Source organism: Homo sapiens, chromosome X (assembly GCF_000001405.40).
Source record: "Homo sapiens chromosome X, GRCh38.p14 Primary Assembly".
Classification (NCBI taxonomy): domain Eukaryota; kingdom Metazoa; phylum Chordata; class Mammalia; order Primates; family Hominidae; genus Homo; species Homo sapiens.
The window spans coordinates 17,302,973-17,879,688 of record NC_000023.11 but is presented as its reverse complement, the minus strand read 5'-3'; the positions used below and the strand labels follow the sequence as shown (position 1 = coordinate 17,879,688).

Sequence of the window (576,716 nt, the reverse complement as noted above, 5' to 3'; positions counted from 1 at the left end):
CTGTGTACCCCAGTATATTATCTCATTCACCCTTGGTGTATGATCACTCCACTTTGGAGGCCACTGCTCTAGAGAATCTAAGGCCATATCTAAGCAACCAAAGCCAAGTGGACGACTGAGGCCAATAAAGAGCTCACAGAGAATCACTTACAACTGGAGGTTGAGGGTTTGTGGTAGGATGGGCAGTATTTCCGTGAATTGATGTCCTTGAGTCCTTGAGGTCTTTGGTGTCTGAAGGAAGAAAGAGGAATTAGATGCATTAAGTGTGGAGGTAGAGAAGGCTGGAGAAATTAGAAGTGAGGACAAGAAAGGAGAAGGCAAGATTTTTGTTCTTGCCTGGTTTCATGGCATGGTTTTGATCCCCAGTGGAAAAAGATATTGAGCTCTAACATGGAAGGAGACATTCTATGAGATACTCTGGTGAGACTGAATACAAGTATTTTTGTCTTGGGGGCTGGGATGACAAAGAATATCACACAGTAGAGAATAGAGACAATCTCTGAACTGTTGTCCAAAACAGAATGCTGTCTGCTACTGCATCATGGACTATTTAGAGAGCATGGCAAGAGAATGTACTTGGTGGGGAAGCTGGAATTCTCACCATCAGCAGCAGCACTGGGAAGAGGCTTTCACTGTACTTCTGAGCAGATAACACTGACGAGGGGAAGCCTATTCAGGAAGAGAAGGAAATTTTGATAATGGATGTGTGGGACCTGTAGCTGCCATACTGATTCATGAGCTCCCTGTGAATTCCTGCTGGGGATATCCAGGAATACTCAATTGGGAAAGGGGGGACTTTTCCAGAAAACTGGTGACCCTGAATAAGTAAATAGAGTTAAAAGCCAGGAAGTTTGGATTAATTTGATTTCACTCATATCCCCAAGAAAACATTTGGGTTACAAATAATAATTTGGGTTCTTCTACTATCAAATAAGTAAATGATTATTTAATATCAAGTAATCATTCCTCCACTTTGGCACTAAAGAGCTGGCCACATTGCAGATAAAAAATTACAATGACACTTTAACCTGTTCACTTCTTATAGGGCCGTATTTGGTACAAGGAAGTACTCTAAAGCACCAGTTGATGATATGATATACAGGAACAAATAAGGAGGTGAACTAATAATGATAGTGCTTCTTCTAAGCAGGTTTGCAAGGGCAGACTTGCTTCTTGCTCTCCTGAGTTGCAGAATTATAGATGTTAGAGCCTTCCCTGTACGTGCATCACTCCCTTTGGTGAATCATTTGTACATCACATGAATGATATTTTGTGGACATGACCCTTAGATTCTTGCACATTGAGTAATAATTTATACTAACAATTTATTGCTCCCATAATTTAGAAACCTGATCATTCCCACCCAAATCCTTGGCATCTCACCTCCTCAAACAGTCATGATTTAATAGCTCAGCTGTGAGGTGAGATCTCAAATTACCAAAGCATCATAACTTTTACTATGAATATCATGAGACATGCAAAAGGAAGCTAAGACCACTGAAACCAGTTACACCTCAGGCAGAAGCATAAGCTAACTGCAAGACAGACACCTGTGGAAGCTTGATTCACATTTTCAGGATGCTGGGAAACCATTTAATGTGTTGGACAAATTTGGGGCATGGGGGAGATGGCAACCCAATGTCTTGAAAATGTTAACAGACTTTCCAAAGATATCGTAATCTATTCCCAGAGAGTAGTTTCCCATGTCTCAACATAACAAATAACCACAGTCCAATCAACAAAACGCATAGACCTTTTGGACTGGGTAGCAAAGCAGATATTTTCATCCAGGACGCTATCTGCAGTTTGGCCTCACTTGGGACAGTTTTCCTGAAGGGTTGTTTTCCTGGGTGGGAAGAGGTATCTTGTTTTGAGTTTTTTAAAAAAGATGTTTCCTTAAAAATTTTAAATCCATTTCATATATTTTTTTCAGGGTCAAATTTTAAAAATCAAATGAAAGACTCAAACACATTTAATCAGAAAGTGGTCAGCTTTTATCTGAAATCCTGTATATACTATTGAGAGCAAATGTTTAACTTAGGTGGAAGTGAAACATGGGCAAATGAAACTTAGAGAAATGCGACTTATTCGAAATTGTTGTAGATAAATTCTAGAAGTCAGAAGCTTAAAAAAAGACATAAATAATGGTTTCACAAACTTATCCAAATGCCAATAATAATTTAATATTCTTCTTCTAAGAGCAAGCACTCCACTTGCTAATTATTATCTCAAAATGAATTCATGAACATTAATTAAGTCCCATCCAGGCAGCATGATTAAGACATAATTAATAACAGACATTTAATACTAGTCGAATTTAGTAAACATTTGCTTCTATTGAAACTTTTTGTTCATTTGCCAGATAAGCAAAAGGTTAACTTCACTGTTGCAGTATATCTTCTAGCAAATGTTGTGTTTGGAGTTTGAAAGCAGTGCTCTGGGAAACAGTGTGCTGTTACCATGGTCTTGGAATGTCATAATCCTGAATTCTGCAACCATCCTGCACTCAAATGCCCTAGCAATTTTGGGCAAGCAACCTAATGCTCCAGATACTCTGGTTTCTAATCCCATCATAAAACAAATATAATAAACCTTCTCAACTTCTTAACACTCTTTCCACCCTTGGCTTCAAGGCCATTCTTCACAGTCTTTCTAATCTCTCCTTTTACTTTGCCCACTCTTGGTGGCATAGCTAATATATTTGACACCTGCAGCAGATCATTTCCAAAAATGTGCTTGCTTTCTATGCCAAACGTATTTTTAGTATTGATCATATAATAATCATAATAATCATTTTCTTGAATTTTTCTCTAGTTGTAAAACAAGAAATTAACAATTAAAATGAAGTTTTGGTCTGGACAAGATGGCTTAGACCTGTTTCTCTCTGCTCCTACCTGCTAAGTACAACTATAAACCTTAGAAAAAACTCAAAAGGCAAACAAAAGAACACTATGAAAGGTGATAAGAGGAAGGTGAGCTGGTTTGGGATTCCAGTACTGAAGGAACAACACAGCAGCAGAGTGTCTTATATCCCCCTACCCAGCAGAAGAAGGCAACCCTGGCCTGGCATTTCCAAGCCCTCAACCTGGCAACACGAGGTAGTGCAGGTAGGCTGATTTCTCCACCAGAATGAATGGCAGTCCTACTGATAATGCCCAGTGAGCCTACAGTGCTGGTAAGAAGGATAGATCAGGAGCCCTGCTAAAAGTAAGCAGCTAAGGCAAATTCTATCTTCCCCTGCAAGACCTGAGACACACCCACTTCTACTGAGAGACACTGGGTGGCAGGCTGGCATTGGCAAGATGGTTCTGCCACACACAATAGGCTGCTTATTCCTAGGAAGCATTCTTTATCCTTATGGGCTAGAGATTCCTTTCTTCCATCTTGAGACACCAGGTGGCCCTGCACTGGGAAACCCTTTTGATCCTTTCAGGCAGCACCACCAGGAACCAGTGGAAGTCCCAGCAGCACCAGCTAAATCAAGCATACCAAGAAGCACTGAAAAGGCTCTGAAAATTAAACTGTCATTGAAACCACAGTCCAAAAAAGTAGATCAGGATCTGTATGCTAAACCTAAACTGGTTTCTTTAAATAGGACCTAGAATCTCCTAAGATAAAAGCAAAAAATGTCCAGGATACAATAAAAAGTCACTCACCATATCAAGAGCCAGGGAAATCACAACTTGAATGAAAAAAGACAATCCAGGCATGGCAACAAAAAGATAAATAGGATGCTAGAATTATCTGACAAGGAATTTAAGGCAAGCATAATAAATAACTTCAAATGAATAACAATGAATTCTTTTTAAATAAGTGAAAAAGTAGAAAAAACCTCAGAAAAGAAATACAAGTTATAAAAAATAATGAAATGAAAATCTTATAAATGAAAAGTATAATACTCCATATTTATTAACTTGCTGGATGGAGTTGATAGTAGAGCAAATATGTCAGCAGATAGAATCAGTGAACTTCAGGATGAATTAAGAAGATTCACACGATCTGAAAAACAGAGAGATAGCCTGGAAAAAAATGAACAGGCTCCCAAAGACCTGTGGAACAATAACAAAAGATCAAACATATATATAATTGGAGTTCCAGAAAAAGAGGAAAAAGAGTGGGGTTGAAAGAATATTAGACATAATGACTGAAAGCGTCTCAAATGTGGCAAAAGAAACACATAGATGCAAGAAGCTGAGCAAACCTCAAACAAGATAACCTCCCCCCAATCCATATCATGACATATCATAGTTAAACTTCTGAAAACTAAAGCAAAGATAAGATCTTGAAGGCAGCCAGAGAGAAATGATGCATTACCTATCAGGGAACACCAATTTGGATGACAATGGGGTTTTCATCTGAAACCGTGGAGGCCAGAAGGAAGTAATACAATGTTCTTAAAGTTCTGAAAGCAAAGAACTGCCGATCTAGAACATCCTTTGGGAATGAAAGGGAAATCAAAGTAGTTGCAGAAGAAGGAAAACCAAGAGAATTTGTCACCATCAGACTTACCCTTAAATATTGTCTACAGGAAATTCTTCAAACAGAAAGGAAATTATAAAAGAAAAAATCTTGGAGCATCAAGAAGTGGGAAAGAACAACAGAAAGAGCAGAAATCTGGGTGAATAAAATAGACTATCTTTCCTACAAGCTTTATAAATTATATTTAATGATTAAAACATTAGTTATAATAACACTTGATACTCAACACAATTATATTTGAAAGCAATCAGATTAAAGGGATCTAAATGAAATTAAAGTTTCCACAGTTGACTTGAAGTGGCAAAATGCTGCTACCAGTAGAATGTGATAGATCACATATCTATATTGTAATACCCAGAGCAACAATTAAGCAAGCTATATAAAGAGATGCACTCAGAAACACTATAAATAATTCAAGATAGATTTATTAAAATGTTCAAGTAACCCACAGGAAGGCAAGAAGACAGAAACAGAAGAATGATAAACAGAGGAAACTGTCATAAAACAAACAATAAAATGGTAGGCTAAGGTTCTAACATACCAATAGTTATCTTAAATGTAAAAGGTCTGAATATACCAATAAAAAGACAGATACTGACAGAATGGATTTACAAAACAACTCAACTATATGTGGTTTACAAAAAAACCCTCAAATTCAAGGGCATAGGTAGGTTAAAAGTAAGAGGATAGAGACAGATATACTATGCAAACATTAATTAAAACAATTAGGGCCAGGCGCAGTGGCTCACGTCTGCAATCCCAGCACTTTGGGAGGCCGAGGCAGGCGGATCACCTGAGGTCTAGAGTTTGAGGCTAGCCTGGCCAACATGGTAAAACTTTGCCTGTACTAAAAATACAAAAAAAAAAAAAAAGGGCATGGTGGCAGGTGCCTGTAATCCCAGCTATTTGGGAGGTTGAGGCAGGAGAATCAATTGAACCTGGGAAGTGGAGGTTGCAGTGAGCTGAGATCACACCACTGCACTCCAGCCTGCACGACAGAGCGAGCCTCTGTCTCAAAAAAACAAACAAACAAACAACAACAAAAACAAAAAACAATTAGGAGAACCTATATTAATGTAAGATAAAGTTTAGAGCAAAGAAAATTGCTACAGATAGAAAGAGACATTATGTAAATATACCAAGAAGCTATAGCAATTATAAATATACGTGCATCCAAGAACAGAGCCTTAAAATGAATGAAAGCATAAGCTAATACAGCTGAAAGGAGAAATAGACAAATTCACAATTACAGTTAGTGACTTCAATGCTTCTATCTCAGCAACCGATAAAATTACTAGAAAGAAAATCAGAGAGGATATAGGTGATCTGAACAACACAATCAACCATCAGGATCCTATTGACATATATAAAACATCCCACTCGGTAACAGAAGAATACACATCTTTTTCAATAATCCATATAACGGTCTCTGAAATAGACAATATCTTGAGCCATAAAACAAATCTCAATACACTTGAAAGAGTTAAAAGTATATATGGCATGTTCTCTGACCTTAATGGAATCAAAGTAGAAATCAATAACAGAAAGAATGAAGAAGAAAAATCTCTAAACACCTGGAAATTAAGCAACACACTGCTAAATAATCCATGTGTCAAAGAGGTTGTCTCCAAGAAAATAAAAAAATGGAAATTAATTAAAAGGAAAATACAACATAACTAAATATCTGGGATGCAGCTAAAGCAGCACTGAGAGGGAAATTTATGGCATCAAAAACTTACTTTAGAAAAGATGCAAGGTCTTGAATCAGTAATCTAAGTTGCTACCTCAATAAACTAGGAAAAGAAGAGTAAAATAAGCCCAAAGCAAGCAGAATGAAGGAAATCATAAAAGCAGAAATCAATAAAATGAAAAACAGAAAAGTGAGTAAAAATGAAATAAAATTACATGCTGGTTCATCAAAAAATGAAATGAAATTGATAACATTTTAGTACAGTAAATAAAAATAAAAATAAAGAAAACAAGTCACCAATATTAGGAATGAAGCAGAGACTATCACTACAGATCTCATAGCCATTAGAAGAAAAATAAGGGGATATTACAAATAATTTATACTAATAAATTTAACAACTTGGAATAAATTGACCAATCCCTCCAAAACCACAAACTACCAAATGTCAGCCAAGATTAAATAAATAGTCCTATAACCATTAAAGAAATTGAATTTGTAATTTAAAAACTCCTTCAAAAAGAAACATCCAAGCCCAGACAGTTTCATTGGAAATCTCTATCAAACATTTAAAGAAGAAATAACACCAATTATACATAATCTTTTCCAGGAAATAGAATAAGAGAAAAAAATTCCAGCTTATATTGTGAGACAAATATCCTGATATCAAAACTACACAAATGGTACAAAAAAAGTACAAGTAGATATCAATATTGTTTATAAACTCGGACACCAAAATCCTTAACAAAATAGCAAATCAAATCCAACAATGTATTAAAAGAATACACATGGGGCAAGTGAAATTTATTCCAGATATAAAAGAATGATACAGCATTCAAAAATAAATCAATGTAAACTATCATATCAACAGGCTAAACAAAAAATCAGATAATCAATATTAATTGATGCAAAAAACACATTTGTCAAAATTAACACTCATTCATCATAAAAGTTCTCAGCAAGTTAGGAAGAGAGAAGAATTATCTCCACTTGACAAAGAGTATCTACAGCAAACCTATAGAAAACATTATACTTAATGGTGAAAGACTGAATATTTTCTCCCTAAGATCAGAAACAAGGTAAAGATGTCTATTCTTGCCACTCATACTCAACATAATACTGGAAGTTCTGGCCACTGCAGTAAAGCAAGAAAAAGAAATAAAGGCATACAGATTGGAAAGAAAGAAACAAAACTGTTCCTATTTGCAGATGACATGATTGCTTATGTAGAAAATTCCGAGGAATTTCTAAAATATAAAAAGATATTCTAGAATTAATAATTGCAATAATTGAGTTTAGGAAGGTCACAGAATATAAGATGAGCACAAAAAATCCGTCTTATTTCTATATACTAACAAAGAGCATATGGAAGCAGAAATTTAAAACACAATACCACTTACAATCACTGCAAAGAAAGTGAACACTTAGGTCTGAATTTAACTGAAAAATGACAATGTGCTGATGACGTTAAAGAAGACCTTAATAAATGGTGATACATTCTAAGTTAATGAATTAGAAGACTCAACATACTAAAGGTGTCATTTCTTTTCAATTTGATCTATAGATTGAAAGTTATTCCTATCAAAATCCCAGCAAAAATTTTTATAGACATATACAAGCTTTTTCTAAAATTTATATCGAAAGGCCAAATAACTAAAATAGTTCAAACTATCTTGAAAAAGAAGAATAAACTAGAAGCAATCACTGTACCTGATATTAATGATGACAATATAGCTACAGTAATCAAGATAGTATGTGTGGGTGGAGGGGCAGACACATGGATACATAGATAAGTAGAATGGAGTAAAGAATCCAGAAATACTCACACAAATATGGCCAACTGATTTTTGACAAAGGTGCAAAAACAACCCAAAAGAGGAAAAATGGGCTTTTCAAAAAGTAGTGCTAGAGCAATTGGACATCCATAGGCAATAAATAAATAAATAGTAAAATCTTTTGCTCTGTAAAAGACCATATTAAAAGGATAAAAAGACAAGATACAGACTGAGAGAAAATATGCACAAACCGCACATGTGACAAAGAATTAATATCTAGAATATATAAAGAATTCTCAAAATTCAACAGTATAAATACCCAAACAATCCAATCATAAAATGGGCAAAAAGTATGAACAGACCTTTCACCAAAGAGGACATACAGGTGGTAGACAAGCACAAGAAAAGATGTTCAACATCATTAGCTACTAGAGAAATACAAATTAAAACCACAATGAGCTATCACTACACACCTATTAGAATGGCTAAAATAAAAATGGTTCTAATGCCAAAAACTGGTGAGTATGTGGAGAAACTTGTTCACCCATACATTTCTGGTGGGAATGTAAAATGTTAGAACAGCTCTATAAAGCAGTTTGGCAGTTTCTTAAAAAACCAAGCATGCAATTACCATACAATCCAGCAAGCGAACTTTTGGGCATTATCCTAGAGAAATGAAAACTTATGTTCACATAAAAACCCATGCAGGAATGTGCATAGTAGCTTTATCCATAGTAGCCCAAAGCTGACAGCAGACCAAAACTGAAAACAGCCCAGATGTGCTCCAACAGGTTAATGGTTAAATAAACCATGGTATGGTATGTATGTCCCAATGGAATACTATTCTGCAATTACAAGGAATGAACTGTTGATACACACAGCAATGTGGATGAATCGCCAGTGAATTATGCTGAGTGAAAAAAACCAATCCCAAAAGGTTATATACTGTATACTTTCATTTATGTGACATTTTTAAATGAAAAAAAAAATTAGTAATGGAGAACAGAGTGGTGGTTGCCAGTGGTAGGGATGGGATGGAGGGGAGGAAGAGAGGTGGATGTGGCTATAAAAGGGCAATAAGAGAGATCCTTGTTGTGATGGAAATGTTCTATATATTAACTATAGTGTGGATACACAAACCTACTCATATAATAAAATTGCATACAACCAAATACACACACACACACATACACCTGAGTGCAAATAAAACTGGAGAAATCTTAATAAGATTGTGAATTGTATCGATGTCAATATGCTGGCTGTGACATCGCACTACAGTTTTGCAAGACATTACCAATAGGGAAATTGGGTAAACGACACAGGGGATCTCTTTGTATTATTTCTTACAGCTGCATGTGAATCTATAATTATCTCAAAATAAAAAGTTTTATCTTAAAAAAAGAGAGACAGAGCAACAAAACAGAACTGACAGCCCTGAATTAGAATCTTTTAAATATTAGCTTATTATTTGCTAAAATAGAAAGCACAAATTAATGGAGAAGGTATTTCATATTAAATAGCGTTGAGACAATTGGCCAACTACTTGGGGAAAAAATGATACAATTAGAATCCACCTTACAATAAATACCAAACAAATCTAAATGAATAAAAATTGAATTAATTAGGATTTATTAGTTTTTACTCAAACAATAGAAGGCTTCACAACACAAAAGATGGATAGATTTAACTTTACAAAAATAAAAATCTTATCTATATAAAATAGTAGCCACACTCACGGAATGAAAAGAAAATGGAGTATATATTTGTTGCGATTATGACAAACATTTATTTTGCATTAAGTAAATGACACATACACACCAATAAGATGAGAACACTGTGATTTAATGAAAAAGTGAATAAAGACAATTCCCTTGGATATCGAAGTAGCAAGTACACAAATAAAAATGACTCAACTTGCTAGTAATCAGAGAAATACATTTTAAAACAAAATGAGTCAAATTTTTTGGCCCAGACTGGTGAGTACTCACAAGGCAGGTGGTCTCAGACCTCATATATCCTTTTCAAAATCAGTTTGGCAACATGTTCATGTCTCTGTGTCTGCCCCAGAAATATTACAGCTGTGTATTTATGCTGAGAAATAATTATTAATGGAAAACATTGATATACACAAAGATATTAATTGCAGTGTTCTTTTTAACAGCAGATTTTGGAAGTGGCTTATACTTCTAATGGGGGAAAACTAAGTATATGGTAATAAATCCACCTAATAAAATTGTATACCACCATTAAAGATATTTATGGTGATTGTGTAGTGTGATTAGAATGCTATGATAAAATGCTTATTCTTTGAAGATGTTAAGGGATAAAAACAGGACTAAAACCACATGTAATATTATTTCAGTTGAGTAAATAGTATAGAGAAAAACTTGAAATATAAAGATCACTGAAAGTGGTTATAATTGAATGTTTACACTGAAGATACAATACACTTTTACACTTATATTTAATCTTTAATGACTATTACAATGAACCATTTGTTTAAAAAATAATAAATTATATGTATTCTACAGTATTTCTATATTAATTGTGAATATTTTCTGAAGCAATAATGTTGTAGCTTTCAAAATGTCACCTCTATTTCCTCTAAAATGATTCTTCTTCAAAAAACAAGGACTCATCTAATAGATGGAGTGAAACAGAAATCCAAGATGGTAGTGGCCCACTATTTATGAAACGTGCCTGTTAAGTTTGAGAACAATTCCTTTAAGGCAGGATGTCAGTGAATGAGAAACCAACTCTCTCCCATGTGCACAGAAATGTGGACATCAGAGATTGATGGAGACACTTTAGTGAATTGGGCTGGGTTGTGGAGCCACATTTCTAATGGAAGCTTAGAGAGCTACGAAGACAATCAGACCCAGAAGGCTAGTTCTATAAATGGGGCCAATGTGGGAAGAGGTCATGGATGATGACTGTTGAATGCTAAGGCTCCATGGCTGAGCGATGCCTAGTGTACTCCCCTCAAGAACACGAGGAGCTTAGAAGAGAGAAGCAGGCCTCATCTGGGGCCCAACACACTGGTGGTCTGGCTCAGAAATTGGGCAAGGATAATCCTAGGGGTGAAGAGCATCAGAGAATTCACCTGAAAGAGGCCAAGGTGAGCAGGGGCTGCTGGTAAGTGATCTTATGACAGCACTTAGGTGTTGACTTGGCACTAAGAGGCCACAAATGCAAAGACGGCAATTAAAAATGCTAACCAGCCTAGACATGAGAGATTTTACACTTGCTCTCTTTTCCTTCTTCTATAACATTGTTCCATTCATAAAATTTTATAATTTGAGAAATTCTCCCAGGTGAAGAAAAATGAAACTATTAAAGTCTCTTTTGTACTACACATTGATGTCCTGTTCAAAAATGAATGACCTGGCAACTCCTCTTATTCCTTGAGTTTATAGTAACAGAACCCTTGCCAGTTACACTGGGGAGACTTGCAGTGCGTGAATCAGAGCAGACCTAACAGGCCATGGACACGCTGAGGGTGGTAGGAGCATGCGATGCAGGTTGTGGCACAGATCATTTGTGAAACTGACTGCCACACTCTCATTTGTTCATGAAATGCATGTGAGCCAGGTCAAACAGATTGTGTCTCTGGGGGAACTAATCCCTACCAAAAGCCAATGGGTTTGATGGCTGAGAAAGCCCTCACTAGCTCTTCTCCCAAGCGACCACTGCAGAGCTAAATCTCGGCCTCACCACAGAGACGGGCACCAGGGGCCTGTGTATTTGGGCAATCGAGGATATTTATGGGCCACTCCATTGTCCTCTTTAACAATAACACTCCCGCCTTGGAGTGTCTGCGCAGTTACTTTTTAGGATCTGTTTTAGGCAATGTTCTAATTGTTAATCCCCATTAGTCCAGCGCAATTTTGCCCATTTTTCCTTTCTTATTCAGGGATGAATCTGGCTCATTTGTGAATGAACTTCTAAGAGAGGAAAAGGTGAGTCTCACACCTGGAAAGGGAACAGGACTTGGCATGTGAGAATGGGTGTGTGTGTGTGTGTGCATGTGTGCGTTTACGTGCATGTGCGGGCCTGTGTGCATGTGAGTGCGTGTACACGTGCATGTGTACATGCGTGCATGTGCTTGTGTGCGTGTGTTTGCGTGTGTGTATCCAGTTCTTCTATGCAAACATCTCTGAGCCTCATGTTCTGCATGCGAAGGCTGGGTTGTGCGGGGTCATCTCTGAACTCTCCTACCCCTGGTCTGTGATGTGCCAGTATTTCACCCACACTCATGCCACAGTTGGCACAGGTGTCCCATCCAACAAGATAATTCACTGCCCAAAACAAATCTGGGTGTATTTTTCACTTCACTGACATCCCTTGCCTTATAATTTCATGCCCCTGACTTCAACTCTCTACTGGGGCTATAATCATGTTCTGGTCCTTCCTTGGTGACCTTCGTGGACCCTACTCTGTCTCATGCAGCCTGGCTTCTCACGTGGCTTGTACAGGGCTCTCCATGGATTTGGGCAAACCCTCGTGGCCTCAAGTGACAGTCACATGACTCCAACCCCAACCCCACTCTGCCCACATCCCCCCTCCACACCGAAAAGGAAGGTGTGTTTGACGGTCATGATACTTGTAGGAGAAGTGGCTGTTCCAGCTCTTTCGGAGTAAGAGACCAAGCCCAAATGGGAAGGGAGATAGCAGTGAGTTCAACAACTACTTACTGCAGGCTGCCCACACCGGGAGAACTAAAGTGGCGTCTGCAGGAGGTGCAAGCCATGAGGCCTCCCTCAACGTGCACCATCAACTCAGAGAGATGAGAGGCAAGGGCAAGGACGGCTACCACTGGTGTGAGGCATCTACGTCCCAGAGGGAGAGGAGAGCTTACTCGAAGCCACTTTGACAGAGCAGGGGACAGACGTTCCCCATCCTGACCCCTTGCACAGGAGTCTTGCCCTCCTCCATCAGAGGCAGCAGTGTGCCTTGAAGGCATGGCTAAAACAGAAACCGCCCCATGCACAGTGGGCCTTCACCCGCGTTTTAGTTTAGATTATCGCCTTCGTTTGACTTTAAAGTCAGTTTACCATGATGATCCATAACCTACTTCTTCCCTACACTTGTTTTTGTCAGATTGCTTGACTCAAGAATGGCCTTTATCCCCAGAATTGGAGGTAAAACAAAACAAAGACAACCCAGTTACTGCATGTATGTCTTAGGATGCTTTCAATGAAATTACGAGTGATAGAGACCTGACTCAAAGAAGCTTAACCTATAAAGCAGTGTAATAATTTACATAACCAGAAGTGCATGGTTGGCTGGCTCTAGAGCTGCTTATTCTAGTAGTTCCACAACCTAGCCATGGTCCTAAGTTCTTTCTCTACTTTTGCTGTGATGCCTTGAGCATCAACTCCTTTCTAGGCCTGGTTCCTAGCGTAATAGTGACCATCCATCCTGGTTTACTGGAAAGACCCAGTTTATCCCTTTTCCCCTGACATAGTTGTTAATAGCAACCCCTTTCACCCTCAGTAGCATCCTGCTTTAGGTGATCAACTATGTGGTCACCTGCATAATGTTTTTGCTGCCAGTTGCAAATGGAGTTACATTAGCCTCACATCCATCAGGAGAGGGAGGGATGCTCTCCTAGAGAGTAAGAACTTAGCTGGGAATCCCCAGCAAACCTCTCCTCTCATTTATTTGGCCCTAATTATAGCAAGAGGGATGCAATTTTTCTTAGCTCAAATAGACCTACCCTAAATATAGGATGAAATTCTAAGGTACATAGGTTTCACAGGAGAGGGATGGAAGTCTGAATATTAGTGTTCTGTTAGGAAAGAAAAATGGAGAATACAGAATACAGCAGCCACAAGCAAAGCCCTTTATAATGAGCTTGCTTCTTACTTGTGATAATTTCTCAAAAATCTCTATGAAATGCAATGCTCTACTGCTTGTGAGACTAGACAGAGCTACAACTGGACAATGAGAGGCTTCAATGCAGTGCAGGGATGGTACTTTATTATTCTTTGCTTTCTAGCAGGTAGCTTAGTACTTTAAAGTAATAGCTGTTCAGTATATACTTACTGATTGCCAAACTAAAGGACCAACTCACATATCCTTTGATCCAGTCTTTGCTAATTTTATCCAAAGTGCATAAAACAGTTCATAGGAAGTCCTCAGATGAAGAATACTGAAACTCCCCACCCCCATGCAGAGCGCAGTAGATGTCTCTGTCCCATCCAAAGAGTCAAAACCTTTCCCTCACCTCATGAGCTCTGAACATTCCTCAGGTAAAAATGTCATTCTCGTTGGACTGTTTCTCTGAATGCTTTCCATCCTCTTTCCCTAAACCTGGGTTTGATTTCGGTCCTCTGTGCTTCAGTTATCCCTTGCATTTTCTTCAGCATTTCTCCTTCTGCCTTGTGATTATGTTTTCAAATGCCTGCCTCATTCACTCAATCACCCAGTAAATATTATTAACCACGAAAACATTTGTAAAACAAAGTTTCCATTTTAAATACATTATTCCACTTCAGTAAAATATAGACCCCTTAAGAAGTTAAGAATCTCTTGAAAGCAATAGACAATTTCCCCAGATGCATTCACACCGGTGAGCATTAAACTGACATCTACAATTTCAGGGCTTTCAGGAACCCCTTGAGAAACCCACATGTTCATAAAGATGAGGTCAGATTGTGTTGGTGTACCCCAGGGTGAAGGGCTCAGCCACCAGCCCAATTCACACATGTCTTCTACAGAGTTCACCAAGTAATACTGGTTCAACCAACACCCGGGGCCTAACAACTCCAAAATCCTGGTCTGCAACTTAAATTTTGAACTCCAGATCTACTCTTCCAAATGCCTACTGGACAGCTCTACGCGGCTAATCAACAGGCACCTCCAATTCGAGATGTCTTAACCAGAACTCCCTGGAGCAGATACTGATGATGCACCACCCACATCCCTTGGGTGCTACCACTTTAATGTGCTCCACAGACATCCAGCTGCCAGGATCTTCTCTCTGTATTTGGGAAGGATCTTCTGCCTATGCTGGGTGGTAGGTTGGAATTGCCAGAAAATCAGCACCCCCTGGACTGCTCTTAACTAGCTTCTTCATCTCTGGAGTGGGTGCTTGGTATCCTGTCCAAGAGTTTGCCTGTGGGATTAAGCTCCAGTTGCTCACAGTGGTAACTGGCCTTGTGAACATGCCTCCCATTGATGGCTGTCCCTCTGGCTTCCTTCCCTCCTCCCCTACAGTGTTTCCTTCAGTTCCCAAATCAACTTTCTGCACTGGAATCCTTGTCTCAGGATATGCTTCTGGGGGAACCTACGACACTTGTCATTGCCAGCCCCAAATCTGCTTCTCTTCCTAGGGACCTCTATCTCAGTGACCACGCCCCCACCCACCCTGTCACCCAAGTCAGAAAACCAGGTGTCAGTCACCCTTACTCCTGTTTCCTCCATCATCAAGCCTTGTTGATTCTGCATCCCAAGTACCACCTGACTCAAGTTCCTACTCTTCATCTCTGCTGGCAGGACCAATCATTGCAACAGCCTCTCTTACCTGGTCTCCCTGCTGCCAATCTCACCTCCCTCTGATCAGCCCACCACACCAACCAACAGAGTGATCATTCCTCAATCCAAATCTTTCCTTGTCATTCCCTTGCTTAAAGCCTTTCAATGGTTCTCACTGACTGCAAGGAAAAGCTCCTTGACAGGACAGACCAGGGACTTCAAGTGACCTGTAGCTTCCCTTTCCCCCTCCTCTACTATTCCTCACAGCCTCTACTCTGGACTTACAAAAAATCTGCAGCCTCTAGATAGTGTTCTGCATCCCAGCTTCAGTTCCCTTCACTTATAATGCCTTTTGTTTACTTTGGAAACTTCTATTTGTCTCTCAGCACTCAGCAACTGTCACCATCTCTGGCAACCTTTTCTGACTTCCCTGCCCCATGCCATTCCCTATTCCTTCCCAGTGCAGGAATAGGCCCACTCCTTGGGTGTTCACCCAGCCTATTTTATAACTCACCATGTACCACACAATGTCAAATTGTATTATTAACAGTTCTTAATAATCTGTGAGCATACTGGGGTCAGAAACCATGTATTCACCATATCTCTAACCCACATCCTTAGCTCAGTGACTGTGCAGCTAGTAGGTGCTTAATAGATGTTTATTGGATAAACAAACTAATCGCTCATCTGGCAAGTATGTGGAAACTCGATTATAAGGAGATGCTGTATGAGAGAAGGAGGATATGGGTAAAAAGAATAAGATCTGGGATGGGAAATTTCTTGGGTACTTATTTAAAATCACCAAATATTACAATTACAGATCTCAAAAATCACCCTGACCCATCCTGGAAGATTTTGAGGTTGTTCTTTCCTGCTGTTTCGGCATGTTCCTTCTTCCCTCCATTTTCTTAGGCACCCCTTTAACTGTATGAACAAAATTATTCCACATTAATGTCCTATTTCTGTCCCAAAGCACCACCCCACACGCACACACAAATCCAGACCCACCCTTTATGAACCTTTTTTCCTTCCCTTTGCAAGGGCAGCCAGGATGAAAAGGCAGAAGGGTGCCACTGTATGTTTATTTGGGAATGGGGGCCATGAAGCCTATTTCTTCTGCATTAATCTGAATCAATATAATCTTTCCTGAAAACATAAGCACCTCAAAGGGCAGCAAATATGAATCACAACTGCCAGTGAGGATCAAACATTAACCCAGGGTTGTGATGAGGCCAACAAAAGAAATAGGCTAGTAATTGCCTTCCAGGATATCAATCCCTACCTTATACACACATACCCCCTCAACACACACAAAACCTTTATGGATCTTTCATCCATGAACTTGCCCAATTATAATTGCCCAGCTGTGTCTTTAGTTGGATTCAGGCTAGGTCTTGGCAACCGAGACCTCACATACCTTATCCAAGAACTTAGAACAGTTATGAGATCTATAGAGGAAGTCTTTGGTTGCTGAAATGATTGAAGACACATTCATAAATATTTCCACAGGTATCATTAATTAGTTGGGGCTGATTTTAAACCCCCCAAAACCTGATTGAAACAAGTAGAAACTGACACTTTCTGTTGATATTCATTATTATCAATTCTTAAACTTGCACTGTGTGTCTTTCCACCCCTGTGTGGTCTGGGTACTTCTTAATTTAACTCTTCTTTTTCAAAAGAGGAAATTCAGTATCAAGGAATGGTACTACCAGGGCTGACTTCTCCCTTAGGCATAGTAGACACAGTGCCTGGGGCTCATGTTTAGGGACCCACATAAATCTTTTAATTTCTTTTAAAATCAGAAGAAAAAATGAATTTTTAGGTTGAAGAAACTGTTTTAATATATAATGCTATTATATTCATCTTTACACAAATGCAATTGTAAAATGTAATTTGTAATATCTTTCTACGGAGGAAGGAGTCCACAAAGGCAAAAGTGCTCAAGACAGACATCATTCAGCCTCAGTTACTACCACCTTATGCTTGCAACACAACATAGTTAGAATACAGCCTTTCAAACACAAGTTCAGGCTCCCATACTAATTATAAACTGTGTTATAAAACTCAGATTTGATAAGAGGAAAGTCATGTTTAATACACACAGTATTGGAACTTCAGGGGGCTCGAGACTACCAAGAACAACTAGATTCATTTTATTCTCTGCTCTGATTAAATAATTTCTGCTCTGCTATTCTCTCTCAAATATCTTCATCCTGTTTTGATTAATAGAAAAAAATCTTTACATCTTTGGAGAATCATTAAACCAATTTGGTTGCTTCCTTGGCTGTCTCAAGAATTCTAAGGGTTTATTGTTTTCAGTTTTAAAATGATCAATAGTACAACTGACACCTACTACTTATTTACTGGTCAGCAATCATACAGTCACCGTCCCTGTAACTCCAGTTCTTTGCCCAGTATCTGGCAAACACTAGGCGCTTAATAAAGGTTAGATTGATACATGAATCACCTCTTGGATGGAAATTACATTACGTAGGTGGACTAATTTGATCTTTCCTAATCTCCCACCTTGTGAGAAGCATCCTCCACCGGTATCACAATTGGCATTTTCGGGTGATCGCTGAGCCCTTCCCACCTCCCCCGCTTCCATCAGCCAGCCACTTCCTCCCTTCTGGGCTCTGTTCCTCGCTCTTCTCCATCCTGGGGTCTGGAATGGTCCCCAGCCCGCCGGGAGGCAGTAGGGTCCCAGCTCCTCCGGCCCTCCCCCGGCGCTCCCCCCAAGGTCCTCCTCCCCGCCCCGACACCCCTTCTTCCTGGCACCCCGCGCCGCCCACGGCCACGCCCTCCCCGTGGGCGAGATCACCTGTCCCTCCTCCGCCGCCGCCTCCTCGGGTACCCTTTCGCCCCCCTCCTGCTCCCCCTCCTCCGCCGCCTCCCCCAAGCCCTCCCCTTCCCCGCCTCCTCCCACCCCTTGGTGTATATAGTAAAGGCCGGGCGCCGCACGCAGACACACACTCGCCAGGACACAGGCGCACACACGCTCACGCACAACCAGCAGCGGCGGCGGCGACAGCGACTCGGTGACAGCGGCGACGGCGGCTCCCACCGCGGCGCACCCCCTTCAGGCGGCCGGCGGCGAGGCCAGACCGGAGAGTTCCAGCACACTCGACCACCCCGCGGCTTCCTGGAGGCGGCGGCCGCGATTGCGAGGTAGTGGCCGCGGCGCCCCCGTGCGGGCCGGGGTCACCCCCGCCCTCCCCGCGCGGAGCTGCCACCGGGACGCAGGGGGCGCGCCGGGCTGGGCGCGCCTGGCGGGGCCCGGCGCCCGGGGAGGGGCCTGCTCCCGGGGGCAGGACGGCGCCCGGAGGCCGGGGCCGGCTGGGAGGGCCGGGCGGGGGCGGGGACGCGGGCCGAGGCCGCCGCCCGTGTGGCGCGCCGGGGCCCCGCTCCCGTTCCCGGCGCCGCGCACTGGCCGGCGGGGCCGGGGACTGCCGGGGAGGCGGCGCCGGCCGGCGGGGCGGGGGCCCCGAAGTGGGTTTCGGGCCGCCGCCCGCACTGGCATCGGGCGCAGAGGGCGGTGCACGGCGGACTCCGCGCCCAGGCACCGCACCGGGCAGTCTCCGGATCTGCCGTTCTGCCCCGGCCCGGAAAACCCGGCGCCTTCCAGGCCCTTCGAAAGATGGATTCTGTTGACGTATCTGGCGGCCCTGGCGAGCCTGGTGGAAAGTTGGGTTTTGCCAGATTGCGCCGGGCTCCTCTTTGTGACGCGCGGCCAGCCCCGCATCCCCCCCGGAGCCGGGTGAGTGTGCGTCGGCGCCCCGGGAGCCCCGGTGCCCCCCAATGCCCAGCCCCGGGGTGGCCGCACCAGCTCGGGCTTTCTGCCATGTTAGGCACCGAGCAACGTTCTCGCTGCATTTTTGCGTGCGTTTCAGTGGCGCCTTTTGCTGCGGAGGGAGTTATTGCTTCTCTCCGCGGTGGCTTTTTCGGGGTTGGGGTTGTGCTCTGTGTGTTTGCTTGTTTGCCATTTAAAGCCCGACTATTGTTCAGGATAAGCTCCGCCTGGGTGGGGAAATGGCATCCCACCACAGTTGCTGGCGAGGGGTAGAAATGTTGCCAAACAGCTGCTGCTTTGTGTTTCCCTATCAGAAGTCCTTGGAGTAGGTTTGGGGCACGACGGATGGATGGAGAGAGGGATGGGGCACGGAAGAAGAAGGTGGCTTTGGAGGAGCGGGTTGTTACCCACACCATGGCACTCACTCAGTCTCCCTTTCTGCCTGCCAAACTTTTATGAATATTCCTTTTGTGGCAGAGGGAAGCTTAATGAATTTAGCCCAGTTTTCCAAGGAAAAAGCAACCCAGCTTTAACAATGGTTTGAGAACTTAATCAATGAAAAAGGCAGGAGAGGAGGACAAGGAGGCGCCGACACCATATCGGGTATGTGGCTGCTGCTTGCAGAGTCAGGTAGGGGAGAGGTGGGGAGGGCACGGCGCAGCGTCTGGGTGACCGTGTTCCCGGAACTGTTGGTAGCTCTCACCTGTGCCCGCTGGTGCCACCCACCGTCGTGCCCCTATGTCGTGGGCTGTTCAGAACCCAGCGATGGGGTTTGAGGGGCGGCTTGCGGCAGTGCGCGGGCCGGCCCCCCTCATCTGGCGTTTTTAAGGATGTGTAAATATTTTGCTGAGGATAAGTGACATCAACAGAATGATATTCCGCAGAGCCCGGGTGTGCAGCGATGATAAATAGATATGGCCAAACAAAGTTTTGATAACCGCGTATTCTCATGGCTCTGTCTGTTTCATTTGGGTCTTTGTTTTTGTTGGTTTAGCATTATCTCGCATCCTCTGGTGTGATCCCTTTATTTAACTGATTCTTGGAAGCTTCTCTTTAGAACAGAGAGAAAAGCAGCCAGCAGGGAGAAAACAATTCTTAGCCTTGCAAGCATCAGGCAAGGTTTTCTGTGCTTTTCCCAGGGAATCTTTCCCACCGTTTTCTGGATGTCTCTCTTGCTCCTTTGGAGTCATCAGAATTGGTTGTTGGTGGACCGAGAGACTTGTGACAACTTTGAAAATGTGGTGTGGACATGCCTTTGTTACAGTAGAGGGGTGGCAAGGTGGGAGGGGGACAATACGGAAGGGGACAGTATGGAGGCTAGTTTTCTTCTCAAACGGGAACATGAGAAGCCAGGGGTGGGCTGGAAGGCAGAGAATTGTAAGATGGTGGCATCCCAGTTTCTCTGCCTCTTACAAGCCCAGAGAAGCCACCTGCCCCCACACCCCCACATACACACAGTCTCCTTCAAATGGGCACTCGCTTCTCGTCCTGACAGATGCCCACTAGAGGCATCCCCAGGGCAGCCCAGGCACTATGAACCAAGTCAGACTGGAACTTGGGGGTAGTGACTACTTTGGCACCAGCCCAGGGGACCATTCAGCCACCCGAGGGGGTTCCTTTATGATGAAAAAAAGCCAAGACCTCCAGTGGTGATGTTTTGCCCAGGAAAACCTGTTCATCTGAGGAACAAATGAAAAGACAGTTTTCCAAGCGATGCCGATCGCTGGGGTGAGAACACGGTTTGGTGGGCAGCTGGGGAAGAACTGTAAGACACATTTCAAAATCTTGTATCCAGAATACAGAGTCCCTGAAACAGGACCATCTGAACTACAAGAAAGAAAAATCAAAGACTGGAAGGTGTGTGAGGAGCTGTTGCTGGGAGTGCTCTAGCTGTAATGACCCAGAAGCTGAGGATAGGACTGGCCTCCCAAATCCATTGATCCAGAATGGAGATACTCTGGATGTGCAGAAAGCCCTGCACAGCGTGCTCCAAATTTATGATAAGAAAATAGGAAACGTCTGTTCTCTGGCTTCTCCCCTAAGCTTAGAATTTTGGAGAGGATGGTAGTGGAGGGAAATAAATTGGGAAGGGAACTAACATGTATTGTTGGCCTCTGTCTGCTAGGCACTTCACATGTGGTAAACCTTCTCAGCCACCCTGTGATGGAAGAATTATTTTACAGATAAGGAATCTGAGGCTCAGATAAATTTCCAGTTGTGTATCTGATTTCAGACTTTGGTGGTTATGATTTAAAGGGGCAACATGTCCCTATTCCCCTGCTCCAGGTCTCTTATTTATTTCTCTTAACCTGTCTGAACCTCAGTTTCCTTACCTACAAGATGGGAATAATCTTTCCCATCTCACATAGACGTTGTAAAGATTAAAGTGGGACACGTCAGCATGGAACCACGAAGGACTAAAACTGGAGTATGACACCAGGAACTCCAGGCCCCTAACCAAACATACAAATCTCTGGATCTCTTCCTGCTGGATCTTTCAGCCCCTCCACCTTGGCAAAATCTGGTACACAGTTGGTGGGGATTGGGGGGAAGGTGGAAGCCCACCAGTGGGCAACCCAGTCACCCACAGTGCATACTTATGTGCCAAGTAGATAGATCCGAAATACCCTGTGTCAGATGGACAGACTGTACCCTTTCATCTTGGAGTCCCCACCACCCAACTGTTGCTTAATAAATGAGAGTTGAGTGACTAAATGATGGCACTGATGGAGTGAATGGCAGTGGGGAGGGGGCTGTAGATCATTGTTAAGGGAGACCCAGCAAGGAGAGATCCAGAGATTTGTACGTTTGGTTGGGGGCCTGAAGTTCCTGGTGTCATATTCCAGTTTTAGCCCTTGGTAGCTCCATGCTGACAAGCCCCAGTTTAATCTTTACAAAATCCATGGGAGATGGGCAAGATTATTCCCATCTTGTAGGTGAGGAAACTAAGGCTCAGAAAGGTTAAGCAACTAACTCAAAGTCCACGAGGGACCAAAGGCTGGGTGAGGTATTTTTAACTAGAAACTGTCTCAAATAAACAAACACTCTATAGGAAAATGAGGAGGGAACTTGCTATGCAAATGTATCGTTAAAGCAAGCCCCGTAGCCCCCTTCCAACCAGGTGGTAGTCTTCAAACTCCTAGAAATTCTGGAGCCACCGAGGGAGCTGGGCTTTGAATCTATGTATGAGGAGCTCCTCAATGCTGCCTCCCTGAACAGAATATGAGGGAGACCTCAGAGAATGAGGGGGAAAGATGGCTAATTGCACTCTTCCCACACACAAAAGCCTGCGTGGGATTCTGAATTAAGCTTGATTTGGGGATCAGGGTGACATCCTTGCTGTAGAGTTGGCAGCTCTTGTCTTTGGAGAATGCCTCTGATTACCACTTCTCCCTCCCACCTGATCGTCTGCCCGGGTGCCCATCATCTCATTCTTTCCAGACTCAAAGCCTTTCCTTCATGGCTCACAATGTTGATGAGCCTCTTGAGTCTGCCACTTCACTGTCCTCTGATGGCAGCTGGTGAGAAGCTGATTTTGGCGGCCAGGTTAGTACTTCTGGAGTTCACACATGACCCTCCTCTCTCCTGCCAAGAACACACACACGAACACACATGCACACACAGACACAGGCACACATAATTTGATCACGTTTCTGTATCTGCTTCACCAAATTAGATTCAAACCCAGAATTGTTATTGGAAGAAGTATGTGACTTTGGTGTTCTCTCCCAGCCCCTGCCCTGAACAGACCAGAACAGCTAAGATGGAGGCAGCTTAGCCAGCAGATGTCTTGAGCCATGATCATACTTGCTGGCCTTCCCACTGCTGTGGGGCAGCACCGCAAAACATGGGCATGGTCTGCCTTCATCCGTCTGGGCTGCTATAACAAAATCCCATAGGCTGGGTGACTTATAAATGATAGAAACATATTTCTCACCGTTCTGGAGGATGGGAAGTCAAAGATCAAGATACCGGCAGATTCAGTGTCTGGTGAGGGCTTTTTTCCTGGTTCAGAGATGGCATCTTCTTGCTGTGCCCTCACATGGTAGAAGGGGCAAGTGACCTCTCTGGGGCTTCTTTTACAAGGGCACTCATCCCATTCATGAAGGCTCCACTCTCACGACCTAATCACCAACCAAATGCCCCACCTCTTAATACCATCACGTTGGGGATTAGGATTTCAACACAGGAGTTTGGAGGGGACAGACACATTCAGACTATGCATGGTCCCAGGGCCTTTCATAAAAGCCCATTTTAATCTCTACTGAGACATAGGGCTGGGCTCCTTGAACATCCCAATCCTTGTAATTCCAATTTCTGCTGTAATTAGCTCCAACAACTCAGTAATTCTAGAGAACTTTGGAGCACACTCTGCTCACACCTGTCACTCCTCTTCCCACAACTTTTTGGTCTTCCAGCACAGCACTGTCTAATAAAACTTTCTATGATGATGGAAATGTCACATGTTTGCACTGTCCCACACACTAGCCACTAGCCACATGCAGCCATAGAGTGCTTGAAAAGTGGTTGGTCCAAATTAGGATGTGCATTAAATATAACAGATGCATGGGATTTCTGTGACTTAATACAAAAAAAGAATCCAAAATAGCTCATTAATAAGCTTTGCATTGATTACATGGTAAAATGATAATATTTTGAATATATTAGTTAAATATGATAGAGTATTAAAATTAGTGGCTTCTTTTATTTTTTTAAATGTGACTACAAAAAAAATTTAAATTACATAAACATTTCTATTAGACAGAGCTGCTCTGGAGCAAACTAACCAACCTCGTGACTTCAGCCTCCAGATGTTCTGGGGACATAAACGCTCTCCATCTCGATGGCAGGTGGGAGGCAGGGGGCTGAGTCAGTAGCCACAGCAGCCTGGCATCAAGCGATTTTGATTTTCAGTAGCTCAGGTGCCATGATGGAGGTTCCCCGTGGAAACTAGCCATGAGCATGTTGGCTCAGTCTCATGCTCTATGAGGAATGTGGGACCCAGAAACCCAATAGAATGGGCACAGGCAGGACTGGCTTGAATGAAATGGCTCTTTCCTTTCCTCGACCCCACCCACCCCACAGGCCGGTGTCCTTGTCCATCGGAGAATTCCTTGACACCTGCTCTAGTAGCAGCTTAAAGTACTATCCATCCCAGGGATTTGTGCTTGGAGAGTAATGTCGCCAGTAGACACCCTCATGCTGACAGTGGGTTATTTAGGGCCAGGGCCAGCCTTAAAGGAGAGAAAATAAAAAAGAGAATGCACACTGTCATTTCCTGACAGCTTGATGAGAACAAGAGCAAGGACATAAATAAAATTTCTGCGAGGGAGACAGAATAAATGCAAGGAAGGTCAATTTCACACAACCATAGCACAGCAGATGAAGAAACCTGGCCAAAGGAGAGTTCAGGGAGGTAGAAGAAGGATTTTGGCTGGCACTATGGTATCATCACATCACATCATTTCTGGGTCCTTCCCTAGGCACTGGTCATGGCATAAATAGACGGAAAGGGATGGGATAATGAACTTGGGACTGCAGTGATTTACAGGTCAGGCGCCTGTGGCTCTGGCTCCTGAGGGGGCTGCCCTCACAGGGGACCCTTGGCTGACCCCCTTGGGCTCCTCAGAAGGAGTTGGTTTTGTTTCACATGGCAGAAGCAGACTGTTTACTGGAGCACAGGAAGAATCCGACATTCTGGCGAAAAATAATTCATTAACAGCCAGGGTATTACCAGTTCCCTGGAAAAGCTCCTCCAGCTGCACTGTAGCAACTGTTCTTTTTCAGCAGCAGAATCGGGCCGTGCTGGCAGCCAAGACTGGGTGTGTTTGGGCGTTTTTATTGTTGTTGTTATTTTTGCCTTTGTGTGTATGGCCACTTTTCCCTTATAATTCAGAGAAAGAAATGGAGGCCTGGAAGGGTTGAAATGGTGTAGCTGTCAGCCATTCTTTCCTTCGTGCTTTAAGCCTGGAAGCTCCAGGCTGACTGTATGAACATAGGTTTTTCCTGATCAAAGCCCATCCCCAAAGTGGGGGCACTGCAGAACCACATAGAATGTTCTAGGATGAAAGGAATTTTAGGGAACTGAAACACCTGTTCTTAAGATTCTCTGAAAGCAATTGGCTGAAGAATCCCTCCCCACCCCCGTATGCACAACCAGGCAGAAAGTCCTATCTTGGCCGTGTGGAATTCTTTTGCTTACTATTAATTGGCACAATGGGGCCAAAGTATGTGATTCATCATCCTAGTTTTGAGGGCATTTGGAAAGCCAGGCAAGCATAACCAAGAGAATGGGCTGCATGTTTTGCTCACTAAGGAATGATTGAATCTACAGTAAATACAAGGAAAGATTCAGGAAGCTTTTTGTGCTCTGGAAAAATATGTCTTTTTAAAAAAATAAGGTTTTTGTCTGCCTGTTTGTTTTTTAATGCCTCATGCTCAGAAGTGTGTGCCCAGCTAGCAAAAAACGGGAAAGAATAGCATTTCCTTGTTTTAGTTTTTTTAAAACTCTAATTGCAGTTTAGGTAAGATACAGTGTATTGATTTTGGTTTTGTATGGAACATAACTAGATAATCATTTTATTTTATGAGATATTAATTTCCACCCATTTAGACTGATGAAATATGCATTTAAAATATCCCATACCTACCCCCACCATCATCACAATATTTCTTTAATGTTCCTAGATTCAGATGGAGAACCTATTTCATTTATATGGAAAAGGAGTAAATATGTTAGTCAACATATATGTAAACCTGCCTTAGATTTTGAAAAAAATGGGATCCTTTCCCTTTTTTTAAAAAAAAAATGAATGTTAAAGGCCAAGCATATTTGGCTTTATCTGGAGCATGGTTTCTTCACCTTGGCCCTGTTGACATTTTAGACCAGAGAATTGTTTGTTGCAGGGGACTGTCCCATGCACCTTAAGATGTTCAGCAGTATCCCTGGCCTCCACCCACTAGATACCGTTAACACCACATCCTCCTACCCTAGACCTTGCCAAATGTCCCCTCTGGGACAAAATTAGCCCTGTTGAAGACCACTTGTCTAGACCAAAATTTAATAAGTACTTTGTGTTTTTTTGGAAAATTCCATTTGACATAATAAAAGACACAATTTTCCCCCTCTGACTTTTATAAATACAATTCATGGGCATGATTAATTAACGGTTGGAAGTGGGTCATGTGCGTGATTTAATTCTAAGGTTGGTGGAAGGGTCTATAAGATTGTATAAGCATAGAGACTTTTTCAAGGCAGGCAATTTTATAAGTCATAGGTGATTGGGGGGCACATTGTAAGAACTAGTGGCTTCTCTGGTTTTTCATAAAGAGAACAGGTTTATTCCTCCCTAATTTCTTTTTCATATGCACCTGATTCCAGGCATGACTTCAAAGTCAGCAGGCATCTTCCCCCACCCCCAGCCCCTCCCCACTGTCATTTCTCCGGTAGCATCTTAAGCCCGAGCCAATTGATTTAGCCATTTAGTGTACTTGTGAGAGCTCTGCTCGTAATATTGTAATGGACTCATTTCAGATTGTAGCAGCCCTTTACCCACCACTAAATTCCATGTTTTCCAGTACTATTGAGAGAGAAAGTCAACAGTACTTTCTCGGTAGATGGATCATTTTTCGTAATGATTGAAATTCAGGTAGCCCCCATCACCCCTGGCAATTTTGTTTCCTTTTACACACATTTGTTTCCTTGAAGCAATTCTCCTTCAGGCAGCTAGCACCTGGTAATGCCTACAGGCAGCAACAGCAGATGAAATGTTGCCACCAGGACAAGCCCTCAGCCATATTCTTTCTGGTAGTCCCTTGAAAGGCTAGAAAGGAGGGTCATGCCTTACACAAGGAAGGTGTCATGCGGGCAAACCATGCCCTGCCCATACATGGAAATGGAATGGGTGTTTGGGGGGCAGGGAGAGGGCAGAGAAGTGGATCACTCATTATACAGGGAAAGTGTTCCCCAGTTAGCCCTCCCCTGCCAGCCTCTGAGAGTGATATGGGAGCAGGGGATGCTGGTGAAGGATAGGGGCAGTTGTTCAGTGCAGAAGTCAACATAGGCCACTTCATTTTGCAGCCATCCAAGGTAGGCTGACCTTTTCCAAAGAGTGTCATGTGTAGGATTCCCTTGCATACTAGCCAGTGAGGAAAAATGGAAAGGTGAGCATTGAGGGATTTGGCAAGCCAGCGACACTTCATTGGTGAGTTCCAGCATCTCTTGAAGAGTAGTTGAAGTCTTCCTTGTCGCCATGAAGAGAGAGGCAACAAGCTGGTAGGGATCCACAGTGTGCTGGGCTCAGGCGGATAAATAATTGATTTGTAGCACGTGACACTTGGACATTCTAAGTTGCCAGTCCGTTGCAGGCCAGGATTCAGGTGATGGTTGCAACACTGGGAGAGGAAATAGGATCATAAATCTGGGCGTTGGAGGCCAGTTTCGTGGTGCAGAGGCCACTGGGGCCACCGCTGTGTGTGCAGAAGCAAACAGACAGATCTGAGTGGTATGTTGTTCCTCAAAATAATGGCAATGGAAATGGCTGTGAAAAACATTTAGGAACTTGTCATAAAAATGCAAACAGTCTTCCTTCTATAGGGAAAAGCTAAATAAACCCTATTGCAGCTGTATTAAGTAGAAACAGATTTGAAAATCGGGTGTTTTTTTTGTTTTGTTTTGTTTCTGAGACACTTATTTATAGCAGGTTGGGCAGAGGCTGCCACTATCTTTCGAGACTCCGGAAGAGTGTTTTCCAGATGGTCCTTGCTGTTTTTCTCTTTATTAAGCTTAGCTAAACAGTGCTGTGCTTGGAAAGGGTCATAGAAACCAGTGTTACTTTTTTTCAGATTACAATGGTCATTGATTGGCTAGCAATCAATGGATGGGAATGGATTGAGCCTGTGCCGATGAATTTCCTATTGCATTTTATAAACAAGAAAAATGTCAAGGAAAGCACAGAATAGGGATACTCTTTCGACTATGCACATCAAAGCTTTGAAAACCATACAGAGTTACATTTCCTATTAATTTCCATTTAAATTTTGTTCTAAAATAATGCTCCCCTCTTTGTGAAAGCTCTACAATGTTACCGTTTCCTTTCCAACATCTAAACAATGTCCAGATCCATTTCAGATTGAGCAATTAGCTCTGGATGCAATTTCCTTTTATGAAAAAAAGAATCACTAGCCCTCTAGACCAAATATAAAATTATTGAATGTGAAAATATCAATATGGGGCCATTTGTTCTAAGATCCTTTTTGGTCTATCACTGGCATTTTAAGAAGGTTAGAAAAGGCCAATTCTGCCCTGCCCTTCCATGTTCGACACAGCCACACCAGAAACCCCAAGCTTTGTTTGTGCTCATAGAGGCTGAGCAGCTGGATTTGAGGTCATCAGGGCTGAAGCTTACAGCCAAAACTGCAAGGGGAAACATCTTAGAATGTCCCATAAGCCAGTGGTCCCCACAGACCAGGTTTGCAGACCACTGCCTGTATCGGACAGGATTTCTGCCCCCTCACAGTGAAGTGGAAGAAAAGTGAAAATGCAGTAAATTTATTTTGTTTAAAGCTAAACCTTTTCCACTTTACAAAACTGCCCTGTATTCCAAAATGATCTTTCCCACTGTCCTTGGTGTGAAACTTTCTCTTACGACTTATCAAGAGATAGTGGATGACATTTGTATTTTGACATCTTGATTTAACAAAGTCAGAAGTTTTCTAACTCATATTGGATCCTTCATTTTAAAAATGCTACTCATCCATAACATTCAAAAGTCTGAGGTTCACCCAGGAGGCCCAAGTAGACCTGGAAGGGGAGGCTTTGTTATGATTCCTAAGCCAGAAACAGCAACCTGAGGAAGGATCCTGGGACCGCTTCCCTGAGTCCCTTCTTTACTCAGCTCTTCTGACCCCTCACTCATAGAGAGCTGGCTTTGTCCTAAGCCCACGTGAAGAATGGAATTGCTTCTTTGGAGGAGTTTGAGGGGGCAAAACTGGCCTCTTGAACATGAACGCACAAGCGTGCAGCCTCAATGCTGAGAGCCTGGGCCCTTTATCCCTGACTCCCAATGTCAGCGCCATTGCCGGTTCTCGTGGGCTTGACCCCCTTCACCCTCTCCTCAGCCATGCCCACTGCTGTCATGAGCACAGGCCTCAAAAGGCTCCCCGGTGTGACCCTGTTCTCCTCACTGCTCTGCATGATTTGTTGCATTGCTCCCCCAGCTGCCGTTCCACAGGCCTGCATCAGCTTCCTCCTGCTAAAGCACCTCTCTAGTCTTGTCACCCTAGCTCAAGAACATTCAGTGGCCCCTTATTCCCTAATAAGGTTGAATAAAAGTCCACATATGAAGCCCTTTCTACTTTCCCAGCCCATTTCTCCTGTCCTAGAGCTTCGACTGGCATTCAGTAAGGCATCATGGGAGGGCGTCTACAGGTTTTACAACTTCTCTGTGCTGGGTTTTGTTTGTTTTCTCATATGAGGGGAGATTTCCAAAAAGGTTATGGGGTATCTTGGACATCTTTCTAGATGAAGAAAATGGAAGGCTTGAGTTTAATGTGAGAGAGAAAGAGAGAGAAGAAAAGAAAAAAAGAGAAGAAAAGGAAGCCTTTCACAAAATGAGGCTTTCTGGTTTCAAGAATTGCAGCCTTACTACAAGTCTCTTACCACTCTGGGTCAGGATACCACCTTTCTGGCCTGCCAGCAAGTGGGTATTGCTTCAGAATTACACTACTACTTATCCTGTTGAGAACTGAGCCACTTACCCAAGCTTTGGAACGTACAACTCAAACATAGTGGAACGGGTCCATCCTAGCCAATGCAGAATGTCCATTCTGTTAGGAAACATCCTCCAATGACTGCTCATGAAATCATAAAAGCAATTATATTACCTCTCATTTATCAAGCTCCTGCTATAGGCTGGACAGTGGTACCAAGTGATTTACATATATTATTTTATTTCCAGCTCCATAACAACCATATGAGGTAGGTATACGTATTATGAACTCTATTTCACAGAGAAGGAATCAGAGGCTTGGATACGTTTAGTAACTTACACAAGATCACACCACTTACAGGAGGTGGAACTGGGATTCTGTACAGCGTGGTTCAGTAGAACTTTCTGCAATGATGGAAATGTTATGCACAGTCCAGTATGGTAGCCACTAGCTACAAGTAAGTGGCTGAGGAAGTGGATTTTACTGAATGTACACTTTGGTAGCAGCTCTAGAATATGCTTGTTTCACCGCACCATTCCGTCTGTCTGCTCTCTGCAGACTTTACATCTCTCTTCCTCCCTCTAGACAAAACACAGCTCTGCTTTTTCTCAGAGGCCTGTAGCCAGCAGTTCTCAAGGGCAAGTGTGCATTAGAATTGCCTCTGTACCTCAGGGAGCAGTGGTCGCTGGCTCAAGTCAGCAGGGAGAAGCTTCCTTCCCACTGCTGTCCTGAAGAGCTTACCCTCTCGTCGTCATCCCAGCTTTATTTGGGCGACTGTTAGATTTGGTCACTTCCTTAGCAATTGTTCTTGAATGCATTCATTTTAATTTGGGATCTTTTGGGAGGAAGAGGGTGGAGAGCCAGTTGCGGGTGAAGGAAGAAGCATGGGCTCTAGGAACTGCCTGACCACCCTAGCAATCTAGGGCAAGCCCAGGCAGAGAGGCCCATTTGCTGTCCAATTTGCTGTTCTCTGTAATTAAACAGGGCAGAAAAGTTGACTAGGAAAGAGTGAGACAGACAGATAATGAAGCTGGGTTTTCCCCCACCCCTCCATGCCCCTACACTTATTTCTTCACCCTAATTAAAGTCTTTGTCCATTTTGGAGGGCAAAAGCCAGCCTCCCTGGGGCAGGGGTAGAGGTGAGGGGGTGTGAGTGGCCAGGAGGCCAGGGAAGGTCTGGAAAGGTCCCTGGAAGGAGATTGTGATGTCAGCCACCTTAACACTTGATCTCCATTTCAGCAGTGCTAAGAATGTTCTTGTTTTTTTTTTTTTTTAGATACAGGTGGAAAGAAGTAGTTGAGGTTACTCACCAAAGCAGCTGTTGAGCTGTTTTTCTTATGAATATTTGTAAAATGAAAGAGTGGTATGGAATATTTTTTTCTGAGTATGCACAAATCTTCTGTTTTCCCCCACAGAGACTAAGCTTTTTTCTTTTCTCTCTGTCTCTCCCTCCCCTACCCTTTTTTTTTTTTTCATTTTTTGTTTTATTTGAGAGCAGAAATCATGTGTCTTTTTTTGTGGCTTGGTCTCAAACCAACATTCATTCTCTTGAGCCAGGCAGCACTTCCTAAAGCTCATTTTAATCACAGTCTATGACAGTCCAGCCCTCCTTGGCTCCTGGCAGCACTTAGATGCTGATAATAGATTGAACAAAAAAGTGCTAACACACAAGTTTCCCTCAGTTTGTCTGTTTCCAAAAGTAAGTCTCCAAAGGCATGAAGTTAAGTCCTCTTTTGCATTATTATAGAGGCTCTGTCCCCATTAATTGGTGTTGAAATGTAAATTCCTTGGGCTTTTAATACTTCCATTTTCCTACCACTTAGCTCTCTGCCATCTACCCATGAGCGGCTCAGTAAATACCAGCATGTAGTGGGTCCCAGAGCTCTGGCCCTCTCTGGTCTTTGTCACCATCATCACCAGGGGCTGAGGCCTGCTTTCCTCTAGTCAGCCAAACCCGCTGTTAACTCCACTGTGGATATTTGGACAGGAAGCTCTTCATTCCCCCATCCATATGGATACTTATTTGCTGCCTTCAAATTCGTTGCTTTCTGCAGAGGGCTATGCCAAGTGCTCCACCCTTCCCCTTCATTCCTTTTGACCACTTCTGTGGCTGGGGGCAAAGGACTCCATGTTCTCCAAACCTAAGATGGAGTTGAACCACTGCAGGGCTTTAATATATGTGCTTTCACTTCAACTACACGGTCACTTTCAGAAACAGCTATTTTCATTTGTGGGATGAAGAAACAGAGGCAGCAAAAGGGCCAGTTCTGAGTGATGAGCAGAAAAGGTGGGCAGGGCCCACATCATAATGGGTCTTGTGTGCCTTGATAAAGACCTTGGACTTCATCCTGAGCAGTTTTCAGGAGGCTTTTGAGGTGACCTAGTTTATGTGTTTGGTCTTTTTCCCAGTGGAGATGTACTGGAGGGTGGGGGATGGGGACGGTGGAGGGAATGAAGACCAAAAAGGCCCTGTTGCAGTAACCCAGAAAGAGAGGCAAGGAAGAACCGAAGTAGAGGAGTGCAGCGGATGGGGAGGCTAGTGGCTGGATTCAGAAAGAATCTTAGGAGGCTGCCTCTCTGAGGCTTGGTGATGGCTTTGTATTAGTCTGTTCTCATGCTGCTAATAAAGACATACTTGAGACTGGGTAATTTATAAAGGAAAGAGATTTAATGGACTCACAGTTCCACATGGCTGGGGAGGCCTCACAATCATGGTGGAAGACTAAGGAAGAGCAAAGGGACATCTTACATGGTGGCAGGCAAGAGAGAGCTTGTGCAGGGGAACTCCCATCTATAAAACCATCAAATCTCTTGAGACTTATTCACTACCATGAGAACAGTATGGGGGAAACCACTCCCATGATTCAATTATGTCCACCTGGCCCTGCCCTTGACACATGCAGATTATTACAATTCAAGGTGAGATTTGGATAGGGACATAGCCAAATCATATTAGGCTGATAGACAGACTAAATGATGACAGCACCCTGGTTTCTGTCTTTTGGGCCCCCTGGTGGGTCAGGAAACTCAGAAGAAGGGAGAGAGTGGGTATCTGGGCCTCCCCTCCCCCTGCAGCCAGGCCTAGGTGAGTAGTCAGAAAATCTTGGTATGGCCTAGGCAATCCTATTCTGAGCCCTCAGTTCTGAAGGAAATGCAATGAAAACAAATTGATGGGTCAGAAGAGCCTTTTGAAGCCATTCTGGGGACAAAAACAAAACCTGACAGACATAGTCAACAGCCAGGAGCACCTTCAGTCCGCAGCTTTAAATGCACTTCACAAATACATACGCTTTAAATAGGTCAGACTCTGTAAGCAGGAGGGGACTTTGGGTGAGCCTGCTGGTTCAGGCTTTGACTGGGCCCAGCTAGGGGAGAGGGGTTTAGCTGGTGGCCTGCTGCTAGCATGACCACCCATCCTGTCCTCATTTGCCTGGGATTGAGAGGGTGCTTAAGACACAGGACTTTCAGTTTTAAAACTCGGACAGTCCTGGGCAAACCATGGTGAGTGAGTCACCCCACCTGCCAGGGGAAATGTTGCAACATGGATGGCTGAGCTGATTGGAACCAAAGCAGTGGAGATTTACTTCCACCTGAACTGGCATCAGTATGGGGATGCCACCACAGAGAAGAAAAGGAGCTTGGGAATAGAAAAGGCAAGAACATATCCGAAACCCTTTCCAATAGCTTCTCTGGTTCCAACTGAAGCACTTCTCTTAAAATAGGAGCCTGAGATCCTTACCCTGTCTTCCTGGAAACTAGACCGCCCTATGCCATTCTTGTTATCCCACCCATCTGATGCCTGTCTAGATATTTCAGTTGAATTTCAGATGAGTGAACAAATCCTTCAGTCCTGCTGGAATCTGGGACTTGAAAGTCCTTAACTGGACATGGAAATATGTTAAACTGAGTCTTGAGTGAGAAAAACACTTTCTTTACATAATGCATTCCTACGTCCTTAAAATCATGATTAGAAAAGACTTTTTATTTTTCTAGGAGCAGCAAGATGCAGACTCTTGTGTAGCAGTAGACCATTCAGATTTTAATTTTGCAAAGCAACTGTAATCCTCCATTATTCATCACTCTACTGAAACCAAATTTAAAAAATTTTAAGTTTTCAAAAGCTTCCTTTCTCCACCCCCATCCCAAAGATTTCTCTTGCAAAGCAAACCTCAGTAAATAAACAGGCAACATGTTGTAAATGGTACAAAGTGGAGAGCTTGGAGTAGGAAGCTAATGAAAGGGATTTTTCCTGTTGGGTCCTGGTGCAAGCCTTCAGGTACATTCAGAAATACAAAGAGAAATGCAGAGTGAGGTGACACACTCATCTTAGGACACCAGTGACAGGGAAAAGCACTCAGAGTTTATTCTCGTGGTGGCACCTGAACTCTCAACAACTAGAATATGGAGGGTGGTCTAGGAGGAATTCAGTTCAGGGAAATAAAAGCGAAAGGGAAAACTAGAGGAAGATGTGAAAAAGGCAAGAATAAGATTCCTCGGCCATGGCCATGTGGTTCAGATAGTTGAGAACCACCCCAAATGGGACTTAGGTCTTTGGAAAGTGCCCTCAATGATACCCTGCCCTCCTAAAATGAGTCTGAGAGAGAAAATGAGTCTTCTTGTTCATTTGTGGCACTCTGTACCACTGTATGAGGAGTAGATATTAGAACTTAAATAATAGCATCAGCATTTTTAAAAGGTTGTCTATTTCACACACACTTCAAATAGGTCAATTTTTAAGCAGTAGGGTGACATGGTTTATTCTTTCCTTGGTAATGTTTGGTTTTTAAAGCCAGCTATATGGATGGGAGATGTGTTAAAAATTATCTAACACAAATTTTTATTTGTGGATTTTTGTCTAAAATTCTTACATACATACACAAAATTGCATATATTATTAAGTGTACATCTTGAAGAATTTTCACAAACAGCACACCGATGTCACCAGTGCCCTGAAGGAGACACAGACTGCACCAGCCCCTGGAAGCTTCTTCATGCCCTCTTCATTATCCTCACCAACAATAGCCACTATCTTTTAACAGCATAGATTTGTTGTATCACATGCAGGGATTTTTAAATCATAGCTTTGTGTATGAGTACCAAAAAAATCCAGTCCTGTGATTTGTTTTGATGGAGAGGGTGGGAGCAGAAATTTTGTAATGGTTTTCTTTCTCTGGCTGCTGTGAGTTAGGCTTGTTAAACAGGAAGTTTCCAAGCTGGGTTCTTGCTGGTATAGGGTTTGGGGCAGGCTGGTCTCTTCTGCCCAAGACAATGCCCAGGCTGCAAGCCAGTAACCTGTTCTTGGCACCACCTGGGCCAAAGGCAGCCACCAAGCTTGCTTTATCTGCCTTATTAAAGCCTCTGTCAGAGCTTGCAAAGACACATGTCTGGGAGCACCAAGAATAGGACAATATAATGGCTGGGAGTCCTCTGAATCAACTGGCCTTCTGGAAGGTAAGGCCAGGCACAGCGACTAAAACAGCAATAGCATATCCAACGAGGACATTTTTCTCCAACTTCCAAATGAGAGTATGATTGATGAATTTCTCTTCTTCGTAGGTTTCATTGTATTTTTCTATGTGCATTCTGCCTCCTTTTCTTTTTGCTGCAGGAGGCAAAAAGTGGGAAGGTGGGAATCAAGCTATGGAACATACATCGTAATGTGTCTGGAGCGGCATCAGCAAAGGACTTATTTGTTCTCCTGGGCTGTGGAGTGCCGAGTGATTGAATACTCGCCAAGCTGTCAGTTTTATGAAACAAATTCCCTAACCCTCTTGGCCCAGAGCTTTGCTCTGCCTGAAATGGAAAAGAAATAAGTTTTAATAGAAAACTCATTGCAAAAATCTAAGATAAGATTCCCAAGCAACTTCTCTCCTAAGAATAAAATGAAATATTGAAGAAAGCATTTGATGGGGTACTCTTAGGGAACCTTATTTCTCAGTTCTTAGTTAACAAACCATGTTAATAAAAATATTTAGACTTTCGTGATGCATAATGCATTTTTATTCCTAGTGAGCTGGCCTGTTTGTATACACAGATGTTTCCTGTGGCCCTTCTATCATAGCTTCTATTTTTTCTGAAACAATATTTCTAGCAGGAAATAGAATCTTATGTTAAGAACCTAAGCCCCTCACAGACCCTGTTAGTTTGAGTGAGGATATTTTCATTTCTAGATTTAATACTTGAGGGAGTAGGGTCAGAATCTTTTTTTTTATTCAAGAACATGGAAAATACTTTTAATAAAAAGATAATGCAATGAATCCACTGTATCAAGACATTAGACAGTTCTTCCTTGGCTTCTAGATTAGACCTGATCAGTTCATCCAGGCACATTCATTGCTGAAGGGTTGGATGGCTTTTCTGTCTCCATTCTCACTGTCAAAGCTGCCATGAGTAATGTCTGCCCTTTCATGCAAACCTTAGGTGTGTTCAACTGGGTTTTACAGATTTTCCAGAGCATTGTTCTCACAGAGCTGCAGTTTCCTTTCCAGCACCAGGAGCACTGTCGCAACACAGCTCACGAGCTCAGTTTCTCTGCCACTCGTTGGAGTGCATGGAAATGCATTACAAACAAAACCCACAGGCAAGTGTGCTAAGGAAGGAAATGAGATTTTACACATCAGCACTTTAAAAAAAAAAAAGATGAACCTGTCTTAATTGAAAAATGGCATAATGCCCTAATGAAAAATCAAGTTTCAGGATTCAGTCCCTAATATCTCAGTGATGAGTGCATATTTCCTCCTGTGGCTACTCCTGCGAGTGAGTTCTGAAATAATCAGGCAGTGTGTTGAAATAAGATATCATTGGGTGTTACTATAGGAGTGAGGCATAGCTGTCTGGCTGACATGCTGGTCACCGCCTACGTGCCAGGAGAGAAAGGGATGAAACACAGGAATCCTTCTCTTCTGGCTTTTTGGAGTTTTATTTTCTTTACCTTGGTAGTAAATCTTGTTTTTCTATGATCATAAAAGTAGACATACTTACTTTAAAACATTTACAAGTATGAGAAGATAGCAAGAAGAGAATAAATATCATTCGCATTCTTACCACCCAGAGATTGCCACTATCACCATTTTGGTTCATGTCCTCACAGTCTTTTTTTTTTTTTTTTTTCCTATACATATATTCTTTATCTTCTCCAGGAGTTTGGAGCTTTACAATTCAAAGTCTTCTTGTGCTTAAATTGATTTTCTCAAAACTTTGCCGATCATTTATGTTTCCCTAATCATTAACATCAAAAATGAAAAGGTACCTGTTTTATTACTTCTCATGGGTGACAAAGAAATTTTTAGCATATTTATTTCTCTTCTTCTACTGACTGTCATATCCCCCAAGCATGTGGAACCTAGCAGTTCCTTAATATAAATGTTGAATCAATGAATGAATGACGACAGTTTATCCTCATATTACTCCCAGGGGGTGAGCATCAGCTCCTGAGACTAACGCCTTCCACCATCCTTTGCTGCCTCTCCCTCGCAGTGAGACTAAGCCTCCCTCTGTCCACTGGGTCTGTTCTCCCTGGTTTTCCATGGACTGTGGGCAGTAAGGGGATGCAATGGAAAGGGATCGCCCTTTAGAGTCAAAGGGGCCAAATTCTCAGGTCTACCAACTACTACATAATGGGACGAGTGTCTTCATCTCTCTGGCCTCAGAGATGCCAACTGTACAGTGGGTGGCAGTGATACCTGCCTGTCAGGATGAGTGACAAGTATGCAAGATGCCTAGTACACAGGAGAGATCCAACGTCTGCAGCTGCTAGTACTTTGCCCACTTTCTTTCTAATGACAGCATAAATAAAGAGCCCTTGGGGCCCTAGAGCACTTCCTTTCTCTTCACATTTCCAGTCGTTTCATCTAATGAGCCATAGGAAGATTTCTGATGAGTTACTTGATGCTTCTGTGCCAAGTAAATCAGAGAAATAACCAAGAATTGAGTGGCCTTTTTAATAATCTGTTTCTTGTGCTTCTTCTACTGCCATCGCACGTGCTTCCACTGCAGCAGGTGTCTGGCTGCATTGTAATTGTGTGTTCACACAGCTGACTCCCCCACGACACAGTGAATGTGTCTTGCATCTTGGTATCCTCAACCCGGGACCCACAGTGCTCATAATTGAGGAGTTACTCAATATATATTGATTGAATGGATGAATGAATAAATGAACAAATGAATAGTATCGTATTGTACACGTATTGTCCCTATCTCGACCACACACATGGACTTTCTGCAAACCATATTGTAGAATTAAATCGTAAGCCTTCTGAACCTGTGATGTAAGCCTCTGACAGACAGACATATAAGTACTGGTTCTGCAAAGTGCGAGCTTAAGGGAAAAAATGATATTTCCTTTTAGTTGCCATGATTAATCCATGGATTCACTGGTTCGCATGTGAGGTTCTTTAGTGGAGTAGGAGTGACAATGTATGCATGGTACAGCTTCTTGTCTGCAGCTTTTAGTTTGAGTTAGATGCGTGTTGGCATCTCTTTCACACAGAATCTGAGGAGCTGGCATTTATTTTTGACAGCATCTCAAATCTTGTGAAAGTCAGAGCTTGGGGCTGGCATTGTTTTTTAGTAGTATCTCAGACGGTGGCAGGACAACCTTGATGATAAAAAAGAGGCTTAAACAGATGTCTTCTTAGAGTTCTTCCAAAAAACTAAAAGTTCAGCAAAAAAATAATAAAAAAAAAAGCTTCTGAACTTCTAGAGCAAAGACTTCTTTGAGCATCAGCTATTTGCAGACTGGCCACAAATAAACACTCACAAACAAAGTCATAGGGATTTGTTTCCCTCTCTAATTCACTACGGTAGTGATTGCTGGTTAGTCCCCAAAACCTGTTTTGTTTATCTTCCTAGGTACCCAGATAGACTACATTTCCCAGTCTCTCTTGCAGTTGTATGTGTGGCCATCTGCCTGAGTTCTGGTCAATGGGATGTGAGTAGAAAGGATGTGTGCACCTCTGGTCCAACCATAAAAGCTTTCTAGGTTTTCCTCCAAGCTCTTCTCTTATCCACTGGCTGTCTGGGATGGAGTGAAGTCCCAAGGTCACCTTGAAAGCCACAGTTAAAGATGGCAGAGCCTCTTCTGCCTAGGGAAGGCCATTTCATGGAACAAAACTGCCAGATCTGGAGCCCCCACCCTAGACAGTTACATAAACAAGACATAAGCTTTCATTATTGAGCAATTACAAGTTAGGAGCAATTCACTAGGTAACTTATCCTACCTTAACTAAGTCATGCTCCTTGGGTTTTTTTTTTAAGCAGCCGATAGTTTTCAAAGGCCTTTTATGTGCCTGGAATTGTTTGTGTTACTAATCCTTTCAGTAGCCCTGCAAAGATTCCTTATTTTACACCGATAGATGCAACTCCAAGTAGGAAGGGGATGAGCATTTTGTCCACCACTGTCACCCCAGGATTGGCACAGAGGGTGGCATTGAGTAGGCTCTCAATGAGGCTTGTTGATGATGGATAAAAGGAAGGTTCAACAAGGCGAAGTCACATGCCCAGACCCCATAGCTAGAAAATGCTGAACTCACTGGCCTCAAGGTCCAGCTGCCTCTGAGTATTGGTAATCCAAGATTTTAAAAAGAATGGGTGAAGGGCCAGTGATGGACACTTAGAAAAAAATGTTTTTGTCTCTTTCTGACTGAAAAAAGTAACACATATTTAAAAATAAAAACATTATAGATATCTGAAACAAAGACATGAATAGTGCTCTGTAATATTATCAGAGAAAACTGGTACATGCTTGGTTTTATTCTTTAAGTTCTTAACACACACACGTGTACACACATGCTCACTCAACAAAAATTAGTTCATGTTACATGTAGAAAATATAGAAAATCTATATTCTCTCCTGCCAAATGACTTCTTCACCTATTTTTCCCTTAAATAGTTTCCTTGGACATTTTTTTCCATGTCAGAACAGACCAACCTGTGTCCTCCTTTGCAAGGACTGGGTAATATTTGGTGTAATAATCTGGGATAATTAACTAAGCCAATTCCCTCTCAGTTGACATTTAGGTTGTTTCCAGTCTTCATAACACAAAAGAGCTGTGATAAACCTGCTTGTGCATTTATCTTTGGGGGAGATTCCTGAGAGTTAAATGGTGCATACGCTGATGGGAATTTTTCACTGTCTTCCACACATGGAGACCTATTTTCTGCAGAAGGTCCAGATGGTCAACAGATATTGAAATGGACTCAGTGGAGTTCTTCAAGTTAAGGTAACAACAGCAGAAAAAGGGTTTTCCAGGATCTCAGAAGGCTGCAGCTATGGCAGTCCATGGCAAAGACTAACAGCAAGGAGGCGCCAGCATCCCAAATTGAGAGGATGGCACCTTCTGGATATTGGCTGGTTTCTCTGCATTCCCCTGGCAACGAAGTCAGCATTATCTGGAAGGTCAGGGCTGATCTGGGCCCAGGATGGACACTGTTCCACACTAAGAAGGGAAGCAAGTCTCCTTACTGCGAAGGGGGCAGTGGCCAGTAGGACAGAGAAAGAGAGAGGGAGGAGGATGGTGCATAGATGTCGCTGCAGGGTTCCTGTCAGGGCTGGAGCTGAAGGTTGCAGGACACTCACTCCACAGAACCAGGCAGAAACCTGATGTGCCCAGACAGCTTTTGGGGTGAGCAGGCAGCTCCAGGCAGATGTCTTTGTTTGCAGGCACAGCTGCGTGCACTCTGAGATGTTCCTGTCCATGAGGGATGTTTCTGGAATGATGATGATGATGATGATGACAGTGGCTGTGGTTGGCAGCGGGAAGAAGGAGGTGATTACCCAAACAGCGCTGGCATTCTAAGAGTTGGCCCTGAGAGGGCAGGGGCTGCCTCCACTCTGTGTGTTTATGATCCCTTGTGGTATGAGCATGTGATGTGTGCTTTGCGTGTATGCAGGTCTGTGCAGTGTGATGTGGTTGAGTATGTGAGTGTGCCGTGTATATGATGTGTGATGTGTGCAGTCCCATGTGTGTGACTGTGTGAGGTGTGTTGCAGCAGCAGTGTGGGACGTGAGTGCATGTGGTGTTGCAGGGTGGTGGGCATGGAGTGTGTGTGGATGTGATTCAATGCATGAGTGTGCTGTGTTTTGTGTGTGTGTGTGTGTGTGTGTGTGCTGTGTGTGTGTGTGTGTTTGAGGCGGTCCTGATTAAATTCCCCCAAACTATTCATGTTGCGCACCAAAGACCTCTGGGCTCATGTTGAGTTTTTCCTTCTGTCTTCTCTGTTTCCTGTGGCAAAAATGCCAACTTCACCAAGAGAACCCTCTCAAACATTTTCTCCCTAAGGAGACCAAGCTCTAGGCAAGGGCTTAAGTTTCCACTGGTCACAGTTAGAGAAAGACAGAGAGAGACAGTATTCTCTAGAGCTGTCCTATTTTATTTTATTATTCTTTCAACTTATTGTTATATTAGTCTATCTTACCTTTTTATAGAGGTGTATATGTAACACATACAGTAAAGTCACAGAGTACACAAATCTTATGTGCTGATGGGTTTTAAGTGCATGTGTATTCACCCGTATAATCATACCCCAGATCAAAATAGAATACAGTCCCAGCACCCTGAAGAGCTCCCTTGAGCCCATTTCTAGTCAATATCTCCCAAAGGCAAACACTATTCTTACTTCGGTATCGGTAGATTAGTTGTGTCTGCTCTAGAGTTTCATATGAACAGGATCATGCAGTATAGGTAGTCTTTTTGTCTGGCTGTTTTCACTTAGCATAATGCTTATGAGATTCATCCATGTTGTTGGTTGTGTCAGTAGTTCCTTCCTTTTTATTGCTGTGTAGTATCTTATTGTATGGATGTATTACAGTTTGTTTATCCATTCTCCTGCTGACGGACATCTGGGTGGTTTCCAGTTCAGGGCTATTGCAAATAAAGCTGCTACAAATATTCTTGAACATGTCTTTTTGTGTCCATATGTAGATCTGTCTTAATGTTGCCTGTGATAGCATTTGACAAAGATAGAGCTTGCAAAAAATAACCCCCTGCCAAAAATCAAACAACAACAATAACAAAACCCCCAACTTAACCCAGCAGGCTTCCCAGGAAGAATGAAGCAGTCAACTTGCATAAGGCCTGTCTTGACTTCTCTCCTTTGGGGGAAGAGGATCACATTAAGAAGGGTGGCAGGCTTGCCTGGACACAGAATTCCACTACCAAACAGACATCATTTCTGAGAACTTCAGAGTTTATGATCCAGGTTTCCCAGTGATTAAATTACTCCTTGGAAGGTAAGTGGGGATCTTTGGTAGGGTCACTGGCTGCTTCAGGATTTGTGAGCTGTGTTTTGGGCTCCAATGCCAAGATTTCCCATTAGAAGCCCTGTAAGGCTGGGTGCAGACAACTTCTAAAGATACCCAATTTACTTTTAGGGAACTCAGACCTTGGGAAAATCCAGCCTGTTGCCCATCCACAGGATGTCAGTAAGGATTTCAGAGAGTGAAGAAAGAGAAACAAACAGGCTTGCACCTGCACACTGGTGGGCTTTGGTCTTTTGGGTGTCTGCAGCAGCTCGCTCTTCGACTGATTATCTCTATAGTGGAAGCTATCTTGGCTGACCCCTACCTCCTGGGTACTCACCTCCACCTATCTGTGTGCTCACTTCGAACCCCTGCAGCTCTCTCCTCCAAGACTTCAGTACTGGCCCTGGAAGCATGCTTAGCCCAGGCACAGGACAAGCAAGAGGCTCTGGAGCATATGTCACCAGGAGCAGCCCTCAACTGATGATGCAATGTAACTGGAAGACAGATGCCGCTGTTTTCTCTCCCTCAGTAGGGAGAAACCTGAGGTTAACTCCCAGTGGGACTTAGCCCCAGTTGCTCATGGCAGTCAGCTGCTTATTAACGCATCCTGAATTGTTTGCCTTCCTTTCCTGCCTCACTTCTCTATTGTTCCATGGGTGCTGCCTGTGGTCCCCTTTTACATACACTGTATGCACTCAGATCTTGGTCACAGGGTCTGCCTTTGGGGGAATCCAAATTTAACCATGCTCCTCCCCAAGGAAAAATGCTTTCTGGCACATACACTAATTTTGTCTGGGGATTTTGCAAATTCCATGACACTGTCTGCATCGCCTGGTTTGGGGTTCAGCAAGGCCTTCGTCAGATATCTTTGCTGTGGAGAAGCTTGTGATCAGGGGCCAACTCAGGGGAGGACCATAATAAATACAGATGGCCCCCAACTTAACGATGTTCAACTTAGAATTTTTTTCACCTTTACAATGGTGCAGAAGTCATACTCGTTCGCTAGAAATTGTGCTTCGAATACCTGTACAGCCATTCTGTTTTTCACTTTTAGTACAGTATTCAATAAATTACTGAGATAGTCAACACTGTATTATAAAATATGCTTGCTGTTAGATTATTTTACCCAACAATAGGATAATATAAGTGTTCTGAGCTTACATTAGGGTTGGCTAGGCTACGCTATGATTTTGGTAGGTTAGGTGTATGAAATGCATTTTTGACTACAATATTTTCAACTTATGACAGGACATAACCCTATCGTAAGTGAAGGAGCATCTGTAGTACTTAATTTTCAAGCTACAATGAGGGCAGACAGCTTGGTCCCATTGCTCCCTGTCCTTGTCACTCCCGATACTGTTTGTGCACGATAGACATGTAACTCCAAAAAGATGTGAGGAAATGGAATCATTTAAGATACAGGGGTTGCAGGGGTGGGAGTTGAGGGGTGGGTATTGTTACTTAAGGTGATTCTCAGCTACTCTGTATCTCTGAGGAAAATGGCTTATCATAAAATACAGTGTGAAAAGGAAAAGACAAAAATTGTATCTGTGCCATGATAGGTTGTTTCCTGTAAAAAATAAAACAATAAAGTTAAATAGTTTTGATTTGTTGGGGGCATAAGAGTCCTGAATGAATTTTTCCATTTTTTCTAATTTTTCCAAAATTCAGTTGTAACATAAGCATGAATATTTTTAAAAGAATTCCAGGATGAATCTTTTTAGGGAGAAAAACCATAATGCACAAAGCAGTTTGTCCAGTTTCCTTTTCATCTTTTCTTGGAGGGGTATTTTTCCACATAAGAAAGGGAACAGAGGAAGGAGGTGGGGCTTAGGGCAGTAGGATATAATTAGCTATAACATTTGATGATTTGAGTTTGAGTTTGTGGTTCTGGGGGGATAAACACACGGACCTATCTCAGTGGGGCTGGGGTGATCTGAAGGCCTACAGCATTTAAAGAGGGCAAGATGTCAAATTGCAGATACAGATCTTGGTTGATCTGTGTGGAGGGCACAGCTGGTGCAGGAAGGGCTGGGGAGCAGGGAATATGAAGGCACAGATAAACTCAGGCTATCCAAGAGTTGGGAATGGTAGAGGGAGGAGTATGGTTTTGGTTTTGAAGGATTCCCTTTGGCCTGTGCCCTTCATTGCCTGGGGCAAATTTAGAAGCACACAAGCTGTTTAAGTTACATTCTATTAACCTTTCCCCAGCGGCTGTATTTGCCTCGTCTGATCCCGCACCATGCTACACACATTTTCTAATCGTTTTACTGTTTCACTGATTGCAGAATTAGAAGCATCCACTGTCTGGTAAAAGTAGGTCAGGGAAGTTCCTGACTTCGCTATGTTACTAATAGATTTCTGAATGGTAGCGTATGGGCGCCTTAATGTGACATTTGAGCGGAAGAACAATGGTGATCACTCACTGACGATTTTGTGCTTGAATCGTTCTTTTCTCCAACATGAACACATGTTGGGGAGGTCCCCGAGATTACAGGTGCCAGTGAAAAGTAAATGAGGCACTGATATGTTCATTTGAAAGCAAATCAGTGCTTTTATCTGGGCCTGATCTCTCTAGGCCTCCCTCTTCTTGTGGCTCTCTGCCATTGCCTTTCTCATCACAACTCTCCTCCCTGAGCCACCACCATAAAAACCTTTTCTGTAACCCCTGCCATATGAAATAGTATTACATACGCGACCTCTTTCCATCAACCCACCGCCTTCCCCTCCTGTAAGCTACCTTGGAATCCCACCTCTCTTCTCTTACCCTGCCTTCTCCTCAACCTCCTTTTTCCTCCTGTTGGGTGTTTTATTCTCTTCCCATATGATCCAAGCTTAAGGATACTGTGGGCCTCACAGAATCCATAGAAAATGAAACTGCATTGCCTTATAATCAACTACGAAATCCTTAGGTTGTCCCCAGGAAAAAAGTAAAGCGAGTCAAATTATAAAGACCTAGACGTTGTCAAATTCACCACATGGGCATTGCTATTGTCAAGTAATGATTTAGATAGGCACGCTGTGTGTATCTCGCTTGCTGTCTTCTTTAAAAAAAAAAACGAATCATTTTTGCTTAAACTACTTCTTCCTTCTAGCTCCAGACTATGGTGATCATAATTATGTCCGACCAAAACATATTGCTTGTGTGTGTTCATGTTTAATTGGAAAAATGACAACAGTGATTTCTTTGAAGTCTCATACTCACCCAGAGCTACCCTGCCAGTGGGTGTTCTAGTATCCAGAATTTCTTAGAGGAGGAGGAAGAATAAATCACCATAAAATGATACAATAAAGTCTTTTAAAATAACAACCAGGTAGTAAATTAACATATACACGACCTTTGAAATGATTATGTATGGGGAAGTTGAATCCAGCAAACAGCTGGCTGGGTGCCTGCCTTTGACTAATAGGCTGAGAGATACAGCTGCTAGAAAGATATTTGAGAGTAAGCCCTAAATGCAGAAATCTTTTATTAAAAAAAAAATCAGCTTCCTCATTTGACAAACTCTAATTTCATTGGGATTGACAGCATTGCCTTTGTCGAGCATACATTTAACAAATGAGATTGAACAACCACCCCACTCAGTTTTATCTAATTTAATTTGACAGCCAAAGCAGGTAGGTAGAATAATGTACTTACAGAGGAGGTAAGAATGTTTTCCCCAGGGTTAAATGACATGCCTGACATGGCTTGCTGGATCAAGCTCAAAGCAAGTATCTCCCCCATTGCTTTTGTATTTTTGTTTTGTTTTACTTTTTAAATTGAGGTATAAAGTAAGTAAAGCGAGTTCATCTTAAATATACAAGTTGATAAATTTTTGCCTATGTGTACGTTCATATAACCACCACCCAAATCAAGACATAGAACATTTCCATCCCTGCAAAACATTCACTTCCCAATCATTATTTTTCTCTTCTTCTGGCTCAAGGTAACCACTACTCTGACTTCTAACAGCAAAGATCAGTTTTGTTTGCTTTTGAACTTCAGTTTTGTTTTGTTTCTGAGACAGAGTCTCACTCTGTCACCCAGGCTGGAGTGCAGTGGCATGATCTCAGCTTACTGCAACCTTCACCTCCCGGGTTCAAGTGATTCTCCTGCCTGAGCGTCCTGAGTAGCTGGGATTACAGGCGCACACCACCATGGCTGGCTAATTTTTGAATTTTTAGTAGCGACAGGGTTTCACCACATTGGCCAGCCTGGTCTCGAACTCCTGGCCTCAAGTGATCTGCCTGCCTCAGCCTCCCATAGTGCTGAGATTACAGGCCTGAGCCACCATGCCCAGCCCGAAATTCATATGAAGTGTATCAGACAGTATGTACTTCTGTGTCTGGTTTCTTTTACGCAGTGTAAATATTCAAGATTCATCCATGTTGTTGCATTGTATCAGTAATTCATTCTGTTATTGCTCTGTAATATTCCATTATATGAATATAAGACTGTTTATGTATTATTGATGGACATTTGGGTTGGGTTGTTTTTGGCTTTTCCCTTGCCTTCAGTTTTATGTTTTCTGGATAGTCTATAGAAGGGCATCCTAGAAATAAGCAAGAATGATGTGCCCGTGGGTGAACTTGTTTCCAACTGGTGGCAAAATCCACTCACCACTGCATAAACAAGCGTTCTGGATCCTGAGTGGCAAGACTGTCTTGGGTTATCTTTCCCTTAAGACTCAAGTGAGCTTCATGTTCCCTTATCACATCCCCAGCATAATTGTGGGGTAAGGAGGGACCTCAGCGCCTAGCCTCCATTAACCCTAATATGGGAGAAAAGAAGGTGAGCTTTAGAAACCGACAGGCAGGGGGACCTGGGGTGGGTTTGCAGGTGGCCAGGAAAGGAGAGCAGCAGTTTTTCATCTGGAGTGCACAGGTATCTGGCATCACGCCCACCTTTGGGCAGACTCAGGGACACAGCTTAAATTGGGGCATCTCTCCTGATCATTCTGACACCTGCCCATTTTCTGAATCTGGGAAATAAAGTAACCATTATTGCCTCTCATAAAGAAGCTGACCAGGCAGTGTGGCTAAGGTAGTCATTTGTCGTTGGGCAGAAACTGGGCACAAAGGGATGTCACCTTAGAAGGCTGCCCCCTCCCTCCAGCTGATGGGTGAGGCGAGCAGCTGTATGTACAGGTGCGACAGGGTTGGGAACTACTGGGAGGCGAGGGTGGGTCTGCAACCTGGATCTGGTGGTGCAGAAACGAAAAGAGATCAGTTGTTTAAACCTTCCCGGTTTGCCTGGGACTGCCCTGGTTTAAGTGCTGAAAGTTCCAGGGCCTGGGAAGCCCCTCAGTCCTGGGCAAACCAGGACAATTGGTCACCCTACAAGAGGGAGCCCTTTTCACTCTGTTATCAGTGCATTTCAGTTAATAAATATTATTAGCCTTCTATTACAGACCATGCACCTTGCAAGGTTTGGGGGATAGATTGGTAACAACAAGACAGTGGTGATCTCTGCCCCTCCTTCTGGAGTACTTCCTATAGCAAGAAAGGTAGGATTTAAACAAGTGATTACAATACAGTGCAATGCTTGCTTTGATTAGAGACAATAAGGCAATGAGTGCTTTAATTGGGAAAATTCTGGAAGCTCTGGAAGCAGGTGGGAAAGACAATCCACTACAAGTTCATGATTTCCTTAGCATATCCACAAAGTTCTAGGGCTGCTCAGAAAAGCCATTTGCAGCAAACTCTGATGCACTCATAACAGCTATCAACAAAGAGGGTGGAGGATGATAAGGAAATAGACAGATTTAGGTCTATTGATGTAATCCCTTTGTGCTGCTTACATTCCCAACACGTAGCCACATTTCTTCTCCCACTTCGACAGTCCTTACTGGCTGGTGCAAAACATTCAGTGTGTAGTGAACAGGAGTCCTTGGCATTGTCCGTGCCCATAAATTCAGAGTGACAAGCATGCCTTGGAAAACCTTCTTCAAGTTTTCAGATCATGTAGATAAAATGGGGAGAGGGGTGAAGATGATGTTCTGGGGTTAATAATTCAGTATGTTTGTAAACAGGGCTCCAGGGTGGAAAACTTAGTGCCAGATTTTCTGCGTGTTGTTTTACAACAGAACAGCATGTACTTGTAAGTATCTAAAACTAATGGACATGTACTCTTGCCTAAGAGGCCCAGTTATTGTTTTTTGTTTTTTGTTTTTTTAAAAAAAAGCTTTTTAATGTACTAGAAATATATGGCAGCTGTTGTAAGAGCTGAAAGGCCCGCCCAATGCAGGTTGACAGATGTCCATATATCCATATTATATATTAAAAATACCCCCTGAATATTTTACTTTCTACCAGCTATCACACAGATCCAATAAAACAAAACAAATCTCCCAGAACTGAAGCCCTTATCTCCATGGAAAAGTCCAAACATTTATTCCAGTATCAGAGACACAGCCAAACAAGATGTGTCTCGAATTTTAGAGTCCCTTTCTTGCCTTCCTCAGCCCAGAGGGTGCCAGTGATGTTTGTGTAAGGTATGTCCTTTTATGGATGTTTGTAGAAAAGATGAGGATGGATGGTTTTTCTAGAGGATAGTTCTCATTGTTTTCATCATGTGTTAGAAATAGCACAGATACATTGGGTCAATTTCTTTTTCTTCTTTCTCTACCTTTATCATCATTCAATTAAAACAAAGATACTCACAAACTATTATTTTTCTATCATATGGGAATCAATGCCCAACTTACCTGTTCTGAGTACTGACCCTTTGGAGGTTCCCAACTATTATGCAGCTTTTTCTAGCCTAGCTTGTGACAGGTTGTGGAGGTATAACACCCCCCCACACACACCCCAGATGACCTCTGAGCTTTCCTTTGCAAGGAAGCAATAATGGAGACTTATCCATGAGGGATGAAGTGCCTCTTCCCTTCACAGTTTGACCATGCCTTCCTTTGTAGCTTGTTCAGCTCGGCTTGTCCTGATTTATGTTTTTTTGCCATCTGGTTTATTTCTCTTGTTGTTTTGTATTGTTTTAAGTGTGCTCCAGGCCATCTTTAACTGAGTCTTTAAAAAAAAAAACAACAACAAAAAAAAAACAAATCATAGGAGTGTCATTTGAAGGTTAGGGATGAAAGAGAAGTTTAAAATGGGACTCTGATCTTCCCTGCAAAGTCCAGTAGCTAAAAATAAAGTTCCTTTTACTTTGCTGATTATGTAATAGAACACGTTCTCAGATGTGAATGCTATGGAATGTCACAGTTGTTCAGAGAATATTTTTTTGGGTTTTCCTAAATGGAGGTGCAAGAGTTCTCTCAAATAATTGAATTCATTCAGTTAGCTGTTGAGGACCTACTGTGTGCAAGCCACTTTGCTAGACACTATTGTGGACCACTTTGTGATGCTGATGAGCTGTAACCAGAGGCAGTACTTGCCTTTCCTTTGGTCTAACCTCAGTTTTCATTCTATTACACCATATAACTCTTTCTAAAGAAAAAATGATGTGCGAGGGAAGTGGAGAGGGAGTTATTTTGCAAAAGGAAAGGATAGAGTTGGGCAAGGGCAGTGTTTGTTTGAAAAGGGGAAGGTTCTCTCTGGGTACTGGGTGCTGTCTGTGTTCTGGGAAGCCATGAAATATCAGTGACCTGGATAACTATGTTTAAACCATGTTCTTATTAAAACCAGCAGTCCTGGCTTACCCAGACAAAGAAATTCTGAAACAATTTTGGAAATACATTCACAAGAGTGGAATTCATAAATGGAACTGTACAGCCATCAGCTGCACTGTTTAGACATAAAGTTGGATGAGCAAAGGGGGAATTTTACAAGTATGGATTCAAAGCTTTTAAATGAACTTGCCTAATTGGTAGTAGTGATGTAGAGCATCTTGCTGGAAGGAAAACAAATCTCATATCTAAAAATGTTCTCTTAGATGTAAAAGCAAATGCAGCCTCAAACAATGCTTGCGAAACATCTTGGTTAAGGATTTTGGAAGAGATTTAAGGATCATGGGTTGTTGCCTGGCACTTGGTGAACTGCTCCACACAATTTAGAAACCCTGTCAAGAGGTTCCTAAATCCAGCTGACCTTAGAATCACCTGGGGAGAGTTTAGAACTTGTACATTTCTGGACCCCATTAGATGCATGAGGTTGGGCTCTTGGGAGTCAGATGGAGAATCTGTGAGCTCAGAGGGATCCCCAGGTGATTTCAATCATTAGCCCTGTTTTGAGAACTGCTAGCCTAATCCATTTCTCTGGACAGCATCCTATCCACACCATTACAGACCTTTTTTTTTTTTTTTTTTTTTTCCATACAGATGGCCATGAAATCACATCTCAGCACATGCCTTTGACTCTGGATTGCACATGTATTCATTAGCTGAAGCCCAATTTTAAAATCCAATCAACTCTATGATTCCTTGAAATGACTGCAAATCAAGTCACATCCAGTGCTCCTCAGGTTTATTTTTGTTCATTATTATTCTACTGAGTGCTCAGGACATTCTACTGCTCCTGAGTTGGTGAGCTAGAGGCATAAATAGCTTTTGGATCCCTCGGGTGTCGAGATGGTTAAAAGGATAAATGGTGATAAGTGAATAAAAGGGTGAACATTGGCAAGTGAACAAACAAAAATTTGATAAGGCTCTACTCTAAGCCACATGCAGTGTGAGGCCCTTGACGGCCTCCCCCACCAACCCTCCCAGTATCTTTATGGGGGTGTCTCAAACCCCGTTTTACACATGGGAAAAGCGGAGTGATAATCCCAGGCCACAGAGCTCAGGGACAGAGCCAGCAATCAAGCCTGGGCCTTCTGGGTTTACCATACCACGTAATTCCCCCACTCGCTCCCATCCTAAATCTGATCCTGAGTTTTCTTCATTTTATCATCCATAAAGAGCATTCTAAATTCTCTTGTGCTCTGCCCTGGGGTCCAGCTTGGGCTCATCAAGGTCCGCTTACTTCTCCAGAGATCCCCATAATCTATTTGGAGGAGTAGCACAGTTCTACTCTGATTTGGCATGTTTTAGAGGAATCAAAGGTAGGGCCATTCATTTTTGAATTATACATAGGTTTCCCTTCATCTCTAGAATGTAATTAGGCAAAAGGGCTTGAGGAATACCAAATGCCAAGCCAAGAGCATTAAGAAGCTGCCAAAGGAAGCGGGTATTAGCAACCTCTGTTATGTGCCATGTGGGCCAGAGCTGTTCTTAGCTTCTCGGCAGGAGGGAGAGGCTGTGGTTCCAGGAATCAGGAGAGAGAGGGAGGCAAGCAGGAAGGTCTTTGCCTCTTCCCTGCAGATTTTGTAGTGGAGCAGCTGGCATTTCTCGGTGATTCACAGATGGGCCTGCCTTTGATGGCCTTACCACCTTTCTTATTAATTTTCTGATAGGTAGTCTCTGGACCAAGACCAGGGTGACCCACCCGTAGCACTACTACCATTTGGGACCAGATTATTTTGTGCTGCGGGGGCCTGTCCCATGGCTTGTAGGATGTTTAGCAGCATCCATGACCTCTACCCACTCAGTACCAGTAGAACCTCCCCACCTCCCACAAGTTAGGGACAACCAAAAATGTCCCTATACATTGCCAAATGTCCTCTTGGCAACAGGGACAGAATTGTACCAGGTTTAGAATTGCTGGCCTAGAACTATAGTAGAAACATGAAGGGAAAAAGAGATCTCCTGCAGGGGTAGGGATACTGGGTTGGAAATGGACCCCCAAGCTTCAACCTCCCCACCTTCCCTCAGCCTGCAGAGGTGGCACCAAAAAGTGGTATATGAAGTATGTGAGACTTAACCCAGCGATCTCTTAAAGGGTAAATACCCACTTGCCCCATTCACCCTTTTCCCATGCTGCCATCCCACCCACCTGTTCTTGGTACATGGTGCTGGTGCTGTGGCAGTAGACACTCTTGATAGCTTGGGCTGGTGGTTAAGAGCATAGATTCTGGAGCCAAGGCTACAATAAGTTCACGTTCCAGCTCTGCAACTGAGTAGCAAGTTCCCTGTTCTTTGCATGCCTCAGTTTCTGCATCTTTAAAGTAGTAATAATAACAGCATCTCTCTTTTGGGGGTGTTTGTGAGGCTTGAATATTTGTAAACATTTAGAAGAGTACCTGGCACTGTGTATACACAGTAAGCACTGTGTATAAAAGTGTATTGTAAATAAAACATAAATAGTATTGTGAAGAAGTTCTGTTAAATACAGCCACTCAACAAATGTTTATTGGTTGTCGAACAAGGCCCCACCCCTACCCTCCTGGAACTCAGAGTTTGGTTATGGGCCAACAGTAACTTGGGCGGGGTTCTGAGCCATGATTCTGTGTGGCCTGCAAGGGGATCACAGAGTTTACTCCCTCCCTCTCTGCACTAAGGGCTGCTGTAGAAGCAGAGCCCACTGCCCTGGCCATGCTCTTCTATGTAGTCTCAAAGTCAAGTTCTCCATATCCCAGTGGGCAGGCCATCTGGCCTTAGCTCCCCAATGCAGTGCCTCTTACTCATCATAAGTCAAATGCTGCTTTACTCTGCATCAACTGAACATTCCATGTGACAATGACTCAACTCTCTATATCTTCAGCTGTAGCCAAAATAAATGGAATCTATGCATTAGTTTGTTTTCACATTGCTATAAAGAACTACTCGAGACTGGGTAATTTATAAAGGAAAGAGATTTCATTGACTCACAGTTCCACATGACTGGGGAGGTCTCAGGAAACTTACAATTATGGTGGAAGGCAAGGGGGAAGCAAGGCACATCTTACATGGCAGGAAAGAGAGAGCATGAGGGGGGAAGTGTCACAATTTTAAACCATCAGATCTTGTGAGAACTCACTCACTATCACGGAAACCAGCCCCGTGACCCAAGCACTTCCCACCAGGTCCCTCCCTTGACATGTGGGGATTACAATTCTAAATGAGATTTGGGTGGGGACACAGAGCCAAACCATATCAATTCACTATTCAATATTTGGTAGCACCTCTGTAATGAATTTGAGGTATATCAGTCTTTGGACACACTAGTTGGGAACATTGTCCTCCCTCCTTCACTCTCTTGCTCCCTCCCTCCCTTCCTTCCTCCCTCCAAATAAATATTCATTGAGCATTGTCTATGAACCAGGTATTATTCTGGGTGCTGGGTGAGGTCTCTGCTCCTAGAGACCCAACATTCCAGGTTAAGTAGAAGAGACAGACTATAAACAGAAAACAAAGGAAAAAAAAAGATAGCTTGCAAATGTGATAGGTGCTGAAGGAAAGACACACCGAGACTGATATGAGAGAGGAAAACTGGGATGGAGGTGGTGACTGTTCCAAATGGTCATAGAACCTTCTCTATCTAAGAAGGCTGTTCTGATTTGAGACTTAGCTGAGAAGGAACCAGTTGTGAGAAGGGCATTCCAAGCCAAGGAAATGGCCAGTACAAAGGCCCTGAGGCAGGAAAGAGTTTGGTACCTTCTTGGAATGGGTTAAAGTGGGGCCAGATCAGATAGGGCTTTGTAGGGCTTGGCTTTTATTTTAAAGTACAATGAGATGCCTTGGAGAGTTTTATGCAGACAAATAAAACTATTTGATTTATGTTTTAAAAGAAGGAGGGAATAGTCACTGTGTCAAACACTGCTGAGATGAGTAAGATGAGGGCCAAGAGAATCTCTCAGTGGATCTGGCCACATGGAGGTCAACGTGACCTCTGTGGAGAAGTAGAGGGCAGCTGTTCTCTTTGCCTTTTGGTTTTAGAACATATGGTTTCACCAAGGAATAGGCACTTGTATTTGAAGGGATCAATAATTCAATAACATTTCTTAATACTGCTTTGGTCAGTTTTCAGGGAATTACTTGGTTTTATTCTTTCTTCAGTAAGACTTACTGTAATGGTCACAATGATGTTTGTAGTGGTGATGTCATCCTTGGTATCTAAGACATCACTACCTGCCCACCATCAACCCCCTTGATGATTTCCCAGTGTGGGACAGTACCAGCCCAGCCACACATGCACAGCCCCTGGAACTCTGTGACATTCATGACCCATGTTCATTGCAGAATGGCTGGCTGAGGCCAAGGGCTGCCTGTGACTCAGGAGAACTATCTAGGCCCTTTATAAATGGGCCAGGCAGGGCACAGAGGGTTGACCTCAGCCTTCTCAGTGCCATGTTCTCATGGTTGTCCCCTATGTGGCTTTTCACTTCCAAAGTCCATCCAGCCCCTTAACCTTGCCTGAACTTTTAAGCCCAAGAATGGCAGAAAATCCCTCAGAATAAATCCTTAAAGAGGCATTTGACAGAGCATATAGAAACTTACACTTGGTAAAAAGTGACCATAGAAAAAATCTGTTTAGCACAAGCTTAAATATTACTGTGCTTTTTATGCGGTCTCCCGCAGCATTTTGGAACCGGGCCATTTTTCCTGAGTGATCGTTTCCTTTGATTTTTTTCCCCCCACTGCTTTGATTTTGTAACACAAGAATAATATTTTTTCTGGACCAAATTTCTTATAAGTGGTCTTGCCCAGGGAATGATGATTCTATTTTCTCTTAAGTACCAAGAAGTACATACACATACAAGCACATTTAATAGCTTCAGATGGGATGGTTTGACTGTCAAAGGCATATTTGCAAAATTCTGTTCCTGTTGATTCCAGCCCCTGATTCAAAGCCCCACCATTATAATGCTGTTGCAGACACAGTGGAGAAAGCCCTTCATCACCTGCACGGTAGATGCAGGCTGTTCTTCCTCTCTTGAGGAGCAAGCCCTGAGTCTTGATGAATGGATTCCCTCTAATGTGTAATGCCTTCAAGATGGACTCAAAGGTAAATCCATCCCATTTGCAGAAAGGGAAGGTTCCTAACTTCCCCAAGTTAATAACCATCTGCAGTGTTGGACAAGGCTTCAAATTGCTGACACCTTTGTTCATACCAGCTGGCAAGATTGGGTCACATAATTAACCACACAGGGGCACATTTTGCAGTTAACTCATCCTAGGGGGGCTGCTCTGCTCAAAATCAGACATTGGACTCTGCCTTACTGTGATTTTTTTTAAAGGCCTAACTGACTGGCTGGCAGGACTTTCCTGTCAGCTTTCTCCTACCTAGAAGAGTCTCTTTCATGCTTAGGCCACTGAATTCTGGAGTCTGCACTGAGTTCTTAACTGAAAGTCTGTGCAAATCCCAAATCCTAATGAAAGAAAAAGGTATGGTCCTTGTCTGAGGGTGCCCCTCTCTCGCCTCCCCGTGGAAATGGGATTGCAAGAGCACCATTGCCCTAGAGTGTCTACTCTTCACTTCTATAGCCCTTGGATCTCCCTTTAATCAGCGCTGCAGGCACTTGGGAGAAAATCCAGCTAGGGCCTGCATTTCCTTGAGGTGATTCCAAAAAGTAGATTTTCTAGGTCAGTGGATATGAATGATTTTAAATTGCCCTCTAGAAAGTTTTTAACCAATTTACTTCCTTATTTGCAGACATTTGCTATGCAGCTGTATTCGTTTGTTTCTTCGTTCGTTCATTCATTCGTTTATCTATTTATTCATCTATTCATTCACTTATTGATTCAGCACCAAGACTGTATACCAGGCACTGTGGACCTGTAAACAAATATTAATTGATTCCTGCCCTGGGTGGGGCTTGGTGGGTTTTCTCTTTGTCTCTTTGAAGAGAATTGAGATTGTGTCTGGGCCTCCTGAAGACTGGCCAGGATAAGCTATCCATTTACGTAGTGGTGAACGGGGATCCAGACTTGGGAGGAGGGTTGCTCACCCCTGGCTGCACATCAGAACCACCTGGGGAGCTCTAAACAAATCCTGATGCCCAGGCCCAACCATGGATGATTTTGATTTCACTGGCCTTGGGTGTGGCCTGGGAATCTGGGTCGTTCAAACGAGATTTGGTGGGTTCAGGGTGGTATGGCTGTAGACTTATCTGGGTCTTTCAAAGCTACCTGATCAAAGTCTCTTGTGCAGCTAGAGTTGATTGTCCCTCTCCACCCTTTATCCTAGAGAGTCTAGCCTGATGAAAATCCTGCATCAGGTCCCCACCACCTCTGCTCTTGACCTTACACTTGTCACTTTAGACTTGATGATAGTTACTGTTCCACCGCACATCTTGCCTACTGTGGGCCATGGGAGGCCAGCACCATGCCAGGCTTATGTTTGAATAGACTGACCATTGCCATGGAAAAGCTGCTGAGAAGAAAAACCATCCCTCTTTTCATCTTATGTATTGTTTATTTATAGTTTCAAATATAATCCTCGCCTTATTTATTTAGGATTCCACAGTGAAGCTCATTTGGCTCCCTATCTTTTGTTATAATAACAATAGCTAACCCCTACTGAGTATTTACCATGTGCCAGGAACTGTTTCAAGCATCTTGCACATGTGAACTCACCTACCCTTCTTAACAACCCTGCGGCATATACACTGTCATCACTCCCATTTTACAGATGAGGAAACTGAGGCATAGAGAGGCTAAAGGAGTTTGTCAGTGTTCACACAGCCAGTCAGTGGCTGAGTTGGGCATCTACATCTCATTTCATTTAAGTGAGGCCTCTTCTTTACAAGTCGGAAGGACTTCTCTTGGATTTATTATGCCTTTGCATTGTATTTTCTTTCTCAAAACAGAACTTCAGGGGACGAGTGAGTGTACACCTATGAGATCTATCAGCATCCCTATGCTCTCACAGTGGCAGAGTGGCTTAGGACAGAGAGCTTAGGAAGAGAATCATTCAACAGCTTGAGTCACTTTCGTTGCATCCATTGGACCAAGTTGTCTTGATCTTGTGGAGACATAAGTAACTAAAAGTAGACGGTTCTTACCTGTGCCAAGGGCAGGCAGGACCCTCTGCAGTTAGCACTCTCACATCTGCATACTTTTAGAATTGTCCTCATAAGAAAAAGGAGAGACTGAGAAAAGCCTAGCCATGATTCAGAAACAGCCTGAATTCATCTGTCTTTGAAAGTACCTAGAACTTCTCCTCTGCTCATTCTTCTGGGAGAAATCAGAGGCTCTCGGAAGTCAGTAATTGTGATCTCTTGAGTCATAATTTCTGCAGTTGTATCAGAGCCTAATGTGGGGATGCAAGATGGAAACAGCACATGGGGCTGTTGCCATAGACGAGGCAGAGAGTGGAGGGGCTGAAATCTCCTGGAAGGAAGGGATTAGCTGCCCAAAGAAGAAAACAGATTTGAGAAATCCATTTACCCTGAAGGTTTAATAGGGAATGCAGGTCAGACTTACTCAAATGTCTTTAGTCACGGGTCTCTCTCCTGTTTTTATCTTGTACCCAGCTCAGAGTTTCAAAAGAGAGGGGGTAAGTGAACCTTTAAACCCCGACGTTAATATTTACATCCACAATATTAGGAATAAGAATTCTTGTCATCTATTGAACTGAAGGAATGGTATTAAAATAAATGTAAAATTATTAATCGTATATTTCTCAGTTATTAAGACAAACTCTTGCTTGTGCTTGTATGATCATAACACCCAACTCAGATTTCTAAGAATGTCACTAGCATGTGTTTGGTTTTTCTCTAGAGAATTAATATTGCCTATGATAAGAAAATAATTTGGAAATATTCACATGGATTTTTGACATGGCCCTAAGGAATTAGCCATTAAAGAATTTCAGAATCCTAATTAGTCTTCAAATAATCTTTTGCATGGTAAAGATCTTCTGCTTGGAAGAACACTATTTCAATATACTGTTTGTCACTTCATTACCTGAAAGCTGCTTGGAGGCATTTTGTGGAATGAAAATCATTTGAGGGCCCAGAGGGTCAACACAAAGGTGCACAGAGCCTTGAATTCTAACCGTAACCCTGCCCCTACCTAGATGCGTGGCCTAGGCCAAGTCACCTTTTCTGAGCCTTTGTTTCCCCAGCTACAAAATGAGTTGTACTAGTCTTTGTAAAAATGGAAATTAGAAAGCCATATGTCATCTATCCCCTGCCTTTCTTTCCTACCACTCTGAAATTTGTTAGCTCCTCTCCTCCCCTTCTCCAACCTCTCTCTCTCGCGGTCTCTCTCTCTCTCTCTTACACACACACACAAACACACACACACACCTCCTTAGAGTGCTGGAATGTCATTTTGCCATGATGCCATGGTGTCTCCTTTCCTTTTTCAGATCTTTGCTCAACAAGAGGCCTTCCCTGATCACCCTCTTCAAAGCAGGCCCTTCCCCACACCCTGCTCCCTGTCACTCTCAGTCCACTTACTCTGATTGACTTTCTTCTTAGTGCCTAGCACCATCAGAAAGTATAAGAAGACAACATGGTGCTGGCACAGGGGTGGACAGAGGGACTGATGAAATAGACTGGAAAGTCCAGCGACAGACCTACATGTTGTTGAGTCGGGGGACAGTTCACACGTTTATTTTATTATTTTAAATTGGATAATATTAAAAAGAAACAATTTTTAGAATAAAACCAAAAAAGTGGACCATGTATAGAACATTGTCATGATCCAAGGATAATGATTATGCAAATTCGGTACACTTCGGATCCAAAAATTAAAAAGAAAAAAAGAATGCTAATTTAAGGTTGGGCACAGTGGCTCACGCCTATAGTCCCAGCTACTTGGGAGGCTAAGGTGGGAGGATTTCTTGAGCCTAGGAGTTGGAGGCTACAGTGAGCTATGATTGCCCCACTGCCCTCCAGCCTGGGTGACAGAGTCAGACCCTGTCTCTAAATGTCTCTATTTTTTTTTTTTTTTACAAAAGAATGCTGATTTGGCTGGAGAGGATTCCTTCTTCAGCTGAGAGGTTGGCATAGACAATCTGCAAAGACCCTTGGAGCCCAAATATGATTCTGTGTTCAGCATTCACTAGGCTTCAGGCAGTTTCTACTTTGCCAGTAGTAGGTGTCATTTTCCCCATTTTGCAGGCAAGGAAACTGCAGCTCAGAGAGGCCGAGTCACTTTCCCAAGGCCACACAGTTCTTAAGAGGTCAGAACCAGGATATGTGTGCAGGCTTGACTCACAAGCTCATTCCTGTGCCATAGAGCACAAGCTTCTGCTGGCTATTTGAAGGTGTATGGGTGTGACTTTGGCCAGCCTCTTACTAGGGAAATAGAATATTCCTCTCCAGCATGCAAAATAGGAGGCCTTTGCCTTTAAGGAACTTCTGACTTTCCACTTCAGTCGGAGCTTTTATGGGTGCCGCATCCCAGAGACCCACAGAGGAGGTCTCAGTAGCAGCACTTTGAAGTCTCTCCCACAGGGCCCCCTCAGTTGAGCACAATTGTTGTCCAAAGACCAACACATTTTGGCTCTTGCTTGCCTTAATACTCCCTCTCCGTTCCCAAATACAAAAACATTGGCATTTCTTGGAAAGTGGTTTTGGCTCAAAGCCTGCTATCTATCCCACACTCTCAAGCCAGCTTCCTCAGGGCCCCTGTTGCTTTATTTCATTGAGTGTTTGTGTTTGGGGGCTGATGTTGCTGCCTCCTTTGTAAGGGGCCTCCTGGCAGGTGCCCAGAGAAGTGTCCTCACCAGCTAACCAACAGTCTTCACTGCAGCTCCCCTCTCCACACTGGGCTCAGTAGTGGTGAAAACCCACAATGCACACATGCAGAACCACTGAGGGTTTTTCTCCTTTCTGTGGTTATTCAATAGTATTTTTAATATCTCTTTTCTTGAATCAAGGGATAATTAACCTAAATTCATAAGTGGTCAGATGGATACATTTTGTACACACCTTTGTAACCACCTGAAAGAGGCTATAAAACAGTCTTGTCACCCCAGAAAAGGCCCTTCAGGCTCCTTTCCAATTCATTCCCTCTCCTCCCTCCCTGGAGCAACCACTTTCTGATTTCTAGCATTGTAAGTATTTTTGCCTGTTTTTCGACTTTGCGTCAATGAAATCTTACAGCATGTGCACTTTTGTATCTGGCTTCCTTCCTTCAACATGGTGGTTTTGAGATGCAATTGTGCCATTACCTGTAGCAGCAGTGCATTGCTTTTTATTGCTGAGTAGTATTCCACAGTTTGGGTGTGGCATTTACCTGTTGACCAACATTTAGGTTGCTTCCATTTTGTGGTTCTCATGAATAGGACTGCAATGAACATCTGAGTACAAGTCTTTTATGAATATAGGTTTTCATTTCTTTTGGGAGAATACCCAGGAGTGGAATGGCTGACAACAGGGCAGGTAGTTACTGAACTTTTCTAGAAGGTGTGAGACAGTTCTCCAAAGTGGTGGTGCCATTGACCAGTGGTGGACAATCGTTTCACTTGCACCATAGCCTCACCAACTTTTGGTGTTTCTAGTCTTTTAAATGTTTAGCTGTTGTAATGGATGAGATATGGTTGCTTAGTTGTTTTTTAAGGACATTTTAAAGAATTTTCCAGCATGTCAGTCAATGCCAGCTCAGACACTGAAAAGGTCCCATAGGAGGGAAACCAGGTGTTAAATGTTTAGGGACAGGAGGTTTCTACTAATCATCCCTGTCCCTAAAGCAGAGTCTTTCCAGCCCTGAGGGCTGTCTGTGGGCTGCCTCAGGGCAAGCTCAAGGCCGAAGCCCTAGAGCGGGGAACTAGGGAAGGGGAAGGAGGCCAGCAAGAGAGTCAGAGTGGAGAAGAGGAGGGCCCCTGCGCAGGGAACACTCTGAATCACACTGTGATAGCCACAGGACAAGTCTCAGGGCAAATGGTGTGGCACGCCACACAGACACTGATCGTCTAACGTGTAAGCAGCCGGCAGGCACAGAACAGCCCGTGAGCCTGCTCAGGGAGTCCCAGCCGGCTTGTCCTCTCAGCTGCTCTGACCATTCAAGGCAGATATGACAACATTTCCGAGGCAGAATTTTGTTACCGTCTATTTGGCATAGGCAACTGGAAATCCTCCAAAATCCAGTTGCCAGGCATGGAACCAGTTAGGTGGCAAGCATCAGAACCATTGGGAGCCATCCCTGGAAGTGCCAGCTATGGGCTTTCCTGGATTCTCCAACCATGTCCTCACAAGCGTGAAGCCTGCCTCTAAAATATTTCAGCCAATCCGTATATCTTGAAATTGAGTATTATGAATTTTACCCTTTTTAAAAATAGCCATCATGCTAAAGAGCAAGCCATCAATTTCACCACTTAAAAAAAAAACACACATTTCTAGCATTCCTGGTGCTCTTGAGTATTGATGGAGATGAAGAGATAACTGGAACTCCAGTAGCAGCCTCAGGATGGGAGCTTCCAGATTAGAACTTGAGCTTCCCCTCCATGGGGTGTGCACTTGCTAGCAGAATGGTGGCTAACTGGGTTAGGGGTTCACCTAAGTCAGACAGAAAATGTCCCACTGTAGGTGCCAGTGTATTTTAAGTTACAGACACCATAGCCCTGAGTCATGTACCTCTGGAGCCAGAGAGCTTAGGCCTAGGGAGAATTTTATCAACCTTGGTTTAGGGGGTGGGAGGCTGGGTTCAAGTCAGCTCTGACGTTTATTGCAGGGCTTGAGGTGGGTCTGGGGTTCTTGATCTATAAAATAGGGGCAATCTCTGCTTACCTCCTCAGGTGGTTGTGAAGGTTACAGAAGATACTTGGATGGGCCCTTTGCACACAAGAGCCCCCATGGTGTCAGTTTGGTCACTCCAAGATGGCAAGGACCCAGTGTGTTTAGAACCAGCATTTGGGAGAAGAACCCAGTGCAGGAGGAGGATGCTTTTGAATGGGCAGTCTTTGCCTAGAAAATCAATTATATAGGGCACCAAGGGAGAAAGCTGGCCCTAGGTTCTTGAGCCATAGATGCTAACTCTCCTAAAGGACTATCTACAGGGACCTTTCCTATAGAAAATCCAGTGTGGGGAGAAGGTAGAAATCCAGGCCTCCCTGCTCTGCAAACCAGCAAACCATCAAAGGGTACAAGGAGATAAGGGGGTTGCAGTCCTAGCAGATTCCTCTGGCGAGAAGCCAGGTGTGCCAACTTCCCAGGTATGTTTGCCTGTGTTGTGCCAGGGACCTGCTGCTTCTCCCTCCCACAACCCCCACCTTCTCACATGGGTGAGGGCCACCTGAGCAGCTGTGGGGCTCCAGGGAGTGAAGCTGCTGAAAACCCTGCCTTTTCCTGCTCCCTGGAGGCAGCTCCCTTATCCCTGCCAGCTCTGTGAATGCCAATGAAACAGACTCTTTCAGTGGATATTTATGCAGTTACAGAGCAAAGAATGGTCCTGACCCCATGTAAATACACTGATTCAAGTCAGGAAGAGCAGCCAAGGGTGTTCAGTGAATTTACTGCAGAAAAGCTAGCACGTGGAAGCTTGGAATTGGGCTGTGAGTACTTGGGCTGCTTCTAAGGTTCTGGTTTGAAAGCCACTGGTATGAAAGCCAGTGGGTTCTGGGGTGCTCTGAGCTTGGTGGAAGTAAAAGAGTGGGAGCTCCCAACAAGCAGAGAGAAGCCTGCCTGCCCCCAGCACTGTGCACAGGGTGGGTCCCAGGAAGCTCTGCATTACTTAAGGTAATGCTAGCTTTGCTTACTGACACATTGCAAGAGTACCGTGGCTCAAACACAATAGAAGTTGATTTCTCACTCACTTAAAGCCCCAAATGGTTTTTCCTGATGGCAGGCGGCCCTTCCCCCTGCAAGCCGTGATTCAGGCATGCAGGCCCTTCCATCCTGTGGCTCCACTATCTTCAACAGGGAGCTTCTAAAAGGTCCTTTTGCATCAAGCTGAGGGGAAGGGGAAAAGGGTTGGAGCATCACATGTGGAAGGAAGCTTTGTAGGATCCAGGCCTGGAAGTGGTGCCCCTCACTTTCAACTCACGTTCCCTTTGCTAGAACTCAGGCACATGGCCACACCCAACTGCAAGGGAGGCTGGAAAATGTAGTCCAGGAAGAAGATGAGATGGGTTTGGTGAACAGCTGGCCAGTCAGCCACAGATGAAATATTTCTGGGAAGCACGGGAATGAACCCCTGCCTGGGATGCAAGCTGGACCAGAGGCATGGGAAGTGAGAATTGAGCTCCAAAAAGAAAAGGGAGCACCTATTTCAAGCTGTGTCCTTCATGGGCCAATATTCGCTAGCTGCAGTGGTAATGGTGGAGAGGGAAGTCCAAGCAGGGCTGGGCCAAGACAGCAAAGCTAGGCAGACCTGCCTGAGGTGCAGATGCAGGCTGAGAAATCCTAGGTTCTGGTCAGAGACCGAAGACATCTCTACTTCTTCCTTCCTGCCTTTCTCTACTCCCACCTGCTCTCTGCACGCAACCAGGAACCTTTGCTCCTTTGCTGTCTCTCTTCCATCTCCTCCAGAAGTGCCTTCCCTGCAGTGAACGTTGTGCATGTTCTGGAAAGCTCTGACCCTCCCTCCCATCAAAACAACCATTCCCGGGGATTCACAGCTCAGTTCCTGGGGGTGGGGAGTTGGCGGGATGGGAAGCAACAATCCAACAAACCCAGTCACACCAAGGTGGTACCAGTCTGCTGGGGATGCTTAGAAACTGAGATGAGAAAATAAATGTGAAATACCTAGTGGGGAGCATGGTAAATGCTTAGTAAATGGTTTATTATCAACTTGTCAGTGTGCGTGTGAGAGGGAGTAAGTGGGGGTGGGGGGAAGAGAGAGAGAGAGAGAGAAAGAAAAAGAATGAAAGAAAGAAAGAAAGAACAAGAAAGAGGAGGAGGAGGAGGAGGAGGAGCTAGCAAAGCCCTGCAAATTAAACGGTTTTATCTTTTCCTCCCAACCTAATGGCTCACTAGTGAATTGATGGCTTCCTGCTCGTCAGGGCCTGAGAGAACATCAAGATTGTGTCGGTTGAGTTGTCAGTCCTTTAGGGCACAAGGTTAATTGATGGGTGATTCTGAACACCCTTTAAAAGAGCTACTAGGTTGGTGCAAAATTAATTGCAGTTTTTACCATTGAAAGGAATGGCAAAAACCGCAATTACTTTTGCATGAACCTAATAGATAACCCCTCTAATGTTTGAAGCACTCTTGACTCTCCGCTAAGCCTCACCAGCCCTGGGCTTCAGGCACCTAACCTACTAGCCTGCCCCAGACACACCTGTCCTCTTCTGCCTTTCCTTCTGTCCTGCACTTTTGGAAAACCCTCCTCCATTCCACCATCTCCTGCGCCAAAATCCTACTCATGTGGCAAGGTCCAGTTCACAGGTCAGCTGCAACAATAAAGATTTGATGACTGGAATTCAGAGGGAAAAAAATACCTGAGGTGGAACAGGTGAGGAGGGAGAATCCTGATTTAAGGATCCCCCTTGACTATTAGAGGGACAACAGGTGGCTTCACTCCTACTTGGCCACTCTGTGTGTGTGTGTGTGTGTGTGTGTGTGTGTGTGTGTGTGCACGTGTGCACATGTATGTGTGCAAACACATGCATTCTGGAACTCTTCCCCCAATAAAATAGGAAATAATACCTATAATCGTTATTGCTAACTAGCCAGATGTTATACAGCCGATCTTTTTCCTTCCCCCACCCCAACTTCGTATTGTTTATGCTATATTAGCTCCAACCATGATACTTGCTTTAGGACACATACAGTGAGTTTTTAGGGACTTCAAAAGCCTCACCAACCCTAAGATTCTGCGGAGGATGTTGTTCTGCTTTTGACAAAACAGAATTCCAGAAAGAAGCTTCCCTGTCTAAAAGATGAGTACTCTTCACCCTCTCTTTCCTGCATTGTCTGTACTTCTCGGGTCGAGGTTATTATTATTATTATTATTATTATTATTAGGCAGCATGCAGCTGATGAAGTGAAGTAGTGTTTATTTATTGATTTTTGGTCCCCGAGTTGGAACACAAGATCACCAGAAAAGAAACTCCCTCTGTGACTCATCCCAGGAACATCTTGCATTCCAGCCAGCACAAATATGATTCAAAGAACTTTCTGGAGGGCCCCAGTTATATTTTAGCAAAGGAACACATTAGCTATGCTGACCATCTCTTGAACGTTTTGCTTTTGGAAAGATAGTCATCTCTGGCCCCCTCGTGTGTCTTGTTTTTTTTATAAGATCTTGAGTCACACCCCTTTTGAGCTGATTCCCCTGTAGTGTGAGCATTGTTATTATAAAGGAGTGTCTTCTTCACAGGGGTTACAGAAGGTACCACCAACTGGGGAAACATTTGGTCATGGTGGCCTAAATTAATGACATTTCGATATTCACATAAGCATTGAGACTTTCCAGGCCATGGCTGGTGTAGCAGACATTTGTCGGTGTCCTGCCATTTCCTGCCCAGACTGGCCTCTTATACACCAAATGCTACTTACTGCAAACATCCATGATGCTCCCTAAAGGTGTGAGTTTTTGGTTTTTGGTTTTTGTCTCAGGAGCACACTAGATCTGCATGCTGGGCTAGCTGGAAGTGCCAAGGAATGACTACATCCTCCAGGAGCAGCCCTTGGCCAGTGATGGATGGGGGCGGGTGAATAAACAGCCCAACTTCCTAGCCTCTCGGTTGAGATGACTCTGAGGTCTCCCCAGTGGAATTGAGCTTCAGTTGCCCACAGTGGTAACTTGTTTGATAAATTGGCTTCCTTGCTTTCCCTGTCTCACCACTTCACTCCTCTACTGGTGTTGTCTGGGATCTTCTCCCAAATAAATTACTTTCAGTTAATCCTTGCCTCAGGGTCTGTTTGTGGGGGAGCCCAAGCTAAGACAACTAGCTAGTTGAGTTCACCAAAACCCAACAGCCTCCTCTCTTCACTCCCCTTGCCCTGTTCATCACCATCGTTAGTAATGATTCAAAGCACATAATAGGTGATGGTCATGAAGTTGCCATTGTGGCTGTAGCGCTGCAGTAGGGTGTTGTGCATGGGAGTGCAGTCCTTTGAGAGCCCTAACTTCTGCATGGAAACCTGGTAAGACAGAAACCAGCGTTTCAGGAGGTAGCCAGTTCAGTAACAGGGCCCTGGACAACTTTGGATGCTGCTAAAATCTCTGCACCAGGGAGGCACGTACTCAGGAGGTTCATGTTGGGTGAGCAATAAGTGTTTGCTGATTGTGTCTGTAAAGGAATGAATAATTGACTCACATTCATGTCCTTCCTTAGTTCTGAGTGCTTAAGGGTCAAGGTCACGCCCCTGCCCCCTTTATTTGATCTCAGGTGCCTTCCAATGGGCCCCGCAAACTTAATCATAGTTGTCGGTTCTTATCTCTATGGAGAGATTTCAAGACAGCTAGGAAGGTTCCTCCCCATGACCAGTATCTGAAATGACTCAATTATAGTTTCATTTCTTTGTCCATAGCTTTATTACTGGCTGGATTATCTTTATTATACCAATAAAGGAACATAATACTTCAGCCTTATCAGTCATGCACCTCATTGAGAATGAGTTTATCAGCTTCTTTCTGGAAAACCCAATTTTGATGGGAGAAATCTAATAATTCTGACTATCCAAGGAGAGATTGGAGGAGCTGGCGGGTAGGCAAAAATAAATATTAGACACAGAAAGAAGGTACATTTAGATTTTTTTCCTGGGACTGATAACTCAGCCAAGCCACAAGGGGATGTGCTTGATGATTTTAGAGGCATAGGAGAAGTTCTGCCCAAATTTGGAGCACCTTCCCTAAGTACTTGCAGTACTCAGACTTGTAAACAATGCTATATTTTATTTTTTTTACCATGTCCTCACTGTGCTAAGAAGTTCCAGTCCTGTCTCTCCCTCCACCCTGCTGTCCTGCAACCAAGCTATTGTAGGTTACAGCATCCCCTTGTGGCCAGCTAAGTAACTCTCATTCAGTGTTTTCCTCACAGCTTTCCTCAGTTTCTCTGTGTTCTTTCACTCTTCTGTTATAGCTAACCAATCTTTCCTTTGGACCTACATGAACTTTTGAATCTTCTCTCCTTCGACTCTTGCCTAGTTACCTCAAAAAGGCTCTTTGCTTTCTCTCTCCCTCTTATCCTTACCCTCATCCTCTCCGCTTCCACTTCTTCCATGTTTTTGTGAGTGAGAAAATGAGCTTCATCGCCACTGAAAAGTAGGAGAGGAGAGCTACTTAAGCTCTCGTGCAAAGGAGAAGGAAAACTGAAGGATATGAAGTGAAATTATGTGCGGTCAATCAGCAGTAACTTCCGAACCCTTGAAAGTGCTCATGAGTCCATATTCAAGATACAAAAGGTTCTGGCCACCTTTTCTTTCTCCCCCAGGCTTTCAGTCTGAATGAGAAACAGATTTGTGTATTTATTTGTCTTCCCACTATATTTAATTTCTAACATTGGGAGAGCATTGTTTTCTGTTTTCACTTCAAATGCTCATTTCAGCTATGTTGGGTGTTAGGTGGGTTTTTGTGGGCTGGCCTGGAAACCTTCCCGTCAGGTGTAACACCAAGCTTATGGTAAGTGCCTTCTTAGTTCCTAGTAGCTGATTTTTACATGAATCTTTGAACAAACAGGGTTGCGAATGAATAAAGCCATTCAGGTGCAAAGGGAGCATGGGTGATACTACTCAAGATGCTCACAAGAAATATGGCCGGTGGATCTGATGATGCCAATGATGCCAATGGCACAATGATGATGATGGCACTGACAATGAGAATGATGGTGAAGATGAAGACTGTATCGACAGTGCTGACAACAATAATGCTAATGACATTGATGATGGTACCAGTGATGATGATGACAATACAATAATTGCCATGATTTACTGAGCACTTTCTGTGTGTCAGGCACTGTGCCAAGTACTTCACTTAGCTTATCTCCTTTAATCATTACAACCACCCAATGTGACAGGTTTTTTTTTTTAATCATTTTACACAGAGAGAAACTGAGGCTGAGAACTTACTTGCCCCAGGTCACACAGCTAGCAAAATTAGGCAGAGCTGAAGTTTGAACCTAGGCCTGTCTAAGTTCAAAGCTTATACTCCTAACCACTCTCATAGGGGGCCCAGGGCCCAGGGTGAGGCTGACACTGTCTCCATGCCAAAGGGTGGCAAGGGATTCACATGCATTAGAAGAAGGGGAAAATCTGAACTCCAGTTCTTTGTACTTCAGAAATCTGCACCCCTTCCTTCCAGTGACCCCTCAGAGGGTCTATTTCTGGCACACTGGTCTCTGGAAAATGTCCTGCTAATGACACAGGATTATAAACAGTCTTTTTCCCAGAACAAAAATTTAACCTTTGTATCTCAATCTAATTAGAAGTATTTTCTCTTCCAGAGGCAGGTTTTTTCCTCCTCTTTGTTCCAAATTTAAGAGGTTTCTTTGTTGCCAGAAAAATGTCCAAAAACCGTAGCTCTTTAAGATGATAGACCTTGGCCCAAGACCTTAAACGTGACCTGAGCTCCTGCATGAGATGGCTGTTCCAGCAGCAGCACCTGAGGGTGCTTGGGGTTCTGGGTGTCCAACCGAACTGTAGGGCATTGGCCCAATGCAGGGATGGGCACTTGCTGACTCTCACAGTCCCCTGTCCAGGTGAGTGTTCCCTACCACCACCAGCAGCTCTTTATGATTTTCTTCTGTGATGCTGAGGTTTGCCAAGACCTGAGGAAGGCAGTTCATTCCTGTTAGTATCAGGAGCAGCCATCTCTAGAAAATATACATTTGTTCCTTTCCTTAGAGAGATCCTTGCATGAATATCACCCCTTCCAGCTGTCTAGGGACTGGCATTCTTACCTTAGAGACTTACTCCTTTACCTCTGCAGGAAATGTGAGCCTTAAAGGAGCCCTGTTAAAAGCAGATAATCCTGGGATAATATGGATTTGGTTAATATCTTCAGAATGGAGCCAAGAGAGATGGCAACCTGCCTACAAAGAAAGTGGTATCAGGTTGGAGGAATAAGAGATGCATGCCTGGCACACAGTAGGTGCCCACATCATTTTTGAAAGAATGAATAAAAATGAATGGCCACAAATCTAGTTCCATACTGTAGCCCTGCAGTCAGGCCCGTGTGGGCCCCCAAACCCATCATAGATCCTTTGCGGGCAGGCTGAAGGTAGTAGGGGCTTGGAAAACCAGGCCTGGGAGCTGGTGGCGTCCTCCCTCCAATTCCTCCTTGGTGCTCCCACTTGCCCATCCTTTGGGGCCCACAGCAATTCCTCCTCCGGCAGCTCCTGGGAGGCTAGGTTTGACTCCTCCCCAGCAGGCACCACTGGCTCCAAGGAGGCCTGAGTGAGAGTAGGGCAGTCCCCCATGTTACAAAAGAGGAAACTGAGTCCCAGATGTATAAAACAACATTCCAACAGTCATGAAAAGTTCATGTGTGTCCTGAATCTCTTCATTTCAATGACTTATCTTTTGGATATCACTGAGTCAAGGCATGGGGGTGTTCTTTTTTTGAGCAAGCTCCTCACCTGTCAAACTTTTTGACATTTTGTTGGTTGAATAAAGCCATCCCACATACTTTGGCGTTAGATGCTGGTTCCAATAGAGATGTTCTAATCTTGGGTGACTGACTGTGCTGACTCTATAGCTCGTGTGTTAAACTCAAGTGCTCCTCAACATCCTTTGAAATGTGAAACAGAGGCAACAGGTGGGGTAATGTGCCTTTAAGGAAGGAGAACGGGTCTGGGAGTCAGTGTACTCTATGCTGTGTGAACTTGAGCAAGTCACTTCTCCTCTGAGCCTCAGGTTCCTGTTCTTCAAAACAAGAGGGGTGGGGCCGGGCACGGTGGCTCATGCCTGTAATCCCAGCACTTTGGGAAGTCGAGGTGGGAGGATTACTTGAGGCCAGGAGTTCAAGACCAGCCTGGGTACCATAGTGAGATTCCAGTCTCAACAAAAATAAAAGTAAAAATCAGGTGGGCATTGTGGCACACACCTGTAGTCCCAGCTACTTAGGAGGCTGAGGCAGGAGGGTTGCTTGAGTCTTGGAGGTTGAGGGTGCAGTAAGTAATGATTGCACACTGTACTCCAGCCTGGGCAACAGAGTGAGACTCTCCCCCCAAAAACACAAAAAAACCCAGAAGGGGTAGGTTGGGCCAGTAACACTAAGACTTGTTAAGGCAGGGGCACCCTGGAAGTCTCCCTGGGCCCTGAGAGCTTCATTTCTCCTGCTGAGTTGTAACGTTTTCATTCTCACACTCCTATTAGAAAAAAAAAATTTTGAGCACTCCCCTTAACACACACACACATGCACACACATATATAATTAGATTTATATGCCTTCCTATATTTATTACATACACTATAAAATAAAAAACAGGAATTAAAAAGATTAGATGATAAAACAAACATAAATAAGTTTTATGATACCTCAGGGCATGACCTTACCTCCTCTCACTGGGAAGACCTTGGGCCCTCCTGCTGTTTATGGCCAGTTTCTGACGCTTGGCTCCACTTCTCCTATTTTTCACAAATATCAGATCAGAGATAATATTTGTACTCTGTCCTCCCTAACAGATCTTCCCCGTAGCCACTGTCCGTCCTCATGAAGTTTAGTCCCAGTTGCAATGTTTGTGGTCACTACTGTTTTCATAAATGAATTAGCGTGTCAGGGAACTCATCTGTAAAGCTAATCTGGGCATTCATATTCCCTTCAGAGGGCTGTGTAGACCTCTGGATGTAAAAGGCAGTCGACCATAAGGCAGGTGACTATTTTGTGTATTCCTCATATTTTAACCAATTTGAGACTACATTCATGTGGTAATTATGTTCACAGCTTTGGTAAAAAGGACCTGTACTGATGTTTAAAGCTTAGAAAATTTAACCACTGGGGCAAGTAATTGACAATTATTATACCCTATGGGGAGAGGAAAACCAGTTGTTACCCAGTTGGAATTACTTCTTAGATATTTAGTGCATCTCAAGTCCCGAATGGTAAAACCATGTACATGTAGAATTAAATGATGAAAATTATGCTTTTCTTACTTGGCTCATAGAGAGTGGCTGGTGATTTTTATGCAGAATTAGGTTAGTCATTGAAGGTTTGGTTTAAGTACTGAATGGAAAGCACAAAATAGACTCAGAATAGGGCATTGATGGAAGGGGCAAGATTCTTAGCAGAGGTCTCTGGGAAGTCAGCCTTGCAAGAGGGAGAGCCATCTCACGTCTTCCTGGGGGTGAGGGCACATGGGGAGACACTGCGGGGGCCGGGGGGGAAGAGGAGGGAGTTTGGTGTGTTGATAGCCTCAGTCTTTTCTGGGAAGTAAGAAGGAAGATGGGCGATTGAGAAGGTCAGCAGACCAGCAGTCGTGTGCTCTGGCCTTTAGATTAAGGGTCCGCAACCTCACTGTACATTAGAATCACCTGCTGCATCCTAGAATAATTAAATCAGAGTCTTAGGGGTAGGACCTAGGCATGGTTTTTTTTTTAAGTTCCAGATTACTCCAATGAATAGCAAAATCTGAGAACCAGTGGTAGACCAGCACTTCTCAGACTTTAATGTGCATACACATCTCCTGGGGCCCTGTTTGGAAGGCAGATTCTGATTCAGTGGGTCTGGGCTGTGGCCTGAGATTTGTATTTCTAGCAAGATCCTGGGTGCTGCTGCTGCTGCTGCTCCAAGGACCCCACTTTGAGCAACAAGGGCATCCAGGGGTATTCAATCTTTTGGCTTCCCTGGGCCACATTGGAAGAAGAATTGTCTTGGACCACACATAAAATACACTAATGATAGCTGATGAGATAAAAAAAAGAATTGCAAAAAAAATCTCATAATGTTTTAAGAAAGTTTACAAATTTGTGTGGGCCGCATTCAAAGCCGTCTGGGCCGCATGCGACCCTTGGGCCGCCAGTTGGACAAGCTTGGGTAGACAGTCCTACTTTGACTAGAAATAATTGATAGCCGTCTCCATGCTCCATAGAAACCAAAGCTGTTGATATTTTACAATTGGAAAACCCATATCTTGAGAAAATTTTCAGCATATGTTTTAAGATGTGATTGTTGTAGGGGAAGAAACTTACCTTGATAGATGGCTTAATTTAAAAAGCAAAATACTTGACCTCTAATTTAGGCTATTCTCCAAGTCCTAAAATCCACCTATTTGTTGGTTGCGGGCATCTAACACTGACCCATCAGAGCCTCCCGTGGCTGGTGAAGGTGAGTGGCTGCCATGTTCTCCCACCATGGCACCTGCGGGTCTGACCCTCTGCTCTTCCCGAAACAAGAGCCTGGTGACCTCTGTAAGAAGTGGCCTTGTGTAAGTTTTAGTCAGCCTTTTTGAGTTGCAGCTTACTCATCAATAAAAAGAGTCGGCAAGAGACTTGAGATGTCAGCTTTAATGTCCCTGCCCACCTTGACACTCCATGAGTGTATAAATGGTGTGCCTGCGACAAGAGGGTGAGGATGAGAACACCAGGCTCAGGAAGGCTTAGGCGTTCATTTGTGCACCAATTCATCCAGAAGATATTTCCTCAGCACCTACTAGTGCCAGATATGAGGTGGGAGACTATCCCCTGCTCCTGGAGAAAGAAGTAAATAAGAAATCCCAGTATGGGCTGGGCAGAGTCAGGACTAGACAAAGTCAAGTTGGGGTCCTTTGGGAGCCCAGTGAGGGTGGGGGATGATCTCAGAAGAAGCAACTTTAGAGCTGAACCCCTTAAGTCAGACAGATGAGCAGGAGTTGGCTGGGTGAAGGCTGAGGTGGGAGAGAGCTCCAGGCTAATGGTCAGACCCTAGGGAGACCGGCCTCTGGTATAATTAGATCTTTGCAATAATTAGATGAGGGGTTCAGATAACAGTTCTGTGACCCCATGATATGGTTTGGCTTTGTATCCCCACCCAAATCTCACGGCAAATTGTAATCTCCAGTGTTAGAGGTAGGGGCCTAGTGGGAGGTGATTGGACCATAGGACTTCCCCCTTGCTGTTCTTACGATAGAGTTCTCAACAAAATCTGCTTGTTTAAAAGTGTGTGGCACCTCCCCCCACCTCTTGCCGGCCACGTGAAGATGTGCTTCCTTCCCCTTCACCTTCTGCCATGATTGTAAGTTTCCTGATCCCCAGAAGCAGAAGCCTGTATGGCCCACAGAACCGTGAGCCAATTAAACCTCTTTTCTTAATAATAAATTACCCAGTCTCAGGTATGTCTTTATAGGAGTGTGAGAACAGATTAATACACCCCAAAAGTCTGCAAGCAGAGCTAGTCTCCCAGTCCCTCCCTACCTCCTCATCTGTCCTGGGCCCTGAGTCTTTTCCCCACTGTCTCCATACAGGGGGCACATGGGCTACATGGGGGTGAGGCCCTAGCAACTGGCTGCAAACCAAGATGGTGAGGTCTCCAGGGTCTCCAGCAACTTGCAGATCCAGGTTGCCTGCTTCCTACCCAGCCACACTGCCACTGTTTACTGACCTCCACTCCCACACCCCTGGGGATAATGGGGACAGGTGGAATGGATGGGTGCCCTCATTTAAACCCATTTGAAAATGTTTTGCAAAACGCAAACGAAATGTTCCCTGTCACCTCTGAAGAAATTCATGCCCCCTGGGCTTGAGCATCAACCGGCTCCTTTGATGCTCCTTGATTTGAAGAGGTCCCCCACCCACCCTAGGCCCAAGCTAATCAGCAGCTTGTCTGAGTGGGGAGATGGGCCTCCACCTTCTCTCCAGTCACTATCTGGCTACTTGGCTTGTCCTCAGGGACACAGACTCACCCTTTGAACCCACAATTCATGAGATAGTTTTGTATTCTTAGGGCATCGCCGAGGCTTCCAGTATTAGCCCCTGCAGCAGCAACACCCACTATGCTCCCACTGGATGCACCCAGACCACCTCAGCTGCTGACTCAGAGTCAGAGTGGGGTGCTTGCTGGCAGGTTGAACAGCAAGAGGAGGAGATGTAGTGAGAAAGACCGAACGAGGCTTTCTGGGAGGTGGGAGGGTGCATGATGAAGGCCAAGTTCATGTTCCTTTGCCTGGGTGTCCCAAGGCCAGCGCCATACTTGGTGGGGACTAGGTGGAGGCAGGCAAGCCTGTCTCAGGGCCAGCAGCTCTCTAGAGAAAAGCCCAGGGCTACTCTCAGGCCTGCTTTGGCTGAGTAGTCAGGCAGATCTGGAGCTGTCCTGTTGAAGGAGGTGGAAGTGAGGTTTGGGCCAGGGGTTTTTCCCCTTTGCCCTGAGATCCTGCATACTGCTCCCCTCTACCCACACCTTGGCCTGTCCTCTGTCCTTCATCCCACTGGGCCTCAGCGTTTTTCCCAGAGACTTGAGTCACAGCAGGGGATGCAAGGGCCTCTCTGTAGCTCATTGGTGCTGAGATGCCCTCCAACCCATGTGACATCTGTCTCTGGAAGGCAGGCTGGGGACAGGTGAGTAACCAGAAGTAGGCTGAGAGGATGGAGGCCCCTCAAGCCCTCCAGTAACAGAACCATAGCCACTTCGGGCTGCAGTCCCCAAGGACAGGAGGAACTCCGGTGACCAGAGGGACAGACGAGGCCCCTTGTGGGGGAAAAAAGAACAACAGTTCAATGACTTTACTGGGAAGGACCTGGCCTCCACTTTGAAGAAATGTGATGCTCTCATACTGTTTCCTGCATGCCTCTGCAGGCACATGCACTCGGTGTTGAAGGAGAGGCTGTGGGGACTGCTTTTCCCAGGAAACAAAATGCATGGAGGGGCGTGGCCTTCACAGCTCTCCCAGTCGAAGGGAAGCCTGGGAAGCCCAGCCTTTATGTACCTTTAGGCTAGTTATTTAATCTCCCTGTGGAATCAGTTTTTCCACCAACAAAATGGGCATAATTGTAAGACCCCTCTGGCTGGGTTGTTCTCAACAGAGGGCCTGGCAAATGGTAGATGCTCAATGAGTTGTAGCTCTTGCCATCCATGGGAGGAACAGGGGCCTGAGGGAGGCCGCCTGCCCTGGCAAAGTCCTCTTTTCACTTTCTGAGCAGGACTGTTCTGGGAATGTTAGCAGGCCTAGACCAAAGCCAGGCAGGGAAGGGACTGAGGTTTCACAGGAAATGATGAGAACTGGTACCTAAGCTGAAGGTGTGTGCAAGGAGCAGGTGGAGGAGGCATCCAGAAGTTTGTCTTCTTTCCTTTGGGAGGGGATTGAGAGAAGCAGACAGGGAGGGAGAGAAGCTGCCATTTCTGCGAGGGTGGAGAGATGCAGCTGTTATGAGAAAGCTGTCTCACAGCTGGATAATCCTAACCCCACAGGAAGACCAAATGTGGCACAGAACATGTCTTGACTTCTGTAGCTGCCCTTGTCCTCACCAGTCCTACTGCAGCTTCCCTTCAGCCTTTTCTTACCCTTCCCCAAGGGTTCTGGCCACTGTGAGGGACAAGGATCTGGCCTTAGGTTCTCAGGGCCTTCATGGGGCTTTGTGCAAGTGGCCAACAAATATTTGTCCTGCTGATGTGGATGCCTCTCCTGGCATAACGTTGATGCGTTTGCATGCTAGCAGATCTCTGATCAAAGACGTGTTGCCTCCACTAGAGTATAATGTCCATGAAAACAAGAACCTCGTCTGTTTCACTCAGGATGAGTGAATGAATGAATTCATACATGCATGCATGAATGAATGGTGTATTAGAGGCCAGGTGCAGTGGCTCACACTTGTAATCCCAGCACTTGGGAAGCCGAAGTGGGAGGATCACTTGAGGCCAGGAGTTCAAGATGATCCCGGACAACATGGTGAAACCCCATCTCTACTAAAAATACAAAAATTAGCTGGGCATGGTGGTGTGCACCTGTAGTCCCAGCTACTCGGGAGGCTGAGGCAGAAGAATCACTTGAATCCAGGAGGCAGAGGTTGCAGTGAGCCAAGATTGCGCCACTGCGCTCCAGCCTGGGCTGCAGAGCAGGACTCCCTCTCACAAAAAAAAAAAGAAAGAAGAAAAAAGAAAAAAAAAAAAAGGCATGTTGGAGGCATGGCATCTTCTGGGCTGAATCAGGATTCACTCCTAAAGAACCAGACCCTTCAGCTAGGGCAAGCCCCCTCAGCCTCCCTGGGGCCAGGCTGCCTCCCAACTCTGTCCCAAGGGGGTTACTGGCCAGCATGCTGGGTCACCTCATGGCTTCCAGAGGGAGACACGCTCTGGATCCTGCCAAAGGTGTGGCCCACCAGTCATTCTCCACAAAGTTGTTTGCACAGCATCCTTTCCCTCCCCCCTTCTCCTCCTGCCTCAGAGAAACTCCTTGTTCTGTGCATGTGACACATTCTGATTGCCTGGAAATACCACAGAGTTGTTCATTTGTTAAAGCTGCCTTACTGTAGTGAGACATCATTTGCTTATTTCTTTTCTTTTCTTTTCTTTTTTTTTTAAAGGAGTCTCACTCTGTCACCCAGGCTGGAGTGCAGTGATGCGATCTCGGCTCACTGCAACCTCCGCCTCCTGAGTTCAAGCCATTCTCCTGCCTCAGCCTCCCGAGTAGAGTAGCTGGGACTACAGGCGTGCGACATCATGCCCAGCTAATTTTTGTATTTTTAGTAGAGATGGGATTTCATCATGTTGGCCAGGCTGGTCTCGAACTCCTGACCTCAAATGATCTGCCCACCTCAGCCTCCCAAAGTGCTGAGATTACAGGCATGAGCCACTGCACCCAGCCTCGTTTGTTTATTTCTAGCCCCATGGTGTGCTGGGCCGCCTCTCTTTCTTTGGAGGTTGTGTTGGTAATTTCGGGGTGAGGAGAGGAGGACGAGCTGACCACAGGACTAAAGTCTAGGCAGTTGGGATAGATGAGGTAAAAAATCTCAGTTGCCCAAGGCCTGCCCAGTGAAACTGAGGATTATTGAATTATTATTGAGCCCAACCAGACTCCAAGGCTGCTCAGATCCCTGAGTTAGACATGGTGCCTGCCTTCTCCATGGTAACGAGGCCAAATATGGACAGGTTTCCATGGAGAGCCCTATCGCATCTGCAGCCCTGCTTCCACCAGGAAGCACACGCGCTAGGTGCCTTTGGCCTCTCAGGAGGTGGCCAGAGGTCTGTGGGAGGTGCCGAGGACATTGAGAAAGTGTGCCTGACCTATGAGGATTTTCGTTTCCAACAAGTGTTCCATCTCCCCAGCCCTAGGCTCACCAATGCCCTCTTCCTCTTGGCAGCTAGATATTAGGAGAGGCCACAGATCAGATAGATGAGCTGATTGGGGAAGTGACAGTGGACCCAATGACCATTCATGCAAGTCATCATCGATCTTCACCTTGCCCTGGGGAACGGATTTTGCTGTTACTGGGAGAAATGGGAATGTCATTGGTCAGAGGGAGACAGAGAGACAACTGTAATGACCCTTGTGCTTATCAAACCTCTTTTGGAAGAATGATTGCTACAGAGTATTTAAAATGCCATTTTCCATAGTCATAGCATATTCACATGTGACAAGGCATTATTTTTTTCCTTAAAGGAAAGTAAGTCTTCACTGCTTATTTGAATTTGAACAAGTCAAATTTCTACATATCTTAACTGTCTGACATAGCAACTTGGACTGAAACTTCGTTTTTGTTGAAGGCCAAACATATAAGCTGAGAATTAGGCTTAAAAAATGCCTGGTTTAACCTCACTTGGCTATTTACTGATTACATCATCTGCATTTATAGCTTAATCATCTGTTAAATTGGGGTTCTCCACGCACACAGGATCATGTGGTTGTGTTTGTATATATTAGGAGATATCTATAACCTGAACATATACATAGAGAGATGGGTTATGCTCCCTGGTTAACTAAAACGTGGAAACTTTCTAAAGATGTGAGAGAGCTCTTAAGGCAATTATAAATAGTCTTTTAAGGAAGATTCATATTGTATGTTCTGTGTTGCAGGCCAAGTGGCATCAGAGCTGAGTGATGGACGACCTGCAGTCCCAGAACCTCTCCATGGACATGACTGACTCCCCTCCTGCCTTGGCTAATAACAGACTGGAGAATGGCATGGCTCAGCTGATCACCACCGAGGCCTGGAACATCAACTCCACTGACCTGGTAAAGAAGGCCCTGGTGACCGTGCCAGCCCCATCCATTCTGAACCCCCCTGCCGAGTCTCAGAGTGGCATGGCTCTGAAGGTGGCGGCCACTGTGTTGCAGCCCCTGTGCCTCGGGGAGAGCCCAGTGGTGATGCCCATTCACATGCAGGTGGAGGGAAGCTCCGCACCAGAGCTCAATCCGAATGGCAATGCCACCTACGTCATGACCACCCAGGGCCCCGTGCAACTGCCCGTGGTGCTGGAGCAGCACGTCTTTCAGCACCTCAACTCCCCTCTGGTCCTGCCGCAGGAGGCCCCATGCTCCTCCAGTACCATCCACAACAACCTCTTCCAGGGAGCGGAGGACCCCGAGGCCCAGCCCCAGCTCCTGGACCTGAGGATCCCCAGCCAGCCGCAGGAGCCCACTTTGCCATTTGAAGCTGTGCTCCAGAATTTGTTTCCCTCCCAGGGCACTCTCGGGCCCCCACCCTGTCAGCCTCCTCCTGGCTATGCCCCTGTGCCCCCACAGCCTTTTAGCTCCCCCTTGTCCCCCCTGGTCCCACCAGCCACCCTCTTGGTGCCGTATCCTGTAATCGTCCCCTTGCCTGTGCCAGTCCCTATTCCCATCCCCATCCCGATGCCTCAGAGTTCTGAATCCAAGTTCAGCTCCAGTTTCCCCAAGCCACCATCTTCCTTCGGCCTGCACCCCTTTAAAGGCACCCAGACCCCTCTGGAAAAAGATGAACTGAAGCCCTTTGACATCCTCCAGCCTAAGGAGTACTTCCAGCTCAGCCGCCACACGGTCATTAAGATGGGAAGTGAGAACGAGGCCCTGGATCTCTCCATGAAGTCAGTGCCCTGGCTCAAGGCTGGTGAAGTCAGTCCCCCAATCTTCCAGGAAGATGCAGCCCTAGACCTGTCAGTGGCAGCCCACCGGAAATCCGAGCCTCCCCCTGAGACACTGTATGACAGTGGTGCATCAGTGGACAGCTCAGGTCACACAGTGATGGAGAAACTTCCCAGTGGCATGGAAATTTCTTTTGCCCCTGCCACGTCCCATGAGGCCCCAGCCATGATGGATAGTCACATCAGCAGCAGTGATGCTGCTACCGAGATGCTCAGCCAGCCCAACCACCCCAGCGGCGAAGTCAAGGCTGAAAATAACATTGAGATGGTGGGCGAGTCCCAGGCGGCCAAGGTCATTGTCTCTGTCGAAGATGCTGTGCCTACCATATTCTGTGGCAAGATCAAAGGCCTCTCAGGGGTGTCCACCAAAAACTTCTCCTTCAAAAGAGAAGACTCCGTGCTTCAGGGCTATGACATCAACAGCCAAGGGGAAGAGTCCATGGGAAATGCAGAGCCCCTTAGGAAACCCATCAAAAACCGGAGCATAAAGTTAAAGAAAGTGAACTCCCAGGAAATACACATGCTCCCAATCAAAAAACAACGGCTGGCCACCTTTTTTCCAAGAAAGTAAATAACGGCTTTTTAAAATTTGTATGATTATAATATGGGGAAAGGTGCATTGGTTTTATAAAAAGGCATTTAAAACAAATTATCTTTGTTAATTATTTTGGGGAGTAGTTGGGAAATGGAAAGGTGAATTGGCTCTAGAGGCCCTGTATGCTAGTATCATTTTCTTTTTTAATTTTTGACTTTTCACAAATGAGTAAATAAGAGCAACCTATTTTTCAAGCAGATTGCACATTTTTTGCAGCTTTAATGGAATATTGGGTGAATTAGAGGGGTAAAAAAAGCTATTTTCATTGCCACAAAGTGCTTTGATGATGTAATACCTAATAAAGGGTAGGATGAATATTTCACAATAAATGTTTGTTTGCACTAATTGGTTGCAGTATTTCATCATTTATAAAATTTACATTCCTTAACTGGCATAATTTGGCCAAAACTCTTGCTTGTGAAAAGCTGTAAGTTATCTGTGATTAGAGACCTAAGCTTTTCAGGCATATTGGAAAATATTGCCCTATGCCCCAGTAAAAGGAGGGTTAGGAATATGGATGACCTTGAGCAAGTCATTTCCCACTTTGGCCTTGGGTTTTTTAAATTTCATTTGTAAAATAAATAAATAAATAAGTGGCAAAGAAAAGGGACAGCGAGGTGAGTTTCAAGTGCCTGAGGCTCCTTCCAGTTCATATAGTTCTTGGGTGTGTAGAATTCTGTGCCTGGACCTTCCATAGTGTAAGACAAGACAAATGTCTCACAACAAAAAAGTAACCTGCTTCCTTCCCACCAACCAAAAGTTTAGTTGGAAATGCCCTTCTTTTCAAGGGCAGTAAGAGCATTGTTCTCAATGATTGAAAATCTTGCAAGTCAGAAGTAGTGGCGCAGGCTAGTGGATCAAGAGATGGCTCATACTTTTTCCCAGCCTTGGATAGAGATCTTTGAGGGTGGAGCCAGGGAGAGAAGACAAAGTCATTCTTTTCTAGTTTAGCCTGGTGATTATCAAATGGGGTGATTGTAACCCCCGGGGGATATCTGGCAAAGCCTGGAGACACTTTTGGTTGTCGCAGCTGGGGGGAGAGATTACTACTGGCATCTAGTGGGTAGAGGTTAGGGATGTTGCTAGACATTCTATAACACACAGGACAGCCCCTAGACCCCAACAAAGAATGATCTGACCTGAGATGTCAGTTGTGCTGAGGCTGAGAATCCCTGGTTAAGCCATTTCTTGACGGACAGAAACGATGCGCGTGGAAGGAGACTGCAGCTCTACCCTGACAGCAAAGGCCACCCACACAAATGAGGAACTGGAGGAACTGTGAATGTGCATTTAGAATAGACCTGCTAGGTGGCACAGCACACTTGTGTCTGAAACTGTGCTGGCAAGAGACTGATGATTGATGCCTGCTTTTAAACTTAAAGCTTTTTTTTTTTTTTTTTTTTTCACTTCTTGCAATTAGTATGTATCCAGCTGTTACAGGGAATATGAACAGGAGGAAAAGCAGTTGTGAGACTGTTCTTTTATTACCAGGCCCTCCGTGTACAGGGTTACAGCTTTAGCTGGCCCTGTATCATACACCCAGAGTGAATTTTCTTTCTCCTGCTCTTTTCCTGTGTTAATTTTTTTTTTTTTCAAAATGTGACCGAATAGCTGTTTCTCGTCAGGCTGACTAGTCCCAGTCTATAGCATCAGCTACACGCCATCCTTTCAGTGTCTACATGGCACAGTCCTTTTTTCCATTTTTATTCCTAGTGTGGGTTTCTGGCCATGTTTCCTGAGCATAGCACAAGTCTTCTGGTTTCAAATGGAACACAAAGGGGCCTGGGCACCAGCGGTTCCCATTCGTCAGCTGTCGTTTCTCCCCATGCTTACGGTTATTTCCTCCTGCCACTGCAGTGCTGGGTGGCCTTCCTACACCAGCTGATGGGGCCTGTGTCTTTGCAATATGCTGGGAAGAGCTGCTGAGTCTCTGGCTTTCAGGGCACAAAATTCACCATTTGCCCTTTAGAAGCAAGTGCTTAAAGCCGAGTGACATACAAGAGAAAAGGAAGGCAATGGTAGCCTGTAATTACCTTATAAACCTCAAGCCACATGTTTCTCTTTGTTGTATCTGGGAAGCCCTTTTCCTGTTCTTTTCCTGTGTTGTTAAAATTTCTCTTTCAAAATGTGACCAAATAGCTGTTTCTTGTCAGGCTGACTAGTCCCAGTCTATAGCATCAGCCAGACGCCATCCTTTCAGCTTCTACAAATGGCAAACTTTGTCCCCTCAAAGCCAGAGACTCAGCAGCTCTTTCCAGCATATTATAAAGACACGGGCCCCATCAGCTGGTGCAGGAAGGCTGCCCACCCAACTTGAGACGGCAGCACTGGCTGGGTGAGAAAGGCTGGCTACACAGCTGACCCTGGGTGTTGAGCCAGTGTGGAACAACTCCCATCCCTGGGATAAATTCCTGGGGCAGGCCTCCCCACCCGCCCCAGCCAAACCCATTTATGATCCTTCCCATTCAACACTGGGAGCCTTTGGGGATGAGGCTATTGTTATGGGGACTGGCTGTGGCATTGGGAGGCTTGCCCATTGAGCTCTGTGGAGGCTGCACACCGAGTGTTGTGTTGGGATCACGGTTGTGCCACTGGGGCAGCAACACCCTCTGCCTGCCCCTCATCCAGGCGTTTGATGGAAACTGGGATCCAGTCAGCTTGGCTATAAGCCGGCCAGGAATTAAGAGAAGGGAAAGCACCCATTGTTGTGGCCCCAGTGAGCCTAGGGTTCCCTGGTGGTTCAACTCCATGCCCCTTCTCCCGTCGGGAGTATGCAGCCTTTCACACAAACCTTTGAGTAAGAGCCATTAGCCCAGAATCATGGTTCCTGGACAGAGATGTGTGATCCCCACAGGGCTCACAAAGAGGGCCACCAGCACACTCTCAGGCCCTGTGGTTTTTCTGCTTGATTCGGCCAGCTGTGATCACTCTTATCTCCCACCCCTCACAACTATGTCCAGTTCACCTACTCTCAGGTCTCAGCCATACAGGATTTCCAGCAGAGTTTTCCTCAAGACTTGATTTGTCATCTCTTTCAAAAACGCTTTGGGCCAACCAGCATAAAGATCAGCCTTTTAGGAAATAGGATTAGTCACCAGGAATGTTCAAATTTGCTCAGACTTGTCAAGATGGCTTCAGCTGGCTTCAGTTCAGAAATTATAAGAAATTGGAGCAAGTTGTGAAGATCTGTGTTTGTGGGTAGTGAGCATCCTGGCAGAGGAAAAACGAATAGCTCTAAAGAGGGGGAAAAAAAAGAAAGATTTAAAGAAGGAACAGGTACTGTCCTAACCACGGAAGTCCTTGACAGTGAGTAGAATATTCTGAAGTGAGGTCAAAGGTTTGTTTAGATTGAAAGGCAAAAGTCTCACACTTTTAGCATGAAAAAATAGGCCTACAACGGTAAAAACTCCAAACAAAAAGAGAGAAGGAAGGAAGGAGAGAGACAGGGAGAGAGGGAGAAGCCAATCACTGAGAGAATATGTCAATATACTCATTATCTTCATAAGGAGCATAATTAATACAACAGGACAGGAAAGGATTTAGATTCATTTTACAAGTGAGGAAATTGAGGCTCAGAAGAGCTTTCTGCTTTCAGGTTTTAAGCATCAACAACTCAAAAATATGTACTTTGTCATAGTCTTAAATATTGGGTCTGAAGCCCAATGAACCCACAGGAATTTAGACTCTTTAGGGGCAAAAGCCAGGATGAATTAGCAGAGAGTCTGAATTACGGATTTTTCTTCAATTATTTTCAAGACCATTCCAGTTAGCTGGAATGCCCAGAGCACTTGGCACAATGGTGAGGAGGTGATTTCAAGCTGAAGGGTGGGGAAGCCAAGGCCTCTAAAAGCCACACTCAAAAGCTGCTAAGCTGACAACTTTAACAGCAGGGAAAAAAGTGTAAGAGGTCATTTTAGCAGACTTTACTCCTCATTAAATAAAAAAGGCAGTTTTCCACAACTCACTACCACCAGGTCAAATAACTCACCTCCCACATCAGCAAGACAAAATAGGATATAGTTGAGGTCCTTAGGGTGCTATTTTAACAAACTGATCATTTAATTTAATTAACCCATATTGGGTGACACTATCGTAAGTAGTATATATAAGTGCTTGAAAGAAGTAGTTCCAAAATATTGCAAATAATCCACCTGCAACTGTTATTAGACCAAGGGATTTCTAAGTAAAGTGACATTTTAGTTATGCCCTGCTGAGGTTAGAAACAAGTCCAAGTTGAACGTGATGAACTGTTGAGGTTTACTATTATTAATTCCACTTGTAGGTTATTTTCCATCCAAATGTATTCTCTGTATACACTCAGATAAAACTGTAGGCACCCGCTGGGCACAGTGGCTCATATCTGTAATCCCAGCACTTTGGGAGGCCAAGGTGAGAGGATCACTTGAGCCCAGGAGTTCCAGACCAGCCTGGGCAACATTGCAAAACCTCGTCCCTACAAAGAAATATACACACACACACACACACACACACACACACACACACACACACACAAAATTAGCCAGGCATGGTGGCACCTATAGTCCCAGCTACTCAGGAGACTGAGGTAGGAGGATCACTTGAGCTGGGAAGTCCAGGCTGGAGTAAGATGGCACCACTGCACTCCAGCCTGGGCAACAGAGCAAGATGGCCCTGCCAAAAAAAAAAAAAAATGAAAAACACCTGTAGGTTCACTCTGCTAAAAAAGATGATAAAGGCCACTAGGAAACAGTCCTCCCCCTGCTTAATAATGTTTTAAATCTAAAGTTTGGTAAGCCAGGCAATTAGGATGTAATAAACACTTATTGCATCATAGCTCCATGTGATCAGTCCAGAATGGTATTGGGAAGGTGGTTTTTCCCAATTTATGGTCTCTTCAAGTAAGGAACTTGAAGATTATTTTTTTCAATGCAGAAATTGTTATTAGGACTCATTTCAAATCACATTTAGAAACACCGCAATGAACAGGGGCTGAATTCTTTGACAGCAGGGACTGAATCTTATTTCTTTATCTCAAGGTTTGTCAATCTTGGCACTATTGACATTTGAGGCTAGATGATTGATTCTCTTTGTGGGGGGCGAGGACTGTCCTATGCATCGTAGGATATTCAGCAACATCCTTGACCTCTTCCTGCAAGATAACAAAAATGTCTGCAGCCATTGCCAAGTGTTCCCTGAGTGGTAGCATCATCTTTGATCCAGAACCACTGCTTTATCTCTAGGGCCTGACACCTGGCCCACAGCAGGGGCTCAAAAATTCCTTGATGAATGAATGCAATCAAGAAACAATCAGGAAGAGGAATCTGTAGCTGTAGCTGTGGTTTCTGATGCCTCACTCACATTTTCTGATTTACTACCATGAGGCTGATCTGATCAGGAAACTTACTTGGTACCATTGTTCACCCATCCATAGGACTGTCATTCATTCGACATGCTATGGGCACTTTAGAAGCTTCTCTCCAGTAAACAGGGATCAGCAAGACTACCCCCATCTCACAGAAAAGGTAGGCACTCTGCCAGTCCTGACAGGTTCCTCATTATTTTACAAACACAAAACTGGAAGGACTTATTCATTATTCAAATCTCACTCCAAAAATTGGTCTTATTTTCAAGGACAGCATAACCGTCCCCCCCACCAAGAAATTTACAAACATTGCCAGGAAGTTTTTTTTTTTCCTCTCATGTTTTACCTAAACCCTTTTTGCTGTAAGTGAGCCCAGTGTTTTGTTTGTCTTTAATGGAAACAAAAGTCAAACCTCCTTCTTTTAGTAGTTCCCAATTTAAGCACTAGACCTTTTTGCAGCCTCCTATCCTCAAGACTCAAGGATCCTGTCTCTTCTCACTTTCTCCCATTTCCTATCTTATAAACTTTTGTCATCTTGGTTGCTCTTTCCCCAATTTCTTCATCTACTTTGTAGAATCAAGAACTCCAGGTAGGTGATGAAAAGGTTCTAAAATTGATTGTGGCAATGGTTGTACAACTCTGTGAATATACTTTTAAAAGTTTGAACTGTACACTTTAAAATGGGTAAATTGTTATGTGAATTATATCTCAATAAAGTTACCTTTTAAGAAATAACAAAAGAATCCCAGATAGAAATTGGGAACTGACTATGGGTTCCAGCAAATCCTCCTAAAACTGAATAGTTACTGCCCATCTTTGATAGTTATATCTCTGTTACTATGTCCCCATTTTCCATTGCCCCCCCCATCTTTGATTGATTATATGCCCATTAATACCTCCTCATTTCCCAGGTTTTCTTGGCTGTCACAACTTTGCTTGGAATGTAATCCTCCATGGCTCATTTCTTGGAATCTGGAATCCCCTCCCCTAAGTGGTTTCCCCTGAACAGACCTTCCCAGGCCCTCAGTTTGGTCCTTGCTATTTCTCTGTCAGGGTTCAAACTCTGTTAGGCCATAGGCTTCTTAACTTAAACAAACTCTCTTGAAGCAGACTAGGGTGTAAAAAGAAAAATCACAAAACAACAGCCACTCTGGTCTGGAGTCCCACCTGTCTGGTGCCTCACCCTGTAGGGCCTTGAAGCACTGCAGCTTTATGCCATCTCCCCCTCCCTCCCCCAGCACCTCCCTGTCAGGGCTCTGGACAGCAGGGCAATGTGCCTTCCACTATTTTGCTTTACATCTTATCCAGGAACAAAGAGGACACTTAGGGAACATGTGATCTAATGACCTGTAGGCTCAGAATGAGGAGACCAGACTCCTGACCATCCTTCCCTTCCACTGAAGGGAGATCGAGGCCCAGAGTAACAGTCAAGCATTCAAGCACTGTCCCCACAAAACAAAGACTTGGTCTCTGGTTACAGGATGTCAGCAGGTGTCAGTCCCCAAGGTGGCCATCATAGCAATGGAGACCATTGGAATGACAAGTGCGCTCAGGAATTCAGTCTTCAGGGTGGCAGGACCAGCATACAGAGTTAATCATTTTTTGTTAACAACTGATGGTTTTTTAATGAGGCTTTGTGATTTCAGGCACAGATGGAAAGCAGCTAACAAGGTCTTGCCTGGTAGAAGTCCTTGGGGAAATCGTGTTAACACACTGATAACATTATTGGTAAAGAGGATCTCAACTATTGTGAGTGAATGGGTGCTCCTAAGGTACTTGAGCGTGGAGGAGAATAGCCTGTTTTCTTTGTGTGTCTGGGGAATACCACTCAACAGGCAGTGTGAGAGCCAGATAATGGAAGGCCAATTCTTCAAGCTCTGAATCCTTTTATTGGAAGTGTTTTCAATGGGAAACTTTTCAAAATGCATTAAGCATCTTGGCAAAGGAAACCTTTCCTTGACTGGGTCATTGTTATGAGCAGGGGCAACTGGCCAGGGCTGAGATGACACGATGCCCTCCAGGCTGTCCAGGGAAGGGGCTGTTTGTCTCTAGCTGGTATTGACTCTCCTGTCCCCAGTGCCAACTCCACATGAGTGCCTTCCTTCTTTGCCTTTTTATTGGTTTGTTTTTAAAATCTCTTCCAATCCTGTCCCTTCTCAGCTTCCATGACAACAAGGCATGATTTGATCACCATCACTGGCCCACTGGCTCTCATCCAGAAACTGACCCATGAAATTGTCCCCTGGTCCCTGGCAAGTGCCTCTTCCTTCCCCACTCTGCAAGGCCCAACCCCAGTGTCTCCGGTAGGGAGACCATCCCCAGCTCCTCTCCTCCCCATGCTTCCCTGAGACTCCCTGCAGGGGAGGAACAGGCTAGGAAAGCCTCTCCCATTTTATTGAGCCAGTCTTTGTCCCTTGGGTGGGAAGCTCCCTGAGAGCAGGCACAGCTTTTGGTCCATAGCGCATAGTATCTGGCAAAGCCTCAATAGTTGCTTATTGAATTGAAACCTGGAGCACCTTCTCTGCTTTCATATATATCATTTCTTGGCCATATTGGCTCCATCCCAAGCTTGGCCACTGTCAGGCCTTTCTGGTTTGGCCCTATTTTGGATCCTAGTCAAAGGTGACTTGTACAAGCACCAGATGAATGGAACACCATGATTTAGACATTTGGGGTATGGTCCTGTGTCCTATTTATTTACTCTTTAGACCCTTCCTTTGTTTTGACCATCAAGGTTAAAATCCAGCAGAGCCCATTTGAGCAACCACAAATTTTCAAATAATTAAAATTTTAATTTATGTTTTACTGGTTTCCCTTTCTTCCTCTCTCCCTCCTACCCTCCTTTCTTCCCTCTTTCTTCCCTTTTTCTCTTTTCTTTTTTAAAAAACTCCCCAAAGTGCTGCTTCTGCTTAATTTTATAAATGGCAAGAACTCCCCAGGGAGCCCTGGTTGTTTCCCAGGCCTCATCTCCCTGACCTCTGGGAGGTACAGGTGTGAAGGCATGGAGGTATGAGGCACTTTCATCCCCCTCCTCCTCCTTAGCTTTCCTGGCAAACCTCTCTCCCCATGCTCTGGTCTCTCTGATTGTCTCTTCATTTTGACCTCTGCAGATAACGATGCTGATGCTCCACTTCTTCCCTCTCTTTCAGGCCTAAGTTCTCATTCCCTGTGCTTTCCTAGGATGACATTCTCATAGTTGTCTCCAACATTTTTATTTTGTTTATTTATCTCTATCTTCAGCTCTGACTTCTCTTTCCCCCTCTCTCTCTCCTTCTTTCCTTCTCTCCCTCCCTTCCTCTCTCTCTTTCTCTCTGCCTCTTTCTCTTTCTCTCCCCCTCACCAACCCGCCATATTAATAGGCTGGTGTCTCATATTCATCATCCTAGAACTAGACAGCATCGCCCATCCTCAACCCCTCCTCAGATCCAATGTACACCCTCTGCATCTGCTGCTGCCTGCTTCCTGGTTCTCCAAGCAAGAAATGTGGAGCTGTTCTTCATGACTTCTCCCTCACTTTCACCTCCCAGATACCTGTCTTCCTGACTTTGACTCCCCAGTCTTCCTCAAATCCATCATTCCTTTCCTCCATACTACTGTTCTTGAGCCTGCCCACATCATCCTCTGCCTAGATTCTTACAGTGGTGTCAGAACGGGATGGGCACCATGCACCCATCTTTAGCTTGCCTGATTCTCTCCTCTATACTGCCACCGGGATTGTTTTGGTAATAGGCAAGCTTCACCATGTCGTTCTGCTGCATAAAAGCCTGTGGTGTTGGATACCTCCCCGCACCCTGTGGCCTCACATGTCAGCAGGCCTCCTGAGGTCACGGCCAGCCCAGCACTGTGGCTAGAACTCCCTGCTTCACCCTATGTGTAAGCTCCAGGGATACAGGAAGGTTAGCAGTTCCCAGCCCTGCCTGTGAGGTTCCACCCCTGAGTGCCCTCCTCTTGACACTCCTTCCCCACCTTCTTGGGTTTTTTTTGTTTGTTTTTTGTTTGGAGACGGGGTCTCTCTTTGTTGCCCAGACTGGTCTCGAACTTCTGGCCCCAAGTGATCCTCCCACCTCACGCTCCCAAAGAGCTGGGATTATAGGCACCAACCACTGCACTTGACCTTCGCCATCTTCTTACTCTGACTAATCCTTCAGGATTCAGCTCAAAACAACACCTCCTCCAGAAAGCTTTCCATGACTGCTCTGGCATAAGCTAAGAGCCCCTCTTGCCCTCCCATAGCAACATATGCACACATCTGTATATCAACTCATCCATCTCATTCAATTGAAAGTATGACTCTGTCTATCCCACTGTGTCACACACTCCTCTAGGGCCAAGGTCATTGTCATTGTATCTCATACACCTAACACAGTGCTTGACATGTAGGGGACCCTCAATAAATGTGTGTGGACTGCACTGAACCTATGTGGAAAGTGCAAGTGTGCCCTTCTTAGCCAAACCAGTACAATATATGGAAACCCAAACATACGAAACAAATATCTGGAATCTATAATTGACTTTGCAAAAGAAGATGAACTACTTGATTCCTTTAAACCGTATGGCTTACTATGTTTTCAAAACAAGATGGATTCTTCAAAAGTGGTTTCTACACTCTTATAAAAATATACATAAAACATAAAGCAAGCAATAGTCAACATCTCATCACTGGCATACAAAGAAAATGCTTGAGCATTCACCTCCCCAGAGTTTGTGGATTTCTTTATAAATGACATGCATGGACTACCAAACAAATATGTACATTATAAAATAAGTGCAAAAATAGAAATGTTGGACAAAAATGAAACAAACATAAATAGGTTCAATATTTTCTTTCTACGCCCCAATTCATTATCTTATGTATCCCACCGGGTCATAATGAAATGAGACTATTATACATCTTTCAACTGGCTGAACACAACCTTTAAATTCTCTTAGAGATCCATGCATTCTTCTTTCTTGAAATATGAGAAATAACCAAGCACAAGAGGTTTCTGCATCAGAAGTAGAATGAGTGCCTGTCACTACACCTAAGCAGGGGGATGGCTGGAGACCCTGAGTAAAAGTTAAGAGTGCCAGTGTTAGAGCCACAAAGTCTGGATTGAATTCCCAGCTTTGCTCCTTTCTAGCTGTATGACTTTGGGCAGGTCACTTAACTTCTCTGCTTCCATTTTCTCAACTGTGAAATGGAAATAATAAAATATCTTCAAGTATCTGGGTTTGTGCACTGGGGTACCAAGGACAGGGTACTCAATAAATGAGCACACAGTAAGCATGAGCAAGGGATATAAATGATATAAATAATGATAAATAAATGTATTTGTATTATATCTTGTTTACAGATAATAATAGGGAGCAAGGTCACCACAATTCTAGATTTTAAAAAGACTTTAATTCCAGTAAGCAGAGTTTTAGATTTCACTTTGTTCCATGAAAGTGGGTTTCCAGCCAGGCACTTTCATGCCTGCTTCCAGACTACTGACCAATATTTGAACTAATGTAAATGTCATTTTGATTTCCTTCCCATTGGCCTGAGAAAAGGGTTGATCGCTTGGCTATCAGCAAGAAAATGAACTCGTTAGAATAGGAGAAAAAGTGACACAGGCTGGGAGAAAGAAGCCTGAAGGCAAAATTGGGCCTGGAATCAAAGTGGCATGTGTTCTTAGACCTCACCCTGCTTTGGATTCCTCATCAGTAAAACCGCACAACTCAGCTGCCTTTCTCATGGGGATTGATGAGCTAACGCAAGCGCCCAGGGCCCATGAGTAGGAGGTGCACACGGGCCAGGGTTCCCTTCCTTGCTTGCAGCAAATAGACGCTAGATGAGGATGGGACTTTCAGGTGTCCCCACCCAGGGACAGTCCCTTATCCAGAGGCCACCGTCCAATCACAGGGCCCATGGAAAGCCATGCCCTGGGGGCAGCTCTGTAGTGACACCAAGAGGCTATGCAGCCTTAGAAGTCTGCAACCTGGTGAGCAGGGGGGTTGAGGCTTCCTCAAAAGTAAATTATACAGCTGAACCCCCTTTATCAAACTCTTCTTACAAGAATGTGATGCCTTAGAGTGGATGAATTGTTATTTGAATTAGAAATCTAAAGTTTGCTTTACAAGAGATAACATCAGTTTCTGTTTTGAATGAGGGAGGTTTCTTGAGTGCACTTGAGACACGATCTAGCATGTGGGCAACTTCCGAAGAACACATCTGCTATATAAATTGGGGGCAAGTGTATTTGAAATAACTACAGAAAAGGGTTTGTGAGGTGAGCATAGAAAAGGAATCTCTTGCTCATGCCATTTATGAGCTGCTGACCTCTCCACCACGGGAAGAGGATTTTTTTTGCAGCAAAGGAATTCAAAAAGTCAGAACAGCCCTGCTTCTCCACCCACCTACTGGGAAGAAACCACCCTCTTACCCACTTCATCTGCGCTGGGATACAGCGCCCTCTGCTGGCAGATCACAGCAACAACCTCAGGAATCTTCCAGAGTGGTCCTGGCACGGGCACCTACCTAGCATACACCCCTCCTCTGTGAGCCTCTTGAGACACCCCTGGGGAGGGCCCAGACTGAAAATCCTGAAGGGTCCAGATTTTCAGAAAAGAACCACCTCACCCTTCATTAATGGGAAACCGTGTCCCAGCAAAGCCAGGGAGAGAGAAGATCGCTGGCCTGGGACTTGGTAGCCTTGGGGACAAGCTAAAATGAAAGCTGGGGACACAGCACACTGCAGGGTGCAGAGCTGAAGCAGTGACCTCGACATTTCTGGGGACGATAGGAACAGAGCAGGGGAATGTTGGGGATCTTGGAATGCGACTCAGGGGAGCTGGGGGACGGAAGCGGTGGTGGGAGCACAGGCCTAGCCTGGCAGCCACTACCCTTGAGCAAGCAGGGAGGGTGGGCCAGGGGCGCTCCCACGACACAGCCAGTATTGGTCACTCTGCCAGACACTGGGTTCCCTACCCCGGCTGCACCCCAGGATCACCAAAGGAACTGTCAGGACGCCTGATGCCCAGCCTGAGCCCAGAGATGTCCATGCTCCTGGTGGTTACCTACAAAAGGGTGGCCTTGGTAGAGTAAAATTTGCCTGAGAACTTCAGCCTGTCTCCCAGGCTGAGTCTAGCACTGAGACCCCGGGAGGAGGTCCGGGAAGTGGGGCCTCAAGTGTGCCCCAGGAGTGGTAGAAGGCAGCAGCACCTCCACCTGGAGGAAGCCTCCTAGTGAGGCACGACCTGGGCTGTAGTCTCCTCCGACACCGTCGGCCCACTCTGATCTCTGCGAGGCGCACGACTCCGGGCCCAGCTCTCACTCACCTCTCTCCTGGTGGTGAAGCAAATGCCATGTAGCATCATGATGGATGTCCTCCTCCCACACCTGCATTTGGGTGAGGGGACCAGTACACACCATCCCACCCTTTCAGGGCCCCAGGAAGGTGGGCCCTGGTGCCCACTCTGCCCTCCTGCCCAGCCCAGTTCAACAGCAAGTCTGCAGCCTCGAGTCCAGATTGCAGAGGGCCAGGTTCTGGTGACCCTTCTGGATTCCGTATCTTGATGTTTCAATGCCGAGAAAGGAAACAGGAAAGGCACCCTTCGAATGCTCTGGTCAAAGGTTCCACTGAGACCACTGCAGAAAGCTCAGCTTCTCAGACCTCAGGCAAGCTTGAAAGTACTTTCCTCTGGGAGGAGCCAAGATGGCCGAATAGGAACAGCTCCAGTCTACAGCTCCCAGCGTGAGCGATGCAGAAGACGGGTGATTTCTGCATTTCCATCTGAGGTACCGGGTTCATCTCACTAGGGAGTGCCAGACAGTGGACACAGGTCAGTGGGTGCACGCGCACTGTGCGCGAGCCAAAGCAGGGCGAGGCATTGCCTCACTCGGGAAGCGCAAGGGGTCAGGGAGTTCCCTTTCCTAGTCAAAGAAAGGAGTAACAGACGGCACCTGGAAAATCGGGTCACTCCCACCTGAATACTGCGCTTTTCCGACGGCCTTAAAAAACGGCCCACCACGAGACTATATCCCACACCTGGCTCGGAGGGTCCTACGCCCACGGAGTCTCGCTGATTGCTAGCACAGCAGTCTGAGATCAAACTGCAAGGCGGCAGCGAGGCTGGGGGAGGGGCGCCCGCCATTGCCCAGGCTTGCTTAGGTAAACAAAGCAGCCGGGAAGCTCCAACTGGGTGGAGCCCACCACAGCTCAAGGAGGCCTGCCTGCCTCTGTAGGCTCCACCTCTGGGGGCAGGGCACAGACAAACAAAAAGACAGCAGTAACCTCTGCAGACTTAAGTGTCCCTGTCTGACAGTTTGAAGAGAGCAGTGGTTCTCCCAGCACGCAGCTGGAGATCTGAGAACGGGCAGACTGCCTCCTCAAGTGGGTCCCTGACCCCCGAGCAGCCTAACTGGGAGGCACCCCCCAGCAGGGGCACACTGACACCTCACACGGCAGGTTACTCCAACAGACCTGCAGCTGAGGGTCCTGTCTGTTAGAAGGAAAACTAACAAACAGAAAGGACATCCACACCAAAAACCTATCTGTACATCACCATCATCAAAGACCAAAAGTAGATAAAACCACAAAGATGGGGAAAAAACAGAGCAGAAAAACTGGAAACTCTAAAAAGCAGAGAGCCTCTCCTCCTCCAAAGGAACGCAGTTCCTCACCAGCAACGGAACAAAGCTGGATGGAGAATGACTTTGACGAGCTGAGAGAAGACTTCAGACGATCAAACTACTCCGAGCTACAGGAAGAAATTCAAACCAAAGGCAAAGAAGTTGAAAACTTTGAAAAAAATTTAGAAGAATGTATAGCTAGAATAACCAATAGAGAGAAGTGCTTAAAGGACCTGATGGAGCTGAAAGCCAAGGCTAGAGAACTACGTGAAGAATGCAGAAGCCTCAGGAGCCGATGCAATCAACTGGAAGAAAGGGTATCAGCAATGGAAGATGAAATGAATGAAATGAAGCGAGAAAGGAAGTTTAGAGAAAAAAGAATAAAAAGAAACGAACAAAGCCTCCAAGAAATATGGGACTATGTGAAAAGACCAAATCTACGTCTGATTGGTGTACCTGAAAGTGACAGAGAGAATGGAACCAAGTTGGAAAACACTCTGCAGGATATTATCCAGGAGAACTTCCCCAATCTAGCAAGGCAGGCCAACGTTCAGATTCAGGAAATACAGAGAACGCCACAAAGATACTCCTCGAGAAGAGCAACTCCAAGACACATAATTGTCAGATTCACCAAAGTGGAAATGAAGGAAAAAATGTTAAGGGCAGCCAGATAGAAAGGTTGGGTTACCCTCAAAGGGAAACCCGTCAGACTAACAGCGGATCTCTCAGCAGAAACTCTACAAGCCAGAAGAGAGTGGGGGCCAATATTCAACATTCTTAAAGAAAAGAATTTTCAACCCAGAATTTCACATCCAGCCAAACTAAGCTTCATAAGTGAAGGAGAAATAAAATACTTTACAGACAAGCAAATGCTGAGAGATTTTGTCACCACCAGGCCTGCCCTAAAAGAGCTCCTGAAGGAAGCGCTAAACATGGAAAGGAACAACCGGTACCAGCCACTGCAAAATCATGCCAAAATGTAAAGACCATTGAGACTAGGAAGAAACTGCATCAACTAACGAGCAAAATAACCAGCTAACATCATAATGACAGGATCAAATTCACACATAACAATATTAACTTTAAATGTAAATGGACTAAATGCTCCAATTAAAAGACACAGACTGGCAAATTGGATAGAGTCAAGACCCATCAGTGTGCTGTATTCAGGAAACCCACCTCACGTGCAGAGACACATATAGGCTCAAAATAAAAGGATGGAGGAAGATCTACCAAGCAAATGGAAAACAAAAAAAGGCAGGGGTTGCAATCCTAGTCTCTGATAAAACAGACTTTAAACCAACAAAGATCAAAAGAGACAAAGAAGGCCATTACATAATGGTAAAGGGATCAATTCAACAAGAAGAGCTAACTATCCTAAATATATATGCACCCAATACAGGAGCACCCAGATTCATAAAGCAAGTCCTGAGTGACCTACAAAGAGACTTAGACACCCACACATTAATATTGGGAGACTTTAACACCCCACTGTCAACATTAGACAGATCAATGAGACAGAAAGTCAACAAGGATACCCAGGAATTAAACTCAGCTCTGCACCAAGCAGACCTAATAGACATCTACAGAACTCTCCACCCCAAATCAACAGAATTTACATTTTTTTTTCAGCACCACACCACACCTATTCCAAAATTGACCACAGAGTTGGAAGTAAAGCACTCCTCAGCAAATGTAAAAGAACAGAAATTATAACAAACTATCTCTCAGACCACAGTGCAATCAAACTAGTACTCAGGATTAAGAATCTCACTCAAAACCACTCAACTACGTGGAAACTGAACAACCTGCTCCTGAATGACTACTGGGTACATAACAAAATGAAGGCAGAAATAAAGATGTTCTTTGAAACCAATGAGAACAAAGACACAACATACCAGAATCTCTGGGACACATTTAAAGCAGTGTGTAGAGGGAAATTTATAGCACTAAATGCCCACAAGAGAAAGCAGGAAACATCCAAAATGACATCCTAACATCACAATTAAAAGAACTAGAAAAGCAAGAGCAAACACATTCAAAAGCTAGCAGAAGGCAAGAAATAACTAAAATCAGAGCAGAACTGAAGGAAATAGAGACACAAAAAACCCTTCAAAAAATTAATGAATCCAGGAGCTGGTTTTTTGAAAGGATCAACAAAATTGATAGACCGCTAGCAAGACTAATAAAGAAAAAAAGAGAGAAGAATCAAATAGACGCAATAAAAAATGATAAAGGGGATATCACCACCGATCCCACAGAAATACAAACTACCATCAGAGAATACCACAAACACCTCTACGCAAATAAACTAGAAAATCTAGAAGAAATGGATAAATTCCTCGACACATACACTCTCCCAAGACTAAACCAGGAAGAAGTTGAATCTCTGAATAGACCAATAACAGGATCCGAAATTGTGGCAATAATCAATAGCTTACCAACCAAAAAGAGTCCAGGACCAGATGGATTCACAGCCGAATTCTACCAGAGGTACAAGGAGGAATTGGTACCATTCCTTCTGAAACTATTCGAATCAATAGAAAAAGAGGGAATCCTCCCTAACTCATTTTATGAGGCCAGCATCATTCTGATACCAAAGCCGGGCAGAGACACAACCAAAAAAGAGAATTTTAGACCAATATCCTTAATGAACATTGATGCAAAAATCCTCAATAAAATACTGGCAAACCAAATCCAGCAGCACATAAAAAAGCTTATCCACCATGATCAAGTGGGCTTCATCCCTGGGATGCAAGGCTGGTTCAATATACGCAAATCAATAAATGTAATCCAGCATATAAACAGAACCAAAGACAAAAACCACATGATTATCTCAATAGATGCAGAAAAGGCCTTTGACAAAATTCAACAATGCTTCATGCTAAAAACTCTCAATAAATTAGGTATTGATGGGGCATATCTCAAAATAATAAGAGCTATCTATGACAAACCCATAGCCAATATCATACTGAATGGGCAAAAACTGGAAGCATTCCCTTTGAAAATGGGCACAAGACAGGGATGCCCTCTCTCACCACTCCTATTCAACATAGTGTTGGAAGTTCTGGCCAGGGCAATTAGGCAGGAGAAGGAAATAAAGGGTATTCAATTAGGAAAAGAGGAAGTCAAATTGTCTCTGTTTGCAGATGACATGATTGTATATCTAGAAAACCCCATTGTCTCAGCCCAAAATCTCCTTAAGCTGATAAGCAACTTCAGCAAAGTCTCAGGATACAAAATCAATGTACAAAAATCACAAGCATTCTTATACACCAATAACAGAGAGCCAAATCATGAGTGAACTCCCATTCACAATTGCTTCAAAGAGAATAAAATACCTAGGAATCCAACTTACAAGGGATGTGAAGGACCTCTTCAAGGAGAACTATAAACCACTGCTCAATGAAATAAAAGAGGATACAAACAAATGGAAGAACATTCCATGCTCATGGGTAGGAAGAATCAATATCGTGAAAATGGCCATACGGCCCAAGGTAATTTATAGATTCAATGCCATCCCCATCAAGCTACCAATGACTTTCTTCACAGAATTGGAAAAAAACTACTTTAAAGTTCATATGGAACCAAAAAAGAGCCCGCATCGCCAAGTCAATCCTAAGCCAAAAGAACAAAGCTGGAGGCATCACGCTACCTGACTTCAAACTATACTACAAGGCTACAGTAACCAAAACAGCATGGTACTGGTACCAAAACAGAGATATAGATCAATGGAACAGAACAGAGCCCTCAGAAATAACGCCGCATATCTACAACTATCTGGTCTTTGACAAACCTGAGAAAAACAAGCAATGGGGAAAGGATTCCCTATTTAATAAATGGTGCTGGGAAAACTGGCTAGCCATAGGTAGAAAGCTGAAACTGGATCCCTTCCTTACACCTTATACAAAAATCAATTCAATATGGATTAAAGACTTAAACGTTAGACCTAAAACCATAAAAACCCTAGAAGAAAACCTAGGCATTACCATTCAGGACATAGGCAAGGGGAAGGACTTCATGTCTAAAACACCAAAAGCAATGGCAACAAAAGCCAAAATTGACAAATGGGATCTAATTAAACTAAAGAGCTTCTGCATAGCAAAAGAAACTACCATCAGAGTGAACAGGCCACCTACAAAATGGGAGAAAATGTTTGCAACCTACTCATCTGACAAAGGGCTAATATCCAGAATCTACAATGAACTCCAACAAATTTACAAGAAAAAAACAAACAACCCCATCAAAAAGTGGGCAAAGGACATGAACAGACACTTCTCAAAAGAAGACATTTATGCAGCCAAAAAACACATGAAAAAATGCTCACCATCACTGGCCATCAGAGAAATGCAAATCAAAACCACAATGAGATGCCATCTCACACCAGTTAGAATGGCAATCATTAAAAAGTCAGGAAACAACAGGTGCTGGAGAGGATGTGGAGAAATAGGAACACTTTTACACTGTTGGTGGGACTGTAAACTAGTTCAATCATTGTGGAAGTCAGTGTGGTGATTCCTCAGGGATCTAGAACTAGAAATACCAGTTGACCCAGCCATCCCATTACTGGGTATATACCCAAAGGACTATAAATCATGCTGCTATAAAGACACATGCACACATATGTTTACTGCGGCATTATTCACAATAGCAAAGACTTGGAACCAACCCAAATGTCCAACAATGATAGACTGGATTAAGAAAATGTGGCATATATACACCATGGAATACTATGCAGCCATAAAAAATGATGAGTTCATGTCCTTTGTAGGGACATGGATGAAATTGGAAATCATCATTCTCAGTAAACTATCGCAAGAACAAAAAACCAAACACCACATATTCTCACTCATAGGTGGGAACTGAACAATGAGAACACATGGACACAGGAAGGGGAACATCACACTCTGGGGACTGTTGTGGGGTGGGGGGAAGGGGGAGTGATAGCATTGGGAGATATACCTAATGCTAGATGACGAGTTAGTGGGTGCAGCGCACCAGCACGTCACATGTATACATATGTAACTAACCTGCACATTGTGCACATGTACCCTAAAACTTAAAGTATAATAATAATAATAAATAATTAAAAAAAAAAAGAAAGTACTTTCCTCTACCATTTTAAAGAGAGAGTCATGCTTCACTCGAGGTCATTAACCCAACAACTTGGGCTACTCTCAGAAGGACACTTGCTCTTCTGAGCACAGCCCAGAAAAAGGCAGGAAGAAATCCCTTGAGTGGACCCCAAGGAACATACGTGGATGGGATGTGCATCTCAGGTAGGGCACAGAACAGATGGTCAGCTCCTGTTGGCTGAAAGCTCCCATCTCCACCCCAAGAGCTCCCAGAATGACCTGTCTAGAATGCGGATCTGATCATGTTGCCTCCCCACATTGATCACCACCTTCAATTTATCCTTATGGCTCTTAGGATCCCCTTCAAAACCTACCCAAGTTCCTTCCTGCTCCAGGCCGTGCTTAGCTCTCCAAGTTCATAACAATTCCCCAATATCCATTCTGTGTTCCAATCATGTCCAATATCTGTGGTTTACCAAACGTTTCTAGATTGCATAGCCTGGCAATGACCTGGAATGCAGGGAATATGTGTTGAACTTTAAGTATGGCCCCAAGTGCTCCAGCAGTCAGTTGAGTATGGAATAATGTGAGGATGAACAACTTGAACCTGAACTGAGAGAATGCTCACAGGCAGAGCCAAGATACTTCTGAGGAATTCAAGGTTTGCTCTACCCCACAGATAAATAGAGGGCCATTCAAGATCCCAAGTTCCTAGGACAAAGAGCTACAATCTTACGTTGGCAGCACATAGGACAAATTAGTCCTGTAAGCACATTTTGTTTGGCTTTTTTTTCCCTATATTTAAGACTACATTTTAAGATTGGGGGATTTTACATGAAGATCTGCATTTCCATTTTCCTTTTAAACATTGGAAAATCTGTAACATAAGGCATAAAACCTTGCACACAAGAACTGGAAGGATTACTACCCTCCTTAGGAGCAACAGGTGGGCTCCAGCCAGACACCACTCCCTCCAGTCACCTTTGCACACCTATGCACTACACCCCACAAGTGTCACTCAAAACACCAAACTGGCCCATCTCAAAAGCATGTTTGCAATTACTTTAGTGTGAAAAACGTTTAAAGCTTTGTGGTAGAAACAATGCTATTTGTATCACCAAATCATTCATTTCCCTCTTCCTCTTTTTGGGAAAACTACTCTTCCCAGCTCTCTTGTACTTAAGCAAGGTCATATGACTAGTTCTCCCAGTGGGATCTGAGTAGCAGTGCCACGACATGTCACCTCTGGACTGAAGCAACAAAAAGACCCTGAACTACCTTCCACCTTTTCTCTTCCCTTGATGTGATGGTCCTAGAGGCCATGTGTTAAAATAGCACAGCTCCCGCTCCCCCCGAAAAAAAAAATAGAACAGAGCCACACAAAGAAGCAGCACCTACAGAGAACTAGACTTTGCCTGAGAGAACAAGCAAAGCTACTGGGATTTCAGGCTTTGTTTGTTACTGCAGCATAGCATGATTTATCCTGACCAATATGAGCATATTGATTCAAACCACATCTGAATCAGGCAGTTCACTTATGATGACATAATAATAAGGCTGAAAATCCTTTGCACTATCGTCATAAGTATATCCATTTAGCAGGTAATACACACATTTGACAATATCTGGAGTGGAACTCAATGCTGATGGCCACCGTTCCTTACTCTGGCCAGGGCCTCTCGACAGTCTCCTGATAGAGGGATGCTCATGTGTCACTGACTGCCCTAGGTAGCTCAGGAAAGGGTATAACAGGGCACTCCTTTCTCACCAGAGTCATTTCCTGTGTACCTGCACTTTTTCTACCAGAAGCACTGCTATTGATTTAACAAGCAGCCATGCTGTCTTCTGAAATACGTTGATACATAAATTAATAAAGCAAGATGCAACATTAGAAAACAGTACTCTTCACTCAATATTTCTCAATGGTGACACTAATGCTGACTATATATTATAGCTAAACTTCACATACAGGAATAAGATGTACACTCATGTATAGAGAAAGTAAACAGCAAAAACCAATTTTTTAAGAACAAAAGGGGGGAAAAGAAATAAATCTAAATATCCATAACTGCCCCCTAAAGCATATTCAGCAACTCCTTATTCTTCCTTGGAATTGACCTCATTCAGTCACACACAAACACCAAAAGACAAGTGAAAACAAGACCCAGGCACTCCACAACAGAGAAGATCTAAAAATAACTACCAGAGCAGGTTGCGCATATCAAACGTTTCACACACCAAGAAGGAACTTTGCATATTTTCACTTTGAGGAAAGTGTATTCACTCCTTCAAAATCTCACTGGGACTTTCTGCAAAGATTTCCAGAGTTCAGATTTAACAGATTAGGACTTTAATCAAAAACCAGCCATCAAGAATTTCCTGTGCACTTATAAGCAACAGACAGCTTTCCATCAGATTCTATGGTTATTACCAGTGGAGAGAGGAAATCAAAGGGAGGACAACTTGGCAGTGAGATTTGGGGAAAAGAGATTAGTAATCCAACACATTTTTTGTCTTTAGAAACAAGGCAGGAGGCCAGGTGTAGTGGCTCTTTCCCGTAATCCCAGCACTTTGGGAGGCCAAGGCAGGAGGGTCACTTGAGCCTAAGAGTTCAAGACCAGCCTGGGGAACCCAGGCTAGACCCTATCTCTACAAAAAGTACAAAAATTAGCCAGGCATGGTGGCACACACTTGTAGTCTCAGCAACTTGGGAGGCTGAGGGGGGAGGATCACCTGAGCCCAGGGAGGAGGAGGCTGCAGTGAGCTGTGATCGTGCCACTGCAGATCACATTTCTGACCAGTCATTTCTTGTGTACCTGCACTTTTTCTAACGGAAGCATTGCTATTGATTTCACAAGCAGCCAGGCTCACTTATGAAATATGTTGAGACATAAATTAATAAAAGAAGATGCAACATTAAAAAACAGTAATCATCACTCAATAAATACTTCTCAATGATGACACCCATGTGGTACTACAGCCTGTGTGACAGAGCAAAACCCTGAAAAAAAAAAGACAGAAAAAGCAGGAAGTCATTGTTTTAGTTATGTATTGCTGCAGAACAACATTGATTATCTCCCAGTTTCTATGGGTCAGGAGCCCAACCCCAACTTAGACAGGTGGTTCTGGCTCAGGATCTCTCCTGAGGTATCAGTCAAGCTGGTTGAGATCTCATCTGAAAGTTCAGTGGGTGATGGGGTAGGAATCCACTTCCAAGCTCACCTGCAAAGTTGCAGGCCAACCTTGGACCTTGCATGTGCAACTCTTGGGATGCCACATGACATGGCAGCTGACTTCCTCTAGAGCAAGCTATTTGAAAAAATGTCTAAGACAGAGCCCATAGCATTTAAAATCTAATTGCAGAATTGACATCTCATCACGTCTGTCCTTAAGGGGATTCAGTAAGTCCAAGTTACACTGAATGGGAGAGGATTGCACAAGGGTACAGAAACCAGGGAGCAGGGATCATTGGAGGTATCTTTAGTATACAAGAGAAAAGAGCTGCTTTATCTATTTCAAATGGTTTTGAGGTGAGAGGAAGGTCTGTGTTCAGAAAATCGAAACAGTATAAAGATAAGTTGGCTGGCACAAAGTGTGTGGGTCAGAATAAGTAGGAAATGAGTTTAGCCAGGTAGGAAAGAGTCATATTAGAGATCTGAGGGACACTATTATGATTATGTATTCAGGTTACATAAAAGTTATTTTAGATTCATGGCGCATAACAACCTGGAGAAGATAGCCATTATTGACCCTAAATGTGGGTAGCTAATGTCTGTAAAATGATGCAGCAAGAGATGAAGACAAAAGGGATGGACAGAATCAGCTGTGTTTTGGAGAAGGAGGCAACAGAATCTGATGACTGACTCTATGTGTGAGTGTGTGTGTGTGTATGAGAGAGAGAGAGAGAAAGAGCGAGAGAGAGATTAGACACCTACTTTCCAAGGGGGCTGCAATAAATATCATCCCTCTTTTCTTTGCCCCCCAGGTCCTAAAAAGTTGAGAAATAAAAGAGTAAAGATGGAGGCTAAAATATCATCTTTCTCCCACTAGAGGATGCAGTTGAACATGAGAGTGCAAGAGGTCTGCAAGAGGATTCCGGTATTAGCCAGGCTCACCCACCCAGAAACCCCAGAAGCAGAAGATGGACCTGGACAGATTATTGCCTAATCTACTGTTCCCAAATTTACTGATCAGAAAAAAATCCCATCCATTTCCCCAGGAATGGAGTGAGCAAAATGGAGAAAGAGTCCAATAATTCAGCTGTTTTCACAGTCAGTAAAAAGTGATACTCTAACCCAGGACACTATGTGAACATAGTCCATACCAATGTATGAGATCCTCCCAGCCTCACTTTATAGATAGAGAAACAGACACCCAGAACCCATAGCTAGTGACTCCAACACCCAAGCTCAAAAGAATTTGAAGAAGGAATTGAAAGTCTTCCTTAATAGTAAGGCTTCCTGGGGCTGCAGTTTCACTGCGTGTGGTGGGGTGAGCTGTGGCCAGGCTGTAGAAAAGGAAGCAGTGGGGCCTGGGTGTGGGAAAGGCAAGAAGGCAAGCAGGGACAGGGTGGGCACCCTTTGGGACAAGATGCTTTCCCATCTTGATCTCTCTGAACTGTCACAACCCTTGGGGGAGGGGTGATCCTCGTTGGACCAAGCAGAAAACAGACTCGGATTGCCTGAGCCCTGTGACAAAGCCACACAGGCAGAGGTGGTAGAGGAGGGGGGCCCAGCCCTGAGTGCTTTGGGCAGGTCTTTCCCTCTCCAACCCTTTTCCGAAAGGCTCTGAGGCTCTTGGACAGAGGAGGGTCCCCGAAAGGAGAGGCATGGAAAGCGCCATGGAGGGGCCTCCGTGGACAGGGCCAAGCCAGCGGGAGCCAGTCCTGAGAACAGGCGGCGCCCATGGGCCCTCCGCAGGCCCCCAGCAGGAACTGGTAGACCGTCTGCGTGCACTGGAATTTCTGACTTGGTGTGGGTTTGGTGACCCGCGCACGTGTTGGTACGGGAGTCTGTGTGTTGCCTTCACCCAAGGGGCACCCTGTCCTGGACTCCCGCCTCCCTGGCTTCCAGTGCTGGGCCTCTGCTCTCTGTGGCCCCCTGACCCTGGCACCCCCCGTGGACAGCTTGAGAAGCCTCTGCACCTCCCCTCCAGGCTCCACGACTCCTCCCCCTGCAAAATGACGCCAACTGCTGTTGGACCCCGGCCCCGTGGCCCAAGGGCTATCTCTGATGGTCTCCATTTTCACTGCCCTCTCCAGCCCCGCCGCTGCACCAGGAGATCAAGCTCCCCAGCCCTCTCACTGAGCCCCCGGCCATCACCCGCGAATCCCACCTGAGCAGTCCTCCTGCCTCTCAACCTGCCTCGGGGCACGGTGTCCTCTAAACAACCCCCTTCCAACCTGAGCTCTTCGCGCCTCTCTTACGTGTAGACAGCGGCTCCTGGTGCCTGAAGCCAAGCCCTGTCTACAGGCCAGGAGCCCCAGCTCCCACCCCCGATGGCAACACGACAGCAGGACCAGCCCACCACGAAGGACAGCCAAGCCCCTGGCCCGAGGCTTGCCTCACACGCTTGCGGCCGCATGTTTTCTTCTCCAGCCACTCAAATTCTCACGTTTCTTTTCCTCCCTGAACCCACCCCCCAGTCCCTCCTTCCACCACCTTCCGCCTCGTGGGTCCTGCAAGCGCAGTTAGCCACAGCCGACCACCGGCTTTCTGCAGTCCAAATCCACTGGCTCCTCCCAGCTTTCCTCTGCCTTGGGGTCCCGTGAATTTCAGCGTGCATGGCCACTCCTGCTGAGCTGTGTCTTGACTCCTAGAATTCACTTCTTCATTGAACACATCCTCACTGAGCACCTCCAGGGCGCCATGCACAATCGTGAGGCGGGGACAGAGAGAGGCGGGGACAGAGCGGGCAGCCGCACACACCAGGCAGCCGCACACACCAGGCCTTGACCTTGACCTTCTGGTCAGCAAGGGGAGGGAAAACAGAAATGAACAAAATTCTTTCCGAAGGCGTGTGAAAGGGGATGACAAGGAAGGGAGGACGTGCCAAGAAGGACAGTCACAGAAGACTTCTCTGAGAGGCCACATTGGAACTGAGACATGAATTGTTCAAAGAGGAAGAAGCCCCAACACCTGGGAACAGAGAAACCCAGGAAGAGCCACTGCAAGGCGAGGCCTGAATTCAGGAGGAAGCTGGACATGCGGAAGCCTTGGAGAAATGGCCAGGGCAGCTTCACAAGAGTGGCCGAGAGGAGAAGGATGGGTCGAATATTCAGTAAGGGTCAGAATCAAGTAAGACAACGAGAGAAGGGAAGGAAACACATCACGGGTAGATATGGACCCTACTAAAACAGAAAGACACGGACAGGAGCAGAAGAGGTGTGAGGATGGAGCACAGAAAGACAGAAGAGAAGGGGGGTGGGGGGGCAGATCCTGTGTGAGTACCAATGAAAGGAAGACAGGAAGAGATGGTCAGAGCCACATCATGTGTGGGTACGAATGTCAGAAAGACAGTAAGACATGGGCAGAGGCAGATCATGTGTGGGTATGAATGTCAGGAAGACAATAGGATTGGAAGAAGCAAATCATGTGTGGGTATGAAGGTCAGGAAGACAGTAAGAGATAGGCAGAAACAGATTATGTGTGGTATGAATGTCAGGAAGACAGTAAGAGATGGACAGTAAAAATATGTGTGGGTAGGAATTTCAGGAAGACAGTAAGACATGGACAGACAAAGATCATGTGTGGGCATAAATGTTAGGAACACAGTAAGAGATGAGGAGATGGAGATCATATGTGAGTATGAATGTCAGGAAGACAGAAAGAGATGGGAAGAGGCAGATCAAGTGAGTATGAATGTCAGGTGGGCAGTAAGAGATGGGAGAAGGCAGCTCATGTGTGGGTATGAATGTCAAGAATACAGTAAGAAATGGACAGAGTCAAAACATGTCTGGCTATGAATGTCAGGAAGTCAGTAAGAGATGAACTGAGGCAGATCATGTGTGGGTATGAATGTCAGGCAGACAGCAAAGAATGAACAGAGGGATATCATGTATAAGGATGAATGTCAGGAAGACAGTAAAAGATGGGTAAAGGCAAATCATCTGCGGGGATATATGTCAAGAAGACAGGAAGAGATGGGCAGAGGATGATCATGTGTAAGTATGAATGGCAGGAAGACAGCAAAAGATGGATAGAGGCACACCATGTGTGCATATGAATGTCAAGAAGACAGTATAAGATGGACAGATGCAGATCATGTGTGAGCATGAATATCAGGAAGGCAGTAAGAGCAGAACAGCCTCAAAGCATGTGTTGCTATGAATGTCAGAAAAGCAGTAATAGATGTGTAGAGGCAGAGCATGTGTGGGGATGCATGTAAGGAAGGCAGTAATAGGTGGGCAGAGCAGATAATGTGTTGTTATGAGTATCAGGAAGAGAGTAAGATATGGACAGATGCAGATTACGGGTGGGTATGAAGGAAAATAAGACAGTAAGTGAAGGGCAGGGGCAGACGTGTGTGCGTGAATGTCAGAAAGACAGTAAGCGATGGGAAGAGCAGATCATATGTGAGTATATATGTCAAGAAGACAGTAAGAAATGGGTGGAGGCAGATCATGTGTGGTATGCAAGTCAGGAAGCAGTAAGCGATGGGTAGAGGCAGATCATGTGTGGTATCAATGTGAGAAAGGAAGTGATGGGCAGAGCAGATCATATGTGAGTATATATGTCAGGAAGACAGTAAGAGATGGGTAGAGGCAGATCATGTGTGATATCAATGTCAGGAAGACAGGAAGAGATGGGTAGAGCAGATCATGTGTGGGTATGAATGTCAAAAATATGGTAATAGATGGGCAGAGACAGATCATGCATGGGTATGAATGTCAGGAAGACTGTAAGAGATGGGCAGAGGCAGATCGTGTGTGGTGTCAATGTTAGGAAGGAAGGAAGTGGTGGGCAGAGAAGATCATATGTGAGTATATGTGTCAGGAAGACAGTAAGAGACCGGTAAATGCAGATTATGTGTGGTCTGAATGTCACAAAGACAGTAAGAGATGGGCAGTGGCATATCACGTGTGGTCTGAATGTCATGAAAATAGAGATGGGCAGAGACAGATCACGTGTGGGTATGAATGACACAAAAACAGTAAGAGATGGCCAGAGACAGATCATGTGTGGGTATGAATGTCAGGAAGAAAGTAAGAGATAGAGGCAGATAATGTGTGGTATCAATGACAGGAAGACAGGAAGAGATGGGCACAGCAGATCATGCGTGGGTATGAGTGTCAGAAAGATGGTAATAAATGGACAGAGACAGATCATGCGTAGTTATGAATGTCAGGAAGACAGTAAAGAATTTGCAAAGGCAGGTCATGTATATTTATGAATGTCAGAAAGACCATAAGAGCTGGGCAGAAGCAGATTATGTGTGTGTATGAGTGTCAGGAGGACAGCAAGGGATGGCAAGATACAGGTCATGTGTGGTATGAATGTCAGAAAACCAGAGAGAGATAGGCAGAGGCAGATCATGTGTGGTATGGATGTCAGGAAGACAGGAAGAGATGGGCAAAACATCATGTGGGCATATGAATGTCAGAAAGAAGGTAAGAGATGGGCAGAGGCACATCCTGTGTGAATATGAATGTCAGGAAGACAATAAGACATGGGCAGAGGCAGATCATGTGTGGTATGAAAGTCAGAAAGAGACTAAGAGATGGGCAGAGCAGATCGTGTGTGTGTATGAATGTAAAAAAAGACAGGAAGAGATGGGCAGGGGCATGTCATGTGTAGCATGAATGTCAGAAAGAAAGTAAGACACCGCCACAGGCAGACCATGTGTGATATGAATTTCAGGAAGACAGTAAGCGATGGGCAGGGGCAGATCTTGTGTGGTTATGAATGTCAGGAAGACAATAAAACATGGGCAGAGGCAGATCGTGTGTGAGTATTAGTGTCAAAAAGACAGTGACAGATGGGTACAGGCAGATCATGTGTGGCATGAGTGTCAGGAAGACAGTAAGAAATGGGCAGAGGCAGATCATGTGTGGGTATGAAAGTCGGGAAGACAATAAGAGGTGGGCACAGGAAGATCATGTGTGGTATGAATGTCAGGAAGACAGGAAGCGATGGGCAGAGCAGATAATGAGTGGGTATGAATCTCAGGAAAACAGTAAGACATGGAGAGTGGCAAATCATCTTTGGATGTGAATGTCAGGAAGACAGTAAGGCATGGACAGAGACAGATCATGTGTGAGTATGAGTCTCACAAAACCGGTTAGAGATGGGCAGAGGCAGGTCATGTGTGGTATGAATGTCAGGATGACAGTAACAGATGGGCAGAGGCAGATCAATGTGGTATCAATGTCAGGGAGCAAGTAAGTGGTGGGTAGAGCAGATCATGTGTGGTTATGAATGTCAATTATGCAGAAAGGCATTGGCAGAGGTAGATCATGTGTTGGTGTGAATGTCAAAAAGACAGTAAGATATGGGCAGAGGCAGATCAGGTGTGGTATGAATGTCAGGACGACAGTAAAAGATAAGCCTAGCACGTCACGTGTGGTGTGAATGTCAGGAAGATAGTAAGAAGTGGAGAGGCAGATCACCTTTGGTATGAAGGTCAGGATGACAGTAAGAGTAGGACAAGACATATCATGTGTGGCTGTGAATGTCAGGAAAACAGAGATGGGCAGAGGCGGGTCACATGTAGGAATGAATATCAGAAGGGCAGTAAGAGATGGGTAGAGGCAGATAATGTGTGGCTATGAACGTCAGGACAGTAAGAGATAAGCAGACGTAGATCAGGTGTAGATGGGCAGAGGCAGATAATGTGTGGCTATGAACATCAGGACAGTAAGAGATAAGCAGAGGTAGATCAGGTGTGGCAAGAGCCTCAGGAAGACAGTAAAAGATATGCCTGGCACATTATGTGTGATATGAATGATAACAGTAAAAGATGAGCAGAGGCAGATAAAGTGTGAGTATGAATGTCAGGAAGACAGAGATGGTCAGAGGCAGATAATGTGTATTATGAATGTCAGGAAGACATAAGAGATGGGCAAAGGCAGATCACGTGTGAGTATGAAAGAAACAAACAAGAATGGAATGGGCATAGCCCCTTCTTGTGTAGGTAGGAATCTTAGGAAGACAGTAGGAAATCAGCAGTGCCAGGCAATAAGTGGGTGTGCGTTTCAGGAAGACAGAATTTGTAGCGAAGAACCAGATCTTTTGTGGGAATGGGTCACAGGAAGACAAAGTGAAGACAAGTGAAAAATCGTATCAGAGAATGGAACAGAGAAAGTATGAAAAAGATGGAGATAGCCAAGTAATAGATGGGTATGGATGACAGGAAAACTGAAAAACATGGGTAGGGAGAGATTATGTGTGCATATGACACAGTATGACTGACACTTATGAACATAGCCAGATCCTGTGTGGAAATGAGTCTCAGGAAGACAAAAAATGCACAGAGTCATATCATGTGTGTGTATAAATGTCAAAAAGACAACAAGATATGGGCAGAGGAAGATCATGTATGGGTATGACTGTCAGGAAGACAGTAAAACATGGGCAGGGGCAGATCATGTGTGGGTATGAATGTTTAGGAATATAGTAAGAGACTGGAAAATGCAGATTATTTGTAAATATGAATGTCAGAAAGACAGTCAGAAATAAACAGAGGCAGAGCATCTGTGGGTATGAATTCCAGGAAGACAGTAAGAGATGAGCAGAGTCAGATCATGTGTGAGTATGAACTTCAGAAAGACAGCAAAGATAGAGGCAAATCATGTGCGGGGAGGAATGTCAAGCAGACAGTAAAAGATGGGGAAAGGCAGATCATATGCGAGGATATATGTCAGGAAGACTGGAAGAGATGGGCAAAATTGATCATGTGCAAGTACGAATGTCATGAACACAGTAAGAGATGGGCAGAGGCAGATCATGTGTGTGTATGAATGTCAGGAAGAAAGAGATGGGCAGAGACAGGTATGTTGGGTATCAATGTCAGGATGCCAGCAAGAGATGGGCAGAGGCAGATCATGTGTGGGTATGAGTGACACGAAGACAGTAAGAGATGGGCAGATGGGCAAAACATCATGTGTGCATATGAATGTCAGAAAGAAGGTAAGAGATGGGCAGAGGCAGATCATGTTTGGGTGTGAATTCCAGGGAGATAGTGGGAGATGGGCAGAATCATATAATGTGTGAGTATGACTATGAGGGAGTCAGTAAGCAATGGAAAGAGGCAGGTCGTGTGTGGGTATGAATGTCAGAAAGACAGTAAAAGTGTCCCTTCATGTATGAGTATGGACCTCAGGAAGAATGAATGTGATGAGCAGAGCCAGATCATGTGTGGGTATGGAACACAGGAAAGTATTAACTGATAGGAAATCACAGATCACGTGTGTGGGGGAGGCATAGAAAACAGACAGAGGTGATCAGAGGCAGATCATGTGTGGGTGTGAGGCTCAGGAAGACAGGAAGAGGTGACAAGATACAGATCATCAGTGGGTGTGAGGCTCAGGAAGGCCCAGGCAAATGGGCAGAACCAGGTCATATGTGGGTATGAGGCTCAGAAAGACAGAAGGAGACGGGCAGAGTCAGATCATGTGTGGGTATGGAGCACAGGAATCCAGTAACTGATGATAGGAAATGGCAGAATATGTGTGGATATGGTACACAGACAGACAGAAAGAGATTAGCAGACCTAGATCATGTGTGCTATGAATGTGAGGAAGGCAGTAAGAGATGGGTAGAGTAGATCATGTGTGGGTATGGATCACTGAAAGTGACTAACTGAAGGACAATTACAGAACATATGGGATTTGGAACACAGAAATAAAGAAAGAGATGAGCATACCCAGGTCATGTGTCAGCAGAGACCTCAGGAAGACAGAAGGAGATGGGCAGAGGCAGATCATGTGTGGGCATGGAACACAGGAAGATAGTAAGAAATAGGGGGGCAGTGCAGACTCGTCGTAGTGGAGGTGCAGCAGCTGCAGGTGCAGGAGGTGGACTCCATGGTGAAGAGTCTGGAGAGATAGACCATCCGGAAGCTGCAGGGCCTCATGTTCTGGTGCAGCACCAGCTGTTGTGCACATGCAGCAGGTGCACCGGTGCATTGAGTGCTGGCATGCGCCTCTGGCTCAAGCCCAAGCCTTGGGGACCAGCTAGCTGGAGAAGTTCCAGGACTGCCTGACCGGGTGTACCATGCATTGCAATGACAAAGCCAAAGATTCAACAGATGCAGGGAGGAAGGAGCTGCAGGTGAAGCAGCCACTGGAAGATTGTGTGACCAAGGGTGTGGATGGCCACACGCACCTCATCCAGACCATGAGCAAGGCAAGGAAGGTGTCTCTCTTATCCACTGGGAAATAAAAGTCTTTGCCAGTGGCCATGGGGGCTGAGTGCAAAAATATATTTTTAAAAGGAATGGGAAGTTTAATCTTTTAAGCCAAGTTCATGAATGAAGAAATTAAGGATGGCACCAAGTGTAAGGCATATGCCACTTGCCTCTGGAAACTGGTTCAATCCTAAAAAGTGAAATGGAAAAAAACGGTGCTAAAATTTGGGTCAGAGATATTACAGGAAAATATTTTCAAGTCGATATTTTCTGTGGCCAGGGCTCGTCCTGGCAGTAGGGATCTCCCTTGTCACAAGCCAGACCCCTCTGCAGGACCAAATTCTTCTTCCTCCACAGGGCCCACCAGGCTGGTAGGGCAGATTCGGTGGAGTTTGAGGAGAGCTGTTTCTGTTCGTTGCCAACCTCCTGTTTCCCAGAGGCATCACCACACCATTTTCCAGAAGCTGGGCAACAAAATCCATGAGGACACTAACTTGGAAGAGGAAAAGAGTTTTCAGGGTCTTTGTTTCCTTGGTTTTTAAAATTATTTACTCAAGGGCATAAAGTTGATTTTAAGATGTGCAATTGGGAGGGAGAGTAGTTTAGATAAGAAGTTTGAAAGGTTCCTTGTGGATACCCTCTTCTGGCCATCAAGGTGTGGATGTGCACTTCTTAAAATTCTTACACACTGCATCTTTCAGCCTGGGGACCACACAAAAACATGAGCAGTGACATCACACTAATTATGGGAAACAGAGCTTCCCTCTTATTGGCCGATGGGCCCTGAGGCTGTCTGCTGAAGAATGACAGGACGATCTTCCCCTCACATTTTCCCCTGGAAGAAAAGGAGGTTTTGGTTGTGATGTATACCAGTATCCAGGAATGAGCAGGAAAGAAGGAGTTGCTGGCTACTTGGTTGATTATAAGAGAGTTGTGAAGTAGTGGATTTGGAAAAACCTGGTTTTCATAGAACAGAATGCAATGAAAGCCTAAATCCAGCATTGCTTACATAGCCCCTGAATGAACAGAGCCCAATTGAGACAAACCCCTGACCACAGGAAGTTCAAGGAAGAGAAAGTAAGCAACTTGGGCTAAGATAAGCTGTAGCAAAGGAGGGGCAGTCCCCGATTACCAAAGACCATTTTTGCCTGGGGCCTTTGCAACACACAGTGTTCATGCCCTAGCATGGCACCTGATTGTTTTGATAGCAACTTCATTGCAGTTTTACCAGGTTATTTCTTGAAATGATAATATAGCCTGTCTGTTCACTGTTTCCAGGCAGTGATATATTTTCCTAGTTGTTTGGTTTTTAAAATAAATAAGGTTTAATTTCTCCCCTTCCCCACAAAAAAGAAATGGGCAGATAAAACAATGTGTGGGTATGGATCACAGGAAGACAAAAACTGATGAGCACAGGCAGATCATGTGTGGATATGAATATTAGGAAGACAAAGAGATAGGCAGAGATAGATCATATGTGGGTATAGAGGACAGGAAAACAGTAACTGGTAGGAAATGACAGATCATATGTGAGTATCCCACACAGAAAGATAGTAAGAGATGTGCAGAGGCAGATCATGTGTGGGTATAGATCACAGGAAGACAGTAAGAGATGAACAGAGCCAGATCATATGTAGCTATGAATCTCAGGAATACAGTAGGAGATGAGCAGAGTGAGATCATGTGTGGCATGAATCACAGGAAAACAAAAAGGGATGGACAGAGCCATATCATGTGCCGGTATGGATCTAAGGAAGACAGCAATAGTTGGAATGGACAGACCACATGTGGGTATGGATCTCAGCAAAAAAAAAAAAAGAAAGAGATGAACAGAGCCAAATCATGTTTTTGCATGAATATCACAAAGACAGAAAGAGATGGGCAGTGCCAGATCATGTGTGTATGGATCGGGGGACAGTGAGTGAAGGGCAATGACAGATCATGTATCACGGGAAAACAGTACATGACAAGCAATGACAGATCATGCACGTGTATGGAACACAGAAAGAAAGAGTTGGGAAGAACCAGATCATTTCTGGGTATGTATCCAGGAACACAGGAAAAGACGGGCAGAGACACATAGTGGGTTTGTCTGAATCACAGGAAGACAAAAGGGGATGGGCAGAGCCAGATCATGTGTGCATGTGGATCTCAGGGAGACAGCAAGAGATGGCCAGAGCCACATCATTTGTGGGTGTGAATCTTAGAAAGACAAAGAGGTGGCCAGAGCCAGATCCTATGTGGGTGTGATCCTCAGGAATACAGTAAGACATGGGCAGCACAAAACCATGTGTGGGTGTTGGTCTCAGGAAGACAGAAGGGAAGGATGGAGCCAGATTATATGTGGGTATAGTTCTCAGGAGCACAGAAAGAGATGGGCACAGCCAGATCATGTGTGGTTTTGGAGCACAGGATCACAGTAACGGAGAGGAAATGACAGATCTTGTGTAGATATGGAATACAGAAAGACAGAAAGAAAGAGATGGGCAGAGCCAGATCGTGTCTTGCTGTGAATCTCAGGAAGACAGTAGGAGATGGACAGAGCCAGATCCTGTATGGGTACGGGGAACAGGAAGACAGAAAGTGAAGGGCAATGACAGATCCTGTGTGGGTATGCAACACAGGAAGAAAGAAAGATCTGCATGTCCAGATCACGTGCAGGCATGGATCACAGGAAGCCAGAAACAGAGCTGAGCAGGGCTATGTGTTGATGTGGATCACATTTAGAAGGGGAACAGTAGGAACAGACCTTATGTGGGTACAGAAAACAGGAAGCAAGAGAGAAAGTAGCAGAGATCAAATCATGTGTGGGAAAGATGGAAATAGAAGAGCAGAGACACAGTAGTGCCTGGGTATGGATCATATTAAGAAAAAAAGAGATGGGCAAGGATTACACCATGTGTTGGTGTGGACCACAGGAAGACCGAAATGCATGTGTAAGCTGAGACCAAATCATATGCATGGATAGATCACATTTAGACCAAAAGAGATGGGTAGGGATAAATTCACGATTGGGTGTGGATTGCACTAAGACAAAAATCGCGGTCAGAGATAATATATAGATTTGTATCACAGGAAAACAGAAAGAGATGGGCAGAGCCAGATCATATGTGAGTAGGAATCATGGTTAGACAGAAATAGATGGGCAGGGCCAGATTATGTGTGGGTATGGTTCGCTAGAAAAAGAAAGAAATGGGCAGGGATAGACCAGACTGTGTGTGTGGATGGATCGCAGCAGGAAAGAAATGTGTGGGGCAAGGCCCAGGTCACATGTGGGATGATAGATAGAAAAACAGGAAGTGCCAGGCAGGGAGCAGTACATGGGTGGGCATATATTAGTGTAAGACAGTAAGATGGGCTGGGATTATGCCATATGTAGGTGTGGATCACAGAAAGACGGAAAGAGATGAGCAGATCGAGACCATGTGTGGATATGGAACACAGCAAGGCAGAAGGAGGAGTGTAGGCCAGATCATGTGTGGGTGTGGAACACAATAAGAAAGAAAGGAATCGGCAGGGATAGATCAGATCATGGGTGTGTATGGATCACTCTTAGACAGAAAGAGATGGGAAAGTATGATATCGTGTGAGGCATGGGCACAGGAAGGCATAAGGACTGGGCTGGGCATGTGGCCATGTTGGCACAAGACTTTCCAGAGGCCAGGAGTGGCCAAGTGGGGATGTGGATGTGACAGCAGGAGTTATGGCAACCATGTCAGCCCACGAGATGGAAGCCACATGCTGAGGAAAAGAAAACAACAAGATGGTAGGGGCATGGATCCCTGATGTGGGAGCACCTTCAGACCGCCAATGTGAAGAGAAAAGAGAAATCAGTTTCTACCATTGGGAAGCTCTGGGGGCTCAGGCTGTCTCTATTGAAGTACCCAAATGCCATCCTAACTACTGCAATAAGAACTAAAGGACGCAGGAGGTGGCCATTTCACCACTCCTTGCTTTCTATTCCTCCCCACCCCTGCTCCTCCAGGGGAGTTTTAGTGCCCAAGGACATTGAGGAAGTGGGAGGGCAAATACAGATGGCTGGGGCTCAGGCAGGTGTCCCTAGGAATGATTTGGGGGTGCACAGGCAGTAGCAGATGCCAAACCCACACTCATGACTCCTCCCTGAGGGTACTGTTGACACAGGCGGGACTGGAGAGGGGTAGAGTGGTAAAAAAGAGGATGGAAAAAGACTCAGGGATGATGAACAGGAGATGGCTGTGGCTTGGAGGTGGAGACATTAGCTGACGGTTGGATACACGGGCCAGGAACACAAGAAGAAAGTTCAGGAAAGAAGCTTTGCCTAGAAAGGTGGTGGTGGTGATTGTTGATTTTGTTGTTAGTGCCTCAGAGGGTCTCATTAACTTCCAACTTTCTGCCGCAGACCATAGCCTGTACTGCGCTTTCTGACATTCAGAGGGTTCTTGGTAGCGTAGTAGGTACTCAATTTTTTGAACATTCTATGGAATCCTGAAAAGGCTGTGCTCCCGTTTTGAATTTGATGTTTATTAATAATGCCTTTACAATGATATCAATATCTGCCATTTAATTTTGTGTACATCTGTCAAAGGCTGAGAACAAAGTCTTTCATTCCTGTTGCCTTCCTATTAAATTATCCATGAGGTCCATCTGGTTCTGCTTTCTACTTTTGATTACGTGTAATTGATCATACACACATTCATGATCTGTACTTGAACCTCTTACCAGATAGCCAGTCCTGATGCATTGACTGTTTTTGCCTCTAATTCTCCCTCACCTGGATCAGTATTATTACGGTGACACTTTCTGTTTGCTTGCTGATCAGTTTCTGTCCAGTCCTTTATGTATAGGTCTATCCAGTCCTTTATGTATAGGTCTCTCTATGTTGCCCAGGCTGGTCTTGAACTCTTGGGCTTAAGCAACCCTCCCGCCTCAGCCTGCCAGGTAATTGGGACAACAGCAAGCACTACCAAGCCCAGCTCGACCCTTTATTCTAATGTTTAAGGTAAATGACAAGTTAGGCAAAAGCATATGATTGTTTCAATCCTGGAATCTTTTTAACGTGGACTTTTAATCTATTTCTATATGATGTCATTACATTAAGTTGGTCTTCTGACATACATTATGTTTTTTCCTTATGTTTTGACTGTTTCTACTGCCTGCTAAATGGCAATGTTTTATTGCCTTTTGTGTTCCACAGTGATTTGGACATGATATAGCCTGTGTTCTCGAAATTGAACAATTATTATAACAGCAATGCACTGCAGAGAAATCAGAGAGTGAAGATAAGCAAAACAAAGAGAACATGGCCAGAATCCCACCTGTCCCTCCACACCCACTATAAACGGGTTTATGTGTATCTTCCAAATGTCTTCTAGACGCATAAAGATATCTGGGCATAAACACACAATGGAATCCCCTGGAGAAGGAATGGTACAAATTTGCCTGTGACCTGCTTTGATCAACATATCGTGTATTTTTCCATGTGAATAAATGACTTTCCCCTGTATAATTTTTCATGACTGCAAATGTGTCCCATTGAATGAGTATAACATAATTTCAACAGTTCCCCTATTGTGGACTTGTTTATGAGCCCTTTGTCATTGCTAACAATATTGTGATGAACAGGCTTGCTAATACCTTACTCTTTGAGCACGTGGTTACTTCTGCAGGATACATTGGAAGTAGAGAAATTACTAAATCAATAGGTGTGTGCCTTTTTCAGGCTTTTTCTGTGACGCCTAACTGCCTTCTGGACATGTTACACCAAATTCACGTACCGTTAGCATGAGTATTTGACATTGCTTTGACCTTTGCTAAATTTTGTTTCAACTTTTCTTTTAGATTCAGGGAGTGCATGCGCAGGTTTGTTACCTGGGTATATTGTGTGACGCTGAGGCTTGGGGTACAAATGATCCCGTCACCCAGGTGGTGAGCATAGCACCCAACAGTGAGTGTTTCAGCCTTTGCTCTCTTCCCTCCCTCCCCCATCTAGTAGTCCCCACTTTTTTATTGCTGCCATCTTTATGTCCATCAGTACCCAGTGTTTAGCTCCCACTTACAAGTGAGAACATGCAGTATTTGGTTTTCTGTTCCTGCACTAATTCTCTTAGGATTATGGCCTCCATGACTTTGCTAAATTTATAAAAGGTGAAGAATCACACACACCCCGTTTTACTTCGTGTTTCTTTAATCACTGGCAAAGCTCAACATTTTTCATGTGTGGTATCAGCCCACAAGTTGACCTGCAGTGATCCCCATCCCCTGGTAGTCCCGCTCCTGTGTAATCCACCCCACAGTGAATCAGGGATGGTCTGCGGGCCAATAGAACACCGCAGAAGTCGTCACTTCTGACCCTAGGCTACAAAAGACAGTATTTGTTTCCTGTAATTCACATGTTCCTTGTTGCTGAACCTGTGCTCAATTTTGCGAAAGGTCTTCGGGTGCCTCTGCCTCTCTCCTGAATCGCTTCTGCCTCCCATCCGCCACAGTCTTGGGAGCCTTGTACCGGAGGGAATAGGTGGCTGAGGTGGCAGCCCCATGAGAATGGAGGCCTTCTGCCAAAAGCCACAGTGGAGTCAAGGGCTCCAGTCAACGTGTGTGGGTGACCAACCATCCCGGGACTGCGGGGTGAGCCAGGGCACAAGCCTCTCAGCGCTAACTCCGGGGACGAGGTGTAATCATCCTACATGTGAGTGAGCCATCTGGGAAGCAGAGCCCCGTCCTAGTCAAGCCTTGAGATGACTGCAGTTCCAGCCGACAGCGTGTGTATGACCTGTAAGACCCGGGGGCAGGACCACGCGGCTGAGCAGCGCCCAGATTTCTGATCATCAGACTGCATGAGATCATGAGTGTTTGGCCAGGTGCAGTGGCTCACGCCTGTAATCCCAGCACTTTGGGAGGCCAAGGCCGGCAGATCACTTGAGGTTAGGAGTTTGAGACCAGCCTGGCCAATGTGGTGAAACCCCATCTCTACTAAAAATGCAAAAATTAGCTGCACATGGGCATGGTGGCAGGTGCCTGTAATCCCAGCTACTCGGGAGGCTGAGGTAGGAGAATTGCTTGAACCCAGGAGACGGAGGTTGCAGTGAGCCGAGATCACGCCACTGCAATCCAGCCTGGGTGACAGAGCAAGACTCCATCTCAAAAAGAGAGAGAGAGAGAGAGAGATCATAAGTGTTTGTTGTTTTAAGCTGCTAAGTTTGGGGGTAATTTTGTTCCATACAAATAATACATTATGTTTTTAAAACATTTTATAAGGATTTAATGTGTGATAAAGGTGATGAATTTAACCATTGGGAAAAGTGTAGGAACAATTGGTTTATCCTGGGGAAAAGATAAAGGTTTTCAATCAAATGATCACCAGATGTACTGAGGACGTCTTGAAAAGAAAGCCACAGACCTACTGGAAGAGGGACAGGTGTGTCTTGACAGAAGCTCACTCCTGCTCAGGGTCTTTGGCCTTCAACACACACCTCCCTTGACCCCTGCCCATCATCCTTCAGGTCTTGGTGGAAACGATGCTTTCTCCACAAGCCCTGTACAATCTTCTCAGCCAGGTAGAGGCTGCCTGGTGGATCTCTCATGGCTACGCCACCTGCCGCATTTTGCACACTCATGAGTTACGTAGGTGTTTGTATGTTTCATGCTGTCTTCCCAGATAGACTGTGAGCATCCTGAGGCTGGGGATGGTGCCTGTGCTGTGCACTCTCTCATGCCCAGCTGCCTGCCAGTCTGCAGTGCTTTATGGGGCATTTTCCTCCCTGACTTCCTGGTTCTTTGACACGGGGTTTGAAAACTCCACTTGGCAGTGTGTGCTCCCATCAGGGCTCTTCTGTTTCAGCTTCCACCTGCAGTGCTGTGCCTGTGGGGTCCACATGTGCTACCCACGCCCCAGCTCCAGGAGTTGCAGCCACCTCCTTGGCTAGGGTTTGCTGGGTGTTTTGGTAATTGACATAACCTGAAGGAACAACGCAAGGGGTGCAGCATGGCCATGCCCCAAATGACCATACTACATGGCATCTGAAGACGCTGTGGATTGTAAAACCCATCCAGATGTCAGACATGTTCATGCCTGAGAAAAAAAGAACATCTTAGAATTGATGATGTATGTATTTTCTCAATCCAGCTTCAAGGGTCTGAGAGTTGTAGAAATATTTCCCAGATGGGCAAAAGCTTGGCTGCCCTTCTAATTTTCAGGGGTACCCTGTGTTCTGGTCATTTTCATTTTCTGAAAGGTATTTAGTGAGAAGTCGAGAGTCAGTGACTCAATGGCTGCTAGTAAGATGTCATGTTAAACCAGTTTTTAATTCTCTTCAGAGCCACACTGTCTTCCAATAATTCCCTCTTTCTTCCTATAGTTTCAGTGCTTGACTGGCTGTATGTAAAACACAGAAGTGAAACCAACCAGAAAATAATCCAAAGGCCAAATGGCACCTTATGTCAGTCATTCACTGACACTTGTGGAATGGCTCTGTATGTGTTTGCTACTTAAAAATAGCCTCAATCTGATTCCCAGGATTACGATTCTATCAACAAGTAATTGATTCCTGATGGCCAGAATCAAAGCTGGTGAAACTCACTGCCCTCATGAAGAGTTCATTCTAGTGGGGAAAGACATCCAATATGCAAATAAATAAACAAGTGAATGAATGAATGAACCGTGGCAGGAAATGTATCAGTTACATCTCACCACATTTTTGAGCTGTGGTAATGAATCCCCAAATCCCGGTAAGTTACAACTGTAGACACTACTTCTTGCTCACATAATATGAAGGAGGCCACAGGATGACCTTGGCCCAGCCCCAGCAGGCCTTCTTGCTTGCTCCAGAACCCAGTCTGAAGGGGCAGCCCTGTCTGGCCAATGCTGTGCTCACAGCCAAGGGAGAAGCATGTGACAGATGATCTCTCCCATGGGAAGGCTTCTGCTTGATGTGGTGCTCTTCAGTTCACTTGTGTACCTCCTGAATGCCAAAGCAGGGTTCAGGGCCAAGTGCAACAATGGGCTGGGCAACAGAGTTTGCCTTCAGGGAGAAACTGCAAATTCCATGGCAATGGATGGGAAGAAATATTCTTTGCAGGGAAGAGTTGATTGCTGGGAACAATAATCTAAGCAGCCATAAGTTTAAGTGACATAAAGAGAATATATCAGGGAAGGAGGCTAAGGGGAGCCAGGTGTGTGAGTGTCCTGGGGTTAGAGGGGTGCCACAGAGAAACTGACAAACTTACAAGAGGGATGAACAGGTGATGTTCTGATGTTAGGAACGTGATGTATAGTGGAGACTGCTGGCTAGTTACCAAAGACCCATTTCCTCGTCTTCCTGGGTACACAGACTTTTCCTGGCCACTGTTACAGTGAGGTGTGGCCATGTGACTGAGGTCCAGCCCATGGAATGGGAACAGAAGTGATGTGTGCCCTGCCACCAGGAGTCCAAGGACCCCAAGGCCCTAGGGATGGTGGAGCCACAGACAGAAGGAGCCTGGGTCCCCAAATTACCATCCGGCAGAAGGACATCTACTTCGGATCATGAGCGAGTAAGCTGGAGTGCAATGGCGTGATCTCGGCTCACTACAACCTCCGCCTCCCGGGTTCAAGTGATTCTCCTGCCTCAGCCTCCCAAGTAGTTGGGACTAGAGGCGTGCTCCACCACTCCTGGCTAATTTTTGTATTTTTAGTAGACGAAGTTTCACTATGTTGTCCAGGCTGGTCTCGAACTCCTGACCTCAAGTGATCTGTCCATCTCGGCCTCCCAAAGTGCTGGGATCACAGGAATGAGCCACCGCGCCTGGCCAAAAACAGGGATTTTATGGACTTCGGAAACCCACAGGTAGTGACTTCATAGTGATGTTCATGGTGATGTTGACCTAGGTGGACTCTCCTGGGAGAGAGAGACTTCCCAACATGGAGAACGGTGTATATTGGCAAATATGAGTCATGAGGGGCTTCTTCAGGTGTATGGAAGAGGACGGTATATGGGGAAAAAGAATGAAAAAGGAACTGAATCCCTTTGTCTGAAAAGCAAACACAATTAGAGAGGTAATAACTGGAATAACCAACTGAGAGAGTGCTAACAACTTTGAAACCACCAGGCCTTGTACTTGGAGGAATTCCCCAGAATACCCTAGAGGTAGAGGCCCCTTTGGAGAGGGCAGAGTGTAGAGGAGTATGGGTGAAGGGATGAGGGTCTTCCCTTTCTGACCATCAATTCCTCCAGGAAAGCAGCATCAGATTCCACCAGACACTGATGAGTTTCAGAAATACCTGCCATTTCATTCAACAGAATGGCAGACCTGCCACCCTGCCATTTATCTGGATTTGTGTCTTCAAGTCTTCCTGTTTTCTACACGCCTCCCAATTATTTACTGACAAAGGAATGAGTTGATCCTTTGTCCTGTATTGTTTTTCATCTATTACTTCAAACTTGTTTCCTTTTCAACCACAACAGGAAGAACAGGTGCTTCTCAGTTGTAGGTGGCTTAGCTGTCTTTGGCTAATACTAAGAAACCTCAAGCAAGAAGTCTAAATATTAATCATTAATTTACTGAAATCCTCTGTGTTGTGAATGTTGCTCGACTTCAGACACCTCTGAAAAGTATAGAGAAATTTGTCTTCATGTTCTGCATACTTAAACTTTTTATTATGGAAAATTTCAAACATACATGATAGTAGAGAGATTTATATAATGGATTCCCATGTATGTATCACTGGCCACAACAAATACCAACATAAGGCCAACCCTGTTTCATCTGCATCTCCTTCCCTGTTGGATTATTTCAAAGTAATCCCAGATATCATCTCATTTAATCTGCAAAGTTTTAATAGGATACTTCCAAGAGATAGGGGCACCATCTTTTCAAAATATAATTATAATACCAATTAGCACCATTGTTAGAAATTAATAGCAACTCTTCAGTATCATCTAATATCTACTGGGTATTCACCTTTCCCTGGATTGTCTCATGTATTCGTTTTTCCTGTTGTTTTCTTTTAATCAGCATCTAAACGAGGTCTGTGCATTGCATTTGGGTGACATGCCTCTTAAGACTCTCTTAATCTATAATCATTCCAAGTTCCCCCTTTTTTCCTTGGCTGGATGCAAGGAAATCGTTAAATGCCTTGCTAAATATGATGGCTTCATCCTAGTACTAGTTAATACCTAAAGAAAAAATACACATTTGTGGTAAGGCTTTTTACTTAAGACAATGGATATAATTTCACATTTCAAAGTCTCCTTGGTAATTGTGAATTTGGGGCAGATCTGATTAGATTGCTTTTGTTTTAATTTGTATTAGTCTTCAATTCAATTAGTGCAATTTGTTTGCATTAAGCTTTTAAAACCGCCTGTTCAGCTTCTGAGAGCTAACATTTTATATGTCTTAAGCCACCCATCTTTTCACGTGTTAACATCTATGAAATCAGTTTGCATTTTATAATCAATGGTGAGTGATAGTTTAATGTGTAGCATTTTCTTTACTATTAAACAGTGGTGCATCTTACAATCAAAGAGGTCTTAGATTTGATGAAATATACTAGTTTACTTAAACTAGATAATATAAAGGGCCCTTTCTATGGAAGTTTTACTCTTCTTTCTGAACAGTGGGCCTGTACAAGACAGATATGCCGAAGAAGGTAAACAAGTCCAGGTCTGGTCAGGAACATAGGAGCCATTCTGAATCTTCAGAATGGAAATGGTTTAATACAGAATCAGAAGCTTATATGGCTCCTGGAAGGCAGGGACTAAGGCAGGGACTGAGGAAGTTTCTAGAAATCCAGGACTGCAAGAGTCACAGAGAAGCTCCCCTGCCCCCAGTGGTCTCAGCTGCCTGCACGACTGAAGTGGGTGAGTCTCAAGGTGATATCCAGAGGCTGCTGGCAAACCCCACATCTGCCTCCTGCTGATGCTCAAAAGCCTGTCCTGTGCAGCCACCAGAAGGAAGCGGCTTCTCCTCACCTCCCTCCTCCCCAAATCAGGGCACAGGGTCTCTTGGGGCAGAATCTAAGAATCCAGGTCTACTGGCAAAGGAGTGTGGCAAGTGTCGCGTCCAGGCTTTATGCCTCTAAGGACAGGGAGGAACCGAGAAGGGCTGGGATGGTGGCAAGTACCAACAATGTTCAGCCCTTTAGAACACATCAGTGACTCCGTACATTAACTGCAGAGAAGCTTAATCTTTTTCGTCTTACATGAATATAAAAGGAAGTTGTAAGATATGTGTCCTGCTCCCAATGGACTGATTTCTGCCCCCGTGGAATATGTGCACCCACCTCGCCCCTGACATCAGTGGACTTGGGCCTCCAAGGCTAGCCAAAGCCAGGTGGAAGAGTGAGGCCAAAGGAGGAACAGGGCTTGGCAAGGCCAAAACCCTGCCCTGGCCGCCCCGTTGTCCCTGAGGGATTATTTCCACAAATGCATGTGCTTAAGTGCTTCAGTTCTATGGCAGGAGAACAGGACACACCACTACTGATACATAAGGACACGTCACTTATGGGCACTTGGCACTGACTCATATGCTCTGTCATAAGTGCCCTGATGTTCTCCTTTTCATGAACGCTGGTTTGTCTGTTATGTTCTAGGCAGCTCGAGGGGAGGAGCTAGGTCCCTTCTTTCTTAAAGATCTCCCCTCAATGCTGATAGTATCCCTAAAGGCAGAAAGGTGATCCCATAACACTAGAGTTGCCTCTGTTAGAGCAGGGGGAGTGGCCAAGCTCAATTTGAGCACATGCTAACTATGGAGTGTCGTTCTTAAGGTTTAGTGGCATCAACCTGCTGACAAAATAGGGCAAACAGCCAGAAGAGAGGAAGGACTGTCCGCCACGTATTTCAACGGTGGGCTCTTGCTTGCACATCCTCTCAAACCTAAAGCTCTCCCACATTGCCTGGATCAGCCTCAGGAGACTTTGTGAGCAAGCCCCAGCATCCAGCTATAGCCCCAGAAATTTTAACCTACTTCATGTACTCAGCCAACTGCGAGGACAATCCTTTCTGCAGCTTGAAAAAGCAGTGCTTTTCCTCCCAATTACACTGCCACTACTCACAGTATTTACTTTTTACTTTTGACTATTACAGAAGGGCATGGTGTTTCTATGCCTACAGAGGGAGGCCTTGGTTTAAAAGTTTAGGAAGTCCCACTCCAGAACATTTACTGTAAGACATTTCACCAATAAGAAATCACATAGACGAAAGACCAAAGCAAATGCTAGGTGTTCCTGGAAGGTCTTAGAGCTCAAGATGCAGAATTCTGCAGGCTACAAAGCATCAAAGGATGGAATGAGAGGCAAAGCTAGAGGAAGATCATTTCAAGTCTGGAAAATTCACAAGAAGGGTAATATGGCATGATAGTCTATGGACTAAAAATTTATAAGCCAGATAGGAGAAAAAAAGGAGCCACGAATTACTCAAGTCTCAGATCACTCAAATTGACACCTCTGTTCCAGTCGCTGAGCATCACCCCTGGAGCCTCGGTCAGGGCCCCATTGTCTCCAGTGAATCACAGGACACGCTGCTGGGGAACAAGAGTAGTGAGGGTTTCTGGGTTCCTCGGCTGGAGCCGCAACTCCTGGTGTGGGGGTAGGGGTTGGATAAGTGAGGCTATGCAACTGTAACCCCAGTCCTCCAAGGGCATCCCACCGGGGCAGCTGGGCCATCTGAAGGCAGAGGGCCAAGAGCAGGTGCATCCAGGAGGCGGCCTCTGGCCCCCAGTGGTAAAAGAGCAGCCGGAGTTGCCAGCCAGGCGTACAGGCTCAGATGGGATGAGGTATCTCGGGGCACGGGCATTTTCTAGCACTCTCGCATCACTGATGATATCATAAATAACAAAGGCTCTGAGTACAGATACAGCTCATCGACTGAACTTCTTACAGCCCCCCTGGGGTCTCATTGAAGACCCCTGTAAGAAATCAGCCCTTGGCTCTTAGGCATCTGTTTAGCAGTAGAATCTGGGCAGGTTTTAAAACTCAAGTATTTGGACATGGAAAGCCACAAGCTTACTAGAGTGGCTCTGTTTCAGTTCACACATTACAACAAATACACACATTAATGTAATACAGTGATGATAAATGAAATCACATCTGAGGCTTTCAATGAACTATTGTGATTTAACTTTATTAATATTTTAAAATATGAAAACTGTAAAACATAGTATTTATGTAAACACCTGAGGACTGTTCAAGTGGGTACAGCATCTTCATACAAACAATTTGAAAGAAGACCAAGTTTAAGTAAGAATCTTATGACATGTAAGGAATAACATTGATGAAGCTATTCTTTAAATAGTTGCATTCATGTCTAAAGTACATTTGGCTTTCTAAAAAGAAAAGGTACATTCTTGCATCTGGTGAACATTTTCTTGACATTACAGCAAATAGCTAATGGTGATAGCACCAATTCTCATAGCTCGTAAACCTTATATTTGTTACACAATGTAATAACAAAGTTATAAATTTATAACAAAATAATAGTGTTGAACATGTTTCCCTTGAAAGTTCTAACTTACAAAATAAAGCCCCCAAAGATTAGTCTGAATTAATGTATCATTCAAAGTGTAGCAGGATTAATGGCTCAGAATTAAGCAAATTAATTAGAAACATTGCATAGGACGGAGAACTTCCCTGTATGGAAACCAATCTACAGATTGTTTCTTGTCCTCTAAAAAGTAAGTTGAGAGGTACTAATGATGGCAAATAATCCATTTATATTTTACAAAATAAAACATTTCACTAATATATGGCTCATCCTACCTCTGTGGCAATACAAAATGCCATTTCAAATTTTTTTTAAAAAGATTGTGTGAATACTTCGGGTGAGAATAAAATATAAAATACTATCTATATAAAGAATAAACACATAAAATACAGTTATGCCTTTTAAAAGTTTGGACAGACGTATCTTCATAGAGAGATGCAAACAATGAAAGTGTAGTTATAGGTCCAAACTTAGCCAAAATATGACAGTTTTAATATAATAGTTTGTTTGAAAAAAAGTAGTCAGACTTCATCCAAACCACCCTTGCGGTACAATATTTCTTGCATAAAATAACCATTCTATCTATCCTATAGTTTATCTTAAAACTGTTAAGAGCACATAATAAAAGTTTATATGCTTATTTTTTACTCTAAATCTGAATAAATAAAACATATAGAGAAATAATAGCAGAAAGGAAAATAATTTATATGGCTATTCTCTTTCTGGAAACTTGTAGAATACTGCAACATCAGACAGATAAAATACTCCAGAAAGAGATATATATGGGTACACCTTTAAATTCTCTTCTGAGGAATAATTCCCATAGATTCAATCATAGGAGTTGTCAACCCTGATAATACCTCTCTTAGCTGTTTTGGTTCTCTGTATCGAGATGAACCAGAATCAAAGGGTTTTTTTTTTTTTCTGTTTCTTGCATGAAATATATTTGTAAACAATATAATAAAAGTAATTTTTAAAGACCTATAAAGAATGAATTTTCTATTGGACTATTCTAATACTATCTAGCAGTTTAAATGGTTTTTAAAGAAGTAGACTGGACTATAACATAGTTCTACAATTCTAGCTATAATATATTTTGAGAGATACTTTCTACAAAACAAAAACGACTAAAGGGCAGAAAAATGATTCCACACTAAGAAGGCATTGGTGCCTCTAGAAGTTGGCCCAATCTAAATTTGCACAAGGATTTTTTCAATTTTCAAAGCATTTTCCTTGTTTAAGTCGGTCAATGTAGTAGCATAGCTTCACAGCCGTTCCCAGCTTCACCCCCAAGTGCTTCAGCAACACGTCACTCGTGAGTAGGAGCAGAGCCTTCCCGTCAATTTCCTATGGAGAGAAGAAACTTAACGATAATTAATAATGCTTCCATATTTTCATCAGAATGGTTAGTTCTTTATGAGAACATGTAAAGCAAACTAGAGAGCAGCTCATTGCAGATGTATATTCTCTGAATATGCGTCTACTTTATGAAAACTATTAAAAATATAACTTGTACAGTGAAGCACCGTTTGGTAATGTATAAACTCATTTCAAGTTCTGAGAAAAAGGAAATTTAACATAATATCTTAAAAAATAAACTGTGTCAAACTTAATTTTAAATATATACTGTATGTTGAATAAAATACTACACATCCATGACAAAATAGTAAAGACTATGAATAGTAAAAATGAATTTCAGATGTTCATTAACTTTCTGAGAAGGGCTGGGAAGATGAGTACGTCAACATCAGTGCAAACTGTAAATGTCTATACAATGTTGTCTTTATGATGAATGCCAATTAGTTGTCTGAAACTAATTAGATGCTAAAACTAATCACCAATTTTCTTACTATATTAAAAATCAGATATGTGGCTACTAATTTTGTTAGGACACACTGTGAAAATATCTGAATAAATAAAACATAGTCACAAAGCATTCTCCTAAAATTCCTTATCTTAATTGATCAACTTATGCTGCTGAAGCATATGATTTGGTTTTATATGTTCCAGTTAAAAAATAAAATTTTATTTACTCATTTAACACTATCTGAAAAGGTCTGAAATCCCTTATAGTACAACCTTTGTTTGGCACCTTCTATACTTTTTCTACTAAGTAAAACTCAAAATTAAAGAAACTAGAACTTACAAAACTTCGGCCTAGGATATTACTTTGTAAATGGTCTGATAATAGCAAGAGGGTATTAGCATTACAAATCATCAATAATCGAGGCAAATGGAATCAGTTGTTGAATCACTGGTTATATAAAACGAAGGCCACCCTGTTATAGCTTGTGGTTACCCCCTCCTCCTCGTGGTCCTGGTGCCCAGCTGGGAGCAGATAGGGGGAGGATCTTTGTATCTGTCATTACAAAGGGGAGGTACACCTGAGTGGCCATGCTGAATCATCATGTCTTAAGAAGCTGAGGCAGTTTGTATTTTAGGCACTTCTACACCCATTTAAAGAACAGACCATTAGCCTACCATTTAAGGCTAACCTTGGGCAAAATAAGCTTTCTCATATATGGAAAAATCAGCTAATAGGGTTCTCCCACCATTCACACAGTATCCAACTGAAAGACCTGCACAGAGGTCATTCAAAGGCATTACAGCAGGAAAACAGGATCAAAAGATACATTACATGGCTTCTGAAGAGGTCGACAAGAGGGCATAATGCAAGAGGATCTGTTTGTTTTAGAAATAGGACCACTGCTTCCACCGACCAGGTTGAAGGGTGCTTAGTGATGCTTCCTTCCTCTATGTAACCGTCATTTTCAACTGGTGACCTTGTAACTTCAATGGAGAGGGGGAAAAGAAAAAAAAGACAAATCACACTCGACCTGATCATTATCCTGAAAGAAGAGATGTTAGGTAAGGAGGAATGCTCTCTTTGTTGGAACCTTCTGTGATGTTCCTAGCAAGGAGTCAAGACTCCAACTGTAAAATCTAGTGAAAGCCTATATAAAGATGATGTGGGGATGCCTACACAAGAGTGTCCCATCTGACCTCCCCTAAATAGCAAAAGCTGGTTCAGAAGTTACATTAAAGTTTCAAAGATCACAAAACAGACTAAGTAAACCAAGTCTTCTTTGGCCACAGGCAAATATGGCAAAAGATCTGTCACTTGGGTAAAATTAGGTTAATCTAACCTAACCTATGACTCTCTTCAAGTATTTCAAGGAATTTCTCTCTTAATCTATCTAGATTAGGTTAATTTTACTAGCAAAATATAATGGAAATTCTCCAAATTTACAGTTTTATAATTGCTTAAATTTGTTCCTTTTAATCAATGAATCTCAATAACAACCCCATTATCTTTAAGAACCAAATTAGTACTTTTATCAAATCTTCCCCACGTATTCAATAAGGTTATTTTTAGTATCGCTTTACTTTTTAGATTCCTGTCTCTCGTGGCTTAAGTGCTAATGTGCATTGTGAAGAAAACAAGATTATTTTCTGCTGAACTAGGTCAGAAGTAACTAACATTTTATTTAATTCCTCTTTCATGTTTAATTGCATAGTAATAGAGATTTTGGTCAAAGGTTTATATGTTTAAAAAATAACTGAGATATGAGACAGTTTAACTGCTCATACTTCAGAAAGTTTTAGCTATGCTCTACACTAAGTTGTGTTGAAATTTCTTTGTGTACTGACAAGTATCCTTTTACTCACCCACAGTGTTAGACTCCCTAAAATTAGTGTGTGATGACTAAAGTGGGTTTTGTAATTAGTTAGGAAAATTTGTTTCTCCAACCAGGACCATCAACACAATTTGATCTTTTTGTGTGTGTGAATTAGCCAAAAACATACCCTTTCTTCCCTACCATCTGGGCTCTTGCCATATCAGGAGTGTTTTTTATTTATCTAGGGAAAGGGTAAATAAAAATAGAAGATTTGGAAAAGCACAATGGGGCAGAGTTCTAGAAGTGCTACTCACCAGCTCTGTGATCGTGGGGATGGCGTAATAAATGTGCCAAAACCATGGGGTCATTATGAGTATAAGTGGAGAAGAGGCATGTCAGCTGATTGGTGCAGTGCCTTGCACATAATATGCATTGAATAAATGTTAGTCATCATTCTGAATATCACCTAAAACCAGCCCTCAAAATAGGAAACGAACAGCTTCCACTAGTTTGCATCAAGGATGTTGATAAATATAGGTCAAATAGTGCTACTTGTAAATATGGCATTTCAAACTCACCAAACCAGAAGGGAAGCAGAGAGATGATCCAGTATACCTATTCTCCATCAAAGCTGAGTAACTCATCATCTCAGGGGCATGTACCAAATTGGGCTCTCCCTGGGCCAGCATACCTGAAGGTGGTGCTGCAGAAGCATGGTCAGTTGAGTAAGTGTTGTGGATGCTGTCAGCCCGAGGGTTGCCAAGGCAGAGCCCTGAAGAAGAACCATACGTTGCACCATCAGATGCATAATACGGCTGACAATTATGCTCAGAGAAATCTGAGGGATGCACTGGACTCGGAGTGCGGCTGAGGATCGGGTCCTCCTCCAGCTCAGCTCGCTGGTATTCTTCCATGCAAAAGGATGGCCTTGGAAGGTTGCTCGGGGAATTATTCTCACGCCTTGACACTGGTAAAGTGGGGCTGTAACTTTCAGGGTAGGAGAATGTCTCGTAAACCTCATTTTTCTTCATTTTCTGGAGTTTAAGCTTTTTAACAAGCCGGTAAGAATGCTTTTTATATCCATATCGCTTCTGAAATCACACAAACACAGCATAAACCAACAGTGAGTAAAAAAGTAAATAAAATTAGTAGCAAATACATTAATACTTATTTTCCATGCAACATTGCTTTACATTATTAAAAATAAATGGTCCCTTTTGATTATATAATTCTTCAATCCTACATTTTAATTGTATTTTACACATTATAATTACAAACATAAAAATAGGCAGCATCATAAATTATCAAACCTAAACTTCAGCGTTCTCCCAACAGAGTTTAGTCTCCATCTACTGTTACAAGTATAGACATGCCTTGCTAATCTCACACAGATACTGGTACTCTCTCACTTCTAGCTCATTGGCATCTTTACAAACCAGAGGTTTATCACAGTTGTAAAAATGTTTTTTATAACACTTACATGATTTGTCCACAGGGATCTCGCATGGAAACGTTGGATTTTTGAAACCTTTCTACGAATCACATCAATCTTCTTATCCAGGTTTTGCAGAGCATCATATATAACCTATTATAATACAATGTAGTCATATAATTGGTATACAATGTAAAATATAATTTTTTATTTCAAAGAAAAGTAACGTGAAAATACCATTAAGTCAAATGTTAACTGCTAGACACAACAAAAGTTCTCAAGCCATCAGAAATGTCTTGCTCCTATTCAAGGCCTGGCTGTAGGTGACACAGAGCCAACAGGCTGAGCTAGAGTAGTCCCCTCCCCTGCTCTACTCCATGTAGGAATTGAGGAAGCTCTAATGCTGGTGAATGAATGTCCCACAATGCCTCTATGCTAGCACATTGATGATGAAGACACTGCACATCAAGGAAGGTGCTATTTTAGGAAAGAAATCTGCTAAAAGAACAAAGACTCACTTTATGATATACATATGTAACATATATGTTCATATATGTACAAATATGAAGTCTATATTATATACAGACAGTGAGTGTTCCACTCCAGAAAGAACACTGAACCAAATATAACAGATGTGACTTTTGGCTTCAAAGTATTTTTAAATCACGCAGTCAGCAATTAATCTTACAAAACCGTTAAGTACACATCTCTTACGCGCCAATCGAACACATAGGAGACTGATAAAAGTCTGAGAATTCTTCTTGAAATACACAGAGACTTTGGGCAAAGAAAAATACACTTAAGCAAAGGGCCAGAAACATTGCAATCAAGCACATAGGAGGCTGATAAAAATCTGAGAATTCTTCTTGAAATACACAGAAACTTTGGGCAAAGAAAAATACACTTAAACAAAGGGCCAGAAACATTTCCTCATTCATTCATTCATTCATTCATTCACTCATTCAACTAAACCTTTATTGATGGCCTACCACCTGGCAGAACTACTTTGCTAGGTATTGAGAACATGGACCGAAAAAAAAAGCTCCTGGCCGGGTGCGGTGGCTCATGCCTGTAATCCCAGCACTTTGGGAGGCTAAGGCAGGTGAATCGCTTGAGCTCAGGAGTTGGAGACAAGCCTAGGCAACATGGCGAAACCCCCGTCTCTACCAAAAATACACAAAATCAGCCAAGCGTGGTGGTGCATGCCTGTAGTCCATGCTACTAGGAAGGCTGAGGTGGGAGAATCACCTGAGCCTGGGAAGTTGTGGCTGCAGTGAGCCATGACTGAGCCACTGCACTCCAGCCTGTCCTAGAGGAACTACCATCTCAGCTGGGAGAGAGACAAGTAAAAAGAGGATTCCAGCAGACAAAGTGATAAACAGCCTGGAACAGTGGTTTGCAAAGTGTGGTCCACGGACTGGTAGCATCAACATCACCTGTAAGCTCATCAGAAATGCCAAATGCCAGGTTGTACCCCAGACCTATGGAACCTGGAACTCTGAGAGTGGGGGCAGTGGTCTATGTTTTCACAAGCCCCCCAGGTGATTCTGATGGCCCTAGTGAGAACCACAGGGCTGCGGCACTGAGATAAACAGTGCAGGCTCTTGGGGAACATGGTTGGGGTCAAATACTACAGTCCAGCCACTTATTGGCTGTGTGACCCAGGGCAAGTTACTTAACCTCTCTGTGCTTCAGTGTCCTCATGTAGGGAATCAGGATGAAAAGCTCTCTCAGGGTTCTCTCGAGGACGAGAACCTTGCTATAGTATTAGGTTAATACTAACAGTAACAGCACTACACTACACCCGGTCCAACAGTGCTCAGTGGTCTCTTCATGTTACTATTGTTATTACCAGTGGCGTGACACAGGTGGGAACAGGAGGCTAAGCCTGCACAGAAAAGCAGTCCTAACCCAGGCTGCAGTCACGGAGACCTTTTCAGAGGAGGTGAGGTCTGAAGTGAGAATTAAAACATGAGAAGGCCCTCGCCAGGTGAGGATGCATGGAAGGGCTTACAGCATAGAAGGAACAGCAGGTTCATAAATACCCAGAGAGAAAAACAGGAAGCCAGGTGTGGAGACAGCAAGTATGAATGACATTCCAGGAGTGGGGCTGTCACAGGAAGAAGAGAGTGAGGATGACAGGAAAGGAGGGATGGGAAGCAAGAGAAGTGGCTTCTCCAAGATGTGGGAGAACTCGTAGAGGGGAAGGAGGGACAGGGACTGGAGCCAGAGGAGAGAGAGGGGGATGCCCGATGGGGGGCAGCTCTGAGTTCAGGGAGGGGACTAGATGCAGAAAGCAGCAAGGGTGTCAGCCCTGGTCACTAGAATGGCCGGGAAGGGGTCAGAAGAAGGGCAGGGATGAGGGCAGTTGGTTGGCTGTGGGGACAGTTATGAGGACTCGGAGGAGAGGACTGCCCCAGGTGCTCCACTATCTCCACGAGTGAAGAGGCAGGACTAGGGAGCTGAGGTAGGCAGGGGATGGCGAGGTCTTCCTCTGCTTCCAGACTAAGCAGGATGGAGACAGACTCAAGAGGGAACTGGGATGAAAGAACAAGGCAGGCTGGAGTGCCACCTCTGTGATCTAGAACGGGTAGGGGAAGAAAGAGCCAGCCCCTTGGCAGCAATGGAGAGGGGCCCTTGGGGCCATTTCAGGCTGACCATGGCCCTGGACACCTCCCCCCACAGATGCTACCTCCCACCTCAGCGTATAAGCTGACCTAGACCATGACCTAGCAGTGCATGGGGAGGCAGGCTGGGGAGAACCTGCTCCCTCCCTTCCCAGCTCGCCTCTGCACCCACTTCCCCCCAAGACTGTATGTGTCCCTTGGAAGCACTCCACTTCTGTTCTCCTCCATGATCATGATAAACACCCAAACAATTTTACTTTCCAAAGTATGTTAGCTCATTCCATTCAAGAAACCTTATATATGGTAAGAAACATTATATATATATAAACCTTCATTACCTCTGGGGTATGCAACTCACAAAATTCCCAGTAATCACATCTCTACCAACATGGTGATTCTTAAAACAACTCCTCAAAACTACCTTAGGTATGTTTCTTTACTAAACCTTGATGGGCTGCCACTTTGTTTCCATTGAGATATCTTGATGTGCATTTAGGCACATACTAAATTTCATCCAAATCAGTCAATTTCCTTTAAGGATTTTGTAGGGGAAACTAATTTAATACTGAGCAATGTAGATGAAAGAGACATAACTACATTTGGTTGGTAATGGGCTTTTTAAAAAGCTATTAAATCTACATGTTGCTATTCAGGAAATGTGGTTCTAACTATAAATTGTTTTAAAAAATCATCACAATGGGATGATAATCATAAATAAATTGATAGGCAAAATTTCAATTAATTGTACACTTTCCCTTTATGTGAGATAAAGAGAATTTTTGCTTAACATTTTAGAAAACTACATTGAAGAGACAGAACTTCCATACCTGGCAATGAATAAGGACATCATCAACTGTCTTCAGTTGCTCTTCAGTATTACAGGATGCGTCAGATACAATATTCGGTTCCTGCTAATATTTTAAAAGTAGTTAATGATTTATTTCTGTAACAGCCAAACTGAACACTGGGGGCAGGGGGGAGCTATATTTATTTATTTAAATTGTTTTTATTTATCACCAACTTTTCAAGGGGTTTCAGAAGTCTTAAATTAAGCAGAGATTTTTAAAATTCACATTAATATGAGAATGAAAAACTGACAATTGAGGAAGGGGGCAAGAAAAGAATTTATTATATCAGAAGAATCCAGGTTTAGAGTTTTATACTGAAAGTGAGTACAAAACTGCTCTTAATTTTCTACTATATAAGAAAAAGGGGAAAGTAAATTGGTTAAGTGCTCATTCTCTGATGAAAGCAAGCATACAAATTCAGGGGAGAGATATTTTCTTGAGTGTGAGTTTACGGGAACTCCATAGTATACGAGGAATTTACATCTTTTCCTTTAAAACAGCAAATGTTAATATATTTGGCAATTAGCAATTAACATACTTTATTGACAAATTCAGGTTTTGTTTCATACGCATAAAGAATAGTGTTGTCATCTTCATCGTAAGTAGGTATTCTTGTTTTTATCTGAGGAAAATTTACCAACAAATTAAAAGGGAAGATGAAAGACAGAACTAAAAGAAAAGTTGAGGGTTTAATTTCACTTTCAAGAGGCTGTTACAAAGGCCTATTTGTGATATCAAAGGACCTTTGCTCACTGTAAATACTATGACTACATGAAAAGATGTATTTGCAGAACTGTGTTCTCATTAACCCAACTACACTTAAGACAACAGTTTTCACTGAGCTTAACCCTTTATATGCTTCATGGTAGAAAGACTAGTCCTTTAGCACCAGAAATACTTTAAAAGCAAATATTTCTAACCATGAACAAAGAAATAAATGTTACATGTTTTTTGATTTCTAAATAATCCAACAGTGCCCCTCTGTGGACAAGACAGAAAACATTTGAGCACCTATTTTTCTTGATACATTAATCTCTAAAGTACCTTAAAACTTTTAAAAATAAGACAGGGTATAAATAAGTAAGGAGTAAATAGCCATTACACTTCAGTATAATAACTCTTCATTCTAAGAATGAATTATGAACTATGGGAATAATTTTATAATAAACATACTTGGTAGCTATGTATGTTTTTGTTTCAAAATACATGACAGAAATCACAAAAACATATGGAATTGGGTTACAGTTCAGTACTTTTAAAAATATACTATCTTACCCTTGTATAGTGCCTTATGCTTTTCAAAGTGCTTTTACATAGTTATGTCAGAGAAAAATGACTCTTGATAGGCAGTTAACATTATCTCCAAAGATTTTTGAAAAACATTAGGACTGACAGTAGTTAAGAGAATTGCCTAGACTACTTAGGTAGCATTAATATCTATGTCCTTATGTGACTAAAAAAAAGGTGTTTTCTGTTAAGCCAAATTATTTATAGTTTAATAATCTACATACTGATTCAACTTGAAGGATGAAGAAATATAGAAGAATATAACAGAAATGTAAAAACAGCACAACCACTTTGAAAAACTGTATGGCAGATTCTCACAGAGTTAAATTCACATGAACTCCATGACCTAGTAATTCAACTTCTGTCTGTTCACCCAAAAGAAATTTAAGTGTGTGTTCACAAAGAAACTTGTACACAAATTGTCACAAGAGCTTTATATATTACTGTTAAAATATATAACAAAAATTTACTTATGATCTATGCATTTCACTGTATAAAATTAAACTAAATTTAGAGTAGAAGTATAGCACAGTAAAAAGAACAAAGACAGATTTTCAATTTGAATACAAACCACATCGATTTCACTGGAGCTGTTAGACATCATTTTTGTGCAACAGGAGAAACTCCACTTCCTCTGAGTTGGACCTAATTATTTTTAAACTTGCTGGAGGGTTTATTTGTGATACTGCTTAGTCACCTAAGAGTGGTAAACCTCTACTCCTGAAAAGCAACGCATAAAAAAGTTACTTCATACACTTACTACCTTAATAATATGGATATACTCTCAGAATGCTAACTCAAATAGAATTGGACTTTGGGTTGAATTTTAGAGAGTGACAAAACCAGAATTCTTCCATGGCCAATTTAGAATAAATCTTTCAAAACTGAAGGGCCATATTGCTCATGACTAGAAATAAGAATCAAATCAAACACAATTACAAACTGTGAAGTGACTGCTTAGTAACTTAAAGCCTACAGAGTAAATGCTGGAAACAAATGAACAAGAGAACGCAAGGGCTAACTGCTTTTGTAAAGGAGCTCCAAAAGGCTCTTGACTAAGGAGAAAGCATTGCCTCCAAAATGTAAGCCAGGAGTCTATTCTGGATTGGGTCCCCCCCGACTATGTGGGCTGGGCGGACCACAAGAGACACCACCTCCTCATCCACCAGGTTTCGAACACCAGTTGAGATGATCTCTAAGGTCCATTTCAACTTTCAAGTTAGGATTGCCTTATTAAATTTTATATTAAACCTAAATAAGTGGATGTGAAAGGTAAGCCAAACAATCTAAAATTAGGAAGGTTTGGTTATGGCTCTGAGTCACTTTACTATGGAACTAGAAAACTGGCTGCAAGAGTATCGGATTATATCTTGTACTAGAAATTTGCTTTGAATGTCTGCATCACAGTTACTGGGAAGGGTACGTTAATGAAAGAGCTACCCTATCCTTTCTGAACCAGAGCAGTAATGAGAGGCACAATTAAGAGATTCAGGTTTCATCTCTTTCCTGTTTCCCTTTCATTCTATAGTGGAGATACTAATGACCATGAACCCAAAAGACAGAAATCAAAAGGGATAAAGAAGATGGGAGAACTAACTCGAGTTAGATAAACGCAGACTAATGTTGCATAGAAGTATCAAGTTATAAAATACCTCTCTAATTGGGGCTGTAACTTCAATCAAATTTCACTTTTTAAACTATTTGAGTTTTCTGACCATAAAACTTATACAGGCTATCAGTAATTAAATTGTGGTATATTTATATAAAGGAACTTCGCAGCAATAAGAATAAACCAACTACTGCTGTATACAGCAAGGCCGAATCTCACAACCATAACCTTGGGTTTAAAAACAGCCAGAAACAAAAGAGTACAGTATATGACTCAATTGATATTAAACTCAAAAACAGGCAAAACTAACCTGTGGTGGAAAGAGTCTTTCCAAACCAGTACTTTTAGGTCTACTGTAGTTACTGTAACGACTTCTTAGTGTTCTATCTTGTAAATATGCCATGATTTATTAAACACAGCCCCCAATTCATAGATATTCAAGTTACTTCTAAAGTTTTGCTCTTATAAAGAACACTGCAGAACAGTCTTGCACCTGTGCAAGTAGTTCTATGGGATAAATTCCTAGAGGTAGAAACAATGGATAGGTCTCCACGTTTGAAAATTCTCCTCTACTTCTTCCCACTAAGGAGGGCTGTTGGGGTCAGCCAGATGTTCCAAAATAAACTAAGGTAGTATCCTGCTGGTCCTGCATGTAGTTTTAAAACCAGGACAGATAATACATAGTACCAAATAGCTTCTTGGCATCAGATGACTAAGTGACTTTTCTCTTTTGATCTACTGATGCAACATATTAATACATTTCTTAATGTTCTTGGGGTGAGGGGTCCAGCTGATTATAAACAACAACATTCAATTTGTTGGTGTTTTATTTAGAAATTGTTTGCATCTCTATTTCTAAGATCTTACATTGGTGAGATGGTATATTTCTCACAATTAATGAATCAGTGTTGTATTGCTACATTATTAACACTTGGTATCAAAATTGCTCTGCAAAATTAGCTGGGAAGCCTTTCATCTCTTTCTATACTCTAAAAAGTTTACATCGCACGACAATTTTTGTGCTCAAAGGGTTGAATTTATAAAAAAAACTCTCTGGGTCCAGTTTTTATAACATTTTCTAAGTTCCTCCATGGTTGATGATCTAGTCAAATTATCCTACTTTTTCTTGAGTTGTTTTGACAAATTATTTTTATCCAGAAGGATAATCATTTCATCATAATTACAGAATTTTTAGCAAAACCACAGTTTAAAATTATTATTTCTAATTTAATTTGTACTTTCTTTTGATTCTTTGATTAGGTATTCTATCTTGCTAAATTACTGACAACCCTGTGGGATAGGTTCTATTACTGTCCTCATTTTCCTTATGAGGAAACTGAAGCAAAGAACGTTTACTAGGGGTGTCCAAGGGAGGGAATATAGTCATGGGTTCTTAGTTTGTTTCTGGTTGGGCCAGGAAAGCCCCTTCCTCATCCCTCTTTTCCACTTATCCCTAGAGACAGAAACTAAAAAGCATAGCTTCAGGCTGCCGAAAGCCTAAAACAAAACAAAACAGAACAACAACAATGACGACAACAACAAAATAAGGCGGGTTGGACAAGCTTGATTTAAGTAATTTGCCCAGGTCCCATTGCTAGTAAATGGTGCAGTCTACCACCACACTCTATGCACTTTACTTCATTATTAAAATCACCTGGTATACCTTTGCTACCAATAACACAGTAAAATCCAAACTCCTACCATGGCCTGCAAGGTCCTTCCATAATCAGGACCCCGCCCACTGCGCAGAGGTCACTTCTTACCACTTGCCCCTTTACTCTAAGCCAGGGGTCCCCAACCCCTGGGCAACCGCCTGGTACTGGTCCTTGGCCTGTTAGGAGCACAGCAGGAGCTAGCAAGGATTATCGCCTGAGCTCCGCCTCCTGTCAGATGAGCTGCAGTATTAGATTCGCACAGGAGCACAAACCCTATTGTGAACTGCACATGCGAGGGATCTAGGTTGCACTCTCCTTATGAAACAGTTTCATTAGGAAACTATACCCCGCTAGCACTCCCCCGTCCCTGCATCTGTGGAAAAATTGTCTTCCACAAAACCAAAACCGGTTCCTGGTGCCAAAAAGACTGGGGACAGCAGTTCTAAGCCTAAAATATTTACTGTGTAGCCTGTTTCAGGCAAGTTTGCAGACAATGGTTACAAGCTCTTACATCCAGAGAACAGAGAACTCCCTATTTGGATTAATAACAATGTTGTCAAAATTTGGCTGTAGTTAGACACAGGAGCACTGTGCAGTGAGTCCACCACTGGACTCCCAACATGTTTACATCTCTGGTACATATACAAATCAACACCAATCTTTCACTCTTTGAGCTTCTCGCTCCTGTTATGCCCTCCGTCCATAATACCCTGTTGTGTCTCCGCCTAGGAGAATCTATTCAACTTCAAGGCTTACTTCAAGTTTCACCTCCAAAAAGCAAGGGCACCATGCCAATGATCATCCCATGTGGATGTGACACGGCTTTCCCTGAACTACAATAACACTCACACTTTAATACTTCTACGGCAACTGTCACACATATCTGGTTACATGAGAGGCAGCATCAAACAGCATTAAGACCTTAGGCTTGTGGTCAGAATACCTGGGTTTGGGTCCCACCTCCCCCACATACTAGCTGTGTAAGTAAGTTGAACAACTTACTTAAATCCTTTTTTTTTTTTGTCTGTAAAATGGGAATGATAATAGCACATACCTCACGGAATCGTGAGGATTAAATTAATACATGTCAAGTGCTTAGAGTAATGCATGGCAAAGATAGCAAGGGCTTTTGAGTATTGACCGCATCTATCCAACAGAACTATTTCTCAAGGAGCACATAGACAACAAGCCTGGGTCATAACGTCATTTTCATTCACATTGCACCTGAAGTGAGTTTTTATGTCTTTTAGGTACCAGGGTATGATGCAAGGAGCTGGGCTTTAGTTATAAACACTTGAATCCAAGTCCAAATTGCCAAATTTGCCGTTTCACTTTAGGCAAATATTTCACCTCTCTGTGCCTCAAATTTTCTAACCTGTAAAGTTGGAATAATATCTACTTCACAGGGCTATTTAGGCCAAAAATTACACAGTTAAACTCTCAGCATCATGCCTGGTTCATAGTAGACACACCATAAATTTTAATTCCTTTTCACTTCTTCCCATAAGGCAAACAATTACAGCTTTACAACATTGCCTTAGAGCCCAACCATGACTAGAATGTGCAAAATTAATTTCATTTTTAAATCTCAAATCCCACAAAATGAGTTTACTTAAAATGAAACTCATTTATATTTACCACAGAAATCTAAATTTCTTTTTTTTTTTTTTTTTTTTTTGAGACAGAGTCTTACTCTGTCACCCAGGCTGGAGTGCAGTGGCATGATCTCGGCTTACTGCAACCTCTGCCTCCCGGGTTAAAGCAATTCTCCTCCCTCAGCCTCCCGAGTAGTTAGCGTAACAGGCTTGCACCACCATGCCCAGTTAATTTTTGTACTTTTAGTAAAGACTGGGTTTCACCATGTTGGCCAGGCTGGTCCCGAACTTCTGACCTCAAGTGATCTGCCCACCTCGGCCTCCCAAAGTGCTGGGATTACAGGTGTGAGCCACCGCGCCTGGCCAATTCTTGATAACACCATAAATTTAAGTTCCTTTTCACTTTTTCCCACAAGATAAATTACAGCTTTACAACATTTTCTCAGAGCCCAACCATGACTAGATTCTACAAAATTAATTTCACTTTTAAACCTCAAATTCCACAAAAATGAGTTTAAAGGAAACTCATTTATATTTACCCCGGAAATCTAAACTCTTGATAATACCACACATTTTAGTTTCTTCTCACTTCTTCCCACAAGATAAATAATTTCAGCTTTACAACATTTTCTCAGAGCCCAACCATGACTACACTGTGCAAAATGAATTAATTTCACTTTTAAATCTCAAATCCCGTAAAAATGAGTTTACTTAAAATGAAACTCACTTGCATTTACCACAGAAATTTAAACTCTTAATTACACCATATACCTTAATTCCTTTTCACTTCTTTCCATAAGATAAATCACAACTTTACAACATTTTCTGAGCCCAACCATGACTAGATTGTGCGAAATTAATTAATTTCACTTTTAAATCTCAAATCCCATAAAAATGAGTTTACTTAAAATGAAACTCACTTGTATTTACCACAGAAATTTAAACTATTCATTACACCATACACTTTAGTTCCTTTTCACTTCGTCCCACAAGATTAATTACAGCTTTACAACATTTTCTCAGAGCCCAAGGCTAGATTGTGCAAAATTAATTAATTTCACTTTCAAATCTCAAATCTCGTAAAATGAGTTTACTTAAAATGAAACTCACTTATATTTACCACAGAAATCTAAACTCTTGATAACATAAGAACAAGAGGCCGTCTGATTTTCTAAAAGACTTTTTTTAGACATTAAAGACATTTTCAAAAGTCGTAAATATTCGCTCCGGAGGCGCAAGGCTTTCACCTGCCATTAATTCATCAGATAAGGCACAGCTCACAATGAGGCGCCACTCCCACCGGGACCACTTTGAGGAACACACAGCAAAACGCTCTGTTTGTTTTAAGAACAATCACTTTCTAAACCTTCCTGCGGGACTCTCAAAGGCAGCCCTTCCTTTGCCGCCAGAACCGCATCCCATCGCCCAGCACTTGCCGCAGGCCGGACAAGTGAGGCCCAAAAGGGCACCCAGCCCACGCCCCGCTTTAGAAAACACCGCGCGGCAAAGCTGCTTGGAAAATCGCTATCTTTTAGTCAACCTGAAGCCAGTTTGCCGCACTCGGGGAGAGCCGGGGAGAGGAGGGAGGGACGCGATCCGCCACCAACCAAATCAGGGCCTTTCCTGTTAACGACCACGCGGCAAGGGGGCCGGGCCCTCGCACGCCTCGACGGCCTCCCCCACTCCAAAGGGACTCCGATTTCGCAGGATCTCCCGCCTCCCGCCTCTGCTCCCAACACCCTACGTTTTTCTCTTCCTCCTCATTTACGTATTTACAATAAAACAGCGAAGCTGCACAGTCTGTCTCTAAATCAAACGCGGTTACCATCAAAGCCTCAGACTCTATGTCTCAACCGCAAAAGGTCTGACAGGAAATCAACTCGGGAGTTTGTCAATTCTTTAAACTCAAAGCTCTGTTAACGAAATCTGGATCCTTCCTCGCTCCCCACCTGCCTCCCCTGACAGGAGAATGACTGTAAAAGGATCCTGTCGTCCCCGAAAGTCAGCACCAAGCACTTCACAAATTGTCAAATCTCAAAAGCTTACACGCGCGGGCACTCCGGAAAGGCTGTGGGGACCACCCAAAGCACCCCCCTCCACACCGCGGCTGAAATTGGAGGCTGCGAAGTCAAGACTCGCTCTTCCCCGCAAAGCAAACCCTCTCTCCTCAGGAGAGCCCCGGCCCCTAAGCCAAATCGTGTATTCCCGTGACGGAAAGTTCAAGGTGAGGAAAAAGTACGACTGGACAGACCTATTTTAGTGACAGAGCCTGTCACGCCGGCCTCCGGAGGTCGCGGTAAAACTGCTCGCAGTAGTCCTGCCTCTCCGATGGGCGACAGCTGTGACCGTTAGGCCACTCGACGCTTCGGAAAGGTCCTGGCACCGGAAACCGGGCCTGGTCACGCGCACGCGAGACCAGTGATGCCCTGACCCCTGAGTGGATCAGAGAGCTCCCGCGACGCCGAATTCCCACACTCGCGGTTGGGGGGGGGGGGGGGGGGGGGGGGGGCGGGACTACCCGCTGACCAATCGGAGTCTGGCCACTGACAGGCGTCACCGTTGATCGGCCAATCCGCGGGTGCTCTCCCAGTCCTTGGGTGAGGGCGGGAATTTGCTAAGGAGATGGCTGTGGGGCGGGGCCGAGGGCGGGAATTTGCTGAGGAGATAGCTGTGGGGCGGGGCCGAGGGCGGGAATTTGCTGAGGAGATGGCTGTGGGGCGGGGCCTCTTACCTCAGGTTTTCCTTCGCAAGACCCGCAGGATTGAAAATGGACGTTAGGCCTTTCAGAGACTCGCGCGCTGAGTGGTTTCTGCGGCTGCGCAGGAGGCTGGCGCGCATGCGCAACCCTTCTAGTGGCGTTGTAGTTAGGGACGTGGTGTCCCCCCTTCGTTGTTGGGGTGTCCGAAGCTTTTTTTTTTTTTTAATGTGATCCCGCCCCTCCCCCGCGCTCTGTGACGCACCAGAGACGTCGTCGTAAACTGGGTTTCCTGGACGCACGCCAGTGATTGACTTGGAATGAGGAGAGGGGCGGGGCCTTAGCAGTTGCCCTGAGCCAGGTCTGGTAGGAAGGGCGAGGGGGGCCAGGGTGGGGGGCGGGCAAGATATTTCCAGTCTCCAGCACCCACAAGTTGGACTGGGGAACTAACGCAGACCTTGAAGGCAGATTTACTGGATTGGACCCCCAGCTCCAACACAGTCCTCCTATGGCCTTAGGCAAGCCAAGTAACCGCTTTGTGCTTCGGTTTCCCCATCTGTAAAATGGGTATAATATGGGGACTACATGAGTTAATGTATGCAAAGCACTTAGAACAGTACCTGGCATAGAATTTTGCTATTGTAATAAAGGCTATGTGACATCATCTAGTGGCATATAGTCTTACATACTTATATCGAGGCTGCTCATCTTGGGAAGGAGACACAGTCTGAGTAATTATCAGAAGCAAAGCAGGCAGATATTTCAAAGTAAAGCTATACATCTTTTCTTGGCCCAGAGAGGAGCTACAAAGAAAGTATACTGGACGTTGGAAATGTATCATTTTTCCTCTCAAATACGAAGCTAGATTAAAGCCCATTATAGATATAGTATATGTTTTTTTTTTGTTTTTGTTTTTGTTTGAGACGGAGTTTTGCTCTTGTTGCCCAGGCTGGAGTGTAGCGGTGTGATCTCGGCTCACTGCAACCTCTGCCTCCTGGGTTCAAGCGATTCTCCTGCCTCAGCCTCCAGAGTAGCTGGGATTACAGGCGTCTGCCACCATGCCCAGCTAATTTTTGTATTTTTAGTAGAGACGGGTTTCACCATGTTGGACAGGCTGGTCTATGTTCTTTTTGCTCCTACTTTTGCCATAACAGACCCTGCCCTTATGTCCTGTTGCCTGTAAAACACTGTTGCGAAGCCCCAAGAAATCAATTACGTAACAGTGAAGAGAGAAACCGGTTGTTTAATTGCAGTCACGTTTATTTGCAGTTTCTATACACACTTTCTAGGTAATCAAACTTTTCTGATACATTTTTTTTGAGAGGGGTTCACAATGAAACTGTCACCATTTTTACTAAAAATAAATACAAGACTTAAAGTGTTGCACAGCTCTAAAATATACAAAGGCTTGGATTGAATGTAAACGTTGAAAACATCTTACAAAAGAAACCATCTTTGCAGCAATTTAAAAAGTTCATATTTACAAATATTACAAAAATACAAAATGGATGCAAGTCCATAAACCATTGTCGTTTCGGCCAGCATGAACTGGTTCTAGTACCAAAATAGTTACACTGTAACCTTCTTCATAGTTTTAAATCTTTATTACCATCTAGTTCTCTACGTGCCACCACTGCAGCAAATGCACTCACTCACTGACCTTTGGCAAGAGCAAACAGCATGTTCTGTTTGCTACAACTAGTCCATGTCCTCTACTTAGCCAAAAACAAATCAAAACAACAACAAAACCAAAGTAGAATTTTTAAAAAATGAAAAAATTTCCCCTACACAACATAGATACGTTGTATAAACATAAAAGAACAAAAAATCGCATCAGTGCAAACAACAGAAGAAAAGTTCGGATTGATGTTCTTCACAATACCTAACGTGTGTACCCTGCTTCAAGACGGCAGTGATGTTAAAGACAGCCCTAAATCTTGGTCTTGTTTGCTATGTAATCAAGCCATGTAGAATATTCCAGATTATTAGGGAACTTCCTGCTTTTTCTTCTCAGTTTGTAACTCAATACTCTTTTCCACAGTGAATTTTAAATCCATCTTTATTTGGGTTTTTTAAATCTATGAAATATAAAATAGAGAAACTCTGCTATAGATTTTTAGAGTAAACAAAATAAGTAAAACTATATTATAAGGGTTAGTTCTGTGATCATTACATATAGAAGGTATCTTATTGCCTCACAATTCAAGTCAATATGTATTTTAAAAAATATATGGTACCATTACTTAATGTCAATAATAAAAAGGTGACATTTTTATTAAAGCCAATTCATGTGTTTTCTATTCAAGATTTAGAATCACTTTTAAAGCCCACATACCTTTCTTCACACTTAAAAAACCCCTAACTACACAAAAGCCATACTGCAAACGAACTGCTTTTATGAAATTACGAAAGATCGCCTACTGTGACTGGAAATGACGGTTTCTTATCGCATTTGCCTAAAAACTTTATTTTTAAAACTTTGCAAGGTGTACTTTTCAAATCATGAGACAGATTTATTCATGTTCCCATGTGGTGTCAAACCATGCTGGTTTTCTTAATTAATGGGTTCCAATGAGAAATGGTGGTCCATTTTATTCAAACCCCAAAATATTTTTCTTTTAAGAAAAAGTGTGACATTTTGTAAATGTTCAAACCCTTTACCAGGTAGCTTATCTATCCCCAGTGTGTGTGCGTACACACACACTCACACTCACACACACCCATACACACTCTCTCTGACTCTCCCTCCTCTTATACCCCTCCACCCCCAGCACCCATTTTACATACAAGGATGACAAGAAATTTAGTAACACAGTTTGGTAGTGAAAACAAATAGTAGAAGAAGCCAGACATTTTTTTTCTTTCCAAACAAACAAAACAACAGCAATCAGATTATCTATTCTTAATCTGTAGCAGTTTAGAAATCATTTCTATTGAAAGACAGTATCTTCTTAGACCAGGCTTCCTCCTTCATTTTGCATGAATTAATCCAAAATGCAAACCCTCTTCCACACCTCCTACTTTCCCAACTACCACTTGCATAAGCTTAAAGCCAGCAGCTTGTCAATTTCTTGGTAACATTGGTATGTTCTATCACTCTAATCACATTCTAGTCTTTTATAAGTCAGATCCCTTCTTAATTCTCTCTCTGTTCTACCTCTCCCATTCAAAACCTATTCTAAGTACATAGCTGCTTATATTTCTGACATAAGATTCCAAACATTAGTATAAGTTCATGTTAAAATCAGAGGTGTAAAAACCATTTGCAGATTTTAACGTGTAACTACATTTTTTTTTCAGTTTTAAGACAAGAAAATTCAAGTAATTTCAAGTAATTCAGCTTGTTTCCCTGCCTTTATTTTATCAGAGCACATGCCCTGACATTTCCTCTCCCACCCTCCACCCTCCCCTTTTGCCATCAAGCAGACACTATAGTAAAACCAGACAAAAACTCAGTTGTATGTAGTATTGTGAACCAGAGCTGTTCCCCATTCCCAGTTTAACAATGAGTATAAATAATGCATATACACATACCTATTTTCCAACTACATTGTTCACAGTGTCATTTCTGTTAATTTTTAGGTAGCATGAATCTCATCAGCACAGAGAGAAAGCTTCACTGAAAACTCATTACAGGTACTTACTGATTAATCAATAGCTCTGTGGCATGCTTAGGTTTTATTTTTGTTAGTTTAAGAACCTGGAGCTAATTTCTAAACTGTTTAAGGAGTTTAATGATTACAGTCATTAGTTATGACCGTTTATGTCCCCAGTAGCCTAATATAAAACATAACCTAAAATTAACTACTATTTTCCCTACTCATTCTCTTTAAAGCAATCCATTGAAAAAATTAAAATCTAAAGGACACTGTCAAATGCTGTTGTTCAGGGCTTTGTGTTGAGAATGATGACTTCTCTCACTGATTAAAAAAAAAATCAAAAGCATGCTTTTCATTCTGTCCAAATTACCACACAACAAATCACAGCCATGGGTTGCTATTAGTTTGTTTGGTGCTGCAATTTGTCATAAAAATGATTAGATCTGAATTCATTATTTTAATTTATTCATATTTCAGTATATGACCTCAAGATTTCCTTTAGTTCACCAGTTTAAAATTCATATTTGAGGTTTACCACTCAGAAATCATATTGGTGGACATTTAAATATGGCATTTGATATGAAAATGGTATTCACAGAATACAGTTATTACATTTTATTTTTGTGTATTCTATAAACAGTTGGTGTGCAGTAGATAATTGACCACATGTCCACTCATCATTGATAAATCTATTTACACATTTTTATCAAAAATATGGTATTTACATATGTGTAGTTCTTTCTTCTAAATTTTGCTTTAGTTTGTTTTAATGTAAAAAAATACCAAACATCCAGAGTAATTTCATCTTCTTAAAGAATAATGACAGTGAGGGCTTTAGTTTCTGAATAGGCAGCTCTGGGAAAACGTTTTCTAGGTGTCATGAAAATTAGACAATTTTGTATCCTCTATTTTCACAAGGAAGGAGATTGCGTAAATCAAACTATGCTAAAGAAAAACATGAAAGACTGCAGCTACTTAAAATATGGAAACTAATCAAGAATGTCTAAACCACTTTCTGTTTACCCAGCACATACTGTATTTAGAAATTCATTCATTGCTTAGCAGTGATGCTACCCCATCAAGTTGAGACTTTTCCCAAGTCCTCTGTTCTGTTCCTCCATCCTCATGTGAGTAAGGGTTTTGGCCTTTGCCAGGCAGCCTGGTACAGGCAGTCTATGTTGAACTCTGGGAGGAACGGTCGTCATGTGGGCTCCCGTCAGAATTTTCCGTCTCTCCCTCGGAGATTGCCTGCATGGGCGTATTGTACAGCCGGCAGCGGACACTGTAGCGGCTGCTGCTGGCTGCAGGAGGGGCCCGAGAACGTCCAACCCTTGCTGATGCTGAGGTGGCAAAGCTCTTCGAGGAAAAGCCTTCTGCATTAACTCGTGGGGAGCATGGAGAGAGTGGGGACAATGCCTCAGCCCCTTGTGACCCCTGATGGGCATCATCGGTGCTCTGAGGGGACTCTGCTGTGAGCTCCCCAGGAGGTTTGGGCAGTATGGGGCTCTTCAGGATCTCAGTGGCAGACATGCGGTAACTAGAATCTGAGCGACTGCCTTTCTTGAGCAGTAACAGCTTAAACTCTTCATTGGATGTGTTGGACTTTTTGGCATTTCGGTATATGAGACCAGGAGACCTCTGGCTGTTGGGGGTTGTCACATTACTGCTGGGTGAAGTGATGGAACTGGCGCTGCTGCTGCTACTGCTGAGGGGAGCTCTCGATTTGCTTCGAACAGACATGTCCCCGGAATCTTTTCTTCCAAGTACTTTCCTCTTGGATCTTTGAGAAAAGGAGAAAATGGGGCAAACATCTCACTCAGTTCACGTTTTTATGAAACTGAAGTATTCAGTCGCATTCACACATCTGTCTAAAGTGCATTTTGAGCCTGTCCTATATGATGGGATACTAAGCATTAGGGCTATAGAGATGAAAAGTAAGATATGTTCCTTGTCCTTGTAGCACCCACAGTCTGAGAGAAATTCTCTGATAACCAGGACACAAATTAGGTTCTAGAGATGATCATTTCAGATAATGGCTAATGTGGAGGCTAGAGGTTCTAGAGGATACTTTGTAAAAGTTTAAGAAACTATACTGCTAACAGCCAGGCGCAGTGGCTCACACCTGTAATCCCAGCACTTTGGTAGGCCGAGATAGGCAGATCACTTGAGGTCAGGAGTTCGAGACCATCCTGGCCAACATGGTGAAACCCCGTCTCTACTAAAAATACAAAAATTAGCCGGGCATGATGGAGCATGCCTGTAGTCCCAGCTACTCAGGAAGCTGAGGCAGGAGAATCACTTGAACCCGGGAGGCGGAGGTTGCAGTGAGCTGAGATCACGCCATTGCACTCCAGCAGCCTGGGCGACAGAGCAAGACTCTGCCTCAAAAAAAAAAAAAAAAAAAAAAAAAAAAGGAAGAAACTATACTGCTAACTAAACTATACTTCTGGTTCCAGGGGGTGAAAGACTATAACTTTTTCTTATTAACTCTGTCTCTGCAATACAGATGAAATGATCTGATGTCTGGGATTGGCTTCCAAATAATACCAGAGAAAGCAAGTGGATGGAGGTGTGGGTGGGACAGGATTGGCCCTAGTTTGACAGTTGATAATCCTGGATGATGGATATGTCAGCAGACATTATACTATTCTACCTTTTAAAATCCCTCCATATAAAAACATAATTAAATGACGTTTTAAGTCAATTCATCTTGGGCTGCAAGTATCATTTCCTATAGCTTCCTAAGAGCATCAAGAGCATATTAAGCAGTAAGCCAGCTCTCTGTGGGGAATTGAAATCCCAGACCATCTCTGGAGCTCTTAAAGCTTTGTATACTGTAAGCTCGCAAGAAAACAAAATAATTCTTTTTGCTGTGATGTAAATAAACAAGTAAATAGATAAATAAGTAAACCCTGCACAAATGCAAGTCTAAGATTACCAAACTCAATACATCTATTGAACCTTGACTCCCATCATCATATTATTGATTTTCTTTGGTAAATCAGCAGGCATAAATTTGGTGGATCTTCAGTATGACTCAGTTCATTGATAGGCAGCATGCACTTTCATCAACTTAAAGATTCATATGGTAGAGAAAATGTGAACTTCACAAGTGTAGATATGCTTGATTTTGGTTCACAGAAACCTCTGTGGTTGATATCTTGTATATGGCAGTGTCTGGCACTCCACTAAGTTAGGGCTTTCAAACTAACAATGGCTTTTAGCACCTACCATATTCTAAACACAAAAAATGTTATCATCAAAATCAAATACGTGAGCTATAGGCATTCCCATGTGCAATAAGGGAGTAGGTCCAGAGGTTTTAACTTACTCAAGACTGCATAGGAAGTGGCAGAGTTGGGATTCAAATCCAGGTCTTTCTGACCCCACTATTTACGTCCTGTCCACTATTCCATACACTAGCATTTGGTCCTTTGGGAGTAACTTTTTAACTTACATAGCAGTTTAGTAATTTTTCCTGGGATTGAAGATAAACTGTGGGGGTGAGGGAAATATAATCAGAGCTTAGACTAGGCACAGGGGTGAAGGAAAAGAAACTAATGGTTCTTCACCCTCTGAGTAGAGAAGTATGCCTGCTAAGGTATACATAGAAGGTGTTTCTGATTGGCTCCTTTTAAAACAATTGTTGAACAGCAGTACTCCTTCTTTATGAGAGAACCACATCAACAGAAAACAGAAATTCCTATAAAAAGTAGAATTCCAGGAGAAAAAGATTGTAAGCTGCTTACGATGAATTTGTTTCAAAAATGATAACTTTATGAGGTAGAAAAGACAATCCCCAAGTTGTATCTCTTGGGAGTTCCATCTAGGTTCCCGAGGTCTAAGAAGACAGTTGTGTTTGTGAAAGGAGGAGGCATGGCAAATCATGATTGGCTAGCTCAGTTATATGTAGATTAGGTGTCCAAGGGCTAGTTCCTGTTCTGTTCTTTGGTCATTAGCTATAAGGAATAATTTTTGCAAATATGGACCATGGATCACAAGGGCTCATGGGGGCAGATGAGGAAATATGCCTTTGCAGCATGGACACAACACTGTCCTGGAAAAGCAACCCAAAAGACCTGTATTCATGGAATATGGGCATTAATTTTGGGGATGAAGGCCAGTACTATTAAAGAAATTTAAGTTCTAAGAAGAAAGAAAAACAGAGAAATTATTACTTGTTCTGAGCTATAAAATGGACAGGAACACGTATTGTCTTTTCTCAAACTTGAGACTGTTTTGTGATCAACTTTGTGTGTGTGTGTGTTCTCTAAGTTTTATTTTATTTTAAGCTGACAAATAATTGTATATAGTTATAGGGTACAATGTGAGTTTTTTATTTTTTATTTCAATAAGTTTTGGGGGAAGAGGTGGTATTTGGTTACATGAATAAGTTCTTTAGTGGTGATTTCTGAGATTTTGGTGCATCCATGGTGAATCAACTTCTGTTTGTCTCTGCTGGTGTATGACTACAGCTTTGATCATATTTTTTAGGTTCAAGAAAGTATTCAAAAGTCAGAGATTACACTAGAGTTTGAGCTTTCACTCCAAGTCACTTAACCACAGATTGTTTTCACATAAAAACTTGTTCCAGAATGTCTTTTCCTGGGGAAAAATAAAGCCACTCTTACAAAAGTCTCTCAATCGAGGTCTATCAAACTCTATATAAAGATCCTATTTCCCAACTTGCATATCAGTCTATCAACTTGATTTGGAAAAATTATTCTTTGCTTGCTTTTGTTTTTGCTGAATGTATTACAATTACAAAAAGCTTTCCTGTATTTGCATTTGTGAGAAGTACCTGAAGGGGCAAAACCTTTGTTGTACCTTTTGTTTTGGGGGACTTGGTAATGTTGCCTCACCTGTGAATGACTGCAAATAAATCCTCAGTTGTTCGAGGTTTGTTTGGAGACACGAACACACCCTCTGCTTCAGCTTGGGAGTCTTCACTAAGTGGTGAAATGATGGAGTCATCACTCGGTGATGATTCTTAAAATAAGAACAGAAGAATCTTTAAGAGGAAGTTACCCAGCACGCTACTGTACTTCACTGACTCAGGGAACAAACAAACAAACAAACAAACAAACAGAAATTACCTTGCTGCCATTTTTTAAAAATGAGAGAGATACCTGTCAAAGCTTACTCACCCAGTAACAAAAGCTTTTATCTCAATTGTTTTAATAAGTGCAAAGAAATAGTGGAGGGAAACCAACACCCAGGGCTGTACCGTATTATTGGGAACATAAGAAAAAATTCCAGGAAGTGCCATGAGACACATTTCCTTTATGACAAAGTTATCAGTGACTGACCTTTCAATGAAGCCTCATCCACATTTCCTTGGGTCTCCTCTGCTTTGCTGTTATCAGAGGCACTTTTGGCTGAAATACCTGAAGCAATATTTTCCTGCTTGGAACATTTTTCAGGGAATGAATTTACAGATGTTATCTCCGATTCATAGCTGATAGTACCAGGCACTTTGTCATGGTGGCGGCTCATAACAAATTGATGCTTAAATTGATTGCTTACATCTGTTGCTCTAGTTGGTGAGTCTGACTGAGATGTGATTACATCCACAGATTCAGGTTGTGCAACTTCCTCCAGACCTGCAGAGGGTGCCTTCTGTACCTGTTCTAGAGTTTCGTCTGGACCAGGTCCATATTGTATTATTTTACCATCCAAATCATTTGGGCGGGCAGCAGAGACCCTCTGAAATCCTTCTGTGGGAAAAGCACAGTTTTTGGTTGGCGTGTTTTCTGGAATAGGCTCAGTCTCTGTACGCACTTGGTCTTTTGTGACATTTGAATCTAGAAGACTGCTACCAGCTGATGTTATGGTTTCTGGATCGCAGCGATTCTTCACATCAAAAGTAGAGTTTTTTTCTAAATGTAGTTTATCTGGTCCCATCTCAACTGCAGAAGAGTCTAAAAAGGACAGTATGGTGTCTTCAGTGGAGTATTGACGAGATACTGATTTATTTGCTGTATGCGGCCTAATCTTACTTGGAGACAAGGCAGCCGTTGTGAGTGTGCTTTCCTCTAAATAAGGGAGATCTGTATTGTTTTCTTCTTTTTGCTTAACTTCTTCAGACTTGTTGATGGACCTAAGGTTAACAGATTTCAGGATCGTTGGTGTAATTGCAAGGGACGGTGGAGGATTCGACCTCAGTGTTTCTCCTACTGTGTTCTGCTTATTATGAGTAAAAACATGCAGTGGATGACGGTGGTGGAATGGTTTGTTCAAGACATTATGAAGAGCACTTAGATCAAGATGGGTAGGAGGTATAATTGGAAGTTCAAGGTCTTTACTCAGTGATATAGTTCCATCTTTTAAAGAGGGTTGCTGTAGTGAGGATTTTCTTTCTGGGACTTTAGGTTTTCTTTTGCTACCTCCGGGAGACAATGGACCTGAAAAGAAAGCTGTAGGGAAAGAGGATGTTGGCGTTTCAGACTGGCTTGAATAGCCACTTGATGGAGATGCCAAGCCAGCCAGCTTTTCTGGTGAAGCCAGTTTAAACTCATTGTCAACAGAAGGAAGAGATGGGGTGGTGGCTCTTGATTCTGATTGTGATGTTTGGGATTCAGAGCTCTCTGGAGATTTGATGCATTCAATGACTGTGGTACCCGTAGCGGTGCTTGAATTAGATAGAGATCTATAAGGATCATTTGTTTTCAAGTCATTTAGGAGCCAGAGGTCTGCATAGTGTGTGGATTCGGCAACTTCATCTTTGAATGGTGGAATATCCGAAGCATCTAACTGAGGTTCCTTAATGCCTTGTTCACTCTGGTTTATCCAAGAAGGTTCCTGCTTGGTGGGAAGATTGGCGTTTTCCATTCGAGAAGGCGTGTTGGCGAAATCAAGAGGCAGCTTCATTTCCCTGGAACTGTGAGGCAGGTGCTGACCACTGCTTATCTTTGGTTCTTTCTTCTCAGAAATATCTGCGTTTCCATCAGACTTCCTCAATGATGAGCTACGTTTAGGTGGGGTCGGCTTTGCCTTTGGTTTCCTGAAAGAGATGCTTGGTCTTCCCTGCCTCTTGTGGTCTAAGTAGTCCTGCCAGGCACAATCTGGAAGACCAGGGGAAGCCCCTACACCCTGGCCATTCTCTGGGCCCAGGGCTGCATAGTGACAGACATAGCTCTTATTACCTTTGAGACCACAGTCAAAGTGCATGGAGGTATAGTATCCTTCCGTGTCTACTGAAAAGTGAGAGCTAGTGTCCGCTTTGTCTGATGGAGACTTTTCCAGAAAGCTGTCATAAGTGGCCATGCTTGTGAAGCTTGGGCAGCCCAGGCTGTCTGCCTTGGGACGCTCAGGACTAAAATCCTGGCGGCAGGAGGCATCATGGTGGTGGTGTAGGTAATTCCACTCACTGTCACTTGTGTTGCTGTTGTTGGGATCATCCAGCAGGTCTGCAACAGTGGAGGTAAAGGAGTTTGCCCGATGGCCTCTCACTTTATCCAAGTGGTCATTGTATTGCTCTGTCACGAAAACACTGGCATCCTCATTGGCATGAGGGGCTGTGTTTAGTGACAACTCCGAGTCACAGTGTGAAGAGCCAGTGAGTGGAGGAGAAGCTGCAGGAGGGATGGTTTCTGAGGTCTGCGAGGGGCACGTGGAGCTGCTCCCACTCCAGTTGCCACTGGATGACTGGTGGTCATCTTTCTGGTCCATGTGGCTGCTAAGGAGGACGCCAGCCGTGGAGATGCAGTGGATGGGGCTCCCAAACGTGTCTGAGTTGGAGGAGATGTCACAGCTGCCAGAGTCAGCAGCCATTCGGGACAGACGTGACCTTCCCCTCTCACTTAATTTGTGCTGGGGGCTGTGAAGATGTTGAGAGCAGGCCAGGCCCAAAGTAGGCTGGTGGTCCTGGGCACTCGGGCTGCTTGGAGCCTCACTGAAATCATTAGGGGTTCTTTCATGGTCACCCACAAAAGACTCTCCCTCTTCATATGCTGAGGGTTTAGCGCCAACTTTGGGCTCAGCATCCCCACCTCTATTACCTTCCCGGGGAAGGCTCCGAGATCTTGTGCGGCTGCTCACTGCAGGAGTAAACATGGTGTCACCTTTGTCTGCTAGGGCAGAAATGTTGCCAGCAGAATGAGAAAGGGAAGCTGCAATGCTTTGACCCCTTTGAGCTCTGATTCTCCTTCTGGATGGGGCAGCAATCAGAATATCCTCGGTTTGGCACTCAGAGTCCCTGGTTCCGGATATCCTATTGACAGTGTTGGAGGGGTCTGGGTTTGTGTGCACAATCACATTCCTTTCCCTGGCCACTGGTGATTCATCAGAATCTAGGGCACATGGAAAGCACAGTGAGATATTTTCTATATCAGCAGACCAACAGACATTCTGAGCTATGTCTGTAGATCTGTGGGCTGGCAGGTTAGAGCTGTTTTTTTTTTTCTTTAACAGAAAAAAAATCAATATATAGAATTAGGTGAGAGTTAAAATGCTTTAGGGTGTATATACACGTCCCCCTCATATATGTATATATACATACCAAGAGAAGATATGCTTTTATGTCTTTTGTGAATTATCCCTCTCTTCACTATCACGTTAATTTGCCACAATAAGTGACTACTTTTAAAAACTAAAGTACATTTTATCTTTTTGGCCACTACTCTTCATTTTTATTTTGTAATATAAACATGATGAAATAAAAATCATAGGTCTCATTATTAGAAATAAAAATCTTATTTGCAAGAGATGATACCCTAATAATTTTTTAAAAATCATAGGCAGAGATATTTTAAATCCACTAAACAGAAACATTGTCACCAAAGGTATCATATTATCAATATTCAATATTTCATTGCATATGCCTGGAATTTACCTTTTAAAATAATTAATGACATGAAAGTATATCTCTCTTAAATTAAGTTACAATTTTCCAAAAAGAAAACTTTCATTGACTCCTGCTACTTTTTATTCACAATTTCTACCTTAATAAAACTTTCAAAAATCAGCTAAGTATTACATTTCAGCCGTAAGACCTGAATGTATATGCCTAAATCTATAAGGTCAAATCTTCACAGTCAAGAATAAAGAGTTAAAAAGTAATACCACCTGGCTTGCTGAATACAAAACAAATAGACACCATTTTAAAACCTCTACAAGTTAAAATGTTTAATCATTTTTCTATTTCATCTCCCTATCATCTGTACTAGGCGGAGGAATGTTAACCATTAACATTTTTTGATATCACACCTATTTCTTGTTGAACTCTTCTGGGGATACCCGAGATGGTTTTCCTCCTCCTCAATTTTCGTCTCCGCTGTAGTACCGATTGTGAATGAACCAGAGAGCAGCGTATACTAGCCTCTCTGTCAAAGCCAACTCCTGCAACCCACAAATAGGTCTCATTAGCTTTAGAAATGGCAAACAAATTTTCATTTACTTGGAACACAGTGATATTTTTGACGGGAAGTAAGGAAAGAGTTTGGGTTAAGCCTGTGAACAAATATAAGGGAGCTGTTATTCAGCTCTTATTTAAATTATGCTGCAGTACATTAAGCTTTACTTCTAAATGCAGCTCTCCACAACAGTTTGCACTGCCAACAAAAACAAGCAAAGAAGAAAAATCAAAAGAAAGAGAAGAGAAAAAGACATCCAAAAAATCCCTCTCACATAGAAATGGCTCCTTAAGGATTTATAACCTTTAGTTACTACTATTTACTGATCTATTTCTGGGCTCTCTGAAGCTGATACCTTTGCATAGTAAATCAGCAGCCAGGATGATAACCTGAATTAGCTCAGCTAACATATCCTGACCCATTTCTTCATTAAAAGCCGTCTTTGTGAGGTTTTGTTCCCTCCATCTCTTATGGTCCAAACCTTCTTGCATTCCCCATGCGCGCACGCGCGCGCACACACACACACACACACACACACACACACACACACACACACACCTCTTTTGCTGTGAGGAAACTCAACAGTCTAAGGATTTGTTTTTTTAAATCATCACCCAACTCTGTCTACTTTCTTCTATTTACTAAACTGAATGCTTTCTGGTTTAGCATGAGATGTCTTTTCAATATAAAATAAACATACAAGGCAGTCCCCAGTTCTGCACTTAAATGGATCCACCTTCTATACCAACTGTAAAGCTGGAATTGCCAGTCTTTATCCCATAGGTTTGTTTTTGTAAACACAGAGGGCAAACCATGGTGCTTGTTAGTTTCTCTCTCCATAATCACATTATCAACATTACATGCAGTCCCATCACAACTAGAATGATGAGAGGGGAGGTGAGGAACTCAAACTCTTGTCTGCACCATGGATTTTTCAAAGTGAGCTTTGCCTCAGAAAGTCACAATGCCGTGCTTTGGAATTTGGTCACCTCATCATTTATCCTGATTGTTAAGCATGGGGCTGGGTGGTGTGTCAAGTCTTGGTTCAGCTGTATAATGAAAGAGTTGAGTTCTGTTTAACGTCACAGTGCCAACAGTTTCTAGAACTCACTTTGAAAAATCTGTATGAGATATCATATGATGAATAATTACAATATTATTGGAGAATTCTTACTAATGGAATTTTTCTTAGTTCCAACCCAAAATTAAAATCCTTCATTCTGATCTTAGTAATTATAGAATGCATTATATATAGACGCAGACATTTTGTGTTATGTGGACATCATTAACAATGTTCTCATTAAAGCTCTTGAAATCAACATCTGATCTAAGTTTTAATCAGAGAGTTCCTGAAATAAAGCAGAAGGAAAAAGTGTCCCTTTCCCTCAATCATAAAATAATGGCCCATAATCATAGCACTAAATTTGAAAATGAGATTTTACTTACAGTGCCATGAAAAAAGCACGTGCTGCTAATAATCAGAGGTTTCCAGAAATGAAAATTAGCTTAAGAGGGTGCCAAAATGATCCATTTTGGCAGCTGAACTCCCCTAATACATCCCATTTAGATTGTGGAGATCAGATAGGGGCACATCTTTAGAATAATTTATCTTACAAGTTGAATAGGTCATCAGGAAAATTAACTCCCAACTCACCACAGACCCATGAACTAGGACTCCTTTTTTCTCAGGAAAAAAATAATATCTGTCCCAGATATCTGGTCCATTTGCTTCCCCACTTTATTTGAGAGAAATCTGAGTGGGGTTAATGATAGCTGTGTGCAACATGCATCTCAAGTGACATGCAATCTTTAGTCACATGGTACCAATATGAAAATCAGTCATAACATGGCTGTTTTGAAATTTTCAATATACAAATAAGTTAAAATGTAACTATTAGAGATGTAAGAAAGCCCAATGGATAGACCATTTATGTCTTTGAAAGTTAGAATATTTTATAACATTATTTTACTTACGACTAAGATTACTAGATCCAATTGTGGAATTTATAACTGCTGCCAATAAATTTTTCAGAAAGGTCTGGCTATGCTTCCATTCTATCTAGACTAATATTCACACTCTCAGTACACAGGAGGAGAAAAAAAGAGAGTGAAAGGAAGACAGCCTTGCTGGTTTTAAAATAGAATTCAGCCTTCATCTCTGTATCCATATATTTTTAGGTCAAAAATCCCCCAAATCAATACAGAAGTCTTAACAGTCTTTTTTAAAAAGCCTACCTTCATCCAAGGAAGCATGAAAACAGATTTTCTAGTTGGCCTACAGGACCATTACTTGCAGTTTGAGAAGCCTGGGTTTGCTGTTTTCTTTCTTGCAGTGCCACACATCATTATCATATGATTAATCACTGCCGCTTTCTCCATTATTTCAGTCAGCTATGGCCAAAGAGCTATTTGGTGATTTTTTTCAAAAAGAAACTGTCCATAATTTACATAACAAGTGGCCCGCGGAAAACATGTAAATTGATGTTCAAAACCTGACAAAAGCATATCGAACATCCTCTGGGTTTGTATTTTGATGACAAAAAGGCATTACTTGTTTACAAAATGGTATTCTTAGCAGCACAGATTTTGAACATATTTAATACACAGAATATTCTGACCCGACTGCCCCTAAGAAAAAACCAGAACGATACCAGTAACATTGATGGGAATAATGCAAGAAGAAATCACTTGGGCATCTTGTTTCATCTTCTCCTCTGGCGTCGGGAGAGGTAGTGCTTTGCTCCAGTTGGTCTGCTTGTCCAGTGTGGAAGGGATATTGTGTATTGGGTTTTTCGGCCTCTGCCCTAACATGACATCTGTATCTTCATCCTCTGGGGGATGGGACTGCAAACAAAGTACAATCAGGTTCAGCCATCATAGTTTATACATAAGCACACATATAAGGAATTTCCTAGTTTAGAGAAGAAAAAATGAGGTCAGAAATAGGCCCTTAGGACAAAGGAAGAATTCCTAGAAATAGTTAGTAAGCACAACTAATTACAAGTATTATTTCAATAGTCAAGCAACACAAAAGGAAAGAAATGGGCTAAATAAACATGCTTCTCAGGTTAAATGGAATTAACAGGAGAGACAAGGTAGCCAGAAATCCCCAAACTTTACACCAAAGAAAATTGAGTCTTTACTCCAATGAAAGACAGATCCACTTTCAAGCTATCTCACCATAAATTTCTATCAAAAGTTTTGAGATCTCTAGATGACTAGGATCAAAGGAAGAAGATGAGTTAGACACCTATGAAAAGGTTCAGAAAACCTGGAGTCAGGAGACATTCCAGAACCCATCACCTGAAGGACAAGCCAACCTAATCTGAGAAGCCACATTAAAACATGAGGAGTTAATTTCACTCCAGGACTACGGCATTTTTTAATAACATTTTAAAAATTCAGTTTCATGAACACTTGTATGCACATGGAAAAGCAAAAGTGAAGAATTTCCCCCTACCAACGATAGCGGAAAATACACATGCTGTTACTGGGGGGAAATATTCCAGTGAGTTTATTTTTCAAATTAGGAAAGGTGAAAGAGTCCTAGTTTACTTTCTTTTCAGCTTTGTGGTGCGAGACTTTTCCTCCAGCTGTATAGTTAGGGGCTTTGATTTCTACATGACATTGGAAAATTCTCCATCCAAACTTTTGATAAATATCAATATTGTCTAACTTTTATTTCAGGGTTGGGCTCCTAGCCCAGATTATTTAAAAAGCTCCATCCCAGTTTTGATTTCAGGGTTGGGTTTCTAAACTAGATGATTAAAAGACTCAGTTTTCACCACTCAACCTAGTTTTATTTATTTTTTACACAATTTGGAGGAAGGTGGGTATCTGTATAAAATAAATATCTTTTGCTGTTATCCCAGTAAGACTTTAATAATATTCTGCCCTAAAATTAGGATCATCAAAAAAAATTTTCCCATCTTTACATTTGGAAATATCATGCCCTGTTGACTCAGAGGATTTCACCTATTGTCAAATGAACTGTTCTCAAGTCCCCTTAAAGAGCTGATTCCAATGCCACTTGTCTAAACTCACCCCCAGCATTTACTTACCTTGTCAGAGGTTTCTGCAAATCCCCCCAACACACCCAACAGGATATGACTCCCCCCTTGGGAAAAATATGTTCGTCATGAACGTTTTAGTAAAATATTGCAACCTTCTTTCTCTCTTCAGCTTTTGTGCAGATTCCCAGCGAAGCGAATAGCTCAAATAAAGTTCGAGAACAAAAGACTTTGTTTCCTAGGTAACTTCCAAAAAGAAAAAAAGTTTGGTGCATACAGAGAGAGAGAGAGAGAGAAACTGATTGAGAGAGAGAGAGAGAAAGAGGGAGACAAAGAGAGAGAATGAGCAATAAAGAGAAACCCCCCACCACCAGAGGCTTCATTTTGTAGGCGATTCCTTCCTTGAATAACAATGGACTGCAAAGTGTCGACAGGATAGTGACCTGACTACAAGCTCTGACCAGCAGCCAAAAGCACTTTTTATTTAATGGTGACAGGACGATTGGCTGCCAGAGAATCCTTTTGTCTTGTTCTCCTTTTTGATTTGAGAAGCTGAACATTTACAGTTCTGATAAATTAAATATAGGAAAAGGTTCCTCTGCCAGACTACAAAGTCCAAGAGTAGTGTTAGGTGATGCAGTTTGCAGAGTGGGGGGCAGTGAATGGGGGAAAAAGGCAAATGGCATGACTGTCTAAGTTATATTCTATTTAATTCAAGTTAGGAAAATACCACTTTTTAAATTGATTTTAAAGAAAAACCGTTAGTTAGAAACAAGAAAGTTTTCCATAAAGTTAAAAGAGGGAAAAAAGGAAGAGTGTCTGGACAGAGTGGGATAGGGCCGTGAAGGAATGTTCTCAGAACCAATACCTTTCTACTCCACGGGGTCATGTGGCAACATTCAGTGGGGGAGGGCGAACGGGTGCTGTTAAACTATGAACATGAAATGCAAAAAAAGAAAAAATTAAAAACGTGCACACAACACAGTGTATACTGGTTAGGCCAAATCTATGATATTAATAAAATAATATACTGGGATAACTTCCTTCCTTCCTTCCTTCCCTCCTTCCTCCTTCATTCCTTCTTTCCCTTCCTCCTTCCTTCTCATTATTCCTTCCTTCTCCTTATTATTCCTTCCTTTCTTCTCCTTATTTCTTCCTTCTTTCCTTCCTTCCCTCTTTCCTTTTCTTCCCTCCTTCCTTCCTCCCTTCTTCCTTCCCTTCCTTCCTTCCCTCCCTCCTTCTTTCCTTTTTTCTTCCTTCCTTTCTTCTTCCATTCCTTCTTCCTTCCCTCCATCCTTTCTTCCTTCCCTCCTTCCTTCCCTCCTTCTTCCTTCCTTCCTCTTTCCTTCCTTTCTTCCTTCCTTTCCTCTTCCTTCTTTCCTTCCTTACTTCCTCCTTCCTTCTTTCCTACCTTCCTTTCTTCCTTCCCTCCTTCCTTTCTTCTTTCCCTTCCTACCTTCCCTCCTTCCCCCTTCCTTCCTTCTTTCCCTCCTTCCTTCCTTCTTTCCTTTCTTCCTTCTTCCCTCCCTCTTTCCTTCCTTCTTCCTTCCCTCTCTCCCTCCTTGCCTCCCTCCCTTCCTTCTTCCTTTTTGCTTTCCTTCTTCCTTTCCTACTTCCCTTCCTTCCTTCTTCCTTCCTTTTTTCCTTCCCTCCTTCCTAATTTCTTCCTTCCTTCTTTCTTTCCTCCCTCCGTTTCTTCTTTCCCTCCTTCCTTCCTTTCTTCCTTCCCTCCTTCCTTTTTTCCTTCCCTCCCTTCCTTCCCTTCTTCCTTTTTCCTTCCCTCCCTTCCTTCCTTTCTTCCTTCTCTCCTTCTTTCCTTTCTTCCTTCTCTCCTTCCTTCCTTTCTTCCTTCTCTCCTTCCTTTTTCCTTCCCTTCCTTCCTTCTTCTTCCCTCTCTTCCTTTCTTCCTTTCCTCCCTCCCACCACCCTCCCTCCCTCCTTCCTTTCCTTCCTATCTTTATTTTTTCAGAGGTAGCATAAATAGTGGTTAAGAGCACAGACTCTGAAGCTAGACTGTCTGAATTCAAATCCTGCCTCCACCACTTATTTTCTGTGTGGCCAGGGGCAATTCCTCAACCTCCCCAAGGTCAGTTTCCTCATCTGTAGTAAGATAGAGAAATAATAGAATTTTCCCTCCAGGGCTGTTTTGAGGATTAAATGAGTAAAGTATATGTAATAGACTTAGAAGAATCGTGGCACTTAATAAATGCTGTACATTAGTGCCAGCTACTACTACAACAATTATTATTATTAATGTACTTACCTTGTAGCTGTGAAATATCTGTGAAAATGTCTTTGCAAACTGTAACTTTGTTATGTTTTAGATTCCAACACCACTTGCTAATTTGGAGAAGATTGAATTATTTGCTTTCGTTGGAGTGATTTTATTTATTTATTTATTTGTGAACTACTTGGAAGAAAATTCTCTATGTGTAATTTCCTTCTCTAGACTGCTCAAAATTTACTTCTTTCTCCTATTCATAGACCACATTTGGAGACAGGGCCAATTTCATGAGTGTGTGATCTGTGTAGCAGTCCCATAGGGCCCTGCACTCAGAAGGCCCCCATACTTGGTTTCAGGTTGTGCTGTCACTGTTTTGAAATTCTTGAATAAAGGATTCTTCATTTTCACTTTTCACTGGACCCCAGAAATTATATAGCCAGTCCTATCTGGAGAATAATCTGGTAACCAGAATCCCCTCTTCAGGATCTACTGAGAAGGCCACTGAAACTTTTAAAACTCTAAGCCATATCAGCTTTAGATTCAGCTGGGCCTCTATTATAGCACTTATCCTACAGCATGGCTTTAATGGAACAGGAATTGGCCCTGGATGTGTCTATTTCATTTGTTAGATTGCAAATTCCTGGAGGTCAGAGGCCACATTTGATTTGCCTTTCAGTCTTCCATGATGCATCACTGTAAGAACTCATCAAAATATTTGTGCACCTGAATGATATTGTCTCTGTGTGTTTTAGCAGTGATGGGAACCCCAAAGAAAGTAAGGGGCAGCCAGGCACAGTGGCCCATGCCTGTAATTCCAGCACTTTGGGAGCCCAAGGCAGGCGGATCACTTGAGGTCAGGAGTTCGAGACTAGCCTGGCCAATATGGTGGAACCTTATCTCTACTAAAAATACAAAATTAGCCAGGCGTGGTGGCGCATGCCTGTAATCCCAGCTACTCGGGAGGCTGAGGCAGGAGAATTGCTTGAACCTGGGAGGCAGAGGTTGCAGTGAGCCGAGATTGCACCACTGCACTCCAGCCTGGGTGACAGAGCAAGACTCTGTCTCGGAGGGAAAAAAAAAAAAAAAAAGAGTAAGGGGAATGCTCAAGATCTCAGGAGGAAGTAAATTCCTCAGAATCCAAGGGACTTACCATCTTCATGCAAACAGGTGGAAACAAGTAGAGGAAACTGCCAGTGATCCTTGCTTCCTCTGATGGAAGCAAGGATGGATGCTGGGCCTAGTTATTCTTAAGCCTATGGCAGACATGCGTTTTTGTGGGGAAAGCTTGGTGTCTAATTCTGTTCTATTTTTCTAAGTTTTAACTGAAAGAGTTGCTCATTAATGTTTAAGCAAAGCAAATGTCTCCTCCTCGGGCCCAGTTAATTTTGATCTAGATCTTATTTAAGACTAATGATTTTGTAGGGTCTATGGCTCCCTTGCTGAAAGTGACCATTTTGACAGATGTGATATATGTGGTCCGAGTTCAGACACTAACCTGGTTCTCTCCTAAAAATCAGCCACAGACAATGATGTGGAAGTCTCAAGTAAGAAACCAGGGTGTGTAAATGAGAGAGAAAACTCATGTTAAGTAGGAAAAAAGGTAGCCTGATAGCAAAGCCTACATGGGAAAGGAACCTACTTCAAAGAAACCAAAAGCTTTGGTGTCTCATGAAAGTATTTTCAAAAAATCACACCGTCAGAAACTGCAGAATGATATTAATGTTAATACATAAATTATGGTAGTTTGTCTTAAATCTCCTAAGTCAGCTCTCCTGTTGAATATTTTTTCCAGTAGTGAGGGGTGAGGAGTGGACTTCATTTTTCATCTGTTTGAGAAACCCACCCACCCCATTAAATAAGCATGAGGTCACACCTGACAATGACTAAGGATGGCAAGTTCAGAGAAAGCACAGACTTTTCAGTTGTGGTCATTGTGATGGAGAGTTAAGGTCTCCTTGGGTTACACTCCATAGCAGATTCCTCCTCAGCTAATTGGTCTCTCCACTATATTGATAGTAGCTCCAACCTCCAGCTTGTGAGGGTTGAAACTAGGTACTCTGGAGCTTGGATGTGGAGGGATTGTGTTCTTTGGTTCCTCCACTTAGACACAAGCTCTAGAGTCCCTGCAGATGGTCTGCAGATTCAGAGTATTTAAGTTTATAATATTAAAATGAGCTATAAGTATATAAATATACAGTTATATTTCTGCCATTAATTAGTAACTGCCTTAGTCTAGTATTTTAGAGGGCCCTCCGCATAGAGGGGAACAACACACACTGGGTTCTATGGGAGGGTAGAGGGGGGAAGAGGGAGAAGATTAGGAAAAATAACTAATGGGTACTAGACTTCATACCTGGGTGACAAAATAATCTGTACAACAAACCCCCATGACACAAGTTTACCCATATAACAAACCTGCACATGTAACCCTGAACTTAAAATAAAAGTTAAATAAAATTTGAAAACAACTAAAAGTAGAACTATCATTTGATCTAGCAATCCCACTACCAGGTATCTATCCAAAGGAAACGAAGTCATGTATGAAAAAGACACTTGCACATGCATGCTTATAGCAGCACAATTTGCAATTGCAAAAATATGGAACCAACCTAAATGCTCATCAACCAACGATTGGATAAAGAAAATGTGTTAAATATACACCATGGAATACTACTCAGCCATTAAACGGAATGAAATAATGTCCTTTGCAGCAACTTGGATGGAACTGGAGGCCATTATTCTAAGTGAAGTAACTCAGGAATGGAAAACCAAACACCATATGTTCTAATTTATAAGTGGGAGCTAAGCTATGAAGATGCAAAAACATACAGAGTGATATAATGGAGTTTGGGGACTTGGGGCAGGGGACTTTGGGAGCAAGGTCAGGGATGAAAGACTATATATTGGGTAACAGTGTACACTGCTTGGGTGAATGGGTGCACTAAAATTTCAGAATTCACCACTAAAGAACTCACTCATGTAATCAAAAACCACCTGTATCTAAAAACCATTGAAATATTTTTTTAAAAACCTTAAAAATAAAATAAAGCATCCTCTTTCCTGGATGTTTAGTCAAAAGAAGTAAGATTGTTCTGAGTATTTCTGATTACACTTTTATATAATGAATGCAATAATCAGTTCACAGTATATATTTTTTCTAAATTATCTAAGAAATACAACTGCAAGAGAACTGCTACCTCAGGGCATCTCTGCATGGCTCAGCCTGCCACGCCTTAATGGGTGCTGATGGATAAGGTTAGGGAAAGCTGGATGCTGATCAAACTTATATGAACTAAATTATTCTTCCACAACTGTTTAAATGAATCTCGTTGCTTATTCAGAGAAAGACTAACCATTTCTTGTTCATAACTCTATTTTTACTGCCTCAATAGCGCTCAATAAATATGTGTTGTACAGCTAACATGCTCACGTGCCTGGCATAAGCAAACAAAAATTCTCTTCTAGAGAAATAACATCAAATTATTGCCACCCACATATAATTTTTCAGTACAACATCCAGTACAAGGTCAAAGACAGCAAAGCACAGGAGGAGATAAGACAGCATGAGCAGGAAGCATCCAAAACAACAGATAATGGAAGCAGATCCACAGGGGACTCCTGATTGTGGAATCATCACTCAGTACAAGAGTGGCAGTGAACAACTTTGGTTTCCCCAGAATAAGTGTGGTAGGAGGTGTGTTAGGCATTCATTCATTCATTCAAGATCATTTATTTGATGTGGATCAAAATTGGCCCCAGTGGAAACAAACCGTCAGTTTAAAAATAATTTCTCCCTCATGGGTATATATATGCATATTCACTGTACAAGTCTTTCAACTTCTCTGTACCTTTGAGATTTTTCATAATATACTGTTGAAGAAAAATACAAAAAAAAAAAAAAGAGTAATTTCCTCCTCCTTTTCCAGACTCCTATTCTGGCCCTTCTACCACTGATTTTGAAAAGCTTCAGACTCCAACTTGCAGCATTTTATAATCAGCAACTACCAGCCATGCCCATCTTGTCCCTGACAAAAGATGATTCTTTTGATGCCTTCACTTCATCTCTGTCCCTGCTGGCCTCATCAGTCATATCCTCAAATCCTTTCCCTAGCTTCCCATGAGTTGCTTCAACAAAAGCCAGAATTATACTTATGACCAGTGTTCAGAATAAGAAATAACAAACATTATGCTCAAAAGCAGCCAAATAAATGTCTTTGGTATATAATGAAGGAAGATTTTTCAAACTCCAGTCTTTCTTGAGGTATGTGTGTGAGAAAAGTTAATTTCTCCCCTTTCGTGGCTATGAACAAGCACTTCCCCAAGGGTTTCAAGATGATCCCCAATCTTTCTCTTACTACCAAAAGAAAAAATAATCCCTCCACTCCATATTTTACTTTCTTTTGAGTTATATTTTATATGCTGATGGGGGCTTATTTTCTTTCGAAACAGCCCAAAATACATCTGTTAAAATGTTGTGGGTATTCCAGCAGGAAATGTTTTGAAAAATTGGCTTTGGTTTGTGATCTAACTGATACCACATGGCACTTATAGCAGTTGACTTTCAGAGCTGATTTATTGCTATCATGCTGTCTTAAACATGAAAAATATTTACTGGAGGCTGGATGCTGTGTTACATTTGAAAACAAGAATAAGACCTTACAGCAAAGATGTCCATTGCAAACCACACTGGGTTTCTAGTGAGGTGATATGGGCTTTTATTTTCACTCTACCATGGGGCTCGTTTGTCCTTAAACCAAATCCTTGCATTTGTGCACATACTGTGTCCTATTGGCCTCAGCTTTTCCTGTGCAGGAGTGTTTGTGGATGTATCATATATAAATATGAACTCCTTTGATCTTTCTCAAAGGCTTCAAGAAGCCTGACAATGCCTTCTTCACATGTCATTCTTGTTGCTACAATTATGTAGTACTTTTTTATTCCCTTGAGACTGTCTCAAAATCTCCCAAAGGTTGGCATTGTGCTCTTGTCTTCCCAACATGTTTAGTAACATCATTCTACATTCACCCTGTGCTTCCCTCTTCCCCTCTCCTCAACTCCGACATTCATCAAGGTGAACAATCATGGGTAAACACAATGAAGAGGTAGGCAGAAGTTTAAGGCACATCCTATGCTTTCTCTGTTTTAAGGCTTCTTCCCTTTCTGGGTTTGACCTTTGTCACCACTCTCTCCTCAGCAGTCAGAGCCTTCATGCTTACCCAAAGTACCTGAATGCAGCACTCCCACCTGGCATGCCATCCTTAACCCCAAGTGCCTAAACCCTTCACGCTAACCTTTCAGCCAGCTTCAAGGTTAGAAAGAAGCCCAAAATGCACCCTTATTAGGGTGCTGACAACAAATCATGAAAAACCCAATCCACAGTGATTTATTCCAATCACCGTGGCGAAGTTCTGGGTAATGGTTGTGGAGAGGGATATTTGGGAACAGGTGCCTACTGAGTTATTTCTTTAACCACCATATACATTAATATTTATTTAAAACACAAAAAAGCATTGTTATTCAGGCCTGGGGAATATCCTCTTATTGATAAGTCTGCTTTTCCAAATCATACCTTTACTTCCTTTCCCTGAGAGATATAGCTATCACCACTTTCTTGATTCTCCTGAGGGGCACTTTGCAATATATATATATATATATATGTGTGTGTGTGTGTGTGTGTGTGTGTGTGTGTATACAAATGTGTTACATTTGAAAACAAGAATAAGACCTTACATATATATATGTGTGTGTGTGTGTGTGTGTATATATATATATATATATATATATATATATATATATACACACACACAAAAGGCCAATAAGCATATATTAAGGTGCTTGACATCATTACTCGTCAGGAAAATTCAAAAGGAAACCACACTGTGGACTAGAGGGGCTAAGATGAAAAAGATTAATAACACTTAATGTTGATAAAGATGTAGAGTGACTGGAATGCTCATAAATGCTGGTGGGAGTGTAAAATGGTGTAGCTTTGGAGACTATTTGGCAGTATCTAATCTTAAACATATGTATACCCTTTAATTCCATCTCAGGTATATAGACTTAAGAAAAATGAATATGTCCACAAAAAACTTGCACAAAAATACTTATAAAATACTTATAAAGTTTATAGCAGCTTTATTCATAAAAGTCAACAAACAAACAATACCCCACAACTAGAAACAACCTGACTATCTCCCAACAGCAGAATGGATAAACAGATTGTGCAATCTTATATTCATACAATGGAAAACTACACAATAACATCAATCTCAAAAAAGTATATGTAGCATAAGCAGCCAAGACACCAAAAGAGTACATGCTCATTCACTTTTAAATCCTATCCTGTTGGTAGATGTTTGGGGTGTGACAACTGTCCCTAGTGAGCAAAGCTTGAATGGCGATGACAATGGTGCAGTTTTCACCCAAAAAGAGGCTTTCTGAAAGAGAATGTGTGACTGCAAAGCATCTCTCTCTCTCCTTTTGATCTCAGCTGGAATGGAACAAAAATTCTTAGGGTAATGGAATGCAAAATAATTTTATATATTTTAAAGTTCAAGAACACTTTGTTTAATCACATCCTATTAATGAAGCATTTTAAATGTGCAAAGCATAACCAATTATGTTTTGGAACATTTGTGGAAAATAGTCCCCACATGAATGGAAAAGAGGGCTATAGGGAGCCCAGGATGGAGAATGCTTCCTGCTGGCTGGTCAGCACAGTCATTTATTCCCAGGAATTGCTCTGTACTGTCAAGAACACAAAACAGGGCCCACTGGACCATGATCACTGTGATGTTGATGCCAGTATCTTATTCATCCCCTGTGGTCAGCTTTGCCAATTAGTGGAGCCACTGCCAAGGGCCACTCAGTTCCATCAACCCTCAAAGGTTGCTAGAACCAAATAAAAGACATGAGTAAGGAAAAGGCAGGCCAGGCTTTGAAGTGCAGGGAAGAAAGAATCTTTGAACTGCTACAAACAGTGCAAATACCCTCACCCATATCAGAGAAGCTGGAAATGTGAGTCAACAGAACAGCCCAGAAGTGACAGCAGCACTCCTCCATGGCCCTCAGCTGGGGAAGTCAGAGGCGTGTGGTAACTGCAGAAATGTCACACACTCAGGCCCACTCCAAGGGAACCTTTGCACTGCTAACTCAGGCCAGCTGTGGCTAAAGCTCAGCAGAGCCATAATTGACCTCATCACTGCAAATTTTTAAAAAGCAAAAAATGTAAGACCTCACACACAAACCATGCACATTCTGCCTTTACTGTTTTCCCCTTTTTATTTGTTTTGAGTACAGATCTATTAATGTTAGCACATGTATAGACTCTTGTAACCATGACCACAATCAGGACATAGAACTGTTCTATTACTCCCCCAAAACTCCCCTGTGGTATTCTGTTATAGTCACAACCTCCCCCAACCCCTACCCCTGTCAGCCACTAATCTGTTCTCCATCTCTATGGTTTTGTCTTTTTGAAAATGTTATATGAATGGAATTATACACTAGGTAACCATTTGAGACTGGTTTCTTTCACCCAGAATAATGCCTTTGCAATCCATCCAAGTTGTTGTGTTTATCAATAATTCATTCCTTTTTATTGTGAGTGGTGTTCCATTGTCTGCCTATATTTTGAACAGTGAAAAAAGTCTCAGGCATGCAACAGAATGTCAACCTGAGAATATTCTGTAATGATGTGTATACACAAGTACTTTTATTGACAGTTCCACAGCCAGGCCAATATTTAAAAGAGAAAGAAAGAATTCCAAAACTAAGGAGTTTTCTCTATTTCTCACAGTATTTAATATGAACCAGACTCATTGGCTAATGTTTTCATTAGCTATTGTGCTGGCTATTAAGCTATTGTTTCTCAGTTCTGAACCTATTCTGTGCCCTGCTGGGACTTTGCAAACATTTCTTTCTTGCCAGCTCCTCCCTGTTAGGTTCTTCCAGTGGGAGCGCAAGAGGGAGATTAGAAGGCTGGAAGAGGAAGAAGGGACTTACTTCTTGGCACTCACTGTTTCTGTTAGCATTGTCCCAGCAGTGGTCCTTTGCCCCCAGCTATGGCAATTGGTTTCAGCCCTCATCTGTTTCCTCACTCCCAGAACCAGCCTCATTATGGCCCCTGTCAGAGATGCTAGTCAGACCCAGCCGTCCAGTACCCCTTTCTAGATTCCAGCTGTGTGTGGTCCTTCTTTGGAGCTTCTGATGCATTAGCACCTGGCAGGCAGCACCCCATACTCGGAGGTCTGGGTCCCAGTTCCTCAGAAGCTTCTGAGCTCCAGAGCTCCTGAGGCACCAGCACCAGCCAGGCCACGGTTACTCTCCAGAGGTCTGAGTTCTAGTACCGCAGGCTGCTCCAATAACTCCAACCCCTTCCTTCCATTCCTCCAGCCCTGGGAATGTTAGCTTCTTGCTGCTGTTACTATCTCAGTGTCACCTCAGTTTCCCATTTGCCCTGTCAGTCTTGTAATAATAATGTACCTATGTTAAATTCCCTTTGTGAAAATAGCTGGCTTGGTTTCTGTTTTCCTGACTGGAGCCTGACTGATAAAGCACATGGAACCAGGCTTTTACCCTCTGGCTTGCTCTTGACTAAGGTATCTAAGGTCCTTGCTGCTTCCTGTTCTGAGTCCAATCAGGACAATATGAACCAGCGTGATGTGGGGTGTCAAGATGACAATGATCTCTGCAGCTTATGTTATGGCAGAGAGGAGAGCTGACATGATCTCAAAAGCAAACTGCTTCTGGTGAGCCTTGAAAATGGGTATAGAGGGGAAAAGAATTTATTGTGGTCAATAGCTGTATCATTCCATAGGCCAGGTGTTGTGCTGATTTACTTCAAGAAAAATACCACATGTGAACAGCAGATACAACTAAAGTCACCAGCTATTTATAGCCAGTCTCCAAGATCCATCTCTCTTCTCCAAAGACCAAACAGGTGAGTTAAATGGGAGGTATATAGGCATCACCACTTCTGCAATCTTATACCTGACACTAACATCAAACGCTCCTCTCTCTACTAAACCAAAAAGCAATCTCTAGAGATTGAGGAAATTAATCCTATACACACATACCCTGATATTGTCATAAAGCATAGCTCCTTCAGGTCACTGTTATTTTTGTGCCCAAAACCCTTCAATAATTTGCTAGGCTTATGGAATAAATTCAAACTTTCTAGTCTGGCATTCAAGATCCTTCAATATCTGGCCTACTGAAGCATTATAGCCAGTGCCCTCTATTGACACACCCCTTTTCTTACCAGCCAAAGCAAAGTATTTGAACTCATGTGTATACACTCCATCTCCTGCCTCTCATAGTTTCCTCAGTCTATAATCCTTTTCCTCCCAGTGTTCATATCAAAATTCTACCCCATCCTCCAAGGCCTTCTCAAATACTATGTTTCCCATGAAGTTTAATCCTGCCACCCCACCCCATTCCAACACCATACACCAGTTAGGTATTCACACCTTCAAGTCAATACAATAGAATTGCCTCTAGTCTCCATGTACTCTGGATGAAACAGATTATGTCTCATTCGTGTTTGTATCCTTCTAGTACTTATTAATAGTAGGCATTCAGTTAATTTTTTTCAAAATGAAGGAGTCAATGAGAAGACAATGGGAGAAAGGGCATTTCAAGTGGAGATATTGTTTCGAGAGTACAGGAGGTTTTCTGGAGAAGCATGTGTAGTTTGGGTTGGCTGAGGTCTATGGTCCGTGCAAAGGATTTGTGGGAAATCTATCTCGAAAGGTAAGTTAGGACCCAATTGTAGAAAGTCTGGAGAGTTGGGCTAAGGATTTGAACTTATTTCTTTGGGCAGAATGGAGGAGCTGAAGGTTTGGGATCACAGAATAATTTGTATGTCAGAGATTCGCATAGCAAGGTTAGTATTTTCCTTAACTGGTTTAAAGGAGCAAATTATCTGAGATACAGAGAACACCTAAGCCAAAGCAAGAAAGACTTAATTTGGATGGACAGAACTATTTTAGACAGAAGTTAATAAAACAACAGAATACTTCTGAGAGAGCTTGTAAAACTATGAAGACAATTTATAAAGGTAAAATAGACTTGTCTAGGACAAGTCTGGATATGTCTAACTCTTGTATAGCAAAGGCGAGGCTTGATCAGCGTTTCTCAATCCCAACTCTATTGTAAACCAATGGAAAACTGAAAATCTTAAATGAACCCACAGAGAAAGGGAAGGATGGAAGAGGATGAACAAGAGAAGACGGGGCTGGGGATGGGAAAGAAAACAAGGCAGTGAGAAGGTCTTTATAGTACTCTTGTACTCTTGGTCAAGTACTATTGAAACACCCTTCCTGCCAGCTCTAGTCTTTGATCTTCTCTCCTGGCTAGCTCCTCTGTAAGTTACTTTGATTTTTCTCAGAAGCTGCTTTCTCATAAGACCCGTTTTTTTCTTCCTGATAGAAAATGGGAGAGTAAACATGGTCATTGTTTATAGCTCTGAACTATGACTAAGACTAAGATGGTCTGGGTCCTAGTTTGAGTGACTTCCTTCATTTCTTTCCCAATAAGGCAGTTGGAATGTCCCCTGCCCTTCAAAGACACATCCTTGGTAAAAAGAAAGGTTTGTTTTGACATCAGTCTTTTATTTTAAAATCCCTGGATTATCAGGCTGTGAAATGACAAAGAATCCCTGATATTTTGCTCCTGGCTAATTTTATCAAGTCTGGCAAACAATACAACTGTAAAGGCAATATGTTGAAATGAATTCACTGTTGATCCTGATGATGAGGATTTAGGTCTTAGTGTTCCTCTGGAACCAAATCAACTTTTGCCATAGGGGCTCCGTCTCATACCAAGTATCTTCATCCACTGCCATAGAGACCATCAGATATCCCACCCCTCGATCATTCTGATGAGGCTTGGAGAGGAAAACTTGTTGAGACTGCTGGCATCCCACTACATTTAAGGAAGGGTGACCTCCTTGCCTATCTGTCCAGATATCAGAATCTAAGCAAGGACTTGGGCTTCAAGGGTCCTCATGGACTCTACTGCAGGGTGAAAGCAGAAAAAGGAGATGTTTCAACTCAAGTGCTAACCCTGGTGAGTAGTGGCTGTGTGGACTCAGTGGAAAACAGTGCTGTAATTGAATAGGAATGTCTGCCTTAGGCTTGCGAAAGAGAAGAGCAAGTGCATGTCCCAAGTATTTGCAGATCCAGGCCTGGACTGAGAGACATGACTGATGAGAACCAATGAGCTGAACATTCCATTCAGCAGCGGGTGAGGGTGAACTGCTATGGCTAACTGACTCCATAGTCTGAAATGGGAATCTATGCTATGACAGTGTGCGTGGAGCCAAAGTGCTCAATACCGTGACAGCTTTTAATCACCTTATATCAGATTCTCTGTGATCTTCTAGATTTTGTTATATAAACTAAAGAAGCTCTGCACTAAGCATTTCTTGCGTGAACTCACCTTCACCTGAAGTCATATATCCATCAGAAGCACTAGCGGTGTAAGTGCCAACCCAGAAACTGTGAAATGTCCATGGCGCCAACTGTGTGTGTGTGTGTGTGTGTGTGTGTGTGTGTGTTTCTATTTTGAAATAATTTAGACTTAAAGAAAAGTTGTAAAAATAGCACAGTGTTCCCATTACTCATTACCCATCTTTTCCTAATGGAAAAGCTTACATAGCCATAGTATATCTGTTGAAACCAGGTCATTAGCATTGATAAATACTATTAACTAATCTATTGACCTTATTTAAATTTTGTCAGTTTTCCCATTGATGCCTTTTTCCTCAACCAGGATCCAATCCAGGATTGCACATTGCATTCAGTTGTCAAATTTCCTCAATCCCCTTCAATTTGTTTTGTTTGTTTTGTTTTGTTTTTGAGACAGTCTTGCCCTGTCATCCAGGCGGAAGTGCAGTGGTGCAATCATGGCTCACTGTAGCCTCGACCTCCCAGTCTGAAGCAATCCTCCCACCTCCACCTCCTAAGTAGGTGGGACCGCAGGCATGCACCACCACACCTGGCTAATTAAAAAAATTTTTTTTTGTAGAGTGAGGTCTTGCTATGTTGCCCAGGCTGGTCTCAAATTCCTGAGCTCAGCCAATCTTCCCACTTCAGCCTCCCAAAGTGTTGGGATTACAGGCGTGAGTCTTTGTTTTTCATGACCTTAACATTTTCAAAGAGTACTGGTCAATTATTTTATAGAATGTCCTTCAATTGGGGTTTGTCAGATGTTTTCTCATGATTAGATTGAGGCAACATATTTTTTGACAAGGGTCTCTCACAGAAGTGTTATCTCAATGCATCACATCAGGAGGTCCATGTACAGGTGTGTTCTCTTACTGGTGATATTAACTTTGGTCACTTGGTTAAGATGGGGAGGACCAGCTGAACTTCTGTGGATTCATAAGAACCTTGGCTCATTTCTGACCCATTGATGATTACGAAAGGAGCAAAGATGTGAATGGACCAGAACCACTTGACAGCTGAAGCAGCAAACTTCACTTTGGTTTTTAATTATATGATTTGGATAGATGTTAGACAACATCTCCTGCAGTGAGCTGTTACAGGAGCTATGCATAATGGTCAGAGGGAATAACTCAGATGAGCGACTGGGCATCATCACAGACAGAACCATCCAGGAGGCTAACTGGGATGGGGATGATGCAATATCTTTCACAGGATGTTTTAAGTTTTTGGAGAAGGTGGACATAGAACAGAAAATGAACATCTGATTTCTTGACTGAAGAACTGAGACTAAACTGTTCCATGCTCTTTAGTATTTAACAACTGGAACTTGAGAGTCCTCCTGTCCAACAGCCCCACCTCTACCCCATCATGCCCCGTCTCCCAAAATGCTACTATTGATGCATGACGACTCCAGATGTGCTCGGTCAACACAAGCCTGCCTTTGATGCAAACAGGGCATTACAGAATAGTACACCCAGTCTATTTCTCTTCAGCCTGAATTCACTGGTTCTCCATTTCTAAATGTTATCTCCACTCTTCTGCTGCTGACGCCACATATCCATCCAGTCTGAGAAAGTGAGAGGGGGAACCAGGCCAAGCTCTTTCACTGGACTAGACTGTAGGCTTCCGCATGCTCCTTCAATCTTGTCCATATGTCCTTTGCTTCCTGCTTCTGTCACCCAACAGGGGTGTGAATGCAGCAACTGCACTTGGTCTTTTAGCCTCCCTGATTTTTATTAACCCCCCAAATTCCCTCTGTTCCACGTGGCACCCCAAGCTGTGCCTATTGAATATATTTCTGACTTGGCAAGAAAGTTCTGTGGTCTGGAAGTTTTTATTTACGTTCACTCATAAATGGGCCTCTGGGATGTTGTCTCTCTGGGAGCTTTTCAGGAACCAACACTTCTCTCAGAAGAATGTGACCATCTCTTAGTCCCCTCCATTCTGCCCAGTCAGTCATCAAAGGTCTGCTTGATGGAGATGCTTTTCTTTTAAAAAATTTTGGCCGGGCGTGGCGGCTCACGCCTGTAATCCCAGCATTTTGGGAGGCTGAGGCGGGTGGATCACGAGGTCAGGAGATTGAGACCAGCCTGGTTAAAATGGTGAAACCCCATCTACTAAAAATACAAAAAATTAGCCAGGCGTGGTGGCGCGTAACTGTAATCCCAGCTACTCGGGAGGCTGAGGCAGGAGAATGGCATGAACCCGGGAGGCAGAGCTTGCAGTAAGTTGAGATCGCACCACTGCACTCCATCCAGCCTGGGTGACAGAGTGAGACTCCATCTCAAAAAAAAATTTTTTTTTAATTTTTAAATTTTTTTTAGAGATAGAGTCTCACTCTGTCACCCAGGCTGGAGTGCAATGGTGCCATCATGGCTCACTGCAGCCTCCAACTCCTGGGCTCAAGCGATCCTCCTGCATCAGCCTCCCAAGTAGCTGGGACTGCAGGCACGTGCCACTGCACCTAGTGGAGATGCTCTTCTTGAAAGGCACGAGGTGTACAACCAAGTGTTCTAGGTGGCTTGCCCAGGTCATTCTCTCTCTCTGGCCTGTGATTCTCCACACACATATCTACATGGCTACTCTTGTTAGTGCAGTGTTGGTTCTTCAGAAAATAGCCATATGCCTGCTGATTTGCTTAGTTTGGGGACACCATTGCCACCACAATGGCTGCTCTGACAATATGCCTGGGGGCTTTCTCATGGCTTTTTGAACAAGGAGGCTGGGCACTCTATTGAGCCTCCTGCATTCACACCTCTGCAGCATGGTTTATGCCTCAATGTTATGTGCACTGGAATGCTTTCCACTTCACATTTTCAAATAGATTACTGTTAAGGAAATTCCTAATTGATCCTATCTGAGATTTAAAGATTGTCCTCAGTATCTTGAAGGATTTTACATGTGGCAAATGATTATGCTGGAAGCTATAGTCAGCTCCTAATGGAGATCTAAAGCATCAAATGTATTGTAGCATCAGCTGCCTGGTTATATTGGCTTCCTGGCTTCTCATGTAGACCACTGTTAATCCCTTAGAAACATGGAGTCTCGCATTTGTGGCCAATCTGAGGTGGAATGATAGGCCTCTGAGCAAGCCAGTGCAGCTTCTTTGCTAGAGTCAGCTTAGTTTAGACTTCACTGAATCAAGTAATCAGGTTGCTGTCATCCTAACATCTGTCTGTGTAAGTCTCTTCATTCATAAATCTGCCCTTGGTGGACTTTCTCTGACTCATTGCTTACTTGTTTGCTTGCTTCCTTGCTTAAGAAGGAAAACGGACACACAATTCTTCTTTTTATTATGTTTTTGAGACACAGTTTTGCTCTATCACCCAGGCTGGAGTGCAGTGGCAGGATCTCAGCTCACTGCAGCCTTTGCCTCCTGGGCTCAAGTGATCCTTCCACCTCAGCCTCCCGAGTAGCTGGGACTACAGGTGTGCGCCACTATGCCTGACTATTTTTTCTTTTCTTTCCTTTCTTTCTTTCTTTTTTTATTTTTCTTATAGACAGAGGTCTCACAATGTTGCCCAGGCTGGTCTCAAACTCCTGAGCTCAAGTGATCCACCAGCCTCAGCCTCTCAAAGTGTTGGGATTACAGGTATGAGCCACCGTGCCTGACCCACACAATTATTCAGGAAGGGAATGGCTAAAGAATACCACCTTAAAGGGATGGGGAAGGGGTGGGAAGCAGGGGAGTGGCCAGGTGGGATGACTCAAGTGTGAATGAATGAGGGATTCCTTTTAAAGTAAAATTTTAACTTTGTGATCAAGTGATGTAATATAGGAATTGTATAAAAGGGAAGAATTATCTGATAGTCATCTGTGGGGTACCTCAAAGGCTCTTTGACTTGCATATTTAAAATTCCTAAGTGTATGACTTTCCCCTTTTGGTTGTATAGCAAGATGTTTTTGTTTTCGTTTTGAGACAGTCTCACTCTGTCACCTAGGCTGGAGTGCAGTGGTGCAATCTCGGCTCACTGCAACCTCTGCTTCCCAGGTTCCAGCGATTCTCCTGCCTCAGCCTCCTAAGTAGCTGGGATTAATGGGCACCTGCCACCACACCTGGCTAATTTTGTATTTTTCATAGCGATGGGGTTTCACCGTGTTGGCCAGGCTGGTCTCGAACAAACTCCTGACCTCAAGTGATCCGCCTGCCTTGGCCTCCTAAAGTGCTGGGATTACAGGCATGAAGCAAGGTGTTTTAATCCACAGTTATGCCTTACTGTTCCATTTAAAATTATACTCATTAATCTATCAATAAATATTTGTGGTTAAAATGAAACAAAAATACTGCTTTCCAAAGTTATTAAAGGTTAGCTATTTTCTTCCCCACCTCTTTCAGGGTGGTTGTTATTCATTTGTAATGTAGTTAGGTTTATTTGGTGCTGTTTGTTTTCCATTTGGGGTTCTCCTCACATCCTGGTTGATGATAATTATTTATTTATGGGGGGATATATAAAACATTACCTGAGCTATAACCCAAAAAATATACTCAGAGAAATGCCATCCCCCTTGAACCTGCCACCACCATCCCATCCTCCCATTCTTTCTACCCCACTCCCACTCATCCCCCGTAGGGAAATCCATCTCATTTATTTCTGGTTTTTCCTTCCTGTACAGTCAATTTCATTATAACGCATGTTTTGAAAATTCAAGTTTGTTCCACTGTGATCGATATCAATGTGACTGATATTGATTCAAATTTGTTCCAATGTGATTGATTGTTCCAATGTGATTGATACCTTAGGTATCACTTGAATACCTAAGATATCTTAGGTATTCACATTTGAGCATAACCTGAGACTCTCTAGATGAACACAGCAACTGCACACAGCTGAACTGAGCTGCATAAGAGTACATAACACACACACATATCAAATATCTACCAGCCACCTCAGTTCACTCCACATATTAGGAGCCACACCTGCCCACACCTGGTGTTATGACCTTCCCTCCGGTTTCAGGTAACCTTCCTTCCAGTCCTTCCCAGTAACTCACAAGCTGTGGCCCTTCTGTTGCCCAATCCCTAGGCACCCCCAGGACTTTTTCTGGGTGAAGTGCCAATTTATTGCAGTATTTGTGTATTTTTTAACCATTCACAATGTGTATAACTGTGCTATTGTATTTTATTAGGTTCCTATTTGTGTGTGTGTGTGTCTGTGTGTGTTGTCATTGGAAGAAATTTTTGAATGTTGTGCCCCTAACTCCCATTTTCTCCATAAGCCCTTTGTTTTTTATTGTGCAATTTTGTACAGTGTGGAGATTTTTAGGGATGCATATGTTGTGTCACAGCAGAATGGACTCTTTCTTTTATGCAAATAAGTGGCTACTTGTATATTTTCTTATATAGTTATAGATCACTTATGACTGGGATACATTCTGAGAAATACGTCCTCAGGCAATTTTCTTGTGCAAACATCTTAGAGTGTATTTACACAAACCTAGAAGGTACAGCCTACTACATACCTAGGCTATATGGTAGAGCCTATTGCTCCTAGGCTACAAATCTGTGTGGCATGTTACTGTACTGAATACAGTAGGTAATTGTAAAACAATGTGAAGTATTTGTATATCTAAACACAGGTAAACATAGAAAAGGTACAGCAAAAATATGACATTATAATTTTATGGGCCCAGCAGACTATATGCAGTCTGTTGTTGACAGAAACATTATTATGTGCTATATGACTATATACCCTTCTTTCTAACATGAAGGGTAGCATACTGTAGGCACTTTTTTGGGCTTTGCCTTTTTCAGTTAAGAGTATGCCTTAGAAATCACTCCTTATCAGTTCATAAAGGTCTTCCTGCTTCTTTTACTCCATCACTCTTCTATGTATAGGTATTTGGGTTGTTTCCAACATCTTGTAATTGTTAGCAATGCTGAAAAAAATAACCTTTTTCTATTACTGGAGGTGTATCTGTAGTAGAATTGCAGAAGCAAAAGGTAAGTGCGTATGTAGTTTGGTTAGATATTGCCAAATTGCCCTCAGTTAGGTTGGACCACGTTTGAATTTCCACCAGCAATGTATGAGAGTGCTTGTTTCTCCAGTTTCACTAACAGAATACATTGTTACATTGTTTAATTTTTGCCAGTCTCATAGGTAATATGTGGAATTTCAGTGTTGTTTGCATTTCTTTTTTTTCTTTTCTTTTTTTTTTTTTGAGACAGTCTCCTCTGTCACCCAGGCTGGAGTGCAGTGGTGTGATCACAGCTCACTGCAGCCTCAACCTCCCCAAGCTCAAGTGATCCTCCCACCTCAGCCTCCTGAGTAGCTGGGACTACAGGCATGCACCATCAGGCCCAGCTAATTTTTGTATTTTTTTGTAGAGACGGGGTTTCACCATGTTACCCAGGCTGGTCTCAAACTCCTGGGCTCAAGTGATCCTCCCACCTGAGCCTCCCAAAATGCTGGGATTACAGGCTGCATAATGCTCTGGCCTGCATTTCTAATTGAGAGTGAGCTTGAACAATTTTTCTTCAGTTGAAGAAACATGCCTATATTTTTTTCTGAATTGTCTGTTCACATCTTTTCCTCAATTTTTCTTCCAAGGTTTTGCTCTTTTCTTTATCCCTCAGTTTTTAAGAGGTATTTATCAATTAGAGGTATTAGCCCTTTTTCTGTTGCACATATCTTCTCCCAGTTTTTCAGTTGTCTTTTGATTTCCTTTACGGTGTTTGGGCATGCAAAAATGTTTACTGTTTAAATGCATCAATCTTTTCTTTTTTCTTTTCTTTCCTCTGTATTTTTAGCCAAAGTTAGAAAGTGTTTCCCTGGACTGAGGTCAAAGAATAGTTCATGCATATTTTCTTCTAGTACTTGTGTGGTTTCATTTTTTAGGTTTAGGTCCCTGATCCATTTGGAGTTTACTGTTGTGTATGGTAGTATGCATCCCATTAAATGATTTTTAACTAGAGGTGATTTTATCCCCTCAGGGAACATAGTGCAGTGTCTGGAGACATTTTGAGTTGTCACAAGTGAGGGGAGGGGCTAAGGATGCTGGCAAACATTGCACAATGCACAAGATGGTCCCCACAACAAAAAATTGTTTGGCCCAAAATGTCAACAGTGCTGAGGTTGAGAAACACTGATCAAATTTTTCCTTTCACCAAATGGCTATGCAGTTGTTCCAGCATCATTAAAAAACTCCATCTCTTGCCTCAGTTATTTGTGATGTTGCCTTTATTGAATGTTTTTATATATACTCTGGTCTCTTTCTGGACTTTGTGTTTTATTCTACTGATATATCTGTCTATTCATGTGCCAATACCACAATATTGTAATTATAGAGGCTTTAACTATATCTTAATGTCTGGTAGGGCTAGGTTTCCTTTTTCAGTGTTTTCCTGGCTAGTCTTATATGTTTGTTTTCCCATAAGTATCTAACTCCATAAAATAAAGCTTATTGGTATTTTTATTGAAATTGTGTTAAACTTATTAAGTAACTTAGAGAGAACTGATTTGTTTGTAGTGTTGAATCATTCTATCCAAGAACAGGGGATGTCTTTCTATTTGAAAAAGTCTAATGTTGTGTCTTTAAGGAGTGCTTTAAAGTTTTTCTCATATAAGTTTTACACATTTCTGGTAAATTAATTCCTAAGTATTTGGTCTTCTTTGTTATTGCTGTAAATGGGGTTTTCTCTAACATTAGATATATATACATACATATATACATATGTATGGAAACATTAGGGGCATTTCTAATTAAAAATAGATATTGAATTTTGTTTAAGGCTTAGCCAGTATCCAAGGAGCTAACCATATGGGTTTTCCCCTCCTAGATCTGTTAATATGATATATGATACTAATAGATTTCCTAATATTGAACCAACCTTCCATTCCTAGAATAAATCCCATTGGTCACAGTATATTAATCTCCTAATATAATATGATGTTATATTCTGTTTGCTAATGTTGAATTTAGTATTTTTGAATCAATAATCATGAGTGATATTGGTCTGACTGTCTTTATCAGTTCAGGTGTCAATGTTATACTTGCTCCATAAAAGAAATAATAGGGAAGTTTTGCTTCATTTTCAATGTTTGTAAACAATTTATAGAGCATTGGGAACATCTGGACTTTGAAGGTTTAGTAGAATTCCTCTGGGAAACCATCTAGGCCTGATGTTTTTTAGTGGCATGGCTCCTTAATAACTTCTTCTGGTTCTCCCATGGAAATCAGTCTGTTTAAGCTTACCAATTCTAATGACGCCAATTCTGGCAATTTTTACTCTTCTAGGAAATTATCCATTTCATCTAGGTTTTCAAATTTATTTGCACAGAGGTCTGCAAAATAGTCTCTTATAATTTTTAAAATTTCTTTTGTTTCAGTGGTATTTTTTCCTGTCATTGCTTATTTTATTTGTGTTTTCTCTCTCTTTTTCTTGGTCATGTTTTTTCAAATAATCAGGACCTAATTAATAAATAAAAATCTTGTGTGTGTTTAATGTATAGAGCATATAGTTGGATTTGCTTTGTGAGCCAAATTGAAAAGTTTTTAAATAGGCAAATTAAGCTCACTCATATTCATTGATATGACTAAACTCTGATAAATGTTATAATTATGTGTATTTTGTTATATTTGTTATGTTTCTTCCTCTGTAAGATGTGTTGTCTTCTCTGTTTATATAAAACAATTTTTTGGTATTTAGGAAGATTTGTATTTTTTTTTTTTTTGCTAGTAGTCTTCTTTTTTCTTATACCATTTTAATGTCCTTAGTCCTCTGTTTTATTATTCAAGCCTTTACTATCTGGTTAACTAGTTCTTATTGGTATCCTTTAACAGCCACTTATTGCCTAGACAGTGATCAATTAGCTTATTCTATTTTCTTCTTTACCTCTCCCTTCTCTCATTTTTAGTTGTATCATTCTCTGTTGTCACAACATTTAAAATTGCACCTTAGTTTTCTATCTTCATCTCCACTGTACTTTTAGTTTTAGATCTACATTTACATGTATTAAAATGTATGCTACCCATCCTTTTGCTGACATTTCCCCAATTATCCCTTGGTTGGATGAAGCTTGTCCTGTGGTAGATGCCTCATAAAGGACTCATGGGTGCAAAATTCTCTAAGTTCCTGTATGTTGAAAATTGCTTTTCTATACTTGATGAACAGCATGGTTGGACATAAAACCCTTGCTTCATATATTCTTTCATTGACCTTTTGCAATCACTCTATGTGGATCTGCTAATCTATCTCTTACTCATTTGTGTGGCTTTGGTGTGTTTCACAAGATCCCTAGTTTAATGGCACCATCTTCTGTCAGTTTGTTGAAGTTCAAATATTTTAGTGTATTTGTTTGTTTTGGTGGTGAGGCAGGAGTTGAAGGACACATACAACTCCTGCGTGTCCTTGAATTTTTTGGTTTTATTTTGTCTTGCAGGGTCCTAGAAATTTCCTTTTTGCCTCTTTTCTTCTTCACTCCCAATTGCTGAAGGGCAGATTTCCCTTCCTGTTTGTCTTTTGTCTCCCCCAGAAGCTTTATATAGAGAAAACTGCTCCTGTAAAATATGCATACTTTTAGGCCCTTTTTTGTAGTTTGTGTCTATCTGAAAAAATCTGTAGTATTTTTCAGACTTAGGGCAGACAATTTTTCTGGTGGTGGTTTTAGATCAATCTTAGGACCCACTGCTAGTTCATTTCTTCCATGTGGCTTTCTGAATCTGCCCTCCCTCACCTTGTAACAGGAGGAAATATGCTGAGACTTGGTGTTTTCTCTCTTTTACTTAACAGTCAATTTGATGTTTGGGAATTCTCTGTCCTCAAGTTATGCTGATGGTGTGTTTTTCTGTGTAGTTTTATTTTTCCCTTCTTGTTCTATATCATTTTTGGAGGAAATAATGGGAGATGGGGACCTAGGGTATCACCATTATAGTCAGCTACCTGGGAGTCTCAGTGTATATTTCGATCCACCAAAAAACCTATGTATTCAATTGCCTCAAACAGGCTACTTTCCAGCCATCAGCACTGTAAGTCTAAGTCTAATAGTTTTTGAGCACATAAAAGTATTGTTTCTTACCAAAGAAAGGCTGTGTAGACTACTTCTAATGGTTAGTACCAAGAGTGAAAACACATGGTTGGATTTGCAGGGAACAGGCTACCTGTTACAGCTCTGGCAAACGCTCCTGTTTTGATACACATTTGCCATTCTCAATTTGACCACAGCCTAGACAAGGTAGAAAAATTACCCAGAAATTCTGCCTGGAGGCAAATGACTTTCAGTAACTGGGTTTTTGTTTAGTACACAAACACACCTCTCCGGGAACCCTTTCCTCTCCCTACCTTTCCCTAAATAATCAGTATTCTGACACTTAACAAGTCAGTCTGCAGCCAAGAGTTCATGTGGACAGAAGTTGATCCCAGGCAATTTCTCTTTCATATTGCCCTTGGGAACATTTTTACTACAAACTTTTTACATTTGGTTCCTAGCTAGGCCCAGATAACTCTTCAGATCCTTTACCAGCCTAAAGCTGTAGTTTCTGTGGTGCATTAAAGAAAAGGTTGAGATGCTATGTGCAAGTGTTGATTTCGTGACGTTTGTTTCGATCTCTTCTCTGTAGCTCAGGTCCACAGTAACTTCATGTCCCAAATAAATGATCTTAAACTAATCTCTGGCTATAGAATTTCAAAATCCAGCAGGATGGAATAGATACCCCCCCCCTTTTTTTTTTTTTTTAAGGAAGCTTTTCCCTGAAATGACCTCCTTTGCCACCCTTGATAAGTAAGGACTCTTAGATGGGCTTTAATTAGAGATACTCCTTGAATTTTCAGCTAACAAAGGGTTTAGGGTTTTATGCTAAATTGGCTTGTCCTGTTTCCTGTGAGTTCCCCCTGGAGAACTTTTGGTACAAATTAAATGTCAAGAAACCAAGCATCCTCTCTTCTCACTTGTAGGAGTTATGAGGTTACTTTGGAGCCATCACCAGATGCCACCAGACAGATGACACTTTGTCCCTTGAAATTTTAAAATATCCCACGGCACCCTTAGGAGTTCACTGCAGTGCCCTAAGGCACCTCAGCACACAGTTTGGGAATCACAGATATACAACCTTCCAGCCTTTTCCCCCTATGCGTATGTATATGTACACATACATATACACTCGTTGACATTTTTTGAGATTATACTATACACAAATTTATAAACTATGTAAAAATCCCTGATAATAAAATATACATTTTCCCATGTCATTAAATATTCTTCTCTAACACTATTTTTGATATTGTATTCTATCCTATAGTTATATTAGTATTCATTAAACTAAGTCCCTATTGTTAGACATTTGGGATATTTGTGATTAACTTTCCCATTGTAAACAGTGCTTTGATGAACACCCTAGTGAATAAATCTTTGCATACACTGATTATTGCCTTGGGGTGAATTCCTAGATGTAAAATTGCTGGATCAAAGTTATGAATATTTAGAGTTTTGCCCTCTAGAAAGAGTGTAACAATTTATACTTCCTCTAGTCTTATATGTGAGTATATGTTATAGGCTTTTCATTTGATGGTAAGAATTTTATTGTAAACGATTTTGAATATAGACTCACATTCAGGTATTTTAGGCACTGTGCTAGGCACTTGCACAAATACATATACATAGTTTAATCTTATTTCTAAAACATCATATTTAGCCTCCTTAACAACCTTGTAAAGTTGATATTATCCCCATTTTACAGATAAAGAGACTGGGAGTCAGAAAGATACAATAGCTTTTTCCAAGTCACACATCCAAAAAGTTGTAGTGCTGGGATTTAAACACGGTTGGACCTATGATCTTATCACCATATTATAGATACTTCAGGGAATTGATTGGCTAATAATAATAATAACATCTGATGTTTATGTAGTGCTTATGTATGAGGTACTGTTTACATGTATTACCACGTTCAATTCTCATGCCAAGGCTATGAGGTACTATCTACTTCTATCCCCAAGACACTGAAATGACTAACTTGCCAGGGTCATACAGCTCGCAAGTGGTAGAGCTGGTATTCAAAGTCAGGCAGTTTAGCTTCATGGTCCATGCCATTAATGACCAAGGTACAGTACAATAGCCTGCAGAGTTGCAGAAGACTGTATGTCAATCTCATTATGAATGCTTTCTTAAAGGAAGAAAAGCATGCCTTCACCAAATCTCAAACATGAAAGGAGAGTTGTCTAAGAAAATGTGTCTATCCAGCAATTTGACTACAAATTTCCTGTCTCTATACCTGCAGCCATTTGTCTTTCAGCAATATACAGTCTTGTGAGCTTGAACTATGTTCTATCCAGGCCTAAGGGATATAACTCAAATGAAAATCTTCTAATCCTTGTAGTGACCCAAACTCTTGAACAAATAAAACAGTTAAAATTACTTAGAAATACTAAGTATTATCATTTGGGATGGACAAACTTACTGAAGTTTACCTAAGTGTAATCCATAGTCTTCTCTTATTGATGTTTGTTGGGTAAGTAAATGATGTACTCTCGTTGCTATTCGTCATTTTAAGCCTTTTCCTATAGTCTTACTTTAGTATTTAGACATTATTAAAAATTATGCAGATCATGAGAAAGGGTTATATTTTTATGTAATTTCTGTAAATGCTCAAAATTCTTCTCTTTCACCTCCCCCTTCCAAGAAAACCAACTTAATTAGCCATAAAACATGTTATAATGAATGGGAAAATATTTTAGCATTTTTATGCAGAAAATGCCTCATTAAAAGCAAATGCCTCAGCAAGCAGATTTGAGCTGCTTAAGAACTTCTGCTTTATGACAAATCACTAGCATGTGAAACTGCTCTATCTGAAGAACTAGAAAGCCCTAAGAGGCCCTTGTCTCCTTTTCTTATCCTTGGGCTGCAGTGCAGCAATGTAGTAAGTGCAACACGGCGCTCAGTGTGCACTTGATGAGCACTGAAGGACCTGCCTGCAGTCCAGCTACAAATAGGAAAAATGTTTTTATATTTTGTCCATTATCACTCAAGGTCTTATCTGGATGTTATATCATGTGGGTTCATTTAGATAAAGTCTGTTTTTGGCTGGATATTTGGCACCATGTGACCCAAATATTTTGCATCTCTCTTGCATATTGTAAAAGCCGTAAGAGTGCACAATTTAGAGTCATACACGCAATTTTAATTTCTAATAAAAACCTTAACTCGTACCCACACTATTGTAACTTCTTTAGACTTTGGGTCTTGAACCAGAATGACAAGACAGCAGGAATGCAGACATTCAGACAGGCAGTGTGGGCTGATTTGGTCACAAAAGCCATAGTCCCTCACTTCAATGATGCCTGCTCAGAGGCACAAAGTGCTCAGTTGTCCCCACTGAGGCCCCAGAAGGCACATCTGCGGTGATGTGTTTGTAGTGGCTGCTGATAGTATTTGCAGGTGTTTTGAGATGGGCTCAGCTTCATCATCTGTGACCCATGCTTGAGGGCTTGGGCTGAGTTACAGCCACATCCATCTGGTCAGGGCTGAAAGCCCCAGAGGCGATGACGTCACCATGGTATTAAGTTACCCTGGAGAACTAGCCTCCTTTGGAGAATGGGAAAGCATGAAATGATGACATGATTACTCTTCAAATGGTAATTTTTCGTATCACTTAAGTTCTTTACCAGTTCACCCCACCAAGTCAGCCATGCTGTCACTTTACCAGTAATAACAGTAGTGGCAGCTGTGGTTAACATTTCTTGAGGTCTTACTCTGTATCAGTCAGTCATTGGGCTAAGCACTTTACATGCCTTATCTCATTTAATCCTCTAGCCCTATAAACCAGGTACTATTAATATCCCTATATTACAGATGAGGGAACTGAGGGCAAAGAACATAAGTAACCTATCCTGAATCCTTCAGCTTGCAAGCAGAAGAACCGAGGTTTGAAGTATGTATTTTTTTTCCTGATTTTAGTCTGTAATTATTCTTGCTTTACTGCATTGTGCTACCAGTTAACTAAAAAATATGTCTGTATTCCAAAAAAGAGGCGTTTCTTTCAGGAATGAAAGGAAGGGAAATTAATTTGTTCCCAAATGCCCATGATTTGAGCTCTTAGCCAGCCCAGCCTCTCTCACTGGGAGGCAGGAAACTGACTCCCAGACAAACTGATGTTTCCTCAGCAGCAAGCATAGGGCTGCAGGTGGCCACCAAACTTACCGTTAAAAAGTGACGGTCCTTAAACTCACGCCTCCTCTGGCTGTGAGCTGGAGGGTAGGCTGGCAGTGGAGGAGCTGCAATGGAAAGGGGGGCAGCTGCTCTTTGCTCTCGGCGATCGCTCCGGCTCCGGTGTTCTGAGAAGGAGAAAAAGCAGTAATACTGAAATACACTTGGCATTTTCAATTTCTCTTTTCCCCTTGGGAGTGTTAGCAAAAGGCTGTAAAAAAAAAAAAAAGTGAGTTTTCATTACTTTAGCTAATTTGAATACCAAATAAGATTTTCAGAATGGTTTTTAATTGAACTTTCACTTACTATTAATATGAAATTGGATGCATACATTTCAGTGGATCCATCTCATAATCTGTACAAGAGGGCTCACTTCTGAGTTCAGTGTGACTTATTTCAAAACAACATAAGCAACAACAACAACAACAACAAAAGTTGAGAACATAGTGGAAGATTTGCTGCCATCAGTACTGGAGTGGAAAGTAGGCACAGACAAAACAGAGCTGCCCGGCCCACCCACTGGGTACGGGAGCTGGCTGTCACTGGCTCAGGGGAGCTGATTGCTACATATTCAGGAATTTGTGTGAGTCCATTTTTCAACTGTTGGTACCTGGAAATAACTCATGTTGGGAGTATTTACATCACATGTTTGCTGAGTGACTGAGAGTGAATTTATGCTTTCATTAAAGTCTAGTCTTTTAAAATTAGAATGTATTACATTTCTCTGTATTTCGAATGGGCTGTGGTGGGTGCCTTTACTGCCATGCGCTTTTCTAGGTCCTGTTACTTGTTTCTGACAGGCCTGCCCAATGCTGGCTCCATTTTCTTTGCCCCATTCAATGTGCTGCCCCCTAAACTAGGAACTGAGCACTCTTGAACTTTCTGATTCTATCCATGTCTGACTTGGCTGTCCGTGTGCCTCGCTGCCTGAACGTAGTGTCTGTGTCTAGAAGATGTGATAGTATTCCCCATCTCCCTTTGCTTGGGATTCTTCTGACAAATGTTGGCTCCCATAAGCAATCAGAGCAAAGTCTTCAAAACCATGTAGGTAGTCTTTGCTAAACTGCCTCCAAAGTCAATGTTTATCCGAAGGCTGTTTAAGATAAATGTCTTCCTTGTTAAAGTGCCCACCTCCAATGCCACCATCATTATGCAAGCAAACAGTGGGCTTTTCTAAATGGGTAACACAAGGAAAAGTGTTTACATTCTTAAATCCGTACAGAAGAGTCACTTACAGGTGTTACTGGTTAGGAAGAAGTGAAAGGAGGGGAGTAGTTGGAAGGGAGACATCAACTCAATTTTCCATTCAATCGCTCCCCTCCTACACAATCTTAAACATATATCTTTCTTTGCTCTAGGCTGGGAGTAGGCAGGCTAGATTAATGGCTCCCTAATAATACCTTTTTCTGGTGCTGAGGTAGGGAGAACATTAGTCCACTACAGCCTGAAACTGCAGTGGAATCTTGCTCCTTATTCCCTTAGACCAATGAAACTTATGCTGCAGCCTCCAACTTGAAAGGAAAGGAAATATAAAATATAATTATCTATTTATAGTTGCTTATGAATCTCTCTCTCCATGATTTATGAACATAAATGATAGCATCACATAAAGCCATTACTGGCTCTGAGCATTAAAGAATTACTAAGGGGGAAAAAAAGTAATCAGAGCCTAAATAACTTGAAATACATGTAGATGCTACATCCTCCACAAAACCCTCCCTGAAGCTCTATGAAATGACTTGGTACATTTCTTCTTAGCCTCCCTATCACTGTATTGAAATTACCTGGTTACTTGTCTGTCTCTCCACTAGACCAGGGATTCCTTGTGGGCAGCATACGTTATTGCTTTTTGACTCTTAGGTTCTACAACACTCCCTTGCCTTCAATAAAATTTGTTGGGGGGTTTGCTATCAAGCAGATCTTGAAGGCAGCCAATTTCTAGGTTTTAATCTTGGTCCTCCAGCTCTCTCCTTACAGTCTCACCTCCAAAAGAAGCACAGAGCTGCTGTCACCACAGCCTCATTTGTCTGTGTTTCATTATCCACTCCCTCATGGTGGAAGCAAGGCTATTCCAGCTGTCCAAATAGAGAACCTACAGGGATGCTCACTGCAGCATTTGCTGAGCATGGCAGTTGTCTGATAGGTCAGTATTATTCATGGCCACCAGATGGCAGAAGCAGATTATGCTGATGAATACAGCAGTATGCTATTGTGTTTCTTGGACAAGGTTAAAAAAAAAGTCACTTTCTAATTTTAATTCTACACTGCATGTTTTTAATTCCATGATGGCTATAATTCTTGTTTATGGCTCTCTGCAGTGCTATTAAAACTACTACACCCAAGATATGCTATTGAGCCAACCGCAAAACAAGCCAGTCTGTGGAGGGTAAAACGCATCTCCACAGTCTTCCTTCCAAACCCCAGGAGGCCCCACATCCCTCTCTCACCGCCCCACAGGAGGAAGTTCAGAGAAAATTGATATCGGCACTTGCTGTTCTTCAGTTCTGCTTTAAGTCTAAACCTGACAAAGCAGTGAAATGTGATAGTTTACGAGCAGCTTGGTGTTATCTGGTGGAATCCATAAAATCCTAATCAGGGATGACTTATTAATAAAATAAAGGGATAAAAATAATTATACCTAAAGGGCTAATGTTACCCAAGATTTCTAATGATGGGACCTGAGAAAGGATTTGGTGAGAACGATCAGATTCCTTTATAGTCATCCTGTGCCCTCAATGTTCAACCAGTTTTTTGCAAAACTTGATTCAGTTCCACAAATGTTCATTGAGGACCTACTATATGTCAGCTTCATGCTAAGTGCTTTGAATAAAATAAATTAATAAGATATCATCCTTGCCCTTGAGTTGCTCATAGATTAATGGCTTATTAGTGGTTGGTTGGTAAAACAGGCCCATAGTGGTTGATTATAAGATTCTAAGTGGCAGGATGGGAGGATGCACAGGATATTATGGGAAGGGTGCCTAATCCAGGCTGCAAAGGAATGGCAAGTGTGGAAAGAAAGATTTTCAGAAGGTGGCTTAAGTTAAAAAAGAACTTCTTAGCCAACTATAAAATTGAAGTGAATGGTAAGTATGCCAAAGATGCTTCTACAGGATACTGATCATCACTCTTCATTGTAAGTGTCACAATGTCTTCCCCTAATAACCAAGGAAAATTTTTAGAAACAATTGCTTTAGGGATATTAGGAGGTTAGCTCTTTCATTAAAAGGAAAAAAAGATGAGGAAGGGAAAAAAGATGAGGAGGGAAAAAAGATGATAATTGAAGGCAACAAACTATTGAAGATAAGGATGGGGAAAAGGCAGGAGTTATACAAATGTGGAATAAATAAGATGAAAACAATATCACCATTTTGTTTCTCCACTTTGATAATGACATTAAAATATTTTACTTGCATTTTAATACTTTTGCAAAATGCCATTTCTTAAAAGAGTGTAGGGAATTTGGAAGAAAGACATTGAATGTGTAGACACCATCTATCTCCATAGCAAGAATCTAAAGGCCAAAAAAAGCTGACATGTCCCCTTCTGATACCCAATTTAGGGGGCTCTAAAACAATGAAGCTACTTTTTATTCCCCTTGTCCTAATTAGAATGGTTTTAAGGCACTGAAAAGCAACCAGTGTAAGAAAAAACTGTATTCCTATTTTGACTGCTATGAGCCTATCTCTAGCTTTCTCAGGACTGTGAGAGACATGTAAACATCAGTACCTATTTCCATGAGACACAGTGTATGGCAAGGAGGAAAAGAGCTCTGGCAGGCATTTCAGAGGCTTAGGTTGGGTCCTGGTACCACACCTAACCTGCTATGTGTGACCCTGAGCAAGTTTCCTCACCTTTCTAGGCCTCCGCGTGTCCCACTAAAGAATGGGGGCATTAGACCGATCACTGGTTCTCAAGAGAAGCAGAAGAGCCCTCTAGGGGATCATTCTAATTGTTACAATGATTGGATGGGAGCCAAAGATGACAGCCATCCCATAATGCAGAGGATGGTCAATGAAAATGTGTCCCAGGTCTCACACAATTTTAAATGTTCCATCAGAATCTCTTATAGGGGAAAAACCTAGTGCCTATTTATGAGTCAAGCCAAATTCCCTTTTCATTCTAATCCAAAGTATTTATTTTTTGCCCATATCTAATATATACTGAATGTACCAGTTTTTATGGTCATGCCCTCCTGCCCCTCGGAATAGTTTCTGAAGGTCTGTACTTAATCCAGACTTGCTTTTGACAAGTGCAGACATCTGACTGCTTCATGATGTCTTCTAGTGAGGTCATGCCTGAGCATTTGCATATTGAAATAGATATTATTATCAATAATTTCCTTTTAATTTCTCTTTATTATCATATTTAGACCATAATATTATTTTTTCTTATGTGTATGGGTTGGGCATATTACCCATGGATTTCATTTCAGGGTAGAAACGGGAGCATTTCAAAGTACTTGCTATAATAAGGGGGTGTGTTGGGGCTGATGGGACAGAGGACACCTGGATGGGACAACCTCCGAGTTGTCTCCCGCAAAAGCCCCCAAGCCCAGGATCTGTCACCTCTGCGCAGGGCTTGCAGGCTCTGCCGGGCGTGGCGGTGCAGCTCCTCCACGCAGGGTGGCCTTGTGGCTGGGAGGAAGATGTTGCGCTGCTGGTGCCACGGGGCGCGGTAGTACACACTCAGCTTACTCTCTATGTCCAGGTTGGAGACGGCTGCAAGACAAGAAACAGGGCGTTGTCCATCAGTGGCTTTAAGTTGTGCTTTTGGCCAACCCTGGGGTGGGGAAGAGGACAGGAGTAAAGTCTGGGTGGAGTGGAAGTCCAGACTACTGCATTCACATTAAGAACTAACTCAAGGCCGGAGAAAGGTTTGGCATTTATGATACTGATAGGGACAACTTTTGCCCCTGAGCCGAGGCACGGGAGGCTCCAAGACACCAACCGTCTACCTATGACTAGCTAATTTCCTCTCCGTACCTTCATTCCTCACCCTTGGCACAGTCGCTCATCAACACTGACAAGCCCCTGGCTAGCCTGCTTGGGGGTGGAGATGGGGGTCCTGTTTCTGAAAAATGTGGAGGAAAGCCTCAGAGATGAATGGAAAGGCTGCCTCAGCTCCAGCCTTCTGGCCGCAGGGCCTCAGAGCTGTAGTTCTGCACGCCGCCCCTGCTGTCCACCTGAACTTCGGCCTATACCTTGCCCTGCCTCTGTCCCTTGTGGTCCCGTCCCCAAGGTATCCTTATCATGCCCTACACCTACCGGCTCCATTGCCTGTCATCTTTCAAAGCATTGCTCTTCCTTGGTTTCACCCAGGGGTGAGCATACGCATTAAAGAAACCATCATAGAGGTAATGAGTATTAAGGGAGGGAAACTGCAGATGCAAGATGAGTTTTTGCAACTCATCCAAGAGATCAAGGAAGGAAGGCTTCCTTCCCCCAAACACAGCATTTAACTCACTCTCATCTTCTTCATGTACACAGGGATCCTAGGATGGAACTCTCCATGAGTTAAACAGAAATTCTGCTGGAAGCAGATGTTAGGAACCAGGAGGATTTTTACTAAGAAATGGCTGCAAAGAGGACCTCACAAGCACCTGGGTAGCCTGTCAGCCTCGGGAATGGCATGAACTGGCCCAGTCTGCTTTACCCTCCAGACACACTATCCAGATCCAGACTCCTGTCCTGGGCCCACCCTGCTCCCCCCACCTCCCAGTCTCATCTCTTTCCACTCTGGTTCAGTAATGGGGGATTGACTGAGAAATCAGGCTCTCCCTGCATGCAAAAGTCAACTCCTACCCAATGGGGCAGAGGTCGTTACCAAACCCAACAGAGAGGACCATGAATTCATGTGCTCATGACAGCTGGGAGAAGGGACAGAACAGAAAGCATGTCTGTGGAAAGAATGGGCAAGAAGCCAGGTGGGCAGTCCTAGAAGTAGAGGGGCTTCTGAGCACCCCTTCCCTTAGGCTCGTCTTTTCAGGAAGGTGGGAGCCAGGATACAGGGCTGGGCCAAGGTGACTAAGAGGTAGACCAGAAGACTCTTCTAGTCCCTCATTCCCTCAGCACTGCTGACCAGAGGCTTAGGGTGGTAACTTTTGACAGCCCCTCAGAAACCAGGTCAAGTGGCCATGGCTCTTTAATTCTTGTGTGGGGAAAACCTGAGCCCCTCCTATTTATCTTAATGTTCATCTGAAGAAAAGGCTCATCAGAAGTGCTTGTCAAAAACACAGATTCCTGGGCATCAACCTAGACTTTGAATCAGAATTTCCAAAAGAAAGGCCTGGTAATCTATATTACATGAAAAGTTATTTTTATCATCAGGCAGGTTTGAGAAACACAAAATGTCTTCTGATGATGCCTTGGGATCTTGTAGGAGTGAAAGGAGTTGGGCAACATGAGGGAAGGGAAGACGCTGCTGAAAATGGAAACATCCATCCACCCATGGAACATTCCCAAGTAGCTCTTAGTCTCAGGCATGGTGCTAGGTGTTGGAACACAGCACAGAACAAAACACACAGGAATCCCGACCCTCATAAAGCATTTGTTCTCTGGCTTTGTGCAAAATGGTTTAACTGTGATTCTGCCTGGATGAAATAGTTTGGGAGCAATGACACTGGAAGACTTTTCCTATTTTGGTATTATACAGTTCCCTAGGGATGGTCTCAGGCATCAAGACTCTAGAGGCCTTGAACGCCAAAAAGGTTATAGTCCTCACTCCTCCACGTCCACCTTTCTGCAGCAGGTGATCCCAAATTTCAGAATCAATTGGCATATCATAAAATTAGTGTAAAGATGTTCAGCAAATTCTCTTCCCTCATTATTAAATATTAAATATCAAGTTACCTGAAAAAAAAAGCATTTTTTGGTGCCCATGCTTTGCTGATACCCTAAACACATTTCTACTGTGCTTGTTGGGCAAGCCAGTGCTGAGTTCCTGGGCTGCTAAACTCTGCCTGCTGCTTGGGACTGTGAATTCACAGATACAAAGAGTAATGCATGAGTTCCAGCATGGGCAGCCTAGTCATGGCTCCTGGGAAGAACCAACCCTCACAATGACAACCTGCAGGGCCAGGGATCATCACCTTTTTCTTTCCAAAATCTTTTTCTTTCTCCATTGAGAAGCTATATCGGATTTCTGCCACACATTAGCAGGTGAACATTTCACTCATCAGTTGCCACCATCCTGTCTATCTCTTAGACAGGGAAAGGAGGAAAACTCTTTAATGCCTTTGCTCTCAGTGACGTCATTTGGTCACAGAGCATTAACTAGTATTACGTGTCCACTAGAGGCAGGCAGACAGCCACTAATGGAGCTCTTCCAGGGAAAACTGTCCCCCTTTTCCTTCTTTAAAAAATCTATTCCTTTTCCTAAGTAACAGTTCAACCACAGTTGAATCCATTCATTCGTGAGCTGCTCCACTGCCATTGTAAGGCTGCCCTGCATCTTCGGGTTCACCATGCTCCCTTTTCCTCCCTTTTTAACAATCTCACCATGGCTAAGTTATGCAAGATAGCAGGCTTAGTGCCCTAGGAATGTTTGTTCTCATAAAAATGGAACAAAGCAAAGCAAGAAGGTTTTTCCTCTGTTTATTTGCATACGTCCAGGGGCCACTGTGTGATAGGCAGAATTTTAGGATGATTCCCAAGATTCCTGCCTTCTTGTGCACATACCCTGTATAATCCCCTTCCCTTGAGTGTGGGAAGAACCTGTGACTTAGTTACATTACAAGTCGAAAAGGGTTTTACGGTCTGTACTCAATCGACTTGAGTTAATCAAAAGAGAGAGTATAATCCTGAGTTAATACTTAAAAGAGACAAAAAGCAACAGAGATGCTCTCCTATTGGCCTTGAAGAAGCAAACTGTCGTGTTGTGGAGAGGGACATGTGGCAGGGAATGGCAGGTGGCCTCTAGGAGCTGAGGGCCTCACTCCTACAACTTCAAGAAACTGAATTCTGCCATCAACCAATGAACTTGAAAGAGAACTCTGGGCCTAAGATGAGATGAGATGAGATGGGATGAGCCCAGCTGACACCTTGATTTCAGCCCAGTTAACCCTGAGCAGAGGACCCAGTCAACTCATACCCAGACTCCTGACCCATGGAAATTGAAAGATAATAAATAGGTGTTGTTTTAAGGTGCTAAGTTTGCAATGATTTGCTATGCAATAATAGAAATAATAATAGAAAACTAATTGTATTAGTCTGTCCATTCTCATGCTGCTAATAAAGACATACCCATGACTGGGTAATTTATAAAGGAAAGAGGTTTAATGGGCTCACAGTTCCACATGGTTGGGGAGGCCTCACAATCATGGCAGAAGGCAAAAGAGGAGCAAAGTCACGTCTTATATGGTGGCAGGCAAAGAGAGCATATGCAGGGGAACTCCCCTTTATAAAACCATCAGATCTCACGAGATTTATTCACTACCACAAGAACAACATTGGAAAAACCAGCCCCCATGATTCAATTGCCTCCCACTAGGTCCCTCCCATGACACTGGGAATTATGGGAGGTGCAATTCAAGATGAGATTTGGGTGGGGACATAGCCAAACCATATCACTAATGCACACTCCCACTACTTTATCTACTTCTCTAGAGTCAGTCACTTGCTTTGTCTTGTCAATTCCTCCCCTCTGTTACTGCTCCCCAAGAAAGGGGAAGATAATGACAAGGGTTACAACAGGAAATAAGGCTCTATGTGTCATTTTTATCCTCCACAACAGGAAAAAGGTTTTTTGGATGTATCATTTCCCTCATCTAAGACTACAAGCTCTTGTGGGAAGCTCCAACCATATGCCAAGTTCTAAGCCAGGTGCATTATATTAATAATATCATGGTACCCGCACACAACTCAAAGAGGAAAATATTGCCCCTATTTTATAGATAAGGAAATGGGAACTCAGAGAAAGTAAGTAAATTTGCTAAGTCATCCACCTGGTAAGTAGAAGACCTGGGATCAGAAACCATCTCTGTTTGGCTTCTAAGCTGCCACTCTTTCCCAAACCAATATTGAAATAAGTTTCCCTAAGCTAAGGGTGATGGGGTAGGGGAGTGAGAATGGGCCATCTGCCACATAAAAAGGATCTAGTGCTTTTCAAAATAAAGAACAAAGATTCAGAACTGCTACTCTCTGTATCATCCATAGCATCAGGTATAACCAAGAACTGAGTGACTCTTCCAGAAAGTGCCTAGCAGGAGGTTGGGAAGATGTGTTCTATTATATCAGAAAGACAACACCACAAACAGATAACCACAAAAGCAAACTGCTGAAAGAAAATGCCATCGCAGGAAATGTCCACAGGGCAATGAAAAGTCTTTATAGACTGATCTTAGTTCATTCCCCTGTCAAACACTGGAGATAATGGAATTGTCAAGATCTTGATTCATAGTAATGTATTGGAAGGATGGATATGGTCACTGGGGTCCTCTGAAATGAGCTAACTTAGACATTAAGGAAAACTAGTGGCTGCCACTCTCTTGGAAAGACTAGGCCCGTTTCTAAGAGCAGGAGGAAGCTTGGTTTTATGAACGACTGGGAAGGGGTAAAAATCAGGGGCAAACTTAGTCTTGCCCCAGCCTCTCTAACCCCATCTCCCCTGCCCTGTTAGGGGTGCTACTCATTTGATTCTCTCTTTCCTAGCCTTGTGAGCATCCCATTGCCTTACAGCTTTATGCCCCCGGGAGCAGTGCAAAATGCTTATTCTTGGCCTCCCTTCCTAGAAAGCCTCCTTACCTCACATCCCCACCCCACACTGGCTTTCTCCCCTGCTACTCCTTCTTCCTTAAGAAGGGGGAGGTGACAGCTGAGATCAAAGTTTGACTGCTACATGTGGTGAAATTTTCAGAAAAATGCACAAAATGACTCAGAAATGGAATTTGTACCCCTTCAAGGGAGGGAAGAAAAATTTTTAAACGTTCTCAGAGTGCCTGCAGACACATTTACCCACCCACATCTTGCTAATCTTCTTCCTGCCCTTCTACCACCACAGCCACCCCCAACACATAGCTTTGTGGGCAGGAACACATCCCTCCACAAACCATCCGTTCTGGTGCCCCATGACAGGGAGGAGTGTGTTGGCATATCAATCAATTAATAAGCACCTGAAATTGTCAGTGTCACAGATACATAGCCAGTTTGTTCTCCAGGTCCCTGCTATGCTGAAGCCAATCCTCAGGAGCCATCAGCTTGGTAGGCAAAATGGGAAATTTCCCTAAGGTGTCTGTTGCTGCTGCCTGAGTGCTCAGATCTATTGGGAGGATGGGAAGGGGATTTCACCAAGTGAACCCATTTATTCCTGCCTGCCCTTTCTTCCTCGGTAACCATCCCCTTGCCCACTCTGCTTGGCAGTTTGGAGGAAGGAACAGGGTAAAGTACAAGGAGAGCAAGGACCACCAAGGCTCCTGTCACCTGCAGAGCAGCCCAAAGCCAGAGCCAGTTTCCCAGAGTCTTTCCTTGCTGGGCTTCCTGTTCTGTAGAACCATAATAATTCAGATTTGTTCCCCACTATGGATGAGGTGTCTCATGTTCACCTCTCAGCATCAGAAAGATCTAGGTCTCTTAACAAATTCCAGCATCTTGAAACATTCCAACACTTACAGAACAGGAGAACATATCTGTGTGTTTATTTGTACGCTAAAAGGATCTAGAACAATTTTTCCCCTAGAAATAGTTTTCCCAGCTTCTAAAACAAAACGATGCTTCATACCAGGAAGACTGTTTAATTATTGCTGTTACCATGGTTGTTTTAATGTCCAACATCCTGTGGAAAGACCAGTAGAAGCCTGGGTTCTAGTTGCAGTTCTGACACCATGTGACATTGTGCAAGTCGTTGAACCTTTCCTGGATTCAAGTTCCCCATCTTTACAAAGGAGGGGTTTGAACTTTTTGATCTCTGAGTGATGTGCTGCCCTGTCCTGTCCTGCCCTCCATTTGATGCCAGTCACCAAAATCCACCCAGACTCTGTAGTTAAGCTATGGCAGGATGGGCTGGTGGAAAGAGCTTGGGCTCTTGGATGGAAAGATGGATCACAGCATCAGTGTGATCCAGAGCAAGTCTTCTATGAAAGGGGAATCACAGAGCCTTCATGCAGTGGTTCAGGCTCCAATTAAGTAACAACATCCTTGGCATGTGTCACTGCTTAATAAATATTAGTTCCCTTTCCTGGGCTGAAAACAAAAGAAGATTGGGAGGCCAGGATCAGGGTCCAAATTCACAAGAGGAAAGTCTGGAGCTCTCCAAGGTTCTTTTTGCTTTATTTTGCCTGTCTTCTTGTTGAGTGAAGTATAAACAAAGATGAGGCTACTAAAGATCACTCTTTGAGGGTCTCATTTCTGGAAACTGGAAAGAAGACTGCCCACAACTGGGGAGCCTGTGACCTCTCTGACAGGTTCAATGTCCCCAAGTCTCTGCCATCTATTGACTTGGACAGCATTTAGTGTAATGACTCAGCGATCCTAACTCTCTGAGCCAGTGGCAGAGTTGCAGTCCTAGACATTCTTCTTAGCAGCAGTTTGTAATTTACTTGTTTATCTTCAGGTCATTCTGCTGCCATGTTCTATACCAGACACCTCCTCCAGAATGTAAGCACATAGTCATCTGTCACAGCTCAGCTATTGTTTTAAGAAAATTCCTTTAGGCATCTAGCAGAGTCATTGGATTCTACTAATGGAAGGGACCTCAGAAATTTGGACTTCTGTATTTTTTTTTTCAAGCTGCAAGAGCATGGCACATTAGTGGATTGTGAAATCCATTTAGCAGGTCAAGACTAGCATTTTAAAACTGCACGTTCTGCACGTGTACCCCAGAACTTAAAGTATAATTAAAAAACAAACAAACAGAAACAATGAAATAAAATAGAGCAGACTGGAAAATACCCAAGAGCACTGCATGCAGTGTTGTTTTGTGAAGCTATCACTTGTGTCACACATGTGCATGTGCACACACGTGTGTGTTTGTGTGTGTGTATGCTGGGTTGTGATGTAAAAATGTGTTTCTTACTCTGAATAGCAGTCAAAACACTGTGAAAGCCACTGTTTAGGCCACTCCTTTCATGTGCTGATGAGAAAACTGAGATTAAAATATTTGACCCTAGATCACAGAGCTGATTTTTGGCAGAGGCAAAAACCAAAGCCAATGTCTTCTGAGCCCAGGCCCATGCACTTCCCTCAGCAGCCTCTTCCTCCCATGGGGATAATCAGCCTAGCTTCTGCACCCTTCATATCTCTCAGTCATTATTTTCTACCTTTCACATTTATCAGGTTGTCTTTAGGAGGGGAAAAAAAACACTTCTCACCTGTGGATAGTACACATTCCATCCATTTTTATTTTAAAATTCCAGGTGCACTTCAGCTCAGAGAGCAGTTGTTGAGATGAACCAGCCACAGAAGCCAGGGTTTGCCTTGTGTTTATTTACAGAAGGACACACCCGCCAAGAGCTGCTCTGAGGAGACTATGGCTGCAAGAGAGGGCCCTGCCCATTTACCAGTAACAACTATAAGCCACTTTGAGACTTAGAGTATACATATCATCAGGGAAAGATGACATTGATGGAAAACCTTTGCTACAGCAGTGGAAACGCACACCCCCCCCCCCTTTCTTCATTCTGGTTAAAGATAGATAGCTGGGTATTCAGTGTACTCAGGTATTCAGTATATGAAATATCTGAACTCCTTTCCTTCCCTGTGTTCTGTCTCTTTTGCATTCTGAGTTTTCCAGAGCAAATAACTCATAAGAGGATTGGATCAGGGAAAAAGGAGAGCCCAACTTGGTTACCTTGGTTGGCTTGTATACCTAGAATGCCTGCACTGTTTGCCATCTATCTACCCTCCAAGCCTCATCTTCAACAAAAGCCTTCTACTTCCCACTCCCAAGCTGCTGGGCCACTCACTGTTTCCCACCTCTCATTTGCACTCCTCACAGACTATCTTAGATTGCCATACACATCTGCAGCCACATCCTTATGCCTCTGACAAGAGGAGCCACAGCTTATACTTCTTGAGATCCCTGACAATGCCAGGCATTGTCCCATGTAAATTCTTGAAGGAAATGTGTTTGATTGCTTTTGTTACTTGTTAATGACTCCCTGTATACTTTGGCAGGGAAATGAAATTGGCACAAATAGCTCAAGTGGGGTTTTGCACCAACTATGGGTTTCATTTATCCACAGGATTGCAATAGAAGACATTTAGATTCAATACAAAGAAGAAATTCTCATTCACAGGGGTCTAGAGAGGGGATGGATGGCATTATCAAAAGAGGTTAGAGAGAAGGGGTAGAGAGGGGAATGTGGTAAAACAAAGAAAAATTGCAGGGGTGGGGAAAGTGAGTGGGGGAGGGCACAACCTTAGAGAGATAGTACACATTCTAGGGCCTGATGATATTTTAGAAGAGTCTCTGATTTATAGAAAGCACTGACTCAGGTGCAGTACAAACTTGGTTTTTCAGCAGGAAAAATGTATTAGATAAAGTTGACATGTCCAGCAGCTCTGGGAGTCTGGGCCTTCATTCAAACCCACTCACTTGTATTGAGCAGCTACTTTTGCAAAGTTCTGGGCTAGGAACTAGGGGACACACAGATGGCTAAGACAGGATCCCTGTCACTCCAAGTGCTTATGAGGTAGTATTCATTTATTCTTTATTTCTTTCAAGCATTTATTAAATGTCTATTATGTAGTAGTGAAAGGGCTACAAAGATTAAAATACAGCTCTCTCTCTCTCTCTTTGATATGGTTTGGATGTGTGTCCCTACCCAAATCTCATGTTGAAATGCAATCCCCAGTGTTGGAGGTGGGGCCTGGTGGGAGGTGATTGGATCACAGGGGTGGTTTCTCATGGTTTATCACCACCCCCATTGCTGCTGCCGTCGCAATAGTGAGTTCTCATGAGATCTGGTTCTTTAAAAGTGTGTGGCACCTCTCCCCAACCCCTCTCAGTCCAGCTCCTGCCATGTAAGAAGCCTGCTTCCGCTTTGCTTTCCACTAGGAGTAAAAGCTCCCTGAGGCCTCCCCAGGAACAGATGCTGCCACGCTTCCTGTACGGCCTGCAGAACCATGAGCCAATTAAACCTCTTCTCTTTATAAATTACCCAGTCTCAGGTATTTCTTTATAGCAGTGTGAGAACAGACTAATTCTCTGTCTCTCTCTCTCTCTCTCTCTCTCACACACACACACACACACACACCCACAGTCATTCAAAAAAGTCTAAAAGAACAACAAAAAGCCACTCTTAATCCTGTCACCAAAGGCCACTGTTAGCATGCTAGCATGTTTCCAAGCAATTTTTTCAAGTACGTTTCTAAATAGTTGAGATATAGCATATATACTCTATTGTATACTGCTTTTTAAAAATAAAAGAATTTGGCCAAACGCAGTGGCCAAGGCAGGCAGATCACTTGAACCCAGGAGTTCAAGACCAGCTTGGGCAACACAGCAGAACCCCATCTCTACAAACAACAACAACAACAACAACAACAAAACCTCAAAAATTAGCTTGGTGTGGTGGCATGCGCCTGTAATCCCAGGTACTCTGAGGCGGGAGGATCTCTTGAGCCTGGGAGGTGGAGGCTGCAGTGAGCTGAGATTGTGCTACTGCATTCTAGCTTGGGTGGCAGGGTGAGACCCTGTCTCAAAAATAAAACGAAATGAAAGAATTTTCCTTTGTGAATCAACCTCAATACTTATTAACAGCTGTATAATGTTCTACCAGGTGGGTGCACTGTAGTTTATTTACCCATTCTCCCAGCATTGGATTTGGATTAGCTCCCAGTTATAACACAGACCGCAAGGAGCATCTCTCTTTAAAAACCCCTGTCGAGGCCACATTCTCCATGTGATTGTGAGTATGCTATGGGCCAGACTGGAGATTTTGCTCTCCTTAGCATGAACTGGGCTGTCCTTTCCTTGGCCAGTTTGAACAGAGGCTATCAAGACACAGCTAACCCCAGAGTCCAGCTCCCTAATCAAAGGATGGGGAGCAGACTGGCATCTTAGATGTACACATGGCCTAGTGTTTGATATATATATATATCAGCAAGGTACATCCTTTTAAAAACACCAGACACTAAGGTGGCAGTCGCTTGGCAAAGCTAGAAATTGTACTGTTTAAGCTACCATTCCACAGAGCACACAATAGGCAGAGGATTCATAATTGTTCTTGTCAAAATGTACCATCCTGCCTCAACAATGCTGATGGAAATATTTGTTCTTAACCAGGAACCATCATTGTATGTGAGGCTGTATGGATACAAACCACACCATTGGGGAACTAAGAAGGCTGCCCTCAAAGGCAGACTTAAATATTAACATAATAGATTAAAATGGAGCTTCCCAAACTCCAGTATGCATAGGAATCACCTGGAGACTTTGTTAAAACAGATTCTACTGCCAGAAATCTTGATGCTGTAGGTCTCGGATGGGATCTGAGAATCTGCATTTCTAACAAGTCCCAGGGGGATGCTGATGTTGCCAGTCAGTGGACCACAGAGGCCAGGTAACAAGGTAGGTATTAGATTGAAGCATATTAAATTGGTGATATTCAACCATCTTGACCTTAAAAAACTATCTCAATAGTTCAATCTAATAATTAGTTCAACTCCAAGGTTAGCTTTACCAGAAGGGCCACTGTGCTCTTAGATAGCAGTAAAGTGCTTGCTTTTCAGCAACCTGTACTGAAAATGACCAGCCCATCACCAAGTCATGAAACATTTGTGCCAGTTTTCAAGGCTTCCACGCCTGAGCTTAAACCAGGGTAGGAGAAATGGGGGCTTGACCCAATCCTTACTTCATCAGCCCCACACCCCCTGAAGAGACACTGTCAGTGTTGCAAGTTTGCAAACAAGTAAAAGTATAGAAAGATAATACTGATCGGAAATAAGGAATTTGCTCTTTCAGGAGAGCGAAACAAATAGTTATGGGTTTAACAAGGGTTAAAAATAAAACTCCTTGGTGAATGACACAAATCTGTTTCCATTATTTGAGATGAACCAGGTGAGGCTGATTACAGGGAAGACCGTGAGTATCATCCTTTAGTACTCATAGTTTCTTGAGAGCAGGCTCTCTCCATGGGAAAAATAGAGAAGAAAGGAGGCAATGCACCCATGAAGATGAGTATGACATGTTAAAATCGCTTCACTCCTGTTCAAACTAAGATGAGGTATCATAAACATGGGTGCCTCTGACATCCCAGGAAAGAAAATGGAGCTGGAGTGGGACAGGCAGGTCAGAAAAAGCATGTGAAAATCGCCATTTTATTCAAGAACCACTGCACTCAGCCACTGGATATAAGAAAAAAAGGGTTCTATTTTCCAATATGGCGCATGGAGCCTCTTCTGTCCTCTTGGACAGATGCCCTTGGCTTGGTTAGATTGTGAAGCAGTAAGGTAATTAGCACATGACATCCAATTATATATGCTAATAAATCCCTTCTCCTAGGTGGAGGTTAGTCTCTTAAAATCTACTTAGAGAGCATAAGTGATGATGGAAAATTTTAAAATACTTACAAAAGGCCCCACATACCACCTCCACTACACTTACTTAGAATCACTACTTGCTAATTAGTATCTTTGCAGGTAGCAGAGAAGTGATGCTCTTTATTGGGCCAACAAAGAAGATATAAATACATGAGCCTGCAAGCCAAAAGACATTCTTTTCCAAGGACATTTCCATCCCAAAAGCCTAGGTATTTGTAATGAGTTATGTGCTCTCTATAATAGACATAGCTAGATGAGTGGCAAATACTTAACCCATAATGGATTCATTCTGGTGTCAGAAGAGATGGGTTCTCTTGTGAGACTCAATTAGCTTGAGTCTAGCTGAGTGTGCAGTGGTGTCAAGGGAGGTGTCCTACGTTCATCTTGCACATTTGCTGCCTCAGACCTAGAATCAGCCCTTTCTTGAAGAAGCCCTGACTCCTCTCAGAGGAAACAGACTTTAGAGACCACATTCTGCATGGTAGGGGTATTCATCGTTGCTAGGTTGTCATTGGTTCTAGACTTCTTCAGTAGACAGGACTAGAAAATATGTAAGTTTCAGAAGGTGAAAATAAATCATGAGTTTAAAACATTATTGCCAATTCAAATCTAAGATTACAGATTTTAATTTAACTTCCTTGATTTTATAATTGATCTATTTTCTCTTGTGCTGAAAATCTTGATTCCTAATGGCATAATTACTTATTTGAATAGTTGCAAAATGACTACAATAAGACAACTTAATTCAGTTTTAGATTTCTTTTTGTTTTTCATTTGTCATTAGGATATTTTCTACTAGCAATGTACAGTAAAGGGTACTTTGTTTGGAAGTCACATGAAATGACTGAAGGTGTTGAGTGCAATGATTGCTAAGGTCCTGTGTATTCCTTTGGGTACATAAAATGAGAAAACTATGAAAGGCTCCTGGCCATCCCATTCAGGTGGATCTAGTTAATAAATAACTAAAATTCATGTAAAGTTCCTGCATTTTAAGTTTCCAGTTTATTTGAGAAAAACATAAAGCCTTCCTTCCCTTCACATTCATCTGCTCCACATGTTGCAGTATTTCGAAAACTAGGAGCTCCTCCCCTTCCTTCCTTGACTCGTGAACTCTGCCACTGGCCCTTGCAGGAGCTGGCCTTGCTTTGTTGAGTAACAGCACAGAGAAGCCCACACAGTGATGAGGAGAGCCTTTGATCTCCAGAAGACTTGAAAACTCAAGTCTGGAGGTCTTGGCATTTATCCCAGAGATCAAACACATATGTTGGCACCTGCAGGGAAAAGGGAAATATGAACTAGCCCTTTTTGAATCCAGAGCCTATGATGGAAACTCCACAAGCAATGACAGAATCTACTAAAGGCCACAGGCCCATCAGAAGCTATGAGTAGCCTCCATGGGGATCTCTCTACCAAGGAGTTGGTGAGTAGACCACACACAGGGATCAGACAGCTTCACCCCTGAGTGATTGTGCCTGAGTCCAAATACTAAAAACTAGGTTGAACCCTATGAAATTGACATTTTTGTAGGTCAAAATAGTTGAATATTGGCAATTTCATGTGGTTCAACGTTACAACTCTTAAGTAAGCAAATGAAGAGCCAAAAACTCAATAATCGCTCAAGCCAGATAAATGACACCCTATTTCCCCCTCCCAAGTTCAAGGCATTTTGTGCTTCTCTTCTCCGGTTGGTTTGAGGCAGACAGAGATGAGGGGAGAAGAGAGAGCAAAGTTATAACAGGCAACTGATTCTAGAGGGTCGCATTGGAGAATAAGTGCCTTGGGCCCCGGTGCTGGCTGGCATGGTGCGGAGGATCATCAGCAAAGCTTGACCCCAATCCCTCCGAGTGTACTGGAGGCCCCAGCTAATCACACTTGGGTCTGGGAAAGGAAACATGTCACCTCTTATTATGTCCAAGGGACTGTGCAGAGGTGCTTTAAAGAGAAAGGAACACCGTCAGTGCCGTCAAGCAGTTTATAACCTGGTAGCCATATTAGACAAATTAGGTGATAATCCAAGGTAGGATCAAGTGGGCTGCCACACAAGTTCAAAAGACATGCTCTCTGGTTAGGGAAGGGGTGCAGGGAAGAGGTAACATTGAAGTAGGAGGAGGGTTAAGGGCTGGATAGGATCAGCAAATGCTGGGAGAGATCAGCATATGCTAAAGCGTTAGGTTAAACCATTTGGAATTTCCCTTTTGAGGCAAAAATTTTTTAATATTAGCAATTTCCTGTGATCCAACCTAATATGAAGGTTAGAATGAGTCTGTTGATATAGGTCCCAGGAGTAGTTCACTGTGGCTTGGCCAGGAGTCATGTGAATCAGAGAGGCGCAGGTAGGGAGCTGCTTAGGAAGAAGATGAAGATGACTTAGTGAGCATGTCCATGAACCACACAGCAGGTTAGGCCCTCAATATAGCTAATCTTATTTGGTTCCCATGATAAACCCAGGATGAACATTTCATTATCTCCAACTTACTGTATAGGCACAGAAAGGTTAAGTTGCTTGCTCGAGGGCCATAGAGGCAGGACTGGAAGCACATACATCTGATTCCAAGGCCCAAGATCTTTCTGCCCCACATCACTTCCCCACAAAGGAGCAGATATTGGTGTGGGGAGACCATGTTCACCCCAGAAAGGAAGACTGAAGTGGTTCAGTGGAGGGCCTTGGTGGCCGGGATGTGGAGCTGAAGCCTAACCCTCTTATGTAAAGGGAAGTGTCTTAGTCCCTGGCTCAGACGAGCTTTCTTGTGTGTGTGTGTGTGTGTGTGTGTGTGTGTGTGTGTGTGTGTGTGTGTGTGTGTGTGTGTTTCATCTTCCAGCTAAGCAATGGTCTAGAACACTGACCTGTGTGTAATAGGTGCTCAAACGTGAGTTGAATGGATCTGGCTCAATTCCATAAATGGTTCAATCTGTATATCTTGTGGTCCTTTTTGTCTCCTTTTAATCTGTCCTTTCTTTACTTGATCTCTCCTCCCAGACAAATTCTACTCAATACCAAGCTCGAGTTGCACCTCCTTTGTGAAGCCATCCAAGACCTCCCAAGGCCCAGTTGGTTCATTCATTCATTGATCAATGAGTTATTAAGGACTTCCCATGTGCCAACCACTGTGCTAGGCACTGCAATAGAATGGTGGACATGACATGCGCCATTGTCCTTGTCCTTATGGAACTTACTTCCAGGTAGGACAAAAGCCAGTAAGTAAATTGATTAATAAGGAAGAATGTCATTGGTAGTGATAAGCACTCTGATGAACTAAAACAGGGAGATGTGAAAGAGAGTAAGAATAGTGGGAGGTGCGGCATTGAGGAAATGACAATGGCGACCTACTGACCAGGAAGGCCTGAGATTCTCAAGTGTAGGCATCAGAGACACCAAGGAGAGGGAGTGAGGGTCCCTGTCCACATGGAGCTGAAAGCTAGTGGAATGACCTCTTCCTGTAGCTCAGAGTGGCCATCTGGCTTCACTGGTCACCAAAGCCGTTTCCTCTTCTTTCTGGGCACAAAGCTAAACTATATTTCCCAGCCTTCCTTGCAGTTGGGTGTGCCATATGGTGAGGTCCACCTGGTAGAATGTGAGCAGAAGTGACACACACCACTTCCAGCCTGGCCCATTGAAACCTCCCACACATCCCCTTTCATGTTCTTGATGAAGATGAGTACAGAGACCTTAGAAGTCATCTACTGAAGACAGTAGATTCCTAAGATGGAAGGAATCTGCATCCTTCAATTCCAGCTAGGAGAAGAGCTACCCACCAATGAGGCAAAACCCATTTTGGACACTATGCAAGTGAGGAATAAACCTGAATTTTATTAAGCCACTGAGATGTTGGGGTTTGTTACAGCAGCTAATGGTACACTAATTCAATGAACTCGCTATATCATTGCTATGAGTACTCATTTGGTCCCTATTTAGCCTAGGACATGGCTTCTATTGTATCATTGTTTGATTATGTGCTTTTCTTTAGTTTTTCCTTCCTGTATGTCCCATCCCTCTCAACTCAGATGGCAAGAGTGCAGTTAGAGGCTCGCCCTTCCAGTGCTTTGGTATCTTACCAGCTCTTACCAGAAGTGGGCTTCTGCTTTCACTGCTCTATCATGTCAATGGATGCTTTTATGTCCCTTTAAGTCATTGGAACTTTTAGGTAAGGGGAAGACCAATGTTTTCATCTTTTCCTCTTTTAGTTTGCTGAGAAGACATGATTTCTAGACTACTATTATACAAATGTAATCCTATCACAGCCCCTCCCTAAATGGTGATCAGTTCTGAATCGGGGACCTGGGTTAACAAGACAGGACCACCCATACACTGTTTTAATTGCTTGTTTCCCTGTCAAACTAGATGCTTTTTCAGGGCAAGGAGTATTTATTCTCTATATTTCAGCATCAAGCACAGTGTTGGACACATAGTAGGTACTGCATAAATGCTTCCTCTATGAACTAATAAGGTTGTCTAATGTTGTTAAATACACCAGTGTGCTACAGAAATAATCTGCCAAAGTTTTTGTTCTTCAGAAAACATTGCTAAAGCCACCCCCTCAATTTACAGTCAGTATTAACAAAAGCTTTTCCTTGAAAGCCTGATGCATAGGAGTCAGGCTGAATTAGGAGTTGCTTTGGGGCATCCACAGAAATGAAGATTGTGCAGGAGGGTACACTAAATGGGGCTCTGCTTTTCTGCTGCAGCTCTGCTGAGTGCTGGCTTTTTTTCTCCCCTCTTTTGCTTTTTCTTCTCTAACTCAACCTTCAAATTAGCTCTTGGAATCTGCAGGTGGAGTAACTCTTTGTTCTAACACACCCCTTGCCAAGACTTGCCAGTGAAAGCTGCAAGCACCTGGTTGGCCCAAAGGGTGAGTTTGATTTCTCTTCAGGGAGGATCCTCAGGCAGTGCATTAGGAACTGGGAGTGCCTGTGGCCCAGCCCATGCTCAGATGCCTTCCCAGCACCCTCTCAGGAAGTCACCCAACCCAACACCACCTCTGGCCTTCGGGCACCCTTCAGCCCCAGAGAGTGACTTTCGTTGCAGAGTTCACTCACTCAGAGACATCCAGGCCAGACCAACTTGGCCAAAGATCATGATCAGAAAAGGAACGGGCTACTCCATAACCTCAAAGAGTAAGGAAGTACTTTTTTGTGTGTTATTTTTTTAAGCCCTCAAACCCATGCAGCAATTGGAATAGAGGTGAAATTGCAGATGACACCAACCTGCAAACCGAATGGAATGAGTCAGTGTCATCAGACTAAAGGTCTGTTTTGAACCCAAGCAATGGCCCAAACCACATGTAGGGTCACACTGACTGTTCTAACAATGGATCTTCAACTCCAGACACAAGCATTTTTGACAGAATTTGACATTGCAAAAACAGCTGGCTAATCTGGTCATTCCAGTAACAAATGAGAACCATTAATTATTTCATTACACTTACACAACCCATAAACCAGTCCTCTAACTGGATGTTTCCCAAAAGTTGCCAGTGAATTCAATTAAATGTGCGGATTCAGTCCTGTGTAGACATAGCACAGACCCCTGTTAGTGGGTGGTTATGAGGCTTCTTCTGTCAGTTCTGTGAGGAATTAAATATCAGGGCAAGAATGTTTACATGAAAAGATAAAGGTATTGAAGAGAAGGCAATTGGAACCTAAACACAACTTGGGAATCTCATTTTATTTAAGAATGAGCTTTGGCCACTCTTCTGACTTTTTGTAACTTGCTTTTAAAAGCTGTCAAACCAATAGGTTTGGTGAATACAACATTTATTTGCCTTTTATCCACCCACAGAAAAGTCTGTTCTTTCCAGAACAAAAGCCACTGGGGACAAGTGGCACACAGAGATGCCCAGATTCCCATCCCTTTCACCATTGTGTCAGCTTCCCATTGTGTACTTCTGAGTCTTCTTTCAATAGTAGCTATGGGCTCAAGTCCATTCTAGAAATGCCAGTGTCCTTTGTGATGGGGTTTTCTGCGAAGCCACAGAGAGCAGGATCTACTGGGGCTGCCCAGGCAAGCTGCCTTTTCAGCAACAACATACTGCAGAAGTTTCTTCTTCCTGGGGTGAATTCAAGCCAGGGGCCTGGAGCAGAGCATTCAGGGCCTGAACTATGGGACTAACAGGCCTTTACAGTAACAAGTGAGGATTTGGGGCTTTGGGGTGGGTTGTGTTTACTTGAATAGGTCCCCAAAAGCTCATCTCAAAGTTAATAAAATCCCAGTTGAATATTCCATTTTTAGTGAGGACTCCAAGGTTGTTAGGCCCTTCCTTTGCCACCTGCTTCCCTGAACCGCACTTTCTCCATCACTCTCTCTCCCTACTTCCTTCCTTTGTCCCGTTCACATTTCTTTCCCTGTTGTCCTTGGCCTGAGCCCTCTAGTGGATCAAGACTAGGGTGCCCTCTTTTGGATATATTAAATTTCCCAGCCTGCAAAGAAACTCTTGTTGTTGTTGTTGTTTCCATTTGGTATATAGGTCAAAAAATAATAGCTGTTATGGCCATGGCAAAGATGAAATCTTTAAGTCCCCAGAAACATCAGACCAGGAAACTGGAATAACGTTCTTATCCATTCATATTGAAGACCCTACTATGGCCCTCATTGTCCAATGCTTACGTTCGTTCCTGCAACTGATTTCTGCCCTGCTTCTCTCACTCTTTCATGTGCTGAGGATAATATTGATGTCAACGAGTTTCAGTCTTTCTCTGAATAGTCATTCACTCAACAAATAATTACCAAACACCCACTATCTCCGTCTGAGGCACTGAAAGACATATGAGTTCTCTGTCTTCCTGGAACTTGCTGTCTACTGGGAGAGATAGATGACAAATAAGCATACAGATGTACTGTCAGGTGGCGTAAATTCTGTGAAGTCAGAAAGTGGAACAAGGTGATAAAGCGTGATGGGGTTGCTATTTTAGAGAGGATGTTGTGGCAGATGCTTCTTGCCTTGCCAATGTGCCTTCAGCATTCACTTCAACAGTCAGAAGGCTGCTTCTCATGATTCCCCAAGACCCTCTGCCTAAGGGTGATTTTTTCCCCTCTGACAATGGGAGAATGCTTGGCCCACACACAGGGCACGCACTGGAGCAGTAACAGATGCCCTCCTCTGTGGTCAAGATAACTCTGAAGTGTGTTCTACACTATCTCCCAGAGTTCCTCAGCAGGACTGAGGCACAGCTACCCACACGGTGGCTGCTTGATAGCATACCTTTCTTAGATCCTTTCCCTTCTCCCTCTCACTTCCCCACTCCCCTGCTGTGTTACTTGGGTTCATCTCTCTGATAGACTACTTGTACTTGAATCCTTGTCTCAGGGTCTACTTCTGGGGGAATTCAAACTAAGATAGTAGTTAGGCAAGGCATCTCTGCAAAGGTGACATTTGAGCAGGCTCCTGATCCAGTGAAGGGGTGAGCTGTGTGAAAATGTGTGGTAAGAGAATTCCAAGCAGAAAGAACAGCAAGTGCAGAGGACCCAAGGTCAGATCTTGTTTGAATGTTTGAGGAACAGCAAAGCCAGAATGCAGGAACAGAAGGAGTGAGGCAAAGGGCATTAGAACAGGTCTTACTTTCCTCATTTCACAGTTACAGTATCTCCTTTAATCCTTTCTTTCATGATTTCCTCCAATATGCTCACTTCTCATTTCTCTGATGGCTCATTTTCTGAGAGTTCTGTCATTTTTTTTTGTATTCTTAATTTCACTCTATTTAACTGTACTTTTGTGTGTGGGTGTGTGTGTGAGACAAGGTCTCACTATGTCACCCAGGCTAGAGTGCAGTGACGTGATCATAGCTCACTACAGCCTTGACCTCTTGGGCCCAAGCAGTCCTCCCGCCTTAGCCTCCTGAGTAGCTGGGACTATAGGTGTGTGCCAACACCCCTGGCTAATTTTTTTTTTTTTTTTTTTTTTTAGAGAGATGGGGTTTTGCCATGTTGCCAGGGCTGGTCTCAAACTCCTGGGCTCAAATGATTTGCCTGCCTTGTCTCCCAAAGGGTTAGGATTATAGGCATGAGCCACCATGCCTGGCCCTTAACTGTACCTTTAAAAAGGAAAAAAAAATGTGAGGCAGAAAAGTCTGATGTGGAACCACTGATTGGTGCAGGGGAGCTGGGAGACTGTCCATGACCCCGCTTAGGGAAGCTGCCTCCAGGGGAAGGCAGCAGGCTCTATGCATTGTCATTGATGCCCCCTCTCCTTGCCAAATCTAAGAAAGATGAGAGGCTTCTTTTCTCCTGCTCCATGGTTATCCTCCTATTGCCAACACCTTCTCCTGAGAACTCGCCTTAGGCCAAGCTTCATCCCATGTGCTTGGCCTTCATCATCTGTGATGCTCACACCACTCTGAAAACCAAACAATACCTACATCTGGCTGAGGAACACAACCTCCTTCCATCTAGTTTACCCTCCTGCGGCAGATGAGGTGCTTCCCCTCACATCTTTGGCTCCACCTGAGACACCTCGGCAGCATTTTCCAAAGCCACAGAGCCCTCGCCGTGCATTCCAGGCCCTGTGGAGGCAGCTAGTTTGATCCTGAACAGGAGACTCCAGATCACAGACGATGTGGAGTTCTCTTTAGGCAGCTGGCATGAGCTTAGCACAGATGCCTCCCAAAGCAGGACTGCTTTGCTGACTCCTGGGAGGTTTATCCTCAAAACTCCCTGCCTTAACCCATATCCTGCCTCTCTCCATTTGTGCTTCTGGCTGGAGCTACCACGTAACCAACGGCAGAGTCTATTAGTGCTTCGTTCTGCTCACAGTTCCTCTTGGAGGAGTTGGCTTCTAAAAATTAGTTAGCAATAAGTGAGCCACGAGATTATAAATATTAAAGCCTGAAAGGCAGGCCAGAGAGTCTGAGCTCTATTGGCAGAAGTAATCTGTAATCCGTATGGGGAGTCCTCAATAAGTCCCTTAACATCTCTAGGACTTAGCTTTCTCTCAGGCTGGAAGCAATAACAAATAGGTTTTAGAGCTCCCTTTTGCTCCTTTCTAAGTGTCCTTAGTGTTTACCAAATTTCCATTCCACATCCATATTTCCCAGCTTTCTCAGCAGTTCTATGGGGGCCAAATGACTCAGTGTTGGCTAAGGAGATGTAGGCAGAAGTGATGTACACCACTTCCAGGCTGGATCCTTAACCAAACTTCCCAAGAGCCTTTGTTCTCTCTTTTCGCGTGCTGCTAGGAGGGTACATGACTTACACCAGACTTTGTGTAAGGAAGGAAGAGAACTTTTATTGTGTTAAAGCACTGAGCTTTGTTGGCTTATCTGTTATCATAGCATAGCCTATCCTATCCTGATGAATCCAGTTTTTTATCCTGCCTGCTCATTCATTCATTCATTCATTCACTCATTCATTCATCCAGTTGCTCATTCATATTTTCAGCTTTCATTCATTCACTTGGTATTAACTAAGTGTGTACTGCATGCTGGCACTAGTACTTTAGCATAGATAAACCTTGGGGTCTTTTCCCAGAGGAGCTGGATGTCCAGGTGAGGAGATGGATATGGGAACAGAGAAAATATTAAGAGTGTGATAAGTTTGTACTAGGTGCATAACACCACGTTGTGTACAGAGAAATACTCAGAGGCCTTTCCCTACTTGGTCCTAGCTCCATTCTTTATCAAATTTGTTTCACCTAGGCAGTGCTTACCACTGCATACTGCACCATTCTAAAAGAGTTGCATTTACCTCTACCCTTCTCCTTTCACCAATCCATCATTCTAAATCATTTCCCTCAATACCATTTCTGCAGGCCGTGCCCCTGTTTGAAAATAATATAGGGGTTTTTCATTTCCTACATAAGATCTAAACTCCACAATTTGTCATTGATCTGGCTCCAAGGTATCTTTCTATCATCATTTTCCACTTCTTCTTTACCCAAAACTTCCACTACAACCAGATGGGGATAATCCATATTAAACAACCCACACCATTGGTAATCCCACACCCCATGTCTTTTCTCACACCATTCTTTCCCCAGGACTCCCCTCCTTGTCTAGCCAATCTCTTCTCTTCAAAGTCCTACTTCAGGTGATATGTTTGGTTTTTCTGCCTACTCTAGCCTACAGTATTGATACATTTAACAACTTAGATGAAACAGAAAATTCCTTGAAAAACTTAGCAAGGGACACAGGAGAAACAGAAAATACAAGTAGTCCTGTAAATTCTAAAGAAATGGAATTCTTAATAAAAACCACAAGGAAAATTCCAGACCCAGATGGCTTCACCAGTGAATTCCATCCAACATTTAGGGAAGAAATAATACCAATTTACATAAATTTTTCTAGAAAATAGAGGAGGAGAGAACACTTCCCAACTCATTGTATGAAGTCTATATAATCCTAATATGGAAACCTGATGACAGGCATCTCTGAAAAATCTATAGGTACTCACGCCTGTAATCCCAGCACTTTGGGAGGCCGAGGCGGGTGGATCACGAGGTCAGGAGATCGAGACCATCCTGGCTAACACGGTGAAACCCCGTCTCTGCTAAAAATACAAAAAATTAGCCGGGCGAGGTGGCGGGCGCCTGTAGTCCCAGCTACTCGGGAGGCTGAGGCAGGAGAATGGCGTGAACCCCAGGGGGCGGAGCCTGCAGTGAGCCGAGATTGCGCCACTGCACTCCAGCCTGGGCGACAGCGAGACTCCGTCTCAAAAAAAAAAAAAAAAAAAAAAAAAAAATCTATAGGTAATATACTTAATGGTGAAATGTTGATTTCCCTTAAGATTGGGAAGAATTTTAAAAAACACTCTCACCAGTGTAATAAGACAAAAGATAAAAAAGAAGAATACTGTCATTATTTAGACAACATGATTGTGTAGGTTAAAAACCCTATGGAATCTACAAAAAACTGCTAGAACTAAAGAGTGAATTTAGAAAAGTCGCTGGATACAAAAAGGTCAATATATAAAAATCAATTGCATTTATATATACATACATATAAATATAATTGATTATATATTATTTATGTATTATTATATATAAACTAGTAATGAAAAATTAGAGAATGAAATGAAAAGAATACCATTTATGATAGCATCACAAATATCAAATACAAAGGACAAACAAATCTAACAGAAAATATACAAGTCCTCTACACTAAAATCTGCAAACTTTGCTAAGAGAAATTAAAGAAGACCTATATGATCAAAAGCTATAGCATATCCAGGGCCTGAAGATACAACATTGTTAAAAATGTCCATGCTCTCCAAATCCATCCATATATTCAAATGAATGCCAATCAAAATCATACCATGCTTTTTTGAAGAAATTGACAAGCTGATTCTAAAATGTATATGAAAATGCACAGGTTCTAGAATAGCTAAAACAATCTTGACAGAGAACAAATTTGGAGGATTTTTACTATCTGATTTCAAGACTTACTATAAATCTACAGAGGTCAAGACAGTGTGGTTTTGGCAAGAAAGTAGACATTATAGATCAATGAAGCAGCACAGAGAATTCAGAAATAGACCCACACATACACAGTTGAACTGATTGTTTGAAAAAGGCGTTAAGTCAATTCCATGGGAGAAAGGAAGGAGTTTTCTGGTTTTCTTTTTACAAATGGTTCTGGAACAACTAAATATACATATGGGGAAAAATGAATTTTGACCCTACCTTACTCCATACACAACCGGTAATTAGGGAAGGACCATAGACCTAAACATAAAAGCTAGAACCATAAAACTCCTAGAAGAAAATGTATGAAATAATATTCATGAACTTGAGGGAAGCAGATTGTTCTGACCGTGCCCAAAAGAGGCTAGTCATAAAAGAAAACATTGATAATTGGACTTTGTCAAAATTAAAAATTTCTGCTTATCAAGAGAACACTATTAAAAAACAGGGCAGGTAAGGACTGGGAGTAAATATTTGCAATACAAATATCTAACAAAGAACTTTTACTCAGTGTATATGAAGAGCTACTACAAATAAAAAATATCAATAATAAAAAGACAAAGAATTAAAAATGAGAAAAAGGCTTAATTAGACACCTCACAAGATATATGAATGTCTACTAAGCACGTGAAAAGGTGTTCAGCATTATTTGTCATCACAGAAATGCAAATGAAAACCACAATGAGATACCATTTCATATCCATTAGAATGGCTCCTGACATACCAAGTATTGATGAGGATGCAGAACAACTAGAACCCTGATATGCTGGTGATGAGAGTGCAAACTGATACAATTTTTGAAGAATCTCTGCCAGTTTCTTATAAAACTAAACATACATTTACCCTATAACTAAGCAATTTCACTCCTAGATATTTACCAAAAAGAAACAAAAAATGTAAATCCACAAAGATTTGTACAAGAATATTCTTAGAAGCTTTATTCATAATATCCCCAAACTGGAAACAGCCTAAGTCAATGAATAAAGTATGGTATATTCTTACAATGGATTACTGCTTAGCAATAAAAAGAATAAACTACTGATACATACAACAGCATGGATAAATTTCAAAAATACTATGCTGAATGAAAAAGGCTGGACATTTTTTAAAGTCATACTTATGATTCAATTTATATAAGCTCTTGAACAGGTGAATCTAATCTATATGATAGAAATCAGAATAATGGTTGCCAAAAGGTGTGGGAGAGAGACTGGAAAGGAGTACTGAAGACATTTTGGGATGATGGAAATGCATTATATCTTGTTTTGGGAGGTTGTTACATGGATGTATATGTCAAAGCTCATTGAACTTAACACTTAAGACTTATGCATAACTCAACTGTATGTAAATTACATCTCACTTAACAAAAAATATTACTCCTTCCCTCTCCCCTCCATGCCACGAAATGACATGTTGGATGCTACTGTGTTGTGTCATTATTTATTATTTCCATGCATGGTTATCCATTTTAAACTTTCTTAGATTCCTCAAGCAGAGCCTGCACAATACTAGGGAGTCCACATTTGTTGAATGAATGAATGAATAATAATCAGAGTAAAATGGAAAGGAAAAGTAAAGAAAAGTCAAAATATAACATCATACCAATTTCTACTGTTTCTATTTTCCTGGGAGTCAACACCATTGCAAACACAGGTCCCTATTCCCAATGAAAAACAATAACCCAATATCTAAGACATTTTGCTTCTATTTACAATAAAAGAGGAGGCAAGGAAATAAGAGAAAGCTTTTTGTCTCCTAGATTTTGAGGTAACACCACATTATTATTACTGTATTTCTTAACTGTGGTGAGATAGACCAAAAGACATCTGATGAATCACCTTTTCATTCATAAAACCCTGCTTATATCTTTCATCACTTTTATTCTGCTAGAATAATAGCAGAGAAACAGTACTTGATGGGCCTGCATTATCAGACGCTATTGGAAAGGTCTAGATAAGAGCGCTGAACCACCTATTAGTATTCTGCATGCAAACCCTTCTCTATAACCCAGAGTCATCCGTATCCTGGCAACCCTCAAAATTTCATTCTCATTGAATTGCTAGATCTTTATCAAAATATAATTATAGCCTTAATTTGAAAGATAAATTTTGATTGCCAGTGCCATGCCCAAAGGAAGAAATAATCAGGTGGGAGAGCACTTAGGCACAATTGTTAACCATATAATCAATGTCATGAATCATCCATCCCCTAAAAAAACACAAAATACAACTTTGGGGGATGTTGTAAGGGGTAGTATGAGGAGGGGAAAATCCTTGAGGCATCAGACTTACTTGTGACTCTGGTACATTATGTTTGCTTAACTTCTCATGCTGTCACTTAAGTGCTTGTCATGTCTTCTCAATTGGAAGTTTGGGGAAGGCCCAGGCTGCACGTCCCACTTCTGTGTGTGCCCACAGTGGCCCAGCCTGTAGTAGGAAGTAGCCCAATCTATAACCCCTCCTTCACTTGACCTCCAGGAAAGTTCCCTGGAAGTAAGCTTTGAGACAGAAATTGGGGTGTGGGAAGCATATCAGGAAATGTTCTCTGGGGCAACACCTGTGGAGGAAATGGATTAAGCAGGGCTGGGCAGAGCGAGAAGTTGGGCTAGGAGAGTCACAACAAAGGCTCAGCCCATCCCATGGGGAGCTCTAGAGCTGGGATGGCCCTGTAGAATTGTCCTGAGTTGAGGCAAGGTGAGTGGGCCTTTATACTACCGTATTGACCATTCATCAGATGAGTGCTGCCCTTGGAAGGAATGTGACCTTAGACGGGGTGACTTTCTTCAGGGAAGGACAATTCCCAAAGAGGGATGCAGCTGTGAGCTGTCAGCCACCGCGCCTAGCCCTGGCAAATGAGTGCTTGGGGAATAAGTGCTTGAGCCCTGATGAAGAGGGGTAGACAGTGAATCAAAGTAGCCACTGCACCCTCACTGACTACAGTGACTCAGAAGCCTGGGGAAAATAATCTGAAATGGAGTCCCAATGGATTGAACCCACTAGCCTGTTTCTGCAGGAGAGCAGCTCTACCTCCTGAGGCAGGCAGGGACTCCTGTTGTGCATGCTGAATCCCCTCGGAATGTGTGACTTGCCAGAGAAAAGTAAATGGAGATTAGAAATATTCCTGTCTTCGAGAGGGGAACATCACACACCGGGGCCTGTCAGGGGGTGGGGGGCAAGGGGAGAGGGATAGCATTAGGAGAAATACCTAATGTATGCGGGGCTTACCACCTAGATGATGGGTTGATGGGTGCAGCAAACCACCATGGCACATGTATGCCTATGTAACAAACCTGCACGTTCTGCACATGTATCCCAGAACTTAAAAGTATAATAAAAAGAAAAAATAAATATTCTTGTCTTCTCATCCAATTGGTATGCTCCTGCCTTTTCAGAAACTATCCTTAGTTTATGTCTGAGGATAGGTATTGATACCTTTTAAAAAATGGATACCTTTGAGACAGTATGGCAGCGGCAAGAGAGCAGAAGTCACACACTTCTGTTCCCCTTCTCTTTGGGCAGTCACATCTACAGCCTTGATGCTTCCGTAGGGCATAAATGATTCGTTAGTTTCAGGATGAAGAAAGAATCAAGCATCTATTAATATAATAGTCTTGCTCCATTGGAGCAAAAGGAATGGATTTTATCTAACCTACATTTTAATGTACCATCAACTCCTCCTGAGATCTTTGGGAATCCTCAACTTTGTAAATACAGAAGCTTCAGACTTTACCTTTGTGGATGTCTACTTCCAGGTCTCCTGTTATTTATGCCCTTGGTCAATTCCCTTACCTGAGGTTTGGGCTGGGCCTGTGACTTGCCTCATTCTGTTGGTAAAACAAGACACAGGCCCAACCTAAGAAAACCTGGAAGCTCCTGCCTTTGCACCCTTGGGCACTCTGAGTTGCCAGGTAAGAAATCCAGTTACCCTGCTGGAGTGATCACATGGAAAGACCACTGGGAAAGACTATGTGGAGAGGGAGAATCCCTGAGACTACCCAGAAAGAGACATAAGCACAGCCAGCCCAGTGACCCAGCTGAACCTTGCCTGCAGGTGACATACCATCTGACCAACCACCAGCAAGACTAGCAGAGCTGTCAAGTTGAGCTTTTCCCAGATTGCAGAATTTTGAACCAATAGATTGGCTTGTATCTTAAGCCAGTAAATTTTGGGGGTGGTTTCTCCTGCAACAATAGATAAACAACCACAAAAAGCAATTTCTTCCAGAGTTAAGTGACTATGATGGCCTTGCCTGCCCCTACCAAGTCAACTGCCTCTTAATCTTGCACCAAAGGTTATGGTTGACCACGGCTGCTTTTCACAAAGAAACAGACATTTTTATTACTTCACAGTGGTAACGGACTACACAGTAGTGTCTATCCCAAAAATCTTGAAAGAAAAAAAAAGCTTCATTGGGCTGTTGGAGCTGGAGGTTGGGAGCTGAGCTTCTTCACTAGCTGAGTAGCTCAATCCTGTGTATCCATTTTATATGCTTGAGGCTCAAAGACATGCCTCAGCAAATTTACAAATGACTCCCCTCATGGATCTTCAAGGTCACTCACTTAAAAAGGAAATTAAAAATGTCCCAATTGGACATCTCAGAAAGGGCTGGAGAAGGAGTCTACCAGATCAGAAAGGTAGTATGGTAAAATAGTCCAGGGTTGGATTCTGGAGCCATAGTGCCCAGGATCGAATCCCAAATTTGTCACTTGTTTGCCGTAAAACCTTGGGCAAGTTATTTATTCTCTCTGTGCCTCAGTTTCTTCATCTGTAAAATGGGGATAATAATAACCTCTACCTCCTAGGCTTATTGTGAGGATTAAATGAGCTATATGTGTGCAGGGCATAGATTAGTGTCTGGTTATTCTTTGCCTGATTATAAGTGATTATACAGTAAGAACCAGAAGAAGATCATACTTGGATTTTAAATCATATGAAGTCACTTTTAATGACTACACATTATGAAAGCATGTCAGCTTTCAGAAACAATATCCTATATAACTGTTTTCATAAGATGCCAGGGTCAACATAGCATGGTAGAAGGAGCACTAAGCCAAGAGAAGGGGATCTAGGTATGATTTCAGCCCTGCCATAAACCAGCTGTGTTATATGGGGAAAGTTATCTATAAATTGAGGAAAATGATAATGACCTTGCCTACAGAGGTTGGACCAGATGGTCCCTGTAGGAGCCTTTTATGTTGCTACATCTTTCCAAATCCCTTTGAGACAGGAAAGAGGAGGTGGAATTACCACCATTTTTAAGATGGAGATCTGTATTTGCCATATGACTTGTCCAGAGCCAAAGTCCAATCTCAAAGTAGAGCTTAAAAAGGGCCCCTCCATGCCAGAGAGTGTACTGCCATAGCACAAACTGCACACAGACTAGATTTCCCAGTCCCCTTGCAGTTAGATGTGGCCATGTGATTGAGTTCTGGCCATGGAATGTGGGTGGGAGTGAGAGGTGCTGCTTCCAGGATAATCTTCCATGTTCTTGTTTTCCCTTCTGGATGCAGAAGACCCAGCAGGGGCTTCAAGGCCCTAGGGAATGGTAGATTCATAAGAAGAGAAGAGACTAGGTTCCTTATAATCACAAGACAAAAAGCTGGTTTGACATTATGTAAGACATAAACTGCTATTGTGTTAAACCCTGAAATTTGGGGCTCACCTATTATGGTGTTTATCCTTCCCTGACCAATATGCTCACTGTGGGTCTCTAGTCAATTGCTGGTTTAGGTTCTGATCTTCAAGAGGAAGCAGCCCTTTCTATTTAAGACCAAGGGATCATTGATATCTTATTTGGTACAGGTCGAGCCAAGCCAATGATGTTCTTAAAAAACTGAAATCTCAACCCGTGGTCTTCCCATATCTACTCTTCTAAGCTGGCCAAACTTGGCCACTGTTGCACTGGCCTTATACTACATTTCATCATCATTAATCCTTTGTCTTCCATGGGGAACACAAAGATGGTGGAAATTTTAAAGATAAACTAGCAACTGTGTGCAAGTCTCCACTAGAAGACTAGAGGAATGATGGATATCTCAAAGGTGCTGTTTCCTGGTCTCTTCCTTCCCCCCAGTCACGATCTCTATCTTAATAGTTGCCCAGTGATTATAGTTATGACATACAGAAAATAAAGGTAAAAATTTTCAATCAAAATTCATTTTGAAAGAGAGGAGAAAATCACTTGGTAGATTCCATCTTGAACAGAGAATGCTTGCCCTTACATTCCCTTGCTGTTTAGTTCATTTATTTCACTGGAGAAAAAAATAGGCATTTACATTTTTCAGCAATTGCTAATGCATTCTTGCCAAAAAAAATAAAAATCCTATCATCCAACCAAATCAAGAACAGAGGGGGCCTTTTTTCTTCAAGCTGGACTTTACCACCATCACCACGAAAGAAAAAGTGAACAGGGAAGAAATGAAGGCTTTTGAAAATAAATAATGAGGGGAGCCTAGCAGGCTCACAGAATCTAGGACCCACAGAAGACCTGCACTTCCTGCTTCCACTGCAATCACTGCAAAGTCCTCAGTCCCTTCCTATCTCCATTCCAGGCGGCCTCTTCACCATCAGCTGGAGGCGGCCCCCTTCAGACAGGCTGGCGCCACCCTCCTGCTGACCAGGAAGAGGCTCCTCACCCAACTGTCCAGGGGTTTCCACCTGGAAAGGAAAGAGTAGTAGCCCAGCTGCTATGAACACAGTAGGAAGTTGGCATGGTTTGAGTGCCACCTGGCCCCTTTTGTCCCTCTGTATTCTGGAACGAACTCCACTGTGAGGGAGTTGCTTGTTGGCTTTAAAGTGCAAAGGAGGAAGCCCCATACATATGGCTGGATCCAACCAGGGGATGTAAAGCCAGGGATGGATATCCATGGCTGGGGGCAAAAGAGGGACCCCTGTCCAGGCTCCCATCCTCCAGCCTTGCAGCCCAGTGGCTTTGGGCCTCACCCGGGAATGGATGAGGCTTCTCAGAGCTGCTGCCCTTCTCACATGGACCAGCACTCAGCATCCCTGCCTTGCCTTGAGACCTGAAGGTGAATTGCTCTGAAGGATGTGTGGACCTGGTCTGAGGCTGTCTGGGGGCCCAAGTTTGGCCCACCCTCAGGGAGCTGGTAACGGAGACCCCACCCCTCTAATAGCGGGGTCAAGCCAAGCTGTACCTCCAACTGCAGGGCTATTTTTAGATGCTCGTTATCTTTGCCTTGCTCACAAGCAGCTGTGAAAAACAAACTGGTCACCAAGAGGCAAGAAACTGTAAAATAAAAGCCTCATAAAACAAGAGCTCCAAAACTCCAGAGCATACCACAGTATGGCAAAACACTGTGCACCATCATGGCGGGGCCTGCTGAGTCTTCCCCGCAGGGGGGTGAGGAAGGGTGTTGCTCTTTCACTGCCCACACATTCCTGGCCTAGCATGCCCTGAGCAAGTCCAGCTTTGGCTCACTGTCCCTGGAATGGCTAGTGGGTCAGGCTGCCCCACTCATGCGCACAGATGGTGACCCCAGGGGACAGGTGCGCCAGAGAGGTGGGGGCGATGGGGTTAACACTGCCACAAAAGGAAAAGCTCCAGCTCACTCCCCTCTCTTCCAGCTCATCCTAACAGTCCATTTGCCTTACAGCATCACAGCTCCTTGACAGTGAAACCCCTGCACAGGCAAAATGTCATCCAACACCAAGTGGCAGGGCAGGAAAACAGGAGAGGGCACCAAGCGGGATCCTCGACTTCTCCCCAGCCCTTAGAAGCCCTCAAAAGGCCAAACCTCAGGGCGCCCTTCCACTCACAGAGCCGTCGAATCCTCATTCCCCCTGCAGGAAACCCAACACCAGGCGCTGCAGCCCCTGCAGACCCCTCCACCCAGAGGGTAGGCAGCGTGGGAAAGTGCCGCCCCGCCCCAGAACCCGGGATCAGGGTAGGGAGGAGGCGGCAAACTTAAAAGCTGCAGCTGCAATATGCTTTTAAAAATAATAAAAGACCCCTGAAAGCCAGCGCTGTTCCCTTTGCCCCTGCGAGCTATGCGCGGTCCACCTGGACTGTCAGCTCACCCTCGCTCAGCTCTGCCAAGGGGACCCAGCTCTCAGATCTCGACCAAGGGGGATCTCCTCTCGGGCTAGCGCGCGGCTGGCCTCGAGCCTCCCCCAACCCCCAAGTTCACCCAGCACCCAGAGGTGCGAGAAATTAGTTTAAAATGATGTCACTTGCCCATACCCCCTCCCCCCAGGCTGGTCCCATCTCACACACCCGCATGGCCTGGGCTGCGAGTCGCGGAGCATCCCGGAGGGTTGCGGTGGGGCGCCACGCCGAGGCTAGCCTCCCCTGGCGCCCGCTCAGGCTCAGGCTCGGCCCTGGGCAGCCCGCCCGTGCATCGTTCCCCTGGTGCAGAAATCCTACCGCCCGTGCGCCCTGGGCGCGCCGCCGGGCCCCGCGCCGGCTCCCCGGGAATGCGGCCGTCAGGTGAGGTAGGCATGCGTGCCGGCTCCGCAGCGAAGCAGCAGCTGGCTGGGGCGCTGGGCTCGGAATCTGCCTCTTCTCCCTCTCCCCGCAAAAGAGAGGCCTCTCGGGGACTTTCCAGCGCATTGTTGCGTTAGGACTGCATTCCCCCTTCCTTTTCCTTTTATCTTAGTTTCTCCTTCAGATGCAAAAAGAGAGATCGCAGGAGTCCATGCCCAGCTCCAGCCTAACTCGGTCCACAGGCAGAGAATTATGAATGGATGCTGCCTTCTGATGAGGAAGTCGACTGGGGAGGTCTCTGCGCACGGCGCGCTCCATCAAAGCAGGGGCATCGGCCCCTCCACTGCTTCAATGCTGCAGGCTGAGACACCTAATTGACCACTGGGAAATCAGGTGCCGGGAGACCTGGGCGGGACGTAGCCCTGGGGCCACGCTGGGATCGAGAGCCTTGTCGGTGTAGACAGCTTCGATTTACAGCTCAGTGAATGGAGAGGACTGCGGCAGCCAAACCTCCGGGGCAGCAAGGCACGGCTGCACCAATGCTCCACGGACAGCCGCCTGGCTCTGCGAGTATCTCCCAGCTCCACCGGGCTAAAGGGAACCTGCTAAAAATAATCCGTCCCCTGCTGCCAGCCGCAGTGAGCTGCAGGACTCAGTCCCCAGCCCCAAACTCGGTGGCGCGCGGGAGCCAGCCACAAAGCCCGGCCTGTGAGCTTAGACAAGCCGGAGGCTGCGGAGGATCCCGGATCCGGATTTCTTGTACCTCTGTGTTTCCTTCTCCCGTAGCGCGACCGCTGGGGCTGCGCGTTACCCATGCCCAGAGTGGCGGCGGGCTCCGCACATCACCAACAGGCTGGACCGACCGCAGCTGCTCAGCACCGCACCCCCGTGGCTCTCTTCTCACCTCCCTTATCCCTAGTCTATGGCCAACAGCAGAGGAAGGAATCAGAAACGCCGACCGTGCCAACCCCTCCAGCCCGGGCAAGAGGGTGGACAGAGACTGGCGTAGAGCATGTGCCCGCATATAACAGGACTAGAGCACCCGAAAAATGTGACATTGCGTCCCCTCCCCCCATTCATCTCCGGATGCTGAAACCTCGCATCCTAGACACATCTCACCCTGCCCAGGCTGAAAAACACTGCAAGGACAATGCCTTTGCAGCCATGTATTAATCTCCAGGGAGCGGCGATTTACTAAACCAGATCTGAGGTTGAACCAGGATTAAAAACCATGGCAGTGTGTGCCCATAGCTTAAGTTGGTAGGCTCTCCATATAGCGACCTAATGCAGAAGGCAGAGAGCCATTTAGGGCCACTTCAAAGACAACACTTATGGGATATATCCTAATACCATACATAACAAGAAGAAACCCAGTGAATGAAATTATCCAAAGATGACTTGTGGGATGTTGTTTTTGGTAATATGTCTTTGAAACCTATTTAGGGAAAACTTGACTCTTTTCTGACTGGGTTGCCTATTTTCAACTAGGGATGTTTAGGCGCTGGGCAGATTTGCATGTGTGGGCAATACTATATCCACCAGGCCTGTAACTTCTCCAGAATTCACAATTGTGAAACACTCCACTTGCCAAGGTCATAAGAAATCTTGGGGTTTGCCTGTGTGTGAAATAAAGAATATTTCCTAATTGGCATTACTGTGAATTAATGATTGTGGTCACATGAAGTATCACCTAGAACCCAAGTCAGTCTGGGTTAGCTGTTCTCCACTAGCCTCCTTGGAGGGCTGCCAGCTGCTGGCAACGACAGAGAATCTGGTGGAAGTCCCCCGGAAGACAGAGTGTGGCTGGGACAGGAAGGATGAGGTGGGAGGAGATGGCATGGCCACTCCCCCAGTGAAGGTGAGAAGACAGCCATGCACCCCAAGGTTTAAGGGGTGGGTGGGTAAAGGAAAAGGTCATCAGAGAGGAAGAGACATTACTCAGAGAAGCAGGAGACCAGGATGGAAGGGGGGAAGGGCCCCATCTCAGAAACAGGGGGATGGACGAAAGAGTTTTAAGAAGGCTGGGTGATTTATAATGTCAAATGTCACCGAGGGGTCAGTGGGAGGAGTTCTGCTGCCAAGGGCAGACCTGGACCCCTAAGGCTTTGGGAAGGCTTGATGGATTGGCTACTGATGGGAGATGTGAAGTGGGTGGGAATACCAGTCAGAGCTTCTCAAAGGTAAAGGGAAGTCCTTCCCTTAGCCTTGCTTCTCAAAGGACCGGCAGCCCCTGGGGGTTTGGTAGAGATACACCTTCTCAGGCCTTCCCAGACCTGCTGAATCAGACTCTGGGGTGAGGCCTGGCCATCTGTATGTTAACAAGCTCTCAGATCAACTTCAAACAGGAAGCCTCACCATGTACAGACTCAAACCTCTCAGGTCTTGACATGAGAATTTACATTAGGGTGAGCAAAATGGCTGCCCTCGACAGCAATCCCTGGCAAGTGCATGGGTAGCTAGTGGCCAAGTCACTAATCACACAGCCCAAGGAAATGAACTGCATTGCTCCAGGTTTTCAGGTCTGCTCTATCACGGGAGAGCCTTGACAATGAAGTCTGCAGAATTCCACAAAGCAATGAAAATGGCCCTGTCTTTTCTCCTTTGTATTGATCTTTACAATAATGAGGTGGTTGTTAACAGTGATGGCAAAAATAATGATATAACTAGATTGCTTAAATTTGAATGAGATTTTAGCAAGTCCCATGGCAGAGAGGTTAAAAAAAAAAAAAAGAAAAAGAAAAGAAAAGAAAACCACATAGGCTTTGTACCCAGAAAGACCTGTGTTTGAATCCTAGCTCCTCCAGTTCTTAACAAGTGTGGCCTTGGGAAAATTATTTGACTCTCTGAATCTTGAACCTTCTTTGAATCAGTTTCTCATTTGTAAAATGAAAATAAGAATACCTAATTTATAGAGTTGCTTAAAAGAGTAAATAAAACAATAAAGCACAATGATAGTGCCCAGCACGTAATAAAAGCTCAACAAAGATGGTTCCTTCCTACCTGTGTTTGAGGTCTTCACACATAATGCTCATATTGCATTTTTTTAGGTCCCCCTATCCCCTGTATGGTGGTTAGGGTACCTGAAGCTTCCTATGGATCAAAGGTTCAAATATAAGCCCTTATTGAGTATCTCTCAGATGCCAGGTACTGTGCTGGGTGCTTGTGGGGATACAGCAGAGTCTGGGCCCAGTTGGAGCTGACATTCTAAGGACTGAGTTTACATCCCAGTCCATATAGGTATCCTACTTTTCTGATATATATTTTAAATTATTATTTTAATTGATACATAATAATTATACATATTTTCGGCATACAGTATGATATTTCAATACATGTGTACAATGTGAAATGATCAAAATAGGATAATTAGCAAATTGATCATCTAAAGCATTTATCATTTCTTTGTGTTGGAAATATTCAAAATCCTCTATTCTAGCTATTTCAAAATATACAATAAATTCTTGTTAACTATAGTCACCCTGTAGTGCTATATACCACTAGAACGTATTCCACCTATCTAGCTGTAATTTTTTAAATTCATTAACCAGACTCTCCTTATCCCCACACCACCATCCCCAGCCTCTGGTAACCACTATTCTACTCTCTATGTGATCTTTTTTTTAGCTCTCACATATGAGTGAGAACATGCCATGTTTGTCTTTCTGTGCCTAGCTTATTTCACTTAACATAATGTCCTCCAGTTTCATCCATGTTGCTGCAAATGATAGGATTGTATTCTTTTTTTATGGTTGAATAGTATTCTGTTGTGTATACAAGCCACATATTCTTTATCCATTCATCTGTCAATGGACATAAGTTGATTTCATATCTTGGCTATTGCAATTAGTGCTGCAATAAACATGGGAGTGCAGATGTCTCTTCGACATACTGATGTTTTTACTGAAAGCCAAGGATACCAGGTCTCACAGACAATTTTGCAAATGTGTCCTTTTTTAGGACAGTGATGATCTATAGCAGGGGCCAACAAACTTTTTCTGTAAAGGGCCAGGTAGAAAGTATTTTAGGCTTTGCTGGCTATGTAGTCTCTGTTGCAACTACTCTACTCTGCTGTTGTAGCTCAAAAGCAGCCATGGATGGTGCATATATAGATGGATGTGGCTGTGTTTCAATAGAACCTTCTGCACAAAAATAGAGAGTGTGTGGGATTTGGCCCATGGGCCATAATTTGCCAACCTCTGATCTACAGTGTGGCTCAGGAAATAACTATTTCCTTTAACTGGTATTGCCAGGAAATGGTAAAGTCTACACAGGTAATTTTCCATATAACTAAAGTTTATCCAACCAAGAACAATTTTCTGAAGCCCCTTATTGTTCTGAGCATATTTTATACTTTCTTTAGAAGAAACTGGCTAATTAGTTGTCCACCAAACTGTCTCCTTTCTCCTACAGCTAAACTACATTTCCCAGCCTCCCTTGCAGTTAGGTACAGCCCTCTAACTGAGTCCTGGCCAATGGAATGTGGGCAGAAGTTACGTGTGCCTCCAGCCTTGGCACATAAAAACTCTTACCTATTCCTACACACACTTTCTTGTCTTCCCTGCTGGCTGAACACAGAGGCTCTATGGGATGGTGGATTCCTAAGATGGGAAGAGCCTAGGTACCCACCTGCAAGCTAACCAGCATTAAACTGCAAGGAAAGTGAGAGGTAAGACACTGAAATATTGGGGGTTTATTACCAGAATTAGCCTACCTTGAGTAATTCACTTTCCTGTCTCTTTAATCAGATGCTACAAAACACAATTTAATGTTTTGTTGATTACTTAGGGTCTTTATTAAGAAAGCTTATTATTGGTCTCTATGGTAACACATTTCTAAGACTCCTTTGTGGATTTCCATGCTCTTTCCTTGGTATTTAGTTCTCCATTATCATTCCTTTCTCAACCTTCTTCTAGCTCCTTTCCCCAGAGTTTAAGTCTCCAGTGAGCTGGGGATAACAGACACCCATGGCTGGGAAACATCTGTCCATTAAAGAAGAGTTACCAATTCTCCAGCAAGAGCCAAAAGGATACATGTGGGCTTGCTGACAATTATTTGTAGCCTTGGGAAACTCTTTTCACTTACTTCCAGGTTTGGTGCTGTATTCCTGAAAGCTGAAGTTATTGGAAGTTCAGCAGCCCTGAGAAGAGTGGGGGTATTTCTGTATTGCTGAGCTTACAAATTTTCAAAGCTTTCATTCTTCTACTAGCCATCTTGGGGGACTCCACGATACAGATTCCAGTTCTGTCCTTCAACATGCATGGACTATTCAATTGTCAAAATACTGTCATTTCCTGATTTTGTACATATAGATTTTAGCTGTTATATGCTCCAAATCTCCCATTTTAAATTTACCTTTGCTGGTTAATTTACTATTTTGTTGACACAAACAGATCTTAATTGACTCCTATTTTACAGGAGCTGGAAGAATTGACTCTACAAGGCTAAATAGTTTTAATTCAGTTCAAGAGGTGGTATATTAACTTTATGCCTCAGACAATTTACCAAGAAAATCCAGGTGTGCTTTAGACCTGGTCTTTGGATTATTCTGATAGGTGGGAATGTGGTCCTTTCCCATCATGAGGTGGGATACAGGAGAGGAACTCGTGGGGCTGGATCAAGGGGAGAAAGATTGGAGGAAGCCAATGGAGCCCAAATACTTTGACAGTCTGATTTTACTTCTTTACTGAAAAAACTAAGATGATCATATTTAAATGATCCTCTTGGTCTGTTTCTTCATCTATAAAATAAGGAGGGTAGAGATCTGTAAAATTTTCTCTACGTCTTTCATTGTGTAAGTCAATTTTTCTATGAGACTTGGAACCAAAAATACCTTCTAAAATGATTTCTGATCATCAGTACTTATTTTATCTTCCTGTTTCTGCTGAGCATCCAGAATTGGCCATTCTACCCATAAACTTCAGCATCTGCAAGGGAAGTAATATGTTCTGTGATTTGCCCAGGGCTGGATAACCTTTTGGTCCCAGACTGACCTTGAGGGTGACCTCGAGGATCCCAATTCTAGCTCTACTGTATTTATACCATACCCATTCTCTCCTTATGTTTACCTAGGGCGAGTTTCCTGCTTTATTCTCTTTGACTCAAATACGTGCTGAGACCCAATTATGAAAACTCAATTTTGTCTCCAAGGCTTACTTCCCTGGAGCAAGTTGAATGTCCCCTCCAGAGCTATGCATGTGGTGGAGCTTTACTTCTCACCTATCCCAGTAGCAGCACATTACTATTGCTCCTGCCCCACCACTGCTCACAAAGGGACTCCCTTGACTTCCAGAAGAAATAGCTGCTATAAAATGGATCACTCATTCATAAGGAACTATGTGTTTATTCATATATATTTTATATCATAACAAATGTAAATTAATTTCAGGGTGTGACTACCCAAGCTAGTATCTATATGGCTGCCTGTATAAAATTTCTCCCTCAAAATTCTCCAAACCATCTGGCATAAACTACTCTATTGTGACCTGTTAAAATAAGTAACAGCTGTGATAATCCCTCTCGATTTATAGCAAGCTATAAAACTTTGCATATACCGGCAATGAATATAAAATAATAAATAAAACCATTATCATTCTGTGCTGTCTTGGTGGGAATTATGATGATTTAGCCAAAATGGAGCCCTATAGAATGCATCAGAGGAGAAGATTAAGCAAAGGTTTTGCCCAACCTGGCCTCCTCTAGCCCCCAAAGACTAACCTCACTACATAGAATTCCTGGATATGTTTGAAAACCTTATCCAATGTAAATGCATCCTTTCTGAAAAAACATGGTTCCCATACATTGCTGCCCAACTTCTACTATTTCAAAGCCTCCTTTTCTGATGGTGGGTTTCCAAAATTGCACAGTATATCCAGACCATAAAGAAAAAGCAAGCTATGCACAACTCAAAAATGTGAATAATCTATAGCACCAAAGCTAATAATTGTCTTGGAATTTTTAACTGTAAGTTTATGTTTGCAAACATTGCAAAGATCCCAGGTTGAAAAATATTGTATTGAAGTCATCTCTCAAAGATATGCAATATGTGAAAAAAGACAGGCTGGTATCTGGAAGGGAAAGGGGTGGGACAGCTTTGATTCTGAATGAAAGAATCACTATGCCCACTACACACCGATTTCACAAAATTAAGGGGTCAAGGAAGGAAACTAGCACCATGAAATGGCTCTTTACTAGGTTCTGGGCATTACCCCATAATCTTATTTAATCCTCACAACAGATATGTGCCTTAGGTATTATTATTCCTGTTTTATGGTGAGGAAATTGATGTTCAGACAGGTTAAATAACTTGCCCAAGGCCATCCAACTAACAAGTTGGAGAGATGGAGTTTGAACACAGGTCTGTCTGATTTTAAGATTCATGCTCTTTCCACCTCACTACACTGTCTCTTGGGCAGCTGTTCAAAACCTTTTTCTTTCATGACCCATGATATTTACATGAACCACTCATTATCATAACCATGGGAAATTCCCACCCCCTTTTCTCCCATTTATTTGAATACAAGGAGAGTTACCCTACTATTGGAAGAACTTCAAATCCATTTTAATTTATGTGTATAAAAATTTGCAAATACAGGTGCTTCGTTATTACGGTAGATTTCAAAAAATAGCCATGGTGCTTTTCAGCTCTTCCCAGCAAGATATGGAGTCTATTTCTCCACCTTGAATCTGAGCAGGCCTTATGACCTGATTTGGCCAGAAGAATGCGGTGGAAGTGACATTGTACATGTCTGAGCCTGGGCCTCAAGAAGCCTTGCAACTTCTGCTTCTGCTGATCTTGGCACCTGCCCTGCTTACTGCTGCTCATGAAGAAGCCTGGCCCAGCCTGTTGGATGATGAGGTACAGGTGGCCCAGTTGTCCCCTACCCCCATCTTGGTCTGCTAATCACCAGACATGAATAAGGCCACTCTAGGTCATTCAGCCCCAGCTGACTATAGACACATAAGCAAACTCCACAGAGCTTAACTGAGCCATCCCAGACCAGAACCACCCACTAAATTTTAAGCCACTAAGTACTGGGTGACTTTTTATGCAGAAAAGGCTAACTAATGCCGTTCTTTAAAATAAATTTCTGGCCATATGTCAAAACAGGTACTAATGGTTAAAGATTATTGGTTTGAGCACAAGGATCATAAACTAAAGACTTAAAAAAAAAAAAGGTAAATCCTTTCTGATGGCTCCAAATACTGTCGCTGCTCAAGGTCTTCACAATACTTCAATATGCCCCATGAAAGTGCCAGTTCGGAAAGGATTCCTATGGATACAGTTCCAGAAGACCACCTTTCCTCCTCCAATCCTGGGCTTGGCAGCTTGATTTTGGGTGATATGGTTTGGGGGAAAGAATCACCAAGGTGAATGGCTCAGAGCCTCCCTCAAGAAACAATCAGTGGATGGAAGGAAGAGAAAAAGAGATGATGTGTTTAAAGACTGCTAATGCCAATGCATGACCCCTAGAAATCCATCACTGAAATTAAAAAGTAATGCTGTGGGCCAAGAAGAACTATGATTTGTTAGAATATGGGGTCAGTTTTGTATTTAACAACAATAGTCATGCTGTCTTCCTAAGAAGATAAGGTATGCAAAGACACAGGTGGGAGAGAGGGAAAGAGATGTCCACCCTCCCTTTCCACACACTTGGGAAATGTACAGATGGAGACTCTCAAAAGGAAGGAAAGAATGCTGTAATTATAAACCAAATTAGGGCCAAATTGAACTATCTGAGAAAGGAAGTTACAACTAAGTACTTAAAGCAGTGTTCTCAACCTTGACTGTATGTTGGAATTTCAGCACAGTGAAAGCAACTCCAAAGCCTGCATTCTTAATCTCTACAGGGATTACTAGCTTTATTTATTATAATCAGAAAAAATGTTCAGATTTGGACTTTCCACCAGTTTCTACAAAAGCCGTTTCTTTTGAAGAAAATGCTGGGGTAACATATTACTTGATCCTTCAGCTATCTTAGCATGTGAATGCTTGGGCTTTTTTTTCCCTTTTCTTATTTTCTTAGTAAATCTTGGAGCCTTTGAACTTTGAATAATTTCTTTTCTCTTTCTCCCAGTGCCCTCTAGTTATACAAACACACACAAAAAAATCATTACAGAAGCAGTATTTATATCTATACGTCTATGACTTTTTTATTTGGTATTTACAGTACTGAGTGAATGAACTAATTTAGTTCATTTTGCTTCTTAGGAAAAAAGATGTGTAATGAAAGGAGGTCCCTTTTAGTCTACTCTTGCAAGGTTTCGTAAAGAGTAGATAAAGGAGAAACAGAGAGAAGGAAACCTTCCTTATAAACATAAGAAAATATATTGGTCTGTACCCTAAACAATTTTTTCTACATCTGCAGTTAAAAACATACTAATTATGTTCCAGAAAAGGGGATGTTTTGCTGAGCAACCTTATAAATTAAAACAAACCTGTCTATACCAGTATTTGCAGTCTCACCTAGTTCAGGTTCTGAACTTGTTTCCCAACAGTTTTTTCCAGTCTGAGAACATGCCTAGGACAGTGGATTAAGGCTCTAGGCTGAGACCTCCATTGGTTGCCTTCCCAGCAGAATCAGAAATGACATTTCCAGAGCAGAGGAGACATAAAAGTATCATGTACTCAATTGGGAGGGAAGGTTTCCTTGTTTGAGGATAGGGTTGAGTGGAATAGCAGGAAAGAGAAATGACCAGGTATGGAGAAATGACCAGGTATGGAGAATCAATGGCCCCTCTGAGATACTAGAAGCTTTACTAGAGAAGCCAGGTAAAGAAGTCTCCTGTTCTTGTCAAAAGCCCCTTATCCATGTTTTACCACCTAGACTTTGACATGAAAGAGAATCAAGGCACAGTTTGGCTTGCTCTTGTAAGGTTTTGGTTCAGAGTAATTCACTTCTAAAAGGAGAAAGGGAACTGGGCATGGTGGCTCATGCCTGTAATCCCAGCGCTTTGGGAGGCTGAGGCAGGAGAATTATTTGAGGCCAGAAGTTTGAGACCAGCCTGGGCAAAATAGTGAGACTCTGTTCCTACAGAAAATAAAAAATTAGCTGGGCATGGTGGCTAATCCCAGCTACTTGGGAGGCTGGGGTGGGAGGATTGCTTCCGCCCAGGAGTTCGAGGCTGCAGTGAGCCGTGATCACGGTACTGCACTCCAGCCTGGATGTCAGAAGAGCAAGAACCTATCTCTAAAGAGATACATACATACATATATACATACATATATACATAAAAGGAGAAAGACAAAGCAACAGGAAGTTTCTGCAGAATAATTTCATAATAAATGGACCATGTGTTAGAAAGTTGCTTTGCACACAGGAGCTCCTTCTCTCATAAATATTTCTTAACAAACAATATTTTTAAAAATTGACTTTTTAAAACAGAGAAAACAGATGATTCGGATATTTCTTGTCTCAAGAGGGAACAGTTTTGGGATCACAGAGATGTAAATCTCAGTAGGATTTGTAAGAAAGAAGTTTTCTGGCTTTCTGGGATGGTCAATATGTATCCAAGATGGCCTAGTGATGATGCTGATAGAACTCTGAAATAGCCCAGCGGGGGACCACACTGAGGTCCTCCCTGCCCACTTCAGCAGTTCTAGGATGTCATTTTGTGTCTCTGGATTTAGGCTCCCTCCCTTAGGCCCCCAGGCTTCGGGCAGTAAGCTGTATAAATTGGAGCTGTAGGATGCAGGGGTCTGATGCTTGAATGCAGTCTTCTTCAGCCTTGAAGTGTTCCGAAGCTCATTTCTAAGTCAGTTTTCCCTTTTAATTCAGGACATATTTTCCCATGGAAAAGAAACTACAGATGGTGTTTAGAGTTCCAGGTTTTTCCATCAAGGCTTATTTCCCCCATAATATTGCTGGAAAACATGTATTTGCAATGAAGAGTGGAAAATAATACTGGTATCATGGTAGTGAGTAACCAATGTTAACATAACTCAAGAAGATAGTTTTAAAAATTAATTTTAAATGCCAGTACCTCATAAAATGCAAGAATAATTAGAGAAAGAGTAGTAGATTGATGGAGACTTTGGGGTCTACAAATGAATTATCTGTCTTTTTGAAGATTAATGACACTGATTCTTTATTATGTCTGATATCACTTGAAAGATTAACTCATTCCAAAAAATAATATTTCTTGAGTATCTAAAATCCACTAGACAATACTATAGCAGAGATGAAAGACCTAGGGCCTACTCTGAAGGAGACCATTGAATGGCTGCCTTGAGAGACGCTATTTTATACCTGGTTTTCAGAGGGACTTATGCATACTCCCGAGATACACTGTAGCGTGCCTGGCAGTTCAGGAAGCCACAGGATAAATATAGAAGGATCTTCCTGGACCACTAGCTTTACTCAATGATTGAGGAGAGATTATTTTATATTACATAACATAGATAATAGTGCTAATTTTATAAGAATGTTTAGGATGAGGCATGCAACTATGAAAAAAAAATTCAAATGATGATATAAAAGACTGTTTGGAGCCATGCCTGACTTTATCCCTCCCTATCTCCACCACTGGCTCAGGTCCTTATAGGGGTACTGGTTCACCCTCTTCCCTTGGAAGCACTACCATCCACTAAAAGATAGACAGGCACAACTATCTTTCCTTTACATATAGGCTATGGAAAGGGAGATATCTAAATCACCCTGGGCAATTTCAGGGAAGGCTTCCCCCAAAAAAGTGATGCTTAAGGCTTCTAAACTGAAGAAATAGCCAGGTAAAATAGGTCATAAAAGCATTCAGAGGTTTTAGTGTACACAGACCTGTAGGTGTGTGAGAGAGCATGATGTGATGAGAAATTGCAAGCAATTTTTTTGTATGACTGGAACATCTGGCTAGTGTGGGGAACTTCAGAGACACATGCATTATCATTCCAAGGTGCAAGAAAGGAGGTGGAGGGGAAAAAGATATTGAATCCAAGAGTTCTCTGTTCCAGTCAACAGGTGGCATTTTTGGCCCCGGGCAGCTTTGTGGTTATCCACAGCAAATGGCCTTGGGAAATTTGAGAAAGCAGATGGTGGTATGAAGATAGCCAATTGTAGATGGGAGACATTTAAAAATAGGTTTTTGTAACTACAGAAAGAGTTGTAATCATATTTGCTACTTGTTATTTCATTCAGAGACTTTGAATGAGATAAGATAAAATATAGTCCCTGCAAGCAACTTCACCGGATGCTAAAGCTAAGAAATTAGAGGACAAACTATCATCTTTCTCATCATGGAAAAACACCATCTCTTCATGCTGACCTGCCAACATATCCAAACAACAGTATGGGAAATTCTGCATTGTAACTTCTTGACCTACCACAACTACCAGCACTTGTTAATCCATCACCTTTTATGATCCCAGAGGACATTTACAGCCTTCTCCTGGGAAACAAATATTTGAACAATATGTCATTGATAAACAATGCTTAGTAATAAATATATCAGTTGCAGGCAATCAAGTTAATTAGCAAAAAGTTCTAGTGTCATTAAAGAAACCAAAAGTGAAGGTAACAGGCTTTACCTACCATGCCCCTCCCTTTTTTCAAGACACAGGACACTATTGGCTCTGTCCCTTGTCCAAGTGACACCACTTCTCAGTTCACAGTCTTGTATTTTGATTGAGGCCATTTCTTCTGATCAGTTTTTACACCTTCAGATCAGAACTAAATTCCTTCTACTTTGGACGAACTAAACAGAGATTGTAGCACAGGCCATAGCACATCTTTTAACCCTTAACCTCATTGAGAGCTCCCACTTTCCCCAAGGCACTGTATGATAACCTAAAAACATCACTCCCATGTTTAGTTTGGGATCATTATTTTTAAATCCCTGCAGACAGTATAACCTACTGGGAAAAAAAAAGAAAGAAAGAAAGAAAGAAAAACACACACAAAACATAGGTTTTGGAGCCAGAGAGAACTGAGTCTAAATTCTGGCTCTGCAACAACTAAGCTGTAATCTTGGGCAAGTTGTTATGTAAATATTCTAAGCCTCATTTTCTTCATCTATGGAAGGAGAAGAATAACTGTACCTGCATCAGAGGATTGTGATGAGGATAAGCTATGACCAAGCAATTAGCATAATCCTCCTGAGCACATGAGTCATTAAATTACTTTTAACATTACCATCCTGGTTTCCCCCAACCACTGCATGTGACAATCTCCTCAGTCCCTAACATCAATGGACAAGCCCCTCTCAAACACATTATATCCATCACTTATGAGGCAAAAATACTGCCATATTAACTACTAAACTTAAAAAAGAAATGTTTCATTGCTTATTTCCAGAAACACCTTTCCTTTGTGACTTGAATGAAATCACTGGAAGATAAACAGATTAGAAGAAAATCAAAATAACCGGAGTGAATATTTTTTGAAATTGCTAAAATAAGTTGCTAAAAACAAAGACCCCTGGAGAAATTATAGCATAAGCTATTGGTTTTATATTTACATCTTCACTCGAATATCCACCCACTACTGAAATTGTAAATCAGTGTATAAGATGTTATATTGGGAAATGGAGCGGGGTTAAAAAAAATCTTTTGATACTTGGTTGGGTCTGCTTTCATCTTGCCAGAAGCGAACTAATATTAACCAAAGTATGCCAAAATATAAAAGATGACAGTCTCAGAAAGAACGGGATAAGATCAGAGAAAAAGGGGTCAGGAAAAAGGGGTTTAATTACCTGTGGTAATAGCATCATGTCCCTACGAAGGTTCTTTTCACATACTTCCAATACCACCTCCTAATTGCAATGATAATAACAGTAGCAATGACAACAACTACAACCACTTATTCAGTCCTTATGTCCCAAGCAGTGTGCCATGTGCACTATTTTAATTATGCCATTAAATCTTCACAACAAGCCTATGAGATTTTATAGAAGAAACCAAAACTTAGAAAGATATACCCTAGGTCGAGCGTGGCGGCTCACGCCTGTAATCCCAGCACTTTGGGAAGCCGAGGAGGGCGGATCACGAGGTCAGGAGATCGAGACCATCCTGGCTAACATGGTGAAACTCCTTCTCTACCAAAAATACAAAAAAATTAGCCAGGCCTGGTGGCCTGCGCCTGTAATCCTAGCTACTCGGGAAGCTGAGGCAGGAGAATCGCTTGAACCCAGGAGGCGGAGGTTGCAGTGAGCCGATATTGTGCCATTGCACTCCAGCCTCAGTGACAGAGCAAGACTCCAACAACAACAACAACAACAACAAAAAGATATACCCTAAAATGTTTCTCTGGCTAATACATTTCTACCAATTCATCAAAGCCTAGCTCAAATCTCACTTCCTTAGAAGCTTCCTTCCCTTTCCCTTGTCACCTCCTCCATCCCACATCCAGTTTTTCTTTCTCCAATCATTTTGAAGTTTGTTTTTTTCTTTTCTTTTTTTTTTTTTAAATAGACACACTTGGGAATATAATCACACATGGATATTTGGTTCTACTGTTCTTTCACAGAATGCTGAATGGGTTGGGTCTCTAAATGCAGCTGTGACACTTTAAAGATAGAGAGGTTCTCAGCTTTGCCCCAAATATAGAGCAGGATGTAGGGCAGATTCTATACCTACAGAATCTAATCTAAGCCTAGATATCTATTAAATGCAAGAAATTGGATTTTTGCCCTTTACCAAGTTTCCAAATTCATAGTTATTTTCAGCGTGATATGTTGGACCAAGGGGAGAGAAATGTCGTTGTCCTACAGAGGGCTCCAGCCACAAGAATGTTGTGGAACAGGAAAGGAAGTTATTTTTTATCATTGAACTCAAAAGCTTCTTTTCTCATATGAATCAAGGGTGTATCTTATCTCCCAGATATTTCTTCTGAGTCCATCAGTGGCTGGGCCTGCCACCCTCCTATAAAAGGAGAGTAGACAAAGAGAAGCAGAATGTGATTTGGCAGCAAAGGACATTTTTCCCTGGCAGAAAATGGAGTGACTTTTAGCTTATCTGTTGTCACCTTGTTAATGTGGTCATTGTTCTTCAAAATAAAATCTCCTCTTCTTACCCATGATGTCTTTTGTGTAAAAAAATAAAATAAAATAAAATAAAAAAGAAGCAACTAGAAACTCAGTGGAGAGAGGGAAAGGGCAAAAATAAAAGCCTAATCAAAAGAAGCAACAGATCAACTCTTTCTTAGGGAAAAACACTCAACACACAATTATCTTAATTCTCCCAAGTGGTTATTTTGCTTGCTTTCTGAGACAGGTGTGGAAAGCACTAGAAACCCATGGCCCCTGTCATCACCCCTGGTTTTCAAAGCAGGGACTATGGGCCTGTATTAGTTGGGATGCAGAATTTATCATCCATTTAAGCCAACGGCTATGTGGCTGTTGATGTGTGCCCCTGGCCTGTTCTCAAACACATCCTTATTCGAAAATTAATCATCCAGCTCTTACTTGCCTGTGAATGTTTCCAGGGATAAAAACTTAGATGGAAGAGGGAGCTTAGCTGTTAATGGCCAAATGTCATCCATGGCAAGCATTAACACAAAGACAAGGTGGTGAGAGAAGAGTGATTTACTCTATCTTGAAGAATAAATGAAAACTTCCTCCTCACTCAATTGCAAAGGTGGGATCAAGAAAGGAGCAAAGACAACATTCCTGGGAGGCCTCAGTTCCTTGAAGCTGAGGAAGCATTTGCATCTTTCCTCTTATTGGAGCTTGACATTTGGCCTCTGGATGCTGAAGAACCAGTTCTGTGTTTCAGTTGTGAATGGATATGGCTGAGATTAATTCCCTTCTGTATGTCCTTTCTGCCATTTCAGGAGCCGGGGGTGCAGCTACATTCAAGATCAATGAGTTATAGCCACATGCAAGGCCATGAAAAGTAATACCCTTCAGGAGAGTGGAGTTTCCGGTATTCTTGCTGAGCCAAAAAGACTAGGAGAGAAAGAGCCATGCTACCCACCAAAGTATTCAGAAGTACAGGGTGGGCTTCAGAGAAAACTAGAAGATTCTGCTTTGAACACAGATAAGTAACTTCCACTTCAGTTTACCTCTATATACAGTGGAGTTCTGCAGGATGGAGAGAGTGTGGATAGCAGATTACAGTTGCTTATAGCTTCCTGCAGCCTTATCTCTTCCTAAACCTTACCATCTCCTCCATCACCTCCTATGCCCCTCAGACTCAGAGAAGGCAAGAATCAACCAAAGGCAAATAGGTATTTTTAAAAACTTACCGAAAACTTGATACATCTTAACCTATTTATCCTGACAAAGTCAGTTCAAAAGTCCTCTCCTCCATCAGCCTCACTTGGCTTCCCATGCCACTCCACAAGAAAGAGTTGGTTCCTCCTTCCTGTGGATGGGCCTAAAGGCACTGTGTTTAGCCTTTCTGATGTTCATGGGTCAGTATTCTCCTGATGCTATGGTTTGAATGTTTGTCCCCTCAGAAACTCATGTTGAAACATAATCTCCAATTTAACAGTATTAAGAGATGGGGTCTTTAAGAAGTGATTGGGTTATGAGGGCTCTTTCCATAACCCAATGGATAAACAGATTAATGAATTAACAGATTAATGGGTTAATGGATTAAATGGATTAATAGATTAATGGGTTAATGGATTAAATGGGTTATCACATGAATGGGGTGGTTATCACAAGAGTAGATATGTTATAAGAGCCAGTTTGGCTCTCGGTGCAACCCCCCTATTACCCTGGGATGCCTTCCACAATGTTATGACACAGCATGAAGCCCTCACCAGAAGCCAACCAGATGCAACCACTTGATCTTGGACTTCTCAGCCTCTAGAACTGTAAGTAATACATTTATTTTCTTTATAAATTACCCAGTCTGTGGTATTCTGTTATAGCAACAGAAAATGGACTAAGGCACCTGACTTGGAAGTCCTCAAGAACAGAACTGTGACTTAGTCATGTTTGATGCTCAGAGCCAAGCCTAATTCCCAGCACAGAGATGCTGCTCCATAAAGTTTTGCTCCCCAAATGCTCACTTCCCTCAAGGCTCTGGCTATAATGTGCAGTCAAAACCCTACAGAGGGGAAAGCAACCCAGCTGGGTAGCCAGGAAAGAAGCCAGATCTGGGGTAGGGAAGCTCAGTTCATTGAGGAACATCCCACAAGAGAAAATGAGATCAAGACAGTTCAGGGGAATTTCTGAATGGTGAGTTTTTGTGCTGAGTTTTTTCCTGGATTGCCTTGGCGTGCTCAATTCAGTGTAACATTTGGCTGCATGCCCTCCCCTAGGCACACTGTTGGTATTTCATGTCCCATCTGCCAGTGTCTCTGGAGGACATTAGGATAAGTAGTTTGATCCAGAAAGGATACCCACTGTCCTGGCCCTCTGCCCAAGACATGCAAATGGAGAGCACTTCCCAGCCACAAAGCTTTTGCCTGTGCCAGTGATGTATTATTTTTGCTATTATTATCCATAGCAACCATGGATTGAGCATCTACTAGGTGCACCATGCTAAGTCCTTTGCCTGCATTCTTTCATTTCATCATCGTTTAAAGAATACAACAAGCAGATATTATTATCTCCATTTTAGAAATAAGGAAGTTGTGATCCTATAACTTAGTCACACAACTGATAAAGGGCAGAGTAAAGATTCACATCCAGATCTGGCAGACACCAAAGCCCATTTTCCTCACACCATGCTGTCTTGCCCAAAACTAACTATTCAGAGGATGAAACCAATAACAATAAGCCCACATAGAAAAACCAATGGAAATTACCAAAGCTATACTCTGAGGTAAATTTGTAGTTTTCAATTCTCACATTTTTTATTGAAACATTCAATTTAAGAAATATTTTTAATAATTTAAAATCTCAAGTAAAGAATATAAAATCAGGTACATTAATTTTAAAATACAGAACATCAGTAAAATTGACAAAATGGTCTTTGCCATAAGACAGTGGCAGCCTATGCCTTGCTCCCTCTGAATGCAGGGTTCCCAGGAATGAACTAAGGGACCTAAGATGACACTGATAATGACATGAAAGCTTTGCTTCTGGGAAAGACAAATGCCCAGAGATCTGGGAACACATAATGACAGTAGCTGTTGTACTTTGTGACCACTGACTATGGGTTGGCATAAGGGTCTGTGTTTCTGAGAGTTTGCCTGATCAGCTTAAGTGATTCTCACACCTGTCCAAGCCTCCAGGACACCTTTCTAAGCTAGACGCAACAGGAGCCTGAAATTTGAGTCACATTCCCACTTTTCCTGAAGACCATCCTATCCCTGGTAAGCCTAGCCCAAATATAGTCTATCAGCTACAACATCCAGCACGTGGCTGTGCCTTCCTCCAGATTGGGGAAATTTGGCAGGGGTCGAGAAGGAAAGAAAACAGAGAGTTTGTTTTTCCCTGCATTTTATTCCTATGCTTATAAGGCAGTCATGAGAAACAATGGTTCCACAGCTTTAAATCTAGCAAATAGAACTCCCTTTGAGATTCCAGTTTGAAAGCTGGTGAAGATCAGAGTAACTCCATCGTTTATGTAATAAACACACACCCAAACCTGTAACATTTTTATAATGAAACCTGGTGGTAATAAAATTTGCGTTAAGGTAAAAGCAGTCATTTTCCCTTCAGCTTTTATTGTGCTGAATGCAGTATCTGCCAAGTCCTACTTGAAGGCATCTTTGATTAAGGGCCTAGTCTTCCCACTTGTGAACCATCCAGAGTTGGCAGGAGTACCATGACATTGCTGAGACTAATGCCCAAAGATAGCCAAACTCATGACACGCCAGCAGCTTCAAAAAAGTTGAGCCCTCTGTCAAGTAGCCCTGTCACCACCACCACCCCCGCCCAGTCCCTTCCTGGTCTGTCAGCCACGTATAGGCCTTGGATCTTCAAGTCTTGAGGGAAAACTGGGTCGAGCTATTCTAAAGGCTTTCTCATCTTTCTTATTGAGCCTAAACTGAAACTTCTGGCAGGGCCTTATTTCTTTGGTACTCTCCCATTACTTAGTTCTTCAGGCCTAATAAATAAAGACTATCTGGCTGTTGGACGCTCTCTCCTGAATCCACTGATCTGTATGAAAATGTATGAATGTAGGCCCTTAGTTGTCTTCCTTGGTTCCCTGAGGGGAATTGGGGGTTTGGGTGGAAGTGCAGTTCTTACTTCTTACGGCTGCACATTGGAATCCACCTGGGGAGTTTTAAAAACATGCACTGTTATCGGGACCCACTCCCAGAGATTCTGATTTGATTGGTCTGAGGTGTTTAATTGTTATAATTGGCCTGCCCATCAAATAATGGTTATTTATCATAAATATATATGATATTAGGGACTTGCATTTGAACAACTTCTCTGCCATAAAATTCAGAAACCACAATGTCCTGAACAAACTGATAGAGGCTCCATGACACCCATTGGAAGCTGCCTGGTTCACAGGAATGCTTCCTTCTTCTCCTGAGCGATCTTAAGTAACAAAGCTGCACACAACAGTGCTTCCCCATCATCATGGCCTGGAAAGGCAGCTCAGAGAGAGTGTTCTCAGACAGCAGGTAGGACAAACCCTTCATTAAGAAAGGCTGCATACACGGTGTTGGTAGCTGTTGGGCTAATAGGAGACCCTTGAAACTTGGCCCTGTGTCAGCCTCCGCAGAGGCAGTGGAGGCAAATGTGCAGTGAAGGGGTTTAGCTGAGGCAAGGAGAGTGGCCAGCGTCAACTGTCACACTGGCCACCTCCTGCAGAACAACCTAATAGCGCATAGCAAGAAATGAAAGTAAGGCACTGTCCTTGACATTAAGGAGCCTGAGTTACAACTGAAGGACTAATAACCCCAGTGTTGGAAGAATACTGTAAAAAGTTCAATGCTTTTCAAATAGGGTTCAATTGCATGGCCAAACTTATGTGATAAAGAAGTATAGTGAAGGAGGGCTTAGAGGGCTAAAGAAATCAAGACAGGCCCCACAGTGGTTTAACAGATTTGTGTAAGGCCATTGAAGATGTAACAGAAACGAGAGGTTGGGGGATTTGGGTCTGGGGACTCTCAGTTTAGGGCTGTTTTGGGGACACTGGGAGATAAACAAGTCTTTCTCTGTAATCTCAGGATGAAGGTAAGATACTGAAGAATTCCAAGAAGACTGGAGGGGGCAGTGCTGGAGGAGAAGAAAGCAACATAGGGCCTGGTGCAAGCCCATGCAGGATGGGGCCCCTTCCCAGAAGTCCTGAGCTAGAGCCCCGGAATCCTGCCCTGGAATCTCTACTGGAGCTACCCTCTGGCCCTTCTTTAAGACGTTCAAATGTCGGAGCAGAAGAGGAGAAGGAAGAAAGGGTTGTCCTCTTTGTCTTGGGTAGTTTGATGCCTCAGAAGGAGAGCAAAGGCGAAAACGTTGGCCAGCCAGTATGAACAATGCAAGGTCCTCAAAGCTTAGGAGCCACTGACCCTAAATGTCAAAGTCAGCCTTGAGTGAGGGTCAAGTGCAGATTCCCCTCCTCACAGCTGTTCCTGTGAAAGGGCTCACTTTCATTGGGAAACATAGTTATCTTCTCTCCCAGAATAGGAAGTGGCTACAGCACAAGCCCCTCTTCGTTAGACCCAGCCTCCCCCTCCCCTTTGTCTTGCCAAGAAATGCTGCAAACCCCAAATACCTGCATTCTTGGGCATGCAGCAGGCCAGAGCCATGCTTGGATTCCCGCTCTGCTCCTTAAGGAAGGGCCTTTTCTTTTATGCAAAGACGTCTCTGAATGCCAGAGAGCTGAAAGCTGATCTGCTTAAGTCAGCAAGCACGGCGGGGGGGATGGAGGGCGAGAGAGGGCAACCTTCTGCAAGGAGGATGGCAGATTTTCACAGAACCTCTGTGCTGCATCTAGGACTCCCCCCTGGAGGGGGAGATGGTCTCACCCAAGTGCTAGGCTGGCTGCTAATCCCTCCAGGGTTCACTTGAATGGCAAATCAGGACTCCAGGGCAGCCTGGACACACCCTGTCTCCAGAGGAGGGGCTTAGCACTTTCCTTTTTCATCCCTGGAGCAGTTTAGGTTGCAGTGGGACTTCTTTACAGCCTTGCTACTCCAATTGCAGTTGGCCAGGGGGTTAGGAGCATAGGCATCAACCTGGGAGCTTGTTAGAATGCAGAGTCTCGGGCCACACCAGTTTAAGAAGCTCTGCCAAGTGCCATGTGGCTATCGAAACCATTAGCACACTGCCAGAGACAGGAAGCTGGACAAATAAATCCAGGGAGCCACAGCAGCCCAGCCCCTACACCAACTGCCTGATCAGGAGAAGGAATACATTTCATCCCATCACTCCATAGCTGCCCCAGGTTGCCACCCATTCTTCTCACCAGGATGGGGCTGGCTTACTTGGCTGTGAAATTTTAGGTTGGTGTGAGGGTGCGCTATTCAACAGGTTTGCAAATATTTGCGCACACACCGAAAGGACAAGAATGGTGCAGGTGGAGGCGATACAACTGGAGTTTGCTCTTTGCAGGTTACAAATCAATTTCTGATCCCTTCCCACCCACCCGCCCTCAACACACACCACCTGTATCAACATGTTAGACTCTCGTGATGCTGATAACAGCAGTAATAGCGCATAGCAAGAATACTCAAACCACTTCACAAACAGCAACCATCCTGGACCCTGTTCAGATCTTCCTCTTGGCAAGAAAGGGAGAGTTTAGGTACTTCCACATCTTTGCCCTAATAGCCTTATGTTGTCATGGCACATGATTTGCCTCCCACCTGAGCCCAGCAAGTGAATCTGTGTGCAGAAGCTGAAAGGGAAGAGAGAAGGAAAGAAGATAAACTAATGAAGAGTGGGAGACGAGCTTTTCCTCTGCAGTCCAGAGAGAAGATTAAAAGGACTACTAGTGAGGCAGATAGACTTGCTTTTTTCTCATCTGCCAGATTTGTGCTGATGGCTGTGACTCCCTGTATTGGATACTTCTGCTCCTTAATCATGCGCAGCAAGAACCAGAATGGGCGACTTCATTTCCGAAGAGGAACTGAACGGCGCTGAGGCTCTGGGATGCATTAAGACAGCCCAGATCAACAGAAAGTCTGGCTGGAACCTCAGAGAAATGACCCAGACAGAATCTTCAGCCTCCCAAGCATCTGTCAGTGGCATCAGTGGCTGGCATGGCTGATTGCACTGATCCCCTCCCTTTAGCAGAGAGTCAGGCTCCTGATTGAGGGAAGAAAGCAAAGGGCTGGAGAAAAGGAGGGAAGGTCAGCCAGAGATGAAGACAGAAGAGAGAGAAAGCAAAGAGGGTGGCCCTGGGCTTTACAGGGATTTGTGTGGGTTCTTAAAAGCAATCATGGTGGCCTTTTGAGTAGAAAACCAAGCTAAGCTAGTATTTAAAAATCTTCTTCAGGGCCCCAATCTTGCCTCAAACAACAATCACTCATAAAAAGACTGTCGCGAATGAAAGGAAATGCTGCCATTGTTTTATTTTTTCTGGGAAGTCATAATAGGTTTTAAAAGGTTAATCTCCCTCTCAGCCCTGTTTTTTCCCTTCCAGTGACCCCAAGCTGAAAAGGAAAAATATTTGCACTTGGTGTTTAAAAACCACCACAGTGAATTAGCTTTTGTTGTTCATGGCAAAGCCACTATTTAGCTGCCCAGAATCAAACCAGATGTGAGGGAAGAAAGAAGGCCCTGCATCCTGTGAACTTGCCTTTCACCTTTGCAGAAGGGCTGAGGGGAAAGCTGGGCTGAGATGGCAAAATAAAAGGAGTTTGGTGCTCAACAAACCTGATGTGCACTTTTGATGCAAGCACTGGTTAGCTCTTGCTGGGGTGCTGTCCGTAGGTCTAGAATGTAACAGCTCTAGGACCCTGGATGCACAATGCCTCCTGATTTCCAGAAGTTTTCTTCTGTGGACACTAGGCCAGCAGCCCTATTCCCATAGGTAGCAAAGATCAGAGATGGAGAAGAGAATTAGAAGACAGAAATAAAACACAAAAAGAGATCAGCAGGACTTGTTGGAACATGAAATCTATCAGTGAAGGTGAAAAAAAGAAACTGAAAGGAAGAGGATATATTTTCTTTCTGAGGCCTTCCGGAAGAGTATGAGGAGTAGATTATTACTCATTCTTGTTTTGCTTTAGGACACCACTCACCAACACTCACAGTTTAAATTGGGCAACGCCCCCGCTAAAAAAAAAAACAAAAACCCTTCCTATGGGTCTCAGGCTGTTTATTACTGTTTCCTAAATCTACAGCATAAGTAAGCAGGAAGTTCTCTCTACATCAAAACACTTTTTATCCACTCAACAAACATTTAATAAGCCCTGACTTTGATCAAGTATTTGAGTGATACCAGAAGGCTTTGGATACTATTCCTGCCCAGAAGTTTACAGCCTAATAAGGAATAGCATTTCTCATTAGGGGAATATAATAATACAGTACAATAGTATAACAATAATAGCAACAACAATAATAATACTAAAAGGCATCATTTTTCAAAATCTAATGATATGCCAGTAATTGCACTTTATATACAGTAACATCTTTAATCTTTACAATAACTCTGCACAGTAATTTTTATTATTTCCATTTTACACATGTAGAACTGAGGCTCAGAGAACTTGACCAAGGTCACAGAACTATTAAGCTAGCCGGGGTCTTCGTTTTTTTTTGTTTTTGTTTTTTTTAATCACTGATGAAGCCCAAGTGCCTAGAACGGTGCCTGGCACATAATAGGTGCTCAATAAATATTTACTAGAAAGCAGTTGTGGGTGCAAGGGAGGGCTTTCTGGGGCATTGGAGCTGAACTTTGAAGAATGGCTAGGATCTATGCAAAGGTGGTAAAAGGCACACCAAGAAGAAAGCAGGAAATGAACAAATGTTTTTCTAAAAAAAAAAAACTGTTTTACAAAATCGGAAAAAAAAATGGACAGGATGAAATAGCAGTCAGGAGAGGGATGATCATAGAGAATTGCGTCCTACTGTGACTGCCACCTATAAAGTGTGTGAACTTCACCAACTCATTCAGTCTCTTAGTGCCTTATTTTCCTTATCTGCAACATGGGGATAAGAATATTACCTACTGTGGCATAAGTTGTCAATTTCTTAGTGAACCTTCCACATTCTCCTTCTCTTTCAAATTTATAAAATCTCATTTAAAAAACTGTACCCATGCCATACAACCAAAATTCTACATATCCAGGTCTCCCTTTTAGCTAGGGATTGCTACCTGGTCAATGTGGTCAAAGCAACTGTGGTACAGGATTTCTAGAAAGACTCCCCAGAAAACAAGGGGCATGTTCCTTCTTTCATCCTGATGCTTAGGCCAATAATGTGATGACTGGCACTCCAGCAGCTATCTTAGACTGTGAAGATGAGGGCCACAGTCTAGGGATAGTGGAACTAGGAGCCGGAAGAAGCCTCGGTACCTCATTATTGCTGAGTCTGCATACAAACCTTTAACTTCTTTTACACAAGCGAAAAATAAAGTTTCATCTTTTTAAAGCCTTTGTTGATCCCCAGCTGATACATTTACCTCAAACAGTTGCTGGGGGGATTAAATAAGATAATACAGATCAAATAATTAGTGCTTGGTCTTATACATACTAAGCACTGAAACAAATCTTAGCAATCATGTTTTGTTGCTGTTCTTATCACTATTATCATCAATATCATTACAAAATCTAGAATACTCCCCTATTCTGCATTAGTCTGAGCCACCTTCATTCAGTTATTTAATTGTCCATTTGCTTAAAAATCCCTAGAATTGTGTCTTTCATGAGAACCTATTCATAAATCTTCCTAATATAGAGTCTCTGATAACAAAACAAAATGTTTCTCTTTGAATTTCATCACTAAATCATCCACACAACCAACAATAATGAAGATTTAGGTCTGTTAGTGAAAGGAGGGTTAATAGGTTAATACTTCTGAGCATGGAGGATGGAAAGCATGAATTATATTCTAAACTTGGTCAAATATCCCTTTTTGGAAAACTCCATGGTAACTTGATGTCTCAAAAGTCTCTCCCTTTTCCCAACCAAATAGACCTTTACATTTCAGGACACATGAAAAAAATTTAAAGATGCAATTTGCTGAGAAAGTTCTGAGAGTCAGCATCGTATGCTGGACTCCAAGAGATTTGCCAAAGACTGTGGATCTTTTGACTTAAATCTCTGCTTCTTAGTGTCTTTGACAGATTGTGTGATTTGTTCCTGAACTTGATCAATGAATGTTTCTTAGAAGATCTAAGAAAAGAAATAAAGACAATGGGCTAGAATGAGTGGTTCTCATTGGTCAAAGGACTAGCTGCATTAAAATTACCAAACACTGAACTCAGGAAAACTATAGAATCTCAGGCCTCACTCCAGACCCACTGAATCAGAATCACTGGAGGTGGGGCCTGGGAATCTGTATTTTTAAAGCTGCCCAGGTGATTCTGAGGTGCAGTCAGGTTTGAGACTATTCATAAATGCCCCTCCTCCCAACTCTGCCTAAGATTGGGTTATCCAGAAGCAAAGTCTAAGTTAAGATTGACACTATTGTTCAAGTAATGTATGGAGGGAGTGCTCTTAGTAGAAGGGGCATGAAGGAAGCTGGATATGGTAGGGGAAGGGACTGAGCAGGAGTATAGTCTCAGCTGGATATTTGCTCCAGCCTGATCCCACGGAGATCTCTGGGGCACAAAATGCACCACAGAGCTGGTGTCACCTGGAGGTGAGATGGTTGATGGGGCTTGCATTTGGCCAACAGCAAGTCTCTGGGGAAGAGGGCAGCTATAGCATTTAGCAGCCAACACTCACAGCAGCTGGAGGACCCATGCACTAGCTTGTAAAGGAGATGTAGGCAGGGCACTAACAGCATCCACTACCAGCTCCAACCTGCTAGGAGTTGTGGTCAGCTTTGCACTCTGCTAGGGCTCTAATGTCCCTTTGCTGGCTTGGCCCAAGGTCCCCTTTTACATAAGGGTCTTGGATATGAGTTTAACTTGCAGGAAGGGTTTCGGATGAGATTGGGTGCATTCAGGGTGGTATGGCCTTAGACTGCAGGAAGAGTTTCAGAATGCGATACAATCCTTTCAGTGGCCAGGGCCACCAAGCTGGCACACTAGATTACCAATGCATCCACCGGGGTTATCATTCGCATGCTAAGTTGTGCTAGGGGTTGGCCCAAAGTCATTGTCCCAGAGCCCTTCTCATGAGTTCCAGCCATATCCATTCATATGCTCCATAACCAGTAACTCAGGGAATCTGGCCACCTGGCGATTTGTGCCCTCTCTCTTCTCCCTTGACAGATCAAGATGCAGGCAACTGAACTTCCTTTGCCTTATTCTTGATGAGTCCCAAATAGGTCAGATCACTTTGGAGGGTGGCCAGAAGCTAATTTTGTATTCACCACTGACCTGTTTTGTTCCTCTGGCATTTCAGGAAAAAGTTGGGTGAATGCCTTTTCTCCTTGTTTGCCTGAGTCCCCACTCCCTGGAGCTAAATTTGCAGCCCAGGCCAATGTGATTTATTCAGAGCTACTGCTACTTGTCAGTGGATTGCTGCCCAAGCTTGCTTGCAGCCCATCTGCTGAATTCCTGTACATGTGTGAACATGTGTGGAAAATTAAAGGCCTGGCTGTGGCCTGGAGCTGCCTTGCCCCTCAGCTACTCCAACCTCCATCCACCAGGCCTGATGCCAGTGTCCATTGAAGCCGTCCTCACCACATGGTCAAGAAATGGGGAGCCTCAGTGATAAAGCACTCAGGACCCAGTTCCTGAGTCCATCAGTTGTTTTTCATCAGGAGATTAACCAAGAAGAGTTTACATAGTACTCCATACCACTATAGAGCCCCACGCTACTCAGTCTCTGCTCTCATCAAGGAAGTGTTGCCATTTTGGTTTCTATATCAGGGCAGAGACCCAGGACAAGAAGCAGAGAAGGGAGCAAGAAGTGAGGAGTGCTGCAAAAAAGAGAACAATATGCTTTGCTTTTGTGATTAATTTCAACTCAGGAGGAAGCACAATACTTCCAACTGAAGTCTGGAGCTAGAAACAGGAAATATCCAGGCCTGACTCAACTGTCTCTCCAGAAGCTGTTCTTTAATTGCAAGATGTCAATCTCCCTCTCCCCCTCACCCCAGATTTCATTGTTTGTTTTGTTTTCAGGCATTTAGTTGTTGTTTTCTCTTTTCCTTCACACACTGAGAAATATCTGTAGATGAGCCTGCAGGGCAATCTGGCCCTACTGTAATAACAGAAGTCACAACTCTTAACTCTCTCCTCACTGTTTCCACTAAATCTAAAGCCAACATGCAATGGAAGTTTCTTCATGGTAATAATATAATAATGATAAATGTAATGGTTTATTCATTCAGCAAATATGTATTGAACACCTACTATGTGTCAGGCATGGTTTTAAGTTCTTTGTATGTGCTATTTCAGTTAATTCTTACAGCAACTCTACAAGATAGATAATAGTATTACCTCCATTTTACAGATCAGGAAACTGAGGTGTAGAGAGGTTAAACAACTTGCCCAAGGCATTGGAGGTGGTAAATGGCAGAGCCTGGGCTCCTGACCACTATGCTGGGTTACCCCAATGATAAATGGTAGGGAACCCATTATCCTGCCTCAGAAAGTACAGATTTACCATCTCCCATCACTCACATTCCAATCCTAGTAAAACAGACAATAAGCAAGAGCAGGATTGAAATCCCAGCTACCCACAGGAAACGTCTGTCACTTGCTTTGCTGAGTGTTTCAGGAGGAACATTCATGTGTAGACAGAGTTGTGTGTGTTTGTGTGTGAGTCCATGGGTGTAAGCATGCATATGCATGCATGAGAGGCTACATATGCCCCCTTATGCAATGCTCTCCTTTGAGCCTGGATAAAGAGTTCCCATATCAAATGAAGTTGAAAACAACACTCTAACCTTCCCTCTTTGCACAGATCCCCACTGCTGCTTCCACAAACTGGGATTAAAAAAAAAAGCACTAACACACCCTTCTGACAAGGCTGGGGACCCTCATCCCGGATTTGAGCTGCCTCTCAATTGGGAACCTTCCACTTGGCAGAGCTCCAGTTGTAGCAAGAACAATTACCAAGTACCTGATCACCACAGGGAGTCCAAAGACAAATACATACAAATAAAGACATTTTGGGAGAAGGAGTGAGAGTCTGTGGAGCTGCCATGTGGGCCCCCAAGTTCCCAGTTTAGAACCTTTTGCCCTCCAGGCTGGCACTTCCTCTTCCTTTCTCTAACCCTCTGGCCTTACAGAAATAAAACTTTCATTCCACAACATATTACTTTGACCCTTCCTTCACAACAAAGTGAAAAACACCTGATAATGGCTTAAGCCTGTCCTAGGGTTTTTGCATTTTAATGGAAATCAAGCCTATTGCTGAGAGGACCAACCTGGAATGGTAAAACTAGAGGCATCAGCCAGCAGGTAGAAGAGGATTTGGGCATGGGAGAGGAGGAGAAACCATGGGGTTTTCTACAGTTCTAGAACTAGCTAACACTTCACCTAAGATTGCATGAGGATCCTAGTAAAAACAAAACTGTATTAACTGTATTTTACCCAGAAAAGAGAAAGAACATTAAAATGGTCCTAAGAGCAAGACCATTCAGGAAAAGAGAGACAGCATTAGATGATCACTGAGGTCCCTAATAGTTCTAGCACTCAGATTGAACTTTGGTTCATCTCTTGATGACTCTGGTGCCTTTAGTGTGAATGCTAAAGAAAGGCTTGGCTTCCCCAATCCAAATGTATTCAAGATGGTGCACAGTTGCTGTATTAGTTATGTAACTCCTGATTCTGAGTTGATTGTATTAATTGAAAGGCATTTTGTGCCTAGCCAGTAGTATTGTGTGGTCATTGGTCCTCTGACACTCTGCACTGTGGGCTTGGAAACAGAAAAGTTAGAGTATCTGGTTCAACAAGGAGCCCAGGAAAACTTCAGTCTTGGCATGTCATTTAGCGTGAAATCATTTCAACCAGAATGGTGCTAGCCCTCACTGAGCTCCTGATGGATGCCAATCAAGTCTATTTAGCTTGGCTACCTCAGATAAGGAAATTCCAGAAGCTTTCCAGTTCCTTTTAGATTTATTGTAAATGACATCATGCACCCAGATGCAGAATTCTTGTTGAGTCCAACATTAGGAGAATGGATATGATGGAATTTTAAGATTGGCTAAAAGCTTAAGCAATCAACTTGGGGAAGGGGAAATATTAGAGGGAGATAAAACTCATTTTTCTCATTTGCCCATTCAATGACAAACAACTGACCAGCCACAAAACTTGCAGCAATGGGATCAAATGTTTAGACTTGGAATTCGTCTTTTTCATTTGGAGAGTAATAAGTAAGAGATCCCCATTGTGTCAAATGGAGTAACTTTTCATTTTCCTGTATTCAAAATGGCTTGGAAGTGATGCAGTTCACAAACAGAACAAAATCTTTAAATAACTCTGTACAGATGTTCTTCGGCTCTCCCCTTTGAAACTTGTTAAATTATTTTTGCTGCCTTTGAGTTATAAGATGCTAACCTCAGAGCTGCATTTTCGGCTTAGAATTTCATTCCATTATGTCCCTTTACCTTTTGGATAGCATACCATTGAATGAAGGCAAGGAGACAAACGGCAAGAAAACCTGCCTTATCTTTCTGACACTGATGTGGAGTTCATCACTAAGCACTTAGCAAACTTCCCAGTGCTTAGTTCAAATAAGCACAGCAGCCTGGTCTAAGTCCATAGTGTCATCCCATTGAAGTTTCTGCCATGTCCAACCAGAAAGAAGTCCATTCCAGGGCTGGCTGGGGGCTGCAGCATATTTCACAGCTGTTTCAGAAACAAGGTGAGATTATTCTAGTTTTGTGAAAATATCAAATGAGAAAGTCCTGGAAGCCAAGCTGAAAGGGAACCTGCCATTGCAAACTACGGCTACACAGTGATTCTCCCACCCCTACCTCTCTCTTTGTCAAATATCTTAACTTGCCTATGAAGAAATCCATCATGGCACCAGTTTTCTAGGCAAATAATGAGAATGAGTAAGTTTTTCCTAATCAAGTTTCTAAGCACTGAAGAACAAAGGGATAGAATAGATAAGAAAAGCAAAGGATTAAAAATCTAGATCTGCTCTCTCCAATATGGCAGCCCCTAGCCATATGTGGTTATAGAGCACTTGAAATGTAGCAAGTGTGAATAAGGCACTGAATTTTTAATTTCATTTGATTTTAATTAATTTGAATATGGATACTGCATTCAGTTATTGGAAAACTTTTAAGTACATTTGGAAGAACCTGGATTTGTGAATCTACTTTTTCAAATTTTATAGAATGATATGAAATCTAAATACAGATCAAGTATTTCTGATGAAAATTTACCATCTGAATTCAGATGTGCTATAAATGTAAATATACACTGGAATTTGAAGACTTAGTATAAAAAAGAACGTAAGCTATCTCATTAATAATTTATATTGATTTGATTTTTATGATTATACTTTATGTTGATTTTATATACCAAAATGATAATATTTTGAAAAGAGTGGGCTAAATAAAATTCATTATTAAAATTAATTTCACCAATTTCTCTTGCATTTTTTAAATGGTTACTAAAAATTTTTTAATTACGTAAATGACTCACATCATATTTCTAATGCACATTGCTGGCTTAAAATGAACAAAAGCAATACATTTCAAACTGAAGGATTATAAAGTGTTGAGAAGAACATATGGGTTTTTAATCAGCTAAGAAGCAAATTAATTCATGGTGATTTGCAGTAAGTAGCAACTCCCCATTGTGTGGGCTAACTTAGAGCTTTCAATTCATTGGACGTTTCTATTCTAAAGCTGGCTGGCACTTGGCCATGGTGTTCTAGGGCAGTGGTTCTCAAGTTTTGTTCAGGGAACCTCTGGGGATCCCTGAGATCCTTTCAGGGAGTCTGCAAAGTCAAAACTATTTTTATAATGATATTAATACACTACTTGCCATTTTCACTCATTCTTTCATGAGTGACATGTGATACCATACCAGATGGAACATAGAGGCAGATATGAGAATCCAGCAGTCTTCTATTAAGCCACATTGCTTGCTAGTCAAGAGATTTGCAAAAAAAGTACAAGAAAGCCATTCTTCTCATTGACATTTTTTGTTTTGAAAAATATAGAATTTTCTCCTCAAAATATTTTATTTATAAACATGTTATATATAATGTAGTATATGTAATTATTGTTTGTTGATTTTGAAATAAATTACTAAGAAAATATTTTTATTTCTCAGTTTTAATTTCTAATATGATAAATATTTATATAACTCATACAAACAGAAGCCCTCTGGGGCCCTTAATAATTTTTAATAGTATAAAACCATCCTGATCTATAAGTTTGACAATTGCTGTTCTAGAGGGGCTTGGTAGCGGATGCTGTTATCATCTCTTCCCATCATGCCTTGGCTCACCTCTAAGTCCACTTGTTGCTACTGTGACCATTTCCCACCACAACCATCCAGTTCTCTCTGTTGTTCTGCCTGAGGGCTTTCTCTCATGCTGCAGTACTATTAGTGAGAGTCCAAAACCCACAAATAACCAAATGCTAATTGATAGTAGAATGGATAGAGAAATTCTGGTGTTTCACACCATGGAATACTATACAGCAATGAGAATGAACAAGCCACTGTCACATGCAGTATGGGTGAATCTCAGATATAATGTTGAGTAAAAGCTAGACACAAAAGAGTACATGTTGTGTGATTCCATTTTTCTAAAGTTAGAAATCAGGTAAATCTAATCTATGGTGTTAGAAATCAAGAGAGTGATTTCCTTTGGGGAGGAAGAACAGCTCATGGGGTATCCTGGGAAGCTAATAATGTTTTAAGTCTTGACCTAGTAGCCGGTACAGGAGTGTGTTCACTTTGTAATAATTCCTTGAATTGTATGATTTGGATGCTTTTCTGTATGTATGTTAGACATCACTCAAAGGGTAAAAAAAGAAATCGAATACTAATTATTGTTTTTACACCATGCTCTGCTAGGCACAGAAAAGGGTAAACCAGAATTTTTAGACATGGCTTGTAGTTTTGCCCTTTCATTAGTCCTTGTGAGAAATAAATAATAGTAGATTTCATTTGGAGGTAGGCAGCTTGCGGGGAGCTGTCCTGCTTAAACAGTACAATGATGTATATTTAAATTGACTTTGAATGCCTTTATTTGCTTACAACACACACAGCATCTCAGTCCCCACTACTCCTTAGTATGCTATGCCAACTCTGTCACACGTTGAAGCTGGCTGCCTGGCTGCGTAGGCAGTTGAGCTTGAGACCTACAACTCCAATGATAATTCCAGATGTGACGCAAGCTATTGTGCTATGCAGACCCTGCAGGCTACACTGACAGTGAAGGCCCAGGGTGTGGCTACAGAGGGCAAGGAAGGGTGTGGCATGAGGAAGAAGAGCATGGAGGATGGGGGTGTGTCAGGTTGTGTTCCTTTCTTCCACTGAGGGAGACAGTGAGGAGGGACTGAGAGGGCAGGATTCACAGAGGGCACCACTATGTAAGGGACATGAATGTGGCCTCACCAGCAGGCCCCTGGGGATATTTTTCCAGTCAAGAAATCACTTTTTGCCATCTCTATCACTTCCAATACCCTAGGTTCCTGTCAGTTGAGACTCATACCTATATCCTGTGGTTCATCCAGGTCTCTGGGGGAAGATTGTGAAGGCCTCTTGGAAGACCGAGCACTTCACTCCAACCTTCATCAGGAACAAGCTACATCTCCTAGCCTAGCCACAGTTCCACCTCCCCCCTACCCCCATCCCCACTTCCCACACGCACATGCAAATGAAAGGAGGAGAAAGAGCCTGGGCTTCATTCGCTGTCTAGCACGACTCCACCACTACAAGGGAGGCTGGGAAATTTAGTCTTCCTGGCCGTGTGTCCAGGAAGAAGAGAAGAACATGCATATTGGTAAGCAGTAACTGCCTCTGCCTCATGTTAATTCCCTTCTCCCTGCTTGGAAAGCCAACAACACTTTGCAGGGGACATCAAAGAGGCCATTGAGGGCCGGCCACAGTGGCTTGTGCCTATAATCCGAGCACTTTGGGAGGCTGAGGCAGGAGGATTGCTTGAGCCCAGGAGTTTGAGACCAGCCTGGTCAACATAGGGAGACCCCTCGTTTCTATTATACAAAAAATAAAAGAAAAAATTAGCAGGGCATGGTGGTGGATGACTATAGTCCTAGCTGTTTGGGAGACTGAGGTGGGAGGATCAGTTGAGCTCCGGAGGATGAAGCTGCAGTGAGCTATGATCACACCACTGCATTCCAGCCTGGGTGACTGAGCAAGAACCCATCTAAAAAAAAAATTTTTTTTTAATAATAAAATAAGAGGTCACTGAGAAACCCCTCTCTGTCCAGGCATTGGCCCGCCCGTGGAGCCCTCCCATACACCTTGCCTCTACTTCTGATGATCCTGACTGCTAGACCTCTCAAACCACGCCTGATTGCAGGGCCCTAAATGCTTGCTCTGCTGGCCTGCAGCACCCATCGTCCTGCATCTGCCCAGGATCCTGCTCTGTGCCCTGCTCTCCAGGCCATCACCACACTCAGTGGAATTGCAACTCATTTCTGGTCATGGCTTGCTTACTGGGTGTACCCCAACAGCCCGGAGGCTATCAACTTATTCCCGCCCCAAGCAGGTACAGATGCAGCCTCAGGACCTAGGGCCTGTGCACACATCCCACCCTGAAGTGACAGGACAGCTGCCTGAGGTTCCAGAACATGATTTTAGCCATGGGGACTCCTGCTTTTGTTGGAGGAAGTGAGGTTGCTTCAAGACCACCACAGGCAGTTGGCAGACTCTTCATAACTGACAGACTCATTTTCTCTCTTAAGCCACTTAGAAATGCCTGCCCAAATACCAGGGCTCACAAGCCCATGTTGGCATTTAAGACGCCCTTGACTAGGGATGGATAAATGGGCACGGGAAGCTGCTTGCCAATGGCTTTTAAAGCCAAGGTACATTCTTTCCTTGTATCTCCAGGACTTCAAAATCTCTCTTGCCCTCAATAAATGAAATTTGAAAAGCAAGGGGGTTGAATGAAGCCTGTGGAGTAGTGCCTCCCCACACCTACACTGGAGTCTTAGGAATTCAGACACACTCAGTCAAATGGTCAAGGTTTGAAACCGAAACAAAGCAGGAGGTTTGTGTATGTTTTTAATTGAAGCTGAACAGCTGCAGCCCACCCAGCCTCCTCAGGGCCTTGCACACACAAACAAAAGCTATTCTCTCTCAGGTATTGATGGCTATTACACAAGCTCCAACTCCCAATTCAGAAGAGGCCATTCACTTCACCCTGAGGACTGGGACAACTTAGAATTAGAAAATGTTAAAGCTCAAAGTACTCTTCAGTCCAATCCCCTCATTTTACGGATGAGGAAAGGGAGGCCTGAACCACACTGTTAGAGAACAGCAGAGCTAGGGCATAAACCCAGGCTTGCACACAGGCTCCAGCGGCAGCCTGCTCATCACTAATGTTCAGGGAATGAGTCACTACCTGGGGGGCTCATTTCCTAGAGCCCCAGAGAAAGGACCAAAGAAATAGCAAGATCATGTGTCGGGAAGGGGAAGATCTCTGAGGATAAAAGCTAATGGGTAGGAGCAGAAAGGAGACCAGGGAAAGCCCAGATTGCAGCAGACTAGGTTGGAGAGGCAGAAATGACTATTTACCATCTTGAGGAGATGGACAAGGAAGCAAAAATAAATGTCATATAAAATCAAGTGGTTAAACATTCAGAATCTGACCTCATCCTGCCTTTCCTTGTGTTCTTCCTCTGTATTAGCACCTGGTTGTTTACCCAGAATGCCTACCTCTTTTCTCTAGGCCTAGCCACATATTAAATGTCTCCTCTATGGTCCCTGTAGGCAATGTCATGGGTACCTCAGATTGGCCATGGCCAGAACCAACTCCTCAGCATCCTCTGCACACTCACTCTTCCTCGGAGCTTCCTGTCTCAGAGGTGGACACCTATAACCTCTATATCCAACACCCAAGCCAGGAACCTGGGCATTGCCCAGGACTCTGTCCTCTGTCCCAATCCCCAGGTCCAGTCTACTTCCAAGGGCCTTAAATTCTACCTCCCAAGCGGTTCCAGACCTGGCTGCTTCTTTTCACACCTTCTGACCTTTCCCGTAGTCAGGCCTTCATCTGGGGCCTGGGTTGGGGTGATTTCTTTGCAGAGCAGCAGAGTATTCTTCCTATAATGCATGGTGGCTCATTCTTCTCTTCTGCTTAAAATCTCTCTCATGGCTACCCATTGCTCTCTGACTTAAATCCAGACTCTGGAAACAGAGCAAATGAGGCTTTCCATAAACAACCCTCTACCTGTCTCTCACCCCAACTCCTTCCTTCAACCCTCCACTTTTCCCCTCCCCACCCAATATACTCTCTGCTCCCACCACTCAAGACATAGTCCCATTCCTGGACAGGCCACTTTCCCTCATCTCAGGAGCAGACAAATCCAGATATGTTCCTTTGCCCAGAATATTCTCCTCCCAGATTTCTATATGGCTGACTACTTTTGGTCATTCAGGCTTCAACTTCTGTGTCAGGGAAATACTCCCTCCCCAGAGGCCTTCCTGACTATGGAATCTTCGGGATCCAGGAACTTTCCATCACATCAATCCGTTCCCTTTTTTTTTTTTTCAGGGAACTTTATCCCATCTGACATTTTCTTGATTGTTTATTGTCAGTCTGTCTACCACTCAACTGTTGCCTTCTTGAGAGCTGGTTCATTCTGTCTTGTGCACTACTGTGTCCCAGCACCTAGAAACAGACTCTGCCATAGAAGAGGCTCAATAAATGTTCATCAAATGAATGCACAAAAGAGTAAAACATCAAGAGCTGTCTTGGGCCATAAACAGATGATCTGGCTCTAACTTCTACTTGTATTTTTGCTCTAAAACGTTTTTGTTAAGGAATTTGGGCTACCAATTAGTTGAGTTTCAACTCTTAAAAACTCACAGGGGCTAATAAAACAAAACCTGAAAATAGATTCTGCCCTTGTTTCTAATTCTGATTTGTGTTTTGACTGTTGATTAAAAATGAACGTCAGTTTCCCTTCTTATATTTCCTATTGTTAGGCAGGAAAAAAAAATACAGCCTGCCTTACTTAAGTGGTCTGAGGAGCAGCTCATGAATGATCCTAAGGCTATTGCTCATGCTTGATAACCAAAATCCCATTGTCATTCATTTATTTCCTTTAATCATTCAGTCAACAATGTGTATGTGTCAGGCACTGGGCAGAATGCTGGGGACACAACACTGAGCCAAGTTTAAATGGCCCCTACCCTCTGAGACATATGGTCTACAAAGAAAGAGAGTCAAGATCAAGAGCTAGACATTACCAGCCAGTGAGGTAAGAAGTCGCTGTAGGTGCATGGGCAGTGGCAAGAACACAGGGTGGGAGGCATGGGAGGCAAGCAACCCAGACATGAGTGGGGTTAGAAAAGGTTTCTCAGAGAAAAAAAATCTGAAGCTAAAGCCTGAAGTGTTTGGTAATTAACATGAATTTCTGTACCTTCCTCTCCATCCTCTGGAGAAGCCACTTACTGAAATGATCAGTTTTTACTACAAGAAACTGTCCACAGTTGCATCTGCCCCAGATAAAAAGCTGACTCAAACCAGAAAATCACATAACCATGTGGCTTAATTGGACATGGTGATCAAAGAGCCACATGGCTCATTGGTTATGCATTTTCACGACCTACTGTTCAGTGCAAATTACAGAGAAGTGTGTTCTACATGCCCCTCTGAAACTTGTAGAATGTGTATGAGGACAGTACTGATTTTTGGCCACATATACAAGATTAGTTAGGGTGGGCTAACTAGTGTAACAAACAATTCTCATATTTCACTGGCTTTAGGCAACAGAGGTCAGTTTCCTGCTTCTGTCACACTGGAGCTGAGCACACACACAGTTCAGCTGAGATGCTCTGCTCCATGAAGTCATTCAGGGAATCAGGCTCCTTCTATCTTGTGGCCCCACCTTCTCCAACAGGCCTAGTGTATGTCACCAGATTCTCTGAATCTAGCCAACAGGCCAATAAGGAGAGACTATTTGGAGGACTAGAAAGGAAAAATTTAAGGCCAGGGCTGAAAGTGGACTCCATTACTTCTGCTCACATCTCATTCGTCATAACTCAATCACAGGGTTCTATCCAACTAACTACAATGAATGCTGGGAAATGTAGTCTCTCTGTGTGTCCAGAACAAAAAGAATATAGAGTTGGGTAAATATCTAGCATTTTCTATGCCATAAGGACACCTAACAGTGTGAAAAAATACAGAATGGATCAGTTTGTGAAAATAGATCTGTAGTATTGAGTAAACCAATTAACCAACCACTAGACCACCCGACAACAATTAAACTTCAAGTTAAGTCTTAAATAACAGACTGTAATTTTCAATTGGTGAGTTAATGCTGCTTACTTTAGTCAAAGCATTTCCTCCTCCAGGTGACAATCAGAAGCAGTTATTAATTGATAGAAACAAATTATCCACCTAATGCACCAGCTGTAACTCTGACAATGTTCAAGTATATAAAATTAGTAGAAGAAACTAATGCCTGGCCATATTCTCAAGAACATATATGACTCTGTATCTAATCATTATTCAAGGGATATTTATTAAATATGTCAAGTAAAATTTAAGTCTGTACATTGCATGTCTCTATTCCAAAGTGAGCACACAGAAAGCCATAATTTTTCTTACCCATTGAAAAAACCCAGCACAAATAAACATGCTTAAATATGCATGGCTCTCTGAAGATATTTATTTGTACTTAGAGAAATAAAAATTTGCAGAGGGTCTTAAAATTTTCTGATGAAAGTTGCTCTCTAAGCACAAAGCATTATTTGATTTGTCTGAACAAAATAATGGAGCAAGGAGAAAGACTGGAGAGTTTGGGAAGAAGCCAAGAATTAATGATGTGGATTTGGCTGTAACTGTACTCAAGAATTTTTCATAATGGTGGTACTGTGCTAACTTCAAAAGTAATAATGATTAAATATACTGAGTACTTATATATCATCAATCCCTAAACAAAGCCAAAAAACAGATAGTTCCAAGGGCAAGAAATATGTCAGCACCACACTGTCACAGATCACAAATCCAGACCACCCTCAGGATGGTTATTTGGATATGTAATGAAATAATTGACAAAAGCCATTCTGAGGCCGCGACCCAAATGTGTCAGCAGATCTGAATGTCTAAAGTTCATGTAGCTTGGTAGCACAGAGGCCTGCACACATTTTTCACATTAGGGAACAGATGGAAGCTGTAATTCCCGCCATAGCTGAGGGATGCCTTGCACCCAACAGCAGCAGATAATAAGCTCATTTGGGGAGAAATTTGCCATTTTCATCCAAGAGCTCAGTGAACTGCTGCTGAAGCATTCATCCAACTGTGGACAGCATGCTTCCCAGAGGGAAAGAAGAGAGACTGCACCTGTTTCAAAACCCTTAAGGGTCTAGAGTCATTTCAGTTTCCCCTTAGGTCTCGAATCTCATATCAGAGCCAGCCACAGGGCCCCATGCCTCGCCCTAGCAGCATTCTGGGGAAATCAATTCCTAACCCCAGTTTCCTATTATAAATAAATAATACCGAGTGCTTTCACAGTTTTGCATGAGACACCGACTGGATACTGGCTTAGGTGACACATCTCATTTTCATTTGTTCCCAAACATTTTTGGTCTAAACTTTTCAAGCTTTAAATTGGTCTCTGGGGTGACATTCAATGGGAAACTTGAAGGAAGGCGAAAAATATATTCAATTCTTTTGGATTTGGAAAATATGCTATTTGGCTGAGAAAGATGTTTTCCACATATTTGATCACCCAAAAGCAGTTAAGCACTGAAACGTCAAATATGTTATAATCTAATCAAAGCCATGAGCATCTAAAAACATGGCATCCCGGTGCTGTGGACGATAAAACATGCAGTTGACTCATGTGCTGTGAGATGCTGGTGTAGACCTTGGCTGCAGAAGGAAGCACAGATCAGTGTGGTTGCGTAGGGGCAGCTGCAGTATAGACGCAGACCCCAATTCACAGCCTAGCCTGGCCAACAAACCCGGGAATTACACAGGCCCTTTCATCCCTGGATTTTCAAGTGCTTTGTCAACAGAATCCTATTACTTTCACGACAGTCCCGGGAAGCCAGCAGTAGGCCCCAGTTTCACAAAGCTGATGGCAAGGCTGGAGAGAAAAGGCAGCTGGCTAATCGAAGGTCTCTAATAACTATCCCTGTCACACTTTTTTTTCTTTTACAATTAAATTACGAGGACAGAGGAATAAGCTGAATGATACTTAGAAATCTTTGTGCCCTAAGACTGTATGCCCCGAAACAATTGCTACTAGTCACATGTGGCTATTGGGCATTTGAAACAAGGCTAGTATGTCCAAAGAATGGAATTTAAAAATTTTGTTTAATTTTAATTAATTCAAATGTAAATGTACAGGCTGATATTAAATCCAGTTATTGGGAAAATTTTAAATACATTTGGAAGAATTTGGATATGTGTATCTACTTTTTCAACTGTAAATTTTATGAAATCTAAATACATATCAAGTATTTCTGATGAAAATTAAGCATTTGAATTAAGATGCACTGCACGTGTGCAATGGATATGGGATTTTGAAGACAATACAAAAAATATGAAACATCGCATTAATAATTTTAAAATATTGATTGCATTTTGAAATGGTAATAGTTTGGACATTTGGGCTAAATAAAACACATAATCAAAACTAACATCACCTGCTTCTTTTTACTTTTGTAATTTCATTATTAGATATTTTTAAATGACATCTGTGTTTTGCATTGTATTTCTAAGGTACAACTATATTCAAGAATGAAAAGAGATTTGCACAAGCAGATGTCATCTACCTGCCCAGCCAAGTTGTTGTCACAGATGCGCATACATACAGACCCACCCAATGTATAAAATAACAAATGGCAACCAAAAATCTACTGCCAAGATCTCTGAAGAGGTGGCGCCACCCAGCCAACTGGGGATTGTGACAGAAGTGACAGTGTCTCAACTTGACTTGCCCTTTGAAGGACTTTGGACAAATGAATCCCTTTAGCCATCCTTACAGCAGCAAATGCTAATCTTTCTTTACCTTTGATACAGGGATATCGCTCACTCTGTTCATTTACCAGGTTGTCATTAGGGCCAGGCCACTAGCTGGTTGCTATAGTGGGCCACAGAGACAAATAAGACATAGTCCCTGGCTCAAGGGGTTTGCAATCTAATTGTTTTCAAGCACGTAATTAACTATTTTTTTAAAGTTAGACTGAACTAAATGCTGAAATTGAGCTCACAATAAAGGGCTCCCAGAGCATAAGGGTGAACAGTGATGAATTCTGCCTATGGATATCAATCAGGGTGGGCTTTCCATGCAGTAACACTTAAGATGAACTGTGATAGGCATGCAGGATGTTGTCGGTGGGGTGGGGGGGTGGGCAGTGCAGATGATGTAAACAGCTGAGCCAAGGAATGCATGTAAATGGATAGTGCGTTCAGGGAATGGTGTGGGGGAAAAGGGAGAGAGGTCCTGACAGATGAGGTTTGAAAAGTCCAAAGGGACCAAACGACAAGTGAATCAGTTGAGACTAGTGTGGTTTTGGAGGAGAGGAGTGATGGGCTCATGGAGACCATGGCAATACTCCAAGCAAGAAACAGCAAGAGCATGGCTGGGTGCAGTGGCTCACGCCTGTAATCACAGCACTTTGGGAGGCCGAGGTAGGAGGCTTGATCCCAGGAGTTGGAGACCAGCCTGGACAATATGGAGGAACCTCATCTCCACAAAAAAAAAAAAATTAGCCGAGTGTGTTGTCATGCACCTGTAGTCCCAGCTACTCAGAAGGCTGAGGTGGGAGGATCACTTGAGCCCAGAAGACTGATGCTACAGTGAGCCATAAGTGTGCCACTGCACCCCAGCCTGGGCAACAGAGTGAGACCATATATATATATATATGTGTATATATGTGTATATATATACGTATATATATGTGTATATATACGTATATATATACGTATATATGTGTATATATACTATATATATACGTATATATATAGTATATATACACGTATATATATACACACATATGTATATGTGTGTATATATATATATACATATATATATACACACATATATATATATATGTATGAATGACAAGAGCCTGCCCTGGGACAGGGAAAGAAAAAGTGAGAAAGAGAGGGAAGATGCAAAAGGCATAGTGGAGGAATATTAAGCTATCAGGGAAGTAAGGGAAGAGGGAAAGGAGCTCATGGTGTTGTCATTAAGTGAGATTAGGGAACACAGGAGGAAGGAGAGATGTGACATGATATGATGTCTGAAAAAAAGCACTGCAAACTCTTTGGAAGAAAGCCTGGATTAACACAAGACATTGATAACAGACCACAGGCCCATGAACCTACCTAATGTCTAGTGTGGTACTTGGCTGTTAGCAAAAACCTTTATCACACAATGAAGATGGGAAATTGCTAAGGAGGGGAAAAAGTTCATTTTGTGACTTCCTGAGTTAATTTTCAAACGTGAGGTAGCATGAGTGTAGATTGTTGACACTTAATACATGTAACACTGGAAATGAAACAAACACATATCAAGCATGGGTGCTGGAGTCCTAACAATACACCTATAATCAGTTGTAAGTCAAAGCTCTGCCCTTGGAAAATGTAACCCGCTGTGATGAAAGGATTATGTAATTTTTTCAGGGTCAAACTTATGAGAGGGTTTGCTTGTACAAGTGGAACATACACCAACACCCCCACCCCCACCACCGTTGCAAGGAGAGCTCAGGTTTCAAAAGCAAGCTTTCTGCCTAGCCCTAGCCCTCAGGCTGAGGTTCTGTGGTTTCAGATTGGTTTTGGCTTCAAGCAAAGGCAAGTCCTTCCTTCTGCTCTCAGAACTAATTCCAGCATTTATGGTTGAGCCTTGCGGCCTCTTGTCTGCTGACCATGTGAGGAGCTTCAAAGTCTTTGAGATGTGATTATTTGTTCTGTCAACAGCTCCACGCCTCTGAAAAGTGAGGGCCACTGCTTATAGCTATCACTCATCCTCTCTCTCTCCCTGTATTCACAACAGTGCAGACTTTCTTCTGGAGGACGCTCAGCACTTTAACACCACCTCCCCAGTCCAATTGATACTAAGTGATACCAGGTGTCTCTTTTAATCTCACAAGAACAAACCAAACACTATGCCCCTATACCTACCCCCAGAAGAAAGTGCATATTGAGCAAAATGGGTCTACTAGCAGATTAATCACAAACCCATTAATTAATTCAATTTCATGGGGAACTGATGGATCTGTAGCTTCTTTATATTTTTGCATCATTTTTTGTCATCCTCAATAGAACCACCGGTCAGAATGATCTTGTTGACCATTATCTGAAGTTCAAGTCTCTTGTGTTTAACTGCACTCTTCAGTATTTATCCCACTGTCACAGTACATTTAAAATATTTCTTTAAAAGGCCACCTTAAGAGGAACTGAATAGAATGCATGCACTGTGGAGGGGAAGGGTCATTATGAGAAGTTACAAGAACAGAAGTGGGATTTGTGCTCTAAACATGAACCTGGGTTGAATTCAGATGCCAGGGATGGGTTTTCCTCCAGTGCTACCATTAGATGTGCCTTCAGAAAGTCAGTTTCTGAAGCTCTAAGAAGGGGGGCAGAAAATGCTTTCATCACAGGCAGTCAGAAGGGAAGAGCTCTTGTTCTAAAGATCATGATGATCAGAACAAGTAGAAGGTCTCAAGGAAATGAAGTTAGGCCTTGCAAATAAACTGAATCTAGGGGGAAGGGTTGTTCTTGTAGTACGAATGGCCATTTGGATCTTAACCCTGGCACTTGGAAACACTGGGACACTACCTTTAAGACCAAAGGCACGATCTCAGCTCACTGCAACCTCTGCCGCCAGGGTTCAAGCGATTCTCCTGCCTCAGCCTCCCAAGTAGCTGGGATTACAGGTACCTGCCACCATATCCGGCCAATTTTTGTATTTTTAGTACAGACCAGGTTTCACCATGTTGGGCAGGCTGGTCTTGAACTCCTGACCTCAAGTGATCCACCTGCCTCAGCCTCCCAAAGTGCTGGGATTACAGGCCTCAGCCACTGTGCCCAGCCTTAGCACCATTACTTTTTTGTTCAACGTCATTACTGCATCATGACTATGAGATATGTTAAAAAAAAAAAAAAAGTGATGAAAACAGCAATTACTTTTGAAAAATGATCAATCAGTACATCCATACAGCATACCTATCACACACAGGCAGCCAAGGGGATGCAATCTAGTTTGGAAGATAAGACGTGCACATGGGAGAGAAATGCCTTGCAAGGCTCTGTTTGAGGTTGAACAAGAGAGTGGTATAGGTGGTGAGAGCTCTGATTTAAGGAATGATCACTTCCTGCTGTAGAAGCCAGAACAGGGCCTGGCAAAATAAGCAGAGTTTGGATGGATAGAGAGACGAGGAAGGCACAAAAACATGGGAAACAGTGGACCAGATGGAAGATCCAAGGCATTTCCAGAGTGCAGTGAACAGGGCAGCAATCAGGGCAAAAGTAGTGTGGATCTATTTTCCCATTTGCAAAATGAGGATAATAATTACCTTCCTTATAGGACTGCTATAAGAATTAAATGAGTTAATGTGTAGAAAGTGCTTTGCATGGGATGTGGCATGAAAAAATGCTCAATAAACTTGGGGGGCAGTAGGGCAGTAGCAACCAGAAAGGAACAAGGAAGGCTGGGAGAGATGTTTCCAAGGGAGACCTGTCACCCAGCTGGACCTGGAGAAGCAAAGGACAGGGAGCACAAAAGATGCCTCTGAGATTCGGGGGTCTTGGAAGTGGGAGTGTGGGAGGATGATTGACAGAACCGGGGGAAAGAGGCAGGAAATAGAAGATTAGCAGTTTCAAACTTGAGGTGCTCAAAGTGCCAGAAGATCGTGTTTGTCTATTTCAGCAAGATGAACAGCCACATTTTCACAATAATGTGTAAGTCTGGCCCTGCCCAAAAAAAAAAAAAAGTCATGAGGAAACATGCAAAGTCAATTTGGTGTCTGAATCTACCTGATTCAAATTCCTACTACTTGTTCCAGTTCGGTGATGTTTGGTACTTTGGGGAAAAACTGTGCTGTTTGAAACTTTTCATAATAACATGCTGGGGGTGTAGGGGGCAATCCTAGAAGAAACTTGTTGTCTGTGGAGGGGGGTGAGGTGCAGTAATGAATTTTACTATTGAATCTCATTAACTAACCATGCATTTGTGCTTTACCAAAAGTTCTTTACCAAAAGTACCAAAAATTCTGGTTCTCTTCAAATGCACAAGATCTGAACAGCAACCAACACTGACATCTTTGCTTCCGTGGCAGTTCTCTAACTGGTTGCATCTACACACCCTGAGAACACAAATTTCACAAGGTCCCCTCCTTAATAGTATGGATTTGAAGACCCTTGGCTTTCACTCCCAAGGAGACTCCCTCATCTCTTCTCTGAGTACCTGAGTGTGGATAATTTGGTTCTTGTTTGTCTGCTGAAAATACTGAAAGTTTGAGAATTTTGCCCTATAGTCTTCCCTAACCTACCTGTCGATGATAATTTAAATGGACCTAACATTGCTAAGCCAACTTTATTATGAAACAGTCAGACAAGTTTCTATTAAAAAAAAAAAGAAAAACTTTTCAAAATGTTTCTTTCCCTTTGATAGTTCTTCCCCTTAACTTTTTATTTTAAACCAGAAAATCACATGTTATGTTTCCGTAGGGGGAGGGCTAAAAGCCTTCAACTAGCTAAGAGCACATTTTGTCCACTGATTTGGGTCCATATGTGCAGGCACAGCCTTGAGCCTGAATGCAGGAAAGGTGCCTCTGGAACTAGGAAAAGGAAAGCGGAGGGTAGGCATGGCTGCAACAAACCATGTGGGTTTTCCCCTCCCCTCTTATTGTGTTCACTGGCTTCCCTCATATAAATGGAAGTCTAGAATTAGTTCTTAAATCTGACAATGTGCCAAATGACAGGATATGGGTTGAGATCAAATAACCAACCAAAACAAGGGGTCTGTTTCACCTCGGCCACTCAGCATTTTGCTTTTATCTGCCTATTTGTTTCATGATAACTTTCAAAGGGGTTGACTGATTCTAATCAAATGTGGGACATGGCTAAAGGGTTTCAAGATTCATCTTAAGCGCAATTTGTGGTCCCGCCAGCCATCCTGAAACAAAACAGTAGCCAGTAAAAGTTTCTAAATGGGCATATCTGCTGTAATCTTTAGCAGACTTCACCAAGGATCATACATGAGTAGTGGTTACAGATCTATGTGATTACACGGAGTGAAGTTTGCAGATCACAGACCCAGGAAGGTATCTAAATTCACTGCATACAATGACTTCTCACAGTCTTTGGAGAGGCAAGTGTTATCACCGCCCAGACAAGGGGGAATAAAAGCCTTAATAAACGGGGACAAAGTTACATTACTTTGGCTATATCCTGTGAATGATTCATGAGAGAAACAGTTCAATAGATGTAGAATTCAATCCAATAGGAACAAGCAAAACTCCAGTAGCTAAATCTCTGTAGTTGAAACAGGATCTTCAAGAAGCAATGTGGCCACAAGGTTCAGCTTGATGTATTGGAATTAAGTCTTCATAATGGCAGCACTAAAGGATGACCTGGAGGGCTATTAGCCCCTCCAAATATCCATCAGATTCCCACCAAAATCTACCCCAAATGAACAAATAATTATTCTGCCTCTATAAAACCATTTAAGTATCCCTTATAATGAGAGCAAAGTGCAGTAATACATTTTCATTAATTATATTTGTTTTATTTTGTGTTGATCAGTCCCAGGGCAACTGATTATACCACTCATGTGAGAGGCAAAGAATTATGTTTTGGTAATATTCCTAAAGTGATTTATTTGATATTAGTTCTTTTTCCTTGTCCTATTTTTATAGACCCATAATACACAATTCAGTTAAAAGCAATGTGCTTCCTATGCAATGGAGACTTCAAGAGAAGTCTCCTTCCAGCCAGACGATCATCTTTAAGTACTTCTGTAGAAACTCTGCAGTCACCAGGGAACATTGACTATTCGATTGTGTAACAAATAAGGAAAGCCAGTTGGATATAAGAGATCATTAACAACTCAGAAAGAACTGAAAGAGAAAAGCCTTCATGCTCAACTGGCGGGCTAGTATAACATGCTGATGGACTTCCAATTACCTCCTGGACCAAGCGTCTCAAAAGTCTCCTGTCTAAAGCTGAACATCCCATTTCTACCCAAGGCTGCCGCATCTTAGTTTAAAATGTCCATCTCCACTAGGCCCACCAAGCTAGAGTCCTCAGAACCATCTTCACCTCCTTCCTGTCTTCCAAATCCAGTAACCAACAGCTGCTAATCCTATGTCTCAGTGGCACTCAACTCCAGCCACTCCTTACTTCCCATCACCTCAGCTACTGCCATAGATCAATGGTCCCCTTAACTCTCATGTGAACTGTTGTCTCCTTGCTAATTTCTCCAACACTAGTCCATTTGTCTCCTCTGGTGATGTTGTCACATGACTGTAAATGTCTTCCTCCAAATCAAACCCCATCATCTCTCAACATGCTAACATAAACTGTCTTGCCTCCCTATTATTTACAGGATTAAGTCAATTTCTGCCATGGTATTGGAAGCCCTTCATAATATGACACCAACAAAGATCCTCCACTTTATCTCTGGTTGGACTTCCTACCCTAACCACCACCACCACCCAAATGCTATGCTCAAACACATGGAACTTGTGAGTCCTCTCTTTGGTGTTTCAAACATTGTTCCCTCTGCCTAGAATGCCTTGTGTCCTGGTGAGCTCCTACTCATCCTTCAAGATCCAGATCAAATATCAGCTTCTCCTTCAAACTTCTCTGATACCCCAGGTCAAAACAATGTCTTCCTCCTCTGGCCTCCCACAGCTTTTTATAAACACTTCCACTTCAGCCTTGGCTCAAGTTTTTCCATAAGGTAATTATTTATTTGCACACCTGTCTCCCTGGCTGGCTGACTCAATTTGGCATTAAATAAATCAATGATGGGGTGGCTCAGTCCCTTCCCACTGCAATCATTTCATTTCCTGGAGGCCTGGCACAGCCACGATATCCAGGGGTGATATTCAAAATATTTCACAACTGTATGGTCTGAGCACTGACCAATCAAGTGGATTCCTGGCTGGGCTGGTGTGTCCCAACCAAAGCTCAACCTTGGCCTAAATCCCAACAGCCAGGATCTCAGTGAAGGGTATTTTATATCTGATTCCGTCTTTAAAAACTGCTCAAGTTTCAAGCTGATTAGGTCAGCTAGGGCCTGAGGCTTTGAGTACTATTTGTTAAATCCTTTAGGATCCAAGAAATTGCCTTGAGTATAGATAGCAGGTTTTTAAAAAGTTACTATCATAATTATTTTTAGAAAGACTGAAGCCAAGAAGGTGAACAGTAGCTAATTGTGAGATTGCTTTGTAGCGACAAGGGCTTCAACACACACATAAACTTATATCCCCCCAAAAAAAAAAAAAAGTCTTTTCATTGTTTCTGCAGTCATAGTATAGCCACACAAAGCAGGCTTTCATTTATGGCTCCTTCTCCCTGGGAAGCCAGGCCTGAGAGTAAAAGATATCTTAATGTTCTCTTTCAAGGCTGCTGAGATTTAGAAACAAAGATTGGTAGGATGCTACAATATCAGCCTTTCTTTCACTCCCCTCCTGCCCTTTCTCTTACCTCCTACTTGCCTTTTTGAACAAAAACGATTTTTGAGCATCTCTTGTTTTACTTAGCTACCTGGAAATGTGTTCAAAGGAAACAGCAGTGGGTGGAAACTCAACTCTGAAGAGAAAGACTGGATTTGGAGTTTTGCGGCCCATGTTCGTGGATTTAAGTTTTAATCCATCAATGCACATTTGAAAGCTACAGCTCTGGCCACCTCCTTAAACTTTTCCCAGTGCAATTTGGGAATTTATTGGAATAACCTGGACCTGGCCAGGCATGGTGGCTCACGCCTGTAATCCAAACGCTTTGGGAGGCGGAGGCAGGGGGATCGCTCAAGCCCAGAAGTTCAAGACCAGCTTGGGCAACATAGTGAGACTCCATCTCTACTAAAAACAAAAAAATTAGCTGGGCATGGTAGCGTGCCTGTAGTCCTAGCTACTCTGGAGACAAGCAGGAGGATTGCTTGAGCCCAGGAGATGGAAGCTGCAGTGAGCTATGATCGTGCCACTGAACGCCAGCGTGGGTGACAGAGACAGACCCTGTCTCAAAAAAAAAAAAAAAAAGAAAAGAAAAGAAAAAGAGAAGAAACGAAACCTGGATCAGGCTGGGAAAAGGGGTCTTGATGCCATATTCAGGATGGGAAAGTTCTAGGGCTGCACTGTCGACTAGAGAAGCCAGTAGTCACATATATTTATATTTATATTTAAATTCCAATTAGTTAAAATTAAGAAAATTAAAAATTTGGTTCCTCAGTCACACTAGCCACATTTCAAATGCTCAGTAGCACTTGATTGAGTGTGGCTCACTAGTAGGCAGCACAAATTTAGAACATTTCCATCATCATAGAAAGTTCTATTAGGCAGTGTTATCAATGATTCCATTTTGTTTTGTGATGGGGTTAGGCAGGGGGAAAGGAGTCATACTGGGAAACAGATAACTCCTTACTAGGGGGAGAAACAGAAAAGCCTGAACCATTTCTCCTTCCTCCTCTTTCCTTACTTTTGTACTTATTTTCCTATTCCTGAGTCTCCCCTTCCTCATTTTTGTGGATGGGAGAATCTGACCAGGACATACACTAGAGTAGAACCTCCCCAAGGGCTGGGAGTTGGAGCCTTTTGGTTCACTGTTGTATCCTTGGCAGTCACTACAGTGCTTAAGAGGAGATGCTTGGTAAATGCTGTTGGATGAGTAATCCGATGGGGTAGGTTATCTCTGCTTTCTTCTACAAGGCAGGGAACAAAAACATCCTCCACTTCCTTGCTTGACCAGTGGGAAACTGCTGTCTGGATCCACCAAGTACACCAGGGACCACCAAGGACACCCTCAAACTGCCCCAACCCTCAACTCCCTGAGGCTGGACAAGATCTTGCTTTTATCATGAGACTCAGAGGGGCAACTTGAGTCCTGGAGCCAGACTCCCTGAGTGTGAGCACTGTCTCTGTCACTTACAAGCTATGTGGCCCTGGACAAGTCATTTAATGTACTCTGTGCCCCATGTGCCTCACGTTTAAAACGAAGATCATAAATAATATTTCCTACCTCATAGTGTTGTTGTTTATGCGTTAATACACGTAAAGCACTTGGAACGGTTCCTGGGTTCGTTATAAGTGCTCGATAAATGTTGGCTATTGAACTCCTCCTGCCAAGCTCAGCCCACTAAATGAGGAGTCTCAGTATGAATCGTGCCAATGAGCCCACAAACAGTGGCAGAGCTGAATATGCTCAGTAAAACGAAACACTGAAAACATGCTCCAGTCTTCTGAAACTTACATGTTAAGGAGGCTTCTGGCAGTGCAAGGCATTTAAGAGATTTAAAAGCAGTACGAACCACCCCATCTGTAGGAAATAGAAAACTTCTAGAAAAACTGGGAATAGAAATCCTTTTTGGCCCCTCCAACTGGTCGTTTTTGATCAAACACAATAAATCAACAGGGTCATTTTTTATGGAAATGGGCTCTGAATATCTTCCAGTGACAGAGAAACAACTCCCTGCAAACTTATGTTTGAAGAGTCAGACCAGCATGTGTGAGGAAACTTGGCGGGAAGACAACATGTCACGTCGGCCCCAGCAAGTATGGAGAGCAAACCTACCCTCTCATGACTCTCATGTCTACCAGGGGCCTCCTTCAGTTCAGCAAAACACTGACTCACAAGACCACTGTAGGTCACTGCTTCTGGGAGTCTACTCACAAACAAACTGCCAGGAACCACCATGGCCAGGAGGATAGCTTCAGGCATCCCTCCTCTGTGGGGGTCTTTACAGCAGCCCACATGCTGTCCAGGGCCTCCTCTCTGGAACTCCAAGTGGCAGCTCAGGTGCAAACAGACAAGAAGCACTTCAGAGAGTATAGGGTCCATCTTGGCTTAGAAGCCCCATACCCCACGGGAGCTAATATGTCTTGTAAACAACTAAAGTTTCCAGGGGCCCCATATGGGACATGCCAGTACCAAGAGTTTGACACTCAGGGAAGCCCAAAGCTATGGTTTTTCACCAGGTATTCAAATTCATTTACAATCCTGTGGCATAAAAGCAATTTAACAATTGGGTCATTTCTACTATAAGCAATACTGCCTGGTAACACAGCTGACATTCCACCTTCACCACGTTTCCAGGGCAACAGAGCTGGAAAGTTAAAACAAGGACAGATTTCCACAGAGAAGGGGAAAGGTTACATTAACCCTTTCCCCACAGTGACAAACTCCTCCAGAGTTGGAGGCCGGCTAGCCCCTGCTCATTGTATGCAGGGACAGGAGAAGATGCAAGGAAGTTGGACCTCCACCTAGGGCTGAGGACAAAGAACGGCCAGCAGAAAACTAAGAGGAATGGCGCTCCTTGGCAATGAGTGCTTAGGATGGGGGATAGGGCTAATTGTATGAAGGAAAGACAATGGGCAAGAGACCTTTAGGGCCCCTATACTAAAGGGGCTGAGGTGGCTGACCCATGGTGAGAGAGCATCAAGATTGGCACCACCAGGGAAAACATTATGAGCCCCAAAGAAAGAGAAGAAAATCTAAGTTAACGAAGCTACCCACTGGCTTGTTGTTAAGGGTCTTTGGACCAGCGCTTTACCTAGTTTCTCGCTTAGCATCTGTGTGGAAGATGCATTTCTCCAACCTCTATTACAGCACTCTCATCATTTTTGTTCCAATAAGATACATCTATCTGATGGTGCAAGCAAATACAATTCCTGGCAAGCAAGCTGTTTTCTCTCTCACTCAAGAAAGCATATCAAGCTGGGAGTGAGAGTGAAGTTAGCTATAGCCTTAAATCTGTTCTAATTCATATTTAAAAGTAAGACATTCCCAAATGTCTGGCATTAATAACAAAGTACTTGAGGCATAGCTTACAACTGACACACTGATTTGTCAGGACCTGCATCTGAGAATAGATGCCCCTTTATGTCAGTGTAAGAGCAGAGGAGAATATCCACGATGTTGTCTTTAAAACCCACCTCAGAATGTAAACAGACATGCCTTCATCTTTCTCAAGTCAAACTGGGAGGCATCAGGCACCTCCTGCCCCAACCTGAATTGCCCTTGAATGTTTTATTGGGGTTGGGCTACAGTTGTGAGACACCCGAGGGTGAGCCAGCTTTGACATTTCTTCATCTGATTTGGTCATTTATCTAATGTGAGGGACCTCAAATCATCAGGATGCATTTTACATTCTCATATGACCCTGGGTCCAGAGGTAATCAGGACCAGCTGGTGCTTGGCTTACTCAGGTTTAGAGGAAGCATTCATTCATGCATGCATGCATTCATTCACCCAACAATCAAATAACAAATACCTATGCTACATGCTGATGATGGTGACCTCAAAGAGTCCTCAAGGAGTTCCTGGCCTCAAGACCTTAATTATTCAGATACCTGGTTACCCTTGGTCAACAACTCCTTCTCCCCTTCTTCCTCTTAAATAGTCCCAGAAATTCCTCATTCCTAGAGGCATGGCCTGCCTGCCCTATAAAGGATCGCTGTTGCAGGAAGTTACTTTCTAAAACAGCATCTCTGAAAATGTGTTTTATAGAACCCAATCCCAAATGTGGTAACAGAGCTGCATCTTCCAATGAGTTTAGAAAACCCTTCATGTTTGATCCTCTTTGAGAGAGTTATAATGTACTTCAGGATATTAAAGGCTTTGATAGGTTCTGCAATAAAGAAACCCATTTTATTTTTAAATCATCCAGTTTTCTCAAACTTTTTGGACCACATTAATGTGTGTGTGTGTGTGTGTGTGTGTGTGTGTGTGTGTGTGATCTATTAATATCCTGAGGAAACCATGTAGTTTGGGAGACACTTTATTAAAGCAATGTACCATTAACTTGATATAAACAACTCTTATCTGGAGATGTAATTTATTAATATATATTTGTGCTACATAAAATACCTTGTATTTGTACACTATTATTAACTGATACATTTTAAAACTATTATTTAAAAGAATATTAATAATATTTTATTATGAGGACACAGATATTGTTTAAGTGATATTCATAAGGTCCCAGAGTAGTATGATATGGGGTAAAGATAAGAGGTCATCAAAGAGGCAAACTCATAGCCCTTCAGGAATCTGTAGTCTTCCTTTCAATGACTATGAGAGGTAATTGAAATCAAGCTAATAGCACCTGGGCCAATGCTATGGGCAAAAGAAGTTTCCATAGCTTATTAAAATATGTGCCCCCTCTTACTGCCACTCTAGCTTTGGGTGTAAATCAGACTTAAGGCTTAAGAGGCTTACTGACTTGGCTATGAAAGCAGTAATGTTAAGGTGGTGTTGAGCCACGGTGTGAAGTCATAGAAACACCTTTTAGCACTTATAACTCTATTTTATTATGTTCTTTGTTTGAACCATTAATAATGAGTATGTGAATAAATGAAGAAATGTCTAACTGTATAGTAGGTTTGGTAGGCATTGGTGAGAAGCTGTAGATTCTGGAAAGAGAAAAAAAAAGCAAATTCCTTTTGTTCTATTTTCTGAGCTCTGAAATGTCTTGGAGAGAGATTTGAAATGGTTACAAGAATCAATTCAGTATCTCCAAATGAAGCCAGTATGTTTCGTCTGAGACTATTCTGGCTCTTGGCCACCGTATTTCTTGAATTCACTCTTCAGAAAGAAGGAAAGTAGTTTATCTTGATTTAAACCCCCAAGCCTAAAATCACCGTTGCTAAATTCCAAAGAAAAGAAATACAAATGTGTGCACAAATGCACATAAAAATGGAAATTAAAAGTTTAACAAATTTCTCATGTTAACAGCAGCTGGGCTGTTGCCAAGTAGCCTCATGTTCTAAGGGCCCCCCCATACACACACACAGAAGAAACCCCACTTAAAGAATTATAGGCTGGTTGCAGCAGCTCACACCTGTAATCCCAACACTTTGGAAGGTGAAAGTGGGAGGACCACTTGAGACTGGGAGTCGGAAACTAGCCTGGTCAACATACCAAGACCTTGTCTCTACAAAAGAAAAATTTTACAAATTAGCTGGGCGTGGTGGTACATGCCTGTAACCCCAGCTATTCAGGAGGCTGAGGCAGGAGGATCACCCGATCCCAGGAGTTAGAAGCTGCGGTGAGCTATGACCACAGCACTGCATTCCAGCCTGGGTGACAGAGCAAGACCCCGTCTTTAAAAAAAAAAAAAAAAAAAAAAATTGTAGTTGTGCCCCATAAATATCCACAATTATTATTTGTCTATTAAAAGTTTAAAAATGTAAAAAAAAAGAACCATAAACATTGCCTTCTGTCTTTGAACCTTTCTCTTTCCCTAAATACTGTTCTCAGTTCTCAGAGAAAAAAAAAAAGTCAAAGTTAACTTGCTTAGTAAAGCAGCAAGCCACTTGCAGCATCCATGCTAGGCTACTCCATACTGTTTTCCATGCAAGGTCATAGGTATCTCACTAGGATATTTATCTCCTCTCCATTTGCAGCAAATACACTACCTTTCTCTAGCAGTGTCCCATTGGCACCTTCCAGAGACTCACTCCTTTCTTAGAGTATAGTGGGCCCTCTCCAGTTGAGCAATCTCCCCTTTTCATCCTTGAAAGCCTGCCCCACCCAATTTCTGAGGCACAGTAGGAAACATTGTCAGTTATTACCAAAGACCAGAGGCCATGTGGATGGAAGGGGTGATTCTTCATCTCTTCCCTGCCTTACCAGTTCTAAGCACTCAGTATGCTTTCCTGGGAAGATTCTAAAATGATTTCTCAGATTATCACCTAGTTCACCAAGGAATGCCTTGAGAGCCACATAGGTTTGGTTCTCTGTTTTTTTGTTTGTTTGTTTGTTTGTTGTTGTTGTTGTTGTGTGTGTGATCAGTTCTTATGCCTGATCTCACCAATCCTATTCCTTAGGAATCCTAGCTTGCATTATTTAGAAGGAGGAATTGTTTGCTGTTTTAATCAACAGCTCTCCACAGGAGGACTTTGGTTGCAATCCTCTTATCTTCCTGGCATGCACTGACACCTCACATTTATATGTTAAAGCCAAGTTTGTAAGAGAACGTGTTGAAAAGTGACTCTCAAGGTTAAATAACAATAGTTGGGAACTTGATCTGAGCTTCTAAATAAGCTTTGTGACTTTAGACAGTGACTTAATGCCTCTGAGTTTATATGTCCTTTTATGTAAAAGAGGCTAGTATCTCTCACAGTGTTTCCCAGAGTATCGAGGGTGGGATCGAATGAAGCACCAGTGAACAGCAAACCTTTAAAAACTAAGTCGTTATATTCCTCCCAGGCTGAAATGTTTCTATGAATTATCGTTTGCGGACTGTGCTCCTTAAGCCACTTGAAAAATCTACATGAGACTGCTAGTATCCAAGCCAATCTGGATGAATTTCCACACAAGATTTCCTAGGACACCATAGAAACATCTTTTAAAGCTCTAGACATAATGTTCTTCTTCCTTGTCCAACAGTTACATAAGTTTTTAAGGATGATGGCTCCTTTCCATCATCAAATCCATTTGTCTTGATTTAAGATGTGGAAACTGCCCATCATAAACAGTTCCACCACACCTAGAATCTTTTAGTATTTTCCTCCATGTTTATTCCTTACTTTGAGAACAAAATAATGTTCTTTTTCTGGCCTGTTATTGACAAGATTGTGCTTTACCTCCTATAAATGACAAATGCTCTACAGAGTCATCTCTCCACTTGACAACCTTCCTGCTTCTCCATGATTTCGCAAAACACAATTGGCAAGAAACACAATGTCCATTTCTCTTCCTCACCTAGGTATTCATCCATCAAACCTGCTGAATCTACAAGTTTGGGTTTTCCAAGCAGCTTTTAAAAAATTAATTCCATACCCTTCCTCTCCTTCATAACCTATTGCCACCATCCCCTCCAATGCCACCCCCTCTATGGTTTTACCACTTCTTAATTAGTTACAATGCTAGCACCTATAATGGCTTTCCTGTTGTTTCCATGAGAATTTATCGGTGACTTACTTTCTCCCAAGTTCTTTATGTTTCTCCGTACCCTGAAACCAGTCTGACAAATTGCTTGTTTTAGAGTCCCTTTATATTTGTTCCTAGAGGTTTGATCTTGGCATTTATTATTATATGACTGGCACCTTGCCTTGAGGGCCATCATGCCAGATAATAGTACCAGAGTGGAAAAGCTCACAAGCTCCCACTCATATTCTCATTCTCTCCTTTCTCTCTCCTTCTCTCCTTCCTTCTCGCTCCCCCACCCAACCTTTCTGTGTTTTTTCCCTGCCTTATTTTCCTCCTTCCTTTCCTCCCTCCCCCACTCACCATTCACTGAACTAACTCTCTCCAAATTCCACCTCTCCATGAATAGAGCCTGACAATACCAGACAGCTGAGATCTACTGGAAAATACTAAAAATAATTGCCTTTTGTTATTAAAGTCAGATTTGGGGCTGCTGTTCCCTCCTAGGAATTTGTACAGTTTCCTGCAAGGATTCAGAGGTCCATACCCTAGTGCTGTTTTTAGAATGCAAAGGGCTATTTCAATAAACATGCCACTAAATTGACGGCGTCGTCTTAAATTAACGTATATTGTTTCTTGTCCCATTTAGCTGTGGCTGACGCTTTTTTGGAATTTTCCATTGGAATATTTTACACACTGATCTCTTCTTGCTGTCCTCCACACCCTGTCTGACATTCAAGCTCCTTTTGAGATGCCAAAGAGCCACAATCCCCAACTCACTCTCTCTCTCTCTCTCTCTCTCTCTCTGTCTCTCTCTGTCTCAGCTGCCTTGCCCCCTGGGGTTGGCAGCATCATTTAACTTTTCCAGCGCAAACTTTTTTATTCAAGGTCTTGGGAAACCTAACTCAAGAGTCATCCTCCTTAGAACTCTGGTATTGACAGGCGGCCTTTTTATCCATATACCTTTACATTATTAAAATCAGAACTAAATTAGTGTCTTAGTACTAGCTGCCCAGCCCAGAAAATGATATGCCCCCTAGACTTAAAATATTACAGGCATTTATTGGGCTTGCTTTCCTATGTCTAAAACATAGGTTATCAGGCTTTAGGATGTATTAGAACCACCTGAAATTTCTTGATCAAAAGGCACATTCTTGGTCTGCATCTCCAGAGGTTTTGATTCTTAGTGTGGGGAGGGGCACAAGAATGGACATTTAAATAGGAGCCCCACTGATACAGAATGATCATCATAAAGGTTTATGCTAGGTAACAACTTCCCTGCATCAACTGGTGGTTTTGACTTTATCCAGCAAAGAACGGTACTAGAGTCATCAACCCATCCCGTTAAATAATGTAACTGGCAAACTGTTATCTAATGGTCCTCATTTTATATAAAAGACATTAACATTGTTATTCATTTTTTGGATGTGTTTGCAATTTAAAAATAATTATGTGAATGATAATATATTAGTATATATAATATATCAGTATATAATATATTAGTACTGGTTCATGAGTTGTTAAGAAATGTACCATACTAATGTAAGATGTTAATAGGGTGGGAGATATATGGGAGCTGTCTTTACTATCATCTCAATTTTTCTGTAAATCTAAATCTGTGGTAAAAAATAAAGTCTATTTTTCTTAAAACAGAAGAAAGCAAAAAAAAAATTCTGCCACCCACCAGAATGGTTATAAATTAAAAGACAGAAGATTCCAAATGTTAGCAAAACTGGAACTCTTGCACACTGCTGGTGGGATTGTGAATTGGTGCCCCCACTCTGGAAAACTGCTTGGCAGTGCCTGTGAAAGCAGAATATTTGTTTACCCTATGGCTGTGTGCTTCTGGGTATATACTCAATGGAACTATATCCATGTGTTCACCAAAAGATGTGTATATAGCAGCATTCTCTGTAAAGTCCCAAACTGGATATTAGCAAAATGCCCATCAATAATGGAATTCATAAATCACTTGTGATATGTTCAGAAAATGAAATACTACAAAGCAACAAAAAGAAGGAAATTTGAACTATACTCAACAACCAGGGTGATGCAGAGGGAAAGAAATCAGACACAAGAGAAAGTAGGCTGTATTATTCCACTTATACAAGTTCAAAAAACAGTTCAAACTAATCAATGAAGGAAAAATCAGTATACGGGTTATCCTTGGGGTGGGGAGTGAAATGAAGGGGCTCTTCTGGGGCCAGTGATCTTTGGGGTTTTTTTGTGAGGAGAGTAGGTACTTAGGTGTGTTCAGTTTGTGAAAATTCAAGGAAGTGTACACTTAGGATTTGTGCATTTTTCTATATGTATACCATTTTATGAAAGCAATCCACGTTTTCTTTGGGGAAAGAAAGGTCAATATAGTGAATATAGAAAGGGTCAATACAGTGAATATAGACTCTAAACTAGATTGCCTTGGTTCAAATCCCAGGTTTACCACCTGTAAGCTGCATGACCCTAGGGAAGCCATGAAGCCTTTTTCACCTGTATGCCCTTATCTGTGAAGTGAGGATAATGATAGTACCTTTGTTGTGGGTTGTTGTGACAATCTAATAGGTTAATATTTGTACAACGCTAGTGTAAGGCACAGGGTAGGCATCATATAAGTGTTTTTTAAATAAAAGTTTTCTTTGTGGGGGCACACTTAAAAATGTCTTTTGATGATCACTAACTACTTTAAAGGAGACTAAAGAAGAGTTAAGGAAATAAGAAAGGAGTTAAACTTATTTCCTAGGCAGCATTCTTGCTTATGAGGGAAAAATATTATCTTGGCGCCTGGCCAGTTAATTCTGTTCTTCTTGACTTGGAGTCTGGACTCCCAACAGGCTCCGGGCATTGGTCCAGAGGCTTGACAACGAGCCACATCTGGGACTGCCAGGAACTGCCACAAAAGAGTCCGCCCAAGAAGGCCTGTTGGAATTGCTGGGGAGGGAGAGTGCCATCCAGTCAGGACCCATGCCAGGACACAGCCCCCTGAGTCTACCTGCTGGGTAGGGCAGGCCCTGAACCCTGGCCTTTCCTCTAGCTCCCAGTCAGAACCTTCCCTTCCATCACAGGTCTCCTCCAAAAAGAGCTGACTAAGACAGGGCTGCATTCATAGACAGGAAAAGAAAAGAAAGAGAAGAGAGAGAATCAAGCAGGAGTGTCCTACCCTCCTAGAAATGAGCCTGCGATCATTCTGGGCACCCTCTCTCGCTTGGGTTTGTTCTTCACTGAACATCCCTAGTGAATGAGGAGCCTGAGGAGTGTCTCCTTTTACAGGCAACCTCCAGAGTCCACCACAATCAGGTACCCGCGGTGTGGCTCGACCCACTCTTCCTCTCCCTGTTACTTTCTGACACAGCTGGCTCTTCAATCAAAGCTGAGTTCCCTCTTATCTAATCCTTTGCTTTAGGAAGTTTAACTCACCCTCTAAAGCCTGTGCCTGGAAAAAAAATAAACCCAAATGAGAACAATTTTTATCTCCCATTATGAGTGGAAGTGAATCTCCTCTAGCTTGGCAACTCTCCAGGAATATCCCACTAATTTTTAAGTCATTTCTAGCCTGCTCTCTTCTTTTGCTCTTTCTCCAGCTCTCTTCCAAATGCTCACTGAGGAAGAGTGTATCCCTTGTCCCTACCCCTGCCAGTTTTTTGTTTTTTCTTAAAAAAAAAAAAAAAAGAGAATAGCCAGGCGCGGTGGCTCACGCTTGTAATCCCAGCACTTTGGGAGGCCGAGGTGGGCGGATCACGAGGTCAGGAGATCGAGATCATCCTGGCTAACACAGTGAAACCCCGTCTCTACGAAAAATACAAAAAAATAAAATTAGCCAGGCATGGTAGCGGGCGCCTGTAGTCCCAGCTATTTGGGAGGCTGAGGCAGGAGAATGGCGTGAACCCGGGAGGCGGAGCTTGCACTGAGCCGAGATCGCGCCATTGCATTCCAGCCTGGGTGACAGAGCAAGACTCCGTATCAAAAAAAAAAAAAAAAAAAAACGGAAGAATAGTCTTAAGTTCCTGAAGCCGTGTATGACACACTGGCTAGTTTTACACCAAAACATTTCCCTTTACACCTTGGGCACACAGATGACTCTATTTCCCAGCCTCCCTTGCATGTTAGTGGGGCCACGTGACAGTTCTGGCCAGAATATAGGTGGGCCCATAAAACCTCCACGCTATCCTCCACACTTTCTCTTTGCCTCATCTGCAGTCTGGATGCAGTAGCTGAGGTGGACTTGGAGGCCTTAGGGCACAGGGAAGTCATAAAATGGAAGGAGCCTGGGAGTCTGAATGCCTGCGTGGAACACAGGTCCTGATCCCTCACTTCCCCACTCCCATGCCTGGAATGTGACATGAACAAGAAATAAACTTTGTGTGAAGCCCCTGAGACTTGGAGTGGCTGGCACTGACTAATATACCAAATTCCAGACTCTCAAACTTTCTACAAACTGGAATACCACATTCCTCTCTCCCAATGGTTCCCTGTGCAGTCATCTTTGACCTCTCTGCATGGTAGGCCAAACCTGGAGCATGAACACCAAAATCCCACATCCTAACCCTTAACCTTTGACCTTGGTTCATGCTTCAACTTTTAATTTGGTTTCCTGCCTGTTGATTAAAATATATTTGTTGGAAGTGAATTGAAAGTCTCAGAAATGGTGCCTGTTATTTCCATAACTGAGTCTTCAAGCCATATGCTCTGTGTATCCATCTGGGCATGTCTGGGATATTTGAATTAGTCCCATTGGCTGCATTGTAGACAAGCAAGCAAAGAGATTGGAAGCTGCCAAGTCCCTCTATGATAGACAGGTCCTCCCAAGCCATCCTTCCCATTCTAAGGAAGAACAATTACAAGCACATTACTAAGAACAAGCCATTCATCATCCAGACTTTGCCTCTGTCTTGACTTGCATCCATAGTGACAAGATACAGGCAGTTTTGTGGTAAACAGAGGCTGTCACAGACCTACAGACTGAAAAACTGAGTGAATTTGTTTGGCTTTGTGAGATTTGAAGCTACCAGATTTCAATAAATAGTGGTGAGTACAAAAAATCTTCATCTTTTTTTTTTTGGAGGGAGGGAGTAGGTAAGCAAATTGTCTGTAATTTAACTCCAGCCCAGGGCTCTGAACATCCTTCAGTAAGTTCTTATTTGGTGGGAAATTGGAACTCCTAGAGCCATATAAATTCACTTTTCCGCTATTAAAGAACCAACACAAGTAACTGTTTGACTCAAGTTAACATTCACTCCTTGGAATAGATGATAAGTAAATATTTACCCACTGGCATAGCTGTTGAGTAATTGCCCATTAAAGAAGTTAAATGTTAATCACTTATTTCTGGACTGAATAATTTCAACAAGATCCTATGACTAATCCATAAAGTCTAAAGGCAAGAAAAAAGCCCACATCCGTTTATTTCTTTCAGTCTTGACCATACAGGAAAGGCCTACTCTTAGGAATGTCTCAAGTTAGAGTCATAACCAGTTTTCACTCCCTTAGCACTCAAAGCCAGCTAGCTAATTGCCTTTTCATTGTTCTGCGCCCAAAGAAACCTTGACCCCAGGTTAAGTATTAACAAGATTTGAGAGGGAAGGGTTGGACAGGAGTTTAGAGAGAATATGAGGGACATCTAAACTAAGAGGAGAAATAAAACCTGGAGATAGAAGACAGAAGATGTCATGAGGTTGGCTGTCCTACATCAAAGGGAAGTGTGCATGATAAATGCCATTAAAGTCAAAACCCTAGGGCAGATGTTGCCACATTAAATCTCAGCTGAGACAGAGGAGGACTTCAGCAGCAGATGGCTCACAAAGAATGGGTAGGGAAAGTGTCTATACCATCAGTCTCATGGAAAGGATCCTTGCTTGGTACCCACTCTTCAGGATCAAAGAATGAGCTTGCAGGTGAGCTATCTGCACCCAGCAAGGCAGCCTGCATCTGAATGAGAAGAGCCAAAATCCCTACAGAACTTCTACATATATTCCATGTCAGCAGGAACATATATAGCAGCTTGGTGGGTGTAGTGGCTGCTGTTGATATCCACCCAGATCCCCTTAACTCTGGTGGAATCCTCCTCCCCACCAGCTATGAGTGTTGGCTGCTAAAAGCAACTCACTTCTCTGGAGAATTGCCCTTGGCCAATGGGAATCATCTAGCTCAGAAGGTGATTCCTCCTCTCCCAGAGGCAGCCCATAGCTAATGACTGGCTGATAGCATGGTACAAAAGGCCAGTGCCCTACTTCAAGGTGGGATCAACTCTGTGGTGCAATTCCTGCTGCAGTGAGATTGCACTGTAGCTAGTCTTTAGCTAAGGCCACAAACTTGCTTAGAACTTTTCCCCAGTCACAGCCTGCTTCCCTTATGCCCCTTCTGAGAGGACGCTCTCAATGAAGGGCGTGCACAAGAATCAATGTCTCAGTGTCTTCTCCTGTTCTGTTTGCTTCTTTTTCTGAACCTAAACAAAGACAATAGGACAGGCAAGACCTTCAGTCTCCCCCACTGCCTCCGAATTGCCTTAGAATTTGTTGACAGAGATTGCCTGGACAGGTGGAATAGCCTGATCCCAGGGGTACCCCAGGCAGAACGGAGACAGAGTAACCCACCTTACTCCTTCCAACCAATGACTGAATTCCACTTGGAGGAGAAGCCTTGGCGTGTAAGACTGCCAGGTACCTCTATCTTCCCTTTACTGATCCATGCCCTCCCTCACCTGCCACCCACCCTCTCATAGATATCCAAGCAAAGACTCCCTTTCTTCCATTGGACTTTCTTCTGCCTTTGAGTTAGTGACCCCCTTCCTCACTTCTACACTGGCGTGTTTTTTGTTTTTGGTTTTGGTTTTGGTTTTGTTTTGCTTTTGCTATAGGAATGCTTACATTGCATGGTGTACCAGAAAGAGCATGGACTTATTATATAAAGTGGGTAAACACGGGCCAGTTATTCAACTTTTCTGAACATAGATTTCTTCATCTGTAAAGTGGTGTTAATAAGACCTACCTCACAGAGTTGTTGGGAAGATTAAATAATATAAAAACTAGATGTTCATTGTATCCTACCTGGTACACAATAGGTACTCAGTGGTAGACTATCTGGTATATAGTAGGTGCTTCTCCTTAGTGGAGACTTCAAAAAAGGACAAACAGGTATGAAAAAGAAACTGAAAAAGAAAACTCTACTCTTAGCACACACAGACACACAGGCATCCCGCTTCAGGTCAGTTTCCTCCATCCATCCATCCATCCACCTACTTTCCCATCCATCTGTCCATCTACTCATCCATTCATCAAAAAACCCCTCGAAACCTTAGTATCCCTTGTGAGCCAGGTATTGTGGATACAGAAGTAAAACAGACATAGACATAGACATGTAAGAAGTTTACAGCTCATTGCTGACAATAGCTGCATACCTCTACCTTTGGGAATCCAGGGGTACCTGGATGGAGGTGGAAACAGGAGATCAGGGGCTCAGTTCCACACTGATAAGTCGTTTATTCTTGAAGTCCTTCCTGTGTGAAGGATTCTTGCATTCTCCTATCAAAACAACTAGGTATCCCTTGAGATTTGATGGGAAATCATCCCCATTAAGTTGCTGCAGCCTGAAAGAGACCCCCAAACTACCAAGTTCTAAGAAATTGGGACTTCTTGGCTGGTCTTCCCCATGTGCCTGAAGAGCTCCTGTTTTCCTGAAGACCAAAGGAATGGTGACTCCAAAATATGTTCCTTCCCAGTGGGCCCACTGGAATCCACTGGGATTCTTAATCTGCTTACTATATTAATAATAAAAGCAGGAATGCTTATCAAGGCCAAATAGGGTTCTAGGTGCTTGACATATATGTTAATTTCTCATGGTGGCAGCAACTCTGGGAGGTGAGTGTTGTATCCTCATTTTATAGCGGAGGGGACTGTTGACATCAGAGAGGTTAAGTGACTTAAGGTTTACAAATGGAGTAAGAGTCATAACTTGAACTCATATCCTACTTCAAAGCCTGTGCTCATTTTAATTTTGTGCCATGATGTTTCAATAAGTATGCTCTTACATTACATGCTGCTGCTTTTCTCTGCCACTTACTTGTTGAATGTCCTTGGCCAAGCTTGTTTCCTTCTTCTTTTAAAAATTTTTTTTGGAAAAATGTTCAGGTTTTTATTATGGTGAATGATGAATTTTTAACATACCCCAAAGTAGATAGAACTTTACCATGAAATTCCACATACCCATCACACACATGTAACAACCATCTAGGGCCCATCTGCCCTGTCTATACCCCCTGCACTTCTTCCTTCCCAGCTTGGCAGTGTCAAAAATCAAACCCCATTGGTCTGCCTCCAAAACCCTCCACCAAGCTGGTCCTTGCTTTGTCCTAGCACTGGGCTTTATTATAACATTCCTAAGGTCCACTTAAAATTATCATTTCCTGGCACATTTCTCTTTTTTTAAAAAGTCATTGTCAAAATGAATAAATTTGATAGAACATTCAAATGGACTATAGAGAACATTTCAGGGCTTATCCTCAGATTTCCATTTGCCAGGCAAAGTTCGAAGGTGCCATTATTAAACTACCTTGGTGATTGTTGAGACGATGTTAAAATGGGATAGAATTCAAAGCTCTTTTGCTCCAGCAAACAGAAATATATAACCAAGTCGCTGGCTTGCCAATTGGGGAGCACAAGTTGTTCCTTTTCTTCCCCTTAATTACCTCTCAATGGAACATTCTAGAATACCCAGGGGGTAAGTTTCCACTAATCTTCAGGCCTCTTTAAAACCTAGGGCTGACACAAAAGCTAAATATAGAACAATATTCTACAAACAAAGTCCTGAGTCTAAGGACCCAAATGAGTCAGACATTGTTTTCAATCATGGCTTACAAAGAAAGTAGCCTAAATTGTGCTAATGGCTCCAACACCTCTGGATAGTATTATACTGAAGTACAAAAGACACAGAAGATCATCTCCAAGGAATGTATAATATGGTTGAGTCTATGGACTATGCCTAAATAAAATGACAGAGATAGACAGGTATACAGTGATTATTACAGTGACTGCACACTATTATACATATGTGTATTTGCATGCACATGTACACACACACACACACACACACACACATCAGTGGACCACTCCATCTCAGATGCACAGTCGCAGTATGATGCAAACACACAGAAACACAAGACTATCCAGGAACCACGAGAGTCAGAAGCTTTAGTTTTGGTTTCAAGTTGGCCACCTCAGATAAAGGCAGCCGGAGGGAAATGAGGGAGCCTGCTGGACAATATTCTCAAGATTGGAAATATATTCCATTCCCGGTTCAGCCAGTAATGAGTCATTTCTTTCAGCAAGCTCTGTCTCAGTCTTTTTGTTTTTAAGACTCCTTCCATTCTATGATGCTATAAAGACCCACTTGAAAAACAACCAGCAAGGTCAATTTCACACAGTATGGATTTGTGGGGCAAGCAGTGTGATCCGGGGTCACACATTAGTTGGTGCACCTCGGGCAATTTATTACACAGTTTAAAACTACGCAGTGTCAAGTGAGTTTGACCTGGGCACGAAGGCAGAAAGCATACCTATTCTATGTGAAATTTTAAGGGCAGGGTGGAGGATTCTGTCTTCATACCAAATACCATGGAAATAATAGAGACAGATGTTTTCCTACCCATTATAAGGGCTTAAAATGTAATCTGCAAGTATGCATCGGCTTCTGATCTCGGCTAGTAGATCTTGGGTTTGGTTGTGGAAGTGCAAAAATTGCTGCGTTGACACCCTTTGGCCACCAGAGAGCTCCCTGCATCCAACCAGGGGTGCCTATTGGATCAGCAAGCACAAGTTTGCAAAATGCAGGGTGCCCTCCCTACGACCTAGAGCACAGATTCTATTGCTATCTCTTACACCAGCAAAATCCACTCATTTTCTCCATCAACAGTAACTCTGGCCTTGTCCTTTTGCCTTTTACAATGTGGGACTTGATGTATTCAGGAGGCAGAGGATTAACATGGGTACCAGGTTCCACATAGGACAAATGATTCCCCAGCTGTGGGGTAAAAGAAGTCCTGGCCTTCAGATTTATGTGTTGCTTATGGCTACCAGAGCCAGTGACTATATGGAACACAGTACTCAAGAAAACTTCTTTTTATAGGTTTTATTTGGTGGCGATTTTCTTTTTCTATTCAAGTGGAAAAATATAAACTAGTATAAAGAAGAAAATGATGATAATCCATCATTCCACCATCTCAGAGAAAATTACTAAGATTTGGACATAGTTCCTTTCATCTTCTTGGTTTTTCTTTGTATGTGTGTGTTGGGGGGGATGTGTGTGTATTCTTACATAGTTGGAGTCCATTTGTATTCTGACATTTTTGGTAATTTTTCTAACCTGATATGATATTTTCTCTTAATTTTATAAGTGTTTTCCACATCATTACATGCACAATGCAAGACAGCTTGGAGAATTCAGAGGCACAGAAGAAAATAAAAAACCCTTGTTTTTTCAGTACCCAGAGATAATCATTTTCACATTTTGGCATTTTACTGCCAGTCATTTTTCCATTTATGGTGTTTGTTTTTATAAAACTGGGACTATACTATATATACTGTTTTATAGACTGCCCTTTTTAAATAATTTTATATAACAACCATTTCCTCCATATCATTAAATATCTTCCCAAAACATGATTTTTAATATCTGGGTAATACTAAAAACCATGAATGGAGCTTAATTCATTTAATAAATTGTCTGTTGTTGATCATTTGTGATGAATCCAATGTTATTTATTCCAGATAGCACCAAGATGAACAACTTTATACTAATCGTATCCTATCATATCATCATAGATGGTCCACCTAGCATAAGCTTTTAGATTTTGAATTACCAGATCAAAGGGTTCGAACATTTTCAAAAGACAGATTCCAACTGCCACACAGTCCCCCAGAAATGTATCATTTCATATTCCCATTAGGAATATATGAGAATCTCTGTCTCATCACACCCTCACCCATGCTGGGGATCACCAATTTAAAAAATGTTTGCCCATTTGATACATACACACTTGCACACACACAGAGAGTTATTTCTCATTGAACATTTAAAACTTCATGTATTGCTCTCAAACAAGGACATGAATAGACAATTCTCAAAAGAAGATATACAAATGACCAACAAACACATGAAAAAAATGCTCAACATCACTGATGATCAGGGAAATGCAAATCAAAACCACAATCCAATACCATCTTACTCCTGCAAGAATGGGCATAATCAAAAAAATATAAAAAATAATAGACATTGGCATGGATGCAGTGAAAACAGAACACTTCTACACTGCTGGTGGGAATGTAAACTAGTATAACCACTATGGAAAACAGTGTGGAGATTCCTTAAAGAACTAAAAGTAGATCTACCATTTGATACAGCAATCCCACTACTGGGTATGTACCCAGAAGAAAATAAGTCATATGAAAAAGATACTCACTCACGCATGTTTATAGCAGCACAATTCGCAATTGCAAAAATAGGGAACCAACCCAAATGTCCATCAGTCAACGAGTGGAGAAAGAAAATGTTACCCACATACACACATACATACCATGGAATACCATGGAATGCTACTCAGCCATAAAAAGGAACAAAATGATGGCATTCGCAGCTACCTGGATGAGATTGGAGACTATTATTCTAAGTGATGTAACTCAGGAATGGAAAACCAAACATCGTATGTTCTTACTTATAAGTGGGAGCTAAGCTATGAGGATGCAAAGGCATAAGAATGACACAATGGATTTTGGGGACTCAGGAGTAAAAAGAGTGGGAAGGTGGGGAGGGATAAAGGACTTCAAATTGGGTTCAGTATATACTGCTCAGGTGATGGGTGTACCAAAATCTCACAAATCACCACTAAAGAACTTACTTGTGTAACCAAATGCCACCTGTTCCCCAAAAACCTATGGAAATAAAAAATTAAAAAATAAAAATAAAACTTCATGTATTGGCCATTTGTATTTCTTCTTTTGTGAATTATTGAGAACCTAGTAAGTATCTAACACTGTGCTATGTGTTGAAAAACAATTATCACTAAATCTTCCAAGAAACCTGGAAGACAGGTACTATAATCTCAATTTTGCAGGTGAGGAAACTGAGACTTAAAGATGTTGTGTCTTCTCAAGGTCACACAGCAAGAAAATGACAAAGTTTGGCTTCAAATGCAGATCCGTGATTCCCAATCTCATGCTCTGCCTACAATACCACATTGCCTCCCTGAGAAATTTTTGAAATGTATTTTTATAGAGGAGATAAGATTAAAGAACCCTGCTATATCTGTACAAGAAATGTTGAGACTGTTAATATCTATGTAACTTCTACTCTGAAGGTTTAAACAAAAAAGGGATGAAAGAACAATGGAGATCATTTTATGTTTACAGAGTCCAACTGCCTCACTTTCACAGATGAAGATCCTGAAACCCTGATGAGTTAAATGACTTGCTAGGTCGTGAGGTTTGACCAAAAAATGGGGAAAAAGGGCAAAAAAAAAAAATCCCCCACAAACAGCACAATAACTTGATAAGCTCTTTCGTGAGTCTATGCTTTGCACATTTCTCTCTGTCATCCACCTGATGACTCAGCTAAGCTGTCAGGTCCTCTACAAAACCTCCCATTATTTTTAAGGCAGAATTGACTGTCTCTGTCTTCTGTATGCATCTGTACTACAGCGCTTACTGTATTATGTAGCAGAGATGTCCAACTGGCCAACAAAATTTTTTAATCCCTTCCATAGTCTTGAGCTGCTGATGGAAAGTAGCTGCAGAGCCAGACTGGATTTCCAGGCACCCTCTCCCCAACCCTGGCATCTAGGAGTGGCCATGTGACTTATTTTTGTGAATGCTATGTGGGAGCATAGATCTCCTACCATACTGCACCCCTCCCCAGACCCTGACTTGCTTACTGCTTTTGAACCGTGTTATTTTGGAATATGATGCTTAGAACAAGGCAACCATGTTGCAATCACAAGACAAGCCTAAGAACACAAAGCCAACATGCTGAGAATGACCAAGCAAAAGAATGGGAAGAGACAACCCTAGAACCATCTACATTCAGGCATTATATTTTGTAAGACAATCTTTATCATTGGAGCCACCATTACTATGGTATTCTGTCCTTGAAGTTAAAAGCCATCCCGCTGTAGTCTCTGATTACTCGCCTCTGTCTTTCACAAGATCATTAGCTTTCAGGACATCCTTCATATCTAATTCATCTTTGTATCCTTGTTCCCTAGGTCTATTATAGAGCCTTACAAGGCTTCAACAAACATTTGCTGAATCAAATCCACCAATGATATTCAATTTTGGTAAAAGATTATGCTATGACCAAATAATTCTTGATTTTCACTGGTCAATTTCTCTAAGAACCTATTTGCTTAAAACCACTCTTCCAACTGTGGCTCCAGGAAGCTCTCTGCCGTTCACACAGCCCTGTACAGAATTTCCTAGGCTAGGATTCATTTACTGCTTGTTAATTAGTCAAGTGCTGAGTGCACCACAGGACTCATTTTTACATTATTCGCACAATTGCGTAATTAGCATTTTAAAAGGTTTTCTAGGAGGCTGGCCCAAGTAAGTTTATCTTGAAAAATGTCACAAAAGGAAAAGAATAATTAACAAATCAGTTCCCAAGCAGATTTAGTGGACAACTGGCTTCAGCCCGAAAGGCACTGCATGGAGGACTGGCTTCTAGTTCATGGCCAAAGAACGCATCTTCGCTGGACTGAAACTGGAAGGGGTTCTCAACCCTGTTCCCAGAGCAGCAGACCTGGTGAGGAAGGGAAGGAACACTCTGTGCTTGGTGGTGTTACGTGGTTTTTAGACTACTCAGTTTGACAATTAACTGAGGGCGCCTGTTCAATTTATTCCAACTAATTGGACAGTTACCAGTTTGGTAGTTTGTTTTTGGAAGAAGCTTAAGAAGTGCATGAGAGAGATCTCATTTTTATTAAGTGAAAAAAATGTGTATTCTTTAATGTAGATGGCAGTTGCCTCATAAATTAATTAATCAATGGATTAATATATGTCAATGTATTTCTATCTTCTCCTAGAAACCCCAACTTACTAAATCAGCATTGTCCCAGGTATTGGGAAATTCAGTTTTTAGGCCTCTTCTCTTCTATAATTCATGAAAAACCTAGGTGACTATAGCAAGTCACTTTAGAAGTTAAGAGAAAATCGTGATACCATTTCCTGCCCTGTCAATCTCAGAGGGTTCAAAAAATAATAACAAGCCTGTGTAAAGCCTACAGCACAGCCAAGAAAGTTTTTTCAGGGCTGCTCTGCCATTTTGGCCACAGAGAAGGAGCATCCATGCTTCCCATGGTGCTTCAGCCAGCAGTCCTTTGCTTATGGCATCTCTGCCCAGCTTCCCAAGACCTGGTGGATGGGCAGGGTTGATTAGAGGGCTGGGCTAAGGAAGTCATGGATTCTAGTCCTACCAGGGGTCAAGCAACATTAGCAACATTCTCAGATCTTCGATAAATCCTGTGTTTGCTCACAGAAGGTGGCCAAGGAGCATGTGGTTAAAAAGGAGAATCTGATCTGTTTATTGAAAAAGCAAGTGACAAAGTGTCCTGTCCTTCTGTCAATCCCATGTGGGTTCCCAGCTACATTTTCTCTCAGGCATCTTATTATTATTAAATGCTCTGTGGTGACTATAATTGTATGCTTTCCTTTGTATGTGTTTGAGCAGCTTTTACATGTGTGCTTTGGGTTTTCTTTGGATCTAAGTACCTTTAGGGCGGTGGCTTGTTTTCTGATGTTCTTGTAGCCATTCTCAGTTGGCACATCCAGAGAAGAGAGTCTGCAGTATACAAAGGACAGACACTCCCACACTCACCCAACCCACAGCACCTCATTGTCACTGCTCTCAGACCACCAACATGGTTCTGTAAGACAAGAACTTCCAGACCCATATTCTTAAATAGATAAGAGGGGGCACAGAGAGGTTAAGTAACTTGTCCCAGGCCCCAGAGCTGGTTGGTGGCAGAACCAAGACAAGGAGATGGGTGCTCTGACTCTACCACTGGACTTTTTGAATTAAATTGTGTGATAACAAATACACTCCTGGTTTTGAAAAGAGAAAAAAAAGCATCTCCAGTCTGGTCCCGCCTTTTGCCAGATGACTTCGAGGTTCTTCTCATTTCTTCTGCTTTCTGTGTACAAACAACCACAGAGACACACTCTTATTATTTTTTTATAATGAAATTGGCAAAATAAACAGTTCTTTTTTTCACTTCATAAAAAAAACCCTAAAACCTCAATCGATCTTCCATCAGCTCATCTAGAATGTGATTTTTGTTCTAAGTCAGTCTGAGTTATTATTATTATTATTATTATTATTATTACTATTATTTTTGGTCATAAATCCCCCATGATATCCCTGGGAGGTGGGGCCTCCTCTGGATGGTGGCATCTGTAGGAAGGCTGCAGGTGCTTCCAAGGGAAGGAATAGCTTTACCTGGGGGACCCCTCCTCAGAGCAAAAGGCCCATTCCAGGTATTCTCCTCTCTTATTGAAGAGAGCAACCATGAAGAAAATCTAACCACACTGGATCCCAATGGATCTTTAGAAAACCAAACAGAGGGCCCTGCTTCTTCACTCACATCGCCCCATCCTGGGTGAAAATGCTGCTGGCAAAACACTGCTCATTGATGTTTGCCATACCCCTAAAGGTCTGAATCTAAGAAACATGTACTCAGCACTGATATACAGAAAAAGCACATACTACTCACAACAATAGCTAATAGTAGTTTAGCCCAGAAAATGTCAGATATTGCACTAAATCCTCACAACCACCCTATGAAGTAAGTGCTAATATTGTCTCACTTTTACAGATGAGGAAACAGGCACAGAGAAGTTAGGTAACCAGTCCAACGACACACAGCTAGAGCAATAATAAATAATGATTAACTCTAAGGAACAGTTTGGAGACGGGCTACTTTCCACTTTTAAAAAACTGTAGTCCAGGCACGGTGGCTCATGCCTATAATCCCTGCACTTTGGGAGGCCCAGGCAGGAGGATCATTTGAGGCCAGGGGTTCAAGACCAGCCTGAGCAACATAACTAGACCCTGTCTCTATCCTCACGAAAATAAATAAAAATTGTATGCATTACTGTTTATTATTTTTTTAGCCACAAGCAACTGCATTACTTCTGCAATTAAAAAGGATGTTGCAAGCTATAAAGTCAGCCTAATTCAGACTACATGAAAAAAAAAGCTAAGTTCCTATATTGATAACAATATTTTAAAAGAAAGTATAGCTCTCGTCTTTAAGTGTTGAAGCCAGGCCAACCAAGTACCACCCAGTAAGGTTTTCTAGGGAGACTATTTGTTTGTGAAAAGGTATTGAAAAAGGGGACCTCAAGTGACTGGGGATGCTTAAAATGCTTCATCTTCTGAGGCATTTTAAATATTCTCCCAGCTTTCCCAGCATTACTCATTTTCTAGTCCTTGGTGAATCAACATCCCAAATTCCACACTAGTGGCTCTGGTCTAACAAGGTTTGTTCATATCACAAGAACAGAGTAGCTGAATAAAATTCATGAATTACTGCCAAATCCAACGTTTATCTTTGATGCCACCGCCTTTTGCAAAAACAGAACTTTGTGTGGCAGCTGCCACGAGACACTGATGGTGAACAAACACCAATAGGAGGCCCACCAAGGCAGCAGGCAAGAGGAAAAGGAGAAACAAGACACCCAGCTTCTCTGCCCAGAAAGCAGGAGCAGTAGCCACCCGAGTAGCTGGGTTGTGTGCCCCACCCTGCCCTCCCTCCCCAGGGAAGGGGTGGCCTCTCCTTTGTCCTCCCTCCTCAGAGCCTCTGAGGGGTATGAAAGTCGAAACCCAGAGGAAGTTCAACAGTGTCAGGATGCAATTACTCAGGAAGGACAGACTTCTTTTGAGAGTCTCTAATTTTCAAATCAGAGAATCTAGAAAACTCGGCAGCTCAAACTCTCCTCACTGCCCATCATACCCCCATAAGGAAAGCTTCTGGTCTTCTTACAGAGACACAGGACTGCCTGTCTCAGCAAACAAATTATCCACTTCGATCAGGGCTTCCTCTATGCCAACTCCCAACCCTCTCAGAAAACAGAGCAGGAAAAAGAGACAGAGAGAGAGGAAGAAGAATCAGGGACATCTGCTGGTTGCCACATCCATTTGCATAATTGGATTAATAAGCTCCATTTTGGAAATGGCCTAAATATATTTTTACATGAACATTGTTCTAAAACCTCATTAAGATTCAATTTACAACCCACCAAATAGCAGAAAACTTTCACTAGAGCTATGATATTATCCCCAGTCAAACCTAACAAAGGAAAGTATACAGGGAAATCCTACAATAATTTGTGGACATCTCTGGCTTAAACGTGAAGTGGGGCAGGGTGAGGCAAGGTGGGATGGCATGAAGACTGACTTTCCTTCGTTTCCTTCGGGAGTTGCTTATCTGCTGAGGGAATTCCTCCTCGCAACAGCCAGTCCAAATCTAGGTCTTCCGAATTCACCTGTGTCATTCCTTTGGCGGAAATAATTTGTTTGGGTGGCCACGTCTGGTGGGCATTTCAAGGCTGAATTAGTTTTGCTTAAGATTAACTACTCCAGATCATTCCCTTGAACACAAGATACCTTGTTTAGGGAGGAAGGAGAGAGGATTGATTTGTGTAAACACCTGGAAGTTGGGAGGCTCGTTACATCATCCTCAGAGGATCCATCAATACCAAATGAATGAATGGAGTTGGAGGCATTACTTGTTATGGGATGGATTTGCAGTATCCTTCCCATAGCACTTACCGCCACCTGACATAGTTCATTATCTCCCTCTCTTCCCTAGGATATAAGCTCTCTGAGCTCAAGGACCTTATCTGACTTGCAAACCCCTGTATCTCCTGCACCTAGAATTATGTACACAGTGGCCAAGAAATATTTGTTGATTAGCTATGCAAGATCATTGGAAAGTGGCACTCCAAATGACATGTAGAAACAGCCTGGTGGAATGTTCTACCCCAAAAGTTATAAAACATCCAGATTCTTCCCAGAGCAGTTAAACTCCAACTCATGATAGAAAGACCAAACCAATGACTCAATCAGTAGGTTGGCATATGGTCCCAGTGGGAGCCAAGGCAGGGCTTCAATGCCCATACCATCCTGACCCAGTTAACTCAGACTCACAGCTGGCTATGGCCCCTCCTAACTTGGCATCCATTTTACATACCTGTGTGCATATGTGTATGGGTATGAATGTCTGCCTGTGAGCACACACTTATACAATCTGGGTTTTATTATCTTTATTTTAAAGAACAGGAAACTGAGGCACACGAAGGCCAAGTGACTTGACCTAGGTCGTGCTGCAGGAAGGTTGCAGAGGCAGGATTCACCCCTGAGCACTTAGCCCCCATTGCAGCCACCTAGAATGTGGGGAAACACACCATGCATCTAAAAGGCTTCTCTGTGCAGAGTCAGGTTGTATCCTAGCAGGCCCAGGGAGCGCACTGTCCTCCATGTCTGAAGAGCTCTAGCATATCCAAGAAAAGGCCAAGGACTCTCTCTTCTCAAAGCCACCAGAGGAGCAGTTCCTATCATTCCCTCATCCACCTCCTAACTGGACAACCCCTCTCACTTCTAGGTATGGATGGAGTTGAAGAAAACCCTGCTACACAACCTTGCTTTTACCCCCTATGGTGTTTCAGCCTTTCTTGGAAAATAAATATATCAATTCTTAGTTATCCCTCTTCAGTGACAAGAAACAAGGAAAGCTACAGAATTTTGTAAAATCTCCTTTTGGCCAGCATTTCAACTTCCCTTTGTACCAAATCTTCCTCCCAGAAACACCCTCAGGCAACAGAACAAATGGTTGATTGAAGTTTTATTTCTTCGCCCCATTTCTCCAATGCTGGGTTTTAAAAGTAGGGAAATAGCTAAAAAGCAGGTAATGGAAGAGAAAAGAGAAAGTAAGTGAGGAAACTGAATAAATTTGAGGCCTCCATAACAGCTCCCGAAAACCCAACTGAATTATCTGATTTTAATTCAATGGCCGGACGGGACCAGCTCAGTAGCCCCATCAAGAAAGGGAGTGTGGAGGCAGGGCCCTTGGTGACTTTCAGCAGAGCCAATGGCACAACTTTCTCACTCTGCAATTCTGGAATCTTTTTTGTTTCTTTTTTGGAAGAGAGATTAACGTCACTAAATAATAGAAGACCTACATTCTTGAAAGTTTAATGACTGTCCTACATCAAGCAGCTGTCAAATTTCCTTGCTTGTTTTCCTGACAAAGTGTTTCATTCCAAACGTTCGCAGGAGATCTTGCCTTCATCAGTTTCAAGTCACCACGAAGGGGAAGGTGAAAGGCAGCCCTAGAAAGCAGGAAATCCCAATTTCCTAATTAACCTGTTAATTCCAAAGGCCAGCCTGCCTTTCCTCCAAGCGATTCCACAGAAAGCACAGAGTGGAGAATAAACCAGCTGCAGCAGCCTTATTTTACTCTGTTGGAATTATTAGCCAGCTACAGATGGCCTCATTTTACTCTGTTGGAATTATTAGCCAATTCCAACACACTTCTCCTGTGTGTCTTTGACTTCTCTCCCTTCCTTCAGTTCCCTTCATGGCTGGTGGTCCCAATGCCCAAAACACCCTCTGCAGTGGCCCCTGTGTCTTCTCAGCTGGATTCTTTAGCTTGGCTCCCCCACCTCCAGTCTCTCTTCCCATTTCTGGGGGACCCTCTACCATCAACTCTTGGGTGCAAGCCTCCATTGTTTCCTCAATATCAGTTCTCCACCTTCTTTCCCAGTCATAGACGTGGCCCAGTTCTCTCTCCACACTTTCACTCCTCTCCAGGAACAATACGAGGAATAGATGTTGCCAGAATTAACCTGAGCCCTGTCCTCTCACATTCTGATGTCACCCTGTGAAGAGGGATATTGGAGTTACCCCTTGCTTCCTGTCTCCCTGGTAACCTCATCCAGAGTCACAGCCTTGAGATCACATCTGCATGGTCCCAGGAGGCAAGAGAAGGTGAAACTCAGATTTCCCCACTGTGCTCGAGAGCCACCCCATGCCCTTGAAACTAATGATTAAGCTTCACTTTTAATTACAGGGGAATTTGAACGAGGCATACTCTCCAACTTCCTCACTGCCCTCCCCGCCCCAGTGGTCCTGGCTACAGCAAGGTTGCCCATTAAAGTTCAACTGGACTTCAATCAGAGAGTTCCCGACATGCATGCTTCATTCATTGAACATTTACTTCTTCATGTATACTGCTAGCCAAGCTCTAGTTATGAGTAAAGAAGTCAATGTGAGCAAAGAATTCCATCTGGAGAGAAGACAGACATTTGTTTCCTGTCCTTAGTGACTATTAATAGCATTAGCTTCTCCTTGGAGACTGACTTGGGAAATGAGAAGGGGGAGTGGCTATCTTGCAGGAGCAACAAATCACAGCATCAAGCTCCACACTCTGTCCTCCGCAGGAGACAGAAAAGCTACTGCTAACCCTAGTTAACACTGCAACCAGTTCCCCACGCCTCCCACTGCTGAGCTCCTGTGCTCAGTGTTCGGCTAGACTGCTTTATTTCATAGCAGTTATCCATTTCTAACATACTATCTACTTTATCTATTCATTACATTTATTGTTTCTTCTCTGCCCCCTCCCACTAGAGAAAGAGGGAAGGGACTTTCTCTGCTTTGTTCACTAAGATCATCCCAGTACCCAGGATAGTGTGTGGTACGTAGTAGGTGCTCAATTAATACTTGTTGAATAGCTTAATGAAAATTAGCAGCTGAAGACACCTTAGCTTTTAGTACCTAAAGAGAACTGTACATCCCAAACTAGTGTATGGCATTAAAGAATGCTCAAATGAAGGGTTTTATGATAGCTCTACAGTCCATCTTTTCCCTTCTTTTTTTTTTTTCTGGCATTTGGAGAGAGTGGGGAAAGGGGCAGGATAATGACTATCATTGGTGAAATATTTTTAGGTCTTTGTCTTATTTTGAGTTCCCCAAAAGAGCAGACCTTGAAAGGATGATTCAGGTGCATGATTTGGGTAATTCTAGGAAGGCCAGAAAGAAATGGGGGGATGTGAGACAGGGAAGGGAAGGATGCCAGTACAAGCCACTTTGGGCAATTGGGACTCCATCCTGCTGGGGACCCTCTGAGGGAGAGTAGAGAACACATCTCACCAAGGCCGGGAGGAATCTAGGGTATTCTCCCACCAAATCATCCCCCTCACCCAACTTTGGTTGCCAGTTACTCTGCAGCAGGGTGGAGTGGGTGTTGAATACTTTCCTGAAGCCCAGAGAAAGCCTTCAGACAGAGAGACTGCAATTCTTGAGGTGAGAAACTAGGTGTGTAGCCAATTTCCACTGAGCTACAGGTGACCACCGACTGGACCAAGGGGATAGGGGCAGGGCACTCATAGTATCTGCTACAGTTCTTCACTGTTTCCGTCTGGATCCGCTATGCCTGCGTAAAGAGGGGGTAATTGGTTTTGTTCTTTGTTAGTTGGCATGTCCGCCTGTCCCTCATTAGCCTGGTTGCCTGATGTTTAGATTTTTCCTCTCTTCATCAATAAAGGCAATTAAAGTGTTTCCTTTGGGGATAAAAAGGAGAGGGAGAGGGGGAGCAGGGGGAGAGAGAGAGAGAGAATGGAATCCTATAGTGCTTGAAAAAGGCAGGAGAAGCAAGGCTGCATTCAAATCAAAATAGCATCAGGAAAAAATGCCTACAGAAAGTTCCGCTTTTTCTCATTCATTGTTAACACACTAAAATAAAGCACTCTATAAATACGAAGGACTAGGATGTTTGGAGAGCATCAACCTACTCAAGTTTAAAACATGACACACATTCCTGAGGAGCTAACTGTAAATTGTGTCATGTACTGAGAATTATTTTTTTCACTTTTTACTTGCTTTAAAACGCAAGACTTCCCGGCCAGAATGATATGATCAGGGGAAATGTTTCTTGCCTAGAAATGGCAATAAATGTTTAAAAGGAATTTGAATTTCACCAGGCTTACAAATCCGAATTTGATTTCCTGCAACTGAACTTTTGGCTGAGATAATTTACTGAGTGAGTTACTTGATTTTCCACTACAACACACCTTTTTGTACACTGGTACACACTCACACACATACACACACACTCACACACATGCGCACAGAGTCAGGGGGTGGGAGCATTATCCTTTGACTCCAATAAAGCGCTTCAAACACCCTCTCCAACACTGCAGGAGATGAGAGCAGTGCCGCAAGATACTAGCGAACACTTATTGAGCACTTACTATATGCCAGGTACAGTTGTAAACAGGTTTTTCTTTGTTTGTGGAAATACAATCTGCTCATGAAATATCTTGGACAGATAGATCTAAGAACTGGCTATTTACCAGTTTTGATTATTTTATAACACCAATTGAATTTCTGCCATATGTGAGAAAACAGTCCAGCCTTACTTCTTGTTGCTAATGGCTGTTATTACACATGAAACTATACTGTTTACACTCTTGAGTATTTCGATATATAGGAACTCACTGAATCCATACACCCTATGCAGCCAGTTACTATTCCAGCCCCACTTCACAGAGAAGGAAACTAAAACACAGAGAAGTTAAATGACTTCCTCAAGATCACTTAACCTATAGGTGGCAGAGACAGAATTGGAACCCCGGCAGTTGGGCCTCGAGCCTACTTTCTTAGCTAACTAACCCAATGCTGGGATGCAGGAGGCATCTACCTCTACCCACATGTAACCTTGATGAAGGATATACCTCTTGGGCCTCAGCACCCACAACTAAGAACTCAGATTATTCTTCATAGTTACTGAGAATATACAATTTTCTGATCATTTCCAACATCTGGAAAATGCTAAAAGTCTTTAACATGAGGTATTGGATGTTGGCATAATTAAAGAACATCATTAACCACAGGATTGTTCAGAGAAGCTGTTATAGCCTCTATTGTGTACACCCTTCAAGAGCATTTATGAAATGCTTACTACATATTTAACAAACATATTTTATATTATTTCTAGGACAAGAATGGTGCTAGTTTCATGGCTAGCACAGTAACACCTAACAGGCACTCACACAAACAAGTTTGTTGAATGAATGAATGAATAGCTGGAAGTTATATCAGGGCATATATGTTCTATTAAACTGCAGAACTATAGTACTGGAGGAGTCCTTAGAAACATTCTCATTTAACCACCCTGCCAAAACACTCCTATCCCTTTTTAAAGATGAGAAAATGGAAAGAGTTTGATGAAGTACAGAAAGTAGAGGAAGGGAGACAAGACAGAATGAGGTAGACACAGACAGGCTTCTAACTCTGAGTCAGTTTCCATATTTCTTCATTATTATCTTTAGAGCCAACTTTCAGCATGTCAGCCAATAAACCAGGAACACTTTCCAAAGTCAAATGTGAATGATTTCTGAGGTGTTGGCAGGTTTTTTTGGCCACCTTCTATTAGTATGAAAAATTGAGGTTTTCAATTTAAAGTGGGTATTTCAATTTAAAGTGGATATTTAATCCACTTTAGATCAAATGTTAAAATTCAGGTGGCTAAGGGCATATAGATGTTTGACTCTAAGCCTGGTGTAAGACATTCATCATATTCCATTTTCCAATTTAGGCACATAATATAAGAGGCATTTGATCTAATAAAAATGAAGAAGATTCAACTCATGACTTCTATAGCAAACTATCAGTAACCCGAGAAATACAAAGCACAGAGGTTCCAGGTGCCTGGCATCTCCAAAAGTCGCCTTTATTTTCTTGTGCATTTGAACCTTTTCTCAAATTAAGTCCATGAGGATTTGAATGGATCCATCATAATTCCCTAGGCTCCTAGTTATCTTTCATGAATTCTGATTATGGTTCATAAAAATGTATAATCTACTTCATTAAGACACTAGGGAAGTTGATGGACCCTGGAAGTTTGGAGTGTAGTGTAGTGTTAAAAGAAGAAACAATGGCTACACTTAACAGCTGGGAAGGATATTTATGTCAGTTCCATTTGATCTTCCTACTGGCAGGGGGATTAGGAGAAGGAGGAAAACCAGAGAAGGATGTCGGGTCTAAAATCACAATCTCGGGCAACTGAGGTCCACCAGATAACCTTTAGGGCATTTTCTTTCTTTCCTTGTTTGTTCTCCTGTCTGTGCACTGGGAGGAGAATGAACATACTATTTGTTTTCTTTGAAGATTTGCTTCTGATGAGAGATTTTGGGAATGCATCAAGGCTGGATAAGTGCCCATCCCTCAACCTTGAGATGCTGTAAATTGAACAGAACTGGATAGGGTCCATAAGTCGCCTTTCCCCATCACTGCTTCTCATGAAAGGGAAAACAATCGTGTGTTTATCCTCACCATTGACAGTGTGCAGATGTGTTTTCTTAATGGCACCTGCGACACGTTTATTTATCCTCTTGGGTGCTTAGAGCCTGTGCGTTTCACATCTTTTCCAGCTGTACAGGGCAAGGCTGTTGGTAACCTTCTGTTTTTCAAACTAATTCTCTTACTCTGGATTGTTTGTTTTATTTTTAAGTAATTTAACCCACACAAGTAGCCCTTGGGAGAAGGGTTATTTAATCAAGGGAAAGTTGTTTAGAACACCACCCATGAGATCTTCCCATAGTTCACCCTTTGGCCAGGACAAAGGTGGGGTGATGAGAAAAAATGTGATTTGCCTTGGATCAGTCTTCCTGAGAAAAATTCAAGGAATGTCAGCAAGGTGGGAAGAGACCAAATCTATACATCTCGTTACCCTTATCAGAGAATATCTCTAGTAATCATACAAAGAAGAAATTAACTTCCAAAGGTGCAAAGCTGAATTCTGGTTCACTTTCTGTAATATTAAATTATTGGAGGGTGAATATATACATGACTGATTATCTGTGAGTCAGAGATTCAACTATTTTGGGTGGCTGAGGATAGTGAGAGAATAACATATTAGGTATTCTATAAGTGCTATTCAGGGAATAACATTCCCTGGATACTCTAGACATCGAGAGAACTATTGAACTTCTAATATCCCTCTATTTTTCACTCTGCATCCTGCCACAAGGCCAAGAGAACCAATTGCAACAGACACTATCTTTTCTTGCTATGCAACAGATCTGTGGCCTCTTTGTGTTGAAATTCCAAGGAGGGTACCACTCTCTGGAATGAGACAGGCCTTTGCTCGTGTCTGGGGCACACAATGGCAGGCAAGGGGGTATAAAGAAGATTTGGGGCAGTGAGAGAAGTCAGAGGAGCTGAGCCCCAGCCATAACCCTTCATGCTTCCAAATAGACATCCTAGACATGCCAGATACATGAGCCATTTGTGTGTCAATAAATATTGATTGCACACCTACCATGAGAGGAGCATTGTGCTGAGTGCTGGAGGTACAACAGCAAACAATGTAGACATGGTTATTGCTTTCATGGAGCTTACAGTTTAGTGGGGGAAGTAAAGAGAAATCAAGGACCTACTCAAATAAATGAAAAGACTTCTATTAATAAATTGTGAGAAGATTGATGAAGGATATAATGAGTGTGTTGAGATACAGAAAACATGGAGGAGGGGGAGGGATACTCAAGTATGAGGAGGTAACATTAAGCAGAGTTCTGGAGGATGAAGTGATGGGAAAAATAGCAGAGGAAACAGCAGGTATGAATGCTCTGAGGCAGGAAAGAGCTTGCATGTATTTTAAAAACTGGTGATGTATTTTAAAAACTGGTGATGTATTTTAAAAACTGGTGATGGGCCAGTGTGCCAAGGGAGTATGGCCCAGCATGAAGCTGGACCGGTGGGAACAGCTTGCCAGGTCATGCAGGGCCTTGCAGGCCATGGCCAGGAGCTTGGATTTCATCCTAAGTGCAGTGGGAAGGAAAGGAGGAGTTTATAAAGGGGCACGCCAGTGTGTGACCCATGAGTTAAAGGATCACTTTGATGGTTGTGTGCAGAATGGACTGCAGCAAACACTAGTGGACGTAGGGAGGCCAGGAAGGAGGCAGCTGCTATGGTCCAGGTAGGAGTACGTAGTAGTTTTAGGCAGTGGTGCCAGAGATGAAGAGGAGGCAGCGGATGTTACTGAATTCTCTTCTCCCTTCATTGTCACTGTCTCTGCTCATGAAGGATCAATATCATCATGTTAAAACAGACCCTCATGTCTAGGTCCTAGGAACTGGAGCCATTCTGTGCCTCAGTTTCCCCATCTATAATGGTAACAGCACCTACATCATAGGATTGATTTAAGATGTATTTAGAACAGGGAGGTTGGTTCCAAGATGGCCAAATGGGAACAGCTCCAATCTACAGCTCCCAGCGAGATCGATGCAGAAGACGGGTGATTTCTGCATTTCCAACTGAGGTAGCTGGTTCATCTCATTGGGACTGGTTGGACAGTGGGTGCAGCCCATGGAGGGTGAGCCGAAGCAGGATGGGGTGTCGCCTCACCTAGGAAGCACAAGGGGTCGGGGGATTTCCCTCTCCTAGCCAAGGGAAGCCATGAGTGACTGTACCTGGAGGAGCGGTACACTTCAGCCCAAATACTGCGCTTTTCTCATTGTCTTTGCAACCAGCAGACCAGGAGATTCCTTCCTGTCTGGCTCGGTGGGTCCCATGCCCATGGAGCCTTGCTCGCTGCTAGCACAGCATTCTGAGATAGACCTGGGACACTGGAGCTTGGTGGGGGGAGGGGAGTCCACCATGGCTGAGGCTTGAGTAGATGGTTCTATGCTCACAGTGTAAACAAAGTGGCAGGGAAGCTCGAACTGGGCAGAGCCCACCGCAGCTCAGCAAGGCCGACTGTCTCTCTAGATTCCACCTCTGGGGGCAGGGCATATCTGAACAAAAGGCAGCAGACAGCTTCTCCAGACTTAAACGTCCCTGCCTGACAGCTCTGAAGAGAGCAGTGGTTCTCCCAGCATGGCGTTCGAGCTCTAATGATGGACAGACTGCCTCAAGTGGGTCCCTGACCCCTGTGTAGCATGACTGGGAGACACCTCCCAGTAGAGGCCAACAGACACCTCATATAGGCAGGTGCCCCTCTGGAATGAAGCTTCCAGAGGAAGGATCGGGCAGCAGTATTTACTGTTCTGCAGCTTCTGCTGGTGAAACCCAGGCAAACAGGGTCTGGAGTGGACCTCCAGCCAACTCCAACAGACCTGCAGCTGAGAGGCCTGTCTGTTAGAAGAAAAACTAACAAACAGAAAGGAATAGCATCAACATCAACAAAAAGGACATCCACACCAAAACCCCATCCGTAGGTCACCAACATCAAAGACCAAAGTTAGATAAAACCACAAAGATGGGGAGAAACCAGAGCAGAAAGGCTGAAAATTCCAAAAACCAGAATGCTGCTTCTCCTCCAAAGGAACACAACTCCTCGCCAGCAAGGGAACAAAACTGGATGGAGAATGAGTTTGACGAGTTGACAGAAGTAGGCTTCAGAAGGTCGGTAATAAACTTTTCCGAGCTGAAGGAGCATGTTCTAACCCATTGCAAGGAAGCTAAAAACCTTGAAAAAAGGTTAGATGAATGGCTAACTAGAATAAACAGTGTAGAGAAGAGCTTAAATGATCTGATGGAGCTGAAAACCACATTACGAGAACTTCGTGAAGCATACATAAGCTTCAATAGCTGACTCGATCAAGCAGAAGAAAGGATATCAGTGATTGAAGATCAAATTAATGAAATAAAGTGAGAAGACAAGATTACAGAAAAAAGAGTGAAAAGAAATGAACAAAGCTTCCAAGAAATATTGGACTATGTGAAAACACCAAATCTACCTTTGATTGGTGTACCTGAAAGTGATGGGGAGAATGGAACCAAGTTAGAAAACACTCTTCAGGATATTATCCAGGAGAATTTCCCCAACCTAGCAAGGCAGGCCAACATTCAAATTCAGTAAATAACAGAGAACACGACAAAGACACTCTTCGAGAAGAGCAACCCCAAGACACATAATTGTCAGATTCACCAAGGTTGAAATGAAGGAAAAAATATTAAGGGCAGCCAGAGAAAGGTCGGGTTACCCACAAAGGGAAGCCCATCAGACTAACAGCTGATCTCTCTGCAGAAATGCTACAAGCCAGAAGAGAGTGGGGGCCGATATTCAACATTCCTAAAGAAAAGAATTTTCAACCCAGAATTTCATATCCAGCCAAACTAAGCTTCATAAGTGACGGAGAAATAAAATACTTTACAGAGAAGCAAATGCTGAGAGATTTTGTCACCACCAGGCCTTCCTTACAAGAGCTCCTGAAGGAAGCACTAAACATGGAAAGGAGCAACCGGTACCAGCCACTGCAAAAACATGCCAAATTGCAAAGACCATTGACGCTATGAAGAAACTGCATCAACTAATGGGTGAAATAACCAGCTAGCATCATAGCGACAGGATCAAATTCACACATAACAATATTAACCTTAAATGTAAACGGGCTAAATGCCCCCAATTAAAAGACACAGACTGGCAAATTGGATAAAGAGCCAAGACCCATCAGTGTGCTGTATTCAGGAGACCCATCTCACATGCAAAGACACACAAAGGCTCAAAATAAAGGGATGGAGGAAGACCTATGAAGCAAATGGAAAGCAAAAAAAAAAAAAAAAAAAAAAGCAGGGGTTGCAGTCCTGGTCTCTGATAAAACAGACTTTAAAATAAAGATCAAAAGAGACAAAGAAGGCCATTATATAATGGTAAAGGGATCAATTCAACAAGAAGAGCTAACTATCCTAAATATATATGCACCCAATACAGGAGCACCAAGATTCATAAAGCAAGTCCTTAGAGATCTACAAAGAGACTTAGACTCCCACACAATAATAATGGGAGACTTTAACACCCCACTGTCAATATTAGACAGATCAACAAGACAGGAGGTTAACAAGGATATCCAGGACTTGAACTCAGCTCTGCACCAAGCAGACCTAATAGACATCTACAGAACTCTCCACCCCAAATCAACAGAATACACATTCTTCTCAGCAACACATCACACTTATTCCAAAATTGACCACATAATTGGAAGTAAAACACTCCTCAGCAAATGTAAAAGAACAGAAATCACAACAAAATGTCTCTCAGACCACAGTGCAATCGAACTAGAACTCAGGATTAAGAAACTCACTCAAAACTACACAACTACATGGAAACTGAACAACCTGCTCCTGAATGACTACTGGGTACATAACGAAATCAAGGCAGAAATAAAGATGTTCTTTGAAACCAATAAGAACAAAGACACAATGTACCAGAACCTCTGGGACACATTTAAGCAGTGTGTAGAGGAAAATTTATAGCACTAAATGCCCACAAGAGAAAGCAGGAATGATCTAAAATCAACACCCTAACATCACAATTAAAAGAACTAGAGAAGCAAGAGCAAACACATTCAAAAGCTAGCAGAAGACAAGAAATAACTAAGATCAGAGCAGAACTGAAGGAGATAGAGACACAAAAACCCCTTCAAAAAATCAATGAATCCAGGAGCTGGTTTTTTGAAAAGATCAACAAAACAGATAGACCACTAGCAAGACTAATAAAGAAAAGAGAGAAGAATCAAATAGATGCAATAAAAAATGATAAAGGGGATACCACCACCAATCCCACAGAAATACAAACTACCATCAGACAATACTATAAACACCTCTACACAAATAAACTAGAAAATCTGGAAGAAATTGATAAATTCCTGTACACATACACCCTCTCAAGACTAAACCAGGAAGAAGTTGAATCTCTGAATAGACCAATAACAGGTTCTGAAATTGAGGCAATAATTACTAGCCTACCAATCAAAACAAATACAGGACCAGATGGATTCACAGCCGAATTCTACCAGAGGTACAAAGAGGAGCTGGTGCCATTCCTTCTGAAACTATTCCAAACAACAGAAAAAGAGGGAATCCTCCCTAACTCATTTTATGAGGCCAGCATCATCCTGATACCAAAGCCTGATGGAGACACAACAAAAAAGAGAATTTTAGGCCAGTATCCCCGATGAACATCAATGGGAAAATCCTCAATAAAATACTGGCAAACCAAATCCAGCAGCGCATCAAAAAGCTTATCCACCACAATCAAGTTGGCTTCACCCCTGGGATGCAAGGCTGGTTCAACATATGCAAATCAATAAATGCAATCCGTCACATAAACAGAACCAATGACAAAAACCACATGATTATCTCAATAGATTCAGAAAAGGCCTTCGACAAAATTCATCAGCCTTTCATGGTAAAAACTCTCAGTAAACTAGGTATCAGTGGAATGTATCTCAACATAATAAGAGCTATTTATGACAAACCCACAGCCAATATCATGCTGAACGGGCAAAAACTGGAAGCATTCCCTTTGAAAACCAGCACAAGACAAGGATGCCCTCTCTCACCGCTCCTATTCAACATAGTATTGGAAGTTCTGGCCAGGGCAATCAGGCAAGAGAAAGCAATAAAGGGTATTCAGATAGGAAGAGAGGAAGTCAGATTGTCTCTGTTTGCAGATGACATGATTGTATATTTAGAAAACCCCATCATCTCAGCCCAAAATCTCCTTAAGCTGATAAGCAACTTCAGCAAAGTCTCAGGATACAAAATCAATGTGCAAAAATCACAAGCATTCCTATACACCAATAACAGACAAACAGAGAGCCAAATCATGAGTGAATTCCCATTCACAATTGCTATAAAGAGAATAAAATACCTAGGAATACAACTTACAAGGAATGTGAAGGACGTCTTCAATGAGAACTACAAACCACTGCTCAAGGAAATAAAAGAGGACACAAACAATGGAAAAACATTTCATGCTCATGGATAGGAAGAATCAATATTGTGAAAACGGCCTTACTGCTCAAAGTAATTTATAGATTCAATTTTATCCCCATCAAGCTACCACTGACTTTCTTCACAGAATTGGAAAAAAACTACTTTAAAGTTCATATGGAACCAAAAAAGAGCCCACATAGCCAAGACAATCCTGGGCAAGAAGAACAAAGCTGGAGGCATCATGCTACCTGACTTCAAAGTATGCTACAAGGCCACAGTAACCAAAACAGCATGCTACTGGTACCAAAACAGATATATAGACCAATGGAACAGAACAGAGGCCTCAGAAATAACACCATACATGTACCACCATCTGATCTTTGACAAACCTGACACACACAAGCAATGGGGAAATGATTCCCTATTTAATAAAAGGTGTTGGGAAAACTGGCTAGTCATATGCAGAAAACTGAAACTAGACCCCTTCCTTACACCTTATACAAAAATCAACTCAAGATGGATCAAAGACTTAAATGTAAGACCTAGTACCATTTTAATCCTAGAAGAAAACCTGGGCAATACCATTCAGGACATAGGCACGGGCAAGGACTTCATGTCTAAAACACCAAAAGCAATGGCAACAAAAGCCAAAATTGACAAATGGGATCTAATTAAACTAAAGAGCTTCTGCCCAGCAAAAGAAACTATCATCAGAGTGAACAGGCAACCTAGAGAGTGGGAGAACATTTTTGCAATGTATTCATCTGACAAAGGGCTAATATCCAGAATCTACAAAGAACTTAAACAAATTTACAAGAAAAAAGCAAACAACCCCATCAAAAAATGGGCAAAGGATATGAACAGACACTTCTCAAAAGAAGACATTTATGCAGCCAACAGACACATGAAAAAATGCTCATCATCACTGGCCATCAGAGAAATGCAAATCAAAACCACAATGAGATACCATCTCACACCAGTTTTAGAATGGCGATCATTAAAAAGTCAGGAAACAACAGGTGCTGGAGAGGATGTGGAGAAATAGGAACACTTTTACACTGTTGGTGGGAGTGTAAATTAGTTCAACCATTGTGAAAGACAGTGTGGCGATTCCTCAAGGATCTAGAACTAGAAATACCATTTGACCCAGCAATCCCATTACTGGGCATATACTCAAAGGATTACAAATCATTCTACTATAAAGACACATGCACACGTATGTTTATTGCAGCACTATTCACAATAGCAAAGACTTGGAACCAACCCAAATTTCCATCAATGATAGACTGGATTAAGAAAATGTGGCACATATACACCATGGAATAATATGCAGCCATGAAAAAGGATGAGTTCCTGTCCTTTGAAGGGACATGGATGAAGCTGGAAACCATCATTCTCAGCAAACTATCACAAGGTCAGAAAACCAAACACCGCATTTTCTCACTCATAAGTGGGAGTTGAACTATGAGAACACATGGTCACAGGGAGGGGAACATCACACACTGGGGCCTCTGTGGGGTGGGGGGCTAGGGGAGCGATAACATCAGGAGAAATACCTAATGTAGGTGATGGGTTGATGGGTGCAGCAAACCACCATGGCACCTGTATACCTATGTAACAAAACTGCATGTTCTGCACATGTAACACAGAACTTAAAGCATAATAATAATAATAATAATAATAATAATAATAATAACTAAGTAACCTGGAATACTGATCTATTACATGAAGGACAATTTCCCTGTGGAGTTGTCTGGACTGAAATAGACTTTTGTATGAGCAAGAAATAAACTTTCGTTTCATTAATACAAAAAAAAAAAAAAGATTTACTTAGAATAGTTCCCAGCACATACTGCTAAAGAGAAAAAAACTTATTGGCTATTATTATGCCATCAGATTATAGTAACTACTATTTTCTGATCATTTACTATGTGCCATATGCTTGATATAGATTATCTCACTTAGTTTTTACCCTGAATAGTGATCTTACATATGGCAAACCATATGGGTTCTTCATTGCGCTAGCATGAACATCACATCCAGCACACGTGGAGGGGAAGGCCCTCTCTGGGGCTGCCTTCTACATGGGACAGCTCACCTGGATGGCACTCTGGAAGTGGAAAGGCTGAGACATGGACAGCTGTTTCTGATGTGCCCAGCAACAAGTCCATGGCTTTCATGCTAGCTGACCAAGAGGCCAGGAGGGTGGGAACTGTTCTCTTTGACGTTTGTAGCCAGATACCATGGAAAGGTTGAATTTATTTACTGGTTCTGAGGATGAATTGCCTGAGGCCTGTGCTGCCAAGTCTCCAATATATTTCAGAATTAGACAAGAGGACTGGGTGGTGGGGGAGGGGCTACTTACAACTATATCTGGAAGGACAAAGTGAAATTGGGGAGGGAAAAGATACTTTAAATAGCTTTATTCACGTTTTGAAATCACTACTTGAATCACTCCTCTGCCCTCTTTTAAACTAGTCCCTATCTTTTCTCTCCCTCTTTCTTTTTCCCTTTCTCCCTTCTTCCTCCCTCCTCCCCTCTGTCTAGATATTTTTTCTCTTCCTCTTTCTTGCCTGTTTCCCTCTCTCCTTCTCTCTTTCTCTCTCTTCTTCTCCTTCTCCCTCCTCTCTTTTTCTTTTCTCTCTCTTCCTCCCCCTCTCTCTTCTTCTCCCTGCTCCACAAACAACTAGAAACAGCTTCTTTTCTTCACTAGCTGTTCTTTCCCTGGGGCTCAGGGGCATAGGCAATACGTGGAGGGGAGGTGGAAGCCCCAAAACCCATCCATTTCCTCCTAGACAGGGGTCGACTTTGCTTGTTTGTTAATTTTTTCCTTTGAAGCTATAGATCATTCTCGAATGGATGAGACAGCGCATAACCCCGGTGCAGTCTGCCAGGGATGCAGCCTGTTTGTCTGCATGGGGGACTGAGCTGAGGGGGAAGGAAGCCAACTGTCTTTCTCATTTAGGTCATCACAGAGAATGATGTGAGTGGGTGCCAGGAGGCTGGACATCGCTGCTCCTAACCAGAGTGACTGCAGAGGAATTCCATTCCGGCTTCACCTTCTGCCTAAGGCTTCAAACGCAGTTGCCACATTCGTATTTCTTCAAGCACCCAGCACACAACTGGTTACTGAGAAACACTGAGAATCAGACCACTCATGGGCCCAATTGGGATGTATCTTTTACGGTTTCTGTAATTATTTTTAAAATAAATGAATTAACTATGAGCTTCACCCTAGAGGCCAAATCTCCAGTTCAGTGTTAAGTAGAATCAAGATGAGAACTATTATTAGCTTCATAACGGAAAAGGCCATTTTGCTTTCACATTCTGGAGCACAGAAAAGGGCTCAGCTTGACAGGCAGATGAATAGTGATTATAATGTAACTCTGAGAGGTATATCTGGTGCCTGCTCAGTGCCCGGGTGGGTCTGACAGCCCCTCAATGAGTCACAAGGTTAAATGGGGTGGACAGAAGCCTGCCCTGAATGGCACGAGGCTAGCCCAATGTCAGGGATGTTCACAGTACATCCCATTGAGTCCAAGAAGGAATTCTCAGTTTCCTCTTCCATAATCACAAGCTGTAACGGATCAGATAAGCAAGTGTGTCAAGTGGCTTTTGAAAGGAAAAAAATCCTGGAATAAAAAAAAAAAAAAACAAACAAATGCTAATCCTCTCTGAATCTCAGTGTCTTATCTTACAAAGCAGAGCAGGAGATGGAAGACAATGAATTCCAAGGTCTCTCTCGGCTCTCAGCTTCCATAATTCATTCATTTACTCATTCGTTCATTGGTCCATAAATTTACTGAGGAACAAACAGGGACCAAACCCTGCGCTATGAGCTGGGGATGCTGTGAGCAAAGAGACAGACAGAATTTCTCTTCTCACGTAGGTAAAGTCCAGTGGGAGCTGGTGTGTGCAACATTAAAGAAATCACAAAGAATTGTGAGTTCTAACTACAGTGAGAATGCTAAGTACAGTTTTCCTTACATAATAGAGAAAGGGCTTCCTAAGGCATCTGCTGAAGATCAAAAGAGATGTTCAGTGATTAACATGGAAACTCAGGCAGTATACGGTGGCTCATGCCCGTAATCCCAGCTCTTTGGGAGGCCGAGACAGGAGGATCGCTTGAGCCCAGGAGTTAGAGAACAGCCTGGGCAATATGGTGAAATTCCGTCTCTACAAAAAAAAAATTAAAAATTAGCTGGGTGTGGTGGCACGCACCTGTAGTCCCAGCTATTCAGGAGACTGAGGTGGGAGAATTGCTTCAGCCCAGAGTGGTCGAGGCTGCAGTGAGCCGTGATCACACCACTGCACTCCAGCCTGGGCAACAGAGCAAGACCCTGTAAAAAAAAAAAAAAAAGACAGAAAGTCAATTACGGCTCACCATTTGTGAAGAAATTCTTGGTTTGAAATATCCCCTTCCAAACTATAATTGTAGGAAATGTAGGCTTAAGATATTTTCAGTCACATAACCATGCCTAAGATATGGATCATGGTTAAACTCAGTAGGCAATGGGTGTATATGTGTGACATTTGTATGTGGCGTATATTCATGGGCAGAACATATGAGGTGTCTACTACATATGAATGCTGTGCAGGTGGTCATTAAGTAAAGCAGCCACTTGGCCTAGTGTAGCTTTTACTTATAACTTTTTGGCCCTCTCTCGTAGCCTCCAAATATAGAAATCAGCAGTTTTCCTGAAAAATGTGATTGAATGGTGCCCACTGCAAGGCTGGTGTGAAGGCATGAGGCATTCAGCTAGTGAGATGCTAGCCACCATCCAGCAGCCCAGGGGAGCATGGGTTCACTGCTCTCTATTTGAAGTCAAACTCTAAGAAATTGTTAAAAACTGTAAAGCTGCCATTGGATGTTTATGAGTTATCTACTGCTGCATAACAAGCCATTCCAAAATCTAGTAACTTAAAACAACAATGATTTATGATTTCTCATGATTATGTGCATACACTTGGTGGTGTTTCTGCTGGTCTTATCTGGACTCACTCATTTGACTGGATTTGGCTGGAGGGTCAGCAGACTGGAAGATCTGAGATGGCCCTACTTACACGCCTGGTTAGTGGTGCTGGCCGTTAGCAGGGTGCCTTGGCAGTCCTCCACATGGCCACTCATCCTCCAGTGAGCTACACCAGCTTCCTGGCAGGGCAGTCTCAGGATAGTGGCCAAGAGGGACACTACAAGGTGGACGCCACAAGGCCTCTTAAAGATCTGGGTTCTGAAACTTGAACACCACCACTTCCGCCACATTCTGTTGCTCAAAGCAAGTCACAAAGTCAGCCCAGATTCAATGGAGGTGGAGAAATAGGCTCCACCTCTTAATGGGAGTTGCTGCAAAAAAAAAAAATAAATAAAAAAAAATGTGGCTGTACCCAATTTGCCACAGGATGAGAAAGAAATCTTGAGGGGAATTTTGCAATGCAGTTAGTTTGTGGTGCAAGGCTCCGTGTGGAAACACTGGACTCGCCTTTGAAATGTGACAGGACAGAGTCATGAGCCTAAACAAACATTTCCACATTCACAATTTGGGGGAGTTTCAGAAGGTGCTCAGGACATATCTCCTAAAGTTGGTGTGTTCCCATTAAATCTATGAAATTGCTGGTATTTGACCGTTAGGGCCATACACAAAAAAATGGCAATTTGACATGCTCTAACCTAACACATTCTGAAAAAGAAACACCTCATTTAGAGCTGTTAGAGAATGGAGCGTCCTGGTAAGACAAATAGCCTGGTTGGCATTTGAACATTGCCAATTGTAGCATGCACACCACACACAGAATCATTCCATTTCAATGTTTGTACATGATTCTGAAGCCATATAAGCGTCATCATTTGAAACCCCCAAATTGCACAGGACAGTACAATAAGTGCTGGACCCACCAGGCTTCTATCTAGGCCAGTGGTTCTCAATCAGCAATGATCGTGTCCCCCAGGAGCTACTTGGCAATGTTTGGAAACAGTTCTGGTTGACACAACTAGGGAACAGTGCAACTGGCATCTAGTGGGTAGAGGCCAGGGATGCTGTTAAACATTCTACAATGCAAAGGACAGTCCCAATAACAAAGAATTACCTGGCCCTAAATGTCATGAGTACCAAGGCCAAGACCTGGTCTAGGTGGATGAGAGATCAGTTTCACATCCAAACCTCCATGGTCTTACCATTAGCAGAAAACAGCACAATTGCTGTTTCGGGTCTGTCTACTTCTAAAATTGTATTCATTATTGATCTGCGAGGTAATTGTACTTCTGTAAGTTTTCTGACTATTTAAATTTTGCATAAATATGCTGTATGGGAGTGGGCATGTATATAAATGGCCAGGTTATATTGGTTACTATACCTAGATTAGATTAGCTTTAGGAACAAACACAGTAAGAAGTCACTGAGTCTAAAAGAACGAAACCTGTTGAAAAAACATATCCATGCCAAACTTTGTAGAATAGGCATAGCACTGCCCTGAAAATGTAATTCACACCTACATATCCCCATTCCCTCCTTGTGTACCTTTCCTCTCCACCTCCCCCACCCGTCCACCCACTCCATCACATACGTTTGCCACCCACAGAAACCACACACAGCCCTTCCTTTCTGGCTTTCCATTCAACCTCTCATCACCCACCAATCCCAGAGAATGACAAAAATCTTCTTGCGTGACTGATCGACCCTATGAGGCTTTTGTGGTTAAAATATAAAGTTCCTGAAAAAACCTTTCCAAATCTGAATGGGATTGCAGTGACATCAAAGCTTTTCCTCTTCAATACCTTTCATCTTTTTCAGACTCTGGCACTCTCCCCACCAGCTTCAAGTCAATTAATTGAAAAGTCATTAGAAAGCTCCTCTGCTGTGAAGGCCCACCTCATCAGCTCCATATCTGGGTCCTTCAAGAAGGAACAGAAGGGCCGTTGGCCTCCACATTATTGGTGCTTCGCCCACCTCCACCCTGTTCTGGTCTCAGGTGAGGCTAGTCATAGGTGATGTCAGTGAGCTGAAGCAAATCTGCTCAGCCCATTAAACATTAACTGAATGCCCCCTATGTGCCAGGCATTGAGGTCAGTCCTGACCTAGTGCCCATCCTAGGACATCATCTCATCATCATTTCCCTATTTAGGCATGGCAGATGGACTCAGCTAGCTTGACCAAACAGGTTAAGTTAGTAAGAACAGGCTCTGTCAGTTTCTTCTGCATTGCAGATGTTTGTCCTGTGGCCCTAGACATGAAATCCCTAGCCATTTCTCTTAGAAAATGCAAGCCATGGTCACAAGGAAAACCTAGAAAAGGCAGCGTGGGCACAAACCATGGCACAGAAGCAGCTGAAGGAGCCTGCTTTCTTGTTGGGGAGTCACTACCCAGAGCACATTTCAACATTTTCTGACTGAAGTTCTAGAGAAAATGCTTCAACTATTGGTCCACAACCCAGGCAGAATTTTAGGGATTCAGGCAAGTATATCTCAATATGCAGGAGCTTAGGATTCTATTGAAAGATGTTACAATCTGGAATCTCATACCTGCTTCTTTTAAAATTTAGGTAACATTTGTTTTCAGTGAAATGAACAGATTTCAAATGTATAGTATAATTAATTTTTGGATCCCACACCACTATCCTCTGGTTTTTGTAAAACTCTCTTTCTTTAAAGATTCTTTGTTTATTATTCCAAAACTTCCATTATATTTTATTAAAGGATAGAAATATTTATCAAGACCATAACTATGAGAAAGTCTTCCTCCCCAACAATCTACATACCCACCCCTTTGTGATTATAGCAGCCACCATCTGTGCCCTCCCCATCTCCCTTATACCTCTCACCTCAGTTCACTGCACCTGACTTCCAAAGACCCCTACCTGTGTCTCTGTGCCTGGCTTTTTCCCATAACTGATGAAGGCCACTATACCCACAGGTTTGGCCTGAAATTCTGGGGAATTAGCAACTTCCAGGAGCATCTCTCAACAAATGATTCTTAGTAGTTGGGAGTATAAATATCCCAGCTGCCTCACCCCTCAGGTGGGATAACTCTGAGTTTTATGCATAGCCTCCCAGAGTCTCCCTTGGGATTCAGCTCCAGTTACTCACAGTAGCAATTCACTTAATAACCCTTCCTTGGCTTCATTGCCTTTCCTAACCCCCTTCTCCTCTCTTCCTACCAGTTTTTCCACCACCTCTCAAATAAACTGCTTACACTTGAGGTCTTGTTTTAGGGTTTGCTTCTGAGGAACCCAACCTAAGATGGTCATTCCCAACCCATTTATAGAATCTACAATTTCAGAACAGTAGCATAGGGTTTTTCTACAGTACACACACATACACACGTACTAAGGAAAAGGGTGAGAACAAATATTAGGGAAGATGAAAGCCAGAAACACCAAACCTTGGTTCATGTGGAGTAGGAGTCTATTCATGACCAACATATGAATTTAGATCCCTCATATCATCCTCCAAGATTAGACAAACGTGCCCCAGTTCCCTAATCTTCCCTCTCACAACCCCTTAAGACCTTTCAACATTTTATTGCCCTATTTTGGGAGATTAGCATCATGATTTCTGTTCTTGGGGTTTATTCCCTGACTGCTTCAGTGACTTATTTCTCATTAAAACTTCACCCATGAACCTGGGTCACTTCTTTATTTTCTAAAAGTGGGCACCAAGCAGTGGACGGCTCTCCAAGCCCAAATCCAGCATTCCTGCCAAGCCAAGCCAGTACCTTGGGAAGGCATGATGTGTGTGTGTGTGTGTGTGTGTGTGTGTGTGTGTGTGTGTGTGTGCGCGCGCGCGCGCGCGCATGCACTTGCATGTGTGAAGAACTCAAAGTAACTCTATCCAGTGGCTTGAGGAGTATAGACGTAGACTCCTCTTGGCTCTTCCTCCTCCCTTCAAAACCCTACAAGACGGGACTTTTTAATACAAAATTGAAACTTGTGTCAATCCTCTTCTCCTTCCCAGACGCTGGAATGGAGATAGCACCTCTGAATCCTCCCAAGTGGATGATCTGGCAAAGGTAAGGGGCAAGACTTGTAGGGATTAGAACTGAGGAAAGAGCTAGGGAAATATTTTTATTTCTGCCTGTTCCATCACCACAGATACTGTTTCTCACTATTACAGAGCAACAACATCTATTCAGCCAAGGAAAATAGAGTCAATGGGAAATTCGAGGGAACTTAGAACAAGATTAAGCTCATGGACCTTATGTCCTGGATGGCCAGTCTGGAAGAGCATAGGGATACCCAAGACTTTCCCTACAAGCCAGGCCTCACTGGACATTAATTTGCTGTAGGTTCGTTTCTGAGAGAATGAGCTATCTGTAGAGAAATAGGAGTGGCTTTTGAGTAGAAATGGTGGGCAGGCATGAAAGGGGGTGACATTATCCTCTGATAAGCATTCTGGGAGACTGTGATGTTGAAGACCAAAATAATTTAAAGGCCACTGGGAGGCCCTGGAGAAAAGGGCCTTTGGGTGGGACCGTTTGCTTGTGCAGGCACAGCCAGCAGAGTAAGCCTCTAGCTTTGAATTCAGTTGTTGAGGAACAACTTAAACTTGAATGTCTAAAGAATGTGATCACCTGAAAAACAATAGGAGGCTTTGTTCCAGGCAGAGAGAAAATAAGGGAGCATTCGGTTCTTGCAAATCTTTATGCTGGGGCCAGTAGAGTCTGTTTTCTAGCAAAAGGCTGTTTGAAGTGTGTTTATATGTCCACATAGTGCTGAACCATGTGCTGGGGTTAAAGATGACAACAAGTCAGAATATTCATACCATCCCGATCTCATGGGGCTGCCCATCATGTAATAGCAGGATGATTCAAGGTGGCAATGATGTACCTGTTGCCTGGTCTCCCATACACAGAGAGCTGAACTGAGAGAAACTATGAGGTCCCAAAGTGGGGTAAAGTGCCTGTGGAGAAACTTTTGTCCAACTCTGAACTTGCAGGTTTTTGTTTTTGTTTTTGTTTTCCTCATTGGAAGTCCAAGATACAGAAATTATTCTTTCAAATAGAGGAGTGCAGGAAATCCAATCCTGAAGATCTCCTTCCAGTTGGCTAGCCTGTGACCCAGAAATCACTACCATGAATCAACGTGAAAGTATGCCAAGCCACCCTGAGTAAGTTAAACAGGGCTTGGAAGCAGGCAGCCCAAAGGAGAGAGGGCTGGCTCTGATATCAACCTCGAGATATCAGATTACAAGACTGAAATGGGAGCCTCTAAGTTCCTTAAACAAGCGGCCTTCAAAATGCAGAGTGTGCACTCTAGGGGTAAGGAAAAACATTAGACTATGTGTATATGTATGTATATTTATGTACTGTTAAACGGTCTGTTTTTATGTTTTTTTAAATATAAATTGGGTTTTTCTAGCAGACTCAGATACAAGGATTCCAGGGTAAAGAGTTTACTTCAGAGCTGCAGGGAACCCTGATAGGGCGATGGGGAAGTAAAACAGGGAAGAGAAGGAAGTCAATAAAGAGAGAGTTAGCGAGTAACTGGAGCTTAGTCTCACAGGGAGAAGCTGCAAAAGAAGCACAGAATGTCCGCTATTAAGTATTCTCCCGGGGGCAAGGGAGCTGGGATATTTACACCTTGGTTCCCATTATTAAGTGGATGAGGGCTCTTGGGAGGTGTCTGAATTCCCTTGCATGTCTGGACTGCCCAGGGAGCCAGCAGAGGGGTCTTCTCCATCTTTAGAGAAAGACTGCAGGCAAAGAGATGAAGAATCTGGCAGTTGGCTATCAAAAGAAGGCTTCCTCTAAATGTGAAAGGTTAGGGATATGGGCAGGGGCCTAGAAACTGTTACAGTAAGTAACTTATTAATACAGCAACACGTGCATATAATTCATAAATAAACAGTATGGATTTTTGCTCTACTTTTTTTCTTCAATGGGGGTGCACGGAGGCCAATGCCTTAGCCCAGGTTCCAGCTAAAAGCACCCTGCCTCATCTCAGCTGACTCAGGAGGCTTGAATCAAGCCTCTGCTTAAAGATCTCTGAAGTCAAGTACTACAATCTTTCTTGGATGCAAAGGCCAGTATGTAGCAGTAAATCAACCAGTGGGGATGGTGTGTATCCTAGTGGCAGGCAGGCCTCCACAAAGAACATGTTTACATGGACCTCTATCTCATGGTGTTGTATTTCCTTCTAGGCACTAGCTCCTCTCCTCTACTAAGCCAAAATCTCAAAGGCTAGCATACATTGGAGCATCTTCCCTTGATGGAACAGCCCTCTCAGGGAGCCACATAGAAAACAGGTAGATTTGCACCACATCTGATGCTTTTGCTACCCTGGACATGAGAAACTGCTTATATATAACTTGGATTATCCTATCCACCCCTGGGAGATAAAAAGGCATTAGAGTTTTGAAGAAGATTGGTCTTTACTTTCTTTAAGAAATTCTATTTGTTGAATGAATGTGTATATGAATGTAAAAATGAATCAATGAATGCATGAAACTTTAAGTTTATAATAGGAAATTAATCTTGGGGTCAAATGAGAAATTATGAAGATCCATTCTTTTCATGGCATCCCAAAACTGTCACCCTTCAAAACAATTTGCACAGCCTGCTCATGAAGGGGTACATAGCATTTTGGAAGGTAAGAGACCTGGAGGAAACTTTCCTCACCTTGTCAGGTGCCTACTTTGTGCTGATCACTGCCCTAGGACTAGCACATGTTTTCTTGTATATTTAATCCTCCAGGAAGCTTTGAGATAGGTACCATTCCTCTCATTTGACAGATCAGAAGACTAGCTTTTTAAGACTGTAAGTATCTGTCAGCAAATCACACAGCTGGTAACAGGTGGAGCAGGGGTCAGAACTTAGCTCTGTGGCTACGAAGCCCATGTACGTCTTACTGTTCCACAATGCCTTCTTTACGACTCTAGCCAACGGGCACTCTTGGAAAACAGACTTCTGAAAGGTACTGTTACCATTGACTCCACAAAGGTATAGTTGAAGAAATAAAAGCACTTTTGATATGATACTGACATCTCTCTAAATCTAGTAATGAGAAAATATCCTTAATTAATTTTGTCATTGATTATGATGTACATTGTGGAGAATGAGATGGGGGCAGGAGGCACAGGAAAGATTTAGTAGCAGCCAGAAATGTGGCTGCTGCCACTGAGGATTAAGGAGTTTGTAACGCCAGGAATCAGTTCTAATTCACCTTTAAATATGTTTTTTCTCTTAAAAATTTATTGTAAGATATTTCAGACATATTGTACTAGGCAAGCCTCTAAGGGCTCCCCCAATGATCCCTGCTTCCTGGTATTCATGTTGTTGTGTAAATCCCTCCACTTGAGTGTCGGCTGTACCTAGTGACTGACTTCCAATGAACAAAATACAGCAAAAGTGATGGGATGTCACTTTTGTAAGTAGGTTATAAAATATTGTGACTATTCTCTCTCTCTCAAAACCCTCACCCTGATAAATCTGGCTGCCAGGTTGTGAGTTGCCCTATGAGGTGGGACACATTGCAACAAACTAAGGGAGGCCTTTGGGCAACACCCAGTGAAGAACTGAGGCCTTGGTCCAATGGCCCATGAGAATCCAAATCCTGCCAACAACCATGTGTGTAAACTTCGAAGTGGACCTTCTGAGGCCTGCCAACAGCTATATGAGCAAGCTTGCAAGCAAATCCACCCCAGTTGAGCCTTGAGATGCTACAGTCCCAGCTGACACCTTAATGCTGCCGGTGAGAGCCGGAGCAGAGGACCCAGTTAGACTGTGCCCAAACTCCTGGCCCACAGAGACTGTGAGATCGTAAATATGTGTTGTTTTAAGCTGATAAGCTCTGGGGTGATTGGTTATGCAGTGATAGACAACTAATGCAAAAAGGTATAAAGAATAACCTGGTGAATACTTGTGTATGGCCCATGTAGCATGCAGCCTTAGAAAAAAACAAATTACAAAGATACTTAAAGCCCCTTCCTTGTATTCTACCTTCATCACTTTCCCCTCCTTCCTCTCCAGATGCTCTCTGGAACCAGACTGAAATTGAAATGCAAGATATATATATATATATATATATCACAGAATCTCTGTCACTAAATATTCTCCCAGAGGCAAAGGAGCTGGGATATTTACACCCTGACTCTCATCATTAAGTGGATGGCTCTTGGAGGGTATTTGAACTCTCTCACACATCTGGACTGCCAAGGTAACCATCAGAGGGGTCTTCTCTGTCTTTAGAGAAAGCTTGAATACACACACACACACACACACACACACACACACACACACACACAAAATCCCCCTTAACAACAAATAGCTTTGTATATATTTACCTATCTATATATAAATGGTATTATATTTCATGTATCTTTCTGCAATGAGATATTTTCCTCAACAGTACGTTATATATATATAGATATATATATATATCCATGTTTTAAGCCAGTCAACTTTCATTCCTGTATAGTAGTCCATTTTTTAGTTACAACACAATTTATCCCTCCTCCCACCAATCATAAGGTACGATATTTTGTTAAGTCATATGAAATTGCCAATGTTCAGCCATTTTTTGCCTACAAAAATAGCTCTTTCATATGATCCAACCTAACCGATTTTCATACACACAAACAACGGCCCTTTACTGACAATGATAATGCTACTGATGGTAATTATTATATCATTATCTAAACTGATTCTTGGAATGGGCATCTGAGTCAGACAGCCCTGGCTGTAGAGCTCAACGCTGCCACTTCCTACCAGTACAGCTTTGGGAAAATTACTTAACTTCTCTCCATTTTCTTCATCTATAAAGTGGAGATGATGCTAGTAACTACTTTATAGAGCTAAGTAAGGATTTCATATGATGATGAACATACAGCCAGGTACATGGTGAGTACCCAGTAAGCATCAGCTCTTGCTGTGGTTGTTTCTTTAATCATCTTTGTGATGGACTTAAACCTGACATTGACCCTTTTCCACACTAAGGCTCTATAGAGGAGCCCTCCTGGCATGGCCATTTGCGTGGTCTGTGCAGCCTTCGCTTCTTGCTCCAGCTTGCCCTCCTTGCCTTCCCCAGACTCCTGTTTCTTCTGGCTTTGGCCAGAAATTCCAAGAGAAAATCTTCTCTCATCTTGGATAAGACTTCTAAATCAGCCTGCTCAGATAGAAAAAGCTCAGAATTCTAGGAACAATCTTTCCTGCAGTCCAGATGTTTCTGTCACTCCCAGTCCCAACCTAGGAAGTATTTCAAAAGAAAGAAACAATTGAAAATAAAATCCAGACTTGATTCCCCTCCATAGGCTAACTCAAAACCCCTTTAAATGTAGTCTGGGATTGAAGGCCAGTTTCAACAGAATGTGTATTTTATCCAAACCCGTCTGCTCTTCTCTCTTGCCAGCAACACATTTTAAAAAATCTAATCTCTGTTTTCTTTACATGAATCTAGACCAAATGTGATTTCTCCCCTGCATGTGAAAATAAATTATTTCAAATGTAATTTTCTCTCCGGTTTGTTCCTGTTCCTCCAGAGACCTTTGAAGGGTGTAACTCCAGATGCAAGCCGCCTGCTACTGCAGTGCCAGCAGGAATTCCTAGGCCCCCAAAACCTCCTGGGGGTGGGTGGAGGAGGGAGTATGGGGCAATCCAGGCAAATCCCTTAGGACCTAGGATTCCTGCTTCACACTCCAAGATGGTATCTTAACTTCCCCCATCAGTGAGGATTGGAAGAGTGGAAATTAAGAGCTAGGCTCAAAAGGAAAGGTAGAGATCACACTGATTTCCTCTTATCCTAACATATGCAACCTGTGCTAAGCAGGAGCTAGAGAGAGGAACAGCACTTGGCACCTCTTTTGACCCACTGCTACTCAGAGTGTGTCCCCAGACCAGCAGCATCAGCCCCATCTAGGAGCCTGTGAGAAATGCCAATTCTTGGGCCCCACTCCAGACCTATGGAATCTGAATCCCTGAGAGTAGGGCACAGCATCTGGGCACTGTCAAGCTTTCCAGATGATGCTATGCATTCTCCACTGTGAGAAGCCCTGCTTTAGGTAGTCAGCCACACGCAACAGAGATTCACAGCCTTGGAGCTCAAATCATCACTGCAGTCTAGTGAGGGGACAGATAAACTACTGAATGGGAAACAAATCCAAACCAAGGTTTGAAAAAAAAAAAAAAAATAACCCGCTGCCAGCCCCACCCCACTTCCTGAACAGCCCTCACACAGTCCCCCTCAGCATCAACACAATGAACTCCCTGAAAGGAAGATTCTTCTAACTCAAAGATTAACGGTCACTGTAGTTGTAAACATGGCCACTGTCCCTTAGAAAACAGCTGTTTCTCAATGAGAACACATGGACACAGGGAGGGGAACATCACACACCAGGGCCTGTTGGGGAGTGGAGGGGAAGGGGAGGGATAGCGTTAGGAGAAATAGCTTAACGTAGATGACGGGTTGATGGGTGCAGCAAACCACCATGGCACATGTATAGCTATGTAACAAACCTGCACATTCTGCACATGTATCCCAGAACTTAAAGTATAATTTTAAAAAAGAAAAAAAAAGAAAAAAAAGAAAACAGCCATTCCTGACAGTACTGCAAAATAAACATGAGTCTTCCAGTTGGGCTTCACACTCTTGGAGACAAATACAGTACAATAAAGAATCATTTGGTTGGGACAACAGACAGACACGCGTCTCAACATATACGGGTCAGTGAACAATGGCTCCTACTAGAATGGTCCTGTTGGGCCAACCACGACACAGTTCCTTGTTCTGCATAACATGCTGTTGTTTAAACTCACAGACCTCCAGCCGTTGAAGGAGCTGACTTAAACCTGGCTGGCCCAGAAGGCTTTGACAGTCCAGAGCTGAGACCAGGCAGGGACTGCCCTTATTTGCCTGTTTTTGGCAAACGGTGCCTAACGTGAACATCTTCCTTGATGACCTTGTCATCATCACCTTTTCATCCCTGACCATCCTCATGACCCGTGTCCCCCCTCCAGCTCTGGCCTGTGTATGATAATATGGAGTGTCTAAAAGGTCTCTGCACAGTGTTCTGAGGAAAGGCACTGACGAAACTTAGTCACAGAAGCTTGCAATGAGGAACTCCACCCTGACACTTCACAGCTGTCCTTACGGACAGCAGAAGGGTCTGGAGCAGCTCACCAAGTCTACAGCAAGGCTCCTGGGTCAACAGTTTCCTTGAATCCAAAACATCTCTTAGACAATTGCACAGTAGTTAAGAGGGAGACAAATATGGACATGCTGCGCTGCAGAGAGCTGACTAAAGGCCCTGGGGGAAGGCACTCTTCTCCTTAGCTCCTTAGCTCTTCTCCTTAGTGTGGGAGAGTTTTCCCAAAACTCCGCTGAGCCACCAGAATGGCCAAAATGAAGGAGCAAATTGTAGTTCTTAAGGAAGTTGTCCCCACTGTTCTAGAATGTCTTGCCCCCATTCTGTAGGTGGCACACAGAAGTTCTGTTGTGTTGTGCTGTGTTACTTGTCAAGTGGCTCCCAGACACCCAGGCATCCATAGCCAGGCTCTGTCTTCTCTTTCCAACTCCAGTAGGCCCATTGCAAATATTTGTTAATGGAGCTTGAGGCCTGAGAAAGCAGTCTCCCAAGCACCGCCCCCCTACCCCGCCCCCGAAACAGGAGTTTCCAGGTAGCCACATGGGCTGCCCAGGGCGTGAATAAGGAAAGAAGGAAGCTGGGAGGCAGAACGGGAAGGTCTGGGAGGAGGTATGAGGCCAGGAAAAGTTTGTAGTTGGTTTTTTTTCACTAATAAATCAGATCACTCGAGTTCATTCCTGTTGCTCTTGGCTGGCAGGGCTAAAAAATAAGTTTGAGTCACCAGTGCTACTCATGACAAATGCTTCCTGTGTGAGATTTGGGCATTTCTTTTCTATTTTCTTGGCAGAAGGAAGAAAGCAACATGAAGGGATGAAAGAAAGAAGTGAGGAAAGAGTTAATCTGCTTTGTTACCAAGTTCTTAATCCAAAACCCATTCATGCTGGCTGTTAATGTATTATTAAGTCCAGTAATGATACCTCAGACCCACCTGGATCAAACGCCCTCAGGGCTCTTAACCATCTCATTGCCAGCTCTCCACACCTCCCACTGGGAGGGCAGGGCCTTGCCATGTTCTTATTCTTGTGAGTCCTGGCTCAGGCCTTGTTCAATTCCATACCCCAAAGGAAAGACCACTATCTATCTTTCCTGACTCCTCAAAGGAAGTTTTCTAGGCTTTCTGCCTCTTGGTTATAGGCTCTGCCTTAGTTTGGTGGGAGGAGGAGGGTAGGACCCCCACAGATAAGAGTGATAGGGTGGTCTGCCCAGGACTGGGGAGTCTCCCAGGACATGGGACTGTCAGCACTATCTCTGGGATAGTCCTGGGCAAACCAGGATGAGTTGGTCGCCCAAGAGCTGAAAGCTGTGAGAACTTTGGTGGAAGTAAAGAAGTCCTGTGTTATCAGTCAATTTCTGGAAACAGTGCTTCTCAAGCACTAATGTGCACGTGGATCACCTGGGGACTGTGCCAAAATGCAGACTCAAATCCAGTAGGTCTGGGCTGGGGCCTGAGATTCTGCATTTCTCACAGCTCCTGGATGACGCTGATGCTTTGAACATGAAGGATCTAGAATTCCTCTCTATTTCAGGGAGGCCACAACCCATATCTGAGCATCGCTCTGCCTTCCGATTCTTCGGATAATACTGGGGTGGCAGGCACTAGCCTAGAGTTCTTTCCCCACCCCCTCTCCCTTAAAGCCTTGAAATTCAAATTTTCAAAGATCCCGGATGGAAGTCTGGGAAAGTTTAACTTTCTTGATAAAAAGGGAACAGATGTGACTAACGCCACCTTCCTCATCTTCTTTCTCCCTAGAACACAGACATGATGCTTGGAGCTATAGCAGCCATCTCGCAATCATGAGGAAAGGCCAAGAGAATTTCTGAGTCACCAAACCCAGCACTGTTCAGCTGCTGAGCCAATCCCTACAGCCTCCTATCTCTAGACCTTGTGCTCTGTGAGAAAACTAAAACCCCATTTTGTTTAATGCCCTCCTGCTCCGAGAGTTCAGGTTTTCTATTCCTTACAGTGGAATGCATTTCAAACTGATATAACTGATCCCTCAGCCAAATACTATTCCCAGCAGATGGTTAGGGTTGGCTGTGTACAGCTATGCAAACTGCACACTCCGGGAGACACCATTCAGAATGCCTTTGGACTTGTGTAGTGCAAAACCTGCATTAAGATGCAAGGTAGCCATGGAGGTAGTGTGATCTTTAAAGCCAGACCTTGGTAAAACTCAGTTCCATTACTTACTTGCCTAATTGGTCCTGGACCAGTTAGTAACCTCTCTGAGCCTCGGTTTCCTCCCTTTAAAGAGGAATGATAATGCCTCTTTGGGAGGATTCTTGTAAAGACTAAAGATATGTGTAAAACACCTGGCACAGAGCAGATACTCTATAAATAGCATCTAAATACTATAACAGAAAACCCATATGATCTGTGCTGGCGGCTGTTTGGAGCACCCTGCATTGAACGGCTGCAGTGATTACAAGGGTCTCCTCCTCCCACAGCTGCAGTGTGGCAGGCCCAGTCTACTGCAGGGAACATCTGTGAAAGGGTGCAGGCAGGGCAACGAACAGGCACAGGGAGGAGAGGGGTACATCAGGGAAGCACGCTGAGAGGCCACCCTCCTTCATTTGATTCTCTGCACTTGTGCACCTGCTGCATGCTACCATTTATGGGACCGGCAGCTTCATCAAGGGGCCCCCCCGCACCCCACCATGATGAAGCTTTAAATACAAGTATTACCAGACCAAGGAGCTCTAACAGATGCCATGGAAACAGGCCATTCTTTTTGTTTCAAGTGCTGTGTTTACGGGAGGAAGATCTGACACGGCAGCTTTGGCCAGCCTAGGTGCAGCCATCAACATCAAGACTGCTGGGGAAGGGGGCAGGTTCCAGAGACAATCCATCCCGCTTACTCTAGTCTTCAAGGCTGAAAAAGAATTTGGCTTCTGCACCTCAGTTGAAGCACCAGGACTTGAGTGATGATTTGGGTGTCATCCAGAAAGACATTCTCTGGTCCAGATCCCTTCATTCTTTGTAGGAACATTTATTGAGCTCCTACTGTTCTAGGACCTGCAGGTACAGTGTTAAATAAGGCAAAAACCTTTGCCCCCATGGAACCTACACTCTAGTGGGGGAGGTGGATACTAAACAAAACTCATACACAAAATACATAGTTAAGGCGATACACGCTATGGAGAAAAATTAAGTGAGGAAGGGGGGTTCAGAGAGCCTAGCAGGTGACAATTTTTAATAGAGCAGTCAGGAAAGGTGAATTCTGAAGGACATAAGGGAGGGAGCCACGTGGATATCTGGAGAAAGACTGTTCCAGGCAGAGGAACAGCAAGAAAGAAAACCCTGGGTTGGATGGGCTTGGTGTGTTCTAGGGCCAGCAGGAAGCCAGTGCAGCTGCATAGAGCTGTGCAGATGGGGTGAATGGTAGCAGATACAGTGGGCCAGATCACATAGGGTCTTGTGGGCCACTCCAAAGCCAGGACTTTGGCTCATACCCTGAGTGAGTCGGCAACCTTTGAATGGTTTTGAGCAGTGGAGAGACGTGATATGACCTCTTTTAAAATGACTATCCTAGCAGTTGTATGCAAAATGGATTCGAGGTGGGCAGAGGGGGAAGTGGGAAGACCATTAGGAGGCTGCCTCAGTAATCCAGGTGACAGGCAACAGTGGCTTGGGTGTCCTCTCCCTCCTAAACTCCAGACATTCAGGGTACCTAGCAGGGCTGGAGCAAAGAGAGGAGCCCCATGGGCATCCAACTAGACCACTTCTGTGACTCCAGGCCAGACCTGCGCGGCTCAGCCCCAGGCCAGCAGACCAGCCCCTGACATTGGTGTCCAATGGCCACCCCATGGCTAAGCAATAGCAAAATCCAGGCACCCTTGGCTACATCCTGCCTTTGACTGCTCATTGCTGCAACACCATAGTGCCACTAGAGGCTGACCCAGGCATCCACCAGCCTTATCTTTAGTGAGTTAGAATCTTGAAAGCACCCAAACAATAAAACATTCGTCTCCCCAGGATGTGTCTCTGAGAGGCAATGCCAAGTCCAAGGAAGGTTTGAGATGTTCAAAAAGGAAAAGCTAAGTGTGTGGTCAGGAACAAGCTCAGACTGCCCTGTGACGTGAATTCCTTTCTGCCTCGCAAAGCCAGCCAGCTGTGTGTGTGCACGTGCGCATGCTTGTATGTATAAGCAAGATGGTGAGAGTTGTGTCTTTGAAGGCTTTGGGTATCAAGAAATCAACACCTTACCTGTTCATTTACATTTATTTTTACCATCTTAAGAAAAATCATGACCCTACAGTAAGCAGTTTAAATGCCCTGCATTTGAACTTGAGCTCCCCATTAGTAATAATGAATTCAATCTTTCTTCCAAATCCCTCGTTGTCTCTAAAAGACATCCCTTCTTGACCCAAGGGGCCTGTTCAAGTCCCCCCATCCAGACCAAAGATGTGGCCCAACTCAAACACACTTGTTCCTTTTCCAGGGCTAAAGGCTTCCCCAATTCTTTTTCTCCCCATCCCTCTTCCTGCTCCCTCCGGTCCCTCATCCCCCAGCTGTTTTCTCTGGTGCTGATATCAGCTGCCCTTCTACCTCTGAGAAGATCATCCTGAGCTTCCTCTTGGAGAATAAATGGTGCCCATTTCTGTAAGAGACTGTAGCAGCAGCTGGCACCCTGCGCCCTCACGCTTCTGCTAAACAGAAACGAGCTTTTCTGTGGTCAGCGCATCCTCACACCCACCGCTGCTGTGAAAAGCTGGCTGTAATGCCATTGAGTGCTGGGATGGAAGCTGACACTCTTGTCAGCTGAAAACCTCTAAACAGAAACAGGAGGAGAGCCCTGGGCTTGCAGGGAGGGGCATCTGACAGCTTGTCTCTTTTTCATGGTAGTGGGGAGGGTGGAGGGTGGGATGAGGCCACATTTTTGCTGAGTGTCTGGGACCAAGAGATCCAGGAACAACGGGGGCAGTTAGCACCAAAGTAGTACTTAAAGGAAAAACTCAGCCCTTCAGGCAGGAAGGCAAGGACAGTGCTTGTTGCCTTCCACAGTTTCCAGAAAAGCCTGTTATTCACAGCCACTAAAGGACCTGGCCCTGGCCTGGCCTGGCAGACACTGAAGAGGGCTGTTTTTCTGATGCTAATGTGCAGCCTAGCTTTCATTTTCTTTCTTTTTTTTTTTTTTTTAATGAGGGGCCTACTCATCTTGAAACCTTTTCAAATAGGTCTCCCCCTCCCTTTCTTCCAGTCTCTCCACCCCCACCCTCTTTGTTTTTAAGCAGGAAAACTTGTTTCCCCCAAATGCATCCATAGAGATGGGAAAATTAATTTAAACAGACATGTGTCAACCCCGTTCTTAAAAAAAAGGGACAAGTATGACGTTACAAAATTGTACTTCAGGAATCATTATGCAGAACAGAGCATGGTGGTGTCTTGATTCAACGTTCACCTTAAAAGCAAGGGGGGGCAGCCATCCCCCAGGGGCCTGTTGTCAGCCCTCTTCCTTTTCCTCTCTCTGCAGCCTAGCTTTTATTCTGCAATTCATAGATCCCCTAGGATGGGCTTCTGTGAGTCCTCTGAGGCTGTCTGGAAGATCATGCATGTATGTGGTGCATATACACATGTGGCATGTACAAGCATGTACACATGAAGATGTGTGTACAAGTGTGTGAGAGAGCATACATGTGTATGGGCACATGCATGTCTATATGTGTATGTGCATGCAGGAATGTGTGCGTGTGTGTGTGTGGTGCATGTGCATACATGCATGGCCCTAGTTTCTAGCAGTCTTGAATCTCTCCTGTAGTAAATTCATCTTTTCTCCCATCATGTCCATGTCAAGAACTCATATGATTCTACTATGTTACTACCCCCACCCCAGCCTCTGTTCCCTGGGGATCCACAAAACTGGCACATAGATGGAGCCCAGGAAAAATGTGCTGAATGACTTCAAGCAGTCTGTTAGATAGCACTGGTGTGAGACCCATCTGCACCCCAATCTGCATGGGAAAAAAAAAAACTCATTCGTCAAATCTATTCTTCCTTCTGGTTTCCTGGCTCTTAATGGCCTCACCATTTTTCTTATCAAGCTCCATGTCCTTGACACCTTCACAGTTGGCCTCCCTCTAGCCAGCCAGCCCCCTTGTGGAAACAAGCCTCCAGAATGTATCTGGTATCTATTACATCAAGCAAAAACTGTGTGCAGAATGGCCCTTGGGTCCTCCCCACCTATGCTGATTCTGGCTTGGTCTTGCAACTTGCTTTGGTCCATGAGAAAATAGCAAGTCTGACTCAAGCAGAGACATGAAGAAACACCTGTGCTTCCAGGCTTGTCCTCTCCTGCTTGCTTCTGCAGGCCCTTCCACCACCATGTGAACAAGCCCGGACTAGCCTCCTGGAAGGCACAAGACCACATGGAGAGAGGACCCAACAATGCAGCTGCTGCAGCTGAGACGCCAGCCATGGAGGTGAGGCCATCCTAGACCTTCCAGCCCTGCTGAGTCAGCTCAGACCTGGCAGTCTGCCCAGCTGACCCACAGGATCATGAGAAAGAATAAGTGTATGTGTCTGTAAGTCACTAAGTTACAGCAAGAGATAACAGAAACACCTGCATTACTTCCCCATAGCCACCACCTCTAACACTTAGCCTCATTTTTCCCAACTCAGATAAAATGTCTAAAGAAAACAGAAAACATTAAATCACATTTGGTTATATATTTAGAACGTCCCTTTATTGAAAGGAATTAAACTATATAAAATCAGGACTGTATGGGAGATGCTAAGTTAAATGGGTCACCATAATGACAGCCTAGAGACATGCAGAGTATGGCACAGAGTGGGCTCTGAATGAATACTGGCTGGACTCCTGAGCTCATCTAATCTCACTTCCGATTTTACAGATGAGAAAACAGAGGCTCAAGGAAAGTATGTGGCTTCCCTGCAACATGATGCTCAATACACGAAAAAAGGGGGTATCCAGATGACTCGTGACTTGCCTGGATCAGAGGGGTAGGGATGGGCTCAGCAGCGCCCACTGCTCACTGCTTTGAATCCACAGAGTCTGTCTGGTTGTTTGTGACTGGCACACAGCAGGTGCTCAATTAATGTCAAATGAGGACACCCATGTGGAAAACTTGTTACACTAAAGGAAAAAATCATACCTGCAGGGCCCTTCTTCTCCACTCACACAGAATCATGGAAAATGTACCACCTTCCCAATGCAAGAAAAAGTTTAGCTCTGGGCACCCTGCAGCAAATGCCTGAAGGGTGCAAAGAAAAGGAGCAGACTCCTCCTGGACCCCAGGGAGGAAAGCAGAGGCCTCCAAGAGGCCAGCATACATTGACTGCCCTCATTTATTTTATACTTTTCTCATTCTGTTGAGTCAAGGTCAACCTCCACTTGATCTGACCCCTGATCAGTAGAACAAGTCCAGGCAGCAGAACAATCAATGATCATGCCATGCCAAGGACGTGTTAAATGCCACCTTCTCCTCCTCTCATTTTTCTTCAATGAGAAAAGCTAAACTCATTTCTACGCAATCTTTCAGTGGCAGCAGCCAAGAATAAAAAAGCCCTGTGTCTTTAATTCCAGATCTTTCAGTGCTTCTCCATTCCTTGTTTCATTTATGTCACGTGCATATATGTGTGCATGTGTGTGCCATGTGTGTACAGGTGTGGTGTGAGCTCCTTGTGGGCAAGAACTGCCTTATTTATAGCTCTATCTCCAGTACCAAGCACATGCCTGGCATTCAGTTATGTGCTCAGTGAACCAATGAATGAATGAATAGATCATACTCAGAGGTTTCTCTGGGTGAGTGACCCCTTGAAGCTCCACTGTGGTTGCACCATGTAGCCAAAACATAAATTGTGTGAGCTTGAAACAAAGCCCCCGCACCATTTTTTAAGTTATTGTCTCTCAGTTTCAAACCCACTTTTTCTATACTCTGCCCTGTGATACTAGGGCTGGGACTCTGCACACCTCATTTCTGTTTTGCCAGCTGCACCCTGTTTGGCCCTGCCAGGAGGGGAATGAGACAGAGAATGGCAGGATGGAGGAAGAAGAAGGGGCTTGTGCCTCCCTTTCCTCCTGTTTCCATGAGCATTCCCTAATAATAGCCCTACATTCAGGCAGTGGCAATTGGCCCCAGAATCTAGTCCCTTTTTTTGGCAGTCCCTGAGCCAGTCTCACTGTACCCCCTCTGAGACACCAGCACTAGCCAGGCAGCACTTCCTCCTCAGGTGTCTGGGTCTCAGCTCTGCAGGGTATTAACTCCAAAGTTCTCATAACCTTAATCCCTTCCCTTTGTCAGCCCAGTCTTAAGGGTGTTCTCTGCTTTCTGCAGTTCCCATCTCTGCTACACTTTCTGCCTCTTCCATCCTCTAAGATCTGTTTAACCAATGCCTTCTGCTAAATTCTCTGTTAAAATAATTGGCATGTTGCTCTTCTCTGGGCTGAATCCCAACTGATATGGGAACTATGGTGTTTGTAGGGGTAACAGCACCTTGTGCACTCCTCCAAAAGATTAGAAGTCAGGCACAGTGACCTCCGCTTGGACTTGAATAGGACCCTTCCAAATCTGGCTCTGACCTAGAGAACAGACAAAATGCCTCATTCCTACAGCAAACAGGACACAAACAATGTCCATGGGCCTGGACACTGACCAATGTATGGAGTACCTGGACAGCAGACACTCCAAAAATATTTATTGAACAAATGAATGGGCCCATGGCAGAGACAGCTATGGACTCCCCAGGCAGGAGCTGGACTACATTTCCCAATTGCTCTTACAGTCAGGGGTGCCCATGTGAATGAGTCCTGGCCAATGTGATGTACACCACTTCCAAACCTGGCCCACAGACATCTCCTACCGGTAAGATTCCTCTGTGGACTGGCCAGGTATAGACGATCCAACGGAAAACTCTAGAGTGGAAGAGCCTGGTTTCCGAACGACCAGGTGGAGGACCTCCTGCCAAATGTTGAAACAGAAAACGTTGAAATGGGACTATTAGCCGAGCAAATAATAAATGTCTATTGTATTAAGCTGCTGAGATTTGGGAATTGCTTGTTCCAGCAATTAGCCTCCCCAGATCAATAAAGAGGCCAAGGGCACAAGTTTGATCTCTAGCCCTGGCCATCACACTCTTCAATGCAGGCTTTGGGGCATGAAGGTGGCTAAGCAGGAATTTGGATGATCAGCACAAGCTCATTTCAACACCTGGAGGAACAGCTCAAAGGGCACAGCCTCCTGACAGCAGGTCCCTGCCCAGCAGGGAGAGCACATGATTACAAGCAGTCCTTCCATCCTGAAAATGGAGTCAGCCAGTTCTGGGGCCTCACATAGGTAAATCTATGGAATGATTAACCAAACTGACTAGCTCCTGCAGAGTTAGTGTCGCTGGGACTCTTCACAGAATAACAAAAGATCATCTGCCCGGGATGACTTTAGACATTGAACTTGGAGGAAAGAGACTGAGCTAAGTGATTTTTTCCAATTAATAAATAAAGTGTTGTCTGGGTGTGGTGGCTCATGCCTGTAATCCCAGCACTTTGGGAGGCTGAGGCAGGTGGATCACCTGAGGTCAGAAGTTCAAGACCAGCCGGGCCAACATGGCAAAACTCCGTCTGTACTAAAAATACAAGAATTAGCTAGGCATGGTGGTGGGTGCCTGTAATCCCAGCTACTCAGGAGGCTGAGGCAGGGAGATTCGCTTGAACCCGGGAGGCAGAGGTTGCAGGGAGCCAAGATCGCGCCACTGCACTCCAGCCTGGGCAACAGACAGAGACTCTATCTCAAATAAAAATAAATAAATAAATAAATAAAGTATTTTTATTGGAAAAATAGTATATGGTCATTGAGAAAATAATCAGAAAATCAGCAGAAGGAAAAAAGTCCATAGTCGTACCATTGCACCATCCAGACAAATCAATGTCAAATGTTGATACATTTCCTTCTTGAATTTTTGCCTGGCTTATATTTTTTACATGGTGGGGATTATACACAAAGCATCATGGTTAAAAATTGAGTCCAAATTGTCGGATTCAAATCCTATCTCTGTCGCTTTCCAGCCCTACAACATTGAACAAGTCACTTCACTTCTTCGTGTCTCCATTTGTTTATCTATAAAATGGGGACAACAATTCTAATCTCATTCAATTTGTAGCAAGAATTAAATGACGTTATACATGATAATACTTAGCATAGCGTCTGCCTGGCTGAGACAAAGCACTTAAGAGATATTAGCTATTGTTATAGGCTATGGACAGACTTAATCAATCTTGATTGAAAGAAAATATTATCTAGGTTTTCTGACTATAAAAGTGACATTTCCTAATTGTGGGCAATTAGAACAATCTGGAAAGAAATTATAAGAAAGAAACCATGATTTATATATGCCCCGCAGCTCCATCTCTTTATCTTCATTTTGGCCTTGAAGGGCCCCAAACCAAGGTACTCCTAGAATCCAGGCACTTTTAAGTGAAGTAGCTCCTGGTATCAAAAGGAAAAAGAGGAGGGGGCATGGAAAAGGGAGCAAAATCCCGAACTCTGAAGAGAAGCACTGACACAGGAAGATGTTAGGGGAAATTGACAGGACATGGAGAGCCATCTAGCCTCTTATTTTGATAGTAATAGTCTTTGATTTCATGTCTCATAACTACAAAAACAAAAAACAAAACAAAAAAAACAAGAACTGCCTACAGAGTATTTCTGAAGCACCCTTATTTTCCTCCCTGCATGACCTCTGTACAAGAGAAGCAGACAATGCGCATGTTTTCCTTCCATCAGCTCCGTCTGCCTTCCCTGGGAAGAGGAACCCATACTTATCTGTGACTGGAATATGTTCTGACTTCTAAGTAGCGTCAGGTTCAGCAATGGGATCAACCTTCAAGCTCTAAGCATTTCCTAGTTATGTTAGTTTTTCCAGGCATTAGCTTCTGCCTTTTCATCTTATCAGTGCTTAGGACAATGTTAAGCATTCATTCTGCAGCCAAATGGAATAGGAGTTGCAGGCAGGTAAAGCAAGAACTAAGGCGAAACGCACTGTATCCATCCCTCAAATGCATCAGAATATCTGTTGCAGATAAGGATAATGCTGCCCTGTGGCTTATACCAATGCTGCCGCTCAAAGTGTGACCCGTGGGCCAACATCACCAGTAGCACCAGGGAATTTGTTACAAATAAAGACCTGTAGAATCAGAATCTCTGGGGGCAGGGCTCAGAAATCTGCATTTTGACCAACTCTCCTGATGATTATTATGTACTAAAGTTTGAGAAGCACTGGTTTATACCACCTCCCCCAGAGGATAAAACATATATGAGGACATTATTAATAATATACAAGTAATCATAACAGCTAACATTAATTGAATAAATACTGTGTGTTATATACTGTGTTATTACTTATATCTCCTTTACTCCTCATAAAAATCCTACAAGCTGGATATAATTATTCTACCAATTTTGTAGACGAGACAACTGGGGCTTAGAATGCTCATATAACTTGCCCAAGGTTATCCAGCCTAGAAGTCATGGATTTTGAGGTTGAACCCAGGTCTGAGTACTACACGCCTCAACTTTCTCTGTCTCTGTGGTCTGTTTCTCACCCATTTCTCTCTCTCTCTCTCTCTCTCTCTGGATTCAGGACTTCCATAAGGAAAAGTTCCCTTTGTGTCACTTTGTAGAAGCTCTACCTTCTCTGGATTCAGACATGTGAATAATAAATGCTTCTGAAGCTGACCCAGCAAGCCACAATTGCTTGGAGAAAGAAAATTGCAAGGAAATGGCCAACCCCCTTCAATGTCTTTGGCATTAGTTGTAATGACAGCCAGGCAGGTTCAAGCATCCTCAGGGCACTGCTGCAGTGGAACTGGTTGGCACAACCATGGTGGCATGCTTGGCACTGTCCTTGTTCCTGCTGGCATGGGCCAATGCCAGGAAGGAATAAGCACCAGTGCCAGGCAGTGATGCCAAGTTTCCCCAGTGGGCTGCTTTGCCGCAGCAGGTCAGGCAAGTGGCAGAAATGTAAAAACTGCTCCTCTGCAACCGGAGAGCAGGCATGCAAGTACACAGAACCCTGGCAGGCTCTCCACAGGCTGCTTCAAAAGGCCCTGGCCGTCTTGCAGGACAATGTTGGCAGGGAGGTAGGGCAGAGATGGCTTGTGGCAGGCCTGGCTCTGTAATGGATGTCAAGCAATCAGCAAACAATGACTTGTCAAACCAAGAAGATCAAGCCCTCCTTGCCATGCCTCTTTTGAAGCTTTAGATGTCCCTACTGGTTTGTTTTTCAATGTTTTCTCTTCTCATTGTTTCCCAAGGAAATTGGGATTACAAGCTATTGGATAAGAGATGCTCCCAAGAGAGAAGGGCAAGAGCTAAGCAAGGCGAAGGTCTCCAGCAAAGTTCCACTGAGGTCGCACAGGGAACTCTAGAGTGTGAGTTTACACCTCAAAGTTGTCTCAATTTGAGGTAAGGCAGCTGGGCTCTTGTACCCATCAGTCTTTGGCTAAAGTGTGTGTGTGTGTGTGTGTGTGTGTGTGTGTGTGTGTGTGTGTGTGTTCGCAAACTCAGATACCTTGGGCTCTTTCATCCTGGGATCAATGCAGGTCCAATAGTCCAAAGATGAGCTGCAGGGCTGGCCGCTGAAAGCCCATCAAAGCTGAAGTGGGGGAAAGACCCTTAAAAAATTCCAGAGGGTCTGGACAGAGTAACTACATTCTTTACTTACGTGCATCTTACTTTATATTTTATTAACATGTGATAAATGTTATCTGTAAAGTAAAAATCATTATCATTATCAACATTCAATTTACAGGTTTAACCACACACCCTGCATTGCAGAGTGGGCTGTATCACCACTCCCACTCCCAGTATGTTACTAAGCTGTTCACCTTCACAATCACCCTGTGAGGTAGAAGGAAGACAAATACCACTTAAACCCCCTCCAGAGGGAAAAATGGAAAGATTTGTCCACTAAAGCATTTTACGCATCTCATAGAAAAGCCTTGTGCAGGAACCAGTCACATTCAAACCTGGCTCTGAAGTCAGACTATCTGAGTTTGACTCTCAACTCTGCTACTTAACTCCAGGCAAGTCTCTTAACCTCTTTGTGCCTTGGTTTCCTCATCTGTGAAATGAGAACAATGGCAGTGTCTATCACATGGCATTGTGGAGAAAGTCACATGGGTTGATTCAAGTAATCCACTAAAGGCAAGGCAAGGAGTACATAATAAATTTTTTTTTTAATTTACTTTTTAGACAGGATCTGACTCCATCACCCAGGTTGGAGTACATTGGTGCAATCTTGGCTCATTGAAACCTCTGCCTCTCAGATTCAAGCAATCCTCCCGCCTCAGCCTCCCAAGTAGCTGAGACTACAGGCACACACCACCATGCCCAGCTAATTTTTTGTAGAGACGGAGTCTCGCCATGTTGCCCAGGCTGGTCTTGAACTCCTAGGCTCAAGTGATCCACCCGTCTTGGCCTCCCAAAGTGCAGGGATTACAGGCATAAGCCACCGTGCCCAGCCCACACAATAAACATTCAATCAGTGTGAGCCCTTACAATTGTGATGATGCTCATTATTTAAAGACTCTTGGGAAATGACTTGTGTTTTGCCCTAACCAGAGTTCAGATAAGTGAAATTAATTTTCCCAAGTTCTTCAGAGGGTTGACGGTTTATCAAGAACTAGGATCCAGATTTCATCATTTCTGTTCTCTTCTGCCCACCCTCTCTCCACCACCCAAATCAGATGCCTAGTAGTTTTGGCCTGATCTGTTTTTCTCTCCCTCAACCTGACATTCTACTTTCTCAAATAACAAAGTCACATGCTGTATAGACACAGAACTCATATGTAGCTCTTCTGGCCCAGACTGCTTTAGCTTTTATCACTCACAATCTCTTCTGCCTTTTCCTGGTGGCAAAATTTGCCATTCTAAAGAACCCAGGTCAAGGCCCAAATGCACCAAGAAACCCCCTGATAGTCCCATGTCACAGAATTTGCTTCCTTTTCTGAATGTAAAGGCATAATGCTATGTCTACCTGGCTGAGATATTGCATCTGTAAGAGAGATGGAGTCCTCAGCAACTCCTCCCTAGGGTTACTGTGGAAGTCATAAGTTAAAGTATGAGTGTGTTCAACATACCATGTTGAACATCTGCCCTATGGTACAAAGATTATTAACGAATGAGAAAGTATGGGCTCAGAGTGAAATGACTTTCCCATAGCAACACCACTAGTACTTAATTCTATTGGTTAGAATAGGCTAGGTTATGCTGTAGCAACAAATAACTCCAATATTAAAGGTTTGCTTTTTGTTCACATCACATGTCCAAAGCAGGATAGTGGAAGCCTCTGTTCCACATGATTACTCAGGGATCCAGGCTGACACAGGCTCCACCATCTCCACATGTGGCTTCAGGGTTTGCTGAGGCAGGTGACAAGAGCAAACAGAAACCTCACACCTGCTCTTCTATACTGAAAGCCCACTGGCCAGAACTAGTCATGTGACCCTGCCCCATTAAAGAGCACTGAGGAGTGTAAGATTCCATGTGCCCAAAGGAGGGGAGAGCTGGATATTGGTGAGCTGGTAATGTTTAGAATTTTGGAGGAGCTGGATTTTGAACCTAGGGGTTCCAACCAAGGTCTGCTAGGGTCCAAAGCCTCTGTTCTGTCTACTGCACAAGGAGAAACTTCCCTGGGGATGCTTCAATTTTAGGGCAGAAAGGTCCCAGACATGTGCTAGGAGCTAGAGAAGGGAGGAAAAAGAGAAAACATGTTCTAATTGCCACTGATCATTCATTCGATAATTTTGTTTAGCATCTACTATGTGCCAGGCACAATTCTAGGCACTGGAGATACAGCAGTGAACCAGACACAGGTCTCTGACCCCATGAAGCTTATATTCAAGAAAGGCCAAGCAGAGAAGCAGATACATGGTGTAAAGTTAAATAAACCAATTATATGCTATGTCGCAGAGCATTAAGGACTGTGGAGAACCATCAAGCAGGGAAGGAGGACAGAGAAAGGGAGTGGTTGTGTGCTGTTTTAAATGGGGTAGTTGGGAAGGGCCTCACTAACCAATAAGGCAAGATATGACTCTCTCCTAAAGAGGAAAGAGCCAGAGCCATGCTTTCAGGGGAAAGCATTCCAGGCAGAGGGAACAGCAAGGGCAAAGGCCTTGAAGGAAGACCCTGCATATATGGTAGGCTTAAGAAGCAACAAGGGGGCAATGCAGTGGGGATGCAGTGAGAAAGAGGAAAAATGGTAGAGGTGTCATGAGAGACGCATGTGGGTAGAGGGCATGTGCCCATCATGTAGACTCCTGTAGGTGCTTGGGACTCTGGCTTTTACTGGAAATAAAATGGAAAGCCAAAAAGCCTGGCTGAAAGGGAGGCAGAAAGACAAGGGCAGTGGCTAGACAGGGAAGCAGGAGAGAGGGAGAGTCACTGTACATCCAACCTGGACATCTAATGCGCTCCCAGGAAGAAGAGAAGTGTACGCCCCACTTAAGAGCAAAGAAAAGCGGTTTTGATCTGTCTGTGCAACATTGGGCACCCAGAGAAATGCTTTCCTGGCCTCAGAAAGGTTGGCTTCCCCACAAGCTAAGGAAATTGATGAGAGCATGACCAGAAATCTATCCGGTGAAGCCCCTTCCCACTTTGCACGTGTTCATGGCTTCTTGCTCCGTACACCTATGACCCTCTCCCTGAGGGCTTTCTCTGGTCACTGGAGCACAGAAGTGCCAGGACTCAACATCTCTGGGAGCAATCAGCAAAGGGCAGGAATTATGAAGAACACCCCAGCTTCCTCACCTCCTAGGCAGGAAACTCTGACGTGTGTTCTGCTTAGTTTCCCAGAGGTCCCCAACAGGACGAAGCCCCAATTGCCCACGCTGGGAGCCTACTCTTTAGTGCACCTATGTCAGCTTCCTTCTCGTCCCTGTGTTACCTCTCCAGGCCCTAACCACTGCTTCCAGGACCCCCCTGAGCAAAGAGCATTTGCTCCATTCCTCATGTCATGTCTGCTTTTAGAGGAAGCCAACCTAAGACACTGACAGAGTCCAGGAAAGGCAGTGCACTTTTACAGGTCTCAGCTCCCGCACCTGAAAATGAGGGTGTGAGACTATATGAGTCCAGGAACCTTGCCAGCCTGCAGATGAGGAAATGCACAAACCTGAAATCTGAACTCAAGAAGTTCATGCTCCTGACCTGCCTCCAATTCCACCCTCTCTCCTCTCTGCGAAAGAGCCAAAGTCCCACTAGCCCTGGGAATGCTTGGCCTTCCGCAAGATGGGGGCACTGGAGGCCTCCACAGCCAGGCTGAGCAGGAAGCCCTCCTGCCCGTGGCTGGCTCTGCAATTCTCCCTTCCTGTGGATGTGCTGGGAACAGCTTCCCTTTTGTTTTCCCCTCTGATCCCCATCTGCTCAGCAACTGCCCAAATTCAATTCAGGCGTCGCGTGCCCCCAGCCTCCAGTCGGGCATTGTCTCTTAGGAATCACTCCAATCCCCCCAAACAAAAGCCCTCAAATCTGAATAAACCCTCTGACATCAGCCTGGCGGGTCAGGAAGCTGAGCAGGACAGTCCCCACTCCCGCCTCTTTTAAACCCTTTGGCTTTGCTGACCTTTGTCTAACCCCTAATGCAACATAGTCTCCTGTCACTGCTAGGCCAGACACCACATTTCCTACTTGACTTAGCCACTCTGCTGAGCCAACAGGCCACCTCCATTTTGGGGGGACCTGATACTTTTCTTTTTTGAAGTTCAACTTTGTCCTTTTACAGAAATTCACCTCCAAAGTGTCTGATTTTTGAGAAGTTAGCTCAGGATAGCACCAGGCAGGACCCTGTCCTTATCTCTGCCTGGGGCAGGCTAGGAAGCATATTACTGGAAGTTTTTCAGCTACATAATTTACTTCCAATTCACTTTGCTTTCTCCTCCTCATCCAAAGAGATTCTGTCTTCTTCTAGGTGTAGATTTGCTCCAGTTTAAACCTTTAATCACAGGAATTTCATTGTTCATTATGCTTGGATCACATTTAAAGATAAAGCTCTCATCTCCTAATGGTGCTTTTGATCGAACTTAGCTGGTCAGTTTTGCTGATTCCAAAACCTAACAGAACAGGCAAAACATCTACCAGAAACTTCACTTCAAGTTTGGTGCCATATACGTGCCCGAGATGGGACAGATGGAAGGAAGATGCCCCACTTATCCTTTTTTTGTAAATTGGTCTTTGTCTTGCTTGGACATGACAAGAGTCTTTGCTTTGCTTTCCATCTGGCAAGACTTTGCTGCTATTTCAATACATTTCATGACTCATATTTCAATTTATCTCCACAGTTCAATCACTTTATAGAAAATCAAGATTAGAATTCCCCAAAAGTTTCCTTCCTGGAAAAATTCAACTCACCATACACCATAAAAGCCTGGTAGCATGGTCTTCAAATACCGTCTTAGAATGGAAAAAAAGAGGCTTTGCAAAGAAACATTCTCAAAGGTTTCATGCAACGAACAAGAACAACTTGTTGATTAGTCAACACAGTACCCATTTATAGAAAGTTTCCTACGTGTCAGACAGTGGTTAGGTGTGTGGCATAAGTGAGACCTATCTTGCCCACACAAGAATATACTTTTAGATTTTCTTAAAGAAAAAGAAGCAATTTATTGGGTTCCTCTAACTTTTCTGTAAGAAAGAGAAAATCCCAAACCACCCCACTAGCAGAACAACAAATGGTTCAGGAATAAATCAATAAATCACAAATCTGACTCTGACTCAGAAGGAGCAACCCTTCCAGTACTTTTTCCTTCCCTCTATACTCTACACATGGATCTCTGACTAGGTAGAGACAGCTGGAGATGTTATTGCCCAGGGATGAGCTGGCTGTAAGAAAGAGCCAGTGCTTTTGGAACACACATAGGTCCGAATGCAAGTTTTTTGTTTGTTTGTTTGTTTTTTGTTTGTTTGTTTTTTTGAGACGGAGTCTCGCTCTGTTGCCCAGGCTGGAGTGCAGTGGCGCGATCTCGGCTCACTGCAAGCTCCGCCTCCCAGGTTCCCACCATTCTCCTGCCTCAGCCTCCTGAGTAGCTGGGACTACAGGCACCCGCCACCACGCCTGGCTAATTTTTTGCATTTTTAGCAGAGACGGGGTTTCACTGTGTTAGCCAGGATGGTCTTGATCTCCTGACCTCATGATCCGCCTGCCTTGTCCTCCCAAAGTGCTGGGATTACAGGCGTGAGCCACTGCGCCCAGCCCAAATGCAAGTTTTTAAAGTTCATCACCAGCTACAGACACAGGGAAGACCTGTCAAATGAATGAAGGGGGAACTTGGCCAAGGAGTTTAGGGAAGCAGAGGGAATGAGTTAAATGTTCCCTTCTTCGACATTTCAGGAAGGAGGCAAGTCAGTGGTTATTTCTGACAATACAGAATCTATTCAAGAGTTACCAGCTGGGTGCAGTGGCTCATACCTGTAATCCCAGCACTTTGGGAAGCCAAGATGGGAGGATCACTTGAGCCCAGGAGTTCAAGAACAGCCTGGGCAATGTAGCAAGATCCCATATCTACAAAAAGCTTTTTAAAAAATAGCCGAGTGTGGTGGTGGGCACCCGTGGTCCCAGCTACTTGGGGGGCTGAGGCAAAATGATTGTTTGAGCCCAGGAGTCCAAGGTTGCAGTGAGGACCTGTGATCACACTGCTGCATTCCAGCCTGGGTGACAGAGCAAGACCCTGTCTCTAAAAGAAAAAGTTAGCATTCGGCCACTCCTCACCACTCCCCAGACTGAAATATACCATGGTGGGCGCTATCCCAGTCTGAGGTTCTTGATCAATCAACTCACCTTAGGATGTCAAAACTAGAGCAGACGAGAAATATCTGTTAGCGGTGTTTGACTAGGGATGGTGCTGCCCCCTACAGGTATATGGCAGTGTTGGGGGTGCTTTTGGTTGTGACTAGGAGAGGGCCTTCCTTACTGCTTCTAGTAGGCACAGAGATTCTAGATGACCTGGAATGCTCAGTTCATCCCATGCAACAAATCATTGTTCCACCTGATCCACCTATCACACCCCAGCAGAAGCAACCTGTGACCATCATTTTATAGAAGAGGGACAAAATCTCAAGAAATCCCCAAGGTCAGAGGAAATGGTGGGATATGTTTGGGAGATGCTTTCAGGAAACATAGTGGGAGAGGGGGTAAGTGAGACGGGGAAGGGAAGGAAGCTATAAAGGTAGGTTATGAAACAGGTTTCTGCCACAGGCAACTGAGGTTCAATCTTGTTTGGAGACTCTGGGAGACACTGTAGTACACAGCTCAGAGCTGGCCCACCTGAGAAGTGAGGAAGCTAGGGTATTGATTCTCCAGCTCTCATCTTTCATTGACTGAAGGCTGTTCAGGAACATTAATCCCCAGGCACTCTGGGCCTGCCCTGCTCGAAGGCTGACAGAAAGCCCTCAGGAAGAGAACTGCAGACACTTGGAGTAGGACACTCTCCAGGTGTGCACTGGGACACCAGATGCCAAGAACTTGTGGGTGGGCACCAATAGCATCTGCTAGAAAAGCAAGGACAAACATTGAACATGAATCTGGGCACTTATTCAGTTCCTGAATCAAACAACCAGGGCCTGTGGAAATTGTTGGAAATGATTTTTTATAAACTTGCCTTTATGCTTGGAAGAGTCCATACAATTAAATTTTGGAACCCCACAGTGGATTTGGCCAAGGGTCTCTCATGAAGCCATAGACCCTGGGGAGTTGCCATTTATGGGGCCACTAGAGTCATTAGAGTCATAACTAGAATTTTAACTTCTCTCTTTGAAGACATTGCTGCTTTCTGAGCTCTTGTCCCTAACTTTCAAAACAGGAAAGCTACAGCAACACAAAAATCCACCAAGAGCCACCTAGGTCTCCAACATGAGGGCGTGTGCTGGCTAAGCAAAGGTAGCTATAGGCCTGGGGGAAGAAAAACATGGCATTACTTCCCAAAATCAATGTCCCAGGCATCGCTAACCACACTGGCCTCCTTGTGACCTTCTTCTTCAGGAGGCATTCTCTAATGTTCTCTCATCAAAATATACAATTTTCTGCTCATGAAATCAACTCATAGTCTCAATCCTATGAATTCCTTCCAAAGACCCACTGGCTGCCAGGGCATCATGAATGCATCCTGGGCAAAGTGTGTTAATGTGAGAGTAGACACACGTGTGTATGCACACACACACACACACACACACACAATGACCTTTCAGGCAACAGTCCGAAGAAGGCTTTCTTCCTCTCAGTAGGTTAGAGAACTCATCATCAAAAGGGAGAAAACAGTAAAATATCACACTTATAGACTCCCTTAATTAGGTTTTGTAATTAATTCTGTTAAGTGCTGACAAGACTTTTGCTCAAGAAAAGTGCATATTAATGGCAAGAGAAGAGAAACAACAATTTATTGGACATAGTGTTAGACATTTCTGTATTTATGTCATGTAATCTTCAAAACAGCCCTCAGAATAGGCATTACTATTAACCTCATAGTGCAGGCCATGAAAGCAAGACTTAGAGAGGCTGTGGGGGCTGCCCAAGGTCATGGGACCCAAAGGGCTGTGTCAGGAAGCAAACTCAGTTCTCCAAGACCCAAGACCATGCCTATGACCCCAGCCCTGTCCATCTTCCTAGCAGGAGTCATCACTTTGTGCTCAGTACTTGAAAGTGATTATTCCCTGATTGCTTTAAAAGTCATAATTTTAAAAGTCAACAAGGCCAGGGCCAGTGGTTCACACCTGTAATCCCAGCACTTTGAGAAGCAGAGGCAGGTGGACTGCTTGAGCTCCGGAGTTCAAGACCTGGGTAACATACAGAGACCCTGTCTCTATAGAAAAAATACAAAAATTAGCCAGGCGTGGTGGTGCATGCCTGTAATCCCAGCTACTTGGGAGGCTGAGGCAGGAGGATCACTTGAGCCTGGGAGGTCGAGGCTACAGTGAGCCATGATCGTGTCATCGCACTCCAGCCTGGGTGACAGAGCAAAACCCTGTCTCACTCAAAAAAATAAAAATCAACGAGCAACCTTACAAAAAAAGGTTGCCGAAAAATCTGTAAAGGACTTAAGCACACAGACTCACACACTGGAGACGATTCCATATAGAGCCATGCCAATGACTTTCACTTCTCTAAGAGCTTTGGCCCTCTCCCATGTCTTTGCTGCCCCCACACTCCTGTGTGGTGGGCGGGGCAGACACTTGCCAGCAACTTACTGGCCTTTTCTGGTGATGGTTGTTGTTCATTATAGAAAAATCCACGTAGGTCTTTGGTAGGCCCTGCTCTGCAGAGCTAATACTCATCATAACAATAGATTCAGCATCTCTATACTACAGGCATTGTGCTGAATGCCTCACACTCAGGATTTTATTTATTCCTCCCCATGGCTCTACTGGTAGAAGCTATTATACCCATTTCATAGATGAGAAACTAAGGCTCAGATAAGTTAAGAAAAGGGCCCAAGTTGCCCACCAGTAAGTGGCCGGGCCAGGGTTTGAACCCAGGTTAGTGCAAAGCGGAAGCCATTTCTATGTAAATGAATCAATCCATCGAGGCACACTTCTTTAGCCCTGATTATATGCCAGTTAGTTTACTCCAGAACCCCAGCCCTAGCCCCTGCCTTGGTCTGGGCTTTCTTCCAATAATGTTGGCATTTTCACTGAAGGGCCAAGATCTCATCCCTTCCTGGGAGACATTCTATAGACCATATCTCATGGTGACGTCTCAGGCTCTCTGAATTTGCTCTTGTCTTTGTAAAGGAGGAAGCCTTCAAATGCACAGTGAGGGGAGCACTGAGGTTGATACGAAACTCAAGGCACACTTCTGGTGCCATCGTCCATACTGTTACTGAATTCTTTACTGCTAGGAAGGTCTCCAGGGACCAGCCATCTGCTTTTCCTCCCTTCAAGGGCAGGGACTATATCATTCATCTTTGTTTCCTGGGGCTCCGGTCCAGTGCCTGGCATATAATCAGGGCTAAAGAAGTGTGCCTCGATGGATTGATTCATTTACATAGAAATGGCTTCCGCTTTGCACTAATTAAAACCAGAGCAAAGAAGTCTTCCTGACCTCGAGGGCCAATTCATGCTACCAATTATCTAGACATTCAGAGCTGAATTCTTATATATTTAAAACAATTTTAAAAAGTTTTCATTTTCCAGTGTCATATTTTAGGAGTCTATGTGGGGTGTGAACCACTGCATGGAGCTGCAAAGGATCCCACTGGCTTCACCAACAAATATTTGTTGGGTGCATTCTAGATACCAGCTCCTGGGGAGACAAGAATCAACACAAATGAATGGGTCCTCACTCCATGAAACTTACAGTCTAGCAGGAGAGACACGCATTAATCCAATTGTCACACTTTGGATATATAACTGCATAGGGCAAAAAGCACTATGAGGATAAGAAGGAGGGTCAACAACAAAGGAATCTCACTGGCTGGAGAAGGTCAGAGAAAGCCTCCCTGGGGAAGCTTGAGGGGCCATTGGCAGGATGCTGAGGCACTAAGCAGGTGAGGTGGGGCTGGAGAAAGCACCTCAGCTTGTGCAAAGGCCCTGTGGGGGCCTGAAAATAGGCCAGCGTGGCTGCAGCACAAAGCCAAGGGAGGGCAGCAGAGAGAAAGACAGAAGCATAGCCAGGGCCCACCCTAGAGGCCTTCAGGGCCATGCTCAGGATTGTAGGCTACGACCAATGGTGTCACAGAAAGAGCTGAAGCAGTGGCAGAGGAGGAGGGGGGAATAATGGTGCGGGAAACTTTGAATAGGTCACTTGGACTTGATAGTAGAAAAGAGACTGGACAAATGCAAGAGAGGCTACAAGGAGACCTCCAAAGACAGCTGCAGGAGAAGATGGGGCTTAGACCACAGGGGTGGTAGTTAGGGTAGAGGGCAGAAGAGGGATCTGAGAGACACTGGGCAGTGAAATGAATGATCCTGGTGATGGATTAGGGGGACAGTGAGGGAGGGGGAGGCCCACTTCCAGCTTGCAATCTAACTGGGAAGGCTGGGGCACCAGGGGAAGAACTGGGGGGCCACTGAAGGGGGATGAGAAAGCTCAGAGTGGCCAGGAAAGGAAAGTGTGGGTTTGGATTCACAGCTAGGAAATGGGGGAGGTTTATAAGGGGGAGGTACTGGCCTCTCCAAAAGGAGGAAGGGGAAGGGAATTAAAAGCATGAGGCAGGGGGCAAGGGTAGCCTGGCTGGTGCGAGGGTTTCCATGGAGAGAGAAATAAAGGCTGCCAGAAGGGCCAGGGTTCCTCGAGAGCAGCTATTCCCAATGTGTGCTCCTCCACCTCACCAGAAGCATGGGCATCACCAGGGAACCTGTTTGAAATGCAGATTTGGCTGGCAGGGTGGCTCCCGCCTGAAATTCCAGCACTTTGGGAGGTTGAGGCAGGGGAATCACTTGAGGCCAGCAGTTCAAGACCAGCCTAGGAATTTGAGGCTGCAGTGAGCTATGATTGTGCCACGGTACCCAAACCTGGGCGGCAGAGTGAGACCTTGTCTGAAAAAAAAAGAAAAAAGGATGAAATGCAGATTCTCTGGCCCTGACCCAAACCTGATAGATTCAAAACTCTGAGAGTAAGGCTGAGCAATCTGTGTTTTAATAGGATTGTTGAAACAAATTCCAATATATGCTCAAATTTGATAACCACTGCCCTGGACCAGCGCTTCTGAAACATTAATGTGCGTCTGAATCACCTGGGGATCATGTTAAACAGCAAATTCAGATTCAGTCGGTCAGCAGTGGAGCCCTGATTCTGCATCTCTAACCAGCTCCCAGGGGAGACGATACTGCTAGTCCAAGGACCACACTTTGAGTAGCAAGGGTCCAAATCATCCCTTCACCCCATTCTGAGAGGTTAAGGGACTATCCACCTGCTTGCTGGTGACAAATGGGGTCGGTAGCACTCAACATAAGCCAAAACATCCATCTCTCCAGAAACCTGAGAAATGTCATGCTCCTTAACTGAATTTCCTCCACATTAAAGTCCAGCACTGGCGTCTCTCTCGGCAGGGCTGAAAAACCTAATGGCAGATAGAAATAAGCCATTCCCATCCGGTGACCTGGCTGGAGAGGGAGAGGAGGGGAGGGGATTTAAATCCAGAGATCTCTGGACACGTTCACTGAAAGTCACTTTCAAGTTATTCTCGAGCTATTTTAAAATGATTAACCCCTTTCAGAGGGGAGTTTGACTAGCTTCAACTTGGAGTCAGTGCAGGGAAAGCATCTTTGTTCTTTCCTCTCTGTGGCCCAGAAATAGAGGGAAGAAAAAAGGAAACCCCCTTGGCTGCCACAGAAGAGCCTAAAGGACATGAAGCAGCCTGCACATCCAGAGAGTCTCCAAGCGAAGTGAAAGGCACATGTCAACAGGGGACACCAAAGGTAAAACAAACTCAAAAGACAGGATGCAGTTGGTTTTAGCTGACATCCCTTCCTATGAACTCCACACTGTCATACCCTAAACACGAAATCTCCTTCTAAGAATGAAACTTAAAATCTGCCTCTCAGGATGAATTGAATCCTGAATGCCCCTCCATGCTTTTTAAGAGCTACTATGAACTGATTTTTTTCTCTTTTCTTTAAGGGAAAATGTGCAAAGTGGCAAGAATTGAATACATAATTCAAAGACTTTGAGTTGGAGTCTGTGTGGACTCTGGGCAGTACGGTCTCATTTCTGTTTTCTGCTGTTGTCTGCACTGGGAATGTGGAAGGAGAGCATTTTTTTTCCCCCTAGAAAAACAACGCGTCAGCTTTCTTTGTCGGCTTCAGTGACACTAAAGGCATTGCAGTGTTAGCCAAACTGGAGCCAACTGAAGCTTACACACTCCTGAGCAGGAACCAAATCATCGACTGGATCTGACACCTCTTCATTTTCCAACCCCTTCGCATTTCTCTTTTGATTGCTCTTCATATATGTACATGCACTTTTCTGTATTTCATATACATATACACACTGACATCTTACTAGCAATTTTTAGCTCCTTGACACATAATAAAGGCATCCATTCTCAGTGAAATCAGGCCTTCTGTTCAAAGTGTTTTCCCTAGAAAATATGGCAGCTTCTAATTAAATAACTCAATGAGCAGCAGGAAGGGATAATGTGAAATTTAGAGCAGCATTTCAGCTTATATAGCACCCTTCTTGACAAGCAGTACACAGTAGTTGACGGACTTCAGAAAACCAAGCTGTGCTACATTCTCACTGATGTGCTTGGAAAGAAAGGAGGGGAAGAAGGGAAGGAGGGAGGAAGAAAAAAGAAAGAAGGAAGGGAAGAAGGGAAGGAGGGAGGGAAAACAAAGAAAAAGAAGGAAGGGAGGGATGTCTAACACATCCCAGATATACACAGGGCAACACATCACCATTCCCTTGGCATCACCCAGCTGTCAATCTGGTATTTGTGAAAGTGCCCTGTGCTTACGAAAAAGGATAGTGGCCCAGGGCTGTCTAACCTTCCCAAATGACAGACCTAGAACACTCCAAGAGACCATATATTTATAAATATTTGAGAAATGGGGCATTCCCAGTATAACATATACTCACAGGGGTTGTCTTGCAGTGTGGGTGTCTTAATTTATTTTTCCTTCTTTTTTAAAGCCAGCAGCCATATCCTGAAGCCACACAGCGTGTTTGAAGAAGGGGTGAGTTAGCCAGCACTCCCAGAGAGATTTGGTTCCTCAGAAAAAGAGTCAAAGATGAGCAGCCATGAAGTTCCTCCATTGGTAAACCCAGCACAGCTGCCACCCAGAGCAAACCAGAATCAGGAGTTCTGTGATTATTTCTTAATGCTGACATGCACGACCCAGTTATTCACATGTAACTCAAGGATTCCAGAGTCAGTAGCATCCTTAAGGAAAAATTTTCTCCTTCTGTGAGTTTAGTTATTTAAGGGCAGGGGTGATGTAACCAATACTAGACACAAGAACAGTCCTCTTGAGGAAGAAGAGAGAGAGGGAGGAGCCATATCAGAAGCAGGAGCACCCTACCAGAAAGCAACCTGCTAGATCAGGGGCTCCTTGTGGTGGCACTGGTGACATTTGAGGCTGGATCATTCTCTGCTGTGGGGGCTGCACTGTGCATTGTAGGAGGTTTAGCAGCATCCTTCACTTCTCCTCACCAGATGCCCCTTTTCTCCAGTTGTGGCAACCAAAAATGTCTCCAGACATTGCCACATGTCCCCTGGGGGTGAGGGAAGAATCACCCTCCCCCACTGCCCTAGACAAAAGCCACAGAAAACAAGAGGAAGCGGTAGAAAAAGTCACCAGACACCAATTAATTTGGGGGTGGGGTTGGGAGCAGAAAGGGAAGAAAAGAATGTGGAGACATAAAGGAACATCTCACAGGTTTCAGCCAGGAAGATCAAACTCAACTTGCAGATAAGACAGTGGGTATAGTCGTGCAACCCACAGACTCGGCGTGATTATGGGTCCCTTTGAAGGGAGCAGCGCTTTTACAGGCAGGCCAAGGGGGCAGTGAAGCCTATTTAAAAAGGGAGCGGCTTGTAGTTTACCAGATATCTTATCAAACTTACTTTAAGAATTCAACGCAGGAAAAAAAATGCCACCCCTGAATGCTCCTTTCCTTAAACTTGGATACTAACAAAACTTCCTGTCAACACGTAGGAGCCTGAAGTGATTAAAGCAAAAGGGAGCACTCCCTCTATTGTGTCTGCTTCTAATCCTCAGAGAATTTTTCTTTTAGACACACATACAAACAACTTGGGATTTGTTGATGCTAACTGCAGAGGGGTTTACGCAAGGAGGGGCGGGGGCTGCTCAGACCACAAAATGAAAGGGGAAATAGAAGCAAAGAGAGAGAGGGCCTGAGAAAGTTTCCTTCCCCAGCTTCCAGTCAAGAGGGCTGGCACAGTGCTCAAGGGCATTTGGCGTCAGTCACTGGACTGCTCCCTGAAATGCCCTGAAGGGGCAGAGCCAGGGAAGCTGGCAGGGCCCTCTCTGCCTTTTTCACTTGGGAGCCCAAGTCAGCCAAAGAAAAGCTATGTGCCACCTTTATCATGCAACAAAAGCCACTGCAGAGCCCTCCAAGGCTCCAATGCACTTAATAAAGGCTAACTAAATAAACAAAGAACAAGTCCTGAGAACATAAAACTCTTCACACCTGGGTACCCTCTTTATTACAGACTCCAGTTTAGCAAGAACCCGGCAAGCTCTGACCTTACCTTGGAAACAAGCCCAACAGGGTGAACTGGTCACAGAAGGCAAAACTGGACACATCTTCCCACCTTCAACCCCCAGAGGAAAATGTCTGTTCTGTGCTCCAGACTATTTTTGCTGGGGGTATTTTATTTAAATTCCTTCACTTGATTATATGTTTTGCACAAGTATCTGAAGTTTTGTTCATTTTGTTGTCAAATGAATCTTCCTGCTTCACTTCTAAGTGAGGTTGAGGACCTCAAGTGACATATGCATTCATGATAATAATAACAGCAACATTTATAGAGCTCTTACTACATGCGAGTTCAAAGCACTTGAAATAGATTAGCTCATTAAATCTCAACTGAAGTCTTATTTTTACTTTCTGCAATTATAAATGATCTGTATCTCTTTTCCTCCTCCCCTACAAATTCTCCCAAACCCAGAAATGCGCATAGAAATAATAGCCAGTCACGTATTAGTTGATCTCTCTGCTAGATTGTCAAAATGGCTGCAATCATTCCCCTTTCGGTATCTCCCCATCCATTTGCAATGAGACCTTGTAAGCCCTCCCATCGAGAGGTGGAGTCTATTTCTCAAACCCTTGAATCTGGGTTTGGTTCTGTGACTTGCTTTGGCCAATGCAATTCAGAAGTGGCACTGTCTGAGTTCCAAGCCTGGATCTCGAAAGGCCTTGCGCACTTCTGCTCGCATGCTCAGAATTCCGTGATCACCATATGAACAAGCCCAGGCTGGCCTGCTAGACGATAAGAGGACACTGCCAGGGGGAACATCCCAGATGAGGCCAATCTAGATCAGCTAGGCCTCAGCTGACCTATCACTGATTGTGGACACATGCGCTAGCCCAGCTACAACCACCTGGCCTGGCCTAGCCCAGACTGGAACAACCACTGAGCTCAACCACAGACTAAGATATATGTTTGTTGTTCAGCGCCACTAAATTTTGGGGTAGTTTGTTTTCTAGCAAAGGTGTAACATTCAAAGCATTAACTATACTCTTTTAACCTTGTGATTCTCCAATATGGAGTTACAATATGCAATGTTTTTGAAACTTCTTTGACCATGAACTTAACTCTCCCTTTTCTCTCTTCTGTGTGTATACACACATGCACATTCCAAGGAACACACACACTAGGGAAAGGCTGCTCTAGATCACTCATCACAGGAGTAACTAGCATTGGTTCATCTGTAAGTTTTATGAAAAACAGCTGCTTTTCCTTCATGTCCGCTTATAGCTTTTGGTGCTGTTCTGAAAACATTAACCTTAATGGCAACTGTAACAACCAGTGTTATAACAACATATAAGAGCTGAGAAACCTCCCAAACATCCCCCATTAGTCCTTTGTTCTTACTATGGGCTATAAAGAGCTATTTAAAAAGACAAAAATCAAAACCAAGAACTTAATATTCTAGGCCCACTAAAACAATAATCAGAGGTTTCTCCCATAAAAACCCCTTCCACTGTAGTAAAAAAAAAAAAAAAAAAAAAGAAAAGAAAGAAAAAAGAAAACAAAAACAAAACAGTAAATTGCTGCAAAAAATAGACAAAAATGAACTGGCTAGAAACTGATTAAGGATTCGTTTTGAACCAAAATCAATAAAGAAAAAAACAAAATTCCAAGCAATGCCATTCACTGCTTTAACATTCCAAAAAGAACTCCCACACAAGTATTTTGAAACATTCCTGGAAATTCATGTTTTACTTAATTCATCTGCTTCCAATAGCTGGTTTTCCTTTTTAGTCCAACCATCCTTCTCAGAATTCAAACAATCTCTCTAATTTCATCCCTTTCTCTGGAGCAGGGTTCAGATGGTGAGAAGATATTATTATTGCTATCATCATGATCAGGTTTCTGTTGATCAACACTGTGTAAAAGAACCAGGTGCAATTTTCCAGCAGATGCCACAAAAATAAATGATAACATATGCAACCAACATCCTACCATTTTTTTGTAAAGTATTTAAAAACTTATTTGAAAGTTATCTAGTAAAAAATAAGTATTTCCAAAATGAGTTACTACATGTGTCAAAACATACACCCAACAGAACAGGACTGCTTCAAAAGAGCTGTCAGTCAGAGTCCAAGGAGGAAATCAAGGCCCTTCCTCCCTGTGAGCTCAGCTACTAAGATCGGCAGGCTTAGTATGCCTTCCCACCCAATCAAAGACTATTTTGGACTAACAAATATAGAAGGGATGATGGATGAAACCATTAGAGTAAATCATTATCCAGGCAAGAATCCTCAATGAATGCTAAAGCTAGGTGGAGAGAGTTTGATGAGGAATGGGATATTTACATAATGTCAAAATATCTTCCAACAAATTATATTTGTTCATTACAAAAGGAAAAAGAACAGCTACACAGACACCAGCTTAACTAATCAAATGTGACCTCACCAACAAGGGCCAAATGGACATCTGTGCCTCCTGATATGGTCCCCAGAGAACAAATCACTTACATGCCTATATAGCATTCCAACTGAAAAATGCCTAAATCCAAATGTAAATGTGAAGAAACATCAGAGAAACCAAAATTAAGGAACATTCTATAAAACAACTGGCTGGTATTCTTCAAAAATGTCAAGGCCACTGAAGACAAAGGAAGAGTTATGAACTGTTCTTGATTAACGGGGACAAAAGAGACAGGACAACTAAATGCAATGTGGGATCCAGGACTAGATTGTGAACCTTAAGAAAATTGTGATAAAGGGCATTATTGGGACACAGGTTACATAAAAGTATGAAATAAATATTATATTTTCTAAATTTGATAGCTGTACATATACAAGAGAATATTCTCATTCTTGGGAAATGCAAGGGGTAAAGGGAGTTTGATGACAGCTGCCTACTCCTAAATGGTTCAGCAAAAAAATTCACATATATATGAACATGAATTAGTGTGGGGGAGAGAAGGGATAAATGCAACAAAATATGAACAATTAGTGAATCTAGATAAAGGTATACAAGAGTTATTTACACTATTCTTGCACCTGTCCTGTAAGTTTTAATTATTTCAAAATAAAAAGTGAAACAAGCAAACATCACCAAATGCGGAGCTTGCTATGGGTGGATAAGGGTAAGGGCAAGACAAAATTGTACCCCCGAGTAGTCAATATGCAGCAGAGAGCCAGCTCTCTTCCCAGCTGCCCTTCATAGCACTGTCCAGAGTATTCCCCAGAATGGACCCCCTCTTAGCTTCTTTTGAGATGAAGCTTTTGTGACCACAGGCCCCTGGCACTCCAGGATGCTGCAGGCCTTGAAAGAAAACCAAAACCACTTCGGGCCATGGTTCAACTCTTTATGAACATTTTCTTCCTGCAGGTTTTCCACTGTGGTGGTTGGAGGTCTTATTTCTTTTGCCGGCACTGTTGGGAGAGAAAGACAAGACTGGGCTTTTATTGAGGTGTGAGGGACCTGGGAAGCCAAGAAACACAAGCAGGGACTCACAGGTTCCAAGATGAGCTTTTGGGGTATTTACTGGATGCCGCCCTATCTGTTTTCCCTCTTCTGTGTAGAGATCCATTGAGGTCAGCTCATCTGGGGAGACTGCCCCCACTACTGGCTCTGCCTCTGGACTGTCAGGAGCCTTGGGATGAGTCTCATGGCGGCTCTATGCCTCGGTTTCCTCATCTGCTCTGCTCAGTAGAGATAAGCAATCCTGCTGTGTCAGCCCTGCCATTTTTGGCAGCAGCAGAGATCAAGGCCTGGGGGGTGGGCCCTGGAAAGACATCCCTGGCAGGAAGACTGGGTCTCTGCCTCTCAAGTGGCACCTGCTGCTGAGTTTCCTAATTGCTGCTGTGTCCACCCAATCATGTGACTGTGTTGCTACCTCAGTTTCCATTCCAGCATTCCTGCATTCTGTCAGGCCTGAGTCCTGCCAGGCTCTAAGACTCAGCCTGATGGTGCCCTAGTTCTCTCCCTGCAGAGCCATCAGGCACTCTGTACTTCCCCACTACCACCCCTACTCACCATATTCCAGCTCCATGAGCACACATGCTAGACTCATGATACTTAGCGACAGAACTGCCTTGCTGACCATGGACAACTCCTCAAAAGACAGTCACCAATGTGAGTTTTTCTTCAAAGAGTCTTCCTTATCCATTTTTTTTTTCCTAGCAAGTGATGGACAATGTAACCTCAGAGACGACCTCTGACCTCCAACATAGAACCATACACCAGTGCAAACCTGACTTCTTGATGTAACTAGAGCAGGTACCAGGAAGAAGATGAATTAGAACTGCATGATGGAGCCACATCAGTTTCCCAACTGCAGTTACTGAAGGTGGCCTTGTTGGGTTCTCACATAATAACTTGGAGAGGAATTATCTTAAGAAAAACAAGGAAAGATTTAGGGGCAGTGTCACAAGATGGCTCCTAACAGGCCAATCACCAACTTCACAAATTAACATTCGGGGTCTCTAAATCAGCACCTCACAAAGAAAGCTTCCCTGCTACAGCAAGCCCACATTTGCTCTGAGCCAGGCCTGAACTGAAATCCAGTCCGGCTTTTCCAGATGGCAGCACCGGGAACTTCGGAAGAGCAGCCACACCCAGGCGGCTGCAGCTCCTGAAACCTGGACCACAGACGGCCCTGGGCTGCTTCCGGATGGGGGGGATGGGGCGGGGGGGGGGGGGCGGCTTCTGGCTACTATTTGAGCAAATGTGTCAGAGCTGCCCCCAGGGGGAAATTGTGGGCCTGACACAGAGCCCCACTCCCAAGACAGGTTCTTCAGAGGCTATGGCACCAACCAGGCCAAACCATCTGGAAAAAGCCAAGGTTGAAATATTCTCCAGCTCTTCCTCCCGCCCCCTTATCCTACAGGTCAGTGGGGCGGCTCTGGAGGAGCCACTGCATTCCTCCGAGGCCAGAATCCACACACTAACTAACTAAGAGCTTGCTCCAGGTGACTCGGAGGCAGCACAAAGCAGAGAATCAGAAAGCACGACCTTAAAATGCCACAAAGAATAGTGGACACCATCTCTCAAGTGGCCCTTGTAGCTGGACATGGCTGTGGCCCAGGACCTACCTGTCTCTGTCTTCCAAGCCTGGGCCTCATGCCACAGCCCCCAGGGGAGCAGAGAGCAAGGTATCTTGACTTTGACAAAACCCAGTTAAGGGCTGAGCATGCGGGCTGCTTCCTCTGCCAAACCAAAACGAAGCAACCAGGGAATTATCCAGAGAATTGGAACCAAACCCTGATTTTCCAACATCATTCAGCTAAATGAAGACCGTTTCTTAGTTTTCCACTTTGCTTCAGCTATGGTGACCAGGCCTTAGCTAGCTTAATAATGAAAATGAAGCACTTGCAAATAAAAATACATTTGGCTTTGCAAAATGAATGAATGATTAAAAGAAGAAAATTAAGCAGCAAAAATTGAGCAGACATCTCTCCCAAAGAAGCACTTTTGGAAACATATAATGCATTAGATGTAATAGATATTTGTAGGACAATAGAGGGTGGGATAGGCCAGGCATGGTGGCTCACGCCAGTAATCCCAGCAGTTTGGGAGGCTGAGGTGGAAGGATCACTTGATCCCAGGAACTTGAGACCAGCCTGGGTAAGACAGTAAGACCCTGTCTCTACTAAAGACAAAAAAATTAGCCACATATTGTGGCGTGCACCTGTGGTCCCAGGTATACTGGAGGCTGAGGTAGGAGGATCGCTTGAGCCCAGGGAGGTCGAGGCTGCAGTGACCCAAGATCATGCCACTGCACTCCAGCCTGGTTGACAGAGTGAGACCCTGTCTCAAAAAAAAAAAAAGAGGGAAGGGAGAAAAAGGTAGAACTCACTGGAGATTTTCCTCAGTAGCAAAAGCATAGAGAAATGGGAGACCCAGCTTAATTCTGCAAGGTCTCATTGGTCACACATTACAAGAGACATCTCAAACAGATCTGCCACCCTGCCCCTGCCATCCCTCCAACTAGACTTTCTGGAACAGAACATTTCTATTCCCACCATGGATATAACATTTCTGAGCACACAGGCCCCTAGCTTTGTGCTCCTTAGAGAGGGCCAAATTGGGCTCCTTCATGTAACTGGGTTGCAGAGAGTCAACGCAGCAAGGAAAGAACCTATAACTCTTTAAAATTCTCAAGAGCAATGCTTCTTAGACTGTACTGTGCGTGCGAGCCAGCCATCCTGGGCCCTGGCTGAAATGCAGATTCTGACTCAGTGGGTCTGGGGTGGGGTTGAGGGTCTTTGTTTCTAATGAGCTCCCTGACGATGCGATGCTGCTGGCTCCATGGATCCCACTTTGAGAAAGCAGGCTCTAAAATACACCTGTAAATAAAGAGAGTGGTGGCAGGGTATGCATCCCAGTTCAAATAAATGAAAACACCCTCTACTTACAGCCTCTTCTCCATCTTGAAATTACACTTGCAATTAAGAAAGAGGGTTCATGCTTGCACAATTTCACCCAAATAATGACGGCAATATTTAGAATGGATGGAAATGTGTTTCTACTTCCCAATCATGCTTAGGGAAATTCCATTTAAAAATTGCTAATTTTCTTCTCTCCAGTCTCTCCCTCTCTTCCCTTACAATCCCTCTTAACATGACAATAAGCATGATGCCCTTCAGACAGCATGTTAACCCAGCTGGATGTCCACAACTGGAGAAGCAATTCCTAAAAGGGGTAAAATGTTTCAGATCCAGCAATTCTGCTTTCTGTCCAAACAGAATGTGAGCAATCCATGCTATCCTCCGAGCCAGTCCCAAATCCCTACAGAGCTTGCTTTCTTGGCAGTCAGCAAGACTATCACTGTCTGTGCTTTCATTATCCACTCTTAGATCTTAATCATTCAGAGACATTCCTATTTTCCATGTTTGCAGGAGAAAGAAAACAAAAATGAAAAAGTGCCTTTCTCATCAAAGCCCCCCCAGAATTGGAATTTACAGAAATAGCATGTTATTGGTTATCTCGCCTAATCCTTTAGGGAACCTTGCAAAATTATTCCCTAGGGTGGATTCAATGGGTGCAGCCAAGTTTTAAATGTCCACAAAGATGAGGTTTCCCATAAATTCACAAATGTCAAATGGAACTAACTCTGATGTGTGTGTCATATGCAAAGAATTAGGAATGATCAAGAACTAGTTCCTGGAAACAGAAATGTAAGTCTTGACATTTGCTCATTAAATCATTAAAAACTCCATAAGCACAAATGGGGGTGGGGGTGGGGAGTGGGAAATGCCTTATGTTGGGAATTGAGAGATTAAGAGGCAAAGAACTTGCTAAATCAGAATTAAAAGACTGAAGAGCCCTACATCCTTATTTTAAATGAAATGAGGATGATGATGACGATGATGATGATGGGAGGTACACCAGTGATCATCTCTCTTCCTTCCCCTAAGTCCCTCAGGATGGTGGTCCCGGTGGGTTATCCTAAACCACAAAGAAATACGACTATAGCTAGAAGCAAGTGGTCAAGTGGTATTAGAGCTCTTTTAATCTGATAGCCACCCTGCCCCTTCCTGGCACTTCCCATGTTTCATGTTTTATTTCAAAGTGAAACCCAAACACACTCCGGAACATCCGGGCGGATGGTGTGCGTGTGCAAGTGCTCCTGGGTCTCAGTCCAGCTGGCCCAAGCCTCCTTGTTGTGTAAGGCCCTGGGAAGACAGCAACATGCTGTCCCCCTTACTTCTCAACAGCTTGCTCATTCATATTGGAAACTAAAATGGGCCGCAAAACAATGGAAAGACACATTTCAAAATTGTTACATTTCTTTCTTTTTTACTTTTTGGTTTCATCATAAACACTTCCCCCAAAATAAGCCTTCCATACTGGAGATGAAAGAATGAGTGGTGAGGGTTCCAGAAAGTCCAGAGGATTTTTTCTGCTGTGAGGTCTCGAGATGTCAAGGAAAGCCAAAAGCTGCATTCATTCCCATTGCTTAGACCATTGCTAAATGTAATCATGTTTAATAGCACAGTATGGCTTTTACAACCATTTCTTCAACGGCCAATCTAGTAGAACAGCTGGTTTTTCCAGGAGGCATTCGTGCAGCACAGGAAGCTGCAGCATGATGACAGTAACAACAATTATTATACATATTGAACACTTACTAGAACCTAAGCACAACACTTAGTGCTTTATTCACCCTCCTCTAATTATCACAACAAAAGCCTATGACATAGAGACAGATGAGAAAACCAAGCAACAGAGAAATACAGTAACTTGGGCAAAAGCAACACAGCTGAGAAATGGGAAAGTCAAGTTATGAACCCAGGTCTCAGCTGGCTGGGAAGCTGGTGCTTTTAACCAGAGGTTCTCAGAGTTTGCGTTAGAATCATCCAAGCCCAAGCTGCACTCAAGATCAACTATATCAGAATCTCAGAGAGTAGGACCCAGTCATCAGTATTTTCTCAAGCTCCCCAGGTGACTCTGGTGTGCAGCCAAATTTGAGAACCATTGTTCCCAGCCACCATGCTTCCTTGCCGCCAGGTAGAAAGGCTGAGCCCATCCTAGATCTTTGTTCAAGTCATCAGTAAATCTGCATGGAGAGCAAACAAGCATCTTTCAGCAGATGGAAGGATTTTGGAAAGGTCAAAGATCAGCAGAGGCCAGCATGACAGGAATTGCTGTTACAGTATGTCCCAAGGGCTCTTGCTTGGTGTGTTCAGGGCAAAAGTGAACTCTGGTAGATCAACTGGAGGGGCGGGGAGAGGCAGGCCATGACAGCTATGAGCTAACTTGGGTTGTGGCCATGCGTTCACTCCTTGTGTAGATGGGAGTTTGTGACTCTCTTTACTACAGCATCTTTTGCTACCGTAGTAGATTGTATTACTGTTTTCATCCTTATCCTTGCAGAAGGTTGACACATCCCCATCTTTGCTCTGTTGAACTCAGAGTTGGCTGGGCCACATGAGTTGCTTTGGCCAATTAAGTGTGAGCAGAAGGGTTGTGTCGCTTCTGAGCATAAACATTAAGATCAAGTGTGTGATTCACCATTTTCTCTTCTTTTATCTGTCACTTGGGCCAGCAGTGTTCTAGGCAGAGACCAATCCCATCAGCCCCAGTCCTGGAGTGAAGGAGACAGGAGAGAGCTGTAGCTGACCTGTATCAGACATTTTTCATGAGCAAGAAAAAAACATCTGCTGTTGTAAACTGGTGAGATTTGGGAGTCATTTGTTACTGGGCTGGTCCTGACTGATACAATCACCCACCCTTGAAATACTCTGATTTCATCTATACTCTAGGGAATATGGATGAGACACACCAGAGCATTTCCTTCTCCATGGAACTCTTCTCAGGAGGGAGGAATGGAGACACCTAATATTAGTTCTCCCCTGATACCTTAAATCATTTCTGAGACTGGAAAGGGCCTAACTAAATGAAATTGAATTAAAATAAATGGATTTTCTCTCTCTTACAAACAAATAGCATTTGAAATTAGACACCTAAATCCTCCTCTTCTTTCTCTCTGGTCCCCTAATTTTCCACCAAAAGAGTGAGGGCCCATTTACAACACAATAAGCCCTCTAACATTCTCCCCAATACTAGTAGTTCCTTAGGAATGAAGATTTTGAGGCAGATAGCAGCCCAACTTGACTTCCCACCCTGAAACCAGGGCCCTGACTGATTCAAAAGGAATAGGAGGCACACAATGCAAATGACACTTTCCTTCCTAAGGCTTGGAAGTAGGTAATACGCTATACTATCTGTAACAGGTGATTCACTATAGCATTGAAGACTTAGAGGAAAATTACAGATCATTTAATCCAGTGATTCTCAACCTGGCTCCAACCTCAGAGGTTCTGATTTAATTGGTCTAGAATTGGATTTGGGCATCAACATTTAACAACAAACTCCTCAGTGACTCTAATGTGCATCCTGGGTTGAAATCTAATCCCAAGTCCCTTTATTACCTCAAAGGCTTAGAGGGATGAAGGTCACATGGCTAGTTAATGGCAAAAGTCAAGACTAAAACCTTTCATCCGTGATCTTCTCACTGCAGTATGTTGCTTCTCAATGATTGTGTTTTTCTAGAAGAACCACTTGCTCCCATGAATTTAATTAAAAGAAAGATGACAATACCAATGGCTAATGTTCCTGTTGGTCTGAGTGTTCAAGGGGCGCCTCTGTGCATTTTATCCAGCAATCAGGGACAGACGTCTTCCACTAGACAGATACCCAAAAGGCACTTGCTCTTCTAGGCTTTAAAGCAGCCCCATATGCTTCTGAGTTGAGCTGATGTCTTTCATCAAACTTGATGCCATTATGACACAAATGTGGGAGCTTTGTTTGAGTTCTGGGCTAGCCATGCAACAAGCTTTTGCTTTTAAGGCTGTAGATCCATATATTCCCATTCCTGGGTTAAAATGTGTATGTGCACGTGTGTGTGTGTGTGTGTGCCATTTGAATTACACTGGGGCCAAGTTGGCAGTATGTGGAGGTTGAAAGGTCAAGCAGACATAGGAAGATATCACACAGGCACAAATGAAACATCTCTCCCCTCCTGTACACTCCTCAATCTAATGAAAATAACACATTGGTAACAAAGATGGTCAGTGTTTTCTTCGTGTGTGTGTGTGTGTGTGTGTGTGTGTGTGTGTGCGCGTGTGTGTGTGTTGTAAGTTAAATCCCCTTTCAAGAATATTTATTGGCAGAGGAGGGGCATGTGTGCACATGAGGGTATAAATGCTTGGGTCCATTTGCAGAAGCCAGACCCTGGAAAGAAGTAGCCACTGAAGTCTGTCAAAATATGGAAAAACATTTAAGGCCTCTCTCTGACTTGAGCTAAATAAGCAGGATTGGAAAACAATCTTCCTGCCTTTCAAAAAATCATTCAAACTCAGTTCTCCAAGCCTAATGCTTCTCACCAAGTATCAGCTAAGGATGCACTGTCCAATATGGTGGCCAGTTGTCACATATGGCTTTGGGGTATTTGAAACTTGGCTAGTCTGAATTGAGATATGCTGTAAGTGTAAAATATATACAGAACTTCAAAGGCATACTACAAAAGAAAAATGTAAAATGCTAATAATGTTTTATAGTGATCACATGTTCAAATTATAGTACTTCAGATATGTTGGTTAATAAAATATACTATTAAGATTAAGTTCACCTTTTTTTTTTTTTTTACATCTTTTAACAGTTTGTCTCCTAGAAAACTTGAAATTATACATGTGGCTTGCATCCCATTTCTACGCTGGACCAGGAAAATCATCTTAATGATTATTTCACTTGATTCAAGTCAGATGTGACAAATTATTGACTACATTTGAAGTAATTGAGGCAGAATAATACTCTTGTTAAGAACCCAGACTGCCTGAGTTCCAATTGTAGTTTGGCCACCTACTAGCTGCGTGTCCTTCATATTTAACCTCATCTGTAAAATGGTAATAATCATACCTCTATCCCATAGGGTTGTTGTGAGAATTGAATGAGCAAAATAAATGTCCAGTGCTTAGAAGAGCATCTGGCAGGTGTGAGTGCTCAATAGATGTTAAGCATTATAATTATCCAAACCATGTTAACATTTTAGTCATTTTAAAGGATCCTAAAAGGTTTTCCAGACTTCAACAGGCTATAGATGAAAGAGGTTCTACATTCAAGCTACAGCATATACAAAAACATTTCAATAATATACATGAACTTGTAAAATCTCACTAGTTAGCAGTCAAAACATCCTTCTTTGTACATAATGTGGACAAGTCTTATCACTGAATAATAGACTTATAAAACAGATAAATATTCCTTGGTATATAATATAGACTCAGAATTTCAGAGCTGGCAGTTGAATCACCATTTATCCTATACATGAATTACCAGTTTTCAAAGATTCATGGCACAATGGAATACTCCCAATGTTGAAATGGTATTAAACACACTAACCCCTCTTTGATGATTTAGAAGATATTTGCAGAGTTTTTAGTAAGCACAGGTCAGTAACACATGAAGCATGGAAGGGTCATACAGGCACTGCCCTAGGTGATGAATAGGGCCAGCTTTCACTGTATCATGTACATGTCAGGTAATAACAACTGAGTATGTTTGACAAAGAATCCACACACACTGAAAGAAAAGCCCATTCTGCTTCTCCAAATTTGTGTTATTTGCTCCAAATCTGCAAGGGCCCCTCATCTCTAGGATGACCTAAGCTGACCTGATTTATAGTTCAACTCTTGGATTCTGGGGAAGGCATCTTTCAAGGAGTCAGTGATCACTCATACCGACCCTGATTCTACCCACATAAAGCTGCCAGTCTGCCCCCCCACACATTTCTGCTTATCCAGAGAACTTTGTTGCTTCTAAGCCATCCAGTTGCAGAGAAACCAAAGAAAATAATGACAAAGGAAACAGCCCTATAAGTGCAGCAGACCTTGGAGAAATCTCTCAGGGTTGAAACCAGGGTGTCTCAAACTTGGCACCATTTACATGTCCTGGGGGCTGTCCTGTGCACTTATAGGAAGTTTAGCAGCATCCCTGGTGTATTAGTCAACGTTCTCTAAAGGGACAGAACTAACAGATATATGTATAGATGAAGGGGAGTTGATTAGAATTGACTCACATGATCACAAGGTGAAGTCCTACAATAGGCCTTCTGCAGGCTGAAGAGCAAGGAAGCCAGTCCAAGTCCCAAAACCTCAAAAGTAGGAAAGCCAACAGTGCAGCCTTCAGTCTATGGCCAAAGGCCCGAGAGCCCCTGGCAAACCACTGGTGTAAGTCAAAGAGTCCAAAAGCTGAAGAGCTTGGAGTCTGATGTTTGAGGGCAGGAAGCATCCAGCACAGGAGAAAGATGAAGGCCAGAAGACTCAGCAAGTCAAGTCAAGTCCTTCCACATTCTTCTGCCTGCTTTATTCTAGCCACGCTGGCAGCTGATTAGATGGTGCCCACTGGATTAAGGATAGGTCTGCCTCTCCCAGTCTACTGACTCAAATGTTAATCTCCTTTGGTAACACCCTCACAGACATGCTGATTTGGTTTGGCTTTGTCCCCACTTAAATCTCATCTTGAATTCTCATGTGTTGGAAGAGGGACCTGGTGGGAGGTAACTGAATCATGAAGGCAGGTCTTTCCCATGGTGTTCTCGTGATAGTGAAAAAGTCTCATGAGATCTGATGGCTTTATAAAGGGGAGGTTCCCTGCACAAGCTCTCTCTTTGCCTGTCACCACTGATGTAAGACATGACTTGCTCCTCCTTGCCTTCTGCCATGATTGTGAGGCCTCCCCAGCCACGTGGAACTATAAATCCATTAAACCTCTTTCTTTTGTAAATTGCCCGGCCTTGGGTATATCTTTATCAGCAGCAGAAAACAGACTAATACACACATCCAGGAAGAATATTTTGCATCCTTCAATCAAGTTGACATTCAATATTAACCATCACACCTGGCCTCTACTTACTTAGGCAGTAGCACCTCCCTCCAGATGTGACAACCAAATACATTTCCAGACATTGTCAAATGTCCCCTTGTGGTGCACAACTGGCCCCAGTTGAGACCCACTGGTCGAAACCAGTGAGTCTCAACCTTGAGTGCACATAAGCATCACCCAATAGCTTGTAGAAAACAATGTAGATCCCTGAGCCCCACTCTCAAAATAGTTTGATTCAGGAGGTCTAGGGTGGAGCCCAAGAAGCTGTGCTTGCAACAAGCTCTCTGGGGGAGATTCTGATGTGGTTGATCTGAAGTCCACATTCTGAAAAACATTGAACTTGCAGCCTGCATGCACACCCAGGTCAAAATCAAGGTTATAGAAAGCATGAACTTGAAACCAAAGCAGAACCAGTTAGACAAATGAGCCATGTGGTGTATAAGTTGCTTGATTGTGTAGAGCTACACGTGGGAGAAATAAGGTATTGAGATTAAAGAAGTTGTAGAATAGAAAAGAGCCCATTTGTAACCTACCATGGGAAATTAAGAATGCACTGAGCTCATACTGTAATTTTACCTCCTGGGAAGCACTGAATGCAGGTGAGTAATATATCTACCAAGGTTCCACGTTAATTTTTTCCCCTAATGAAGAAACCGAGCATTTACAGAATTCTGCTTCAGCTCGTAATAATCTGACATTTGATTTTAGGTTTAAGCCCGTTCCAAGAAACTGTAAATAGGCAGCCAAGATTCTCAAGACCTGTAAAACAGGGTTGCAGTCTCCAGGTGAGTTACAAGAAAATGAGTAGGTGAGACCAGGTAACTTGGAGTGCAGAGCCTCCAACAGGGACATTCTGGCTTAAGTTGTCACTTCTTATATCCAGCCACAGTCTCTACTGAACTTACTTGGGTGTGAAGGGGCTTGTGTTTTGCTTATCAGCCTTGTTCAACAGGAGAAAGGGCCACTTAAAAAATAAAACCACCATCAAGCTGTCATTGATAGGTAATTTTAGCTAGGTTTAGAAGCAAGCCCTGCAACAAGAACACTAGTACAAGTATGGAAAATTCTGCTCTAAACGCTTGTCTTAAAAACAAAAATTTGTTCCAGTGTGACTGATACATTAGGAAATGACTTGGGCATCATGCAAATTTCACATTTGCTTATGTGCCATTTTGTCTGAAAGAAATAGTAGGTGAACACAGAAAAGTGCACCCAGCTGAATTGAGCTGCATTTACAAAATGCACACACATACACACACCTTGAACATCGACCAGCTACCTCAGTTCACCTTAGAAGCCACAACCATCCATATCTGGTGTTAAAATTTTCCTTCGGGTTTCTGACCACCTTCCTTCCACTCTTGCATGGTAAGTCACAAGCTGCAACTCTTCCAATGACCACTTCCACAAGCCACCTTCAGGGATTTTTCTAGGTAAAATGCCATATCTATTTTTGTACTTATGCATTTTTAAAACATACATTATGTGTAAAACTACAATTTTTATTAGGTTCCTATCTTATTTTTTATATATCACTACGTTTTTAAGTGTTGTGCCCCCTAATCTCATTTATCCCACAAGCCCTGTGGTTTTTATTGCATAATTTTGCATAGCATGGTGATTTTCTAGAAACTCATTTGTCATGTTATAGCAGAACTGACTGTAGTTTATTTGAGAGGCAAGGAAATGCTCGTAAGGAAATATAGAAGCAAGTAAGTGAGACAGGAAGGAAAGGCAGCCTATAAAGAGTGCATTGTCAAGCATACTATTACTGTGCATGACTAGAGTTTAATCCCACTGGGAAATTCTGGGAAATGGTGCAGGACATGGCTCAGATTTATCCCAGCTGAGAGGTGATGGAGCTGGGGTATTTATACACCAACTCCTCTTGTGTCCTGGTTGAGGGCTGCTCCTGGGGTAATTCCAGCCTGAATGTCTGAATAAGAAGGACAGAACCATCCCTCATGGATCCCTCCTTCCTGAGTCCCCAGGAAGGCAATGAGATGTAAATAGATGGAAATCCCACTGGAGCACACTGAAGTGGTAAGATCCAAGGGATACGAGTCATCTTCTTATGAGCATCTGCCACCAAGGCAGAAAAGGGAAAAATACTGCAGAAGAAAAGAAGACAAGAGATGGGATTGCACATTTCAAAACCTCTTACTGTAAGCCAGTGTTTTCCAAGCTTGCCTGGCACTAGGAATAACACAAGGTTTGTTAAAATACAGATTCCTGGGACCTACCCTACATCTATTGAATCAAATTCTCTAGAGGAAGGGCCTAAGAAGCTTTTTTTTATCATGAACAAACCTCTCCCCATCCCACTGCCAGCCTCCAAAGGTGACTGTCTTATCTGGCAAGCCTGGGAAACAATGCCAAACAAATAATACACTAGTTCTGCCAGATTCTGACTGGCCTCAGGAGAAGTTCCTATACTATGTGACAGGGGCAGAAGAGTGCCTAGAAATCACTATGGAGAGACCTACGGTGGTGCTCAGCCCCTCCAGCCCCCAACTGCACCCACTATCAGAAAACAAAGAGGTGGCAGGCAGGCTATGGTCATTTGTCTCTTCCCTTAATCTTCAATGGCAGTAAGTGGTTTATAGAGAGCTAGAGGGGGCAGGCATGAGGGCCTCCCAGCCAAGGTCACATCCTGCCCACCCACAAGTAAGGTGACTTAAGGCCCCAGAACAGCTTCTCTCTTCCTAGAGATAACTCAGCTTCAGGAAATTGCTGTACATTTAATCTCCTAGAGCTTAAGGCCAAGGCAATCCCACCTCACCACCCATGGCTGAACACAGAACTGGAATTCTGCAGCCAGCCAGTCCATCTACAACCAGGGACAATCTCTTGTGCATCAGCCTCAATTCCTTATTTTTCCTTAACCCCAAATATGGCTAATTTCTGAGGCTGGTCAAATGAATAAAGCCCTCATCTATGAAACTGAATGATGGAGAATATTGCTTTAGAATTGATGAGTAAATAAATCTATGTCTTCAGTTAAATAGGCCACGAAGCCTTATGCCCACATCAAAAAATGTCCAGATATAAAATGTCAGAGTAATAAGGCTGGAGTTTATTTTTACATGTAACAATGTCTGAATCAGAAAGACAGAACCATCCCTCATGGATAAAGGGAAATGGAGAGACCAGCCACCCAGGCTACTTTGGGAAAATCTAAACAGCCTCACCACTCGATTTATAACCTCACTACTTAAGTACCAGCTCAGCTGCTGCTATAGGAATAGTGCTAACCTTGGGCATGGGTATGTATTGGCCATCCTGGGAAGCAATGCTTTCCCCATTGTTCACTAGCAGTGGTTCACACTGAAATCATCTTCACGTGACATCTTAGGAACAAATATTCCAACAAGAAAGCAGGAGGTGGGCATCTGCAGACCAGTAAATTCATGAGGTGGAATGAGACCTAGACTGGGAGGCTGTGTAAAGGCCCATGACCAATACTCAGGGAGAAGTGTGGTGGGCTCAGCCCTCCAAGGGAAAGCAAGGCAATTTGGAAAGTTCTAGAAAGGCACCCAGAATTCTGTGCCTAGCTCTTTCTGCTCACTTGATGTTTCACTTCCAGGTGCTTAACTACAAAACAGGAGATGGTTCATATGATCTGAGATAGTGGGAAATAGAAAGAGACACTGAAAAAGAGAAATAAAATAACAGTTTCTAGTTGTAGTCAACGGTAAGGTCACCAAGGATGAACAACTGTCGGGGATAAACTTCAAGGTAGACCCTGGGAGACCAGGGTACACATTTCAGGATTGAGAGCTTTTATGATGCTTATTCCACATACTAAAGTGAACTGATTAAAAAATGTTAGTAGAAAGTTACTGTGTGCTGGATTATATTTGCTGCATAAGCACAATGTAGAGACGCTGGAATTGTCTGCTGCTACTATTGTGGCTGCTGTTGTTACCATTATTATGGCATGATAGCTATAAAACTTCACTCCTTTATTACAACTAGCTTTTGATGTAAAGAAGGCAGTTTGCATGTGCCTGTTTTCTAACCATTTCTTATTGCTAAGTGGAGAGGCAACAAGGCCATAGAAGACCCAGTATAGGCCCTGGATTGTCTACCTTTAAGCTGTGTGACCTTGAGCAAGTTCCTTGACCTCTCTGAGTCCCAGTTTCTTCATTTGTAAAATGGAGATGCAAGTTATAAAGCTGGCTACCTCAGATGGTTGTTATAATGGCCAAATGAAAACCCTAGGTAAAAATATTTTTTAAGAGTAACATGCCATAGAGATTAAAACTACTTCTAACTACTGGGCCAGGCGTGGTGGCTCACGCCTGTAATCCCAGCACTTTGGGGGACCAAGGCAGGTGGATCACCTGAGGTAAGGAGTTTGAGACCAGCCTGGCCAACATGGAGAAACCTCGTCTTTACTAAAAGTACAAAAAATAGCTGGGCATCATGGCGGGTGCCTGTAGTCCCAGCTACTCTGGAGGCTGAGACACGAGAATCACTTGAACCTGGGAGGCGGAGGTTGCAGTGGGCCAAGATCACACCACTGCACTCCAGCCTGGGCAACAGAGTAAGACTCTGTCTCATAAATAAATAAATAAATAAATAAATAAATAAATAAATTACTTGTAACTATTACCTGAAGTTCAAGAATAAAGAAGAATGCCTCCCAACACCACCATTTGCTGGAGAGCAGCTGATACTTTAAAGGGATTCTACCTGAACCCCATCATGCCTGCAGGACTTTCATTACCAAATGCTAAAGAGACTTTGTTATAAGCTAGTTCCCTAAGAGGGATTCCAGGGACAGTGCTGTATTATAGGAAGCAGCACCACATGGTGGTTACATGAAGGCTCTGGGTTTGAATCCTATCTCCAACCCCTTACCTTCTCTGTACCCACACTTCCACATGCTGACTTTCCTTGTATATGCCCAAAAGAAATGAAAACTAGTACTCAAGCAAATACACACACAAATGTTCACATGGCACTATTCACAATAGCCAAAAGGTAGAAGGAGCCCAAAAGTACATCAACAGATGAATAGATAAACAAAAATGAGCCGGGCACAGTGGCTCACTCTTGTAATCCCAGCACTTTGGGAGGCTGAGGCAGGCGGATAATTTGAGGTCAGGAGTTCAAGTCTAGCCTGGCCAACATGGTGAAACCCCGTCTACTAAAAACACAAATATTAGCCGGGCAGTAGTGGCACATGCCTGTAATCCCAGCTACTCGGGAGGCTGAGGCAGGAGAATCACTTGAGCCTGGGAGGTGGAGGTTGCAGTGAGCCGAGATCATGCCACTGCACTCCAGTTTGGGTGACAGTGAGACCCAGTCTCAAAAACAAACAAACAAACAACAACAAAAAAGATAAACAAAAGGTGGTATATCCATACACTGGAACGTTATTCTGCCATAAAAAGGAATGAAATACTAATACCTGCTGTAATGTGAATGAACCTAGAAAACATTATGCTAACTGAAAGAAGCTGGTCACAAAAGAATGAATATTGTATGATTCCAGTTATATGAAATGTCCAGAATAGGCAAATCCATAGAGACAGAAAGTAGATTGGTGGTGGGAGGGGGCTGGGGGAAATGGGAATGGTGGGGTGGCTGTTTACCAGATATGGGATTTCCTTTTGGGGTGATGACAATGTTTTAGAACTAGAGGTGATGGTTGTACCATAGTTCATCACAATGGTTGTACCATTGTGAATGTACTAGATGCCACTGAATTGTTCACTTCCAGAATGGTTAATTTTGTTATGCAAATTTCGCCTCAATGAAAAAATATACAATTCCAAAATAATAATAATAACAATAACAACCTCAGGCTTACTATGAGGATTAAATGAGATAGTATATGCAAAACACTTTAGCACTATGCCTGGCAGAGTAAACACCCAAGAAATGCTGTCCTTTATCATGCTTGCCCCCATCTTTCAGAGAAAGAAGGTGAAACACCAAAGCCACAGTGTGAGAGATGAGCTAGGTTAAGACTGAATGTCATTCTTGACTCCTAATAAAAAGGGCTAATCAAATTTGTGCTCTAGAGACAGAGGAACACACACCTTTTGCTCAGCTAATGCATCCAAAACCCTTTAGCAGTTTTGTCTATGTCTTGGGCAATATGCCAATAAAGAAAGTGATCAGACACCTCGGGTAAACAATGGTGAGAGGGGGCCAGGTCTTTACTAAAAATCCCCATCTGTAACTGAAAAATAAGCAACAGTGCCTTACGTTCTAAAAGGGAAAACCTTTTCTGGCAAGAAGCACGGAGAATCCCCAGAGGCAAAATTTTCTGGGAATTTAAAAACACACCTGGGATGTCTTGCCATTCTTCATTTTTTCACTTTGATCTTCATTACAGTGGGGTGAGGTATGTTTTTTTAGGTATTTGTGTTTTTCCATCTCAAAGCAAAACTCCAGCACAAGTGAAGGGCGGGAAAGGTGTGACAGACAAGTTCACAGGAGCACCCAAGTTACAACAGAAAATATCTCACCACAGAAATACCCCAGATGTCAAAACATCAGTAACATTATCTCTCCACTCATTTCATGATTGTTAATGATCCATGAACTAAGTATACATTTATGAAGCCCATAATATATGGCATCTGAAGATGTCACCTTTTACAAAGGAAGAGTAGAAACTTTTGTCCTGTTTTTGTTTGTTGGCTACTTAGGGATTGTTTGCTTTAGCAAGAAGCCTAATAAGACTGGCCAATGGGATTGTAATACAACCCAGATACAGACTGGAAAAAAATCTGTCAACTACAAAAGGTAGTAAGGAATCTGAAAAGTAGACATTTCAAACTATACTCCATTTTAGCAAGATTAGTCATCTAATCTGACTGGTGTTTTTTTCCCCAGCCTTAAATGTGGCCAGGGAGAAGATATGTCACAGATTTATGCCCTAGAAGCCAGTGAACCTGAAAAATCTGCCAGTGGATTAAGTAGCTACATCTACTTAACAAAATCTACTTTCCAACTGGAACCTAGCTGCAAGGGAGTCTGAAAAACATCATTTCTAGCTTTCCAGCCTCTCTAGCATATTATAGGAAGATATGCTGGAAGGATGTGAGAATAGATGCTAGAGGCCAATCCACTATCTTGTTGAGAATTTAAAAGGCAGACATTTCTGTAGTTACCCTCTCTCTCAAGGAATTACCAACAGTCACAAGGAGAAAGAGGCAAAGATTCTAAGTCCCTGAAGTCTCTCAGTACCATCAGGACAAGTGCACCTGAATTTATTTACTTATTTATTTATTTATTTATTTATTTATTTATTTATTTATTACAGAGTCTCACTCTATCGCCCAGGCTGGAGTGCAGTGGTGTGATCTCGGCTCACTGCAACCTCCACCTCCCAGGTTCAAGCAATTCTCCCTGCCTCAGCCTCCTGAGTAGCTGGGATTACAGGAGCCCACCACCACACCTGGCTAATTTTTGTATTTTTTAGTAGAGACGGGATTTTGCCATGTTGGTCAGGCTGGTCTGGAACTTCTGACCTCAGGTGATTTGCCCACCTTGGTCTCCCAAAGTGCTGGGATTACAGACGTGAGCCACCGCACCCAGCCAAGTGCACCTGACTTTAAGTGGGGTGTGTGTGAATAAGAGATAAGAAAAGCAGCCTGTGGGTGCCGATTCTAGGACTGAGTGCTTTAGAAATGTGAGGTGACAAAGTTCTGACTTGGCTCTAACTTAAATTTCACACATGGCCTCTTATTTCCATATTCCTCAGTTCTATTTCTGTGGGATCCACAAAGTGAGGATTTGGCCGAGAGTCAGATGAGGAAGAATGATGCTGGGTGTGAGAATTAAATCTGATCATGTTGAAGAAAGCACCTGATGCTCAAATGTGATTCTTTTTCAGGGTATTAAGGGGGACTAGTGGAGAGAAGAAGGGAAAAGATCCTACATTCAGTCATCTTCCCTCCTCAGGCCCCAGTTCCCCATTACAGAAGCACACACATGCATATACAGGCACATGCACACACACTCATACACACACATATCCACACAATATTTTCACCCTCACCCCTGCTGGAGAGACAGTGCGATTTAGAAAAATCAGTCAATCAATCAATCTTGAGTCAGGAAACCTGATTTTGATTCTCTGTTCTCTCACTGCTTGGCTCGGGCAAGTCACTTTCCCTCTTTGAGCCTCTGCTTCCTCATATGGAAAAAAAAAAAAAACACTGATCCCGGTGTCACTATTCATTATGCAGATTAAATAAGAAGGCGTAATCTGTATTCTGTAAAGTAAATCACAATCAAAATGACAGTTGTCATTTTAAATCAGCAAATATAACTTGTATCAGCTATTTCGGATGAGCAAAAGTTAAAAGCTTGGTAATACCTAAGGTTGTTGCAGGTTGGAAGGAAGAAGGTTCTCATACACACAGGGTAAAAACACAAATGGTGCAACCTAATTGGAGGGCAATTTGGCAAACTTTTCTCCAGTTAGAAAACATACCACCCTTTGAACTGGCAATTCCACTGTATGGAATTTACTCCCAGACATAGCTGCAAAAGTAAGCCAAATTATATGTAAAAGAATACACAATGCAGCAATGTTGATAGCAGAAAATGGAAAAACCTACATCTGTCATTGGGTACTGGTTCAATATATTATAAAGTTTTAAATATTCTGCATCTGATGAAAAAAATGAGTAGCTAATTTAGAACTAGAAAGATGTCTAAGGTTTGTTATTAAGGCAACTAAAAAGCAAGATAATGAACATTGTGTGTAGTATGAGATAGATTTATTTACATTATATATATATACATATATATTCACACACACACACACATAGGTAGTTGAATAAAACCTTTCTGAAATGATACACATGAACCTGTTAGCAGTGTTTATCTTTGGAGAGAAGACTAGAACTCAGGGGAGAGGAAGACTTTCACATTTCATTTTATTTTATTCCTTTCTTTAGAGTTAGGTTTTATTTTTAACAGTGTACATGTATTTTAATTTTTTAATTCAAAATTACACACCATAAAAGAAAACTAGCAAGTGGAGTAAAGAAACCCTTTTTGCAAGTGGGCATTGTAAAAATAATAAATCAGCAAATGGAAACACTGCGTTGCCACATGTGGTGACCCAGCCTCAGTGTTTAGGGACATTGTTCTGTTAGCTGCCAGTCCTCTCTCTCCTGAACATCCTTGTCTTTGGGAATTATGAAAGGTAGAGGAAGGAGGGGAAAATAGAAATGGAAAGCCAAAGGAAATAAATACAGAAAAAGCCCAAGAATATATGGGAAGAAAAGATGATGTAAGAAGAGGGTGAGAGAAAGTCAACGTTTGACCACATTCTCTAGCTGGCATGGAACTGTGAAGAGAGAGACAGCTTGAGGGTCAATTTCACATCTTTACATGTACAGTTTGTATTTAAGTGAATATTTTCACCATAAGGATGGCTGTGGGAGAAGTATACATATCTTGTTAGCTGAGAATCTCAAGAGGTGGTAGATATGTATCTTTTTACAGAAGACTCCTGTTGTTCCTAATATTTATACAGCTATATATACACAGATGGGTACCAGCACAAAAGAGTAAAACTTTCGCATCTCTGCAGATTAAAAGCTGTAGAAACCACTTATAAAAATGTGTCAGCCAGTGTGCCCCTAGTGTCTTTCAGAAGCCTGGTTGTAGGGGATGCTAATAAAATGCTGCTCAAAGAGTAGATTTCCTGGTAAGACAAGGGTGGTAAACACTTGAATAATCAAAGTTGAATTGGTTTCCCAATTGCAGAACAACTAGGTTCCTCCAATATGTTCAGTGTACTATGATTCCTGAAAAGGGTGAGATGTGATATGCAGTGTTTCCCAGACTTCCTGTCTGGGGAACCCTTTCTTTCAAACATGGCACTGCATTGGTGGGTCTTGGAATGTGCTTTGGGAAGTCAATTCATTCAAGGGTTGTTTCTCCTCCTCAATGTTGGGATCACAGAATGGCTGGGCATGGGACTTAAGAGCTATGCACAGAATATTTTACCCAAAATAATTATTTCAACACATGGATCAGGACAAAAATTATAAAAGCCAGGTGTTATGGCCTACAAAACACCCTGAAATTATCACTGTCCCCCATGATATTAGTCCTGGAATGAATTCAGAAGTTATACATTTCAACTCCTTCATTGTACAAATAAAGAAATGGTGTCCCAGATAATCCTCAACAGAGAGAAAACAGTGCTAGTGGTTCTGAGCTGGGACTCTGGAGCCAGAATGAGTAGGTTCAAACCCCAGCATTTTACAGGACCTTGAGTAAGTTACCTGACCTCTCTGGGCCTCTATTTCCTCATCTGTAAAATGAAGATAGCAGTAGTCTATATCACATAGGATTGTGATATGGATTAAGTGGGTTTGTAGCTGTAAAGCACACAGGACATGACCTGACACATAGTAAGTACCATATCAATGTTTCTTTAAGCAAAATAAAGTCACTGAGATCTTGAGGTCCTAAAGTGGGGCATCCTCACTCCAACATTACCATTTTTATACAACACTTTCACTGTAATCAAGCAGTAATTTTAAAAAGTGAAATGAAAAGGATAATGGTTTGGCCATCATCAAAAAGCCAATGTTAATGGGAGGTTAATAGGCCCATCATTGCCAGGGCAAAACCCAAGAATTCAAATAACACTTTCCCTTCTAGAAACACATGTTGTGTCATTTAAAAATTTATAAGGGCCAGGAAGGCAAGGGATGCATTGATATTTTTTTCTTTGCCAGCCTTAAGGTTCTAGAAAGATTAGGTCATTTTTAAAGAGGATGTTCACTGTGTGCATTGGGAGCTATGGAGGTGGGAACTGTAGACTCAGGATACTGGAGGCACAAGAGAGGGAAGAGTTGAAAGTGGGATGTAGAGAAACTCAAAGGAAAACAGGGTGTGTTTCTGACAGGTAAATGGATAAAGCTGGGATATAAAGATGGGCTGAGGTCCCCCTCTTTAATTTGTTCTAAAGCAGAAGCATCGGGCAGACTAGAAAACCCTGACTTCTTTTTTTTTTTTTTTTTTTTTTGAGACGGAGTCTCGCTCTGTCGCCCAGGCTGGAGTGCAGTGGCGCGATCTCGGCTCACTGCAAGCTCCGCCTCCCGGGTTCACGCCATTCTCCTGCCTCAGCCTCCCGAGTAGCTGGGACTACAGGCGCCCGCCACCACGCCCGGCTAATTTTTTGTATTTTTAGTAGAGACGGGGTTTCACCGTGTTAGCCAGGATGGTCTCGATCTCCTGACCTCGTGATCCGCCCGCCTCGGCCTCCCAAAGTGCTGGGATTACAGGCGTGAGCCACCGCGCCCGGCCAACCCTGACTTCTTAAATGCAGATTGTTCTTAAGTCAAATGGCATTACTTGCCTTGTGCTGGCAGTTGAGTTTCAGCCTGAATGCTGAAATGCACATTTGTTAACTAGAGCATGGAGAAGGTTCCAGGCAGAAAAGGGGCATGGAAGGAGGAGAATAAATGGAGAGGGAGAGGGCAGTGTCTGTCCACTGCCCTTCACTCTCCTGCTCCAACCGCAGAGATTAAAGCTGGGCAGAGTCAATGAACTGCCCATGAGATCGTGTTCATGTGACCTTCCTGTGAAACTAGCCCCTCCCAAGCTTTGGAAGGAAACTTCCAAATATTCAACAAGGAGAAGGGAACATTAACCAATGCAGGAAGAAAAAAATGGAGGAGACCCGAGGAGACAAATAGGCCCTTTTTTCCCGAGTGTACACAAGCTACAATTTAGAATAGCACTTAAAATGTTGGCCTGTCATATCGAACATTGAGGTAAATAAAAAGAATTAACTGAGTTCAATGGACTCTCCACCAAACAATTGAAACTGGAAGCATAAACGTCAGAAGTAACCCCATGGGGAAACTTTTCTTTGAAGATGTGCCAAAGACTCTTAATATTCCCAAGCAAGTTGGCCTAGAGCTGCATTTTCTCACAAGGATAGTGATCATGTTTTCTATGAACCCCAAATCTATATACTTGGTTTCTCGCTGAAAGGGAATATCTGAAATCATCACCGTCCTGGAACATTCAAGACTTGTTGTTACCCAGCCCACACATCTTTTTGTTTGTTTGTTTGTTTTTGAGACAGGGTCTCGCTCTGTTGCCCAGGCTGGAGTGCAGTTGGTGTAATCATGGCTCACTGCAGCCTTGACCTCCCAGACTCAAGCATTCCTCCCATTTCAGCCTCCTGAATAGTTGAGAATATAGGCGCCCACCACTATGCCTGGCTAATTTTTATAGAGATGGGGTTTCCCCCATGTTGCTCAGGCTGGTCTCAAACTCCTGGGCTCAAGCAATCCTCCTGCCTCTGCCTCCCAAAGTGTTGGGACTACAGGTGTGAGCCACTGTGCGGGCCCCACCCACACACCTTGACCTTCTCTTATTTCCACCTTGGCTATGGTCTCAAGGAAGTAAGTCCTTCTAAATATCCTAATCCCCCCACTTTTTTTTTTTCTTGAGATAGGGTCTTGCTCTGTCACCCAGGCTAGAGTGCAGTGGTACAATGACGGCTCACTGCAGCCTCAACCTCCCATGCTCAAGTGATCCTCCCATCTCAGCCTGGGCCCACAGGCATGCACCACCACACATGGCTGATTTTTTTTCTAGAGACAGGGTTTTGCCATGTTGTCCAGGCTGGTCTCAAACTCCTGGGCTCAGGGAATCCTCCCTCCTCAATCTCCTAAAGTGCTAGGATTACAGCTGTGAGCCACCCTGCCTGGCCTGATCCCTTTCTTGATCTCCTCAAGAAGGGCTATTAGCTCTGGTCTATTCTGACCTCCCCATAAATCAGAAATGCAGCACAACTTTTAAAGAAAGCTCTAATAATAGATGTCACTTATTGAGTATTTACAATGACAGGCAATTTACACAACACTATTTCACTTAATCTCTCAAATAACCCTTTAAAACAGGTACTATTATCCCCACTTTCAGGTGAAACAATTGAGTCTGGGAGCAGGTAAGGGACTCAACTAAGAAAGTTCGCACAGCTGATAAGCACTGGAATCAAGATTCAAACCCCAGTCTGCCTAACGCAAAAGCCACACACACTTGTCCCTACTCCATGCTACCTTGAACCCTTGTCATTCTCTTCTGAGGGAGCATCTGACAGTATGTGCAGAGGCGTAAAGTCTTCCATCAAGTTACCGCTTAAAGCTCATAAAGTCCTTTCCCTAGCTTCACATAGAAAAGGAGGCACAGACCTAGCTATTTATTGCTCCTGCTGCTTGATCAGAGTGGAAGTTCCAATCAGACACCGCAGGAGGAAACGTGGCCAGACATTACAACCAGCAACAATGGGATCACAGCCAGGGCATTTCTATGAACCCTTCCCTCCTCCTCCACAACCTTCAGAAGACAAACAAATGATAAGACACAATCAGAATCAAGGAAGGCTCCCAGCAAAATCAAACCTGACCTCAGCCTAACAAACATTCACTTCAATCATCTGGGTTCTCCAGCTTTATGGCTTAAGGAAGTAATTGCATCCAACACTCTTGTGTCTACTGTTTGTTCTCCATGCCTTAAAGCCCCAGCTTGTGAATCATCTCTAGAAGCCCAGACTGGGAAAGGCACTGGCCTTCCTTTCCCATCTACTAGGGGATTAATTTCATCATGCCACTTATCCTGGTTATCAGTTCACACATGTGCCTCAGAATGCTTCTCAACATAACATCAAAGTGGTTTACAGGCACGGAGGAAGTCCCAGACTCAATTCCAGGATTAAGATTAAAACAGCAAAATATACTCAGACCTGTAGCCAGAAGAAAGACGCATTATTAAACATAGTCATTTTATAGCACTCCATACCCATGGATGTCATGCTTGTTATTTGACTATCCACATGAAGCCCATCTCCTTTCAGAGCCCTGCATGGCAATGTGTGAGAGCTGAAAGTTCATCTCCTTTCAGAGCCCTGCACCCAGGACAGGGTGCCCCACCCGGATCCCCTTTACCAAGCCTGTGTAGCTATTCTCCAGATACTGTGAGTGGTGGCTGCTAGTGTCTCACAACTACTCACTTCTCAGGAGAGTTCTCCTTGGCCGATGAGAGCCACCTTGCCTGGAAGGTAAGTCACTCCTTTCCCATGACAAAAGCTCTCTCCCTGCAGATAAAAGCAAAGCTAGGCTCCATATGAGACCACATTCCAGCTCAGCAGTGTCCTGTGCCCCATTCAGCTTCCTTCATACTCTTACAGGTTTCCCCCGAGAACTCTCTCCCAATAAATCACATGCACTAGAATCCCTGTGTCGGGTGCTGTCTCTCGGGAACCCAATCCAAGACACAGAGTTGGAAGCAAAGATAAGTTCAAGAGTAAAACCCTGCAATAAGTCACCCATGATAGCAAGATTCTGGATTTAATGCAGTTAGTGGTGGGTTGTGCTTTCAAAAAGGGGCAAAATAAACTTCTATTTAGGGGAAAGTGGATAGAATTGTGTAGGGGAAGGTGAGGCTGGACTGGGAAATGGCAGGCAACCCTGTGTCAGCAAGTGATGCAGGGAGGAAGACAGTAAGTCCCTGAGTCCCCAGTATTCTTCTGACCCAATCTCCCCAAATAGGCCAATGAAAGAGTGCCAACTCTCCAGGAGATTCCTGGAGTATCCTAGCCAACCATAGGACCCAGAATCATCCCCATGAATATTTAAGCCAGAGAGGTCCACTGCCACCAGAAACTGCAGCCAGTGCTAGAACAGATTTTGATCACACAGTCAGACTTCTGGAACTCCTGGCCAGGTAGCTATGAAGACTTGCCCAATTTTTCATCAACTTCATGGCATGGCATTTTACTTGCATACTATGAGGGAAGTTTACTGTATTATGTTTAAGGTTGTTAAATTCAAAGTGGGTAACAATTGTAACCCCATCAATTTTTATCCATGAAATTTTCTAAATCTGCATCAACACAGGGAGAGGGTTTAACATAAGCTTTCAGCATGTGAGCAGCTTAAAAAAACCTCACTCAAGTGTCCACAATGTCCAAAGAGAGAGGACATCATGGCTAGAAATTATTTATTTCGACACAGCTATAGCTTGATTAAGGTCAAGGCTAGGATCTCTTTGTTGTTTCTCCGCAATAACTCTGATCTAACCATCATGGAAGTATGAGTTTGGGCTGAGCATCTTGTTTTTCCAGATGCTCAGGGCACTATCATATTGGACCTGTGGCTAAATGGAAGGTATAGCAACATCATAGCAACAAGGCTTGTGTCATTTTCTACCCCCAAACCTAGATATCACAGATAAGCACCACATCACGCCACGAAATGAATGTTAGACTATACAAACAAGAATTAATGGCAACAACCTCTTGACTGCAACACCCTGAATTGCAAAATCAGGTGGTGTTGGATGCCCCAAGTTTTTAGTTATACTTTGTGAGAACGGTTCCTACTCCATGACTTTTGGGCGAGGCAAAATTTTTACCAGGGGATAAATCAGATAGAGGCAGGTGTGGGAAGGCCATCAAAGGGATATCTCTCGACACATCCCTTTGAGATCCCTGCAGGGACAAGATTAATCAAGTTTAGGTGAGGAGATAATGCCACAGGCACAGGAGATCTCATACCCTGCTGGTGGCGTTTCCATTGGAAAGACCACATTGGAGAATAATTTGGTAATATCGAGAAAGCTGAAGAGGAACAAACATTTTGGCCCAGAAACTTCATTTCTAGTTATGTGACCTAAAGCAATGGCTGTCAATGCTGGCAGCACATTGGAATCATCTGGGGAGTTTTAAAAAAATACAGGTGCCTGGGCTTCACCTTAGTGATTCGGATTTAATTAGTCTGGGTGCAACCTGGCAGTGGGACTTTTCAAAGATCCCTAGGCAATTCTGATGTGTACAAAAGATTGAGATCCACTGCCCTAGAGACCTTTTCCCCCATGTGCCATAAGGACATTTGACATAATTATTTATGGCAGCACTGTTTGCAGGAGCAAGAAATTGGAAGTAACCTAAATACCCATCAATAGGAGCATGCATAAATAAATTGTACTGTATTCCTTTAATAGCATTCCTCAGGGCAGTTAAAGATGAATACAGTACACCATGTGTATCGATATGTTTAAATCATAAAGCAAGTTACAGAATGACACATACATTATATGAGCTCTGCAAAATTTAAAAACATGTTAATACTATTATTGAATATATACATACATAGTAATAATATTAAAACATATCGAGGTGAGGAAATACAAAAGTTAGAATAAAAGTTAACACTGGGGAAAGGACAGAATTAGATTAGGATGGGAAAGCAGGGGCTTTCAATTCTAACTAACATTTTATTTCTTTAAACAGAAAGCAGGCGTGGGAGAAACGTTAGCTTTGGTAGAACTGAATGGTTGATACATGACTGTTATGTCATTCTCTGAAAGCTTGCATAATAAATATTTAAAGCTACAGAATATAAAAGTGATCAAGCAGATAAAGTGACTCAACATACACATAAGCCTCAAATTCATCATAAACTCAACAGTACAGAGGACAGAGGTAGCAACCCCTTAAAAGAAACCAAACAAAACCTTGAAGACCTTTTACTATTTGGGCTTTATTAAGTCCCCAGAAAAACTCCAAGGCATTAGTTGCATGCTATCAAATGCTGCCATGTGTATTTAAAACAAAAAGGCACCTGTCAAAGGGAATGAACAGGGTACTGTACATTTTGCATGTTCCCATCCATTCAGCGAGCATTTCTTTTATGAGAACCTATTGTGCACCCAACCCTGAATGAGGTGTAGGGTTTCCCTTTTATCTCATCGCAATCATGAACCCAAATAACCATGAGTTTCTTTTTTCATTGATAAAAGTTTGCAAAACTGCTATGAACCACAGACACAATTTTTCTTCCGCCAGGGTTTTCCCATTTTAGTTTAAGGGCATCAGATATCTCCAATTATCTACATAGAAGGTTGTGGAATGAACGACAGCAATAAAAAGTCCTGCAAACAAACTTACCTTTAACAGAGAAATATCTATGGAAAGCGGGATCCTGGGGGTGGAGGGAGGGCAGTGGATAGAGGAAGACAACAGTCCTGCAAAATCCAGCAAATTGGGAGAGGGTTTTGCAAAATAACAAAGGTTGAAATTATTATTTTAATCAGAGCTGATTAAGTAGTATCTAGAAGAAGAACGGGTGGTGTATTCTAGTCCTTTGGGTCTATCAGCTTGTTGCCAAACCAGTTCTCCTGGCAGGACATTTGGCAGTGCTCTTTTTGACATCTGCTTGCCAAGATATTCACTGACACAGCCCTTTGTTGAATGACTGGAGCTTTGGTCTTTGTGTCCCAAAATCAACAGGAGTTTCTATCTGGGTCTCAAATGCATAACTGGGCAAATCTAAACCACTTTCTCTCACCTTTACAAACTTCTGAGCTCTTCCTTTTTTATCCCAGAAAGTGGTCAAAAACGGATTGCTGTCAAGCCTGTTTGAGGTGGGTCAGGGAGGCAACTAGGAGGTAGGTGTCACCAAAGAAACAGGCTAAATCAGGGGTCCTTGGAGGAGGAAAATTCAATGGCACAAACCTAGTTCCAGGAGTTCACCCATACCTAGGAATAAAAGATGCTGTGCTGCCCTGGGCCTGTTCCCCTAGATCCATTCCTCACCTTCTACTGCTTTGCTTACCCCTGCAGGCTGCATATCCCAGGTCTACTGGCTTCTAGCTGGGCTGGGCTGGGCTTGGCTGGGCTCAGCCAAGAGGAGGCACCCAGAGGAGATTGGAGGGCAGGAGGAAGGGAAGAGGTAGGGTATTTCCTCCCTTCCCTCTTAGAGACCATGGCCATGTATCCTCTGGGGTTTCCACTCCCTCCAGGCTGGCTCACCATTGTTCCAGCCTTTCCAGAGTGCCACCAGCCCTTAGGTTCTGTTAGCTTGGCCCCTTCCCTATGTCCCTCCAGCTTGAGAGAGGTAGCAGGTTACTACCATTGCTAAACTCCAGGTTACCTCACCATTCTCTGTGTGACTTCTCAGCTCTTCCATCACCAGTGGAGCCAATTCCTTATATTAAATTCCCTCTGTGTGAAATATCTGCAGTAGTTTCATTTTCCTGGTTAGACACTCAATGGTACAGATACTTTGAGACAGCTGTGTGCCAATGGGTTTACAACTGGCTTCTAAGGTACCCTTGGCTGAAATATGCCAATAGGCATTTAGTTTTGACTGAGAAGACCTAGCCTCATATCCTTATCTTCAGGCTGCCTAGGAGCATAATACTGGACATTTATACAACCTTCCTAAGCCCCTGTTTTCTCATTTTTAAAACTAGAGATAATGGTGTCTACCTTACTGGATTCTGAGAAGCTTAGATGAAATTATGTATATGAAAGAATACATCTATATATCTCTACAATGCGAAACAAACCTATACAAGTATTACTGTGCTACCAACAATATTATTAAGTTTTTGGTCTATGAGTAACATTTTTATAAAAATGATTCATTTTATAAATATGAAATGTTTGCTTTTTCCTATCCACTCATCTCTAAAGGGCAATTTTTATAGGGTATTTTGAAGTGAATATTTCCCTGTCTTTTGTAGAAATGTTTACCATGTAAATACACAGCCAGACCAAGATAGAAGTAGGATTACTAAGTTCTGTTGGGACAAGCCCCGGGTAAACACAGAGTATCATGTAATGGATGTGTGAGGCAAGGCTGGGGAGTATTTGGAGGCAAGGGGTGAGGAGCATTCACCTGGGCTATCAATATTCCCTGTAAGCATTAAAAAGCTTCAGTTCCGCTTCCCTGCCTCAGCCAGTTGTTTTGAATACGTCCAGATTAGAACAGCCAAATGTGAGTTTAGAAGTAAGAAGTGCCTCAATCTGTCCAACTGTTCTCGAGCTGAACTGACCCAACCTTGTTGGTCCATGGCTCCAACACAAAGAAGTGATTGTGACCATCAGAACTCTTAACACCCAAGGCCAAAGCAAGCACTTATCCATGGGATGTTATAATATTTCAATGGCTGGGAAGTCCCTTCCTCAATGGCATGCACATGCAAAATGTTTTGGGTTTTTAAAAAATTCCCCCACTAGCCCTCTGATACCTACATCAAGGAAAACAATTTTATTCTACCATCAAGGACCCCCAGTTCTCAGGGAATGAAATGCTATGTGACTGTGATCTTGGCTGTTTTGCCTGGGAGCAGGATCTTATGGAAGAGGGTCTGTGATGCCCCATAGGGAGAAGGATATCCCAGAAAAGGAGAAAGGGTACAGAAGTTAATGGCTGGGAGCACCAAAGGTGAGCCTCACACTTCACACTTTTTCCAAGCACTCTCCACAGTTATGATTAAACAGAAGGGGGAGGATTCCCAGAACAAGTTTGGAGTCAGAAGTCAAAAATATCAAATGGCATTTGAAAAATGAACAAATGTCATTCCTTCATATTTTGGAAAGACAGCCATGTGGAATTAGTTCAAGAGTCATACAGGGCTGGGCACAGTGGCTCATTCCTGTAATCCCAGCACTTTGGGAGGCCAAGGCAGATGGATCACTTGATCTCAGGAATTTGAAACTAGCCTGGCCAACATGGTAAAACACCGTCTCTACCAAAAATACAAACATTAGCTGAGTGTGGTGGCATGCACCTGTAATCCCAACTACTGGGGAGACTGAGGCTGGAGAATCGCTTGAACCCAAGAGGCAGAGGCTGCAGTGAGCTGAGATTGCACCACTGCACTACAGCCTGGGTGATAGAGTGAAATTCTGTCAAAAAAAAAAAAAAAAAAAAAAGTCATCCAGGACCTGCTCTGTACTTCACACCAGAGCCATTGCCTCATTTAATCTTCCCATAACCCTTGCAGCAATGTCTTATTCACCCACCTTTCAGATGAGGAAACTGAGGCCCAGAGAACCAAACTTCAAAACTAGGATCCCTAACTCACAAATGAGTGCATTCCTTTGCCCTGCCCTGCCCTCCTGGTTGGTAATATCTTGGAAGTCAGCGGAAAGCTCTTCCTGGTTGTCATTCTCTCCCTTGCAGGTTAAGGTGGCAAAGCAGGGCTCCTGAAACTGTTATGTAACTACAGAATCACCTAAAAATCTTGTTTAAATGCAGATTCTGACTCAGTAGATCTGGCGTGGGGCCTGAGATTCTGCATTTCTAATAAGCTTCCAGAAGATACTGATGCTGTGGTACAGGGACCCTACTTTTGAGTAGAAATAGCATACATCTCCATAACTTCCCTTTCCTCATTCACTTTCAATTCAGGGGGCCTAGCCATCCACTCATTCGAAATGTACTGAGTTTACTAAGCACCTACTATATGCCAGGCACTGTGCTGGGGGACTGGCGATGCAGTGGACAAGCAGACAAAGTCTTTTCCTTCATGAAATTTACACTGCAGTGGAAAAAGACTGAAAATAGATGTGGAAATGAATAAATAACTAATGCAGCATCAGGTATGTGCTGGGAAGCATGGAATAGACCATGACTGAGGACAGGGAGGGGATTCTCTGACCCCAGTCCACACTTCTGGGACACTGACCCATGATCACTGGAAGCAAGCACCTGAAATGGCCTTTCTAAATTAAGCCATCAGCAATCCACAAATACGTAATGGCCCACCTACTATGTATAAGTCAAAGTATGGGATGAAACGATCCAGTGTCTAAGACTGACTTCAAAATAATACAGGAAGGGAAGTGGGTAAAGGTATAGGTGAAACAATATTGGCTGTGAGTTGGTAATAGTTGAAGCTGGTTCATAGGTGCCTAGGAAAGGTTCATCATATTGTTCCATTTATTATATATTTGACATTTTCCACAACAAAAAACAGAATTCAACTATGTAAGTGGTTGGAACATAATATCTGCCCTCCAAGAACTTACAAGTCACCATGTAGCTTGATCCTATATCAGGGGAACTTAAGCTAGAATTTAGGAGGTCCAGAAACTTGGAGAGAAATTTAAAATTTTATTTTTTGTCATCTCTAACTGAAATGTAGCATTCCTTTTAGTTATGATCATAGGCAACAAACCACAATGGTATGAGCAGAACCTGTTACTCCATCACCAATAGAAAGACCTACAAAGAGACTTAGACTCCCACACAATAATAGTGGGAGACTTTAACACCCCACTGTCAATATTAGACAGATCAACGAGACAGAAAATTAACAAGGATATTCAGGACTTGAGCTCAGCTCTGGACCAAGTAGACCTCATAGATATCTACAGAACTCTCCACCCTAAATCAACAGAATATAAATTCTTCTCAGCAACACATTTCACTTATTCTAAAATTGACCACATAATTGGAAGTAAAACACTCCTCAGCAAATGCAAAAGAATGGAAATCATAACAAAGAGTCACTCAGACCACAGTGCAATCAAATTAGAACTCAGGATGAAGAAAGTCACTCAAAACTGCACAACTACATAGAAACTGAACAACCTGCTCCTGAATGACTAACAGGTAAATAACGAAATTAAGGCAGAAATAAAGATGTTCTTTGAAACTAATGAGAACAAAGACACAATGTACCAGAATCTGTGGCACACAGCTAAAGCAGTGTTTAGAGGGAAACTTATAGCACTAAATGTGCACAGGAGAAAGGAGGAAAGATCTAAAATCAACACCCTAACATCACAATTAAAGGAACTACAGAAGCAAGAGCAATCAAATTCAAAAGCTAGCAGACGACAAGAAATAATTAAGATCAGAGCAGAACTGAAGGAGATAGAGACATGAAAACCCTTTCAAAAAAATCAATGAATCCAAGAGCTGTTTTTTTAAAAAGATCAACAAAATAGATAGACTGTAAGCCAGACTAATAAAGAAGAAAAGAGAAAAGAATCAAATAGACACAATAAAAAATGATAAAGGGGATATCACCACTGATCCCACAAAAATACAAACTACCATCAAAGAATACTACAAACACTTCTATGCAAATAAACTAGAAAAATCTAGAAGAAATGGATAAATTCCTGGACACATACACCCTCCCAAGACTAAACCAGGAAGAAGTCGAATCCCTGAATAGAACAATAACAAGTTCTGAAATTGAGGCAGTAATTAATAGCCTACCAACCAAAAAAAAAAAAAAAAAAGCCCAGGACCAGGTGGATTCACAGCCGAATTCAACCAGAGATACAAGGAGGAGCTGGTACCATTCCTTCTGAAACTATTCCAAACAATAGAAAAATAGAGACTCCTTCCTAACTCATTTTATGAGGCCAACATCATCCTGATACCAAAGCCTGGCAAAGACACAACAAAAAAAGAAAATTTCAGGCCAATATCCCTGATGAACATCGATGCAAAAATCCTCAATAAAATACTGGCAAACCGAATCCAGCAGCACATCAAAAAGCTTATCCACCACGATCAAGTTAGCTTCATCCCTGGGATGCAAGGCTGGTTCAACATACGCAAATCAATAAACGTAATCCATCACAAAAACAGAACCAATGACAAAAACCACATGATTATCTCAATAGATGCAGACAAGGCCTTCAATAAAATTCAACACCCCTTCATGCTAAAAACTCTCAATAATGTTGACGGAACGTATCTCAAAATAATAAGAGCTATTTATGACAAACCCACAGCCAACATCATACTGAATGGGCAAAAGCTGGAAGCATTCCCTTTGAAAAGCGGCCCAAGACAAGGATGCCCTCTCTCACCACTCCTATTCAACACAGTATTGGAAGTTCTGGCCAGGGCAATCAGGCACAAGAAAGCAATAAAGGATATTCAAATAGAAAGAGAGGAAGTCAAATTGTCTCTGTTTGCAGATGACATGATTGTATATTTAGAAAATCCCATCATCTTAACCCAAAATCTCCTTAAGTAGATAAGCAACTTCAGCAAAGTCTCAGGATACAAAATCAATGTGCAAAAATCACAAGCATTCCTATACACCAATCATAGACAAACTGAGAGCCAAATCATGAGTGAACTCCCATTCACCATTGCTACAAAGAGAATAAAATACCTAGGAATACAACTTACAAGGGATGTGAAGGACCTCTTCAAGGAGAACTACAAGCCACTGCTCAAGGAAATAAGAGAGGACACAAACAAATGGAAAAACATTCCATGCTCATGGATAGGAAGAATCAATATCATGAAAATGGCCATACTGCCCAAAGTAATTTATAGATTCAATGCTATCCCCATCAAGGTACCATTGTCTTTCTTCACAGAATTAGAAAAAAACTACTTTAAATTTCATATGGAACCAAAAAAGAGCCCGTATAGTCAAGACAATCCTAAGAAAAAGAACAAAGCTGGAGGCATCATGCTACCTGACTTCAAACTATACTACAAGGCTACGGTAATCAAAACAGCATGCTACTGGTACCAAAACAGATATATAAACCAATGGAACAGAACAGAGGCCTCAGAAATAATACCACACATTTACAACTATCTGATCTTTGACAAACCTGACAAAAACCAGCAATGGGGAAAGGATTCTCTATTTAGTAATTGGTGTTGGGAAAACTGGCTAGCCATATGCAGAAAACTGAAACTGAACCCCTTTCTTACACCTTATACAAAAATTAACTCAAGATGGATTAAAGAATTAAACATAAGACCTAAAACCATAAAAACCCTAGAAGAAAACCTAGGCAATACCATTCAGGACATAGGCATGGGCAAAGACTTTATGACTAAAACACCAAAAGCAATGGCAACAAAAGCCAAAATTGACAAATGGCATCTAATTAAACTAAAGAGCTTCTGCACAGCAAAAGAAACTATCATCAGAGTGAACAGGCAACCTACAGAATGAGAGAACATTTTTGTAATCTATTGATCTGACAAAGGGCTAATATCTAGAATCTACAAAGAACTTAAACAAATTTACAAGAAAAAAACAACTCCATCAAAAAGTGGGTGAAGTATATGTACAGACACTTCTCAAAAGAAGACATTTATACGGCCAACAAACATATTAAAAAAAGCTCATCGTCACTGGTTATTAGAGAAATGCAAATCAAAACCACAATGAGATACCATCTCACGTCAGTTAGAATGGCAATCATTAAAAAGTTAGGAAACAACAGAGCCGGGCGCTGTGGCTCATGCCTGTAATCCCAGCACTTTGGGAGGCCGAGGTGGGCAGATCACAAGGTCAGGAGATGGAGACAATCCTGGCTAACACAGTGAAACCCTGTCTCTACTAAAAATACAAAAAATTAGCTGGGCGTGGCGGTGTGTGCCTGTAGTCCCAGCTGCTGGGGAGGCTGAGGCAGGAGAATGGCGTGAACCCAGGAGGCTGAGCTTTCAGTGAGCTGAGATAGTGCCATTGCACTCCAGCCTGGGTGACAGAGCGAGACTCCATCTCAAACAACAACAACAACAACAACAACAAAGAAAAACAAAAAGTCAGGAAACAACAGGTGCTGGAGACGATGTGGAGAAATAGGAACACTTTTACACTGTTGGTGGGAGTGTAAATTAGTTCAACCATTGTGGAAGTCAGTGTGGCGATTCCTTAAGGATCTAGAACCAGAAATATCATTTGACCCAGCCATCCCATTACTGGGTATATACCCAAAGGACTATAAATCATTCTATTGTAAAGACACATGCACATGTACATTTATAGCCACACTGTTCACAATAGCAAAGACTTGGAACCAACCCAAATGCCCATCAGTGATAGACTGGATAAAGAAAATATGGCACATATACACCGTAGAATACTATGCAGCCATAAAAAAGGATGAATTCATGTCCTTTGCAGGGACATGGATGAAGCTGGAAACCATCATTCTCAGCAAACTAACACAGGAACAGAAAACCAAACACCACATGTTCTCACTCATAAGTAGGAGTTGAACAATGAGAACACATGAACACAGGGAGGGGAACATCACACACCAGGGCCTGTCGAGGGGTGTGGGGCTAGGGGAGGGATAGCATTAGCAGAAATACCTAATGTAGATGACGGGTTGATGGGTGCAGCAAACCACCATGGCACATGTATACTTATGTAACAAAACTGCACGTTCTACACATGTATCCCAGAACTTAAATTATAATTTAAAAAAAGAAAGAAAGAAAAAAAGAATACATAGATATTTTCACATCACAGAAAGAGTTGTTTCAGATATCTGGAAATAGTACAACTTTAACACTTCAACTAGATCTTGATAATTCGTGGGTTAATAAGAAGCACATATTTTACTATATCACAAATTCATATTTGCATAACTGTATTTACATAGTAACTGTAGGTCCTTTGTAATTCTACATATTTTCAAACCTCAGTCCGAGAAGAGTCCAGATTTCACCAGCCTGCCCAGGGGTCCATGGCATAGAAAAAGTTAGAAATGCTGGCTCTAGTTTCCAGGTCTAGGTCAAGTTTCTGGATGTGGTGATTGCATACCTACATCACCCCTGTAACCCCACAGGAGGCCTCTCCTGCCTGTAGCTGCAGGACATCTCCCATCCCTTCCCGCACCAAAAAATGCAGGTCCTTCAGCCCTCAAGCCCAAACGTCACCCTGACTGGAGGGCTCAGAATGGGGGAAAGGGAGCTGTAAGCATCTGGAAATTTCCAGTGTCTTGAAGATAAGCCCTGACTCTAGTATGACAGAATTCAGGCAATGAGGTAAGAAATGTTGGGCAGTGGGCCAAATAAAATGTAACATTCTCTGCTTGTCCTTTCTGGCTCATTGGTGCCTTATGTATGGGAATCTCTACCCGTAGCGGAAACTCCTGAATGACAGTTGTGTAGCCATCAGATTCTGCCAGAAGCGAGGCGGCGAGGTGGGAGGAAAAGGCAGGCAGGTGGGATGCCGGCAGGATACAGGTGAGGAGAAACACATTAATAGGATTTTTGCTGGTTTCGAGACTTGTTCAAATTGGTTGCAAGAATGGGAGCATATATTGGCATAAACCTCCACCCCCTGTGCCCCACCACACTGCAGAGAGCAGCAAGCACAAGGTTTTGTTCAGAGCTGTCAATCTGCACTTTTTATTTTGGTGTTGGGAACTCCTGACTCCCTGGCACTCCCCACACTGGGGGCTTTGGATCCTGAAAATATTGCTCACATTGAGACTCTTCCCTAAGTGTCTGCTTTCTACCAGAGTTCAGGAGATACAGCCTTGTGGCTTGGGTACACCTGTTAAAGAGTCCCCTTTGCTTCCCCTTGCCTTTCATCCAGGACTAAAATTACAGCCTCTGAGCTGGTCTTGCCCTTCTGAGCCTGTAACCAGACACATAGGACAGCCAAGGCTGTCCCAGCATTCAGTAGAGGAAGAAAGCAAGGGCGGGTACATCAGGGAGAGAAGGGGACACTCAGGGACATGCCATGTCATGAGAAACTAAGGCCTTGGAGACCGTGAGAACTAGAGCACAGCTATCTTGCCATGACATCAATCCCATGCCAAGGAACAAGGGCACAAATCCTCCAGCCAGAAAATACATAAATAAGTCAAGTAAAAGGCTGCGTTGGAGGGTGGGCGCCCTAAATTAGAAGCCTCCCAAGGCCCAAAGGCAGAAAAAAACCCTGGATAACTGCTGAGTTGCTCCTCATTCACAAGAGTGGAATTCCTGCTAGAAGCAAGGCCCGGGACTCCATGTTGGCTCAGTCACTTCCCAGTTGTGTGACTTGGGCAAGTTCCTTAACCTCTCTGGGCCTCAGTGTCCTCGTGCTTAGTAAATGGAAATAGCCTATCCTGGCTTCCATGAAATATTAAATGAGACATTTGTGATAGCATTTTGCAAACTTCAAAGTGCCCCAAAGTTGTTTAGCATGCTTCTTGCTTTCTGGAGCAGGAGCGTAGAGTGGCTAAGAGAGTAGGCATTGGGGCTGGACTAACTGGGTGTGAATCCTGGTTCCACTGCCTCTTGGGTGTGTGCCCTGCAACAAGTTCATCAGTCATTCTGTGCCTCAGTTTTCTTACCTGTAAAATGGAGCTTAACCATAGCAGCACCTACCCCGTTAGGTTGCTATGGTGGTTAGATAAGTTTATTGGAAAATGAATATAGAAAATGTTCTAAGCATGGAAAATGCTTAGAACAGTGCCTGGCACACAGTAACATCCAATAAATGGTAGGTAGTTTGTTTATTGCTCATTTATTATTGTTGTTGCTTATTATTGTTCAGTGATAACTAATTTCCCTCCTGTTCCCACTGAAGGCAAAGTATATTTTACTACTTATTGCTTTTGGGCTTGGCCATATAACTTGCTCTGTCTGATGGGATGCTGGCAAATACGATGTGGGCTGAAGCTTAAAATGTGCTTGTTCTGTGGGGCTTGTCCTCCTGTGCTTCTGCCATTGCCATAAGAAGAACATGCCCTGGAGAGCCCACTGTCCCAGAAGCAAGAAAGCCACGTGGAACAGACTGGAACCAAACCTGAAGATGAGAACCAAGCCCAGCGTACATTAGCTAATCAATGCACAGACCTGCAGCTTGAAGCAGCGTCACCATGGCTGATCTGCAAAACTGAAAACATGACAATAGATACTTGCCACTGAATTTTAGAGTTATTTGTTATACAGCAATGAGTGACCAATAGCTACTGTTATTTTTACTATCTAGCTACAGCTTGTATACTTTGAGGTTGTAATGTTAAATCTTAAAAATCACTCCATTCCATTTCTGGCCAACTCTCATTATTAAAAGAAACAACAGGAGGAATTGTTGTCTTTTCCTTGTAGGATACATAAAATGAGCATCTGTTCATTCACTCAACTACCATTTACTGAGCACCTACTACATGCAGACAGATGTCACACTAGGTGCTGGGGAAACACATGCTTCAGGACCATCTCCGTTTAGTTCCTGCAGTGAAATCACGTTTTGCTGCCTAATATGCTGATTCTTAGAAGCCAAGTTGTGCCCTGTGATATATTAGTCCCAGCTAGGGGAGGAAGGCTTGCATGCCATGATCACCACTGGAATCCACCAAAGTCTTTAGCCAGCCATGTGTCTGCTCAACAGGAAGGCTGTCAGTGGCCAGGATCCTCTCAGCCCTATAGAAAGCTCTACAGCCTTCAAATTGCCACTGATGTTCAGAATCCAAAACGCTGCCATGTTTTTGCTCAATACAACCCAGCACAAACCTACGATCGGAAAGGCAGTAAGTTGCATTTCTCCTCTCCTTCAGGCTAAAGCAATCCTGGTCTGTAACAGCCGACTGCTTTTCTGGGGCTTGGGAAAATTGAAAAGCAGTCCATCCGGAACCCCACCCCCACCACCCAGAGCTGATGCTTTAGAACCTGGCAGGAGCAGGGATCAAGGTCTGGGCTGCTATTTTATCATCCCTTAGATGTAGGCCATCTAACAGTCTATTATCCAACCTGGGCCAACTGGCAAAACTCCAGGTCAGCACATTTCAGAGTCGGAGGGCACCTCAGAAGCTGTTTCACCCACACTGTCCTACTGACCTCAGCCTCAGCTCTGGGGATAAAGAAAGGGTTTAGTCTGCAGATTATTCCATTTGGACCCCATTGCCAGCTATAACATAATGGATGTTGTGTGCAGAATGTTTACAACTCTCTAGAAAGCATATTTTTTTCTTATGTGCAACATAGAATGTGATAGCATAAAAAGAACTGGTGAGTGTTTATTTTTCCTAATACTCGCTTAGTTTGTAGAAATGCAAAATGTGTGTCCCCTGAAGTTTGAATTAGTGCACATAAGGTTGAGACTGGTGCTACGTAGGTAACCTGGGAGCCTCTTTAGATCTACCATAGCAGAGTTATCTCAAGCTTAAATTGGCCATTAAGTCTCAGCTTTTACTTTCTATCATGCTTCTTTTTATGAGGACAACGGAGCTGCCAATATGTGCAATGTAAAACATTCTCGCCATTGGAGCTAAATGAAGAGGGGAGCCTCTCACACCACTTATTGGGAAATCACTCCAATCTAATGCTGCTGCCATCCACTCTGAGGACAGTGTTGGCTTTTGCATTAATTCTGTATTTTTGATGCTTTGACATCTTGGGGCCTTGTTCACCCTAGAGGAGCTGCACCTCCCAGGGCTAGGTAATTCCTAGAGATAGCAAACAACTCACCTGGGAGAGCTCCTTTCATATGCGAACCAACCAATCCAGAGTCCACATCCCAACCACTTCCTTTATGCAGCTCTCACACTCCAGGTCACCATCCACCTGCCCTAATCATCCCAGGGCCAAGTACCAGACAACTAAGGCATAGATGTCCTTAGTTGTCTGGTACTTGGCCCTGGGATGCCCCAGAGCCCACTGAAATTCCTGAAACTAGCCAATCCAAAGCCTGATTACCCTGCCTTGCCTGTTCCTTCCCATGAAAACCACAAGTAAGACTCTTGTCCACAGTTGTACCCTCTCCTGTCTCCTGACCCACCCTAGTGCTTCCCCGTGTGGGCCCCCATGATGTGGTATAGCCCCTCCTCTTGGGAGGATCTGTGAGTAACAAACTGTCTTTTCAATGGAATTGTCCATCTCCTGATCTGTTGGCCTCACTGTACCTGAATAATAATAAAACCTACATTTTAAAACAGCTTCAGTACCCAGGAAGGAGGAAGACAGCAAGCAAGTAAGCCAAGACTTTATGTTACCAAGGCAAGCTAGTTCTTCCAACTGTGTGGTGGTTGGTTGCTCAAACCCTTTCCTTTGGAGGAGTGAGGACTGGGAACACATGAGGGACAAAGAAGCATGTTCAAGAGTAAATGTTAAACAACTGGCTTTTAAAATAAAAACGCTTTCATTAGTAGTGTTTAGGAATTCCATGATGTAAATAGTTCTACCATGGTTGATTTCAAGCTACCAATGTGAGAAGAGATGTACACAATTGGCTCTTGCAAGCCTTTACATGTCAGCTCTGGCACACCAATGGAATAGGACCACCTAACATTGGCTGGGAGACTCAAGGGAATTCCCAAAATGTGGCCCTGGAGATCCAAGAGAAAAGCTGCTTGATACTTCCACAGGACAGGCTTTCAGAAGAAGAAAGGAGCTTGCTTTCTCTTTGGAGAAATATGGAAAGTCTAGGAAAGAGTGCCTTTACTACGTTCCTTTAAAAGTCCCTGGGCATCTCTTATGCCAATGTCTCTCAGGGGGAAATGTGGCTCAGGAGTTCAAGGCATGCAAGGTGTGGGAGGGAAAACCTGAGCTCTGCCATCACAAAGCCCTGGCCTGGACAGCAAGCTCCACTGCTATGTGACCATGGCTGAGTTAGTCTGACTCCAAACCTCAGTGCACTTATCTGTAAAATGGGAATAAGAACTCCGACATTGCTGGACTGTAAGGCTAGGAATAATGTACGTTCAGAGAATAGCACAATGCCTGACACAAACAGGAGTTCCTAAACTGGTCAAGAGAGCCACAAACAGATATTTTTCATTCATTTGTAACTGAAATTTAATATTTCCTTCAATTATAAGTGAAAGTAACAAACCACGGTGGTATTAGCAGTACTTGTGAGTTTCTTACCAATAGGAATTACAGATATTTTCATATCACATTAAAGTTGCTGTACTGAAATATTATTTACACCACCACTACTTCAAATTATAATGTGTGTTAGACTCACCACTAACTCTTGTTATTTAATGTAGTAATAAAGGAGCATATATCTATTATAATATTGGAATTTTTTAAATACTTTGATAACTGTATTTCAATATACTTGGCTTCCTTTGCAATCCTATGTATTATACTTTACGCATTAAGAAACATTATTCTGAGAAGGGATCCATAGGTTTCACTAGATTGCCATATTTCAAACAAACAACAAGAATCCCTGGAGTGATACTAAAAATGGTAGCTACTTTATTATTATCGTTATTATTATTCTCACAGCTTCTGGGGCATTAACAGACTTACTTGGGTGATAGCAGTGGAGCAGATGCCCCCTGGAAAAGTCTCAGCTCCGTGTCCCCACGAGGTGTCAGAACATCAAGAAAGCCACTGATCAAAATGTCTCCATTCCCCATCCCCTCCCCATAGCCTCTAGTAAATACCATTCTACTCTCTAATTCTATGAGTTGTACATACAAGTATTATTTGTCAATTAAAAATAAAATAAAACTTTAAAAAAATTTAAAAGAGAAATCCGCTGAATAGGAGGATGGTGCTTACTGCCTGGTGTTCTCTCTTACCCACCAGAAATCCTAACTATGGCTTACCTGGCCCCAGACAAGGCTCTCCAATCCATGACAGCACCGGATGCAATTCCCAACTCCATCCCCACTGACTGGGTGTTTCCTGAGTTACTTTCATGCTTTGACTCCTACAGGAACTGGCCACAGTTATGTCTGGAGTCCTGGAAACATGGCAAGTGGATGTCCTCAACAAGTACCAATCACGAATATTCTGCCATGATCTATGATTCAGAAAACCTAGACATGGCACCTTCAGCACTAGAAGATTCCTCGAGGCCAGAGTGTCTGCACCTGTGAGCTGTTTTGGAGGTTGGAAAAATGTTTAGGAAGTAAACAATTTTGCTGGTTAGGCTGAAGCATTGCAGAGGAAATGGAGCTCACCTTATAGAGAGGGACTGTGGATAAACTGCTGCTTGGGCAGTTAATACTTTGTCATGTTGCTGAGACATTTCAAGAGCTCCCTAAAAAAGCCCTGAGATGTCTCTTATCCTTCCCACTGGGAATGAGTGGGCACCCAAAAGTTGGCAGCAGAAATTCCACTGCAGGAGCTCCCCTGGCCTACTCAAAGCACTTAGGAACATGTGATGAAGCAGTCCTTTTGTTTTTCTCCACAAACCTTTGAGCTAAATATTATTAGTATCCCCATTTTAGAAATGAGAAAACTGAAGTAAAGCTACTTGCCCAAGGTCACACAGGTGGTAGGTAACAGAAGCAGGATCTGAACCCAATTTAGTGAAGCTCCAAAGCCTACATTTAAAAATGAAGTACTGATACACACAGCATGGATGAATGTCATAGACATAATATCAAAAGTGCATTTTGATTGCTTCTTGACCTTTTGGCTAAGAGTAAGTGAAAACTGTATTCTATATGATTCTATTTACATGAAGTTTAAGAACAAGAAAAAATTAATCTATGGTGACACGAGTCAGAATAGTTGCCTCTGGGCAGGGTGTATGGACTGAATGGGGACACAGAAGAACCTCCTGAGGAGTGAGGACAATGTTCTTATATATCTTGGTCTGTATGGTGGTTGTACAGATATATATAGTCAGGGTTATAATTGTAGTTATATATGTATTTGTGTAGTGATTTTTTTAAATCTTCCCTTTAAAATCCTTTTTGTTCCATGTTTTTTCTTTCAAACATGATAGAACAAATTCCATGTTGAGGAAAAACATGTACACACACACACAAGACAAAACAAGACAGAAAGTTCAAATACTGTGGAAAACATACTCTACTCAGTAGAAACACTTGCAACATCAAATACACAAAAGAGAAATTAATTTGTGGCTGCCTGTTAAAGGAAAAAAAATAGATTACTTCCAAAAGCCAGAGAACACAGCATCTCTCTCAGGAAACAAAGTTTCCATGGCTGCAAGACCAGAGTCAAGAGGAGAAGAAAAAAAGTCATGTCAGAAGCAGCAAAGTTTATCTTTCCCTCCTCAAATGTCAGTGCCCACTGATCACTAAATCACTCCCATGGCTTATTAAAGTAAATGTCACAGAAAGTTACGGACACCGCCTTATTCATTAAATGCACTTGAAGAGATTTCTGGGAGAGAATTTTCTTTTAAATCAAATAGGAGGTTTGCACTGCAGTAAGACGGTTATAACCCATACCAGCAAGAAGGTCGTTCATAACACTGAATGGGTGTTTGATGAGATGTTTTTATTCTCAGGCTGCACTAAAAATAGGAAGAATGTAAAGTTTAAACTTTAAGCCAACTTACTTGCAATGCATTCATCTATGTCTAACTGGCCATCATGACCCCTCAAGACTACATGGAAGCCGTGTACTAAGGAAGTCATGGGCACATGTTTCTAGACCATACACTTGGCTCCATGTTAGAGTATATATATTATAAAGAGAAATGCAAAATCGCCGTGCATTTTTTAAACTAACTTCAAAGTAATTTTGTACTTGAAAAATTGAAGCCCCCATACCATCAGGGTATGCATTATCTTTTTTCTACCATCAAGAGCACTTCAATAGAAAAGTTTGAGAAGCACTATCTAGAGATGCACAGGCTAATATGGTATTTAAGTTTAAATTTAAATTAATTAAAACGTCATGGTTTTAGGGCTTACATTCCAGTCTTTAATCCACCTTGAGTTAATTTTTGTATAAGGTGTAAGGAAAGGGTCCAGTTTCAGTTTTCTGCATATGGCTAGCCAGTTTCCCCAACACCATTTATTAAATAGGGAATCCTTTCCCCATTGCTGGTTTTTGTCAGGTTTGTCAAAGATCAGACGGTTGTAGATATGTGGCGTTATTTCTGAGGCCTCTGTTCTGTTCCATTGGCCTATATATCTGTTTTGGTACCAGTAGCATGCTGTTTTGGTTACTGTAGCCTTGTAGTATAGTTTGAAGTCAGGTAAAATAATGCCTCCAGCTTTGTTCTTTCTGCTTAGGACTGTCTTGGCTATACAGGCTCTTTTTTTTGGTTCCATATGAAATTTAAAATAGTTTTTTCTAATTCTGTGAAGAAAGTCAATGGTAGCTTGATGGGGATAGCATTGAATCTATAAATTATTTTGGGCAGTATGGCCATTTGCATGATATTGATTCTTCCTATCCATGAGCATGGAATGTTTTTCCATTTGTTTGTGTCCTCTCTTATTTCCTTGAGCAGTGGTTTGTAGTTCTCCTTGAAGAGGTCCTTCGCATCCCTTGTAAGTTGTATTCCTAGGTATTTTATTCTCTTTGTAGCAATTGCAAATGAGAGTCCAAACCCTAGAAGAAAACCTAGGCAATACCATTCAGGACATAGGCATGGGCAAAGACTTCATGACTAAAACATGGAAAGCAATGGCAACAAAAGCCAAAATTGACAAATGGCATCTAATTAAACTAAAGAGCTTCTGCACAGCAAAAGAAACTATCATCAGACTGAAAAGGCAACCTCCAGAATGGGAGAACATTTTTGCAATCTATCTATCTGACAAAGGGCTAACATCCAGAACCTACAATGGACTTAAACAAATTTACAAGAAAAAAACAACCCCATCAAAAAGTAGGCGAAGGATATGAACAGACACTTCTCAAAAGAAGACATTTATGTGCCCAACAAACATATGAAAAAAAGCTCATCATCACTGGTCATTAGAAAAATGCACATCAAAACCACAATGAGATACCATCTCATGCCAGTTAGAATGGCAATCATTAAAAAGTCAGGAAACAATAGATGCTGGAGAGGATGTGGAGAAATTGGAATGCTTTTACACTGTTGGTAAATTAGTTCAACCATTGTGGAAGACATTGTGGTGATTCCTCAAGGATCTAGAACCAGAAATACCATTTGACCCAGCAACACCATTACTGGTTATATGCCCAAAGGATTATAAATCACTCTACTATAAAGACACATGCACACGTATATTTATTGCAGCACTATTCACAATAGCAAAGACTTGGAACCAACTCAAATGCCCATCAATGATACACTGGATAAAGAAAATGTGGCACATATACACCATGGAATACTATGTAGCCATAAAAAGGATGAATTCATGTCCTTTGCAGAAACATGGATGAAGCTGGAAACCATCTATCTCAGCAAACTAACACAGGAACAGAAAACCAAATACCACATGTTCTCACTCATAAGTGGGAGTTGAACAATGAGAATACATGGATACAGGGAGGGGAACATCACACACCAGGGCCTGTTGGGGAGTGAGGGGCTAGGGGAGGGATAGCATTAGGAGAAATACCTAATGTAGATGATGGGTTGGTGGGTGCAGCAAACCACCATGGCATGTGTATACCTATGTAACAAACCCGCACCTTCGGCACATATATCCCAGAACTTAAAGTATAATTAAAAAAATTCAAATAAAATTAAACTAAAATTAAAGAAAATTTAAAATTCAGTTCCTCAGTTACATTACCCACATTTCAAGTGCTCAATACCCCTAAGTGGCTAGTGGCTACCATATTAGACAGTGCAGATGCAGAACATTTCCAGCATCACAGAAAATCCTATTGGACAGCACTGGTCTAGATATACAAAAATCTAGTTAATCTATGGGAATTCTTTGAGATCCTTCCCTCCTAGCTTGAGAAGAGGGGAAGGTCTAAAATATTAGATAGACTGTTGTAGAAACTCACCTTAAATTTCAAGGTCACATTACTTGAGAGTCTACAAAGTCCTAGGTATTGGGAGGGGAATCAAAGAAACAGGCACAGACCTTGGCTTCAAGAAGCAATAGCCATAAACTACACTAGTAAAAGAGCATAGAACGAGAACTCTATCAACACCACATCTATAATACCATTCTCCACCCAACCCACAGAATCTTGGTGTCAGTTTCAAGGTCAAGCCCATTCATTTATAAAGCACATCGAAAATGGATTATATTAACAACTGGCACAGAATTCATCTTGAGCACGTTAGAGATGGAGGTCTGATTTTGGTTGGGAAAATCCCTTGGTCACTACTTGATGTGAACTTTGAAACTTGGTGCAAAGTGTTCAGGAACAAGATTACTAAAGATCTGGCAAAGTCTTCTTCATGACACAAGGGAGTGGGTGTTTGTTCTCAAGGAGAACTGGAAGAAGCAAGGATGAGAAGGGAAAGAAGAAGCTGGCCAAAGGACATGGTATTAAGGTTAAAAGGAGCAAAGCAGTTAAGTGGAAGTAGGTTCACAATTAGTTCCTCACCTCTGCCTGGCACATGAATACCCACTGACATCTGTGGTGGGCAGGATCTAAAGTGAACGTGGCATATCTTCTTGGACCTTCCATTTTACTCCATAACATGAGGTGAGGTAGCCCCAGGATATTTTAAGAACAGGGATATTCAAAGTTCAATTTGAGGTCATTTGCCATGGTAGATTGTTTGCAAAAAATGACCACAATAATTTGCCTTCCTCTATCCACACCCCTTTGCGAAGGGACTTTACAACCCCTCCTATCACTAGGTGAGTCTATTTCTCCATCCCTTGAAATTAGTCTCACTTTATAATTTGTTTTAGCCAACAAAATGAAGCAAAAATTGTATCATGCCAGTTCCACATGTAGGGCTCAAGAGACCTGTTCCCACTCTCATCTTTAATTCATTTATTATGGAGTAAAATAGACGGTCCTAGAAGATGTGCTTTGCACAAGATCTCCCTGCTTCCATCCACCCCTGCCCTGCCTCAGTATGTTCCCAACACAGTAACATAAGCCACAATGTGTCCCTTCTTTGCTAAAAGCCCCCCAGTGACTCCCCATCTCATTCAGAGTAAAAGGCAAAGGCCTTGCAATCACCCAAAAGATCCTGCATGTCTTGCACTGTTGCCCTCACCTTGGGATTTCTCCGAGCTCTTCTCCCACAGCTCATGCCTTACCCATGCAGCTCTGACCACACCGGGCTCCTTGCTATTCCTCAAATATGACAGGCACACACCCCAGCCTCAGGGCCTTTGCACTTACTATTTCCTTTGCTTGGAACTCTCTTCTTCAGATATCCACATGACTCGTTCCTTCCAGGTTTTCACTCACATATCCACTTCTCCGTGAGGCTTTCCTTGATTGCTTGATTTAATATGGCACCCTCAGCAATCCTTATTCCCCACCTTTATTTTTCTTTTCATTACAGTGTCACCACCTAAGGAGAGTATAACATATTTATCTTATGTTGGTCACCTCCACTAGACTGCAAGTTCTCTGAAAACAGAGATCTGTATGTGTTTTGTTTATTGTTGTATCCTCAACACTTACAACAGTGCCAGGAACATAGGAGTGGTTGAATAAATATTTGTTGAGTGGATAAATGGATGCATGAAACTTGGCTACCATAGCAGACACTGTCAGTGCCCCTGCACATATCCCTCAGACCTTTCAGGTAAGCACCAGGAGATTTCCAACTGCTAGTGCCTGCATCTCTGAGCCTACGGGCTAATTTTCCTGAACCAGGACTGTAGAAGGTCACTCTGCCCATGCACGAGGTGGGCTAGAAATGCCAAGAACTAATGAATGCCTCCAGGAGCAGCCTCCAAGCAATGATTATTGGGAGGTTGGTGTATAAATACTCCAGCTCCCTTGCCCCTTGGGTGGGATAATCCTTCTGTAGGATTCAGCTTGATAATGTCCTTTACTTGTTGCCCTCCTTCCCTGTATCATATTCTCACTACCTACAGGTAGTGTTACCCCCACACACACACCCACACACAAAATAAATTACCTTCACTTGAATCATTATGCCAGGATCTGTGTCTGGGGGAACCAAATCCAAGACAGTAGGGAGACCTGGCTAATTCCTGCATTACATATGGAGCAAACATTTTCTGAATCCCACTATGTGCCCACGTGTTAAGCTCAACACAAGACATCTAATTCCTGCTCTTAGGCTAATGAATGGGGCAAAGATGGATTTATGAAGAATGTTAAATTATAAGTTACATGACTGTCCTCACCATTTACTACTTTCCAGGAGGAAAAGGGGAGGGAGGGATTAAAAAGCCCATTACAGCATCCCTCAATAGCTCTGCCCAAGCCCCAATTACATGTCCTCAGCCCATCTCCAAAATCAAATAAACAAAAGCTGCACTGCTTCTTCTTTAGGCTTCTGATAAAATGTGCTATATTCACAGTGTGGTCTAACCCAGCTAATCCAAGCATCCTGAAGCTACCAAGGCTCTAAAAACTCAGGCTTTCTCTGCCAATCCCTCCCCACTTTTACACCCTTTCTTGGTCTCCAGTCTCACCCACCCCCATCCTCCCTAGAGGCATTCCTCTGGCGGATAAATCAGAGCTCTGAATTCTCTTGTGATGTTGCAACAAGCTGGCAGCGGGCATGACATGTAGCAGGGGAGGGCACAGGAGCCCCTAAATCAGAAATAATGAGATTTCTCTCTCAGAGGCAGCGTGAAATGAGAGGCAAAGAGCAAGGTGGCTGGAGATAGGAAAAGGACGAGGCGAGGGGCAGGAAGGGAAGTGAGGTAGCTGGAAGCAGCTTTAACCCAGTTTGCACTAATGTGCTTTTAGAGGTGTGTGTGAGTTAAAGAATGTGTGCATCCCTCTGTGAGTATGTACATATGTGACATGCACAGCTATTAAATTAAAGATAACTGGCAGGAGAAGCAGGAAAGGCTTATGGGAAAATGTCCCTGCCCAATGATCACAGGCTGTTGGGCATCTTTGATGAATCAGTGTTTGCAAACAGGCAGGGGAGATGCTTGGGAAGAAGCCATACTAAGATGCAAATTTGTCCTAAAGGACAAACTAGAAAACGGGAAACAGAACAACCAGATGGATGGCCAGACAGACACACAGAGAAGAATTGGGGTCAAGCTCTCAGGGCCTGAATGGCTACCAAGCTCTTATTTCCTCTGCAGCAACCGCAGGTCATTATCTGAAAGAACTGGAGGCCGAGGCCTGCTCTCTTTCTTGGCTTATTATCTGAGCGACATTCGTTCTCCGTGTGGCTAGAAGTCAGTGAAATACTAGCCCAAGCTGACAGTCTTGACTTCTTTCTAAATTGATCTGGGCAGCGTGTCTGCTCTGGGACCAGGCTTCCTTCTCATCCTTCTCCACACTTCCGAATAGCTGCTGGGTTGTGGCTACAGCCCAATTCAGAAGTTAGAGGAAAGTAAAATGGCTCTTTGCCTATCTATGCCACTGGGGGATTTATAAGTGGTTGAGTCATATTGATTCATCCTTCTATTCTCTGTCTCTATTTTTCCCTCCCTTCCCCCAATCCCTTATTACTTCTGTGTTGTAGAAATTATGGCTCATTCCAGGGCAGGAAGGAGAGGAATGCAAGAAGACACATACCCTACTCCTCATTCTCAGGCACAGGGAGTTTTTTCAGTTCCCCAGGTCTAGGATGATGCCATTTGAAAGGCTTTGCCTGTCTGGGTCTGGCTGGGGGCTTATGATTAGAACAAGATTGAGATGTCATAGTGGATGCTGTGGGGTGCCTCCAAGACCTCTCATTCTGGATTGAGGTACCCCATCTCCCAACTGCTGGGATTATTGGCTTCTGAGGGCTCACAGCTTTTTCCTGCTCTGGGAATTGCCTTCTGCAGAAAGGAGCTGCCTCACCCAAGCTCCTGCCCCCTACCTAGAGGAAACTTGCATCCAAAGACTGGTCATTTGGAAAATACAAAGGCCAGGCCCCCTTGCCTCAATTTGGGACAACTCCAAAGGACCAGCTTGCTTCCACAGCTGAGGTCTTTGTTGTACTGCATGGTGGTTCAGCTCTTCCCTATGCCCAGCCCTGCTTCCCTCACTCCTTGCAGGTGTTGATTCCACTGGCACTCCCCAGTAGCTTTCCTGTGCACGGGTCTCCATCTCAGAGTCTGTCCTAGGCACCCAACCTAAGACGGATGTGTAAGAAGGAAGCACGTTGTCCTAAAATCACTTACAAACTAAATTCTTCATTGAGCTTAAGACTTAAATAGCACATGACAAAGTTCATTAATACCTAGCTCTCTCAGGATATAAAGACTTATATTAAATAAATCACTAGTGGTTAGGCTCAGGAACAGAAGGGAAGAGCAGGGAAAACTTTCAGTTCATACAAGAGTAAAGGATTCACCATTTTTCTCATTTCCCAGTTCATTTCAATCTTCAGTGGCAAAGCTAGCCTTATCCACCAAATGTGGCACGTAAAACCTTGTTCATACAAAGAAGGGAACAACAGGCACTGAGGCCTACTTGAGGGTGGAAGGTGGGAGGAGGGAGAGGAGCAGAAACAATAACTATTGGGTAGTAGTCTTAATACCTGGGTGATGAAATAATCTGTACCGCAAACCCCTATGACACAAGTCTACCTATATAACAAACCTTCACGTGTACCCCCGAACCTAAAATAAAAGTTAAAAATAAATAAATAAATAAATAAATATAAAGCATTGTTCATGTGAAATATAATGCAAGAATGCAGGCCACATATGTAATAACCACATAAAAAAATTTTTAAAGGAGGTGAAATTAAGTTTAATAATGTGTTTTATTTAATCCATTATGTCTAAAATATTATCATTTCAACATGTGATCAATGTAAAAAAATTACTAACGAGATATTTTACATTCTCTTCTTTTATATTAAGTCTTTGAAATCCCATGTGTTTTTACAGTTAAAGCACAGCTCAATTTGGATGGTAAATTTTCATCAGAATTACTTGATCTATATTTAGATTTCATGAAATGGTTGAAAAAGTAGATTCACATACCAGAATTGTTGCAAAGAACAAAAACTTTTCCAATAACTGAATCAAACACCCATTTTAAAATTTAAACTCATTAAAATTAAATGAAATTCAAGATTCAGCTCCTCAATCGCACTAACTACATTTCAAGTGCTTACAGCTCTGCAGCTAGAGGCTGCCATATTGAACAGCACAACCTTAGTGTCTTTAACAATTGCATATCTGGGTGGATAATAAATTGGTTATTTATTTGAGGAAAAACAATCAGATTACTCTTCTTGTGGGAAGAAGCATCCTCCCTCTCAGTGATCTGGCTGGTTCATATATGTCAAAGAAATAGCTTCCAGTATAAATGGGCCACTGTTCAAGAACACTACACTCACTCATTTCTATATGGGCTCTTTAAAAAGAATTCCATCTACCACCACTTATTCTTTCCCACCACTTACTAAGTTGGGTTCTCATTTTTCTTCTGGTATCTGTCAAGATTTTATTGGCACACGCTTGCTTCCTGACTTGGCTCGACAGTCTTGATATTCTGTGGTAAATAAATCATGTGTGTTTATGTTCAAACTTTTCACTGTCTGCAAATCATTGGAAAATTTGAATCTTCCTTACCCAAATTTGTACTTAATCCATGGTCTCTATTCCTTTGACACCTTTGAAAAAGTAGAATACAACCTTTTCCTTCTGTTACAGTTGCTGTTTGGAACTTGAATTCCCTTTGCTAAAAGAAACACGCCTTTGATATCACACATTGAGAGACTCACCCATGAAAACTGTTCTGCACATGGTGGCTACATCACTCCACCAGGTCAGTGTCCTTTGGGTCCAAAAAATCCAGACTGATTCCCATCCAACTCTAAAAAGCACCCTAACCTGAGTCTATGGTGGTCTGGATGCTGGACCCAAATTCCCCTGGACACAGGATTTGCAGGGAACATTTCCTGTGCTCACAGTTGAACAGCACTTAGAGATAAACACTGACCTTTGAACTCTCAAGGTACGTTGAAAGTTGCTCTGCCTTGCAGAGAATGTCCTTCCCTGCATTTAGAATCAAAGAAGCTTCAAGCCAAAAGGAATATTGGGAATCAGATCTCTCTGTCTCTCTCACATTCTCTCACTGTGGATCTAATGGTGGGAGCCTGAAGAATGGGGTTGGGGTAAAATTTTCATCTTTAACAGGGCACTACAGATATGCTTTTTCATAATCCTAAACAGCCCAGCTATGTCTCTTGTCTCTGTCTCTCTCTGTCTCTGTCTCTCTCTGTCTCTCTCTCTCTCTCTTTCAGTATCTATCTACCTATCTTGCCCTCCCTCATCATTTCTCCTTCCCTTTGACTTTCTCTGATCTACCTTAGGATCAGAGATAATGCCCCCAAGATGCCGAATCCTTGGTGCATTCCCTGATCACATTTCACATACAACTAAGTGCCTTGATCTTAACACAAGTGGGCATGGCATCAGGAGACTTCCTAGGAAAATCAAACCTATCATATTGCAAACCAAAGTCAGAATGAGACACAAGAATCCCCGAACAAATTTACGACCACTTCTCTGCTACTTTATACAGCAGGGTTCATCAGATGACATTTTGCTGTGAAACCATTCAGTGTTCTCTGGACTAAGATTTCACCCCAGAGGTTAAGTGCTTTAACTAGATATGGAGCTCCCATCAATTCCCTCCCTGGCCCTGCAAGCACATATCCCCATCCCTGAAGGTCCATGCACAGAGATTCTCCTTGTTCACATAAGGCTTTATTTTCTACTGTCTTAGAAGCATTCCTTAGCTATGCACCTTCCTACGGTTTGATTCTGACTCCAGTAATTCCCTAATTATAGAGACAGATTTTCTGTCTTGTTATTCTAACACGGATTTCACTTAGATCTGGAAAAAAGAGTCCCAAAATGTGGTTTGAACTTTTTCATTCTAGCATAACCTTCATCTCCCTATGGTTTCAATTACAGCAGTAAAATAATATAAGTAATACTGCAAGCTATAGAAGACATTTGTTATAAAGGAATTAACAAATGATACTATAACAGCAATCATATTCATAGGTTAGAAACCAGTCCATACCAATTGAAATGTTTTAAAATAGCTTAGCTGAAATGATAATTGGATAATTTGTTATTTTTTAAAAATCTAAATGTTGCTCTTTTCCACCCCGGTGGCTCATGCAAAAATGGGAAAGCTTGGCAAAGGAGAGATTTAAACCACAGACCCCCAGACATGGTGGCTCAAAGGTCTAACCTAGTCAGCAAGCCTCATCATAGCTGTGGTTGGCTATGGTCTCTGCACTCAAACAATCTTTAATGTGCAGAGATATAACAGACATATACAAACCAAAGTAAATAAATATAGAGCTGAACAAGAAGAAAGGCATGGAATAAAAGGCTCAACCAAACCAAAAGCTGGTTCTTTGAAACGTTCAATGAAAAGATAAACCTTTGGCAAGAATAATCAAGAAAAAAGAGAGAAAGCAAAACAAATATTAGAAATGTAAGGAGATACAGCACCTACAAGCTTATCCCATTAAACATAAGTTCCAGCTACCCTCCTTGGGTATAAAGTATCTAAATTTTAACACCAGTTTCTTTCATTCACTCATTCATTAAATATTTATTGATGTGCCAGAGATACACAATGATCAACACCCCCCCACTGCCATCCCACCTGAAGCCTACCTTGTCTGTCAATTGCTACGAAACAAAGTAAATATATCACAAGTCAGGAAGCAGACTTGCCTTGAAGAAAAGTAAAGTAGATCAGGCAGTGGAACATGATGGAGATGTCATTTTAGATAGGGAGGTAAGAAAAGGTCTACTTTATTAGATGATTTTGAGCAGAGCCTTGAAGGAACCGAGAAAGCAAGCCATGAGAATATTTGAGAAAAGAGAATTCCAGCCAGAGGAAACAATAAGTGCAAAGGACCTGTGGCATATTTAGGAAGCCAGTGGTAGCTGGAGTGCAGCGAGCAGGTAAAGAGACCTGGGCAGAGAGATTGGCAAAATAAGGGCCAGTAGTACTTACCATGCTTATCTCGCAGGGTTCCAGCAACAATCGTATAACATCGGGCATGTGAAAGGGTAAGCACGAAGGATTACATTCTGCTTTGAAATGAACTTAAGTGGGGGAGTCAGTTTCATGTGGGCCTGTCTCTATATTATGCCTTGGCTTCTTGGGCAATAGCTTTACATACCAGAGAAACAAAAACCCAAAGAGTAAACCACTGTCACCATAATGGCTCATGTAGGCCCTTGACAGTCTGTGAGGGAGATTGTGAAACGGGCAGTGCGTGGGAGTAGAGTACTCTGGTTTGGATAATTAAGGGAGCAGGGGGAAGCCCTGGAGTCATACCACCTGGATTCAGCTCTGCCTCGTTTAGATGGGTGGCCTTAGGAATGTCACTTAGCTGCTTCACCCCCTCAGTTTCCCCAGCTGTAAATAGGGATAAGAACACGCCTCTCTCATAGAGTTGATTTGCAGGGTTGAGTAAAAGAGCACCCATAAAATGCCAGCACCCCCCACGTACATCAATCCACCCCAGTCTGCTGTGTAGGCCTGCTTGCCCCTTTCTCAAGTGAAAACAATAAACCCAAATCATCTCTTTTCAAACTCTTAAAAACAAAAAACAAAAAACAAACAAACAAGCAAAAATGGCTGGGCATGGTGGCCTATAATCCCAGCACTTTGGGAAGCCAAGGCGGGCCAATCACCTGAGGTAAGGAGTTTGAGACCAGCCTAGCCAACATGGCAAAACCCTGTCTCTCTACTAAAAATACAAAAATTGGCCAGGCGTGGTGGTGCATGCCTGTAATCCCAGCTACTTGGCAGGCTGAGGCACGAGAATCACTTGAACCCAAGAGGCGGAGGCTGCAGAGAGTCGAGATCACGCCATGGCACTACTGCACTGCAGCCTGGGTGACACAGTGAGACTCAAACAAACTTATAGAACTCATTCTTGAAACAATATGTTCTTTGTAATTTCACCACTGTCTATGAATCAGATGAAGGGGGCATTGCTCTGGTTGAAGCAGAGCCCCAGAGCCCCACACAAGCTCGCCTCTCCCCTCACTGAAGATGCCTGAACTCCTTAGAGGATATTGAGGCAGAATCAGAAAAACACCAGCCAGATACATGTTCTGTGGGGCCTCCTCCAGTCCTGAAATCCTATAACTACCCTCTCTTAGAGAAGATGGAGGAAAAAAGCAAAACGAGATTTATGAATAGTCCCTCTTGAATGATCCAGAATTTCCTCCCTTGGATATATACCCAACAGAAATACAAACGCATGTTTTCCAAAAGTCACACCCAAGAATGTTCACAGAAGCACTGCTAGTAATAGCCCCAAACTGGAAAATATCCAAATGCCCATAGAGAGCAGACTGGATCAATACATTGTGGTCTATTCACACCATGGAATGGAATATGGATGAATGAACCACTACTATACACCATGACATGGTTGACTCTCACAAACATAATGTGGAACAAAAGAGACCAGGTATAAAAGGGCACATACTGTATGATTCCATTTATATAAAGTTCAAAACAAGAAAATTAATCTATGGGGTTAGAAGTCATAAGAGTGGCTATCCTGGGGGCAGGGCAGGTGGACAGAGACAGGAAGGGCTTCTGGGGTGCTTATAATATTCGTTGGTAAAACTCACCAAGCTATACTGTTAATTTTGGTACAGTTTTCTATGTGTATGTTATGCTTCAATTTAAAAAATGTATTAAGGCCAGGCGAGGTGGTTCACACCTGTAATCCCAGCACTTTGGGAGGCCAAAGCAAGAGGATTGCTTGAGTCCAGAAGTTTGAGGCCAGCTTGGGCAACATACCGGGACCCTGTCTCTACAAAAAATTTTTTTAAATTAGCTGGGCATGGTGACATGTGCCTGTAGTCCCAGCTATTTGGGAGGCTGAGGTGGGAGGAGACTTTGAGCCCAGAAGGTCGAGGCTGCAGTGAGCCATGATCATGTCACTGCACTCCAGCCTGGGTGACAGAGCAAGACCCTGTCTCAGTAAGTAAGTAAGTAAATAAATAAACATTTAAAAAAATGAAAAAGAATTTTTGGTGAGGCTGAGCTGTGATAGTAACTAAGTCTTCCTGTGGTGATCATCGGTTTTGGTGTTCTCAGTAAGAAAAAAAAAAAAAGCTCTCTCCCAATATCTTTAAATGATGAGCTGAGAGTGAATGGAAACAGCAACTTCCACACTGCGAGACACCTTCTTTCAGGCCCCTCATATATGACTGAAGCTGCCAAAGGCTCACATCTCAAGCTCCAAGAGAAAGATTTTAAAGTACTTTACAAACTGTGATCGATGGCAAGGAACTTTTCTTTTTTTATTTTAGATGACATGGTGAGCTCATTCCTCATTTTTTTTTAACACTGGCAAATAGCATGATGGGAAAAACCAGCAGAGGGTATGGAAGGTGAGAAGAGTATAAGAATTACATGTCATGTCTAGAAATCCCATGGCTTTGTTTCCTTTCTCTGTTATGATAGATCAATGAGTCTATTTTTTACATGTTCTTAATATAAGCAGAGACAGCCCATTCCCAAATCCCTGGGGTGGCAGTGGGGGACAGTAAGAGACAAAAATAAAAATGATTATTTATAATCATGTGTTCAAATCCACAAATTTGTTCTTTCTCATGGAGAGGGTCTAAGTATATTTTACATATTTTTAATTAATCAAAATAGCCAATTAATCAAGTCAAAAATATGGCTCTTATCAATTATATAATGTCTTTTAAAAAATGTTTTATCCCAGTTTCACCTACATACCATAGATCTGATCAAATGATCCCTTCAGAATATTCTGGTTAAGAAAAAAATCCTTGTGTGGTTTTGTTGTTTTTGTCTGTTTTGCTTTCTCTGTTAAAATCTAGGCAATCTAATTCTTGGGTTAAGAGCCAATTAAGGAATTAATTAGTGCAATGGTAATTAATTTAATTTTTAAAATGATATTTAGGGGAATCACTTTAAGTGAGAAAATTCAGGTTCTAAAAACATGTTCAATTATAATTGGCAAAATTATAATTTGAAGGAATGGTAAACTAAATTGCTATGAACTAAAAATCTAATTTTAATCACTATGAAATTTAATGTCACCTCTCCATGGCCCTCCATTCTCAAGAAAGAGTCCTAAGGTAGTAGGAACTCAGTATGCCCAACTCCTATAATCATGAAATCTTATTAAGTTCATTTGTTTAGTTTTAAATGAAACCAAGAGATGAGATGCTGTGTTTGTAGCTGAAAGGAAAGAACAACAGTTCTGGGAAACTAGATGAACTCCCCTTAGTAAGTAAAAGTACATTTCTGTCTTTTTTTCTTTTTTTGGAATTTAAAAGAAAGAAAAGACAACTTCAGTAAGACCATCTTCATTAATTAGGAACATTAAGGTAATGTAGAAGAAAAGGTAATTTTAAAAAATGGTAGAGCAGAAATACCACTGGATTAGGAGTCAAGCAGGAGATCCAGGGCTGTTCCCTTCTTCTTACCATGTCTGAGGACCAGGAATCTGAAGCCCTTCCAGGGCCTGCTAAGCTCTTATGCCCTGAGACTAGATGCTGAGTACAGGAGCCAGTAAAAAGAAATCTTTTACTCCTTGTGGGTCCATTGGCCTCTGTACATTAACAGCAGGCTCACGTGGACATCCAGAGCTTATGCATGACTGTTTTCAAATCTGATTTTCTTCAACAGAAGCCCATGAAAGGAACCTGCAAAGAGAGTGTCCAGCTTCTCACATCACGGGATCAAACACATCAAACAAGCTTCTATCACCTCTAAAGGTACAGACAATGGCATAAAAGTTGGATATGTGCATTGCCCAGGACAGGAAGGTCTATGTTTCTGGACTGCATCAAAACCCCCCTCTGAGGTGATAATAACAAAGGAGATGCTAGGGGTCTGGCGTTAGATAACGGATCTCCTGGCAGTGGCTTCTGCCCCAGTGATGCAACCAGATTTGTCAACCCTCCAGCAAAGAACTTTCTGTTCCTCCATCCCATTTTATTGTTGACAAGATTACAATAAGATTATTTTCAGACTCTTCTTTCCACTACGAGGTGCTTGACTAGCCCAACTCTGGCCAACTTCTTCCACTCAAGCCTGCCTAAATAGACCTAGCCTTTCCATTTATTGATCAGCCACTAATTCAACATCATTATTCAAAGCTTAGTTATATACCAATTCTACCTGGGAAGTGGCCTTGCATTATCTAATTCTAACCTGTCTTGAGCACTGAAATCCATTCTAATGTCCTAACATGGAGACATTCCTTTAAACACCTGAGAACAACAAATTGGATTTTTCCAGACTTCCCCCATCTGTTTTCCAACCACTTCCATATGGCATCTCTATCTCCTTCTCTCCAGCCTCACCCTCTTGCCTGCCCCACTGCAGCTCTCTCTTGGTCAATGAGGTAAATATGATGCCCGACAGGGCAGGAGGGCAAAACTTTATTTGGTTTCAGACCAAATGTATAATTACCTCCACAATAACCACATCTGTGATCTGTGCTCTGTTTGCATTTGTAGGAAGGCACATGCATGCAGATGCACATCATTTTGCAGGGCATGCTTACACACCCAGTGTCCCAGCTAATCACCATATGCTAGACATTCAAATTCCGTTATATAACGAAGGTAGGCCATAGAGGAAAGAATAGACTGGCAGAATGCTGCTTCCCCAGGGGCAAGGAGGGTGTCGCTGGGTGAGCACACAGCAAGATTTAAGCTCTTTCAGGCAATGGATGTAAAACAGCTTTGGCATGTTAGACATTACACATGATAAAGTAGAACCACACACTGATGAATATGATGCTTTAACATAGACAGGGCAAATAGAAATTGCCACACACAAAAGTATAAAACAGTGAAAAGCAAAAATGATGTGTTCCCAGAGAAAGGGAACATTCTCTTAGACTCTAGCTTCCATTATGTAAGGAGTAATTTTTTTTTTTTTTTTTGTCCTGGAAGAGCAGATTCTTCTGAGATGCATGCAACCCTATTCTTGCCTCTTCATCTACTCCTCCAGCAATCTGAGAAATTAGCCAAAGGGAATTTCATTTTTTATTCATCTCCACAAATACCATTATAAATATTAACAAAGAACAACCTCACCCTTATCTGAGCCCTGCACCAACAAGGGCATAAAGAGTCCTTTCCTTTAATATCTCTGCGGCTGTCTTGACCACATATGATACACAGAAAAGAAATTTAAATCGAGGCCTCCAAAGTGCTTCTTTAATTCCTTCCATATTTTTGCTTTGGGGCATTTACCAAGACTTTTATGAGTCAAGCAGCCAACTGCATCCATTTATTTGCCCCACAGTATCATTGCACTCTTCCCAAAACCATCCAAAAGTTTCTGAGCTCTGGTCAAACTCAGCACCCCAGACACCTACAATCCACAATTGCAGTCACTCTAAGGGACTTACCTGGAGACATAGATCTCCTTGCTGCCCCCATAAATATACATTTGTGCATCAGTGACTTGCTGGCCATGGTAATGGCTCTCATAAGCTGGCTGCAAGTTCCCACCTTCCGTTCTACATCTTTCTTCCCAGGAATTTAAAGCACTTTGCCGATATACCAGTGTCCATGTATTGCCAGCTAGAGCATCAGAGATCATGCCCGCCTTGGTTTGGCAGGCTGGTATTTCCATGCAGCTGGCTCTAGCCTCCTCTTCTCCCTTTACAGATGCACCGCTACCATGACATGGCTGCTGGTGGACCAAAGGCAGACCTGGCTATATATGGGGACATGAGGCATCTGGCTCTAGGATTTTTCTCAAAGTTCTCATAAAGTAAAGGAGTACAATGGTGGGACAAAGGGAGGATGAAAGCTTTCTCTGAGCACAATGGTGGGCTATTTTCTGGTGAAACACTAAGCTGGGATCTCCCAAGTTGATTCTTGCAGCTGGCTGCTGGCACCAACCCTAGAGATTCAGAAGAATCACCTCTCCCCTTATCTTCATTTTCCCTCTGTTATCTGATCTTCAGAGCATTTTAGAAATGGGAGTCCTTTCCATCACTTAATTATAGGAGGTGGGATGTGGAGGTGGGGACTCATTTCAGGACACTGGTCAATCCAGGACAGACTTGTTTGCTGTGGCTTCTCATTGTTATGCACTGACTCTTCACAACCACCCTCAAGGCTAGGTGCAAACCCTCCCAGTGAGGAACCAGCCAGCTCTTGAGTCTGAAAGCTGCTTGAGTCATGCTCTTTCACAAGTCTTAAAGGGTCACTGGGCCATCTCCTTGATCTCTGAGAGTCCTCACTTTTCTGTCTTTGGAATTACATCAACCCTACAGGAAACTGGTGGGACTCAAAAAACAATACCCCAAAATGAAGGCCTCAGCAGCAGCCTCAGAAGCAAAAGTTTTTCTCTGACCTTCTCCTGCCTCTATCTCTCAGTCCCATTCTCTCCAAGGCTACCCATGGAAACTAGAATTCCTCTCCCCCAAGGCAGGTCATAGAAACCAAAACACCTTTTCCCCAAAGCCAGCCATAAACCTAAAAATACAACTCTAATTTTCACTCTGCTTTTCTGTGTAAAAATTGGCTACAAAGAAATTCTTGGACCTACTTTGTTTGACTGCAGGTTATAAGACCCCCATTCCAGAGGGTTCTGCCCCACACCCAGGAGAAAGGAATGCTGCTCAGAGAGGCCAAGAAGGATCTAGACAGACAGGCCTTGCTGGGTTTCCCCACTCAGTCTATCAGCATTCGATCAGGCCCTTTTTATCCCTGTTTCTCCAAAGCTCTCCATACTTTGTTAAGCCTAAGCATAAAAATGGACAATTTCCCCTGGATCTTTAGGTCTTCATCCTGAAGGCTCCCATGTATACATATTAAGTACATTTACATGCCTTTTTAACAGTTTAATCAATCTGCCTCTCGCCAGTGATTTTCAGTGAACCTCCAGATGGCAAAAGGGAACCTTTCCCTTGGCCCCAACAAAATCAAGAGGCAAAAATCTGAAAAGTCAGGGATCACAAGAGGCCACAGCAACCCTGGAATATCAGTTTCAATAATATCCTATTTATCTGGCCTTTCAGGGTATGATATGCTTTACCCAAGAAATACTAATATCATCATCATGATCATCTATGACAACCTTTCCAAATTACATTATTTAATTCCTTCCTCTGAACACCAAAGCATATAAACCTAATCTAAACTTTCTTCCTCCGGGGGAAAAAAAAAAACCCCACCATTATACCAAGTAGCAAGACAATGACCTGCCCTCCCCCCCAGCAAATCCCCAGGAGCTATGGTGCTTTTTATGGGCTATTTGTCTCTACATCAACTGCCCAAACTCTCTTACTTTGAGTTGTTGTGCTTTTTGGTAAACTAGTTCTTCGGAAATTTCCTTCATTGTCCTATGGTAATGAGCTTATAAGCTGTTGTCAGATTTTTTACTTAAGTCCATTTTAATTGCTTTGCTAATTTATGCAAGGTGGAGACCCAGATGAGTGAGCATGGGAGCATTGCATGGGTGCCACATTGCACAACCCAGTGTGCTATTTGCATCACAGCTCATGCTACTGGTACCCCTTGGAGTGAGGGCAGTGCACAGTCAGCTCCAACATACACAATGGACAAGAAATATCAATATCAACCAAAAAACTTCCCCAGCAAATACATGGGCTTTGTGACAATGACTCTAGATGCTCTGCTCTATGCCCCTTATTCTTCTTTCTTATTATTATCATCTGTGTTCTGGAGAGTTTTCAGATCCCCCTCCCCCATGTCTGTAAATTGAGACTGTGAAATAAAGTGTAAATAAGTGAAACGATGCCGTGAATTAGATAAGACAGTTGACCCTTCAGACCTGGATTTGAATCTTAAATTGCCCATATACTAACTGTGCAACCTCTTCAACATATAACTTACTTCTTGGAGCTTTGGTTTCCTCATCTGTGAAATGGGGATAAAAGCAGTCTTTGATGGATCAGATTGCCTTGTACTTTCATAAAGTACATTTCAATGTACTTTACATATATTTAAATACCATAACGTATGTAAAGTACTTGGAACAGTGCCAGGCACATCCTAGGTCTTCAATTAATGTTACTACGTACTAATCATTATCCCTATAGTTTGGTGGCACATCAACTCAATTTCAATAAGCTCATAATGGGCAGGATGTTATAGTGGTTAAGAGCCCACAGACTCTGAAGCCAGACTGCCTGGAAAAGAATCCTGGGGCCACCTCTTACTAGTTGTATGATTTTTAGCCAACTTCTCACTTTACTTCACTTCTCAGAGCTACAAGTCATTCCTCTGAAAAATAAGGGAAAAAATAACACCTAGCTCTCAGAGCTGTTGTATGGCTTAAATGAATATATATATAGTACTTAAATAGTACCTACACTCTGTAAACATTTAATAAATGTGTTGGCTGACCTTGTCGCTATTATACTCTCTAACTTGGTGGATAATTATTTAAATGGCCACAAATTCATCCTTTTTCTGCATTAACATCCTTGCAATATAACATTGCAGATCTCCCATCATGATGTAGAATCTATTTCTTCACTCATTGAATCTGAGCTGACCATGTGACTTGCTTTGGACAATGGGCCATTAGCAAACATAATGCAAGCAGAGGCTTGAAAAGAGGCTTAGGAACTGGGACTCTGTTGTTGCTCTTAGGAACCCTGTGTCTGTCTACCTTGTGAATGAGCCGAAGCTAGTCAGCTGAAGGATAAGAGACCACATGGAAGAGAATTAAGTCACCCTGACCAATGGCCAGCCAAAAGCCAGATCTGTGGCTCAGCCACAAGCCCTACTGGCCACAGATGCACGTGAGCCCAAAAGGTTTGCTGAACCAGTCCAGAGCAGAAAAACTGCCCGGATGACCCACAGAATTGTAAGCCAAATAAATGGTTGTTGTTTTATGCCATTAAGTGTTGGGGTGGTTTATTACACAGCACAAGCTAACTGTAACAGGCCTTGTAGAGTCTAACATGTAGTTCCATGTACCATTCTTACTTCTGATTCCCTGTCTGCCAGGCTTCTGTGGCCAGCCCAAGAACTGGATGTTGTGAAGCAACTAGTTTTTCTAAAGAGAACAACCCCTCTTTAAGACATGTCTATTAAAAACAGCTTAAGAGGAAAAGCTTCTTGGTGTAATTATAGTCACACACATGGGATCTAAAAGTTGGAACACACCAAGAAAAGGACTTTGTGTTTGGAAGGGACATGATGACAAATGGTGGGCTCTAAATAATTCCAAGCTTCCATTCATGGAATTTGGGATTGATTAGGCCAAGGAGATGGAACTAGCTCAATGTTACCTCCCCTGAAAAGCTTTCCTTGGCTCTTCTCACTACCATCATTGTCTTGTTGACTTTCGATACCTGGCGTGTGCATTTAGGCTTTGGATCACATGGAATTCTGTGTGGCCCTAGAGAATCCACTTGATCACGTGGATCTGAGTCTTCTCTACCAAATAAAATGCTACATTCCTTGAAGGTACAAAACCTGTCTCAGTCCATCACAGTACCTAGCAAAGTTCCACGCACAAAGTAGGTATTCAATAAATTCAGTGGTCATTATATCAAAGAAACTCTCCAAGTTAGAAGTGAATACATATTTTGTACCTATGGAGAGGCAACATAGCAAGAGAGCCCAAGAGCACAGATTCTGAGGTCAGACTCCCTGGGCTTGAATCGTTACCCCTCAACTTCCTAACTGTGCCTCAGTTTCCTCATCTGTAATTGCTGATAACAGAAGCAACTACCTCATGGGGTTCTTATAAGAATGAATTGAGGTTATAAATGTAAAGCACCCTATCTATATAACAGAATGCCATTTGGCAATCAAAAGGAACAAACAGAAACATTACTCTCAGTGAAAGAAGCCAGTCACAAAAGATCACATATTATATGATTCAATTTACATCAGCTGTCCAGAAAAGACAAATTAATAGGGAGAGCAAGTAAATTAATGGTTGTCTGGGGCTGGGGGTGTGATTTGGAATTAACTGTAAATGGGCATAAGAGGTGACAGAATCAGATTGTGAAGATGGTAGCATTTCTCTGTAAATTCACTAAAAAAAAAAAATCATTGAATGGTGCATTTAAAATAGGTGAGCTTTCACCAGATCTGATGATTTTAAAAGTGGCGGTTTCCCCTGTGTACACTCTCTTGCCTGCAGCAATGTAACATGTGCTTTGCTTTCCCTTCACCTTCCACCATGATTTTAAGTTTCCTGGGGTCTCCTCAGCAGTGTGGAACTGTGATTCAATTAAACCTCTTTTGTTTATAAATTAAAAATAAATAAATAAATAAAATAAAATAGGTGAGCTTTATGGCATGTAAATTATATCTTAATAAAGCTGCTCTGAAAAATGTAAAGGCTTAGAGAACAGTGCCTGACCTAAAACAGGCACTAGGTAATTGTTTATGAAAAATAAATAAATAAACATTGTACTTGGGAAAATGTGGGTATAACAGTGTTCCCTGGATGCTGAACCATCTTCATCTTTCTAACCTCTTGTTCACCCAACCTCCCCCCAACAGGGATCTAAAGCTGGGGATCCTCTTCCTATGAGCCCAGGATGCTGCTAAACCCAGCCATATGTGTCTCCTTGGCTGCTACTGTCCCTCCCACTGCCAAAACTCTATGCAGTGTATTAAATGCCTCTTGTTTATAAAGCTCATGATGCCAAGCTATATTTTATTATATTGAGCCAACTGCTCTTATGCAAGTTTTCTCTTTTGGAAGGGGGTGTTGGGAGGAGGGAATGATCACACTATTGAGGAAGGGAGATTCCTTAAAACCATGACTCCAAAAGCAGCTGCTGATTACTCACAAAAACCCACACATCCTTGTCCTTAACAAATGTTATGCCACAGGGTAGCTTTAGCCCTGATCAAAACACGGACAACAATAGCCTCTTGGTCAGAAAGGAAAAAGGAGATAGAGAGGGAAGGAAGAGTTAAAGAAAGAGAAAAGGAGAATAAGATGAGAAAGAAAAAACAGTTTGAAATAGATTTACAGCAAGGCTCTGCCACATATGCAGGAATAGGGAGGGCTTAATTTGTAATAAGTCCCTGGAACAGAAAAGAGTCCCAAGCATACAATTCTTGTAAACTTGTGGCTTTAGCATCTTGCCCCAAACCATCTGCACAGAGTTCTCAGCCCTTCTGTGAAATCATCACTCCACCCTGTTTTATCTTCTGGCCTTCATTACGAACTGGCCCATTCACTTGGTTCCCATCAGGTTTCATGCTCAGTTGCTCACCATTTCCCACATTGATGCTGATGGAGTCTATCTTCCCAGCCATTTAAACACATCCATCCAAATTTTCTGAGAGGGAAGGAAATACGACTCCACCTCCTCACAGTCTCCGCAGACTTGGCAAAATGGATGCTTGGAGTCATGCCCAGACCTAGTAAGACCAACCCACTTTCCCTGTTCATACAGTAATTTATGTATGCAATCAAGCAAAAATTATTTATTGAGCAATCACACATGACAGAACCTGGCTTCCCTATCCTTAGCAGTGCTTCTCAAACTGGAGCATGCATGGGGACCTCCCGGAGAAATGCTAAAACACAAATTCCTGGGTCCCACCCCCAGAGCTACTAGTGCAGTAGGTCTGGGGGTAGAGTCCAGAGTCAGCAGTTCTAACAAGCTCCCAAGTGATGCTAATGCTTCTGGTCCATGGACCAAACTTAGAGTAGCACTGCTCCTGGGGTTACAAAGGTGAATAATAGGTGGAGTTTGCCTGAAGTAACTATAATCAATTACTGGACCCAAAGAATGCATGCACAGGCCAGGTGCGGTGGCTCACGCCTGTAATCCCAGTACTTTTGGAGGCCAGGGCAGGCAGATCACCTGAGGTCAGGAGTTCGAGACCAGCCTGGCTAACATGGCGAAACCCCAACTCTAATAAAAATATAAAAATAAGCTGGGCATGGTGGCAGGCACCTGTAATCCCAGCTACTCGGGAAGCTGAGGCAGGAGAATTGCTTGAACCCGGGAGGCAGAAGTTGCAGTGAGCCGATATCAAGCCACTGCTCTCCAAACTGGGCAACAGAGTGAGACTCCCTCTCGCGCCTGTAATCCCAGCACTTTGGGAGGCCGAGGCAGGTAGATGACTTGAGGTCAGGAGTTCAAGACCAGCCTAGCCAACATGGTGAAATCCCATCTCTACTAAAAATAAAAAAATTAGCCAGGTGTGGTAGTGTGCGCCTGTGGTCTCAGCTACTCAGCAGGCTGAGGCATGAGAATCACTTGAACCCCAGGGGGCGGAGGCTGCAGTGAGCCGAGATCTCGCCACTGCACTCCAGCCTGGGACACAGAGCAAGACACTGTCAAGAAACAAACAAACAAACAAACAAAGAAAAAGAATGCATGCACACACAAACACATGAAAAACAAAACTTTAACACCAGGTAACACATGATGAGCCTTAGGAGAGACCCAGACAGCAAGTGAGAGAAATTGAGAGAAAAGGTTGGGCTGTATGCATATATCTCCATACATGAGTTCTTCATGGGCAAAAAAACCACATTGTATTCATTTTTCTACTTCTAACACCTGGCACATAGTAGAGGCTCAATAGAATATTTATTAAATAAAAGAACAAATATAAATATAGGCATTTGTTCATTAAATTTATGTACCAAAGTTTCATGTCTTGGTTGTGCATTTCTCTGCCTTATCAAAAATCAATGAGTCAACAAGCACTGAAAGAGCACAAGGACTGTGTCAGGCCTGGAATACATTCTGTGCTGGATCCCACAATGAACATAATATACATGGTTTCTACCCTCATAAAGCTGAGAGTCTGAGGCTTCACTGTATATGATGCTCTCCATACTTTAAATCTTAAGCCCACTGGGTCCTTTTCTGAGATCTGCCTTGAATATCGCAGTCTCCAGCTCTAAATCCTGGTCTGCTGGCTATGGATTTTGGGGTAAGTTACTTAACCTCTGCTATGGTTTGGATATTTGTTTCCTCCAAAGCTCATGTTGAAATTTAATCTCCAATGTTGGAGGTGGGGCCCGGTGGGAGATGTTTGGGTTGTGAGAGTGGATCCCTCATGCATGCTTTGGTGCCCAGGAGTGAGTTCTTACTCTATTAGTTCCCATAGGAACTGATGGCTAAAAAGAGCCTGGCCCCTCCCTCCACCCCCTCTCTTTCTTCCTCTCTTGATATGTGATGCCAGGTGACTCCCTTCACCTTCCACTACGAGTAGAAGCTTACCGAGGTGCTCACCAGAAGCAAATGCTGGTGCTATGCTTCCTGCACAGCCTACAGGACTGTGAGTCAAATAAACCTCTTCTCTTTATAAATTACCCACCCTCAGGTTATCCTTTATAGAAACACAAATGGACTAAGACGACCTCTCTGTTCTTCTGTTTCCTCATCTCTAAAATGGAAATAATAGGATAACTGCCATCACAAGGCTAGAATCAAGACTGAGCTCATTGACATAATAAACTTAAAACAGCACTTGATACACAGAAAGGGGTTGTTAAATGTTCACTGTTAATTTTTGTTTGCATTATTATTATCAACACTATCTTCATCATCATTATCATTAAAAGCTGACCCCCTCAAGGGCAAGATACATCTCAGCTTATGGAGTTTGAGATAAACAAAACAGCCTTCTGGGCCTCAAAAATCCCAGCCGAGTCCTACAGCTTTCTTTCTTCACCCTATTTGGTTTTCCCATCCTCTCCCAATCCGCTCTTGTAGCAGCTTCTTGAAACATCCAACCCATTTACAAATCAGAGCCATTGCTGTGATGGCTTGAGTCCAGGCCCAAGCTGGCAGGATCAAGAAAAGACAGGCCCCTCTCATTCAGCCACACATAGCCTACTTGTCGCCCTTTTGGAAACCAGTGACTCAGATGTAACTCTCCTGCAAGGTAGCAGCTGGTGGGCTTTGGCAAAGCACACAAAGGGAGTGCATTCTCTCTCCCAGCGACCCAGGGCACCAAGGAGAAGGTCTTAACGCGGCGCTCATTCATGTTTTAGCCTAATTAAAATGGCATTACCAGTTTCAATAGCAGGTTTCTTCTGCCAGCTGCAACTGGTTCTCTTCTCTGCAGCTTTTTCTTCTTGTTTTTATAGTTTATTGATCCCCAACATGGAACTTGAGGAAGGTTGGATTAAAAAATAGCAGCTCAACTCTCTTTCCTCTCTCCCTTGTCCTGTTTGAAATCTCAGATCTGCAGATAATTATTTGCCATCTCTGTTTACCTAAACTGGCTCGGAGGCCTCACAATGGGCAAATTTTTATAAACCAATAACCCAGACTCTTCTAGATGAACAAATGGACTTCATTTTATAATTTGGCATAAGATCTCCCAGGGGCCAGAAGCCTAGATTTTATACAAACCAAGATGTGTAGAGGTATACACATTTATGTCTGTATGCATAGATCTCCATACATGAGTTCTTCATGGGCAAAAAAACATATTATATTCGTTTTTCTACAAATGAGCTTGGCTGCTTCAAAAAGACACAGCGTCTCTTCTGGTATCTGGCAGGCTGAGGTGACAGGTAATAAAATGCACCTCACAGCCCCTTTGTAAATTCTAAATTCCTTCCTCTCAGGAAGGGGCTGCTTGCCTGCAAATATCTCCAGGAAATTTTGTGAAGAACTCCATTTTGCCTGCCTTAGCTACAAATTACACACCACCTTGCAGTCCATGGTTCAAGAGCCCTGTAGTAGCAACATGGTGGCATTTAGGGAGGGGTTCAACTGCCACATCAAGCAAAAGCAGCTCAACTCTGAGTTGAGATTTACAAGAACAGGACAACAGGGTTTAATAATATTTGGGATGGAAAGTGAGGAGACAATGATAGAACAAATGACACTCCAGTAAATCCACTACCGTGAACCCTAGTCCTTTTTTTCCATCCTCTGGTATTTATTCTTTTATCCATTTGCTCGTGTGTTCGTCACAGGTTTATCAAGTGCCAAAGAGACTATATGTAGTATGCTAGTTGAGGGCATGCGCTTTGGGTTCAAGCAGACCTGCTCAATTTCCAGTTCTACCACTTGACCAGCTGTGTCCTTAGTCAAGCCACTTGGCTTCTCTAAGCCTCAGTTGCCTATGTTCAATTGAGTATGGTTGTTGGAGCTAAATGAGACTATGTACATAACACCTGGCACAGTTCTCTGGCATAGGAATGAGCTATGGAATATGTTATCATGATAATGGTGATGATGTTGGTGATAGTAAATGGTGGTGGTGATGTTAATGACCATGATGATGAGGAGGAGGAGAAGGAGGAAGAGGAGCTGTCTTAGCTATTGGGAGGTAACCAGGGGTAGCTATTAGTCTTGTGAAACTCTTCTTCCAACACCAACATTTCTAGTATTTTTTTGTATGAGAAACTACATTTGATCCTTCCAAAGCCCTGGGATTCCAGCTCACAGTTGCTGGGGATGCCAGCCCCTGACAAAAGTAGTAGAGGGGAAATTAAAGGGCAATTCCACTTTACTTTTCACTATTACCTATAACCCTCTCTCCCCTCTGGCACCCTCTGGGATAGCCATATTAAACCCATGTAAAGAAGGAAATCTGCACATATTCCTCATGCTTAAGCTTGGAGCTCAACCTCTAAGAGGTAGAAACCAACAGGAACCCTGCTCTGATTGAACATAAAATTAAACTCTCTTATTGCAATTTGACAGATGACCATTAGCGGTATTCTAGGCACAGAAACAAACTCAGTCCCTCAGGCCCTTCTCTTCAATGAACACCAAATGGAAAGACAGCAAGAAGAAATTGACATGAAGCTCTTATGATGGAGTCCGTAGATGCCTTACGATATTCCCTTGTGCACTCATAAAATTTTGTTCTTCTTCAAGTGTTTTCATACCCTTTGATGCTCACAGGAATTCTAGAAGGCAACTTAATACTGAACTCATTTAACAGATGAATAAACTGAAGTGGACAGAGACAATATGACTCCCGCAAGATCACAGAGCTGTCACTAGAACAGTAAAAGTTAGAACTTCGGTTTCCTTATTCCAAACTTGAGTTCTTTTCACCAAGTGGCCTTCTAGCCAACATTCAGCTGCTGAACTGAGCTTGTAAATCTCCACTAGCAGAATGAGCGAATGGATTGCTTGTGACTAGAATAGAAAGGGAGTCAGTAGCTCTGAGTCAGGTACCGGGAGAACCTCAGAAGTAGCCTATGTGAATGTCCACCTGGGATTGCCAGTGACTAGGACCACTGACCAGATGGTGTCCATGAGGAGTTCTTGACTTGCTGTAGCCCATGTTTTCTGTGGTCTCTTCTGCCCTGAGTTTATTCCTTCATCCCATCTACCCAGCATCTTCCTTTACTTGGCTTTCTAGTGGGAAAGGACTGGTTAACCAATGAGCTTCAATGCTATCAAATAGCCTATAAATCAACAGGGCTCCAAAGACTCAGAGTTGGGCTCCTATACAAAATTTGCCTGCTCTACTTCCTTCTAATCCAGGAAAGGGAAGCATCAACTTAAGGACTCATATCATTCAATAACAATACAAACATGTGGGGCTGATTAACAATCAGACAAGAAGATATGCACTCTGTGGAGCACACTCATAGACATAGACATACCATGGGTGTGGGTGCATCAGGATGGCTTTAATTAAAGGCCCCCTGCTGCCATCTTCTTTAAGTTACTGTTCTACTTGCATAGCTTTGTCTCTTGACTACAAATCACCTGAATCATCCTCCCCAGGATCACTGTAAGATTTCAGCTTCAGGATTTCCCTCTCTCAGACTGATACATATCAGTAGGAACTCCTAGAGTGAGCAGTGACCTCCATGATGAGTTTGTTCATCAAAGGATTACATCCTTGAGCAGGGGTTCCAAACCTTTGCTGTGTGTTGGCCCCTTTGGAAAGCTGGTGAAGCCAATGGACCCCTTGTCAGAACAGTTATTTTAAATGTATAAGGTAAACTACATGGGATTATAAAGCAAATCAATTGTATCAAAATAAAGTTATCCAAATACTAAACAGCAAATTTGTCATACAGTAAAATGTGCGCTTGTTTATCAATGCATTGAATAACAAGATCTAGTAGTGAGTCTTATACCATCATAATTTTGAGGTAATAATGAGATCTCTATAGGAACCACAACATGATACAGAAATGTCTATGATTTCTGCTAGTGACCAAGTTACAGGTACAGCTAACACTACTGTGATTTTTGTCTTTATTTGTAATGGAAGGAAATGCTAAATTCCAGTTCAAAATTAGTGAAACTAAAGATGTCATTTTTTCCTGAACCCCATGCCTTCTATGCACAGGTCCTTTGGGTGGGGGGTGTGGATTTCAGGTTAGGATCAACCTTTGTCCCCTGGTCCTAGAGACAAGCCACATGGATAGACTGCTCAAAAGGAACTCAGTGAGCTACCTATATCAATGAGACTGTATGTCAACAGCCAATTTTTGGTGGTGGGGGGAGGGAAATTTCTAAATATTGAAATAACATTCTGAGCCCCTGACAATGAAGAAAAGATTATGTTCTGGGACATGGCACTACAAGCCTGGTTTAACTACAGCTAAATAATCTCAAAGCAAGGGATCCAGGGACCGCCCCTGGTACAATTAAAGAGACAGGCTTGTGGATTTTTCCAACTTGCTCACTTGTCATCCATTATATTGTTTCTCTAGGTATTAAAAGAACTTTCCAGGTCAGTGGCCTGCCATGCCACATCCCTGGATAAACTGCCCAACCTACCACAGCTCAGAAAAGACATGCACATAGAAGAGTGACTTTGGCAGCTTTTTTCTTTTCTGCCAACTGTTCCTGACCCTTCTCATGCTATAGTTGATTGGACCAAGGGTGAGCACCAGATTCAAGGGCAACCTAACTATTGCCTGGTAAGCAGCCAATGATGTGGCTTGAAAATAATAATTTTTAAAATGATCTAGATCAGACAGCCTCTCTCTCTCATGCTCTCCTGGAGAATGTGAACTGAGACACACTGCAAAAATGCAATTACAGTTGGAAGTCAAAGCTGAAAGAAAGTACAGAGGAAAGCCCAGAATTTGACTCAGGGTAATTACAGGGAAAAACAAAAACAAAAACAAAAACAAAAAAAAAAAACACAGAAAGATACTGAGCCCAGGGAATGGTGGAGTACTGCACTGGAGACCATAGGCCCCACTGCAGGGTCACCGGGGAGGCCCCAGATTTAGATTATCCTTTAGTTCCTGTCTCTGTAAAGCCTCCACTTCCTATCTACATAGCAAAATTTCATGAATAAAATTCAGGGCGTTAGAGAAAAAAATCATATTTTTATTTTCACTAAACTGGAAACGAAACTTTGCATTTCCTTCCCCTCTTTTGAGAAGCCTTCATATATCCTCTAGATTGGGTGAGGTGCTTCAACAATGTGCCCCCGAAACCCTTTCACCTACTGCTATCAAGGCAGGAACCATGTTCATCACAATTGCCTATTTACATGTATCTACCTCCCAATTAACCGTAAGTTCCTTGAGGGCAAGGACCCTTCAGGAATTGTTGGTCTCCTATGGATTCCCATGGCTTGGCACAGTAAATGTCCCATAGTATATACTTAATAAATATTTATTAAATCAAAGAATTACATAAATCAACAGGGCTCCAAAGACTCAGGAAGCCATAGAGACATAAAATAGCAATTTAAGGATGCGGGTTTAGTAATCTAGCCACAGCAATTAAGAGGAAAATAATGGGGCAAATACCAAACTCCATAGGAGAATATTAGAATTAGGTCTTTCATACAACATATGTTAAAGCAATTCGGTTCACTGAATATTGACTGTGATCTCCTATAGGTTACACTACCTTTTCATAAGGATTTAACAAATATAAGAGGGTAAAGCATGCAGAACTATCTCAAACACAATGCAGAATGAGATACATACTATAAGAGATAGACCATTTGGGGGGAGAATTGCTATTAGAACTGGAGTCAGCTGACCTATATCTAAACCTTGCTCTTCCCCCTTATTAGTAATAGAAATCTAGACAAGTTGCTAAACTAAACCTCAATTTCCCTGTTTGTAAAATGGAGCTGATGATACGGACCTAATAGAAAAGTCACAAAGATTAAATGCAATTAATTATGTGAAAGGACGTGGTACTATAATTGGTGCATGACACGCATTCATTAAAGGTTTGGATTTTTTCCCTCATATATAAAAAACTGTCAAATTGTAAATGGTCAGCAAGGTGATGGTGGTGGAAAATAGGAATTTAATATGTGGTATGTTACTCCCAAGTCCATTTTACCCATGACTATGCTAGAACAAAATTTTACTGTATTTGGAGCAGATTGGAAGGAAGGTCTAGCTCAGCACTAGAAACAAACAGAAATACAATATGAGTCGCACATGTAATGTTAGCTTTTCTAGTAGCCACATTAAGAAAACTAAAAAGAAACAGGTAAAATTAATAATTTATTACATTTAACCTAATATATCCAAAATATTTTTCAACATGTAATCAATATAAAAACTTATTAAGAAATATTGTACATTCTTTTTGTTGTACTATTTGAAACCAAATGCGTATTTTACACATACAGCACATCACATCTCACTCCCAACTAGCCCCATTTCAAGTACTTAATAGCCATCTTTTGCTAGCGGCTGAATGGGGCGGGTCTAGCTTGTATAAAGACAGCTGTGGAGATCACCTCACCAGGAAATCAAGTTTTTTTTCTTGTTTTGTTTTTTAGACGGAGTTTCTCTCTTGTTGCCCAGGCTGGAGTGCAGTGGCATGATCCTGGCTCACTGCAACCTCTGCCTCCCAGGTTCAAGCGATTCTCCTGCCTCAGCCTCCCAAGTACCTGAGATTACAAGCATGCGCCACCATGCCCAGCTTATTTTTGTATTTTTAGTAGAGACAGGGTTTTGCCATGTTGGCCAGGCTCGTCTCGAACTCCTGACCTCAGGTGATCCACCTGCCTCGGCCTCCCAAAGTGCTATTATTACAGGCGTGAGCCACCACGCCCGGCCCAGGGAATCAATTTTATTTAGACAGTGAATAAGAGCTCAGACTCTGGAACGAGACTGTGTTCAAATGCTGGCTCTGTCACTTAACCAGCTGTGTGATCTTGGACCACTGACTTCATCTCTCTGTGCCTAATTTCTTCATCTATATTGAGCAACAGCAATACCAGCTTCCAGAGTTGGTGAGGATTAAATGAATTAACACATGCAAAATGCTTAGAGTGACATCAGGCACAGAGTAAGCTATCAATAAACGTTAGCTGGTATTATTATTACAGCTCTGGGGGAGAGGGGCATGAAGAGAGTAGCAGAGAAGTATAAAACCTACAAAAAATTAGAAGTTTGCTACTCCCCTTTCAAGTGTTAGCCAAACTGATTAGGGAACTCTGCTGTTCTCTCTTAAAGGCCAATGAAAGTGAGAATCCTGGTACGTAGTGTCCCAGCATGAAATGGTCCTTGCAGAGTGGCAGACCCTCAAGTTTTCAATCTGAAGGCAATCCAAGGAGCTATGGTTCCAATTAGGAAGGCAAAGCTGGCCCAAATACCATTCCCCGCAGCTTGGCAGGAAAAGCCATTTGCAGCAAACCAGAGCATGTCTCCCATTTTCTGTCTTTGTTTCTCTGTTCAAACATTTGTAAATCTTTCAGAACTTGGGAGAGGTGGCAGCAGCAACTGTTTTAAAAGGCAGAGCCAGAATCAAATGAAGGCAGGGCAAACACACAAATGCTCAGGGGGATTAGAAGCCAAAATACAAATAAAAAAAATAAAGATGAAATTAAGAGCAATAAAATTATTGTCTTCCGGATATAAGCAATTATGTCTTCCTGGAAATCACTTCTGGTTCTTACAGATTAAGAGCTATCTACATCTCTAAACACCTGACTGATTTTTCCTTTAAATCTGCATCAAATATATCTATTCCTCTCCCCTGGCATCCCTCACACTGCTTCTACAATAGTGGCACAAGTCAATTTAAATGCCTCCATTTTTATGTACTTTTTAATTGAGATATCACTTACATACAGTAAAGTGCATAAAACTTAAGTACACAGCCATGTTAAGGTCATTCAGGTCCAAATATGGAATATTCCCAGTGCTCCAGCAAACTTCTTCAGGCCTCTCCCAAGATAATCACTCTTCTGACCTGTATCTCAGAGGAGGACTTTGCTTGGTTTTGAACTTCACGTAACTGATATGCCACCTTTCTCTTTCCTATCAGAAATGCAGCCTTAGATAGGATGACAGGTCCCCAAACACATCAACATGCTACACTCAGGTCTTCTGACCCTAATGCACGAACACTACAGCTCTAGGTTCTCAGGTATCCAAAATCCACTTCTAGTTCTGCTCTGTAGGACATCAGACCCACTGCCATGGGGCAATGAGCTGAATTATAACAAGATTCAGCTTTATCTGGAGCAAGATGGGGGAGGTCTTGCGTCCCATAGGGACTTCCCTTTCAGTTGAGTGGGCAAGTTAGGAGCTGGAAACAGCCAACCTGGGTCTGAAGCCTAGCTTTCTCATTTTCTAGCTGTGTGACCTCAGGTAAATTTCTTCATACCTCTGTGCCTCAGTTTCCTCATCTGAAAAATGGAGACAACGACAGTACCTGCTGCCATAGATATTGTAGGCATTAAATGCTTAGAGCACTGCCTGAAACATGGTACTTCATAAAGATTAGATATTATTATTATTATCATCTAGACAATACCCTTAATGCCTAGACCAGCAAACGTGCAGTGTGCACATACAACCACATGCTCACAGATGCACACATATATATGCACATATACTTACATACATGTGTGTGTATATGCCCACACATATTCACCTTCAACTCCCCTCTGCTCAGGCTATAGATGACAAAAATTCTCCTCACCTTCCTACAAAGCTCCTGCTCATTAAAAACCAGAGGCAAGAGATCAAAGTAAAGGAAGTGTAAAACAAGGAGAGGAACCTCATTCATAAGGAACATATTTGCCTTAAGTAGGTCTGGAGAACTCAAATGTCTCCCTCCCTGAGTGCACACCGGGTTCACTCATTCTGAGATGGCACTATGTGAGCTGGAAGTCACCAAATGGCCATAATTCCTGATGGGAGACCTGATTCATGGGCCCCCAGCCACAGTGGGCATTCATGAAAGGAGAAAGGCAGTTGGATTACTCGAATTCTCATTAGAGCAAATACTAGGTACAAAATCAAATCATCCCAGAGTATCATCTTACAAATTCTGTTGACTTTTAGAATTCCATGACATCTATGAAATGTCCCAGATCTCCAAGCTAGAGAGAAATAGGGAAGTGGCATTAGGTAGTATCAAGATGTCCTTGGCTCTAAAGGGAATATATTTGACAACTCTAAAGATTTTTTTTCTAGACAGCAGTGAAAGTTTTCAGAGATGCTGTGATCATAAGTAAGGAACTTTCCCACTAAAACATCTTCTAGTATAATTACAAATATCCTGTAATATATCTGTCTCCAACATTTCACCCAGGAGGTTACCATGGGATGAAAATATACTGCTATACATAAAAGGGTCAGAAGGAAGCAACTCAAAACCCAATCTTACAGATCAGTTCAACAAGGAGGGGACTTGGGAATGGAACAGCGATGGAGCTAAAAGACTCTGAAATCCCAGGATGGCCAGTAACATATCGTATGAAATAAGGAAAGGTCTTTCTAAGCAAAAATAGTTATACTTCTTTAGATCTCAAAAGAATTTCAGATCTAGTTATTTCTTCTTGTTTTACAATTAAAGAAGAAAGAACCAGAAAATCCTCTGTGTGTGTGTGTGTGTGTGTGTGTGTGTGTGTGCGTGTGTGTGTGCGTGTGTGTGTGTGTGTGGCCAAAGTCCAAATTTTTATTGTTGACTCAAAATCTTGCTAATACTGTGTCTATTTGTTTTCAAAGTGCTAGCCAGCAAATGTTGATATTAGCCAAAATTACTTGGACTTTGGCCATTGCATGTATATAAAAACAATGAAATTTTATTTCCTTTTCCTCATCATTAGTGAGCTTATTGGCTTAAAATACTTTGAAGTTTTCCAAAACAGTTCTGTGTTTTATAAACACTCCAATAGCATCACTAATAAAAACTACAATGTCCACCTGTCCCTTTCGCCCTCAGTTAGAAAACTGCATAATAATTAGATATCTAATTCCCACTTAATTTCTTGTGGTAAAAAGAGGGGGGAAAAAAAAAATCAACCAACGCTCACAGGTGCTAGTTAACAGAATTGAATTATTTCGTAAAATTAAAAAGAAGTGCTTTCAGAGTTAGAATCTTGTGATCCTAATGCCTAGCAGACACAATTTGATTTTGGGGCAGATGGGAAAGAGAAAATTCATAATCCCTACCCTAAAGGTAAGTCAGTGAAACATCACCCCTTAGCTCCTGGCTTTCTGAAAATAAGCAGAAATCAAGACAGTAGACAATTAATATTGGCCTTCATTTCAGAAACACATGGAGACCTATCTTGACAACTATCTTACCCAGCTTCTCACCACCCAGCAAACACCAATTGGCACCCACAAGCCAGGTGCAGTCAAATGCGCCATTTAGGCCAAAATTAAAGAGTTGGCAATGTTACTTACTGATTGCATTTTTATGACAGTGAAAGCTGAAGCAACTCATAAAGTTCATGCAAAAAAAAGAAGTTTAAGATATATTAAGCCTAATTTTGTTATCCAAAAAAGAAACTCTGCAATAATTAAAGGGGATGTTGTAAAAGAATATTTGGTGACACAGAAATATATTCTTGCTCTAATAAGTGAAAAAAATCAATTTACAAAGCAATATGTAGACTATAAGCCACTTTTATTAAAACATGTACAGAACAAAACCCGAAGGATATACACCAAAATATTAACAGTGATTTTCTCTGGGTGACAGAGTTGGAGATTATTGTTATTAGTTTTATTTTATTGATTTTTTTTTTTTTTTGGGCAAAAAGGCTGTTTATTTCACCTGGGTGCAGGTGGGCTGAGTCTGAAAAGAGAGTTAGCGAAAGGAGATAGGGGTGGGGCCATTTTATAGGATTTGGATAGGTAAAGGAAAATTAGTCAAAGGGGGTTGTTCACTGGCGGGCAGGGGCGGGGGTCACAAGGTGCTCAGTAGGGGAGCTTTTGAGCCAGGATGAGCCAGGAGAAGGAATTTCACAAGGTAATGTCATCAGTTAAGGCAGGAACAAACCATTTTCACTTCTGTTGTGATTCTTCAGTTACTTCAGGCCATCTGGATGTATACGTGCGGGTCACAGGGGATATGATGGCTGAGCTTGGGCTCAGAGGCCTGACATTCCTGTCTTCTTATATTAATAAGAAAAATAAAACAAAATAGTGTTGAAGTGTTGGGGCAGCAAAAATTTTGGGGGGTGGTATGGAGAGATAATGGGCGATGTTTCTCAGGGCTGCTTTGAGCAGGATTGGGGCGGCGTGGGAACCTAGAGTGGGAGAGATTAAGCTGAAGGAAGATTTTGTGGTAAGGGGTGATATCGTGGGGTTGTTAGAAGGAGCATTTGTCATATAGAATCATTGATGATGGCCTGGATACGGTTTTGGATGAATTGAGAAACTAAACGGAAGACATAAGGTCCAAATATGAGAAGAGGAAAAACAGATATTAAAAGACTAAGAATTGGGAGGACCCAGGACATCTAATTAGAGAGTATCCAAGGGGGCCCAAGGGGGTTCAGCGTAATTACTTGCTTGGTCGGCAAGTTTTTAGGCTCTATCTTTGAGTTGTTGTTTTTTTTTTTTTTTTAAATGTTGTCATATACCAGGCCAGATTGATTTAGGTAAAAACAGCACTCTTCATTTAAAAATATACAGAGTCCCCCCCCCCTTTTTTTTTTTTAGCAGTGAGTAAGTCGAGACCTCAGCGATTTTGGAGGAAAGAGAAAATGCAAAGACAGCAATTGTTTGTTAAAGAACAATGATCTTTATTTTTAAAATTCTGTTCATTTAATAGGTTTTATGCTTCTATACTAAGAGAAAAAGTAAAAACTGCCACAAGATTCAGTTTTACTCAAGTCTTAACTCTGCCAAGAGTCCAAGATCAATGTTTGGTCAAAATTCTTCCCTAGAACAATCTGCAGCTACACACAACAACATGGGTGAATCTCAAAAACATAACACTGAATGGAAAAAGCCAGACACACAAAAAATCATTTAGCACAAACTAAATGATTCCATTTACCTAAAACACAAAAAGAGGCAAGATAACACTATGATGTCAGAAGTTAGGGCAGCATTTACCCTTGGGGCAAGTAGATACTATTAGCATTATTTATTTTTTTGCTTTATTTCCAGGGTTTCTAGTTGTACTTAGGGGGAAGGACCTAGGAGAAATGAGTCTTTCCCATCTTGTGTGGGCTTCCCAGCCTAACACAGATCCTGTTTAAAATACCTTACCTCCTCTGTTGTAAAAGACAATCTGGTGGCCAAATGAAATGCTCGATGTGCCCTTTGGGGCTCTGATCTACACCACAACCAGCCGATAGCACATATCCAAAATTTCAGATACAAGTCTGCATCCCAGCACACGCACCAGGAAGGAAGCATTTCCAAACTCATTTTCCCCCACATTTCAGTGCTCACTGGCTGGTAGTACCAAAAAAAATAGTATAAACTGGGGGTGAAATAAAAGCCATCATAAGTAAATGATGCTCTTGCTACAACATTGCAAAAACACAAAGCCAACAAGACAGTTCTGGATGGAAAAAAAAAAATGCATAAGACTTCCAGAACCCTTCTCAGCACCATTTCCCAACACTCTCACATATTGGGCCAAAGAAACTCTTCAGGAAGTAGACAAATGGGAAGTCAGGAAGGACAGAAGGAAATGTGGTGAAGGCAGGAAGGAAGAGAGGCCTCTGGGTGCCTGTGGTGTGCTGGGTAAATTCCCAGGGTTGCCTCCCCAAATCCTCCCAGCCAACTACAAACCAGGCATTGCAATGCACTAAAATATGGGGGGAAACTTGAGGCACAGCCAGTGACAGTAGTGCTCCCCAACTTTGGCTGTATATTAGAATCACCTAAGGAGCTTTTAGACATCCCAATGTGATGCTCAGGCACAGTCTATACCAATTACTTCTGAATGTCTGGAATGGGACTCAGGCACCAGCATTTTAATAAACCCTCCAGTTATATCCAACGTGCAGCTAAGTTTGAGAATAAATGGCTTAGAGAAGCACTTCTTAAACTTTAATGCACATACACTGGACATTAAAATTAGATTCTGTTTCAGTTGGTCTAGGGTGGGACTCAAGAATGTGGTGCTGTTGGTCCCTGACCCAACCTGGCCTAGTAAGGGTATGGACCACAGCCTGTCAGGAGCTGCAGGAAGCCTAATTTCAATTAGGGGCAGAAACATTTTCCAAAATAGATATTTTTCTAGCCCCTTGTGCCTGCTTGCACACAATGAGTTTCCAGATCCATGTCCCCTTTGTACTAATGCATATGTGTGGGCTCTCATTTTGCCCTCCTCTGCTTTACAGAGAAGCTAATGGAAGTGCAAGACACCAAGTTTCTGGAACACCAAGTCAGAGAGAGCCAGTCACCTCCCTCAGTCCCACCCTGGTAGCTAAGAGAGGCTGATTCCACTGGGGAAGTAAGGGCTCCCTTACTTCTATACACTCCCTTATTTGACAAGATATTAGGCACAAGCCATGCCAGAGTGTGTGTATTAATGAAGCCCACATGTAACTGCTTAAGAGTAAACACTCACTTAATCCCATGTAGCTGAAATGTCTAACAAACGAATTAGCTGGTGGCATCCACTTAGGATATATGATCCAATTTATATTAAGATTTCTTTCTAAGGGCTGAACTGATTTCGACACGTATAAAAATGTGGTTTCAATCACCCACAATTGCACCATTTGAACAAGGCAGAGGGAAAGGCTTTTAAAGGGCCCAGACCTCAAGGGAGCAAATTACAAGATGGAATGAAGGAAATTTGCAATGGGGAGGTGGGGAACCTTAGCGGTATTGCTACTGCCATCAAGGAGCCCAGGAGACTCATCTCCACTGCTGGGCTCACTCAGTGGTGGGCCACTAATCAAGCATGTAGGTGCAGCCTTAAGAAAGAGCTCAGAGTATTCCTCACCACCTCCTCCCTCAGACTGCTTTCATGTCCATGGACAGCTCAGGGGACCCAGAATCATTCATGGACAGTCAAGCTATGGGGAGAGGACAGGGCTCTGGAAAGCACCAGGTGGCCGTCCTAAGACCAAACAGAGAATAGCATGTTTACACGCTCAAAGAACCTCTATCTATATTGGCCTCAGCTAACCATGCCAAGAGAAAGACATGGTAGAATACCACAGGAGGCTAGGAAATTTACGAAAATATTTCTCAGTATATAGTCGCTGGCTTTTTCTCATTCTGTTGTCACAACAACTCTATAACATAGTAATATGATTCATGTTTTCTTACACATGAGAAAACTGAGGTCCAAAGGCCAAAGTCATCTAGCTGGGTAATAGTGTTGATTCTAGGGAGTATGACTCCAGAAACCAAGTACTTAATGAATCCTGTGGTCTGAGGCCTATGCGTTCCCTTGGGCCTTGCTGGCATGGCCTGATTTCCTATGGTACATCTGAGACATCAGTGTAGCAGTCTTTAGAATAGCCATGCAACTGCTGAGATCAGGTTGTGCCCATGTCCTTTAAACTGTGAATCCCACAGCTGTCCACATGAAGGGGCTCTCAGGGCCACAATAGCTTGTCACTGTCTGTCCATCTGAATGCAGAAAACACGGGAATAACTACTCTGTTTTTATGTGCTTAGCACCAGGCTAGTGATTTTCACATATATCTTATCCCAGTTTTTATAGAGAAATAAATAAACAGGTACTGAGAAGTTATGTAACTTTACAGTCAGCTATTTTGCTTTCGAATAAAGAGCATCTGGGCCTAAATCTGGTGATTTGCCCCCTACTCTAATCTATGCTATAATTATGCTAAATAATGACCCGAATTGTCTGATGCAAATTTCCTTGGAAGAACATGAAACATCCATTTATTCTCTCAACGTGAATGTTGAATGCTCCTCTCTAGTCAAACCAAGTTCCATGTGGAACCTCGTGGCTGGGACACATTTCCCAGACTTTCTTGCAGTTAAGTAGAGGTGTGTAACTGAGTTCCAGCCAACGGCAAGTGGGCAGAAGTGATGTGTTTCTCCTTTAGGTCTGACCCATAAAAACCTGCCAAATCTGCCATATTTTCCTCTGTCATCTGCTGGCTCAATTCAGGGCTCTTTGGCACTGGGGTGTGGCAGAGTCAATGGTAGAAGGAGTTTGGTCCTTAGAATGACTGCATGGAGCAGAGCACTCTTCTATCAACCCACACTGGACTGTAACATGAGCAAGAGATCAAATATTACTGTGCTACACCACAAAGACTTTAGCATTTATTTGTTATGACAGTTAACCTATCCTGACTAATACACAGATCACACTCATTTCCTTTATCTTGCCACTTACAAAATCTTACTTATTGTTTATGTCAGTGATTTTCCAAGTGTTGTTCCTGAAATAGCAGCAGCAGAAGCTTATTACTAATGCAAATTCTCAGGCCTCCCTCCAGACCTACTAAATCAGAAACTTGGGGACAGGGGTGGTGAGCCCAAACATCTTGTTTAAACAAGTCCTCCAGGTGATTCCGACGCTCATTCAAGTTTAAGAACCACTGGCTTAAGTGAGTAGAAATTCACTGGTGAAATCCATAAGACTTCCTGCAAGGCTCACCCAGCTCCTCCTTTTCTGATCTCTGCGCCATTCACTCATTTTGGCCCTTAACTACATATGGTCACTGTCATTGTGACCACACTTCTTCCCCTGTGCTGTTCATGCTTGTCTCAGGTTCCCATGGGACAGAGAACACCTCCCTTGCCTATTGGTAAATGCTGGAAGGAAGGAACGAAGGAAGGAAGGAAGGAAGGAAAAACTGGAAGGAGGAAAGGAGGGAGATGGGAAGGTGGGAAGGGGCATTACCCATGATACAGTACAGGGCAGGAAAACCAAGTCACTAATTACTGACATTCAGAAAATAGAAAGTGTCAAGCGCCAAAATATTAGATGACTACTCAAGCCACAATTCAGTAACATTCTCACCCTCTCAGTATCTCAGTTTCATCTATATAATTGAGATAATAATGACACCTACTCTTATTGGAATGAGATGAGGATTTAAAGAGAATCGTGTAAGGTGCTTAGAATAATGCCTGGCATGTAGAAAGTACTCTATAAAGATTAGGAGTTACATCTTACTGGATGACTGACCTGGGGAAGTCATCCAACCTCTCTGAGCCTCAGTCTTCTCATCTATAGAAAAGGGTATTGCGAGGATGAATTGAGATTACGGATGGTAGGTGCAGAGCACCAGGACCAGCACGGAGGAGGGGCCAGGCTGAGGACTCGGGAGCTCCCTCTTCCCCAACGTCTGCCATCTTTATATCACTAGGTCTTACTTGTGCAATGCAGAGTGGAAAAGAATACACATTTCCAGGAAAATAGGGTATAAGTCAGACAGAACACAGTTCACAGCTGGGAGTGGTGGGTGAGGGGCAGTCACTGAGAGCCTGGCCTTCCTGGGAGGGTTTGGAACCAGAACAGAAACTGACCCAGTCCCCCAGAGAGATGACCTATGGGAGGATAGCTCCTTGGGCTCCCCAAATCCCTGCTTAATTTTAAAACAAACAGCAACAATGGCACCATTGACTCTGATCCAGAGAAATCTTTGTCTAACTTTGAAAAACTGCAAACGGCAGCTAGAGAGCAAAGGTTAGCCACAGCTCACCTCAAACTTGTTATTAATGGATTCCAAAAAGGAAAGGGGTTGCTTATTTCTGACCTCCTTCCAGTTCGCCCCTTCCTGAACTGAGGCCAGAGAGACAGGAAAACAAGGAATTTCCTTCCAAACTTCCAAACTTTTTTCTTTTTTAAGATTAAAAGCAAATTTACAAGGTCATGAAAACCCATAATGTTTACTTAGGGTGAAGAGGCATACAAGAAGAGCAAGCAAGGTGGCAATTTTAAGCTTTATTTTCTTCTCACTCAATCTCTGGCTTCCATCTGTCCTTGAGGTCCATTTCTTTTCTTTGGACTTTGTGATGTAAAATCTCCCAGACTTGTGAACTGGTACACTTGAAAGAGCAATTTGGCAATCTCCCACAAAGCCAAAGACATACATGGCCTTCAACCCAGTGAGTCCATCTTTAGGTGTATCTCCCACCCTGGAACTTTCACATTTGTTGACTGTGACCCATATGGTGAAAGTAGTTACTGGTTACTGTATCATTAAACTGGTTTCCTTTTTTTTTTTTTTTTTTTTTTTTTTTAAGACTGAGTCTTGCTTGGTTGCCTAGGCTGGAGTACACAGGCACAATCTCGGCTTGCTGCAACCTCTGCCTCCTGGGTTCAAGCAATTCTCCCACCTTGGCCTCTGAGTAGCTGGGATTACAGGCATGGGCCACCAAGCCAGCTAATTATTGTATTTTTAGTAGAGACGGGGGTTTCACCACGTTGGCCAGGCTGGTCTCGAACTCCTGACCTCAAACAATCCACCTGCCTCAGCCTCCCAAAGTGCTGGGATTACAGGTGTGAGCCACCACGCCTGGCCTCGTTTCCATTTTAACTGGGTGTCAAAGTAAATTTTCTTACTTTGTCATTGAGACAAGTTTAATGAAACAGTAACTACTCTTACCATGTGCAACATATTCTGACATTTTCCAAAGCCGTTGATTCTATGTCATTTTCTAAAATACTATTTGCAACCCATTTGTTCAAGTTCATGATCTATGAATGGGTCACAACACACTCTGTGAAAAGCTCACACATATACACACAAAAGCAATGTATGTTCATTCTAGCATTGTTTGGAGGAAGAAAAACTAGAAGCATCTGAAGTGTCTATCAATAGGAGAATAGATAAACTGAAGTAGTTTCATATAATGAACTCTATATAGCAATTAAAAAGGAATCAATGGGAGCTACAAGTAACAATATGAATAAATCTCCATACATAACGTTGAGCAAAAACAACAAGCTGCAGAAAGATACAAACAGTACAAAACAAGGTCTACAAATTTTAGAACATGCACAATAATACCAAATGCTGCTTAGGAATATATAAATATATATTAAAATATGAGGACATGGCTGGGAGTTACTAACACCAAATTTCAGGGTGTGGTTGAAGAAGGTGATGCTATTAGGAAGAAATCTACAATCACAGTTTTCTTTGTAATAGTTTATTTCTTAATCTTGGTGGTGTTTCTTATAGCATTCTCTTTTTCATATATATATGATATTTTTATAGTTAAAAAAATTCCTCCATGGAACAGAAGTCTTGGGACAATTTTGCTTCTTCCTTTTGGATTCAACAGAACACAAATTTTTCACTCTTTGCCTCAATCCCCTTCAAAGAGCAGAAGGTGACCTTAGGATGTAGACCTATGGGCACATGCCCCACCCCCCACCCCTGCTATCTTTCTCCCCATTCTGTCAATGTGCACCAATTTTGAAGGAAGATGGAGGAACTGATGCTAGGTCTGGGACTTCTCTGGAAAGATGGGGAGATCATGCTGAAATTCACTGAGGTCCCTAGAGAGGTGTCAGTGATGGTGAAGGGCATTACTCCAGACAACGTGCTTCCCCAACACTATCCATAACACCTTCCCTGGGTCTAGAGAAGCCACAGAATCTAAATATGGTATCCAGTGCCTCATTTCCAATTTCTATCAGGATCCTCAACACTCTCCCCTCCCAACCAAATTCAGGCAAATGCTGGTTCAGATTAAATTTCGTTAGTTTGGCCATCTCTGTATATCACCAAGGAGAGTGTTGGAGAACTATTTCTTGCTGAAGACATCCCCATTTTATAATTGGAGTGATTTGTTTTTGTAGATTTCTGTCACCAGAGCTAGAATTAGAACTTTTCAGATTCACAGAATCTTCTAGCTGAAAGGAATCTTAGACCAGTGCTTTTCCAATGCTAATGTGCAAGCGAATCTCCTGGGGAACTTGTTCAAATGCAGTTTAGGGTGCAGGAGATCTGTGGTGGCCCAATAATGCTGGGCCGAGAACCACTCTGGGAACAGCAAGGTCTCAGAGCACCTTCCCCACCTCCTTTAAAGATGAGAAAGCTGCCGAGGCCTAGGGAGGAAAATGACTCACTCGCTGCCTCTCAGGACTAGGATCTGGCTCTTCAGAGTTGTGCTTCAGTATTTTTTCTACAGTAGGTATCAGTTGCTGGATACAGCGATCCAGCTAACTGGCCGTGGGGCCATGAAGTTTCTGGTTATTCCAAATGTAAAGGACAGCATCAGCCCCTGAAACTCTTGCTTCTGAAAGTGGGGTTCACAGACCAACACAACTGGCATCCCCTGGGAGCTTGTGAGAAATGCAGAATCCCAGGCCCTGAGCCCAGATCTACTGAATCTGCATTTTAAATAAGATCCCTAGATGATCCACATATGCACTAAAGTTTCAAATGCACCAGCCTAAACAATACACAAACCCGCATACCTGATGGCAATTCTCCACGTGTCACTACATCTTTTAAAAAATTTATTTTTAATTGAAAAATAAAAATCGTATTTATCACATACAGCATGATGTTTTGAAATGTATCCTAGGCACAGACCACTAGCTCGCTCGTTTGCTCTTCCTCTCCCTCCCTCTCTTTGAAATGCTCACACACAGCACACACAAAATTAGCATACACAACTGATGCTTCCTCAAGGGCTTGTATCTGTGACTTAAAAATAATAGGGAACATTTGTTGGACACTTGCAAAGTACTTTATATGTGTTATTGAATCCTCATGACAGTCCTGTGATGTGGAAACTATCACTATCTCTATTTTACAGATGGGAAAACTGAGGCTTAGTGTGGTTAGGCAATTCAATCAAAACTTACAGGAAGTGCTACTGGCTGATGAGGAAAACCCGAATGTCAACTGCTTCCCAAATTGTGATCTAAAAAGATGCCAGGGAGTTGATCACTATGACACCGGAAACTGAAGCCTCCCTGGAAGAGGCCCAGGGATCTCATTCCTGTCCTGGATCTGGGCCCCATTTCCCAAGGAGGGAAGGTACAGCACTTTGTGACCCTTGCCTGAAGAGCCTGCCTACCAGAGAAATGGGTGACTGGAAGGAGAACAAATGGTAAGAAGAGAGAGACAATGTAACCTCAATGTGTCAAAGTTGAGGAACGCATCAAAACCTCCTAGTGTGAGGCGTCTAATTCTTCTAAACAATGAAAGGTTTTCCTGGTGCTTTTGGACTACAATGTGTGTGTGCATGTGTGTCTGTCAGGTCATCCTAAAGAAGCTTGGGCTTGCACCAGGAGGGGAGGGCAACAAGAACTCTTGAACCTATGGTACTTAAAAAATCAAAACACAGCATGGTATAACAGCTGGAGACACACACAAAGTGCAACGAATCCTCTCACCTGTACCTCAGGCAGACCAAGCTAATGGCCCACCGCATGTTTTCCGGGTGTGTGAATATCAAGCTGCAGCATCCTTCTCAACACAGTGCTTCCACATAGTGTTGAGCTACTATCAAGTGATGATGGCATGCAATAGGAAACCTACCTGCCATCTCTGCTGAGGTAATGAGCTTTCCCCGAGCATCAAGAGACCAGGTTTCCGGTCCTAGCTTTGTCACTAACTAGTTGCATAACTTTGGAAAAGGCACTTGGAGTCTCAGGTCTTCTGTTTCCCCAGCTGTCAAATGGGAGAACTTTGAGGTAAGAGAGGTTGTTTCTGGCACAGAACCCAAGGTGACTCTCCTGGACTTCTTGGATTCCAGCAGATTTTTTTTCCTGTGTGGTGATGGAAACCCAGGCATTCAGCTGGATATTACACTCACATATCTGAAAAGATACAAGTCAGGCTCCATATTGCCACAGCTGGTCCCCTGCAGCAGGAAACCACCAAGGGGAGAGGTGGCTTGATTTCTTTCTTTTTTTTTTTTTTTTAGCCTAAATATTTATCAAGAATCTCCCGGCAAAATGGCTGCAGTATATGACACAGAAATAATCACTAAAATTTTATTTTTAAAGTAGTTTCTATATATCCATATATATTTATGAGGAAAGCATCCAGATATAGATCATTTCCAAACATTTGTTTCCACACCAAGTGTCCAAGGTGTCTAGAAAAATGCATGCCCAAGAGGCCCCCATGAGACGACAGAGCTCAGATAAAGGGAGGGCTTTTCTTTAAATCTCTGAGAAAAACCCAATAACGATTGGGGATTTTGTGAGAAAAATAGTTAAGAATGGGTCTAAGTTTTTCCTTCAGTTTTATTCTTAAACAAGCTATCCTCTATATTTGGGGTGTTTCCCCCAAAACGTCACAACCTTCTGAGAGACACAACCCTGACTTCAATTCAACACCCAGCCCCAACTTTTTGAAGTTTTTTTTAAAAACAAACAAACAAACAACAACAACAAAAAAACACACACTTTTTCCAACTCTGTAGTTTGAATGATAAAACCATAAGGTTAAGGCACTGGTTTCATGCTTTCTAAATAAGAGCAAAGTTGTTTGCTTTTCATTTTAAGGTAACTCCTCTTAGGTGGGCACAGGCATCTTTGATAGCAAGGATTTCAGGGGATTCCAAACACATGAGCAAAACAATGTGGCCTGGGGAAGGCAGCATGAGTCCTGCCAAACCCAAGCCTGTTTAGTATGCAGGCCTGGGACCTGAGGGTCTCCACGGTTCTCCTGATGGTGGCAAAGACTGATAGGCCCAAGAGGAGGCAGAAACAACAGCCAGTGGACTCCTCCATTATGTGCAGGACCCCATGCTGACCAGATAAATCCCACTGGATTCTTTGTAACTCCGCTCACTAGCCTGCTGAACCATAAGCTGACAATTCTGATGCTGCAACTTGCCCAACCCCAGTGAAACACAAACAACAGCAACTCTGGAGCAGGGCTTGCCCTTTGGCCCTTTTCTGCTTAAGAACTCAGACGGAGAGGCAGGTTTTCACATTCCCAATCCTTGTGCTTGTCTTTCCCTCCCCAAATCACCAAGGGCAGGGGAGGAGATAATTAGAGCCCGCAGGCAGAACCTCACTGCTTGTGAAGGCCCACCAGGCTTGGAGCTCTGGGGAAAAAGGATCCCTGTCTCCACACACAGGAAAGAGTGCCTGGGAAGTGGCTTCTCCTCAATGAACCATTTTCCCCCTTTTGCCCTGCTCCCCACCCATCCCATGCCACATCTCACTTTGGGATGCCTTCAGCAACCTGGAAAGCCTTCAGTCTCTCACATAACAGCTAGGTGCTTTACTCCTCCTGGCCTCTCTTTGAGCCTGCCATTCTAATGACTCTTGACCCTGGTTGCACATCAGGATCACCTGGAAAGTTTCTTTTAAAACCAAACAAAACTGATATCTGGACCTACTCTGCCATCCCTCACCCCACCCAAGATTCTGAGTTAATTGGCCCAGTCTACCTCATGTGGCTCCAAAGTACAGTCAAGGCCGAAAACCACTGAGCTTTTCCCTCTGCCTGGCACATATCCACTGCCCTGCCTTCCTTCAGCTGATGAACTCTTCATATGCCTCCTTTTGGGTGTCAGTGGAAATGTCACTTCTTTCTAGAAGCTTCTCTGGCTCTCCCAGCCTGGCCCAGGGCTCCAGCTATGAGCTTCCATAACACCCCTAGTTTTCCTCACATTGCCCTCATAGTATATGGAATTTGTTCATTCAATTGCCTGGCTTCCAACAGATGCCAGCTCCAAGAAGGCAGGAGCTGCTTCTGGGTATTGCTTGCCATCAAGGCCCTCACACCCAACCTAATGCCTGGGCCAGAGTAGGTGCTTAATAAAAAATTGTTTGAGGCCGGGCGTGGTGGCTCACGGCTATAATCCCAGCACTTTGGGAGGCCAAGGCAGGTGGATCACGAGATCAGGAGATTGAGACCATCCTGGTTAACACAGTGAAACCCCGTCTCTACTAAAAATACAAAAAATTAGCTGGGCGTGGTGGTGGGCACCTGTAGTCCCAGCTACCCAGGAGGCTGAGGCAGAAGAATGGCGTGAACCCGGGAGGCGGAGCTTGCAGTGAACCAAGATCGCGCCACTGCACTCCAGCCTGGGTGACAGAGCAAGACTCTGTCCAAAAAAAAAAAAAAAAAAAAATTGTTTGAATGAATGAATGTGCTTGGTGTCTTCAGCACTGGGTCTTTCCCCAGGACACATTGGTAGCAATTTTTGAATCAAGCATTTTCTAAACTACAGTAAAATATTCTGTTTCTCCTTACGCCAACTGAGAGGGGAAGTTTCCAGTTGAGTTTTTCTGGCAGAGATTGACTAGTTTTCCACCAAACCATTTGCCTTTCCTCTGGACACACTGCTAGACCACAGCTTCCAAACTCCCTGTGACTAGGTGTGGCCTAAGGCTGCCAAGTGGAATGTGGATGGAAGTGATAAATGCCATTTCCAGGCAAAGCCCATAAAAACTGCCTTTGCACTCCCCTACACTCACTTGCTCTCATCCTTGGGCTGCTGGCTGAATTCGACATCCAGTGGAGGACTCCAAGGCCCGAGAGAGAATGAAGCCACAAGATGGAAGAAGCCTGGGTTCTTGAGTGACCATATGTAGCCTAGCACCCTTCTCCACCCGCTGCTAGCCCACATTGGTATGAGTGGGAAATAACACTTATTGGGTTAAGTCACTGAGGTTTGGGGATGTTGTAGAAGTTAGTTTATCGTGGATAATATACATTTTTTAAAACTGCACCAATTTACCAAAACTTCAGGGTACATATAATCCATAAATTCAAAGGTCAAAGTGAAGAAAAATCACCTTGAACCACTCCATATTCCTGTTTTTCAGGCACACAGCTTCTTCCCCTAGAATATGTGTGAAAGAGTTCAGTAAAACTTACTTCTCTACTTTCCAGTTTGGTCAAATGTTATCTGATCCTAAACCAAGTGCAGGGATCCTTTCAGGTGCCAGTTGGCATCCATCTCCCTTTGACCTGCCACCTTTCCTCTAGGCATCCAGGAAGGAGCCTGGCCTGTGTGTGGACTAACTCTGCTCTGATCTGTTGGACCACCAGCCAAGTGACTTCTCATTCTCTCTAACCAGCCATGCCCTAGAATAGGCAGGCCCAGCTCCCCACTAGACAACCACAGCATTTCCAGCTATGAACCAAAGAAGCACAGCAACAGTGACTAGCTTCCAATCCCAGAACTCAAGTCAAATATTCCATTATTTTTCAGACAACCAAGGGGCTTTGTGAGCTTTTATTTAAAAGGGGGAGCACTATGGGAGGCCGAGGTGGGCAGATCACAATGTCAGGAGATCAAGACCATCCTGGCTAACATGGTGAAACCCCGTCTCTACTAAAAATACAAAAAAAAAAAAAAAAAAAAAAAAAAGTAGCCGGGCGTGGTGGCGGGCGCCTGTAGTCCCAGCTACTCGGGAGGCTGAGGCAGGAGAATGGCGTGAACCTGGGAGGGAGAGCTTGCAGTGAGCCGAGATTGCGCCACTGAACTCCAGCCTGGGCAACAGAGCGAGACTCCGTCTCAAAAAAAAAAGGGGGAGCAAAAATAACATTTGAAGGAATTCAAAGAAGAATGAAACCTATGTATTTTCTGAAATTGTTGAACTCCAATAAAACTTTAATATCAACCTGTTCTTTGAACTGAACTCACATTTTTATTTATTTTGAGTCTCTGGCTCCCACTGTCGCCCACCTCTTCAACTTTTACCTTTATCACTTCCTTTAGGAAAACAAAAAAGAAGGCAACATGTCATGAAATTGTTAGAGGGATACTGTCTCTGCATGCATATGTCTCTGTGTTTGTGTTCGGTTAATTAAAAAAAAAAAACACCTAGCAATTTAATGGTTTAAGAACATTGTTTCCAAAGGGGATGAATTATTTACCAAATATTTATTGCCCTCCATGCAAGTCCTAACAGGAAATACCAAAACAATTGACCCAGGCACTATTATCCAAGGGCTGACCTTCTGGAGAAGGGGTTGCATCTAAAGCATAATTAGCTAAAATAAAGGTTAAATGTAGAAAACTCCATAAAACGAGGTAGAGGCAAAGTGATATAAAAGCATAGAGGAAGAGTGGATTGCTCCCAAGTGGGAAAATGCATTCATTCAACAAATATTCATTCATTGTTCATTCAACAAATATTTATTGAGTATCTATTACATGCTAGGCACTATGTTTGGTACTGTGTACAAAGCAGTAAGGAAGACACACTCAGGCACAGCTTCATAGAAGAGATGGTATCTGAGCAGGGCCAACAGCCATGAGTGGACAGAACATAGGATAAGAATAACAACAAACACAGCTAAGCACTGACTAAGCACCTTTCTAATATATTACATTTGTCAACCTATTTAATCCTCCCAACAACCACATGAGGTAGGTAGTATTCTTATTTCTATTCCACAGATTAGAAAAGTTAAATTGTTTGTCCAGGGTCACACAAAGCTGTGTTTACCCCCTGGGTAGTGTAGCTTCATAGCTGTCATCCTTATCCACTATACTCTAAATCACGGATGGTCTTGAATTCCAGAGCAAGGCATTTCAAGTTCAGTCTTTGCCAATGGTGGGAGCCACTGCTATACATGGGATGAAGACACATAAATGAAACTGGGAGCCTAAACCTGCTGGTAGTATAAGTCCAGGGAGGTATTCTACCCCAAGTTCAAGTAAGTTCAACAAAATGGGAGAAAATTGTTCTATGTGCTCCAGGAACATAAGTGACGAAGCTCTTAGTTGGCTCTGCTTGCGTCATGGAAATCCACACCAGAAGGCCATTTGTCAGTGAAATTGCACTAAGACCCTTTTGTCATTTTACAATTAAATCCCCTGGGAAAGTGTTCTCATATGGAAAGCAGAGGTTTAACATCAGCCTGATCTGATATTAAATTCAGTATTCTGTTTTAAAGGTACTTTCCCCTCAGTGTGCCATGCCCCTCACCATCACTACACACACTCCTCACATTCTCCATGGGATAGATGAATTATTGGAGTCCACCAAGCATCTTACTACACTGTTGAGTTTAGGAAAAAGCATACCCCTTCAATCACAGCCAGTCACAGCACAAATAACAGACTATGCAACTAAGGACCAAATTAAAGGGGGCTGGCAACCACAAGCCTACAACTTGGGCCATTGTTTGGGGAAATAAACCTAGGAAAGGCAGTTCCAGATGAGACAGCAGCTAACCAAGCTGAACAGCTGGATTTTGTTCCCCACAGATACAGAGTTGACAGTCCACCAAGCACTCTAGTGGGTCATATTTCGTAGGAATCCCTTATGAGAGGTTAAAAATAAAAAATCCTAGTTCTGGCCAGGGTCACAGACCCAGGAGGGCCAGTAGTCTCTGGAAAATGAGGCCTCAAAGGGCTGAAGAAGATAAACTTGTTACACTCATAAAAATGGCACTGCCAGCCTGGGCACTGCTGAGATCCATTGATGTCTACCCCATAAGAAGTTATTCTCCCTACCTTTCCTAACTTCAGACCTCATGGGACAATAACAAGTCAAAAATGCATAATCTATTCCTCCAAGGGTTAAACATGGAGTTATCATATGACCCAGAAATTCCACTCCTTAGGTATATAAGAGAAGAAATGAGAACATATGTCCACACAAAGACTTGCACACAAATATTCATAGCATCACTATTCATAATAGCAAAAAGGTGGGAACAGCTCAAATGTCCATCAATGAATAAATGGACAAATAAAATGTAGTATATCCATAGAATGGAATGTATTTAATCCATAAAAAGGAATGAAATACTGATACATGCTACAACATAAATGAACCTTGAAAACATCATGCTAAGGGAAAGAAGTCAGACACCAAGGATCACATATTGTGTGACTGCATTTATATGAAATGTCCAGAATAGGCAAATCTTTGAAAACAAAAAGTACATCGGTGGTTGTCAGAGGCTGCGGGGAGGAGTAAATGGGGAGTGACTACAAATGGATGTAGTAATGGCTACACAACTGTGTGAATACACTAAAAACCACTAAACTGTACGCTTTAAATGGGTGAACTATATCTTAATAAAGCTGTTATTTTTAAATGTTTTTTAAAATAAACATTTTACGCTATAAATGTTTAGCACCCAATAAATAAGGAAAGAAAGAGAGAGAGAGAAAGAAAGGAAGGAAGGAAGGAAGGAGAAAGAAAGGAGAAAGAAAGAAAAAAGAAAGAAAGAAGGAAAGAAAGAAAGAAGAAAAAGAAAGAAAGAAAGAGAAGAAAAAGAAAGAAAGAAAGGAAAGAAAGAAAGAAAGAAAGAAAGAAAGAAAGAAAGAAAGAAAGAAAGAAAGAAAAAGAAAGAGGGGAGGGAGGGAGGGAGGGAAGGAAGGAAGGAAGCAAGGAAGGAAGGGAGGGAGGGGAGGGAAAGAAGGGAAGGAAGAAGGGAAGGAAGGAGAAAGAAGGAAGGAAGGCAGGGAGGGAGGGAGGGATGGAGGAAAGGAAGGAAGGAAGGAAGGAAGGAAGGAAGGAAGGAAGGAAAAATATGTGCATAATCTGAATCTGAGATCATTTTGGGTGTTCATAGCCATGAACCTCTTTCATGAGGCTTGCAGCCTTCAGCCAAGTTAACCAAAGTGGTTACAGTGAGGGGGAAAAGGCAGCAAGTGCTGTAGGTCAAGCTGCAATGTCAGGCATGGAAGGAGGAGACTGGGCCCAAGGGTCCCCCAAACAGCACTGGTGAGAAGTTCCGTGATGCCACCTAGAGAACATTCTCACCACAAACACCCAAAATGATCCACATGGGGTAGAAAAATGGGAAGGCCATTATATAATTATTAATGCTAACAGCAACTCAGCAATAACCTGACCCTAGGATCAGAGTCAACAATTTACTATGGGCCACAGCTCAAAGGGGACAATAGCTCTCTCTGCACCATTCTTTTCTAATGCATGGATCCTGGGTTTGCCTGATCCCCCCAGTGTGGGAACAGCCACAGGATTCCAACGGCTGTTTTCTCTCCATCAAACATTTGCTTATTTTTCTCATCTTAAGTCTTGTGATTGGTAGGACACATGCCTAACAGACGATAAAAGATTCCGTGCATGTGTGTTTCAGACAAAAAACAGAATTAAATTATAAGACTGGCCTAAAAACCAATAAAGTTCCCCTTCTTCAATTTCTCCAAAGGTCTTACTGGATTTTGATACCCAGCAAGGGTCCTCAGACACCTTGGAATTGCCCGCAGGAATACTTGATGACGCCGTGGATCAAATCAAAGAGAATTAAACATTAAAGCACTTGGAAAACATTGCAGGTCTGCAATGGTTTGATCTGTATAGCGCGCGCGCACGTGTGCACACACACACACACACACACACACACACACACATCCCCCAGTACACACAGGCAGATGCATCTTTTCTTTAGCAGACTTCATTATCCTTTCTTTAGGAACTTCCCCCCTAATAAGGAGTTGATTTCCAAGGATAACATTGGAAGTTGCTTGCCATCCCTTCTTCTGAAAATCTCTATAGAATTCCACAAGTGTGTGCGTCTTCGTTATCAACAATGACTATTGTTGTCTCCATTGGTCATCTCAACATCACCAATGCCTGGTGTAGTGCCTGATGCGCAGTTGGATTAAATAAATATTTGATAAATTTAATTGCAGTTGGAATTCAAGAGGAGATGAGGGAACAGGCAAAAGCTTTGGTTGTGGTGAATTGGGGCTTAATGACTCTTATTTATAAACACACACACACAGAGAGAGAAAGAGAGAGAGAGAGAGACATGTGCATTCAAGGAGATAAAAAGGCTGGAAACCAGGAAGTTCCAAAAGGGCATTAATTGATTCTCCAACTCAACTTTCTTAAACTTGGGCTCACCTACCACTGGGGTCCCCAGAGACTTTCTGGCAGTATGTAGGTATATGGATAGCTTTAAGAGATTCAGTTTCCATATTTTCTGCTTCCATATGCATGCCTCCCAAAGCTGACCTGCCATCTCTGTGGCAGCTCTGCTTCTCCATATTCCCTTTTTCACAGCTGCCTTCCTCCTCCTTTAATAAAGAAAGGGAAATTGCCCACCTATTCTCAATCTTATGAGGATGCATTTTCCTAAGGAGTAAAAATCTCCCCAGCCCCAAACCGAGGTATCATTTGAGTCAGCATCACTTTAGAAGGAAAATTCCCAGGGCAAAGAAAGAACATTTCAAAAAAATTTGAAGGCCACAGTGCCATATTTTATTCAGGCAACAAATTCATAGCACAGCTTTGTGCCTTATATATCTATCTGGCCAGCCAGCTGCCTACTTATCCTAAAACCAGAACTCAGAAGGATGAAGATTGGCCAAGTACACATGTTAACACATTCACCTGAATCAATGAAGAAACCCCTTTCTTTATACTGACTAAAAGTTAATCTGGCTTGGCTGATGGTTTGACAATAAGAAATGACTTTGCAGTTAGGTCACGTACCCTGATCTAATAATTTTTTCATAAATTGAAAGGTTTTAATGAAGATATACTTAAAGCATGTATATGATATACACCAGTGCTCCTCAGACTTAAATGTGCATGTGAATCACCTGGGAATCTTATTAAAATGCTTATTCTGATTTAGTGGGGCTGGAGAGAGACCCAAGATTCTGCATTTCTAACAAGCTGCCAGGGGATGCTGATGTTGCTGACCCGTGCATCAGACTTTGAGCTGTGAGAATACACAATGTGCTGGAAAATATACTTTTGTGATGAATTCAACTTACGATTAGAAAATTCAGATATCAAATGTAAAATACACAAGGGGTGCTTGATTTTTTAAAAAATATATTCTTAGGAAGTATTCCAACAAGAAAAGATGGTAGACCTCCAATGTGGGTCACAGCTGGCAGTCTGACCCCAAGAAGTTTGAACCCAGCCTCTATTATCTGTGCAAGACAGAACTGTACTTCTGCTTTGGAGTTAATCCCAGAAGAATTTATTTCTTTTCCAGCCCTTCACATAGCTTGTGCTTTATGGTGGCAGACTCAATGGACCAAACCTTCAGCTGTGGGAATCATGGCTTCAGCCATTGAACACACACAGCCCAGTCAGCTGGCAGAGTGGACAATAAACCTACAAACACTCAGCAAGTCACTCAGGTTCTTGATTCAAGAGTAAATGGCTTCATAAACACAATCATAACAACAGCGGCATGAGTTGGTGCATGTCAATGTGTACATTTCGGTAGAGAGGGCCCAGAGACACGTATTTTGGCAGATGCTAGGTCTTGGCAAGACTGTAAGCAAAATCACAAAGCAGCCCAAGTCTGTGGTCAGTCCCAACTTCCTATCAGTACACCTTTTCCATCCAGGCACCCCATAAAGGTGGATTTGGTCTCTTCCACATTCCATTAAGTGTAGCCTCAATTCCCAACAAAAACCCACACCACACCTCTTTTAAGGAATTTTATAGGAAAACTTTACCTAAACATGTATCCCCAAATCCTCTGAACTAGCAAAATCCTATTCAGGTTTATCTCCATGTCAGAGAGATGGGAAATATATCAAGTTCTGTCAGCAGGTCAGCCAGGCCGAGCATGCCAAGTGATCTGGGGTTATAGACAGCAGATTAATCTCAAAGCTGGAACTTCTTTAAGACCAGGAAGTAGCCCCTTTTCTGATTAAAAGACAAGTCAATAATTCTGGGTCCTTGGTCCACCACTGTGATATGTCCCTTGCAAAACAGGCACTCTCAGGCAGTCTTCCCTGCAGAGCAACCATGATGGATACTGACTACTGACTTGAAAGTGCTTTGACACCCCCAGATGGAAGGAACTAATCAATTATGCTTCTCACTTAGAGGCACCCTGCTCATTCATGCTGAAGATAGAAGTCCAGATAAAAGTAGAATTACTGGGAGTCCAAGATCCAGAAAGAAAATGAGAGAGCTCAGCTGGTCACTGTGAATGATGTGCATGTGCCCCAAGCCTTTGAAACACATGACATTTTCCAGCAGCCAAGCACTCATCAAATTGCAGAATGTCGAAGCTACAAGGAAACTTAGCAATTATTTAATGATCTAAATTACTTTTATTATAGTGAAGAGGAAGCTGAGGCCTAGAGAGGTAAAATAACCTGTCATATAGCTGAGCAGCGAAAGGAACAGACTCATTACCCTAGTGATCTCCTGTCACACAACCCATCTCATGAAGCTCTCTCTCAGGTCGAGTTTAATAGATGAGAGAACAAGGGGTAGTCTGCCTATGCAAAGCAGGTACACACAATGAGATCAGAGCAAAGGGGATTTCCTCCCCTGAAGCTAAACAGCCCCCATAAGTGATGTTACGTGTTAGGATAATTTCCTTGGTGTGCTGGAAGATGTTTCACAAGCATGGGTGGTGGGGACCCTTATTTGCCATATTTGCCAATTTCTATAGTGTAAATACTCTCATCATGGCAGATTTCAAGCTACCAACTTGATGCCACTGAACAGCAGTTGGGGAGAGATATGTGCAATCAGCTCTTGTGAGCTGATAGAAGCTGGATCCTCCACACCACTGGAATTTCTGAGAAGTCTACATCACGGGTTTAGGAATGAAATAACTTTCTGGCCCACAAGAATAAAACACCCAGGTTTATGAGGAAAATCCTAGCAGCACACACTCTAGGTTTCACTCACTGAAACTCTGATTCTCTCTGGATCTCCTGGACATCACAGTTCCCATATCCATGGGATCCAGAGAGAATCAAAGTTTGGAGAAGTTACTTGGTCCATCATGTCTGTATCTCTGGGTAGTATCCTACCTAATTGATCCAAGGCAGGAGCACTGAGAGGTGGAATCCACATTCCCTATCTTAATGCTTTTGGCAACCAAGCATTCCTTTCCCAGCAGTAACAGGATCCAGTTTCCAAGGTGATATGTGAGCTCAGAGCCCCATCTTTACCAACGTCAAAGGCAGTGCTTGGATTCAGCTTCAGGTAGGCCTCCTCTGTTCATGTAAGCAGGAAGGAAAACATGTAAAACTGAATTCCTCCTCAATTTCTTTCTTTCTTTCTTTCTTTCTTTTTTTTTTTTTTTTTTTTTTTTTTTTTTTTTTTTTTTTTTTTTTTTTGGCTGAGAAGAGTTCCAAGGCTGGGGCAGCAACTCATCAGGAAAAGTTCTTAGCCTGTGCTTTCTTTTTGCCAAACATTGATTTGCTAATAGAGAAAATAACTGGTGTATAAACAAAAGTGGTTGATGACATCCAAGGGTCTGGAGCAATTCCTCCACATCGTTCTGACAGCTAACAAATGGAACTAGCTCTTAGGGAGCATGTTTAAGGAACAGCTGGAATATGTAACGGACATTTTTCTGTGAATTTGACAGGTCAAGCTCCATCACGGTTGAGCTACGCTCACCGGACGTGGATCAGAATGAACTCTGCCATTCCTCAGAAGGTTGCCAAGAGGGCTTTGAAGAGAAGGGAATCCAAGGAACTCAGTTTCAGACATGGAGAAGAATAAAGACCAGACAAATCATGAGCAAACCTGATTTAAAGAGAAAGATCTATAAATACCAGTTGCTCAGCTTTCTCCCTGGTTTCCTGACCCTATGATGAGCTCCACCAAAATTAAGTAAGTATAGCCCTTTCCAGAGGGTCACTTGGAGGGAAGATCCTGCCATATGTCGCCTATTGGTCTTTAGCCTCACCACCACCCCAACATCTGATAAAGTCAACAGACGTGAGTTCCTAAAGGATACAGAATATACAAGATACTTTCCCTTATACAAGGATTCACTCTAAGCATCGTTAAAATGGCAAACTCACCTGGGACCCCTAAGATAACCTGATTTACCAAAATCTGGTTTATCCTTAGCATATGAGGAGCACATCCATTCTCTAAAGCAAGGAGATTTTCAAGATCAATGAGCAGAGAAACTTCTCAAAAGAATTTTATAGAATTTTTTAAGATAACAAGCAAACTAACAAATGATTGAGTAAACCTGGTACTATTCCTTTTCTTCTTCCAAACTCAAGGGAGTTATTCCAAACAATAACATACCTAGAAAAGAACCTGTGAAGATTGCAAGATTATCTAAAGAAGCCACCGGGGCAAGAGCGGTGGACATGCTTCTCCACACGGCCCTGCACCCAGACCACTCATTGTGAACTCCACCCAAATGCATAAACCTTTGGGAAGCAAAGGATGAATTGATTAGCTGCAATCTGTAGGCCCAATCAATCCATCTCCACACTGTAGGGACCTGCACAGAATCTCTCCTTAAAGTCTAGTCTTTCATGAGGAGAAATTCACCTCATAAAAGACATGATCAGAAGACATGACAGCCTGGAGGAGCAAACTACTGCTAGGTCAGTGGAAGTTCTCCTCCTGTTTGTGAAAGTGAGGAGAAAAGCACAGAGCATTTGTCCCTCAGCTTGTCTCCCTTGCAGTCTTCTCACTTATTATAATTCAAAAATTACCTCCATTTCAAGGAATCCTTCTCCTTCAGAGCTTTCAGCTCAAGGTGGCCTGGTTTGATCTCTCCTGACACCACTTCCTCCCTCCACCCCAAAGTAGATTAGGATCACCTTGGATAACCACCAGAACTTGATGATTAAAACATTCAGAGCAAAAAGATCTTCAGAGGTCATGCCAACTGATAAGCCAAGTTAGTAGCAAGGCATAAAATAAGGCATTACTGTCTTTGTTCTGTGCTGATCCATGCATTGTCCTACCTACCATGCCAGCACTTTGGTCTGTGAAATATGCAGAAAAGGCAAGAGAAACACAACTGCTGACAAGAGGATGAGGAAAGGAAGAGCACTTCCAGCAGGCATTCGCTGCCTTGCCTTAATACTTAGCACTTCCACAAGCCTTTTCATCTTCAAAGCACTTGAGGAACACTAGCTAATTAATCCTCCCAACATCCCTGCAAGGTGAGGAAGGATTATCTCCATTTTACAGATGGAGAAATGGAATATTTTGAACACAGGCATAAAACCCAGTGACAGATAGAATTGCCAGAAACTGGGCTGGGATCCTTCCTGGTGTCTTTGATGCCCACTCAAGCCTGCCAAGGTATCTCATCCCCAACCTGAGGACTGCCAAAAGCTCCTAACCAGGATCTAGCCGAGCAGACAGAGGGCCAGAGGCAAGACAGACAAGGCTCTCATGCTAACCCTTCCAAGTCTCTAATTAATTCATTATCTCACTGGACTGTCTGGTTAGGGGAGGCCTCTTTTGAAGCTTAGATGGAGGAGGAGGAGATGCCTGCTCAAGTCTTCTTCTAAGCAATGATTCGATATTCCTCTCTTATATCTTCACCCTGGTTGATATTTTAAACCATTGATGAAGACAGCACATGCAATGATAGAAATCCACATTAAATCCTTCCTGGAACCAAGGCAGGTTCTAAACAAATACATGAAAAGCCATTGGCACAGTGCTTTTATTATTCAAGTTTTCTCATATTTTGAGACAGGACTTTCTCTTAATCAAACATCAGCTGCAAATGCCAGTTGGAACCCTGATCAAAACCTCCTAATTAAATGCAGTGTAGGAATTTCATGTCTATCCCAGGCCTATTACTCAAGGCATGGTTCCAAACTGTGGTGGTCTTAGAATTTCTTGGATTTTTCAAAACGTCTAAAAATCACTTGGAGATTCAGACTGCTAGTGCATTTTCAGAATTGCCACTTTGAAGTTTGACCCAGTTACCCTGTCAGTAGCTATCATCAAATCTTACCAATTTCTACCTTTTTTTCATAATATTACCCACCCCTAGAAATGAAAACTGTGTGCTTCACTCAACCAAGTACATAACAAATAAAGAACTTGGAGCCCACCTTCCCTACTCGTCCAAAGTGTCTCATAGGTTCTTCTTATCAGAAAGTACCCAAAAAAGTTTGTGAAATAAAATGTAGAAAGCAGTGGCAGTAGGTTTATGACAGTGACTCTCAACTGAGGGTAATTTTGCCTCACCAGGGATATTGGCAATATCTGAAAACATTTTTGGTGTCATAACTGGACAAAAGAGGAGTAGATACCACTGGTACCCAGTGAGTGGAGAACAGGGGTGTGGCTAAACATCCTACAGTGCACAGACAGCTCCACAGCAAAGAATGATCCAGCCCCAAATGTCAGTAGTGCTGAGGGTGGGAAACCCTGGATTTGAAAAGAACCATCGAGAAGAGACACATGCTAAGCATATAGAGGGTTTTCGATAAAAACCTATAGATTGATGGATTGAATCATTAGCTGCCCTATCACTGGGACCAACTCCTGTTGCCAAAACAAAGTCAGACAAACCCAACTAACAACAACTCAGTTAGCAATTCCACTTTTTTAGAACCTAAGTAGAATCCTGATAGTTTTGTTACCCCAGTCTGTGAATAAAAGCATAAGGTTTATTTACTTTAGAAGTCTCATAGGCATAATATTGATCAAAAGAACCCAACACAAAAGATACATATTATTATTGTACGATTCCATTTATATGAAGTTCAAAAACAAACAAAATAAATCTATGATAACAGAGGTCTGAATAGTAGTTACTGTTGTGAAAGGCGAGGTATGAGTATTGACTGAAAAAGGTGCATGAAGGAACTTTTTGGATCACTGGAAATGTTCTATATCTGTATCTGATTTGTGGTCCCATAGATGTGTACACACATCAAAATTTGTCAAGCCATACACTTAAGATTTATTCACATTACTGTATGTCAGTTATATCTCATTTTTTGAAAAGGAAAACATTAATTAAAAATAAAAAGTAGAGGCCGGGCGCGGTGGCTCACGCCTGTAATCCTAGCACTTTGGGAAGCTGAGGTGGGCGGATCACCTGAGGTCAGGAGTTCAAGACCAGCCTGGCCAACATGGTGAAACCCTGTCTCTACTAAAAATACAAAAATTAGCCAGGTGTGGTGGCGCACAGCTGTAATCCCAGCTACTTGGGAGGCTGAGGCAGGAGAATTGCTTGAACCTGGGAGGCAGAGGTTGCAGTAAGCCAAGATCACACCACTGCACTCCAGCATGGGCGACAGAGCAAGACTCTGTCTCAAAAATAAAATAAAATAAAATAAACAAAAAGTACAAAAAAGAAAAAATCAGCCACAGTATAAAAGTTTAAAACCATTGTTTTCAACAGGTAGACTTATGTTAACACCACTTGTTCAAATGATAAATATTCACAGCTTTCATCCAAATTTCATTTCCAACAGTTGTCTTCTTTCTTAATTAAAATGCAAATACAGACTTGAAAGCTAGAAAACAAGGCAGGAAAAAATGACTCTCCGCCAGAAAGAACACACCAACTTATTTCTCCTTCAAGCAATGAAATTAAATCCAGGTCTGAGAGACCAGGTCTGTCTCCACAATCCAGGCTGGCGTGTGTGTGTGTGTGTGCGCGCACACACACACACACACACGTAGAGCTGCTTTTGATGTGGCTGCCTGGGCAGCTCATAACAGGAATAACACTACTTAAAAATCTAAACAATTGCACTTCATAATTAAGAAACCACCCCTGCCCTCTCCCTCCCAAGAATAAAAAGAAATCATTAGTTTCCTGCTACTGAAAAAAAAAAGATGGCAAGTACTTTTAAAACCAGTAAATTCTCATCTGTCCCCCAAATGAATTCCTACATTTTAGTAGCCCCCTTCATGTAACACCTGTCTCTATATTTCTTATTTCCATTTTAAAAGCATACCATTACAGATCATTATAAAAATATTATAACTCTAAGTAAGAAGTCAGAAGAATGCAGGAAAACAATATACAGTTGCCAAAGGAGAACTTAGTATTTTTTTAATGATAACTATTAAAGAATGCCAATACACATTTACTGAGATTAGGCCACTGTGAGGTTGAAGACTGCTTTTCTATAAAGAAGTTCAAAATATTTACAAATATTTTTTATGTGGTCTGTCTCCTTGCTTGGATTTTGAGCTTTAAGAAGACAGGAACTACTTTGCCAACTTTATATTTAAAATGCCAAGATAAGTGCAAGACCATCAAAGGCCTTCAGCATCTGTCTGGTGAACGACAGATGGATGGATGAATGGACAAGTGAATGGGTGGAAGTGTGGATGGGTGGCTGAATGGATGGGTGGACTGGTGGATGGGTGAATGAGTAGATGGGTAGATGGGTGCAAGAATGGATGAGTGGATGAATAGATGGGTGGATGGGTACATGGATAGTTCAGTAAGTGAGTGGATGGAAGAATGAATTGACGGGTGGATTCATAGATGGGTGGATGGGTGGATGAGTGTGTGAATAAATGGATGAGTGAATAAATTAATGAATGGATTCTTGGATAAGTGCATGGGTGCAGGGGTGGACGGATGAGCAGATAGGGAATAAGAAGATGGAAGTCAGGTTAATGGGTGAATGGATGAATGAACAAAGCACTAGCAAATAAATTATATGCTTTGGCAAATTATTTTTTAGCTTCTCAAACTGTTGTCATTAAATATCTCATTATGACATTTCTCAGAGTCAGGTTCATAGTCGGTACTCAGTTAATATTTATTACCTGGTTAATACTAATTTTAAAAATTAAAATGCAAGCTCATTTTAGAAAGGGGAAGGAATCAGCAGATTGCATGCTGAGGTAGAATACTATGGCACGGAGAATTAAAATAAATCTACAACCACCAGATTTGCTGAAGAAAGTCACAGTTAATACAATGGAAATGGAAAAATCCATGAGGGATACACATAAGGTAAACACGAATTTGCTCCCAATATCTAGAAATATTAGGAAAGACAGAATTACTTATTCCAAAAGTATTTATAAGCAAGGCACTTTGATAATTCAAAATTATGACTTTCTAGAAAAGAAGCTATCATATACCTTACCTTTTAAAGTGATATCAGGAAACAATTTTAGCTTTTCATGGTACATACCTTACAGTTGGTTGGCAACAGATCCTTGAGGTGGGCGATTCACGGCCATGACTAATGGATTCGCACTTTCTAGAACTTCTAGGCCATTATTCTTTATACACTAAATCTAGAAATATTCTCTCTTTCTATCATATATATGCACACATGGGCACATATATGGTTCTTCAAGCAGCAGACCAAGTTTAAGCAATATTACATAAATTGACACAATTCAGGGCAAATACCACCCAGGCTTCCCACAGCATTAAAGACAACAGTTATTTTTTTCATGTTGTCTACATGTGCATTTTGTCTACATTTTTGTTCTCACTTCAATCCAGAAATAGCAGTCACCCAAAAGCTTTCTTTAAATGTTCCTATTCTGAGAAACACACTAGACGGTAGAAGTTTATGTCCAGATTCAGAAGGTCCACTTGAAAAAGAAAAATGTTTCAATTGAGAATTTTAGTGCAAACCAAAGATTAACAGCTCAGAACCCGATTTAAAAATGTTCCTGGTGCTGACGGCAGGCCGTTGAAGAGTTTAAACAAATGATCTGCCCGTAAGCAGTACCATGTCCTTCAGATTTCCAGGCTCCATACCAAAAAGGGAAAATTCTGTTTATGAAAGTCTATAGCAAAGCTTGCTGATTTTACGATGCATTTAATAAAAGGAAAGGATATATGTTAAACTATAAAGACACTAAGATAAAACTGCGACAAGAATATCTACAGCAGAATAATCCCATTCCTTTTTGGTTCTATCCACAAATACATACACAAGAGAAGGAAGGAGTGGTCTCTGCTCTGAGAGCCTTAGCTGTGAAACTTAACGTTTATCAGTCTCCAGCCTGACATCAATATTCTCCTCTACTTGCTCTTTGCTGTTAGAGCTGTTCTTTCTTTTCCTTCTTCTTTTCCTCCGTCCCTTAGTTTTCCTTATTCATTCTTTGACTCTCTCGTGCCCACAGTTTCTTTTCATTTCTCCTCTTTCCTTCACTTCCAAATTAAATGGGCTGAATAAACATCATCACAAAGAGAAGCCTTGTGAAAATGCACTGGGAAGGACCATTGCACCAGGTCTTTGCAAAAAAAAATGTCATAGGCTCTAACGCCACATAGAGATTTGAGGATGCACAAATCCTCAGATAATAGAGATTTATCTTTTCTGCAAAGTAGCCCGAACCTGTAAGAAGTTGAGGGAATTTCTGGCCTCCTTGGCATTGGATTGAAGGCAGCCAAGAATGAGGAGAAAGAAACTATCCTGTTTTGACAGATTAGATTTGGGACCGCTGGGGACATTCTCCAGGTAGGCCCAGCTGAAGAAACTGTAGTTGTAAAATTTCTCCCAGAAATGTAGGAGGAAATTACCCAGAGGGGCCAGTCCATTTCAGGATGATGAAGAGGTTATCTCTAGACTTCTAGCCTATTTTTAAGTAAGCAATAGTAAAACGTCTCCAACATTCAGAGAATGAATGAGTTCTCTGAATGCACCATCTTGCTCTCTCATAACATTAAGGCATTCACACATACATTTGCCATCTAGCTCATTGTTTACCTTCTCTTTTTGCATTAATGTCTTGCTACTTGGTTTTGTTGGAAAGAGTCCTTGATGGACAAGGACAGCACCTTCCAAATATTCTGCAGTGAAAATATCAGGCTTCATGCTTAAGAGGAGATTTGAGCAGCTTCATGATAAATAATAAAAATGAAGCCTATGCTTTTCCAGGACTTTGCAATTTTTGAAGTTCTTTCATGAACATGCTCTTGGGTGTCAAGCATAATCCTGACCTGAGTTGCTTAAAATGAGGCATCTCCAAATGTGGCTGCAAATGGAAGCCATCACCGACAAAATGGAAAATAGCAAAATTAACCAAAGGTACAACATTGACACACAAAATCCGTGGTCTTTTATTTCTCATCCAAATGTAAGTCACTAGACTGTTCACAGAACATTCTACAGAATATGCAGATATCTTGACCACACTGTAACTTCTATGAACATGTCTTTAATGCCCAATTAGGATTGGTCTGATTAACACAATGCCAATAAGGAACAGTAATGCAGAAAAAATTTCTTTCTCAGATAAGCCAATGATTAATCACTGTAAATGACAAAATGGACCCTGAAGGCCATAAGTTAGTAAAATTATTGCTAAAAACTTGGATTTTATATTGCATTTTGTTTTACTTTTTGCAGGTGGAAGAGTTTTATCACAAGTTTTGTGGTTGACATGATGACATGAAACCAAAGTGGTTCTGATGCAATCACCCAATCTTAGTGCATTTGCTCCTGCTGCTCTGCTTATCTACCCTAACATGGTTTATATAATTGAAAAGGTTTCAGGAAAAGAATAATTTTTCAGATAAAATCATTACTGAATGTTCACTATTTAAATGTAGAGAGTTTGTATGTTAATTTTAAAAAACCTTTTAAAAAATATGTTCTTGTAAATTACATATTGTCTATGGCTGCTTTTTCTTTACAACAGCAGACTTTGAGTAGCTGTGACAAAGACTAAATGTCCCACAAAGCCTAAAGTATTTACTATCTGGTCCTTTACAGAAAAAAAATTTCTGACCCTGGTATGCAATACTTCAATTTAAAAAAAAATCTTAGTTTTTGTGTCTTTGAAACTCAGACTCTGTGTGTGTGTGTGTGTGTGTGTGTGTGTATTCTGTTTTCTTAAATTCACACAGACCCACAAATACAGAAGCATTGTGTCATCACATAACAATATTGAAGTGTTTGTCCAGAAGGGTAATAAAGAGGGTGAATGTAATTATCTTTCTATTTCTTGAAGAGAACACCCCCTTTTACAAGGCTCATTGAAAGAAAACTATGACTCTTTTGTAACTAGATAACAATTTACACCAATCGCAGTAACTGCCTTCCAACTCAAAACACGCACTCCCTAGTTTGTCTCTCTCTCTCTCTCTCTCTCTCACACACACACACACACACACACACACATACTCCTACATTTTCCTAATGGATCCCAACCACTCATTCAGAAAATATTTACTGAACACTTACTAGATGCCAGGTGCTATGCTGGGCCCTAAGAATCCAAAACAGAATACCATATGGCCCCGGCCCTCACCAGGCTTGCAGCAGACTGCAACAGGCATGTAACATTTGATTACAGTCCCATGCAGTAAGTACTGTTAAGAGAAATATCTGTAAATATGAAAACATTTTAGCAGCAAAGTGGATGGAGTGAGCAGATGAAGTTAGGGAAGACTTCACAGAGGAAGTTATATTTCACTTGTGCTTGGAAGTCTGAGTAGGAGTTGTTTGCAGTGAAAAAGAGAAGAAAAGGTATTTTAAGCAGCAGGAGCAACAGCACATGCAATGAAGTGAAATAAACATGGTAGATCTGGAGACCTGCACATCACATGTGCTGGAGTCCAGGGGAAGCAGGGAAGTGTAAAGAGATGAGTTGGGAAAAGTGAGCTGGGTTCAGACCTACACCTTGCTAAGGAGTTTGAACTTTATCTTGTATAGGTGAGGGTTATAGGCATTTGTTAAGCAGATAAATGGCATACTCTGATTTTTGGTTTAAGATGAAAACGTTGGGGGGTAGGGTGGAGAGAGGATGAGGGTGAGAGAGAGACTGAAAGCAACGACTTCCCAGATTTATCAGTGTATGTCCACCCATGCACAAGCCCTCTCTGGCACACTGAGTGAACAGGGCATCCATAAATGGAAGATATCCTGGTGCCTGAGTGAACCGAGGAAAAAGTCCACACAGCCTGTTGGTTGGAAAATACAAATCATAGCATGCCAACTTTACTTTCTAAGAGGCAAATACCAGCCGCCTTTCTATTGCAGCTTGTGTGCCTGAAAATCTCCAGTACCCAGAGCGAGCCCATGCAAATGGCAACAAAAGTAGACAGAAATGCTACAGTTACCAGCTTTTATGCTTGTGGTCAAAAAAAGAATGAAGACTCTGTTTCTAAGCCCAGAAACATCGATTATTACAATATCCCAATCTCAGTCCAGACATCTCCAACTTGTGGAATGTTTGTGCCATACTCTCCCTTCAGAAATGCCTCCTCATTACAGAATTCTTGCAAAAGTGAAATAATTCCAGCTACTGTTTTTCCCATAAAAGGGACCACTGTGCTTCTGCTACTTTCCCCCAGCATGTTTCTGTAGGTGGTCATTTCAACAATAAAGGAAGTTCAAGGGTTCAAACAGATTTCCACTGTTACAGCCCAAAAATTTGAGGTTTTTTCAAGGAAGTCCCCCCTGCCGAGCAATTATGCTTGAATTCAAGGCTGGCTATTTCTTACCAAAGCTGTGGAGAGAGGAGGGCAGAGGGGAAAAGGGATAAGGAAATGAGGGAGGGAAGGGGAGAAGATAAGAGACTAAAGAAATCAGGGCACTCAGTCAGAAGTAAATGTTTGCAACTGGCCATCTGATACCATTGAGACTCGGGAACACAGAGGAGAGAGGAGTCCAGAGGATTGATTCATTCCCCATTCTTATTTTTGGCTAGTTTTTACTCTGATAGATCAATGCACTTAGGAAAAACAAATATCTAGAGGAGCCACAAGCGGGCTATACCGTGTCCCAGGGAACAAGTTCAAAAGGTCCTGGAAGGAGCCAGACAGATAGAGCCAGTGTCCCGGCAGAGAACATTTGCTTGTTCTTGGTGCAGACTTGTCATCTGCTCAGCTGTCCCCAGCGAGGTCTCCACCCCTATGTGATATCCCACAACCTCCCGGGGCAGGGCAGGGCAGGCTCAGTACCAAGATACCAGCCAACCCCCGCCCCCATGCAGTGTTGCCAAGGGCAACAGAGAACTGCAGCCTCACCATTTTCTCTTCTGCCTTTCTGTCCTCCATTCTTGAACCCTTGCTGCTCTGCCTCTAATCTTTCTTTCCTCTGCCTCTGTGGAAGGGGGCAAGGAGGGGGAAGGTCTGTCTGTCTTTCTCTCTGTGTTGCCTATCCTAAAGTAGAATTCATCTAATTCATCGTTTTCAGAGTGGATACTTGAAAACATCATAGGCTAGGAAAATTCTTGTTCCCCTTTGCCGTCATGCTAAAACTCCCAGGGTCTCAGCCACCCAGTGGCTCACCTTCCAGGTCCCAGTGCAGGGAGACCTCTCAGGAAAGCATCTCTGGTGCCATTTCCTTGTCACTGCTAATGAGCAAACTGCTAGTAACGTCTTAGAGAAAACAGGCCCAAGCTAAGAAGAGGCATTCTCTAAAACATATTACCTAATTGTTTCACTGGCGCGGAGACGGGGGAGGGAGGGAACATTATGAAATAAAAGCCTGGAAAGCCCACATATTTTTAGAAGCAAATTGCACATAAAAGTACATGATCGTCAATGATTTAAATGACTGAAATGTCACACTGACATTCATGACCAAACATGCTGATGGAATTTATGAATGCACAACTGTACCTCAAGCCACCGGGATTCGTTTCTGGCCTTCCTGCCTCAGGTGATTTTTACACCTTTGTTTGCTGCTGCCTTGTACTGGGATTCACTCATTTCACAAAAAAGCAAACTAAGGTTAAGAGAATGTCAGTGGTTTTGCAGAGATGCTGCAATCAATTGCACAGAAAGCAGTAAGGGAAGAAATTCTCATCTTGACATTGTCTGGGCCAGTCCTCCTGGAAATTTGACCTGGCAGATCAAATGTCCAGAAGAAGTAGCCTGGACCTTGGGACAGTGTCATTTTGTGTGCCTGTCTGCACCTGCAGTTTAGATGTGGAAAGATCAGTTATTTCTTTGAAAAAAAATAAAAAACAGGAAAGAAAAGTTAAAGCTGAGAGTTTAGAAGGTAAGACCTGCAGCCTGATTCTCTATACGACAGAGCTTCCCAAATACAAGGCAGGACCTGGTTACAAAAGACCAAAGCTCTTGTTTAATTGCCTTCCTCTTATAAGGAAGTGCCCCAGCATGCTGATTCAAAGCATATCCAAAGTAGAAGAGTAAGATTTGTTTATGTTTATCTGCTTTTTTTGGGGGTGCAACTTTTGAAACTGTCTATCATTTCAACATTTCCAGTGTAAAAGGATTAATAGAGTGATAGCTCCCCCGAGGACAAACAGGTGAGCAGATAGTACAAGCCAGATTTATCATCCCAATAAATCCACTTTTCAAAACAAACAGTCTTCGCCTTTGGAAAAGCATGATTCTCTCCCATTTCTGGGCAAATGACTATAGTTTCTTTTTCTGGGAAGAAAGAAAAGTATTTTGAATAGGTTCTGAAACGATTAATCAATCTAACCAAGCTTGTGGTTTCATTTCAATTAATGCCTAGTTTAAAACAGCTAATGACATCAAGAGAGAATGACTCATAACAAAAGCAACTTGCACAGCCCACATTAAAAAAGTCCATGTGAATAGCATCATCACCACTAAAGAGTAATAATTAAGCAACCCATATGATCATGATGCAATGAACTTGAGAGGAGAAATGATAACAATGACAACGCTACATAAACTTTAATTGGATAAGGTAGCCACAATCCCACAGAGAATCGGACTATTTATTTAGAAAATGGAACATATTTATTGACTGTAAGACAAAATTACATGTACAGGAGTTTTTCCAGACTGATCTCAAAAAGGCATGTAAACCTTCATTCTTGTGTGTATGTGTGTGCGTGTGTGCACGCACACACACACAAGCGCTAAATACACAGGTAGTCACATATTCTACTAGGTGCCATATGGAAATCGTTTTTCAATTAGGCTAAGTTTAAAAGCTTCATAGTTAAGATCGGAGGCTGACAAACTTCAGCCCACAAGCCAAATTGACCCACCACCTGTTTTTTATAAACTTTCATTGGAACACAGCCATGCTCACTCATTTACGTATTGTCTATGGCTGCTTTCGCACTCAGTGACAAAGAGCTATGACAGAGACTTCATGATCTGCAATGCTCAAGATATTTACCCTCTGGATCTTTACAGAAAAAAAATTGTGAATCTTTGATTAAGATAATGGATACCTTCTGACTCACACATCAGTCAGCATGCAAACATTGTTCAAGTTTGAGTCAACAAGCACTAGACTTTTTTTCAGATTATTGGAAAGTGATGTTAAATATCAGGACACACTAAGCATTCAGTTAAAAGGAACTTTTGAGACTTAGCATAATTGCTGCCTTTGTTTTCTCTCTCTCTCTCTCTTTCTTCTTAAGACAGGGTCTCACTCCCATTGACCAGGCTGGAGTGCAGTGACGTGATCACAGCTCACTGCAGCCTTGACTTCCTGGGCTCAGGTGATTCTCCCACCCCAGCCTCCTGAGTAGCTGGGACTACAGGTGCATGCCACCACACCCAGCTGATTTTTTCTTATTTTTAGTAGAGACGGGGTTTTGCCATGTTGCCCAGGCTGGTCTTGAACTCCTGGGTTCAACTGATCTGCCGGCCTCGACCTCCCAAAGTGCTGGGATTACAGGCATGAGCCACTGCACCCAGCAACGCTTGTTTTCAATCTCAATTTCTTTGAAAACATTTTTGAGCTATGTTCTTGATATGATGATAGAATACATATATATTATCTTAATATATAATATATATTATAAAAGAATACATTATTTAAGTATATAAATATCATTGAAATGGAGCCACACTAATGTTACTCATCCATAGTTCAAGAGCTTCATATATGCACAAGGCTTTTCTCACTATTTCATATGAAAAGATACACTTAACACCATAATGACATTTACCATCATTCTTTATCACTTCATTCTATGTCACTGCAAACTTCAGGGAGCTATATAAATAATCAGGGGTGGCTGAACATTCATCTAAAAATCTCCTGTTACCAAAAGTATGAAACTACACATAATTCTAATACCATTGTGAAATACATCTTTCCTGGATAAAACAATCACTTACCCCTTACAAAACAGATTATCTTATTTCAAAAAAAATTACTTGCTCATGGAGAAAAAGCTGTGATTAAAAGTGCATTTGGGGTGAATATAAACATAGGGTAGGGAGCCAGGAAAAGGAAAATCTTACAGAATATGGTCATGGGTTATTCTACACTACCTGGATATATTTCAAGGAATATTTCATTTTTTCCTCTATTTCTAAGTTCAATATTTCTAATTTCATTTTTCACACAGAGCCTGTTAATTATCTGTAGGTGATATAAAATTGTCTTCTTTTTTTAAAAAAAATCTAAATGTAAGGCCTTTTGCTGTTTGAGGCTAAGGATTGAGCATAATATGCATCACTACTGTCATCTTCTGTCAAACCCACGCCCTGAAGGTGACACAGACTGTGATGAAATATAGTACGGTAGCAAGGATTGGGTTATACTGTATGTAGATGCAGGCTGTCACATTCATGATCTGGATCAAGGATACATGACCTCATTCCATGGCTAGTCAACCTAGAGCAAGTGTAATTTATTGGCGCCAGGAGGCCTCATTATGATCTGGCATTCAACACAGCCCATTCCTCTTACTGAAGTACACATCTTAACTCCCTCACAAAGAAAAATTATAGCTACGTAAGAAATCCATATTACTAGGCTTCATTTTATTGACAAGATTTCTAAGGTAGCAGAAAGAAAATAAATTTGCCAACCCATTTTGGAACATATGTGGCATATTAAAATGATTATGAAAAATGAATAAGAGATGATCATTCACTTGAAACCACGTTGAAAACATTGGGATAACCCTTTTATGATACTTAGCCAAAATCACCACCTCTTGGGAAAAGATTAACCTGCCATTGCTTAATTTAGGACTCCAAAATATCCTTAATGTCTTGAAAGCCACTTGTAACTATAATTTCTCTTTATAGTTGGACGTATCTCCACCCACACCACACTGCTTTCTAAGTTTCACACAAAGACAATATGGTGTGCTGGCTCCTTCCAAATGATTCATAATGAGCTCTTTTAAAGAAATTTGGAAGATATAGCCCAAGAAGCAGAAGTTTCCTTTGACTAAATAATAGGATTTTTGCCTTTTTTGATGCAAAGGCAAAATTTTGGAGCAAGGAAGAGGTGTGATATAGCATATAAAATTGGAGGCATATAAGATACTAACATCTGCTCATGGGCTTATGTGAGAGTTTTCCAGGAACGTTCTATTATAAGTAATTTAAACAAAGGCAGCCATTTCAAAACCAATGGAAATGAAGGCCTGCATTTTGGGAACGCCAGGAAAGGGAAAGGAAAGGTGTCAGGAGGGACACGGATTTCTTTACTCACTGGTGTTCTAAGGTCTGGAAAAAAAAAAAAAAAAAAAAAGCAGAGAGTTGCCGTCAGAAAGGTCAATCTGGTTTCCTTTCCATGCTGTTGCTAAAAGCCTGTACGACCTTTATCTGGGCAGATAATGAACTAGTTATTATCCCAACGCAAGGTCCTGACTCTTTCTACACTCCCCATCATCAACTCGCCATGCTTAATTCAATCTGTGTTTATGCAACTCAAAGTAATCCCACCAGATTCAGCCAGCCCCTTTCCAGACAGCGATACTGTTGCTAACATGAGGGTGGTATCATTTTCAGAAGGATGAGGAGAAAGCTTTATCATGACAAGGAGACCACCCTCAGACACAGCCATTTTTTTAGTGTTCTGGCATGTTTGGGGGTTTTCATTTCTCAGTGGATCTGAGATAAGCCACCCGGAGAGCCTTTAATTGTTTCTTTGAGGCTATTGTTATTTATACTCTATGGACACTTGAAAGGCAACTCTCAGGATCTCAGTAAAAAAGGGTTTCATTCTCTGAATCTCACTCTAGGCACAGAAATACTGGCTAGGCAAGAAATCCTGGATGTTAGAGCTGTTTTGGAAGCAGCATTTTTCTAAAAAAGCATTAAGTACATAAAATTTCTCATTTGTGCCACAAGTTTTGCTCAAGTCCTACCCTGTTTACCTAGGCCTCATTATTACCCCATTATAGTATTAATCAGTGCCATTTGCCAAAGGAAAGCTTTAGCTCTCCTCCTTCTTAGTAAGATTGTTTCACCTACTTCTTTGAGGTTGGATGTGGCCATGTGACTTGCTTTAGCCAATGAAGGATGAGCAAAAGTGGTATGTGGCACTTCTAGGTGAAAACTTTGGAGCCAGTATACAATTTACTATATTCTCCTTTGTGACACGTGTCAGAATGAAGCCTCCATCAGTCCAGATCCAAGAACAATTACAACTAACAGAGCACCCCTGGTGACACCCCTTAGACATGTAGCGTAGGGGAGAAAGAAACATTTGTTATATGAGCCATTGAGATTTGGGAGATGTTTATTGTCATGGCATAACCCAGCTTATCCTGACCTTCCAGTTTCACCTTTTTACAACTGCTGCTCTGGCTCCAAAACAAGAGCACCTGTCTGTAATTGACAAGCTTAGGAGAATCCCCATGGAATAGTAATTTAAAAAAAAAAAAAAAACATAATGGAAGGAAAAGACAAGGGCACAGTAAACCTATGTTCAATTGACCATAGATTTTCATTAAGTGCTCCTGCCTGACTCATTTAAGATGCTTCACACACAGTACTATGCTTTTTAACATGAATAGTCTAGTACCATGTTTAATTATCATCACCTTTGTCTTGTTCGGGAAACAGCAGATGTTACAGTGGGCAACAAGTACCTTGTGTTATGAACTGATTGTTTGTACCCAAATTTCATATGCTGAAGCCCTAACCCCCAGTGGGGCTGTATTTGGAGACGGGGGCTCTAAGGAAGTGATTAAGGTTAAACAAGTTCATGAGGGTGGAGCTCTGATCCAGGTGAATTAGCATCTTTATCAGAAGAGACACCAGGGAGCCTGTATGCTCCCTTGCTCTCTCTCTCTCTCTCTCTCTCTCCTCTCTCCGTCGGTTTCTCCCTCTCTCTGTCTAACATGTGAGGATACAGCAAGAACGCAGTTATCTACAAGACAAGAAAAGGGCCCTCACCAGAAACTGAATTGGCAGTCACCTTGATCTTGGACTTCTCAGCCTCCAGAACCATGAGGAATTAATTTCTGTTGTTTAAATAGTCTAATCTATGGTACTTTCTATGGCAGCCCTAGTAGACTAATACATACTGGGACTAGTCAAATGGGCATCCGATGACATGAGTTGGTAATTACTTGGAAAAAAAATTCTCTCAGGGCTGAGGCACTAGAATAAAAGAAAAGAGCTTATCCTAAGGGAGAAGGGAGAACAAGTTGGAAGGAGGGATTTGAACAATCCTTGACAGACGGATGTTGTTTTGTGGGAGCTCAACAAATACTCCTTATGTACTGGGCACTGGGGATGGGGCTGGGGACACAAAGACAAAGGACACATGGGCCCTGACTCCAAAGAACTCATAATCTAGTGGAAAACACATAGAATAAACACATTGCTTCAATACCACAAACATCTACTGAGCACCCACCATGTGCTATTAAACATCACGCTGGGAGTTGAATCAAGCAATACATTAATATTGATCATCTGATCATTCTTTATAGAGGTGCATATACTGTTCAGGCAGGTACAGTGGCTCATGCCTGTAACCCCAGAACTTTGGGAGGCCGAGGTGGGAGAGTCGCTTGAGCCCAGGAGTTCAAGTCCAGCCTGGGCAACATGGCAAAACCCCATCTCTACAAAAAATACAAAAATTAGCCAGGTATGGTGGCACATGCCTGTATTCCCAGCTACTAGAGAGGCTGAGGTAGGAGGACTGAGTCCAGGAGGTGGAGGTTGCAGTGAGAGGAGATCACATCACTGTACTCCAGCCTGGGTGACAGTGAGACCCTGTCTCCAACAACAACAACAACAACAAAAATACATATACTGTTACGTTATGAGCAGAATCAATAAATAACGGGGTGGGTAGGGGCATGGGGAAACAAATGCTCCCTGGCCTCTTCACCACATGACAGCACTATTTTCTATTTTCTTCAGAATGTTGCCCCATCTTCTTGGGTCACTCTCAGTCTGGCTGACTTACCCTGGGAGACCTCAAGAGAGAGTCTGACCAAGATAGAGTCTTAGAAACAGTCAGTGCTCACTAAAAATGAACCAGTAACAACCAATCTTCAGCTCCACCATGTAAATTGCTTGGTTCAAATAAAAGGTTATATGGTCACATGTCTTAATATGCAATTCAAAGTAAGTGATCACTACACAGTATCTGAATGAAGCACACCATTCAGCTATCATGACTAGTAACAGAAGCAAATGTGAATTCTTACCTGAACACTGGCAAAATAATCTTCCCCCAAAAAAAATCAACACTCCTCAGAAAGAGCTTGCTTTTCAGAGCCTTTCCTAAAATCTTATGATTCAAGCCTTACATCCTCATGTCAGCCTCATTCAAGAGACCTAAAGCCAGATCATAAAAGACCCATAAGTTCACTGTTGGAGAAAAATTGGGTTATAATCCCTAAAAGAGGTGGTACAGATGCCATCCAAACTGTCTAGGCTTTTTATTACTATTAGGAAAATCAAGCAATTGGAGAAGGGCTTCAAAATATGGTTTATAGGGATGAGAAGGGAGGGTGAAAAAGGAAAACAAAATATAGTATTAAAAAAACAACACTCTGACACCAGAAGAGGAAACACCACAATCTCCCTGTAACTCTGGATTTACTACATTAATCTTTTAATACAGAAAGGATTTGCTGAGACAGATACCAACATAGATATTATTAGATGTCGGTCATGCTCTGCTTCTGCAAAAACAATGCATGGGAGATGATGCCAGCAGATGTAGGTTTCTCAGGTATACCTGAGCCGTTGGGAGGAAGGAAGGATGGAAGGTTTGGGAATTGACATGGCCCAGTCCTTCTTCCACAGGGAAACTTTCTTTCTGCTGTTAGGATTTTGATGCTAAAAATTTGGTGTTAGGTTCTGTGAGGTAAGCAACTCATCCTCACCCTCTTTGCCCCTGGCTGCATCCTCCCACATCACAGTCAACCTTTAGCTTCTCCCTCTTCCTCTGCAATGGCAAAATACAGAAACTAGACTATAATAGACTGGGGAAACTATAGCCTTCATCTTTAATTAGGTAGGATGGCAAGGTAACGTCAGCTTTCTGTCTGAGTAAGGTTGGGAGACAGCGTTAATGATTCCTGAGAGTGCAACAGTAGTGTGTCCTAGCAAGCGCACACACAGACATTTATTAAAACATCCTAGCTCCGTGGTGTTTTGTTTTGTTTTGTTTTGTTTTAATGAAAAAGAGTCCCATGGCACAACTCCACCTAGACACTGCTGTAACTAGCTGAGATGTGTGGTGCTGCAACCTGGGAAACATTTTAGCTGTCTTGGTTTTCTCCACCAACAATCGAAGGGGACACTGGAAGGCATGGATCCACAGCTCACAGAGATGTAAACATAGGGGAGGATTTTGTGGTAGCTTCTTGCAGACCCGCTTGTTTAGACAGGAAAATAAATGGCCAGTGTTGAGGGATAAGGTCAGTCATGAGACATATTTTCCAGTCTCCCTGACTGCAAACTAAGAGGACATCTTCTAGAAACTACTTTACCAATGTGGACAAGGGGGTTTGGGGTGGAAATGGCAGGAGAGGAAAAGCAGCCACGTGGTCTTGGGAAAGTCGTCTGAGCTACTTTGAGCCTCGGTTTTATCATCTGTAAGACTGACATAATAACTCTTGGCTTTCTTACCTCACCATGTTGTTACAAGGATGAAATGAGATAAGGTGTGGGAAAGTGCTTTAGAAAATTCTGAAGAGCCACCCACGATAAGAAGTTATTATATCCCAGCTCATCCAGAAGTTGTCTTTGGAGGCAAATTTTCAAACTAAATTGTTGGTCCATGCTAGCTCTCACAACGTGGTTCTCTTGCTTCTGCCTACCCACCTGGGGAATGAGTTCTCTTCCACCCATAGGGAACTGGATTGTGGGTGAAGCCTGAGTGGATGTTTCAGTTGAGGAAGCATGGCCTCAGGGATGCTCTAACTGTGAAACAGAGAGTGGACACGTCACGTGTGCTATTACACACCTGTTCTCTCTCAGGCAGGGGAGGGACAGGCAGCTGGGTGCATGCACCAGCATGTCACACACTGCTTCCATCAACCTACGAGGCACGTGTGGAAAAAGCTGACACTGTCACAGTCTACAAAATCCAGGAAGCAGTCCTCACTCCTCTTCTCTGTTACCTCCTCCTTTGTCCTCTCCAAAAAATGAAAATTCAAGATTAATTTTTAAAAATCTCTTTCCCTGTTGGATTTGAAGGAAAGCACCTCACTGGGAGCTGGACTCTTAGGCAGCACTACTCTTCTCTCTATCATTATCCGTAACCCTTCCAAGGTGCCCAGAGCCCTGAAATCCACTGTGATTAGTCATCACATGTCCCTCCTGATGATTAAACTGAATCACCTAAGAATCAAGATGAAACCTAGAATCCAAAGTTCACTCATTCAACAAATATTCACTCAGCTCCTACCACATTCCAGGCAGGCACTAACTGGTGGCATGCAGAGACCCACTACTTGCTCACCAAGCCTGCTCATGGCTAGATGACATTTTCCAGCAGCTCCTGCAGGTATATGCAGTCATATGGCTGAGTTCCAGCCAATGGAATATGAGTGGGGGTTTAGTACCCAACTTCCAGGCAGAGCCCATTAAAAACCTTCCTATACAATTCTCCATTCCCTCTTCTTCCATCTGTCTGTCAGATGCAGGCTTGGAAAGAGAGGACAGCCCTAGGAGATAAGAAAACTACAAAATGAAAGGGGCCTAATTGCCGAATAACAGTGTAGAAGGTTATCTACTGAACACCCACATTGAATTCCATGTGGGTAAGACATAAAACTTCTGTTGTCTTCAGATACTGAGACTTTTGGGGTTCTTTATTACAGAAATTAGCCTATTCTGACTATAGAATTGGGAGTACAAAGTGGACTAAGTCATGGTCCCTGATCCTATGAAGTTTCCAGTTTAGTGGAAGAGCACAAAAATGAGCAGGTAATTGCAATAGAGTGAGATAATTGCCACGGAGAGAGAGAGAGAGAGAGAGAGAGAGACAGAGTGTTACGGGCAACTAACTCAATGGGGAGGGTTAGTCAGGAAAGCTACCAGGAAAAAAGTGGTATCAAAGTTGGGACCAGAGGGAGCTGTATGAGGTGCTAGAGAGCTTGGCGTATAAGAAGGAAACAGAAGAATCTTAGAACTGGGGCCATGGCAATGAATCTAGGGAGGCAGAAGGAGAGATTAGGCTGGAGAGAGGCTGGGACCAGGCTCATATGGTCTTGAAAACCAGTTCATTTAGATATTATTATAAGAAGCCATGGAAGAATGTGAACTAGGAATTGTACCTTGCAAGATTTCACTCTGCAGGAGTGTAGAGAATGGATTAGGGGAGAATAAGGCAAGGCAAACATACTCACCAGTTGAAAATCTCTTCCAGAAACCAATATAGTGCTTCAGACTCTTAGACATTGACACCAACCCGGATCCCACCCTCCTTACTGCACACTTTGGTCATTGTTATTTAGACCTTTGGCCACCTTTTCTGAGGGCCCACTCTTAACAGAATCACTTCTCTCTGGCCCTGGTGCTCCCTCCCTTTCTAATTTATATCCCTCTTCCTGCCAGCCTGGCCTAACTCCCAGCATCCTTTTCAGTAAGCCCAGAGGGAATTACGACACAAAGCAAGAGGCTATACTATTCCGTCTTATACTCCTTATAAACAATGCCCATTAAACATCCAGCATTACACCAAGAGACAAGTGCCTCTGAAAACAAGGACAGGACAGCGAGGTGATTTTTACTACAGCATTAGCAGCCACACACAAGCAAACAGTCTGTCAGAAAGACAAGTGGCAGCTGTCTAGAAGGGCAGGCACAACCACTATAGAAATATAACTAAAATAGCTGCACCTGTCCGGGTAGCACTAGAAACTTATGAAAAGGTAAGTGGGGAGGGGGCTTCAATCTGAGGGATCCACCAGGCAATCTGGTTCCCAAGGAGAACTCAGGCCCCTCAGCCACAAAGGAGCAGATGTGGCCAGGAGTGAAGGACACTAAGAGAGAGGGAGCCAGGAAAAAAAAGATCAAGAAGGGCCTGGGGCAGATTTCTATTTAAAGCACAACCTTAAAAGGGGACAGAGTCTTATTTTTATTCAACCCTTGTCCAAGTGCAAAGAAATAGCAGTTTATTTCCCACATTCATCTCCTGCTCCCCTTTGAATGACAGTGTGGACAGCATGGCTACATTTCTCATTCTGTGGGTGAGATGCCAAAGTGTTCAAGGTTGCTCTAGTGTTTATTCCATCACCAGATATTACTGGTGGAGACTGGGCTACATTTACCAGCAGGAATGTGCCCCATAGTAGTACTTTCAACCTATGAATGTTCCACCAAGAACAGTGGGAGAAAATGATCCAGCCCTGCTCTCAGCCACGAAAACATGCCACCTCAAGCTGGGCTTGGAGCCTGCAATCGTTCTTTGTCCTTGGTCAGCCCTTGTAGCAGAAGCTGGCTAGCTGTTCAGCAAACCTGTTTATCTTTTCCTCCTGGACACATAAGTAGACTGTATGTGCCAATCTCTCCTGCAGTTAGGTGTGGCCATGTGACTGAGTTCTGGCCAAAAGAATGTGAGTGGAAGTAAAGAAAGTTACCTCCAGGCCTGTTCCATAAAACCCTCCCAGGTTCAATCCTCCATTCTCTTTCCCCATCCAGCATATGGGTGGGGAGGCCCAGGACCTAAAGATCCAAAAGACCAAGGACCAAAAAGATAGCAGAGACAAAAGATGGAAAGAACCTGGGTCCCTGAGTCACTATTTGGAGGAGAGCCATTGAGGATGGTCACCTGACCAAGATCAGACAACTGTATGAGAGAAATAAAGTTTTCTTGTGTTCAGCCACTGAAAGTTGGAGTCTGTTTATTACAGTAGCTAGCCTAATATGACTAAAACAGCTCCCTCTCTTATTCTTTTGAATGGGAATTTCAAATCTTCAACATTTTCCTCAAGCCCCCTAATACCCTCTACTCTTGGTAAAGGACATCATCTTATTTTTTAACAGCTTTATTGAGATGAAATTCACTCTTTAAAATGTGTAATTTGATGGTTTTTGGTATATTCACGGAGTTGCACAACCATTATCACTATCTAATTTTAGAATATTTTCATCACCCCTAAAAGAAACTCCATACTCATTAGCAGTCACTTCCCATTCCCTTCTTCCCAGCCCTAGACAACCACTAATCTACTCTCTGTCTATAAATTTATCTGTTCTGGATATTTCATATCATTAAGATCATGCAAATGTGTTCTTTCACTTAGCATGTTTTCAAAGGTCATCCATGTTGTAGCATGTATCAATAATCTTTATTGCCTTTAGTCACCTTTTTATTGACAATGTTTTATTGCATGGATATCCCACATTTTCTTTATCCATTCATTGGTTGATGGACATCTGTACTATTTCAACATTTTGCCTACTATGAATAGTGCTGCTATGATCAGCAATGTACATGTTTTTGTGTGAGAATATGTTTTCAGATCTCTTGTATATATATTTAGGAGTGAATTTGTTGAGTCATATGGTAACTCTACATTTAACATCTTGAGGAACTGCCAAACTGTTCCCCAGCAATGTATAACGGTTCCAATTTCTTCAGATTCTCACCAACACTTACTATTGTCTGCCTTTTTTATTTTATCCTTCCCAATGGGTATGATGATGTGGTATCTCGTTGTGGTTTTGATTTGCATTGCCTTGGTGACTAGTGATGTTGAGCATCTTTTCATGTGCTTATGGCCATTTTTATGTCTTCTTTGGAGTAATATCTATTCAAATCTTTTGCCCACTTAAAAAATTAGGTTGTCTTTTTATTGTTGAGTTATATACTTTCTTTATGTATTCTGGATACAAGCCTGTTATGGGTTGAATTGTGCACCTTGAAATGATATGTTAAAGTCCAATCCCCAGTACTTGTGAATATGACCTCACTTGGTAATAGGGTCTTTGCAGATGTAATCAATTTAAGATAAGGACACACTGGATTAGGGTGAGCCCTAGCTCCAATGACTGTTATCCTTATAATAAGGCCATGTAAAGACACACTGAGAAGACAGCACCATGCAAAGATGGAGACAGAATGTAATCATATGTCTGAAAGCCAAGGAACACCAAGAATTTCTGGCAACCACCAGAAGACAAGAGACAGGCAAGGAAGGATTCTTTCATAAAACCTTCAGAGAGAGCATGGCCTTGTTAACACCATGATTTTGGACTTCCAGCCTCCTGAAATGAGAAAATTAACTTCTGTTGTCTTATGCCACCCCAGTTTGTGGTAAGTAGTCACAGCAGCCCTAGGAAACTAATACAAAGTGCCTTTTCAGGTAAATGACCTGCAAATACTTTCTCCCATTTTGTGGGTTGACTTTTCACTTTGTTTATGGCATCCTTTGAAGGACAAAGTTCTTTATTTCTATGAAGTCCTATTTATTTTTTCTTTTGTCACTTGTACTGTAAGATTCATATCTAAGAATTAATTGCCCTATCCAAGGTCATAAAGACTTACTTTGCTTATAAGAGCTTTATAGTTTTAACTCTTAAGTTTAAAGCTATGACTGCTTTTGAGTTAAATGTTGTGATGATATAAGGAGGGGGCCCAACCTCATTCTTTTGCATGTGGATATTCAGCTGTCCCAGCACCATTTGTTGAAAAGACTATTGTTTCCCCCCATTGAATTGTCTTGGCACCCTTATCGATAATCAACTGATCATAAATGTAAAAACTTATTTCTGGAGTTTTGACTCTGTTCCATTGATCTATATCTGCATCCTTACACCAGCTCCACACTGTCTTGATTACTGTAGTTTTGTAATAAGTTTCAAAACTGGGAAGTGTGAGTTCTCCCACTTTGTCCTTCTTTTTCAAGACTGTTTTTTGGCTATTTTGGGTTCCTTCCCTTTCCACATTAATTTTAGGATCACTTTGTCAATTACTGCAAAAAAGTCAGCTGGGATTTTGATATGGATTGCATTGAATCTGTATATTGATTTAGGGAGTATAGCCATCTCGCAAACGTTGAATCTTCTGATCCGCGAACGCAAGATGTCTTTCTATTTATTTAATCTTCTTTATGTTCCTTCAATGAACTTTGATGTTTTTCAGTGCATGAGTCTTGCACTTTTTTTGTTAAATTAATTCCTAAATATCTTATTATTTTTGATGCTATTGTAAATAGAATTGTTTTCTTCTCATTCTCTCTCTTTTTTTTTTTCTTTTTGACATGGAGTCTTGCTCTGTCACCCAAGCTACAGTGCAGTGGCACAATCTGGGCTCACTGCAACCTCTGCTTCCCGGGTTCAAGTGATTCTCCTGCCTCAGCTTCCCAAGTAGCTGGGATTACAGGCGTCTGCCACTGCACCCAGCTAATTTTTGTATTTTTAGTAGAGACGAGGTTTCATCATCTTGGCCAGGCTGGTCTCGAAATCCTGACCTCGTAATCCACCCACTTCAGCCTCCCAGAGTGCTGGGATTACAGGCATGAGCCACCACACCTGGCCTTAGAATTGTTTTCTTAATTTCTTTTTCTGATTGTTCATTGCTAGTGTATAGAATACAGTTGAATTTTGTGTATTGATCTTGTATCCTAAAAGCTTCCTAAACTCATTTATTAGTTCTAATAATTTTTGTGGATTCCTTAGAATTTTCTACATACAAGATTATGTCATCTGTGAGTAAAGATGCTTTTACTTCTGCTTTTCCAATTGGATGCCTTTATTTCTTTTTCTTCCAATTGCTCTGGCTAGAATCTGCAGCATAATATTAAATATAATTGGCAAGAATGGACAGCCTGTCTTGTTTCCAATCTTAGGGGGAAAGCATTCAATCTTTCACTGTTAAGTATGATGTCAGCTGTAAGTCTTTCATAGATGTACTTCATCAGATTGAGGAAATTCCCTTCTACTCCTAGTTTGTTAAGTGTTTTTGTCATGAAAAGATCTGAATTTTGTCAAATGCCATTCCTACATCCATTTGGGTGATCATACAACCACACCTTCTTATTACAAAGAAAACAATGACCACTGAAAAAATTCAATTTCCAGCCATCTTCCCCATCTTATTTCACTGTAACAATCCGTATCTTTCTTCCTTCCCTGCCAGACTGTGAGTTACCTGAAGTTAGGGGTCTATCTTAGACTTATTTGTATCTTCAATATCTAGAGAGGTGCATGATACGTAAGAGTCACTCAACAATAAATGTTTGTGGAAATGATGAGGATAAATTTATCCCTCAGAGACACCTAACAGAATCAAGAGCTGAAGGTTCCTTTCCATAGGAAGAGTTGTTGATGGAAAGACTGTGACTGGGAGTAAAGCAGGAATGTTCTTAGGGTACAGTGTCCCTTACCACAAGCAGTAACTATCACCTGTCTCAAATATAAACAATTTGAAAACTCAAGTAGGGGTCGGGCATGGTGGCTCACGCCTGTAATTCCAGCACTTTGGGAGGCCACGGCGGGTGGATCACTTGAGGTCAGGAGTTCTAGACTAGCCTGGCCAACATGGTGAAACCCTGTCTCTACTAAAAATACAAAAATTAGCCAGCCGTGGTGGTGTGCACCTGTAATCCCAGCTACTCAGGAGGCTGAGGCAGGAGAATCACTTGAACCCGGGAGGTGGAGGTCGCAGTAAGCTGAGATAGTACCACTGCACTCCGGCCTGGGCAACAGAGCAAGACCTTGTCTGAAAAAAAAAAGAAAAGAAAAAAGAGAAAACTCAAGTAGGCAGGAATCCCCATGGTCTATAGAAAGAGCCATGCTTTCAGATCCTTGTAAAAATGGCTTTGGAATTAGATAGCGTTTCAAACATGTATTTTTCCAATGTCCAAATTAAGAAGAAAAGATATAGCAATAACTTAGTATTCTTGTGGTAGATAGCAAAAAAGGCAACAATTCTCCTCTCCTTGTGTCCAAAAACCTTGAAATTCTCCAGTCAAGAAGTAGAGTCTATTTCTTCACTCCCTAAGTGTTAACTGGTCTCGTGATTTGCTTTGACCAGCCCTAAGCCTGGGCCTCAAGAGGCTGTGCATGCTTCCCTGCTCTGTTGAAATTCTGCTAAAGAAGAGAGACTATCAACTCAGTAACCCAATTACTCTGGCCAACACCCAGCCAACCCTGAGAGGTAAGACCACTTTAGACCAGTCAGTTCTCAGGTGACTTGCCAGCCAACCAGTAACTCATCACAGACAAGAACAAGCCCAGCTGAAACTAGAAGAGCTACCCAGCTGAGTCCAGCCCAAATTGCCAACTCATAGAATTATGGGCTAAGTAAACAGTGGTTGTTTAAAGCCACTGATTTTTAGGGTTATTTGTTACACAGCAAAAGCTAACTGATACAGAGGCAATGTCCACATGAAGTTAGAAGACCAAGTCTTATTCCTGGATTGTTCACATGCTGATTTTACAACTTTGAGCCAATCACTTTACATTTTTGAGTCTCGATCTTTAAACAAGAGAAACAAGGAAAGATGGGGGACTGGTCAAGTGCTTTGCAATTATTATTAAACAGCCAACCCTTTTCCTCAAATGATAGGTTACAAGCAACCTCAATATATGAAATAGATGAAAAGGAATCTGTTCTGGTTCTGGAGAAAGCTCCAGAACTTCTGTTCAGCTTTCCTCTCATTCCTCTCTCCTACTCCCACCTTCACACCCTGGAATGGCACCTCAGGGATCTTGAGATAAAGTCTGGAAAACATTATCTTCTTCAGTTTCTCTAAGGCCTCTCTCAGGTTAACATTCCATGATTGTAGGCCTGAAGAGGAGAAGTAGTTTCACATGAATCAAGACAGGTTGGTCCCTTTTGTATCACTGCCCACTCTTTGTGGCAATTATTTGTTTACTTGCCTATCTGCTTCACCAGACAGTGAACAACTCAACTACACAGACAGCTTCTTCCTTATGGAGTCCCTTCTCCCACCCCAGTGATTACCACATCCCTCAACACACAGCATCTAGCCAAGAAATACCATGTAAATGGATACCTGGAAAAATGGGTGGATGGATGGATAGATAGATGGATGGATGAATGGATGAGCAAACAACCACATGAATGGATAGTTATTGCATAATCAATGAATAAATCAATGAGCACATGAATAACTTTGATATGTTATTCACAATGTTTCAAAGGTAGGATGAACTTAGCCTTCTCCATGAGCAGAAGGCCAGGGCTCCAAATTACATTTTTAGCAACGCCAAGTTACTCTCAGCATAAAGTCTGAAAGAAAAGTAACTAAATTACTACATCGTGAAAAGCAACCCCGGTTATCTCCTATCATTAATTCCTTTCAAAGGCAGGAAGCATCTCTCTCCATACTCTTTCCCTGAAAATGCCAGCCAGCCTCTCCCCAACCACAACCCAGCAGATCACCCTCCCTCATGGGCAGTTAGCTCATGGTGCCCAAAGAACAAGAAAATAAAACATAATATTACACCTTCAAACTCAGAAGATCACCAAGCACCAATACACATCACTTTACCCCAGTGATGTTGCATCATTTCTGTGGAATTTGTTATTCATCAAGGTTTTCCCAGAGAAGACCCAGGGAAAGCTCACTTAACATGCCACCCGGTTGGTTGTGTGGCCATGCCGGGAGGGGCTCCTGGGGTTGTTCTGCAGATTTCCAGCTCTGTGCTGAAAGCAGGAAGCCCATAGGGAAGTGTACTGGCTCTAGCCAGAGATTCTTCCCATCCTCCTTTAAAGCTTTTGCTTCCTGATCTAAGTTTTTAATGACTACCTTCCATTTAAACTTATCTTTAGCTTTAAAAGAGGCTAACTTCAACAGTACTGTAAGCCAAGATAATCTGGCCAGAAAGAAGTCTGGTGAATTTAGTAGCTTTTTTTTTAAGGTGGGGAATGAGTATGAAAAAAAATGCAATCTGGATCAGAAATAGAAATAAATCCCATAGACATGATGCAACATTGCTGGGGTAAAGCAATATGTATGGATGCCTGATGATCTTTTGAGTTTGAATATGTAAAGTCATGTTGTATTTTCTTATTGTTCTATTATTTAAACTATGTGTCTCAGTGGATATATTTTTCCTGCCATAATGTTCTTTAAAGTTCCCAGAACATTCTGAGTGCCCAATAACTGTAGAGCAGAGTAGGCATCTTACTTTATACAATCAGTATCTTCCTAAAAAGCTGTGGGCATCACTTTGTTTATAAATGGAATTATTATACCATTTTTCAAATTTTCATTAGTTTTTGGATCATATAAGTAACACAGAGAAGTCACAGTAATCTTGTCTCCTCACAAAACAGAGTTATTTACCACCTGCTAGACATAACTACTGTTAACATTTGAGAGCAGTTTTTCAAACTGTGGTTTGTGGCTCATTAGGAGATCATAAAATCAACTTAATAGGTCATGACTAGCATTTTAAAAAATGAAACAAAAGAAAGGAGAAGAGAAAAGAAATAGAATTAGAATAAAGTAGAATAGGGTAAGAAAGGAAAGGATAGGATAATACGGTAAAAAAGAGAAAATAAATAAATAAATATATCAGAACGTACCACACAAGAAAATACAAGTATTGTTAATAAACTATTGTTTCAGCTACATGTGTCTACTGACTCACAAATGTAAAATGTATTTCTCATAGTGGATCATGATCAAAATATGTTTTTAAAATACTGATTTGGTATATACCCTTCCAGAGATTTTTTCCTGTATTCTTATATCTTCTTAATAAACATGCAATAAAATGCACAGTATTTGGTAACAAGTCATTTTAACTTTGGAATGTATCATAAACATATTTCTGGGCTAATAAATATCCATTTGTATAATCATTTTAATGGTGATAAAGTATTTCACTGTACCAATGAGTTGTAATGTTGTTTGCTATACCAATGCACAGTAATGTTGTTTGTTCAGCCAATTTTCTATTGTTAATCATTTAGGATATTTCCAATATTTCTTACTTATAAGCAGCACTGAAGTGTTTATATATTATTTTCTGTTATTTACTTTTGCAATTATTTTCTTAGATCAAATTCTGAAATAACATCTTTGGCATACAGCTTTTTGTGTATGCCAACTGCCTACCAGAAAAAGTATACTAATTTATTGTTCCATCAGTAGTGTCTAAAATTACCCTTATGCCCACCCCAAACTTGACCATTATCATTTTTTCATCTTGGCCTATCTGAATAAATGAAAAAAATGGCAATCTATTATAATTTGGGTTGATTCGTTCCTGAATTGGGGTCCCCCACAGTTCATTTACACCAGCCTTCAAGCAACCTTAGAGAATACAAAAGGGTGACCACTGAGCTAGAAAAGAAACTTGTGTGTCCATGAGGTGAATGTTTTGGCTTTAGATAGTAAAGGCCTTGATATATAAAATGACTCCTGCTATAGTGAATGACTTATTTTAGACAATCAGCATGTTCCTATTTATTTTGGGGGAAAACTAAGCAACTAATTAGAACCAGACATACAGCCACAGCCTCACCCAAATACACGTGTTAACTTATAACCCAGTTGTATGCCTGCTCTGGCTGCACCAGAAGTACCTCTTGATTCATGAGCCTTTTTGCTTAGATGTTCTAATCCCAGCCCTTTTGAGTATTCAAAGTTGCACCTGGATATTGTCCTCATGTCTTTTTTTTTTTTCTTTGCCTCTGTTTCTCCATCATAAACTGGGAGGGAGAATGTCACCTCAGTGGCCATAAGGTGGTGGTGATGGGAGGAAGAGTAGTAGGCTGACAGAGAGAAGCAGGGTAGAGCAGAGGAGGTGCCCAAACTGAAGATGCAAGAACCACATTTGAATCCAAGACCAGACAATTTTTTAACACTGTGGTCTTAAAGCCACTAGTGGAGCCTTCATTTCCTCATCTATCAAAAGAATATTATAATATTTCCATCACAGAATTTTGAGGGGCTTGTGAAATAACGTGACATTGTACTAGCAGAAGGCAGTCACACACGAAATGTCGGGGTGGTATGTGTGAATTTGTTTCGTATCTGCCTCAACACATTTAGAATCCTGTTGATAACACTCAGTCATCTAAGACAAAAAATCAGCGATCTTCCAAAAACTGGGGGTGGGGTTGGCCATAGGAAGAAGTTAGGGGGTTGAAGGAAAACAAAGTGTAGGCCATGGTCTTAGCTGTCACCTACAGAAAAGATAGGCAACCTGGGAGAAGCAGTGGATCGAAACAAGAGTTACCAGGTCCTCAAAGGCAACCTGGATTTTTAAAGGCCTCTTATTCTGCATGAAGCTCATTTGCATTCCACACCTGGCAAGTGAAGAAAAGCATCCCTTGTCTAACTTCTGACTTCACAGAGATGCCTCACTAGGCCTCCATCAGTTTTTAAAAGGCACAAGCAAATTACATAGTCACCTCTATATTTGAAGAAAATCTTGGTTAATGTTCCAAAGCAATTCCCTCATGGAAAAATCAGCTCACTTATTCTGTAGTTAGGGGAAAAAAATTGAAGCACTTATAGTAAGGTCTAAAACCATGTTCAAATTTATCATAAAAGCCCACTTTCAAAGGCCCAGCTGTGTGTCACTCAGCAGCCAGGTCCCCCAGGGGCTTTTCACGACCATTTTTTCAGACTTAACTGTAAAGGCATCACACACCTCAAGCCCAAAGTGAACTAAACGTTCAATCAAAACACAAGGCAGCCTTCGGTCTGCTTTGGCCTCAAAGATGTTTCAGATATTCCTGATATGCTTGAAGGGAAAGGCTCAGACTAAAACATTCACCCCTCAATTCTCCAATCATGGTCATTTCAAACCAAACAGTGAGGGACCCTGTGGGGCTGAGGGTGCGGTGGGGGGGCGGAATGTCGTACTATTCATTGAGTCCAGTATTTCAAACTCAGCAACGGAGTCAGGGAAACTGAGCCTATGCCAGGGGGTTCAAAGAAAGTTTTAGAATTTGCTTGAGGCCTTTTAAACCCCCAAATCTACAAAGTTCTGTCTAGCTGGGGTTGCTCCATCTCAGATCAGACATCCAAGGCTCTGACAGCAGAACCACAAGAATAAACCCTCTCAGCTATGGATAGGAGGGCCTCCCCACTTCTTTGTCTCTTGTCCTTCTGAGGAAGTTCTGCCTTGCCTAGATTTTCCATGAAACCTTGATAGTAGGGGCACTTACAGAAGGCAACTCCCGATAACTCTAAGGCTAATCCAACCAAGTGATTAGAGAACTCATCACTCTTCCTCCTCCACTGTTTCCCCAAGGAAAGGATGCAATTTGAAAATCCAAGAGGATTCTCCTCACAGAGGAAGAGCTGAAGCAGTGCCAATAAAGATTCCAATGTCAAACGCCAATTACACAGAGTTTGCAAGTGATTTGAAACATGGCTTTGTGAGGAGCCACTGTCTGTGAATCAAAAGGCCCCACAACTATGCTCCAATGTTTTTTTAAAGCTGGGGGGATTCCTTTTAAGTAGATCGGGTTTTCGCTATTTTAGGCACCAGAACTTTGTTATTAAACATCAGTGATAATCTTTTACATTACAGAAAAACAGATCAAAGCTTTTGCTTGGTGTAGATCAGAAAGTCTAGGTACAGCAAGGAATAAGAACAGTCATTGTCACAGCCTTGAAATGTCTTATTGAGGAACAAAGTTTTGTAAAACTTCAAGGAAAGAAGTTTTTAACCCAACAGAAATGTGTAGGTATATTCAGCAAAAGACAGGAACTAGAATATTCACAGCAGCATTATTCAAAATAGCCCACAATGGAAATTATCCAGATGCCCATACCATGGTATACTCATACAAAGGAATACTATACAGCAATGAAAATAAATGAACTACAACTACATGCAACAACATGAATGGATCATGAAATATAATTTACATATAGAAATCTAGATATAGAAAAGGCACATACTATATGATTCCAAAACAGGCCAATGTAATCTATGCTGTCAGAGGTCAGGATGATGGCTACCCTTGGGAAGGCAGGATCAGAAGAGAACATTGGCAGGATTTCTAGAGGGCTGAAAATGTTCTGTATCTTGTCCCAGGTACTAGTTTTAAATCTGTGTTCAGTTTGCAAAAATTCATTGAGGCTGTACACACATGATTTGTGCACATTCGTTATTTGCATTATAATTAGGTTTTAAGCATGTCACAAATCAATCTATATCACTTATATATGAAGAGAGAGAGAAAGGGAGAGAGGCAGAATGAATTCTTTTGGTAGCAACATTTCTCTAGAAACTGGAACTCTGCTAACAAGTTTTTATTTCCATTTGCTTACTCAAGGAAAGCTGTTACATGGCTTCCGGTCACACATAGGAATTCTGTATCTCTCAAAAAAGAAAACTCTGCAGTTTAGTACATCCTTTATTCAGAGAAGGAACATCAAATACTTTGGAGTAACTTTGTCATCTGCGCATTTTCAGGAAAACTGGTCCTTTTTGCTCCCAGCACTGTACCTCTGTGTTAGTCATGGTTGGCTAACTGCTGTAACAAATATCCCCTAAATCTCACAATAAAAGTTTACTTGTTCCTCACATGAAATCAAATCAAGTGTTGGCAGATAGCCTTTCATGTGGTGATTCAGGAACCCAGGCTCTTTCCATACGGTGGCCCTACCATCCCTTAGGGCCTCGGAATCATCTGTTGAACCCTCTGCATGCAGCCAGCAGAGTGGGGAAGAAACAAACTACAGAAACAAACTACAGAGGGTTGCTTAGGAGCTTTTATATGGCCTTCCTACAATTGGAGCAATTATTACTTCCACATTCCATTGGACAGAACTCTGTCACAAAGTTGCAACTAACTGCAAGGGAGGCTGGGAAATGTAGTCTAGCCATGCACCCAGGAGCAAAAGGGAAGGAGTTGGTGAACACCTAGGCATTCTCTGCCATGCCAGATCCATAATCTCCCCTCTGCTAGCTGTTCCATGCCTGATATCTGACTACAAAGAGAAGACATGTCATTATAGGAGAGGATATCGTCATTATAGGAAAAGATACAGACAGTCTCACAAAGCAAACGCATGGGTGCTTGCATTTCTACACCACCACTTCCATGATGGCAAATATTCACATCCAGACCTCCTCCACCCATCAGCAGAAGTACACACTCCCCAAGAATGAGAGTGTCATGGCAGCCAGATGCTAAATTGTTCTTGCAGTGCTTCACAACATGAGTTAGACGAGCCAAGTCAGAAAATGGGCAGCATTCTTCTCTTCCCATTTCACCATGGATCCAGCTGACCAAAACGTTTACACTGGTTCAGAAGTCACAGGGCTGGGTTTTATCCATTTTTATACCTACATCCTTTACCCAAGCCTCTTGATAATAATAATGATAAAACAACAACAAAAGTAGTACTATCAATGGCTTACATGTATTAGCCCATAGTATGTATACTGTGTATATGCCATACACTGCTGGCACTGTCCATGGATTAATCACTTAATCTACACAACTCTATAAAATGAGTACCAATAGTATCTCCATTTCACAGATATGCAAACTGAGGTAAGAATTTGTCCAAGGTCACACAGCTGGTAAGTGGTGGAACTGAGAGAATCAAAGACTGAGATATACTCTTAACTAGAAAGTTCATTCAGGTTAGGAACACAAGCATGTGATCATGACAAAACTCCAGTCCCTCAGAGAACAAACCTTGAACCTAAGATTTAAAAATGCAAAGCTTGATCCAACCAGGCTGGCCGGGCCACAGAGAAGCACACAAAGCAACTTGGAAAGACAGCAAAGCATAAATTGATAATTAAAAGAGGGTGTCTGTCTGTCTGTTTGTTTGTTTGTTTTAATTTTCCTTCCCACTCAACAGCCACTAAAACCTTTGAATTGACAAATCAATCAAGAAAACCCAGAAGGGCTTCAATTTTACATTTACAAGCCAATATTCTTAACAGCCTGCTCCACTCATTGTCTTGACTGAAATTTATTTGTAAGTGAACCCCATTTCTCATTATCGTCTTCTACCCTATAACCAGCCTGAGATTCGCTGGTATTAGGATATGGGGCAAAGGGTTAAAATAAAGCCACACAAGAGGCAAGCTTACGCAATATATTTTTCTTCATGCAATTGGATTAGTTTTAATTAGCAAAGGCTAAAAGTTTGCCAGATGAGTACTGGGTGACATCTGATACCTGAGCAGGGTTCCAACATCTCTTTTCTCATACCAAAGGCATTTAACACAAGTGATACTGTTTGAAAATCTTCCAGGGAACCCTTCCCAATGTCTCTTCTAGGTTTTCCCACTTCTCCCCCACATTGCCGCAAACTTTGAAGCCTCCGTCTCTCCTGTTTATGCAGCAGAAAGCCCTATGACTTCTCACATGGAAAAGGATTTCTGTGGTATTTATTCCTGCTGCACTTCATGATGCACTTCTTGAAGTTAATCTCTAGAATCAAACTCTCAATAAACATGCGCCATCTTGTAAATGAATCACTTCAGGGGTGGGGAGGGGGTGGGCTGAGGTAGCAGAACTCTGACACAAAATTTAAAAGGAAAATAAAGCTTTCCTCGCATTATTAAAATATAAATACAGGCTCAAGGAACAGAGTCCAGATGTAGACTGGAGAGAAACATAAATATTGATGTTATATTCTAATGAACATTAGATCTCATGGGCTGTCATTTGTCCTCACAGCTACTACCTCTTCCTTCCCTTAGATTTCTAGTAGGAAAAATCAAGAGTAACTGAACTCTAGAATAGGGCTTCTTATTTCACACATCTGAATGCACTTAGATAGGACAGTCATAAATCCAATTCTAAGCAATTTTGTCCTCCATCCAGGCTTCAAGCATCAGCATGAGCTGAAAACACAGTTTGCAAATCAGTATTTCCTGCTACTTAGAAATGTACCAGAGAGTATCAAGGTCTTTTTTTTTTTTCATTTTTTTTAAAAATGTTATTTTAGCTTTATCGTAGAAAAGGCTCCTACTGGCCAGGTGCGGTGGCTCACGCCTGTAATCCCAGCACTTTGGGAGGCCGAGGCGGGCAGATCACTTGAGGTCAGGAGTTCGAGACCAGCCTGGCCAACATGGCAAAACCCCATCTCTACTAAAACTACAAAAATGAGCTGGGCGTGGTGGCAGGCACCCATAATTTCAGCTACTTGGGAGGCTGACACAGGAGAATTGCTTGAACCCGGTGGGCAGAGGTTGCAGTGAGCTGAGATTGCACCACTGTACTCCAGCCTGGATGACAGGGCGAGACTCTGTCTCAAAAAATAAATAAATAAATAAATAAATAAATAAGAAAATAAAAGGCTCCTACTTCTAAGTTACCCCTGGCACCTCTGAGGCTAGATTTTTATCCTTGTCAAAAACCTGATTCTCCCTAAAATCCAGCACGATGATGTCATAAACAGCCCAACACCATCAGACCAAAAGTGAGGAAACTCCACTATTTCAATTTGTCTTGGATATCTTATAAATGGAATCACTAATTCTTAGTCTTGGTCGAAAGCCCAGAAGCCCCCCATGGAATTATCTTCTTCTGTGCCCATGTTCACACAACAACCTTGGTAGGGGATAGTGCTAGGCTATCAGAGTTCAAATACTGCTTTCCTACCTGAAAGTAGTATTACCTGCCTGGTGTGAGGAGAATGTTCTCTATCTTAATAGGGTTGTATGTTATGCAGGTGGATACAGCTGTTAAAACTCATCAAGATCTGTACATTTCACTGCATGTAAATTATATCTTGATTTTTTAAAAAGAGTATTAGTTAGGACACTTTTTAAATTTTTCCAAGACAGCAGATTAATCAACAAGACCGTAGGAGAAGTGCCTACTTCCTCAACATTCAATGGTTTTGCAAAAGTCTGGAGCAAGTCTGGCAGAGTGAGAGCGGAGAGGAGGGCTTTCTTGTTCTTTTCAATGTTGTACCCTTCTGTATGAGTTGCATGCCTAGCCCCAGACATGAAACAACCATCAACAGCTCTACTTCTCAATACTTTTACCAGACCACCACTGTCTCTCACCAGGATTACTGCAAAAGCCTCCTACTTGGTCTCCTGGCTTCTACCCCTCTTGCCTCTCCCGCAGTCTCTTCTTGCCACAATACCCAAAGTGATCCTTTTAAACTCTAAATCAATCATGTTTCTCCTGGGCTTAAAAGCCTTCAATGACTACCCACTCCACTCGGAGCAAAAGGCAAAGTCCTCACAATGGCCTACTAGACCCTAGGTGATCCGCCCCACTGCCATTTCTCCTTGCTGGCCTCTTATCCTCCTACTCTCCTCCTTGCTAACTCCTCATCCACCACCCTGGCCTCCTTGCCATCCCCGGATCACACCAGGCATGCTCTCACCTCAGGGCCTTTGCACTAGCTCTGTTTCTCTCCACTGGAACACTCTTCCTCCAGCAGTCTATGTAATTTACCCTTACCTCTTTCCAATCTTTGCTCAAATGCCACTTCCTCAGTGAGGCCCACCTGACCACCCCATTTAAAATAGTAACCCCGCCCCAAATCTCTGGATCACCTTCACCTTGCTCTAGTTTCTTTTTGCCCACAGCACTTACTACCTCCTAACATGTTTTGTAATTTCGTCAAATGTATTGTGTTTATTATTTAGGATTTGTCTCTCTCCATTGAAACATAAGGTCCTGGTAACTTTTTGTTTACTGATGAAACTCAAGGGCCTAGAATAGTGACTGCTGTGTAATAAATGAATGAATCTGGATAATAAGATTATTGGTCAATTTTTTCTCTACTTTTCTGCATAACAAAAAGAAGCCACAACAACAACAACAACAACAAAAGAACCTTAATAGACATCTTTGACCATGCAGAGACACACAGCATTGCTTGGTCAGCTGTATACTTTACCCTGACCCAGCACTTCACAGATTCAGGCACAGGTTTTCACCTACTTGAAAGAAATTAACACATACCTCCTACTCTGATCCAATTATAGTATCAATAAAATAGCCAATAATAGCCAATAATTATCAGAGGCTAACCATGTGCAAAGCACAGTTCTCAGTGCCTGCACACCTTGACTTTCTTAGTTTTGTCAACAACCTGATGCAATCAGTACTGCTTTTATCTCCACTCCATAGCAGATGAAGAAAAGAAAATTCAATAAATTGTCCAGAGTCATACAGCTTTGAAGGAGTGGAGCTGGGATTTGAACCCATGTAGTCCAGCTTCAGAGTCTACTCTCTTAACCACATATTCTCTTGCTTCTCAACAATTAGTTAAACCAGACACTTGCCAATGTTACTCAAACTGAGCCTCAGCAAATGCCAAAAGGTCATGAATTTCAACCTTTCCTTAAGGAACAGAGAACAAGGACATCCATGTACCTTAAAAGAAAGGAAGGGAAAAGCATTCTGACACTCTAGAGTCAGAGAAATGAACTCTAAGACCCATAGAGTCCCCTTGTAGTCCAACGTTACAGTTATTCTGTGACCAACATGCCAAAGCAGATTTCCCCCAAATAAACTCCTTACCCATTATATATAAGAAAATTAAAATGGCCCCTCTGATTGCTGGAATTGAGTCCAGTTTGAGCCAGATTAACCTCATTTCCCTTTTGAGTAGGGTAATTACACCGGGAGATCAAAAGAATGCTACAGACATATGGTATCTTGATTTCAGCAAACCACTTAACAGTTGCTCGTGATGATAGATATTGTGAGTAAGGTGGAGAAATGTGATTTGAACAGGAAGGTAGGGGAGTGCACCTGTGGCTGCTGCAACAATGATACCCAAAGAATGTTGATTAATAGATCTCAACTTGGAGAAACATTGCTAGTACTGCCTGCCAGTGGGCTCTGGCCTTGAATCCGTCTGAACAATAATTTTATCGAAGATGTGGGTGACAGCATAGAATCTTGTTCATGGTGTATGCAGAGAGCAAAATACTGTGAGCAGTAGCTGACACATTGAATCAAGATTTTAAACCATCACCACTGATTGGAAATGAAAGAGCAAAGCAAGCAAGATTCAGTTTAACAGAGACAATGGGAGACTCTTGTGAAATTTAAGTTCAAAACACCAACTGCACACATGGAATAAAGAAAACCTCATGTTAAAAACTGCCACTATAAAGGAAGGGAGTTTGCTGGGCCATAAGAGCATTTTTACACCAACAGTGTCATGCAATGGTTAAAACAAGGACCACATTAGGGACATTCTTTTTTTTCTTTTTCTTTTTTTTTTTTTTTTTTTTTGAGACAGAGTTTTGCTCTTGCTGCCCAGGCTGGCGTGCAATGGTGCAATCTCGGCTCACTGCAACCTCCGCCTCCTGGGTTCAAAGTGATTCTCCTGTCTCAGCCTCCCAAGTAGCCGGGATTACAGGCGCATGCCACCACGCCCAGCTAATTTTTGTATTTTTTAGTAGAGACGGGTTTTCACCATGTTGGTCAGGCTGGTCTTGAACTCCTGACCTCAAGTGATCCACCTGCTTCAGCCTCCCAAAGTGCTGGGATTAGAGGCATGAGCCACTACGCCTGGCCTGGGACATTCTTATAAAGACAGGAATGGGTCCATTTGTGCCCTGCACCTGTGGTAGAGGACAACCAGAGTGGGAATGGCCTGGAAACTTGGCATTAGGAAGCCTGGTTGAAGGAATTGAAGTTGTTTTACCTGGGATGAAGAAAGCTTAGACAGTGCCATAACAGTGACCTCCAGACCCTTAAAAGATGTTCTAGAAAAGCAGTTATAGGTAGATTCCGTATGACATGAGACACCAGAACAAAGATGAAAAGGCTTGCATTACAAAAAGACAGATTCACTCTCAATGTAGATAAGGACTGTTTGAGAATGGGAGCTATCCAGCAATACAGTTGGGGCAGGGGTGGCCACTTCCCACTCCCTGGAGTCTCAGAGGGCATGGAAACCAGATGAGCTGCCATTTGGGACATCTTAAAAAAGATTCCCACTCTGGGTGAGAAGTTTGATTCTATGGGTACTAAGGTCTTTCCCAACTCTATGATTCCAAGATTCTAGGACTCTTGTTAAATTAACTTTATTCTTGGTTAATTTCACTTTGAAGGATGTAGGCACAGATATCTTTAGATCCAGCAATTACACTTTTAAGAAACCATTCTTAAAAATTCATACATATAAGCAAATATATATATGGAAACTGTTTGTATGAGATTTGTTTATAATAACTAAAACCAAGAAAATGCTACCATATGGGTAAAAGGTGGTTAAATGCTTTGAGCACGTTTGTGCAGGGGAATATTATGTAGTGTTTTTAAAAACTGAGGAGCAATCTCATGATTTGAGATGTCACATGTGTCACCAATTAAGCTTAGAACACACAAAAAATGAAAACAAAATAAAAAATAATAATAATTAAGTAAAAATTTTTTCTGGATATAGTCTTACTCTGCCACCCAGGTTGGTATGCAGTGGCATGATCTTGGCTTACTGCAACCTCCACCTCCTTGATTTAAGCGACCCTCCCATCTCAGACTCCTGAGTAGATGGGACTACGGGCACATACCATCATGCCCGGCCAATTTTTGTATTTTTTGTAGAGATGGGGTTTCACCATGTTGCCCAGTCTAGTCTCGAACTCCTGGGTTCAAGCAATCCTCCCACCTTGGCCTCCCAGAATTAAGCAATTTTTTAGCACATGAATGCCCAGGTCCTCAGATTACTCATTCAATACAGCCAAACCTCATGTACATTAATGGATTGAGAGATGTCAGAAACAAAACTTGACCATATCTCTTTTAGTCATTCACAAAAATAAAGTAGACAGTTTCCCTGCCCTCTGGGCTTAGTCTGGTGGGTGGGCTCTCCAAAACTTTGTTTCAACAAATTTCAACCCCAGAATGAGATCCTTACATTCAGGAACCATTCCTACCTCATTATTTTTATTTCCACTTATTATTAAGATAGGATTCATGAAGAATTCTTGATGCAAGAAAAACGTTCAGGAATTTTTGTGATTGTTTGTTCCAGTCTTACTCCTCCTATGATTTTTTAATAGAATGTCCCTCAAAATCTTGTGCCCCACAATTTTTAATAAAGCAAAAAGAAATTAAGCTGAACTATCAAATAAAATTCCAACTATATTTAAAATTGTCCTTGACCCTAAAATTTCAAAATGTCATACAAAATCAGTGAATCTTCAAGACTCTGGGACTAACATGGGACAATAGGAGAGATTTTTACATGTCATTGCCTTTTAAAAGTAATGCCCATTAAAACTAGACTAGAAGTGCTGAGACTGAAGACGTTTCTGAGAGTTTATGTGGACTTTACACTGTCCTGATGGCATTGTGTAGAAAAGGCCTCCACACACAGGAAGAAAGAAATCTTTATCATTATCATCTTAGTAATATCAGTCCAACAGAATCTCAAGGATTTCTTAGATAAAGTAATTCAGGAGTTTTGATTTAAAAGCCCAATCCAGTATAACAAGAAAAGTCTAGAAAGAAATGTGATGCTGTTACTGGTTATGAGGAAATTACAACCATGAATTATTAAACCCTTGAAAGATTGTGTTCTTCTCAGCTCTTCTGTGATGGGTTTCAAAGCAGCTTTCAATGAAGCTGTTAGGATCTCATAATGCCTCACAGAAGCTCACTGAGCAGGGCCAGGAGGAAAAGAAACTTAACCACAATTACAGAAACATCCAAGAGAACACACTAACCAAACTGTGAAGGTTTTTTACAAGTGGTAGACTGAACAGAAAGGGAAGGAAAAGCAGGACCATCCTTCCAAAACCAGAATGAGCCCATGATCAGTGTTGCCACACCAACCCAAAATGATCAATTCACCCAATGTATTACCTCCTGGTTCCTTTCAGAGGTTAGCAGTTTCTGTGTCTGCTCTGGCTGAAAATTATCCTTCTCAAATAGGTAGTTTGGATCTCCTGGGGCTGTCACTTATGCATTCCAAAGGGCAATAAACAACACTCTCAAAGGCTTGTCAATAGAACATGGAGAAATTTAGGGGGTATGTCTTCATTATCATAGATTTGAGTTCCTTTTGTTACCCTTCTCACTGCTGAAGCACTGAAGCTCTCCCATGCCAAGACAGGGATTCAAACTGTGCATCCACTAATGGTAGTAACAGCTATTTCCAGACCCACTGATATGGTTTGGCTCTGTATCCCCACCCATATCTCATGTTGAATTATAATCCCCAATGTAAGAGGAGGGACACGGTGGGAGGTGACTGGATCATGGGGGCAGATTCCCCACTTGCTGTTCTAGTGACAGTGAGTAAGTTCTCTTGAGAGCTGGTTGTTTAAACGTGTGTAGCACTTCCCCCTTCACTCTTGCTCTCTCTCCTGCCACCATGTGAAGATGTGCTTGCTTTCCCTTTTCCTTTTGCCATGATTGTAAGTTTCCTTAGGCCTTCCTGGCCATGGCTCCTGTACAGCCTGCAAAACTGTGAGTCAATTAAACCTCTTTTCTTTATAAATTACCCAGTCTCAGGTAGTTTTTTTATAGCAGTGAGAGAACAGACTAATACACACACTATAGAGTGTTCTGGGAGGGGCTGGGCGTGTGGCTAATATAATAATCCTGGGCTAAATAGTTTAAGGAAAAAGAGTGAGAAACTTCATCTCTACCATACCCCCAGCCCTAGGTCTTTGCCTTCACAGTTTAAAGATTAAATAGATTGTCTTGGTTGCAGTTCCCCCATAAGTAGACCCTATGACTGCAAGTACAGGTTTGAGTGCAAGTAGTTTATGTGGGAGGTGACTCCAGAAACACCCATAGGTGAGTGAAGAAGTGAGATGGAGAAAGGAAGACAGCAAAGATAGGATGTGTCATCAAATAAGTCATCACTGTGGGTAACTGGAGCTCAGTCCTACTTGAGAATTCTGAGAAATGGTGGAGAAAATGCTGCAGAGTTCTCCTATCCAAGGAGTAATGGCACTGGTGCATTCATCCACCAACTCCCTGTCCATATTTGGTTGAGTGCTGCTTCTGAGGCATTAACCTGCTGGCACCTCTGGCCTTCCCAACAAGCAAGGCCAAGCATGGTCCATAAGCCAGTACAAAACAAAAGTTCCAGGCAGAGTTACAGGAGTTTGCAGTAAGTAGCCTTCAGCATGAGAGATGGAATATAGACAGGGCACCAACAATGTCTACTGTACAGAATGAGAAAAGCTAAGATAAAGGTTAGCACAGAGTTCTAGAAAAGTCATAGGTGGGGGAGGTAACAAAAGTGTCACTGCAGTACAATGGGGAAATGATGGTCTTTTCAATAAGTGGCAGTAGGCCAATTGTGCATCCATATTTGGGAAAAAAGTAATCTTGAGCCCTACCTCACACCATTTGCAAATATCAATTCCATATGAAACATGGATCTAAATGACAAAGGCAAAATGAAAAATTTCTAGAACTTTTGAGATATCTTCATGACCTCGAGGTTGGTGAAGAATTTGTTTAAGAACAAACAGAAGAGAACACAAAAACACACTAACCATAAAGAAAAGGATTGATAAACTGGACTATACAAAAATAAGAACTTCTGCCCTCAAAATATAACACTAAGAGATTGAAAAGGCAAGCCACAGAGTAAGAGAAGGTATTGGAAATACATACAGCTGACAAATGACTCATATTCAAAATACATAAAAGACATCTGTAAGACAGTAAGAAAAGGTGCAAAGAACCTTACTGAAAAATGAGCAATTACCTGGGCGATGAAATAATTTGTATACCAAACCACCACGACACATGATTTACCTATATATCAAGCCCGCACATGTACCCCTGAACCTAAAATAAAAGTTAAAAAAGAGAGAGAAAAGAGAAATAAAAATGAGCAAACATCTTGAACAAGTAATCCACAAAGGAGAATATCTAGGTAGTTAAAAATTATATAAAATGGTGTTCAGTCTCACAAGCCATTAGAGAAATGCAAATCAAAACCAGTATGAGATTTCATTACACATCCACCAAAGTGGCTACAATTTAAACATCAATACCAATATCAGTGAGGATGTGGAGCAACCAGAACTTTCATATACTTCCAGGGTTATAAATTGGTACAACCAGTGTAGAAAACTGTTCAGCCAAACAAATCATCCCCTTTGATCCAGCAATTCCTCTTTTAGATACATACCAAATAACTGTGTATACATAAGTTCATCAAGAAGCATGTAGAAAAAATTGTTCACGCAATAGCTCCCAAATGGAAACAACCCAAATGTCCATCATCAGGAGAATGGATCAAGAAATTGTGGTATGTACACACAATGGAATTTTATTCAGCAATGAGAATGAACAATCAGCTATATATGCAATAAGATGAAAGAATCTTACATACATAATGTTAAGTGAATAATGCTAGAAAGAAGTATATATGATTTCACTTATATAAACTTCAAAAACAAGAACATCTAATTGATAAGGGTAGAAATTGGGAGAGTTGTTACTTTTGGGAAGGGGGATATTGACTGAAGGTGGCTTGAAGGGAGGGGAGGATGTTTCAGGTGGAGTAACATTTTATTTCTTGATCTGAGTGGTGTTTACATGAGCTGTTCACTTTGTGAAAATCAACCAAGACGAACACTTATGGTCTGTGCGCTTTTCTGTGGGAATGTTAAACTTTAATATAAAATTTATTTTAAAACTCAGTAACTAAATAAATCAACGGCAACCAAAATGCCAGCAACATTAAAATGTCTAAAGATGAACATCCTGGAGTCAAAGCCCATGAAGTATTTCCAAAGTCTCAGGTTTCAGTGACTGAAAAGTTGGACTCTTCAAATTGATGACCATCAGTCTCAGAAGGCTCTCAACACAGTAAGATCATCCCAATATACTTCCTTAATGCCTTCACGTTCCCTCCCTGAGACAACTTATTAACACCCTCCCTTCTCTCCTCACATTGCCAACACTCTCAGCTGATGACCTCACCCCATACTTTACAGAGAAAATAGATCCCCTTATAGAAGAATACCCCATCCCACCACCAGCAGTTCACCAGCCCACCTGCCTCCCTGCTCGTATCCTTCAGCTTCCCTCCAGCGGCCATGGATGAAATGGTGCTCTCATCTCATCCCCTCTCGGCTTCTCAATGATATCCATAATTATTCAGTTCTCTCCCCCAGGATCATCAATTCACCCTTCTCTTGGAATCTGAACATGCCTAAAATATCAATACCTTTTAAGACATTTTTCCTTGATACTGTATTCCCTTCCAGCCACTGCTCCATTTCTCCACTCCCCTTCAGAGTGAAACGCCTTACAAGAGTTGTCTGTAGAGCTGGGTGCGGTGGCTCACGCCTGTAATCCCAGCACTTTGGGAGGCGTGAGGACTGCTTCAGCGCAAGAGTTCGAGACCACCCCGGGTAACATGGCGAAACCCTGTCTCTATGAAAAAAAACAAAATTAGCCTAGCGTAGTGGTGCACACCTGTAGTCCTAGCTACTTGGGGGGCCGAGATGGGAGCCTGGGGCGGTCAAGGCTGCAGTGAGTCATGATCAAGTCACTGTACCCAGTCTGGGTGATAGAGTGAAAAAAAAAAAAAAAGCTCTCTGTAGTTGCTATTTCCTCTCCACCTCTCCTATTCTTTCTCCAACACCTCTGATTTGGCGTTCATCTCCACCCCTCCAATGAAATGGCACCTCTCAAGGCCACTAATTAATTACAAGTAACCAAACTCAATAGCCTCTTCTCAGTGCTTATCTTCCTCTCAGAAGCACTTGACCAAGTTGACTTCTCCCCAGTTCTGGAAACATCTCCTGGCTTGCACCATACTACACTCTTCTGATTCTCCTTCTAGCTTTCTGGCTGTCCTTTCTCAGCCTTTCTCCTTCCCTGTGAAGCTTTCAAAGTTGGACTGCCCTGGGCTAAGTCCTGGCCTCCTTTTCTTTACTAGCTTCACTGTGTCTAGCTCCAAGGCTTCACAAACTGTCTCTACGCTTAGGTCTCACATTCACATCTCCAGCCTGGACCTCTCAACTCACACATGTAATTATGTAAGACACATCAGGTATCTCAAACTTAACATGGCTCAAATATAAAACTATTGATTCCATTCCCTCCACAAGAAAATATTCACTCTCCCACTAGCCTTCCCCATTTCTACAAATGGTAATACATTCTACCAGTTATTATTATTACTATTATTTTGAGATGAAGTCTCACTCTTGTTGCCCACGCTGGAGTGCAATGGCGCGATCTTGGCTAACTGCAACCTCTGCCTCCCGGATCCAAGCATTTCTCCTGCCTCAGCCTCCCAAGTAGCTGGGATTACAGGCGCCTGCCACCACGCCTGGCTAATTTTTGTATTTTTAGTAGAGACGGGGTTTCACCATGTTGGCCAGGCTGGTCTCGAACTCCTGACCTCAGGCGATCTGCCCGCCTCGGCCTCCCAAAGTGCTGGGATTACAGGCGTGAGCCACCGTGCCCAGCCACAGTCTACAAGTTATTTAAGCTTTTCAAGCAAAAACAACAAACTAGGAGTCATCCTAAATTATTTTTTTTTTCCACAACCTGTACCCAATCAAATCAGTTAAGTCTTGGCAATCCTATTTCCAAAATGCATTCAGAATCTAACCACTTCTCACCGTCTCTACAGCTACCTCCCTAGTCCTAGCCACCATCACCAGTCACAGTGTCTAACTGGTTTACTAGCCACCAGACTTGCTTCCAGAGTGACTCTTCCAAAGTGTACATCAGATCATGTTGCCCCTGCAAGAAGCCCCCCAGCCTGTCTCAGGGCAACAGGAAGCAGCTGTCCAAGGATGAAATAGCAAGCAGATTACGCAGGGGAATGAGGATCAGGTGACAAGGATATACAGGTGGTGTGAAGGCACTCTCAAAGGAAGAGAAAAAAGAGTAAGTTTTACTTTTAGGCTTCCTCTCCCTTTCAAACTCCCCTAGGCCTGAGCAATACTAAAGGGAGATAGATGCATAATGCAGCTGATGCCGCTAGTGACCGACCCACAGCTACTTTGCCCTCCCCAGAGGACCTCTGTCAACATTCCTGTGCACATCATAGGCTTTTTGCATCTCTCTACCTGGCCCTGGGTGCATGCTGGGACTACATGTGGGGCAAGACCCAGAAGCCATGGAGTTCATGCTCCAGGTGCTACCTTCCATCTGTGGGAAGAAGAAGCTGGTGCATAAATACTCCAGCTTCTTTAATCATTAGTGGAACACATTTGAGGTGTGTGCTCAGAGGGTCGCCAGCTGGATTGAACCCCAGTTGCCCACAGGGCTAACCAGCTTACATGGTGTACTGGCTTTCCTCTTTCCTCCCTTTCCTGTCTCACTTCCCTACCCCCTCTCTGTGCTTCCAGGGAACCCTTCCCAAATAAGTTAATTGCATCGAAATCCTTGTCTCAGGCTCTGCATTCTAGGAAACCTAAACCAAGACACATAATAGTGTGTTTTTTCTCCCAAAGGTAATGCCTTTTATGACATCAAACAAAAACAATGCCATCCCAAATTTAAATGAACAAGAGAAGAGAGAGATCTGGACATAAAGTGTGGAGATAGCATTTTAGAAAATAAAATTTAAAATAATATGAGATTTTAAATCTATCCCAGGTAGAAATCAGCCCCATCTTTATTATTCATGTACAAATATGTATAGAGTATATATTCACCAACTATATGCACACACTCAAGATCCTCTCTTATCTCTACTAACTATTAGTTTGTACCCCAAACAGTTAAAAGGACTTGAAAGAACTCTGACACGTTCCAGGTACATAACTGCCCACTGCTGCATCTAAAGAGAGAAAGAAGTGGGCACATTCTGCTCTGGCAGTGAGTTTCATTCGCGTGAAATCTAACTTAAGGAGAGGTGTGTCTCACACACACACACACACACACACACACGGGAAATGTATGCACCACTCAACAGTCTGCAAAACTTCCCTCCAGTTCTTTTGAAGTGAAATCACCACTCCCACAACCGCACTCCCCAGATACCTGCGCTGTTGAAAGTGAAGGGCCTGTCCCTGCTGTGTGGTTTGGGGTAAAAAGGAGGCAGGATTAAAGCGCTCATTTCAAGTCCCAAAAGTAAAATACGACTTGGCCTACGGCAGTCCTAATTCTTTCCAGAACTCATCCCCGGAATTGCCCTTTTAAACAACCAGTCATTAACCCAACTCCGGGTCTTTTATAGCTGCGAAAACCGATCGAGCACATCATTTATTCATTACGCTTATTACTATTGTTATTGCAGAAAAGCAGTGAATTCCCGGGACGGGGTTCAAAGGGTTTTTCGGAGGAGGAGGGGAAGAGGGAGAGAACACGCGGGCGGGCAGGGACCGCTGGGAGGCTGAGCTGGGCTGTGGGGCAGAGGTGCCCGGAAATCCCCAGGGAAGGATGCCTCCAAAGCGCCTCCGCCCCGCGCGCTCCTAGGCCACTGCGCACCGGCGCAGCTGCGGCAGCAACCTAGGAAGCTTCTTACGTAAGTCAGAGCCGCTGACATCACCTTCGCCGCGAGCGTCGCAGCCTGACTAGGCGCCAAAGGACCGTCGCGCCAACCCAGCGCCCCTGTCTACCTCCTGGGTCGTTCCTAAATGATTCTGCCGTCGCCAGATTTGGACGATCCGGAGCCAAGGGGACCGCCCTTGGAAGGGAGATGACATAGAATGACTATTTATTGGGAGCCCTTGGGTGTCGTAAAAGCGAAGTCAACGGACAGCAAAGACGCCCAGGGGTCTCCCAGACTTCCTTCCTCGTCGTTTCCCTGCAGCCCGCCTAGCAGACTAGTTCATACCTAAGTCCACGTGCCAGTAAATTTGGGCGACAGTGCACCGGGGAGGAGGAAGATAGTCTGTGGGATCCTCTGCGGGCAGATGGCACAGAGCCATTTAGTAGGAACCCTGGGCTGTTCAGAGCAGAAAAGATGCCCAGGGGTCTCCTCCATCTCCCCGGGGCCCCTGACACTCCCACCCTCATCTCTCCCTGACCCTCCCCGCGGCCCCTCCGGGCCACAAGGGTTTTCGGCAGAAGCACTACGAAGTTCAGTCTAGGAGGCGAGCAGCGCCACGCTACGTCGCACACGAGGGCAAGGCACAAGTTCGGAGCTCGGGGCAGCACCTGAGGTCACAGCGAGTGACGAAACAGCCGCGGTGCTGCAGCAGTCTCAAAAGAACACTCACTACTCCTGGAACCCCCAACCCTGAACATGCATGGTGTGGGCTACAGGGCTCAGGGCTGGGCTTCTGGAAACCACAGGAGTTGCAACCCTCCTCCCTACGCCCCGTGAAGGACGTGAAAGGCGAGCCCCGGTGGTGAAGGACAGACCCTCTCTGCCTCCTGTGCTCCCCATAAACGCTCCCTTTCTGCTCCTTCTCAGCCCACGCTGCCTGCGACTTCAGAGGTCGCCCTTTTAACTTTCCACCGTCCACGTCTGCATCACTGAATCGGGGTCCAGCCCAGCCACTCAGCCCCAGGAGGATTGGGGTGGGTCCCAGGGGATGGGAAGGGTGGGAAGGCGAGAGTAGTAAGGTGCAAGCTGCAACCGGAGCGGCGCCGCGGGGCTGGGATTGCCGCTGCTGGGGAGGGCGCGAGGGTGCGGCGCAGAAACCCATAGCCTGGCGGGCGGACGGCGCGGGTACTCACGCACTGCCTCCTGCTTAGGGTCAAGCGTGCTGAGGACGCGCTGCACGCCGCCGAGCTTGCCCTGCAGCGCCCAGACGCGGCGGTGGGTGAGCTGGATGTCGCTCTCGAGCTCCTGGAAGAGGCTGCAAGCGTGCCGGGCCACGTCCGAGAGCTGCCGGAGGACACGGGCCAGAGCGGCGTTGCTGACCGCGCATAGGTCCAGCATGAGCAGCACGGCCGCCGCCGCCGCCGCCGAGGACGCCTCGCCGGCTGCGGGCGCCGCCTCCGGGATCCCCGCCGTGCTCTCCTCGCCAGCCACGGACGCCTCTCCGTGCGGCGGCTGAGTCTGGTCGGCCGGCGCGGGCAGTGGCGGCGGCGGCGGTGGCAGCCCTGAAGGTGCAGGGACGGCGCGGGCTGGCTCCTCTGGCCCTGGCGCCTCGACCTCGTCCAGGTCCCTCCGGCCCGGCGGCTGCAAGGGCGGCGGCGGCTCAGCGCTGCCTCCGCTCGCGTCCACTGCTGGGCCGGGCGCAGGGCGCCGCTGCCTGCACAGCCATTGCGGCTCCACGATCCGCTTGGCGAAAGGCATCCCGCGCAGCCAGGCGGCGACTTTCTGGTCTCCTCCAAGCGCCCCTGTGAGCTGGAGACCGGGCGCGCCCACCTGAGCAGGGAGGGGGCAGGAGTCCGGCAAAAGCGCGATCTGGCAGTCCGGATACGCAGGGGGCTTCTCTGCTCACCTTGCCTCCTCTTCCCCGCCCTCTCCCTAGCAAATCAGTCCAGCCAGTCCTCCTTTGGGTGCACCGTTCCCTGGGGAGGATGACAAGCGCTCCGCACAGAAATTTAGGGGTGCGCCTGGTCTCTTCTCACTTGCTTCCAACCAGGGTCGACTGGCTCAACTCCATCGTTTCTGTGCTCGCCGTCGCCACCCCGGCCACTGCCGTCGCCGCCGCCTATATAAATGGGCGTGCGTGTGTCTGTGTGTGTGTGGGTGAGTGGGTGGGTGGGTGTGAGTGTGTGCGCGCGCCTCAGTTTGAAAGTACCCCGGCGCAGGCCTCTCCCCGCGCGCCCCTCGGCCGCTCCGGGGAGCGATTGCGCCCGGGATCTCTCTCCCTGGCTGGGCGGGGAGGAGGTTTCGGAAAGGCGCTCTGAAAACCCGGAGAGAGGAATCTGCCTCCAGCCCGGGCGCAGGAGGCCGCGCGGGGGTGACGGGGCGGACGCAGGGCGGGGGAGGCCGGGGCGAGGGGGGCGCAGCGCCCTGTGCGGCCGCTGGGAGTCACTGGTGGCCTCGCCGTGCTGGGCGCGTTCAGGCGCAAAGACACTTCCTCACATCCAAGGGGTTGGAATTGAGACTGTCAGCGTGGTGGGGGCGGGGAGTCCTCAAGTTGGGAGTAGGGGTGTGGGCAGTAAGCGCAGAGGGAAGAGGGTGGGGTATTGAGGATGCGGCAGATTTGGCGTGTTGGAGCAAGTTTTTCGCCGAATTCCAGCTCTGTACAAGACCTTTGGGTTCTTACAGGGAAAACTGGGCTGCTCCTTGGAGATCCCCGGGCTCTATGAACGCAAGGAGACAACTGGGGAGGGCAAAGGGCGTAGGCGCATCTCCATGTGGCCAGAGCAGCCAGAGTGCTGTTTATACCCCTTCCCAGGCATCACGTGGCCCCCTGTTTTGGGCACGGGCTCTATAGAATATCGTGAATGAGACCCAAACCACCAATGAGCAAAATCCCCAGAAAACTGCTTACGAAACTCATTGCACGTTGGGTGAGATAAACGGCATTACCTCCTCGTCACCCTACTGTGCTGATCATACACAGGATTTTTAAAGTTCTCCATCAGAGAGATGATGATTTACAGAAGAAGGGAAAGTTTTCCCCTTCAGTTAACTGAAAGGTATAATTTCTAAAAAGGCATGCATTTTCGATTGCAGCAGGCTGCAGGCTGTATGCCGTCAGTAAAAAGAGTTTGGGAAATGTTAATAAAACACGTGCTTTCATGCCTCCAAAAAGTATACTGTAAAAATATTTTTTATTTTAAAGCCACAAGCCAGATCTTGGGAATGCAGCCTCTTTTCGTGTTTCTAAAGAGAACATGGAAAAAATATGTTTTATGGCAACAATAAAGTCCTCCAGACCTGCGGTGGTGTCTCCTCTCCTCCCTCTAAAGGCGGGAGAGGGAGGAGGCTCCAACAGTCAGCACTTTGGACTGGCCCACGCTTTGGTTTTAAAGGCTTCAACAGACCCTTGTCTTATTCTACAAAACAAAAAAAAAAAAACAAAAAAAAACCAAAATTTTCGGCAAGGACATATCCTTGTTCATAAAAGATCCAGGCTGAGGCTTTGGGGGTAAAGGGCCATGATGTCTGCAAAGTACACATAAATGTTTCAGTAACAACAAGAAGAAGAATGATGATAATAAAGATGTGTATGTATGAAGGGAGAAAAAAACAAAATATGGCAAAATGTTCAAAATAGTCTAGGTTAAGGGCATATCAGGGTTCATTGTACATTTCTTGCAACTTTAAATTTGGTTTTGTTTCCAAATAAAAAATGAAAGAAAAGAATATTTTGGAACAAGGTCTTTTAAGGTTTGTTTTTTATCTCACAAATCTGAAAAGCGTTGAGCTAGCTGTTTTTAAATTGAGCTTGACTTTTTAATACGTTCAAAATTCTGAACATGAGTTCTGCTGGGTAGGCAAGCCAGACACTTCTCCCTAAACACATGGAAGCATGGAGAACAATGAGGGATATTAAAGGCATCTGGTTAGCAAGCCTTGTGGCAACAGGCTGCCCTGCCTCTCACTCTCCCTTACCTAGCACTGTCCTATTAATAGCAAGGGTGCCAGTGGAGCGGGCCCATCTGAGCATTGACAGGGGCAATGAATAAGTGGTGTGGGACTCTCACTCCTAAAGGGAGTTTCAGATTATTGGCAAGTTCCTTCCAGGGCTCCCAAAATAAGTGATCAGAAAGGAAGGGCAAAGGCCCAGGAGAGAAAGGGTTCAAGGGGGTAATTAAGCTAAAAAACAGGCCAGCTACCTTAGTGTCTGCCCCCAAGTGATCAGCTCAGATTCAAGCCGAGATTTCAAAATGATTCAAAGCACAGTTCAAGGATGCAAAAAGGAGTGCCCTCTTTGTAATCTCCTTGACTCTGACTTGTGTGCTAATAAAGCCCTTTGGTTAAAATTTTAAAAACCTTTAATTTTGGCTTTTGATCTCCTTCATTCTCGCTGTCCCCTCCCCTTCCTTTGGTGGTGGTCCCCAGTGACCTTTCCAAGAGCACATTACGTTTTTGTTTTTGTTTTTGTTTTTGTTTTTGTTTTTGTTTTATTTGGGGAGAAAGACACCCTCCTTCAAAGTCACCAAAACCAAACCTAATACAAATGATCATATTCATTGATATGGTTGGTTGATGTTTTCCCAGTCCTCTGTAAGATATGAATAAAGGTATCTTTAGAAAATGTAACGATTGTTTTACATTAGTGACACCATCTAAATAAAAAACTGCTAGCTTTGGGAAGGCAGCTTCAAGACAGCCTGCTGGCCCCATCCTACCCTTTTCCCAACTCAAGTCCCTCCCATGTGAATTACCCCCACACACACACCCCTACACACATTTTTGGGTTTTATTCCTGCTTTCTAGAACTAAAATACTGAAATTTTAAAAAGGGTAGCAACACATGTAATCCTGACAGGACATGTGAATAGTCTTAAGCTGATGAGTTTTCAGCATACGTGGGAGCTGTGTCTTTCTTGTTTAAATCCTGAATTGTGACATTTTACTCCAAATTTTCCCACAAAAAGTTCTGATGAAGTCAAGGTTGCTTTCTAAAGCCAGGTTGTTACACCTGATTGTTACACCAGATTGTTATGTGTGTGTTGATCTCTCCCAATCACACCGCCTCCCCACTATTCATGTACACATGTTTATTTACCGTGCACTTGTAGCCAAAATAGAAGGGAAAGGAAACATTTTTAAATGGCCCCATCGCCTAATTCCCAGCAGTCATTCATGCAGCTCAAAGGCCAGCACAATTCGCCCATAAATTCAAATGTTTAGTCAGTATAAACTGTATGCCATTGTAAAATGAATGAAAGATCCTGTCTGTGTCACCACGCCCCACAGTTACATTCTTGCCTGCTCCAGCCCAGAAGGAAGAAGGGCTTTGCTGAACTTGAAGATTGGCATTGAGAGCACCGTGAAGCGCCACTGTCCTCAACCTGGCTGTCCTCATGCCTCCACGGAACCCTAGTCAGGCTTCCTATAGAACCTCACAAGCGGCAAAGCAGAGATTCCTAAAACACTCTTCGCTAAAAATGTTCTGATTTGAATATCCTACCATTATTTATACTTGAAAATATTTCTTTTGGCTAAGAAATGCCAGGAGATACACGGGGCACATTAGCATAATCATTGAATTATAGTGACTGAAGTGTCTTTTCCTCCACCTAATTGAACCTATTCCTCATTTAATCAATGTAATCTACTCCTAAAAAGTCCTGCCACTAAGTAAAAACCTGTTAAATAAAAAATATTTGCATTAATTTTATTGGAAAAAATTATGAGCATTCCATCCCAACTTAAGTTACTTAAACCATTTCACAGATAGAAAACTATAGCAAGTTTACATAGGTGAAGGGCTACAATTTGAAAGTAAATAAATATAGTTTGTACATAAAATGCAATGTTATAATATCTCATGAAGGAAGAAGAGCAGATTTGAAATTGGGTGGTGAGGAGTGGAGGAGGGTGAGGTTGTCATTCTTGGGAAATCGTTGGAGAGTCATGTGGTTCACAATGAAGCAGAAAACTTTTTCGAGCTCATGGCTATACTACACTTAAACTGCACTTACAAATAAAGTTACAGTACAGAACAACACCTTAAGGGAAAAATAAAGGATAAACTTCAGAGAGCCTTAAAACATATGGAAAGAGCTCATACACATAGCCGACTGAAGGGTCACAGAAAGATGTTACTCACTCCTCTCTCTCCCACACCAGGAGGCCACCATTGTCAGGCTTTCCAAGAGTTTCTGCAAAGTTTAATGTTAGTTGCTGAGCTCTGAGAGTCCCCAAATCCCTCTTTCCTTTAGTTTTGCTGGCTCATGGGAGGAAGTTCACAGCCCATGGTGGTATGCCATCTTGAATGAGGAAGCATGCATTCTTCCATATGTGTGGTTTATGATGTCCAAAGCCTTCATAGCTTACTTTTTGCAACTCTAAAGTCCAAGTTCTTCCAGTTCAGGAACTTTGAATGTGGCTTTGTGTACAGGTATTCCCATGAAACACTGGGAGAGAAACATATTCATTAATACATCAAAATATTAATCCACCATACACATAAATATATTTACACATATATTGATAACTACCATATGTATAGTTTCGAGGGAGAAAAAAGACTATATACTACCATTGAAGGTTTTCCCTTGTTTCAGCTTGTGCTTTTCTTCCTTAAAAATCTTCATTTAGTCTATCAAGTGTGAAGGACAGGGGTTTCTCTCTGCATTTTATTGATAGGAAAACATGGGCAGAAAAAATAATGCTATTAAAATGGTTTTCCCAAAATGCCAAAGACTGTGAATACAAAGACTATGCCAACCAGCCTTTTTATCTTCCTTTGCAGAGAACTGTTGATTACTCACATTGTTTCCTGTGGGAGAAATTCTTACTTCTTTCTAATCTTCAAAAATCCTAGCCTCACATTTTACAACTGAATATAATTTTAAACATGCCAAATCTGGATTTAGTCAGAACTGCAAATACGTAACTCAAAATAACTGACAGAATTAAAGCAGATGGTGATAGCAAACAACAATGGAGTTTCATTCACTTATTCGTTCCTTTGGTGATGTAACAAACATTGACCGGATGCTTCCATTTACTGAGTGCAAACATTTATTGGGTGCTTAGGCCTCTGTGAGCTGCCAGAGATATAAAAGGAAAGAAGACATAAACATTGCTCTCAAAGGGTGTTGTCTAGTGGGGTAGACAGACACGTAAACAAATAATTGTAGTGCAACGCCAGGCAAGCTATAATAGAGATAAGAATTAAGTGCTATTCAGAATCCCAGAGCGATTAACACTGTCTTGGGGGAACATAGACTGGAGCAGGGATTCTAAAGACAACGCAAGCTTCGGCGCTGGTTCTCACAGGTTAGAAACGGAAAGACCAAAGCCAAGACGAGGCAGCGCTACATGGTTAAAAACAAAACAGTGGCTAAAATTAAGACACCCTCCAACCAGCTGCAGGAGAAAATGTGCTTTTGACTATAATCATTAAATGGCATTCCCAACAAGTCTTTTAAAAACCCTGAAAACCAGGCGGTAGGAGAAATAATGTGGAAATTATGTTGGTTTTTTTCTCTTAAAAAATAGCTGATTTATAATTTTCACTCTTTGGCAGGGCTCAGTTTATAAAGAGGAAGTGGAAGATTTTTAATATATTTCCTATGAAGAAAAGTCTTCAATTAGGTAGGATGAACCACAGTCTCTAGGGCATAGGGTGCTAATAAAGCTAAACGGCCATTCTCCAGGAGTTCATAAGCTCCCCCCACTTTTTAACTGTTCAGAATTTCCTCCCCAAGCACCCTTCTGTGATGAAAACACCCAGTGCTGGCCTTGACTCAGAGGAATTGCTTTTGACTGTGGTGGTCCTGTAATAAATCAGCTCTTTTGGAGAGAAACTTGAGGGAGTAAAATCTACAACTCACATTATCAGTCTGGGGTTGAGTCCTTGTGAACAGCAGAGGCAGCAAACTTCAAACTTTATCAAGATTGTGGTGCTCATTAAGGAAGTGAAATTGAGCCAGATTTGAAGGAAAGCACTGTAGTAATTACAGAGTTATGAAGATTTAAAAGCTATGCGCCTGGGCATGCAGAGCGCAACGTGTTTCCTTTGGGTTCAGAGACACCGCAATTACAGGGCTTAAGGGTAGCAAAGCACCGAATTAGAACTCCCCATTAGTTTGATTAATCACTGATGTAAGTGCAGGCACTAGAAATGGCTCAGTCTCATTTGTGTCTCTTCCTGGCTCCCCTCCGCCTTTCTCTCCTTCTATTTCCTTTACAAAATCAGGGGGCCTGGGAGGAATACAAACTGTATATTAATGATAAGAAATTGCATACAAGAAAGTAAAAACTTCCTGAAGCTTAATGACTTCTCTATATCAGTGTTGGCTTTGCCAAGAGTTGTATAATATAGCATGTTCTTTCCTCTTCCTAGGCTGTTAAATGTTAATGGTACAACAATGACATGTTAGTAAATCTAATAAGAAAACCAGAGAATAACATATTTTATGTGGGTGTATAACAAGTTAACATCACCGTAAGATGCTCACTTGGATAATAATATATGATATTGCATTAGACAAGCTGTAACAAATAACAAAAACAATATCTGGCCAATTAGCAATACTAGGTGTGAGTCTTATTCTTTGGAAGGAACTGTTATACCCTTCTGATGAACTTAGCTAACAAATCTACTTGCAGAAATGGTGTCTTACCCTCTTGGGGCCAGGATATTTGACTCGGTACCTCCTCATGAATACAATCAAAATTACAACCAATTTTATGAATGGGGAACACAAAGGCACAAAAATATCAACACACCACTTCAAACCCAGCATGATCAAACACTCAGAGAAAACTCCTCTGTAAATGGAAATTCAGAACTCTTGAAGCAAAGGCACTTTAATAGAAAGGCCAACCCTTAAATTGTGCACCCAGATGACCCTTAATGGGAAAGGTGATTTTATCACCAGGAGATTTGTAACTAAAAAATGTCACTAAAACGTACTTATGTGGTCCTTTTCATATTTGTGCATGAACTACAGGACTCCTGGGATCAAATCTGAGACAACCAACCAGCCATGCCTCTTAAATTATTTTTTCGGAGGTGTTTTCTTTCTCCACTTCAATTGTAAAGATCCAGGAATAACAGCCCAGTGCACAAAGTAGTCATTTTTATTTCTCATCCTGTCTCGATGGCCTCATAATGGGTTCAATAAGAGTCTGGAAATAATAAAACCTTCTCCATGGAGAAACTCAAGACTTGCTATAAAGCACAATAGCAGCTAGGAGTCTCCTATAGTAACGACAACACTAGCAGAAACATTGCAGGAGTCTGAATTTCCTACTGTAGAGAAAAAGAATTTAAAAGGTGACCATCCTACACACTCACTAGTGTACAGATGGAATACCAGGCCACTAGGATGAAAATAAACAGTGGTACAAGAATTTTGTTGAAAAAAAGGGCTGTAGGCAAGTGCCTTAGTTACAGCTTCATTTTGATCTGTTTTGAAACACGTTTAAAGTATTTCCTGCCTACTGACTTTGGGGACAACTTCACCTTGGTTGCTAAGAAAGTCATAATAAAAGGATAGAGAAGCAGAAAAAGAAGAAAGCAGGGATTTTGAGTTTTTAAAATTATTTTCTGTTTTTATTTGAATGTTGCCTTCTTTGCTGTTGGGTATTTGTATTCACACACCCATAGGCCTGGTGTAGTTTTGCTACAGTGGCAGACACCCGTTATCCCCTTCTTCCTTCCTAACGCAATCCCAATTTTGTCCTGTGTGGCAATGTCACCAGCCAATCTGCTCATAGTCCCAGACTCCCTTGCATTCAGGATTGGCCAGATGACACAGTTCTGGACAAGGACATCTACATGGAAATCTGCTAGAGATTTCTGGAAATGTTTCTGTTTTCCTGATACAGGAGCTGCTGCTTCCTGCTCCTTCCCTTTTCATCTCCCCCCATCCCCCACACACACACCAGAATGGAATCCAGACTGAGATGGAAGGGCCATCCTGTGACTGTGTCATACATGAGGATAAAAGTCACATGCAAAGGATGGTAAAGCTAAAGGAGAGAAGGCTCCTGGATTATAAATAATAAAGCCAAGTGTCCTCCCATACCTGGATTTGCCCTACTCCAGATTTCTTGTATTTGTGAGAAAAATGCCCCTATTTGGGTCGGCCACTGTACAAGCAGTCAGATGTGGTTCTGACTGGCAGGAGTACCAATTCCCTACAAAGCAATGCTACAAAATTCAGGAGATGAGGGTTCTGGATCTGTCTCATTCATTCCATAGATGTTATCCAACAAATACCTACTATGTGTCTGTGGCTATTCTAGGAACCAAGGAATCATCTGCAAACTAATGAGATCAAGACCTGCCCTTATGGAGCTTAACTTCCAATTAGGGAGAGACAATTAGGGAGAGACAGGCACACAATATTAAACATTCATTTGTTCCACAACAAACAGTTTATGTATTCAGGAGCTGCTTCTACTGGGTTTATATACTTAAAATAATAAAAAGAAATTATGTCTGTAGCAGGTGATGGTTGATTCCCCTTCCAGATTCTCTTCACCCAGCCAGCACACTCAGCCCCCATGTCTGTGGATGTTAACTGCTCACAGGTGCACCCTGCTCTGGAGGATTTCCTGTATCTCAGAGGGTCCCGCCTGGAAGATTATATCCCCCAAGAAGGGAAGCCCATGGCCAATGACTCAATGGTGGAGTGCAAAACAAACCCTGTGCTGGTACTCACACTCCAGCACTCTCTATGGCATCAGGCTGAGGCTGGCCTTCTCCTGAACCCACATCTTTGCTTAGATCCTTCCCCTGCCACCTCTGCTTCCTTCATACTTCACAGGTTTCTCCTGGGAGCATTATCTTACTAAATCATCTGCACTGAAAATTCCCCACCTCAGGTTCTGCTCCTGGGATCCTGATCTAAGGCAGTGTCTGTAGCCATTTTTCTTTAATTAATAAGGAATAGAATTTGTTGCATTTCTCCTTTGGAACAAACCATCAGAAACCATTCCCATTTGAATTAAGGTTAGTAGAAATTAGAGGGGCTTGCTTATAACTCACACAATATATCATCATCCAACTAAACATAGCTAGCCACCTTGTTGGTTCTGACCAGTGTAACATGCTAATAGTTTTAACTGTTAATCATAATTTGACCCTCAATTGGCCAGTGCATAAGATAAGATGCATAAGCGTTCTTAATATTGAGGCACAAGTTAATGTGAAGCATAAAAACAGGAATAATTATGATAATCTCCTCTAGATCAGTATTCAACGTATCAAAATCTTATGTACTCATCAGGATGTTTCCAGTACCTCAATAATTAATGTTAAATTTAGAAAGTATAGTGATAATTTTACCATTTTGCATTTGCACTAAATAAAAACTATTCACACTGTGATTTGTTATGCTCATTGAAAATAGCATTAAAACTTTTATCCCACATTATCATTTTTAAAAACCTTCAAATGTGTCATATATAAAAAGTACAATATAAATTATTAACATCATGTCATGAAAATAGTTTTTGTCTATTTTGATGTCTGAACATAGATTTAAATTTCTACTGAATTTTGATGTACATTCAGTCCCAGAACCACATACAAAATAATATGTCAATTTAATTTGTTGACGGTCTAGTTTTTATTATATAAGCAATTTAAGGCCGATAAATAATGTCATTTGTTAAATAGGAAAATATTAAAATTTGTTTTTATAGATTATGAATAGTAGTAAAAAATTACATTGTGTTTCCTAGTAAGTTTTAATTACTTGTTTAATCAATTATTAACCTAAAATTAAACAGTATTTGCTTAAAATTGGGTTTTTAAATTATTTACCGTACAAAAAGAAGAAAATGATCTTTAATATTTTAAGGAACTGGAAAGATGGCATTACTTTCAAAGGGATTCAAGCGTCCATAAAATGGAAATGCTGAGAGAGCTGATTTTTGAAATCACATATGATCTGAGTAACTATGATTGTTCTACCATAAGCTCAATTTACAGCTGTAGCATGCCTTGGGAACTTAATCTTTTATCATATTAGTAGATAATTAGATAACAGTTCTTAAGTATTCAAAAGTAGAACATTGCCCCACTCTTCCCTACTCTTTCATTGCACAGCCCTAAGGTGACCACTTTTTTGCCAAAGACTACCTTGTTAGTGTCCTATGGCCTATGAAACCTTCCTCTGCCCTAGGACCTGTCTTCTTATACTGTAATTTTTTCTAAACAAGAAGAATTGGGCTTCACCCAGGGGAAAAAATATGATAATATATGAAATAAACAAATGATACAAGTCTCCTGACTGTAAAAACCCTGAATTGAGTTTATGGACTCTCTAGTCCTAGAGATCTTTTACAATGACCTGTCTCCAAACTCAACATCTTGGTGTTTAAACATTCAAATACCTAGAGGGAAGGAACTGACCTAAATGACCCTTCTGATTTCAAGATTGCATGTTTCCAACCACTGATGTTTTCAATATTAATCCATGCTGAATTCTTGCATGCTGGTTTATTGTTTTTAATGTTAAAACACATGAAATGTACACTGCAGATTATGTCCACACCAGAGGAATAAAGCCATGTGTAAAATGAAGGTAACATGAGAGAACTGTTAGACTTGGGAGGTAAGAAAAGCTACTGCAATTGAGTTTCCATTTGGGCCAATTCCATCAGCTTTACAATAACTATGGCTTGGTTTTTCCACCCAAAACAGGATTCCATCTTAGTAAAGCCCTGGAATCGGTATAACCTTTCTTCCTCCTTAGTCTTGTTCTCCTGTGTATGCCACTTGAATGGCTAAAACCTAGAATAAATTGACAGGCTAGTCCATGCATCTTCATAGCTCTGAAAAATCCCTCTGGGCAATTCTTTATAAATAGAAGTATTGGCCATGTAAACATAGTATTTCAATTAAACATTGTATTGAGTCATAATACCTAACTTAAGTACTTTATATATTAATGTCAGTATCTATTTATTATATATGTTACAAATAGACAAAATCTAATTCTGTGCTATTGGACAGTGGTTTACTTTGCTGTTCCCTCATATTTTAAGAAACCCAGTAATGTATTTAAGAAACTGTCATTGTAAGGAGTTCTAATTGCATGACATTGGCCCTCTGCGGTTAGGGTAACATCCCAAGGATGGAGCAGGGGCTCAAAATTGGGAACTCTGAGAACAGCATTCTCTCCCAGTGATTTCAATGACTTAAAGCAATCCTTGGGCAAGTCACCCATCCTTTCTTTTCTCACTTCTCTTTCAAGTCATAATTCCCAGCTTCACATATGGCAGTCCTGAAAACAAGCCTCAAGCAAAGGGGTTGGCGATTCTGGGATAATATGAACCACCAAGTACTACGGCTATCCAACATGATGTTTTTCTGGGAGAAAACAACTCCTCCAACCTATTACCCATCATTGCCTAAAAGGGTTTCCTTGGTAAACACAGCTGGAGATTTGCCCATTTTAAATGACGCAAACAAAAAATCCACCTCAAATCCCTGTAGTTACTCTTCTGTGGTCTAAGAGGATTATTAGGCAATAGCTTCCCAGTAACCAGTCTCGAATACATTCTTATTACCTATTTTCTTCTAGTGCCTACACCCACCTTACAAAACAATTTCTCTGCCCTCAGGGTTCACTTTTGGAGATTAACACATGTTGGTTCTTACCAGGGTATGGCCCCAACCCCAACCCAATATGATGACGTGCTCTCTTTCTCCCACAAGCTACCACTATTTGAGGGCCTTCAATGTTCAATTCACTCAGTGAGGTTTTTAATTTTTCTCAAACTTTTTCTATTAGATGCAGTGTGAGGAGTGTGGGGTTACCTTGGCGCTACTTCATGATTTAATACGGTTCTCAACCTTGGCTGAACATCAGAACCACCTGGCAAGCTTTAAGAAATATTTACACCTAGACCCCACCAAGAAGTTCTACTTTAATTGGTCTAGAGTATAGCTTGGGCATCAGGAATTTTTTTAACTCCCCAGGTGTTTCTAATGTACAGCCAAGAATATGAATCACCTGGAGTAAGAAGACTTGATTTAAGTGCTGCCACTAATTAGCTACATGGCCTTGAGCAAAAGAAATACTCATTTATCCAACAGGTATTCTTCGACAGCTTCCTGTATACAAGACAGTGCTAGAGGCTTTATCTCCCAGCCTCTGAGATAAGTGAATTGGACTCAACAATTTATTCATTCATTCAGCAAGTAAGTATTGAACGCCTATTACCTACCAGGCACTGTGCCAGGCACCAGGGATACAGAAGTGAACCAGATGGACAAAATTCTTGCCCTCATGGGCTTGTAGTTTAGTTGGGGGAGGCATGATCACATACAACTAGTGAAAAAGTGAACAGCAATGGCAGATAAGGGATGGGAAGGATGACGGGATGAACGGACTGGCAGCCACCATGCCGGCAGTGGTGGGAGTGGTGGAAGTGGGAGGAATGGAAAGAGGCAGATAGGTTCCAGAAACAGTCAAGGAGTTAACATCACCAGAACTTGGTAATGTATGTGATATAAGGGCTAGAGCGTGAAAGGAGAAAAGGCCAATTCCTAGGTCCCCAGATTGATGGGCCATTCACTAGGGAAAAGAATGTGGGAAAAGAATCTCAGCCACCCCAGGAAGTTGTGAGGGTCTAGAGCTTAAGATATATGGAACTGGAGGAATGAAACCAAACCCACTCCATCGGGCAGAGGAGGGACCTTAACTAAGAAATGCAATATCTCATATAGTTGGTCATCTCTCCACCTGGACTGGGTCTTTGCATAGAGAAAGGGGTGGCCATTAAAGAGTCCATTCTCAAAGAGCCGAGACTGAGCAACTTGAAAGGGAAAAATGAATAGACAAACCAACTGCTATCATATAATGATGTGAAGTACCAAGTTCACTGCGGGAGAGGGGCCTTGCAAAGTGTGGAAGCACTTAGGGAAAGAATTCTTTCTCCATCTGGGTGTAGACTATGTTGATCCCGAGAATCAATATTTGTCCTTGGGAGATCTCTGCAAGTGTGTGTGTGTGTGTGTGTGTGTGTGTGTGTGTGTGAGAGAGAGAGAGAGAGAGAGAGAGAGAGCGCTGCCCACAGCTACTGTCAACACAAACTGAAGAGTAAAGACATGCATCTGTCCCTCACCTTAGCGTGCAGGTCTTGAGGGAGAGAGAACAGATATATGCCACCCAGGGGACAGGGCAGAGGTCCTCCCATTGACTAACTCACACTGGAGGAGGGGTCCTGCTGGGGGAAGAGGGATGCATCCTGGGGATGAGAACGGTCCCAGTGGATGAACATTTCCAAAAGGGGAGAGGCAGAGGTGGAAGAAGGAAGGGCTTCCACAGAGAGAGCTGACTTGAGGTGGAAGCGGAGAGCCAGGGCCAGGACATGAACTGGGGTGTGCTTCTAAGAGTCCGCCTGTGACAGCTAAACACCTCAAAGGGTCCTGCGATTTTTCATCCTTCCTTTCACGGGCGGTTTTCCCTTTGATGCTACTCAAACCTTCCTCACAGACTGACAGACCCGCATCACAGTCTGGCTGTGTCGGGAAGGAAAGTGAGAGCTGGGACTCGGCAATCATCACTACACCCCCCTCCACCCCCACCCCGCAAAACTCCCAGACATACCGAAGTGCAGGCCCTCTTAGGGCTCCAGACCTCCACCCACAGTGAAGTTCTTTGCGCCCCCTGGTGGAACCGGAAGTAACACGTGACTCAGGGAAGCCGAGAGACCCCAGTGGACAACTTGGGAATGGATCGGGATTCAATGTGACCTTTTCTCAAATACCGTGCGGAAGCCAGCCCTTAAGAGTGAGATGGGAACTTCCATTTGGTTTACTGAGGCAAAACACCAGGCGGAGCGCCTGGTTCAGAGTTGGCATTCAGTAATTGGTAGCCATTATGATGATTATAATTATGATTATTATAATTATTGAGATGCAGTTGCTGTAGAGCTTACTGTAGCCTTAGATGATCTGGGAATGATTCACAGAGGAAGAAGTCCTGCAGGCTCAGGACAAGTACATTGTAATGTGGAGGGCTTGAGCCATGATAAAAAAATCCAGCTCCATTTTTTTTTTTCAATCACTGCTCTAGTCAAGGGAGACCAGCTCCAAATCAATCCTCATCCTTTAACCCCAGCAACTGAAGCTCATGCACAACACGTTGAGATCATAACTCTGAAGATTTCTGAGAGGCCGTACTTCTTGCTCCAGAAAGGCTCATCCCTGCCACTGTGCCCCTTTGATGCTGTGTCTCTAAGGGTCAGCAGATGCCTCAGAAGGCTCGCTGTGCTTCATGCTAGAGGCCTAAGGAGGCCAGAAGATGCTGCAGGAAGTGAGAGAAAAATCAGAGCAAAGTAGGACGACAGGGCAGGGTGGGGACGGAGAACAGGTGAAGATAGGACCAGTTGGGATCTTAAGAGGAAACCGATTAATGATTTGAAGAGCATTCTTTTTTTTTTTGAAGGATATATTCTTTATTCTGATTGTGATTATGATTTCATGAGTGTACACGTATAAGTGTACAATTAATTTCTTATATATGTGCACTTTATTGAATAGCAATTATATTTCAATAAGGCTTTCTTGGAAAAGCTATAAACAAATAATGAACTCTGCTTTTTTATTGTACTTATTTACTTATTTATTTAATATTTTTATTATACTTTAAGTTCTAGGGTACATATGCACAACATGCAGGTTTGTTACATATGTATACATGTGCCATGTTGGTGTTCTTTCACTGAGGGACTAATTACACAATGGCAGCAAGTGGGCACAATGCAAGGACTCAGGACTTAGCAGCAGAGCTGTTACCACCCCTAGGCCCAAAGGAAGAGTGGTTACCAGAAGGAGAGAGTAATGTAGGCAGTCTTTCTTGAAAGAAGCAGTGACCTTAGGGCATGGGACAGAATCAGGCCAAAGATGGAACTGAGCAGAATAAATACCTAAATCTCACTGTCCTCCCACCCCCAACCCACCAAATCTACTTCTGATACTCTCCCCAGTTCAAACTCATCTGGAAGTCTGTGGACTAGAGAATTCTGTTGATGTAATCCATGTAAATGAAGCTCATGGGCCACAGAGCAAAGTGGAGAAGAACAAAGAGAAGATCCCTGGCACAGTAGAGAAGGGGCATCTAAGGATTGGGATTGGGTTGTTGGGTTTCTTTTTCTTTTCTTTTTTTTTTTTCTTCTTTTTGGTCAAGAAGATAAGACCACAGGCCCATCAGCAGCAGGATAAGTGAAGTATAACTAGCCCAAAAATGGTGATGAGTTTATGTTCACCATCCAAACCCTCTTTTTTCCCCTGGGACAAAAGACAAGCCTCATTTTGGAAACAGTGATGTCCAGGAGCAGGAGTAGGAAGAGAAAACCCTAGAAAAGAAAACAACGATTTGGCAGTAAGAGAATAGCAAGGAGTAGAAAGTGACCATACAAAGTGTAGGTAGCTCCTAAATAAAGGGCCCCAGCCTGGAAATTTAGGAGTCCAGTGAGGGGCAGGGAATGAGGTCCAGATGAGATACCACATTTGCCATCATAGTCCAAGATACCACTTTCTTTTCTTTTTACCCATCCTCCTCCTGGAAGTCATACAAACCTTTCCCTAACACGGCTGTGTGTGTGTGTTTTCACTTGTCACTAAATGATCAGTATTCAATGAAATGCTTCTATTTTGGGGGCATTAACATCTCTAAAACAAGACGCAGAAAAGCAGAGGGAGGCAGCTAGGGGCTGCATTTAATCTTCTCTAATATCGCACTGTGAAGGAAACTGGGGAATGAAAACATAGTCATTTAGAAAATGGTTGATGAGTCACTGATTGGCACAGGGTAGAGAAAAAGAGAGGTCATTATTCATTCAGAGTATGCCTGGTCTTTAAAAATAGGCTCATCACTCTGCTGGAGGGGGTGTCTGGGCTTTAGAGACTGAGGGGCATGGGCAGGGGCAAAGGCAGGGACAGAAACAGCCCAAGGCAGTCAGGGCCCCCTCCTCCATCTAGATGTATCTCAGCCCTTGGAAACCGTCCAGCTCCAAGAAGCAGAGAGACACCTTATGCACCTTGTTCTTCCTGTAGCTCTTTCTTGAGACTTTAGTAATACTTTTTGGGAAACTTCAGCTTCGAGGGAACCAGGCCAAGTAGAAGAGACGGTACTTTTTGTGACCATGTTTTTGCCAACAAATGCAACACTCCATTACTTGCAGAATTCCTTTGCTAGGTCCTGGACTACCCAGGTCTCCCTGCTTTTGACCCCTTGTCGTTTATTGGCTGTTCTATAATTTCACTGATGGAGGTGGAGGGGATTTAGAATCTATCACATTAGAACATGGTGAAATATTTACTGGAGGGGGAAAATTAAAGGCCTTGGTAAGCAGACGTTTAAAGGTTGCCTGGAAATTTTGTTTCTGCATGTATTATAGGAAAACAAAACAAAATAAAAACTCTGCCTAGTAAGGATTTTGCCTTTGCCTAATAGTTATTGGGCCTTAACATACATATCTGGCCAATGGGTGAGGGCTTGAACTGAAAAGAGTTTGATTGGTTTGCAATGGGAAGGGTCGAGAGTACGTAACTTCAAGGAAGAGAAAAGAGATTGAAAAGAAATGGGGCTTTCCTCATAACGCAATAGTTGTGATGATGAAGTTATGATGAAAGGTGAGTGAAGAGGAATTTGGCTGAGTGCTATGAATGGAATTCCCTCTTTACATTTTGTGGATACTGCTGTAAACAATTTAAATAGGTTTTCAATTATTTTGGATTGTTAGAGCAGTGTATCTTCTGAATATGCACTAAGCGGAGGTGAACATTAGGGTGACCCAGATTTATGCAGATTACAAAGGTGGCCAGGCATGGTGGCTCATGTCTGCAGTCCTAGCATTTTGGGAGGCCTATGCAGGAGGATCGCTTAAGCCAAGGAGTTCAAGACCAACCTGGGCAACATAGTGAGACCTCGTCTCTACTAAAATTAAAAAAAAAATGACAACAACAACAAAAAACAAATGTAAAGTACATCCCTTCCATGCATATGTGTGCATCACACACATACATGCAACTCCTTTATGCTACATTTTGGTTTGTTACTTACTTACTTAGTTGTCTTTGCTCATACTAGGATAAACTTACCTACTCTAAGTAGGTACAGAAAAAGAAAAGTCTGATTCTGAAGTAGAAAAAAAGTAGAAAGATTTTCAAGGCCCAAATTAATCTCTGCCTGGAATTCTATTCTGAAAGGGCAAGAACAGCTGAGACAGAATCTTCTAACTTTCGGTCCCTTCATTCTTTGAGAAACTACTAAAGTGCTGGAGGTAAAATAGTGACTCAATAGCCTGCATACCAGTGAAGGATGTTTCTATTTTATTGAGAACCTGCAACTACAGTTATTTGTCATATAACATTATTTTAAACGTTATTCTACACACAACATACAATTTTACTAATAGGCTCTTACATCCTTATTCTTCATCAGAGTAAATAGTATGTAATTTTTTTCACATCAGATGGGTAATGTGCCAATGTCGTAACAAGGTTTGAGGGAGGCACATCTCACACATAAGCATGAAAACCCAATCATCATGCTTATGAACCACAGAAAACTATGTACTTGAATTTTATGTACATGTTTAGTTCCTCAAAATCCTGAACATGGGACATAGAGAGTAGAAGAATGGTTACCAGAGGCTGGAAAGGGTAGTGGGGGGTTGAGGGGGAGGTGGGGATGGTTACTGGGTACAAAAGAAAATAGAAAGAATGAATAAGACCTACTATTGATAGGTCTTATATATATATATATATATATATATATATATATATATATATATATATGACCATGGAATACTACTCAGCCCTAAAAATGAATGAAATAATGTCTTTTGCAGCAACTTGGATGGAGCTGGAGGCCAATATTCTAAGTGAAATAACTCAGGAATGTAAAACCAAAAATTGTATGTTCTCACTTATAAGTGGGAGCTAAGCCATGAGTACGCAAAGGCATACAGAATGATATAATGGGCCTTGGAGACTCAGAAGGGGGAGGTGAGGGATAAAAAATACTACATATTGGGTACAATGTACACTACTTGAGTGACGGGTGCACTAAAATCTCAGAATTCACCACTATAAAATTCATCCACGTAACCAAAAACCTTTTGTACCCCAACAGCTATTGAAATAAAAAATATTTAGAAAGAAGAAAAAAGAAAGTATTTGGTAAAACACAATGCCCGTTCTGATAATAATTCTTCATCAACCAGAAATATAAAAACACTGCCTTAACAAGATAAAAAATATCTTTCATAAGCCAATAGCCAACATCATGTTTAATGTTACTAAAAACATCAAACAACAAAAAGCTAGAAGCATTTCCACTGAAGTAAGGAAGAAACAAAGAATTCCAGATACCACCATTGTTGTTCCATTGTTGTTCAACATTGCCCTATAGGTTCTAGCTACTATGATAAGACATCATTAAACAGCAATAAGAGGAAAAACTTATCAGCATTCCCAAATGATGTGCTTGTTTGGCTGGAGAAACCAAAAGAATCTAATGGAAAATCAATGGACCAAATAATCAAATTTATTAAGATGGACCAGTTATTTTAAAAATACACAAAACTCACTTATATCATGTTTTTCTATAAATTAGCAATATATAGTTAGAAAATGCATTGGGAAAACATCATGTTAGTAATAGTAACATACGTTTTTTAAAGTTAGCTTGAATATGCACAATGTGTTCCTCTGCATGTTCATCTGCAATTTCCGGCAACAGAAATGACCACTGTCTTGAGTATTTACTATGTTCCAAGCTCTGAACTGAGACCAAACTTCCCAAAATGTAGTACATATGTGCACACTTTCCATTTTAATATTGATTTTACTCTATATTATAAGGAAAAAAACTAGCACATCCAACCTATGATTTCATGGATATCATTGCTTAGGATGAGGTTTAAGAAGTCTCTTTTAGAAAGCAAATTTATTTCAGTTAATAAAAGGAAATTTTATTTTAAAAGGGAAATGAGCAAACATTAATCAAGGCAGTGGAGTGATAGGTTCCATTTGCCCCTCTGCACCCACCTCTGTCTGCCTCCTTCCCTCTGTCCTCTACCAGGAAGCTAACTGACATGGACCATATCATCAACTCCCTTGCTTCTGGCATTTTGCTGGCCTCAGCCAATGGGAGGCCCCAGCAGGAGATGGCAGGTAGGCGGAGAGTGAGGCTGAGGTACATGCTCGGTTCCCTCCTTCCTCTCCAGCTGGACCGTTGCAGGCTGACTGGGCCCTTCATTGATGGCCATTGTCCTGAAGCCTTCTCTAAACAGCTCCCCAGTCCTGTGTGTGTTTTCTCCTCTTGCCCCCTTCAGGCCTGGCATGATAATAGCTCCCCGCAATTGCTAACCTTGGGTCCTGCACTGTCCCTCAGCTGGTTCCCTTGAGCCCTGCCCACACTTTTTTAACAGATCCCTTTCCTAAATTTTCCTCAAAATTACCCTGACAGATATGGTAATATAGGAATTACTCAGGTCTGGGAAGCCACACTGTGCTATTAAGTCATCATAACAACCTTTTAAGATGAGTATCATTATCCCCATTTGACTCAGGATGAAAGTGCAGCTTACAGTCTAGGTAACTTAGCCGATGTCACTGAGCTATTAAATGGCAGGCCCAGATGGGCGGTCTGGGGTCTGTCTGTCCGCTGTCAAAGCTTCCTTAGGCTTGAACACTTCACCACGCAGCCTCTCAGGTAAACACGAAACTGTGTCCCACCTTGCTGCTAACCCATCACTTCCTTGTTGTAGTTCCTCCAAGTAAAATATAATAGTAACTCCGGCCAACTGTGACCTAACTCCTTGGGTTTCTTTTCAGGTCCAAATGTTTTAGAAGGCCTTGTTCTGAGGAATGGTTGGTTATGTATCCTTGCATTTAAAATCCCCTCAACTACCAAGTGGTTTGGGGGTTCAGTAAGGAAAATGAGCCCTATACTAATATCTAGTATCCTACAGAACTGACACTGCTGTAGTTAGTTTTGTCCCACTTGAGGTGATAAAAATAAAGCACAATAATCCCACACCCATCCAAGAATGGCAGACTCCTGAAGTGATGCCAGCCCTTATTCACCCACAAGAGTTCTCATAACATTTAAGCCAACTAATAATAATGACTCGTGTTGTTCTCTTTCCTTCCATACATTTTAAAGGTTTCATAAACCACATTACACTTTATAAAATCATTCTTTTCTGGGAGAGGACTTACACTTTACTCTCGAAATAGAGAGAGGAGATCAGAAATTTTAAATAATTTGAAGTGCATTTCACTTTTTACTGAGAAAAATTTGAGGGATCTTAACCTTTATTTAGTGTTTTCGTTTTTTCTTCCTCACTTGGAGAACAACTAATTTTATAGATTCAAGTATTTAATACTTTCCAAGTACAAATTATCTTTTCAGTGTTTAATAACAATAAAATAGATTCAGGTCCCCACATAGTCCTTAGAAGGAAGTGCAGCACTGTAGATAAGAGCTTGAACTTTGGCATTAGCAGCCCTGAGACAGAATCCCCAGTTGTGTTATCTTAGGCAAGTTTCTTAATCTCTCTGTGTCTCAGGTTCTTCATGTGTAAAATGAGACTAATAATGGCATTGACTTCATAGGGTTATTGGGAGAATCCACGTAAAACTTTAAACATGGGGCTTAATAGCAATTATTATTATTACTCTATGGAAGCTTCTGTGATAGGCACTGAGGAGGGTCAAAGATGAAAGAATCTCTGCATGCAGGTGGATGATAATTTTATAGAGAAAAAATGAGAATAAACAACTATAAAAAAGGTACAACTAATGGATGTTCCAACAGAAATACGGAGTGTCATAGCAACACAGAGGATGGAGAAATTATTTCCAGCTTTGTATTCCAGGGAAAGATGCATGACAGAGATTGCATTTACACTGACCCTGAAGATGGGTGGGGATTTTAACAGTTTGATTAGGGGGAAGGGAATCTTAGGCAGAGGAAACAGTGGGAACAAAGGTCCAGAAGAAAGACCATCAGTGTTGTGCTCAGGGAAGAATGAATGATGATGCTTAGCTGAAGCACAGTATGCATTAGGGTTGAGGGAGACAAGGGGACTAGAAAGGTGGACAGCAGAAGACAAAGCATAAGATAGGCCGGAGGTGGATGGGCATGTGGGCACATAAGAAACTAAAGCCAAGAAGGAAAGGAGAACTGGAATAGTGTCAGCAATTCTGGGTCCTACTCCTGATTTGTATTAATTAGGCCATAGGACCTCCAGATTGAGTTTCTTCACTTAGGAATGGAGGGCATTGGACCAGATGATAGGCAAGATCCTTTTCAGACACATCATTGTAAGTCTAAAAAGCCAAGGTGGTTAGTAAGCCATCTTCAGCCTGAGTCAAAATGCAGTAATGATGTGTGCTGGTGATGTCTCAAATTGAGTGACCATATCAGCTGCTCTTCACAAACCTTTAAACTGCAGGCCAGGCCACCTTTCATTGTGTCCAGTCTGAAAGGGGAACAGCCCAATATGAGACCAGAGGTGTACATCTCTCCTAACAAAGCTGAAAGATCCGCCCCCCATGAAAGAGGATAATGACACATTTAAAAATAGGACTTCCCCATCATCTATCTTGGGGCAAAAACTACATGGTTTGGCCTTAGTGATGATGCAACGAATGCAACCATTGTTTGAATAACATAATAATAACATTTGGCAGGAGCTTCTAATTTTGCTAATGGGAGAACATCAATTTTGACCAACACTCTCACAGAAGACACATAAAACACTAACGAAATATGAATCAATGAAAATCTAATGAAGAGACAGAAATCACCCATTTTAATGAAGATAATTTAACATAAAGAATTGTCAACTAGGTATGAAGTTATTAACCAGGTAATGGAAAACGCAAAACGAGAACACTAAGTTATTACAAAGGTAACATCTGCTGCAGGCCGCTACAACTCCTGGGGCTGGGAAGCAAAGGAAAGACATACAGGAATTATAAAAACTTAGAAGCTTGGAGGAGGGTCCCACTGGGCTGAGACCCAGACCTCTCAGGAAGTGACATCAACCAGTGGTGCTGGTATCTCATGGGGGAGTGGTGGTGGGGAAGGGTGGCAATGAAGGTGTTAGAAAATTGCAAACTAGATTTAACTGCCACTGTCAAGGAGCCATACTTCTGGTGTGATGCTCACAGGAACACGGAGCAGACAGGAAGGAGAACGTCCTTTCCTCCATCTCCCGCCTTCCAATCTCCTCTAGTGCCCCCTAGGTAGCCAGCTTGGAAAGAAAAAATGGGTTTGCACAGTTCCTGACCCAACATCACAGGATGGAGTATTATAGAAGAGTGTTGTATCAGTCTTGCTATAACAAAATACCACAGACTGGGTGGGTTAAGCAACAGAAATTTATTTCTCACAATCCTGGAGGCTGGAAGTCCAAGATCAAAGTGTCAGTCAGCTTGGTTTCTTCTGAGACCTTTCTCTCTGGCTTGCAGCTGATTTCCTTTTGTGTCCTCTCATGGCCTTTCCTCTGTGTATGCACATCCCTAGAGACTCTTCTTCTTATAAGGACATGAGTCCTGTTGGATTAGGGTACCACTCTTATCACCTCATTTAACCTTAATTCCCTCTTTACAGGCCCTGTCTCCAAATACAATCACATTGGGGGCTAAGGCTTCAACATGGGAATTTGTGTGTGTGTGGTTGTGCGGGTGGAGGGTGGAGGGGGCTTGGACACAACTCAGTCTATAACAGATGGGTTTGGAGCAGAGAGACAATTACATTACTCACCTGCACAAAATATATGAAACATCTTAAAAATCATCTAGGAGCTATGAGATGGTGAGCAACAATCAGACTAAGATCCAGAAAAGGACAGTAACCTTAAAAGTTAAGAAAAGCTCTCAGAGCAACTTCTGTCCTAGGGGCTTTTTCTGATTTGGAAGGGAGACCACTGAGATGCACTTTCGACAGCTTCATGGGACTAGAGGATAAAAGTTAAAATCTGGCCCACAAAATGTGGGAACCCAGGTAAAGCACCTCTCTTTTCACTGAGATCTTGAAGTCTGCACCCTTTGAGGAAGAATGAAAAGGAAGTAAATGAGCCTTTACAGGATTTGCTGCTTGGTTTTGCCATCATCCGGGGGCTCTAAAAATCCCAACCTTTGACTTTGAGTAAAGGTGATACTAGACTGCTCTCACCTCCAGGATCCAGCAAAAGCAAAAGCAAATCTTTTCCAGAAGAAAGTAGCATCATCCTAGGTAACAAATAATTGATACAAATAATCTTTTATATACAATATCCAGCACACAATAAAATATAACCAGGGACATGAGGAAACAAGATAGCATGGCTAAGGGTAATTGAAAACAGCGGATGATAGAAAAAAGTAACAGATGGGTGACATATATAGAATTGTTAGATACAAACTGTAAAATTACCACTTATTATATTGAAGAACATAAAAGCCAAGCATGAAAATTTCAGCAAGAAAGAGACAATATGAAACATGACAAAGCCAACTTCAAAGAGAAAATACAAATTTTAGAGCTGAAAAATAAAATGATCAAAATTAACAACTCAATTGACAGCTTTATCAGCAGCTGAGGAGAGAATCAGTGGATGGGAAGAAGGATCACAAGAAATTATCCAGATTAAGACAGGGGGAGACCAAAGGGAGGAAACTATAGAAGAGTGAGATTACAAAGGACAGAATGAGAAGGTCCACATTATGTTTATTGGAATTCCCAAAGGAGAGAAGACAGAAAAACAGACGATTTTATGTATAAAATCCAGCCTAGACAGATCATAGTTAAATTGCAGAAAACTAAAGGCAAAGACCAACTTTTAAAGGAAATCAGAGAAAAAGACAGATACTTTTAAAAGAAACAGTAGTGAGACTGACAGCTGACTTTTCAACAACAAGAGTAGAAAGCAGAAAACAGATGATTAATATATCCAATGTACTGAAAATAAATGACTGACAACTTAGAATTCCATATCTGGTGAGAATATTCTTCAATAAAACATGCAAAATAAATATTATTTCAGGCAAAAATTGAGAGTTATCTATGAGCAAATCAATGCTAAAGAATGCTAAAAAGCATTAAATGAAGCTCTTTAGGCAGAAGGAAAAAAGAAAATGAAACAAGATCAAATGTTAAAAAGGCAGAAAAAGAGAACTATGAAAATGATAAATATGTGGCTACATGTAAATGAACTTTGTATAAAACAGTAATATCTTTTGGATTTAGAAATTTTATTTAAATATACTTAGATATAGATAGGTTGAAATAAATAGATTAAAAACAAAAAATCCAACTAAATGCTGCTTATAAGAAATCATCAGAAACAAAAGAAAATGGAACAATTGAAAGTAAAATGATGGTAAGATATATACCATCCAAACACAAACAAAAAGAATTCAGGCATAGCTTCATCCATATCAGACTAAATGGACTTTAAAGTCAACATTCCTTGTAATAATACAGATAAAATTTACCAGGATGATATAATAACTTTTAAGTTGATATGCAAATTGCATGGCTTCAAAATACATACAGCAAAATTAACAACACCACAAGGAGAAATAGGTAATTTCCACAATCATAGTGAGAAATTATAACATCCCTCTCCCAATAACTGACAGTTACCAGACAAGAATCAGTAAAAATACAGAACTGAACAAAATAGCTAACAAATTTGATCTAATGGGCATCTATAGAATACTCCATCCAACACCTGCAAAATACACTTTTATTTCCTAGTACACATTGAACATTTACAAAAATTGACTATATACTGGGCCACAAAACAAGTTTCAACCAATTTCAAAAAATTAAAGTCTTGAAAAATATGTTCTCAGATTGAAAGGAAAATATTTTAAAAATAAATAACAAAAAGTGATCAGAAATCTGTAAAGATTGAGATTCCCTTCTAAGTAACTCATGGGTTCAAAAAAGAAATTACACTAAAATTTACAAAATATTTTCCCAACTTCTTATTTTGAAAAATTTCAAAATCATAGAGAATTTGAAGTAATACAAAAACACTTGAATACACTTCACTTAGAATCATGAGTTGTTAGCATTTTGCCACACTATTTTTCTTTCTTTCTATATGTGTGTGTATGGCCTGTTTAAAAAAATTGCAGACACCATGTTACTTTACTATATATTCTATAAAAATAAAGATGCTCCCCTATATAACCACAATATCCTTACTGCCCCAAGAAAATTAGAATTGCTATAATACTATTTACTGCAGAATATTTTCAAATTTCTTCAATTGTTCCAATAATATTATTTATAGCTGTGTTTGTTTGTTTTTGTATTCAGGACCAATTAAAGATCATGCATTATTTTCTGTTGTTATGGCTCTTTAGCTCCTTTCATCTAGAATAATCCTCTTTTCTTTGTTTTATTTTATGGTCTCTCATGACATCAACATTTTTGAAGAGTCCATGCTGATTTTCTTATAGAATACCCCATGTCTGATTGTTTCCTCATTATCAGGTTTAGCTTAAACATTTTTGGTGAGAAAACTACATAGTTAATGCTGTATGCTTCCCACTGCCTCACATCAGGAGACATAGAATTTGTTTATCCCATTTTTGATGATGCCAAGTTTGATCACTAGGTTAGGTGAAATATCAAGGAGCCACAAGGTACTTTTCTCACTTTGTAATTAATAAGTAATCTGTAGTGTGATAGTTGGAGATGATGTGAACATCCTGTTCTCAAATAACTTTTTACTCTGGTAGAAATTATTTTGAACTGTATGAAAAAAATATTACATATCAAAACATGAGAGATGCAACAAATGTAGTGCTTAGAGGGGATTGTATAGCCTTAAAATGCATAAAACAACATTAATATTAATGAGCTAAATATTCACTTTAGTATGTTAGAAAAAGAATAGCAAGATAAATCCAATGAAAGTAGACAAAAATAATAAAAAAGAAAAATATTGAAATAGAAAACAAATATATATTACAGAGGATTAACAAAGCCAAAACTTGATTTTATTTAAAAGGCTAATAAAATTGATAAACTTCTGGTTAGTCTAATCTTGAAAAATAAGAGACAGATAAATTATCAAAGTCAGGACTGAAAAACTCATATAGATACTAAAATGATAAGTTGACATTATAAATATTTTATATTACTCAAAAGAAAATTTAGATAAAATTGACAATCCCTATATAAAGACAACTTATCAAAATTACATGATAAAGAATAGAAAAGCTTGGTGGAGAAGAGCACAAAATGAATTTAATGCATAAAAACCTTCCAATAAAGAAAATCCCAGATGTACATGGCTTTATTGATTAGTTCAACCAAACAATTAAGAAAGAAGTAGCTCTTAATCTTTTTTTTTTTTTTTTTTTTTTTTGATGGAGTCTTGCTCTGTCACCAGGCTGGAGTGCAATGGCATGATCTCGGCTCACTGCAACCTCTGCCACCTGAGTTCAAGCAATTCTCCTGCCTCAGCCTCCCAAGTATCTGGGACTACAGGCACAAGCCACCACACCCAGCTAATTTTTGTATTTTTAGTAGAGACGGGGTTTCACCACGTTGGCCAGGATGGTCTTGATCTCTTGACCTTGTGATCCACCCACCTCCGCCTCCCAAAGTGCTGGGATTACAGGCATGAGCCACCGCACCTGGCCGTAGCTCTTAATCTTAAACTTCTCCAGATAATAGAAAAGGGAGGAAACCCCAACTTATTATCTAATCCTGGTATAACCTAGGCAGCAAAACACAAGGACAGAATGGGGTGGATGTAAAAATCCTTAATGAAATATTAACAAAATACAGAACTAATAACAAAGTTGGCATTATCCTAGGAATGCAAGGCTGCTTGAACATTAGCAAATAAATCAATGCAATTTGTTACAATAACCAACAAAAGGGTGGAAATCATATGCTCATTTCAGTTGATGCCAATATAAACTTTATTTGTACAGCTTCTATTCATGATTTAAGATTTTAGCAAAGAGCCAAGATGGCCGAATAGGAACAGCTCTGGTCTATAGCTCCCAGCGTGAGCGACGCAGAAGACCGGTGATTTCTGCATTTCCATCTAAGGTACCAGGTTCATCTCACTAGGGAGTGCCAGACAGTGGGCGCAGGTCAGTGGGTGCACGCACCGTGCGCGAGCCGAAGCAGGGCGAGGCATTGCCTCACTCGGGAAGCGCAAGGGGTCAGGGAGTTCCCTTTCCTAGTCAAAGAAAGGGGTGATGGACGGCACCTGGAAAATTGGGTCACTCCCACCCGAATACTGCGCTTTTCCAACGGGCTTAAAACACGGAGCACCACGAGACTATATCCCGCCCCTGGCTCAGAGGGTCCTACGCCCACGGAGTCTCGGAGTCTCGCTGATTGCTAGCACAGCAGTCTGAGATCAAACTGCAAGGCGGCAGCGAGGCTGGGGGCGGGGCGCCCGCCATTGCCCAGGCTTGATTAGGTAAACAAAGCAGCCGGGAAGCTCGAACTGGGTGGAGCCCACTACAGCTCAAGGAGGCCTGCCTGCCTCTGTAGGCTCCACCTCTGGGCACAGGGCACAGACAAACAAAAAGACAGCAGTAACCTCTGCAGACTTAAATGTCCCTGTCTGACAGCTTTGAAGAGAGCAGTGGTTCTCCCAGCACACAGCTGGAGATCTGAGAACGGGCAGACTGCCTCCTGAAGTGGGTCCCTGACCCCTGACCCCCGAGCAACCTAACTGGGAGGCACCCCCCAGCAGGGGCACATTGACACCTAACACGGCAGGGTATTCCAACAGACCTGAAGCTGAGGGTCCTGTCTATTAGAAGGAAAACTAACAAACAGAAAGGACATCCACACCAAAAACCCATCTGTACATCACCATCATCAAAGATCAAAAGTAGATAAAACCACAAAGATGGGGAAAAAACAGAACAGAAAAACTGGAAACTCTAAAAAGCAAAGCGCCTCTCCTCCTCCAAAGGAACGCAGTTCCTCACCAGCAACGGAACAAAGCTGGATGGACAATGACTTTGACGAGCTGAGAGAAGGAGGCTTCAGACGATCAAATTACTCTGAGCTACGGGAGGACATTCAAACCAAAGGCAAAGAAGTTGAAAACTTTGAAAAAAAATTTAGAAGAATGTATAACTACAATAACCAACACAGAGAAGTGCTTAAAGGAGCTGATGGAGCTGAAAACCAAGGCTCGAGAACTACGAGAAGAATGCAGAAGCCTCAGGAGCCGATGCAATCAACTGGAAGAAAGGGTATCAGCAATGGAAGATGAAATGAATGAAATGAAGCAAGAAGGGAAGTTTACAGAAAAAAGAATAAAAAGAAATGAGCAAAGCCTCCAAGAAATATGGGACTATGTGAAAAGACCAAATCTACGTCTGATTGGTGTACCTGAAAGTGATGGGGAGAATGGAACCAAGTTGGAAAACACGCTGCAGGATATTATCCAGGAGAACTTCCCCAATCTAGCAAGGCAGGCCAATGTTCAGATTCAGGAAATACAGAGAACGCCACAAAGATACTCCTCAAGAAGAGCAACTCCAAGACACATAATTGTCAGATTCACCAAAGTTGAAATGAAGGAAAAAATGTTAAGGGCAGCCAGAGAGAAAGGTCGGGTTACCCTCAAAGGGAAGCCCATCAGACTAACAGCGGATCTCTCAGCAGAAACCCTACAAGCCAGAAGAGAGTGGGGGCCAATATTCAACATTCTTAAAGAAAAGAATTTTCAACTCAGAATTTCATATCCAGCCAAACTAAGCTTCATAAGCGAAGGAGAAATAAAATACTTTACAGACAAGCAAATGCTGAGAGATTTTGTCACCACCAGGCCTGCCCTAAAAGAGCTCCTGAAGGAAGTGCTAAATATGGAAAGCAACAACCGGTACCAGCCGCTGCAAAATCATGCCAAAATGTAAAGACCATCGAGACTAGGAAGAAACTGCATCAACTAACGAGCAAAATAACCAGCTAACATCATAATGACAGGATCAAATTCACACATAACAATATTAACTTTAAACGTAAATGGACTAAATGCTCCAATTAAAAGACACAGACTGGCAAATTGGATAAAGAGTCAAGACCCATCAGTGTGCTGTATTCAGGAAACCCATCTCACGTGCAGAGACACACATAGGCTCAAAATAAAAGGATGGAGGAAGATCTACCAAGCAAATGGAAAACAAAAGAAGGCAGGGGTTGCAATCCTAGTCTCTGATAAAACAGACTTTAAACCAACAAAGATCAAAAGAGACAAAGAAGGCCATTACATAATGGTAAAGGGATCAATTCAACAAGAAGAGCTAACTATCCTAAATATATATGCACCCAATACAGGAGCACCAAGATTCATAAAGCAAGTCCTGAGTGACCTACAAAGAGACTTAGACTCCCATACATTAATAATGGGAGACTTTAACACCCCACTGTCAACATTAGACAGATCAACGAGACAGAAAGTCAACAAGGATACCCAGGAATTGAACTCAGCTCTGCACCAAGCGGACCTAATAGACATCTACAGAACTCTCCACCCCAAGTCAACAGAATATACATTTTTTTCAGCACCACACCACACCTATTCCAAAATTGACCACATACTTGGAAGTAAAGCTCTCCTCAGCAAATGTAAAAGAACAGAAATTATAACAAACTATCTCTCAGACCACAGTGCAATCAAACTAGAACTCAGGATTAAGAAACTCACTCAAAACTGCTCAACTACATGGAAACTGAACAACCTGCTCCTGAATGACTACTGGGTACATAACGAAATGAAGGCAGAAATAAAGATGTTCTTTGAAACCAACGAGAACAAAGACACAACATACCAGAATCTCTGGGACACATTCAAAGCAGTGTGTAGAGGGAAATTTATAGCACTAAATGCCCACAAGAGAAAGCAGGAAAGGTCCAAAATTGACACCCTAACATCACAATTAAAAGAACTAGAAAAGCAAGAGCAAACACATTCAAAAGCTAGCAGAAGGCAAGAAATAACTAAAATCAGAGCAGAACTGAAGGAAATAGAGACACAAAAAATCCTTCAAAAAATTAATTAATCCAGCTGCTGGTTTTTTGAAAGGATCAACAAAATTGATAGACTGCTAGCAAGACTAATAAAGAAAAAAAGAGGAATCAAATAGACGCAATAAAAAATGATAAAGGGGATATCACCACCGATCCCACAGAAATACAAACTACCATCAGAGAATACTACAAACACCTCTACGCAAATAAACTAGAAAATCTAGAAGAAATGGATAAATTCCTCGACACATACACTCTCCCAAGACTAAACCAGGAAGAAGTTGAATCTCTGAATAGACCAATAACAGGATCCGAAATTGTGGCAATAATCAATAGCTTACCAACCAAAAAGAGTCCAGGACCAGATGGATTCACAGCCGAATTCTACCAGAGGTACAAGCAGGAACTGGTACCATTCCTTCTGAAACTATTCCAATCAATAGAAAAAGAGGGAATCCTCCCTAACTCATTTTATGAGGCCAGCATCATTCTGATACCAAAGCCAGGCAGAGACACAACAAAAAAAGAGAATCTTAGACCAATATCCTTGATGAACATTGATGCAAAAATCCTCAATAAAATACTGGCAAACCGAATCCAGCAGCACATCAAAAAGCTTATCCACCATGATCAAGTGGGCTTCATCCCTGGGATGCAAGGCTGGTTCAATATATGCAAATCAATAAATGTAATCCAGCATATAAACAGAGCCAAAGACAAAAACCACATGATTATCTCAATAGATGCAGAAAAAGCCTTTGACAAAATTCAACAACCCTTCATGCTAAAAACTCTCAATAAATTAGGTATTGATGGGATGTATTTCAAAATAATAAGAGCTATCTATGACAAACCCACAGCCAATATCATACTGAATGGGCAAAAACTGGAAGCATTCCCTTTGAAAACTGGCACAAGACAGGGATGCCCTCTCTCACCACTCTTATTCAACATAGTGTTGGAAGTTCTGGCCAGGGCAATTAGGCAGGAGAAGGAAATAAAGGGTATTCAATTAGGAAAAGAGGAAGTCAAATTGTCCCTGTTTGCAGACGACATGATTGTTTATCTAGAAAACCCCATTGTCTCAGCCCAAAATCTCCTTAAGCTGATAAGCAACTTCAGCAAAGTCTCAGGATACAAAATCAATGTACAAAAATCACAAGCATTCTTATACACCAACAACAGACAAACAGAGAGCCAAATTATGAGTGAACTCCCATTCACAATTGCTTCAAAGAGAATAAAATACCTAGGAATCCAACTTACAAGGGATGTGAAGGACCTCTTCAAGGAGAACTACAAACCACTGCTCAAGGAAATAAAAGAGGATACAAACAAATGGAAGAACATTCCATGCTCATGGGTAGGAAGAATCAATATCGTGAAAATGGCCATACTGCCCAAGGTAATTTATAGATTCAATGCCATCCCCATCAAGCTACCAATGACTTTCTTCACAGAATTGGAAAAAACTACTTTAAAGTTCATATGGAACCAAAAAAGAGCCCGCATGGCCAAGTCAATCCTAAGCCAAAAGAACAAAGCTGGAGGCATCACACTACCTGACTTCAAACTATACTACAAGGCTACAGTAACCAAAACAGTATGGTACTGGTACCAAAACAGAGATATAGATCAATGGAACAGAACAGAGCCCTCAGAAATAACGCCGCATATCTACAACTATCTGATCTTTGACAAACCTGAGAAAAACAAGCAATGGGGAAAGGATTCCCTATTTAATAAATGGTGCTGGGAAAACTGGCTAGCCATATGTAGAAAGCTGAAACTGGATCCCTTCCTTACACCTTACACAAAAATCAATTCAAGATGGATTAAAGACTTAAATGTTAGACCTAACACCATAAAAACCCTAGAAGAAAACCTAGGCATTAGCATTCAGGACATAGGCATGGGCAAGGACTTCATGTCTAAAACACCAAAAGCAATGGCAGCAAAAGACAAAATTGACAAATGGGATCTAATTAAACTAAAGAGCTTCTGCACAGCAAAAGAAACTACCATCAGAGTGAACAGGCAACCTACAAAATGGGAGAAAATTTTCACAACCTACTCATCTGACAAAGGGCTAATATCCAGAATCTACAATGAACTCCAACAAATTTACAAGAAAAAAACAAACAACCCCATCAAAAAGTAGGCAAAGGACATGAACAGACACTTCTCAAAAGAAGACATTTATGCAGCCAAAAAACACATGAAAAAATGCTCATCATCACTGGCCATCAGAGAAATGCAAATCAAAACCACAATGAGATACCATCTCACACCAGTTAGAATGGCAATCATTAAAAAGTCAGGAAACAACAGGTGCTGGAGAGGATGTGGAGAAATAGGAACACTTTTACACTGTTGGTGGGACTGTAAACTAGTTCAACCATTGTGGAAGTCAGTGTGGTGATTCCTCAGGGATCTAGAACTGGAAATACCATTTGACCCAGCCATCCCATTACTGGGTATATACCCAAAGGATTATAAATCATGCTGCTATAAAGACACATGCACACGTATGTTTATTGCGGCATTATTCACGATAGCAAAGACTTGGAACCAACCCAAATGTCCAACAATGATAGACTGGATTAAGAAAATGTGGCACATATACACCATGGAATACTATGCAGCCATAAAAAATGATGAGTTCATGTCCTTTGTAGGGACATGGATGAAATTGGAAATCATCATTCTCAGTAAACTATCGCAAGAACAAAAAACCAAACACCGCATATTCTCACTCATAGGTGGGAATTGAACAATGAGATCACATGGACACAGGAAGGGGAATATCACACTCTGGGGACTGTTGTGGGGTGGGGGGAGCGGGGAGGGATAGCATTGGGAGATATACCTAATGCTAGATGACGAGTTAGTGGGTGCAGCGCACCAGCATGGCACATGTATACATATGTAACCTGCACAATGTGCACATGTACCATAGAACTTAAAGTATAATAATAAAAAATAAATAAATAAAAATATGTATAAAAAATAAAAAATAAAAAAATAAAAAATAAAAAAAAAGATTTTAGCAAATTAGATACAGAAGAAAACATCCTCAATCTGATAGAGTATCTACCAAAAACCTTCAGCAAACATCATCCTTAACAATGAAGTGTTGAAAGATTTCCCTTAGAAATAACTTTTTTGTTATTAATCAATTTCTCAAACATATACAAAGTGCAGAAATGGTTAAATTAATACTCATGTACCCATCACCTTGAGGGTATTCTCTCTGATATTAGAAATAAGTCATGTGTGCTTATTAGGATATTTTCTATTCGACATTGTTCTGAGAGCTCTGGGCAGTGCAAAAGTCATGAAAAGGAAAAACAATTAAAAATAAGAAAGAAAGAAAACCATCATGACTTGCAGATGGTGTGATTGTATGCATAAGAAAATCCAGAATAATCTACAGGTAATTAATTAGAAGTAAGAGAGTTTAGCAAAGTTGCTGGATATACAGTACATTTAAAAATCAATTGCACTTCTCTATACCAACAACAAACAGAAAATGAAAAATTTAAAACATACCATTTAGAATAGCATCAAAAAAATACCAAAGATCCAAGGTAATGTTAACAAAATATGTCCAAGATCTCCACTAAAAAATTTACAAAATTTTGTTTACAAAAATTAATGAAGACTTAAATAAATGAAGGAATTGTTTATCAAAATGAATCAGAAGAGTCAACATATGAAAGTGTTGGTTCTCTTTAAGTCCACAAATTCAATGTAATTTCAATAAAAATAATAATGTTTCTACTTGTTTGTTTTGTAAAACTTGATAAGCAGATTTAAGAATGTGCATGGAACAGCAAACGGTCAAAGACAGGCAAAATCTTCCTGCAGATACCACAGGCAGCTCAGGGACTGCACTACAAAATGATCCCTGACTGGCTACATTTTAAAGTTTTATTCAATTTTTTCTTCTTATATTCCTTCCATGTAATGATGAAAAGGATACAGAATGGGATCAGAATCAGTCCCAACCTGCCACAGTACACCTCCAAAATTAAGTTTTATGTGTAAAAGAAAGAGACTGATATAAAGAAATTTCAAGAGTCTTTTTAGCTCTAAACAGCTTCTCCTTCATTAATTCAATTTACACTTGTCATGCATTATGTATGTAGGAGACATGGGTCTAACCACCCTACACATGCTACCTCTTTTCATCCTCAGGGTACACTAAACATCGCTCATGTACCCAGCACAACTGTAGGCAATGAGGATTAAGGATGACCCAAACATATCCCTTATGCTCAAGGAATTCACCATCTAGCCAAAGTCACAAGAGTTTGTTTTCCTCTCTTTCATATATTTCCTTCTACCTCTCTTTTTTTGCTGCTTCAGCTCTTCTTTCTCTTTGACTGATCTTCCATATAGCTGAACATATGTCTGGCTGTCAACATATGGCATGTTTTGCAAACAGATAAACAATGGCACAGATGCAACTAACATATATATATATATATATATATATATATATATATATATATATATGCATCTATATAATATAAATAAATACATATATATACTTATTCCTGGCCCACAGGTGCCCCAGCTTGGCTTCATCAGACTCAGCAGAAAGTTTTGATAATTCTCTTTCAAAAATTCCAGAATCCACAAGCAGCCGATGTATCCTCTGGCAAGTGGTTAAAATAAATTTTTTGATGTCTTCTTTGGTGTGAAAGCCAGAACACTTTTTCCCCACTCTTTCAATTCAGAGGCCTTTAATACCAAAGGCTTCATCCTCACTCTCAACTATTTAAGATGTTTTGACCAAAGGCTGCATTGTTCATTAAAGGTTCTTTTGTTTTTGCATTTGGCAGTAATTCATTATCTTCTCTGTGCCAGTGGGTCAGCCCTACTGGGACACGGATGGGCTGTACTCTAAGAAGCTTTGGTCTATATTGCCTGCTTAAAAGTAAAAATAAATCATGTCGCAGATTGTAGAGGCTGCACCTGTATCTCACATTAATTGCTATTTCCCTGCATGTCGGCCTGAGTGACCAAACCTGCATTTCTCCACCTGAGGGCTTTCTCTTCTCTTGCATACAGTAGGCCCAAAGTGCTCCTGTACCCTACTCTCCAGCATCCCTCAATCAGTGGCCATTGGGAGATGATGGATAAATGCCCAAGCTCTCTTGCCTTTCAGTGGGATAACTCTGAGGCATTGGATCCCAGAGTTTCTACTTTGAAATTTGCTTGATAGTGTATCCTTTATTGGCTTCCTTCCTTTTCTTCTCTCTTCCCCACCACCCCCTCTACCAGTCTTTCCTGGGATCACCCATGAATAAACTATTTGCACTTGAATCCTTGTGTCAGGGTCTTCTGTGGATCCCCAAATTAAGACAAGCTAAAATTCAACTTTGGAAAAAAGATGATCAATGATAACACAGGACCTCCTCAACCCTGGACTTTTACTAGTGGTCCAGGAGGCAATCCACAATTTACAAATGTTCCTGGATGTGAATGAAAGCAGCAGCAGATCTGAAGATGGTGCAAATACCATGCCCAAATTCTACTGGGTCACTTGGTCTGGAGGGAATTTCTCCCAGCAGCTAAGTCCTATCCTCCGGCCATGTGGAGATCATAGTGGAGGAGAGAGTGACAAAGTTGGATCCTGGCACTTCTACTCCTGTATGGTTTCTTGTCTCCTCCTTCTTAAGATCACATTTTGTTCCTTTCCCTTATAAAGAGTAACAAGTACACAAACAAATCAATAATGGAAAACAGCAATCTAAAAAGAAAGTGAAGATGACTCTGATTGTTCTAATAGTTCATCTGAAGCTCAATTTCTACTAATTTTGAGTTAACATTTCACTTCTAAAAACTCAGGTTAGACCTAAGAAATCAAATGTCATTTAAGAAAAGTAGCTCCTGACAGAAAGTTTTAAAAATGTTTCTGTACTATTCATCTTCAATTTGCTTCTCCAAATTTTTCAGTGAAATCCCAGTGGCTACATTTGACTTATTATAAGCTGAATATGAAGACGGAGGTAACAAGAGTTTGGGATGAAAGTGAGGCCATTACATCTCAACTCTTAATATGTTCAATAAGCTCTACATGAACACTGTCTAACAGAACTTTTTGTGGTGATGGAATGTCCTAGAGCTTTGCTGTCCAATATAGTAGCCACTAGCTACACATGCCTATTGAGTACTTGAAATGTGGATACTGAGTACTGCAATTATTTAAATTATTTGCATATTGCACTATTGTATATGTTGTACAATATAGCTTTATAACTGTATTATAATAATGGTCATTCCAGTTGCAGTTTTTTCCTCCAATCCCCTTCTTCTCAGTGAAGCCCTAGCTTGAGCTAATTTTTCAATCTTTGACCCAAGCATCCCTTTCAGGATTGATTTTCTGCTCTTGATTTCCAGACCTTCTCACTGTCCACCAACCTCCCCAGCCTTTGGGATCTATTGGTACAGTTGCCTTCATGAAGGAAGTATCATATACTTGAAGTCACCCATCTTCAAGCCAAACTCCTCTGTAACTTCTTTTCTATTGACTCAACTTAGCGGGAGGGACATCAAAGAAAATATGGCTGCCTGCCTCAAATCTTACATTACCTATGTAGTACCTCCTTCCCCTCATCCTGGGCTTCCTCTTCATTTGTAGAGGAGACCTTCACAAATGATCCCTTGAGGAGTAGTGAGGCAGATGCTATCCGATGTCTGCATATGTCCCCTTGGAGCCCTTTACCATCTTCATCCTCACCTGTCCCCCTGTGCTCCACACACAGCTGACATCTGCATCTCTATGTTGGAGGACAGTCATCAGGTTGCCAGAAGTGCCTGGGAGTCCATGATGCAGGGAGTCCGGATCCATTAATTATCATGGTGTTGGTGCGGAGAGGGTCTACAAATAGTCTAGCTGTCTTGTTCCCTGATAAGGACTTACACTGCCCCCAGAGTAGGGCTGTCCGCCTCTTCCGGACGTTGCTGGGTATCTCACCTTCTGGGCACTCTCCCCTTTCTGCTCACATTCCCTTACTGGATTTTTTGAATCTTCATGTCAGAGGCCACTACTGGGGAATCCAACTCAAAACAAGTATTGTTTTGAAATAAAAAACCAAAGCTTAAAATACACTAGTTTTTAAAAAAATCTCTTTTTAAAAAAAGTTTGTTTTTAAAGGGACCAGTGGGTGGAAATGTCTTGCAATTAAACATTTAAAAAACATTTTGAGCCTAGCAGAGCAGATCAGTGCTACCTTAAACTCTTGAAAAAGTTTTTACCTGTCCCATGAGAATGTGTTCCTAAAGGTGACCAATTCAAACATTTGAATCAGTGGGTCAGTGTCAGGCCCTCAAAATACAAAAGGAAAGAGAGGGATGTTTTTCTATTGAGCAAATATTTGTTGTGGGTACACCATGTTTGAGGCATCTGTGCCAAATGAAGAGATGAAAGTAACAGCACACCCAAGTTGCTCTCAATTTAACACAGTTTCAGATAAGGAAGCTGCTAATCACATTGCTGCTTTGCCAAGCGTACTTGGTGACAAGGAGTTTTCAAAGATGGAAGTGGGCTATTCAAAATCTTTTTAAAAAATTCACCAAAGGGCTATTTTGTGACCTAGTTTCTTTATTAAGTAATAACGTATGGAACGGCTTGTTTTCAGTCCTCAGCAGCTGCCAAAACCTGAATGTATTAAATCCAACAGATCACAGCCATTCGGGAGATCTATTAATAGCAAGATAATTTTCAAGTCCACTGTACTGAGTAGCATTTTGTTTTTTAGTTCGGCATAAAAAGCATTCCATATCACGTCTGGTGAGTTGTGTTTTGAGGTTGAATTTTACAAAATACATCAGGCTTGTTTTCAATTAAGGCAACAATAAATCCATCGTTTGGTATTTTGGCTTGGTATACTGTGGTACCACAGCTAATATCTAGGTTTGTGGATACCTAAATTAAAACACACTTGTCTCTTTTATGTTCTTGTACTATGTTTCTTGGTGTTTATCAGGCATTACAGAAATGAAAGAAAAAAATAGCTCTTTGGCAAGGAAGCAAGTCGTGATAATCCCATGAAGTATATTATCTAATGTGGATTCTGGTCTACTCGGGACATCTCAAATGAGGGGGAAGAACTATACAAGGTCAGAAAATGCAACACTTGGCTGGGCGCGGTGGCTCACACCTGTAATCCCAGCACTTTGGGAGGCCGAGGTGGGCGGATCATGAAGTCAGGAATTTGAGACCAGCCTGGCCAACATGGTGAAACCCTGTCTCTACTAATAATACAAAAATTAGCCAGGCGTGGTGGCACATTTCTGTAATCCCAGCTACTTGGGAGGCTGAGGCAGGAGAATTGCTTGAACCCAGGAGGTGGAAGTTGCAGTGAGCCGAAATCGCGCCATTGCACTCCAGCTCTGGCGACAGAGCAAGACTCCATCTTGGAAAAAAGAAAGAAAGAAAGAAAACGCAACACTTTTTTTCCTGTTCAAACCATTTATCAAATCCTTCAGTGTGTGTGTATGTGTGTGTCTCATTTAACAAATTGTTCCCTACCACAGGATCAAAAAGATATTGTGAATGTTAATTTTTATGTGCCGACTTGGCTAGGCTATAGTGTCCAGTTGTTTGGCCAAACACCAGTCTAGATATTACTGTGAAGGTGGTTTTTTGAATATGACTAACATTTACATCAGTAGACTTTATAAAGCAGATTACTCTCCATAATGGGGGCAAGCCTTGTCCAAACAGTTGAAGGCCTTAAGAGAAAAAAAGGCTGAGGTCCCCCAGTGAGGAAGGAATTCTGCCTCCAGACTGCCTTTGGACTCAAGACTGCAACATCAACTCCTGCCAGAATTTCCCCTGCTGGCCTGCTCTGATGATTTCAGATTTGCCAGCCCCCACAACTGTGTGAGCCAATTCCTTAAAATAAATCCCTCTCTCTGTCTCTCTCATATATGTATATATTATAATATATATACATATATGTATGTGTGTATATGTAAATGTATACACACACACACACACACACACACACACATAAGTATCTCTTATTGGTTCTGTTTCTCTAGAGAAACCTTACTAACACAACTATTCTCCTATGTGTGCTTCTAAAAGTTAAGTTTGGGATTTTACAACTAAGCTTTTAACCCATCTGGAATTGATTTTGTAGATATATTCTTAATTTATTATTTCTTCAGCCGATTTCATGTGCTTTGGGGAATAAGAAGAGGTAAATGTATGTATACCAGTCCTTTAGGACTAGACGTTTTGGTATCTTTTTAAAAACATACACATCTAGTCCTTATTGTAGAGATTCTGGTTCAGTAGGTCTGAGGCAGGGTGTAAGAACCTAAGTACTTTGTTAATTCAGATAATTCTGAAGTTCACTATCTTAGAAGAAAATACAGGTGAATATTTTTATACTCTCCACATGAGTAACATCTGAGAATGATGTTCAAGGCAGAATCCATTAAGAAAAAAGCTTGAAATATTTGACCACATTAAGTAGTTTTGTGAACTTCTTATTGAAGTTTAAAGTGTTCCCATAAAATGCTTAAACTCTTGTACAGTAAGCAATACAGTAAGGAAAGTTAAAAGAAGCATGACAAACTAGGGAAAATGTGCAACATGTATGACACAGTTTGAGGCATCTCATAATTTTTTTTTTTACATATACCTATGTAAAAAGTTCTTACCAGTAAATACTGCAGAGGCAACAGAAAAGAGCAGAAGGATAAGGAACCTGAGTTAGGGACTCCCACTGTCTCGGTTGGAATCCTGACTCCAGCACAATACTGAACCTCTGCCTTTGTTTTCTCATCTCTAAAATAGGAATAATGATAACTTTATAGGGTCATAGTGAATATTAAAATAGGTATGTCTTATAAGGGCTTAGGCACGTAGTAAGGCATCAATAAATACTAGCTTTTTAATTAAAAAATTAACATCTCAAAGAAAAATAGGCAGAAGACATAAACAAACAATTCATTAAAAGCAACAACACCAACTCAATACAAATGGTGATGAAACTTAAAAAATGTTCTCACTAGGAAAATACAAAATAAAATATGGTATTATTTTCATCATTATCATGGATCAGATTAGCAAAGATGAAAAAAGTAGACAAAATCTCAGGTTGGAGATGGTGATGGGAAAAAGAGATTTCCACACATTGCTCTGTGACTAATATTCAGTATGGTTATAAAGGTAAATAACTTATCCCACCACTACCCACTACCCCAGCTGCCTAGCTCTCTCCCACAGGACCTGGACCTCTCCAGAGTTCAGCAACTAAAAGATTACCTCCAGGACTTTGCTCAATGCTAAGGTTAGTATCCATTCTGTGGTTAAGTATTTTAAATATCGTCTCTGAATACAATCTTTCTGTGGAGTATTCTGACTACATATCAGAAGTTCAAATATGTATACCAAAGAACTAATGAGAAAAATGTATAAAAATGTATGTACATAGAAGTTTATCATAAAATTGGAAACAACCTAAAAGTCACGCAAGAGACTTTGGTTAAATCTGTCATGATAAAACTAAACATTGGGAAATTATGCACACCTTAAAGTGAGAACATTAAAATGTCCCCAGTATGTAATTAATGGGAAAAAAACAAGTTACAAAACATCATGTTTCATATGATTTCATTTGGGTGTGTATTTTTCATGTGTTGGTATGTGCTGCATATATATATGTACACACACATATGTATATAGTTTTTAACAGTATTTGGCTGTGGTGAGTTGCAAAAAATGGCCACTAATTATTTCTATCTCTGTATGCCTGTACCTTCAGAATGTGACTTTGGCACTCCTCCCATTCAAAGGTGAAGTCTATTGTCTTGACCTGTTGATCCTGTGCTTAGCCATGTAACTCGCTTCGTCAAAGGAACATTTGCAGATGTACTAGTGGAGGCCTGAAAAGGGTTTCTGTTTTGGAGCTTTGCCTCTGCTGCTGCACTTGCAACTACAAGATCACAACATGACTAGAGGAACACTGAGGTGCCCTGGCCAACTGTCAGCTGGTGAGTGAAGTGGTCCTCAACCATCCAGCCCCAGCCAAGCCTCTAGAAGACTGCAGAGATACATTGAGCCTAGCCCAAATTGCCAATGCACAGAGCCATCAGGTAATCATTGATTTTTGCTTCAAGCCACTGAGTTCTAAATGATTTGATATATTCTCTCAGGTGCTGTGGTCTGAATGTTTTTGTCCCTTCAAAATTTGTGTTGACATCTAATCCCCAATGTGATGGTATTAAGAAGTGAGGCTGTTGGGAAGTGATTAGGTCGTGACAGCAGAACCCTCATGAGTGGAATTAGTGCCCTTACAAATAAAGCTTGACAGCGCCCTTTTGCCCTTCCATCATCTGAGTACACAGAAGGTGTCCTCTATGAGAAATAGGTTCTCACCAGACACTGAATCTTCTGGCACCTTGATCTTGGACTTCCAGCCTCCAGAACTGTGAGCAACAAGTTTCTTTTGTTTATAATTACTCAGTCTAAAGTATTTTGTTATCACTTGAACAAACTAAGACACCAGGATAATAGAATTTCGATACTTAAAAGTTTAAAGCAATTTTTAGTAACTCTGCATTTTCTGAACTTTTACAAAGAAGATGCATTACTTTTAAAATCAGAAAAAAGAATAGCTTTTTCTATTAAAAATTTTTTAAGTAGAAAAAAGAAAGTCTCTACCTGATTTCAGCTGTTTAGCACAATAGTTATAGCAATAGCTAACACTTAAATAGTACTTACTTTGTGCTAGTCACTACGTGTTTTACATATATTATCTCAATCCCCATGCTAATTCAGTTGCAGAGTGTACTGTTATCACTCCATTTCTCTGGTTCAAAAAATTGAGGCCCAGAGAGTTAAGTAATTTGTACAAGCTCATGCAGCTGGTGAAATGACAGATCTGTGGTTGATCCCAAACAATCTATTTTCTGAGTCTGTGCTTTTAACTAGCATGACTCAAGAGACAAAGCCATACCTAATCTGAAAGGTAATTTCTCAATGATTTGGTTTCTGAAAGTTACAGCTGTGAGATATCCAGGATGCTCCCTGGTCTTTCTTGAGTTTCCTAACTTTATATGATTTCACTGAACAATAAAATGTTGGAGTGGATATGATAGAGAAGATGTGCTAGAACTCAAATGGTTCAATTTCACTGCTTGTTATCAACTATTACGCAGGAATTTATTAAAGGGGGCGGAGGGTGCTAAGCCTCTAATTAAAAGCAGGTTTGCCAATTGACAAGTTCTTATAATTTATATTTTCCCCATTCATCAAGACAGCTAACTAGAGAGAGCTATTTATAAGATTGTTTATCCTACATTCCGTTGTGCAAGAGGCATTTTTATACCACTCATCCAGCACAGTTCTGTATACACTACAAACAGCATGCCCAACAAAAGTCTAGATGATGATGATGATGTTCAGACATATCCAGAAAGTTCTTAACGGGGGTGATGTGGCTGAGTAGTTAAGAGTAGAACTTTAGAGTCAGATTATATTTAAGTTCAAATCTCAGAGCCACCATTTATAAGTAATGGGTCCTTGGGCAAATCACTCTCTTGGTTCCTGTGATTTTTTTGTGTGTCAAATAGAGACAAGAAGGTGGTTATAAAGATTAAATGATATGACTCTTGTCAAGAACTTGGCAAGAGCTGCTACTCTCTATCATGTTCATCATCATCATTATCATCTCATCAATAAAAAGTTTAAAAACTATGACTCCACCAAGTTCTATTTTTTTTTTTTTTCAAGTTCTAAATTACCTATAGAGCTCAATGTCATTCAAAGCAAAAATATAGGAGATCTTTACTGTGGAAGACAGGACTGGGAACATAAAATTCTTGGTGACAGTCTTTTATTGTGGTCATGATACAAGATAGTGGCCTTAGGTGGTCAAAGGGAATCAAGATTGATGATCCCATCTGGAGTCACCTGATGATCCTTGCCATTTCCTGAGAGAAATTGCCTCCAGATACTGTTGTGACTTGGAGATGTGAGTCCCATTCCAACTCAGCATGGCCACAGCCATAGACTGTCAATGCCTGAAGACAACAGAAAGCAGGCCTGGGCCTGGTCTGCCTTTTCATTATTGCCTTCCTACAATCATAATTACCCAACGTGGTAAGTTTCTTCTCTTCCAACAGACAGAGTTAATATATCCAGTCTTGGATTAATAATTTGAAGCCTGCAACGGTTAAACCGTAAACAGGACAGAGTCATGTTAAAAAACAATCACACACGACAAACAGATTTTGTTAAATAAAAAGAACAAACCAAAGGAAAGGTCATAGCTTTTGTATTTCTATAACAAATGCAATGTAATGAAAATCTATATCTGCTAGAATTCCTCTGTTTTTTAGGTTATAAATAAAATTTTCCTTGAATAATCACCTTGCTCACTTTCCTTAGGGGAAATTGTTTACATTTCTTCATATCTTTGTAAATGAAATAAACCTCTTGTGATGGTTAATATTGAGGTCAACATGATTGGATTGAAGGATGCAAAGTGTTGTTCCTGGGTGTGTCTGAGGGCGTTGCCAAAGGAGATTAACATTTGAGTTGGTGGACTGGGAGAGGCAGACTCACCTTCAATCTGGGTGGGCACAAAACAATCAGCTGCCAGCATGGCTAGGATAAAGGAGGCAGAAGAACATGGAAGGACTAGACTGGCAAAGTCTCCCAGCTTTCATCTTTCTCCTGTGCTGGATGCTTCCTGCTGCCAAACATCAGACTCCAAGTTTTTCAGCTTTTGGACGCTTGGACTTACACCAGTGGTTTGCCAGGGGCTCTTGGGCCTTTGGCCACAGACTGAAGGCTGCACTGTTGGCTTCCGTACTTTTGAGGTTTTGGGACTCGGACTGGCTTCCTTGCTCCTCAGCTTGTAGACAGCATATTGTGGGACCTCACCTTGTGATCCTGTGAGTCAATACTCCTTAATAAAATCCTGTTCATATATACATATGTCCTACTAGTCCTGTCCCTCTGGAGAGCCCTAATACACCTCCATTTAAATCAGCATTTTCTATTCAGATCATTCCTTCAAAAGAATGATGAACACATTTGTTTTTAAAAATACAACTGAGTGGTGAACTTGACTAGTATCAGAGGCTACCATAAGTCAGCTCGGTTTGAGATATACTTTTGACAATTAATGGTTATGGTACCAGAAGTCCCTTTGGGAGATTGTTGCAGTAATGGCCCCCAATTTGTTCAAGTCTTCTGTACCCTTGTCCTTAGGTAGTCTCCTTCTATACTGACTCTATACTGTTTGGCCATATGATTTTTTTGGCCAATAGGACAATAACAAATGTGATGAAAACAAAGATTTGAAAAGCACTTGCCACATTAAAGCCATCCCTCTCTTGTTATTCTTGGGACTTTTGTGAAAGCTGCCACGTAAACAAGCCCATCCAGGGCTGCCTGATGGCTGATGAGAGAGATCCATGGCTGGAACTCAAATGGCTGCCTCAGCTAACACCCAGCCAATATCCTTGCTGACCCAGCAGCTGCCTGCAGGCACATGAGTATCACCCAGCTGAGACCAGCAGAAGACTCATCCATCAGAGCCCAACCCAAATTGTCAGACCACAGGATTATTGTTGTTGTTGTTGTTTTAAGCCACTAGATTTGGGGTGGTTTGTTACACAGTGAGAGCTAACTGATATCATGTCCCAGTGAGAACAGAATTGTATCAACAGCATCAGAGCAGATGATGGATTCCGTCAGAATGATTTTACTTATAAACAGCTGTGATTGAAATCGACATAAAATAGCAGGAAGTGAGCAAATATGGAATGGCCCATCCACCCACAGAAAAACAGTTATCAACATGGTCACTATGAAAACTAGAACAAATATAGCTAGAGAGATAAGTAAGGCTATGGGCCAGATTTATTATGCAGGGGTATGGGTATGGACTGACCTCTCACCACTCAGTGTTTGGAATCAACTGAGTAGACACTTGAAATGATAAGGATTTTAAGAATAGTAAGGGCCTCCAATTCAGCACCACCTAAAACTTCATTTGTTTGCTACTTGCTACTTGGCATTTTGTTTTGCATAAGGCTCTTGAAGCCTTTGGTTGGACAAGCTCAAATGGCTCATGAAACAGGGACTTGTTCTATGATGTTGTTTTCCACCTACTTTTCCTAAGTGTGTGCTCTGTAAGAGGTCCCTTAGAAAATGGGTTCTGTGGTCTTACAAGTCACAGTACACTCTTTACTCCTCTGGGAATTTCACAGTATACCTTGACATATTAAAGTCTTGTTGGTCTTCATTTACTTCAGCGCTTCCAAAATGTGTTTGATCATGGAACTCTTTTTGTAAGGTATATTAAAATCTCATAACCAATGTTTCTCAGGGTAGACTTTGAGGAAGTTTTTTTACTTTCTTATAATGAAATAGATCACACATATAGACAAGTATATGAAACACAAACATGCAGCATTGTGAATTATTGTAGAACAAACACTCTTGTAACTACTATCCAGGTCAAGAAATAGAACTTTGCCAACCCCTTCACTAGACCCCTCTGTACTCCTGGCTCATCACAGACCCCTCCCTCCTCCCTAGAGGTAAAAATTTCCCTGACTTTATGATAATAACTTCCTTTCAGTGTTTTATTTTTATTTTTATTTCTTTTGCCACATAAGTATGCATCCATAAATTATGGACTGTTTTTTTTTTCTGTTTTCAAAAGCTATGTAAATGGAATTACACAGTATGTATTGTGGGGGTATTAGGTATAAGTATCTTCAACTTTGACAGCAAATGTCAAATTGTTTCCCAAATTGATGGTGCCAATTGACATTCCTATCACCAGTGTATGAGAGTTTCAGTTGCTCCACATCCTAGGTTATACTTGGTAATGTGAGATGTTTTAATTTTTGCCAATCTATTTGGTACATAGTGAAGAATTTAATTTGCCTTTTTCTGATTAGTAATGAGGTTGAGTATGTCTTATTATGTTTATTGATCATTTGGATATCTTGTATGGTTTATGTTCAATTCTTGCTTATTTTTCTACGGGGTTTCTATTTCTTTCTTAATTTATAGGAGTGCTTCATATGTTCTAGATAAATGCCCTTTATTGAGTATAGGAGATGAAAATGTCTTCTTTCTCTTTATGGCTTGATTTTTCTCTTTCTTTCTTTTTTTATTTTATTTTTATTTTTTAGTATTCCCTACAGAAATAGAAGCTTTTTCTTTTCCTTATAGTGTCTTTTGTCAAACAGAAGTTCTTCATTTAAGTATAATCAGAAGGTATCAATTGTTTTCCTTTTATGCTTAGTGCTTTGTGTGTCTCCTTTAATCATGCCTGTCTCCACGTCCAGTGATCTAGGGAGCTGGACTTTGAGTGGTAAGGTCTTTGGTCACTGGTAGTGGTGAAAGCCAAAAACTGCAGGCTCCAGACAACTGAGGAGAAAGGAGAGCAGGTGGAAAGTGGAAGGCCAGAGGACAATAGATAGCAGCAGGAAGGCAACAGGCGCCCTGTGGGTGAATGGAGGGTATGACTGAAGGCAGATTAAATGTCACTTTTACCATCCAGTTATTTATACATGGAATGACAAGAATGGAATATTAGTACAATCCAGTTTATTTCTGTAATGTTAGAAACTTTTTTCAAAATAAAAGATAGACCGGAAAAACATTGTAGCTAGACAAGGTTTTCTTTACAGTTATCTTTACTATTGTTTGCAATAACATGAAGCTTGGTATCTTGATATATTCTCACTCTGGGTATCTGCTTTATTCTCCCATGAGAAATGCTACAAGGACAAGAACATTGCATTCTACTGGTAGTGATTGAGGAGAAACTTATTGGAGGTCAAGAAACTGACATTTCTTGGGTTGCTACTACATGCCAAGCACTTGTACTGAGCTGTTGATATACATTACATAGTTCATTCTTTTGCAATTCTGGAGGGAGGTATCATTATCTCTTTTTTTTAATAAATGGGGAACCTGAGGTTCACTGGGGCAAAATAACTTGAGCAAGGTCACACAGGTCAAACAGCCAGTCAGTGACTAAAGCAGGATTTGAACTCAAGGTTGAATCTAACCCCACAGCCCATGGCTCTCCCGCTGCAACATGCTACCTTCCTGTAGGAGCAAAGGACTTTGGAAATGTTATGGACTAAATGTTTGTGTCCCCCCAAAATTTATATGTTAAAATCTTAATCCCCAAAATGATGGTATTAGGAGGTAGTTTTCAGAAGTGATTAGGTTATGTGGGCAGAGCCTTCATGAAAGGGATTAGTGCCCCCAGAGAGCTCCCTTGCTCTTTCTACCATGTGAGGACTCAGCAAGAAGACGGCTATCTATGAACCAGGAAGCAGGCCCTCACCAGACCCAGAATCTGCTGGTGTTATGTCTTGGACTTTCCAGTCTCCAGGACTGTGAGAAATAAATGTTTGTTGTTTAGGCCACCCAGTCCATGGTATTCTGTTATAGCAGCCCAGACGGACTGAGACAGCAAGGCTGCTCTATGAAAGTGAAGTACAGTGTTCTCCTTTGCTGCATGATAAATTGGTGAAGAAAAATCTTTATATTCACTGTCTGTCTTTATGTGGGTTACCCTGGAGGCAGAACCTAAGACAAGGATGTGAATGCAAGTCGTTCCTTTGGGAGCAAGAAACAGCAGGTGAAATGAGACAGAAAGGGGAGGCAGCCAATACAGGGAGCATTATCAAACATGAGGGACAATTGGAGCTCAGTCCTGCTGGGGAACTCCCAGAGGCCATGGCTGCCCCACACCCCTGAGTTACTGTACCTCATAGGTACTCCAACCGAGGAGTGGGGAAGCTGTGTATTGATCCACCAACTCACATCCATCATTGGATGAGGGTAGCTTTTTGAAGGATTAATTCTTCAACCCTTTGGGCTTGCCCTGAGGGCAGTCCTAGATGCTCCTAGGGCTAGAAAATTTCCTCCGGCAAAGCATTGCAGGTATTTGCAATAAAGACCTTTTGGTGTAGAGGTGGATACAGAGAGGATATGGCAGAAAACTGATACTGTCAGCTACATCCTTTATTAATAAAAGCCAATGGAAAATAAAAATAATCATGACCTCTGGTAAAGGAGAGAAGGCTACAGAAAAGTTTAGAATCACTCCAAAGGGCTGTGCAATGGAATATTCCTGAGACGTTCACACTTGCACCTTCAAATCTAATTTGCCACACTAAGGAAGTGACACCCACCACACTACAGTTTAATAATTTAGCTATTATTCCAGAGTGATCCTATTAACAGTCTACTCATTTTCTCCATGGCAGTTCAGTCATTGAAATTCACCACTGTGTCTTGTGACTATTAGTGATACTCCGAGAAGCATTATTTATGAGCATGTACAAAAAAAGATTTAACAAAGATTTCCAATGCAACCTGATACTAAAGACATGATTACCACAGATGACTGGAGAATAGACTGGGCTGGGCTTGATCTCAGAACTTTCTCTTATCCCTGGAGTGTTTCATCTTAACTTCCTATTCAAAAAATAGGGGAGGGATGGATAGTGGGGGTGGTATTTAGAGATTTTAAATACTAAAAGAAGGGTTTTTGTTTTTTTTTTTTTTTTTTTTTTGACAGTGTCTCACTCCATCACCCAGGCTGGAGTGCAGTGGCTCAATCTTGGCTCACTGCAACCTCTGCCTCCCAGGTTCAAGCAATTCTCCTGCCTCAGCCTCCCAAGTAGCTGGGACTACAGGCATGTGCCACCACGCCTGGCTAATTTTTTGTGTTTTTAGTAGAGACAGGGTTTCACCATGTTAGCCAGGATGGCCTCGATCTCCTGACCTTGTGATCTGCCCCCCTCGGCCTCCCAAAGTGCTGGCATTACAGGCGTGAGTCACCACGCCAGGCCAAGACGGGGCTTTTTAATGCTAATTAACCTACATAATCCTTTTCAGAGACTAGAACTTTCAACTGCCTTAAAATAGAAAAAAGGTGTAAAAAGTGGGAAGGAGGAAAGAGTTAACTATTTTAAGAAGCAAAAACCAAAGTGAACTTGCACTGAGTATAGAGAGAGCTGTGGTACTGGACAGATTCAGAAGGAGCAAATGTTAAAAGAAAAATGCTACAAAATTGAAATAATTTTCAGTTTCTGGCTCAATTCCTTGCTCGATGCTGTATAACTGGAGTCCTGTCTAGAACAAATGTGCTGCAATTTAATTCATTTGCTTTTGTGAAAGTAGTTTTAGACCAAGAAATAAAAGTAAAATTTTGCTAATTAGCTAACAAAGCAGTCACTCCTTTCCTAAATCCCACCCCTCCACACACACATACACAAATACATGCACATGCACCCATACCTTTTTAAAGACGACATTTTCTTTCTTAAAGATGAAATAATTTCTAAAGAGTTGAAATGCTTGGAGCTTTATAACAAGCCTCAGGATTGTTTTTTGTTACTAGAGCTAGCTAAATTGCTCACTGATCATGACACAAATGATAGAATCAGACTGACCTGGGTTAGAGTTCTGGTTCTCCACTTACTGGTCTTAGTTTCCTTTTTGTAAAGTTCCTTATTAGTAGGGGGAAAAAAAATAGTGGAAAATTATGCACAGAGGTAAAGGGAAATCTTTTCTGTAAAAAGCCAGGTAGTAAATATTTTAGGCTTTGTGAGCTATATGGCCAATGCTGCAACTACTCAACTTAATGAAACCAGCCAATACACAATAGACAATACACAAGTGAACGTGTCCAATAAAATTTTATTTCCAAAAACAGGCAATGGACTGCATTTGGCCCATGATCAGTAATCTAGAGCACAACTTTTCTGGTTATATGATTCTAGCCTTTCATTGCCATTGAGCTAATTTACAACTCTGTATTTGCAAAATAATTTGTGTCCATAGACATGTAAATTCTATAATTTGTCCAGTAGAGGTTTAAATTATTTCCTTCCCCCACTGTAGAAGAGACCAATTTTGCCTCAATTTGCATATTCATTTCAATATTTCTGATCTATAAACTTGTTTGTTCTTTGACTCTCCCTTCAACTGGTTGTAACATGTTACCAGTTCCCTTACTAATGAGTTAAATCTTTAACATTATTAAGAAAAAAAATTCTGACACTTGTTATAATGGTAAGGATGACTTTATTCAGGACTATTGCAATACGTGTCAGCAATTGTCAGAGGCGGTTGAACCAGAGCGACTCCATCTTGAGTGAGGGCTAGGAAAATGAGGCTGGGACTTGCTGGGCTGCGTTCTCAGAAAATCAGGCATTCCTAGCCTCTAGATGTTTAAGGTTAAGGGAACAAATTAATAATGTTTACTAAACAGACCCAGATTTGAGAGTGTCCAGATATCCCGATATCTGGAAAACAAAGGCATTCCTAATTTTGCTTTAAAGATAATAATATTGATTCTTGCAAAATATAGTAATTAAGAAAATTAATCCTTCGTCACAAACCCTTGTAGCAGAGCACATCTCCTCATATATAAATGCATTGTACCTAGGGTTGGCGCATTCCTCCTTTTACTTTCAGGAATGTCCTACTCTGTCTATCTCTGTCTATGGAGTAGCTGTGCTTTCACTACTTTACTTTCTTTTTTTTTTTTATTTTTTTGAGACAGAGTCTGGCTCTGTCTCCCAGGCTGGAGTGCAGTGGCGCAATCTCGGCTCACTGCAAGCTCCGCCTCCCGGGTTCACGCCATTCTCCTGCCTCAGCCTCCCGAGTAGCTGAGTAGCTGGGACCACAGGGGCCCGCCACGACGCCCGGCTAATTTTTTGTATTTTTAGTAGAGACGGGGTTTCACCGCGTTAGCCAGGATGGTCTCGATCTCCTGATCTTGTGATCCGCCCGCCTCGGCCTCCCAAAGTGCTGGGATTACAGGCGTGAGCCACCATGCCCGGCCCACTACTTTCTTAATAAACTTGCTTTTACTTTGCACTGTGGACTCACCCTGAATTCTTTCTTGTGTGAGATCCAAGAACCCTCTCTTGGGGTCTGGATCAGGACCCCTTTCCTGTAATACTATCATAATAGGAGAGAGAGGCCAGACTCAACTCTGAATACAACAAAGACAACTGGGTATTTATAACCAACAAGCAGAGTGAGTGGGAATCAGTGGATAAAAATTACTAAGAAGAGACATCAAGGGAAGGAGGATTCTTGCTAAATTTACTTAGGATTCTTGCTAAAGGTAAGCCCAGATAATCGGATATTAATGGTGGGGGGATTCATGTTAAACTGACTTAGTAATATTCTTGCTAAAAGAAGAGAGACTCATTTTTCCTTTGAACAATATAAGTCCATTTCTCATTTGGCTGCCTTTTGTTCTTTAGGGTCAAGCTGAATCATCTGTTAGATTTGGTATTAACAGCAGTCAATCAAGGAGATTTCTAGATGTTGAGTTCTAAGCATCCTGAGTGGCCTACACAGCAGCAGCTCCAGGCATGAAAGTTCCTCATTGTCTAGCTTCAGTTTGCAAGGCTTCTTTAAGTCCTGGGGGAAATCAGCTACAAACAACCTAGAGTCCCAATAAAGTTCTTGGCAATCGGGTTTTAGCTCTCAGTGGTGCCAAGTCAGGAGAGTGGGAGAAAAATTGAAAATGTTAAGTTGGAGAGTTGTAGCCAGATATTGGAGGAAACTAGAAAGAATTGGAAATTGGTAGCATCACACCTGTAATGCCAGCACTTTGGGAGGCTGAGGCGGGTGGATCCCTTGAGTTCAGGAGTTCGAAACCAGGCTGGGCAACATGGCGAGACCCTCATCTCTACCAAAATTACAAAAAAGTAGCTGGGCATGGTGGTGTGTGCCTGTGGTTCCAGCCACTTGGGAGACTGAGGTGGGAGGATTGCCTTAGCCGGGGGATGGGGAAATTGCAGTGAGCCAAGATCATGCCACTACACTCCAGTGGGTGGCAGTGCCAGACCCAAGAAAGAAAGAAAGAGAAAAAGACAGAGAGAGAAAGAGACAGAGAAGAAAGAAAGAAAGAAAAGAACGAAAAAAAGAAAGAAAGAAAGAAAGAAAGAGAAAGAAAGAAAGAAGAAAGAAAGAAAGAAAGAAAGAGAGAAAGAGGGAAAGAGAGGAAGGAAGGAAGGAAAACTGGTGGTAATAACTGTCAACATAGGCAAGATGGCAAGAGCCAGTCCAATTTACAAGTAGATAACAAGGTCTCAAAGACAATGAGCAGGATTAGAGTCTGATAATCCAAAAGGGTGTGCTATGATTTTCCACTGAAATATAAAATTTCTCTCTATAGTCATCCCCTATTTTTGATCAAAGATAAGCAAATAAGGTTATTCTTGTTTACAAAACAAGTCTGGCTTCCTTAGGTTTGTCCTTATTGTTTATGTAGGTGCAGCAAGAATGATCATTGACTACCTAGACCTGTTTTTCATAAGGCATCTCCGATTAGACTTTTTAAAACCTCTTGGCCAGGCACGGTGGCTCACGCCTGTAATCCAAGCACTTTGGGAGGCCGAGGCGGGCGGATCATGAGGTCAGGAGATCGAGACCATCCTGGCTAACACGGTGAAACCCCGTCTCTACTAAAAATACAAAAAATTAGCCGGGCGTGGCGGCGGGCGCCTGTGGTCCCAGCTACTCAGCTACTCGGGAGGCTGAGGCAGGAGAATGGCGTGAATCCGGGAGGCGGAGCTTGCAGTGAGCCGAGATTGAGCCATTGCACTCCAGCCTGGGCAACAGAGAGAGACTCCATCTCTAAAAAAAAAAACAAAAAACAAACAAACAAACAAAAACCCTCTTGAGGGTAGGAAACCAAGCCAAGAATTCACCTCAGACTTCACCTGCAATATCTATAGGTTTAGGTGAATTCCTTTATTCTCAAGTCCCCTAAAATGCCCTAAGGTTCTTGGGACTGCCAGGAAGTGCCATTGATTACTTATCTGTAAAATTGGGAGAATTATAAGCCAGGTAACAGGCTGGTTTTTCCAAGAGGGCTTTGTAAGCATTGGTTCCATAAAGTCAACCTGAGTTCCTTAAAACTGTCGGTTCATATCTGATTCTATGCATCATTCTCAAATGTGACATTCCAGTCAAAGCCTTGACAATATAACTAATTTTTCCAATTGTGTCCTGTTACAAGAAGAACAGTTTCTTATTGAACTCATGTGAATAATTATATTATTATGGGAAGAGGAACACTTAGTTTCCAAATTATGAAGAGACTAGGCAGGAAGAAAAGATAAATATTTCATTTCTGTTTATAAAAGTATAATCTTATAAATTGTTGAGTTATAGATATCTTAAGAGCAAAGGGAAAGGGGTTCCTTATATTCAGAAAATAGAATGTTAGAGAACCAGCAATATTCCAAATAAAAGTCATAAAAATCATAATCCTTCTTTGTCAGTTTATTCAGTCTCATGTAATTAATTCTCACTCTACTTGATCTTGGGTTAGCAATTTTATGAACCCACTAGTTTCTCTACTGGAGATCTGGAACTCCTTCCTCTGTCCAGTGGTATGGTCTCAAAGTTATTTAAGCAATGCCATCAGAAGATTGTACCCTAGAATGCCTGTCATAGTCCTTTCCATGGGTCTATGGGACAGTCACTTTTTGTTGAAGATGAGGCACTCTGGCTTGTAGGTGATTGTAAATGCTTTCAGAGAAAAATAAGAGTAAAACGAAAACTATCTGTGGAGGACAAAAGAATTAAAAGAGCAATGTGCTTTCAGAGAAAAATAAGAGTAAAACAAAAACTATCTGTGGAGGACAAAAGAATTAAAAGAGCAATGGTTAAAGATCTGACGAGAGTTCATTTGACAAGGAAATTTGGTTATTTCTGTGGCATACAACATTTTAAAATAAGAACCAGAATAATGACTCATAACATTATACCAGCACATATCATGGACAGCAAGGATATTCACAAGTTGCTAGGAAGTTTATACAATTTCTGGCATACTTATATTAATAAGATTTCCTTGGCCGGGCATAGTGGCTCACGCCTGTAATCTCAGCACTTTGGGAGGCTGAGGCGGGTGGATCACGAGGTCAGGAGATCGAGACCATCCTGGATAACACGGTGAAACCCCGTCTCTACTAAAAATACAAAAAAATTAGCCGGGCATGGTGGCAGACACCTGTATTCCCAGCTACTCGGGAGGCTGAGGCAGGAGAATGGCATGAACCTGGGAGGTGGAGCTTGCAGTGAGCTGAGATTGCACCACTGCACTCCAGCCCAGACGACAGAGCAAGACTCTGTCTCAAAAAAAAAAAAAAAAAAAAAAAGATTTACTCATGCTAATATTACCTAGGGAAGACTAAGCATCTCTTCTTAATTGACAATGCTTTTTATGCAGTTCAACATATTAAGTAAACCTAAATTTTTAAAAAAATTTATTTTTACAAGGTGAACAAATCCTTTAGGATTTTCCCAGGGTCCTTTGGGAAAACTCAAAGTCAGTTTGAGATCAGTAAAATTTAACTTAGAATTGATTTGGGTCAGCCGGGTGTGGTGGCTCATGCCTGTAATTCCAGCGTGTTGGGAGGCTGAGACATGAGGATCACCTAAGGTCAGGAGTTCAAGACCAGCCTGGCCAACGTGGTGAAACCCTGTCTCTACTAAAAACACAAAAATTAGCCAGGTGTGGTGGTGGGCACCTGTAATCCCAGCTACTTGGGAGGCTGAGGCAGAAGAATCGCTTGAACCCGGGAGGCAGAGGTTGCAGTGAGCCAAGATCACGCTATTGCACTCCAGCCTGGGCAACAGGAGCAAAACTCCATCTCAAAAAAAAAAAAAAAATGGCCATACTGCCCAAGGTAATTTACAGATTCAATGCCATCCCCATAAAGCTACCAATGACTTTCTTCACAGAATTGGAAAAAACTACTTTAAAGTTCATATGGAACCAAAAAAGAGCCCACATCGCCAAGGCAATCCTAAGCCAAAAGAACAAAGCTGGAGGCATCACACTACCTGACTTCAAACTATACTACAAGGCTACAGTAACCAAAACAGCATGGTACTGGTACCAAAACAGAGATCTAGATCAATGGAACAGAACAGAGCCCTCAGAAATAACGCCGCATATCTACAACTATCTGATCTTTGACAAACCTGAGAAAAACAAGCAATGGGGAAAGGATTCCCTATTTAATAAATGGTGCTGGGAAAACTGGCTAGCCATATGTAGAAAGCTGAAACTGGATCCCTTCCTTACACCTTATACAAAAATCCATTCAAGATGGATTAAAGACTTAAATGTTAGACTTAAAACCATAAAAACCCTAGAAGAAAACCTAGGCATTACCATTCAGGACATAGGCATGGGCAAGGACTTCATGTCCAAAACACCAAAAGCAATGGCAACAAAAGACAAAATTGACAAATGGGATCTAATTAAACTAAAGAGCTTCTGCACAGCAAAAGAAACTACCATCAGAGTGAACAGGCCACCTACAAAATGGGAGAAAATTTTCGCAACCTACTCATCTGACAAAGGGCTAATATCCAGAATCTACAATGAACTCAAACAAATTTACAAGAAAAAAACAAACAACCCCATCAAAAAGTGGGCGAAGGACATGAACAGACACTTCTCAAAAGAAGACATTTATGCAGCCAAAAAACACATGAAAAAATGCTCATCATCACTGGCCATCAGAGAAATGCAAATCAAAACCACAATGAGATACCATCTCACACCAGTTAGAATGGCAATCATTAAAAAGTCAGGAAACAACAGGTGCTGGAGAGGATGTGGAGAAATAGGAACACTTTTACACTGTTGGTGGGACTGTAAACTAGTTCAACCATTGTGGAAGTCAGTGTGGCGATTCCTCAGGGATCTAGAACTAGAAATACCATTTGACCCAGCCATCCCATTACTGGGTATATACCCAAAGGACTATAAATCATGCTGCTATAAAGACACATGCACACGTATGTTTATTGCGGCATTATTCACAATAGCAAAGACTTGGAACCAACCCAAATGTCCAACAACGATAGACTGGATTAAGAAAATGTGGCACATATACACCATGGAATACTATGCAGCCATAAAAAATGATGAGTTCATGTCCTTTGTAGGGACATGGATGAAATTGGAAATCATCATTCTCAGTAAACTATCGCAAGAACAAAAAACCAAACACTGCATATTCTCACTCATAGGTGGGAATTGAACAATGAGATCACATGGACACGGGAAGGGGAATATCACACTCTGGGGACTGCGGTGGGGTGGGGGGAAGGGGGAGGGATAGCATTGGGAGATATACCTAATGCTAGATGACGAGTTAGTGGGTGCAGCGCACCAGCATGGCACATGTATACATATGTAACTAACCTGCACAATGTGCACATGTACCCTAAAACTTAAAGTATAATAAAAAAAAAAACCAAGGGGAAGTTGTTAAAGATGTCAAAAGATTTAAACACTTGGCTAAGTGGGATTCTATGTCACTGTGAAACAATATTTAGTTACTTATTAAACCAAAATAACATCAAAGATTTCAAAAATAACCATAGGAGGTAACATAATTGTAGAAAAACCTTAGCTCTTTTAAAAAGTAAAAAGAAGGCAGAGCACGGTGGCTCATGCCTGTAATCCCAGCACTTTGGGAGTCCTAGGCGGGTGGATCACGAGGTCAGGAGTCAGCCTGGCCAACATGGTGAAACCTTGTCTCTACTAAAAACACAAAAATTAGCTGGGCATGGTGGTGGGCAGCTATAATCCCAGCTACTGGGGAGGCTGAGGCAGGAGAATCGCTTGAACTCAGGAGGTGGAGGTTGCAGTGAGCCGAGATCACACCACTGCACTCCAGCTTGGGCGACAGAGCAAGACTCCATCTCAAAAAAAAAAAAAAAAAAGTAAAAAAGACTCAGTCCTCTTAAATAATCAAGAACATGATAATGATTAACATAAAGCACAGATTCTTTTTTATCTAGGTGGGTTACTTAAAAGGTAAAGAAAAACCTTTTATAATCTCTTATTAAGAGCAGATCAGCAATCCAAGAATACTTTGTCATTTTTAACAGAGATAAAACCAAACTGTATCAGTGTACTTTTGATATTGAAGTTCATTTCTTTCTTTATTTTTATTTATTTTTATTTATTTATTTTGAGACGGAGTTTTGCTCTTGGTGCCCAGACTGGAGTGCAATGGCGTGATCTTGGCTCACCGCAACCTCCACCTCCCGGGTTCAAGCAATTCTCCTGCTTCAGCCTCCTGAGTAGCTGGGATTATAGGCAGGCTCCACCATGCCCGGCTAATTTTGTCATTTTAGTAGAGACAGGGTTTCTCCATATTGGTCAAGCTGGTCTCGAACTCCCGACCTCAGGTGATCTGCCCAACTCAGCCTCCCAAAGTGCTGGGGTTACAGGCATGAGCCACCATGCCTGGCCTGAAGTTCATTTCATTAAAAACCTTATAAATAAATGATGTTAGCTAACTTTGACCACATTTGATTCCTTTTCCAAGATTCCTTTTCTGTAAGCTTTCTACAACTTTTTTAGCCACTTTATTGAGGTATTATTGACACACAGAAAGCTGTACATATTTAATATATACAACTTGATGAGTTTACATATAGGCATTCAACTGTGAAACCATCAGCACAATCTATGCCATCAGCCTATCCATCACCTTCAAAAGTTTCCTCCACCATCTTTATCATCTTTTTCATGTGATAAGAACACTTAACATAAGAGACTTCCCCTTAGAAAATTTTAAAATGTACAACATAGTATTGTAAAATATAAGCACTATGCTGTACAGTAGATCTCTAGGACTTATTCATTCTGTATAACTGAAACTGTGAACCCTTTGACCAATACCTTCACATTTCCTTCTTCACCAATACCCTGGCAAGCACCATGTTACTCTCTGTTTATATGACTTTGGGTAGTACAGACATTTTAACAATATTAATTATTCCAATGCATGAACACAGAATATCTTTCCATTTACTAATATCTGTTTTAATTTCTTTCATTAATGTCTTAGAGTTTTCAGTGTGTAAGTCTTTCACTTCTTTGGTTAAGTTTGTTCCTAAGTATTTTATTCTTTTTGATGATATTGTAAACAGTATTGATTTCTTATCTTTCTTTATAGATAATTCATTGTAAGTACATAGGAATGCAACTGATTTTTGTACATTGATTTTGTATTGTGGAACTCTTCTGAATTTGGTCATTAGTTCTGGGGTTTTTTTTAGGTGTCTTTAGGGTTTTCTACATATAAGATTATGTCATCTGCAAACAGAGGTAATTTTACTTCTTCCTTTCCAATTTGGATGCTGATATGGTTTGGCTGTGTCCCCACCCAAATCTCATCTTGAATTGTAGCTCCTATAATCCCCACATGTTGTGGGAGGGACCCTGTGGGAGGTTATTACATCATGGTGGGGGGTGGTTTCCTGTGCTGTTCTCATGATAGTGAATAAGTCTCACAAGATCTGATGGCTTTATAAAGAGGAATTCTCCTGCACACATTCTTGCCTGCTGCCATGTAACACGTGCTTTTGCTCTTCCTTCACCTTCTGCCATGATTGTGTGGCCTCCCCAGCCATGCTGAATTGTGAGTCAATTAAGCCACTTTCCTTTATAAATTACCAAGTCTCAGGTATATCTTTATTTGCAGCATGAGAACAGATTAATACAGATGCCTTTTATTTATTTTTCCTGCCTAATTTCTCTGCCTAGGCCTTCCAGTACTATGTTGAATAGAAGTGGTAAGAGCAGGCATCCATGTCTTTCTCCAAATCTTAGAGGAAAAGTTTTTAGTTTTTCACCATTGAATATGATGTTAGCTGTGAGCTTTTCATATGTGGCCTTTATTGTGATAGGTAAGTTCTTTCTACACTTAATTTATTGAAAGTTTTTATATAAAATGGTGTTAAATTTTGCCAAATGCTTTTTCTGCATCTACTGAAATGATCATGTAATTTTATCCTTCATTCTGTTAATGCAGTGTATCACATTGATAGATTTGCATATATTGAACAATCCCTTCATCCCAGGGGACAAGTCTCACTTGGTCATAGTAAATGATCCTTTTAATATGCTGTTGAATTCTGTTTGCTAATATTTTGTAGAGGATTTTTGCATATATGTTCATCAAGGATAATGGCCTATAGTTTCCTTTTCTTGTGATGTCTTTGTGTGGCTTTCATATCAGGCAGATGCTGACCTCGTGAAATGAGTTTGGAAGGGTTCTCTGTTCTATTTTTGGAAGAGTTTAGAAAGAATTGATGTTAATTCTTCTTTAAATGTTTGATAGAATTGACTTGTGAAGCCACCAGATTCTGGGCTTTAATTTCCTGAGTGGTTTTTTGATTACTGATTCAATCTCATTTGTCATTGGTCTGTTAAGAATTACTATTTTTTCTTGATTTAGTCTTAGTAGGTTTTATATTTCTGGGAGTTTATCTATTTCTTCTAGATTATCCAGTTTGTCGGTGTATAATTGTTCATAATCATCACTTATGATCTTTTTATTTCTATGGCTTCCATTGCAATGTCTTCTCTTTAATTTCTGATTTTAATTATTTGAGTCCTCTCTTTTTTTCTTAGACTAGCTAAAGTTTTGTCAATTTTGTCTTTTCAAAAAACCAACCTTTAGTTTCATCAAATTTTCTATTGTTTTTCTATTCTCTATTTCATTTATTTCTCTCTAATCTTTGTTATTTCCTCTTTCTGCTAACTTTAGACTTAGTTTGCTCTTCTTTTTCTAGTTCCTTGAGGTGTAAAGTTAGGTTGTTTATTTGAGGTCTTCTTTTTTAATGTAGGCATTTACCAGTATAAAATTCCCTCTTAGTACTACTTTTACTGCATCCCATAAGTTTTGTTATGCTATGTTTTCATTTTCATTGATCTTCAGATATTTTCCTTTGATTTCTTTTTTGACCCAATGGTTGTTTAAAAATGTTTAATATCCGTTTATTTTTAAATTGTGCTGTTTTTCTTTTGTTATTGATTTCTACTTTCATTCCATTGTGGTCAGAAAAGATACTTGAAATGATTTCAATCTTCTTAAATTTGTTAAGACTTGTTTTGTGACCTAGCATATGATCTGTCCTGCAGAACATTCCACGAGTGCTTCAGAATGTATAGTCTGCTGCTATTGGGTGAAATGATCTGTATATGTCTGTTAGGTCTGTCTATTTGGTCTATACTGTTGTTCATGTCTGCTATTTCCTTATTGATTTTCTGTCTGAGTGATCTATTATTTATTAAAAGTAGCACCCCGTCTCAACAAAAAAATTAAAAATTAGCTGAATGTGATGGTGCATGCCTGTGGCCACAGCTACTCAGGAGGCTGAGGTGGGAGGACTACTTGAGCCCAGGAGGTCGAGGCTGTAGTGAACCGTGATCACGCCACTCCACTACAGCCTGGGTGACAGAGTGAGACCATGTCTCAATAATAATAATAATAATAAATAAAAATAAAAGTGGGGTATTGAAGTCTCCTACTATTATTGTATTACTATCTATTTCTTCCTTCAGATTTGTCAATGCTTGCATTATATATTTTGGTGCTCTGATGTTGGGTGCATATTTATTTATAATTGTTATATCTTCTTGTCAAATGGACCTTTTATCATTGTATAAGTTTCTTTGTCTCTTGTGACATTTTTTGACTTAATGTCTAACTAAGTATAGCCACTTAAACCTTCTTGGTTACCATTTATATGGAATATCTTATTCAATCCCTTCACTTTCAGCCTATGTGCATCCTTAAATCTAAAGTGAGTCTTTTGCAGATATCCTATACTTGGAACTTGTTTCTTATCCATTCAGATACTCCATATCTTTTTTTTTTTTTTTTTAGAGATTGGGTTTTACTATGTTGCACAGACTGGACTTGAACTCCTGGGCTTAAACAATCCTCCTAGCTCAGTCTCCTGAGTAGCTGGGACTACAGATGCATATCACTGCACCTGGCCATATCTTTTTATTGATGACTTTAATCCATATACATTTAAAGCAATTATTCATAGGTAAAGACTTATTATTGCCATTTCATTATTTGTCTTCTGTCAGTTTTGTGATTCTTTTGTTCCTCTCTTTTTCTTTTGCCATCTTTCTTTTGATTTGATTTCTTTGTAGTAATATATAGTCTACCTTGAACAACACAGGGATATTACATTAATCTATATTTGTCTATATATTTACTTTTACCAGTGAGAGATATGCTTGCATTTGCTTTCATGTTTCTCTTTAGTGTTCTTTCATTCCAACTCAAAGAACTCCCTTTACTCTCTTTAGCATTTCTTGTAAGGCAGGTCTACTGGTGATAAACTTCATCAGTTTTTGTTTTTCTAGGGAAATCTTTGTCTCTTCCTCATTTTTGAAGGACAGTTTTGTCAGGTATAGTAGTCTTGGTTGGCCAGGTTTTTTTCCTGTTGGCTCTTTGAATATGTCAATCCACTCTCTCCTGTCCTGCAAAGTTTCTGCTGAGAAGTCTGCTGATAGTCTTATGGAGGCTCCTTTGTAAGTAACAAGTCGTTTTTCTCTTGCTGCTTTCAAAATTCTTCCTTTGTCTTTGAGTTTTGACAATTTAATTATAATGCATCTCAGTGTAGACCTCTTTAAGTTCAATATTTTAGGGTTCTTTGGGTTTCATGAATCTGGATGTTCATTTTTCTCCTCAGATTTGGGAAGCTCTCATCCATTACTTTTAAAAATAAGCTTTTGCCTTTTTCTCTTCCTTCTTTACTTCTGGAATTGCCATAATGTCTATATTAGTTCACTTGATGGTATTCCATAAGTTCCATAGGCTTTCTTCACTCTTTTTTTTTTTCATTCTTTTTTCTTTGTTCCTCTGACTGGATAATTTCAAATGATCTGTCTTCGAGTTCATTGATTCTTTCTTCTGTTCAACCAAGTATATGTGTGATGTTCTCTATTGAATTTTCAGTTCCGTCATTTTATTCCAGAATTTCTATTTGATTCTTTATGATTTCTATCTCTTTAACTTCTCCTTTGTTCATGTATTGTTTTTCTGACTTCATTTACTTTTCTGTGTTCTCTTGTAGATCACTGAGCTTCTTTAAGATGATTAGTTTGAATCCTTTGTCAGAAAATGTGTAGATCTACATTTCTTTGAGGTCAGTCACTAAATTTTTATTTGGTTCTCTGTTGGTGTTATGTTTTTTCCAATTCTTCATGTTCCTTGTGGCTTTGTGTTGGTGTCTGCACATTTGAAGAAGCAGTCACCTCTTTTAATCTTTATGAACTGGCTTCATTAGGGAAAGACCCTTACCAGTCAACCCTGCTAGAGATTCTGGGTGTCTCTCAGCACTTTTCTATGGATGCACCTGCTCCACTCTTCTTGCTCCTTCCTAGAGGAGAAGTCTTAGGATTTTAGGTCTTCTCTCAATCCTGCAGAGCCATGCCAGGTTCTGAGAGCTGTTTAATTCTTTTCCCAAGATCAGTGCACCAAGATGTTGGAACAATGGGTGCAAGCTCCAATTCTGTCCCTCCTCCCAGAATAATCAATCACAAGGTTGTGAACCTTCTCCAAATTCTGCAGTTGAGCCAGCTGCAGAGATCCATGCCAGCTGCAGAGATCCATGCCAGCTTCTGGATGCCATCTGTGAGGGCACATGAGGCACCATTTATGGGGGCATGTGCAAGCTGACTACCAAAGTCTGTGGGCTAGTTTGCTGCTGGAGTCTGTGAATGGGATGACCAGTGGGGTCCACAGGCTGGCTGGCAGGGTCTGCAGGCTGGTTGTTGAAATCTGCTTGTCAGTTTGTTTGAGAACCTGTCCCTTTATTTTGTTCTTGGCTGCCCCCAGGCAATCTAGTCATACTGGTTCCCTCAGCATTCTGGGTGAGGAGAGAGAGAAGCATTCTGGGCAGCACCCTCAAGGACTAGGGAAGCTGAATGTTCACGTCACCTTCTCTTTCCCCCTTAGGAAAAATCACAGGCTGAGGGTGGGTCTCTCTTGGCCCTGAATTGTGCCATCTTGGGAGAAAGATAACGCAGGTAAAGTGAAAATATTCTTCTTACCCTTTTTAGTGTGGGCATTCTCTGATTGTGTTCTCCACTAAGGTACTAGAGCCTGTCAACTGGACTCTGGACTACCATAAAGGTATTTTATTCTGTGGATAATTGTTGAATTGGTATTTCTGTGGCAATACAAGGGCCAGGAATTCCTATTCCTCCATCTTGCTAACATCACTCTCTTTCTACAATTTTTTATATCCATTCAATTTCTGTCCTACATTTTCCTCTTTATACTTTAGGACAAAATTATTCTTTTTCCCTTAACAAATATATATCCTACATACCTTGCAGGCTTTGCATACAGTTTCCCTTTGTCCTTATTGTCCAACTTTCATTCTACTTACATCAACTTAATACAAATGGTCTTAACAATTATGCTTGGATTGTTCATAAAAATTTTCTTAAGACATTAAACAAAGCTAGCCATCATCTCAAGTTACTTCCCTGATAAATATTTTTATAGCACATGCATATTAGGCAAGTATCAAAAAGCAAAAACCTAAAAAAAAAGTACATGAGTTTTTTGTTTTACTGCTGCTGTTGATATACATGAAGTAATGGATATCAAGAAATTCATTTTCGTGCATCTTTACTCATACATTTGTTTAGTTTGAATTTATAATATTTATAATTTTAATCATTTGGCAGAGGTAATATTACCTTATTTGAGTAGTAAACCCAAGTAGAATACAAATGTATATTCATATTATAAATAATGATAATTTAGAAGACATATCTGTTTTTATGAAACCAGTATCACACTAGTCTTATTTGCCAAAGATTTACCTAAACTGTATGCACTTGAAAAATATTTGGGTTAGTTCTATATTTCTGGGAGTTTTAGAAATATTTAATTTATGTAAGTGCTTATGTATATGTAAGCCAATTTGAATAGCACTTCTTTATGGGATTTTGTGAATTAACTTGGTAATACCATCTGGATGTAGGAAACTATCACATATACACATTTACATACTTAAATGAACATATAAACAGACACAAATAGAAGCCTTCTAGCTTCCATTCTAAAATTTTAACCATGAGTCAGGTAAAAATACAGTAATATAAACTCACTAATTTGGCTGGGCACGGTGGCTCATGCCTGTAATCCCAGCACTTTGGGAGGCCGAGGCAGGTGGATCACTTGAAGTCAGAAGTTTGAGATCAGCCTGGCCAACATGGCGAAACCCCACCTCTACTGAAAATACAAAAATTAGCCAGGCATAGTGGTGCACGTCTGTCGCCCCAGCTACTCAGGAGGCTGAGGCAGGAGAATCTCTTGAACCTGGGAAGCAGAGGTTGCAGTGAGCCAAGATCATGCCACTGTACTCCAGCCTGGGCAACAGAGCAAGACTCTGTCTCAATAAATAAATAAATACATACATACATACATAAACTCACTAATTTATATAAAATAGTTGGCTCTTGTCTTTGCTCCACTTTATATTTTTATCTGAATTGTGCTTCTGTCAGATGAAAAAAGTTAAGGTTACCTGCTCAATATGAGGCTAATGCTTTTTGCCAATATTTGCAGAGGAGATTATTAAGATTTTCTTTTGCCCTGATATGTAATATTATGGAGGCTGTGGACCAAATTTTAGGTGAGGGATCTTTTGCAAATACCAAGTGGCTGTCTGGGTGTTTCCAAAATCCATCTGAGTGAATAAAATATCCAGTCTGTTTCCAATTACTCTGTTTTTCTTTTTAGCCTTAGGTAGTTGCCATTAGGAGTCCCTGAGTCCATTGAGATCCCCACAATGGGAGGTAGGAGGGCTAAAGTTCAAGTGACAATAGAGAATTGAGGGGCTGGAGTGGGATAGGAAAAGTCTGGCAGGGAGTGAACAGAGGGATAGAAGAGATAAAGGCATGAAGGGACTCAAGGGTACTGAATTGAAGACTTAAGGTGGTAAAAGGGGGAAGGAGAAGCAGAGGTGATGGGAAGGGAGAGGTCTTACAAGAGCTAGTTTGGGGAAGGCATTGAAGTTCTAGATTATTCTTAGTAAAATCATGCCAACGAGAAAGAAAGTGGGCAGAAAAAGTACCCTATTAGTGGAGCATATAGTCAACAGGAATTCCAGAAGGGGGGTTTCAGACATTCCTATGGGAGAAGCAAGATCAAATAAAAGGCACAGAGAGACTTCACAAAGAGCCAACAAAAAATTTTCAGCACAGGAATCAGGTAATAAATCCCCACTTGAAACAAAGAGCCAGAAAGAAGGACTTTCAGCCCAAGAGTCAGGGAGTGAATATCTACTTGAAACAAGGAGCCAAGAAGACCTTCCAGCTCAGGAGGTGCCTTTCAAATAAAAAATGCTGAAATTCTATCCTAGCCTCGGAGAGTATATTCAGAATCTTAAGAATTCAAAATTGGTCCATACCCTGCTTCAGTGTACTGGTATTCAGAGCATTAGCTCAGGAGTTGGACTACCAATGAATCTCCAATCTATCTTTACTTGGGGTCCTGGTGAGAGGCTTAAGGATCCAATGATGACTCTGATCCTGTTTCACTCATAAGTCACCATAACTGTTAAAGAAAAATTATTCTGATACTTGCTAAAATGGTAAGGAAGACTATTCAGGCCTATTGAGACATTCATCAAGACTATCACAATAGGGAAGAGAGGTCAGGCTCAACTCCGAATACAACAAATACAGATGGGGATTTGTAGCCAATGAGCAGAGTTGCGGTTGGGGAGTCAGTGGATGGAAAATTACTGAGAGGAAACATCAACGGTAGGGGGATTTTTACTAATCCTACTTAACAGGATTCTTGCTGAAGGCAGGCCAGGGTGATCAGACATCAAAGGTGGAGAATGAGGAATTTGATCAGATATCAAAAGTAATCAGATTTCAAGGAGGGGGAGATTCTCACTAAACTGACTTAGCAAGATTCTTGCTAAAACTGGGCTAGGCAGGCTGAATACAAGGCCCAAGAATGAGGCCTAGTTGAAAAGAAGGTTCAGAGGAGCCTGTCTAAAGTTTCGTCAAAGAGAGAGTCTTTATCAACATGTGTTCACTTTACATCTGTATGAAAGTCATGATTATACTTTCTTTGACAATTATCCCTTAATACAGCCAATGCTTTTGAAGAGATTAGCATAGCACCTGGCACATTGTAAGCATTCAACAAAGTTGTTGTTGAGTTATTATGGCTGCTGCTGTTGTTATGTTGATATGAATCAAGGTTCCAACAAGAAAAAGAACTCAGCCCAGATGGTTCAAATGAAGAGACTTGAATGAAAAGATTACTTTATGAGCAAGGTAAAGGAACCAACAAGGGATATTAAAACACCAAGAAACTATGATGAGCGACCAGTATCTTACGTGTGCTAAAGGAGACAGGGAGGAAATAGTGTCACTGGATCCCAGTGAGAGCTTAGGCCATAGAAAAGGGGCCGCCTATCAGGATATGTTGTTATGAAGGGACCCAGCTCTCACCAGAGATGGAGTGCTGAAACGGAGAGACCAGGGAAAAGAAATATTCTAAACTTTCTCTCTTACTGCCTTCTTTATCACCTGCTGGGCCCTCTCATTGGCTAAATCCAATTAGAAATCAGCTGGCAGGGGAGCGTGGGTGATGCAGTCTGCCTCTCCTGGCACGGATCAGAGCAAAGAAGGATAGAGCATGCATCTTGGGATAGGGGGCTGAAGAATGATCAGCACAATTATTACTACTATATTTTTATAATGCTCAAAGTCTATGGAATATGCAACACCAAGAATGAACCCTAATGTCAACTGTGGACTTTGGGTGATAATGGTGTGTCAATGTAGGTTCATCGATGGTAACAAATGTACCACTCTAGTGGGAGATGGTGATAATGGGGGAGGCTGTGCCACTGTAGAGGCAGTGGGCATATGGAAAATCTCTGTACATTCCACTCAATTTTGCTGCGAACCTAAAACTGCCCTAAAAAAATAAACTGATGATCATGGCAGATGGGAGGCAGATCTAGATTGCAGCTCCGACTCGGATGGACAGAGCAGTGTGTGGAGGCTCACATTGTGAATTTTGGTGCCAGATCAACTGCAAGAACAAACCAGCAATCCAGAGAGGACTCACAGACCCTCTGAAGGAAGTGGACTGCTCCTGCAGGACCCCCCAAATACTGTGAGTACCCCAACTGTGGAACTGGGAAAGGGAGAGACTCCTCTCCCGACACACACCCACACTGGAGAAACTGAAGGTCTGTTTGCAGGAGAAGTTTTCAACCTTACCTGGAACTGAGTAAATTTAGAGAGCCAAATGAAATACAGGGATAGAGGAAGTAGAGGAAGGCCCTGGGAGCTTGCTGGGTCCCCAAGCAGGCCATTCCTGCCTGGTACCATAGGGATCCATTGGGAGGGCGGCCAGAGGAGCAGGGGGTGGGGAAACACCACAGGGAGAAGGAAATCTCCAGCTGAACTTTGTAACAATTTGAATGGGGCAAGAAGCCTCCTGGCCAGAACTCAGGGCATGTATCCAGTGTGTAGACTCCACAGGCCGGGGAAGAACCAAGCCCTTTTCTTTCACAGCTGGAAGGTGGGTAGCCTGGGGCAAGTTCTCAAGCCCGGCTTGCCCACCGCCTGGAAGCCGACTCGGGGCCGTTAGAGGGGCCATGGTGGGAGTGAGACCAGCCCTTCGGTTTGCATGGGAGCAGCTGGGTGAGACCTGTGATTGCCGGCTTTCCCCCACTTCCCTGACAACCTGCGTGATTCAGCAGAGACAGCCATAATCTTCCTAGGTACACAACTCCATTGACCTGGGAATCTCACCCCCATCCCCCACAGCAGCTGCAGCAAGGCCCACCCAAGGAGAGTCTGAGCTCAGACACACCTAGCCCTGCCTTCAACTGATGGTACTTCCCTACCCACCCTGGTAGCTGAAAACAAAGGGCATATAATCTTGGGAGATCTAGGGCCCCACCTACCACTGGGAGGCCAACCAGCACAAAAATAGAGCATTAAACCACCAAAACTAAGAACCCTCACAGAGTCCATTGCACACCCCCTGCCACCTCGACTGGAACAGTTGCTGATATCCATGGCTGAGAGACCCATAGACAGTTCACATCACAGGACTCTGCAGACAACCCCCAGTACCAGCCCAGAGCCAGGTAGACTTGCCAGGTGGCTAGACCCAGAAGAGAGACAACAATCACTGCAGTTTGGCTCACAGGAAGCCACGTCCATAGGAAAAGGGAGAGAATACTAGATCAAGGGAATATCCTGTGGGACAAAAGAATCTGAACAACAGCCTTCAGACCTAGATCTTCCCTCTGACAGAGCCTACCCAAATGAGAAGGAACCAGAAAACCAGCTCTGGTAATATGACAAAACAAGGCTCTTTTATACCCCCAAAAAATCACACTAGTTCACCAGCAATGGATCCAAACCAAGAAGAAATCCCTGATTTACCTGATAAATCATTCAGGATGTTAGATATTAAGCTAATCAGGGAGGCACCAGAGAAAGGCAAAGCCCAATGCAAGGAAATCCAAAAAACAATAAAAAAGTGAAGGGAGAAATATTCAAGGAAACAGATAGCTTAAAGAAAAAACAATAAAAAATTCAAGAAACATTGGACACACTTATAGAAACGCAAAATGCTCTGGAAAGTCTCAACAATAGAATTGAACAAGTAGAAGAAAGAAATTCAGGGCTCGAAGAAAAAAAGGTCGTGAAATTATCCCAATCCAACAAGAAAAAGAAAAAAAGAATAAGAAAATATGAAAAAAAACCCTCCAAGAAGTCTGGGATTATGTTAAATGACCAAACCCAAGAATAATCGGTGTTCTTGAGGAAGAAGAGAAGTCTAAAAGCTTGGAAAACATATTTGGGGGAATAGTCGAGGAAAACTTCCTTGGCCTTGCTACAGACCTAGACATCAAAATACAAGAAGCACAAAGAACACCTGGGAAATTCATCACAAAAAAATCATCACCTAGGCACATTGTCATCAGGTTATTCAAAGACAAAGGAAAGAATCTTAAGAGCTGTGAGACAGAAGCACCAGGTAACCTATAAAGGAAAATCTATCAGATTAACAGCAGATTTCTCAGCAGAAACCCCACAAGCTAGAAGGGATTTGGGGCCCTATCTTTGGCCTCCTCAAACAAAACAATTATCAGCCGAGAATTTTGTAGCCAGTGAAACTAAGCATCATATATGAAGGAAAGATACAGTCTTTTTCAGACAAACAAATGCTGAGAAAATTTGCCACAACCAAGTCGCCACTACAAGAACTGCTAAAAGGAGCTCTAAATCTTGAAACAAATCCTGGAAATACATCAAAACAGAAACTCTTTAAAGTATAAACCAGACAGGACCTATAAAATAAAAATACAAGTTAAAAAGCAAAAACAAAAACAAAAAACAAAGAACGCAGGCAACAAATAGCATGATGAATGGAATGGTACCTCACATCTCAATACTAACATTGAAGGTAAATGGCCTAAATGCTCCACCTAAAAGATACGGAACCACAGAGTAGATAAGAACTCACCAACCATCTGCTGCCTTCAGGAGACTCACCTAACAAATAAAGACTCACATAAACTTAAAGTAAAGAGATGGAAAAAGACGTTTCATCCAAATGGACACCAAAAGCGAGCAGGGGTAGCTATTCTTATATCAGACAAAACAAACTTTAAAGCAACAGCAGTTAAAAGAGACAAAGAGGGACACTATACAATGGTAAAATGCCTTGTCCAACAGGAAAATATCACAATTCTAAACATATATGCACCTAACACTGGAGCTCCCAAATTTATAAAACAATTACTAATAGACTGAAGAAATGAGATAGACAGCAACACAATAATAGTGGGAGACTTCATACTCCACTGACAGCACTAGACAGGTCATCAAGACAGAAAGTCAACAAAGAAACAATGCATTTAAACTATACCTTGGAACAAATGGACTTAACAGATATATACAGAACATTTCATCCAACAACTGCAAATACGCATTCTATTCCACAGTGCATGGAACTTTCTCCAAGTTAGACCACATGATAGGCCATAAAGCAAGCCTCAATAAATTTAAGAAAATTGAAATTATATCAAGCATTCTCTCAGATCACAGTAGAATAAAACTGTAAATCAACTCCAAAAGGAACCTTCAAAACCATGCAAATACATGGAAATTAAATAACCTGCTCCTGAATGAGCATTGGGTCAAAAACTAAATCAAGGTGGAAATTAAAAAATTCTTCAAACTGAATGGCAATAATGACACAAACTATCAAAACTTCTGGGATACAGCAAAGGCAGTGCTAAGAGGAAAGTTCATAGCCCTAAATTCCTACATCAAAAAGACTGAAAGAGCACAAACTGACACTCTAAGGTCACACCTCAAGGAACTAGAGAAACAAGAACAAACCAAACCTAAACCAAGCAGAAGAAAGGAAATAACCAGGAGCAGAGCAGAACTAAATGAAATTGAAACAAACAAACAAAAAATACAAAAGATAAATGAGAAGCTGGTTCTTTGAAAAGATAAATAAAATTGACAGATTATTAGCAAGATTAACCAAGAAAAGAAAAGAGAAAATACAAATAACCTCATTAAGAAATTAAACAGGGCCAGGAACAGTGGCTCACGCCTGTCATCCCAGCACTTTGGGAGGCTGAGGCGGGTGGATCACTTGAGGTCAGGAGTTCAAGAGCAGCCTGGCCAACGCGGCAAAACCCCAACCCCACTAAAAATACAAAAATTAGCTGGGTGTGGTGGCGGTTGCCTGTAATCCCAGCTACTCAGGAGGCTGAGGCAGGAGAATCACTTGAACCTGGGAGGCAGAGGTTGCAATGAGCCGAGATCATGCCACTGCACTCCAGCCTGGGCAACAGAGCAAGACTCTGTCTCAAAAAAAAAAAAAGAAACAGGAGCTATTACAACTGACACCACTGAAATACAAGAAATAATTCAAAGCTACTATGAACACCTTTACACACATAAGCTAGAAAATCTAGAAGAGATGGATAAATTCCTGGAAAAATACAACCCTCCTCGCTTAAATCAAGAAGAATTAGATACCTCCAACAGACCAATAACAAGCAGCAAGATTGAAATGGTAATTTAAAAATTACCAACAAAAAAAAAGTCCAGGACCAGATGGATTCACAGCAGAATTCTACCAGACACTCAAAGTAGAATTGGTACCAATCTTTTTGACACTATTCCACAAGATAGAGAAAGAAGGAACCCTCCCTAACTCATTCTATGAAGCAAGCATCACCCTAATACCAAAACCAGGAAAGGACATAATCAAAAATGAAAACTACAGACCAATATCCTCGATGAACATAGATGCTAAAATCCTTAACAAAATACTAGCTAACCAAATCCAACAACATATCAAAAAGATAATCCACCATAATTAAGTGGGTTTCATACCAGGGATGCAGGGATGGCTTAACATAGACAAGTCAATAAATGTGATACACCATATAAACAGAATTAAAAACAAAAAGCACATGATCATCTCAATAGATGCAGAAAGCATTCAACAAAATCTTGCATCCATTTATGATTAAAACTCTCAGAAAAATCAGCATATGACAGACATACCTCAATATAATAAAAGCCATCTATGACAAACCTACAGACAACATAATACTGAATGGGGAAAAGTTGAAAGCATTCCCTCTAGGAACAGGAACAAGACAAGGATGCCCACTCTCACCACTCCTCTTCAACATAGTACTGGAAGTCCTAGCCAAAGCAATCAGACAAGAGAAAGAAATAAAGGACATCCAAATTGGTAAAGAGGAAGTCAGACTGTCACTGTTTGCTGACGACATGATCATTTACCTTGAAAACTCTAAAGACCCCTCCAGAAAGCTCCTAGAACTGATAAAAGAATTCAGCAAAGTTTCCAGATACAAGATTAATGTACACAAATCAGTAGCTCTTCTATACACCAACAGCATCCAAGCAGAGAATCAAATCAAGAACTCAATCCCTTTTACAATAGCTGGAAAAAAAAAGAATACTTAGGAATATACCTAACCAAGGAGTCAAAAGACCTCTACAAGGAAAACTACAAAACACTGTGGAAAGAAATCATAGACAACACAAAAATATGGAAACACATCTCATGTTCATGGATGGGTAGAATCAATATTGTGAAAATGACCATACTGCCAAAAGCAATCTAGAAATTCAATGCAAATCCCCATCAAAATACCACCATCATTCTTCACAGAATTAGAAAAAACAATTCTAAAATTCACATGGAACCAAAAAAGAGCCCGTATAGCCAAAGCAAGGCTAAGGAAAAAGAACAAACCTAGAAGCATTACACTACCTGATTTCAAACTATAAGGCCATAGTCACCAAAACAGCATGGCACTGGTATAAAAATAGGCACATAGACCAATGGAACAGAATAGAGAACCCAGAAATAAACCCAAATACTTACAGCCAACTGATCTTCAACAAAACAAACAAAAACATAAAGTGGGGAAAGGACACCCTTTTCAACAAATGGTGCTGGGATAATTGGCTAGCCACATGTAGGAGAATGAAACTGGATCTTTATCTCTCACCTTATACAAAAATCAAC

At 42.4% G+C, this 576,716-nt stretch overlaps 3 protein-coding genes, 3 long non-coding RNA genes, 2 other non-coding genes and 2 pseudogenes across 37 annotated transcripts, besides 14 other annotated features; 5 read left to right on the top strand and 5 right to left on the bottom strand.

The window, feature by feature from the left end:
- RAI2 (retinoic acid induced 2) lies at positions 18,391-79,640 on the top strand. Of its 11 annotated transcripts, none has more exons than XM_006724459.3 (4): positions 18,391-18,591; positions 41,956-42,152; positions 50,420-50,562; positions 77,655-79,640. In XM_006724459.3, exon 4 carries the CDS (start codon positions 77,679-77,681, stop codon positions 79,269-79,271), a length of 1,593 nt encoding a protein of 530 aa, XP_006724522.1. In that variant the 5' UTR covers positions 18,391-18,591; positions 41,956-42,152; positions 50,420-50,562; positions 77,655-77,678; the 3' UTR covers positions 79,272-79,640. The 11 variants fall into 11 exon arrangements, 9 of the variants coding, with proteins under 9 accessions (XP_006724522.1, NP_001166203.2, XP_006724523.1 ...); XM_011545439.3 differs by lacking the exon at positions 18,391-18,591 and adding an exon at positions 18,784-19,180 and having other exon boundaries at positions 41,959-42,152; NM_001172732.2 differs by lacking the exons at positions 41,956-42,152; positions 50,420-50,562 and having other exon boundaries at positions 77,655-77,813; positions 77,964-79,640.
- Positions 91,598-92,368: an enhancer, noted in NCBI's record as "H3K27ac-H3K4me1 hESC enhancer chrX:17805441-17806211 (GRCh37/hg19 assembly coordinates)". NCBI's record gives its function as "activates a minimal SCP1, AML or CMV promoter by ChIP-STARR-seq in primed H9 embryonic stem cells {active_cell/tissue: H9 hESC(primed)}" and the evidence as "EXISTENCE:reporter gene assay evidence [ECO:0000049][PMID:30033119]".
- Positions 92,369-93,139: an enhancer, noted in NCBI's record as "NANOG-H3K27ac-H3K4me1 hESC enhancer chrX:17804670-17805440 (GRCh37/hg19 assembly coordinates)". NCBI's record gives its function as "activates a minimal SCP1, AML or CMV promoter by ChIP-STARR-seq in primed H9 embryonic stem cells {active_cell/tissue: H9 hESC(primed)}" and the evidence as "EXISTENCE:reporter gene assay evidence [ECO:0000049][PMID:30033119]".
- FAM136GP (family with sequence similarity 136 member G, pseudogene) lies at positions 110,266-111,987 on the top strand (annotated as a pseudogene).
- SCML1 (Scm polycomb group protein like 1) lies at positions 124,704-142,561 on the bottom strand. 13 transcript variants are annotated; one of them, XM_047442348.1, is made up of 8 exons: positions 142,489-142,561; positions 135,470-135,618; positions 134,150-134,233; positions 133,591-133,674; positions 130,185-130,289; positions 129,396-129,795; positions 127,723-127,874; positions 124,704-126,431 (listed from the first exon to the last, which is right to left on the bottom strand). In XM_047442348.1, exons 2-8 carry the CDS (start codon positions 135,500-135,502, stop codon positions 126,297-126,299), a joined length of 993 nt encoding a protein of 330 aa, XP_047298304.1. In that variant the 5' UTR covers positions 135,503-135,618; positions 142,489-142,561; the 3' UTR covers positions 124,704-126,296. The 13 variants fall into 13 exon arrangements, with proteins under 13 accessions (XP_047298304.1, XP_005274635.1, NP_001032629.1 ...); XM_005274578.3 differs by lacking the exon at positions 142,489-142,561 and adding an exon at positions 142,009-142,196; NM_001037540.3 differs by lacking the exon at positions 142,489-142,561 and adding an exon at positions 142,009-142,196 and having other exon boundaries at positions 133,591-133,671.
- Positions 128,705-129,904: an enhancer, noted in NCBI's record as "MED14-independent group 3 enhancer chrX:17767905-17769104 (GRCh37/hg19 assembly coordinates)". NCBI's record gives its function as "activates an origin of replication core promoter dependent on BRD2, BRD4, P300/CBP and CDK7 cofactors, and independent of MED14, by STARR-seq in HCT116 cells {active_cell/tissue: HCT116}" and the evidence as "EXISTENCE:reporter gene assay evidence [ECO:0000049][PMID:35650434]".
- NHS (NHS actin remodeling regulator) lies at positions 143,695-504,489 on the bottom strand. 6 transcript variants are annotated; one of them, NM_001291867.2, is made up of 9 exons: positions 503,367-504,489; positions 191,795-191,947; positions 187,221-187,354; positions 160,283-160,345; positions 158,056-158,248; positions 155,259-155,390; positions 151,361-154,342; positions 150,914-151,040; positions 143,695-147,831 (listed from the first exon to the last, which is right to left on the bottom strand). In NM_001291867.2, the coding sequence occupies exons 1-9, from the start codon at positions 503,929-503,931 to the stop codon at positions 147,225-147,227; spliced, it is 4,956 nt and encodes a 1,651-aa protein (NP_001278796.1). In that variant the 5' UTR covers positions 503,932-504,489; the 3' UTR covers positions 143,695-147,224. The 6 variants fall into 6 exon arrangements, with proteins under 6 accessions (NP_001278796.1, NP_001129496.1, NP_001427709.1 ...); NM_001136024.4 differs by lacking the exon at positions 503,367-504,489 and adding an exon at positions 244,089-244,189; NM_001440780.1 differs by lacking the exon at positions 503,367-504,489 and adding an exon at positions 223,325-223,605.
- CHP1P3 (CHP1 pseudogene 3) lies at positions 173,998-174,357 on the top strand (annotated as a pseudogene).
- Positions 189,314-189,373: a silencer, noted in NCBI's record as "silent region_20684". NCBI's record gives its function as "represses an Ori minimal core promoter by ATAC-STARR-seq in GM12878 lymphoblastoid cells {active_cell/tissue: GM12878}" and the evidence as "EXISTENCE:reporter gene assay evidence [ECO:0000049][PMID:35858748]".
- Positions 222,374-223,084: an enhancer, noted in NCBI's record as "H3K4me1 hESC enhancer chrX:17674725-17675435 (GRCh37/hg19 assembly coordinates)". NCBI's record gives its function as "activates a minimal SCP1, AML or CMV promoter by ChIP-STARR-seq in naive H9 embryonic stem cells {active_cell/tissue: H9 hESC(naive)}" and the evidence as "EXISTENCE:reporter gene assay evidence [ECO:0000049][PMID:30033119]".
- Positions 223,085-223,796: an enhancer, noted in NCBI's record as "H3K4me1 hESC enhancer chrX:17674013-17674724 (GRCh37/hg19 assembly coordinates)". NCBI's record gives its function as "activates a minimal SCP1, AML or CMV promoter by ChIP-STARR-seq in naive H9 embryonic stem cells {active_cell/tissue: H9 hESC(naive)}" and the evidence as "EXISTENCE:reporter gene assay evidence [ECO:0000049][PMID:30033119]".
- LOC105373142 (uncharacterized) lies at positions 227,935-247,431 on the top strand. Of its 3 annotated transcripts, XR_001755804.2 has the most exons (4): positions 227,935-228,200; positions 231,176-231,389; positions 239,293-240,282; positions 243,547-247,431. It is a non-coding gene; the product is annotated as an uncharacterized LOC105373142 (long non-coding RNA). The 3 variants fall into 3 exon arrangements; XR_007068402.1 differs by lacking the exon at positions 231,176-231,389; XR_007068401.1 differs by lacking the exon at positions 227,935-228,200 and having other exon boundaries at positions 229,123-240,282.
- Positions 243,993-244,651: an enhancer, noted in NCBI's record as "NANOG-H3K27ac hESC enhancer chrX:17653158-17653816 (GRCh37/hg19 assembly coordinates)". NCBI's record gives its function as "activates a minimal SCP1, AML or CMV promoter by ChIP-STARR-seq in naive H9 embryonic stem cells {active_cell/tissue: H9 hESC(naive)}" and the evidence as "EXISTENCE:reporter gene assay evidence [ECO:0000049][PMID:30033119]".
- Positions 251,178-252,037: an enhancer, noted in NCBI's record as "NANOG hESC enhancer chrX:17645772-17646631 (GRCh37/hg19 assembly coordinates)". NCBI's record gives its function as "activates a minimal SCP1, AML or CMV promoter by ChIP-STARR-seq in naive H9 embryonic stem cells {active_cell/tissue: H9 hESC(naive)}" and the evidence as "EXISTENCE:reporter gene assay evidence [ECO:0000049][PMID:30033119]".
- LOC101928389 (uncharacterized) lies at positions 292,529-351,254 on the bottom strand. Its single transcript, NR_135631.1, has 2 exons — positions 350,931-351,254; positions 292,529-293,758 (listed from the first exon to the last, which is right to left on the bottom strand). It is a non-coding gene; the product is annotated as an uncharacterized LOC101928389 (long non-coding RNA).
- On the top strand, positions 320,562-327,340 carry NHS-AS1 (NHS antisense RNA 1). The gene is made up of 3 exons (NR_046632.1): positions 320,562-320,581; positions 322,305-322,491; positions 327,165-327,340. It is a non-coding gene; the product is annotated as an NHS antisense RNA 1 (long non-coding RNA).
- Positions 330,097-330,610: an enhancer, noted in NCBI's record as "NANOG-H3K4me1 hESC enhancer chrX:17567200-17567713 (GRCh37/hg19 assembly coordinates)". NCBI's record gives its function as "activates a minimal SCP1, AML or CMV promoter by ChIP-STARR-seq in naive H9 embryonic stem cells {active_cell/tissue: H9 hESC(naive)}" and the evidence as "EXISTENCE:reporter gene assay evidence [ECO:0000049][PMID:30033119]".
- Positions 331,126-331,640: an enhancer, noted in NCBI's record as "H3K27ac-H3K4me1 hESC enhancer chrX:17566170-17566684 (GRCh37/hg19 assembly coordinates)". NCBI's record gives its function as "activates a minimal SCP1, AML or CMV promoter by ChIP-STARR-seq in primed H9 embryonic stem cells {active_cell/tissue: H9 hESC(primed)}" and the evidence as "EXISTENCE:reporter gene assay evidence [ECO:0000049][PMID:30033119]".
- Positions 331,641-332,157: an enhancer, noted in NCBI's record as "H3K27ac-H3K4me1 hESC enhancer chrX:17565654-17566169 (GRCh37/hg19 assembly coordinates)". NCBI's record gives its function as "activates a minimal SCP1, AML or CMV promoter by ChIP-STARR-seq in primed H9 embryonic stem cells {active_cell/tissue: H9 hESC(primed)}" and the evidence as "EXISTENCE:reporter gene assay evidence [ECO:0000049][PMID:30033119]".
- Positions 331,650-331,759: an enhancer, noted in NCBI's record as "active region_29458". NCBI's record gives its function as "activates an Ori minimal core promoter by ATAC-STARR-seq in GM12878 lymphoblastoid cells {active_cell/tissue: GM12878}" and the evidence as "EXISTENCE:reporter gene assay evidence [ECO:0000049][PMID:35858748]".
- MIR4768 (microRNA 4768) lies at positions 453,735-453,808 on the bottom strand. Its single transcript, NR_039925.1, has one exon. It is a non-coding gene; the product is annotated as a microRNA 4768 (primary transcript).
- Positions 469,520-470,061: an enhancer, noted in NCBI's record as "OCT4-NANOG hESC enhancer chrX:17427751-17428292 (GRCh37/hg19 assembly coordinates)". NCBI's record gives its function as "activates a minimal SCP1, AML or CMV promoter by ChIP-STARR-seq in naive H9 embryonic stem cells {active_cell/tissue: H9 hESC(naive)}" and the evidence as "EXISTENCE:reporter gene assay evidence [ECO:0000049][PMID:30033119]".
- Positions 493,362-493,903: an enhancer, noted in NCBI's record as "OCT4-NANOG hESC enhancer chrX:17403909-17404450 (GRCh37/hg19 assembly coordinates)". NCBI's record gives its function as "activates a minimal SCP1, AML or CMV promoter by ChIP-STARR-seq in naive and primed H9 embryonic stem cells {active_cell/tissue: H9 hESC(naive and primed)}" and the evidence as "EXISTENCE:reporter gene assay evidence [ECO:0000049][PMID:30033119]".
- LOC124905270 (small nucleolar RNA U13) lies at positions 521,656-521,759 on the bottom strand. The gene has a single exon (XR_007068434.1). It is a non-coding gene; the product is annotated as a small nucleolar RNA U13 (small nucleolar RNA).
- Between the last annotated feature and the right edge of the window lie 54,957 nt (positions 521,760-576,716).

What these genes read in the sequence shown, in the direction of transcription:
- RAI2 (NM_021785.6), top strand. Translation starts at nt 77,679, where the DNA reads ATGGACGACCTGCAGTCCCAGAACCTCTCCATGGACATGACTGACTCC.
- SCML1 (XM_047442348.1), bottom strand. Translation starts at nt 135,502, where the DNA reads ATGATGTCTAACAGCTCCAGTGAAATCGATGTG. An exon ending in GATCCCTGTGGACAAATCAT is followed by an intron (nt 129,796 to 130,184) that starts GTAAGTGTTATA and finishes GTGTGATTTCAG; the next exon opens with AAGCGATATGGATATAAAAA. An exon ending in TTCTGCAGCACCACCTTCAG is followed by an intron (nt 127,875 to 129,395) that starts GTATGCTGGCCC and finishes TCTCCATTGAAG; the next exon opens with TTACAAGGTCACCAGTTGAA.
- NHS (NM_001291867.2), bottom strand. Translation starts at nt 503,931, where the DNA reads ATGCCTTTCGCCAAGCGGATCGTGGAGCCGCAATGGCTGTGCAGGCAG. An exon ending in CCCTAAGCAGGAGGCAGTGC is followed by an intron (nt 191,948 to 503,366) that starts GTGAGTACCCGC and finishes CTTGTCTTGCAG; the next exon opens with CCGTCTCCAACCTGGACATA. An exon ending in TTATTTGCAGTCATTCACAG is followed by an intron (nt 147,832 to 150,913) that starts GTGAGGCAACAT and finishes CTTTTCTCAAAG; the next exon opens with ATCCAAGAGGAAAGTACTTG.